The 576716-nt window shown below is 48.6% G+C and overlaps 1 protein-coding gene across 1 annotated transcript; it reads right to left on the bottom strand.

Moving 5' to 3' along the window:
- Positions 1 to 126443: 126443 nt before the first annotated feature.
- On the bottom strand, positions 126444 to 573748 carry PLXNA4 (plexin A4). Its single transcript, XM_036863673.1, has 32 exons — positions 573443 to 573748; positions 508247 to 509499; positions 492587 to 492769; positions 290717 to 290848; positions 235191 to 235291; positions 225082 to 225205; positions 224202 to 224355; positions 222886 to 222985; positions 220331 to 220445; positions 209203 to 209403; positions 201995 to 202091; positions 201406 to 201596; positions 197303 to 197454; positions 193251 to 193368; positions 188015 to 188151; positions 186594 to 186758; positions 184003 to 184096; positions 183227 to 183466; positions 182422 to 182568; positions 181495 to 181729; positions 178573 to 178715; positions 170293 to 170561; positions 167716 to 167782; positions 166682 to 166828; positions 162017 to 162176; positions 149844 to 149947; positions 149214 to 149313; positions 147902 to 148092; positions 146650 to 146819; positions 142436 to 142648; positions 135696 to 135846; positions 126444 to 133244 (listed from the first exon to the last, which is right to left on the bottom strand). The coding sequence occupies exons 2-32, from the start codon at positions 509429 to 509431 to the stop codon at positions 133149 to 133151; spliced, it is 5682 nt and encodes a 1893-aa protein (XP_036719568.1). The 5' UTR covers positions 509432 to 509499; positions 573443 to 573748; the 3' UTR covers positions 126444 to 133148.
- Positions 573749 to 576716: the final 2968 nt, after the last annotated feature.

Below are 576716 nucleotides of genomic sequence, written 5' to 3'. Positions count from 1 at the left end.
TTCCCCTGAGTATAGAGGAAAACCAGAGTAAAGGACTTCCAGACCAAAAGACAGCATGTTGAAGCGAGGCCCATTCACCCCAGGTTCATTTATAGGATTAATTAATCTCCAGTGAAAACTTCAATGGGAATTACTTTCACATCTGAAAAAAAAAAACCTGGAAAAATAATAGATGAAAATAGTCAATAGTATTTTTAAAGAAGAGCATTGATGGGACTATTTTTCTTTCAGAGAGTAAAACATTTTTAAATGAAGTGTGTCTAAATTAGTGTTTTCCTGGGAATTATTTTGGCCATTTATATCAAGCAGCTTTACCCCAATAATTCCACCTTTAGTATTTTATCCTAATACACATTTTCAGAGACGCAGATAAAGTTTTATGTATCAGAGTGTTCATCATGGAAGTGTTCATAATATTGTTTCTAAAATTTGCAAACATTGAAATTTGTTAAATCAATAATGGCACTTTTTTTTTTTTTAAATAATTAATTATTTATTTATTTATTTTTGGCTGTGTTGGGTCTTCGTTTCTGTGTGAGGGCTTTCTCTAGTTGTGGCAAACGGGGGCCACTCTTCATCGCGGTGTGCGGGCCTCTCACTATCGCAGCCTCTCTTGTTGCGGAGCAGAGGCTCCAGACGCGCAGGCTCAGTAGTTGTGGCTCACGGGCCCAGTTGCTCCGCGGCATGTGGGATCTTCCCAGACCAGGGCTCGAACCCGTGTTCCCTGCATTGACAGGCGGATTCTTAACCACTGCGCCACCAGGGAAGCCCTAATGGCACATTTTAAAATAGATATTATTCAGCCCTTACAGTTATGAAGAAGATTCTTTAATAACATATGTAGCACATTGTATTTTCCAAAGATGGCTATAAAAATATCTTCCATCCTACATGTTCTTCTGCAGTGTGACCTTGCAGTTTCCCTTTGAGGGGTGGAGACCATTTCTCCATTTCCTGGAATGTGGTTGGGCCCTGATCCACAAAATCATGAGCAAAATAAAATTATTGTTTTAAACCACCAGGTTTTCATATAGTTTGTTACACAGCAACAGAGAAGTGAGAAAATATGTAAAGGGGTTTTACACATTAAATGAAAAACATGTTACTAAACAATATATACTGTGTAATTCAGTTAAAAAATAATGCATATGTATGCATAGAACAAAGATTAGAAGGATTTACAGGGAAATGCTAGCAGTAGTTATTTTAGATGGTAGGATTACTCTGCTTCTCATTTTCTTCTTTAGCTGCCTTATTTCTCAGATTTCTACAATGACTACAATGACTACATTTTATTTTTTATTTTTAAAAATATTTGCTTATTTACTTTTCAAATTTTTGGCTGCTTCGGGTCTTAGTTGCAGCACATGGGATCTTCGATGCGGCATGGGGATCTTTCATTGCGGTGCGTGGGCTTCTCTCTAGGTGTGGCGCGCAGGCTCTCTAGTTGTGGCGTGCGGGTTCCAGAGCACGTGGGCTCCAGAGCACGTGGGCTCTGTAGTTGTGGCACACAGGCTCTCTAGTTGTGGCTTGCGTGCTCAGTAGTTGTGGCACATGGGCTTAGTTGCCCCGCAGCATGTGGGATCTTAGTTTCCCGACAAGGGATCGAACCCACATCCCCTACATTGGAAGGCGGATTCTTAACCACTGGACCACCAGGGAAGTCCCCCTGTTGTTTTATAATAAGACCAAAAAGTATAAAGTCATGTTTTTGAAGATATTTTGATGACAGATAGATGCTCACAAATCTGCATTACCTGAAAAGAACAAGATACAAACACTGTCGTTGAGGGTTTCCCTAGTCCTTGGAATTCATGTTTCTAAGAGGGAACTTTGGCAAGAAAACATTCAGTTTTTCTTTCCACTTTTTTTCCTCACTTGCTTCTCAGCAAGAGAAGGAATGGTTTTCTTAGCTGCTGAGATGATGGGCTCGGACTCCCACTGCTCCTCATCCCTCTTTTAGGGGAGTTTAAATGTGCAGTGGCTGCTGCCCAGAAAGGACAGACCTGGATGCTGGGAGGATGTCTGCCCCCCCCAGGTAGGAAGTGCTCTGCTCCTGCTCCAGCTGTGTGCACAGGAGGTGGGGCCGGGCCTGCCTTCCAAGGTCTGCTGTGCCCCTGCTCTGGGGATCAGAGAGTTCAGAGCAGCAGATCATCCCACTAGCAGCTGACTGGTGAGGTGTCTGCCTTGAGAACCCCATTCTGAAGACTGAGGTGGGAAAGAGATGTGAGCTAGAAAGCTTGTTTGGCCACAAGCCCCAGCCATGTTCTCTGAGCTTCCTCTCAGAGGAATCCTTACCTAAAGCCTATGTTTATTCATCAGAGTGATAATTACCTTAAAAACTGTGGCAGTATTTGTAAATGAACCCAATTCACTTTCCATATTTAAAAGCATATATATATGTATATATATACAGAGATGAATTGTTTATGTTACATACCACAAGAATTATGGAAGAAAGTACATCAAAATATTAACAGTGATAGATCTCTGGATATTGGGATTGTGTCTATTTATTTATACTCTTTGTAGTGTATTACACAAGCATGGGTTACCTTTATAATCGGGAAGGAAATCATTATTAATATTTTAAAATGAAGTTTGATTTTCTGAGATTGCTCTAGCATCACATATCTAGGCTCCTTAGACAGCTACCACCTGTGCTGCCTTCCGGCCCAAAGCAAGCTCTGCTTCCCAAGCATCCTCTGGGAAGGCCAATTTTCCAAAATAAAATCCTGGGATAATCAGAAGAGGCATGTAGGTCTGGGCCTTTTGTAGTTTTAGGAAATGAAAATGCTTTACCTTCTAACTATCATGTGAGCCATTTGCATCATTTGGAGAATATTTGTGTTGACTGGTACATCAGTCAGGAAAACAAACATAATTAACAGAGAGAATTTAATGTAAGGATTTACTTAAACAGGTGTTAGGGAACTGCAAAAGCAAAATGGGAACATTGAGGTAGCACAGAGATAATAACTGCAGGAAACAGCTGCCATCCCTAGGGCTGGGGGAACAGGGGAAGGAGTTGGAAGCTTGGAAGAAGGGACCTTCAGAGCTGGGACCTCAGGCACAGAGATGATAGTAAAATGCCAGTAATTAGGGAGTAACGAGTTTGGGGTATTAATTACCTTTGTTGGTTTAAAACGTTTTTTAATTGACGTACAGTTGATTTACAATATTGTGTTAGTTTTAGGCGTACAGCAAAGTGATTTGGCTACATATGTATATTCTTTTTTCCCCAATTCTTTTCCATTACAGTTTATTACAAGATATTGAATGTAGTTCCCTGTGCTATACAGTAAATCCTTGTTGTTTATTTTATATCTAGTAGTGTGTATCTGTTAATCCCAAATTCCTGATTTATCCCTCCTCCCCCTTTCCCCTTTGGTAACCGTAAGTTTGTTCTCTATGTCTGTGCATCTGTTTCTGTTTGTAAATAAGTTCATTTGTACTATTTTTTAGATTCCACATATAAGTGATCTCATCTGATGTTTGTCTTTCTCTGACTTACTTCACTTGGTCTGATGATCTCTAGGTCAGTCAAAACGTCTTTGTTTTGAAATACTTATAGACTTACAAGAAGCTGCAGAAGCAGTGCCCCTGGGCCCGTCACTCAGCATCCTCCGACAGCGGCACCTGTACGTCATCCAGACTGGGTGGTAGATTAGCATCCTACAATTAATTTAATTACAGGCCTGGATCTTACCAGTTTTTACGTTTACTTGTTTTTTATGTCTTCGTGTATAACTCTATGGCATTTTGTCACATATTTTAGATTTTTATAACCACTACTGCCACAATCTAGATACAAAAGTGTCCCATCACCACAAAGAGACTCCCCCCTGCTGCCCCTTTATCATCTTTATAGCCACACCTTCCTTCTCCTTCCCTAGTCTCTGGCAACCATTGTCTATTCTCCTTCTCTTTAAAGTTTAAGTATAGTTTGTTTATTTGTAAGTATTATAGGTTGAATTGTGTGTCCCCCCCCCCCCACCAAATGCTATGTTGGGTCCTCACGCCTAGTATCTCAGAATGTGACCTTATTAGGAGACAGGGTCTCTACAGAGGTAATCAGGTTGAAATGAGGTCATTAGGGTGGGCCCTAAGCCAATATGACTGGGGTCCTTATAAAATGGGGAGATTTGGAGGCAGACATGACCCCAGGGAGGACGCCATGTGAACATGAAGGCAGAGATCCGTGTGATTCTTCTACAAGCCAAGAAATGCCAAAGACTGCCAGCAAACCACCAGAAGCTAGGAGACAGGCACGGAACATAGCATCCCTCACCAGCCCTCGAAAGGAACCACTCCTGCAGACACCTTGATCTTGGATCTTGGATCTTGGACCTCTGGAACTGAGACAATAAGTTTCTGTTGTTTAAGGTACTCAGTTTGTGGTGCTTTGTTACTGCAGCCCTAACAAACTAATACAGTAGGTTTGTATAACTTCATTTGTAACGGTAACGGTGCTTAGCATTAGTTCACAAGATTCCTGAAATTCTGTTAAGCAAGCTTGCTTCAACACACCATGGCAAGTAAGGGGGCACAATGAAGCTAGTTCTGGGAGCATGGAAGGAACTGGAAATTGGAACCAGCTGCCACTTCCTGACTGGAGTAGCATTGCTGGGGTGACCGTGACAGGGACAGGCGGCAAACATGAAGGATCAAGTCCCTTCGTTCTCCTCCAGCCACCCAGCCTCCCTCCAGCACCCCCAGTCACCCAGCCTAATGGGATCTAGCTGGCAAAGGTGAAAGGCTGTTCTCAGAGCCCCAGCCCTCCTATCACAAAGCACAGAAGAGAAGGGTAACTTTGAGGCTGAGAGACCAAAGCTTAATATCCAAACACTGGGTTTTTTTTAAGAAGACCCTTCTAGAGACCTTCTGGTCTTTTATTCAGTTCAGCTTTCATTCTAGGGTTTCCTCTGGACCATGAAGCTGCTAGCCAAGGAGACAAATATTTCTGTCTACTTGTGCTCATACTTTGTAACTTATTTTCAGAAACGTACCACTTGTGCTGTATTTTGAGAGTCTTGCCGTTTTTTATTTTTATTTAACGTCTTTATAGGAGTATAATTGCTTTACAATGGTGTGTTAGTTTCTGCTGTATAACAAAGTGAATCAACTATACATATACATATATCCCCATATCCCCTTCCTCTTGCGTCTCCCTCCCACCCTCCCTATCCCACCCCTCTAGGTGGTCACAAAGCACCGAGCTGATCTCCCTGTGCTATGCGGCTGCTTCCCACTAGCTATCTGTTTTACATTTGGTAGTGTATATAAGTCCATGCCACTCTTCTCACTTCGTCCCAGCCTCCCCTTCCCCCTCCCCGTGTCCTCAAGTCCATTCTCTACGTCTTTGTCTTTATTCCTGTCCTGCCCCTAGGTTCTTCATAAGCCTTACCATTTTTTAAAAAATGCGTGTTAAGGAAAGACGCACTGCCTTTTGCTTGTGTCATATTTCCAAAAGTGGATTGACTGTATTCTCTCAAGAAGGTTTCTTAACATGATAATAAAAAGGATGGGAAAGTAGGATTTGGTATATGAAAATTTAACTTACCCAAAACAACTTTTCCGGAACATATATGTTCTTTAAATACAGTAAGATTCCCTTGGGATGCCTGGAAATCCACCACTTCCCTTGAAAGGAAAGGAACTTCTTAGAGAGCCTTGAGAGCCAGGAAGGACTAATTCACGCCTTTGTAGGCTGCCTCCCTGTGTGGGTTCATTCTCTCCTTGCTAAGTAGCCTGAGATGAGTGGCATTGCTTTTCCAGGAGCCCCAGGACCAGCCCAATACCTTTCCTGCAAGCTCTGAGTATAGTGCAGGCCCCCGCACATTTCCACTAATGATCCAAACTGCTACTGCAGCACCTGCTCTTATATCAGACTCACCAGCTAGAAGGCATCCAACCCGGGTGAGGCATTTCTGCTAGAGCCCATGTCTTTCTTGCTGCACACCAACCATTTCATTACCTTCTTGGGCATTATATTTCCAGATTGTCTTTGAAAAACAAATGAAAATCTAACCCCCCCCCCATTATAAATGCAATATATGCTTACTGCAGACATTTTCAGAAATACAGAAAATTACGGAAAATAAAATAGAATTTGAGGTTGTGTGGCTTAAGTTTAACAGGAAAAGGAATCAAATGCATGTGTTTACACAAAAGATGATGTGATTTTTTTTTTCATGGAAATGTATATTGGGAAAAATAAGCAATATTTGATTTCAATAATCCTTTTCCTCCCTGCCTTGGCCCCTGGGGGAGCCAAGCACTGCCTTCATGGCTCTCTTCCGGGATTCTCCAGAGTCCTGCCGCTGAGGCGTCCCTCTCCTTTGTCCTGTTTTTTCAGTGTCGTGCTGTTTGATAATTTTGAATAGTAGTCTATTCTGAGAAGAATGATCTGGGTGGCCATCATGCCATGACAAGACCAGTTAGAAGTGGAATGCTTTGCCAGAACAGTCATGACCAAGATCTCAGTTGAGGTTGCAAGCAATAGATAAGTTATTACATGGGTAGCAAATACCAGACATTTAGGGAAATACAATAATGCGGAGCTCATTGGAGGAAGACTGTGGAGTGTCCTTCCCTTTCAGAGGTTCCAGTGCCTGTTTTCCACCTCCCTCACCTGGGTCCTGAACACAGCATCTGGACCATGGTCACCTGGACCACAGTGGTGGTCCCTAACTTCCCTCCTCCCTCATCTTTCTTCCCCCCTCCCCCTCCCACCAGTGGCAGCATTAGCATTTCAATTGGTTATCTCCAGCCTGGACCTGCTATTCATATGCAGATCTTCTCTCCTGTCAAGGCTGGATTGAGACATCACCTTAGAGAAAACTGGCTCTGCGGGAATTCAGTGAGCGAAGGAGATGATAATTACTATGAGTTTTTTTTAGCGGAAGTTGTTCCTGTTCTGCTCTTCAGCGAGAAATTGAGAGGTGATGTAATGGCAGTTAAAGCAAGGACTTTGGATTAGACTGGGTTCCAGTCTCAGCCCTGTCAGTTACTTGCTGTTTGATCTTGGCAGGTTATAACCTTCCCATGCATCAGGTTCTGCAAAATGGGGGTGAGAATACTCTTTTGGCAGTGTTTTCACTGTAAAAGAATACAAGTCGTAATACAGGTGGTACCTAATACAGTGCCCCCAACCAGTGATCACACGGTAAACAGTAAGAAGTACCTAAAATGTGATTCTGGGAAAGGAAGGGATGTCAGAATCCACCCACACCCTTGGATGGGGGTGGGGAGGTGGAGCCACGTGGCCCGGGGTGTAAGCCCAGAAGCCTGGTTGGGTTTAGAGCTGCTGAATTGTCATGTGGGCACATTTTCCTGTCTCTGCGGGTGAGTGGCCCCTGCTTCAGCCTTAGACCAACCCTTCCACTTGAGGACTTGCTCTCCTCCTCTCTCTACTACTCAAGAGCATTTTTACAGCAATTTCCACTGTTCTCTCCTATTCATTTTATTCCTGTACTGTGCTGACCATTTCCATGAGCATTCATGTATGTTGCTATTTCTTCCATTAAAAAAAAAACAAAACCTAAAATTCATTTTTGGCTTCACTCTCCCTTCCAGCTCCCACCCCACTTATCTTCTTTGCTTTACAGCAAAACTCCTAGAAAAGTTGTCTGTGCTTACTGGTTCCAATCTTTCTCCTCCCATTCTCTCCTGAGCCTTTGCCAGACTCAGGAAACTAATCTTTACAAGACCAGCAGTGATGTCCACCTGGCCATTCTAGTGGTCATTCCTTGGTTCTCCTCTAACTGGACCTACCAGCTGTATTTAATTCAATGGTTCACGCTCTCCTCCTTGAAGCATTTCTTCTCTTGGCTTCGAGAACACCCCTTTTTTCTGGCTCTCCTCCTTCCTCACTGGTCTCTCCCTCTCAAGCTCCTATGTTGGCTTCTCCCATCTGCCTGCCCTCTAAACCTTGGGATACCCCAGGGCGTAGGGCTCAGACTTCTTCTCTTTTTAACCTTTACGCATTCTTGTGGTGACCTGGTCCGAACCCATGGGCTTTAAGCACCATCTCTGGGCTGATGGCTCAACATTTTCCATCTCCAGCCCTGACTCTTCAGAACTCTTTACTTCAGCAGCCTCTTAACAGCTCTAAAGGTACCTCCAGCTTAACAGGCTAGAACAGAGCTGGTGATCTTCACCCAGAATCTTCCTGCTTCCACAGACTCTCCCATCCCAGCTAAAGATAAACTCTGTACTTTCAGTTCCTCAGACTCAAAACCATTGAGTTACCCTTAATTATAAGGGCACTAATTCCATTCATGGGGGCTCCGCCCTATGAGCTAATTACCTCTCCAAAGCCCCAGTTCCTAATACCATCATATTGGGAGTTAGAATTTCAATACTTGAATTTTGGGGGGATGGAAACATCCAGTTCTTTGCATATACATCAGTGATCCCCTCGGTTAGATCTATGGCTCATACCTCTCTACCGGGTTCTTGACCCAGGTGTACTCTGCCACTGCTTTTCTGAATCCTACTGTATCTCCACTTGCATTTCTCAAAGGCACCTCAAACTCAACAGTCTAAGACCAAGCTCATGATCCCCCTCCGTCTGGGAGCCCCTGCCTGATTCAGGTCTAATTTTCTGAGTTTGTATTTTAGTTTTTCCTATTTCAGAGAGTGGTACCACAATCCATTCACTTTCTTAAGTCAGAAACCTAGAAGGTTTCCTAGAAATTTCCTTCTCCTTCAATGTCTAGATTTAATCCATCACAAATCCCTATTGATTTGATTTCTAAATATCTTCCCATTCTGTTCACTTCTCCCTACCTCTATGGCCACCCCTCCAATCCACTCCCATCCTTTCTCCCCAGACTACCATGAAAGCCTACCGATTGGTCTCCCAGCTCTTCCGTGGCTTTGCCAAACTATTTTCCACACCGTCGTTAGAATGATCTTCTGCAAAACTGGATATGATCACGTGATTCCCAACCTCAAACCCACCTTCTGCTTACAACTCTTGAACAGCTTCCTTTTCTTCCTGGGATTAAACCAAGTTCTCTCACATGGTCTACAAGGCCTGGCACGGGGGTCCCCTGATAGCTCCCAGTCACATCATGCTCCACTCCCCACTTCATTCTCTGAGCAGCTGCCACCCTGAGTTTGCTAGCGTTTTGCTTCATCTTGCTGAGGATCTTTGCAGATGTTCTTCCTTCTGCCTGGACAGCTACCCCCTTCCCTTTGCCTGGTTAACCCCTAACTAATCCTTCAGATGCCGGCTGGAGCATCACTTCTCTGGGGAAGTCTACCCACACCCCAGTCCAGTGCTAGCTTCTCGGTCATATTCCGATATAGAAGTTTCTTCGTAGTGCTCATGTCACTTTATATTATACACCCATGGTTGTGATTTTAAAAGAAATTAATGTGTTTTCTCCATTACACTAAAAGCTCTGTGAGACTATAGACTCTGTCAGCTTTTGTTCACAGTTGTATCCCCCGGGCCTAGCATAGGGTCTGACATTAAGAAGGTGTAAAGAACGATTTTTAAATGATCAACTGGACACAAATTGTAATACATGCTCTGAAAGAAATGAACAGAATGCAAAGATAGAAGATACAGCTCATTAGGGTGGTTCTCCTGCTGGTGTAGCACCAGCTGCTGGGGCATGGCCACCAACCCCGACTGCAGATGAGCCTCCTGATGTTGACCTTGGTCAGGGCATTTGCAGGTGAGCCAGACCAGGAAGGTCCAACCTGTACACCCTCTGCTTTGACGAGGGCATTGATCTTACCCTCTGTCACTGTCATGTCATCGTCATGCAGGGTGAGGGATGAGTTGGATGCAGGAGAGTGGGAGACCAAGGCCATGGTGTGGCTGTGGTGAGTGCTGGGCAGTGGCTGCTGGGACCAGTGCTTTCCAACTCAGCCAGCTCTGAAGGACAGAGCACCTTAGTGGCAGCTGAGGAACGAATGGGGATAAGTTGGTCTTGATGAGATACCCTAGACGAAGACATTCGAAGAGATTTTGGATTATGTTATAGGAACGAAGAAAGAAGTGACAACGGAGTCAAGTGTTGGGAGGCTGCCTCTGGTGTGATGAAACTTGAGGTTTCCTGGAAGGTCTATTATAAAACCCCTTTGGGTTAAAAAGAGGGAGATTTGGGAAGTAGAGAGAAAAAAATCAAGTCAGATGTCTTAAATGGGGCTAAGTTAGACTGTGACTCTTCAGTATTTCTGTAATTTGTTAGACTTTAAGCAGTTTTGTTTTACACAGATTTTTCTTACAAGAGTAAAGCAGCAATTCATATGGCCAATAAGCACATGAAAAGATGCTCGACATCACTAATCATTATGGAAATGCAAATCAAAACCATAATGAGACACCATTTCACACCCATTAGGATGGCTGCTATAAAAAACTGAGAAAATAGTGTTGACGAGGATGTGGAGAAATTGGAGCCCTTGTGCATTGCTGGTGGGAATGTAAAGTGGTGTGGCCACTATGGGAAACAGTATGGCAGTTGCTCAAAGAAAATTAAACATAGCATTATAAATATGATCAAGCAGTTCCGTTTCTGGCTATATATCCCAAAGAATTGAAAGCAGAGACTTGAACAGATATTTGTACATCAGTGTTTATAGGACCATTAGTCACAATAGCCAAAAGGTGGAAACAACCCAAATGTCTATCAGTGGATGAATAGATAAAGGAAATGTGCTATATACATAGAATGGAATATTATTCAGCCTTAAAAGGAAGAAATTCTGATACATGCTACAACATGGATGAACCTTGAAAACATTATAGTAAGTGAAATAAACCTGACACAAAAGGACAAGTATTGTATGATTCCACAGATATGAAGTACCTACAGTAGTCAAACTGACAGAGACAGAAAGTAGTACAGTAGTTGCCAGGAGCTGGGGGGAGGTGGGAAAATGGGAGTTATTTAATGGGTACAGAGTTTTAGTTTGAGAGGATGAATGCATCTGCAGATGGATAGTGATGATGGTTGTACAGCAGTTTGTACTTAATGCCACTGTACTGTACACTTCAAGTTGTTAAAATGGTAAATCTTATGTTATATATGTTTTACCACTTAGACACAGATACACACACACACACACACACACACACGTGCGCGCGTGCGTTCGCGCATAGCAAACTGCATGACCCTGCTGGCTGAGAGAGTGCATTGTGTTGATAGCTCAAAACGGAGAGGATGAACTGGCCAGGAGTTAAGGCCACCGCCCCAGGTACACCTGACTAGGAGACCCTACAGCAAGTCTGTCAAGTCCACAAGAAGTAGCAGGACAGACGGGGGCACCAGGCATTTTGGTCTCGAGTCCAGAGAGGTCACAGGCTACCTTGTCATGCCCTTCTTGCCTCAGCCAGTGATCCTGACGCCAAGGAAAGGACACTGGCCTGTGGCTGCTGTCTCCTCAGGGGCCCCTCGTATGACACTGCATATCTGCATGGCTGGCCCGTGTCTGATGACCATGACTTCACTCTCTGAACTCAGAGCACTGAACAAGCAGGGAATTTCCTCGCCAGCTGCTCTGTAATGGGCCGCGTTGACCTAAAATGAGCCTGTGATGCTGGTGCCCGGAGATGAGAAGGGCCTCGCCAACACGGAGGGGATCCTGGGAGAACTGGGGTGCAGAGGACAGGGATGTGGAGAGGTGACTTGTGGTTCAGGAAGAAGACTGTAAGTGAGCATGAACTTATTCATTGATTCAGCAGGTATTTATTGAAGGCCTGCTCCATACCCAGCCCTGTTTTAGGCACCAACAAGATGCCTGCTGTTAGGGAGGCTGCATTCTCATGGAGATAGACAGGCTACAAGTAGGTAGAAAAACATAAATACATAACATGTCAGGCGGTAATAAGTGCTCTTCAGATGAGTGAAGTACAATAAAGAGAGAGGAGGTATTATTTTATGCATTAAATTAATATTGCACACAATAAATATGCATTTTATTAATATTATACAAAATAAATAGTATGCATTAAATAAATGCGTAAGTGTGGTTTAAGTTTATATGGTGAAAAATACTGTCTTAGCCTGTTTGGACTACTATAACAAAATATCATCGATTGGGTGGCTTACAAACAACAGAGACTTATTTTTCTTGGTTCTGGAGGCTGGAAGTCCAAAATCATGGCACCAGCATGGTCAGGTTCTGGTGAAGGCCCTCTTCTGGGCTGTAGACTGCTGACTTCTTGCTGTGCCCTCACATGGTGGGAAGGGCAAGGGAACTCTCTGGGGTCTCTTTTATAAGGGCACTAATCCCATTCATGAGGGCTCCATCCTCATGACCTAAGCACCTCCCAAAGACCCCACCTCCTAATACCATCACATTGGGCATGAGGATTTCAACATATGAATTTGGGGGACACACAAACATTCAGATTGTAACGAGTGCTATGAAGAAATTAAAGCAGGGAAGGGGGTTGATAGTGCCATTGGGGGAGGGACGTCTATTAGAAATAATGTGAACAAGAAGGACAAAATGGTGACATTTGAGCAGAAATGTAAGTGATATGGAGATCTGTGCAGGCGGCAGGAATATCAGGGAAAAGGCCATGAGGGAGGGTGGGTAATAGTGTGTCTGGGAAAAGCAAGATAGCCATGGAGGCTGGGTGGAAGTTGGGAGGGTGGAGAGGAGGATGGGAGATGGGATGGGCAGGGCCATGGAGAGCAGGCTGGCTTTATTCTAATGCGATGGGAGTTTCATGTGGAGGATAAACATGATTTGACCCATGTTTGGAAAGGTGCATTCTCTCTGCTCTCTGCAAGTTCACCAGAGGGAGGCAGGAATGAACGTAAGGAGGCTCTTAGAGTAATCTGGCAAGAGATGATGGGGACTTACTCCGAGATATTAATGGTGAAAGTGATGAGAACTGGTTGGAACTAGGCTTGGAGCAACTGCAAGAAAAAAAGTATACAAATCAGGTTAGTTAACATTTATTGAGCCCTGCCACATGCCAGTTGCCATCCCGAACCCTTTCCCTGCATGACCTCCTTTAATTCTCCCAATGAGTCTGTAGTGACGGTATCCTTATCCCCAGTTGGAGTTTGGGGAAATGGAAGCATATGAAGGTAAGTCCTCTGGCCAAGGGTGCATAGTTTGTGATTAGTGCTGTTGTCATGGAACCCCAGGTTGTCTTTACTCTAGAACCTGTGACCTTGGCTTCTGCCTTGCACTGTAGTATCCCTGACTGGTCAGTGCGGATGGAGGTGGTCGGGAGCCATATTAGGCAGAGCAGAAGAGGAGTAGGGGCCGGAGAAGAAGGAGATGGGGATGCAGGCAGACAGCTTGCGTTGGTCTCTCCAGACCCCCAGACTGGGGTCTGTACACTGTGGAAAGTGGAGGTGTAGACAGGAGTTCTCCCAAAGGACTCTGTGGGGTTGGGGGGACTCACAGTCCTACTTGGGTCCCCCGGGTATCCAGAATGGAGCAGAGGGACATTCTCCCCACTTTCACTTCAGTCAAATCCCCATGTGGGCTCTGGGACATGGGGTCCCACGTGGATGATTCTTGTGTGTCCGGATTTCCAGAAACATTTGCCTGGAGGCATTTGATAGGTTTCTGAGCTTCTGAATAAGCTCTAGCCATTGAAATTTGAGTCATTACTGTTACTATGACCTCACAAGCCAGACTACAAAATTCTCAGTTCACATGGCCGGAGTGTTGGATTGGTCATGGTAGTTTAAGACATCTAAAACCATAAGGTCAAATTCACACACAAGTGTGCCTGGAAAAAGTTCCAAAATCTTTGTTAAGACCCAACTCTGTCCTGCAGCATCAGAACAGCAATTAAGGGAGGTAGATAACATTCAAGTTTCCTTCACCCATCAATAGTCAAAATTGTGGGCGAGGCTAAGACTGTCCAGTGAAAACAGGATGCCACTCATGGCTGAATGTAAATACTGATGGAATACTTGGAATGACGGAAAACTAATCAGAGATAGACGGCTTACTAGTTAAAACAATTGGAAAGACCAAATTTAAAATTGGAAGGTTTGTTTCCTGAAATCTGGAGATGGGGCTCTGACTTGTACCTGTAACACCCCACTCCACCCCACCATGGCTTGGGACGCAGGTCAGGACAGTCAGCCAAGGGGCTTCCCAGTGGCAAGGCCTCAGGTAGCATGAGCCCTTTTACCTCTTTTCTCCCTCTGTACCCCTTCTGTCCATCTGTTCATCCTAATGTCCCCTCTAATGGTATGTATTTGGTGTCCTCATGCAGTCATCAGGAGCAACCTCTGGGTCAGGACAACTAGCCTCATGTTTCCCGGTAGTGCCTCAGTTTCCAAATTATCCCTCCGAGATCTCCACTTCATCCCCCTCCATGGAAATATCCTATTGGTAAGGGAGAGTTGATCGTATCTGGCTGTTACAATTATCCAAGGATACTAAATCATACTTCTGTGTGAATGACTGTGCAGAGGTGTTGGACTTCACAGGGACATTCTGCTTTTGAAAAGTGTAGTTTGGCAACCCACAGAGGTAAATATTATGGAAAAAACTTAAAACAGGATTTTCCCCCCATCTGTCAGGTTTTATGTATTCACTCAGCAAACATTTAAAAATTCCTTCCCTGCGTCAGAAGCTGCAGTAGGTGCTGGGTTTGTAAATACTGTCTCTTTAAAGAAAATCACTGTCAGAGTAGGCCATAGATAAGTAGTCAATCGTGATGCATTTTGATTAAAGCTATAATAAGGGTATGTCCGTGATGACTAAGAACGTGATAATGGCATAACTGTGAGCATTTATCTGGACTTTCACCATAGCAGGTATTAAATGTCCCGGTCTTTTGATTTAGTTGAACTCCGGATTTTCAGTTACTCCACAAACATCCCCCACGAGCACGTAACCTGCAAGAGAGCAGAGCCCAGCGGACTTCTTCCCTGCTTTGTATCCCCAGTACCTAGATCCAAACCAGGCATGTAGAGGGCATTCAGTGAAAGTTGAGTGAATGAATAAATAAATGAATAAGTAATGGGAGGAAGTGAGAGAGTGGCATGGACATATACACACTACGAAATGTAAAATAGATAGCTAGTGGGAAGCAGCCGCATAGCACAGGGAGATCAGCTTGGTGCTTTGTGACCACCTAGAGGGCTGGGATAGGGAGCGTGGGAGGGAGATGCAAGAGGGAGAGGATATGGGGATATATGTATACGTACAGCTGATTCACTTTGTTATACAGTAGAAACTAACACACCATTGTAAAGCAATTATACTCCAATAAAGATGTTAAGGTAAATAAATAAATAAATAAATAAGTTGAACAGAGTGGCAAAGTCCCTACCATGGTGAATATGGATGGGTGCTAGAGTTCCGTGGGGAGCGAGGACATTCCACGGTCTGATCCAGTCTCCCCTGCTGTAGCGAAAATGCCCCCTCTCTCCCAGAGCATCAGTGTTTTGCTCTCACTTAGATTATTCTCATCAACATATCCTTCCTCTTTCGCCAATGTCCCATTTCTCTCCTTTGTAGAAACCTCTTCAAAAGAATGAAATAATGCCATTTGCAGCAACATGGATAGACCTAGAGATTATCATTCTAAATGAAGTAAGTCAGAGAAAGACAAATATCATATGATATCACTTATATGTGGAATCTTAAAAAATGATACAAATGAACTTATTTACAAACAGACGTAGACTCACAGGCATAGAAAAAAAAACTTACGGTTACCAAAAGGGAAAGGGGGCGGAAGAGGAGGGATAAATTTGGAATTTGGGATTAACAGATACACACTATTAAATAAAAAAAAGATAAGCAACAAGGACCAACTGTATAGCACAGGGAACTATATTCAGTATCTTGTAATAACCTATAATGGAAAAGAATCTGAAAAAAGAATATAAATGTGTAACTGAATCACTTTGCTGTACACCTGAAACTAACAACACTGTAAATCAACTGTACTTCAAAAAAAAAACAAAAGAAAAAGAATTGAACCACCTCTTTTAAAAAATATTTATTATTTATTTATTTAGGCTGCGCCAGGTCTCAGTTGCGGCACATGGGCTCTTTAGTTGCTGCACGTGGGTTTCTTAGTTGTGGCATGCATGCGGGATCTAGTTCCCTGACCAGGGATCGAACTCAGGCCCTCAGCATTGGAAGTGCGGAATCTTACCCACTGGACAACCAGGGAAGTCCCTGAGCCACCTCTTGACACCTACACTCAGTGCTACCACCCCAGTCTGAGCCACTATCCTTTGTTAAGGATAAACAACGGCAGTAGCCTGCTAAGACATGTCTGTTCTCCATAGAGACGCTAAAGCCATTCTCTTAAGACAAGTCAGACTATGTGGCTCTTCTAATCAGAATCCTGCAATGGCTCCCTACTGCCCAAGTTAAAACCAAATGGCCTAAGAGACCTTCCACGACCTGTACTCCGCCCCCAGCCTGTTCCCCCTGTGTCATCCCCCCTGTTCATTACTCCCCCCACTCCTCCACCCCACACTCCAGCATTGCTGTCTCCTTCCTATTCCTGCTCCTGCCCTGGGCTCTTTGCTCTAACTCAGAAGTTGGTACACTTTTTCTGCCAGGGGCTATATAGTAAATATTTGAGGCTTTGAGGGTCTCTGTCACAGCTATTTAACTCTGCGTCGCAGCCTGCAAACAGCCACAGGCAATACATAAATGAATGAGAGTCGCCGTGTTCGATGCAACTTTATTTATGGGCACCGAAATTTGAATTTCATGTCATTTTCATGTGTCGTGAGATATTACTCTTCTTTTGATTTTTTCCAACCATTTAAAAATGTAAGAAAGCTTCTTAGCTAGTGGGCCATCTAAAAACAAGTGGCAGGTTGGATTTGACCTACGGGCCACAGTTGGCAAGGAATGTTCTTCCTACAGAAATCTGCTGGACCATGCCTTTCTCTCTCTAGTCTTCGGTTGAATGTCACCTTCTGCATGAGACTTGTGAAGACCTCCCCACTTAACCCTGCCCCCTCCACTCTGTTGCCTCAATATTCTCCATCATTTTTACCCTTCTCTGATTTTTCCTTTTTGCACGTGCTTATCAACCGCTAACATATAATTTACTTACTGCTGTGTTCATTGTGTACTGATGTCCTGACCAACACCCCACCCCACCCTCCCGACTCCCTGCCACGTCCCTGCAAGGGCGGGGCTATTTGTCTGCTTTGTTCATTGGCTGTATTCCAAGTGCAGAGATCAGTGCCTGGTATGCAGTGGGCCCTCAATACATAGCTGTTGATTGAGTTTTTATGACAAGTGTCTCTTTATTAGTGAATGTTTTCAGATTGGTGATTTTTGCTTCTCTATACCTCAGATAATGAATACTAGGAAAACAAGGATACCCTGAATGGACCAGAGGCAGCAGGGCAGGCTTCATAGAGGAGGTGACATCTGAGCTGGGTCTAAAGGAGTGGAGGGAGGAATTCATGGGATGGAGGAAGGCTGAGGGGAGGGTAGTCCAGGCAGAAGAAACTGTGTGTTTCTTGGACGCAGGAACGAGTATGAAGCATGAGGACTGGCATTAGTTGAGTGCAGGTGGGAGGCAGTGATGGGAGAGAGGCTGGAAGTGTCAGTAGCGGTTGGGGATGGCATGCTCTGAAAGAATATAGGTGCCGTTTACAGCCTTCTGCAGATTCAGGAGACAGACTTCTGCAAGAGTGAACCCAGACTTGCCTCTGTCATACGGTGCCAAGGGCTGTTCAGAAAAGTACTGCAGGATCATTCCTCAGGACTTTTCTCAAAACTGCCCCATCATAAAATAAGGGAGTCCTGGGGGGTCTGACCAAGCTGCTCTGGACAGCAGTGCCTCCTAGAGGCCCCTCGGGATGACAGACCCCACCACGTGGTCGTCATTCCTAACACCCCGTGCAGATAACAATAACATGGCGAGATTCAGATCTGCGGAACCCCACCCCAAGCAACACCAGTGCCCTCCTGAGCCCTGGAGGCCTCCAAGACCCTCCTTCCCTGCACTGCCTGGGTGGACAGCTGAGACCGGGGCACAGAAGGGCATTTACATTTCTCACTGCCTGTTGTACTCACAGCCTTGTGGGGCCTGAGTAATAATGTGTGTAAGACGTTTCAGGGCCAGGAGGAGAAGGCGCAGGCCGATAGAGGTCCTGCACAAAGCAGCCTGTGATAAGACCTTTGAAGAGGGGAGGGAGTCAGGAGGCAAGACATAACCATTTCTGGGTGGAGAAATCAGGGAAGACTTCGTGGAGGTGGTGGCATTTTGTGTTATTCTCAGTCAGAGTTGGGAGGAGAAGGGGAAGGAAACTCCACAACAGGAGTGTGTGGACTTTTGTGTATGGACAGCCTCTAGATTAGCACCAAGGCAAGCAATCTACTAACTGCATAAATAACAATGGCTTCTCAGGCAGCCAGAAAAACCCAACCCTAGCAGATATTGTCAAATGTATCTATTTTGTCCTATAATCTTTAAATAATCTTTTCATAAAGTACCATCTGAAGTAAAGACCTAATCCATCCTCCCCCACTAGGAGGGGAATTATCTTTCTGATGGTGTAAAATAATCCTTTTAGGGGACATGAAACCAACTCTCAGCCTAAATCCCTTCTTTTTCCTTCCCCACAGGTGCCATCATTACTGTTAAGAACTGCATTTAAGAAATAAGCAGAAAGATTGGAGGGGTTATTTTGAGCCTCAAATAGTATTAAGTTGGAACCTGAATATTCTAAAATGACAGCAGGCTTCTGACTGGCTGTGCTGGGAATCTTGCTGCTCCCCATTGGAAGGGAGCCTCCCCGTCTTGGGTGAGGAGCCGGTGGTCGTGGGCCATTCCCCAGAGGCTCGGCTCTTGGGACTGTGAGAGGTTAGGTGGGAAGAGCGATTCCAGACAGCCTGGGGAAGAGAGTATTGGAATTAAAGCATTTCCAGGTGGTGGAAATTTGAGATCATCTACTTACTAAGGCTCTTATCTGAGGGCAAGACAGCCCAGCTGGGTGAGGAGGACACAGAGTCTACAGAGACTCTGAGCTCAAGCTCTAACTCTGCTGCTTACTAGTTGTGTGGTTTGGGGACATCACTTAATTCTTCTTTTAGAATCTGTAAAATGGGAGCAGCATTAGTAAAGCGCTTTCTTGTAATATACACGTGAGAGGAAGCTATGTAAGAAGTAAATGAGAAGGCCTGGGACAGAGAATTTAAGAGCCACAGCTAAAGTCAACCTAACAGGTCTGGAGCAAAAATGAGTGCACAGGGCTCCTTAAATTCCGGGGTCCTCTTCCTGTTGTACCAGCTGAGACTCCATCATGTCAGGTAACTTTATTAGGGCAGAGCTGAGACTGAGAATTGATTCCACTCTCATTTGCATTGTTTTTCCTGGCTCTAGCATGCAAACAAGGGTTCCAGCTTGTAATATACTTAGTCCATCTATTATTCTCTCTCTTTGTAATTAATACCATCTATTCACTGGCACAAGATTAATTGAGCATATACTATGTGTCCATCAGGCACTGTGTGAAGTGCTGGGGACTCAAGCAAGAAAGGTTGCTTGTTGGGCCTTTAAGGAATACACAGACAAACCTGTACCCAGAAAACGTACGATGCCACGCGATGTCTTATAATACAGGTTTGCACCAAGTGTTAAAGGATGCAAGAGGATGGAGCTCATAATTAGAGCTACTTTCATTTTTACAGGCGGAGGGGAGGGAGGAGCTGGGAGAGGCTACACAGAGGGAGTCATAACTGAGGGAACCGGGAGAGTAGCAGAGAAAGCTCTCAGTAGGTGGATGCTGACAGCAGTGTGTGTGTGTGTGTGTGTGTGTGTGTGTGTGTGTGTGTGTGTGTGTGTGTGTGTGTTTGGGGGTGGGGGAAGGTTTGATGGGGGAGGGACATTCCAGGGGGGAGAGAGAGAGCAGGAGTGCAGACCCCTGGTGGAGCTGCTGCCCTGGCGCATCCATCATGGCTGGATGGGATGAGGGTCTGACAGGGAGCAGTAGGAGAGACCCTGGGAATTTGGCAGGTGCCAGAACCCCAGGCTATCTCATGGCCTCTAAGGGGTTAAGCTTTGTCTTGCAGCTCCTTTGCAATCCTTCTAAACAGGGGAGTGACATTATCAGATTTTAGAAGGATAATTCTGGTGGCAGTGTGCAGCACAGATGGGAGGGGAGAAAATTGGAAACAGGGAACCCTGTTCTGCAAAGATTGTGATAATCCAGGCAATGATGATGAGGGCCTGAGTGAGGGCAGATGCATGGGAATGAGGATGAAGTGGATTAGAGAGACTCAGCCTGGTAACTGATTGGGAGTGGGGCCCGTGAGCGAGAGTGGAAAGTACACTGAGGTCTCTGGTTTGGGTGACAGGGTGAATTCTGGTGTCATTCATCAGGGAATAGAGGGTGATGAGGAGGTTGAAGAGGGGAAGAAAGAGAGGACAGAATTATGAACTCTGTTGAGTTTGAGGATTTCCAGGAAGAGGTGTCCAGTTGGTGGTTGAAAAAGGGTTTAAAGTTGAGGAGAGACGTTCATTTATTCATGACACAAATACTTCCTTGGTGTCTACTGTGTGTCAGGTGACATTCTGGTGTCTGGAGATAGAGCAGTAACTTGATGGACAAGGTCTCTGCTTTCATGGAGTGTTCATTCCAAGGAGGGAAAATAAATAATATACTAGTGATCAGATGCAAAGCAAGGCAGGATAATGTGATAGAGAGTAACTGGGGGCTACGTTAGGCAGTGGTTCAGGGAAGTCATTCATTGCGAAAGTAACATTCAAACCGAGATACGAATAATGAAGAAGAGACAGCCATGTGAAAACTTCAGGGAAAAGCAATCCAGACAGAGGGAACAGTATATGCAAAGTCTTTGAGGTCAGAATAAGCTTGGCATGTTCAAGGAAGAGAAAGAAGCCCAGAATATTTGGAGTGTAGTGGGAGAGGAGGTGGAAGGTAGGACATGAGATTGGAGGAATGGTCAGAGGTTATCAGATCACACTGTAGAATGTATCAGTCAGATTAGCATAAACTGCATGGTAACAAATGGCCCTCAAAATCTCAGTAGTATACAATAAAGAAGTTTTTCACTCATGCTCCATACCCATTGTGGATTGGCTGCACATCTTCACTCCAGGACTCAGGTAGAGATGGGACAGCTCCTATCTGGGACATTCCTGGTCTCCTAGCAGAGGGAAGAGAGAAGGTAGAGGACCATATGATGGCCTTAAAACATCTGCATGGAAGTGGATGTGTCACTTCCATTGGCCAAAGCACATTACGTGGCCAAATGTGGCGCTGCTGGGGCTGGGGCTGTTCAGTCCTTCCACAGAGACGAGCAGCAGATGTTGGGATCAACATTACAACCTACCACATAGGTAGATTGCCACATAGGAAGCCACTCGGATTTTTTTTAAAACAGAGGGTATTAATATTGGTTGCCAAGGTAGGTTAAAAAGTAGATCAAGAACGAAAACAGGAGATATAAGAAGCAGGGTAATCTAGAAAAGTATGTCCCAGATACTGAGCACATGGTAAAGTTCCATTAGGGTAGAGTCCTGAAAATACTATCAGGACAGGGATCTCTACAGGAGCCATGTGGGGAAATGATTTGGCATAGCCTGACCTCCTAGTCTCTCCACTTACAGAGCTATCAGAAACTCTTTGATGGTTTTTGGACAAGGGACCCTGGAATACTGGGATTCTTCCCAAGATCACAGCACTCCTCCCTATGAGTCTCCTAAAAAAGATGTATGTGATGAAAACTGTAAGTGGAAAATAAAATAGCACCTCATTGCTAATGAGGGTGGACCCGAACCCCAATGGAGAAGGCTTTTGTAAGTGAGGCTGGAGGAAAAAGAAACAACTGTGGCTTGTGTTTTTTCCCCCTCCCACACAAGCTTTCATAAGAAAAAAATTCTATCCCTGGTCATGAATCTTTTTTCTTTCCTACATGGAAGGGAGAAAGAGAAGAGGGTAAGATGGTTGGGCTTAGTCGAGAAGGGTGGGTCCCTGGTGCAGTATCCCACTACTGCCACCAAGCTGAAGAGAAAAGAGAAAGAAGCAAGATGTCCGGGAGCTCCCAGTGCAGCGTAGATCAGATTGCAGACACTCAGCCCACCTTTAGGGCAGAGTGGCTCTACTCACAGGTAGTCCAGTCCAAACTATCAAAGTGATGAGTTTGGACCCATCTTCCTCCTCTGTGGTGAGGAGGGGGTGAAATGGGAGCTTCCTTTCTCTTAAGTGCCTTCTACTTCTCCCTCATCCCTCCATCCCAGGAGAGAGGATGGAGAAAACCATAGGAAGAGCACTTGACTTCTTAACTTCTCCTGCCAAAGGTCCACCTGGTGGTGGTTCCATTGTGGTTCCTCACTGCATGTTTGAAATACGCCAGAGGGACCCAGAAGTGAGGAGGGGACACAGGACCAACATACTAGCCAGGACAATTGACTTTGCCCACCTGGATATTTTCTTTGAACAACAAATCTTGGCTTTTATTTTATTTTATTTACTTTATCCTATTTTTTAAAATTTCTGTTGGAGTATAGTTGATTTACAATGTTGTGTTAATTTCAGGCTTTTATTTTTATGAGTACGTCACATCTCTTCAACTAAAATTATAAATGTCACAATTTTTACTTCTTTGGGAACTCCCCTGTCCCATACCACAGCCCCCCCCCCCCACAAGTCCAGCACAGGCCAGTCAAAAACAAGTAAAATACCGGTATGAATCAACGAGTGAGTGAACAAATGATTTCCTGGGAGGCTTAGGAACGACACTTGAGATACATCTCTCCCACTGGCCGCAGTCTTCGTGATGAACTTTGTACACATATGAGAATGCAGAAAGAGAGAAGGGAATTTAAGATGCTGTCAGAGAGGGAGAGCTTTCTGCTTCTCTTCCTGCCGGCTGGGCCCTGTGGCTTAAAGAATTACAGTGCGTCTGTTTCCTCCAGGGACCAAGATGGCTCAGGCCATTACCCAGGGAGCTGACCAGGGAGAGCCTACCTGTCAAACTGACTGGAACACAGAGAGATAAACTCCTGGTGAGCCTTGCTGTGGCACCCTGGGGCTTTGGTGACAGAGTTAATTAAGACACCAGCATCAAAATTAAAGTGAGGAAGAAAAGTCAATTAGTGATTGAATAGCTATGAGGAGACATCTTTTAATAAGGTTCCCTCTTATTTGAGCTGTTCCTTGCCCCTCCTCGTTGGGCGTGGTCACTCTATCTTTTTCTAGGTACTGTAGGGGTTCGAAGGACAGAGCGATGAGGAACTTACACCTCTCTCTAATTTATACTCAGGGGCGGATGGGGAGAGAGAGTCCTCTGCTGTCCACAATACGCCAGGGCCCCATAAAGCTATTTATCACCACTCTGAATTCTCTTCAGCAGGATGTTCATTTCAGTTTGCAGTCACCTCTTCAGCTCCCCTTCAGCAGGCTTGGCCAGGCTCCTGAGAGAAGGTCTGAGCCGAGAGGGGGAGACACAAGACAGGTGAGGGAGGCTGGAGTTGGGCTCTCCAGGGATGCATCTGCCACCGTTCCAGCCTCACAGCCTCCTTTAACTCTATTTGTTTCTACAGGGAGACGGGGGAGATTATGATGTTTTGCAGGCGTTCCAAACCCTTGTCATGCTTAATAAAGGTCTGGCAGGAACGGGAGCTAGGATGGCTTAGCAGGCTCTGGTGCTGGAGATTTTGGGGAGGGAAGGTAGGTGTAGCTGTTGCTGCAGCTGCCTGTGTGACACCAAGGAATCTGAGGACCAAGAGAGACCAGACTGAGGGTCTCTGCTTCCTGCATTTACTCAGCAGGTTTCCTGATCCTGTGGGTGGGGTGAGGACAGTGGGATTGGTAGGAGCAAGGCTAATGGCCAGAATAGGAAGCCCCAGAGCATCAGGTTATTAAGACAAGAGGGTAGCACAGGAAGAGGAAGTTCAAGGTCAAGTGACCAGAAGTGGGTCATGAATAGCAAGATGAAATGCATGATGGGGAAGCTTTGGCCTAGGGAATTCTGCAGTTCCCTGCCACTGACTTGGATCAGGATTGGGCCCAGGGCTTGAAATTGGGATTTAAATTTACCATGTCTTTTTATCACAAAATAAGACATATTCACTGTAGGAAAAGAAGATAAGGAAAAAGAAGTTTAACCTTATCTCACTACCCAGAGACTAACCCCTGCTAATATTTTCAAATACTTTCAAATCAATATATTTAATGTTTTACATTAATAACATAATAGTTAGCTGTATATCATGATTCTGTGTGATTAGGCATGAGTATTTGGGTCATTGGAAAGGCCTCTACCAGTTGTTATATTCACAAATTAAAGTTCAGTTAAAAAATTTATTTTCTAGAAATCAGAAACTATTGGGTAAAACTGAGGTCCTTTTATAATGAAAATGTAACCATGGATTTCTTGTGCAATAAAAAACCAATTTAAACTAAGAAAATGATAGCAGGACATAAATGATACATGAATAACTGGAGGAAGATATCTTGTTCTTGGATAAAAAGAGCAATATTGCAAAAATATCAAGAAAAAAGAAAAACCACGTAAATTGAAAATATTTTTCAAGGAAAGAAAAATATAAAAATTCAGATAACCAAGTTGAAAAGAAAAAAAACTCCCACAAGCCCAACACAACAACTTATCATTATGGTTTATTTCCTTCTAGTGTTTTCCCATATGTATATTTTTATAAGAATGTAAAGGATTGTAGCATAAATATGTCTTCAGCTTGTTATGTAGTCATAATAATATAATTGTTAGTGACTAAAATATATTCTATAAAGTATATTTACTGCACTTTAATTTTTACCCAGTGTTGAAATTTGAAGTGCTTCAGATTACACAATTACACAAATACTATGGTCAACATTTTTGTGCTTTTTACATTTTGTTTTGAATTATTTCTTAAGAGTAGATTTGCATAAATGAATCATTGAATTAAAACGGTTGGACTTCTTAGAATTCTTGACTATTATTGCCACAGTGGTTTCTAAATCATTGTCCAGTGTATAGGAGAATCAGTCAAAGGTGTTATTATTAAAAATTTTCAGTGGGTATAAGGTATATGAAATGAAATGGCCATATTTTAGAGTTTGGTTGGATGAGGTTTAACAATTACATACACCTTTAAAACCACCACCGAAAATAAGATAATAGAATATTGTTGTCACCCAAGAAATATTTTTTGCCTGTTCAAATAGATGTAAATAATAGTGCTCTTTTTGTCTGGCTTTTGTTGTTGTTCAACACAACATTTTTGAGATCCATCCGTGTTTTTGTACATATCAGTGGTTCATTCCTTCCTATTGCTGAGTAGTTTTCTGTTGAATGACTATGGCAGTTTGTCCATTCTTTCGTTGATGAACATTGGAGTTGTTTAAAATTTTGGGCTATCATACGCAGGACAAGGTGGCTTCACACGTGACTTCTACCAAACATTTAAAGAACAATCAATACGAATCCTTCTTAAATTCTTCCCCCAAAATAAAGAGGGAATATTTCCAAACTCATTTTATGAGGCCACCATTATCCTGATACCAAAACCAGACAAAGACATCACAAAAGAAGAAAACTGTAGGCCAAGATCCCTGATGAACATAGATACAAAATCCTCAATAAAATATTAGCAAACTGAACTCAACAGCACATTAAAAAGCTAATACACCATGACCAAGTGGGATTTATCCCTGTGATGCAAGGATGGCTCAATATGTGCAAATCAATCAATGTTACACATCACATTAAAAGAATGAAGGATAAAAAATCACATGGTAATCTCTATAGATGCAGGAAAAAAAATTGACAAAATTCAACACATTTTCGTGATAAAAACTCTTGACAAATTAGATATAGAAGGAATTTACTCAACACATAAAGATCATTATATAAAAAGCCCACAGCAAACATTATATTCAATGGTGAGAAACTGAAAGCTTTTCCTTTAATATCTGGAATAAAGTAAAGATGGCCACTCTTGCCACCTCTATCGAACATAGTCCTGGAAGTCCTAGCCAGAGCAATTCGGCAAGAAAAAGAAATAAAAGGCATTCAAATTGGAAAGGAAGAAGTAAAATAATTTCTGTTCGCAGATGACATGATCTTATATGTAGAAAATCCTAACAATTCCACAAAAAAACCTGTTAGATCTAATAAATGAATTCAGTAAAGTTGCAGGTTACAAAATCAGTGTACAAAAATCACTTGTGTTTCTATACACTAACAATGAAATATCCAAAAAGAAAATCAAGAAAACAATCTCATTTATATTAGCATCAAAAAGAATAAAATACTTAGGAGTAAACTTAATCTAAGAACTGAAATACTTGTATACTGAAAACTACAAAACATTGATGCAAAAAAATTTTAAAGACACAAATGAGTGGAAAGACATTCCATGTCCACAGATTGGAAGAATTAATATACACAGCTTTTTGTATGTCAATCATTTTATTTTTCAGTTATTCACCCAGAGTATTCACTGAGAATATAGAGACTGATTTTTATATATTGAGCTTGTATCCTGCAACCTTAATAAATTTACTAATTATTTCTTGTAGTATCTCTGTAGATTTTTAAAGGTTTTCTGCATACAAATCATGTCATCTGTGAAAGATAGTTTTACTTTTTCCTTTCCAATTTGTGTGAAATTTCTTTTTCTTACTGCATTGGTTAGGACCCAAGTACAATATTCCATAGTAGTGAAACTGGACATTGTTTTGTTCCTAATCTTATTTCACCATTAAGTAGGATGTTAATTGTAGCTTTTATAAATGCTTTTTTTAAATTAGATTGAGGAAGACTTGTTATATTCCCAGCTTTAAGAAAAATCCTAGAGATTGTATGTTTTTAAAAATTATGCCAGGGTATTGAATTTTAGCAAATGCTTTTTCTGCACCTATTGAAAGAATCATATGGTTTTTCTCCTATATTCTGTTAATTTGGTGAATTATATTGATTACTTTTTGAGTGGTAAACAAACCTTGCATTCCTGGGACAAATCTCATTTGGTCATGGTATCTTATTCTTTTTATACATTGCTGTTGGATCTGATTTGCTAATATTTTGTTAAGGATTTTTTTTTCTTCTTTTGTAAAATATTTTTCAGGATTCAGTATCAGGGTTCTGCTTACCTTATGAAATAAATAAGGGAGTGTTTCCTCCTCCTCAACATGTCTAAAAGTGTGTAAGGTTGGCATTATGATTCCTTAAATGCTTGACATAATTTACCAGTGAAGCCATTTGGCAGTGGAGTTTTCTTTGGTGTGTTTTTTTAAAATCACTAATTCAACTTTTAAAATAGATTTAGAACTATTTAGATTTTCTACTTTTTCTTGTGTCAGTTTTGAAAAATAGTATTTTTTCAAGGGATTATCCCTTTCATATCAGTTGTCAAATTACTGACATTAAAGTGCTCATAATATTTCTATTTTCCTTTTAATTTTTGAAAAGATCCGTAATGATAACACTTCTTTCATTCCTGATAATTTGTGTCCTCTTTTGTTCTCTTCATCAGATTTGCTAGAGATTCATCAATTTTATTAATCTTGTAAAAGTGTCTAATTATGACTGTTAATTTTTTCTATTGTTTATTCATTTTCTTATTCTTTGATTTTCACTCTTACTTTCATTATTTACTTTTTTCTACTTTGTATTTATTTTGCTCTTCATCAAGCTTCTCAATATGGAAGCTTAAATTATTGGCTTTATATCTTCTTTTCAAATATAGGTATTGAAAGCTATAAATTTCTATCTAAACATTGCTTTAACTGCATCCCACAGGTTTTGATGTTTTGTGTTTTTATTACCATTCAGTTCAAAATATATCTAATTTCCCTTTGATCTCTTCTCTGTGCATGAGTTAAAACACTTGTGTTTTAGACTTGCGTTGTTTAACTACAAAATATTTGGAGATCTTCTAAATATCCTAATGTTACTGATTTTAAACCTATTATTGTGGTCAAATAATACACTTTGTACGATTTCAATCCTTAGAAGTATCTTGAGAGTTATTTTGAGAGTTATTTGTGGTCTATTTATGTGTTTATTTCATGTTCATTTGAAAAGACGCTTTCAAGAAGCTTTCAAGAAGGTGCAGTGTTCTATAAGTATCAAATTGTTTTTCATATCTTGTGCATTATTACTAATATTTTGTGTACTCATTCTATAAATTACTGAGATGTTAAAATCCTAAACTATGACTTTGGATTTCTCTGTTTCTCCCTTTAGTTCTGTCATTCTGCTTCATGTATATTAATGCTTCATTATTCGGTGTATAGACATTCATGATTGTTATGTTATTTTGTTGAATTTACTTTTTATCATTATGAAGTGGCTCTCTTTATCTTCAATAATAATCTTTGTCTTGAAGACTTTCTCTGTTATTGATATAGCCACATGGTATATATTTGCATGGTATATATTTTCCATCCTTTTATTTTTTAAACAGTCTGTGTCTTTTTGTTTAAAGTGTCTTTTATAAATGGCTATAGTTAAGTCTTGATTTCTTATACAGTCTGACAATCTCTGCTTTTAAATTAGAGCAGTTAGTTGACTTACATTTAATACAATTATTGATAGGGTTGAGTTTAGGTCTAGAATCTTGGTATTTGTTTTCTGTTTGACCCATCTGTTTGTTTTTCCTCTGTTCCCCCTTTTCTGTATTCTTTTAGGTGAATTAAATATTTTAATGTATCGTTTTATCTCCTCTGTTGATTTTTTAAATATACCTATATTTGTAATTTTTAGTGATTTATCTAGAGATTACCCTATGAATCATTTATTTATGAACATATACTTTCAAATAACAATATACTATTTCATGAACAAAGTCAAGAACTCTGCAACAATATCATTGCATTTATCTCACCCCCATCCCTCTATACTCCTGTTATCATATATTTTACTGATATGTATGCTGTAAACTCTATAATTCAATTGTTATAATTTTTGTTTTAAACAATATTAATAGTCTTTTAAAGAGTTAATAACTTGCCCATTTGGATCTTTTTTATAGTTTCCACCTCTCTGCTAATATTCTCCATTTATTCTGTTTATTTTACAGTCACTATCTAGATATTCTAACATCTGGGCCATCTCTGGGTCTTCTTCTATTTACTCTTCCTCTCTTAACCCTATCACATTTTCTTGCTATCAGTTCTTTACTTATGTTGGATATTGTGTGTAAAAGATCAGTAGAGACTGAAGTAAATAATATTTACCCACAGAAAAGTTTATGGTCCCTCTAATGTGAGGGTCTGAGACAAAGCTGTATTTGAGCAAGTTATGGGCTTTGTTGCAGCTTCAGTTTGATCCAGTTCACCACCGGCTTCAAATATTTTGAGAAGGTATCAGGATTTCTACCTTCATCAGGGCTGGGGCTCTGAGCATCAGTGAGACTAAAGAGGTCTGAAAGCCCTGTTGTCAGCTTTCTGAACCATGGAAGGTCTCTCTGCTTTGTTGCCAGCTGCCAGCTTTGGGTTTTAGGTCCTGTCCCCAGGCTTCTGCAACTTGGGAGACCAGCCCTGCTCCACGTGGTGGAGGCACGGTGTCCTTGAAGGGATTTCTCTCAGCTCTCTGTCCTGTTCCCAGTCTCCAGCAGGTCTTGCACTTGGGGAAGATCCTGCATGCCTCAAGGGTATTCTCTCAGCTCTCCTGCTTTGTCCTTAGCCTTCGGTCTATAACTTCTGCGTACTTCATGGAGAACTATATGAAAGCTTTGGCCGGTGGGTGGGTATAGACTTGCTCTGTGGCTGCGGCTCTTTGGGATTCTAATCTGTCACATTAGCTCACAAACAGGCACTAAATGTTGTTACAAGTTTGGCTGATAGCTCTTCACCCAAGTTTATGGCAGATTCCTCCCCTTCCTGCCACTTTTTCATGGATCCACGAAGCAGCCATGGATCTCTTCGATCCTAGGAAGAGCTGGTTGCTTCTGGAATTTAGTTTATTTAGGTTTCTTTACATACTGAGCTCTCTGATGGTTTTCAAAACCATGCTACAAAAGAAAAACAAACAAGAAATCATGGCTTAGTTCATTCTCATTGCTAGGGCAGGCTCCACAGTCACTTGTGACTTTCTACATCCAAACCAGAAACAGAAGCCCCAGAGGTATTATTTTTTAAATTATGCTAATTTAACAAAGGAAATGGTAACTTGATGTTTTAATTTATATTCTCTGGGAATTGAACATCTCAAATCATTGTTTTCTAGTTACATAGCATCTTTTGTAAGTATCTTTTGCCCTTCTATCTCTTAGAGTCTTAATTTTTTTCTGACCAATACGAGGTCTTAAACACCAAATATAATGCCTCTTTGCTACATTTGCTGCAATATTTTTTGGTTGATGTTTGCTTTTATACTTCACACTTTTTGTAGTCCAACTTATAGATCTTAGTCTTTCATATTCCTTGTATTGCTTCTAAGCCCATAAAGTTATCTTTCCTCTAGAGGTTGGCAAAATATTCAGTTCTATTTTTCTGAGATTTTGATGTTAAACAAAAACACATTTAACTCTTCCACTCAATTGGAATTTATTTTAGCACATAACATAAAGTGAGGTTCTAAAATTACTGTTTCTCCAAATTGCTGGATAATTGTCCCAACAGCATTTATTGGGTAATCCTTTCATCCCCTCATGGAGCTGTAATGAACCTTACATCTTTATCTTTGTACATAATTGGGTCCATTTCAGTGCCATCTGTTCGATTACAGTGATCTCTCAGTCTGGTCCTGGGCAGATACAGATGAATGTTTGAAACTGCAAAACTATGATGTTGACTGTGGACTTGATATGTCCTCGTCAGGGACCAAGAGCTACTTTCTGTCAGAAGGCACCCGGAGACAGTTATATAATTTTCATTTGTTTACTTATTTGCTTGTTTAATTCTTAAATCCCCTCCAAATTAAAGCTCTTTGAGGACTGTGATTGTCCTAGACAATGTTTAACTTTATCTGACACTTGTTCTCCTGGAAAACAGCAATGGAAATGGTGTACAGCAAAGAATCACCCTCACAAATATGACTCAGATGAGATTCGGGTATGACCCCCTTGTTTTCCTATGACAAGGGCAGACACAGACCCTCCAAATCCCAGTTCTTTGTCTCATAAATGATTAGCTGAACTGTTTGTTCCCACTGATGTACCTGGACAAAATACCTGCTAACTTGCTAACTTGTCTTGGCCAACTTATTTAGCACTCGCGACCCCCTGAACTTTGACCCATGCGCAGCCTGAACCAGCATTGGGGGCATTGGGAACTCCTCCTTCACAGCCCTCCTGAAAATAGGCTGACTCCAAAGAAAAGCCATCCCTCAACCACTGTCACAGCCCCCTGCTCGCCCACCCCTCCATGCCCAGTTCTTCTTTACTCCTCCTATAAAAGTAAAGCCCTTTTCTGCTTGACTTAGAATCTCAAAGATGTTCAAGTCAGAACGTTCTTTCTATTATCGTGGTCTCCCTTCACTTATTGCAACATTCCCTTTCACTTCATGTTATTATTTTCTACTTGAGAAGAGAGAATCTAGTTTATCTCTTGACTTGAGCTATCAACTCACCACTGTAGCCCCAGTGTCTAAACAATTCCCGTAGCAGAGGAGGTGATTAATCAGGTTCAACTAATGGTTCAAGCTAGTTTTTTTTAATTGTAAGAATAATACATAATCATCAAAGAAAAAAATTGAACTGTCAGAAAGATATGAAATAAAATATAAAATCTCCCTTCTCTTCAAGTTCTATCCTTTAGAAGTTTCCGCTGTTTATATCTTTCAGGACATTTTCTATGCTTATGTGAAAAAATATATGTATATATAATAAATGACAGTATTTATATCTAATATTCTTCAACTTTCTGGATTCACTTAGCAATCAGTATATCAGTATATCTTGGGTGTTTTTTCCATATCAGTGTATATGGAGTTACATCCTTCTGTCTAACAACAACATAGTATTCCATTAGAGATGTACCATAATTTATCTATTTTGTTCCAGGTATTTGATATTACAAACAACACTGTTGTAAATACCCTTATATATGCATAAGGAAAAATTTAAAGAATTTAATATTTAAGAATTCAAAATTTTGGTAGATTACCAAATTGTCCTTCAAATTTACATTTCCACCAAAGATAAATGAGAACATTTTTTTTTTTTCTAAATGGGGTTATTATTGGACTTTGCCTAGATTATAGATGAAAAGTTGACTTTTGCTACTAATACAGATTATATTTTTAACTGTGTGAGATTGAATATCTTTTCACATGGTTGTTGGCCTTTCTAAAATTGAGTTTTTCTTTTCTTATTGATTTTAAAGGATTCTTTTTATATCAAGTAATTTAGTTTGCCTGTCATATATCTTGCAAGTAATTCACCCATTTGTCTTTTGACATTGTAAATGCTATTTTTTGCCATAGAAAATGTTCATATTTTTATATAGTCTAATCTATTATTATTTTCTTGTTATAGCTTCTGCATCACTTTCAGTTCAATGTATAGGCATATCATAGTTTACGTAAAGCCAACATCTATGAACATTTGTTTTCCATTTTTAAATTATTTTAAACAGTATTTGCAGATACATATTTATATTCATTGTTAACTACTTCCTTTGAGTAAATTCCTAAAAGTGTTATTTTGGAGTCAAAAGGTGTGAACATTTTAAACATTTAATAGGTGTTGCCGAATCGAGGCCACTGATTTTCACCCTCTTTTGGGTTCACTGATCTACCACATCAGTAGAAATGCCTCTTCTCACCCAGAAGAGTTAGATGCTGGAAATGAAAAGGGATGAGGAGCAGGAACACAAGGGTCCAGGATGAAAGAACCTTTTAAGAAGACATTATAAGGAACTTCATCACATGTGCAAATTCAAGTTAGCATATTTATCACTTAGCTTTTACTCCTTCTGTCACAGTTTGCTGGAGGGGTTTATTGGTTTCTCCTGAGCTTTGGGGGTGGGGATGGGGACTCATTAGAACTCTGCCTAATAGTTAGGTTTGCAGGCAGTGATGGTGACTTACATATCAGCAAGCGAGAAGGGACCCCTTTCTCTCCATTTTCCTGCTGCATATGAGCTCATGGTCAGTAGAGTTTACATATCTCCTCATGCTGCGGAGCAAATATGCCAGTGCGCCACAGCTACTGAGCCTGCGCTCTAGAGCCCACGAGCCACAACTACTGAGCCCACGTGTCACAACTACTGAAGCCCGTGCACCTAGAGCCCGTGCTCCGCAACAAGAGAAGCCGCCGCAACGAGAAGCCCGCGTGCCGCCACGAAGACTAGCCCCCGCTCGCCGCAACTACAGAAAGCCTGTGCGCAGCAACGAAGACCCAACGCAGCCAAAAACAACAACAACAACAACAAAAACTAGATTGGAGCAAGAGGCACGTTTTATGTACTTGTGAATAATGAATTTGGACTAAATTGGATTTCTCCCTTTTAAATGTAAATGAAAGGAGAATTTACAAATTCTGACTGTTGCTGCTAATTCTACCAAAGGTAAATTGCACACTGCCTTGCATACTTACAGACAAGTATGAAGCTCGAATTTCTCTGTTTTCAAAACTAAAACTGGTTTTGGCACTTTAGTTAAAATGACAAGGTGGCTGATTTGCTTGATGGTTCCTTTCTATGAATTCCAAAGAATTATATAATCTTACACCCAGGAACTTGGTTTAACGGATCAATCTTCTACATTAATTTCACACTTCTATTTATGCCTTTGCCATCTTTGCCACAAGACTGTGAGCTCCCTGAGAGCAGGCGCACCTTGTGATGGAGAATGTGCCCTGCTCAGGCAGGTGCTGGGGAGACCTTTGTCAAATCCTTAAGTGTAGCCACACGTGACTTCCCCTGGAAGTCTTGCAGCTGCTGGTTTTTCAAAGCAGGGAGTTCTGATATGATCTGACATTGCAAAACCTTCTCCCTAAATAAGAACATTCATTTTACAGAAACTTTCTGCAGGGTGATGTAGCAGAGGCCATGAACTTTGTGCGGACAAAATCATTTGCTGTTCATACAGTAGAACTTTGAGCTGGTGGCTCCTCTGCTTATTAGTTCCTGTGTGCTTTGGGGCAAATTCCTTAACTTTTCAGTGCCCTGAAAAACTCACGATGGATTTTTGTCCTTGGTTTCCCTCAAGTGCCTGGCAGGTTCTCAGTCCCATGTGGGAGCAGTAGGTGCCCCCCTACCCTCGCCCTCCTTTAGGGTTTTGCAAACTTTCTCAACAGAGACATGCCAGTCTTGCTTTTGGAGCCTGTGTGAGGTATGAATGGACTCTTGTCAAGAGAACAGGACAGGAGGCCGATGGGGGTACGGGAGGGGGATCAGGGAAAAGAAGGCCTTAAGGATGAGACAGATGGGCATAGTCAGGGTTCTTGGGTCAGCTGGGAAGCGGAAGCATTCCCAGTTAGGCATAAACCATTAGGACACTGCAGGCGGGGGAGGACACGATCTTACCAAAAATATGGCTTGGTGAGAGCCAGGTCCCGTGCTCATGCCCGCCTTCCTTACCATTCTCTGTGTCCTCTTTGCTGATGGTCGGAACTTCTGGCTGAAGAGCTGGTCTTTAAGTTCCCCGACCTTCCTCAGCATCGAGGCACGGTCTGGGGCTCAGAGGGGAGCGGACTGGGGTTCAGGAATCTCACTTCTGGTTTTCATTCTCAGAGCTGCTCCGGAGCTCCCAAGCGATGTGGCCGACTCCCTTGGCAGGACTGGCCTCAGTTTCCCTGAGATGAGCAGGTCGGAAGGTGAAGATCCAAGGTGAGTCACCATCTGCAAAAGGTCAGAGATAGCAGATTAAAAACGTGCATTGAGAGGGAGAGGAAGCCAGAAAGCACAAAATTGGAGTTGGCGCATGAGAGAAAGAGATTAAACAGAAAAAAGTAAAATTGCCAGCAGCTTTGGATTTACCCAGCCGGAGTTTCTCCACTGGGCAAGGAAAGCTTAAGTAATCCAAATTAATTTCTAGTTAAAGGCAGAGCTCAGAGAGCAATCAAACAGGTGACCACAGCTGGCACCAAATTTCACCCGGAGATAAACTACTAATGCTAAACATCAGCCGTGTGTGCTGGGAAAGGGGCTGTTTGGAATCAGCCGACCCCAGGCACAATGCAGAAGTTGGAATGTTTCAGTTATTCAGCACACCTACAGTAAATGCCTGCTCTGTGCTAGGCACTGAGCTTCCGGCGTGTGTCTGAGATACGGTCCCTGCCTTAGAGTCCCTCATAGCCTATAGTGGGAGATGCACAAAGAGAGTGTTGCCGGATCACGGGATAAGTAATCTGATGACAATATCCAAAGTCACCCTGTAAAGAAGGAAGCAGGAAAAGGTGGATGGGGGTCGGGGGTTAGGAAAGACTTTCTGCAGATTCAGACACCTTAACTGAGTATGGAATGACAAATAGGCATTATCACGCCGACAAGGAGGGGAGGGAAAGGACTTTGGAGGCAGCTGGAATAGCAGGTGTGATGGTGTGGAGGCGAGAGAGAGCTTGGGTGTGCTCTGAGGAAATGCCAGCAGTCCTGTAAGGCTGCAGCGTGGGGGGCACCTGGGGATGTGCCTGAAGTGAGGCCCCTGGGGCAGGATGGGGCCAGGCTATGCTAAGCAGTCTGGATTATATTTTGGGAGATGATGGGGAGTCACTGGAGGGTTTTGAGCAGAGTGTTGTGATCAGATTTCTGTTTTTTGTTTTTTTTTTAACTTTATTTATTTATTTTTATTTTTGGCTGCGTTGGGTCTTCGTTTCTGTGCGAGGGCTTTCTCTAGTTGCGGCGAGCGGGGGCCACTCTTCATCGCAGTGCGCGGGCCTCTCACTGTCACGGCCTCTCTTGTTGCGGAGCACAGGCTCCAGACGCGCAGGCTCAGTAGTTGTGGCTCACGGGCCTAGTTGCTCCGCGGCATGTGGGATCTTCCCAGACCAGGGCTCGAACCCGTGTCCCCTGCATTGGCAGGCAGACTCTCAACCACTGCGCCACCAGGGAAGCCCCCAGATTTCTGTTTTTAGAAGACTGTTCAGACAGCATCGTGGGGGATTGTTTGGGGGGAAGACTGGAGGAAGTGAGATCGTCTGCAAGATGATAGCAGTCGTCTAGGTGAATGTCCTGTGGCCTGAACTATGGCTCTGGGTGGGAGGATGGAGAAAAGGAGATGGATTTGGGAGATCCTGAAGGATAGAATCCATGGACTTGGTGATTGAGTGACTATTTCAGTGTGGCTTGTCGAAAGAGTCAGGTTTGAGCTCATACAACTCGAAAGTATAAAACCAAACAACCCAATCAAAAAAATGGGCAGAAGACATAAACAGACATTTCTCCAAAGAAGACATACAGATGGCCAACAGGCACATGAAAAGATGCTCAGCATCACTAATTATTAGAGAATGCAAATCAAAACTACAATGAGGTATCACCTCATACCAGTCAGAATGGCCATCATCAAAAAAAATCTACAAATAAATGCTGGAGAGGGTGTGGAGAAAAGGGAACCCTCCTACACTGTTGGTGGGAATGTAAACTGGTACAGCCACTATGGAGAACAGTATGGAGGTTACTTAAAAAACTAAAACTAGAGTTACCATATGATCTGGCAATCCCACTCCTGGGCATATATCCAAAAAAGATGAAAGCTGTAATTTGAAAAGATACATGCACCCCCAATGTTCATAGGGACATTATTTACAATAGCCAAGACATGGAACCAACCTAAGTGTCCATCAATAGATGAAAGGATAAAGAAGATGTGATATATATCTACCATAGAATATTACTCAGCCACGAAAAAGAATGAAATAATGCCATTTGCAGCAACATGGATGGACCTAGAGATTATCATACTAAGTGAAGTGAGTCAGAGAAAGACAAATATTATATGATATCACTTATATGTGGAATCTAAAAAATAGTACAAATGAACTTATTTACAAAACAGAAACAGACTTACAGACATAGAAAACAAACTTAAGGTTACCTAAGAAAAAGGGGGGGAAGGGATAAGTTAGTAGTTTGAGGTTAACAGGTACACACTACTATATATAAAATAAACAACAAGGATTTACTGTGTAGCACCCGGAACTATATTCAATATCTTGTAATAAACTATAATGGAAAAAAAGAGTCCGATTTGGCAACAGGGGGTGCCATGCTGGGAGATGGGGAGGAGAGGAGGACAAGGGAGGGGCCTTAGAATGCACAGAGGGGGCAGATCGAGAGGTGCCTGAAGGACATACAAATGTCAGGCAGTTTGGAGCCTCACCGCTTTTTCTTTTGCTGTTACCTCCCACTTTCTGAAGTGGGCACCACTGGGCTCCCGCCCTCCCCTGTTCTAAGCGGTAGCACCCTCACAACTGTGTTTAGAGGATGGCTGGGTGGTGGTATTTGCGGATATCAATTTCATGGTGCAAGGGGGCTCACTTCTACCGGCCTGATCTTTGAGAACTGAGTTGAGCGTCATTTGTGGGGGAGGATCAGGGGGAGGAAGGGAGGGACAAGTGGGGAGAATCCATGGGAGGACAAAATTAAGGAGCTTAATGCCGTGCTCACCAGCAGCCGGAGCTGGTCTGGTTCACGGGAAGTCATTGGAGGATGGAGGAGGAATGAATTCTGAGGCTGTGTAGGGCTGGGGCAGGGAGAACAGAACTACTCTAACACACAGGTGGCAAGCTGGAGTCTGCCTGCAAAACCCAGAACACAGATATGTTTTGTTTGGCTCTGGAATTGTTTTTCTAACTTAGTTGCCAGCATTTAAAAATCAAGAGGCTTTACATAAAATTTTGATTTCGGACTTCTCTTGGAAAAATAAAATAAGACCCGAGTACAGGTGTTCCCACCAGGCAAAAATCAGCTGGAGCTGCCTTTCAGGTGGCCGTCCTTTTCTGTGTGCACCAGCCCCACCCTCCTCTTGTCTCCCCTGAGCCCGCTTTTCTCATCGATGGGACCGACCACCTTCCCTAAGCCCAGCAGACTGGAGGCCAGGGGCTCACTCCTTTCTTAACCTTCAAAACTGTTGGCAGCACAAAATGACTGTTTTCTCTCTCCCTCTCTTCGAAAAAGACTTTGGCCTAAACTGAGTGCCTACTCTGGGAACTGTCTCCCTTCTACCATCCTGCCTGTTACCAGGCGCATGAATATAAAATACATACTCGGCCACTCTTGGTCAGGAGCTGCCCACTGGCCTCTGCACAGTAGACTGTAAAATTGCAACTGTGACGCATGTCATGGGAGAGAAGTATGTTAGAGTTCATGGCATAGTCCAGAAGGAGAGGGCACGTGTCTCTGAGATCTACTGGATGAGAAAGTATTAACGATGAGGATGTGGGAAGAAAGGATGTTGAGGGTGGAGGGAGGAGCAAGGTGGAGAGATGCTAGAGGGCAAAGACATGGACGGATGAGCCAGGAGGCAACTGTGCGAGCCCAGGAGAAAGAGGCTAGCTTGGATTAGAGAAATGGCAGGGGATATGTTTGAGGGAATTTTAGGAAGGAAATAGATAGCACTGAGGGATGGATTGGTGATAAGGAGAGGGCTGTGAAATGATGTGTCCTTAGTTTCTGGTTTGTATAGACAGAGAGTGGTGGCATTCACTGAGCTATGGAGCTGCAGGAAAGCATGAGCAAGGAAAGATCACAAGTTCATCCCTTCGGAGATTGAGGTGACTTGGAGACATTGCAGAGGAGTTGACAAATAGACAGTTGGATACACAGGTCTAGAACTCGGAGAAGCTTGGACTCTAAAAAGAGCTATCTGCTACGAATCTACTGGTCTTATGGTTGGCTGCATACTGGCCACTTTGCTGTCTCAGATCTGGACAATTTCATTGTTCATTCATTCATTCATTCAACACATGTTTATTAGATCCCTAATGTGTATCCACTCTGATAGGTGCCGGCTACGTAGTGGTAAACAAACAGATGCTTTTCCTCCCCTCAAGGAACCAAGCTGTGAGCTTTTCAGAAAGTGTGGCCATGATTGGATTCCCTCATCTCTAGTTTTGCTTCTGCCTCCTCACACCATTGGGGTTATTAAAGGTGGACTGGGAGTTCTCTATATTTCCCTTTCCCTTGGATTGTGATTAACCATTTTGAAATGATTTACTCCTGTTTTCATGCTTCACAGCTACGTTTAGACAAGAGTTTCAAAACTGCCTGCCGTCATTACTCTGATAGTGGTCTACGTAGTATATTTGTCTCTAGACGTTGGGTCTGAAGCTCTGAATGCTCTGAGGTGGGTCACCAGACCTTGACTACCTTCCTGCTGATTAGAGCTGATCTCCCAGGCCCCGAAGGAAGTATTTCAAATACCGTGAAACTTAGCCTTTCTCAATACTCAGAGCCAGAAGAGATGCAATTAGTCATCAGCATTGACTTGTTCATCAGTCTCCTTCTCTAGACTTTCAGTACCTTGAGGGAGGGACCATATTATTCAACCTTGTATCTTTGGTTTCCGGTCCAGTCCATGGTACACCAGAGGCAATGAATGAATATACATGCTGAATGAATTAATGAACATGGGGCATCTTTGGATGATTGTCTTGTTCATTTAGTAACTTTTTATTTGACTTAAACTTGTATGTTTTTGCCTCATCTCCTTAACTTAAATTTGAGTTGCTATCAGTAAGAACTTGGTTGGTCTGTGACGTTGAGCTCCAGCAGATGCTCACTGCAGATGTGTTGATCGATTGCTTAGAACTAGGAAGAGCTTGGTTCTAATCACTCTCCTTCACCTGTGATGATCTCATCAGTGGGTTTTCTCAATTTTGCCTGGCTTACAAGAGCAAGTCCAAGTTATTTCTTGAATACTTAGCACCTCTCAAATTTTGGATGGAAGGACTCCTAAGCAGGGCAACTTTGAAGAGCTCTTTGGCTGCCACAAACTAAATTACGTTCTCTCTGTCTCTTCCCGGTGTCTTAGGAGATGCTATTATTATTATTTCACAATGGGAAGAGGACTGAAGCTCAAGGAAGTTAGTCAACCTGCCCAGAGTTGGGATTTGAATCCAAATGGTTCTGATCCAAAACCCATGCCCTAAGTCAAAGATTGTACAATTTCTGTAAACATCAGAATCACCGGGAGCCTGGGAATATTCCTGGCCTCTGTCACAGACTGTGTTGTGATTTAGAGTCTGTGTTTTAACAAGCAAGCACCTAGTGGGATTCTCATATGGTGGCACTTGGGCACTGTGCCATCATCCCCATGGGACACAGTTACCCAGGGGCTTAGACTGTGTCTCTGACAATACCCATCACTGCCCCTTGGGGGACAAGGGCTATGATATTTTTCTACTCTGTGTTTCCAGACACCTGTAAGCCTGCAACAAAGCTATGCTGGCGTGCCTCCAATAGGGGCTCTGACATGAGTCCCTCCTATAAACCAGGAGGCGGTTAAGCACTGATAAGCAAGGGCTCCAGTCACCCTGCATCAGCCAATAAAGCAGATGATCTCTTCCTCTCCATATCACCAGCTTGGAAATAAAACAAATGAGACACAAAGAGGGCCAGGTAAAGAGAGTACACATCCACCCCCGGCGGGGCAGTGTAGAGGCAAGAATTCATGAGGGACCATTCGGCGTGCTGGTAGTAGAGCAGCCCTCCCTAGAGCTCAGGGAAGAGGGAAGGAGGAGAGCCAACTAAGACCTAGTAGAGACCCAGGGTCCCGTCCCAGAGGGAGAACACACAGGGCCTCCTGGAGGGGAAGAGCTCAGATGCTAGTGCTAAGCAGAGCTGGGCTCCTCCACTCCATCTCAGGAAAGAGGAGCTGGCTGTATCACTCAGGCCAGCTACTTACCTGTTCTAGCCTCAGTTTCCATATCTGTAAAATGAGAACACTAATCCCTACACTGCAGTGTGGTGCACAGATGAGAGATAACCAAGGACACCTTGCCTGGCACAGCGCCAACCCTCGACGGAAGGTGCCCATTAGCAGGGGTCTGAGGTTTTCAAGGGCATGTCTGGGATAGAATCTGACACTCAGCTTTACCCTCATCCTGCACTAAAATTCCTCCATGGGAAGCTCAGGGGTGGGGGGGGGTGGTCCTGGCACCAACACAGACTCATCAAGTGGCATAAATATTTACAGAGAGTCAGGCAACCTCACCAAATGTCTTCCCTGTGCTTTGGCCCTGCACCCTTCTTTTAATAGTTGCTATCTAGAGTATTCTGCAGAGAGGGGCTCAGCATTTAGAAAGATGAGATAGAGGGATCCAGGAGCTGGGAACTTGGAAGAACTTTTTAGCTGATGTGAAAGGTGCAAGACTGAACATGCTTTAGAGCCTGAAATTGAGTGACTATTGTGATTTGCTTCAGAGCCTTTGATTTGCTGTTGGCATATTTATAGGAGACCCTGGACTATTAAAGGATGTGCACGCTGGGCCACCTGCCATGGAAACCCTGGCTTGGTTCCTTCTGGAGCTTGCCAAGCTTTTGCTGCCCTACGTTGTAGCCTTGAAGCCAGGGGACATTCAAAGGCCCTGGGATATCCCTGGGAAAATAATGCCAAAAGCAGTAGCAACTCATATTTAGAAAGGCACTGTGATAAGTGCACTGTTTATCTTTATAGCAATCCTGTGATTTGAGTATCCCATAATGATTAAACACAATAACTCTGAGAAGAAGAGTGCAGATGACTGAGTCCTGACTTTCACTCACTGTGTGAAATCACCAAGTTCTTAACCTCTCTAAGCCTCAGTTGGCTCACCTGGAAAATGGGAATAAACATATCTATCTCATAGGGTTGTTTTGATATATTCCAGATAAAGCCAATAGCCAATATCTAGCATATAGTGTAACCGTCAACAAATATTAGGTATTGCTGTGTCCATGCTGTAGATGGAGACACCGAGGCCTCAATACTTGTGTGCTGAATGTCACATAGGCCGGGAGCAGAGGAGCCAGAACTCGGGCTCAGGGATGTTTGACTGTATGCTTTTGTTCTTAATCCCTGGGTATCCTGCCTGAGCTGAAACATTCCCTCAGGAAGTCTTGCTCAACTCAAATGATAGGGAGGGCTGGGGTTCTGGTCACCCTGTACTCTTTAGAGGTGAGGACCTCCAGACACGCAGGTAGAGTCTAGAGGGCCTTGGGGCAGCCGGGCCGGGCCAGGAGAGCGCTGCTGCTTAGGACGCCTGCGTCCTGACGGTGTTGCATCCCCTTGCCCTGGGCTTCCTGGGTCAGCTCCCCAGAGAGGCCACGTCTGTGGTGTACTGCCTTCCTTCTGACTTGCTCCACAGCCATCATCTCAGGAAAGGGAGCCAGAAAGGACGGGATTTATCCCATCAGTTTATTGGAACGCAGACTTTCATGTTTCAGGTGGAGCCAGCTGCCCTGGAAGGACGCACTTTCTCTCCGTCCTCCAGCCTACCCCTCTCCTTCCGCTGTCTTCTGTCTGCCTCTCTCAGGCTCTCACTCTTGCTCACTTTCAGAATTCCTATGAAAGATCAAATAATTAGCAGCCGGGAGTTTTCGATGCCATATCGTATTTCGATGCAGCAGTGGATGCAACTAGATCCGTGCTTCTCAAACTATCTGCGATGAAGGAACAGGGTTTTTCTTTGACAATTTCTTACAGAATGATATTTTATTACAATATATATTTTTCTAAAAAAATGTAGTCTTTAGAATACATTTCTGGGAAAATGAAACAGAAAGATAAAAATACAAGTCCCTTTTAAATTATTAGAATAAACATACTAAATTACTCTGCCAGATTGCTATAAAGGTTTCAAATGCTCTCAGTTTCTGTACTTACCTCACTATGGACCAGTGACAAAAAATGTGCAGCTTAGTCCTGATACGCACTTTGAGTAGCCCTGGTCTAGATGACCTGCAGTGGGAGTGTGGACCCCCGTCCGCAGATGACAGATCTGTCTCACAGCCGGCAGTTTCAGCAATGAACATGGCCTGAACTTCAGTGGCTGTCATTGTCAAGTGATGGTGACCAGGATGACGCACAGGTATGTGTAAGAGCTACCTCCCGTCCCCTGCAGAATGCAGTCCACGCTACTGTGGCAGCTTCCATGGCAGCACCACGTGGAAAGGAGGCCCCAGGCTTGAGGCTGGTTGATAGACACTGCAGAGCTCCCATAAATAATTGTCTCGAGGTTTAGGCTCTGGGAGGAGGACTCAGAGTCAGCTTCTTATCTTCGTCTCTGATTGGCACATCGGAGGGTTATTTGGGGAGGGGAGCAGAGGGAGGCCATGGACCCCCTCCACACAAGCCCGCCTGTCACGGACCTGAGAAGCATGATAGCATATCAGATCTTCTCTCCCCTTAACCTTGTCAGCCTGCCTTCCAGCTCAGACAGTTCCAGCAGTTGACAAGAGGAAGGGAGGATGATGGGAAATTCCTCTGAGGGCAACAGGGAATCTGTTAGGGGGTCCCTGAGGGAGAGGAGCTTGCTCTAGAATCATATCTGCCAAGACCTTGACTCCAACATGCCCAAGAACAGGTCCCGTTCATCTATGAATCCTGCACTCACCTTGGTGCACGAGAGAGAGAGAGAGAGAGAGAGAGAGAGAGGCTTGTGGTGATGGGTAGGTGTGTCTGCCTCCTTGGAGGTCACGCAGGCATCTGCTGGTTCGCCTACCTCCTCTTTTTACCTGTTCCATCTCCAAGCCCCAGATCCACTTTGCATAGCCCATTATTTTCCTATCTGAGAAGAGTTTCTAGCTCTCAGTGTATTTATAACATAACTGATGACTGACAGGTCCTAACTCAATTAGGCCAACACAGCTTAGGACTCACTCCTAAAGTGTCCCAGGTAGGGCTATTCGGAGTTCTGTCATTGCCGTTGGGCATTCGAAAATGTCTTAAGCTCTCAGGAACAAAAGACACAGCTCCCACCGAGGGGAAGAAATCTTTTGTTAGTCAAGGGTAAGGGTGAGATGCAGTAATGCCCTCTTTGCGTTCCAGCCAATGCTGGGAAGGGGTGGGGGGCAGCAGGGGAAGAATGATAGGGCTTTTCACACCAAGAGAATGACTGCCACCAGCCCCATGTAGCCCTGCTCAGAATGCCTTCCCTTTTTCCATCTTTATCCCCAAACAGTATTCCTTGCCACTTTTCCCTGGAAATCAAGAAATGCCAAGGATCAGGCAGGTGGGAGTCAAAGCTCTTGAGTACAGATGGTACAGAAAGAAATACTTTGGCCTTCCAAGTTTTCAGAACTGAAAAGGTCCAGGCCATGAGTATAATGCAGTCATTCCACTTGGGGTCTCCTGGGACGGTGGCAGCCAGCTCAATCTGCAAGCTACAGTTTTTCCCAAGATGGTAGACTGTAGCAGTTAAGAGCAGGGCTTTGCCATGAGACAGAATTGGGCCTCTCTGTGTTAAAATACCTCTTTTCCTGGGGGCCTTCAAGTCTTTCTCTGACAGTCCCATTCGTTCATCACCAGTAGTCCTGTGGTTTTGGCAAGTCAGCAAATATCACTCTCATTTTTATTTTAAAGACACGGGAGAGAAGCTTTTTCTTACCCTGGGAGCATCACCCCAAATCACAGTTGTTTAGGTACATCCAGTCAAAGGTTAACCCTCCAGAATACCTCCTCAGAGAGCCATCCCGAAGTGTGCCAGTCCCCAGGAGAGCTGGAGAGTCATTGCAGGTAGCTGGGAAGCCACTGCAGTTCCACGAACACCTTTGACATGTGATGGGAAGGCGCTCTGTGGACGTGGCCATGCAGCACAGATGCTAAATGATAATGATAAAGCCCACGGGACTGAGCAGGACTCCCCATCTGCCGTGGCTTCCAGCCTAAAAACCGAAACCTGAAGGCTACTTCTGCATCCATTCGTACTGGGGGTGTGGGGTGCTCCACATCTCTGTGCTCTCGGAGCATGTTGTTTACTTGGGGGTTAGATTTGCAGAAAGGAGTGGAGGCCAGTTGAATTGATTTCTGAGTCGCTCCAAACCCACCTTCTCTTTCCTTGGTCCAACAGAAAGGTTATGCCTGTGTTCCTCGGCTTGCTTTTTTTTTCCTTTTATCCCCTCCAGCCCTGCTCTCGCCTGACCTGGAAGGGGCCTAGCCAGGAAATGGCCATACCTACCCTGGACCTTCCCTTACGGTACTGGGGCCAAGTTGGCTCTGCCCTGGGAGATCCCGTGGTCAAGAAAAACATGAAAACGTTACACAGTGGGGAAACGGGGGACCCTGTGCAAGTTGGGTCAAAGGGGATAGCAAGGTCCAGGGGAAGCGGGGGCGTGTAAAGTGAGGGGGGAGATTGCCCCTGCCTCCCTGGCCCGGTCCCTCCCCTCCTCGTCCCCTGGTTTCCCAGTCCCCGCCCCTCCCCCCACTCTCTCTTCTTTACCTGCCTTCATGCTGTAAGTGGACTGGGGGCAGGTGGTCAGCGGCACCCACAGCCTCAGGTGAGGCCCCTCAGGATGGGCTCACAGACTGGGGGACCTGCTGTCCTCTGGGTTAGGGAGTTTCTTAGGCTATTTCCACCCAGGCAGGGCACGGGGCAGGGACACCTTGCTGGGAATTTTGCAGGACACCATTCTCTACCTCCATTTTCTAGAGTGTCTTTACAGATAAAAACAATTCTTGTTCCATCTTTATCATCAAAAAATGAACAGCAAGCACAGTCACGTTCCCAATGACACCCTCCTTCTGCCTCCTTTTTGAGGAAAAATTGGCAAATGTAGCAAAGTCCAAATAAGGAAACAAAATCTCCTGCTATCCCATTACTCAGAAATAACTGCGGTTAGCATTTTGATGTAAATTATTTTACTCTTTTTCCCTCTGAAAAAATAGAACTTTTAAAAATTGAAGTAGAGTTGATTTACAATGTTGTGTTAGTTTCAGGTGTACAGCAAAGTGATTTAGTTATCTATATATATATATATATATATATATATATTCTTTTTCAGATTCTTTTCCATTATAGGTTATTACAAGATACTGAATATAGTTCCCTGTGCTATACGGTGGGTCCTTGTTGTTTATCTGTTTTATATACAGTAGTGTGTATCTGTTAATCCCGAACTCCTAATTTATCCCTACCCCCTTCTTTGGTAGCCATAAGTTTGTTTTCTCTGTGTGTGAGTCTACTTCTGTTGAAAAAAATATATTTTTAGCAAAAACAGATATCATACAGTAATATGACCTGCTCCTTGCACTTAACAATACCCATAAACATTTCCCAGCATATTAGAAAGTTTTCTACAGCATTTTTTAATGTTTTCAATGAATTTCATCATATGGTTATAGCATAATTTATTTAATAATAGCAACTATTTATAAAATGCTTCCTATGGGCTAAGCTTTGCACGCATCATCTAATTTATTCCTCGCCACAAATCTGTGAGGTAAATACTATTACTGTCTGCCTTTTATAAAGAGGAAAACAGGTTTGGAGGCAATATTTTGCCCAAGGTCAAGCAGGGAGCTTGCAGAAGAGCTGGGGTTTGAAGCCTACTGCAGTGTCTCCAGCTCCCGAGTGGACTGGCTTCCGTGATGTGTTGCCACCTCAGCCAAGCATCCGTTGCTGGCACTTATATTGTTTCCGGCTTTTAAATGTTGCAAACAGAGCTGTGAAGGGCATCTTTATAGCTGTATGTTTTGCACATGCCATTGTTATTTTCAAGGATAAGTTTCTAGAAATGAAGCAGTGAGGTCAAAGCGAATACACATTTTTTATGGGTTTAGAAGATTTGCTTTGGGGCCGGAGCAGGCAGCCCACAGAGGCATTGTTGGGGAGGAGACACCTGCTCTACACCTCCCCCGCCCCGCACACCCTTTCCCCCTGCCCGCTGGAAAGGCTACAACAATCTGGATTCCCAGCACCACTTTTTTTTTTTAGCGTCTTTATTGGAGTATAATTGCTTTACAATGTTGTGTTAGTTTCCAGATCCCGTATAAACACCAAGAATTCTCATTTTAAAAACACTTGCTACATTGTTAGGTGGGAAAAATGGTATTATTTTTATTCACAGATTTTAAATTGCTAGTAAGTCCAAATAAATATTTTAAATTTGTTATTAGGTCATCTCTATTTTTTGTTGACTTCCCTATTTATGTCCTCCATGATAGGACATGGTTGTGACATCCAGGAACTCATAGCATTTGTGTGTCCTTATTGCCATTCCCGTCCTGGAATGGATGGATGGATGGATCGATGGATGGTTGGATGAGCAGCGTTTCCTGGCGTGTCTCCTGACAGGTCTAATTTTATTTTAGTTTTAAAATTTTATTTAATTTTAAAATTTTATCGACATATAGTTGATTTACAGAGCTTTTTAAAAAAAATTTTATTTATATTTTGGCTGCGTTGGGTCTTCATTGCTGCGTGCGGGCTTTCTCTAGTTGTGGCGAGCGGGGGTTACTTTTCATTGCGGTGCACAGGCTTTTCATTGTGGTGGCTTCTGTTGTTGCGGAGCATGGCCTCTAGACGTGAAGGCTTCAGTAGTTGCAGCACATGGGTTCAGTAGTTGCGGAGCACGGGCCTAGTTACTCCGCGGCATGTGGGATCTTCCTGGGCCAGGGATCGAACCCCTGTCCCCTGCATTGGCAGACAGATTCTTAACCACTGCGCCACCAAGGAAGTCCCTTGATTTACAATATTGCATTAATTTCTGCTGTACAGTAAAGTGACTCAGTTATACATGTGTATTCTTTTTCATAGTCTTTACCATTATGGTTTATCACAGGATATTGAAAATAGTTCCCTGTGCTCTACAATAGGGCCTTGTTGTTTATCTATCCTATATATAATAGTTTGCATCTGCTAATCCCCAAACTCTCAATCCTTCCCTCCACCTCTGCCCTGCCCTTGGCAACCACAAATCTGTTCTCTATGTCGGTGAGTCTGTTTCTGTTTTGTAGATAAGTTCATTTGTGTCATATTTTAGGTTCCACATGTAAGTGATACCATATAGTATGTGTCTTTCTCTTTCTGACTTACTTCGCTTAGTATAATAATCTCTAGGTCCATCCATGTTGCTGCAAATGGCATTATTTCGTTCTTTTTTATGACTGAGTAATATTCCATTGTATATATGTACTGCATCCTCTTTATTGATTCCTGACAGGTCTATAACAAGGAAACTGACAGTGACTTTCCCCTCTGCCTTATTGACCTGGCAAGATTTCGTTAACTGAATCCCCGTTTTTATTTACTCTGGAATGTAATCCTTGCTAGGGTTGGTCTGTACTACAGCTCTGGCTTAGAAATCATTCTTAGAAATGGTAGTCACAGGAGCTATCTCCATGCTAGTTCCTAGGAATAATAATACTAGCTGACATTTATCAAGCACCTGCCAAATGCACGTTGTTTTTGTCCTCACCGCAGTCATGCGTGGTATATAGCCTTACCCTCGTTTTATAGATGAGTAAAGGGCTTAGAGAGGTTAAGTGACTTGTATCGGATCACACAGCTAACAAGTGGCAGGAGAAGAATGCCCTCTGTGTTTTGCTGTCCCATCAAAATATAAACTAGTAAGGGGTTTAGGAATTCTGTTTTTTACTCTTCCTCATTGACAATCTGTATTCATTTTATGACTATCAAAAAATCAAACAGTTGAAACAGGAAATTATGACAGCTTTTATATCGAGAAAGTATTGGAATAATAATTTCTAAAATGTCTTTCAGTTGCTTGCATCTGTGATTCAAATGTACATATTGTGAGAACCCAAAAAAGCCCATATTGGACTTAGAATCCATCTCTGACCGGCCGTCCATTGCTGAGCTGGCCAGCCAGATTTGCACACACCTCTTCTTTCCCTGGTGCAGGCGTCTGGGACTGTGTCACGCTGCTCCCACCGCCTCTGAAGGGTGGAGTCTAGAGCCTCAATGTGGCTGGAGCAGAAGCTTCCTGAGGGGCAGGCAGTGGTGGGAACGGGAGAGCTGTAGAATGGGTGCCGCCCACCCACATGTCTGCTGGGATGACTGTACTGGCCTGCCTACCCCTGAAACAAGCCTCAGACAGAGGGACAAGCATCACTCCCCTCAGTGAAGCCTTCTGAGCCCCCCTCCCATAGACTCTAGTTCACACCTCTGCTGGGACACTGGGCACCCGCTCCTGAAATGTTCCTGGGTTTCTCCCCACCTGACTGGGAAGCACTTGAGCTTGGGGACTGGTTTATTTATCTTTGAGCACAGCAGATACTCAGTAAATGTTCTGAGTGTCTGACTGACAGGAGTAAAATGCAGTAAGACCAAGATATGCTTCTGACGTTTATGTGATGGTTTGGTTGGGGAGGGCAGAATGATTTCACAAGGCTCCTGGTAAACTCTCAGATCCCGAATGGAACTAGGTGCTTTGACTTTCCCTTCCAAGTGGAAGGCGATGAAGTCTGTCCTCTGGACGGAGCTTTGTCCATCCACCCCTGCCACCACCACCGTCCCCCAAACAGACACACACACTCCAGCCCAGAGCCTCCCCGTCCCCTCCCCTGCTGCAGTGGTTTAGAAAGTAAGGACATATGACAAGGACCCAGGAGGCTGCAGGCTGCTCCCCCAACACCCACAAGAGGTCAGGCTTGAAGAAGACTGGGCACAGCCTCCCTGGGTATCTGCTGGCACTGTGCCTTGCAGCCCAGGTGTGTGCCCAAGGTGGGGAGGGAGCTTGGAGCTGTTGGATGCTCCTCTCTTACTGGAAAGCCCATGGCTGAGTGAGGAGGGGCAGAATGCAGCAGAAGATTGGTTTCTTCAATCTCACGAAGTCACCTTCTTTCCTCTCTTGCTGCTGAGGTCCACCGTATTCCCAAAGACCTCTGGTGGGACGGGTTGGTGTCAGGTCAGGTGTGACTCTCCAGAGAAGTGCCAGCAGGAGTGGGGAAAAGAGATGGGTCTTTAGAGTGGTTTACAGTGAGAGAAAATAGGGATCCTGAAAGGATTGCTTTGGGCAGGAACAAAAGGAAATGAGAAGGGGTCAGAATAATTCAGCAACTCTTTAGGAAGGATTGGGGGTGGGGCGCGGAAGTGGAGATTTCAGAGCAGGGTAGTCAAAATAGTTCTAAAGCGAGTCTGAAGGGAGAACTTGGTAACTCTCAGGTTCAGGACAATCCCTATAGGTCTCTGGGCATCTATGGGTCCCTGTGGTGTCAAAGTGATGCAGTGGCACCTTCGAGGACGTTTGTAAATATGTGGGGACAGCTTTTGATTTCCAGATGACTTAAAGAGTGCATCTGACTTCCTATAAGGGCACCAGGCTTGTTAGCCCTCCTGTAATATGTAGGACAATCTCGAACAATAAAGATTCCCCCGGCTCAGATGCCAAGGGAGTCCCATTGAGAATACTGGATGATATCTCAAGATGCTTCCAGTTCTAATAATCTAATACTCTGTGATTTATCCTGGCTACAACAGTTGTTTTCTTCAATGATGAAGTGGGGAAAAAATTGATCATCTTAATATATGCAGAGAAAAGGATTTAATAAAACTCAACACGCATTCATGATTAAAAAAAGATCTCTTAGCAAATTAGGAGTAGCCTCTTAACCTAATAATGGCATCTACTATTTACAGCAAATATTATAATTAATTATAAAAGATCATAAATTAAAGGAAAAAGGCAAGAATGTCCATTATCAGTTACCATTAGTGGCAACATTGTGCTTAAGTTTCTAACAAATGAAATTAAACAGAAAAATAAAATGAGAGGATAAGAATTGGAAATTTAAAGATGTAATTGTTGTTTACACACTATTTGATTGTTTCTACAAAAAAACCCCAGATGTCCTATGGAAAAGTTATCAATATTTTTTTAAGTTCAGTTTTGCTGGATAGAAGATGAATATATCCAGACTTACAGCATTCTACATATCAGCATTAACCAAATTAGAAATTTTAATTTTAAAAATTTAATTTTAAAAAGATGCAATTTATAGTAACAAGAAAAACTAAAAAATACCTGTGAATAATTATAATAAGAATTCAAGTAGTGTGCAAAGAATTAAATAAATGGAGAGACAGACCATGTTGGAGAGATGGGAACACTTCATTATCAAGATATTGATTCTCCCAAAATTAGCCTGTATATTCAATGCACATATAATAAAAATTTCAAAATGATTATCTTTACCCTTGACAAATTGATTCTAAAACTCATATAAAATAAATGTACAAAAACAGTCAAAATAATTCTGAAAAAGAAGAGGGGATTTGTCTTACTAAATATAAAGACATATTATAAAGCCATAGTAATAAAGTCAATGTAGTATTGACATAGGAATACACAAATAGATCAATAGAACATAATAGAGAGTCCAAACACAGATTCAAGCACATACAGGTCCTTGATATTTGATAAAGGAGGCATTATAAAATGATGATAGGGAAAAAAAGGCATCTTCTTCTGGGGCAACTGAACTCATATTTCTGATGTTCAGGTCACAGAGTCATGGGTTCTAAGCAGCAGTTTTGGTGTTTCTACTAGAACGATCTTGCAGTGTACTGAAGTATTTTTCCAACTGGGACATCTCTGACAATATTGTTCCAGCTTTGCCAGAATTTTTATAGACCATCTAATGTCATTTAATTATGCCACTTTTCACTTGAACAAACTATAGTGAATTCTGTTGTCTGCAATCTAGGAAAATTTGAAATAGATATATAATTCCATATCCAGGTATATATCCTAAGGAAAAACTCTCCAACATGTGTACAGTTATGCACAAGAGTAGCCATGGTAAATTTGATCATAATGCTAAAAAATTGGAAACAAACAACACGTCCAGGAGGTGAAGAGAAAAATAAATTGTGATATAGCCATATGGTGGAATACTGTACAGCAAGTAAAATGAATTAAGTAGATCTGCGTATATCAACCTGGGTAGGTATCAGGTGCATAATATTGAGTGAAAAATGTAAATTACAGAATGCTGTGTTCAATGATACCATTTACATAAAACTCAGTACTATTATATGCATACACATATTCTATATATTTATACATAACATGTAAAAACAAGATTGAAAAAATATACACTAAGTTGATAGTGACTGTACCTGGTGAGGGAGGATAGGAAATGGAATTGAGGATGATAAGAGAAGCAGCTTTCATTTTTTTTTCTAGAATAGTTCCATTTATCTTATTTTAGAAAATAAACCATAAATTACCTCTGGGTGTTGCATGTGTGGTATTTATTATTCTTTGTATTTTTCTATATTTCTTAAACCAAAGAAAAAGGAATAGGAGGAGGAAGAGGAGAAGAAAGAAAAAGAAAGAAGAAAAGAAGGAAAGAGAGAAGGAGAGAAGGAAAGAAAGGGAGGAAGGGAAGAAAAAAAATAATGCTCATGGTTCTATTATCTCTTACATACAAATAATCCCAGGGCACATTTCTCCTTGAAATCAGTGATACGCACATGCACACACACACACACACACAGTTTTTTAAAACTAATTATTTTAAAAATTATTATCATTAGATAATGAGAACTATGTTTCCTTGTTATGCATTACCTGCTAGGAAATACAGCTAAATTTCAGGCTCAGCAGTGATAATTAACTCATCTCAAGTGCTTGATAACCCCTATTTACGTGATTTTTGAATGTCTTTTTTTTTTTTTTTTCATTATCTTATTTCATATAGTATTTCATTTCATAAACTGTCTCAGATGAACTTGGGAAATATTCCGGGTACAAACACTTAACTTAAAAATGTAGAGCAACTTTACTCCCTAATTTTACTATTTCTGCACTACAGTAGTACAATAGGAGGGTGTCACTGGTAAATCTTAAAAGTTGGGTCCTGGATGCAGTTTTTTGTAAGTGCTCTTAAATTATCTTTGTTCTGTACCTTGGAGCTTGCTTAGGTACTGGGAGTGTGTGGAGTTGGGGGTGGGGAAGCAGTGGGAGGTGGGCGGGGGCTTCCCTTCACCATCAGGCCCTATTATGCACTGTGGCTTACCAAACAAAGCTCAGAACTAGCCGTCAGGGGGAATTAGCAGACACTGCTCCTGGGCCTCATTGCACTGTGGATTTGCTATATGACATTGGTTAACAAATATAAATGTCCACGGAAAGAGGGTGAGCTTTGAGTTCATATATACTTGGCTTGGAATCTGGGTACTGCTGTTACTACCTATGTGACGGTGGGAAAGTTATCGTCTCTGGGTCCTAGTTTCTTGATTTACAACAAAGATGACATTTCTCACAAGAAAATGGCGAGGATTAAATGAGTCCATTTGTCCTACACACAGTACCTGGCATTATTGGAGACCAGGTAAACGGTTCCTATTTTGCCCCTCATTTTTATTACATCTACCAGGTAGCATAGTTGTAAGGATGAGATAGATATAACAAGGACATGCAAAAATTGTTTGAAGGGAAGGAAGAAAACAATTTTAAAAGGTGAAATATTGTATATGATGAAAAGTTTTTATTCCCAAGGCAAACTTGTCAGCAATTTAAGTTTATCTGTCTTGTAGATGCTGCCACCTTCCTTGACCTAAGGACGGAGCAGAAATATGACCCAACTATGGCGGGTCTGTCTGTCAGCCTTTTGCAGAAATTTTGAACTTGCCCACCCATAGTGAGCCCAAGCTCTGGCAAATCTATACTCCCTTCCAACACATCTATCCTGGCCCTACCACCATTACTGGGCCATGGTACTTGGTCATGGCTAGCTACATTTTCCTTAGTTTAGGTTTCGCCTGTTGAGCCATGCATTCTTTCTGTCTGTACTCTGAAGACCATTTTACTACTGGTATGACCACCTAGCAAAAGATTTGCCAAACTGGGTATATTTTTTGCCCAGCAACTAGGAGTTGAACCAGAATAGGATCCATGCACATGTTCCAGGATCCCAGCAACATTCTAAGGGCATTTTCATTGGAGGATGTTGAAATTAGGTGCATGAGAAATCCCAGTGTCCCTTCTTGTCTCGTTACTGCAGATTGAGGGGAACTAACTCATTTTTATCCCTGTAGGATTATCCCCAAAAGAAAGCCATGTAGTCACCCCCCGGGAAAGGTGATTCTCTCTACACAGACAATTCTCAGGTCTACCTGGCAGCATTATATTCTGGGGAGTAGTTTATAGTCAGTGCTGTACTATTATCACTCCATCCCCTCAATAACAAACAAATACTCTCTTCCCCATACATCACCACCACCACCAAGCCTCCTACTGGACTTAAAATCTGACTGGTCACCTGAGCAGTAGGCTTATGACTCTGTTCCCCTGGGACTATCTGTAGGTGATATTTACATAGAGCAGGAAGGAATTGTATTAAGGGGGGAAATGGGAAGGATGTGGAGATGGGAAGGAGTTTATAGTGTCTGTCCTCTGGCCTCGCTCCTAGTTTTTGGCTGAGCCCTAGAAGGCATGGACAAGTAAGCAAAGCTAAAGGAACTCTGTCTTAGGTTGTACTAACTTGTGTTGAGGGGGAAATCTCAGTGGCTTATTATAAAGGTTTATTTCTCACCAAGTCAGTGTCGGCTGTCTGTCCCCAGGACTGCTCCTCTCAGTAAGTGACTTGGGAATCCAAGTCCCTTGTATCTGCTATGCCTCTGGAACATGTAGCACCCACATCCCTGGAGAGGGAACAAAGGGCATGGGGAAATCACAGCCCCTTTTCAGTGATTTGGCCCAGAAGTTGCACACACATCATTGCCCCTTACAAACCAGAACTAGTCACGTGGCCCCAACTTAATTGCAAGAGACGCTTGGAATGCAGTCACGGGAAAAGAAAGGGGACTTGGTGAACACCGAATATGGTCTCTGTAACTAAGTATTTCCATGAAGGATACAAACAGTGTTACGTCAGGGCTCAGGTGACAAGGGCAACAGGGTTGCACAGAGGGCCATTCTTGCTTTTCTGTGAACGATGGCTCTGTGAAGGCTGGAGGAGATGTAACACTTTCATGGTTTTGAAGCTGCAGCACTGTGGAGAGAATAGCCCCTGGTCAGGAAAGCGTGGTCCTCCAGAGTAAACCAGCTGTGACAAGGGACCACCATCAAGTGGTTTGGGGTGTAGGGAGGAACAACACTAACAAAGAGGGAACCTCACAGAAGAACATGAGACCCACGTGTAGACAGCAGAGTCTCCCAAATACCTGGTCTGGAATTTGTTTGCTGGGGACTATGAGACAGTAGAATGGGTTATCAGTGTTAATACTGTCCCAGCAGAACCCATAGGCTGGTAGAGCCTCAGGGCATTTGGTTTATACCCCAACTGCTTGTCAGATAAGAACATGCATCATCTACATGGCTGCATTTTTAGCATCGAGAAACCATTTCCCATTTAGATTAAGCCCAAACAGTTCAGATTCACTCTATTATGAGCTTTCAAGTACATGAACTCAGAGGTCCTCAAAGTGTGATCCTACGACCAGCATTATCAGCGTCACCTGGGGATGGGCTAGAAATGCAAATTCTTAGTTCCATCCCAAGCCTAATAAGTCAAAGGTACTGGGAGTAGGACCCAGCAACCTGTGTTTTTTTGTTTGTTTGTTTTTTTTTTTAAATTTATTTATTTATTTACTTATTTTTGGCTGTGTTAGGTCTTCGTTTCTGTGTGAGGGCTTTCTCTAGTTGTGGCGAGTGGGGACCACTCTTCATCGCAGTGCGCGGGCCTTTCACTGTCGTGGCCTCTCTCGTTGCGGAGCACAGGCTCCAGACGCGCAGGCTCAGTAGTTGTGGCTCACGGGCCTAGTTGCTCCGCGGCATGTGGGATCTTCCCAGACCAGGGCGCGAACCCGTGTCCCCTGCATTGGCAGACAGATTCTCAACCACTGCGCCACCAGGGAAGCCCAACCTGTGCTTTAATAAGCGTCCCTTTGCTGCCCCCTGCCCCACCATCTGATTCTGTACAAGGTCAAGTTTGAGAACCGTTCATTAGCTCATTCAATCTTGGTAACAGTCCTTTCCTATTCCAGAATAGGAAACTGAGGCCAACGAAATTGCAAAGTACCATACTTTGAGTTAAAATGCAATCTCAGGTTTTCTAACTCTAAATCCTGTGCTCAAATCTGGGATTAGAATCCTTTCCCAAGCAGATATTTGAACCCCAGTATTTTAGGTCATAAGTCTGGGCTGGAAGGGATGCAGGGAAAAATCTCTTAAATTTCTCATTTTAAAGATGAAGAAAACGAAGCCCAGAGAGGTTAGAACAGATACTTAATGGCAGAGCCAGTTACGAGAACAGTTTCCTGAAACCTGGGGCAATGAACTTTCCATTAGGGCGTGAAGAAACCATAATTTAATTTTGTTGGAGGCCCATGTTTCTGCTTAACTGATCTGATGAAGTGTCTGAATTGGGACAGGCCACCTGCGTTTTCTGCCTCTCTCCCCCACTCCCTTCCCCTTCTCTGGCTCGAGAGAAGTCTGTAAAACACCATGACTCAGCTGCTGCTCTAGCTGGAGGGATTGTTATGGTCTGATGACAGAGGACCCCCAAAAGTGAATTTCCAGTGTTGCACCAAGCCTAGCAACGGGTCCCTGGGAGCACTTGGACTCTTCCCTGACTTGCAAGGTCTCCTTGGTGTTTGGATTTCAGTTTCTAAGCCTGGAGAGGATCTAAATCGAGCTCTCCTCTCCTTGGTTTTTGGGGGGGGATATAACTTTGCTCTCTATATTGTAAATATTTAGTGAAAACTTGAGCCTAGGATTTGAGTCCAGAAGACCCAGACCACGTGATTCTCCTCTTATCACGTAATCGCTCAGTGCTTCTGTACCCTTCACTGCAGAAATGAAGAAAGCATCCCTGCCTTCACACTGTTAAGAGATTTAAATGGCACAAAACCACGGGAGCCCTCAGAACAGTGCTGAGAAGTGGCAATTACCACCTTGCTCTTGTTTTGGATTATTTTAAAAAATTCCTCATTTTTGTTGTATTTGCCAATTTAATCAGTACCCTGCGGAAAAACTATCTTTTTTTGGCCTCCCTTTTTGTTCAGAATTTTTTTTATTGAAGTATAACACATCCAAATGCGTGCATAAGTCATAAATGCATAACTCAGTGGATTTTCACAAACTGAGGACATCCAAGTAACCTGCACTTCAATTAAGAAACAGAACACCACCAGCATCCCAGAAGCCCCTGGGTGCCTCCTTCCAGGCGCTACCATCTCCCCGCCCCAAAGGATAACCATTACCTTGACTTCATAAATCAGTTTGTTTTGACATGCTTATATAAATGGATTAATACAAAACTTTTGTGTCTGGCTTTTTTCACTCAACATTATGTTTATAAGGCCCATATACTCCTCTCTTTATATTTTAATGCTTAATCATATCCATCTTAATAGTTTGTAACATCTTGTATGACTCACGTCTTGTGCCCATTAAGTATCTTTACTTTAGGCAGCTGATGGGCTTTGGTGACCTTGACGGACTGTAGTGCTTTCCCCATCTACCTATGCCTTTAATGAAGTCAAAACTGTGGGTCTTCACCTAGAGGGGTGGGATAGGGAGGGTGGGAGGGAGATGCAAGAGGGAGGAGATATGGGGATATATGTATAGGTATAGGTGATTCACTTTGTTATAAAGCAGAAACTAACACACCATTGTAAAGCAATTGTACTCCAATAAAGATGTTAAAAAAAACCCCAAACAAACCTGTGGGTCTTCAGAAGATGACAGCCAGGGTACTTAGGTAACTGGACACTTGCTGAGCTCATGTCCTCAGCAGTGAGATCTCCTACACAGGGATGCTAGCCCCGGAGAGAAGACACCTCTGCTCTCCTGTTCTGGGCTACCGCTTACTTCCAAGGAAACGGCCCAAAGAGGGCTGCTTCAAAGATCTGCTTCTTTTCTTTGCATGACTGAGACATCTCCTCTCCAAAAGCCATGGGATAAATAATAGATAAAATCGCTGCGTTTGAATAGGACAGCTCCTGGGACCTCAGAATATTTTACTGAGGCATTAAAGGAAGTTTTCTTCCCCACCCCCGCATGGAGGTGAAGAGGGGACAGAACAGACTCTTGCTCAGTGCTGTGGTGTCTGTAGGATCAGGATGAAAATGAGATCCCAGGATTCTGGAGCCACTTTTTTCTTCTTGTTTGGGGGAATGGCCCTTTGTACCCCAGGGCATCCTGAGACATGCCTAAAAGTGCAAACAAAAAAGAGGGCTCTGTGGGGAGGTAATACATTTCTATTTGCTCTATATCCTGCAACCCAATCCCAGCCCTGCACACACCACCTCATAGACAAAGAAAAAAATGAACCACAGCTTCTAAGGTTTTGGAAAACAATGGCTCAGCGGGACTGCCTTAAGGATCCCTCAATGCTGATTCCGCAGTGACTGAGTCTTGATGTCAGTAAAGTTATGCCGTTGGTTTTTTTTTAGGATAATACGATTGTAGATGCCAGGATTTTAGAGTTTGAATGCCCTTTAGATAGCCCAGCCACTTATTTGTTGCAAATGTCCCTTTCATTGCATCCTGGAAAAATTAGTTACCTATATTTTAACTTTTTCAGTGAAGAGCTGACTTCTCTGGCCCCACCCTCCTTTGAGATGGCCTGTTCTCTTGAAGAACAACAGAAGGTCCCTTGTTGAACCAAAATTTTCCTCTAGTAATTTCCACCCCTTAGCCCTAGTTCTTTCCTCTAGAGCTATCCAGATTTATTCCAATCCATATAACAGATCTTTAACTATTTGAAAAATAGCTCTGATGTAACCCCCTTCGGTTACTTATTGAATTCCTACTTCTGACAGGAATTGAATCCTCTTTTATCAAAGTTAAACATTCTTAGTTTCTAAAATATTTTTTATATGAAGTGGTTTTCTAACTCCACTTTTAAGTGCTTTCTGGTTTATCAATGTCATTCTTGAAATTTAACGCCTCATGTCAAAATGTATTTTCAAAGCATCAGAATAGAGGATTGTAATACTGACATATTAGTAGTTCAACAGATCAGTGGATTTCAGTGAAAACCCAGAAACAGTCCCAAATATATGTACCAGATTTTAGTGTGTGATAAGATTTCTATCTGCATAATTTATCATAATAAATTCCAGATGGATTAAAGATTTCAATGTAAAGTGAACGCCCCAAGAGAAAATATTGATATGGTTATATAATCTAAGGGTGTAGAATGACTTTCTAAGTATAATTCTAAAGGCAGAAACCCTGAAGAAAATGACTAATAAATTTGATGACATAAATGTATTGCGTATGTGGAAATATCAACAACAAATAAAGAGGCAAATGATAAAGTGGAAAACATTTTTGTAACATCCATATCAATAAAGGATGAATATACTTACTATAAAAAGATCTCTTAAAATTAATTTTTAAATAAAAGATGAATCATCTTAATAGAAAAAGCAAAGGAAATAAATAGGCGATTTAAAAAGAGATTTAATAGAGCAAATATATGAAAAATGTTCAACTCTACAAGTAAAGAAAGATATTCTCATTAAAGCAAAATATTATTATTCATCAATAAAACTTTTTTAAAGACAGAGGAAAAAAAACTCCATTAACTATAGTCAGTGTTAGCAGGCTGTGAGAGAAAGTGTACTCTTATATTCTGCTGCTTTGAAGGTGAATTTGTATAATCTTTCTGAGGAACTATTGGCAATATTGGCAAAATGAGTCAAAAACTTTAGAAAAATGTGCATGCTATTTGATTCAGCAATTCCACTTCTTGGTAATTATCTTATGTAAATAATCAGTATTATATTTATATATGTATTTATGTGTATATGAATATACTATGTATTTGTGTGTATGTGTGTGTGTGTGTGTGTGTATATATATATATATATATGTGCATTCATTAAGGAATTATTCGTAACTGTGGAGAAAGAATTTTCCTTCAAAGTAGCTCCTCTACCTCACTTCTCTTGCGATTCCTTTAATGCAAGACAAAGCAGGTCTTCCACTACTTGACAATAATGTCCTGAAATGCAAACAGCCAGGAGAGTCGTGTGCTACATGAGGATGAGTCGGTGAGGGCTGGATGTCACAGCGGGTATCAAAACCTTCCTTGTTCTGAGGGGGAGGCCGGGAAAAGAGCAGGAGAGTTAGGCTAGAGACTTGGGAGGCAAGTGTCTTTCCATTTGGCAGGGGTTGGGCCTGTCAGACTCAGGGCACTGCACCCAAAGGTGTGCCATGTCCTGGGGACAGCTGCCCACTCCAGCTCCTTATTCTGTAACTGTGCTCCTCATTCAGCAGCAGGGGGTCCAACTTCTGGGCTTGACTCTAAGAAGTCAATGAAGGGAGAGCTGTGGGTGGCTCAGGGCCCAGGTGGGTGGGAGAAAATGAGCTGGGCAGCACAAGTAGTACTTAAACTAGACAGTGGGACTTAGCCAGGGTTATTGCATATCGCACTGCATTTCCATGATGATTCTTCTGGGCTCTGTGCTCAGGAGAAGGAGAAAGCAGACACAGAGACATCAGCTGTTGTATGAAAAAGAGGAACTTGAGTCTTTTTTCCTCTACAAAAGGGGACGTGAACTTGATATAGAGAACACGAGACTTCTTGACACTAGGAAATTAAGATCTGGTAAAAACCAGAGTGGCAAGTGATGGATTTCCGCACTGCTGGAGGGAGACCAGGGACAGCCTGACAAGGGGGACTCCCGGTCGGGAGGAGAACAGATGAGGCAATTGCCCTTCTGCTGACCTGCTGTGCTCTCTTCTCTGTGGTCTCTGTGGGGGGCTCAGAGTAGGGATGCCCTGTCCAGGGCCTGGACCCAGGGATGGCAGGAATGACTGAACCTCGTGTGCGACCTTCACCAGCCCCCTGCTCTATGCTGGGAGTCTGTCTCTTGTTTTCAGCCAGTAGAGGCTTCTGAGGGTCAGTTGGCATCATCTGAGAGGCAGGAGGCTGTGCCATCTCCCAGCTGAGAAAATTAGGGTAGAACTCAGTCCCAGGGTTCACAGAAGCTTTTTCTTGATACTTAGAAAATAATTGTGTGCTACATGAGGAAAACTCAGGGACCAGGTTTTCGAGAGACCAAGTGATAAGAAGTAGAAAAAAATTGTTTTGTTTTGTTTTGGAGAGATTCAGCAAATCTAATTCTGAATCTTTCCTATCCATCAAGGTGTCTTTTCATCCCATCATACTTTCAAGCAGATCAACAAATGAAGATATTGTCTCCCTGCCTAGTCTCATCCTTCACTAGAATCAGACTGCCCACAGTGTACAGAGGACTTTCTGCTCCTTTCCAATGCCCCTTCTAACAGGCACTGTCAAGGGATGAGGGCAGAACAGAGAACAGAAGGAGAGACTTCCTCCCATTGACTTGATTCTGTCTCTGGATTGACTGCCTGGGTCCCATGAGTCATTCCAGGTCCCATTCAGAGTTTCCCCTCATGGGACATCTTCACAGCCTGACCAGCCGGAGGCCCAGCCAAGGACAAGGCAGTCAGGCCACTCAACCCTCTGGCCGAGGGGACAAGGACCTCAATTAATGTAGTGCCCAGCCTGGGCTCAGCCAATGAGATGCCCACTCTGGGGAATTTGTACTAAGAGAAGCAGAAGAACTTTCTAGTTGGCGGGTGTTTGTGTTGAAATATCATGAAAACCTAGGGGTTGAAGGAAGCAAGCTGAGCCACGGGCGTATCAGCAGGAGCATAAACCTAGAGTTTTTCCAGAACTCTTCTGGAGGCCTGTCAGGCTCTGTGGAATCCAGCCCCACCGCCTCTGGTTTCATTTCCTGCCTGTCACCCCAGCTCCCTCTGCCCCAGCTGCCCTCGTGTCCTGGCTCTTCCTCAAACACCCCAGGCACATTCTCACTCAGGACCTTGGCACTTGGAGTCTTTTCTCTGGCCTTTTTATCATGAAGTTGTCTGGTAAGAGTAAGCACCCAGCAACAGGACCTACATGGACACCACCTGCCACTCCCATACCCAGCCTGACGTCAGACAGGCATGGGCGGAAATCTCACTCTGCCAGTGACCATTTGTGTCACTTTGGACAAGCTGATTAACTTCCCCAAGTCTCAGTTTCCTCATCTGTATAAAGGGTAAAATCAGTACTGTAGGATGCTTGTGATGGTCCAATCAAATACCAGACATAAAGATCAACCCTAGATTCTGCCATATGGTAGGTTCCAGAAACATCAGTCCACAGATGTTCCTCTTTTTATTAATCGGTGTTGCCTTTGTCTATGTTTTAAAATAGCTTTCTAAAATTATATTAAAAAAAAGTATGCGTATCATAAAAATGTGAAGAGTAGGGAAGAGTATGGAGAAAATCACCCATCACCCCTAGGCAACCACTGTTATCACCCTGGTATACTTCCTTCTGTGCTATTTTTAAAACCCCCAAGCAGCTGCATTCCCTGTATGTTGATCTGGGTTTAAGTTCAGCCACTGGGCCTCCTGAAGCTCAGAAATAATTTAAATGTGAGTGTGAGGGATTTTATCCTCTAGGGAGGGTGAAGACGGGTGTTGATGGTTTTCTATTGTTTGGGGCTCTGCGACTTGGGAAAAGCAAAAGCTTCCTACAAGGAGAGCGTTTTACTTTTAAAAGAAAATAAACAGATATCACTGTGCAGAGACAGGCGACCGTGTCCCTCTGCCTCCCTTTCCACGCTCCCCCTCTGGCTGCCTTCCCTTATTTCTTATCGCTGGAAAGTTCCCTGGTTGAAATTACCAACCCTGTTGCTTAGCAGTTCATCTGCTCCTGCCCATTCCCCTCCTGTCCCCGGGAACTCGGGGCCATGTGTTGCCTCGACCCATATTCTGACAACATCTTCCCGTCCAACCTGTCAGTAGCTCGGGCACCCGCCAGGGCCACCTGGCTCAGTGTCTGCCCCTCCCTGACTTCCAGAGGCAAGAATTGGGTGTGGGAGGAAAGTGGAGATAGGTGGGGAAAAAATGATTTCTCAGACAAAGGGACTCCAGGGCCTCTGATAGACCTCTTTTCCCCAGTCCTTCCTGTGGTCATCACCCCTGCTTTTAATTGATCCCTGCTTGCAGGGTGCTTCAGGGAACTAAAACAGCCAAAAATGGAGCTAGGAAAAGAAGGATGCTGCCACAGGGAGAATCTAAACTACCAATTTCTGCATAGCTCGTTAGCCTCCACTGAGCAGGTGGGTGAGGCTGATATCTGGGCCAGGGGTGAGCTCCCAGGGTAGAACCTCAGCACCACCTGGCTTCTTCCCGGGCTATAGGTCTTGCATTCTGCAATCCCACCCTTATCTGCGGGACACCGTACAAATCCTTATGCTGGCTAGCCGCTTTACAGTTCTCTATTATTTTAATAACTTACTATATATATATGTAAGAAATGCTGTCCTGTATCTAGCATAGAGTTATCTGAGTTGTCTTCTAACTGGGCAATTGTATGGAGGGTAGGAAGCCATCTTTCTGCAGTCAGGGTACAAAAGCACCTCCTGTGACCCAAGCACGGATGCCTCTACCGGAACTGGAAAAGCTGGTCACTGCAGAAGTTGACGTAGTTTCCCAAAGGAGCACAGAGGGCCTTCTGCATAGGGAAGACAGACACCCCTGTCCCTGCTTCCTGACATTCAAAGCCAGGGAGACCTGTTAAAGATAAAATAGAGAGCATCCCATCAAGGCCTGGTAGAAGGGGGGAACAATGAGGGTCCAGAAAAAAAAAAACGTGAAGAAAGAAAAGAACATGGGCTAATGAGGAAGAGCCCCGGATGGCAGAGGTGTGCAGGTCTGTGTGTAGCTGGTGGCTGCTGTCAGAATCCCTGCTGGGCTCGGCAACCTGGCACAGCACTTGTGTCCCCAGGGAGTATGCAGGGGTGTAACTAGGGTGAAAGTGGGAACTGAAGAGGGACTCTAGGCATGGGGCACCCTTGGATCATCCTCCGTGAGGGCTACCGCAGGAACATGAGCCAAGGAGGCGTTGTGACAAAGGACCAATGGACAGTTGCCAGTCTGGGGAGGCCCAGCGCTCAAGAGCATCCTCCAGTGGCAGGGAGAAGTGGGGCCATTTTGACCGGCTCAGAAGGCAGCAACTTCCTGGTATGGATGTCAAATGGACGTTCCTTTGAGACAGTGTAGACCCACAAATGTTCTGAGGATGAAGGCACTCAAGAGAGCGTCTCAAATTTTCTACTTATTTGGCATTTGGGGTTTTACTAGCTTTTAACTTAAATTCTTATTTGTCATACTTACTCGATAAGAAATAAATGTTAACTCTAGGAAATACAAATCAAAAGAAGAAGATAAAAATGGCTCATACTCTCATTGTACAGGGATCGAATAATGCTAACATTTTGGTATATCTTCTTCCAGTCTGTTTTCTATACGATAGGACAGTGCATACTATTTTCTAACCTGTATTTTGCACTTAAAAATGATGTTGATGACGTTTTCCCATATCACTTAAATTTTTTTCCGTATCTTTTAAAATGGCTCTATCACACTCTATTACATTGCTGTACCATGGTCCAGTTAACAGAGTCCCTATTGTTAGAACCTGAGGTTCTTACAAACCCCTTTTGAGCTCTGACTTTGACTATGATTCTAAGCCTGGCTCATATAGGATAGGCACACACAGAAGGGTGAGACAGGGTCTCTGCTCTTAGTTAGTCACAATTTAACTGAGGACTTCCAGCCAGTATGATGGACTGAGGAGATATGGAAAGGTCCTCCTTCCAACCACGCATATATAAATCTGCATACAATATAACAGAATAAATTAAATTACACACAGGACTCCAAAGAAAGAGAGAGAACTTTTCCAGTGTCAGTGATGAGGGAGGAGCTCAAAGCCAGAGTGTTGGGTGAAACCTGAAGCCATGTTAGTCCAAGGGGCGTAAAGGCCCAGACATGCGCCTTAAGGTTTGAATTTTTAAAAAAAAATTTTTATTGAAATATAGTTGATTTGCAGTGTTGTGTTAGTTTCATGTGTACAGCAAAGTGATTCAGTTATACATACATATATAAATATATATATATTTTTTACATTCTCTTCCATTATAGGTCATTACAAGATATTCAGTATAGTTCTCTGTGCTATACAGTAGATCCTTGTTGGTTATCTATTTTATATATAGTAGTGTGTATATTTTAACATCCATCCAAGGATAGGAGTTAAGGCCTCAAATCTAGGTGAGTTGAGAGGCAGGGATTGAGAACTTCTGGCTTAAATGTAGAACTTCTGAGGGGAGTGGGAAAACTCAGCAGGTCTGTTTGGGGGAAGTTTCAACAAAGTTTGCCATCCACCAAGGCCTTGGGTAGAAGAGAGTCAGGTACCAGTAATTGGAAACCTAAGCCCCTAATACTTGTACAAATGTATACCACATAAGTAATGCTTAGAAACTAACATAAATGCTGGTCCAGAACTAGTAAAGCCACTGGGGTGCTAACAGAGGCAAACATACAGTATTATATAGAGAGATACCACCACCATTGGTATACAGAGGACATGAGATTCTGTAAGGAAACTAATGCCATTGATGGATGAACTCACAATGAAAATTAGAATCTATGGAAAGCCACAAGCTATCATGAGGGACACTTGGAAGGAGCAGTAAACAGGATAATTAGCATTCCAAGATCTAGGGGAAATAGAACAATCTTAAATAGACTATAATTTAAGTATATTTAAGCTTTTTAAAAACATAAAAGGAGGAATAAAAATTATAAGAACAGGACAGAGCAATACAGAAATAGATTTTAAAAGTAGACAAAGAGTGCTTCTAGAAATAAAAACTACATCATTACAATAAAAATTTTATTAGATATGTAAAGTCATATGTTAGACATGGCCAAAGAGAGAATTTGTGACCTGGAAGATACATTGAAACTTTGAAATGAATTTGAAATAAAAAATATGAAAGAGAGTTAACAGGTATGTAGTCAAAATACATCTAGTCAAGTACCAGAAAGAGAGAACAGAGAATATGTGAGGGAGGTAACATTTGAAAAGATATTGGCTGAGAATTTTCCAGAATTTAAATAAACTTAAATTCTTAAATTGAAGAATATCAGGTCCCACGAATGATAAAGAAAAACAAATGCACCTCTAGACACTTTGTAGATAATTACAGAAAATAAAAAATAAGGAGAAAATCTTTAAAGGGTTTCAGAGATGGAAGATTACACAAAGGAATTACAATTCAACTAAAAGCAGACTTTTCACCAGTAAAAATAGATAACATTAGGAAGTATATCTTCAAATCGCTGTAGGGCAATAACTAGCACCCTAAAATTCAAATCCTAACTAAACCATCATTCAAAAATGAAGGGAAAGGAGTTTTTAATACAAACAAAGCCCAAGAGAATTTGTGACTCACAGATCCGAGTTGAAAAAACAACTAAAGGGTACAACTCAGTGAGGTGGAGCCGAACCCGATGGAAGGAGTAGAAAGCCAGAAGCAATGGTGAGAAAAATAACAACAATAGAAAGATAAACATTTTGGTAAATCTAAATAAGCACTGACTATAATAACACCAGTAACAAAGAAGTAGATTAAAAACAAGGTGAAACTAAAATGTTGGGTAACAGTAAGTAGCACAGAATATGGGGGTGGGTGGGGAGTGGGGAAGTGTACTTACTGTCCTGGAAGGCGATAGAGATATTGATTACCTTTAAACATCGTTAAACTTGAGGCGTTTTTAAAAAGTGGTTATTTAGGGGAACCACTAAAAGAAGAGAAATACAATGTACAGTTTTCAAAGCAGTAGAGGCTAAAAAGGAAATAAAGCAGAATCACTCCAATAGGAGGCATGGTAGGAGAAAATAAGGAGAAAATAACCGTGGTAATTATTATCAGGTCTGTGAGGTGTCTGGGATTTGATTAATCCTACTTACAAGCTGATAATTTAGGCTGTTACTGTTTCATGGATGCTGTTGGGAGACATGAGACTCGGGGGTCAGAGACAAAGGACTTTAAAATACTCTGGTTCGGCAACCACCATGAGCATCACGTGTGCTTCAGTTCCTCTTGGTCCCTAAGTCCCATGCAAGGTGACACAGAGGGACCTTGATAGATGTTGCAGGTTGGTGAGTCTGTGTTGCAGCTGAGGAACACTGTGTTTGGGGGATCCATCTCTTAGCAGGCAGTGAACTTGCTCTGTGTCTTAAAGGAAGACATTAACCTCATGCTACAAGATTTTTTTGATGCAAACACTACCCTGAGAAATGACCCAGGTAATGAGCAGTCTGAGCCTTTCTTTCTTGGCATACCCAGCAAGACATGGAGAAGCAGGAACAAGACAGAGAGTGGTTTCTCTACAACTGCCAAACTCAAAACAAGATGAAAGAAATGAATTAAAACACACCAGCAATCACAATAAATGGAAATTGATTAAATTTGCCTTTTTAAAGACAGAATTTCTAAGTTTGGGTCTAAAGAAATATGCAATTCATAAGAAACCCTAAAACATAGCTTGCTTTTTTTGCCTTGGTCTTTGGCCATACTCTATTTTAGCAGATATCTGGCTGCCTGTATAATATGAATGTGTATTTGTGTATGTGTGTGAGTGTGTGTGTGTGTTGGTGGTGTTGCTGATATACTAGTGGGGGGGTTGTGGTTAATTTCTCTCTTCTTTTTCCCTCTTCCCTCATCTTTTGTCAAATCCATTCACACCTCTAGAAGGCAGATACAGAACATTTGAGAGTAGTAGCAAGCAAGAAAGGCATACTGTGAAAATACTAACCAAAACAAAACTGATGCATTAAAATAAATAGCAAATAAAATATATTTAAGGTAAAAAAAAAACCCTCCACATTAATTCAGAATGAAGCACCTCATTACCTTTTGACAAAGAGAACAATATAGCTGAGAGGAAACATAAAAAGTCAAATCCAGTATAAGGCAGCATGAGATGAGTGTCAGGTGAGAAGTTCAAACAGCAAGTGTTGGGAATTCAGAAGAGGGAGCAATGGATCTGATGCGAAGTGATCCAGAAATGGGTTCTGGATAAAGAACACACTGCTTTAGATAGATCCCACAGGAGGGTGGCCCATGAAGCATGAAACAAGTAAAATATTGTTTGAGACACTCAAATATGTATCTTGGACTTTATAAACAAAGGGAGAAAAATCAGTGCAGCATGGACCCCAGTGATTGGGCAGATTAAGAGCTTGGTGTTGGGTGGCTAAGGTCAAAAATCTCATTTCTATAAAAGCCTGTGTTTTCCTCTGCTCCCCAAATCTGTAACAAATTCCAACTCTATAGTTACTCCTATGAATAAATGAGCCTGTGTGGCCCTGGGTGCTGTTATAGGTGGTCTGGAACAATCATAGTACTCTTCTAGAAAAGCATGGACCACTAACAGTTGGGGAGAAGGACGCTGCAGTCCAGAGAAATGACAGGTGCCTGGTCTGAGGTCAGCTAGCTCGTGACAGAGCTGGGACCCGAATCCAGACCTTCTTAACTCTTTACAGACACTATACACCATACTGGGAACGCTTTGTCCAGCTTCCCCTCTTGGTCTTAGTGTGTTGGCCATAGTCTACTTTGTACTTTGGCAGATGTCTGGCTGTCTGTGGATGAGTGTGTGTGTGTGTCTGGTGATAGTGATGAGATATTAGGAGGGTGCGGTTAATTTCTTTCCCCTTTTCCTCTTTCCTCATCCTTTGTCAAATCCATTCACACCTTTGCAAGACAGATGGGAAAAGAAACCTTGGGTTGGGGGGTGGAGGGCTTTAAAACCTGGCTCCCTGGACACAGGGCCTGGGTGACTGATGCCCACATGACAGTGGCTGCTGGAGAGACTCTGGTGCATCTGTCTGGGGACATTGTGGACAAGTGTCCTGAGAATACCCCCTCGGAAGCTGAGACAGGGCATTACCCCATCTTGCGAGTCTAAAGCCTTCTCACTCTCCAAAGCCATGTGCTAATAAGCTGTGAACAGAGCCCCGGAGAGAGACGTCTTCACGAACAACAGCAACAAAAATTGCCAGCCCCTCCATGGGGGCTGCAGACCCTCCCTGCATCTCATTAGGGCCTGGAGGTGGGAGAAGAGGGGCTGGCAGCCACTGTCTCCACCTAAGTGTCGGACTGACTTACGCCAATGCGGGCCAGCTGAGGTGGGCGGAGTGGGAGGTGCCCCAGAGCTCAGCTTCCAAAAGGCCTTTCAGATACTGCACTTGTTTATTTGTTCCCTTGTGTGTGAGTTTTTACAAAAAGTATCAGATTCCTGAATCCTTTTGTGCAGGACACTTTTTTTTAGTCTAATATCCCCCAACCAGCCGGTGCTTGAAGACCTCTTCCACATCTCTGAACCTTGGGGATTTAATATGTTTTTTTGTACAGCAGAAACCAAGACAATATTTTAAGTCAACTATACTCCAATACAAATTTAAAAACAAAACAAAAATAAATTGTTGTGAAATATTTTAAAAAAAAAAAAAAAAAGAAAGGTGAGCAGAGTCGTGTCTTCTGCTGACCTCAGGCCTTGGACTCGCCATAGTTGGCCGCTGCTGCCTGGAGGTCAGGGTGCTCTTCACAGACACCCCCGCTCACTGCCACAGTTAGGACACCACTCACCTCCAGAGGGCAAGCCCCATTGTCCACGCCGGAAATCAGACCACCAAATCCTCAGCAATTCCCCTCGTTTTTCCCCCCACTTATCTCCTCATCCCTTCATGTTTGTATTCTCAAGTTCCCAGCCTTCCAAGAAAGCTCATGTTGGCCTGGAAGTGGGGAGTGAGACGTGACATGGCCACGGTCCCATCTGTCCTCTCACGAAGGAGCAGTAGCCCCACCTGGCCGCCAGTATTGGAGACACTCTGCCCTCTCACGTTCTCCCAGATTTTCCCTCCCAGTTTGTTCTACCCCAGCATTAACTAATGCACCTTATCCTACTCTATTTGCATCAACTTACTACCCCCCTCATTTCTCTTTCCAGAAAATAGGGCTGGGGGTGAAGGAGAGACTTTCACAGAGAGAGGGATGACAGCCCACAGGAAAGAACAGGAGGGAGCTTCTCTCAAGGACTCTTTTTTCCCAGCAAAGACAAGCCATGATGCCAGCATTTGCAGCTTGATTTTGGGGTCCTGTCCACCCAGGAAGCAGGGCGAGCTGGGGACCAGCAATGTTGGTATGGCAAATAGTTCATCTTGATAATGACATTTTTGAGCTAGGTTCCTGGAAATGGCAATGAACCTTTATGCAGTCGTTGTCAAATCATAAAGTGCTTTGTTACCATTTCTTACCGAAGGTGGGGAAATCGCAAAGTTCACAAAGTTCATCCAGATGGGAGTGGCGAGTGGGCCCCGGGGAGAGGTTGCAGCGTGGGGTTCAGCACCCTCTCCGGAAGCCCAGGCTGGAGGGAGAGCTTCCCTCTGTACACCCAACACCTGCTTGACATATCAGAAGGTGTTCAAGGCTATTGGGCTTCTGGAACTAAATACTCAGGACATCTTCCCGGCACCAGAGCTGTAGGGCTCCACCTGCCTGGGGCTGGGGGAGAGAAGGAAGGCTGGCTGCCCCCGGAAGCACAGCTGGCTCAGCTGGGAGGAAGATAAGGAAGTGGTGCCTCATTCTCGTGCACCCTGCTGGGCCTCTCCTGGTTCAGCGTGACAAGATGCAAGCCATCCCACACTTGTAGATGTGAAGGCAGTTCTGGGAAAACCAAACACAAGTGAATAGCCAGGTAACTTCCATCTCTTTCTCTGGAGTAAACTGAACATACTCAGAAGGAAGTGGTCGGATTGCCTTTGGTGAGGCTCCAGAAAGCTCAATTTGGGGTCAGGAGCAGGCTTGGCGAAGTCATCGAGCTTTAGTGTTTGGTCCTAAGCATCCTTGTGGAGAAGAGCCTGTGCCTCTTCTGCATCCTCCCCCATCCCCTCTGCCAGCTCCTTTATCTCCTGGCACGTTGCCTTCTTCAGTTCTCCGTACGGAACTGGGGAAGGAGAGATGAGTATGTGCTTCTGTTGCATAGATGCTCCTGACTCATCCATGAGAAATGGCTTCCCTGGGGAAGACTTGCCTGCTGGGTGTGCTTTCTGTCTCCTTCCATCTTTTCACCCTCAGTATTCGCCCTCCCCTCCCTGGTCCCTTGTGTCAAAATGAAGTATTGTATGGATTTCTCCTTTGCTTCTGTTGGAACATCGGCTCCATAAAGTCAGGGGTGAGGATTCACGTTCTGGAGCCTGGAGGTGAGGATTCGAGTCCTGGCTCTGGTACCCACCTGGCATGGCTGTGAACGGTCACTTCACTTCCCTGAGTCTCTGCTTCCTTGGTCATAAATTGGGGAAATAAGAGAAGCTGCCTCTCAGGGTGACGGTGGGGATCAGCTGAAATAATGTGAGTTGTCGTTGTCAGCAACACGTGGCACATGCAGTGAGCTGGGCACCATGCTGCTCAGGCTTGGCTTTGCTCCAGGCTGGAACGGGCAGGCCCGGTGACAAATGGAGGGAAGAGGAATAAGCCAGCCTTGTGTGCCATCGAAGGAACAGCCAGCCCCTGTGTCCCTTCCCTCTGCCCCCCACTTAAGCAAATGGATAATACCATGTAGCATCAGCCGGGGGACAGATGTCTTGGTGCAGAAGAGCCGGATCTCCCAGCAGCCAGGGACCGGGCCACGCTGGGAGACACAATTGAATTCTCCCCTTCCATCTGACAGTTCAGGACTGGATGTTACTTTCCAAATGAAAGCAGTTCTGGAAGGTCATTGGGAACAGTGAATTGTGTTTATGCTGGTGTATTTTTAATTCCATCTCTCATTACAGCTGCTGTTAAGGCTGCATTATAATAATTGCTTTAGTTCTGCTCTGGTATTTTTGGGCTTCTTTAATGTAGCTCTAATCTTGGTCTATATTAAAGCAAGCAGATCCAAAGAGCAGGGGCAGCGTTATTAGACCAGCTAAACAGATGCTGGTGGAGGGCGTGGAGCAGACTGGCAGGCGGGGAGTGGAGCCATGTCTGGGGGGCCTGGCAGCAGCAGCAGGAGGGGGTTCTGGCCTGAGGCCCAACGCAGACTCACACCGTGACTCTGAGCAAGTTGAAGCCACCTGTCTCAGTGCCTCCGTCCATTATGTGAGTTGCAGAGTCTATCCTGGAGGTGCTTACAAGTTGTTAGGAGAAAAGCATTGCTGGCAGAGAACCTGGTGGGAGGATGCCTGCGTGGGCCCGTGGAGGAGCCTGTCTGCTGGAGGAAACCTCCCTTGCAGCCCCCAGCAGAGGGCCATGTGACCTCTGGGGTCAAAGAGATGGTATGCAGACAATGCCCCAGTCCCCAGGGAACATTTTGCCCTGGTCTTCCTTTCTTCACTCCCTGATCTGGTTTTTTTTTTCCTTCAGAATTTAGTTTGTTTGCGCCATCTCCACTCTCAGCACAGTCCTTTACACGTGATGTCTTAGCCACTTGAGGAGGCTTTCCTGGAATCCCAGATCACTGTGGTCTCTCTCATCCCCTCAAAGGGCAGTGGTGCCGTTTTGGAGGGCAAGAGTACCAGGTGCCCTCCTGGACCAGGACACTCAGGTAGCGCTTCCTGTATCCCACATTCTGTTCTCTGCACCCACCTGCCATATGAATTCACGATCCTTACAACAATCCTGTGAACTAAGAACGATGTCATCCCCTTTTCAGAGCAAAAGGGGGCTCTGGCCGAGAAATTTGCCCACATAACCAGTGAGTGGCAGAGCCAGGATCCGAATCCAGCCTAGGGTTGGCTTCACCTTTTTGCCCTCTGCACCTGGCTGCTTCCCCCTGCCTCTGCCCCTTGCCCCCTCCTCAAGCTGGGTGGGTCCTCCAGGCTGCTAAGTGAGAAGTCGTCAGTAGTTGCTCTCGGGCCGGAGGCCATCCGCCCAGGCAGCTGTGTGGCACAGGTGTGGGTCAAGAGGACTGTTAAAGCAGTTGGGGGTCTGAGCACCAACTGAACAAAATACATCTTTTAGTTCCTCACTTCTCCCCCAAGTATGCCTTTGCCTGGGAACTGTGGGCATTGCAGAGGAAGTGAGAGGAAGGAAGAACTCTTTTTTTTTTTTTTTTTAATTTTTTAATTTTATTTAGTTATTTATTTTTGGCTGTGTTGGGTCTTCGTTTCTGTGCGAGGGCTTCCTCTAGTTGCGGCAAGCGGGGGCCACTCTTCATCGCGGTGCGCGGGCCTCTCACCATCGCGGCCTCTCTTGTTGTGGAGAACAGGCTCCAGACACGCAGGCTTAGTAGTTGTGGCTCACGGGCCTAGTTGCTCCGCGGCATGTGGGATCTTCCCAGACCAGGGCTCGAACCCGTGTCCCCTGCATTGGCAGGCAGACTCTCAACCACTGCGCCACAAGGGAAGCCCTTTTTTTTTTTTTTAATTAATTAATTAATTTATTTATTCTTGGTTGTGTTGGGTCTTCGTTTCTGTGCAAGGGCTTTCTCTAGTTGGCGGCAAGCGGGGGCCACTCTTCATTGCGGTGCGCGGGCCTCTCACTATCGCGGCCTCTCGTTGTGGAGCACAGGCTCCAGACGTGCAGGCTCAGTAATTGTGGCTCACGGGCCCAGCTGCTCCGCGGCATGTGGGATCTTCCCAGACCAGGGCTCGAACCCGTGTCCCCTGCATTGGCAGGCAGACTCTCAACCACTGCGCCACCAGGGAAGCCCAGGAAGAACTCTTGAAGTCGTGTCCCTGCCCGCCTGCAACCCCACCTTGTGCCTGGGCCATGCCACACCTGGGTATTTCCAGAAGGATTCCTGTTTATCCTCCCATTTGTGAAGACTTTCGTATGAAGAGGGTTTCAAAGGCTTTCCCAGGGCCTTGCCCTATTACTTCCTTATGCAAAATAGTCTTCATTGTATGCAGCTGAAATATACAGCCTATTGCAGCTCAAAATCTACAGACTCATGGAATCTCAGTGCTTAAGGGACCCCAAAGTCAATGCCCCACTGCAGGAATCCCTTCCAAACATCTCTGCCTGAGGCTGTATATAGCCTCGCCTCAAACATGCAGGAACATGGGTGCCACCTCCATCACACGGCAGCCCGTTTCATTTCTTGAACAGTTCTAATCATTAAAAAGTTCTTCCCTGGATCAAAATCCCCCTCCTGATAACTTCTACTAATCAGTCCTAGTTTGATCTCAAAAATATCAGAAGATCTCAGTTTGTCTCTAGCACAAAGTATGCTCATATAAATGCTTCCTTTTCTACCTCTACCACATTCCAGTCCAAATTTTGGGCGACACCACATACTGCACTGAGAGTTGGAAAATATAAAGAAAATAAGATGTGGTCTTTGCTCTTGGTTGTGTAATGGTACTTCGCATTAACAACTGCGAAGTACCAACTTTGGACAAACTGCCTCCTTCTTCTTATGGATTTGTTTATTGGTGTGGTAAGTGCACTCATACTTGTGTACAAGCCGTGTCCTCTTTTGACTATAAGGAGAACTGTGAAACTGGCTTCCCATGAGGCCGACTCACTCATGTTCCTCCCTCTCTCCCACGTCATCTTCTGGGTCACCCTGTGTTCACTGCAGTTTTAATCTCTAGTCTTGGTTTTCCTTAATCAGCCCATCCAAGAACCCTCTCCAATCCTCCCAGCCCTCTTTCCCACAGCAACGCGACACTCTCCCCTAAAAACTGTCCTTAATTAGTTAACAGAATTTCCCTCCACGACACAGGCTGCTCTCCCCCAGAAAAACCAGTGACAGATATGAACACCATTTGTTCTAATTAGTTCTGATATTTCACACACCATATTTGTGAGGTTTTGGGGAGGGATGGGAGGTAGGCAGGGAAAATGCTTCTAGTAAAAGAACAGCAGGGAGGCTTAGCTGAGGGGAGAGACGGAGTTTGGGGTCTTCTTTTGTCATTGTCTATAAAGCCTTTGTTAAATCAGTGCTACCTGGCCTGAGGACACTTCCTAGCACCTCTGTCTGCCTGCGTTGGGCCTCCCCAGGGATGAGACCCTTGTCTTTCCTTATTCCAGTGACTTATAAAGTTCCTGACTGAGTGATCTTTTCTCCTCTGTGACAGAAATCTATGCAAGGTGAGGGGGCCCGGCATTGAGACCTGGGAAGTCAAGACCTGGTGCTCTCTCTCTGTCCTGCCCTTGGCTTGTTCTGTGATCTTGGAAAGACCATTGAACTCTCCAAGGCCCTTTTGCAGTCTAACGGCTGTGTGTTAGGGAAGAGGAGGGGGAAGAGGGAGATAAGATCATATCTTGAGTTGCTGGAATAGATGTCTCTCAAGATATGGAATATTGGCAATTATAGACTGTATAAATTAGGAGTAGCTCTTGACATAGAAAATCAATCCTCTATTTCTCTGTCACATTTTCTGTCATCTGTTTATACCCTGCAAGGTTTAAGAGGTATGTTTATCAGTCTGAAGAGCTGAACATATACACTTGGGGTATCCCAAAACTCGGCCACAATCTCATGGGCCGCGCTAGAAATCTGTAGCTGAGATTGGAAATCAACGCTGGGCTTTTCACACATTCGGGTGTCACAGTGCCTAACCCAAAGTGGATGTTCCCTAAACGTTGGTAGGACCAGATATGGGGCAGAGTTCCAAGCCTCACCGTGGTATTATGGGAAGAGCACTGGAAGGGGAGTCAGAACTCCGGAGTTCCCTCACCACTTGGCTTTGTGACCTCAGGCAATGCATTCACATCTCCAGGCCCATTCACTCATCTCTAAAACTGGAGAGTTGAATAGTTCTCTTAAGACTCAATAGTAGTTCAAAGTCCATGATTTTATGACCAAGCCTGGAAAAAAGAGATGAGGGTATTTTAATAACCTTGTTGGTGTAGGGAATGGGTAAAGCCAACAGGGTGAGCCTGAGCTTCAAGCTTGAGGGATCCCTGAGGGATTTCTCTCCCAAAGGGCTGCCTCTGTGTGATTCCCTTGGGAATAACGGGGCAGACCTGTCCTGCTCCTCAGACTGTCTTGAACCTTATGCCCCGTTATTTGGGGAGCTGGACACATGTACTGGTCCTTATTTATCCTGCCCTTGTCCCTTCGCACCTTCTCTGCTCATCTGAGTATTGCCTGCCTTATTGTGACCTCCACCTACCCCAGCTGTCTACCCAGCCATTCCAGGGAGGCAGATGCACAGCCCTCCCACAAGGCAGGAGGGCAGAGAGCTATAGCAGGTGGTACTTAAGAGCGCGGCCTGTGGAGTCAGCCCAGGTGTGAACGCCGGCTCTGCTGTCACCAGCCCTCTTCCTGCTCTCTCTCAGTCTCGGTTTCCTCATCTGGAAAGTGGTGGTGAGAATCAAATGAAAACAAAACCAAAAACTGTGTAAGGTGCTTAGCACCGTGCCTGGCCTCTGCTAAGCGCTCGATAAATAAATGTTAATTGTAGTTGTGTTGATTTGTTATTTGTGGTAAGTCCTCCTGACCCTTTTCCTCCAATCAGAAGCTTTCCTTGCCAACCTTCATTAATGATGTTTTGTTTTTTTCCTTTTGAGCAACTAGAAAAGTGGCATTTAATCACATCCTTCCCTCTGTGAGTTCTGAATCTTCCAGAAATGGACCAAAAGTCAGATAAAGATGAAAAAAATCAGCTTCATTGCTGGTAAAGCTGGATTAGGGAAAGAAAACTGGACCCAAGAACCGCTCTTCCAAATATTTCTCCCCAACTCTAGACCCGGATTTGCTCTGGGGCAGGGTTGCATGGGCAAGGGCAAAGATCGTGCAGGGGGCTCAGAGAGGCCCGAGGTGTGTGCCATCTTTAACACGTGAACTTTGCTGGGCAGAGAGAAGCAGCTCCTGGAGGTTTGAACCCTGCCTATCCAATCATGCATCACTCTTCTTTCAGAGCAGGCGGGGCTTACTCAAGGGACAGGATGGAATGGGGTGAAAAGTGTCTTCCCGACAGCTCAGCAAGGGTGCAAGTTCCTAATTCCTGGGGTGAGGCAGAAAGACAGGGAGGGGGAAAGTACAGTTCCCCTTACAACCTACTGGTAAGAATTTCCTTGTTTCCGGACACAGTGGCTTCAACTGTGCGAAGATACCAGAAACGCATATAAACTGACTCTTAGAGAAGCTTTTCAGAAGTTATTGTAAAAAATCTTGTATGTCTTCCCATAACACATTCTTTAATATATCTTTTTTATTATAAAAGTAAGGTAGGATTATTTTAAAAATTAAAGTATGGAAGAAGTATATAATATACCAGGTGAAGGTCCCCTGAACTCTGTGATCAGGTCCCTCACTTCTTTCCCAACCAAAAGTCCATTAACAAGTGTTACGTCCACAGGACATTTTGAAACAATTTATATAAGCAAGGTTTGGGGGTCGAGGGATAAGCTGATTAGTCACACGCTCCTGCTCGGTGGACGTGGTGTAGGAAAGCCCTTTCCAGGTGCCCTGGGCCGTGTGAGTTGGGAAGAGCATTCCTGCTTAGCTTGTGTCCTCCTATCAGGTCCCAGTGTTTGTGCTTCTCTACCTGTGTCCTTCCTTCAGTGTCAGGAGTGTTTGGCTTGGGCTGGATTTCTGCATCTCCAGGGTGACCTACTCATTTCTAAAATGCAGCTGCTTCCAGGGTGTCCCTGGAGACAGGCTTTAGGCTATGACTATGGCTCCATCTTACCCACGTCCGAATTAGAGCTTCTTGTATACTGAAAAGGAGAGGTGGTGTGGTTGATTGTTTGCAGACTTCTTGGTGTCGGAATCCTTTGTTCTTGCAGCTGTCCATGTAGGTCAGGTCACGAGCCAAATGTTATTCTCTGTTCAGCAACTTTTTATCTCTATATGAATGGAAAAGTGTTATACCCTTAAAGGTTAGAGCCTTGAGAATGGGCTATCCTGTATATATCAGGCCATGGGTAACATTCTTAGCTCAAAGCAATAGAAAACAAAGGTTAAAGTTAAAGAAACAGATCTATAATGGAGTCAGATTTGTTCTTCCCTATTATAATATCAGCCCATGATGAAAATTTGGTAGAAGCTCCAAGACTCAAGGGTTCAATCACTGCGTCTCATAGTCGCCCTCTATCCCCTGTTCATTCTGCCCTTGCCCCACCACCCGGCAAGGTTTGGAACCATCCTACTGACCCACCCCTGGTGTCCCTCGGGCTGGATGTGGTCTCCCTGAGAGTGGCAGCTTCCTCACCCAAGCCCCACAGGTTGGTCTTCTGTTTGGGTGTCCTGCGCCTAGACTCTCTCCCCGTTCCTACTTCTCCTTCTTCTCTCTGCATGTCAGGGGGGCAGGCTCTACCCCTCTTGACCCCAACATTCTACCCCCTTGGTTGGTTCCTTGCCCAGAGCTAGCTGCAGTTTCTGGGATTAGTCCTTCCTCCCCACTCAGGTCAACTTCTGACTCATTGACCCCGGGCTGGGGAGGCCTTGATATGTCCCCATGGCCCCAAGCCCTGGACCTTGCCCTCTGCCCCTGCCTGGACACAGGGCACTGGGCTGCAGGCTGACCCTGCAGTGGACAGCCCACCCTTGCAGCCTGGATCTCTCCTGCCCTGGCTGTCCTCACCCCGGGTTGCCCCACTCCCGGCAGGAGCCCCTCATGTTCTGTGCAATCGAGGCCATGTCATTGGTGACATGTTAAGCTGTCACTGCTATTTCCCATGAGACATCAACTGTCACTCAAATACTGAGCAGTCTCGCTAGTTTGCAGTTCTATTTGGCAATTTATTTATTGTTACTAATACTCCGTCAGAAAAATATTGATGTCCCTTTAATACGTGATTTTAAGAGGCTTTCTCTAGGGAGTTTCTTGTATTTGGGGGCAGATTTTCTCCCTAAGGGACACAGCCCTAATTTTATCTTGAAATTGAATAAGAAAATAAGATGCATGTCAGGGGAACCTGTTTCATAGGCAACATTCTTAGGCTGCAGAGCACACCTGCACACAAGGGACAGGAATTGGGGGAAACTCGGGCAACCTGTCAGGCACCGGGTGTGTGTTTGGGGCGTCCCCATCACTCACTTCCAGCCTTGCCTACAGAGAAATTCTTGGTTGAGAAATATTTCTGCCTTTTGTTTCAAAACTTGGTTTTCTTGGTTCACATTAGACTTATTTATTTCATTTAACACTTCTATAGCACTCACCACATGCCAGGCACTATTCTGAACACTTGCAAGTAATAATCTATTAAATTCTTAGACAGCCTAGCAAGGCTGTCTTACACTATTATTCTCCCCATTTTACAGAGGGAAAAACTGAGGCAGAGAGAGGTTCATGAAATTGCTCAAAGTTACACATCTAGTAAGCCCAGCAGAACAAGCATTAAAAGTCGGGCCGCCCGGTGCCAGAGTTTGCGTGTCTGCCTGCTGTCCCAGGCTGCCTCCTAGCTACGGGGTTCCTTTCCCTCTGCTGTGGACATCTACTCTGGGACTCAGGTCCTTGGGAGATTCTTGCCTTGTTCTCACTCCACGGGAAATTGCATGTGTCAGGAGTGGACACACATCTTTGCTACCCAACATGTGGGATTTTTTTCCTTCTGGCACCCATTTCCTTTACCTGGAAGGATGAATCGAAGAGCTGAGCCAATGCTGTGTAAATGCAAGCATCTGATTTGTCCTCAGATGAACTTGTAACAAAAATCGGCATCATGCCAGTCCTCTTGGCTGCTGCACACTGTTTCCAGTTATGGTCAAGGACCTTCACTGACTCTTCCATTCATCTTGTCCTTGATCCATCTCGTGGCTGTTTGTGGTTCCATGATCAGGCAGCCCATCTATTCCCCTGGCATCTGTGACATTCCTGCCCTTCTCCTTCAGGCACTGGGAATTGCTTGTAGTATACCAGTCCCCACAGTTTGTGTCCTTATTTCTCAATGTGATACGAAAAGGGAAAGTGAGATGGTGGGGCAGGAGGCTGGGATGAGAACGCTGTGCGCTCTAGCACATGTCCTCACTGCTTTTGACTAAGACGTGGGGGGTTATACCTTGGGTGGTCAGAGAAGATGGCTATTAGTGATTCGGGGTTCCCTGTGCTTGCAAAACTCGGCTGTAGAGCAGCAGCAGGGCAGGGAGGGCTGGGCTGGGAATTAGGAGAACTGTTCTGGTACCAGCCCCAGTTTCCTCACCTGGATAACAGAGGGCTCAGGTCAGACACTCTCTTGGCTTTTCTGGCTCTGAAGTCTAAGGGTCATACATGGCGGGGGGTCAGTGGTATAACAAGGAGGCCAGGAAGGCACCCCATTCCTAGAATTACACTGCATGGGGCTGATCTGTTTGTTAGAGCCAGACACTGTGCTCAGAGGAAAGGGGAGAGGTACGGGAGGGCTATGGAAGTGAGAATTGGCATTTCAGGTGCCAGCTCTGGCATTCATTAACAGGGCACCCAATGAACAGCATCCGCTCAAATGACCTTCCCAGACTCCCTCCTGCCACATTCCACTCCATTCAATACCTGGATACCTGCTCCCCAGCTTTCTAGGAGCTTCTTAGTCACATTTTTCTCTAACCCTGAGTGTGGTTTGGTCAAGGCTCAAAGGATGGAGGGGAAGGTCCTGATGGGGACAACAGAACTGCGGTCACCTCTGGATCCCCAGCCTAGCATATAGACTTTTAATTAAAAGTCACCCATTGAATCAGGGGTGGTGGATTAGTGCATCCCCAAAACCAGCCAAGAAGCACTGGGAATATGTCTATGTATAACTGATTCACTTTGTTACACAGCAGAAACTAACACACCATTGTAAAGCAATTATACTCCAATAAAGATGTTAAAAAATTTTTAAAAATATAAATAAAATTACCATGTTAAAAAAAAAAAAAAAGACGAAGCACTGGGGTAGAGCGAATCTTTGAGCCTTCTATTTAGAAAGACAAGTAACCACAGGGCTGCTGGGGGATTCACCAGGCCCTTCGATGTGACCCTGAGTGACCTGGGGACAGTGCCTGGACAAGGGTCCCCTACAACACAAACATCTACCCCTTCCCATTCCTCCTGCTCTCCTGCCTAGTCTCCCTCCCCAACTCCCCTCCCTGACCGGGCCACTGTCAGGCTCCCTGCCCATGATGGATTTTTCAGGCTTCATTTAGTGACATAACCGTCCCAGTAAAACATACAAATGGCCCGACCGCGGATCCTAATGTGCGGTAAACGGTTTTTCCCCTCATGTCATTTTTTATGGGAAGAAATTGGCTTTGTGCTTCTCCTGCACTCCCCCCCCTCCCCCCCATAGGTAGACTCTGCTGGGGGAGGGTTGCCAACACTTCTTCCTTCATCTGCCAGGCTGTCAGCTCAGCTCTGGGCACCGCTCACTCATGGGGGAGGCGGGGGGTGCAGTTCGGCTTTGATTAACTGTCCCTTGCGACGTTAGTTTCCAACAAGAGGCTCACTCAGTTGTCTGGCGGGCGGGGAGGCGGGGAGGTGTTGGAGGGAGACTGCGAGGCTCTGCTTGGTTTCAGTTCTTTATTTATTTGCCGGTTCTGAAGGCCCCACCTTCTGCAGTAATCCTTTCTTCCTTCAGCCTTCCTCCCTGGCTGGATGAGCTCTGCCCTTTACTTGGTCTTCCTGTGTGTTCTGTTACACGTGAAATAGGAGACTCGATGCTCCTCTCTCTCTGCCATGTGGTAAGGCTGGAGGGGGTCTCTCAGCTCTCCGATTGAGGATATGAAGTAACCTCCAAACTGACTAGATGGAGTGATCTCCAAACCCCAGGAGAGAGGGCTCAGTGATGTTAAACTCAGTACCTTCTGATCCAAGCTCAATTCCGGGACCCCAGCAAGGTCGGTTCACCCATGTCTCTGGACTGACTATGCCTGGCTAATCCTTAAACTTGTCCTCATGGTCTCCTTCTGCCCCTTGGCCCAGTCCTGCTCAAGCCACTCCTTGAATGGCTTCATTTCTTCCCCTCCACTCTGAACTGGGGCATCTCCTAAGACTCCAGCCTGGGCCATCTACTCTTGTCTATAAGCATTCACAGTGGACACTTCTGGAAGTACATGCAAATGATTTGGAGGAGGGTGGGCTATTTGCTGAAAAAGAGTTTGGTGATGACACAGTGTCCTGTCCTTGGCGGTGGAATTGCCCCGTCCTCTCAGGCAGCAAATTCCTACCTGCCCTGCCTGTCCTCCTGCCTGCCTTCCTGCCAGCTGCCTTGTGCACGCCTGGGAAAGCAGGAGACTCAGCGGGGCTGGGAGGCTACAGCCACTTGCTTCCTCCTTTTGCTGCTACTGCTGGCTTTGCCTCCATGACCAAAGAGGAAGCTGGTCCTCAACGCTGCACTGCGGATAGAGACACAAGAATGTGTCTCTGCTTATGCGCCTTCTCGTCACTGCATGAAGCTGCCCCCGTAGTGTCTTGGATTGCTGCATGCCTCTTTGGGGGCAGCTGGCTTCTCACCTCTCCTCCTGGCCAGCACTGGGGCAAGGAGCGCTGCATGCCCAGCACCGAAGGATGCAGGTGCCTGTGTATCCAAGCATGCATCTTGCATGCAGAGATTCATTTTGGAGCAATACCTGTGCATGTGGCTCAAAGGCATAGAATAAGTATACATAGTACCTAAGAGGTACCCTGATAGGGAGATGCTGTTTTGAAGACATACTTGTACCTAAACAAAAGGAAAGTCCTTCACAATGTTAAGAAGTTGTATAGAAATGTCAGGGCTGATAATAGTAACGATCACTCTCCTGAGACTCTGTTACTCACAGTGTTGTCAGACCACACCCCCATGGTGAGCCTGGGAATGAAGGAAAAGGGGCAAGAAAGCTCAGCTGGTGCTTCCTGCCACCTTGGGCACGGAGATGGGTCCATTCTGGACCCCGTGTTTCTGGGTGAGTAAAGACAAACCAGCAAGCGCTGGGGTACTGTGGCCAGGGGGGAGGGTGCCTGAGTGCTACAAGCACTGCTGGGGAGCCCTGAGCTTTGGCCTGAGGGGAGATGGTGGCAGATGACAAAGATCTTGAAGGATTTTCACGTGGAAAAGTAATCAGCCAGCTCCAAGTTGCTCCCGAGGGCGAAACTAGGATGGAGGAAGCGCAGGATCAGAGGACTGATTTCCTCCCCCGATTTGACCCTCCCCACAATCATACACGTGGCTTCACTCCAGCTGTCGAGAGGGAGCAGGCAGTGCCTGAGACCAGCTGTCAGCTCAGTAGAAGGATTCCTGCATTTGGAGGAAAGCTCAGCGAGAGACTGTGTGAGGGACCTTTCCTTTCAAGAGCCTTGGGTTCTAACTAGTTATCCTCCAAAGAGGAAATCTGAACAGGAACCATAGGCATAAGGAGATGAAATAACCTCTAGAAATTGAGATACCCACCCCCCGAAATCTACATTGCCTTAAGTCTTCATGACTTCATGGACCCCAGAAAACCTCACAGCTTTTCATGACAATCCAATTGGAGATTTGGGTTCCAAAGGCAGAAATACGGGGATGAAGAAGACAGTGGCTCTTTCAAGGGCTTTCTAGGGTTCGGAAGAGTTTGGGTGACTTCCTCCTGTCACTTAGCCCCGTGCAATATCCTGTCTTTTCTTGCCTCTGCAACCAAACCTGTCAGTGGCCCTGGGAGACGGGACCAAGAAGTGGGTGAGGTACACAGGGCATGGGGGAGCGGTGACTAAACCCCTAATTTAGGAGACAGAAAGCATGACAGTGAAAACAAACCTACTTAGAAGCCTCCAGCAGATTTTAGACACCTTGATTAATCATAACTTGCTACACGTTATTTCCCTATAAACAAACTACAACGTTACTCATATAAACAGCTTTATCTTGACAGCTGCAAAATGTCAGGATTTAATGTAGGATGAGCAGAGATACACCATATGTTACCACTCCAGGCCTGGAACACACTAATTCATAGCATATTGCCTCATCCTGAAGAGGTGATTACAAAAGAGAGGCTAGGTTTTCGCCTTGCCATGACTGTGCATGCCATGTCCAAGTCCCCAGCCCCTTCTCCTTGGCTGAGCTGTAATGACTGAGACGTGATACAGAAGAAGGCTCTGAGGTTGCCAGCAGTGAGCTAGATGGCAACCCAGGAAGTGCAGATGTGGTTGTGTTGCTGTATTTTAAAAAATTGACTCAAATAAATACAAGTGTACCACACTGGGAAACCCATGGTTCCAGTACAATAATAAGGGGGAAGAAAAGGCAATGCATTGCTGGTATCCTGCTGAGGGGGATTGCTGCTACCTTGGCCAGAATAAAAAGCCTACAAAAGATACCAAACAAATAGAAACCCCTACAGAAACAAACAATTCAGAAACAAGTTAAATACAAGAGGAAACAGAACTTAATGCTCATGATGCTCATGAAAATAAAGTTTGCAAAGGGACTCTTTACCTAGGGGTCATTTTATCCCCCAAAGAAGAAATTTTCCCAATAGACTGCTCTTAGCTAGAAAACGGCCTAGGACATATTTTCATAGAGAGGATGGTTTCTTATTCTCTTTGCTTCCTTTCTTTCCCCTTCTGTAGCTCTTTTTCGCTTTAGTTTAGCGTAAATCAGGGATCGGTTCGGTCAAGAGCGCCCACTGCCTCTCTCTATAAACACAGCTTTACCCGTTCACGAATGTATTGTCTGCTTGCTTTTATGCTGCACGTCAGAGTTGAGTCCATGCAACGGAGACCGTATGGCCCCACAAGTCTGAAAACGTTTACTCTCTGGCCCTTTACAGAAAGGGCTCCAAACTGTAGATGTGCTTATGTCACTCCCCAGCCTAAACACTTGAGGCCCGCTATCAATTAATTTTTGGCCACCCAGGAGTCGGTCCTCTTCTTTGGCTCTAGAACCCTGATTCCCCTTTAAGGAAGAGCCACCCACCTTGCCTGGTCTTGGTGGGATTGTCAATCAAGGATGAGGCATGTGGCCCCAGCTTGGTGTCAGATTCTCGCTGGACTCTGGCTTGCCAGTGGAATGGGGTACAGTTGATTTGCCCTATTGGTAGCTCCCTGAAGCTCTGGAGTCCCAGAGCAGCCCTGGTGTTCAGTCCTTTTCCTAAACTCCTGGTTGTGCTTCAGGTAGGTGAGCAACCTTCATACTTCCATTACATGTGTTTTCTTACTTGCGTAAGTGAGAACTAGTTTCTGTTGCTTATGACCAAAGATCCTGTAGTGATGTCAGCAGCCTCCCAGTGGCCTCTCATCATCTGTGGGTTGGGTCCAGAGTGAGACCTGGTATACAGACATCCCTTGACTTGGTCCTGGCTCACTTTGAGAACCTGCCCACCCCTTCTTCTCTCTTAAGTTCCAATGCTCCATACCCTGGGGGTATGCTACACACTCCAGCTACTCTTTTAAAATTACTAGTGTACAGGGCTATATTCCTCCACCTTGCTATGAGCTCCTTGGAGATCAGGAAATGGTCTTGTTTATCTATATCCCCAGAGTGTGGAAAGGTTGTTGAATGTTAGAAGAATGAACCCCTGTGTTCACCACTGGTGCTGTGTTTGCCTGTTAAGTTATAATCTTGGTCTACACCAGTAATTCCCCAACGCAACTCAACATCAAAAGTCACCTGATTTTATTCCCTGGACCCCAGTTGCTGGCCCCTAGTCGGGTCTGTTCAAGCCCTGAATTTGTACTCACTCCTGGGCTGGGGTTCTGGGTTTCTTCCCAGGCCTGTTCCTCTGCCCTCAGTCCCTGGGTTCTGTCTTCCTCATCTCAGTACAGCAGTGGCTGACAGTTCTGTACCAGGGCCTTGTAGTTCATGGCTGCCTGACACCACACGGTACAACTCCCATCCCCTGACACCCTCAAGGGAGGCATGAACCTTCCAGATGCTTCTCACCATCTTGGGTTGCCTTTCCTGCCCTTCTGGGGTCTACACCTGGATCCTGGCAATCTGTTGCTGACCTCTTGCCAGGCACCCTCTGGCAGGACGGTGCTTTTGCCTCAGTGGTACAAGCAGCCAGGGCAGAAGTGTGTGCTAAGCACCTCCATGAGCCTTTTGCTGGAAGGAGAGTCTTTAGTTCTTTCCTTTTGCAGAGAGGGGAACAGTCCTCTAGGGAGCACACAGCTGACAAGGTTTAGCAGGACAGTTAAGCTCAAACCCCGGTGCTTCTGGTTCAGCTCCTTTCTCCTGGGCCAGATGCATGGGGCCATCTTGGAATTTGGAACTCTTAGTGCCCCAGGTCCACCTACAAGAGATAAGCATAGTGATCTATGCTTATCTGTTTGCAGGTTCCTTGGGGAGGGAGACAAATCCCTCTCTCTGACTCATTTCTCTCTTGCTGTCTACTTCATGGTGGGCCAGAGCTATCTGAGTGTAAGATCCTGTCTGGATGGCAGAATCTTAAACATTAATACTAGTAATTCTCTCTCTCTAGTGTTCTTATGCCATATGGGCTCTTGGAATGTGCAAAGCATCCTAAGTCCCGATCCTGCTGCCCAGGGTCAGGAAGGGTACTTGGTCCCTCGCCAGTTGGTGGAGTCATCCAGAGAAGCAGACTGTCCCACACCCAGCCCTATAAGTCCAAACACAGGAGCCTAATTTTGCCCAAAGAAGGCCTAATTCTCAAGACCAAGTCTCCTTCTGGGCTTCTGAGCTCACTTCTAAAGGTAACTGGCAGAGGCTGTCTCTGTTGCCAGGAACTCCTCCAGGAACCATGAGGTCAAATACAGGTGGGGTGAGTGAGGAGTGAATTCGGTGTAGAGGAAGAGCAAACATCCTGAAGTGCCCGGGACAGGCCAGCATGTCAAACAGGCTACTCAGCTGTTTTTACAAACCTTCAGAATGTCCCTCAACTTCTGGAATCTGTGGCTCACAAACTGTATCTCCAAGACTGTCTTTCACACTTAGCATGCACAAAATCTTTCCCTGACCACAAGCCATGTACTTGACTTGGAGCCTGGTCCTGGCGTCTTTTGGAACCCCAAAGGGCAGCTGGACCTCAGCCTCCTGCCCTCTCCTCCTCTGGCCCCAGTTGGCCCAGGACTAGGGTCAGCTCACCTGCCTTGGCCTCGGGAGGCTCCCGTGATAGGGTTAGAAAACGGAGCCAATGAGTTAGATGCTGTCTCCACTCCAGCTCCTGGTTCCCAGCTCCGAGCTACTGGCAGAACCTGGTCATAGCTTGCCTTTTCCATCACTGGCCTTTTTCTTCTGTTTTAAGGACTTGACTCTGGAGCTCAAAAGACTTCAGACACCTAAAATAGAAATGTCTACAGGAGCAAAGAGTAGCATCCAATCATTACCAAGTGAAGTGGTTTCCCCTTCCTGTGGGCCCAGGGCTGCTATAACACATAGACTTGGATTTCAAGAGAGTAATCCCATCATTAACATCAGCACTCAGCAATGAGGTTAGCCTGGCTTTCTCCACATTTGCAGCATGCATGTGTGTGTGTATGTGTGTGTGTGTGCACTCGCATGTGTGTATGTGGGTGGAGGGAGAGAGAGAGAGAACAAAATCAGTTTCAAAACAAAATATCCCTGGACTCTTGATTAGCTGTTAGCGAGTGCTAACTCTAACATTCCCCGCTCTGAGCACACACACAATTGATTGCAGTCTAAATCAGTCCCATGGGGGAAAAGCTAGGCTTTGGGTGATGGCTGGGACGTTTATTTTAAAGGATTTTGTGGATTCCACAGTCCATCGGCACCATGGTTAGTGGTGCCGATGGAGGTGAGCAATAACACGAGTAATCTGAAGCCAATGGATAATCCCTAAATGATTACCATGTGTTCTTGAAATGTACCATTTGATCATTCTCAGGAGCTGATTTGCCTTCCTAATCAGGCTCTCTCCTTGGACTGACGTTAAAACTGACATTTCTTTCCAATGAACAATAAAATCAGCTATTAAACATTGTTGAATCCACTGCATATGATGCAAAAGACCTTTAAAAAAAACCAGGAGGGAAAAAAAGACAAAAAGACAAAAAAGGTGGTACGGGAGGAGCCTTGGCTTTGCTTCGGTTTGATTTTTCTTGCCACGACTAGCGAAGGAATGAAAAGTGGATTCAGACCTCAGGACCTAAGCCTATTGCACATTTCCTGCTCAGAGGGGAAAGCTCCTTTTCTATGTATAACTTTCGAGTCTCGGACTCCAGCTTGTTGCAGCCTAATTCATGGGGATGGTGGTGATGTCGATGACCCTTACCTGTTTGCCCTGGAGCCCAGGGACTACTTTTACTCCCGGTTCTTGGTCCTAATCAGTATTTCCTGCCACCTTTTATTATTTTAATACTGAATTTGTTCAAATGGGTCATGACTGTATGGAATTCAGAAAGATACAATCCAGTGATCATTCAGTCTCCCTTCCTCTGTGTTCCCCCATTTCTCTCCACGTCACCACTGCAGTGCTTTCTGCAGACCATTCAGGAGACGGTCCCTTCTTGCTCATTCTTAAGTGAGCTGCTCAGTTTTGGTTTCAAACAGCTCTCCTCACAGTCACTTGAGCCCTGATATTGTTGCTTGTTCCCTTGGCGTCTGAACAACAGCTTGAAGCAAATCTGCTCTCTTGGGTTTTCAATGCCAGAGAAAAGTCACGTATTTCTTGTGCTTCCAGCATCCCCAGGCCCTGCTCCCCACTCCCCAGCCATCTGCTTCTCCATTCTTTCTCTCCTCTACCTTCTCCAGTTTGTGTTGAAGGACCCCAAAGGCCCTTTCCTGTTCACCTCTGGTCTCAGTGTAGCACCTGACAATTTTGTCCCCATCTTCCTACTGAAGCCCTCTTACTCCTGACCCTGACACTTACTCCTGACCCTGACACTTCTGCCCTACTGATTCTTCTGCTGCCTCCCTGAGTGCCCCTTGCTGTCTCTGCAGAGATGTCTTCCTACCTCCACGCATGGTCCAATCATTTCTTCTTCCCTTTCTGGCTCTCCCTCTCCATCCTTCACTCTCATCTCTATTATGAAGGTAACTCTCAAATCCGTAACTCTAGACCTGACCCTCTCTCTGAACTTCAGACGTTATTTCCAACCCTCTGCTGGACCATTCCACCACAACGTCCGCTGGTGAGCTGAAATCCACTCTTGTGTTCTTCCTCTGAAACTATTCCCTCCTTTAACCTTTAGGATTTCTCAAAATAGTTCTGTCATTCTCCCAGTCACTCTTAATTTTCCAGACACCTTCCTCATCCCCAAGACTGGTCAATTCCCCCTTCACATTTTCTGCCATAATCATCCTTTGATTTCAATTCATGCAGCTGCCATTTCATGTCCAAATTTTTCTGGCCCAGCACCTGAAGGATGTCAGTCAACTTCTAACTAATTCTCCTTTAGCTCTAAGTCTTCTCCCCAATCTATTCCACATATCACCTTCAGGATAACATCCCCAAATATGATTTTATCCTGTCATTCTCCTAAACAGAGGTTTTGTTTCATTTTGTTTTTCTTATATAAGCTGTTACGAAGCAGACAAAATTCTGTAGATCCATACCTGTCCTTTTTCCCTGGTTTCAATGACCAAAAGGAAATATTAGTATATGCTAATCTTGAAAACTCTGTTGCTGAAAGAAAACAATTTTTTAGCCTGACATCCAAGTCAATCTCAAATGGTCCCAAAAATTACCTTTTCTAATTTATCTGCTATCTTCTTTTGGTTTTCTTTTAGAGGCATTCTGCCTAGTTTGGACTCATGCTGCCTAGTTTGTATTCCAGATCCTCCAAATACCTGTTATGTCACTTCAGGGAAGTTTTAAAAAACACTTCCAAGTTTTAATTTGCACACCTTTTATTAAAAATGGTAGTTATGGTTATGAATGAGTTTTTTGTAGTGTGTCTGGGTGCATGTTCAAGAGAGTAGGAAAAGTGTTTCTGAAAAAAATCTTGACATATTTGTAATGAAAAGTAAATTTAAAGATTGCTATAATTGCGCTATAGAAACAATGCAAGTATTAAACAAAATATACAATCAAAAAAATGGTAGTTATGCACCTATATTATAAATTGTTCTGTGGATCTTTTAATCCATGTAATCCATGTAAAATGTTTAGTGATTGCCTGACACCTAATGGAGCCAAATAAATGTTCATTCTTGTTGTTGTTGTTATTTTCCCAAATATGAGCCCTTTGCTTAAGACAGACTGATCAAACCACTACCTCTTTTTTTTCGGAAGCAAGTATTTTTTATTTTATTATTATTGAAGAATAGTTGATTTACAGTGTTGTGTTATTTTCAGGTGTACAGCAAAGTGATTCAGATATATATATATTATTATTATATATATACATATATATATATTATATATGCTCTTTTTCAGATTCTTTTCCATTATAGATTATTACAAAATACTGAATATAGTTTCTGTGCTATACAGTAGATACTTACTATTTATCTATTTTATATATAGTAGTGTGTATCTGTTAATCTCAAACTCATTTATCCCTTCTCCCCTTTCCCCTTTGGTAACCATGTTCGTTCTCTATGTCTGTGCGTCTGTTTCTGTTTTGTAAGTTCATTTGTATCATTTTTTTAGATTCCAGTTATAAGTGATGTCATATGATATTTGTCTTTCTCTGTCTGACTTACTTCACTTAGTATGATAACCTCTAGGTCCATCCATGTTGCTGCAAATGGCAATATTTCATTATTTTTTATGGCTGAGCAATATTCCATTGTATGTATATACCACATCTAACCACTACCTCTTGACTAATGCCTTGTGCATTCCTTCCTCTTTGGCTTTGTTCAGGGTTCTTGGTCCATCTGAAAATCTTATCTATTTTTAAAAGTCCAACATTCCATTCCTTCTGTGAAACCTTTCCCTGATTCTTGCTCCATTGAAGCTATTCTGTACCATACTGTCATGGTGGGCACATGTAATTATACATGTGTCAAAGCCCATAGAATTGTACAACACAAAGAGTGAACCCTGATGTAAACCATTGACTTTAGTTAATAATAATGTATCAATATCGGCTCATCAACTGTAACAAAAGTACCACACTAATTTTAGATGTAAATAATAGGGTGGGCAAGAGGGGGTATAGAAACTCACTATACTTTTCACTCACTTTTCCTGTAATCCTAAAAAATGCTCTAAAAAATAAGGTCTATTAATTTAAAACAAATCTGACCTGTTTACATGTGTGAGCTCCTTCAAGGTGCATTTCTTTATCTTCAGCCTAACGTTTGTCTGGCTTGAAGACACAAAGGAGACCCTTCAACACGTCGTGTTGTGAATTCTTCTACCTTATGTTAATAATAATAAAAAAAAATATTCCAGAGTCAAGAGACATTGTTGCTTAAGGAAAAACAAGCATGAGATCAGAAAGGTTTGGGTTTGCATCCTGGCTCCTCTTTTAACCCAATTATGTCACCTCGGGCAAGTTATTTAACTTCTTTGAGCCTCCATAGCCTCATCTGTAAAATGGGGATAATAATATTTATCTGTTAGGTTGTCATGAGGATTACAGTGAGAGATGTACTAAACCACCAGTTGCCATCTCATTATTATGTGAGATAAAAGCTTTATTTCTTTATTGCCAAGTGAACTGCCAGAGGGACATGTTCTTTTTTTTTTTTTTTTAAATAAGTTTATTTATTTATTTATTTGGCTGTGTTGGGTCTTCGTTTCTGTGCGAGGGCTTTCTCTAATTGCGGCAAGCGGGGGCCACTCTTCATCGCAGTGCGCTGGCCTCTCACTATCGTGGCCTCTCTTGTTGCGGAGCACAGGCTCCAGACGCGCAGGCTCAGTAGTTGTGGCTCACGGACCTAGTTGCTCCGCGGCATGTGGGATCTTCCCAGACCAGGGCTCAAACCCGTGTCCCCTGCATTAGCAGGCAGATTCTCAACCACTGCGCCACCAGGGAAGGCCGGGACATGTTCTTAATGAGGTTTTATAAAAACAAACAAAAGGTGATTGCTTTTTTGACCAAAAAGTGTGATCAGAATTGGAGAGATTAGATGAGTTAGTGGTGAGGATAGACACAAAAGAGTTTTTCACCCTCAGATATATGTTTACTCAGAACATGAAAAAAGGTCTACAGATACTAGCTGAATCTGAGCTGCCATAGCACGATTGCGTTAATCAGTAATTAGTGTTTAGTGCAACAAAGATTTTCACTTAGGTCTTCATCTTGCAGATACAACACCTGGCACACCTGGCCTCTGAGGTCACTGTGGTGGAGGTTCAGGCCTGGAAAAGGGTTACATCACCTCTGCTCACATCTCATTGGCCAGAGCTCATTCATGTGGCCCTGGCCTTATTGCAAGGGGCCCCGGGAGACAGAGCCTCCCTGGTGTTTAGAAAGAGGAAACAGCAGCGAGCACAGAGCAAAGTCTCTGCAGAATCATCTTAACCAAAGTTTGTGGGTGCAAAACTAAATTTTTTCAGTGCCATCCAATGCTGGGCTGGTGAAAATGAAACTAAGTGCTTTTGTTCGAAAATAAAATATCGATTATTTCAATTGATGGTTGAATGAGAAGACTAAGAAGAGAGAGGGTGATCACTCAGTATTTGAAAGAGAGAAGACCAGTTTCTTCTGCAATAAATTAAAGTAGCACTTCAACATTTTAATGATGATAAAAGAAAACCATCTCGGTCATGCAGCCAATCCCAATAGAAAATGTTCTCTTAAACTATGGATAAAAATGTCAAAAATGACATCTCTGTCTGCAAGTAAAAGCAGAGAATGGTGTAATTTTGCTGAAGAACCAAGGCCTGACATCACTTTGAAGTCTGGAACCAAAGAGTCACTTCTCTCATTTACAGACCTGCACATCCCATCACCCATGTAGATTCACTTCGTTCCTAGGGAGAATTTCATTAAAACAACAGGATTGACAGAGGACGGGATCAGTTTTCGTCTCCAGCCCACATGGTCCAAAGTGAATACATAAATCAACAAGAACATCTTGAGGAACCAAGCGGGCTGGAATCCTTTGGCTTATTATCATTTCATTTCAATTACTCTTATTATTTGTTTGATTTAGCAAAGGTGGCCTAATTTAATTTGTAATAGTTATGATAATACTGTTTGGGTGCTAGATAACAATCTTGTAGCTCATTAGGTAATTTCCATAATAAATATCCATCATCAAACATGCTTAATCTCAGCCCGGCTCCTGGAGGGGCAGAGGTGACTGGAGCCGAGCCTCACTGTCTCCCACCCTCTGCTCACATGCAGAGTCCAGGCACAAGGCTGGATGCACCAAGCAGCCCAAATGCGGTACTTGCCTCCCTCCTTGGGCACCATTTCTTCATTGCCTTCCTTTTGCTAATGGTCAAAAGCACAGCCATAGCACCCCCGCTTACAGGCTGTGTCCAGAGAGCTGTGGGAGATCCTTATGAACCTCTGAGTGTGGTGTCTGGCTTGTCGTAAATTCTCCGTAAATATTATTATTAGTTGCTCCCTCTTTCCTCTCTCATTATGTCTTAGGTTGGTAAAGGGGCTCTTGAGAGCAGTGCCAAGCCTTCTAGTGGCCATTAAAGGAAGAAGAAAGGAAATGCACCTTCCATGGGCCAGGGCTCATCTGCACGTCTGTTTCTGTATTTCCCTTTATCCTCACCAGGAGCCTGAGCGGGGAGGCAGGATCTTCCTTTCACAGATGAAGATAAAAAGGCTTAAGGAGTTTTGCTTCCTTGCCCAAGGTCACAGCAGCTGGTAGGGAGTAGAGCTGGGATTAGAACCCATGACAACCTGGAGTTTCAAGTGCAGCGCTCTGTCTACTTCATTTTACTGCATCCTCTGAGAGCTGGAGGGGAAATGGACGGAAGGGTGAAAAGGCAGCTGCCACACCCGCCCCCGTAGGTCCTGAGATCACAGAGGGGAGAGGCGTGCCGATAACCAGCCGGCAGGAACCCACTCATCTCTTACATGCTTCGTGAGCCCCTTGGGGGCCTTGCCCTGGGCTGGGAGGCCCATCTGCTCCCTTGCCTGGGCCCCTAAGGTGGGGCTCGTGTTGCCTGCAGTGAGGGGCTGGAGCTGTGCTGACCAGAGTGGAGGTCAGTAGCTGTGTCCAGAGGAGGCATGCTAAGGACCCCGTCCCCCCGGCTGCACGTCCTCCACCGGCCACCGGGCCCCTGTGGGCTGGACCCTGGGGAAGAACATGGGGTTCTGTCTTGTTGTGGGACAGGAGGAGGGACTAAAGGGCCCTGCAGGTGAGGGTTCCAGCACAAGGATCCCTTCTTGCTCTCAATTTCCCCCCAGTCCTGGGCACAGGGTTCGAAACTCCTGCTGGTGCAAGCGCCTTTTCTACAGGACCTCACTTCAGCCTGCGCTTCCTTCTTGCTCAGTCTGCCTCTGTGCTCGGTGTGTTTTCCTCTCTGTTCGTTCCCCGTTTGTGTGGAAGAGTGGGGAGTGGTGCAGCGAGTTGGAGGAGTGCTGGCGGAGGCACTGGGGAGAAAAGAGAGATCTGGGCCTTTCCAGTCCTCTTCATTTTCTTCTGAAGTCTGGCTCGGATTCTGTGGGGTCGTTAGGTGGCCACTTGGCTTTAACCCAGGCAAACCTCCACAGACTCCATCCCTGAGCCCTGTAATCTTCAGTTCAGTCGTGTGGGTGTCTTATCCCAGGGACCTTTCCTTACACAGCAGGATGGAGTGGGGAGGAGCTGCTGATGTAGGGGGCAGGAGCCTGGGACTAGGGCATGAGTCACTCAATATCTGCATCCCTTTTCTTGCCAACAGTCCCTTCCTCTGAAGGCACAGGGTTTGATTAGATGATTCCTGAGGTTCCTCCATCCCCAGCATTTCTGGATGTTTGAACTTCTTTAAGATGTGCATCACATCTGCATTTATTTGATTTAAGCCTCATGACTGTCCAAGGCCATTGCCATGTTTTGGGAATCCAATTGACAGCAATTTTAAACTACACATGGGCAAATAGGTATCCTATAAATTCCCATCAGCACTTTAAATTGTATTTCCTTTGAACTGACATTGTTGCTCAAGTGAGGCCACTCTGCTCACTATTGATTCAACCTTCTAATCTGTTTCCCTGTCCTTGTCACCTGGCAAAGGGCTGTCTCTCCACCTCCAGGAACTGCTGCCATCATTGGTGTATCCAAGTCGCAGCAAAGCCAGCTACTGTTTACCAGCTAATCCAATGCAGCTTGATTCAATATACATCAAGCTCCTGCGTGTGGAATTCTCTGGATTGGGCCCTGGAGTTATCATAGTGTGTGGTCCCCGCCTTGAGGAGCTGGCAGTCCAGTGGGGCTTGGATAGTGGCAGTGGTGGTGTGTGGGAGGGAATGAGGCAAATGCATAGGTAACTTCAATTCTAGGGAGTCAGGGAGTCTCTTTTCTACCGTTCTCATGAGTCACACTATGCTGGCTATGGAAACAGATTTTCTGGGGACCCAGAGGATGTGCAGATGTGACCACTGGGACCCTCTGTCCAGAGGAGAACAGAGAAGCCTATTCAGTGTCCTAGGGTTGGAGACATGACTCATCTGCCTTTTCCACTTGTCACCCTGAGGGAGGCTCTGCCACAAGTGTTTTATTGGAGGCAAAACCGTGCACTGTGACACGTCTGTGGGCTGTGGGGAAAGCAGCACCAAGTGTGGCGTCCAGAGGCCAGTCCCGATGCAGCCCTTGTATGCGTAACCTCCATCAAGTCCTAACCCCTTGGGTTCAGGGTCCTCGTCTGGGTGTGGATTGGTTGGAAGAGCACATTTCTGAGGTCTCCCCTAGATCTGCTGCTGTGGTTCCCCGCACTGCACAGCCAGGACCTCCTGTCTTCCCAGGCCAGGGGAAAGCCCTCAGCGACCTCCTGGGAAACCCTTCACGGGAGGCTTCTCCTGGTCCTAGGGCAGCTTCCTTCCCACCTCGCAGCACACGTGTGCACTCACGCGCCTTCCCCCAAACCGCATCCCAAGGGCCACTGTGCACTCAGGGAACTGAAACCCCTTTTCATATTAAGTAAAACATTCTCTGCCAAACCCTGTCCCACCTTTAAAATTCAGCTAGCGTGATTTGAGGGATGTTCTTTTTAGGACCGGCTCCCCTGTTTGCTTCGTTAGGATCACTGCCGGTGGACCTGCATGGGCACCGAGTCCCCAGTGCGGAGCTCTGTCAGGACCCTTTAGGAGCATCCTCCATAGACAGGTGGCATTGACAAGGACAGGCAAATAGACACGTTCACTCAGACGTGGTCGCACACTGAGAAATTACAAATAAGTTCTTTTGTAGCTTTTTATTGGGCAGTTGTCTTGTCATGAACTGTCTCAGGTAGTGAAGCGTGACTGGGGATAACAGTACCTGCTAGGACAGTAGAAACTTGTGCGTGTGTGCGTGTGGTTAGAAAGGTGCTGGTTGGTTAGGGGTTCAAATGCCTAGAAGAGGGGGAAGTTTTACCTTAGTCTCCAGGCTTCTAGAAAGGCCCAAGAGAAAACATCAGCTCCCTGAGCAAACCTTCTTCGGAGCTGGCCCCTCAGCATCCCCAGATGGGGGCCCCTTGTTTTCAGCCCTGGAGGCTCTGCCCTCCTGTGAGTGGCTCTCCGAAGACACAGTCTCCCTGGAGACTTAATTGGCAATGCTTCACTGAGCACAGAAACCTGCGATAGGACAGTTCTTGCTCTTTAAATTGTCAAGGAAGGCGAGGTGGTTTGAACTGCAGCTGCTGGGAGGGCAGGGGGACCGCGCTCAGAGTCACCTCTGCCTCCATGACTGTTCTGGGAGCATGAAATAGGGACAGAGAGACAAACAGGTAGATGGGGCAGGGTGACCAACATGAGCTCGACAGGCCGTTTGATGGTCAGGCCGCGAGGGCCCCGGGAAGGGAAGCTTGGCCGCATCATCTGGGGCCAACACTCACTGAGCCGATGCACCAGACCCTCTGGGGGCACTGGAGGGACCAAGCCCTGCTTAGGCCATTTCCCATGACTCTGTCCCTTGAGGCACGTGGCTCTACCACCTGGCGATCCAAGCATTGATGACTCTGGGCTCTTGCTGGGATGGGACTCCACTTGGATAGCTGGACAGCTGGGCCGGAGCTGGGATGATAGGAAGTCAGGAGGTACCCCTGACTTCTTATGTGGGATAAAAAGAACTGCCTGGGAGGTACAGTGTGGGCGCTTCTCCAGGCTGTCCCTGGGTGCGGTGAAGAGGTGGCCCAGGAGGAAGGAGAGTCCTGGACCACCCACGGGAAGGGAAGGAGTGTGATCGGGGACAGATGGAACCAGCATAGAGGCAGCGTGAGACTGGGACTTGTGTGAGGAAAGGTGCAAACAGGTCGGGTAAGGGTGGTTCAATTCTCAAGAAAGTTTTTCTGGAGGGTTTTAAATTTTGATACATATCACGGAATGTAGGATCAGTTCTTGGCTTTGGCATTTGCTGTTGGAACTTGGAGTAGTCCCCTAGTCCCCAACTCAGATGCCCCATCTGAAAAACCTTTGGTTCATCCAGTTTGTTTCTTAGCCTGACCCTTGATAGTAAGTCCCTGGAGGATGGTAGCCATGTGTGTTTTATTATACATCCAGAGCACAGGAGGCAGGGTAATCTCATTTCTGCTCTCTCCTTCCTTTGCCTTACTTTTAAAATATTCAGGTCCCTTCTCTTTCCCGCTTTTGTGTCAGGGCGGGAGGAGGAGATGAAGCAGGCGAGGAAGTAGAAACGGGGTAAAACTGCTGTCCCTGAGTTAGATCACGAGCATGAAGGACAAAGTTCTTTCTGGCACAGGGTATAGGGTCACTGTGTATTTGCTGAATGAGGCTTCCAAGGAGGACCACGGCTCAAAATTGGGATTTACAGGCAGGAAGACATAAAAAAAAAATATCTTTCTTGCTTTCGCACTGGCCCTTAGCTTCTAGGTAAAGTTGTGGGTGCTTCCTGAGCTGCCGCCTGCTGTGGATTTGTTTCACTCCCTGGCTGGCTGCGCAGGACTCCGAGCCTCCCCGCCCCCTCCTGAGAAGCTGGGGATGTCACAGTCTGGTGCATGCTTCCCGGACGCATGGTCCTCGAGCTTTAATGTATACGAACCCATGACACTCCTCAATCCATCCTTGATCATCAGTCGGTCTCTAATTACCTCTCATTTGGTCCAAACCAGAAACTCTGAACCCATGGACTCTCTCCTTCAGCAGTCTCCGTGCCTGCGGCCCCATTAAGACAGGATGTGGGTCTTACTGTTTACGAACATTAGACTAATTTGGAATTAGCCACGCCAGGGAGAGGGGATCCCTCCTCTTCTTCCTCCTCCGCCTCCTCCCTCGTTGACCACGTGGCTTCACGTTTACTCTTCTCAGGGTTAGCTCTGCACAATTCTGCTGTGAGTATCCAGTCTCAGCCCCCTTTGAGATACAGGCACAGAAGGTTCCAAAGAATCCTAACTGTACAGCCTCGTTTTACATCATCATCACCATCACCACCACCACCACCACTGTCATCATCATCCGTTTCCCATCTGTGCCACCCTCGCGTTCAGTACTGGACACAGCAGCGCCGTGCTGGCGCTCAGGGCGGTAGTGACTGATGGAAAACCTCCATGTGCCTGGAAGCCACGTGACTGAGGCTGATAGCCCTCTGCACCCGAGGCAGAGCATCCTGCCCTGGCGCCCCTGTGAGGGCTTGACACCGCTGTCTGGATGCCTCTTCCCCGCTCTTTAATGCTGTCGTCGAGGCTGGCTGATTAGTTCCTTCCGCTCGGTTGCATCCTACCATCTCTCACTGCAAAAAAAAAAAAAAAAAAAAATGCTCAGAGGACAGATTGTGCTGATGAGCGCATTTCAGAATTTGGTCTGTTTACTTCCCTCTGCTTCCTATTTTGTGCTGGCGGGTGGTCTTACGCCACAGGCAATGCAGACAGCTTCTTCTTTTGGCTGCTCCCTCCCATAGAGAGCATGAGGAAAACAAGACATTTCTCCCTTGTCACAAATTCTGCAGAGCCCTCACAGCTTAGCTCTGATTCCAGGACCGAGAACCGAAGATCGGATGCCTGAAATCCCTTGTGCCAAAGAGATGAAGCAAATCAGACCCAGGCTGGGTTTATAAGAGGCCACGTGGATTGTACACCCTGATTCCCAACCTTGGGCACCACTTCAGCCCAAGCAGTCCCGTGAAGCTCCGGAAGATCCAGGTACTAACGAAGTCTCATGAAACGTTTCCCACCGATTAGTGAAGGGCTGCGGGAACCCACCACAAGGCTCGTTCAGCCTGTAGAGATTCTGTGTTTTCATGGGCCTCTCCTGTTCTGGACAGTTCTACTAAACCACTTCATTCTACACGCAGTGACCATCCGGCATGAGGACTGATGACCCGTAGAACCCTGGTCTTTAAAAGAAATGAGCAAAGTCCCCGTTTTCTAGATCCATGCAAGGAAAAATGCCCAATTTCCCCCTACACTGAAGGGAGCTAGAGGTTAGTTTATTTTGCAATTAAAGTGGAAGGGAGTATACAGTATGTTTTCATTTATGTGAAGCCCTGGAACAGACTAAGCTAATCTATGGCAGAAAAAAATTGGGACAGTTGTTGCCTTGAGGGGTAGAAGTGAGGGAATTGATGAGGAATGGGCATTAGGGAATTTTCTGGGGTGAAGGCAAAGTTCTATACCTTGATATGAATTTAGGGTTACAATAGGTGTATTCATTTGTCAAAACTTAGCAAATGTACACTTAAGATTTGTGCATTTCCTGGTATGTAAATTTTACCTCAAAGTAAAAGGAATCTGTAACAGATCTTGAAATCTAGTTAATGACTTCCATGCTGAAGTATTTAGGGAGAATTGTATTGAAGTCTGCAATTACTCTGAAATGCATCAAAAATAAGAGAAATTAGAGAAGTTATTCTATAGTTGCACATGCAAAATAAGATTTATGTTATCAGGCCTTGTGGTTAAGTCTTTAAGCCATTTCGAGTGAATTTTTGTGGGTGGTGTAAGCTAGAGGCCCAATTTCATTTTTCTACATATGGTTATCCAGGTTTTCCATCACCATTTGTTGAAGAGACTCTCCTTTCCCCACTGAGTCATTCTTTGTTCTCTTATGCTCTGCTGGTGGGAATGCAAATTGTTTCAGCCACTATGGAAAACAGTATGGAGTTTCTTCAAAAAATTAAACATAGAACTACCATAGGATCCAGCAATTCTACTTCTGTGTATATACCCAAAAGAAATAAAAACAGGATATCAAATTAGATATCTGTACTCCCATGTTCACTGCAGCATTATTTACACTGTGCAAGATGCGGAAACAACCAAGGTATCTGTCAATGGATGAATGGATAATGAAGATATATTGATAGTATGTATATATATATATATATATATATATATATATATATATATATATATATATACATACATATATATACACACATACACACACACACACACACACAATGGAACATTATTTAGCCATGAGAAAAGGAAATCCTGCCATTTGCAATAACATGGATAGAACTTGAAGGCACAATGCAAAGTGAGGTAAGTCAGACAGAGAAAGACAGATACTGTATGATATCACTTATATGTGGAATCTAAAAAAAGCTGATCTCGTATAAACATTGAGTAGAATGGAGGTGGGAGCTGGGGGAATTGGGGAGATGTTGTTTAAGGGTACAGACTTGCAAGTAGTAGGTAAATAAGTTCTGGAGATGTAATGCATAGCATAGTGATTATAGGCAACAATATTGTATTATAAACTTCAAAGTTGCTAAGAGACTAGATCTTAAATATTGCAGCCACTAAAAAATGATAATTACATGATGTGATGGAGATGTTAGCTAATGCTGTGGTGGTAATCGTATTGCAATATATAAAATACTAAATCAATATATTGTACACCTTAAACTTATACAAGGTTATATGTCAAATTTTATCTCAATAAAAAATAGAAAAGTAGTAAAATAAAAAGTAAGGTGTGTTGATGGATGAATACAGGGAGGATAGATGGACAGAAACATGATAAGGCAAGTCAGGTAAAATGTTAATGGAAGAAATTAGTTAGTGGGGTATATGTATGTTCACTGTAAAATTCTGTCACCTTTGCATTACGTATGACTTTTTCATTTAAAAGATGTGGGGATAAAATAGGGCAGGGCAACTTGAGGTAAAAGAGAAGTCCTTTTATAGTTTTTTTTTTTTCCCATTTTTGTGTATCATGACTGAAACGGTTTTTTAATTCATAATTATCCCAGCTTCACTGGATCCAAAAGGGTCAGATGCCACAATTTTATTTTAAAGCATCAAGTACGAACAATAGACTCTGAAGACAAAACTGTGTCTTCATCTCATTAAAGGATAAAGGTATCCATAACCAAAATAAATCCCAAGACCCCCTATTCGGTACAACCTCAAAGTCAGAAAAATCAAGGAGATGACGATGAAGCCAGCATTGCAATTTGCAGGAGAACAGAGGGTGTGGAACAGGATGTACCAGGTGGCATTATGTGAGAGCACTGAACTAAGATACTTAAAAAAAAAAAAGAAAAAAAGAAAAAGAAAAAATCCACTATGAAGCTGAGAAATTCATCTTTATTCCAACTTCAATAAATTGACTTTCTTAAGAAACTGGAACCATTTTTGAGCAGTAAGAGGATGTCAGTGCCTGATCAGTTCAGATTCATTCTGGGCAACTGCTCTGCCCATCGGGTTGATACCTGACCCACCTGCCCCTCCCCCCTTTCAGGGTGACTCTGGTAGCTGAGTAGGCAGGGAGAAGTTGTGCTCTGTGCTCTTTTTTCAAGTCTAGGATAGTTATTTGAGGTGTGGTTGAATTTTTCATCTTTGATTCAAAATGAGTCTTGATATACAACCTGAGTAAATCTTGTGGACCCTCATAGCTCTGTCTTTGTATAGCACTGCATTTAAAGAGGTACAGGTAGAAACCAGTCAAACGGCAAGGGCCTACTGTGTAGCACAGGGAACTATATTCAATATCTTGTAATAATCTATAGTGGAAAAGAATCTGAAAAAGATGTGTATATTCAGATATATGTCACTTTGCTGTACACCTGAAACTAACACAACATTGTAAATCAACTATAGTTCAATTTAAAGAAAAAAGAAACCAGCCAAATGGCAACTGAAAAGGAATTCCAAACTTCACGTGCATCTCTTGAAGAACGTTAAAGAAAATACAAATCCCAAACCCACTGCAACCCTTGAGAGCTCTTCCTCCTCTGTCCCATTATTCTTGTCTATCTTGTGCCTCTTTGGAACCTACCCACCAGTCTCCCAAACTCTCTCTCAAGCCATGTTCCTTCAGGCTTTTCTCACTCTCTGGCTTTCTCCTTCTTTTCTAGTTTTTTAATTGTGTATGTGATATTAATCTTTTGGGCTAAACTCTCCTTCTTTCCCCCTGTATCTAATCTCTTTGATTCTAACCACCCATCCTCCTGATTACCTCAAAAGACCTGAGAATCTTGATGCAGATTTCTCCTTCAGAGTGTACATGTGTACACAGGAGGTGGAGGTGGGGGTAATCAGAGGCAAGTCTGGATGATGAGAAGGCTGAGGAATGAGAGAGGTGGTAAATTAATATATTAATACGTTCTGTCCCTGTTATATGTGTAAATTGCCTTCCAATACCTTGCACATGGGAAACACTCAGTTACTGCTCCTTCTCCCAGCTCCTTTCTTTGCTTCCACTTGTTTGAAGGTGAATCTCTCTCCTAGAGTATAGTAACCTCCGGTTTCTAGAGATCTTTTCGTTCTGTGGCTTCCCTGGGACTTTACCATCCATCATAACTCCTGAAGCCAGACCAGAATGACCACAAGCAGTCAGGGTCTTCTCCTCCTTTTCCTAAGACACTCCAATCAAGAGCATGGAAATGGCTTTAGGAGGAAAATATCTCTCTCCACCAGCTGCGAACTGATCAGAGTCAGAGTAAGAGTTGTTGCAGAAAGGGAAGCATTGATTTGGCTGTCACGTAGTGAGCAAGATAAAAAAGCTGCTGATTGGAGAGCTCACCATTCTTTTGATCAGGACTGAAATCTCCTCCATGGACCTTGACTCCCAGACTCAACATTCAGCATCTTCTAGCTGATGAAATAGGACAGAGGTAGGTGGTAGGCGATGGGCAAAGTCTCCCCTTGTTTGTTCTATGAGTTGAATTGTGGGCTTTAGTCTGAGTGACAGTTTTCAATCTTTGGGGGAGAAAATGAAAGCCCCTGGCAGCTTGGAAAAGATAAGACATTGAATGGGAATCATCAGAGCCCTGTGTTCATTATATTGTATTTCTTGCTCATTTGCCTCTTGGTGCCAGCCTCCAATCACCCATCTGCAACTCAGAGCTGTTTTCCTTTCCTTACAGCAGAGAAGGTTCTAGCAACTTGCTAATTGCTGCAGTGAGATGGCATAGTGCTGGAGAGGCCAAGGTGGTAGGGGGCAAAAATGCTTCTGCCCACTGATCATTCCTACATCTAGGTAACCTGAGTCTGTGTAGAACAAAGCGGCCAAACCCCTACGGTTTGTGTCAAGAAGACCATCCACACTGAGGAGATGGACTTCGGTAGGTCGGCAATGAATGCTAAAACAGACTGCAGGTGTACTTTACAAAATACAGAGGCATCGAGAATGACAGGTCAGGCTAACTCACATCAAGTCTGTGGCACAAACCAGAGGCATCACCATTTTGGATCGGATGGGTGAGAAAAGCAAAACTGTGGGTGGGGCAGACTTGGAGTCCAGACAGAAAGGATTTCTTTTCCTCTAGAAATAGAAGAATTTTGAGAGAGAGGTTCACTAGGGCAGAGAGAAGTAGAAAAGGGAAATTAGGAAGGGGAAACTGTAAATGGCAGTAAAATCTAATTTATATGGTAATCCACGCCAAGCTAATGTGGGCACAAGCTAGGGCTGGGACCACTGATTTATTGGTGTACCGTGTGTGTCCTGACAGCTCCACACCTGCCCTCAAAGGATGTGCTACTGTCCAGACGGCCACAGCTGGGCTCGGGAACACCTCTGGAGAGGGCCTGGGGAGGGCATTGAGTTTTTTGAGCAGAAAAATTTGCACGAGTGGAATAATTAGAAAGTTATGTTAAGCTGGGGAAATGCATGTGAGGGGCTGCCGGGGTCTAGTTGCCATGGGTCTACCCATCCTCATCCCATTTTTATGCATGGGGAGGGGCGTGCATAAAGGGCCGCTACTAACGGCCCCGTCCTGCTCTGGCTTCTCTGTTTGGGTATATGAGTCAAGGACCCCTGGGTGTCAAGCAGCTCAGCACCCCATTCCCAGATATTGAGGTGTCCTCCCTCAAAGCTTTAGAATAGCAGAGTTCATCGGCACCCCCTGAGTCCTGAGCTCAGGAGCTCGCTTGTGAGTCAGTGGGAGTGGTCAGTGTGAGCAAGTTTTGTTTTTTTCTTTGCATCAGGGCCCTTTTATTTGTAGCGACTTGTTTCCCCACATGTCTTCCAGAGAGCCCCAGTTCCCTCTCAAGGTCCCTATCCCTGTCCTCTATCCCTCCCTGAGGTCAGGCTCCCCTGTGCCCCTGTGGGCACTGCAGCATTTTTGGCCACTGCCCCGCGGGGCCCCCAGCTACCCCAATAGGACTAGGCTCCCCTGCACCGCCTCGTGACCCAGCTCATTCAGGCAGCCCCTGCCTGCCTGCGTGACTTTCCTGGAGCATGGTCCTTCCCTCTACCTCCAGGGATGTGTTGCCCTAGGAGACGGAGGAGGGGAGGGGACAGCCACCAGACGTCGGGACTCGCCGAGCTCGGTGGAGCTTGGCTCTTCAATATTTATAAGCATCAGCTCTAATGGAGGGAGAGGAGGAGACATTAGCAGCAATTTTTTTCTGTTTCTTTGGATTTTTTTTTTTTCCCTGAAAATGCGGGGGAACAAGAAGAAAAAAGGAACAGCAAAAGCAGTTTATACCACTTAGCTGTGGGCAAGTGAGAAGAAGGGTCTGGCCGAGGTGCCATCACATGGCCAAGAGGAGCTGGGCGGGAAGACCACAGATGTTCACGCTAGGGCTTTGCTGACGCCCCCTCCTGCCAGCACCTCCAGGGTGGTGGCCTGCCTGCCACTTCCTCTCAGGCTGCTGCAGGGGGTAGGTGATCGAGCAAAAAGGGCAAGCGGGGGCATCGCTGGGGCCAACACAGGGAACCTGAAGTTCTGCTACCCGACCTGCTCTGACTCTTGACCTTGGGCAAGGTCTCGGCTTCTCCCAGATGTTAGGGCCTGACTGTATATGGGTGGGCAGGGAACCAGTTCTCTGAGCTCTGGGGTGACTGCTAATTTTCTCTGATGTGGCTCAGTCACCTTCCTCTGTGCTGTTTGCCACTCATCCACACTCTAAGGTGCAACTCAAATCTCAGCTCCCCTTTGCTATCTGCTCCATCCACGGAGCTATGGCAAGTATACTTTTCCTGCTCATTTACCAATTAGTCATAAACTGTCTTGTAGCATTTCTTTCTGCCATCATCAAAGTGTGGTTAAGTCATCTGTTTTACTCTCTTTTATGGTCTATTTAGTTATACTGTAAGCTCTGAAGGGCAAAGACCAGGCCTTCTATGGTCTTGGATTCTGCTCTATGACCAGAGCAGTGAACACCGTCTATTTTGTGTGAAGGCACAGCAAATGCTGACTCTGCCTGTGGTGTGGTCTACTCATAGGGACTCTCATTCCCGGCAGGAGGGGAGGTGGGTGGGGGCAAACTTCCTCCACCAGCTGAACTGACGACCACCGGAAGTAGAGTTGGGAGCGAGATGGCCTTCCGTGGCTGTCTTTAAGGTCACAGCCTTTGTTAGGAGCATGTCCAGGGCTGCAGGACTGGCCTGAATGAGCCCATATACGTGCTCCTCTTATATCTGGTCCTGCATTCGCACACTTCCCAGTGACAAAACCCAGGGGTGCTGCCTCTCCCCAAATGTCCCCCTGCTTTCACATATCCGTGATTGGAAAGGTGGCTTCATTTTGTATCTCCCTTCCATCCCCGCCCTGCCCCGTGCAGGCTCTCATCTTGGTTGCAGAAGCCAGGGCTAGCCTCTCAGTGAAACTGTGTGGAAGGAGATTCCAGTCTATACAATAATGATATTTAAAAAATAAAGAAGAAGAAATTTTCAGACAAATCCAAGGTTTCCAGGAGCACAGTGCGAACGAGTAAGGAAGAGCCACTGAAGCAGCAGGGGAGGTCCCAGCCTGAGCCGTGGACGGATGGTTTCCACGCATCACCAGGCAAGTCCAGGTTGATCCCTGGGTACCAGCAGAGGGCTCAGAATCTGGAACCCGGCTGGAGCGCGCTGGGCAGATGGGTTGCTTTATTACAGAGCAGGTTCTCTCCTCCTTTCGTTCCCTCTCTCTTGCCTTATTTATCTCTCTTTTCCCATGGCCCTGTCATTCTCTCCTTTGAAAAAATACCTACCCTCCGCCCCCACCTCCAGAAAACTCCCACAAAACCCCTGCTTCTGGAGCTTTGACATAGCTAGAGAGGCTTTAGATACTCATGCTCTTGTTTACTGACTTTAAGCCTGTGTTCCCTGCAAACATCAAACTGAATAATTGCATCACAGAGTTCGCATGGGCTGTCTCTGGGAAAGGAAGACATGGACAGAGATGGCGGCTACCCCTGGGGGCGGGAACTAATGGCCGGGGAACGTGGGAAGGATGGAGGCTCTTTTGTGCCTCTTGACTTGTACAAGTCTTGTACAAATGTACAAGTCTTGCCTGTTAACAACAACAATAATTAATAACCAGTTACATCACCCCCAAAGTGTGACATAGATCAGGGCTAAGAGGGAGATGTCGTCCCATCTTATCAGGAAGGTTGGGCATGGGGGTCTCCTCTTGGGTCATCCCTGGCTCCATCATGGCCCCAGGTCATCTCATTCCAGTGGGCCTACCAGACTTATATGAGGCAGTCATTTCTGCCTTAGTTGTATATTCAGAGATTGTTTTCCCTTTACTGAGAGAGCCTCCTGAGTGCAAGCAAGCAACATTCCATTTGTGAAAACATGAAAACCAACAGCAGTAATACAACAACCCCAAATTATCTGAGAAAGTTTCTGTAAGAAAACAAATAAAATCTTCATGACTCTGGGGATGTACAAAATTTTCTTAGGACACAGAAATACTAATCATGGAAGAGGAGAGTAATACATTGGACAACATTAAAATAAGAACTTTTTCCATCAAAGTCATCATTTAGAGAGTGAACAGGCAACCCATGGACGAGAAGAAGGTATTCACAATACAGGCGAACCTCGTTTTATTGTGCCTTGCTTTACTGTACTTTGCAGATACTGTGATTTTTACAAATTGAAGGTTTGTGGCAACCCTGCCTCAGGCAAGTCTGTCGGCACCATTTTTTTCTAACAACGTTTGCTCACTTTGTGTCTCTGTGTCACATTTGGGTAATTTTTGCCGTATTTCAGAATTTTTCATTATTATTGTATGTGTTATGAAGATCTGTGATCAGCAATGTTTGGTCTTACTATTGCAAAAAGATTACAACTTGCTGAAGGCTCAGGTGATGCTTAGCATTTTTTAGCCATAAAGTATTTTAAATTAAGGCATGTACATTGTTTTTTTTTAGACCTAATCTATCGCACACGTAATAAACGACAGTATAATGTAAACATAACTTTCATATGCCCTGGGAAACCAAAAATTCGTGAGACTCACTTTATTGCAGTGGTCTGGAACCAAACCCACAATATCTCCGACATATGCCTGTACATCTGATAAAAAATCTGATTTTTTAAAAGAGGGTGAAAGAGTTAACATGTGCTTTACAAAAGAGGATATCCCGATGGTCAGTGAGCATATGAAAAGGTCCTCAACATCATTATTTATCAGACGGATGCAAATTCGAACCACAGTGAGACGCCGTCATGCACCCACCGGCTAACATGAAAAGGGTGACAAAACCAAGTCTTGCAGAAATGTGGAGCAGCCTGAATTCTTAGACATTTCTGACAGAAGTATGAATTTGTTCAGTTGCTTTGGAAAACTTTTTGTCTACTTAAAAACCTAAACACATGCCTGCGTTAGGACCCAACAATTACCCTATTAAATATTTATCTGAATGTAATGAAATATATGTGCACAGAAAAGCTGTACAAGAATGTTCACAGCAGCAATGGAACACAATGCAGCAAAAAGAAAGAACCCAATGATACCAGGCTGCAGCGTGGATGAATCTCACAGATATTATATTGAGTGAAAGAAGTAAAAAACTAGAATATACACTGTTTGACCTCATTTATAGGAAGTTCGTGTATAACTAATCTGTGGTGATAAAAATTAGAATAGTAGTTACCTCAAGGGGGTGCGGGACAGTTAGTATTTACTAGGAAGGGACGTGAGGGAACTTTTGGGGGAGATACATGTGTTCCATATCTTGATCTGGTTGATACACATATGTAAACATTCACAGCTGTACTCTTAATATATGCATAATTTACTGTACAATTTTTTAAAGGGGAAGGAGGCTCAGAGGTCAGGTAGAAAAAGTGATGAATGTCCGTCCAGACCATGCAAACTGTACTCTCTACTCCAGGAGCAAGCATGGAGGCAGTGGTGGGGTTATTTGGTGAATCTCAGGGCAGTCAGATCTCCTCTGAGTGACCCCGGGATTGTGCCATCAGATCCCACGCTAGAATCCAGGGCGATGGAAAACCTCTCATGGCTGGATGAGTAAGCCTCAGTTCCTGGCTTTGAGAGGGCACTTCCTGGCATGGCAAGTCCTCTGCAGCTGCTTCCCTCACACACATTTGCTCAAGTTCAAGTGCAGACATTTCCGTGGGTTGTCAGTGTTCCCAGTGAAGCCCCACCTTCCACCCTGAGGCACCCTTGGGTACAGGCCCAAGCCGGACAGGGCCAGCAGGGTTGGTCAGAGATGTGTCTGGAAGGGGCGCGACCCTGAGTGGCGTTCTGGGCCAGAGCTATTCAAAGCATGGTCCATGGCTGAAGCCTGTCCACCAACTGATGCTCACCCATGATGATACAGGATGGAAGTTGAGAGTAAGTGTCGAGAAACTTTTATAGCTATTAGAAAGAGTCCTCTTATGACTATCGAATTTACGATTATAAAATTGGGTCTTGTCAGTTGTACATTTTTGTTTCTTTTCATTTTTCTCATTTGTTTTCATCATGTTTTATAAAAGCACGGGACTGTGATGAAATGAAAATTTTTACAAAGAGAAACTGGTCTTTCATCTCAGGTAGCTGGAGGAGCATTTTCTTAAATGCTCAGAGGGTGTGTCCTAAAAGAACATATGGAAGAGCCTGAGCAGGGTCTCTGATAAGTCAGGGGCTGTTGCTGCCTGCACTTGGCAATTTTTAGAGACACTGAGCAAAACAGCCTAATTGTAGTTTCCATAGTTACCAGCTACCACCGAGGAGAACATGAGCAGATTTTAAAGGGAAAAGCCAGGCACAGGCAGAAGTCAGAAAGGTGGGGAGGATGCTGGGCCCCAGAGGAATCTGGGCCCGAGGGGGCGGCCACCACTTTACATAGCTGGGGCCTTCAAGATGTTTTGATCCCAGAGGCAGATGCCCTGGGAACCTAGTGATGGCACGTCGCCATTGCAGCTGCCCATGAAGGGCACGAGGCAGGCTGACAAGAGGCCTTCATCACAGCAGCAGGTGGATTACCCTTCAGGGGTCCCACTCTCTGGCCCTGTCCCAGTGGCAGCTCCAGAAGAGTCACCCTCTTGCGCCACCATGCAGCCCGCTGTCTATGGACCTCCACCCAAAGCAAAGTTAGCAGTAAGGGAAAGGCGGCAGGAAGGGTCCTGTACCAGCCGCACCGGCCTTCGTGCTCAAGCTTGGGTCTAGGATTTGAGGCCAGCCTCTCTTCCACTGTCATCGACTGGGGTCACTGCTGTAGGCCATCCAGCTGCCTCACGTGTTCAATCATTTGCTCATTCCTTCATTCATGCTTCACTCAACAGACATTTCTAGAGCACTTGCTTGGGGCCAGGCACTGTCCCAGATGCCGGAGATGCAGCAGAGCCCAAGCAGAGAAGGTCCCTGCCTTCATGGAGCTCATATTCTAATGGGAGAGACCGATGATGAAAGCATAAACCACAAGGTGAGGTGATGGTACATTCCACTGGCCTCGGGGTGGTGCATTGGGCCAGGAGGGGCTGTGGCGATGGTGGAAACGTTTACACACAGTCTTTAGTATTTGAAAGGATGTGAAGGGCCAAAACACAGCCTCAGAAAGAAGACTGGGCTTGGCAATGTGATTCACGGGGTCTGTAGGGAGTTCCACATGAGCCGGGGCTCAATAAATGCTTGTCAACTGAATCTGTGGAGCCTCAGAAATCAGTGCTTTGTATGTCCCTCTTGGCCCACATCTGCATGACCCTGAACCCTAGAGAGGCCCTTCATACCCACTGGGTTTCAGGCAGGACTCAGGTTTCCAACAAGCTCTGGAAATTCCACCCAAGAGCCCACCTGGGCCACCAGCCACCAGAGGGCGCTGGTGCTGCTCCTTGGCAAAGAGAAGGCCTGATGTTGTTTTAGGAAAATATTTGAATTATGTGAAATACGAAGCAGTCCCGCCTCAGAATTATAGGCTTGTAAATCATGCTGAGGAGGAAAAGGGCCAGGGGGATGGGGAGATGTGGGATGTGAGTTTATGATCTCTCCAGAAGCCCTTGATGGAATTACAGCCTCGTAACTCACTGGGGCCCACTCTTTCCTCCACCTGGGTTCAGCTCCTCCTCTGGGCCCCCCGGGGAAGATTGATCAGGGTGCCAACGATGAGAGACTTGCTTGGTAGAGGCCTTAGGCAGGCCCCTCTAGGCTCTCTGGGGAGTGTGAGGGGAGGTGACCATCATGACTGTTTATGCATTGGGTGCTGGCAGCCGGCCTCAGTTTTAGCGACTCCGTGGGGCTGTATCCGTGTGAGTTCCAAAGGACTGAGACTGAAGAGGCCAGCGTGAGCTGCAGGACCCGAACACCAGACGGAAAGGGCTCTGTGGGGTTCCATGGGGAGGCGGCCACCTTCTGCAAGGTCCCATGGACCCACACAGCAAGGACGCTGCGTCACTCTTTGGATGAGGTAGCGTGTCATGAGGATGCCCTGCCGCTTCTCCCTCGTCTGGGCCGTGTCTCCAGTTGGCCCTTTAACAAAATGGTCACCACCAGCCTCTTATCAGGGAACGAACACACAGCAGGGCCGCAGAAGAGCTCACAGACTGAGAGCGGACCGTGTGCTGAGGCAGCTGGCACTGACCTTCCTCCAGCTGGAGAGATATGCCCATGGGAGGAGGAGGGAGTGGCTGACAATATGCCTACCATCCTCTGCCTCTAGCTGTGGCCTCTGTCATGTCCAGGGTTTTAAAAAAGGGCCACGGGAAGTGCATTTCCAATGGCAAGTCAGTGACACACTGTTAAAAATAGCTACCTTTCAAAAACCCTGAAGACTCCACCAAAAAAACTACTAGAAATAATGAATGAGGGCTTCCCTGGTGGCACAGTGGTTAAGAATCCGCCTGCCAATGCAGGGGACACGGGTTCGATCCCTGGTCTGGGAAGATCCCACATGGCGTGGAGCAACTAAGCCCGTGCGCCACAACTACTGAGCCTGCGCTCTAGAGCCCACAAGCCACAACTACTGAGGCCTGCGCGCCTAGAGCCCGTGCTCCGCAACAAGAGAAGCCACGGCAATGAGAAGAGAAGCCCGCGCACTGCAATGAAGAGTAGCCCCTGCTCGCTGCAACTAGAGAAAGCCCTCGTGCAGCAATGAACACCCAAAAATAAATAAATTAAATTAAAAAAAACGGAAATAATGAATACAGCAAAGTTGCGGGACACCAATCAATATACAAAAATCTGTTGCATTTCTGTATGCTAACAATGAGCTAACAAAAAGAGAAACTAAGAAGACAATCCCATTTACAACCACAATAAAAAGAATAAAATACCTAGGAATAAATTTAACCAAGGAGGTGAAAGACCTGTGCACTGAAAACTATAAGACGTTGAAAGAAATTGAAGAAAACACAAATAAATGGAAAGATATTCCATGCTCATGGATTGGAAAAATTAGCATTGTCAAAATGTCCATATTACCTAAAGCAATCTACAGATCCAGTGTGATCCCTATCAAAATCTCAAGGACATTTTTCACAGAAATAGAATAAAAATTTCTAAAATTTATATGGAACCATGTAAGGCCTCAAATAGCAAAAGCAGTCCTGAGGAAAAAAGAATAAAGCTGGAGGCATCACATTGCCTGACTTCAGGCTATTTAATAAAGCCATAGTAATCAAAACAGCATGGTATTGGCAGAAAAATAAATGCATAGATCAATGGAATAGAATTGAGAGCCCATAAATAAACCCATGCATATATGGACAATTAATTTATGACAAAGGAGCAAAGAACATACAACAGAGAAAAGATAGTCTCTTCAATAAACGATGCTGGGAAAACTGGACAGCTGCATACAAAAAAATGAAACTAGACCACTATCTCATACCCTACAGAAAAATTAACATAAAATGGATCAAAGACTAGAATGTAAGACCTGGAACCATAAAACTCCTAGAAAAAAACATAGGCAGTATGCTCTTTGATATTGTTCTTAGCAATATCTTTCTAGATATGTCTCCTCAGGCACTTATATGTGGAATCTAAAAAATAATACAAATGAATGTATATGCAAAACAGAAACAGACTCACAGGTATAGAAAACAAACTAGTGGTTATTAAAGGGAAGAGGGAATGGGAGGGGCAAATTAAGGATATGGGATTAAGAGATATAAACTACTACGTATAAAATAGATAAGCTACAAGGATATATTGTGTAGCACAGGGAATTTTAGCCATTATCTTGTAATAACTTTTAATGGAGTGTAAACTGTAAAAATACTGAATCACTATGCTGTACATCTGAAACTAAGTAATAATGTAAATCAACTACAATTCAAAAAACCCAGTAAAAAATTAAAGTAAATGAACAAACCAAACCAAACAGTAACAAACACGTAGCTACAGAAAACAGAGTAGTGGCTACCAGAGGGGAAGGGGCAGGAGGGAGGGTAACAGATGGAAACTAAATTTTTGGTGGTGAGCCCATTGTAGGGTATAGAGAAGTAGAAATATAATGCTGTACACGTGAAACTTATAGAAGGTTTTAAATCAGTGTTACCTCAATTAAAAAAAATAGCTACCTTTTTTGAGGTACTACATGTCAGACATCGTGTACATAATCACATTTTCTCACAGATTCTCACAATTTTCTCACAAATTATTTTCCATTTCACCGATGAGGGGAGTGAGGCATAGAGATGTAAATCAGTTTGTCTAAGCCACACACAGACAGCTAAGTACGGTGTTGAAGATTAGAACCCAGATCCCTCTGTCAGTCTTGGGCACCCCACCAGGGAGCCTGCCAGCATCTCATCCCTGTGAATGTCAGTCCCTAAATCTTTCGGCTGAATTCCCATTCAATTTCTATTCCTCTCTGCCTGCTTTAGTTCACAGTTGCAGACCAGTGCCTATCCTTTCTCATTTTCTCTGCAATGTCTTTTGCATTTACAATGCTCTGGTGATAACCCACTATTGAGAGAGAGGGAGAGAGAAGCTCTTTGTTTAGAGTTTGTGGTAATATAGCACAATCAAGAGCATAAGCTTTAGAGTCAGAGAAACCTAGGTTCACTTTCCAGCTCCATCACCTCTATCATTTGCCATTTGTGGGACTGGAGTTGTTACTGCTTTGAGCCTCAATGTACTCATCCATAAAATGGGTGTAGTAGTGACAGCTACTGCATAAGGCTGGATCCTGAGAATTGAATGAGGTAATGTATGTAAGTGATATATCAACTCACTTTATAAAATCATCTCTCTGAGAAAGTTCTTTGTGGCCTGGGAGCTAATGACCCTCTGTCACAGGGCATTAAATCAGGGTTACAGTCTTACCCTACACTTGTATTCTCTTCTTCATCTCCTCCCAGTATCTTATCAACACTAAGGGACCTAATTTTTTTTAATTGATGGGATACAAAAGACTAAGGTCATTTAGAAAACCTTGTCTTCAGGATCAGTTTGGTTTCATTACATGATATCCTCTTCGGGTACCTGATCTTGTGGCCCAGTGCTTTAGAGAAAACAGCAGGCATTTATCTTATTACTATGTATCCAGCATTGAGTTCAGAATAAAAGAAATGTTAAGACCCGGTCTATTACTGAGTTGAGGAGACAGGACATAAAAGAGAGGTGGAATTATTAGGGGATAACATTATCATGTACATATCAGCACTGATTCTGTTAAAATAAAGTGCTGAGTGGTGTGTTGCAGGCAATTAGAGGCTATAGCCATCCAGGATAAGATGCTGATTGTGTGGCGCAGGAAAGAAAGGCACAGGTGCCTGGGGAGGTTGAGTAGTAACCAGTCCCTCTGAGAAGTCACCTGTGAATGTGATGAGTCACAGAGCCAGTGGGCGCATCCAACCCTCACCAACATCCAGCTTTTGGTGTCGCTTGATGTCCTTGTCTCACATATGTCAGTCACAGCTTTCAAGGTGGAATAAAAACTTGGGTTGATGGTGAATAATGGAAAGGAGGATGGCGATGGCAGTAATGGAAAGGTGAAGAGGCAGAAGAAGTCTGAGGGCTCTTCCCAAGAAAAGACTTTGTGAAATGACTTTGATCTCACTTGTACAGAATTACTAAGGGTTTTAAAGGATTACATATTGCACTGTAGACCTCCCTCGTGCCCTACCTCATACCCTGTTGACCCACATTTCAACCCCAGCTGTTGCCATAGCAACCAGGTGGCATGCATGTAGCCTGACAGCATCTGTTTTCGGGACAGACCCTGCATAGCCCTTGCCTCTGCCCCAGGGCACCACTGTGCCTGCCACTGGGGTCCCTGGGGGGAGCCACGTAGCCATTGCTACACACTCGCAAATCTAAAAGTCTGAAGGATTAAGCAGCCACTGGGCAGCCTTCAAGCTCTGGGGGATGGGAGCCAGTGGACACGTTCTGAGGTGCTCTGTTTCTGGAGGGCCTTTTCTAGTGGGTTACCTGCTGCCCACAGTGGAGACCAGCTTGATAATACACCCTTGAGTTGTCTTGTCTTCACTCCCTTACCCCACTCCTGTTTCTCAGGACCACCTCCCCTAATAAACCCCCTGCTCGTAAGCCCTTGTCTCAGGTTCTGCTTTGGGGGAAAACTCAGGCATTTATCATTTTCAGTTATCCACTTCTGTACTTTATTGGGAAGCTATATTCTACACTTGCATTTCAGGATTTGGGCAGAGATTCTTGCACTAACTTTATTCATTCATGTAACTGACACTTTTAGAGTGACTGCTACACGCTGGGTACTGTCCCATGAGCTAGGTCCAGAGAGATAGATAACATGTGGGGTTTTTCCTTCAGGCGCCCGTCACTCCATACTAAATCCACCATCCACTAAAGCTTGTAAGATGTCAGGACCCGCTCTAAGTCCTTTGAAAGCCTTACCTCACTTGATCCTCTGAACACCTCTGTGAGGAAGGCATTATTATTCCCATCTTTGCAGATGAGGAGACCAAGATTTGGAGACAGGATAACCCTTTGATAACCACTAGTTTGTTTTCTATACCTGTGAGTCTGTTTCTGTTTTGCATATACATTCATTTGTATTATTTTTTAGATTCCACATATAAGTGATAACATACAGTATTTGTTTGGTTTCCATTGCCTGTTTGCTCCAGGTGGCAGGGCTGGGCAGTGATGGGCAGGGTCTTCGCCATTACTCTACGCAGAGAACGTGTTCAGGCTACGAAAGGAAGATTGAGGTCACAGCTGTCTGGACGGGTGGGGTGCTCACACGATTCCGAGTAGGGGGCGTATCCCCGCCTGTGTTGCCCATGGGAATTCATACAGCTGCAGGCAAACCACAGATGCAGAAGGAATGAGAAGAGCACTGAGGGGTCAGGGGCAGTGCAGGCGGGCCCATGGGGAGGGGGCGCCGTGCTCCAGTCCTTGTCGTGGACGCACTCCTGGTGGATGAGGCCGAGAGCGCGTCCCTAGTGACCTGCCAGCCTCCCTTCCCTGACCGCTCTGCTTCCTGTACCCCCCAGGCCCTGCCCTTGCATCACTAGAGTTGGACAGGCTTAACCAGGGGTGGTTGGGGAACTTGGCAGGTGGGAAAGCAGCAGCTCAGGTCTGTACTCCAAAGTGGAACAGGGATAAGAAGGGACCCCCTTCTGTTGGGGGCATGAGTTTCTCCCCTGCCTGTATTTTAGGGGGATCATCAGGCCTCTATTAGAATCAGGCTGCAACAGGTGCTGCTGAAAGCAGCCAGCCTGTGTGTGTGGACAGGCCTTTCTAGGCATCACGAGGAGGTGTCATTTACGGTCCCCTCGAGGCGGCTGCCGTCTGGAGTGAGGACCTGGGTAGAGAACGTGGTCTGTGCCCCAGTAAGGATGAGTTCTTTGCCTTCCTGAGAAGTTGATCATTATTGAAATTTCTAGAAGACTATATAGGCTGTGTTTTAAAATGACCTTGGTTGGATTCATCCCGGGATGGTCCACATAGCCTCTCCCGATGCGAGTGCCGCGACCTCCACCTGGGGCTGAACCCTCTCCACCAGGGCAGGCAGGCTGCGAGAAGACCAGGCAGAAAACCTCCCACACAGAGTTGGTGAAAAGTGCTGTCCTCCCCGAGCCTCTCCCTTCTGATTCCTCTCTCCCAGTCCTTCCCCCCGGCCCCCACTTCCTTCCTTCCTCTTCTCTATGGATTTGTGCCTTCTTTTTTCTGTCTTCCCCTTCTTTCCTAATCTGTCCAAAATCCAGCTCAGGAAAATTAGGAACTTCCACAGAATGATTCACATTGAGTGTAAATGACCAATAATACCTTTAAAAAAATAAAAGATTTAGGTCAAAAGAATAATTCTCTGTAGGTGAAAGGTGAGACTCCACACATCCAGCTGTCAACTAAGGGGCTATCGGTCAGGTTGAATTTCTTGTACCTTGTAATGCACAGGACAGTCTAGGTTATGCTGCAGTAACAAACAGCCCTCACCCTTCAGGGACTTCAAACAGCAAAGGTTTATTTTTTTACCCGTGCTGCATAACCATCAGGGTCATCTGGTGGCTCTGCTCTGTGACGTCGTTGTCCTCACTCTGTGGTCCAGGCTGAGGGAGCCTTGCAGGGGACCTACATCACAGGCGTTCAGATTTCATTGGCCCAAAGCAAGTGGCTTGGCCAGCTCACCTTTGTTAGGTGGGAAACTGTAATGCTCATTCAGGGAGGGGAAGTGGGAACTGTTGAACAGTGATGCAGTCTACCAGATGTCCCTACGTGTGGGTCCAACCTCATACACCTGCCTTCAGCTTTAGCAGATACTCCGAGCAGCACCGTAGGCTTGGGGTCAGCATTCAAGGTGGGAGTTTTGTTAAAACAACAGCAGGGCAGGTTTAGAGAAGGTGATGGTGTGGAAGTGACCTGCTCCTATCTCCATTCACCCTGCTCAGCCAGGAGCAGCTCTACCAATCAGGGAGAGGTTTTGACCACAACACCTGCTCTCTTCACCTGCCAGAGACAGCCACCAGCTGCAGCTCAAGGAATTACTTTCTTAAGGATAAAACATTCGTGGCGGGGCGTGTGGCCAAATATGAAAAATAATGGAGAGCATGTCAGTCAAAGTTGTGAAGCTAATCAAGGGACCAACTTTGTGGCTGGTCGCTTTCCCCTAGTCCTCCAGCCCTTGTCCCCTCTTTCATCCTTTTTTTTTTTTTTAAACATCTTTATTGAAGTTTAATTGCTTTACAATGGTGTGTTAGTTTCTGCTTTATAACAAAGTGAATCAGTTATACGTATACATATGTTCCCATATCTCTTCCCTCTTGCATCTCCCTCCCTTCCACCCTCCCCATCCCACCCCTCTAGGTGGTCACAAAGCACCGAGCTGATCTCCCTGTGCTATGCGGCTGCTTCCCACTAGCTATCTATTTTACATTTGGTAGTGTATATATGTCCATGCCACTCTCTCACCCTGTCACATCTCACCTCTCCCCCTCCCCATATCCTCAAGTCCATTCTCTAGTAGGTCTGTCTTTATTCCCGTCTTGCCACTAGGTTCTTCATGACCTTTTTTTTCCCCTTAGATTCCATATATATGTGTTATGTATTTGTTTTTCTCTTTCTGACTTACTTCACTCTGTATGACAGACTCTAACTCCATCCACCTCATTACAAATACCTCCATTTCATTTCTTTTTATGGCTGAGTAATATTCCATTGCATATATGTGCCACATCTTCTTTATCCATTCATCTGTCGATGGACATTTAGGTTGCTTCCATGTCCAGGCTATTGTAAATAGAGCTGCAATGAACATTTTGGTACATGACTCTTTTTGACCTATGGTTTTCTCAGGGTATATGCCCAGTAGTGGGATTGCTGGGTCGTATGGTAGTTCTATTTGTAGTTTTTTAAGGAACCTCCATACTGTTCTGCATAGTGGCTGTATCAATTTACATTCCCACCAACAGTGCAAGAGTGTTCCCTTTCCTCCACACCCTCTCCAGCATTTATTGTTTCTAGATTTTTTGATGATGGCCATTCTGACTGGTGTGAGATGATATCTCATTGTAGTTTTGATTTGCATTTCTCTAATGATTAATGATGTTGAGCATTCTTTCATGTGTCTGTAGGCCATCTGTATATCTTCTTTGGAGAAATGTCTATTTAGGTCTTCTGCCCATTTTTGGATTGGGTTGTTCGTTTTTTTGTTATTGAGCTGCATGAGCTGCTTGTAAATCTTGGAGATTAATCCTTTGTCAGTTGCTTCATTTGCAAATATTTTCTCCCATTCTGATGGTTGTCTTTTGGTCTTGTTTATGGTTTCCTTTGCTGTGCAAAAACTTTTAAGTTTCATTAGGTCCCATTTGTTTATTTGTGTTTATATTTCCATTTCTCTAGGAGCTGGGTCAAAAAGGATCTTGCTGTGATTTATGTCATAGAGTGTTCTGCCTATGTTTTCCTCTAACAGTTTGATAGTGTCTGGCCTTACACTTAGGTCTTTAATCCATTTTGAGTTTATTTTTGTGTATGGTGTCAGGGAGTGTTCTAATTTCATACTTTTACATGTACCTGTCCAATTTTCCCAGCACCACTTATTGAAGAGGCTGTCTTTTCTCCACTGTATATGCTTGCCTCCTTTATCAAAGATAAGGTGACCATATGTGCGTGGGTTTATCTCTGGGCTTTCTATCCTGTTCCATTGATCTATATTTCTGTTTTTGTGCCAGTACCAAACTGTCTTGATTACTGTAGCTTTGTAATATAGTCTGAAGTCAGGGAGCCTGATTCCTCCAGCTCCATTTTTCGTTCTCAAGATTGCTTTGGCTCTTTGGGGTCTTTTGTGTTTCCATACAAATTGTGAAATTTTTTGTTCTAGTTCTGTGAAAAATGCCAGTGGTAGTTTGATAGGGTTTGCATTGAATCTGTAGATTGCTTTGGGTAGTACAGTCATTTTCACAATGTTGGTTCTTCCAATCCAAGAACATGGTATATCTCTCCATCTATTTGTATCATCTTTAATTTCTTTCATCAGTGTCCTATAATTTTCTGCATACAGGTCTTTTGTCTCCTTAGGTAGGTTTATTCCTAGTTATTTTATTCTTTTTGTTGCAATGGTGAATGGGAGTGTTTTCTTAATTTCACTTTCAGATTTTTCATCATTAGTATATAGGAATGCAAGAGATTTCTGTGCATTAATTTTGTATCCTGCTACTTTACCAAATTCACTGATTAGCTCTAGTAGTTTTCTGGTAGCATCTTTAGGATTCTCTATGTATAGTATCATGTCATCTGCAAACAGTGACAGCTTTACTTCTTCTTTTCCAATTTGGATTCCTTTTATTTCTTTTTCTTCTCTGATTGCTGTGGCTAAAACTTCCAAAACTATGTTGAATAATAGTGGTGAGAGTGGGCAACCTTGTCTTGTTCCTGATCTTAGTGGAAATGGTTTCAGTTTTTCACCATTGAGAACGATGTTGGCTGTGGGTTTGTCATATATGGCCTTTATTATGTTGAGGAAAGTTCCCTCTTTGCCTACTTTCTGCAGGGCTTTTATCATAAATAGGTGTTGAATTTTGTCGAAAGCTTTCTCTGCATCTATTGAGATGATCATATGGTTTTTCTCCTTCAATTTGTTAATATGATGTATCACGTTGATTGATTTGCGTATATTGAAGAATCCTTGCATTCCTGGAATAAACCCCACTTGATCATGGTGTATAATCCTTTTAATGTGCTGTTGGATTCTGTTTGCTAGTATTTTGTTGAGGATTTTTGCATCTATGTTCATCAGTGATATTGGCCTGTAGTTTTCTTTCTTTGTGACATCTTTGTCTGGTTTTGGTATCAGGGTGATGGCGGCCTCGTAGAATGAGTTTGGGAGTGTTCCTCCCTCTGCAGTATTTTGGAAGTGTTTGAGAAGGATAGGTGTTAGCTCTTCTCTAATTGTTTGATAAAATTCGCCTGTGAAGCCATCTGGTCCTGGGCTTTTGTTTGTTGGAAGATTTTTAATCACAGTTTCAATTTCAGTGCTTGTGATTGGTCTGTTCATATTTTCTGTTTCTTCCTGGTTCAGTCTCGGCAGGTTGTGCATTTCTAAGAATCTGTCCATTTCTTCCAGGTTGTCCATTTTATTGGCATAGAGTTGCTTGTAGTAATCTCTCATGATCGTTTGTATTTCTGCAGTGTCAGTGGTTACTTCTCCTTTTTCATTGCTAATTCTATTGATTTGAGTCTTCTCCCTTTTTCTCTTGATGAGTCTGGCTAATGGTTTATCAATTTTGTTTATCTTCTCAAAGAACCAGCTTTTAGTTTCATTGATTTTTGCTATTGTTTCCTTCATTTCTTTTTCATTTATTTCTGATCTGATCTTTATGATTTCTTTCCTTCTGCTAGCTTTGGGGTTTTTTTGTTCTTCTTTCTCTAATTGCTTCAAGTGCAAGGTTAGGTTGTTTATTCGAGATGTTTCCTGTTTCTTGAGGTAGGCTTGTATTGCTATAAACTTCCCTCTTAGCACTGCTTTTGCTGCGTCCCATAGGTTTTGGGTCGTCGTGTCTCCATTGTCATTTGTTTCTAGGTATTTTTTGATTTCCCCTTTGATTTCTTCAGTGATCACTTCGTTATTAAGTAGTGTATTGTGTAGCCTCCATGTGTTTGTATTTTTTACAGATCTTTTCCTGTAATTGATATCTAGTCTCATAGCATTGTGGTCGGAAAAGATACTTGATACGATTTCAATTTTCTTAAATTTACCAAGGCTTGGTTTGTGACCCAAGATATGATCTATCCTGGAGAATGTTCCATAAGCACTTGAGAAAAATGTGCATTCTGTTGTTTTGGGGTGTAATGTCCTATAAATATCAATTAAGTCCATCTTGTTTAATGTATCATTTAAAGCTTGTGTTTCCTTATTTATTTTCATTTTGGATGATCTGTCCATTGGTGAAAGTGGGGTGTTAAAGTCCCCTACTATGATTGTGTTACTATTGATTTCCCCTTTTATGGCTGTTAGTATTTGCCTTGTGTATTGAGGTGCTCCTATGTTGGGTGCATAAATATTTACAATTGTTATACCTTCCTCTTGGATCGATCCCTTGATCATTATATAGTGTCCTTCTTTGTCTCTTGTAATAGTCTTTAGTTTAAAGTCTACTTTGTCTGATATGAGAATTGCTACTCCAGCTTTCTTTTGATTTCCATTTGCATGGAATATCTTTTTCCATCCCCTCACTTTCAGTCTGTATGTGTCTCTAGGTCTGAAGTGGGTCTCTTGTAGACAGCATATATACGGGTCTTGTTTTTGTATCCATTCAGCCAGTCTGTGTCTTTTGGTGGGAGCATTTAACCCATTTACATTTAAGGTAATTATCGATATGTATGTTCCTATTCCCATTTTCTTAAATGTTTTGGGTTTGTTATTGTAGGTGTTTTCCTTCTCTTGGGTTTCTTACCTAGAGAAGTTCCTTTAGCATTTGTTGTAAAGCTGGTTTGGTGGTGCTGAACTCTCTCAGCTTTTGCTTGTCTGTAAAGGTTTTAATTTCTCCATCACATCTGAATGAGATCCTTGCTGGGTAGAGTAACCTTGGTTGTAGGTTTTTCTCCTTCATCACTTTAAGTATATTCTGCCACTCCCTTCTGGCTTGCAGAGTTTCTGCTGAAAGATCAGCTGTTAACCTTATGGGGATTCCTTTGTGTGTTATTTGTTGTTTTTCCCTTGCTGCTTTTAATATGTTTTCTTTATATTTAATTTTTGATAGTTTGATTAATATGTGTCTTGGCGTGTTTCTCCTTGGATTTATCCTGTATGGGACTCTCTGTGCTTCCAGGACTTGATTAACTATTTCCTTTCCCATATTAGGGAAGTTTTGAACTATAATCTCTTCAAATATTTTCTCAGTCCCTTTCTTTTTCTCTTCTTCTTCTGGGACCCCTATAATTCGAATGTTGGTGCATTTAATGTTGTCCCAGAGGTCTCTGAGAGTGTCCTCAGTTCTTTTCATTCTTTTTTCTTTATTCTGCTCTGCAGTAGTTATTTCCACTATTTTATCTTCCAGGTCACTTATCCATTCTTCTGCCTCAGTTATTCTGTTATTGATCCCGTCTAGAGTATTTTTAATTTCATTTATTGTGTTTTTCATCATTGCTTGGTTCCTCTTTAGTTCTTCTATGTCCTTGTTAAATGTTTCTTGCATTTTGTCTATTCTATTTCCAAGATTTTGGATCATCTTTCCTATCACATTACTCTGAATTCTTTTTCAGGTAGACTGCCTGTTTCCTCTTCATTTGTTTGGTGTGGTGGGTTTTTACCTTTCTCGTTCATCTGCTGTGTGTTTCTCTGTCTTCTCATTTTGCTTAACTTACTGTGTTTGGGGTCTCCGTTTCGCAGGCTGAAGGTTCATAGTTCCTGTCGTTTTTGGTGTCTGCCCCCAGTGGGTAAGGTTGGTTCATTGGGTTGTGTAGGCTTCCTGGTGGAGGGGACTGGTGCCTGTGTTCTGGTGGATGAGGCTGGATCTTGTCTTTCTGGTGGGCAGGTCCACGTCTGGTGGTGTGTTTTGGGGTGTCTGTGGCCTTATTATGATTTTAGGCAGCCTCTCTGCTAATGGATGGAGATGTGTTCCTGTCTTGCTAGTTGTTTGGCATAGGGTTTCCACGACTGTAGCTTGCTGGTCGTTGGGTGAAGCTGGGTCTTGATGTTGAGATGGAGATCTCTGAGAGATTTTTGCCGTTTGGTATTACGTGGAGCTGGGAGGTCTCTTGTGGACCAGTGTCCTGAAGTTGGCTCTCCCACCTCAGAGGCACAGCCCTGATGCCTGGCTGGAGCACCAAGAGCCTTTCATCCACATGGCTCAGAATAAAAGGTAGAAAAAATAGAAAGAAAGAAAGAAAGAGGATAAAATAAAATAAAATAAAGCTATTATAATAAAAAAGAAAAATTATTAAAAATAAATTTATTAAGAAATTTTTTTTAATTTTTAAAAATAGATTTCTTAATTTTTATAATAAAAAATAAGAAAAAAATTAAGAAAAAATTTATTAAGAAAAAGAATTTTTAATTTTTTAAAATAAAAAATATGAAAAAACTTATTAAAATTTTTTTTTAATTTTTAAGAATAGAAAATAAGGGAAAAATTATTAAGAATACATTTATTAGGAAAAAAAATTTTTTTTAAGTAAAAAAAAAAACAAAAACAAAAAAACGGACGGACCTAACCCTAGGACTAATGGTGAAAGCAAAGCTATACAGACAAAATCTCACCCAGAAGCATACACATATACACTCACAAAAAAAGGAAAAGGGGAAAAATTAATATGTCCTGCTCCCAAAGTCCACCTCCTGAATTTGGGATGATTCGTTGTCTCTTCAGGTAATCCACAGATGCAGCGTATATCAAGTTGATTGTGGAGATTTCATCCGCTGCTCCTGAGGCTGCTGGGAGAGATTTCCCTTTCTCTTCCTTGTTCGCACAGCTCCCGGGGTTCAGCGTTGGATTTGGACCCGCCTCTGTGTGTAGGTCGCCTGAGGGCGTCTGTTCCCGCCCAGACAGGACGGGGTTAAAGGAGCAGCTGCTTCGGGGGCTCTGGCTCACTCAGGCCGGGGGGAGGGAGCGGTACGGAGGAGGCGGGGCGAGCCTGCGGCGTCAGAGGCCGGCGTGACGTTGCAGCAGCCTGAGGCGCGCTGTTTGTTCTCCCGGGTAAGTTGTCCGTGGTTCACGGGACCCTGGCAGTGGCGGGCTGCACAGGCTCCCGGGAGGGGCGGTGTGGAGAGTGACCTGGGCTCGTACACAGGATTTTTGGAGGCGGCAGCAGCAGCCTTAGCGTCTCACGCCCGTCTCTGGGGTCCGCGCTGTTAGCCGCGGCTCGCGCCCGTCTCTGGAGCTCGTTTAGGCGGCGCTCTTAATCCCCTCTCCTCGCGCACCAGGAAACAAAGAGGCAAGAAAAAGTCTCTTGCCTCTTCAGCAGCTCCAGACCTTTTCCCGGACTCCCTCCCGGCTAGCCGTGGCGCACTAGCCCCTTCAGGCTGTGTTCACGCCGCCAACCCCAGTCCTCTCCCTCCGATCCGACCGCAGCCCGAGCCTCAGCTCCCAGTCCCCGCCCGCCCCGGCGGGTGAGCAGACAAGCCTCTCGGGCTGGTGAGTGCTGCTCGGCGCCGAGCCTCTGTGCGGGAGTCTCTCCGCTTTGCCCTCCGCACCCCTGTGGCTGCGCTCTCCTCCGTGGCTCCGAAGCTTCCCCCCTCCGCCACCCGCCGTCTCCGCCCGCGAAGGGGCTCCTAGTGTGTGGAAACCTTTCCTCCTTCACAGCTCCCTCCCACTGGTGCAGGTCCCGTCCCTATTCTTTTGTCTCTGTTGTTTCTTTTTTCTTTTGCCCTACCCAAGTACGTGGGGATTTTCTTGCCTTTTGGGAGGTCTGACGTCTTCTGCCAGCGTTCAGTGGGTGTTCTGTAGGAGCAGTTCCACGTGTAGATGTATTTCTACTGTATCTGTGGGAAGGAAGGTGATCTCCGCGTCTTACTCTTCCGCCATCTTGCCCAGACCCCCTCATCCATTTTTGATTTACTGTGATTTACTCTGTGCTGGATACTTGTTAAACTTGGGTAACATAAGTTCAGCTGAGATATGGGCTCTACCTTCAATAATCTCACAGTCTAATGATCAAAAATATACATATTTCATAAAGTGTTAGATATTTAGTCTTTAGCAGTGATAAATAAGGAATCTGTTATGGACTGAATTATGTCCCTCCAAAATTCATATGTTGAAGCTCTAACCCTCAATGTGACTGGATTTGGAGATAGGACCTTTAAGGAGGTAATTAAGGTTAAATGAGGTCATAAGAGTGGGAATCTAATCTGATAGGACTTGTGTCCTTATAAGAAGAGACAGCAGAGATATTTTTCCAAACACACACAGAAGAAAGACCATGTGAGGACACAGAAGATGGCTGTTTGCAAGCCAGGAAAGGTGGTCTCACCAGAAACCAACCCTGGCACCTTGAATTTGGACTTCCAGCCTTCAGAACCATGAGAAAATAAATGTCTGTTGTTTAAGCCACACAATCTGATCTGTTATGGCAGCCCAAGCTGACTAATACAGTATCCACTCTAAATTTGTTACTGAGGCCCAGGCCCAATCCACTCTTTTGTTTGTATAATATCATTTTTATGACTATTAATAGTACTCCATGCATGTGTGACCCTTCATAATACCCCAGGTTTTTTGCACTTTAGTTACGGGAATCTGTCCTCCCCACAGTCTCCTGGATTTCATAGTGTAGTTAGACATGTCTGCAGTTTATGGATAAGGAGACAAAATCACAGAGAAATCATCTGCTCAAGGTCACAGTGACTGATTGTGATAAAATATGAGATCATATAGGTAAAGGAGTCTGAGGACAGGGAAGGAACTGGGTCATGTGTGGAATCCCAATCTGAACTTTCTACCGCAGCCTGCTTTACTATTTAGCAGAAGGAAACACATCTCCTTCCTATTCATGAAGTACACTTTCTGTGTGAGTCTTAACCACCAAAACAAACAAACAAACAAAAAACAACCCACAAAACCTCTGGCTGTTGTCAGTCCTTTTGGTTTGTGCTAGACCTTGAGGTCACTAATTCCCAGGAGCCTCGGGTTTGGTGGTTGGGGAGGCAGCAGGAGATCAGTCTGTCTTACATCTCCCCACACTCCTCTTTCCTACCTTTCTTCCTTTCTTAATTACCCTTTTTCTGTGTGTTTCTGTCTCTCCTTTCTGATCCTGCTTCCTTTCCGATTCTCTTTTCTCATGGGTTTCACTTTGAATAATAAGAACGTTGGAATTTCATGGCGACATCCAGCCCAGCCTTCTCCATCTACTGACCTGAGGCTTAGAGAGGGAAGTATCTGCTCAAGGGCAGCCAGTGGAATGAAGAGCAGAGGACAGGGTTTTCCTGGGTCCAGACGGGGGCTTGCCCTGCATCATCTGCATCACTTTCCCTTCCCCCTCCCACACCACCTCTAAGCCATGGCACGGGCCACGATGGACGTGAGCGCAAGCAGGCGAGCTGTCTTCTTCTCTTCCCCCTGCCTCTATTGCCACCCTTTCCATTGTCTTCTCCCTATCCTATTTCTACTCCAGAGGCAGCACTGGGTTCAAGGTCTCCACCCTCTGTCAAAATTGGGGGAAGAGGCCCCATAAGATCATTTACACTTAGGTATAGCTTGCCAAGAAGACTTGAAGCAGGGATGGTAGTCCTAGCGTTATCTCCAGAGTGTGTGACTGGAGGATTGTGTTGAGAGAGATTCAGAGGCAGATCCGACTCTGTGCCAAAGTGATGTCCGCTAACAGCATTGACTGGGAGTAAGTTTGCTTCCCCCAGCTTTGCAGGGTTATCGCCTCCTGCGATGCCTGCTTTGTAGCTGAGGACAGAGCCTTAAGTAAAAGGATGTGTCTGATATGGCTGAGCACACACATCATGTAGCTGGAGAGAGAAAGTGCTGTTTCTCTACATCACAGAGGCCACCACCACCCAGCCTCTCCCCCTCCCCCTCCTAGCCGGACACATAAAGAAAGACCCCAAATCCCAAGCTGCATTTTTATTATTTTTTAATAAACTTTATTCTATATTACAAATAGGTTTTTTTTTGTTCTGAACTGCAAAATAGGAATGCCTTATATTTACATACACAGGTATACAATTAATTATAACAAAGGTACAGAAGCTTGCCTTTACCAAGTTACAACTGGGCTCCAATTTAAATAGCATAGGTTTCCTTTTTTAAAACTTTTTTTTTAAATCTTTTTTTTTTTAAATCTTACTCAGATACTCTTCTTTAAAAATCAAAACCAGAAGACCCTCTTCCTCTAATAGATTTCATCCACATATCTTTGAGGCTCATTGTAACACTGTTATCTAAAGATATGTTTTGCTTTGTTCTAACAAAGGGTCGGTGTTCAAGGTGGGAGCTTTCTGGAAACAGAAGTGGGGCGGGGCTGGGAGTGGGTGACCCGAGCAGGAATGACCGCCCTACCGCCTTCAGCAGCCTGTCTCTGAGACTCAAAGGCCCCTGCCTGTTCCTTAAACCACCCATTCATCCTTTTCTGTTCCTCCTCCTCTCTCTAGTGTTTGAGACTTAACTCTGGGTCATCTGACCAGGCCAGACTCCTCTCCCCCCACCCCTCGGCTCACTGAGCCATTATCTCTTGTGGTACCCTGGAGTTGTTGGTTGCTATGGTAACTTGGCAGGACCCTGCTGAAAGAGATAGGCTGGTCTCTACAAGCTAAAGTGGGGAGGAGGGCGGCTGCCTCCAATTCTTCCCTCCCTTCTCAGGGCCTGGGGTTCTTGTTCTTGGTCAGTGCAGCCAACTCATGACTAAGCCAGGACCTCTGGCCTCACAGATGCCAGGCCCAGGCAGGGAGTGATGGGGGGAAGAGTTGTCCACCCTAAAACACGAAGTCATGGTTTCCAAATGGAAACAAGATTCTTTGAGGTAAACTAGCTTTTCTTCTTAAAGAACGGAAGGTTTAACAGGCCAAAACAAGCTGACAGGAACATCGGGGAAGGAAGAGGGAAGGAGAACACACCTGGACACATACACCTTCTTAGTTGGCCACCTGTATTGCGCTCAGTAGTCCTGTTTGGTAAAGTGGTGTCTCAGTTTTTTAAGTGTCCTTTGCGTTGCTCTTTAACCATATCCTGTTTGGAATTCCACTCTTGTAAGGGAGCCCTTCCAAAATGTGCTTGAGTTGTAAGATCAAAGATACCAACAAAAGAAGTTCTAATTCCAGATAAAGAAACTGGTGAAAGATAAGCTGCACAGACCTATTTGCCGTGAGCATCTGCTTTCTCGGGAGAGGGGTTCCTCCACAACCAGTCCCTAACAGGGTCTCCCTGCTGTTTGGGGGAAGCTGTAGGATTCAGCAACACCAGGGGCGGCCCAGAGAGAAGTGAAAGAGGGTAGAGTGGAGGGAAGGTGGGGCTCGCCTGACCAAGGTCACCGGGCCTTCCCTACCTTGGCCCAGCTCAGTCTCTGCTAGTACAAACAGAAATCTCTTTTTATTCATAGGGATTTTGTTTTGTTTTGTTTTGATTTAGGGTAGTCACCTGCCTACTCAAGGAATTTAACTGGGACTCTAATGAGTATGTATTACTTTTACAACCAAAGCATCCTTTACGTTTTATAAAAGCTGGATACTCCCCCTAATAATAAATAATTTTATTGGGGATCAAAGATTTGTAGTTTAAAAAAGCTCTCTCTTGAATGAACTTCTACTGCAGAGATTCCTTTCCGAGCGGGAGGCGGGGTCATTCAGTTTTCCAGAGGCTCCAGAGCGACAGCCTCTGCCGGGAGCTGCCTCTTCGGCGTCCCCTGTGGCTGTCCCACAGCCTCCCGGTCTGTAAGACGACTCGTTTGCTACACCTGTGGGGTGAGGCGGCACAGGCAGCAGGAGCAGGGGTAGCACGGCGGGGCTGCAGCCAGCCAAGGGAAGCACCAAGAATGTTAGCAGCCGCGGAGGCTGTGCCCCCTGGCACGGCCACGCCTGGGGGTGCCCTGACCCGTTTCTTTAACAACAGGGGGAGCCCCCCTGTCCTCCGGTCTCCAGTTTCTCCTCATCCCCTTGGAAGTCACAGATAAAGAGTTTTGTGTTCCCCCCGCCCCACCCCTGTATTTATTTGGACTTTACATCCATGCCTGGGCTCCCCCTTAATCTCGAACCCTTAAAATACACAAAAAGTAAACAACTACAGACCCCAAATAAACAGCCTACCTACGGTTTAAAGACAAAGGGAAGGGCTGAGGGGTGGGAGGGGGGCTTAGTGGTCTATCCTGAGAGCTGACAGGGAAAGTGAGGGGCTGAGGGAAGGTTCTTGAGGACGTGAACTAAAGCAAGAGGAAGGGCCAGGAAGGAGGTGCGATCTGCCTGGGGTGGGTCTACTGGGGGCACAGTGGGGACTCTGGTACCTAGATGCTTTTCATTCATGGAATCGCCTCTCAGACACCCGCGCTGCAGTTCTCATTGGTGGGGCCAGTTCCTGGAAGGGCCGGGGTCCAGGGCCAAAGCTCCTCTCCCTCCACGGCTCTCTGTTTTTGATTAACGGTAATTAACCGTAGCCGTCACTGGGTTAAGTATTTGACTTCGCATCCTGTGAGGCCAAAGGAAGTGCCCCTTTGTCGTAAGAGCTGAGACAGATGGGATAAGGAGCTTTCCCTTTTAGGTGAGAGCGAGGGGTTGTTTAGGGCTCTGGAAACATCAGCAGGACTTGCCTTGTGGAATGGAGGTCATTTGGGAAATCACTGCTGGGGCTCCTCTGATGGGGGGCCCACTGGGCCTGGTTGGACCACGGAGCCCCGAGCGCTCGCGGGGCGAGGCAGCTTTGGAGGGCTGGACGGGTCTAGGGCGGTCCCAGGGGGCTGGACTGAGGGCGGAGCTGTCTACCGGGGGCTGAGCAGCTCCTGAACTTCGTGGCTACGCGGTCATGGGGCAGAGGCTACGCGTGCGGGAGGTGGGCAAGGGGGGAGGGGGCACTCCATTCTGCTGGGGTGGGGCACACTCAGGAGCCAGGCATGCAAAGGGGACAAGAGCACGAGGAGCTGGGGTGAGGGGAAGGGGGTATGGTGCTGGGATAGTACATTGACACCGATCCCGGCCTGGGAGGTGAGAGCTGGGCCTGCAGGGCCAAGATCAGAGACCTCACTCCCGCCGCTGCTTGGGCACAGTCCAGGACAGTCTGCCTCAAATGTTGGGATTTGTTTAAAGTGATTTCTCTCTTTCTAGCATCTCTGGCCTCACTCACTGGCCCACAGGCTCACGAGAGGGAGGCGCTAGGGCTCTGGGTGTGCACATCACGGTTGGCCTATGGGATGCTCAGGTTATCCTGGGTCCCTGACTTCCAAACCACCTTGAAAGCAGAAGGCAAGAAAAAAAGGTTTTCCTGAGGAAGTAACCGACACAATAGCCGACTTCACTTAAAGGTACTATTTGCAGTTAACCAAGAAGTGTCAGGGTCTCTCCTTCCAAGGAAGGACAGAGAATGGCAAAGCCCAGACCTGGGGGAGACTTGTGCTCCCGGGAGAGATGACCAGCCTGCAGTTAACTTTCCCAGACTCTCTCTCCCATTCTTTTAGATTCAGGACCTCGTAAAGTTCTACCTCCCCCTCGCCACTCCCGGCGCCATCCCATCTCACTTCAACATTCAGACTCCTTACCTCACCCAGGTCAGTTATTTCGGCTGTGTGATCTCCTGGTACCACTTTGGACCCTGGTGATTTCAAGGGGTTGAAAGAGTGAAAGAGATGGGATGAAAGGGAGGTGAGGAGACATGGCCTTTTCTCCCCTGCTCTCTGCCCACAACTCAAGGAGTCAGATAAAGGTCCCACCTTAAACAGAACTGTGACCCTGAACATTAACTGTGACACGGGGCAGGGCCTTGAAGAGACTTCCCTTCCACAGGACCCAGTCTGCCCAAGTCCCTTCTCTGGCACATACTGGCCAGCATGGGGTCTCTGGCCTGCCAGGAGGAGGTTGGGCATTCCAAGGGGAGGTGTGGAAAGAAGATCTGGGGGAAAGAGAGGCTTTTTGACAATGCTGCCTTGTCTTTACTTTGAAACGTATCACACGTGCGCCAAGAATCCAAACGAAAGAAATGGAAAACAGACAGCAAAAGGAAAGAGGGCTCTTATGGGGAAGATGGGTTGTGACGCTGCAAAATTCTATCCTATTTCTCCATCCCCCCAGCAGGCCACAGAGACTTTGGGCAAACAAAGCGCCAGAAACAACCCACCCCACCAATTAAAATAAAACCTCCAGGAGAAATGAGGAGGGCGTGGAAACTTGTCCATCCTCCTCCCCTCTTTCTTCCTGACATTTCTCTGAGGTGACTGAAGTTTCTCTTACAACAAAAACATGGGGAAAAAAATTTGTACCGACAACGAAACAATAATAATAATCCGGTAAAAAAAGAAAAGCTTCAGCAGAACCATGATAACAGTCTTTTTTCTACTTGTTCATTTTTTTTCTCTAACTGTGCAAAACTTAAAAAATAAATCAAAACACACTCATACACACATACTTACACTCACAGCTTCCATTCAGCACATCTGTGTTAAATATGTTTGTGTCTTTCTTCTCCCCAACCCCTTCACATGTGCAAAAATATGTTAGCGGCCCAGGTGCCTCCTCAGCCCTCCCGCATGCTTCCTTCCTGGCCTGCCAGGGCTTGTGGCTTCTGGAGAGGAAATCAAATGGTCAAGGGTAGAAATTCCATGCTTCTTCACATGGCACTTCATTTGCCAAAACCTTTGGTTATGTGTTTCCCCCTTGACACTCATATTTTCTCATTCTCCTCTTCCCGTTGGTTAGGTTACTTGTATTTTGCCCATCATTTGTCCTGCTCGACGCCACATCACGCCCTGCTCTGCGTCACCACCGCCCGGCCTCCAGTCCTGTCCAGGATCCCCTTGGCCAGTGACCACCCTGATTTCCTACGGAGGGGTGACCTCACCCCTCTGCACTCGCACAGAAAACACGTGTTGAAATGTCCCGAAGTTGCAGAATGAATGGCGAGCAAGGGCAGAGAAGGGAGATGCTTCAGATCCCCCTGATAGGACAAGAAAGCTTTCTGAGCTCTCTGTCTACTCCTGGAGCAGACACACACACACACACACACACACACACACACACACACACACACACACGCATGTGCACATGAGATCACACACATGCTCTCATATCCAAAGGGGCTAGCATTCTTTAAGCACAGGGTGCTCCACAGATGTTGCTGGAAATGGTGTGGTTCCTTCCTCTTTCCACGTGGGGCCCCTGTGGAGTGGATGGCAGAGGAGGATGTCTGATGCTCGGGGAGTGAAGGCGGGACTGTGGAACCTTGTCCCCAACCCCACCTGAGATGATGCTGCTGCTTGCCTCCCAGAGTGGTGTACAACTCCACACCGGGGCTGCCAGGCGAGTCTGTGGCGGAGACTGGACCACAGGTGGAGGTGGTGTCTAAGGTCCCTTCAAGGTTATAGGTTTCCACGATCTTCCGTCAGACCGTCTCTCACTACAGCGCCTGCTCACCTAGGACACATGTCTGAGCACACATTAGTCTGGCTGGCTAAAATGATGTATCCGTGGATGGAAGGACAGATGGAGGAACAGATGCCAGAGCAAGGTCAGTTGTATGTCCCTCCTCCCATTTCCGGCCAGGTCCTTCCTCTTGATTCTTCGGTCCTTCCCAAACACGACAAACTCGGGACTGAGTTGGGCTGGCATCTTGGCTTGTCTCTGCGAGGCTGTCCTTGAGTATGTTTCTTTCCATGATGACTGCCGAAGAGCTCAGGGAGGAGAGTGACTAAAGAGACAGCTGAGATGTTGATGAAATAATTCCCAAGGAGGTCTGAACAGTCCAGAGACAAAGTCATCTGCATCTGCAACGGCACCAGATTCTGCAGGGAGCTAGGGGCGAGGCTGTCTGCCCCAACTTTCTAGAGTTCTCAGGAAGGATGGTGGGCATGGGAGCCACGGAGACAGCTGGAGGTAGAATCTCCCAGATGCACTCGGCATTTTACCTTGACCCCTGATGAGCGATGACCAAGGAGGATGGAGGTGTGTCCTCTAGACGGCACTCGGGGATCTGCAAGGGATCAGACCCATGACGACGGTCGTGATTCGTTAGCATGTGGAGGCAAATGGAAAACAACCAATTCTGCTTCCAGGGTAGATGCAGCTCTCATCTTTTCTCCCTCTACGTGTTACATTTCTGCCGCTATGAGCCAGATTGGGAGGTTGGGAGGATCTCCACAATGGGCTGTAACTGCTATTGTCACAGTTGCAGAGGGACCACGCCACTGACAGACCCCCTGGAGATGGAAACCTGGGCCAGGAGACATCTTCCCAGTGAAGACAATACAGAGCTCACTGCCTCGTCCGCAGGCCAACGTTCGGCTCGATGCGGGGCTGTCAAAACGTGGAAGGTGAAGTAGCGGTACAGAAGCGTCCTCATCCATGGCTCCTCATCCACAGTCGGACCCTGCAGCTGATGCATGGGGTCAGCGGGGAAAGGGGGCCCCCTCTGATGTCTTCTGCTCAGGTCCCTCACGGGGGGCGGGCCATCCTGGACTGACTGAGGGTCGGTGGCTTGGCTCAATCATGTTGGTAGAGCAACTGAAAGAGAGGGGATCCAGGAAGGAGAGAGAGACAGAAACAGGCAGAGAGAGAGAGGGGGGGGGGGGGGAGACAGCGCTGCTCAGGGGATGCTGCTGACGCCAGTCGGAACTTGCACTTGGTAAAGATGATAATCTAGACTGAGGCACGGCTTGGTGTGTCCCTCCCTCCAGGGGGTGCCTGGAAGGACGGTTCTCAGCTGTCTAAGCTCATGAGGGTTATGACTTGTTCTAGTTTGTAGGCCAGTTTCTGCTTCCCACACTGGTCATCGTGGTCCAGAGGTCCAAGGATCTGTTGAAGAGCCAAGAACGGGGCGGTCACCAGTTTGCGTGCGTGTGTCTGTGTTCTTAGGGTACACACAGACAGGGGACGTGGTCAGAGGGTTTGGGAGGATGTGTGCAGGTGAAGCGGCCCACACGAGGTGGCTGGGGAGGCAGTCAGCCTGGGTGACGGGGGTGGGGAGGTGCGGGGCGGCGCTCGGGCATAGGGAACAAACGTGTGGGCACCCAGGTGTCAGTGGGCGCAGGATATCAGCATGTCTGAATACATGTGTACATTTCACTGCCCACGGAAGACAGCTGAGAGTGGGCAGAAGACACCTGTGCCAGGCTGCTGCCGTTACCTACAGGTTAGACAGCAAACAGGTCCACGCCCAGCGGGAAGCATGGTGCTCAGTGTCTCGGGGCGACTATGATTTCACGATATCAAGACATTCCACCCCCCCGCTTCGTGAAAAAGGAACGTCTTCCTCATCTGCAACCCAAGGCCTGAAATTCCACATTTAGAAAGTTATTTGGCTCCCCTTTGCCTGTTAAGAAACCAGTACCCCTCGAAGAGTTATGTCTTAAGCTTTACTGGTCATTGACACCTAACGGACAATGTCTGCACAGCCTTTGCTGCGATTACATGGGTGGCAGAGGACAATGACAGCAACTGTGGACACATGAAGGAATATGTATTAGAGTCTGGCTCGGACTCAGGAGCTGTAGGACTGAACAGTGGCTCCACCGGTTTCTGGCCGGGTGATGTGGGGGAAAACATGTGACCTCCCTGAGCCCTCATTTCCTCATCTGTACAACGAGATGGGACGTGACTCCCTCTGGGCTGCCCCAGGAGAGGGGATCGAGTCACCTAACATGTGAGCGCCCACCACGCAGTGCTGGCTCCAGCAGGGGCACGTGACAGCAGGGGTGCTCTCTACGGGTCCTGGGGTCTGAGGGAGCAGGGAGGGGAGGGGCAGGAGGGAAGAGGAGGCTGAAGGCTTGAGGGGAGGGTCCCAGAGCTTTGGACTTCCTGGCCCAGTTAATATATATATATATATATTTTTTAAATTATTTTTATTTATTCATTTATTTATTTTTGGCTGTGTTGGGTCTTCGTTTCTGTGCGAGGGCTTTCTCTAGTTGCGGTGAGTGGGGGCCACTCTTCATCGCGATGCGCGGGCCTCTCACTGTCGCGGCCTCTCTTGTTGCGGAGCACAGGCTCCAGACGCGCAGGCTCAGTAGTTGTGGCTCACGGGCCCAGTTGCTCCACGGCATGTGGGATCCCCCCAGACCAGGGCTCGAACCCGTGTCCCCCGCATTAGCAGGCAGACTCTCAACCACTGCGCCACCAGGGAAGCCCCAGTTAATATATTTTTAATTGGGGAGACCAAGCAAGTTGCCAACTTCTTAGCTGGCCAAGAACCACCCGTGACTGGCCCCAACATTTCATAAAGATGGGACGTTTTAATACTAACCGTAGACGAGTGAACTTGCAGACTAAGGGACAGTCCTTTCCAAGATGAGACAGCGGCACTCATATATTGGCCTCACTCTACATCGTCCTCACTCACTGTCTGCGGCCACAGACAGGTGGAAACTGCCCTAGACTAGCACTGGCCCATAGGCTGGCTTTGGGGACCCTCCCCTAAAGGACCCACCACTGACTTTCCCTGCACTTGAGGTTCACAGCCTTATGCTGCTCATGGCCTGTGGACACCAGGCCCTGGGCCCTGCTGGGGCTCCTTCCTTAATCCAGAGTTCCTAGACCCTCCCTCGGGAAGGAGGCTGGGAGGAAGTAGAGAAGCCGGGGCCCTGGCTTCGGCTCCTGTTACTGCCTTCCACACAAGGCAGCTGTGCTGCTGCTCAGACGTGGGGAGCCTGGATTCTGAACCTACCTGGTCTACACCGGTAGGACCAAGAAAACCACAGGCACCTCTGTGCTGGCCAGAAAGAAGGCGGTGTCTGCAGGGGCGATGACGCCGGGTGAAGTTTCCTAGCTAGGGAATGCAGCAACTAAAAATAGACTCCATTCTGCTCTGGTCTGTATCTGTTCTGTTCTGATTCTCTCCTACCCTATCATCTTGTTTATGCTATTCTATTCTATTCTTTTCCTTATGACCCGCCCATGGAAGTGGGGAACTGCTTGCTTAAAGAGAATTAGATCAGAGAGAGAAAGGGAAAAAATAAAGGAGCAGGAATAGCAGGGAAGAAAAAATAAAGAGAAAAAACCAAAAGAGATACTTGATCTATATATCTGAAAAGAACAGGGATTAGTGTAGAACTGATAGACTGGTATGTTTCTAGCATCCCTGTCTTTAGAGCACAGCCCCCAAGTCCTGGGTGGTAGAGTTTCCCCAGCAGACGTGGGGGAGGGGTGTGTCTGGGGTGGTGCTCTTGGGCGCAGAGGCTGCTCTGGGCAGGGATTTCTGGGTCCCTGCCCCAGTCCTTCCCAGCGGGCCCCGAGCAGGGCAGGGCTCACCTCCTCGCTGTACTTGCCCACGTAGGAGAAGATCTCGGAGAGCGCGCTCATGGTGTTGAACTCATTCATGTGCATCCGGGACTGCTCAGCCAGGTACGCATTCATGTCCTGGTCACTGATGGCCGGCATCTTCCCGATGTCTGAGTAATACCTGCCAAGGCATGGGCGTGAGGAACCGTGCGTGCGGGGCAGAGGAGAGATGGAAACTCCCAGCGCCGGGTCTGGGGCCAGCAGATTCGGAGGGTGACCCAGACACCATCAGAGGGGGGACAGGGTGGGGACAGGAGGAAGGAGTGACTGTCGCCTGCACTGGCTTTGCTCCTGGCTCCCGGAAGAGTGGTCCAGTCTGCCTTGTGTGTCCTTCTAACTCCCCCTCCCACAGACGCAAGACATCCCCTCCATGGGGCCTGAAGGCTCTTCTAGACAGTTGCCCTGCCCTGATGTCCTCCCCTCTCTGAGGTTAGCCGGGAGAAGGGTGGGGCTGGGGGCCGCTTGCGGGGAGAGGCCGGCAGAAGGCAATCAGTCACTGTCACTTGCAGCTGTGCACTCCTGTCAACTGGTTAATTAGATGCCAACACTTACATTTTTAATTTCTGCAGTTTGACATTTTATGCAGCAACCCCCAACTCTCCCACCAGAGGGGAGTTGTGTCATTTCCTAATGAGGAACCGAAGGGCCCTGGTGCCCCCCAAGACAGGTGCTTTCGGCTGTGGGCTACGTGAAAGAGACCAGGCACCTGCAAAGGCGGGGGAGCATCAGGGCCGTGGGGCAGCACGCGCAGGGGTCCTTGTGGTGTCCCAGCTCAGCCCACACTGAATGCCCGCGGCTTCAGTGCTGGGGAGAGTGAGCCTGAGAGCTTAGAACAGAGGAGGGTGGCGGGGACTAGGGTGAGGCAAGTGAGGCAGCGGGGGAACAAAGTGTTCAGAGAGTCACTCTCACCTGGGAAAGTGCAGGTGACAATGACAGGCCTTGGGTTCCCAGAACTCAAGGCTTGATCAGGTAAGTGGAGGGAATATTCTCAGAGGCTCTGGTTTATTCTCACCCTGGACCTCAGCCCTGCATCTCTCCCCCTGCATCCCTTACCATGCTGACCATGAATCTCTCAGTCCTGTGCCCACCTTCACCTCTGCCCCTAGGTGCCCAGGAGTTGGGTGACAGACTATCAGAGGTGGCACTCGTGTGCTACTCCAGCATCATGCTCAAGGGCCTGTGTGACCGACAGGTCAGTCTGCGCCAGAGTATCCCCAGGCCGGCAAGGATTGGCAAGGGGTGGGCTGGCCGCCCTACTTGAGCCAAAGCCCTGCACGGGGGCCGTCCTGCCTCCGGCTCATTTGGACTTCCTTTCTTCGCAACCTTATTTCAGTGTGGGGTCCTCTCTTCCCTCGCCCTCCCTCGTCTCCAGAGCCCTTGGGCCCCTCAGCTCCTTGTCCTGTTTCATTTTGGTTCCTCTGTTCCATCCCAGAAGAGCCCACTCTCTTCCAGGCCTGAATCCCACCCCAAAACATCTTTAGGGTCCCCAGGGTTCCAGGTAATGACATCCCAGGTACTAAAGTTCCAGCGAGAGACTCGATTCATTGCCTCTATTTCTGGAAGGCAATAAATGCAATGTTCCCTTTGATGGCAGAGAACCAGGGCGTCAGTGGTGGCCCCAACCTCGCCACTCCCAAGGAGACTTGTGCCATCGTCCCCTCGCGACTCCATGCCTAGTGAGCAAATACATTTGTCCGGTACTGGGTCACGTCCACAGGTCGTATGGGGGGAGGAAAGAGGAACAAACGACCCTCTCACTTCTGTCTCGCGGCCAGCAGCCAGGCGCAGCTCTAGCAACATGGCTGGGTCCGGAGTTTCCTCCAGACGGTTACACCCTGTCACCACGGACAGTCAGGCCTACTGACCGCGAGGAAAACCCCAGGCTCCCCCTGATGGGACGTGATCGTCATCAGAAGCGAAGACTCCTGCCGTTCCCGTTACCTGCTCGTGAAACCTTACAGGTAGGTGGACGGCTCTGTCAGGCTTTCTGCAAATAGCATGAGGCCTCCTAGTGCGACCGTTATGGTTGTGAGGGGCCTCAGAGCCCAGGTTAGGGACCACTGTCTTCATGGGAAACAGCAGTCGCCCGGCACTCTGTCCCTTCACAATGGCCTGCCTTTACCGCACTAAAAGCCCAGTCCTTTGCTCCAAAGAGGACATATAGAAAATGAGTCTGTGTGAGAAAGAGAGGGAGAGAGTGTGAGGGGGGTTGAGAGTGGAGTGTGGGAGGGCAGGGGTCTAACTCCTCACCTGCAGTCATGGGGCAGCCGGCCTGGACATGCTCTGCGTGATTCCCGCTCACAGTGAGGTCAGGTCTGCACGGGGCAACCCGCCCCTCCTCTGCTGCCTGTGTGCAGAGGGCGCTGGATGGGACCAGTGCACGTCGGTGCCACACACAAGCCTACGAGTGGATCGACCACGCGTCCTCACCTTCAGCAAGTTCTAAATGGCTGAGCTGAGTGGCTTTGGGCAGTTTGATGTCCTAGAGGAGTGTGGGGCTTGAGGTCTGCTGACAGTCGGCCCATCCTCACCCCAAGCCCTGCCTGGAGCCAAGTGGGCCCATCGGCCCTGCAGGTCTCTGCTGCCCTCGCCTCGACCTCTCCCTGCTCCTCTCCAGGGCTCTGCCCAACCCCAGTCCCTGGCCAGCACCCCCTGAGCCTGACAGTGGCCCTGCTCTGGCATCTCTGCACCGTGTGCGCAACTGCTTTCTCTTGAGCGCCTGCTGCGCTGGGGCTCTGCGCTGGGCTCTGCCACTGAGCAGCCTTATGGATTGTGAAGAATGCAATTAACGTCCCATTAATGAACTTCACACAAGTGTTCTTAGCAGCTAGCTGTGCAGTGAGGAAGGGAAAGGTCAGCCTGGGCTCCTGTGCTTGAACTTGCTCCCATGGGATGTCCTCCTGCAGGCGAGTCCTTCTCCAGAAGGGAACCAGGTGGGATGCCAGCCCCATTGTGGTCCTGATACTGGTCCTCAGGAGCTGCTACAAAGGGCAGGGCCCCAGAGAGCTGGATTCTCTGCTGTTGACCCGTCTGCAGTGTTTTACATTCATGTGCTTCTGTGAGATGCACCCAGTGTGTGATGCTGGGTGCCCCATCTTTGCCTTTAGGATGGCCCCAGTGATTGAGAAGGTGGTCTCCAATGCCCTGGACCCTTAGAGAAGAACAAAGTATCCTCATCCCTTCAAACACCTCACGGATTAAGGTGCAGACGTGAAAGACGTTTAGAGCCCAAGGCTCTGATGTATAGATACTTAACTTCTCAAGCTCCTGCATAAAAGTCTTTTCCTCTGTGTTCATTCACTGACCTCCCCAGGCCCAGCAGAATCAGGACGTTGCTCCCTGAGCCCCCACTGGTACAGCTCATGGGGCTTGCTGAGGGCCTGTCTGTGTGTCTTCCTTGACCATGAGGACCACAAGGGAAGGATCAAGTCTAATCCACCCCGAGCGTCCAGTGCACCCACAATGGACACCATAAATGTTTGACCCATGGATGAATGAGTAAGTTAATGAGATGTCCATACTTCACCTCCAGTATGAGCTCCCAGGGTGAACTGTCACAAGTTTTATATTTTGAATGGATGGCTTCTTTAGGAGGCATTTTAAAATATTTAAAATTCTTAGCCTTTTTCATGTGTGACACAGGTGAGAGATGGCATCCCAGCGAGCGGCATGCCCCGGTCCAATTCCCAGGGGCCCAACGGTGGCTCCATTCCATTCACTCCTATGTGGAAAACCTGTGCCTGCAGGTGAGGGAGGCTACCGTTGCCACGGGGTTAATTCCAATTTAAAATGAGAGGCAATCCCTCTAACATGAAACTGTTGCTGCTGTTGACAGTGAAATAGAAATTACTGCTGATCATGACACACCAGTTTGGAGACAACACTGCTGAGTTCTGCTGAGACGAGGGTAGCAGTTGGTTGCTACTGGGGAACCAAGAGATTCTTCTCCCTTTCACTAGACATGGCCGTAAGCAAAACCCCTAATACCTGGAATGGAGGCAGCAAAGACTGGGAGTCTGCAGCGAGGCCACCAGCCACAAGCACTGCGAGGTATTTGGCGGCAGGAATGCGGCGGAGGATGGATGAGGGGACAAGCAGAAGGACGGGAGGGTGAGGGGGAGAATGGGGGGGATGTGGGGGGATGGGTAGATGAAGAACTTCCAGGAGGTAAAGCCTGCTTAGGTATGATAGAGTGACTTGGGCTGCTCAACCAACAGAGTTCGTGAGGACTCCTGAAGCCGTATGCCTCCCACTCCCCTATAGAGAGGGCCACCAGAATAAACCCTGTTTCTCAGCTGTGAGGACAGCAGGCCCTCCCCACGTGTGTGCAGGGCACGCTCTACAGCACTGAGGCAGAGCGCCTGGGCCCTGTGTACGCTGTCTGCACGCTCACAGCAACTGAACATCGAAATCAGAAGTGGGCCAGCCCTGGCCACAGGAAAAGGGCCTTCTACCATCCTTCTTCTGAACTGGAGGCTGCCAGTGCCCTCGGCAGGCCAAGGCGGGCGATCAGGCTGGCTGTGGGTCCTGAGCACGCTCTGTGCTGCTGGACTTCATTTCCCAGCAGCCAGACCAGCTCAGAGGCCAGCCTCCTCGGGAAGGGAGACTGGAACTGATCCACTCATCACCGAGGGAAGAAGCACTCTAGGCTTGATCTCCAGACCTATCTGTGCTATTTCCCAACCCCTCTGTCTTTGTACCCTCATCCCAGAAGGGGAGGAGAAATGATTTGGGACCCCAAGCAAGTGAGAGATGACTTTCCTGAGAGTGCCTTTGGTTATTAAGAAACGGGTGGGATAAGAAACGGAGACCATCAAGGCACTCCTAAAAATAACCAAATGGACTGGGGTTACTTGTGACCTATAGCAGCTGCGTGGCACAAATCTCATTTAGCACCAAGTGAAAGGGAGACCATTAGCCCGGCACGTGCATCCTTCTCACCTCCGGCTAACCGGGCCATTCTGGGGAAGTATCCTCTACACAGACGTTTCATAAATACTCCCAGCCCTTCACATCCCTGCTTTCTGCCTCCCTGCCCGAGGTCCCACTGCAGTGACATTGCACCAGGACAGGTGCCCAGCTGCTGCCTCTTTCTTCTCTCTTTTTGCTGAAGAGCCAGCTGACCACACAGGAGACCTTGCTCCTCCTGGCAGCTCTGTTGTCAGAAGAATGAGCCACTGTCGACGCAGGGGGAGGTAAGAGCCTCTTTGGTGACTCAGACATAATCAGATACGAGGACAAAAGAGTGAGCTGTCTCTCTGACAGCCAAGGCTGGAAGTCCACCACATGCAGCAGCAGGAAGCAGTGGGGGAGAAATCAAAGAACAGAGGGAGAGGGAAAACAAAATGCAATTCTTCCCGCAGAACTATGTTACCGGGGTGGCCAGGATCCCACCCCGCTCTCAGTTATTCCCTCTGTAAAAGGGAAGGCAGTTTTCAGCTATAAAGATGGAGACTGTCTCTCTGCCATGGATGAAACAATATTGTTCATTTTGTCTCAGTCACTGAGTCAAGAACAATTTCTGGTCTCTGACTGACTCTTCAAAAAAGCACCAAATCTGAGTTTCCATCCAGGTTTCCTATCTTTAAGCTACTTAGAAAAAAGAGAGAGGGACTCTAAAATCAAGACTGCCATGTGGAGGTGTGCAGGTTGTTCACTGCACAAAGGTGCTCGGTTGAGAGGGTGAGCTAGGACTGACAGCTAGCCTGTCACTCAACAAACCATGCAGCCTGGCATGGGGCCACATCGTCTGGTAGGAAGGGGCACCTGCCTTAATTCACACGGACACCATATGGGTTGGCAAAAGCCCTGTCTAAAAGTATCATAAATTGTAGAAAAGAGATTTGGGAGTCAGCTGAATTTGGGGATCTACTTTTCTCTTGGCCACTTAAGTCATCTTGGACTGATTACTCAACCATTCTGTACGTATAGTTCTTCACCTTCATGGACACAAAATGAGGTTATAAAGCCTGTCCTCTTATATTCCGGAGCTACTGTGATGAATAAATAAATAGACTTTCAGCTGGTTGTTTAGCTCAGGTGCTTGGCATATGGAGCTGATACAGCCCGGACAAACCATGAATGTTCTTTACCGTGAGTTAGCTTTGTGCCAAGAGGAGCCCAGCTCCACAGCGTACAGGTGGCCCTCCCATCACAGGTGCACTGCTGAGACGGGATTAGATTAGGGCCACTATGGCTGGGAAGGCACCGTAAGGGCCCGGGCATCAAGAGTTCATCGTGTTGAGAGTCAGGGGTCTGGGACTGTGCGAAGCTGTTCAGTGTGACAAGGACGTCCCCGCAGGACACTGGAAGAACTGCCAGATGGACAGGGGCAGATGGGGACGGGCCTCCAGCCTGTCTGTGGCAGGATGTTATTTGGTCCCTTGGAATCTTTTTTTTTTTTTTTTTTTTCATTTTTTAGTGGGCATCAGAGCAGGGAACTCTGTTTCCTTCCTGGGCCTAGAAACAGCTGGGCCCTCTATGCAGGGGAGCAGAGTGCAGTGGCAACTTCTAGCCATGTCCCATTCTTGTTTCAGCTGACAATACTGGGTCCCTGGGCTGTGGTGTCACCACTGCAGGCTGGGGCTTCGTGCAGGACCGGTCTGCAAGCCCTGCCCATTGCGGAGGGGAAGGAAGGGGGTCCCACATCCACCGAGGAAGTTGCCTGCTGCAGCCCGGGGCCTACCTGGGCTCCCCGGCCCAGCACTCACCTCTCCACCCAGTTCTTGTAGCTGGGGATGTCCTTGGCGTAGAGCAGCTTGTTGGAGGGGGAGTCCTTGCCCAGCCGGTGCTCCGACGTGGAGCAGGAGTCCATGAAGGTCTGGGCCACCACAGAGAGGCAGGCGTCAGTGATGCTGTTCTTGTGGATGTCAAACACAAACTGGGGGTTCTTGATCATGTTGACCCAAAACCTCAGGGGCAGGCTGTGTGGAGGGAAGAGGCAGATGGTCAAGGGAGCTGGGGGGCAGGGGGGCACTGTGCCTTGACCCAGAGAGTTCCCTGGAGAAAGAGAAAAGGCTGGGAAGCAAGGGTTCTGAGGGGCCTTCTCTATGTCATCAGTTCACTTTCCGGGGACGTGGAGATCAGCGAGGTTGAACAATCTGTTCAGAGATACAGCGTTGATGGGCACTGGAGGGCTCGATGCCCAGCCTGGACCACAGGACTCACCATCTGCCCTGAGAACACAAGGCTCTGGGGTCCGAGGCAGCCATGACAGGTACTAGAAAATGGAATTTCTGACTCTCTATTCCACTGTCTGCCCCCTATGCCACAGATACAAGGCATGTCTGGTTGGCAAACCTTAAACAGCCTGGAACCTGGGCTTTGTATCTGATTCTCTGCCCTCCACTGTATGACTGGAAGAAGCCACGCCCTTCCTGCCTGGTCGTGTGGGCTTATTCGTACGTGGTGAGGGCCCTGGCGCTGAACACTTCGAGTGGAGCTAACTGATCCCCATCCCTAAGCTGGCATGCTGAACAGACCCCACTCCCGGCCTCTCACCTGCCCCGTTGTGTTCCCTCCTTCCCCTCCCTTTCTTCCAGTTAGCACGTGCTGTATACCAGGAGCTATGCCAGCAACTGGGGGTCCAGTGTGAATAAAACCCATCCCCTGTCCTCCAGAAGTCTGCATACTGCTGGGCTCATGGGGACGTCAGACGTGCAATTAAGAACTTTGGGTGCTGGACCTGAAGGATGGGTGGGGCCCAGTGTGGGAGCCAGGAAGGTGTGAGCAAGTCTACCCAGAGGGGCATGTCTGGAAAGTCTTCACAGAGAGGACGACACTTAATGGTCTCAGTTTTAAAGATGCAGAGGTGTTCCTTAGCTGGATGAAAGCTGAAGGAAGAGGAGAGGAAGGTACTGCCAAAGGGGAACGAGCCAAAGAGGAGATGAAACTTGCAGTGTGGTCTGCTAACTAAGCCACCTATCTGTTGCTAGAAAGGGTTCCAAGGCATCGGGCAAAACCTGCCCACCTGCCCCTTCTGACTGTACTCTGCTGGCTCTCAGATTCTGCAGCTTCCATCCAGCCTGTGGAGACGCAGGTCAGGAAATGGGGTGGCACCCAGCAAGGGATCACTTATTTCCCTCCCTCTGCCTCCACCTCCTCACCTCCTGCTACGTGCCCTGATGCTTTATTGTTGTTTGGTTGCTGTTCTCAAGGTTGGTAATAATAGTTATAATGTTTGCCTGTGTTTGGCTTGCCTCTTACAACTTAAACTCTTTTGAATTACGTTATTTCAATCCAGCAAGAACAAGATTTCTATATTTGTTGTATCTCCCAGCAGCCAGCATGTACATACAACAAATGCTAAAATACAGTAAGGCCTCATATTCAAGACTGCCAATCAATCAATCAGTCAACAAGTATTTATTAAGTTCCCACAAAGTGTGCCGTGCAGGCAGCACCGAGGTCTGACAATGGTAAGTGGCACTTGTTTGATCCTGGGAAATCCAGAAGAGGAAATAAAGGGACGGAACCGAAAGTTCTGACACTCGGGGGAAAGTCAGGGTCACTGCAACTGCCCAGGGGAGACCATGAGAGCTGGGCTGAGAGCCCCGGATGAGGGACTCCTGGCTGCCCAGCTGATGTAGACCAGTCTCCGGTCTCCATCTTCCCGCTTCCGGCAGCCCCACCTGGAAAGGGACTCTGGGAGCCCATATTTGCTGCACGGTTGTTTCTCCCCAACATTGCCCTTCCTTCAGCCAGTTGTGCTGACAGGCAAATCAAACAGGGAAACCACAGCAGCTCCTGCCTAATGAAATATTAGCATATTATTAACATTAGTGGTGGCGCTAATCTCTGGTTGATTGCAGCCACTCAGGCTAAATGAGCAGGAGGTTTATTGAAAAGACGAAAAGGCAGGGGAATGTGGAGGAAGGGAGTAGCAGAGAGGGTGAGTGAGTTAACAACTTAGGCTAGGAATAAAGAAACAATCTCTTTTCAATCAGGGACAATTAACTCTAAGTCAGTATGCAGACTTCATAATTCCTGGACTAACTTCGTCTTGCCTATGTGGCTATGATCAGGGTCGGGGGGAGTGTATCCTCTGGTGAGAGGACCTGAGAGCTGGTACCACTGTCTACTGCCTGGGCTTTCCTTTACTGACACTGGAGCTCATTACGATAACACCTGGCACTTGGAAGAGCTGGCAGGAAGGAAGGTTCTGCCCTCCCTTCAAGGACTTTATGGCATCTCATCGTTGGAGGTGCCCTTACCTTACCCCAGCGGGAGGTATGAGCTGAAAACAAATGGTTTAGATACCATTTCAGGGGGATGTACTTGTAAAGGGCTACAAGAGCAAGGGGGGATGTTTTGGAAATACCAGCTCCCCCAGCATCTGGATAAGGTCTGGGCAGGGCATTCCTTGAATTCTGAAGGCTGCAGGCATTCAGCTGGGGTGGTAAGTAGGAAGACTTGGTGGCAGAGAGAAGCAGACTGGGTAGATCAGGGGCGTGCCCTTGGAACAGCTCTGCAGAGTCATGCTAAAAAGATGGGCAGAATGCAATGCAGTCTTACCTAGAGGCAGGCACGGGGAGGGACAAGACCTGCAGGCCTTTCAGAGGAAAGAACAGCCTTCACCCAGTGTACTGTACTAGATGGGGAATCCAGAGTCGAAGAGTCTTATTTCAGAAAGATTGCAAGAACTCCACGATGCAAGATCTTCTCTCACCCAGAACTACTGTGGGAGCAAACCCTACTCTTCAGTTCTATGGCCCAAAGCTCTGTACCTGCCTGACTGACTTCCCAATTTCAGTAGCGATGCACCACGCTTCAGGTGAAAGAGAGGAGAAGCCAGAGCATCCTACATTAAACAACGTTTCAGAGCCACAGGCTGACTTCTGCCTAAATCTAGGTTTTGGTTTGGGGCTTGGGGCTGGTTGTCAGGGCACCTGGCTGAGCCCTAGTACCATGTCAGTCCTAGCAGTTGGTGGGTGCTGGGCAGCAGGCTCGTGATGCTTTGGAAGAATGTTCTGGGGAAGAGCACCCCAGGACAGGGACCGTGTAAAACTACTGGGAGGGGATTCTGGAACTGAAGGGACCAAATACAAGCAGCTTTATCCCAGGTAGAACTCTCAAATAGAGACCGTCTTGGCCCTGCATCTTCATCAATATTTATTGAGTCTCAGCTTTGTGCAAGGTTCCATCACAAGAGCTGAATACTGATGTCTGACCTTGCAGTCTCAAACTGAAACACAACTGACACACAAATGAAGGGAAAGGATGATATATGCTAAAGGAGAGAGGGGACCATGGTGAGACATCTAGAGGGTCATTTAGGACTTAGAGGATCCCCTCGTCTCAAAGACACAGTAGTTATGAGACGGTCCCTTCCCCAAAGGGAGTTTGGGAAGGGGGTTTGTGGAAAGGGAAGACCACTTCTTGAATAGAACGGAAACACTCCTCGTTCACCTAGGTGACTCCTAGATGTGCTTCAAACTCCACTTAAGAGTCACGGTGAGATGCTGCCCCTCTACAATCCAGCTGCACACATGCGTCCCCTATTGTCGCATGTGCCTCTCTGTCCGAACAGCTGCCCTCCTGTCTCTTACCCGTGACTGTCAGCCCACGGGGGGCAGAAGCCTCAGGGTCTAACATAGTGTCAGGCACAGGGGAGGGACCTGGATGTGAGAGCCACCTGGCTGCCACATCTGGCATGTTCATTTTTGCTCATTTAGTTGGTTAAATGTTTGCTGACTGACTGACTGATAGGAAAGAAGGATGATTCTACTAGAGGGAAGGGAGAGAGGAAGTGAGCACACACATAATCGGGGAGGAGATGGAGGCCCCGAGAGAGCGCCTGCGCAGAGTCCCTGCTGGGAAGGTGGACCACGGCCCCTCGCCCCGTCTCCAAGGCCTGAGGCCCGCCTGAGCTCATGGACTCCAGGCTGGCCTCTCCTGATTCATCCTCTGCTCGCCCCTCACTCACCAGTTGCTCTTCCAGGTGTGGCGGACGTGCGGGTCGTGGATGCCGTGCTTGTCCGCCTGCTCATCCAGGAAGTCAAACATGTACTTGATCGCCAGGGGCAGGGCGGAGCCGCGGTGCGCCGTGCTGAAGATGGTCTCGAAGAGGTCGTCCACAAACTTCTGCAGTGTGCCCTGCGGAGGAGGGCACAAGTTCGGGCACAGCTCGCCTGCCCCGTGAGCTCTGAGGCTGGGTTTTGAGATCGACTGGCCTCCCAGATGGCGGGCGGAGGGGAGGACAGTGCACAGCCACGCCTGCTTGGGTGAAAGCCTGCAAGTGCACATGTGAAATCTGCACCCTCCCCCTGCCCGCCTGCATCTGTCTCGAGCAGCTTTCCATGTCCCCAGCACGTGGAAAATAGACATAACACCGATAACTGGACCTAAGGAAGCCTTCCTCTGCCAACAACTCGGTTTGGTTTAACACCCTTTGATGGTGTTATTTTAGCACTTTTCACAAATGCTAATGAACAACTCACTCGGTCAGAGCAGACAAACACAATCTGCTGGTTCTGTGGAGGCATTATTCACGCCAGCTAATGCCCAGTTACTCATCTGCCTCTGCAGAGAGCAGAGCCGAGGCCAGTCTCAGGAGTGAGGGCCCAACTGGGATGGGACTGCCTCACCTCAGAGAAATGCCAGAGCTGGCAGATACCTAGCATCTCTGCCGGTGCCCCCTCTCCCATCCATTCACGCAGGCCCTGCTGATCAGTGCCGGTCTCTTTCCCAGCACAGAGCCTCAGAATCCTTCTCAACCCAGTGCTGCAGCCAACCGCACCCATACAGGATCCGTGCTGGATGTCCCCAGAACCAGGATTAGAAACGGCGCCTGGAAAGTCACTGATGGAGCCCCAGTTCCCATCACGACACCCAGAGAAATAGTCATTCTTCCACAAGGCGTGGCAGAAGACTATGAATACACGTGGTTAGTGTCCCTCTGTTTGAGCAAGGGCAAGAGAAGGGACGGAATCAAAACTTCTGACGGCATGCCAGCACGGATGTATGGGTGGGGTTGGCCGCAGCATTGGGTTGAGAAGGATTCTGAGGCTCTGTGCTGGGAAAGAGACCGGCACTGATCAGCAGGGCCTGCGTGAATGGATGGGAGAGGGGGCACCGGCAGAGATGCTAGGTATTTGCCAGCTCTGGCATTTCTCTGAGGTGAGGCAGTCCCATCCCATAACCCACAGGTGCCCCGCACCCTGTCTGAAGTCCCATACCTTAGTGGCCAGCAGTCGCGTCAGATAGATTTCAGACACCATCTTGCTCCCCCGGTCACCCTCCTTCTGGTCCCCGTGCTCGTGGTTCTTCACCAGGTGCCACATCTTGACGCCACTCTCCAGGTCAGGGGTGATCATGGGTGTGCGTGAGCGGAGGCTGTCAGGGCTGCCCGTGTACCGGATCATGTTTTCTGCCAATGCAAGGACCCCACGCGGGTAAGGCCACCCAGCCTTCCGGCCCATTGCTCACGACACACCTCGGCTCCAGCCAAGGCCAACTCCGATCCTTCCTGCATTTGCAGGCGCTGTCACCTTGCCTCGCTTCCGTCCATTCCTGAATCTGGGACGCTCCCACCGCCTCCGGGAGACTCTCCGTGGCTACTCCACCCACTCAGATTCCCCTCCCTCCTGCACTTGCATCTCCCCAGCCCTTGTTATTCAATCTGTAAAAATATAAGCTTGTCCTTTTTCAGACTTTCCTTATAAGAGCTCTCAAGTCTCAGGATGTGTTCTGTGCAGCCAGTTAAGTACCAGTGAAAGAGCAGGGAGCCTGTCTCCCCAAATGACGGTTGGCCAGCTGAGTGACCGCTGTGTCACTTGTGTACCTTCATCCGCCCCTCTCGCCTGGACCAATTCCTCCCACTTATTTGCTGAAACGTGAGGTGCGGTGAGATCAGTGTCGAGCAGGAAAAGAAGAGGCAGCCCCCCGGTGTGCGGGCACCGTTCTATGGTGTCTTCTATTTATTTTCCAGAACCATCCCGTGAAGTTGGTAGTTTTTGCAATACCCGTTTTGCTGGTAAGAAGGCACTCCAGGCTTCCAGCCCACATCGGCGCCCTTTTCCCCACCCCGAGGAGCAGAGACCTGGGTCTGTACCTTCCCTCAACTGCTTCATAGTGTGTGTCCTTTACATGTCATCTAGCCTCTGTGCATCTGAGTTATAATTTGCTAATCTGCATAATAGGGGGAAATAATAATTATTTAATTCACTGATCATTATGAACCTGACGTTTGATAACGAGTTATCACAAACGTGAAAGCATCTTAGAGACTGTAGGATGCTCAGGAAGGTTAGACTTTCTTCTTGTTTTTGAGGATGGAGGTCCTGCTCCTGCATCAGAGCCCCTGCCTGGAACCAGGAGCCTCCTTTCCAGGCCAGAGTTCCTCTCTGGTGGCCAGCCTGCCTGACTCCCCCCCGACTCCTCACCCCCGCGCCCCATCCCGGGCCTCCACTGCCTTCCAGCAGCGCTGCCAGCAATGACAGCAGCTGCTCAGGGCATCCTCTCCTCCCCAGAATGATTCAATGAACTCACCGTATTTACTTGCCGAGGTCCTGGAGACGGTGGAGTTGTTCACTGCATTGTAGGCTGTCACCTGCTTGGACACTAAAGCCACCACAGAACCATCCGGCACCTACCGGGAAAAGGCAGGTAAGGGCCTGGGCACAGAAACTCTGCCACCCCAGGAAATCAGGACAAGCCAGGATGAACGTGGTCCTCAGGGGCAATCAGTGCCTCACCGAGAACCAGGGGACCAAGGAGGCTGTCAGCTTTCCTTTGATGCAGCACCACAGATCTGAATACAGAATCGTAGTCTGTGCTGGGGTTCACTCTTGGAGCAACTCTGGCAAGAGCTTCTCACCAGCACCCTCTGTCTTGATGCTTCCCTGGGGGAGCACCCAGCCTTAAACTCCGGGTACCACAGGGTCTGTGCCTATGCCCTGCGGGAAGCATGCACCTGGCAACCTATCTCCAAGGAGGTCAGGGTTTCCTGGCTGGGGGCCATGTTTTCCCTGGGTCGCTAAGGGCACATGCAGTGCTGGTGAAGAAGTGGATTTAGGGCTTGGTAAGAGCCTCAGGGCAGCCCTGCTACTCAAGGACTGAGACTCCCAGGGACCTGGCTGCCCAGCTCGCCAGCCCCTCTCCACTCCACGGTCACCTCACCTGGTAATGCGCCAGGGTGTTCAGTCTCTTCCAGTCGTTCTCAATCTTGGTGGTGATGTCTTCATCCTGCAGGATCATCCTCGCCCCGCTTCCTTGTCGCCACTCTGTAGGGAGAGCAGTCGCATCTCAGAGGGGTCCTCAGGGCCCTCCCGTGGGATCCTGAGGACCCCTGTGCAGGCACGTACATGGCACCTTCTCGGGGTGCATCCGCGGACAGACAGGTGCTAGCAGACACTCCCAGGGGAGGGGTGCAGAAGCTCTCAGCACAGGGGGGGCCCTGAATTCCAGTTCTGGTTCTCATCCCAACAAACTATGTGACAGAAGTAGGAATAATGTCACCCCCGTGGCCCACCTGTTTCCAGCAGTGGCCACATCTGCAAGAAGTCTCTGCTTATTAGCTGAATGAAAAAGGCAGGTGAAGGCACTTAAGAAAGTACTAAGCAAATACAAGGTGGTGTCATCACCGTCACGTACTCTCTGCTTGATTGTAAGGTCTTGGAGCTAATGAGACCAAGGCTGCAAATTCGGTCACTGTGCACCCTGTTCCTGTTCTAGGGGTGCATCCCGTACCCGAAAGCTGGCAGGTGGGCCACCCTTGGCCGGGTGACTGAGTAAAAGTGTGTGGAGGGACCAGCAAAACCTATTCTCACGCCCAAGAACAGCCTCGTGCCCACAAGGTTCATGGGGATAACAGCCTCTCGGTGATGTATCCAACACCTAATTATCTGATGCCATAGGTATACGCTTAGGTCCCACGTTCTCCTCACGGGCCCAGACACCTGTAACACACGGGCTTGCTGACGGACCCCACGTGGGAAGACAGGAGACTGTCCCTCATCGACCACACCCTCATGGCCACACGTGGTACAGATCACGTGGAGGTGGAGGCACGCACATGCCAGTCCTGAACTGTTTGCACGTGGAGACCCAGGTGCGTGCCAGACGCAGGCCAGCTCTCGTGCACGGGCACGTACACATCTACGCATGCACACACGTTCACACGCACACACCAGCAAGGAAAAACGGCCTTTTCAATTCAAATACAACACGTGTTCCTGCCAGGAAGCCAGGAATCTGGTTTCCAGGCAGCCACTACCCCATTCAGCGCCTCACAGATGCCGAAACTCTGAAACAGGCAAGAGCACCGGGTATTGCGGCATGTGGTTGGGGGCTGGAGTGAGTTACCCGCAGTCCTTGTCTGACCCCTGCCTAGGATCTTTCCTACAGCTCGCAGACACACATATTGTCCTCCCTCCCTCTGTTCCTCTCCTGTCAAGGCTGAGCTGGGGGTCCAGGACTGATTCCTTCCTGCCTTGTGCACTTGGCATGACCAGTGCTACAGATGAAAATCAGACCCAGGAAGGCAGCTGCCTGCCCTTAGGGGGAGCAGAGATGCTCCTAATATCCAAGTCCCTGCCTCCAGCTCCTGGGCTTGTCTGCTGCTTGGTTTAGAGCTTCTTGTAGCGTCGGGCTGTCTCAGGAATGAAAACACGAGGCTGCCACGCGTGTTTGCCAGAGCAGAAGAGCCTTGAGAGGTCTCTGGGGATTACCCATCGCTTAGTGCTGTTGATGGCACAGCTGGAATGATTATGGAGGTGAGGGCCTCGGGGCAGGTAAGGTGGTAGACAAAAGGGGAGATGCCCCACGAGGGCAACTGGTCAGCAGTGTTCTGTTTGTTGTTGTCATGTTGTTTGTTGTGGTTTTTGTTTTTGTTTTAAATTTTATGCAGGTAGGTATGGGTGCATGTTTTTTGCGTGGCTAGGGCAAAATAAGCAGAATATCTCCCAGCTGGTGAGATAGCGAATTATGTGGTACAGAGGGACTCTGGTGAAGACCAGCCTGGGCCAAGGATATGGCAGTGGCATGTTTTGTCCCAGTCGCACAGCAGGTCCTGAAAGATAAAGCCTTGTGGGTCTCCCCGCTTCCCTGGTGAATAGTGCCAGGGACACTAAGTCAGAGGCTGCATGGGTGAGGGTACAGGAGGCAGGCAGTGTTCTGCATTCCCCACCTGGGGGCCAGAGGAGGAGCGGGGCCTGAGCTCTGGACACAAAGTCTACTGGCTGGGCGCAAGGGAAGAGGAGTCTCCTTCACTGCAGAGGCCGTGGGGGCTTTCTGGTTTATCAGCTGCACTGGCACCCTTGCTGATGGCATTGTAGCACCTCTCAGGGGGATCTGAACAAGCCATACGGCCTGGGGGACTGAGCAGTGACAGCTGGTGACTAATTCGGGAGCGAGAGACAGGACTTCCTTGTTCCACAACTGGCCTGAAGTTGTGCAGTGCACAGCCTGTGCAGCCCTACTCAGCAGCCCTGACTCTGAATCATGTCCAGTAATTATGTAAGCAGATGAAGGTCAGTCTGCCATCCCTGTCCCCAACCGAAAAAACAGGACAGAGTGTGGCCATGCTCCCCCCAGGGCAGTCAAGGAATGATGGCTTGTCCTTAGGAGTACAAAAATGATGCTGCCAGATGCCTACCAGCAGGGCTAGCCCAGCGCCTGGGACACAGTAAGTGCCTGATGGGTATTCATTACATGAATAATACATAAGTGAAAGAGTGACTAGACGAAAGAAGGGAAAGAGTAAGTGAGCGAGTAACGGTGGCTTATTCTCCAAGCAGTGAAAGGATTTTCTACCTGTGTGTTGCCGCTCCGTGGTGGGCAGACAGAGAGCTACAGTGAGGGGTGAAATGTGAGCCGCGCTGTTAGAACCTGGGACAAAGGAAGAGCTGAACTCCAGAACCTCAACTGGGCACGTCCACTGCCAGAAGTGAAAGCTCTCTGAAGTGATTATCACTCATTCTTCCAATTTTATGACTGGGAAATTAAAGAAACAGGTTGGGAAGACAGACCTGGAGGTCATCACAACTCGGAGCTCTGTAGCGTGGTGCCCGCCACGTGCCTGAGCCACCCAAGTGTCGGGAGCATGGAGGAGGGGCAGTGATGGCCAGACTGGAACCTGGGCTGTGGCCACACTGGGATGCTGGCGGGTAGTTGCCTCCCCTCAAGTGCATACTCTGAGCTCCAGGAATCCCAGTGGGACATAGCACCTCCCCCTCCACAAAATCAAGTTGTGCTGATGGGGGAGTCGCACGCTTTCCCCACTGGCTGAGCCTTGTGGGCAGTGACAATACACCACGGGCAGCAGGATGGTCAGGGGCAGCAGGAAGCCTGCTGGTCACTGACGTCAGTGCTTAGTCACACGTTCAGGGACTGCAGGAAGAGGCATTCTGGTGTCCCAGTCCTACGGTCCTTGGAGCCCAGCCCCTGCCTCTGATGGGACGCCAGTGGGCGGCAGGGAGGCATCAACTAGTGTCGTTTTGGCAATTATCTCAAAAAGTTAAGACTGGTCCTCCGAATACCAACATGAAGATAGCGAGCTGGAGAATACTTAGCTTTTAGATCTCTCAAGCCTGTTATTTTGGTTACCTCTTCTACAGGAAAATTGCTAAGTGCTTTTTCCCTGAAATATCAGAAAGGTAAAAAAGTGAAATTCTCTGTCCCATCCCCAAACCACTCCTGATGAATGAACCCCAGATAGATGGGAGCCTGGTGTTGGCAGCTGGGACGTGCAGGAAAGAAGCAAGGCCATGGGTAGCCTGCCCAGCTGACCCAGAATGGAAGAGGTTGCAACATCAGGGCAGGGATTCCCTGGCATCGAGTGATTTAAGCGTGCTAACGTGGAAACCTGTCCCTAAATCTCACTCTTCTCTGCTCGGGGTCCTTGAGGTTACCTGTGGCCTGAACACACTTCACTTCTCTGTTACCCCTTTTCCTTTCTTTCCTGAAACCCTTCATCCAGACCAGCCAAGGCCTCTATTTTCCCAGACTCCTCATCATGGAATGTTTCAAGAAAATCAGAATAGCAGAGTGGGCTCACCTTTCTGGAGTGCTCTTGTGCGACTTCATGACCTCCTTTTGACAGAGGTATGAGTAGTGGAGCTCAAGCTGGGACCAGGAACAGCCAAGGTCAAAGACCAAAGCTGCTGGCTTCTGTCTGTCCCGGGAAGAGTCCACACCCCAAATTGCATAGCTGGCTTCATGAACCCTCATCCCTACCCAGTGGTAAAGAACCCTAAGGGCAGGGTGGACCAGTTGAGGGCGAGGCAGGCCTGCCACCTTCAGATCTGGTGCCCTTACCAGTGTGGGCGGCTGGTCAGGTCATGAGGCCCCTGAGCGAGGGCACAGCTAATTTTGTGCTCTGGGTACTGCTGCGTATTCCACATATGCTTAGTTTTAATAACAGTAATGAAAGTCAGTAGAATCTAGGTCTCTTCATCCCAAATTCAGCATTCTCTTCACCAAACAGGCTTCTTCTGTCTTGCCTATAAAAACAGCACTAAAAATATATCTCTCGTTTGTGTCCACACCTTGCTATGTACCAGGTGATCCTGTTAGAACAGCCGAGGGGCAATGTGACAGCTGGGCCAATGGCCATTGTCCTCTGGATGAATGCCCAGCCACCCAGACAGCTTTTCCTGCCCATGGGGCACAGTGAGAGACTGGAAAATGCCTCAAGCCACCAAATGATGTGAGCTCAGTGACGGTCCCAGTGAATCCTGAGACACTCAGAGTGACTCCTCACCACGCCCGTGCTGGACCAGGACATCTGCCTCCCCCTGGATTAGGACACAAGAGGCGTCTTCTGCAGCCACCACGTTGAAAATCCAGATCCAGAAAGTCTTAGAGCTCCATCTTCACTCGCTCAAAACTGTGAGTGTCCACAGTGTGCCAGGCACTGTGCCAGTGGGACATCAGACAGTTAAACAAGGAAACTTAATAAAAGCCCTGGCCCCTGAAGTGCTCTCTGTGTAGAAGGTTGTGCAGGAGAACAAAGGCTCACAGGCCCGGTGATCAGAGCCAGAAGAGGGACAGGCCGAGGAGGGTATGTGGGGGAGGGGAGGCGTTCTGGTGCAAAGGTGCCACTTCTGTGACGCTTCCAGGGATCCGCGTGGATGAGTCCTTGCAGGAGGCCGTGGAAAGGAGAGGCTGGCGAGGCACATACAAGTCAGGAGCTGAGTTCAGAAAGGCCTGGAATACCATGCTAAGGCGTCTGGGGTCGAGCTGAGAACCACAGAGATGGAGGTGGATGAGAAGGGGAGGGGGAGCCCCGCCAAAGACGGCTGCCCTTGGCCAAGGCAGAAGGGGGCGGGGCGCAGATTTCAGGGATGCTCAGGAGATAGGATGGTTCCTGGAGATTCTCGGGGAGGAGCAGGTGGGAGCACCATGGTGTGCCCCCAATTTTGTGAGGTGTCTGGGGGAACAGGAGGGAGGGGTTTATCTGCAGGCCAACCCTGGAAGGAGACACTGGCACCCAGCACATTGCTGGTCCGGCTCCTGGAGGGTCCCCTACCCACCAGCAGGTGCCACTCAGAGAGGCAAACCCTCCCTGGGGAGCATGGCGCCTCACCAGCTCTGACCCTCGTGGTGTGTGCATATGCAGGTGGGTGCACGGGCACACACATGCATGCGTACACACACATATGCACACATACACGCACACACACAAGTATAGCATCTCACCCCAGGCTGAGGACACTTAAAGCTCTGCAGCAACCAACCCCTGCCCGCCCCGCCCCCAGTCCAGTCTTTCTATCAGCATCTCTCCTGAGACCCATCAAAGGAAGCTTTAGGAGGGACTGACCTGGAGGGGTGAGGGGGGAAGGAGGCGCCCACCAGGCTGGTGAGAACCGGCCGAGTCAACCCTCCTGACCCACAAGGAACCAATTTCAGAGCCAGCCGTCTGCCCTCCCACCCCGGGCCCCCATTCCTCCCCGCGGGGCGCTGAGCAGAGTCTCACCAGCCTGCACGGGGTCCTCTGGACCTCCCAAACCAGGGTCCCGAGCAGAAGCCCGGAGGAGGAGACACGACTCTACCGCCGCACACCTGTCGGCAGGTGAGCCCCGAGGAGACAGAGCCCAGACACCCTCGGCACCCTGCCGCTCCCAAGTGCGGGAGCGGCATCAGAGAAGCGCCGGGACAGACTCAGTGTCACTGCAGACAGGCGGGAAACGGACTCAGGAATGGGAGGGGGGACCACCTAAATGTGATTTATTTAAAAAAGGTATAATTTTATGGTGAGAGCAAGTTCTAAAATATAAAATAATCGAAGTAGGAAACGTGGTGCTTAAAAGAAGAAATTCCTAAATTGAACGGTGCTGTCTGCTTTCAAAGCCTTGGGTCGTTGTAAACTGTAAAGAGCTGTGCACCGGCTAGTTGTCGCTATTCAGGGAAGTCTGGAGAGCTAAAGGAAAAAGCAGACTGTGCTCTGCTACTCGATTTAAGAGAGGTAAGCTAGAGCTTAGTGGATATTCTTGAATATGGAATAATGCGGAGGCTCTGGTGGCGCTCCAGGGCGGTGTGCCATGCTGTGCTGTGTCAAAGAAGAGTTCAAGAGGCAGGGGGTGGGCGGTGGGACGGAAGAAAGGTGACCTAGGTAGGAAAGGTGACCCAGGTATTCATATGCAAGGCATCTAGGGAAAATTGCTGGCTCTGACCTCCCTCGAAGCTCTGCCCGCAGCCCTGTGCCCTGCTCCAGGCTCCAAGCACAAAGGACAGACACACTCACAATCCAATTTGTTACAATCCCACCTTCCAGAGAGAGAGGGAGGTGAAATAAAAAAGAAAAAAAATCCCATTATCTTTATCTGTCCTTCCCATCAGGTGCAGTGGAAAATGCAAACTGGGGCGACAGCTGCTGTGAACTCTTTATATTTCACTCAGAAGATAGTGTATCTTTTTATTGCATACAGGAATTACTTATTTGAAAAAATATACCCTTTCAGACAGACGGGATGGCGGAGTTCCGGGGCTATTGATGGGGCATTTGCTTTAAACCAGAGGAATCTCTGGAGGTCACGGCCTGTGGAGGAGCCTGCGTGGGAAGGGAATGGATGTTCTCTCTACCTCCCTGCTGTGTGACCAGGGCCCAGGCTCTGTGCCTCTCTGAGCTGCAGAGTCTTCTGTGCAGTAGAACAGAATGGCATCAGTTATTTCCTCTGGGGAGTGAAGGGAGGAAACAAAGAGTCCCTTGGCTCAGAAAGAGAAGTGCCCAGCCTCCTGCTACTGTGCGAAGCAATGAGGAACTCCTAGTCATGTTGGTCTTGCCCCAGGGCAGGCTCTTACGATATGTTGGTTGAAGAGTTTGGTGGTGTAAGGGGGTACCTATACCCGATACCTGTGCATGGAAAGGGGCATCAGCTTACCCGATACCTGTGGGTGGAAAGGGGCATCAGCTTGGTGAGGACAGCCTCACATATAGCAGAGCAGGGAGCCCCTGGCACTGTGCTTTGAAAGCTCCCAAGGCCCACCTGCCCCAGCACAGTCCCTAACTCCTGCCTGGGATATCGTCCTTCCCTAGATTCCAACAGACTGAAAGAAAGGCAAGTTCTGTGTCCTTCACTTTGGCTCTTACAATGCTTAGTTTTATGTGTGAACTTGTCTGGGCCACAGTGCCCAGATAGGTGGTCAAAAGTTATTCTGGATGTTTCCATGAGGGTATTTTTGGATGACATTAATATTTAAATGGATGGGCTTTGAGTAAAGCGAATTGCCCTCCATAATGTAGGTGGACCTCATCTAATTAGGTGAAGGCCTGGGTAAAACAAAAGATTGCCCTCCCCTGAGCAAGAGGGAGTTCTGCAGCAGCTGCCTTTGGACTTGAACTGCAACGTGGCTCTTCCCTGTGTCTCCAGCCTGCTGGCCTACCCTGTAGATTTTGGACATGCCAGCCTCCATGCTAGACACTGAATGTTTGTGTCCCCTCCAAAATTCACATGTTGAATCCTAACCCCCAATATGATGGCCTTTGGAGGTGGGGGCCTTTGGAAGGTGATTAGGTCATGAGGGTGGAGCCCTCATGAATGGGATTAGTGCCCTTATAAAAGGACCCCAGAGAGCTCCCTTGCCCTCTTTCTGCCATGTATGGTCCCAGCAAGAGGACGGCCATCTATGAACCAGGAAGTGGGCTCTCGCCAGACACTGAATCTGCCGACACCTTGATCTTGGACTTCTCAGCCTCCAGAGCTGTGAGAAATAAGTTTCTGTTGTTTATAAGCCAGCCAGTCTATGGTATTCTGTTATGGCAGCCAAACAGACTCCTCCTAGTCTATTATTAATTAAGTCCTCCATAATTGCATGAGCCAATTCCTTCAAATAAATCTTTCTCTATGTAAACATATCCTATTGGTTCTGTTTCTCTGGAGAACCCTGGCTAATACAGCTCCCCATCTTGGCTCCTTAATGCCTGGAAAAGCAGGTGAAGGGGTGGAGGGGGTGGCGTGGGAGAGCTTCAGTCAGAGGAGCAATGAATAGAAGTATTGGGAATGAGGGGCTAGGCCAGGCCAGGCACCACAGATGATGAAAGGCAGTGGGAGGGGTTGGAGCTGGATTTACTTGGGGCAATAACAGAGGCAGCTTAAAATGCCTTTGCTTCTTTCTGAGCTGGCCTGGGACAGATGTCCTCGCCTTGCCAGGGGCTGGGCATCAGGAGGGGGAAGGCAGTCTTTGCCCAATGCCCTCAGCTACGGGAGGAGGAGGCATGGGGGGGAAGTGAAGTGGAGGGGGGATGCTTGGCTGTCTTGCCTCTGTCAACGCATGTGGCTCAGAGTCTTCTCTGTGCCTATGTGCTATGTGTCCCTTTGGCATAGATTAATTTTTGATTATAATCACACCTTATATTTGTAAACTGCTTTCAAAGCACTTTCACCTACATGATGGGAAAAACTCGCCTTGCCTCTCTCTCTCCTTGGGGGCCATGCAACTGAGTCAAATCAAATCTTGTGGAAGAAGCATTTGGGTCTCTGAGGAGGCCCCATTTTCTTTGTTATCTGGCTTTGGTAGAAAGAAGACCAGAGTTTTGGGAGCAGCTCCAGACCCTGGACTTAATAGAAAAGAAGGAAATTTCTCAGAAGAGCACCCATCATGGGAGGCCTTTGTGAGAAGTTCAGTATGACTCCCCTTTGGGGCCCTGAGACTCAAACTGCCTCCTTTCTTTGGCTTCTCCCCTTTACTCTCCCTGCTGTGAGGCCTTGTGCCTCCAGGGTGGCCCCTCCATCCTCCCCAGCAGCTCCTATGATGGGAAAGGTAGGCCCTTTGCCCTCTTGGGACCTGGCGAGCACTGTGTCACTGGAGGCCCGGCCCCTGGCCTGAGCATCCTCTAGCTTGAGAGAGTAGCAACTCTCAGGCGGGTCCTGGTTGCTGCTCAGCCCTCAGGCTTCCTTCACTCATGGTGGACAGCAGGAAGTGGATGGCAGGAAGTGGACAGCAGGAAGTGGACGGCAGGAGGTGGACGGCAGAGAGTGGACGGCAGGAAGTGGATGGTAGGAAGTGGACAGCAGGAGGTGGACGGCAGGAAGTGGACAACAGGAAGTGGACGGTAGGAAGTGGACAGCAGGAAGTGGACGGTAGGAAGTGGACAGCAGGAAGTGGATGGTAGGAAGTGGACGGTAGGAGGTGGATAGGAAGTGGACAGCAGGAGGTGGATAGGAAGTGGACGGTAGGAAGTGGACAGCAGGAAGTGGACGGTAGGAAGTGGACGGTAGGAGGTGGATAGGAAGTGGACAGCAGGAGGTGGATAGGAAGTGGATGGCACGAAGTGGACGACAGGAAGTGGACGGCAGGAGGTGGATAGGAAGTGGATGGCACGAAGTGGACGACAGGAAGTGGACGGCAGGAGGTGGATAGGAAGTGGATGGCAGGAGGTGGGTGGCAGGAAGTGGATGGTAGGAAGTGGATGGTAGGAAGTGGACGGCAGGAGGTGGACGGCAGGAGGTGGACGGCAGAGAGTGGACGGCAGGAAGTGGATGGTAGGAAGTGGATGGTAGGAAGTGGACGGCAGGAGGTGGACAGCAGGAAGTGGACGGCAGGAGGTGGATAGGAAGTGGACGGCAGGAAGTGGACGGCAGGAGGTGGATAGGAAGTGGATGGCACGAAGTGGACGACAGGAAGTGGACGGCAGGAGGTGGATAGGAAGTGGATGGCAGGAAGTGGACGGCAGGAAGTGGACGGCAGGAGGTGGATAGGAAGTGGATGGCAGGAAGTGGACGGCAGGAAGTGGACAGCAGGAGGTGGACGGCAGGAAGTGGCCGTGGCTGCTTTGGATGCTGCTGCCTCCACTCCAGGCGCATCACATCCTTTCATTAATGATGCTTTGCTGGGCTAGAACTCAGCAAATGTTCTAAAGCTAAAAAGCAGCCCCTTCCCCTCCCAAGCTCTGGGTGTGTGTGGCTTCCAGGTGGGGAGGGCTGGTCTTGAGCAGCATCCACCAGCCATGACATGGTCTCTCTCCCCCATGGGAGGTCACCCCATTCCCAAGCACCAGAAGCACACAATTCTACATGCACCCGCACCCGTGAGCTCTCGCTGTGCTCTGGCACAAGCTTTCCAAACACCTTCGGCATAAAGATACAGGTTCTTATAAAAGCTCCTCCTCTTGGCCCCGCTAGGCCGGGGCTCTCCTCCCACCCACCCATTTTGCAGATAAGGACTTTGAAAAGCCGAGGGTGGACCCTGCCATGGCTCCCACAGATGAACAAAAGTCATGGTGAGTGCTACCTGGTTACCCTAGTGAACTCAGCTCTCCCTGGGAGACCCATTATGGAGCAGCCCACTTAACTGTTCGGGGGTGGGGAACACAGGGGTCTTCCTTCCCAGGAACTGTTTTCTCTTGCACTGGTTCTATAAGCGAGCCCTCAGCTCCATCAGTCTGTGGGACCTTCATGGCAGCAGAATCACCCACATACAGACACAAATGCCCACTCCAACTCTAGGGACCAGTGCCCAGGACACACATGGACACACTCGCCCAAAACCCCCACCCCCGCAGACTCTCACAGATGCTTCCTCCGTACACAGAGACACCTCCAAAGTGAAGGGAGCACATGCTCAGCCAGTCTCTCTCCCTGGGGCCATGGAGCTCCAGGCACAGGGCCAAACACATCCCGCCAACAGCCAGCCAGGAGGAGATGGGGGAAGGGAAGCAGTAAGAATTGAGGTGCATGAGCAGAAATTCCTGATCCTGAGTCTTTAGGCATCAGAATTTGGGGGCAGGTGGGGCGAGGCACTGGGAGGGGATCAAATTCCCTGTGGAGTTTAGAAAATAGCACAGATGCCCATCTGTCTTGGATGGCTTAGCTGAAGCCAGCTTAGAGAGGCCAGATGGATGGATTAGGGGCCTCTGGAGGTCCTCCCACCTCTATGTTTCCACCAATCTCCAGACCCAACCACATACACACATAAACACCTTTTCCTCCAGGCCCAGGACCAACAAACACACACATACCGTTTCCTTACCACTATTATCTTCATAATCAGTAACAGCAGCAGCCAATACTGAGTGTGTACTATGGCCCAGACAGTGCATTAGAGGCTTTTACATGCATCATCTCCTTTCATTCTTACAGTGAGGCAGGCACTATTATTAATCTCCATTTTATAGGCAAGGAAACTAAGGCACAGAAAGGTTAAGTAACTAGCCCAAGGTCACACAGCTAGGACTTGGTGGAACCAGGACTCAAACCCAGGCATGTTTGATGCTGATCCACAATGCCAAACTGCCTCCCTTCAGCCCTGGCCTCTTTGGAGCTTGGGGCTCCCCACTAGGATTTCCCCAGGACGAGATCTTATTAAACACTCAGGCGAGCCATAACTGGATCCAAGTACAGCTGGCCCTAAGTGGCATGCCCTTGTTTATACAGGCTATGCGATCTATTCGTGGAACATTCAAATAAAATGTCATCCTGCTCCCCAGTAGGCTGTCATAGCTCATTTTCCTCTATCCTTTCTCTCCATCCTCCATCACTGACCCAGATCCCTCATGCCTTCGGTAGTCAGCAAAAATTAGAGGCACAGAACAGAGGCGAAGGGAAGGGCCTTGGGGCACAACGCAGGTAGTGGCAAGACCTTGGGCCACACAGATTCAGACTAAATCCTCTTCACTGCCGATGTGACACCTCCACTCCCACCCCTCGGTTACTCAAAAGATCCCAGAGGCAGTCAGATCACCAGCAGACCCGTGGTCCCCTCTCTGCTTAGTGCTCACTAAGTGGCCATGAAGGCGCACCTCCTGGGCTCCTGGGGGCCGTGCACGCCTGCTCCCTGCACCCTGGCTCCACTGGTCAGTAAGAGAGGCTTCCAGCCAGTCACAGCACAGCCCCCTGGGTGGGCGGCCTACTCACCCAGGTCCATGTCTGCAGCCTTGGGCCGGTGGGAGCAGGGCACATTCTTGAAGATGGCGTCCAGAATCTTCTCCTTGACCTGAGTAATGGTGTCGCAGTTGAGGATCTTCACTGGGACCTCAGGGCTGTTGGCATTGTCTGGGTTGACACAACTCAGGACCTGCGGGCAGTGGGGAGAGGAGGCGAGTGGGGAGGGCAGCATGGACAGCCCTGGGAATGCCAGCCGCATCCCGGAGTCCTATCCTGACTGGCTCCGCCTCGGCAGGTTGGACTGGACAGGGGTGGGGCGACCCCAGCCAAGCCCTCTACCCTTCCTGTCCCCACAAGCAGCAGGAAAGTGGCACAGCTTCAGCATCACTGCAGGAGTAGGAGCTGCATACTTCACTCCTCTTCACAAGAGACTCCATTAAAATCCTGATTTATCAAAGGGAACAATGTCCAAGCAGGAGGGGGCAGTGAGGGGCAATGTGTCAGAGAATGGACACTACTGCATGTCCCCCTGCCACCTCTCTCTTTCTCTCTCTCTCACACACACACACACACACTCACTAGGCACCATCTCAGCAGCACACCCAGACCCTCGCCCACCTCTGAAACCCCCCACCCCCGTCCCTGTGTGTCGGTCTGTCTTTCTCGTCACTCTGTCCCATACACACACCCACACTAATGGGAATCTGGCTCCTTTCTCCAAAGATTTCATGTGCTTCGATTTTTGTGAGGGTTCTGGGCTGATCGGAGGTTGGAGAATCTGTAAGAAGCTTGGCGTGTTCTTTAAAAATAAAAAGGTGCCCTTTAGAAACTGCAAGTTCAGGCCACCTGAGAGCCCTTCCTGGCTCTGAACCTGAAACCTGGTATTAGGGGAAGAGGCCACCCTGGCTCAGGACCTCCATTTCTCTTTTTGGAACTAGTCAGATAAGTTAAGACTCTGCCTAATGCACCAAACTATATTTTTTCCTTTAAAAAGTTCTGGACCAGGGCTTCCCTGGTGGCGCAGTGGTTAAGAATCCGCCTGCCAATGCAGGGGACACGGGTTCCAGACCTGGTCTGGGAAGATCCCGCATGCCGCGGAGCAGCTAAGCCCGTGCGCCACAACTACTGAGCCTGCGCTCTAGAGCCCGCGAGCCACAACTACTGAGCCCACGCGCCACAACTACTGAAGCCCGCGCGCCTAGAGCCCGTTCTCCGCAACCACAGAAGCCAGCGCAGTGAGAAGCCCGCGCACCGCAACGAAGAGCAGCCCCCGCTCACCGCGACTGAAAAGAAAGCCCCTGTGCAGCAGCGAGGACCCAACGCAGCCAAAAATAAATAAATATATTAAAAAAAAAAAAGTTCTGGGCCATTTCTAACAGCTTTGCTTCTCTTGCCGTCCTCAGCGTGGGCTCTCTCTCCGTGGTGAGACTGTGGGATCCTTGGGTGGACCAGAGTGGATCCGGGTAGGTGCCAGGTGCTGCCACGTGGCCGCGCCGTGCCAGGTTCTGCAGCCCCTGTCCGACCCTGCTGCCTGCGCCCTCCGTGCGCTCCCTTCTCAGAACCTTCATTGCACCGCCTCCCCCGCCAACCATTTCCCAACTGTACGTCTGGTCTGCAGATTCAGACAACAGCCTTCCTCCCACCCCCACCCGCTCCTGCTCCACGTGGCGGCAATCAGAACCCTGGCCCCTGGACGCCTGCCTTTCATTAGCGACCAGACTGCTGTGAGCTCCCATGGGAACATGCTCATTCCATTAAGAAGAAGAAAACCTCCTAAATCTATAAAACCGAACTCTCACCCTCAAAATGTTTTAAACCGAAAACAATGCTGGAAGGAACTCTGGACCACGTGCTCCTCCTGCGTGCCCTCTCCCAGCCATTCCCCGCCTCCTAAGAGCCTTCCGGGACCCCTCCCAGCCCCCTCCGTGGCCAAGCACAGCCTAGCACTCGGTGCTGCCCTGGGGTCCTGAGCTCTGGGCCAGTGGTGGTGGAGCCTGGCCTCCCCCAGGCAGTATCACAGCTTCTTCTGGGCTGTGAGACCATGAAGCGGGGGCTGCCACCTGAGTATGCCCCCCTGACGTTTCTGCTTGGTCCTGGGGTTCACGGTGGCCCCCTGAGAACAACTCTGCGGATGCTTCAGGGCATCCAGAGAAGCAGCAGCGGTCCCACGGAGGGACAGGGTTCCCGGGCCGCTGGCCAAGCCCCGGCTCCACCTGGAAGTTCCCTTCCCCAGCCCCACGCCCACATCTCTTGGCTCTTTCAGAGCAACTGCCTGGGGTTTGTCCTGCTAGGTCAGTGCTTCTCAAACTTTCCTGTGAATAGAATCACTAAGGGGTTTTGTGAAAACGCACATTCTGACTCAGGAGGTCGAGGATGGGGTCTGAGACTCTGCATTCAGGCAGGCTCGCAGGTGAGCACCTAGCACTGTAGCAGGCTCCCAGGTTATGCCCTTGGGCCCTCCCAGCAGCAGGGCCCTAGGCCATGCTAGTCCAAGGTCAATCTAATTCATCACTCAGCACATAGGTGGTGCATCTGACTGTCAAGTGACGCTGGCCGAGCCTCTCAGCACCTGCCTCACTCTTTGTGGTTACCCTTTCCGCCCAGCACAAGGTTACCATCAGTTGACCCAAAGCACCCTGGGCTCCTCTAGCCAGTGCTGAATTCCAGGCCATCCTGTCTTTTTCTGACCCCTTCATCTTGGAGTCTCGGGGCAGCCCTGTCTGCTGCTAACACACTTTCTTCCTGGCCCCGCCTCACCACCACCGGGCTGCTCTCCCTTCCACGTTGTGGGGGGGGGGGGTCTCCTTTCACAGGCCTGAGGATGGCTATGAAACCTCCCCGCAGCCATTTCTTCTCCGAGCAAGACAACTGTAATTTCCTTCCCCTTTCCTCACGGTGCCTCTTCCCCACCTCTTTCCACCTCAAAGGGATGCGTGTCCCTGACCCACTCCGATTTCCTCACATTCTCTTGAAGTCATCTGCAACCAGGCTGGGTGTGCTAACAGTAGTTTGGCCTCTGGAATAAAGGATGCTGCAATGTGGGGACAGAGTGTTATTACAACTGTGTTGGATTCAATACTGGGGAGCCGCTGATGAGATGGGAAAGAAAAGGAGAGGAAGAGCCCAGGCAGGAGACATTTCAACAGTAGTTCTAGCTCATTAAGAAATCTATTCAGGTCTCTATTTTTGGAAGGTTTTTTTTTTTTTTCCTTTCCCATTTTAATCAGAGCCTCTAACTTTCTCCTCTGGAGCAGACCATGACTGCAAAGAAGCAGGGCCCTCACTTCACCCTGCTGCCTCAAAGCCTCGTCAACTGAGCCAATCCCGACAAATCTGCTGAGATGCCTGCTGGGATTCCCAGGGCCCTCCGAGGATGGAGTGGGACAGGTGCATCACGGTCGCGTCACGCCCAGCCAGCAGGACTGGCTTTATTCAGAGTGGCAGGGATGTCTCCCCAGCTGGCCTCGGGGTCTGGGATTCATCCTCGGCTCGCGGCCCCTGCCCGGCTCTGCCATGCCTCGGCCTGTCGTGTGTCTCACTTCCCAATGACTGCATTTTACCTCCCATCTACTCTCTGTCCTCTTTAACACCATTGCTGTCTCTTCCACCTCCATTCTTGGGCTCCACCCACGTACCACCCTCCACATTTATCTTTTATCTTGTTTTTGCACTCCTTTCTTCTACCTCCTCTTCTCTTTCCTGGAAAAGACCTGGTGGGAGATCACAACTGTCTCCAAAAAAAGCCCAAGAGTGAGCTCCCCCGCCTGGAGAGACAGTGGGCACCAGCGGACAGTCATGGCGGGAAAGAGGAAGCAGAGCCCCCGTAAGCCAGCACTGGGCTGACCCTGGGCTCATGGCTTTGCACGCCAGATCCCACTCCATCTTCTGGACACCTTTGGGAGGTGCATGCTGTCATCATCCCTCTTTTATTATTATCCCTGTTTTTTTTTCAGATTAAAAAAACAAAACCCAAACTTGGAGAGATTAAGCCCCCAATCCCCCAGCTGGTCAGAAGGAGTCATAGCTCCAATCCAGCTCTGCCCGATCCCAAAACCCCGTGCTCCTAAATGCTGAGCTTTGCCGCCTCCTAGGATGACTGTTACTGGCAGGAAAGGGAGTGTGACCTTGACTGAGGGGATCCCCCTGTTCCCTGGACAAACACCTTAAACCGCTAGGCCAGCCTGGCCTCCCATCCTACAGCTCGGGTCACGCAGGTGCGGGCTTCAGAACCACGAGCAATCATTTCTGGCTGCCCCTCTTTCGTGCTCTACATGCTGCCTGCTTGGAACTGGCCTGCAAAGTGTGGGTCCTCCGCTGGGAGAACTGCTGAGAAGGAGCTCATTCCCTGGGGTCAGTCAGCCAGCTGTCGGCAAGGGGTTACTGCCCCACGATCCAGTGCACTGGCCTGAAAGCACACCCGTCTCTTGCTGTGGCTCAGGTGTGTCTGAGCCACCGGTCCTCAAATCCAGGTGCCCTGGCACGTTAGGACAAGGAAGTCGGGGTGACCGGCACAGATGGAACACCAGGCTGGCCCCGTGCAGTGGGCACCCAGACAGGTGGTTGAGACAGCAGTGCTGTTAAAGAGGCGTTAGGATGGCTGTCAGCATTTCTACCATCCCTTCGGCTGGGCAGGGGCTGCGCAGGGCCAGAACCCACCTACCAGAGCCATGGGGAGGAGCTGGGAGGCTGGCTTACCAGGGTTTTGTAGTCGATCTGCTGGCGAATGAGCTTGTCCTCGCTGAGAGAGTAGCGGGCCTCGCCCGTGATGGCGTCAATGGGCCCCTTCTCCATCTGCTGCTTGATGGCGCAGAACAGGGAGAAGAGGGGCTCCCCGGCACACTCCTGGACACGGAGAAGAGCCGTGTTGGGTGGACCCTGGGCCCCAGGTGTGCGGAGCCCGGCCTCCCCCAGCCTCTGCCTCTCTGAAGGGCTGCTTTCCACGCCTCGGTTTTAATTCTCTTCTCCTGCTCCCATCCCGCTCCTTCCCACTGCCATTCTTGAGCTCTCTTTTCATCTTCCCTGCCCCCCGTCCCCCTCTCTGCCCCTCTCCCCACCCTCACTCCACCCTGCTTTCTCTGCAGCCCCATCAAGAGACAGAGGGAGGGGATATGGGGATATATGTATACGTATAGCTGATTCACTTTGTTGTACAGCAGAAACTAACACGACATTGTAAAGCAATTATACTCCAATAAAGATATATATATAAAAAAAGAGAGACAGAGGTCAGTCCTCGGTGGCGTGAACTCCTTAGAAAACAAGTTAGTAATTGGAGGCCAAGCAGCTCTTCCACCTCCCAGGCATGTCCTCGGCTTATCTGCTGCCACACGCGCTCCTGTACCTGCCCAGGACCCTCATCAGCCTCAATAAGTCTGGGGCCGGAGGGGCAGGAGGAGAGCAAGAGGGAAAAAAGGGGTGACTTGTGTTCAGCTTGAAATGGGAATGCAGGGTCTTCTCAGAGGCTCATCTCCCCTCACCTGTGAGAAAGCGGCCTGTGGGGACCGTGCCTCTCAAGCCAGGCCTGACCGTGGGTCTCTGTCTCCTGAGATGGTCAGGAGCCTCTCCCCTCCATGACAAGGGAAACAACACTTCTTGGCGGGGTTCTAGGAGCTAGGCCCCAGCATCTGTGGACTTGGGGGCCGTGGAGGGAATAGGGGGGATGCTGGTTCATTCCCAGGCTGGTGGGGAAACTGAGGCAGGCCCAGAGATCCCCCAGAACCCAATCATACCTTGAGGAACTTGTAGAGCAGGAAGGTAAACCAATTGGTCAACATCTTCTCAGCCACCGACTCAGTCCTGGCACCAGTCACAGAGGGACCCAGCAGAGCAAGACAAAGACAGAGGCAGCTGGTCAGACCTCAGGGGCTGGGAGGGCAGGGGGGATCTGCATGGCTCTTGCTGCTTCAGGCTTTCAGGCCAAATCTTAAGACCCTAAGGGATACCTGAGTTCCTTGGACTCCTAGACATGCCATAATGGTAAGACAAGCTTTGCCTACCAAGCGGGGAGATGACCTTCTGTGCACAGGCTCCCGGGTGAGTTTCTGTGAGAATGCGTTAGAGCAGCACTGTCTGATTGTCCAAGAGTACTTTCGGGGTTGATGAAATAGTCCAGTAGCACTTTGTGCTGTCCAACATGGTAGCCACCAGCCACAGATGCCTACTGAGCACTTGAAATGCGGCTAGTGCCTCTGAGGAGATGAATTTTTTATTTTATTTACTTTAAATTAACTTAGATTTAAATAGTCACATGTGGCTCATAGCTACCACATTGGTGATAGCCTTAGAGAACTTTATAGGATAGGTGTGTTCCTTGGGGTAAGAAAAGAAAAGAAAAAAAATCTGGGAGATACTCATTTGGCAAGGGATAGAAAAGAAGGTGGCAGGGGAAGAGGGTCATGGAAAAAGGCCAGATAGACTAGACTGAGCCCATCCCCTAAGCTAAAGACTCCCAGAGTAGGTAGTAACATGGAGCTGGATACCCAGCTCATTCCAATAGATGCCCTAATTGCCCTATTTAAAAGGCTTCCACGCACTTTGGAACTTCTCCTGGGAAACTTTCTAGTGTTTTATTTGCAATGATAGGGAGTTCATTCTTGAGTCTAATTTGCATCTTTCATGCTGCTACCCAAACCCATTTATTCTTTTACTTTGGAAGTGAAAACACCACAGCAGCATTACGAACCAAAGGACACTTTTGGTTGCATGCATTTAGAAAAAAACTACATTCAAACTTGCAGTAAGAGTGTGGCCAGCTCCAAGAGAAAGCACCCATCCAGGTATGTCTGGATAGAGTTGAAAGTGGCAGTGCCAGAAGATACTAATAACTAAAATCCCAATGTAGCTGGTCAGCTGCCAGCACAAAATGAAGCTGAGAAGAGAAAAGAAGGAAGACTATTGAAAGGAGGGGGGCAGCCAAGGGCAAGAAGAAGAAAAGGAGACGGAGGAGAGCAGAAGGGAGAGAGGGCAACTGGGAGAGAGCAAACGGAAGACCAGAGGAGGGGACACACAGAAACAGAGCGAGACCACGCCAGGAAACTCTCGGTGGGAGTTCTGGCAGGTGGTGGCAACCCTAGAATTATGCCGGTGGGTGTCTGCATGGGGAAAGTAAAACGAAAATCAAAATGATCTACCTTGCTGTTTCCAAAGCCGTATGATTGCTCCTATGTGTAGCAGCCTTTTGCAGCTGCGCAGGCCAATGCCCACTGCACCAGGAAAAAGCCTGAAGTAAACACTTCAGAAAGCCAAGTCTACTCACTGGACCAAGCAGGAGGCCCTGCCTCAGGCTCAGAGACCAAGGATGGAAGGCGGGGGACAGGCAGAGGCAGACGGTAAATGGGGTGGTTCAGGCAGAGGGTTGGATTGTAATGGCCTGATGGGGGAGTTTTCCAACTTCATCTCTTCGAAGGCTAAAGGCATTTGGAATAACAGCCTGGAGAAGAAATGGCCTTCAAGTACATGAACAATTTGAATGGCAGCGTAGATAGAGGCAGAGGGTCTCGATTTCCTATAAGGCAAAGCCACGGTATATGGTTATGTCTGCACACGTGACCATGCAGATTTCAGCAGTGTCGAGGATGAGGCATCCCACAGTGTTGAGAGGTGGACCCTGGACCCGGGCAGAGCCCATAGCAGGTGCCAGGAAATACCTGCTGTGTTGCATCAGGCGAGTTGCCACTAAAGACCTTTAATTCAAACACAGACTGGACCAGTGCTTTTCAAACTTTAACACACATTCAGATCCCCTAGGTTTCTCGCTAAAACGCTGATTCTGATCTAGTAGGTGTGGCATGGCAGCTGAGATTCTGCCTTTCCAACAACCTCCCAGGTGATGCTTTTGCTCCTGGTCCCAGACAGCAGTGAGCGTTGCAGGGGCTAAAGTTTCCCAACTTGAGATGGTGAGGTGGGTTCCCAGAGAGGCCCTGAGGTATCTCTCCTGATTCAAGTTCTGACTTAGATAAGGTGAGGGGATGGAAAAATGACCTCTGTAGAGTGCACAAGAGAAAAACTCTGATAGAGAGGGTCAAATCAGGGGAGGATTAGAGCAGAGGGAGGAGAATGGAAAGTGGATTTAGGGGCAGAAGAAACACCACAGGGTGAGCAGGTGGGCCGTGGTTGAGTCACAGGCACCAACATGATGGACACGTTCTTCTAAGAGGGCATGGGGTGCACCCTGGCCTCTGGCCAGGTCAGTACCTGACCTTGGGGGACTTGGCTGCTCCTGGGAGCCCTGCCCTGGTCTCCCTGAGGGCAGGAGGGCCAGGCCGGTGCGCTGGGCTGGGTCGGGGCCCCCGGGGCCGCACCCCTACCTCCTGAGCAGCAGCTTGGGATGGTTCTTGCTCTCCAGGTTCTTGTCTATGAGGTCAGCCAGCAGCTGCTTCAGCACGTCAGTGGCGTACTCCAGCTTGCTCTGCAGCACCGTCATGATGAGCGAGGCCACGTTGCCGCGGTCACGCATGGAGAAGCTGCGCTGAGACTCCAGCGTGCGAACGAAGGACAGCAGGAACACCTTGTTGTTGATGAGCTGAGCGAAGAGCTTCAGGCCTTTCTCCACGCGCTCCTGCCGGTAGCCCGGGACCTGTGGGGGAGACCCAGGGCAGCGGGAGTCTTGACTGCCGCCGGAGACGGGCAAGGCCGGCGGGGCCCCAGGGACACCCCACCGGGTGGGCCGTGCACACTGTTGACCTTCCCACCCTCCCATTCACCCACAACAGGCCACCTGGCTGATGCCACCAAGTCCTTATCTAGAGCCAGGCACCACATTTGGTGTCTACCTAACCTCCATCGCAGCCCACGAGGCAGGTCACTGTCTCCAGAGACAGAGAGATCATCCTTAGCATGGCGTTGACAAGGGGACCCCATGCCACTGGAGACCACCATCATGGTCCCAGGTAGGGACTCCAGGAGGTCGGGGCTGCTGTGAGTGACACCCTTGCTGGGGGATCACCAAACCTGGGCCTCTGGCTAACCTAATGCTGACCTGTCTCTGGCCCTGGGGGTCCTGTTGACAGACCAGTGGCCTCAGAGTTAGGACTTCTGGGTTCCACATGGGCTCTGACATCCCCACGCCATATAAGCTTGGACAAGTTCCTTTACTTCTCTGTGGGCCCAAGTTCATTCACCTGAAAAAAGGGAAAGCTTTAGCCCAAGAGCCTCTCAGGCACTCCCTAACTCTAGCATCTGATGTTTTCTTAGGGATTGTTTTTGAGACCCTGCTCCATGCAGGGAAAGGGGAGGAAGAAGGTTTTATCTTCCTGCCTGCATCTTCTGTTCACTGGGACGTCTGTGCAAGGGTGCAAGGGTGTACCATCCACTCAACAAACATGAACCAGCGACTCAGCTACGCATGGGGATGCGTCTCTGAGATGCACCAGAATAGGTACAGTGGCACCATGAGTCATGCCCCGAATGGGAAACAACCAGAGGTCCAGCAACAGTAGGAGGGCTCCAGGAACTGCGGTGCATTCACCCAGTGAAATGCTTCACAGCAATAGGGATGAAGGACCCCTTGCTACTCACAATAACAAGGATGAATCTTGCAAACATATTGAAAGAAAAAAGCCAGGCACAGAAGAGAGCATACTGGACAGTACCATTTAAATCCAGATTTAAGAAAAACAATTAAAATTCATCAATAATGGGAAAAAAAGGGTTTTCTGGGGGTGGCTGTGACTGGAAAGGGGCACAGGGGGACTTTTGGAGGCCGGTAATGTTCTGCTTCTCGATCTGTGTGCTGGCTTAACGGCTGTGTTCCCTCGGGGAAAATGCGCTGAGCTGTGTTCTGATCATTTGTGCATTGCTCTGTCTGTATACTTCCATTAAAACAATAAGTTCACTTAAAAAATGAAGCACAGCCTCTGCCCTGGAGGGAAGGCCCTCTGAGAACACGGAGCAGGGCATCTGGTGGGAAGTGGCATGCTGGAGGAGGTGGGGCATCCAAAGGAGGTGCCATCAAAGCCTCATCTTGAGGGATGTGTCCCCCCGGCGCGGGCAGGGAGGGTAGATGCGCCAGGCCCTTGGGAAGGAGTGTCCCGTATGGAGCAGTAAAGAACACAGTTTCAGAGTCCGTTGAGCTTGCATTAACTTCATCACAGTCATTTATGAGTTGCAGGACCCTTAGGAGACTCAGTTCCTTTATCAACAACATGAAGGTGCTGCAGCTAATATGTACACAGACCTTACTCTATGCCAAGCGCAGTTCCACATGCTTTAGAAATACTGACCCATGTAATCCACCCAACAGCCTATGAGGTGGGTGCCATTATTACCCCAGGGTCCCACGAGGATAAGGAACTTTCCCCAGATCCCAAGACACAGAAGTGTCAGAGCCGGGCCATGAACTGGGCAGCTGGCACCATGTCCTGCCCCCTCCCGGGACTCCTGAGAGCACGGAACGAGATGCGTGAAAAGCCTCACACCATCACAGTCCGGTTACGGAATGGCAGCACTTTCATCCTGCTTCACTCTAAAGATTTTAAACTGGGGAGGATGGAAGTTGCCAGAGAAACCCTGTTTACCAAGGTCCACGAAGCCAGAAGATGCAGAGCCGGAAAGTTCATGCCACTCATGTACGGTGCCACCCTGTGTTCCGGGCTCGGGGCAAGGCGCTGGCTGGAGAAGAGTCCAGTCAGACCTGGGCCCTGCCCTCCGACGGTCAGCCAGCAGTCTCAAGGCCCCTTCAGTGGGGGGACCCCTGAACTCTTCAGAGAGGCACTTGCATTGAACTCCCGTTGCCTGGCATCAACAGCTCCCACAGGTCAGGAACATGCATGTTTCCGGAACAGGTCCATTTGCGTTTCCTTTGCCGCTGTGCTGGTACACAGCTGTGCTGGTACACGGAAGGCTGGTACCTCTCCAGGCAGTTCTCAGGAGAGAGCAGAGCTCACCAGAGCCAGGGTGGTGCTGGCCAGGTCACCTGCGGCTCCTCCTGGCTCTCAGAATAGCCCCTCCTGGCGACCCTCTCGTTCCCCAAGGTCTCCAGCCTTGGCTTACCTCCTGCCTGGCCCCCCCTAGTCCCCCACTCCACGGCCGCTCTTGAAGGAAGAGCAAGGGACACATGGCCACCTCACCACTGCGCGGCCACACATGGCCACCTCACCACTGTGCCACTGTGTGGGGCCTCAATCTGCCCAGATGTCTGTCTCCTACTGACCAGCCCCCCACTCCGAGACAGCACCTCCCACGCAGGCGTACACGTTTTACTTCCCCTCTCCTTCAGACCTCTCAGAAGACATTTCTCTAATTTGTCCTGATAATAAGAGACAACGCCACTTCCTGGGCTCCCGCCATGGGCAAAGGACAGTCCTGGCACACTGTACACATTGGTCCAATGAAGCCTTCTCGTGACCCTCTTTCAACAGCCTCTCAGGGAAGCTACTGTGGTTTCCCAAGGCCAGCCAGCTGGTGGAGGGTGGGGCTGGATTGCCAAACCCCAGCATGCTTGGCTCCTGAGCCCCCGTCCATCCTCCGCATCCTTGGCCTGTCTAGTCTACCCCTGGGCCTGGGAGGTGACTGAAAGCCAGCTCTGAGTCCTCCCTGCAGCGTCCCGTGCAGGGCCTCCTGGAGCTCAGGTGGCCGTCCGTCGAGGGCAGGGGAGCCAAGTGCAGGCTTGGCTTGTGGCACCTGGAGAGGAGGAGGAGGATGTGCCCTGCACTCCCTGGCCTGGCCGCACGCTCCTTCTGGGCAGCAAGGCTCAGGGCCCTGGGAAGGAAGGTTTAGCAAAGCTACCTGCAGGGAAAGAGCATCCCTGTAGCAGCATGCGTTCTGGAATCAGAGAGACTAACAGACTCGTACATGGAGGAAAGCTCTGTCACCTCTGGGCTCTATTGCCTCATCTATAAAATGAGAATATGAGTGCCTATGTCATAATGTTTTAAGAACATTAAATAAGATAATGTATGTAAAGTGCTTGGCACACACAGAGCGCACTTAAACAGCAGCGGTTTTATTACCTGCCTCTCCTCCATTGGCTGTTTTCACTGATCCCTTTTGCCCCAGAGTTTCCAAGGTACCTAATGCGTTGGCACAGTGTCTGGGTGCGGAAAGTAGGCATTTTCTCCCCCTTTTAGGAAGAGGGGATGGAGTGAAGTGTCTTGGTAGACAGTATCCAGAACAGTTCCCCTTTGTAACTTGCCACCCCTACTCCCTAAGCAGATGGCACCCTGAAACAAGACTTTCTTTATTCACCAGACGGTTCGATAATTTAGTTGAAGTCTGCGAGTATAAAACTGGCTAGTAAATTTTCATTGTAACCCAATAGGTTAGAGTTTAGGAGGCAATGATATAGGTGGAAAATGAGGTGTGTGGTTACTGTTTGCTCTCTGTCTTTGAAGGACTGGTGTGTGATCCGTGCCTGGGCAACCCCTCACCCAAATGCCCCGACTGCACCAGATGGTCACAGAAGAGAGGCCTGGTGGCCTAACCTCCGGGACAGCCTAAAGCCAGAGGACCCCATCTTCTTCACACGCACCTACCATGCCCATCCCAGTGCCTGAAAAGGTGGAAACCCTGCTTTAGATTAGTCAATGGCTTCCCTAGGAATGTTTCCAAACCCGGAAAACCAATAGAGAGAAACTATTCCAGTGGCAGGGAGAGGTTGGAAACACATGAGAAAAGAACAATCCACACAAGATCTCTGGATCTTACATAGGAGGCTGGATCTCACATAGCCCCAAGCTAATGTGGCACAGTAAAAGCTGATTTCTGTCTGTAAGAAATTAATTAATGAGTTCAATGGAAATGAAAAAGTCTTATATTCTAGGTATATGCCCCAAAAGATGGAAGCAGGAGCTCAAACAGATATTTGTACGCCCATGTTCATAGCTGCATTATCACACTAGCCAAAAGGTGGAAGCAGCCCAAGTATCCACTGACAGATGAATGGATAAATAAAATGTGGTCTATACACACAATGGGCTATTATTCAGTCTTAAAAGGAAAGAAATTCTGTCACAGGGTACAACAAGGATGAACCTTGAAAACATTTTACTAAGTGAAGTAAACCAGTCACAAAAGTCCAAATACTGTATGATTCCACCTATATGAGGTACCCAGATTAGCCAAGTTCATAGACACAGAAAGTAGAATGGTGGTTGCCAGGAGCTGCAGGGGAGGGAGAATAGGGAGTTACTGTTCAATGGGTACAGAGTTTCAGCTGGGGAAGATGAAAAAGTTCTGGAGATGGACTGTAGTGACGGACAGTAATGTGAGTGAACTGAATGCCACTGAACTGTACACTTAAAAACAGTTGAAATGGTAAATTTTATGTTATGTATATTTTACCAGAACTTAAAAAAATCTGTGTGACCTGCTTGATTCAGAGCCCCTGCCTGACAATTGGCCATCTCGTGGTCTCCAGCTCAGGGAAATCGGTGAAGCTGGCTGTTAACTCCTTCCTGAGCAGGAGGATGGGACGAGAAAGTCTCCCCTTGTGATAAAGGCAAGGACAAGAGAGAAGCCTCAGGTTTGAGGGGAAATTTTAACGTGCCAGATGAGGAATAAGGCCACGGTAGGACGTGACGTGACTTGTAACGGGGGCCATGGGAACAGTCTTGGGCATAGGTGAGGTGTCCACCCAGAGAGCATCTGGGGAGTCATACAGGCTGGTCAGGTGATCATCAGAACCCAGCAGCCCCGATTCTCAGAGGCTTTCTTGGGCAGCCCTCCAAGGGCTGAGTTCATCCCACAGCCCCTGACAGATGGGCGGGGAAGGGGCGTCAGGGACTCCTGGTGGTGCAGCTCTGGACGTGCCCTCGTGACTGCGTGTCCAGCCTGCGGGGTGGGCGGTGTCCCTGTGAAGTGAAGACACTGTGGGTCTCTGGACCGTACCGAACAAGGGCTCCTGAAGCTTTCTGGGCGGGGGTAGGAGTCTGCTGCAGTTCACTCTGCAGCCCCAGAAGCCTCCGGTGAGGGGTGCCTCAGATGCCCGGGAACAAGGCAGGCAGGGCCAGGGCAGCACACAGTGGAGGGGGGAGCTGGCTCCGAGCAGCGCTCTGAGAGTGGGCGTGAGGGTGCCCAGGGCTTCTGTCTTTTGAGCCCAGCTTGCTGGGCAGGGCTCCTGGGCTGTGCACCTTGCTGAGGATTAAGGCTAGGAGTTGGGCAGCAGTTTCTCTCAGGAAACTAGCCCTAGAGGAAAGGCCCGGGGAAGGGCCGCTGGGTAGGGATGCCACCAGCTTTCAGCGAGGGGCCTGGTACAGTTCAGAAAGGCAATGAGAGGGAATCATTAGGATGCTGGTCTCGGGCAAAGAGGGCTGCTACAGACAGTGAGGCAGGTCGTGCACTGCACATGTCCAGGAAGTGCCGCATATGGTCGGTGCCGTCTGGAGCGGTGCTGTGTTCAACCTGCCCCCTCCCACAGCATCCTGTGGGAGGATGAGCCCTGGAGCTCCCCTCCACCGCCCTGGGCAGCCCTTGCGAGTGCACTGCCCTTAGGTGTGTGCTACATCAGTGCCAAGTCAGGCCTGAGAATCTAAACAACTATGGAGATGCAAGGGCAGGTGGGAAAGCCGTAAGATAAACGGGATCAAATGAGAAATAAGGCCATACGATAGGACGTGGCATGATTTACAATATGGGCCATAGGACTGGTTGGGAAAGCAGTGTGGAGCGTGTGTGTGTCCATCAAGAAAACACCTTGTGTGGGAGAAGGCTGTCTCCCAGCCCGCTCCAAAGTATTCGGGCTGCCCTACAGGGATGCCAGCTTGGAAATGGTCTCAGAAAATCTGATTTAAAAGTTAAATGCTTATGGACATATACACACTACCAAATGTAAAATAGATAGCTAGTGGGAAGCAGCTGCATAGCACAGGGAGATCAGCTCGGTGCTTTATGACCACCTGGAGGGGTGGGATAGGGAGGGTGGGAGGGAGACACAAGAGGGAGGGGATATGGGGATATATGTATACATAAAGCTGATTCACTTTGTTATACAGCAGAAACTAACACAACATTGTAAAGCAATTATACTCCGATAAAGATGTTTAAAAAAAAAAAAAGGTTAAATGCTTAAAGCAAATCTACTTGGAATTTTGAGCTAATGAAAAAGAGAGAATAACTTTACATACTCATCCTAGTTGAATTCTTATTTTGAGGGGTGTGGGGATGTTCAAACACAACTTCCCTTCCTAGGACTGCCATTTCCACCCTAATTCAGCCAGACACACAGACATTCATTTATTCAAATCATTCAACACTTCCTGCATGCCTACTATGTGCCAAGCACTCTGCTGGAAGCCAGAATTACAAAGATAAATAAGGTATGCACAGTCTACACAAAAATCACACACACACACACACACACACACACTTCATTCCACAATCAAGTTGGAGAAATGTGTGTGGGGGGCCCCAAGGGCCCTGGGGACTTGCTGCATTTCCTGCAGAGGGACACAGCCTCTACGTCCCCTTGGAGAACCCATGCAGACATTCCCAGGGGGTCAGTACCTGCTTAACTGTGCAACTGCGGAGTGACAGGTCTGTTCCTATGTTACGGACATATAAATATGGAATCAGTCTTATTTTCCGTGGTGTTTTGGCCAAAGATTTTTGATCCATCCTAGTATGTCTCCAGAGCCGTAGGGCGTGACACGGACACAGCCCCTCAGAAGTCACGTGCACAGGCTTGTCCTTAGGAATAGAGACTCTGGAGTCTCCCTGCTGGACTCAGAACCCTGCCCCACTCCCTCCCAGTTGTGTGGCCTTAGTTTTTTCACCTGTGAAATGGGTGTACCTGCTTCGGAGGGCTCTTGGGAGGTTAAATCAATACACACATGTAAAGTACTGAAAACTGGACCAGGACGTTAGTCAGCAGTCAACTCGGGGTAATTATTCCTTATGATTATTATCTTGCCCTGGTTTCCTCATTTATATTTTTCGCATTTCTCTGGTATTTATAAGTCATTCCAAATCCCTTTCAGAACAAAGCATAATATGAATATATGCTTAAGCCAGACACTATGCTAGACACTAAGTGGGATAAAGTGTTCACAAGATGAGGTCCCTGCTGGTACAAAGGCAGTGATGTTCTTACCATTCACATTCCCACCTTCCTCCTGAGTGCAGCCCTTATCTTTCCCACATTTATTTACTGAGCACCAACTAAGTGGTGAAATCCCTTATATTGTGGTTTCTTAAACAAGGGTCCGTGAACTTCCTACATTGTTTGCCAGATTTCCCGTTTCTGTGTTTATGGACAGCTTTTCTGAGGAGAGGGTCTTCAGCTTCCATCCAATTCTCAAGGGATTTTTTTTTTAAATCAGTCATCAATTTTATACACATCACTTTATACATGTCAATCCCAATCGCCCAATTCAGCACACCACCATCCCCACCCCAACGCAGTTTTCCCCCCTTCTCAAGGGATTTATGACCCCCTAAGACCCAAAGCCCTACTGCCACCTCTGCTCTGAGTTCCCTTTCCTCCCGAAGGACGGGCTGGCACCAACGGCGGAGGGTAGCTTGGGCAAGTCTCGTCCCCTCCCTGGCCTCAGCTGACCCTCCTCTGAATGATGCGGCTGGACTTGGTCATCATTGTCTCTCTCTGCACTAACACTGCAATGGGAAAGGACTTGGCCACGGGAACCGCTTCTCACCTCGAGGTCCCGGAGGACGGGGTGGTCTTCAATTCCCGGGAACAGCACTCTCATAGTGTAGGTTCTGTAGTCTAGGAAGGGAATCCCGGCTCCGTCCAGGTCACTGGTCAACTCGTGGATGTCCGTCTGCAGCTCGGCAAAGGCTGGCACAAAGATAAGCCCATGAGACTGCTGGATGGGGCCCAAGAGCTACGCTGCCTCGGAACACTCAGAACCCTCTCCCAGGCCCCCGGAGACCTGCACAGTGGACCGAAGTAGCGCAGGAATGAGGAGAAGGGGAATGTTTTACGTAGCTGAGGGGAACGATATAGGTATGGGAGAAAGGTGCAGCGCAAGGAGGCTTGTCTTGGGTCAAATCCCTTCCAAAACATGAATGGGGGGGCAGGCTGTCCACAGACCTGAGCTGCTGCTGGGGCCAGGAGGGCCTCCCCCTCTGAAGATGAGGGCTTTGGCTTGCAAAATATGCTGGGGGTTAGGGGTGATATCGAAGGACAGAGGGCGTGAAGGGGGCGGTTCCAGTGATGGAGAGTCTGTTTCAGATTCTGTGTTTTACAGTGGGTTTCCTTATAGGAGTTAAGAACTATTTCTTCTGAAGCCCCAGTTCTTGGCCACGCAGCTTACTGGAGCCATCAAACCACCAAATGGGGCCAGATGAAGGCTCTTGCCCCACTGATATATCCCTTCTGGATAAATATGCAGGGTGTCTCTTTGTCCTTCCTTTCTCAAGGTCATGCTGCTCAATGGTGAATTACGATCTGCACATAGGTACCGCTGTCTGCGGAGACAGCCCAGGCCTCCAGCATGGTCACGAAGCTGCAAGACCACCCCCAAGCCCCCGAGAAAGTTCCACACACAGACCCACTGTTACACAGCCGTGTGATCACTCTCTGTCCTGGGTACAGCCCTCCACCCTGGGAGGTTGTCGGAGGTAATGTGCTCAGCCCTTCCTTCTTCCACTTTTTCCCTTAGCACATGCAAATGCACACGTACACACATGCATGCAAGCACACACACACACACAAGATGGATTAATACATGCCTGCAAAGAAGAACAGCCAGTGGATATTGACTAAACAATACTTCTTTCTATTTATATAGACAAGAATAGGGAAAAACTACTTTGTGGGCTCAGAAGGAATTCACAAGCCCAATGTAGCTCCAGGGCCCTCGAAAAGCCAGCCCTGCGCCCAGAGGTCTCTGCTGACGACACGACCACAATGTGGCCGCCCAGCTGCTGTCAGTAGGACCCCACCACACCCTGCGGTGCTGACCTCCTGCCTGGGGACCCCGGGCCTCCGGGCCTTGAGGATACCAGTGCTTCTGGCCTGACAACGAGGACGGCGCCGGGACCCCTGGAGAGGCTTCTGCAGACCCTCCTGTGCTGCTCTCTTTCTGCATCTCTGCTCACACTGACGCGGGGGGACCTTGTCAAGAAAAGTGACTCCAAAGGTAGAGTAACCCTAACACATCTGAGTGGAACCTACATCAATATGTGTGAAAGGGGAGTCAGTGAGCCTTTCTGGCATGTACTGTCACCAAAAACCCTGATGGGAATTTGTGTGTGCTGAGTGAGAAACACATGTGTGTGTGTGTGTTTGTGGGAATGCGTGCATAGGCATGAGTGCAAAGGTGAGTGTGAGGGCATGAGTGACCGCCTGAGTGTGCGTCAGTGAGTGTCTGTGGGCACGTGTGCACACATGTGTGTGTGTTTATATATCCAAAGGTCGGGCCTTGTGAGGGGGCCAGGCTGGGCCTCTTCGGAGTCTGTACGTGGCTGACGGCCTGACTCACCGGCAAGGCTTCGGGAAGTCGCCTTCCCTGGACCCAGGCTGCCCTTTCAGCGTTCAAGAGCCAGCTCTGGGCGCCTCTGGAAGATACTTTCAAGGCGAATCCTACGTGTCCTTTGCTCTGTCATCTCTCTTCCCACCCACGTGAGACAGCCTCTCCCCAGCTAGAAGCCAAGGCCCTCCCCTGGTGTCCCCGAGTCAGGACTCCCTGTGGGACTGCTAATTCCTCCTTCTCTGGAACGTTCCAAGAGGAACCTGGCTTCACACTGCCCCCGCTGCCCCCTCCCCGTTGGGGTGCTCAGCTGGCGGGGAGGAGAAGGAGGGAGCTGGCTTTTTATAGGTCTGCAGCTTTCCTTCAAGTCACCGAGCGCCTCCGACATTCAAGGCCTCACGCCTGGCACATAAAAGAGATTCTAATCACTACACCTAATTAGAGGGAAGAGTACATTGCGGAGAAAAAAATTAAGCAGCGTAAATATAATAAAAGGCAGTAATTAACAGTCCCACAAGGCGGATGCTGTGTTGACAGCCGAGGATGTGGAGAGAGGACGGAAGGGACCCGCTTCCCCATCAGAGAGCCACGGCCTCCCTGGTGGGAACGCCAGAGCCCCAGGTACAGGCTGATTACTCCGCGTACAAATCTACACAAAGAATCAGCTCAGACCCTCCCAGGGTGACTCACGAATGATATCCTGGGGGTGACAAGAGTCTGACTTCTACATTTCCTTCTTGGATTTAGTGCGGCTGATTTCACTTCATGGTGGGGTTGGTACTTTTTAAAAATACAAGCTGTGAAACGCTCTTTCCTCTAAGTCTCAGATCAGCCCTCCAGCCTTACCTTCCTTCTGCAGGAAGAGAGCTGAAGATTGCTTGAGTGCGTCACGGCACGGCACCTCCGGGTCTCCCCCAGAGGAGAGGGCAAAACTCACCCGGCCGGGATCCTGGGCTGGACACGGCTCTAGCGGGGTCTGAAACGATCCCGGCCTGACTTGAGGTAGAGATTCTGGAGGCGGGAGACCCAGGCCCAGCGCCGCCCACCGCTGCGGGTGTGTGAGACGCACGCTCTCGCACGCACACGCACGCACGCACGCACACGCGCGCACGCACGCACGCCCGGCCCCCCGCCACTCCGGACCTTCTTTGCACTCCAGGGCCACGCGGGACTCCAGGTTGTCCATCTGCATCTGCAGCCGCTTCAGCGTGAGGTCGCTCTCCCGGGACTTGCGTTTGTAGGCGATGAGAACGGCCACGATGAAGATGATGAGGAGGCCGCCGGCCACGGCGATGCTAACGATGGCGGGCAGGCTGAGCGGGCTGTCCGGGGCAATGTACACCATCCCCGGGGAGTACTCCATGCCGCCGACTCGGGCCTGGGGGGACACGCCGGGGGAGACGGAGCTGGGGGTGGGCACAGAACATCCTAGGCAAGGGTCCCAAGCCACCGGTGAGCTGGTGACCGGGGTCGCGTGAGGGAAATGGCTCCGGGGAGGAGAATCGTCACTGGCTGTAAAAGCAGACGAGAGGGCATCTGGGGTGGAGGGAGCGGGGCTGGACGGCTCAGCGCAGGTCACCTCCACCACTGGGAAAGCCACACATTATATTACTCGGGAGTGAGCTCGGTTGTCTTCATGAGGAAACAGCACTCAACTGGGATCTAAAAAAGCCTACGTGACATCAAAGTCTGGATCCCCGAAGACTCATCCCATTGTGAGGACAGATGACAAAGGCACAGGACGTGATATTATGTCCTGCCCGGGTCAATGATGGTCCTCTCCTGGAACGGTCCCTTGCCTCTAACAGGTGACACAGCACAACACTGACTGCTGTTTCGCATTGCCCTTACTGTAGCACCAGCCAGTATGGAAAGAATGACAATACGGAAGAAAGAAGTCTGAAGTGGGACGAGGAGAAGGAACTGGGAGTGTGGGAGAGCCAGGAGGAAAGTTCAAGAAGGCCAGAATCCCCTCCCGGAAAGCCCTGGTGGCCCAGGATGGAGCTGGACCGCTCACCCCACCGCGTCCTTAGTGCCTGCCCATCCAGGGTGGAGCCCCGCCAGCCTCACCATCACTTTGTGCCGGCCTATGAGGTTGGGGGACTCGCAGAGCAGCTGCACATCCGACACTGTGACGGTGCACGGCTTCTCCCCGACCAGCACGGTGTAGTTCAGCTTTACATTGCCCCCAGCCACGGGCGGGATCAGGTTCTTGCCCTGTGTGGACAGGAAAGCCCAAGTTCCCACCCCAGAGTCAGGAGCACAGCTACTGGCTAGCTGACATGTCCTCCCACCTGGAGGTCCCATCCTTCTGGGGAGCGGGTGGAGAGGCCACCTTCCCTAATAAGTCCAAAAAATTCACAACACCTATACTACTATTCCCCCTTCCTCAGTGGGAAATCAATCATCAAGGCACTCTTTCCAGCTTGTCCCAAATGCAGCTTCAGAATCCTTCTCAACACAGAGCTGTAATCAGTCACTACCAGTGGCTTCAAATTGTCATATGAGTTAAAATTAATTTGCTATCCATGCTCCAAAGAAGCCCTATAAGGTGGTTTGCAAAGGGTTGCACAGGAGGAAGCAGTATGAGCCTCTGACCTCCCAAGTTCTGGACTCAGGGGCCAAAGCTGGGAGTCAGATGGCCAGGGTGGATCCAGCTGCCCTGACCAGGTTTCTGTGGCCCCTAAAGAGAGTGCACCTCTCAATACAAACTCAAAGCGCGCCATTTACCATAGTCTGGGCTACAACACAACCTCTGCTAGCTAGTGACACCCGCCACAAGATCTGGCAGAAGCCCATGACTTGCGGCCTCCTTCTGTGACTTGGAAAGCCTCCCCTTGCCTACAGCGGCCTCCTTCCTCCCATCTCACTCTACCTTTAGGATGATGGGTGTGCCGGGCTTGAGCTCCAGGATTCCTGAGGGACCGAAGGCCTCAAACACAGGATTGGGGTAGTAGGTGAAGTTGGTCTTGTTGAGGATTAGCAGGGATTGGACGTTGTCCAGGATGAAGCCAAACTCCTCGGGCCTCTCCGTCAGGTCAGACTGCTGGTCGGGCCCCAGAGCGAGGGCAGGAGCCTGGCAGGTCATCTCAGTAGCGTTCAGAACCTCGCAGAGCTGGGGAGGAGCCGGAGAGGGAGGGCTAAGTGGCGTGTCTCCGCACACCTGCAGCCCCAGACACCCGCCGGGTCTCCCTCAGTGCCGTCGTACAGCATGGTGTTGACACGGGACAGTCATGGGTGGATCCCCACAGCTCCGGAGGAGCCAGGACCACACAACCTGGGCACTCAAGGACAAGCTCTGCAGCTGACACCTACCTCTGCCCTGCCCATGGCAGGCACTAGGGTATCTCTAAGCTAAGGAATGGCACTGGGGGTCAGAGGACGGAAGAATAAAGGTCTTCCATCCCTTATTAAGAATAAGAAACCCCAGAAACCCAGAAGAGATTGCTCCTGCATGCCTGTACCCCAGCGTGTAGAAATGGCCTCATGTCTGCTCCCCCATCCCGCCATCCCAGTGTCCGGGGCGTCACACGCGATGGGTCATCGGTGTCTGGGGTGAGCCTGCCTGAGCCCTCGGAGAGCCCACACCCTTTAGGGCAGCCACGTGCCGAGAGGACAGCCCCCCGTGAGCCCCACCAGCCCCGGACTCACATTGATGTGCTCCTTCCCTCCGTGCTTGGCACGGATCTGGGGGTTCTGTATGAGGTCCAGGTGGGTCCCCCTCACGGCGATGGGTGTGTTCCCACTGATGGGGAAGAAAGAAGGAGGCGTGTAAACACAGGGACAGGAATAGCAACAGCACTTGGTGACGATGATGATGATGATGAACCAGGCTGAACTCCAGCACTGAAGACAACGATAACCAGGGGGCAGGGTAACGTTCACGGGGACAAGATGACAAGCTGACTGCATAATAATAAGGACGAGCTCTCAGCAGCCGAGGGGAAGACAGTGATGACCAGATGTCCGCGGCCGTCCTGCGCTGAGCTCATTCGGGGCGTGGACACCCCACAGAGGCTGGGCCTGTAGCACGGCCCTCTTGGCCCCCCGAGGCCCCCTGACCTGAGCCAGCTGCTTCTCTGCAGTCTCCCAGCGTCTCTTTCCATGCCCTCCCCAGTCTCAGGGAATTTTCTTCACCCTGGCCTTGGCCTAAGGGAAGCCTTGCTCCAGACCACCCTCCACCAGACCCTCCAAAGTCTGAACACAGCCTCCTTCCCCAGGACAATCATACCACAAATTTCCACCTTAGAGGCTTCAGTCGGCTGGGACATGGGAAAGGCCGAGGCCCAGCCACTCAGGGACCTCCTGTAAGAATGCAAATATGAAATGCTCCAGGACTCTCGCACCCTGGGGAGTCAGCCAGAGGACTGCTAACGCTGAGCGATTAGGAGACTCGTCTTTGGGTAGCTTTTCAATGGAAACCTGGACGCCGCTGTCCTATCTTCAGGGCCACTGAGAAGCTGGCATGGGATGGAGGCTAGCTTCCTTGGGGGCTACTCAAAGGAAAGTGATGAATTACGTTATCTGCAATCAGGGGAGTATCACTGAGAAGAATCTATTTAAAACAGGTAAGTGGTTATAAGCTTGTGGGTAAAGAGTCCTTGACAGCCCCATTCATCTCTACTCCTCTATCCATCTGCCCCCCTTTACACGCCATTCCTGCCCTCCCTTCCTCTCGCCCTCCACCGGTCCCCTCTGAAGCACATCCCCACCCCACGTATGCACATGCAGGAAGATTTCCTCGAAACCCAGAGAGTCTCTCGGCCCCTGGCAGTGCTGGCGAATGAGCTTCTGGTGTCCAGCCATCTCCCGATCATCAATTCAACACACGTTTATCGAACGCCCCCATCACCCATCGCCATTCATCAGTAACCCAGGCTGTTGCAAGCAGCGTAAAGCCACGTGTTCTGCAGAGCCCCACCCCATCCCAGACTCCGTTAACTGCAGTGAAACCGCTGGAGCCCCGGCCCATTCAGAACGCACCTCCAGCCTCCCTCTTGATGTGAGCATGACTGGGGGCGACTGCCGAGTGCCAGGAGGGACAACACCTCTATTTCTGTGCCAGTGACACGAGGAAGAACTGAATTAAACCAGGCTGTGAACGCCTTCGGGAGCCACAGAGTTTGTCTAAGCACAGGGGGCCGTGCCAACTTCCTGGACTTACCAGGCCCTGGGGGCAAATCCTGGAATAGCTTTTACAGGCTCTCTGCCCCTCTCTGTGTCTTATACTTATCTGCTTTCAGGTCACGGCTAAAGCTTATAAGCCTTGAGCCTTAGAGACTAACTGCTGAGGACAACCAAGCTGCATCTCCCAAAGGCTGCCTTTTGTTTGGGTGTAAGGCCCGGTGGCAAACTCCTTCTGTAAAGGGCCAGACAGTAAATATTTTAGGCTCACTGGGGCCGTATGGTCTGTTGCAGTTACTCAGCTCTGCTGCAGCGGTGAGAAAGCAGTAGAGACAAAACATATTCGGATGAGCATGGCCGTGTTCCAATGAAACTTTATTTATAAAAGCGGACGGACAGCCAGATTTGGCCCCCCAGCTGGAGTTTGCTGACCCTGGTTTACAAGATTGTTCTCTGGACTGGACTCGTCACTGACCCCCCGTCTCAGCTTGTGGTGACCACATCTTCATGCTCTGCCCCCTCTCCTGACCCCAGACATCCTCCAGAGCTGAAGCAGACAGTGGGGAGGGCTGAGGACGGGGGATGTGGAGGGGTGGGGTGGAGGGGGTGAGGAGGGAGGGGAGATGAGCCAGGCACTGCACTGGGTGTTTGTACCTCACGTACTCCTCTCAGTGTCCCGTGAGGACACTGAGAAACCCTGGGTCCGGGGAGGTTAACTAACGTTTAAGGTCCCTCGGCCGCTCAGCGGAGGAGCTGGGCTTCACCCCCTCCTTCTGACCCCAAGTCCACTCCCCCCGAGGCCCCTGATACAGCAGTTTCCCCACGATCACCAGGGGCCTTGCCATCAGGATGCCCTCTGGCCTCCTAGTGTGCCCACCAACCCTCACGTCGGGGGCTGTCGGCTCCAGCTGGTCAGAGCTCGGCCCCCAGGGCCGGGTCCTGCTCAGAGCGCTTTCGGTGGATGGAGGGAGCCCCGGCAGGAAGCTCTGACCTGGGGGGTGGTCTGAACCCACCCCCCGCCCCCCAGTTCATCAGTCCCCACAGCAGGACTGGGCCCCAGAACTCCCCTTGGCTTTTGAGGGTCGAGGAGGGAAGGCCAAGGTCAGGGCGGCCCCTACCTGGTGATGCTCCACTCGGGCTCGATCCGCACGATGGTAGGATCCTCCATGTACTGGAAGAACAGGTCCTGGTGGATCCTGGCCCTGTCTACCTGCACCGTCACCTTCATTTCCAGCACCTCATCTGAGGACGTGGTGTTGCAGACGATGTAGGATGGAGAGCGCCTGGAGGGGGGAGATGGGGAGCCGGGCTCCTGGGTGTTGGGCGGGACTGTGGTCCCGGGTCAGGGCCCTCCCGTGCCCCTCCCTGTTCATCAGGCTCGTCAGAGGCAGTGGGTGAGCAGCGCCCCGACACAAAGCCCTGAGAACTACTGACAAAGACTCTCTCCTTGACCAGATTGTAGCCGGGTTCCTCTGAGCCCCCTTTTGGACTAGGCTTCTTCCTGAGGCCCTGTCTTTGATTTGCCGACCCCCATTTTTAGCAAGAATCCTGCTAACTTAGTTTGGCAAGAAACCCCCCTCCCCGATACCTGAGTGCCCTTGATATCTAATCAAATTCCGCCTCCTTAACCCTTGATGTCTGGTCACCCTGACTGCCTTCAGCAAGAGTCCTGTTAAGTCGGTTTAGCAAGAATCCTCCTAACCTTGTTTCCTCTTAGTAATTTTCCATCCACTGCCTCCCTCGCTCTGCTCCTTGGCTATAAATCCCCAGCTGTCTGCTGTATCTGGAGTCAAGCCCGATCTCTTTCTCCATTGCAAGAGTCCTGACACCTATTGCAGTAGTCCTGAGCAAGCTCTTCCTTACCATTTTAACAAGTGTCAGAGCCATTTTTTTCTTGAACACTCAGGCAAGGCCTGGCCTGACCTGACTTCAGATCTGCCGCAGCCCTCAGCATAGCTCTCTCCCAGGAAAACCTCTCTCTGCAGAACCTCATGCCAGCGGCGCAGGGAATGTCCCCAACCATACCTCTTCTAGTCCTGCATTAGATGCACCTCTTGCCTCCCTCCCAACCCTCACCCCTGCCCCAGCTTCCTGGCTCATGGACGGCGTGCCCTCCTGGGACTGGATGGTGGAACCAGGGGAGGAAAAGTCGGCTGCCCCTGGAGGTTCAACCTCAGCCAGCTCTCGGCAGTCCCGCCTGGCTCTGCAGCAGCTGGCCAGGAGCTAACCCAGGGGGAAGGGGCCCTAGATTCCAAACTGTGTCCCGTGGCACCCTAGGGTCCTGCACGGTGGGTGGTATGCAGGCACCAAGGCTAAACGGTGGGCAACGGCACGATGGACCGTTCCAAGGAAGGGGTGCCCGGCAGGTCCCCGGGCTGAGCCACAGCCAAGTATGCCCAGAACGTCCTCTCCCAAAGCGAATGGCCACTTTTTCAGGGAGGAGGACGCACCTCCAGAAGGTTAGCCGGAAGTCTGCTGCCTGTCAGCCCCGCCCACCCTCTGGGCTGCGAACCCTGGAGGCTGCCCTGAGGCGAGTTACCTGTGGAAGAGGCAGGGCTGCTTCCCAAACATCACCACCACGTTGCTGCCCGCGTTCAGGTTGGTGCCCGTGATGGTCACCTGTGTGCCTCCGGACATGGGCCCCCGGCTGGGCTTCAGGTCTGAGAGAGTCAGCGTCTGTGCAGGAAAGGATCTGGCCTGAGGATGCTTCTGGGTAGGCCTGAGGCAGCACCCCACTCCCGGATTCCACTCGCCTTCTGGAATCCCTAGTCATGGCGGCCTCCCAGAGAGCAGGCTCAGTTTACCGAGGCCTGTGGGGACAGGCGAGCATGTGCACCTCTACACTAATAACAGTCATAATAATATTAGCTACTATGCAGTGACATTTTAAGTGGCAGGCTTTATATTTTATGTGTATCGATAGTGAGATATACATTTTTTTAAATCGCCCAATCTATTCTACAAGGTAGGCATTATTACCCATCTTAAAGACAAGATTCAGAGATGTTAAGTAAAGTTTCCAAGGTCACAGAGCAAAGAAGCGGCCTGAGAACTGACTCCAGGGCTGGAGTTCTCCACCACCTCTCCAGTCTCCAGCGAGGGTCGCTTTCAGGAAGGTAAGTTGCCCCTTCCACAGGCCTCTCCAGAGAGCTGCCCAAAGCACCCAGGGGCCAGAGCAATGAGATGTGTGAGCCCCAGGGAAACCCAGGAGGAGAAGCAAAGAAGGGTCAGTGGATTGAGTGAAGAGTCAGATTGGGGATGGGCGTGGGGATGGGGGAGGATCTGTGAGCTGAAGATTTGGAGTCTCAGTTTGTTCTTTCATTAGCATTTTAATGGAAAAAACTTTCCTCAGTCCCAGGTGAGAAGCCTGTTATCTGCATTTAAATGAAGATTTCTCTCTCCTCGTACTCCCTTAAAGAATTCTGCACCAAAAGTTGAACCCACTCAGCTCCTCGGAGCGGGCAGGCAACCTCCCCTCCGAAAGGCCTCGATCGATAACACTAGGGGAGGAGAAGAGAAACCCCAGCGAAGCCCGCAGCCCCAAGGCCTGGCACGCGCGCGCCCCGCTCCCCGCACAGGGCACACGCGTGGGGACACGCAGAGACCCACGGGAACATAGGCGGACCTCTGCGCTCGGCGTCCGCCCAGCGCAGGCGCGCTCGCGGGGCCCGCCCACCCAGTCCCTGCAGATCCCGAACCTGGCAGCCCCCCGTGACACCCACCAAGCCAAGCCGAGGAACAGCTTATGCTGGCTCTGGCTTAACCCGAGACCCGCGCTGGGGTGGGGGAGATGAGACTGCTGCAAGAGTCTTCCTTTCTCAGCTTTGCCTACACCGTGCTGTGTGACTCAGCACAAGTCACTGACCCTTTCTGATCTCAAAGAATCAAAAAGTGGTCCTCTCAGAGGCGCCTGTTTTCTAACTTCCCACAGATGGTGCCTCTGCCCCACTGTCTGTAAAGGGAGAGCTTTCAGACCTGGCTCCTGCTGACCTCCCCGGAGAGGAAAGGGAAAGTGAGGGAGTTACTTAAGGCGTTAAGGGGCACCGTGGAAAGGAGAACAAGCTCCCTGGCAGCCTAGGGGTGAGGGTCCTGGAAGGGGTAGAAGTGAGTAACCCTGCTGGCTTTGCAGTGGCCCTCCTGTGTGGGGCTGGCTGGGTGCTGAGTTACTCTGGGGGTGGGGGGAGGATGATATGGAGACATGTTTTAAAGTTGGGAGAAACTACTAATTATTCAAGGTTTGCTTCATAAATATTTGTCAGTGGGTCTGCATGGGAAATCAAATTCGGCATTATTTGCCATCTCTTCCCTTGGCTCCCTCCCTGGATGGAGGCAAAGAGGGGGGAAAAGTGTTGCCTCTACAGAGATCTCCAGGGATAGAACTGGCGACAGCCCAAGAGTGCCGCTCTGCGGTCTATGGGCCTTGGTGTCGGGGTTTTGGGTGAATAAACCCACACATCAGAGCCTGGCCCGATTTGTGGAGGGAAACTGAGGCAGACCCAAACCTCGGCACTGGGAGGGGCTCCCCAGGCCCTGAGAGGCACCCCTGAAAAGGGACTCGCCAGGGGCTTCCATGGGGGTCCCAAGAGTGCCACCTGCCAGCTGCCCAGCACGGTGGGAAGGCAGTGAAGGCTCGGAGGTGCTGCGGGTGGGCGTGTGACAGAGGGGCATTCTGTCCTTCCTGCCTCCCTGGTATGACTCCTGGGGGACCTCTGCCCCTCATTCCCACCCTGAACCCCTCGGAGCTCTGTTGTCGGCAGTGAGGGGGGGGGGTTGCTCAACGACCAGGTCCTTAATGCAAACTGGGGTCTGGGAGGAGACTGGGGTCCGTGGCACCATTTCTCCCCCCACAGCTCTTCCCAAGCGGATGTGTATCGCCAGGATAGTGCCTCCGATAGAAAAGTGAACACGAGTCTGAGTCCCAGGGACCCACTGGACCAATGCATTTTCGCCTTGCGGCAACAACTCGCACCTTCCCTGCCCTTCTGCTCCAATTTCTCCTCCTCCCCATCAACTCCCCTCTCCCCACTCCCTTCTGCTCCCATCTTTTGGTGCCCTTCCATGTCACACCTTATGCCGGGAACAGCCTCCCGCTACTCGAGATCCATATGGAAAACTGTATTCTGCCTTAGACAGATCCTGCCTTTCCTTCTGGCTCCTTCCATGAAACCTTCCCTTAATACCTTACATCCAACCACATCCTGCTCCCAGGGTAGAAACACTCATGCAGGCAAGACCTTCCCTGAGAGCAGAAGAGGTTTTGGTTGTCTACCACATAAATGTGTTGTAAGAATTAAGCCCAAGAGCAGGTATCACAGAAGAAGGAGACAGAGAAGGGAAGGGAGTCAGGCCACTCAGAGGCTTGAGGAAGGATTGGACAGGCAGGGCAGAGCACAGCAAGGAACCTGGACAAAGTCTAGAGGCAGTGGGCACCCTGGGCTCTTCTGGAGCTGCGGGCTGACATGATGAAAATGGTATCCCCCAGTGTGGCTGGACTAGAATGGGTTCAGACCAATGGCAGGGATTTAAGGGGGCCACTGCAGTAGCAAAGGGAACGGGAAAAGTAAGACTCCAGGACGTGGTGATAGAGGGACTGACATCAGGAATTAGGGGAAGCCGAGCCACAGGCCACCAAGATGGTGGGCCCAGGTGACAGGCCACTGGCAGACATGGGCAAGGGAGGGGGACACGCTGTTTACGGGAGCTGACAGCTCGGGTGGACCATGGGAGGTGATGGCAGGACATCCAGGGGGCGGCGGCCTTTGAATTAGTCACAAAGGTAAGAAGCTTGGCTGGAGACACAGCAGAGACAGCTGAGGCCCAAAGGACACATCAGCTTAATGAAGTAGCGGCAGTTCCTGGTAGCGTTCACTTTGTCACCGCCAAGAGACCACAGGATAGAAACTGTTCCAGGTAACTGATTGGCCAAGGAAGTCCAGTGCTTGCTTTGGCCATGCAGCAGTGTCCGCCCTTTTACCACAGCTGCCAGGTAATTTCAGAGCCAGATTTCATGCCCAGTTTTCGTATGCCACGCCACACCTCTCAACCGCTTGGGGAGTGCGGTCCGTGTGTCTACCCATCTCAGTCTCTCTCTCCCTCTCGTTATCTCAGCTCTGCTGGAATAACAATGTCTGTGTATATAAATATATATATGATATATTTACATTTATGTAAATATATATACATTCATCACTAGTTGTCTTAAGGTATATTGGGCTTAACTTGGAAACTCCCCCAAACCCTTTCCGAAGAAGGTGGGAGTACAAATGCTAAACGAATAGGTAAAACTATACACAGCCACTAAATCCATGACGTGTGTGTTCCTCTAAGTGAGCTCCTGTGGGGGTTTAGTGACAGCCATGTTTATAAGGTTGGTTAGCTTTCAAAGAGTAGAGAGGGAGGAGTGCAGAGGTTAGGACCCAGGCAGAGAGGGGCATCTGAGGCACGTCCCTCCCAGGTTCACCCCCCACCCCCACCCCCAGCCCAATCACATCTCGTGCAAGTCCTCCATCTCCTCTCTCCTTCTGGACTGTGGGCCTCCTGGGGCAGGGGCTGCAGGGGTCTGAATCATCACTGTAACACCTGCAAGCCAGGCCCATCAAACTATATTATAAAATGCAACCAACTAAGCAAGTATTTATCAAATGACCTAGGGAGAGGTATTGTGCAAGGTGATACGTGGTTGTCAGTTAAAGGGAGGAAGAAGAAAGAGGAGGAAGGCAGATGAAAGAAGAGAGAGGAAGGAAGGAAGGAAGGAGAAAAATGGGCTTCCGTGACACATTTCCGGGCATTTGATACCCAGTCATAAAATCCATCATTTCAGGTTTCCAGCTTCCAAAAGCAGCTCAGAATCATGAGGAAATGATCTCATCACATCTGGCGTTAACCCCGAGAAGTTAACTGGATGGTAAAACAGTCGTGGCAATGATGCGATGTATGTAGCAGGGGATGTGCCCATGTCTCCAGCGTCCCTGTTGTCACAAGGCAGGGAGGTTCCCAAGTGCCCCTGCTCACAGAACCCCTCACCAGGGCTGGTCCGGTACCATGTTCAGGGGCCAGGGAGGGTCCAGGCTGGAGGGAATGTGAGGGCAGGGGTGAGATCTGCAGAGAGGCCTTGGGGTGGGGAGGGAAATGTGGGGAAGGGTGTTGGGGCGAGAGGGAGTAAGATAGGGATAGGACGATGGTGAGTGAGGAAGGTGGGGTGACTGGGGATAATGGGATGGAAGTGGTGGGGTGCCAGCACACAGGGAAAGGGCAGGGCACAGTAGTCATGGTGGCAATCATAGAAATCGTAAAGGCAGTGACACTAGAGGTGATAAATCTATTTTATCTAATTTTCACAATAACACCATGGGATAGATGCTTATTATTATCATGCCCATTTTACAAATGGAGACACTGAGGCACAGAAAATTAAACAACTTGCCCAAGTCCACCCAGTTAATAAGCGGCAGAGCCAGGGCTCAAATCCCAGGAGTCCCCATGCACAGCCCACACTCTCACCCACCGTGTCACGCTGACACTCAGCCAGAAGGGGACGTTGGGGCCCGAGAGCCAAAGCAACTTCCCTGGAGCTGCAGCCCAGCCCAGCCCGCCCAGCCAGCCAGGATGTGAATCCAGGTCTTCCCGACTTCCAAGGCTGTGCTCTCAAGCTCCGCAGGACGGGACTCCCACGACTTTGGCCTGGGTTTGCCCACAGAGGTCTAGAAGGGCTCAGCAATCATGGTAAAGAGGTCTGTGGCCTGTGCCTGGCCAGGCCGTTGGTGGCCGGGACTCACCATGAAGTAATAGAGCTGCGAGGACCTGGCCATGAACTCGGGCCGACACACAGCCACACAGATCTCCACGAAGCCGGCGTGCTGGCTGGGCTTGGCCTCCCCCATCTCACACACGATCCTGCAGGGTGGAGAGGACAGACCCCCAGGGGTCACAGGAGGGTCACAGGCCTCCCTGCCGTGACGCCTGGGCCCTACACCTACCCAGGCCTCCTTCTCTGTAGTAAGATCTCAGGGATGGGCAGAGAAGGAGGAGGTGAAAGATACCTGATTCCTCCCTTTCGGGGGCTCCTCCCTGGTTCTCAGGAAATGAGGAAGTGTGACCTACAGGGGTCTCTTTAGAGGCTCTCCGTAAAATGTGACTTACCCAAGGGCACACAGCCATCAGACAGGGACCTCGGAGCAGCCCTAAGGTTTGCAGGTCCTCGCCTAGGAGCTCTTTGCTCCCAAGGCTTGGACTGCCCCAGGCAGTGCTTTCTGCTCCCAGCCCCAGCCGGGGGCCTGGCGGGGGAGGGGGTTTTCATGCCGACAGGGGGAGAGGAAAGGGTGGGGGAGAGTCATAAATTCTCCCCTTTTAAAAAAAATTTTATTGTTTCACTTACAAAATTCGTTCATACCCTTTGAAAGCGAGACAGTATCAAAATGTGACAGTAAAATAAATTGTGCCTTTCTTCACTAATCTCTCTCAAAACTTTGGTGTATAAATCCTTGCAGACCTTTCTCTAGACCTATGCAAATATATAATATATACAATCTCCATTTTATAAATGAAGAACTGAGGCACAGAAAAGTTTGGCAACTTGCCCAAATATATAGATTTGCCCATATATCCACGTGTGTATATATATTTATGTCTGATATTATGCACACATATAAACATAAATGTGTATATATACACACATAAAATTACATACAAACATACATATGTAAAGAAACATATACATGGTTTTAAAAATAAAAGTGGAACTTAACCACCCATTATTTTTAACCCCTCCCTTTTTACTCAACAAAACAGCATGGACTTTCCCTAATGTCACAGTACACACAGCTCCGCTTTCTTCTTTTTAAGAGCTTCATGGTATTTCATATGATGCCTGTGTCATCATTTATTTAACCAGCCTCCTATTGTTATACATTTAACTTACCCTGATTTTTCTCCTACTCCAAATAACCCCGCAAAATGAACCAACCTACACACCTCCTTAAGCATTGCATATTTATTGAAATAGATTTCTGAGAAGGATTATTTGTGCTTTTAATGTTTGATAGTAGTGGGAAATAATGGTCCAGAAGGACTGTCCCAATTTTTACTTCCATCAACAGCAACTGAGTGAGATTACTTCACTCTTTGTCCAACACTAGATATTATCAGTCCTTTAAAATTTTTTCTAATATAATAGGAAAAAAAGATCTCATTTTCATTTTTATTCCCCTGATTACTGGTGAGGTTGCATGTATTATATGTGTGTGTGTGTGTGTTTAAATCTTACATAGCCTTCCCTGTGACTTGTCTGAAGCCCTCTCTTTATTTTGCTGATGGATTATCTTTCTGTAGGAGCTTCTGAATTAGGAGAATTAACTTTTCTCCATAATAAATATTGAAATTATTTTCTCCCAGTCGATCACTTGTTTTTCAACTTGGTTTATAAAGTCTTTTTTGCCACTTGAAAGTTTAAAACTATCTGTGTGGTTCAATTGCTCATTCTTTTACTTTATGGCTTCCGGGTTCTGTGTGAGAGTCTAGCAAAAATATATGCTTTTCTGTGTAGATAACATAATTAATACATGTTCAGTTTTTTAAAAAGTACATAAAAACACTTGCCATACCTACATTCCACTCCCACCCCAACTGCATCACCCAGAAGTATCCATTGTCAACATATTGGTGTACATGTTTCCAGTCTTGTTTTCCTTTTACAAAATTAATTATAAACTTTGTATTCTGCTTGGTAAGCTGTGTTCTCACTTAATATACCTTGAGTATATGCCTGGTCATGATTCTTCTACATATCACATTTAATGGTTGTGTAGTTTACTGTCCTATGTATAGACAATAATTTATTAAATTAATTAATTCCCTATTTTTAGATATACAAATTGCTTCCACATTTTCACTGTTACAAATAAGGCCAAAATAAGCATTCTTGCAAATAAATATTTGTGCATTCTGTTTATTTAGGGAAAGTTCTAGAAGTATTATGCCCAGGCTAAAGATGTTTGACCTGCATTTCCAAACTGCCTTCCAGGAAGGTCGTCCCAATTTACCCTCCCGACATGAATGTATGAATGTGCTATTTCTTATGCCTCTCATCTGCACTGGGGGGGGCATTAACTTTTAAAAATTGTTCCCCATTTCATTGGTTACTACTGATGTTAAACATTTTTTTTATATGACTTTAGTTCTTGGTCTGTCCTGTGAATTGCACATTCATGCTCTTTGCTAATTTTGTGATAGTTGCCTTTTATCTATATCTTTTATCTAACCTCTTTAAATGTTAAGAAAAAGCATACTGTAACAGGCCATAACAATACTCTCAGTTTATCATTCATAGTTTTACTTTGTACACAGAGTTTTTGGTGCACAAGTTTTGTCTTACATACTCAAATCTCCTAATCTTTTCCTTTATAATTTTTTCTTTTGCAGTTATACCTGGAACACCTTCCCTTTCTTGAAATCAAATAAATTCTCACCTGCATTTTCTTCTAATCCTTTCACATTTTCATTTTTTACCCTTAACTCTTTACTCCATCTGGAATTTACTCTGGTGTATAATATGAAATAAGAATCTGATATTGTACTTTTTCCAGGGGGTGAAATTGTACCACTTATTGAATGAGCTTTGCTTTCCTTGCTGATTTGAAATGTCATCTTTATCACATACTAAATTTTTATGTATCAAGATTCTTTTTCTGGTGTTCTATCTTATTCCACTGATCTAACAAGTATCACAATATTTAATCATGTGGCTTTATAATATTTTTTGTATCTGGCTATACAAGTCCAGAGTAGGGCGTTTTAAAGTTCCCCAAATCACAATATATCCGTAGCAGCCTGCTTTGGTTTTGTTCTAGGAAGGACAAAAAGTTGAAGGAGCCACAGAAAGGTCTTTGGGTAAGTAAGTGATGATGGACCAGGATGGGTCCTACCAAGCCTGGAGCCTTCAATCATCTTATCTACTATGAGTGTTTTGGGAAGAACCAGATGGAAATCAAGGAGGAATTGAGGATGGCAGGACTGATGGTTCCAGAACCACAAAATCTGGGTAACCCTCAGCCAGCACAAGCATAAACGCACTCACCTACCTAAGTGAGACCTTGCAAAGAGTCAGTAACTTATGCACACAGGGACAAGTGGCAAGGTTTCACTCCAGGAGGGGCAGCAAAGAGGGTGTAGAATATAGATTCTATTGCGCTGGTGAATATTTATTTCATGCTTGTGTTTGCTGGGCTGGAAAATTGTATTTACTTATTTACAAGGTAATACATGACTCACAAACCTTCCCTGCCATGTAGGTTAGAGGTCAAGGTCACTCGTTGAATGGCCCTCTCCGTGGACCAGCAGACTTTGATGGAGAAAAACAATCCAAGTCCCCACAGGCCTGAAAGTGGGTGTGAAGGTTCATTCTCAGCCTCCACAGAGGGTAGCATAGGATTAGCTCCTTCCGTAATTGGGGGAGGACAGGAGTGGGGAGGTAGGGACAGCGGAGGGAGTTAGGGTAAGGAACTGAACTCACGCTTCTGCAGATTTTGATTTTGCTTTGTCTTGCTCCTACTCATCCTCACACCTCAAGGAGGTAATGATCACTTTCCCCTTTTCTCCCAGCCATCTCCCCTTCCCCTTTCTGGACTTCTCCCAATATGGCAGCTAGCTAGTTCAGGGGCTGGGGAGTTGCAGGAGTCCCCCACACCCTAGAACGTGAGGGACATTCTCCTTTTCTGTCCATAAGTTCTAAGACCATCTATTGTTGATCGGGGAAGGTAAGTCAACATCAATCGTCCATTTATATGGACTTCTCTTCCCTGCTCCTCCCACGTCTCAGACGGCCTCCACTTACTGTTCCGCAGGAATGTAGCCATCTACCAAAGGGCTGCACTCCACGCCGGCCACCTTGACATGGGAGGCGATGTCCCGGAATTCCAGGCCCAGGTTCTCCCCTCGGATGGTGACCTTGGTGCCCCCTTCCCGGGGGCCTGTCACTGGGATTATCTAGAAGGAGGAAGCACAGTAATCAGACGCCAAGACAGAGCGATCCCCCACTGCTGATGGGGCAAGGGAGAGGCTGCGGGCTCTTCCCTATCTCCACTCCATTCCCTGAGCTGAGTCCAAGTCCACGAGGGCACCCAGGTCTGGGACTGTCAATGGGCAGGAGCTTCTGGTAGAATAGTCTGTGCTTGTGTATGGTTTTAGGAGCAGGGTTCAAAGCCCCTTGTTCCTCTTCCCATTTCACAGAAGAAGAGAGAGAATGTGATCTGCAGTGTTACTGGGTAATTCACAGAAAATCGGGATTAAAGCCTTCCAGCATTTGCTCATGTTGGTTCCACTCTCAGTGAAAATGAACAAGCCTCCTATCAACCCACACGGCCCTCCACACGATGGCATCCACCCATCTTTCAAGAGCCTTGTCAAAAGTCACTTCCCCATCACCAGATGTTCTCTCGGTTTCTCTCCACTGAGATTTCAGGACACCTTCTTTGTGCTCTTTTCACAGTAACGTTTGTGTCAGATTCCCCACCCTGCCACCCCCCTACCCCTACCTCTTCAGATCCTGAGTCCCTGAGAGCAGGGATGGCAGTGCCTCCTTTCTCTGTGTGAACTTTCCAGGGAAGGCACCGTATTCTACTTTTTGAGCTGTAATTGTGCTGGAAACCCCAACTACCCAAGCATCTTCCTGGAGTTAGAAAAGCCTTCGTCACTGCCCCTCTGCCTTCGTTGTTTGGCTTGGTTTGTTTGGGTTTAATTTAGACTTTACCCTCATACACTTGCCCAAAATGACTGGCTTTCCCTCCTAAGACAGCACTGTTGATGCTAAAAACCCATGGCTGGAATGTGAGGATTCAGCCACCAAGGGCCTGCTTTGAGGTGGCGGCTCCGCACAGCTCACGTGACCTAATCATGACCTCCCACAGCAGTGACCTCAGTGGCAGAAGACGTTCCATGCCAGCCTCTCCTGGCATTTGACGGACCAGAGAAGGGCCCATTTCCTGTTCCTGGTGTCTCTGAACATCAGCACCTGGATCTCGGCCAACGTCAGTGGGATCACAATTGGAGGAGCCCAGGTAGGCTACCTCTTAATATTCCCTACTCTCTCCATCCCCCCAGGGTCACAAGTGGGGGGGTTCCATCCTGGGGGGAGGGTGAAAGATGGGGAAGGGAGCGACAGCTTTGCCGGGCCTTGCAGGCTGTTCACCTACAAAGCTCAAGATACTTCCTGCTTCTCACATATGCAGGTGTGCACATCTGTGAGTGTGAGGGTTCATGAGTGTGTGGGTTTGCACATGCACGTTCCCACTGCAGTGAAAAAAAGAATAGGTTCTTTGGAGACACAGGCTTGTTTCTGTGTGAGGGAGACAGACAGATAGAGGGGGGGTGGGCAGTGGGAGTCCCTGTCCTTCCCAGGTGGACTGCCCAACTAGTCCCCAAAGCGCCACTGGCACCTGGCAGCAGCACCTGCATGATATTCCAGCCCTGGCTTGTCGTCCTGAAAAGGGAGTTTTATCTCTGGCGCAGTCCATGGTTCCCCAGGATCCCTGGAGGGCTGATGCCAGTATGGAGCCAGTAAATAGCGTCCGTGGCAGGGAGGTTTGTTTCATTTGCCATCTCCTCCCTGTGATTTTTTTTGGTCTCAGGCCAAGAAGAAAGCCAGTCCCACCGTTTTCACCAGACACACCATTAGCAGTCCTGAGAGGCAGCCCCCTGGGGGATGGCTTCTTGCTACGGGGCTCTGAGGGTGGGGGGCGGCAGGAAAGGAGGGGGGGCCCTCGTTCAGATGTGGCGCCACAGGCCTCCACCTGCCCTCCTTCTCCAGATAATTCTGTAGGTAAAACACATAAGTATCTTTCCCCAGTTTGAGAATCGCTGTTGAGATTCCTACCCATGCAGGACACTGAAGTCCGGGCTGAATGAAGCTCTCGGCGTCTGGAAAACCAGGAATGTGGAGGGTGAAGGTGCAAAGCGGGGGGCACATCTAGAGGGCCACGCCCGAGAGGCTGCTTTGCTGGAGGAAGCTGCTTACTCACGAGTCGAGCTCCTTCCTGCTTTTACACGTCCCCGGTGGGTGGGCGTGCAGCGTTTGTGAGGGAGGGTCGAGGGAATGTATGGGTGTGTTCGCCTTTGTGGTGGCAGAGGACAGCAATCCAGTAATCAAGAGACTTGGCCTTCAGGGCCCCTTGATTTACACTTTGGTCAGAGTAAATCTGAGCATCGGTCTTTTCATGTGGGAAAGGGTGATAATAACCTTGGCCTTGGCAGGCATCATGGGTTGAACTGTGGCCCCCTAAATCCATATGTTGAAGTCCTAAACCCCAGCACCTCAGAATTGTGACCTTCTTTGGAGAAAGGGTCTTTATAGAGGTAGTCAAGTCAAAATGGGGTCATTCAGGTGGGTCCTAATCCAATAGGACTGATGTCCTCATAAAAAGAGGAAATTTGCAGAGACACACATGGCAGGAAGTCAATAAGAAGAGGCACAGGAAGAAGACAGCCACCTACAAGCCAAGGAGAGAGGCCTGGAACAGACCCTTCCCTCACAGCCATTAGAAGGAACCAACCCTGCAACACCTTGATCTCAACTTCCAGCCTCCAGAACTGAGAGACAATACGTTTCTGTTGTTTACGGCACTTCATTGCAGCAGCCCTAGGAAACCACACAGCAGGGCTGTTGTGAGGCCGGATGAAGTGAGGGATGTCAGGATATTTCACAAACTCTGAAGCACCACACAAATGTTCGGCCTGTGATTGTGCCCGCCGTTGTAAGGGTACCAGATACGGGTGTTTGTGAAACTGCACAGAGCTGGATGCCCAGTGTCCCCTCACTACGGACGGACAGACTGAGCTTCCTTCTCGTCTTCTTCCCTCTGTCCCCCCGTGGCGTTATTATCATCAGCATCAACCATGGCAAAGAGGCACCGAGCACCTACAATGAGCTAAGTGCTGGGCCACAGGTGCAGATGTGTCAGACACCGTCCTGCAGCTGAGACATGCACGATTTTCCCTTATTTTATGAGAGGAGCAAGGGATTCCAGCCCGGGTGCGGGGAACCTTAGAGGGTCTTTGTGCCGGGAGTGTGGAGGTGAAGACACCAGGGCAGTGATGGGCTTAGACACACGATTTAAAAATGATTTTAACAATGTCAGTGATGAACGAGGAGGAGGAGGGTGGTGAGATCCCCACGGGCTGGGCCTGCAGCCAGGCATCTTGCATGGATTCGCTCATGTAATCCCTGTCACTCCCCTGTGAGGGACGCTTCGACCCAGGGCACGGGTGAGGAAGCTGAGGCCTGGGGATAGAGATGAAGTAGTCCCAGGGGACCCAACAATTACTTGGGATTAGCAAATGGAGCTGGGATTCAAACGCTGTTCTCTGTGATCCCACTGTCTGCATCTTTAGCCCTGCCCTGCCCCTCACGGCTCCTTGTTCCACAGCCCGTGTCCCCTCTGTCCTCCCGAACTGCGCTCCTGGTCCGTTTCTGCCATTTTACAGCTTAGGTCTGGCTTCGTGTGAGTCCCGAGGCCTCTCCACTTTGACCTGCTCCACCTCTCCGGGGCTGGGCTCCACGCCCTTGACCCCCAGGCAGCCTCACTCACAGGCTGACTGCTTAATGAGGCTGCAGCTGATGGAGCTTCATGGCCTTGCCACCAGGACTCTTGGAGACAAGGAAGGGGTGTCGAGGACCACGAGTCCTTTCGGACGCAGCTCACATGGAGACTCCATAGGGCAGTCGAACCCTCTCTGCTCTCGACCTCCCTTGATGAGGGGAGGGCCCCTGAGCCAAGCCTAAAGCCGCTACGGAATTGCAGGGAAACGAGGATGCCCGCAGCCAGCTGGGCACCTGGTGGTCACGGGGGTGACGGACACCACGCCAGCCATGGCTCCCAGGGCCCCGCCCGTGGCAGGACAGGGCTCAGCGGCCCAGAGCGGGCCCAGCGGCCCACGGCTCACCTCGGTGATGCGGGGATTCGTGCACTTGCTGTTGGTGCCCGACAGCTCCAGCCAGTGGCTCTCGTGGATGGGGCAGTGCTGCCGGAGGGTACACTGGCCCTGGCCCTGGCACCAGCCGCATTCGAAGTCTGGGTCCGCCTTGAGGCACAGCCCGCAGCTCTCACGCATGGCGCCGCACTTATAGAGGTGAACTGTGGGCAAAGGGCAAGGGGGGCTTGGAGGTGGGGCAGGGGGCTGGGAGGGGCCCGGGAGTGCGGACCAGGAGGGCAGTGCCGGCCTGGATGATGGGACGTGAGGCAGCCTTGTCCACCCCACCCCCCCGCCCTTCGGATGCAGGGGAAGCCTGAGCAGAGGATCGTGGCTGGGAGGCGGAGTCTCCCTCAGTCTCTGGGGCCCTCCTTCCAGCCCGCTCTGCTCCCTCCACTGTACTTCCAGGAGCCACCCCCCTGCACCGAGCAGTCACAGAGCAGCGAGGGTGCTGGAGAGGCGCGGAGAGCGGGCTTGGCTTGGGTGGGGGACGGAATGGCACTGCCCACGAGTGGGAGCTGCCCCTCCCTCCCCCTGCCTCCCTGGGGCCCTCCTTCCGCACCTTTATTCTGAGCTGGGTTATCAATGTTGAAGTGCCCGTTCCACACGACCGTCAGCTTCACCGGCAGGTTGTTGATCTCCATCCCTTCGTAGGAATACTGCAGCCGGGACCGGAAGGAAAGGAGAAAGCTGGGTCACAGAGATTTCTAGGGAGGGCCCAATGTTCGGCCTGGTGTCCGCAAAAGTGCACGGGGTCAAAGGCAGGCCAAGACTGTGCACGCACGTGTGTGTGAGCACACATAAGCACGGGTGGGCAGGGTGGGCACGCACATCTCAGGGGACCAGAACAGGGGGTCAAGAAGCTAAGGCGGGGAGATGCCAGGCCTGGGGGGGACACCCATTTGGAATGTGGGTTCACAGAGCAGATCTGTGCAAGTGGCTTGGCCACCTTCTGCGGAGGCCTGTTCCTGCCAGCTGGGCTCTCCCCTGGAGGTTAGTGAGAGAGGAACCTGCCCCCGCCCTGGCTGCGCAGGGGAACCTGCCAGTCCTCGATGTGATTTGGGAGCTTTAATTTCTAGGACATGTTCAGGGGAGGTGGGTGCTTTACCAGAGACCTGGCCAAGCCTGAACAATTTGCAGGCAGGGAGAGTGGTTGCAAAGGGGAAGCAATGGAGGAGCGGCACCCTTCAGGGAATGAGAGGCTGAGGGTTAGCAGAGGAGAGGACTGGGTGAGAGCTCAGAGGTGAGGTGGGAAATCCTGAGGCCACCCTAGGGCACAAACCTGGGAATCTGGGTCAAGACTCCAGAGGCTCTAAGACAGAGCAGGGGCCCCAGCTCCACGGCTGCCCATGGTGGGGCGGCAGGGAGCTGCCTCTAGGCCTCTGGGCCCTGCTTCCCTGCCGAGCTCTCCTCTAATGTTCCACCCAGCTGGGTCCATCCCATGGGACTGTGGTGCTAAGGGGGGGAGGGGGTGAAGTGGGAGGTACCTCTCAGGCAGCCCCCAGGATGCCAGCCCCCATCTGCCTTCTGACAGCAGGCATTCTCTATCCCCGGGGAAGGAGTGCAGGCAGCAGGAGCTTGGAACCTGCCCTGGGCAGCTTCTCCAATCCCTACCTGATGATTTTCTCATTATTCCACTAGATTCTGCCCACCACAGCGGGTGGGATGGAGGAGCAGAGCTGAGACAGGTTTTCTGCAGAGGAGGGGCTGAGGATGGGCGATTTGTTGGAAGAGCTCAGTCCAGGAGACTTGGTCTGAAGTTGTGTCTGCAGAGCCAGGGGGCTCTTTTAATGCAGAGTTGAAGTTTGGTGGGGCTGGGCCGTGGGGTGTTCGCGGCTGTTGTGTCAGGCCGCTGATGTTCCCTCCTTCACTGAGGGGAGGCAGCACAGGAACTCGGGGATGCCCCGGCTGTGGAGGGTCTCAGGGCCTCTGCCTCTGTAGCTTATCCACAGGGGCTTCTAAAGGAGATGTTGTCATCTTAACCTGGGAAATTGCCCTATATTCCTGAGTGACAGAACGTGCTCCATCATGAGCATGCTGTGACGCTGTCCTCCTATAGAAACATAAGTAGGGTGTGTGTCCAGCCTTCTTCGGGCTCTAACCTAGCACACCAGAATTTTTCACTAACTCCCTGGTGATGACGCCCCGGCCAGGGAGCCACATGCGGTGTTTGTCCCACAATGGCGGTGGTTTGCCTTGCACCATCCACACTCTCGTATAATCGCCCTCAAGATCTTTGACACCTGGGCCAAGGCCAGGGTCCGGGCTGAGCCATAGAGTAAAGCAAAGCTCTCTACCCCTGCAGAAACAACACTGGAGAATTTTTTTTGATCAGCCCATAGCTCAGCTGGGGACTCATAAGCTTTTCGCCACGTAGCCCAGTAGCCAACTCCCCAGAGATTAAGTTTTTTGCGTCTGGGTGGGTCGTTCCAAGTCGTCGTGAGTTTTTCTCAAAAAAAAACCTCTTCCCCTCTCGTGGTGGTCTATGGACCACCTTCATCAGAGTCATGGGGATGGGGCTGGGGATGAGGTCTACTAAATGCAGATTCCAGGGCCCCACCCAGACCTGCCGAATTGGAATCTCTGGAGACGGGAGCATTTCCAATTAGGTACTCTGAGTCTGGTGCTGCTAAAGTTAGAGAATCGCTGCTCCTTGCCATCTGCTAGCAGCAGGGAGACAGAGGACAGCCAAGGGGGAGGTGTGTAGGGGGTGCGGGGGGAGAACCCTTTCCAGACGCCCCTTCCCATTTCCTCCTCTAGCCAAGCTCCACTGCCCCCATCCTTCCCGTCCCCTTCCTCCAAGGCCCCAGTGGGGGAAAGGTGGCAAGGGCCAGTGTCAGGCTGCTCTGACCTCTAGGAGGGATGCTGGTGGTGCCTAAATCGGCATCGAAGCCAGGCTCCTGCCTCTCAGGTCTGGGTCTGTCCAGGACCCAAAGCGGAGGCAGCAGGCAGTGACCAGGGGCGTGTTGGCCGAAGATCAAGAGAACCTTCAGGCCCCTCTCAGGAAGGACCTGAGATTCCCCCAGAGAGCAAGGCGAGACACACCGCCCACGTATGCATGGGAGTTCCTGCGTGCATGAATGTTTCTGCATGCGTGCTGAAGTGAGAAGAGGTCTGTGCACATCCGTAGGATCTATGCATTCAGATGTGCGTGTGCATGTGAGCACACACGGGCACACACGTGGACTGCCGTTTAGGGGCTCCGCAGTGACCGGCTGTGTGAATGTGGGCAGAGGATCCGAATCTCAGACTCCCCACGTGTAAAGTGGGAATTACACGCAGTGCGTGCCTCACGGGATTGTTGGAAGGGTCCAGGTAACCATCCGATGCTCTGGGCACAGTGCCTGTTGCAGAGAATGAGCACCCAAATATTATTGTGTATTTGAATCTATGTGTGTACACTTGGGGATGCGGTGCAAAAAATATACCTGTGTTCCCTGTGTTTACGTTTATGTGGAATAATAATAGCAGCACTTATTGGGTGTTTGTGCGCCAGACACTTGGTACATATGGAGATGGATGCATATGAGAACACTTATGTGTTCGGATGTGCGGCGTGTGCACGCATTTTCTTTTTGAAGGAGAAATAAAAAAGGCTTTAAGGATCAAATATGCTGGGCATTGCTTCCTCTTTCTCCTCCCCATTCCTGAGATCTCAATTCTAAAATATTACAGAAATCATTAACCCCGGTGTTGCCCCACCAACCCCTTGGCCTCTAGGGAGGTCACGCTCCTTCCTGGAGATGCCCTCTCTCCCCCTTGACCTGCATCCTGCAGGGGGAGGGGCGGACTGCTGGGGGACCCTGGACCACTGGCTCGCATCCCCCGACCACTCCCCACCTCTGCTCCACTTAGCATTTATATAGCTCTCTGTGATCAGTGGGCAGTTAATCCGCACAAAGCCCAGAGCTGGGGGAAGAGTGTTTCAGGCTCCTATGGGCCAGGAGGTTAAGTGTCTCAGTCAAGGACTGGCTCATCGTAGCCCAGCTCTTGGACAACGTTGCTCATCACCTGGGGAAAGAGTGAAGCTCAGTTTCCCTACCTTCTAGAGCAAAGAGAAGACCTCTGTATAATTTGGACGTTCTTCCCTCCAACCATTCCCTTGTCTATTTTGCTGGAAAGTTCTATCATTCTATCACCAACGTAAGACACCAGTGTATGCTGTGTCCATCTCCAGGACCCCAGAGGCTCAGCAGACCCATTTCCAGCTGTGTTCCAGTAAACCAGGAAGGGGGAAAATTTACCCCCTATCGGTCTCCCTGTCCTTGTTTTGCACGCAGTAAATTGGGGCACCACGAGAAACCATGGGGCCACCGTGGGTCGGTGGAAGATGGGCGTAGAGCCCTAGGGCGTCATGGCCGGCACTGCAGCCAGCTGGCTGCCCCCTGCGGCCCACTGACGCCCGTGATTGCCAGTGACTGAGGGGCGGGACTGGGCACTATTATTAGCAGCACTTGACATCTCCCAGGAGGCCGCGATACCCACCGTTGCTCCTAACCCTCCTCCAACTGCTGCCTGTGAGCTGCCCTGTTCTCTGCCAACAGGTCCCCGAGGGCTACAGTGATTGGCCCAGGGCCTGTCCCCAAAGAGTGGGCTGGAAGTGACCTGCCTGTCCACCCAGCCCTGTGTCACCCCATGCAGAATGCTCCTGTGTCTCTCTTTTCCTTCTCTGCTTTCCTCTGAGACCGCCTCTGCCATCAAAAATCAAGGGTGGCGGGGGCGGGGTTGATTTCTCTGTTGGATCCTTCTCTCCTCCTCCCCCCATTCCAGAAAGGTCATTTAGGAAATGAAACAACAGTAACTCTTCTTCCACGATCCTCTCTGTGGCAGATCAGACCCTGCTATAAAGTGCTCAGTTGCTGGTTTTGGCCTAACCTTTGATTAGGGGTGTGTTATGAAACTGGGTTAAAGTTCTGAATTTGCTACTTACTTGCTGTGTGACCTGGGGCTGGTCACTTGCCCTCTCTGGGCTTTAGAGACTCGCCCACCCCCAGCACAGTCACAGGATCAAGTAAATATTCTCTCAGGTCTTCCTGCCCTAATGGTACGTTGGTTGTTTTCCATAACTATGGTAAGGAAGGCTTGCCCCTGATTATGACCCCAAAATTTTTTTAAGGAAGTCACTTGACAGCAAGCAGCACCCTGGTCCAAACAGCATTTCAACTGGGATCCGACTGACTCCCTGAAAAGAGAGGCTCTTGGGAGGTCAGAGCTGAGCCCTCCTGAACTGTGTGATTCCAGCAGGTCCTGGTAGGCAGAGGGGACCCTCCTGGAACCTACTCTTTGTGGGGTACACCTCCTGTTGCCTCAGTTTCTAAGACTTTAAAATGGTAGAGAAACAAACATTCCCATCACCTTTCTTACTAGGGTATTGAAGTGAAAAATGCAGGCAGGCAGAGTAGACTGAGCTGGCTGAGTTGCTTTGGAAGCAGGGCCCTGGAGACACTGAGAACTGTCCATGAGGGTGGGGAGGCCTCTGGGGGATCCCCAAGTCCAGGGGGCCAGAGTTCAGTGCAAGCCCCCCTCCACTCCTCAGCGGAGAGCAGGGTGCAGGCAGGGAGCTTAGAAGTCACGTCCTCTCCTTGGCAGTCAGAGCCTTGGGCTCCAGGTTTCTAGCCCCAATGTCATGTTTCCACCATGGTTTTGGTGTCTCTAATCTCCTGGAAGCAGATCTGGAGGTACCCAAGCCCATGTACCCTGGAGGTTGACTGATTGGGCAGGACCCCGTGGACCCTTGTCCAGGGCCTGGGGCCTCCAGGGACCAGAAGCAGATTTGACCATCATGCCCTGGGACATCAGGCTCCAGGATGTGAAATTCCCACACAAGGAGCTGTGTGACCTGTGATTTCTTAGATCCTGAGAATTCAACATCAGACCAGCAGACGCCCATGCTGGGAGTCAGCAGTGCCTTTCCTTGTCCCACTAGTGCCGACCAGGGTGCCAGCACTAGGCTCCCCAAGGGGGCACCACAGAGGAGGAGACCTGGTCCTCACCTGCTCAGCTGTTACCTGGGGTACCTTCCTCTATTCAACACAGTCAGCCGAGGCACAGGGCCCATGATGTCCCCACCGCTCTCTTGGGGGAACTCAGAAGCCGCAGACTCTGTCCTCCCTCCTGACACCTCTGAGGCCTGGATCCCTGGGGCAGCTTCTCTGAGGAAACAAGGCTGTTTTTCCCAAGGCCTGAAATCCCTACAAGCCTTCTGCTGAGTCAGATGTGGGACTCACACTTACTCTTCCCGCGGGACTTCCTTATTTGGGGGAGAATCATTTGAGCCAGACTCTTGGGGCTGGTTTGCTTGGTCTCAGGATTCACGAGGAAGCAGGAGGTGTTTAATATCCCTTTTGCTGGCAGGTTTAATGTGGGGTGCTACAGAAATCTACAACACAGCCTGGCCGCCAGTGGAGGGGGGAGATGTGGACATGGGAGGGGTGGGGACACATCTGGGGTTTCAGAGGTTGGGAGGTCAGCCACCAGCTCAGTTCTTGTAATGCTGAGCAACCCTGGGCCAGCATGTGGGCCTCTCTGAGCTCCATTTACCCCTAGATTGCTTTCTGCAGGAAGAGTGGGGTGTTCCCAGGAAGAGCTTTGTCCGGGACTCTTCTGATCCCATATCACATCTCCAAATACAGTCACCGCCTATACGTACCCAGAAGCAATGACAGGGATGAACGGCAGGCAGTGCGGTATAGGAGGAGACCCCAGACCCAGGCCTGACCCTGCCACTCACGAACTGTGTGACCTTGAGCATGTCACTTACCTTCTGGGCAAGGGCGGGTTACCCTGGAAGTCAATGGAGACTCAGGGTCAGCTTCAGGGCCCTGCACTCACCCACATGGCCCTTCCTGAGGCCTGCCTGCATATATCATTTGTATTGATGTATTTCATTCTTAAAGAAGGTCCCCCAAATTATATAACTCTCAGTCCCACAAACCCAATCCTGCCCCTACTTCTGGGCCTCCAGTTTCTCCTCTGTACAGTGAAGGAGAATGTGGGTTTCACATAGCTTGAAAATGTTACAAGTCTTTAAGTCTGTTAGTCTCTGAGCATCTGGGTGCACAGAAATAGCCCAGAAACAGAGAACGAGGGAGAGCAGAGCCGGGGCTGGAAAGGCCACAGGGCCAGCGGGGGAGCTGGCAGGCAGGTGGGGCACTGTTAGGGCACACTGAGTGGTGACCAGGGATCAGCCGAAGGCCGTTGGCAGCAGGGGCTGCTGACCCATTGTGGGTCCAGCATGGACCCAACCTGGATTTCTAAATACTGGGCAGGGTTTGTGTGGATCTACACAGCACAGCCCCGGGGGGCTCCTTCTTGTTCCAAAGCTCCTTTTGCAGGTGCTGGTCTGTCTCAGAAGCCTCGTGTTCTGGGAAACAGCCTCTGTGTGGCTGTACAGGCCGAGGTGCGCCTTTGTGGGCTCAGATGAGGCCCCCAGGTCAGCCCTGGTAGGAAGTCAGGACCCAGGGTTTCCAGAGCTGCCCTCAGGAAGGAGGACGGGCACGCCCTGTAAATACATCTGCCCACAAAGAGCGCTCAGCAGCCCCAAGGCGGGCCCCAGAGCCCCTTGCACCGCAGCCCCTGTTGGGTCACCACGACAGGGCCACACCTACAGGCAGACACTTGGTGGACTTGGCTGGGCTGGCAGGGTTAGAGGAAGCAGTTGTCGGGGGGAGCTGAGCGGTTCTGTGGGTGTTTGGGGCAGTCCTGCCGAGCGGAGCTGATCTGACCCTAGGAGAGCGCCCCGGCGGGTGGGGACACGGGGCGGGCACTCACAGAGGTGTTCTGGCACTGCACGCTGGAGCTGTTGAAGCGCAGGGCGGGCACCCTCTGCTCGCTGCCCTGGATGCTGAGGATGCACTCGTACCCGCGCTGCCCCGACTGCGGCTGGGGGAGGTTCTTGGCCTTGAGAGTGATGGGCTTGATCACCTCCACGGGCACCAGGATCTTGTCCACTCGCAGCAGCTGCGGGCAGTCCTGGGGACAGACAGTGAGGCTCAGGTTGGGCAGCGGGAAGCCGAAGGTGCGGGAGCCCCTGGTGTCACCCAGATGTTCTCAGACTCCACCCTCCCCAGGACTCCCCACGCACGGCCCTCGACACTGCTGCCCACCCCCGACCACCGTGGAGGAGGCAGTGAGACTGAGCAACCCGGGTCCCGGCATCACCACCTCGAGGCCCCTCCTCTCAGAGCTCGTCCCCTGCCTCTTCAGCTTCTTTTTCAATGCGCTCCAGACCCTCTGGTCCAGACTCCTGGTGGTCCCCTCTCAGCACCCTCCTCTCCTAGCAGACTGACCCTGCTGGCTGGGCGTCCTGTCCCACTTTGGGCTGAAGACCCCTTTGCCTCAATTCCAGGCTGCCAAGAGCTGGGACAGAGGTGCCCAAGCGAGCAGCTACACAGTGACACAAAGCCCTGGGCCGAGGCTCTGGAATGTGAGTCTGGAGGGGGTGGGAGGACCTTCCATAAGGCATTTGGGAATGTTCTGAAATGAGCCCCAGAGATCTTTGAAATCCAGAAGCTTCTGACTGAGCTCTGGGGATGGCTGGACCCCAGGAACATGCCCCACAGAGCAGATATACTCTTGAGTCCCCTCCAGCTGTTTACCCCCGAGCCAAGGGGGGCCCCTGAACACATTCGGGCATCGAGGAAATGATCACTGGGCCCCTTTTCGCTGGGGCAATCAGCTCTGTCCAGGGAGGGCTGGGGGGAGAATGGGGTCAAATAAGGAGCACGGTGCTCTGCCCTGCTGGGAGGTGGGAGCTGGTGTGTGGCTGGATTCGCAGGAGCTGCGTGGAAGAGAGCCTTGGCCTGGGCAGGAGTGAGGCCCCGGGCCAGGCAGGTCCCACCAGCCCCAGATTCCTCCCCCTGTGGCACTGTTTGGGGCATGCCCACCAGACAGACGGCTTCTGGGCAGTTCGACGGACAAAAGCATGGCTCACACATCCTTCGTGAGGACGCTGCCCCGTGGGCTCACTGCTGACTCTCAGGGGCCCCCCTCACCTCAGCCCTCTTCCCCAGCAAAGCAAGGCAGAAAGGATGCCAGGGGAAGGGCAGATGGGAGGGGCCCCAGGCAATCAGGCACCCGGCGGCTGTCCCCCCACCCCCGGGTCTGAAAACAAACATGAGCCCCTCGGTCACTGAAAGCTGGAGGGAGAAGAGCTCTAGGGCCGCTGAGCTTCTGACGAGCTGTGGAACCCTGAGCTCATCACGCATCAATCCCCACTTTGAGACTCAGCTGCCTCATCTGTCAGTTGGGTGGCACCCAAGGACCCATTCAGCTCTAACCAGTCCTGAGTCCATGATTTGGGTGGTCTCACCTCTGTTCTTCCTGATTACCCTGTAGCCTTGCTTTAGGGAAGCACCCCAGGCCCATTAAATGAATGCCCTCCTCTCCTCCAGGCTATCCATGCCTTTATCCTTAAGAACGGCTAGAGCAACAGACCCAGCAATTCCACTTCCGAGTTTGCATCCAAAAGAACTGAAAGCAGGGTCTCCAAGAGATACCTGACGCCCATGCTCAGGGCGGCGGTACTCACAACAGCCAAAAGGTGGAAGCAACGGAGGTGCCATCACAGATGAATGGATAAGCAAAATGTGATATATACATGCAATGGAATATGATTCAGCCTTAAACAGGAAGAGAATTTAAACACACGCTAAGTCATGGGTGAATCTTGAAAACATTATGCTGAGTGAAATACGCCAGTCACTATAGGACAAACACCACACGATTCCACTCATATGAGGTACCCAGGGTAGTCACATTCATAGAGACAGAAGGTAGAAGAGTGGTTTCTGGAGCACGAGAGAAGGGGGAATTAGTGTTTAATGGGTGCAGAGTTTCAGCTGGGAAAGATGAATAGAGTTTTGGAGATGGATGGTGGTTATGGCTGTACAACAACGTGAATGTATATACTTATTGCCACTCAACTGTACACGTCAAACTGGCTAAGATAGTACATTTTATGATATGTGTATTTTGACGCAGTTTAAAATAAATAAAACAAAGAAGAGCAGCAGGGAGGCAGGCCAGCAGGAGGGGGAAGGGACAGAGGACACGGCCTGAACCCTGCCTGTGGCCTTGAGGCTCTAGATCGTGTGGGTCTGCAGGGACCTTGAGGTCCCACGTGGAGCGAGAAGCTTATAGTTCCATCCTGTGCCCTTGCCTCTGCTGCCATCTCATCCCCCTGCTCCGGCAAGATGAGAACTCGGGACACGCAGAAGACAAGAGCGATTTTGTGAAAAGGACGAAGCTCGGGCTGGAGCGGGAGGTGTGTGATGTTGGGGACTCAGGAGAGAAGACGGATGACAAGCGGGGAGCTGTGAGCCAGAGGGGCCGGGCCAGTCCTGACCCCGCTCTTCCCTCCACCCGAGGACCTGGCAGCTGCCCCTCTCCTAAAGCACGCACAGCCTGACCTTGCATCCTGCTACGAGCTGCGTCCAGGGTTGCGTTGCGGGTAAGAGCAGAAGCGCTGGGGTCTCTCATCCCCAAGTCCCACGGGAAAATATGGCAGCTCAAGAATGCTACACTGAGGGTGTCTGAATCTGAGAGTCCTCTGAACCAACCCAAGGATCCCTTCTACTTTGCAAAGGAGAATCCAAGCCAGGGAGAGGAAAAATATTGGTTCAGTGTCAACAGATGTGCTGGCAGCTGAAGAATTCCCATGCCAACCCGCCATCTTTCCTCCTCTTAATGAAAGAGGCAAGATCCTACTGGCAGTAGGACCACCTTAGGATGGGATGGTGGGCCAGGATTTCCCAGAGAGGAGCTGGGGGCCAGGGGGCTTCGAAACCCTCCTGTGGTGAGCTGGAACTTCGCCTGGGGGCTGGACCGATTCTGGTCCAGGATGGAAGCTAAGCCTCTCTCTCTTCCCCTGTAAGATTCTCACTGAGGCTTGTTATGAGTTCTCTAGTGAGTCCTGATTGCCAGTGGCCCCATAATGGCCTAGTTTGCATATAAAAAGGTTGGCCACTCTGAGACTAAGTTCATTAATAAAAATTGGAGAGGCCCAGGGCTGGGCTGGGCCCATTTTCCTCTGGTGGTGCTGTTGACTGACCCCAGTGTCCCTCCTAATTGAAATGTAAAATGGCAATTTTCCCCTAGACAACAAGGCATAAAGGGACCATTGCCACCGTGCTGCCCCCTCCTCTCACCCCATCTCTCCAGACCCTGCCCAGCCTCACGCTGAGATCCCAGGTACAAAGCCACCTCTGAGTCTGATGCTCGCAGGAAATTTCAGAGTGACTTCCACGTCTCTCCATGACTCTGAGGCCCTGTTTCCCAGCGCTTCGGCCGCGGTCCTCACCTTTGCGCTTTCTTAACTAGAAAGAACCTGGTTTGGGAATCCCATATGTATAAGTGCAAGTCCATCTTCCTCCTGCTAATTTGAGTCTTGAAAGGACTCTAAACATTGCTCGGCTTCACTACGAACGGGGATTAAAAACTCATCCTCTACAGGGTCATTTGGGGGGAGTCCATGAACTACCATGTATATAACGCGTCTGGCACAGAGGGAGCAAGTGCTCAAAAAACACTTATTCTTTCCTCGTCCTTCCCCCTTGGCTCAGGCGGCACCTGGTCCCTCAGCTACTCCCTTTTCCTACCTCATTTCCCAGAGATCCGTCTCCCCTGCCCCCGCCTCTGTGTGCTTTTCCATGAACACCCATCAATTCTCATGGTCTAGCCTATCCACCCCTTGGAAGCTTCAGAGCCCAACAATTTCAACAGCTCTGAGTGCCCCAACACAACAGGAATGGCTAGGGAGGTCCCAGTTCTGTTCACTGCTCATCTAATGGCAGTCCCCTCTTCTGGAAGGTTCCGCGTGCTCTGAGACAGGACCTTTGCCAGCCAGCCACGTGGCCTTGGGCACGTCCCCAAACCCTCTGAGTCTCCTCATCCATAAAATGAAGAGGCTCGTTTGGATTCCACGAATTTTATGGTCCCAATTCTAATATTAACCCAGTAGATGACCTGGGACACATCCTCATATAACCTTTCTGAGGCTCAGTTTTCCCATCTTTAAAATGGGGGTAAACAATGCCTGCTAAACTAGCTCAAAGCGTGGTATTCAAAATATCGACCACTGCATGCTGGAGGAGGTGGGGGTCTTTGCAGGGTAGGTTGGTCTCCTGAAAGAGCCATTTACCTACCAGGAGGGAAGTATTTTAATAACTGGTATATTATGACCTGGCATAGTCATACAGGTGGGTATTGCTCTGATAGGTAGTACGTGATACTGTTATTCTAGCTAACACAATTAACACGGTGCAAGGGGTACAAGGTTTCAAAGCAGTGCACATCCCACCACCTCCATCACCTTACACATATTTTGCCACGTGCTATCTTGTTTCATAGCACAACACATATGATCACCACCACGTCCATGAGAAAGAAATTAAGCACACCAGTTATCTCAGTTCCCACAGTGACCATGAGCAAAACACTCTCACCATCATCTTACTGACTTTTGTCCCCAGATGATGATCTAGCCCCCTTACAGAATTCCTTAGAAACATACTGCCTTTCTCTTTTCAAGGAAGATATTTCTCTGAACAATCATTTGAAAGGGCCAGCTCTTGGAGGGTAGAAAACACCTGCATTTAGCAAAATTATTTGGAGACAAATGCATACAATAAGAACCAGATTCGCTTGGAGTCTGTTTTGCCCGTGGCTATGTTCTGCAGTCCTGAGAATGGGCTGAGGTTGGGGAGAAGGGTGGCTTGAGGTGCAACAAGATCTTTAAATGTCTTGGCTTTCAGGAAGTGGCTCCAGGGGGCTCCAGGTCCATCGTCTAGCCCTGTGCATATTTTGGTTTCCGCTGAAATGCACACAGAAGTAAAGACAGCACCGCTAATTGCAGGGAGAGTATCAACATATGAGAGCAAAAAAGATGCCTTTCCATCTACCACGTCCAGCATGTCGGTGGCTGCTTTATACAGAGGTTTCATTGCATATTTAAATAATTGAACACGACATAAAGAATGCTGCCCAGCTGGGAGAGGAAAAGCTGCCTTCAGGGCTGGTGCATCCTCGGGAGGGGGTGGTGGGCTGTGGATTTACAGTCCCTAGCGTGTTTACAAGATGAGGACTCTAATTCTCTCAGTTGTTACCGCAAGGTTGGGGGGATGTGAAGCTCTGGGGCGGGGGGAACCGGGTAGGGGCAGCACAGAGGGGCAGCTAAGGAATAAGTAAATTGCAGGTCACCCCTCCCCCCATGTCACCTCAGCCCCCATCAATTCCAAAGACAAGTCAGCCCTAGCCGCAACCAACCCCCAAAATTTACACTCACCTTCTCAGACCCATGGTGCCCAGTACAAAAATGCAATGCACCATATATTTTCTTTGCTGTTCCCCAAGTTTATGCCATTAACGTGATCTACGATGGGCTGGTTTATGGAGAGAGCAAAGTAATAATACAAAAAGGAAATACCCATAATCTTAAGTGGGGGAAGGGCAGATGAGATTGATGGAAAGTGCAGTTGAGTAGAGAAATGGCAACCCAGTAATGGAATACCTGCAGTGGGAGTGGCGCACAGGGGTTTGGCTTTGTTTTCTCAAAGGGGGGTGAAGGGCATGGCAAGGGTGCTTTTGTTCCCTCGGGTTGGATCCCAGAGGACCGTAAGAAGGGGAGCTGAATCGCTGACAAGGTGGGCTGGCCTGATCTCCTTCAAGTCCAGTTGGGGATAAATGCCCTTGGCCTGCCCCGTCTCTGGGCATGGGGCTTATTTCAGCAGCTGTCCCGGGGCCCGGACTTTCCCTGCTTTGCCAGCGCTTGAGTCCCAGGGAGGACTGACCTTGGGATCAGCAGATTTCCCGATACCCGTCCTGGCCACAGATTGAACTCAGCGGTATCGGGGTGGTAGGGGATTTGGGGAGAAACTTTCAAGCACAGCTTTGGAAATCAAATAGAATTCATTTTTCCTCTTCTGATCTTACAATTGTTCTCTGGAGTAAACACTCTGGTTGAACTTCAAGAAGAGAGGGGCTGCAGGAACTTCCTCTTTGAGTCTGTATTTAATGTGCCAGATGTGCCTCGGCTTCCTCGCAAGGCCCATCCAGCCTGGAGCCCAGAGAATGCAGCTTCAGCCGCAGCTCACTTTGCTTTTCAGTTTAGATGAGAAGTAACAGCAAAATAATCCATCGAGGATAAATTCTTGTCAGTGGATTTGCTTTTCCATGGGAGTTTGCCTTCGTTCCCCAGGGATCACTGTTATTAAGTGTGTGGGCCTGATGGGGGGGCTCAGGTCACCCAGCAGAGGAGCCTGGGGATTCCAAAGCCACTTAGAGACCAGTGGTCCCTCCCGCCTGGTGGAGGTGAGAGCGTGGGCCTGTTCACGGCTGCCCCGGTGAAAGGCCATTCCAGTGGGAAGCAAGGAGTCTCGGCTGATACTGGGAGAACAGGACTGAAGACTCTGTGGTCCCACTTCAGCTTTCCCTCGCCTTTCTCTCCCTCTTCTCTTTGGTACCCAGCATCTGGCAGCTGATCTAAGGACCCAGGGTTGTTATCACAATGCCATCATTAGTTGAAACAAAATCATTCCTTGTAACTGGAATATAGTGACTATAAACAACATATGTTATTGGGCGTTCTATTTCTAATAATTGTAATTACTCGAGAATACTTGCCATTAATATAATAACAACAATGATTGACCAGTTCTCTGTTCCAGACCAATAACTTCACCTGAATGCACTCTTTGTTCGGGGAAAAAAAAGAGGTAATTCAACATGCCTGGTGATAGTCAACAAGGCCAGTGTTGAAACTGGAAGACGCCCGGACGAAAGCCTTCCTAGGGATACAGGATGTTGCTGGGGAGTTGAAGAGCCACCTGGCAGCCTCCCTCTTGGCTAACAAGAGACCTCTGTCTGCATCCCCACGCTCAAAGGTTGAAAGCAAATGAAAACCTAGGGACCTCCAGAAGAATCGCTGGGCCTGGGTCTCCCCTTCATTCCCAGGGTGAGTCTGGGTCTGGAAGTCCAGGGGAGCTCCAGGCCTGAGGCTGTGTGAGCCCCCCTATTGGGCAGAACTGGGAGACCTAGGCCACACTTGGACACTCACCCAGTAAGACCACTTCTTGGGCGTGGATTTCTCTTTGGTGCTCTCCAGATTATTTCCACTGACAATTACAGAACTTTAGCAATCATGTGGACCAATGGTCCCATTTTACACGTCTCTAAATACAGATCTACAGATCTCTTGCACACCTTTAAACCTCCCACGATGCCCCGCGTATGGGAAATGTTCAAGAAGTGGGTAATGTAGGATGAGAGGTGACCTGTAACAATGCTACAGAGTATCATGCCATGAATAAGCTCTTCCCCTGGCATGGAGAGGGGACACTTGTGCCTGGGGCTTCTACAAAATCACCTTTCAGATGTGTAATTTTCTTTGTTACCCCTTATTCCTGTTACCAGCTCATCCCAGAAACAAAAATATAGAAAACAAAACAATGACATTAAAACAAGATCATTATATTTCTGTTAGCAGCCGGGGCTTTTTTCTTAAGCTCTGAGGACAATGACCTTCTTCCGCTGACCTGCAATGGCTGGAATCAGCCAACAGTCCACAAATATTTATTTACTTCTTTTCCCCTTATCTCCAGGAAGACGCTGCTACAAAAACCATCATGAGGTGGTCGACTTCAGCCTCTCCTCTGTGTTATATTCAAAGTGGTCCATTATTGAGCTGGGTAGAATGCAGCCTCCAATTGTGGACGAGGAGCACAGCCTTAAAACTTCCTTCTCTTAGAATAAATAAGCATCCAAGAAAAAGAGAAGCCAAAGTTAATTCCATTCAGTGAAGTGATAAGGGAGGCATGGCAATTCCAAGATACCTGGGAGCCTGTCACTGTGATGGCTTGCCAGGCTCATGGTAAAAGGGCCCATGTAAAATAGAAAGAGCTGGGGGGACCACAGCAGTGGGTTTGTCCTTCTTCACATCCCTCCATCCGTCACATTCCTCCAGGCTTCTTCCTCTTCTGGGGACCCCGGCACCATACCCTCTGGGGTTCTGTGAATCCCCAGTGACCTCTGCCACCACCAGGTACACATGGGTGCTGTGCCTGGCTTGTAGTCTGGGCACTTGAAGACATTATTCTTTTATGGAGATCCCTGAATTACACTGGGAAACGTGGTGGGCTATTGTTTTATTCTTTTCTAGGTTTTTTTCCTCTTTCTGAGCAGCAGATACCAGCTGATATTACATATTTAAAAGAAAGAAAGTTGGGACAAGAGGGGCAAACAAGACAGAAAAAGCAGAAATTGGAAAACCTCCTTCAAGGTAATTAAACGATTAGGGGCCTTTGAAATCCACCAGAGAGCTCAGTTGTCTCTGTTTTCATTTTATTCTCGGGCCTCTCCACACATGAAATCCCTGCCAGATACACCAGCCTGGAAAGCTGGAGAGAGCCTGGAAATCTCTTTGTCTCCACTGCCATCAAGTTACTTGTAGGTTTCTGAACAACATAAGAAGAGGTGCTTCCTGGGCTCTTAGCCCCTGGTTGGGTGGGTCAACCAGCCCTTCTTCTGCTTCTGACCCCGCACCCCTAGACAAAGGCCCAGGATTGAGGAGAATGGATAGCCTTTTTTTAAATTTCTTTTTTAAAAAATATTTTATTTATTTATTTGTTTGGCTGCGCCAGGTCTTAGTTGGGGCACGCGGGCTCTTTTAGTTGCGCATGTGGGCTCTTAGTTGCGGCATGCATGCAGGATCTAGCTCCCCAACCAGGGATTGAACCCAGGCCCCCTGTAGTGGGGCCGCGAAGTCTTAACTGCTGGACCACCAGGGAAGTCCTGAGAATGTACAGCCTTTTATCAGGGTCTTCATGCCAAGATGTGCCCCTTGGCTGTCAGACCCCTGTCTGCCTTATTAGCTTTAGCTCCACTTTGTCTCAGTTAAAAAAAAAGAAGCAGAGAATTGACACATAAAAATTAGATTCACATTCCTACTTAAAGCCAAGACATAACCCCTTTTCTCCCTTTCCCTATGAAGGGATAATCTAGGTCTGGGTCTCTTTTTCGGATTACAAATTCAGAGCAGCCGTTCCCAGCCACAGACAGACTCCATCGTAGAGGCAGAGGGCCTGTGTCTAGAGACTTCCACAGCCTCTTCTTGTTCTGGTCTGAAACCTACAAGTGACTTGATGGGAGCAGAAAGAAAGAGGTTTTCAGGCTCTCTCCAGCTTTCCAGGCTGGTGTATCTAGCAGGGATTTCCTGTGTGGAGAGGCCCAAGAATAAAAGGAAAGCAGAGACAACTGAGCTATCTGGTGGATTTCAAAGGCTCCTAATCATTTAATTACCTTGAATGAGGTTTTCAAATTTCTGCTTTTTCTGTCTTTTTTGCTCCTCTTGTTCCCCCCCACCCAATTGGGAGCATTCTGTCCTCTTGACAACCTCACCATTCCTTGCCTTTCCCTCTACAAAGGATTGCTCTGCCCCTTCTCTACCCCGAGAACTCCTGCTCAGCCGCCAGAGCTTGGGAAAGTGGGATCCGGGGCTGGAAATGTCTCATCGCCAGACACACTTCAGTCATTTTTCCTGGGTGAGGAGAGCTCAACGCAGCAGATGCTGGTGGTGAGGTGTCCTTCGCTCCTCCCTTTCAGAGACAAGACAGCTTCCCTCCTGCCATTAAGGCTTTGGCCTGAGTTAGGGCTCCTAGTGGGGTGGGAGTCTGGGGGCGGGCCTCTCTGTTCTCACCACGCCCCGTCCAGTCCCCCAAACAGCCCTTATGCTTTCTGCAACCGGACAGTTCCCTGCTCTCACAGCTATGGCTTTGCCACACGGTCATGGCACCTGTGTGGCTGTGTGAAGGGGGCTGGAAGGTACACCCAAGACTTGGGGGTAGGAGAGATGTTGGAGCCTGAGTCCAGCGTTGGCCGAGAGAGTGCCCTGTCCTTGCATTCAGTGGGGTCTAACCAACACGATATAGATATAGATACAGATACAGATATAGGTATATCACCTCTCTATCTTCCTGTTCTCAGCAACAGCATTCTAAACCACTCTTCAGAACTACTGGCCCAATGGTTGGAGTCACACAAGCACCATAATGTTTGAACAACAGCAGACTTTTCCAAAATGTGTTTACACCCATTATCCTTGAGGTCTTTGCCCACAAACTTACAGTCTCCGAGAGGAAACAACATAGGCGTAGAGTATTTCTATTACGGTGATGAAGAGTTTTCAAGGATAAGAGTAAAGATCAGGAGGGAACAGAAACAGTGTCTTAGCCACGGAGCCTGACTCTGTGTCAGTGATTTGCAGACTGGACTGTGCAGCAGAATCGCACAGTGCCGACCGCAGCCCCGAGGGGTCATCCAGCTGGTGGAGAGGATGGAGCGGGAGATTTTGCGTCTCTGACAAGGCCCCAGGCGATGAGGACGCTGATGCTGCTGGTTTGGGGACCACACGTTGAAAACCACCCTCAGGTTAGTGACCACCTCATCCATCCATAAGAATGGTTAGTGACCATTCTTATCCTTCTCTCCCTTTTACTCGACTGGACTTCTTTGATCTCAGTTCTGCTCTGCGGACAGTGCTCTGAGGGACCACTGAGCAGTCTGTACAGTCCTGCTGTGTACTTACAATTATTTCTAGGACACACACACACACACACACACACCTCTCTGGGATTGTTCTGGAACTCACCTGGTGTGTAGAGGGTCCTGCTGGATGGAGTGACCTGGAATGCACCTCTGTCTGGTAACTGAACCCCCAAGACTGACCCAGAGCTCAGAGCTTTGCTTGCTTACTGCTTTCGTGAAGTGGTCCCTTAGGAGTTGGGGTTGGGGAGCAAGGGGGTGGTCCTGCGGGATTTGCCTTTGTTTTCTCTTCTTAAGGGAAGACGTACCCGCGTGTCCCACGCTCACAGCAAGCAGCGCTCACGGCTCTGGCTGCGGGACCTACCTCAGGCAGCCTCACCCGGCCTTCCTGGAAGGAGCAAGTCTTGGGGTCGTGGGTGCAGACATGCCGGTATTTACACCAGTGGCAGCGGTATGGGCTCTCCACGCAGGACAGGCACCTGGGCACAGAGGAGGGAGAGGCACACGTCATAGAACCTGCATGAACCAAAAGCAGAAAGCCTAAGACTCTAGGGCCTAGCAAAACATGTTTTCACAGTAGGAGAAACCACCTTCAAACGCTCAGGAAGAGTAGATCTTGTAAAAATCCATCCCTTTTCTCTCCAAGTCCTCAGGAAGCCAAGAGTCTCTGGCCTCCGCCCTCACTCAGGTAGCTGACAAGCCCGATCCCCCAAGAGCCTCATCAACCACCCTCCATGTTTCTAGGATGGCGCCCTCTTTTGCTGAATTGGGAAACAATGAGGTCTGGAGTAGAGGGGCTCCTCCAGAGAACCCATAAGAGTTAGGACCAACAGTGAAATTGACTTTTAATTCAAACTGACTCCAGGGTCTCTGCTGACAAGGACCCACCTTTGCAGAGGAAGGTCCTGAGGCTACCCCCTCAGTGTGATGGGCAGAGCTGGCAACCCTACCTCTACTCACCATTCCCAGGAAACACAGGCAACTTTATAAAAGCTACTTCCTGTTTAAAACCCAACATGGTTCCCTTCCTCCAAAGGGTCGAACCCAAATGCCTTGCCAGGCAGGCCAAGGCCTCTGTGGTGTCTACATCCACTGTCCCCACATGTGTCTGGTGCTTCAGCCAAGAACAGGCCATGCTCTCCCCATGCTGTCCTTCTACCTGGAGTACCATTTCCTCTACCTCATCATCTCCTCTTCCTTCTTTGACCAACGGAGAGTTGGTCTCATTGGGGCCCTCATGCTATTCATCCTTTTGTTTCTGTCTCTGGAACAGGACTGGTCTTGTTGTATCATATTTTACTTATTCATTGTCCTGTTCATCCACTGGTCCACTAGGCCATGATTCTTGGGGGGTAGAGATCGAGTCTTTGCATCTTATTAATTTTGGATCCTCCTTGTCTAATGAGTAACACACTGTTTTGCATATAGGATGCTTAAAATCATTTTATGGACTGAATGGAAACTTCAAACATGCTTTCATCTACCTATTCTACTTTCTTAGAGGGGCAAAAGGGGAGTGAGGGATTAGGTCACCATGTGGTAAAGACATGGCAAGCTCTGTGGGAAGAAGCAGGAAGAGAATTCCAATGTCGAAGCAATTTGGCTGGGAGGACTGGCTACCTCTTACTTGGGGTGCCAGAGAGAGCCAAGCTCTGGACTCACAGCTGTCATAACCAGACAGAGCCCACCAGCCTAGAGCCCCAAATATCTATGGTTATGTTAACTAGCTTGTCCTATATGGAGAAGAAAACAGAACATTATATTAAAGCAAGCAAAGCTTTTTGAGATCAGGTTCTATGGCTTTCAAACTGTGCTCTATGGAACCCTGGGGGTTCCGTGAAGCTTCTTTGGAGACTGTGTGAGATGTGTGGGCTTCCTAGACAGAGGGGTTCCAGGTCCTCCCGACCCTCAACCATCTCCTGCTTCCATCTATTTTGTATATTGGGCTTTCACACCTAATTTTGGTTGAAGAAAGGTTTCTATGGTGAAAAACAGGTTTGTACCTTCTCAATATTATCCAGGCCCATCATTTTGGAGAGGAAATAAGAATATAGTAACAGTAAAATGTACAATGCCTAAACAGTCGGCCAGACATGGCTCTAACCGCTCTCCTTGTAAGCGCTCTTCTAGCCCTCGCAGCCATCCTGTGGGCTGAGCAGGGCTCATAAGCAGGGGCAGCAACCAGCGACGTCCCAGCCGATGGGACCGTGCCCTTGCCATGTCAGCTGTTACATATTTGGGGGACCCCCCAGGAGGAGGGCTACTATTTCCTCATTTACAGAGGATACTGGGGCACAGAAGGGTTACTTTTCCTAGCTGGTCTGACTCCAGAGCCCAAGCCTCCGTCGTCCGTGGCTTACCCCGGGAAGTGGAGGCTTCAGTCAAACAGAGCCGGAGCTGGAGCCGGAGCCAGAGCTAGAACCCCACCCCAGGCCGAAGCCCGCCTCTGACCGTCGCAGCCTGAGTCCCGACCCAGCCTGCAGGGGACTGTGCAGAGCTGAGCGTTCGTTCAGGTGACTTGATGGACCACTGCCTGGACACACGTGGGGCCTTCCCTCCCTCCCCAGACCCCTCTTCTCACCTGGGGTGCTGGCCGCTCTGTTCTTCAGGTCATAAGCACCCCCCTCCTCAACAGATGGTGGAAAGTGAATCACGTTAGCAGACTTATGCCAGAGAAGACGTAAGGGCTAGGGACTTGGAGTTCCCCAGCCCACAGGTTATCACTCTGCCCATTCTAGCCTCTTCCCATTAACCCTGTGGGTGCCAGAGGAGGGAGTCTCTGTCCTTCTGGGGGTGAAGGAGGTCACCTTACAGGGCCTCTAGATGGTAAGCCCTTGGGAAAAGTGGTGGGGTCTTCTATCTTTGGATGAACTTTGACCCCAGAAACAGGGAGCTGAGTGAGGCTGGAGGGGCACTTACGAGTTGTGGACGCTGCAGTTGTAGAAGACAAAGCTGGTGCTGGCAAAGGTCATGCCTGTCTCCTTCGACTTGAGCTGCAGCTGGACGACATGGTGGTCCCCTGTGGGTGGAGCCAGCCGTGAGGTGGAGGTGGGGTGGGGGACGGCCACTGCCCCGTGTCGGGTCCCACTGAGAGTAATGCACCCTGGCAAAGGGGAGCCCACTCTCCAAGGGGTGTGCTCAGCTCTAACCGGATTCGGATTCAGTCGGGCCTGGTCCCAGGACAACCCCAAGAACAGCTGCAGAGGGTGATTCTGGTCTATTTCTCCTTCCACACTGTATTCCCAGCACCCACCTCTCATTTGCTCACCAGGTCCTTTCCTGTCCACACACACACACACACACACACACACACACACTCTGACAGGTGTTCAGATGTGCATTCACATACATGATGTCCATGCAGCCCTCACAGAATTACAAATACACACATTGATTAGCTACCAGGAGAAACACGTAGACCCTTGGCAACGCTGCCACAAATTATGCCAGAGGTTTTACATGGAGGTGTGTGAGCGCTCACGAGCTCGTGCCCCATCTCTGTAAGGAAAGACCCTGTGCTGACACCCCCTCCTCTGGTGGGCTCCATTCGGGCAGGCATCCCTGGAATCCTCCGCCGGCACCAGGGAGGAGCTGGGGCCCATGTTTAATTCACAGCCCGGACCCCAGGCCCCTTGCTCTGTGCCTTCCCGGAGAGGCTCATTAATCAATCAGCTCGGAACAAATGTGACAAGCCCAAATGGGAGGGCCAACATGGAATCAGGCTGCCCAGGCCGCCTGTCCCTCCCAGCGCTGGGCCTCTGTCCACCTTGTCCTTCTCGTGGCAGCCGGCCACCAACAGGAAGCTCCGGGGAGGCGGGGCTGGGGGTGCGCAACGGTTCAGGGTCAGAGACCCCGCAGTGCAGGCAGGGGGTAAGGAACCAGATGACCCCTGCACCCCATCCCTCCTCCCGTGCCCCCTCATGCTCCAGCATGACCTCTGAACTTGACTGGCACACTCTGCCACCGTGCTGGCCTTTCCCTCTCCCGCCCTCTTGGCACTGCTCCTCACCCAGGGTGAGGGTGACTCCTGGATGCTCACCTGGTCTCAATTCCAAAGGCAGCGGAGGGACACTCCATCCCCCTCTTCCTGTGACATCCCTACCAACGCACACCACTTCCTCTGACCCTCCCCTCCTGTGCGCTCCCTCAATCCCCTGTGTCTGTCCTGAGTTCTCATCATCCAGGCGGCAGGAGGAAGGACTTGCCACCCCGCTTTGCCTCTGGGGACCACTCACCGTTCTCCGTGATGATCCGGGGCACCTCCTTGGCTGCTGGGGAGTAGCACTGGATCTGACTGCCTACCACCAGCCCATCCATCTCTGACAGGTCCTCGAAGGTGCAGTTGACACCAGCTGACAGCTCTGGGACATTGTATGTCTCCAGGACCAGCTGTGAACAGCCAGGTAGGGGGAGAGAGAGGAGGAGAGAGAAATGGGAAAAGGAGGGTACGGAATAAAGGAAGAAAGAGGGAGAGCAAGAGAGATCAGAGAGAGAGAGAAGAAAGACAAGCATGAGGCAACATTGACACACAGAAGAGAGACCCAGTTTATGACGGGAGAGGACAGAGAGGGTGGTGGGATGGTAAGAGACAGAGACAAAAGAAATAAGCATCTGAGTGGATCTGGCCCCAGGAAACAGAACGTTTAGGGGATTTGTAGGTGGGAAGATGGGCAGGACTGAGGCCCAGGGGAACTGCTGGTCAGGCTCCTCTCCGTTATCCCCAACTTTGGAAAACGGCAACACCAACCACCAGGTGCCCAGCAAGAACGTGGGTGCCATCGCCCCCTCTTCTCCCTCTGCACATACATCTTTGCCATCTCAAAGACAACGACAGTGTTCCCAACACTCTCCCTCTCTTGGTCACTCTTTCTGTCATTTTTCATGTCAGTTTTCCCTGTCTTTCTACCCCTTGTGCATAAAGCCTCTTCCCCGATAGTCCTGCAAACGTCCCCATCTTCCATCCCCGGGGACACATTCTTTAACACCCCTGCCCTGCTCTGGAGCGGCCTTGCTGGCCAGCTGGGCCCAGCCCTCCTGAGGGGTGTTGGGCTGAGGCCCTTTTTGGCGGGGGGAGGGCTCTTCCGACGTCCCTGGATCCCGGTCCCACGGCCTTACCAGGACGTTGTACTGAGAAACGGAGATGTTGCTGGGATGGACGGTCAGCCGGACGCACTGCTTCATCTCAGAGGCAAACCTGCGGGGCTCTCTGGACCGCTCACAGCGCTCCTTCCGGGTGCACCTGAGAAGGACAGAGCGACTGATCAGGGACTCAGGAGGAGACCGCTGGTCCAGTGAGGGGCCGGCGCGCAGGTCAGGCATGGCCAGCGGCTCCTAGGACGTGTCCGAACTGAGCATGCCCAGGACTAACCTTCTAGTTTCCTTCCTCCAGCCTGGTCCTCCCCCATCAAGCCCAAATTGGAAGAAGAAGGTTAATTCCAATCACTGGTTGCCACATGCAAAACCCTGACGGTCACCCCAGAGTGCCCTCAGGGCCTCCTCATTCACAGAAAGAACTGGAAGTCCTGTCTATTCCCCCTCCCCACTCAGCCTCAGCACCGCCCCCCCCCCTTCGCAAACCGAGACTGTTCTCTCCACGTATCTCCTCTTTCCGATTTCCTCGTCTTTGTGCACGCCAGCTCCTCTGTCTGCACTGCCCTCTCGCCACATTTTTCCCCATCCCAACTTCTACCTGTTCCTCTAAACATGGTTCAACTATAATGCATCTGCGTGGGTCCCTCTTCCCACTAACCCACTCCCACCCCGGGCAAAGTTAAGAGCACTTTGGTGTTTCCCAGCATCTAGAACTTCTTAGACTATATGACAATTATTAGGCTAAGCGCAGCCCTCTCCTACCAAGTGTGAACTTCTCCAAAGAAGAAACTATGCCTGACTTACTTTGGAATCCCCTGCCTATCTCCTGCCCAGCAGACAGAAGGTAAACGTAGGTGGGCAGGAGGGAGGGGAGGAGGGATCGAAGTTGCAGAGTGTAGAAGTTCACAGCACGCTCTGGAGCCAGGCTGCGTTGGATCCGAATCCCAGCTCCACGGCCCAGCATCACTGCTGTAGAAGGTTCGCTATTATTGCCTAGTGTCTGTGTCCTATTATTGTTCAAAGTGTGCCTTGTCACCAGTGGATCACATCCAGGTGACCTGGGATCTTACGGCTGTAACTGATGGGGGCTTGTGAAAGATGCACATAAAAGTCAGGGTGGTCACCCAAATGCATGCATCACACATAGGGGAAGGCACTTAAGCTCTCAGCCGGGGCCAGGGCTTGCCCTGCCTTCCAGTGGGAGTTGACTGCTCGGAGGTATTTGACTTTCAGGGAACAGTATTTAATCCAAGCTGGATAAGCCTGGTGAACGTGGAGCTGCGCCGAGCGGCCATGATTTGGAACCTCTGGGCTGCTGAGTCTGCTGTGGGATGGCGGTGAGGGAAAGCAGGGTCCTCAGAGGGACATGTTGAGGTAAGATGGGACTGCAGGGAAATCCCTCCTGAGTGCTGATCTCTTTTGGTTAAAGAGGAGAGACTCTGCCGAGAAGGGAGGATGTCAGGGGCTGTTGCAGGAGAGGAGGCAGCACCAGGCAAGGAGCTGAGTAGGGAAGGGAACAGCCAGGGATATGGAAGGGAACACCTGTCTCAAGAAGCAGATGGGTGAGGGGTAGGGTAAAAGGTGAGGGGACAGAGGCACCTGGATACCCTGAGCTGCTCTCGGGGTGACTCTCAGGCACAGAGGAAACCTGCGGGGGCCTCTCCTCCCAGCCACGGGGAAGGAAGTATGTCATCCACATCACCTGGAGTTACCAAACAGAGTCCAGAGAGAAAAGAGGCAACTCCTTCTCTCTTGCAGTGGGTACAAAGGAACTTCGTTGAGGGATCTCAAGACAAGGTCTATCTGCATAGTTTGCTGCTCCTGGAGTTCATGAGGCTGCATCTTGGCCTCGGTGGGAGGGGCGGCCTAATAGTAGAGGGTCTGAGAGGAGAATTTAGCTGAGAAATCACTGAAGGCGTGGACTAAAGGAAGCAAGGGGAGATATGGACAAAAAGGATGACCTTGGAGTAAAGTGGATGTGTAATCAGAAGTAAAACACAATTCTGAAGAAAATAATCATGGCTACTAGTCATTGAGCTCTTATTGGGCACTGTGATAAGGGGCTTACAGTTTATGTCACTGAAGTCTCCCAGCGATGATGGGAGGTAGGTAACCATTTTAAACCCCACCTTATAGATCAGGAAACTACAGAGAGCAGTTAGTCACTTGTTCAAGGTCATCAGCTAATCAGAAGGAGCCTGTATGAACACAGATGAACTCTGGAGCCTCCATTCTCACCCACTGTGCTCTACCTCCCTGAAGCTTCTAGACTAAACCCATTTTCCTTGCCATCCTGATGTCCCCTTCTGTGCTTAAGGCAATTTAAAAATGTCCTCTCAATCTTCTTCTCTATGCTAATCACTGTTTTTGCCTGCCACTGGAAACACTTTGAATATTATTGAGACTTGTGAATTCTCCAGGACCCGTCTAGGAATCTCATCCCAAGGGTGAAAGGTCAGATGTGAGTGTGGTCGTCTCCAAGGCACCCCCAGGCTGTTCTAGCAGACCCATGCCAACAAGGGCATCTGCCTAAAAGTCTGGGAAGTTAATTTACCAGGCTAGCTCCTCTGCGAGGACTTCATTACCTCCAGCCATTAAGCTAATGTTATGGATTTTTCCAGGGTTTCTGCACTGACATCACTATTAATAGTGTTATTACTCCCATTAACAGCAGACCCAGAGAGCTGGTACAGACTTCAATTATTCACTGACTCCCCAACTTTGAAGTTCCTATTTCCAAGAGCACTCAGTAGATCTGAAAAATGTCTTTGATTAAATTATGCAGACAGGAAAAATGAAGCTGCTTTCAGCCCAAACATCACCTGAAGTTACCAAATAGAGTCCAGATAGAAAAGAGGCAACTCCTTCTCTCTTGCAGGAGGTACAAAGGAACTTGGTTGAGGGATCTCAAGACAAGGTCTATCTGCATGGTTTGCTGCTCCCAGAGTTCATGAGGCTGCATCTTTCCATGGCTCCCGAGAGCCCACAACTAAACAGGTATCATCTCCCGCAGATTTAGGTCTTACCAGGGAAGCCACCCATGGCTTACAATTTTAAACATCCCATCTAACGGTGTAATCTTGGGCAAATTACTTAACCTCTTGCTGCCTCAGTTTTCTCATCTATAAAATGGGGACAAAATAGTACCTACCTAATAGGGTTATCATGAGGGTTAAAAGATGATGCAAGTAAAGCATTTAGAACAGAGCATAGCTCATACATAATAAGCCCTCAATAAAACCTAGTATTACCCCATCCCTCCTCTGCTTTTCCATCCAACCCCTCCAAACTGCAGCTGATGCAGAAGCACAGATCTCCTCCCAGACTGGACCACGGGGCAAATCAAAGATGAAAAGACAGCAACGGCTGCAGCACTTTTCCTCTTAATGACGGAGGGGGAGCCCCAGATGGCAGGAGGGAGCAAAGAGGAAAAGAGTGGTCTGGGCTGTAGCTCTGCTTTCTTCCTAGCTGTCAAAGGGTATTGAGAACTCAGCTCTCTTCGTGGAAAGTCAAGTTTAAGGTCAGTGTCAGGGATGTTTTGACATTTCTACTATCCCTCAGGGCCCATGAGGGCAGAAGCTGCAAATGTTCAAAAGCACAGACCATTGACCTTAGAAGTGATAGGAAAATGTAGGGGAAGAATGGATTCCTTCTGAGTTCTTAAAGGGTCAGTCAGGGTAATGGCCTCCTGCTCTTCCGGGACTATGATTTTCCATTAGGCCAGGCAAGAGCTAGGAAACGTGCAAAGGGTTAATTCATGACCCCTGGGTCGGGGGGCTTAGATGTTTCCTTCAAAGGGGCTCCAGGTACTTCCGAAAGCATGTCCTTGCATTCCACTGTGGGGACACCTTGGACATGGTGGAAGACCCTGCTTCATCCATTTTCCAGGCAGGACTCAAATAGTGCATGCTGTACGGCTTTGAGTTTCCAGACAGTCATCCCTGCCAGCACCATCGCCACCCCCAGGAAACGCAGACCTGCAGGTGGCCAGCAGGAAGCACGCTCCAGGCCTGCTGGACACAGCCCGGGCCTGGACACAGCCCGGGCCTGGACACAGCCCGGGCCTGGACACAGCCTGGGCCTGGACACAGCCCGGGCCCCCAGAATTGGAGTCTGGCCCCTCTAAGCTCTTCTTGCCTCCCCTCCTCCCTCCACTTTCTCTGCAGTTGGTCCTCCAGCTCCAGTTCAGAGGTGCTAAAAGCCCATGGGGACAAAGGCCCTGGCCCCTGGAGGGGTTATTATTCAAGTCAGTGGTTCCAATGAGATTATCTTCTCTAAAGAAGCAGCTACCACCGCCTCCCCTAAGCCTGAACTTTCACTGCTGGAGAATTCCCAGCCAAGTGGAAAATTAGAAGGGAGAGGAATGGAGAAAGGAAGGGGGTGAGGGAGAGGGAAAGAGGTGGTGCTTAAGTTCTCCAGAAATTAATTCCTAAATACAATGATGGAAATATTAACTCCCAGTGATGCTGGCTGGGCAAGCAAATTTCAATTTGGAAGTGGGGCTCTCTGTGAGTCCAGCCTGGGTGAACCTCCAAACTGGAGTGGAGGCGGGGGAAACCACCGCTGGTCCGTCTCCCCAGGCCCTCCAGGTAGTGTGGGTCTACCAGCCTCGGATATCAGAACTGGCTCCTTGCTTCTCCCTGTAGGTGATCCCCCATCCTTAACACTTCACGTTGGTCATGGCCTGTGCTTGAAGTGCAATATTTGGGGAATCTGTGTTTAGAACATGAGGAGGTTGGAAAAAAATGGGGTAGGGCTCCCCAAATGCCCTTTACAGAAAAGGTAAGAGGGACCTTATTCACCTTGGAGATCACAGGGGCTCTTTGATCACTGTCTCCACATCTGGGAACCCTGACGAGGGAAGAGACTGGGTTTCCTGACATCGTTACCCTTGCCCTCTTCAGGAATGCCCCCAGAAATGGGCAGGTGGCATGTGCAGCTTGGAGGAAGGCAGACTGGATAGTAAAGGGAAGCCTTCTAGGCAGATGGTGTGTAAGGGGTTTCTTATATGAAGGGCACGGACCAGGTGAGGCCTTTCAGTACCGTGACTCTATGATGTGGAACCACAGATACAGAGGGCCAACTACGGGATTTGACGTTCATGGATTTTGGTACCCACTGTGGGTCCTGGAACCAATCCCCTGTGGATTGGTTCTGTATCTCTTGAGCTGGGGCGAGAAAAATTGAAATACACTAGGATCTCGTCTGGGACTCTTTCCTCTGGACCAGAGGCTGATAAATTTTTTGCAAAGAGTCAGGGAAGGCCACAGCATAGACTGCAAAGAGTTTGCTGGGCAGAAGTGGATCTGAACAATTCCTCACGATTGTGCAGACATCCTGCAAAGAGCCCAAGGAGAGATCATTGACTTAGTGGGTGAGTATTCAGTAGCCCTTGGATACAGGTTAAAAAATAAAAATAAACATAAAACCAGGCTACGGGATATGCTAAGAAGCAGCACAAAAGGACTGGCATTTTGGAATCAGTTTGGACTTGATTAAGGGGACATTTAGTGTGACTGTGGAACAAACTGCTTTCTCTGCCCTTTCCCAGGTGGCCGCTGGACAGCCATACCCATGGCTGCTGAAGACTGTCAGGGAAAGAAGACTTCCCAGCGGTGGGTTTCTCCCAGCCACCCCATCACGGCCCTCCGGTCCTGGGGAGGGCAGCAGCAGGACAGGGACCACGGAGGAGGTCCTGGGTCTGACCCATAGCCTCTGCTTACACAGCCACTGAAGTCAGAGCTAGTCCCCCAGGGGGCTGCCTGCACATCCCTCCCTTAATTTTCAAGGCATTGCTGTAAGATGGCTCTTCACTACCATTTTATAGCAGGAAACTGAGCCCAGACTGGGTCTGTCCACAGACAGGTTCTTAGTTTTAACCCATCCCTTCTGTCTAGGTAGCGGCATTTTTCCTTTCCTTTCCTTTTCTCTGTCTTGGCAGAAACTATATAAAGTGAGTCCTGAACAGTGACCCATGCCAAGCCATCCAGGGAGGGCATCCTTCCAAGAGAAGACATCTGCAAAGAGGAGGGGTCCCAGGGGGGAGGGAAAGACTTTATAAAAGCTGAGCTTATCTTTCGCCTGTCAATGTCCCGCGTTACACGAGCCTCCCAGCAGTGAAGCTGAGGACCCTGCTGAAGAAAGGCAACGTCTGGGCCGATCGATGGGACTGGGTCTGTGGGGGATCCCGTTACCTGCTGAGACTGATGGGCTTCTGGGCCTGGGCACGGGAGGGGAAGAGGGAGAGGGGGCTGGGGACCTGGGGGTTGGAGGGATCTTTCCAGGCCCAGGACAGGTGAAAGCTGGGCTTCAGGGCTGTGGGTGCACTTCAGGCTTTCCTGTCTTTCACCCAAGTCAGAATAGGCTCAGGCCCAATGGAGTGGAGGCCCTGAAAGCAAAGGCTCAAGGTGATGGACAAATAAACAGTTTGTTGAAGCTGTCATTACCATTAGAAACCAGCAAGCCTGTGGGCTGGGGCCTGGGGCTGCAAGAGAGGGCAACAGGGGTGACTCTCCGTGCTACTGGGTTGGCAAGCCTGTGCTCAGGACAATTGAGGGTGAGTAACGGGAGGGAGGGTTTCAATTACATGAGCATTTCTTAAGCCCGTTCAGTCTGCAACCCACCTATGCCCTTGCTGGTACAAACAGCCCTTTCAGCCACCTGAGCCATCTGTTGGTTGGGGCCCCATCTTGAACTGCATGCACGCTCTCTCTCTTCTCCTGTTCCTCTATCTCTGTTTCTGTCCTCTCTCTGTCACACACACACACACACACACACACACAGCTTCTGCTGTCATTCTCTTCCCACAGAATTCCCCACCCTCTCACTCCCTACAACCATGGGAAAAGTTGGCAAAAGTGACAGAAAATGGATGTATCTTGACACCACAAGGAACCCTCTTCCTGAGGCTCTTTTGCACAGTTTTCCTGGGGCGGGCTGGCTGGGCCCTGTAGCACTTAGCACAGGGTCTTGCCCGCGGCGTGGACCTGACAAACGTGCTGATTCTAGCACAGACTGCAACCCTCACCCCATCCCTGGACCAGAGGACTGGTTCCCAAGAACTTGCTCCTGGGCAGAAGGTCTAATGCAGGCCCCTTGTATGCCCTGAGCCTAGCATAGTGCCTGGCACAGGGGGTGTGTGTGGGCATGGTGCTCCTCCAAAGTGATGAAATCCCCTGCACTTTTCACCTCCCTCCCTTCCTAGTAAACTCAGGTGCCCCAGGGGGAGCATCTGCAGGCTCTCTGGCCCACCCTCATCCTTCCCACACGGCCTCTCCCTTCCCTCCTGCTTGGCCCACATCCTCATGCATCAGTCTCAGCCATGGAAGTCCTGTTGGCATCTATTTCAAATGAAAAGGGGTGCAAACTGGACATTTAGGAGAAGCAATGTCTGGCTTTGCCCTGAACTTAAGCAAAAAAGGAAAGAAAGGCCCACTGGGAAGAATTAGGAAGGGGCATGAGAGTACTTTCTGGATGAAGAAATATTGCATATCTTGATGGGGGTGTGGATTACCTGGGTTTTGCATTTATCAAAACTTTCCAAACTGTACACTGAGCATCAGTTTATCTCACTCTATATAAATTAAACATTATATCCTGATTACAAGCATCTTAGCAGATCCCGGCATCTACTCTTCTTCACCTGGCCTCGTGGGCCAGGGGGTTCTCCTGGTCATTAACTCCGGGAGGGAGGGAAGGAGGAAGGATGGATGTACAGAGTGTCACGGTGGGCGGGCAGCCTTGGCCTAGGGCGCTCGTGAGCTGAATCCTCCTGGGGGAGTTGGGCTTTACGTCAGCACAGCCCCCAGCACCAGGCCCATCCCACAACCAGGAGGCTCGAGGTCACAGAGGACCACACCTTGAGCTGGCAGAGCACCTTGGAGCTGGGGTGCTGGCTCAGGTGGCTGCACAGCCGGGGAATATGGAATTTGGACTTGGTGGCACATGCCCAGAGCTCACGTCCGTGACTGTTTTCTTTAGGCCACGCTGAGAGTAGAGAGGCTGGCTTCCCAGTGCAGGCTGACGGCTTCCTTTATGAACTGTCCAGACTTCACCTGGACCCCAGCCCACCCCTGTTTTCTGCTGCTTGACAGGAGGCAGGTATTATGTTACTGAGGGGAAACTGAGGCCGCGCAGGAAGTAGTCTCTGGTACCTCCTCCTGTCGTTCTTGTTTAGCTCAGCTCTGGGGAGGGGAGGTGGGCGTACCCGCAGCGCCCCTGCCGCCGTCTCAGAGCCTCAGGGCCCCTGTTCTTCACAGGGCTCAGTGCTATGTGGGGCTGGCCGACATCAGCAGGCAGGATCAAAGCTGACACAGAGACCAGCCTTTGGGTCCCACAGGCATAGAGGGTCAGAGGGGGGCCAGCTTTTCTGATTGCCCTTAAATGATGCCAGGTGTGAGAGCCTCAGGCCGGGAGCAGCTGAGCCATCCTTAGCCAAGCTGAAAGCCAGCTGGCCTAAGGCCCCCAAGGAAGCAATGGCTCTGGAGCACAGCCCCTTTCTGAGAGGCCGCACTGTGTGGGACAAAGAAAACGACTTCCCCTCTGCCTTGCAAAGTATCATCTGGGCAACTCTTCTGGGTTGATCAGAGCTGATCTGGATTCTGAATGCAATATCTCCCATCCTCTTGTATGGCGGCCAGTTTTAGGCACCACTGCTCTCTGTTACGATACACAGCTTTGGGTACACTCCTGTACCCGGTTTCTGGTCATCTCTAAGTTACTTGTTTTTCAGGGTAGGTTGATGGGTCTCCGTTTTTTCCCATCACAGCATATCCGAGGGATTTCAAACCTTTCCTTAGTGAACTCTATCTAGGTCTCATTATGCCTGAGACTGTCACCTAGAGCGGGGAGGGTGCCCATCCTGGGCCCTTGGAGAGGTTGTGTTAGAATTTAAGAGGGCACGTCTAACTTTCAGAGGCACTCCTGGGGTGGAGTGAGGCAGGAAATGACTGGTAAATGCCATTGGTCACATACAGTTCAGGCTCTTAGTAAGAAAACTTAAGTCCTTCTTTTTAGTTTATAATAGTTGTGTCCAACTCACAGCGTGTCAAGTTTCAAGTGTTAACTAGAAGACTGGGGTTCCCGCAACCATAGCTTGGCTGGGACCAAATTCCACAGAGTGGGTGGGGCCCAACTACTGCTGGCTTCTCCAGTCAGCGATGCCAAGGGTCTTCGGCTCCCCTAAGAAAGGCTTTCTGTTCTCCCCTCACGTCTGGGGAGTTGTCTGTACCCTACTTCTACCCCTCAGTTCATTTATCAGGCTACCATTTGTCTCCACTGTATACCATTGCCTTCTTCCCACTTCTAGAGAGTAAAATGGAGACAGCAAGGAAGAGCCACATGGGGGGATCGGGCAACACTTGGACCAGGGTTTCAAACACTGGTCTAGTGACCCTGGGCCCAGGGTGCTCTGACAGCCAGATGAGTGTTAGGACTGCAGAGGAGGGTTCTTAGGTGCTACGCACTTGAACTTACCCCGCAAATACCAGAAGATTCTGGGGGGATACTGAAGTCTGTTAAGTGGCTGTTAAATCACTAACTGCACAGTAGACATCACACACGTGATTTAGTGGCCCATGTGAGCCTGGAGAAAAGAGTCCAGGGATTTCCCTGGTGGTCCAGTGGCTAAGACTCTGTGCTCCCAATGCAGGGGCCCCGGGCTTGATCCCTGGTCAGGATCCCATGTGCCACAACTAAGACCCAGAACAGCCAGATAAATAAATAAATACATATTAAAAAAAAATTTAAAAAAAAAGAAAGGAGTCCAATGCCTTTTTCCTGCTGTTTAGCCCTGGAATGTCAGTCTACAGTCAAATTGCAACCAGAAATGTCCAGAGATCTCCCTCCAGACCTCCAGTGTGTAATGATCCAGGGTGATTCCCATATCCTGACCCTTCATCATTCCCATGCTGACATTTCCATAGATTTTTATGGGAAGTTGACAATTTAAAGTGAAGTCAGAACAAAAGAAGGGAGATAAGATTTACAAAGGATACATAGAAGGAAGAGGAAGAGAAGAGAGGGAGAGAAGGGAGAGGTCAAACAGTAGGAGAGTGGTGATAGAGAAGACGACGAGGAGGGAGAGAATTACTGGGGGAGGGGGAGGCAGGAGGAAGCGGCCCAGCGGTACTCACGTGTTGTGGAGCACACACCAGCCACAGTGGGGATCACCTGAGCCAAGGCACTCGCCGCAGCTCTGATACTGACCACAGGACTCCACAGGGACTCTGGTGAGCTAGGACAAGACCACACGGGAGACAGCGGTCAAGATTTTGCAGAACACCCAGTAGTTCACCAAGAAGTCATGCCATCCTATCAGGTGTATCACCTAAAACCGTGTAGAAGCAGGAAGGGGCCTAGAGCCCCAGAACCGAAAGGGACCTGGAGGGATCATATTTGAGCAGGGGGCCCATAAGCATCGTGGGGAGACAACCAACTGTTATTTTCTTAGAAGTCCCTGGGAATAGACTCCACAGAATTCATATCACATTGTTATCAGAGATATTTATATCATGTACATTTAAATTTTCCCACCACCCGAACGCCCAAATATCTCTACAAACCAGCCATTCATCACATATTTATCTCTTATCAATGTAATAAACTCAAATGCTTCTTCTTTCTCTGTTCTTGTTTCTCTTTTGCCTTAAAGTGTTTTGCCCCTTCCCAGAACTTCTCCTTCAGGTTTCATCCTTTTTGTGGTTCCAGAGAGCACTGAACCCAAGTCCAAGACCCTTCTCTCTCTCTTTAACAAGGTGTAATCCACTCGCTTTGCAGATGACACTTGCTCACTCTCTCTTTCTCATAATGTTGGCCAACTGGCTCATAAAGTTGTTCACTCTGGTGCTTTCAAAGAGCAGCTGTTGCTATTTCTCTTCCTATCCACACTCTTGTCATGACTAGAGGCTTCCTCTCCAACCCCAAAACTTTATCTTAGCTTTCACCAGCAGCTTGTTAATGTGAAATGTTCCACATGACATTTCTGTTTAGCCCAAATGCTTCTATTTCCTGCATACTCCTAAAGATCTTTTGAATTTCTTTGTTCTCCAACGTAGCTTTGCCCTGATGTCTTTCGACATGATTTCTCAGGGCCTGAGACATAGGAGGTACTTAATAACGATACTCAGGATCAAATGGAATGTTAATTTTCTTCCTATAGCCTTGGTCTTTCTTCTCCACTTTTGCCAGTTTCTTCTTCACAAAAGGTTTTGGGTTTTTTTTTTTGTAATCATTCTTTTCCATTTGGGGTACCTTTTTATCTCAATGGAGGACTTCTTAGCTAATCTTTCAGCTTGAGCTAAGAGAGTTTGATGTGGTCGTCCTTTTTAATTTCTTGCCATCAGACAGTAGACACGAAGAAGTATAAATCACGCTGACCTGGCCGAGCCTCTGTGCTTCATGAGCAAATGCAGAGGCCGTGTTTTCCCTGCTGCTTCGTGGTCTGCCTCCATAAAATTATGTACCACTTGGCAGGGGCTACTTGTAACTCATGCACAGGCAAACTGGCACCAGAGTCTGCTCAATTAGTCTCGAAGCTCTCTTTTGGAATTAATTAAGAATTATTATTTTCAAATCCCACATGATTCCTTTTTCCTTTCCACCTTAATTTTCTTCTTCCCTTTATATATCTTTTCTGTTTTCTCAAGTGCCCATCGAGCGATCTTAATGACCACCGTGTATTTTTACTTCTTCCAAGGTACCTTTTAGCTTCCTGCTCCTGTTCCTATAGCTTGGCCCTTGGCCTTGGCGGCCCTTTCTCCACATTCTCAGATGTCTTTTTGCACATTTGGAATTTTATCTTTCCTTTTATTACTGCTCATGCAATCAGCCTGGGCCATGCCTTGGCTCTGCCTACATACAACCTTCCCATTTTTGTAACTGATCCTGACAATCAGTCTCTTACAAATTACCCCCCCTGACTCTACACAGTCAGGAACCGACCCTCCTCCTGTTGCCTCTTTAATTTCCTTCCCTACCCCTTAAATGGGCATGGACACGCTGGTCATGTGAGCATATAAATAATGGTGCCCAACCCAAAGTAGCTGGACTCCTAGGAATTCATGAGTGGTAACGAGGTCCACAGTTACTTTCAGTATTTCCAAAAGCCTAATGAAAATTGGATTGTTGCTATCTTCTGTTTGTTTGCATACTCTGTGATATATTTCCCATACTAAAAATAGGAAATATATTATTGCTTAACAAATACAGTTTGTTTAGTAGGCAAAAATCTTTCAAAACTTGATGCCTAGAGCTGAAAAAAGTAATAAAAGGGGCCATAGATGATGAAAGTTGGTAACATACGTACATAATAATGTTTTCATATGTTCCGGCTGCTTGTCTAGCACTCCATATTTTGCACAGGCTTAAAGAGGAAATCATGGCTTGTTCAATCAAAAGCATTTTCTTGGTCTGAACTTAATATCCTCCCTGGTTTCTCCCAGTGACACGTTCTATAATCTGTCTCCGATGGCCGTGCCATGGGTTTCTGGGGTGTACAACACAAAGAGCCAGCTGCTTGCTGAACCTCATCTTCTCCAAAGCCTTTGCATTCAGATTTCTAAAAATATCTTGCAACTGGCATTTAATAATGCCAATATCTGGAATTGTAAAGTCCTTCGTCTCTCGATTTTAAACAAGAGTCATTTTCATTTGTTTGGAAACAGCGTAGGAGCCTGCAGAACTGGGTTCAAATTCTGACTTCACCATTTACTGGCAATGAGATCCTATTGTCTCTGAGTCCCATTTTTTCTCATCTTTCAACATGGAGATAAAAATCCCCCTTAATTCACAGTTTCCCAAAGCACAGATGACCCAAGAGGTTTGAAACTGCCTTGTAAATGATCAAGCACATTGCAAGTGACAGTTAACTATTATTGTCATCTTTGTCATTAATACCGATTCTTCATTGCTTTACCTCTCTCCCTCGTCACCCCAAACTGCTCTTCCTAGGCCTCATGAACTTGGTCAGGAGTTTAACGCCTGGAAGAACTTTTCTCCTTTATTACCTTGATCACAGTATTTCCTCCTTGAACTGGGATGTCTGCCCCTAAACCAGTCACTGCTTCATCTTGGCCCAGCTTCCTAGACTTATTCAGGGCTTTTACCACCTACAGTTATGTACTTCTCTTTGCTTTTCATCAGGGTGGATCCCTGTTGGACAGGGACATAAGTCCTGGGAAGTTATTATGCTACCCAACTTCCTTTCACCTTTTCTTATAGGCTCTTTCTATCTGCACGTTCAGTCATTTTTTATTACTCTTCTGAACTTTATCTAGGTTTTCTCCATTCTTTTCAAAGCATGGATGCTAAAACCGGGAAACAGCCAGGATTCTGACAGTCCCTGTAGAAGGCTTACCATCACTTGAAAGCTGAGTGCCACCCACCCCTTCACCTTTCCAGGACTTTCCCAAAGAAAACCAGGCCCAGGGAAATTTCCAAAGTCCCACCATCAGACAGTATTCTCTGGCATGGCCACGCTCGCCCAGACTGACCCCAAATCTCCCAATCTACATCATTGCTTTGCCTCACTCCCCATCCCGTGCGTAATTCTGGAAAGCATCAGAAATTTGCCTGACACTTTAAATCACTTTTGAAAATTAGACTTAGCCCATCATTTATCTGGGTGCAATTCTTTACCCCAGTGGCTCTGCTTACCTTCCACACCTTGCTAGTAAGCTGCGCAGGTGGCCAGATGGATTCGGAGCCACCTTGGCACTGTGATTCTCTCTCCCCAGACACCTAGATCCTCCACCCACACCTTACCCCAAACAAAGCCGCCTCTCCCGTCCCCCATCTCCGGCTCCTCTCCTGACCCTGGAACACAAACCACTCCAGATGCAGAGCCACACGATTAATTGAAACCATCCCACGCTGATTAAAGTCTTAAGCTACAGCGCCAGGCATGCTAATTAACTGAGTGAGGGAATTCAGACCACAGGAAGAGGTGAAAAAAGAAAGTCACGGAGCGGGGGCTTCTGCTTGGAGAACAAATCACATGGTAATGTGACCTATCTAGAGATGACTGTATCCTAGTGATGGATGGTCTCAGAGACCACAAACGAGTGAGGTCTGTCCCCTGGCCACTGGACTCCAGGAGAGGTGCTGATTGATGTGGCTGCAATAGCTCCCTCACTGCTTCTAGAGACAGGAGCTCCACCACCTCTCAGGACCCCTGTGTGTGCTTACACTGTGCTGGGGGAGAGTGGGTGGAGGGGTTCGGGTAGGGTAGTCTTCCTGGCACATTCTGTCGGCTTTATGCAAAAACCTATTGGGCAGTTTGGCAGTTCCTCAAAAAGTTAAACTTAGAATTTACCATATGATCTGGTAATTCTACTTCTGGGTACATACCCCCGAAGAATGGAAAGCAGGGACTTGAACTTGTACACCAATGTTCATAGCAATACTATTCACAATAGTCCAAAGGTAGAAGCAACCCAAGAGTCCATGGACAGATGAATGGATAAATAAAATGTGGGATATACATACAATTGAATGTTATTCAGCCTTAAAAAGGAGGGAAATTCTGACCCAAATTACCACATGGATGAACCTTGAAAACAGTATGCTACATGAAATAAGCCGGTCACTAAAAGACAAATATTGCATGATTCCACTTATATGAGATCTCGAATGGTCAAATTCATAGAGACAGAAAGTAGAAAGTGGTTGCCAGGGGCTGAGGGAAAGGGAATGGAGAGTTGTTGTCTAATGGGTCCAGAGTTTCAGTTTGGGAAGAAGAAAAGCATTCTGGAGAAGGATGGTGGAGATGCTTGCCGTGCAATGAGAATGCACTTAATGCTACTGAACACTTAAATGTCAAGATGGCAAATTCTATGCAATGTGTATTTTACCACAGTAAAAGAAATCATAATAAAAAAACAACTATTGGGTAGACATAAGAACACCTATTTCCTTCCCAGCAGCCTGGGTTAAGGGGGAGAAGCTTTCTGTTGGTAGACCGATAACAAATTCATGTGTATGAAATATTCTGAGATCCTTGAGTGAAAAGATAGGCATCGTTACTCTTTTCAATTTAACCTCAAATGGACAAAAGTGTTCGGGATGAATGTCTCTTATCGTGTGTTGTCATGTAAGTGGATCTGTCGCTCTCAAGCTCTGGACCTCTGTTTCCTGAGTTGGAAAAAAAACGTCACAGCCTTGTTCTACCCAGAAATGTTCCTCACCTCCCACGCCTTCCAAGAGGCACAGGGGAGGGTCTTGGAATGCACACACTTCCTGTGAGGTCAAATGCCCTTGGTTTTATCAAATTCTCCTGTTATTGCTCAGCTTCTGCATCAGCATTTCTCTTCCCTAATTATGACCAGGGGCATCTGTGTGCCCATCTCCATCCCACGTCTCTTTCCCCTTCCATTACCTTTCTGGGAATCACAAGGGTTTGCTTTATCCTTTTGCCAGCAAGGTAAACTTCCCTAAATAATATAGTGTAGTTTTCTCTGGTTGGGAACTATGCTCAACAGAATCACCACCTCTACTCCCTCACCTATCCAGCCCCATGACCAAGACCATGAAGTTACAAAACAATGACCTGGGACAGGAAGACAAGGAGTGACTGACAACAGAGCAAAGGAGCCCATATAGGAGTGCAACTCATGGCCTTGGCCTTTATAAGCTTTCACTCTGATCAACAGAGCCCATTCTCTGCTGGGCCTGGGGCCTGGATGTGTTAAGAACTTCTGCAGTTGCCTTGAGTTCTGGCCCCTACTGTCCAGCCCGTCAGGTTTCCCTGATATTCCGAAAGATGCTTTCCCCTAGCCATAGGGTCCCACTCTGCCTGTTGCCGTTAGTATTCCAAAGGGTACCTGCTGCTCTGCTGATTACATTCAGAAACGTTCCATAGATATAACGTCCAGTGTCTGTGTGTATCTCTAATTTGTTTAAGCATTTGACGTTCTGGTTGAAATGTGAGTTATTACTCCATCTCTCCTCTTATAACTGGATGCTAATGCTACAGTGGATACACTAAGCCTGATGGCGGGAGTTAATCTAAATGTCCAAAAGACTTCTTAAGTACCCAATTTCCTTCAAAACTGTCAGAGAAGAAAAGAAAAAGAGGCACGATGACACATTGAGAAACTCCAAGAGGCTGCCGCAGAGCCGTCAAGCCTTGCAGATGCTGTGTCTGGTACCCACCGTCCACTGTGCTGTCCTATCCGTCTCCTGTCCCCAGGCACAGAGAGTAGAGTTGGGGAAAGTCAGTCCTTGTCTAGAAAATTATTAACTCGGCAATACGTATGGATCTTAGCATCATGGTCTCAGGGAGCCTCTCAGAGCCCCTCCAGGGGCCCTTCTTTCCTTTGGTGGCCTCCGGTTGTCTCTCCAGGCTTTGCTTCTGCTGACTTGGGGCCAGGCAGGGGTTTGTAGAGCCCCGTCTCCCCATGATGACCTCTAAGCCCCTCACTGCCAGGGCTTGAACTTGCGGTGGCTGAGCACTGGCTTGGGAAGCTGTGTTTACGTCATGTCACTCCAGATGCCTGGAACACATTCACTCATATCCTCTTTGCTCAGAGGTGGCAGGTATTTCTGAACTTGGCAGACTGGCAAGAGAGGCCGAGGTCAGAAGGCTGGTCATGGGCTATGGCAGATTGTGTTATGAGGCCCAACTCTTCATTTCCCGAAAGTAGCCTCTAACATCCCCATGCCCATCCCTGCCCGGCTTTATGGTGAATGGAGAGGTGGAGTGTACTTCCCACCCCTTGACCTTGGGCTTGGCCTCAGGACTGGATCTGGTCTATGGGATGGCAGCAAGCACAGGGAAAAGGTTTGAGATGTGCCTTTGTGCTTGCCCTTGCCCTCTGTGCTTCTGTCACTGCCACGACGATAGCTTCCCCAGGTAGCTGCTTCCTCTTCAGCCAAATGAATCCATGTGGAGCAGACCTGAGCCCAACCCACAGAGAGGAGATGAGCTCAGCTGGTGCAGCAGCTTGAAGCAGAACCGCCCAGCTTAGCCTAGATCAGCTGACATGCAATGGATCTGAAGGTCCATGAGAATGAGAATCAATGCTTATTATTGTACGCTACTGAGTTTTGGGGTGGTTTGTTACACAGCATTTTGGGGGCAATAGCTAACCAATACACAGTTCCTGGGCAGAAAGTCACACCCGGGTGCAAAGATCCTGTGAAGGGGAGAGGGGAGAAGCTGAACGAGGAGGGGTAAGGTGGCAGTGTGGTAGTTTCTATCCTGAACACCAGACAGGTCTACATAAACACTCAGGTTGTATGTATCTGGCACCATGATGGGGAGATTATTAACAACTGCATCTAACATGACAAATGAATCTTCCCAGCATCTCCCATGCTGCCCAAACTCGCTATGACCGTAGATTTGTAGCTCTCAGGGAGGCCCAGCCCCTGAGCAAAGTACCAGAAAAGACTCTGGACAGAGAATATGGCTCTTCAGATGTTAATATTATCTTAATATTAATTAAGATATATTATATCTCTGCTGACTGGAAGCAGAGACGCTCGCAGGACCCTCTGTCCTGACCTCTTGGCTGTCTCTGTGCCAGGAAGTGATTTTATCTACTTGGCAGCAATAAAACTCCTCAAGGATGATTGGCCTTGAACTTTGCAATTTCTCCTGCTTGTGCTCTGGCCAGGGGGCTAATTCAGCAGGGGCCTCACTTGAGAGCAGACTGATGCTCAGGGGCAAGGGGAGCAGCAACGGCTGCTGTCACCGTTGTCCCCACCTGCCTCTAGGCAGGGGTTCTGGGGTCAAGCTCGTGGCTACTCAGAACAGCAAGGACGACAGCCCCAGAGCACGAGGTTTGGGGAGCTGAGGTCCTGAGCTCTAATCCATTCTGGGTGTCTGGGTGACCTTGAACAAACCCTCCCCTCTTCTTTTGCCCTCACTGACTCATTTTCAGAGAGGAGGCCCCGGCCTCCTCTGCCTTGGAGAATTGGTCACAAAATACTACTAATACAAATGGTCTGGGAAGCTCTTTGCAAATAAAAAGTAGCAGATGTTGCAGAGGGCTGCAATTTGCTGCTATTAATAAGTATAAATGCCTAATAGGAAGCCAGTTTGCTCTGGGAACTCGGACAGCCAAGGAGTGAGCTTGACGCTGGAATCATCAACATATGCTGCTCCTCGTTAGCAAATGGCAGTAGCTGGGCCAGGAGCTCTCGGTGCGATTTCTGCAGCCTCTAGAAATCACCCCATCCTCACGCCTCCTGGTGTGGGCTGTGCCACAATGACCGGTGTTCCCTTTAGCCAGACCCCTTGCCAAGCGAGGAGCAATCCCCTTCCCTGCTGCACAGATGGAAAAGCCACAACCCAGAGAGGCTGAGTAGCTTGCCCAAGGTCACACAGCACAGGGCGGTGGCAAAGGTGGAAACTGAAATGAAGCCGGGGCTGCAGCCTGCATTGGGCCAATGCACATTCGACCCCTTGCACACAGGCCAGGGGACTGAGAAACCTCTGGTCCCTCCACTGAACCCGAGTTCCCGGGTTGAAAATTCCACAGCACTGGAGGCTGCTTACTGTAAATCAGGAAGGTTTGGCTGAGTTCAGGAGCTGAGGGGCCCCTTCAGGGGGCAAAGAGGTCCATCACTGAGTAGGAGCCCTAAAGAGAGGTTGACAGCAGGTCTCAGTAAGCCCTCCTCTTCCAGGGAGACCCCCTGGCTCCTTTAAGCATGGTTGGGGAGGAAAACGGAGTTTGGAATAGCTTATCTCAGAGCCAAGTAGAAGCAGAGATTTGGGGGCAAGACAGACCTGGACTTGAATCCTGGATCTGCCACTTCCTCTGTGACTTGGACAACTTACTTAACCTCTCTGAGCCTCCTTTCCTTCATCTAAGGATGACAGTAAGCACCCTGAAGGGTTGTTTTGGGGATGCATTGAGATGACGCATATGAACGTGTTAGTGCAATGCCAAGAACAACCCTGTCGTTCCAGCATCTTTCTCAGATGAAATGCCCCCATGAGGGGTGGTGCGAAGCCATCTTTATCCCACCACACTTGGTACTCATCTCAGGCACAGCAAATGAGAACTAATGAGCAAGAGAGTGAATGCTTGCACGCGTGCATGAATGAATAAATTTGGTTCCTGTCAAGCTCCTACATAGTCCAAGGACCCCATGGAGATCACTGATTTGACCATCTTGGCTTTCCCCCCAAATCTACCATTTCTGGATTATTGCCACAAGTTCACCTCTTAGTGTAAAGGTCAAATTCTCTCACGCTCACATTCGCACGATGGGCTCAAGAAACCTTGCAAGGTGGGCCAGTCCAGTGCATTTAGTAGAGGAGACTGGCAGCCACACCCACATCCTGCCCAGAAGGACCCCGCACCCAACATGCAGGTGAGAAGGTGCCCAGGATGGGATGAGTGTCTCACAGGGTTAACAGCAGAAAGGGAAACAGTCTAGCTGCCGGTCCCCTCATTCTTCAGGTGAAGCTCAGCTGCTGCAGGGTTTGTTCAAGGCCACATGGCTACTGACACTACTCTTTTGATACCCAATCCCTAGATACAGGCTCCTGCCCAAGACATCTGCTCGTGACCTAGCCCTAGGGACAGGGATGAAGGAGGAGGCGGAGCCCCAGGACTCACACCCAGGGCGAATGTGAACCTCCCTCCCCACCCCCAAGCCCAGCAGGTGGGCAGGAGCCTTTGTCCCGGGGATCAAAGCGCTGCTCCAGGTCCAGCCATCTTTCATCAAGCTCTGCTGACCGACCACGGCCCCATCCAAGCGGGGACTGAGGACCTGCTGGTATGAGTTTCCCAAACTCAGCCTGCTCAAGGGGGGCCTTTGTTCCAGCAGCCAAGAAGGGGGTGGAGGAGGGGCTGGCATGGTGACACCTCTATCCAGGCCCGGCAGCTGAGCCAAGTGAGTTCCGAGGCATATGCCGAGACCCTCTGGCTCGCTGGCACGGCTCTTTGTGGGAAGTGGCAGGGCAGGCCTCCTCCACCCAGCACCCAACCTTCGCTCCGACTGCCTTCTGTCAAGGGCAAAGCTGGCAGCATCCCCAGCAATGGTCTGACTGTTCAAACCAAAGAAGGGTTGCGGGCAAATGGCACACTGATGTGAATGAGTGCACAGGGTGTGTGCCCAGACATGTGTGCCTGGTAATAGGGGTGGTGTTTGCACACATCTATGGGCAGAGGTGCTCTGGACCATACGAGCAGGTTTGGAAATCAACACGGCTTTTCTTGCAGAACCCCTTTCTGGGTAGGTGGCTCCTTTGTATAGCAAACAAACATCTTCCTTCAAAAAGGAATTCAACCCTGGGAAGAATCATGGTGTCCAAATGAATGGAAACTGATATCCCTCAGCAGGGAGCCTTCTAGGCCCCTTCTCACGCAGCCAGGTGCTGCCGGCTTAGGAAGGAGACAGAGACCACACTTGCCCCGAAGAAGCCTAAATCCTCTTCCTCCACACTCACCCCCTGCCTCAAAGCAGCCAACTAACTCTCACAGACCTATGCAAGCTCCCCTTGTGGGGTCAGGGGTCAGCCTGCTGGTGGGCAAAGTGGAGGGTGTCCTCTGATGTCTGACTCATCCTTGGATGTGGATCATCTTTGCCCACACGGGCAAATATGACCTTTTCATTAAGAGATGCTGCCCTGAGGGTGTTTTCCAGAGTTCTTCAAATATGAAAGGACAACAGTTAAAATGACAGTGTTTTAAAAGGTTTTCATGCTTTCTGCACTGTCGGCGGGGGTTTAGATTGGTACAACATTTTTGAGGTGTAATTTTGTAGTTATTACTAAAATCTAAAATGACCCAGGAAGTCCTCCTCTTAGAATCTTTCTTGTAGAAATACTAGCACCTGGGTACAGGTGCGTGGCTGTGTATTATCACTGTGGTTTTGTATGTGATAATGACTATTTGGAAATAACCTAAAACGTTCATCCTAAGGGGACTGGCTAAATAAATCGTGCTACATCCATGCTCTGAGATGAAGTATGTCTGCATCATTGACATGGAAAGATATTCATGACCCATCTTTGAGTTAAAAAAGCAAGTTACATAAACAACAAGGATTTACTGTATAGCACAGGAAACTACATTCGATATCTTATAATAAACTATAACAGAAAAGAATCAAAAAAAGGAATATATATATACACACACACACACACACACATATATATGTATATATATATGTATAACCAAATTGCTTTGCTTTGCTGTACACCTGAAACTAACACAATATTATAAATCAACTATACTTCAATTTATAAAAGCAAGTTACAGAAAAAGTACATTAAGACTCAATTTTTATTTTTAAAAGACAACTCTGGGCTTCCCTGGTGGCGCAGTGGTTAAGAATCCCCCTGCCAAGGCAGGGGACACGGGTTCAAGCCCTGGTCCGGGAAGATCCCACATGCCACGGAGCAACTAAGCCCATGAGCCACAACTACTGAGCCTGCGCTCCAGAGCCCGCAAGCCACAACTACTGAGCCCATGTGCTGCAACTACTGAAGCCCGCGTGCCTAGAGCCTGTGCTCTGCAACAAGAGAAGCCACTGCAATGAGAAGCCTGCGCACTGCAACGAAGAGCAGCCCCTGCTCGTCGCAACTAGAGAAAGTCCGCACGCAGCAACGAAGACCCAACACAGCCAAAAATAAATAAATAAAATTAATTAAAAAAAAAAAAAGACAACTCTGTAGTTATGTATTTATAATATACAGACATATTTTGGGGCACAGAATAACATCTGGAGTGATAGTAAAACTGCTAACAGTGGTCACCTCTGGGGAGTCTGAATTTTTCAGACATGGTATAATTAAAAAATTTTTTTGACTTGGGAAATTAAAGTAATTTTCAAAAGATGCTTTAAGCTTTAGTCTTTTAAACCAAATTAATTAGTCAGCTCCAAATATATTTTAGGGTCAAAGTTTTGAGTTTTCCTTATACCCATTGATTTCTAACATTTGGGAGCTATGAAAAGGATCCACAACTGATTGGTCTGTCCCTTTTGGCTGCCTTGTGATGACCAGCACCCTGGAAGTGTATGGACCCTGAGACATAGAAGAGTTTTCTCCTTGGAAAATTAACTAGCTCATATTGAGTGTAGGGGGCATTTTTGCCGGTGGTCCCCACGTGGGGACCTGGGCCCTAGTCCTAGACCTGCCCCTAACTTGCTGTGGGCAAGAGTCCTTGCTTCTCAGGCTCTCAGTTTTCAGATATAACTTGATCTCTATCGTCCTTCCTAGCTGGAAGAGTCCATTATAGTTAAAGGCTAGAAAAGCCTCCAGGAATTTCATTCCAGGATCTTCCCCCACTTTATTCCATCTTGATAACTTTGTATAATAGGGAGGTTCAGGGCTGCCCCTTCCCTAGTTCTTGTGATCTTGAAAAAGTTAGATGACATCAACCTGAAATATACTTTGCATTATTACCAGAAAGAAAGTTACCACAACTTGGGATCACCAACTACAAAACTACCAGTGCTTATTATTACCAGTTCTATCTATTATTAATATAAACAACTGTGGGGTGAGTAAGGGGCTGCAGTGCTCAGGAAAGGTGGCTGCACTGAGCCCAGCCTGACAGCATGAAAAAGCACAGGCTTTCGAACCCTGTCTTAGGTTCAAATTCTGGCTCAGCCAACTGTCAAATGTGTGACTTGGGGACAGTTACTGTACGTCTCTGAGCCTCGGTTTCCTCATGCATAATGGAAATAAACAAGGTATTCTGCTGTTAGGTGATAATTTGATCCCAGCACAGAGTAAGGGTTTCGCATGCTCGCCAGGCTTCACGTATTCCAGGCGGCAGAGCGGAGGAGGTAAGGCAGGGTCTCCCCCTTGCATCGGCCAGGAGCTGACCCCGCTGGACTCTAGCCGTGGGTCAGCTTGTCTCCATCAGGAGGTTCATGGTCGAGGGGTGAGTGGTGGTGTGCGGGGGTAACTCATTCATTTCACGTTGCCTGCAGCTGGGGAATCTGAGCTACATCAGACTAAGACTCAGTGTAGATTTCCCCTTCTGAAATGAGAAGTGGCTGGTCAGGGCTATATTTAGATGGTGACTCAGCGAGGTCAGATATAATTGCTGGTCCGGGATGGGGGTGGGGAGGAGGAGGTGTCTGATCCTGGCCGATGGGTGCCCATTCTCAGAGGACGTGAGTGGTTTGGCCAGAGGAAGGCCAGGAGCCTCAGCTACCCTCTGTCTCTGTTCACTCAGGTCTCTGTTACAGCAACCAACAGCCCCTAACGTCAAAACGGCATTGCCAACAACAGACAAACTCAGTAGATGGAGAACCTGGGAGAGGAATCTAGGAGTGGAGAGCCCACCGGGCGCAGGGGGGTCCCCGGGGAGCTGGCAGTACAGCTCTTAGGACTTGGGCTTTGCAGTCTGAGGGGTTGCCACTCAGACTCCAGCTCCACCACTTAATAGCTTGGTCAGGCACTTAACATTTCCCAGCCTCCCAAAGGTTACGCAGATTAAATAACATAATACATGTAAAACACTCCACATGGGTCCTGGAGCACCCACACCAAATAAATGGCAGCTATCGTCACAGTGATGACAACCACGGCCGATTCACCTTTTGGGTTTACTTCTCTTTCTGGACCAGATAACGTTCTCCTAAAGGAAAAATTCGGCTTTAAATTTAAAGTTCAACTTTAAAGGTTTCCAGATGTGCCCCCGTGATAGCTGAACATTTCTGCCGTTGGTTACTTTATAAGCAGTGCTAGAAAAGGAGTTTGAACTTGAGAGAAACTGTGCTGGGACCTCATGATCTTTCTTATTCCTGACACCCCCAACTTTACTGAATGACCCCCTGTGGTCCCCAGAACTACAGCCCCCTCCCTATTAATAGGGGTTTGGTTCTACAGCCAGCCCAGAACTTTCCAATCAGTTCCTTGCCTCCTACTCTCCCCTCTCGGGCTTTTCCGATAGGCTTTCCTCTGCCTTTGAATAGCAGAGGGCAGGAAGAGGAGGGAAAACCCCAGTGAATGAATTTTATGGCCCACAGCACCCAGGAAAGTGAGGTGAAGCTAGGAAGCCCTTCTAACTCTGACATGAAATGAGGTCAGGGTTCTCTGTGAACTCTGTGCATTCAGCTTCTCCCCTGACCTCTGCGCACAGGCATAATTAAAACCTGGCTGTGGGTCTGGGACAGGATATCGGGCTGGCTCCTGGCCAAACACAAGCGGCCGTGCTGTGTGCTGGCATGTGGGTACACTGGATGGCATGGCACGTCTGGCAGGCCTGGGTTGGGCAGCGAGGCCCAGCGTGGTGGTGCTGGCACAGAGTCCAGCAGACCCTGCTGTGACAGGGACACGAGGACGCAGCCTCCAGACACGATTCAACACAGGGCGTTTGCTGAGTCTGCAAACAAACCTGCAGGACGCAGGACTGATACAGCAGCAAGGAAACCAAATGTGACAGTTCAGGGCAGGTAGCGCGCCATGAGCGGGATTCACTTACAAAAGCTTTTCTCCTCCATTAAGCCTGCTTGGGATGTTGCTGTGAATGTAGCCTGACCTGGACGAGCGTCTGAGGGGCGCCAGGGGCTGCTTTTGGTTGTACGACTCCCTTTGCAAGCGCCCCACGTCACCATTTGCTGAGTGTGGACTGCCCTCCGGAAACCTTACAACTCAAGGGGAGAATCAGGGCATGTAGTAAGTGCTCAGGAGGAGGGGCAGGCAGGGAAGTAGGGTTTAGACCAAGTGGCTCAAACCTAGCTGCACATCAGAATCAACTGTAGAGCAATCCCACTCCTGGGCATGTATCCGGAGAAAAACATAATTCAAAAAGATACATGCACCCTTATGTGCACTGCAGCACTATTCACAATAGCCAAGACAATGGAAACAACCTAAATGTCCATTGACAGATGAATGGATACAGAAGATGTGGTACATATATACAGTGGAATGTTACTCAGCCATAAAAAAAGAATGAAATAATACCATTTGTAGCAACATGGATGGACCTAGAGATTATCATACTAAGTGAAGCAAGGCAGACAGAGAAAGACAAATATCATATGATATCACTTATATGTGGAATCTAAAAAGATGATCCAAATGAACTTATTTACAAAACAGAAACAGACTCACAGACTTCAAAACCAGAATCAACTGTAGAGCTTTTAGAAAATGCTGATGCCCGGGCCAAGCTCAGACCAGCAAAATCAGAATTTCCAGGAGCTGAGCATCTGTACTTTCTCAAAGCACTATACTTCTCCCGCCTCATCCCCCACCAATGACCCCGATGATGGGCTGGGTTTGGGAAAACTGGCTTTGGCCACGGGAGAAGAGGAGCTGGGATCTAAGGATGATGTATTTCTGCCCTGGAGTCTGAGAGACACGGCAGGTCGAAGGCTCCCAGAGCACAGAGACAGGCGGAATGGGCATCACATAATAGCAGACCCCTGCACTTGGCTTCGCAATTTATAAAGCAATCCCACAGGCATGACTGTGTGACCCCCACCATAACCTGGCGAGGTAGCCAGGTCAGGGGTGACAGTCTCCGTTTTACAGCTGGGGACGCAGGTTGGAAGAGGTTAAGCGACTTGCTCAAGGTCACATAGCCAGTGAGCGGCAGAGCTGGGCTCTTATGAGTCCATGACCTCCGACTGCTTCAGGGCTGGTCCAGCCTCCCTTCTCCACTGGAATCCCCTCTCTCGCAGGGGCCAAGTGGCCATAATTCCCCCGTGAGGAGCGGCAGCAACTGCCTGAGCCAGCGCCAAACCTCATGGAAACTGATGAAGGCAGAATTGGGTTGGAAGGCCTCATCTAAATATCTCTTAGCATCGTTCTTTGGCCGGCTTGTTTCCATAGCAAGATTTGTGTCAACGTACACGACTCACATCTCCAAATAAGGCTTCTATCATCTCAGGCTGGGCAGGATGTGAGACCATCGCTCTGTGTGGCACGATGTCACCCTGGCAGGAGCTGGAGGGTATGGTGTGCCTGACTTCACGAGACTTTACCAATTATGGAATTGTTTCACTGGCTGCAGACTTCAGAACTGGCTCATGTCCTAGGGCAGCTGCTCCTCAGGGCTCAGCCGTGAATCCACGGCCTGTCTTGGGGCCCAGGGGTGTAGTCTGGGAGTGTGGAGCGGCCTGAGCCCATTGGCCAATACATCCGGATAAGCTGAACTTCACGCTGCTGGCAGCATGCTAGGACCGGGTGGGCAGCCTGTTCTGACCCAGAGTCGCTCTTGGTTGCTCAGTTGTAGCCCTAGAGAGCTGAGGGAACACTGTGGGCTGGTTTTCCTAGGCTGCGATCTGAGTGATCTTCCCAGCTGTGCCGAGGAATAAGTCTGACCCTGCAGGCTCTCCGTAGAAGGCGAGGTCTGGGAGGGTCCATCCTGCTCTTCTGTGCTGTTCAGCTGGTCCTGTCAACTCAGCTTCCTCAACAGAGGGCAGATCCAGCAAAACCGTGGATACCCAACAGGCATCCTTGCCAGCACGGGCTTCATCAATCCACCTCTTTGGGGTGGAGGGTGCAGCTGGAGAGGAGGGCATTTAAGGCAGAAAAGTTGATGAGAAAGCTCCCCCACGGGGTTCCCGTGTAGTCTCTGCAAAAGTCCCGGCCCTTGAGTCCTGTTCACTTAGATTCAGCAAAGCCTGCAGGGTCTCCCACCCTCACGCTTCTCTGTCCATGGCTCCTTCAAGGAGTGAAGGGAATATGAAAACAGTACAAACCCAAGAGCACCATGTCCAAAAAAGGAAGGCTGAGGGCAGAATGAAGGTCAGGACCAGTAACACCACAGGGGGGAATGGTCAGCTCCTCCTTGTCGGCTCCTCCCATTTCAACATCACCCCCATCCCATGTGATTCTCTCTCTTTTTCTCCCTTTCACTTTCTCATAAATTGCCTGGCAGGATCACTCACTCATCCTTCTGCATGAATGAGCTCCCCCTGGTGGCGGCTGCTGAAGCCTGGGTCCTGGGAGCAGAGTGGGGACAGGAGTGAGAGCCCTGTGTTCCCAACGCCCCCAGGAGTGGGGGACCCTGCTGGACCATAGCCTCCGCCTTTGGAACCTACTTTTTCTCCTTTTTCTCCCATCTCCTCCTCCCTGTGCCCTATGACCAGTGTCCTGGTGACTCTCATGTGCATGACTGTATGAGCTGAAGCTTTGACTTCTTGGGATGCTTGGCACAAGTACCCACATCCACCCAAAGCACAGCCCCAAGAAAATCCATGCGGAGAAGAGAAAGGTAGCTATAAAAGCATGGCTCGGCTGTTCAAACCTAATACAAGGACTCAAGAATCCCAGCATTGGGTGAGACCTTCAGGCCACCTAATCCTGCCTTCTATTGGATGCAAGCACATAGCCAGTTATTCAATGTGTTTGCCAGTTACACCCCATTCGAGGGACAAATGATAAGAGTAGTACACATCATTAAATGTAATCAGACGTGACTTATGAAAGAGTTTGACTCAGCATTAAACTGTGCTTACCTGTACTGGGGCCCTAATTTGTTGCTCATGTACCATGATAATCTACTCATAATTACAAAAACAAAGGACTGGGAGCATTCCTTACGTTTCTTGGTTACTCAGCCTTTTAAAGAAGCCCCAGGGGTGCCTTCAAGATGGCGGAGGAATAAGACGTGGAGATCACCTTCCTCCCCACAAATACATCAAAACTACATCTACATGTGGAACAACTCCTACAGAACACCTACTGAACGCTGGCAGAAAACTTTAGACTTCCCAAAAAGACGCCCTCAGGCGACCTACACGCAGAGGCGGGACCAGATCCAAAGCTGAACCCCAGGAGCTGCGCGAACAAAGAAGAGAAAGGGAAATCTCTCCCAGCTGCCTCAGGAGCAGCGGATTAAATCTCCAAATCAACTTGATATATCCTGCATCTGTGGAAGACCTGAATAGACAACAAATCATCCCAAAATTGAGGCGGTGGACTTTGGGAGCAACTGTAGACTTGGGGTTTGCTTTCTGCATCTAATTTGTTTCTGGTTTTATGTTTACCTTAGTTTAGTATTTAGAGTTTATTATCACTGGTAGATTTGTTTATTGATTTGGTTGCTCTCTTCCTTTTTTTTTTTTTTTTTTTTTTTTTTTAAAGCTTATTTATTTATTTATTCACTTATTGATTGATTGATTGCTGTGTTGGGTCTTCGTTTCTGTGCGAGGGCTTTCTCTAGTTGTGGCGAGCGGGGGCCACTCTTCATCGCGGCGCGCAGGCCTCTCACTATCGCGGCCTCTCTTGCTGCGGAGCACAGGCTCCAGACGCGCAGGCTCAGTAATTGTGGCTCACGGGCCTAGTCGCTCCGCTGCATGTGGGATCCTCCCAGACCAGGGCTCGAACCTGTGTCCCCTGCATTGGCAGGCAGATTCTCAACCACTGCGCCACCAGGGAAGCCCTCTTCCTTTTTTTAATATATATATAGATATAGATATATATTTTCCTTTTTCTCTTTTTGTGAGTGTGTATGTTTATGCTTCTTTGTGTGATTTTGTCTGTATAGCTTTGCTTTTCATTTGTCCTAGGGTTCTGACTGTCCGTTTTTTGATTTTGTTTTTTTTTTTTTAAGTATACTTTTTAGCACTTGTTATCATTAGTGGGTTTGTTTTTTGGTTTGGTTGTTCTCTTCCGTCTTTCTCTCTTTCTTTTTTTAAATTACTTTTTTATTTTTAATAATTTTTTTCTATTTTAATAATTGTAATTAATTAATTAATTAATTAATTATTCTCCCTTTGCTTCTTAGCCGGGAGGCTGACAGAGTCTTGTTGCTCTGGCCGGGTGTCAGGCCTGAGCCTCTGAGGTGGGAGAGTAAGCTCAGAACATTGGTACACCAGAGACTTCCCAGCCCCATGTAATATCAAATGGCAAAAGCTCTCGCAGAGATCTCCGTCTCAATGCTAAGACCCAGCTCCACTCAATGACCAGCAAGCTACAGTGCTGGACACCCTATGCCAAACAACTAGCAAGACAGGAACACAAACCTACGCATTAGCAGAGAGGCTGCTTAAAATCATACTAATGTCACAGACACCCCAAAACAAACCACCAGACGTGGTCCTGCCCACCAGAAAGACAAGATCCAGCCTCATCCACCAGAACACAGGCACCAGTCCCCTCCACCAGGAAGCCTACACAACCCACTGAACCAACATTACCCACTGGGGGCAGACACCAAAAACAACGGGAGCTACAAACCTGCAGCCTGCAAAAAGGAGACTCCACACACAGCAAGTTAAGCAAAATGAGAAGACAGAGAAACACACAGCAGATGAAGGAGCAAGGTTAAAACCCACCAGAACAAACAAATGAAGAGGAAAAAGGCAGTCTACCTGAAAAAGAATTCAGAGTAATGATAGTAAAGATGATCCAAAATCTTGGAAATAGAATGGAGAAAATACAAGAAACGTTTAAGAAGGACCTAGAAGAACTAAAGAGCAAACAAACAATGATGAACAACACAATAAATGAAATTAAAAACTCTCTAGAAGGAATCAATAGCAGAATAACTGAGGCAGAAGAATGGATAAGTGACCTGGAAGATAAAATAGTGGAAATAACTACTGCAGAGCAGAATAAAGAAAAAAGAATGAAAAGAATTGAGGACAACCACAGAGACTTCTGGGACAACATTAAATGCACCAACATTCGAATTATAGGGATCCCAGAAGAAGAAGAGAGAAAAAAGGGGACTGAGAAAGTATTTGAAGAGACTATAGTTGAAAACTTCCCTAATACGGGGAAGGAAATAGTCAAGTCCAGGAAGCGCAGAGAGTACCATACAGGATAAAACCAAGGAGAAACACACCAAGACACATATGAATCAAACTATCAGAAATTAAATACAAAGAAAAAATTTTAAAAGCAGCCAGGGAAAAGCAACAAATAACATACAAGGGAATCCCCATAAGGTTAACAGCTGATTTTTCAGCAGAAACTCTGCAAGCCAGAAGGGAGTGGCAGGACCTATTTAAAGTGATGAAAGGGAAAAACCTGCAACCAAGATTACTCTACCCAGGAAGCATCTCATTCAGATTCGATGGAGAAATTAAAACCTTTACAGATAAGCAAAAGCTAAGAGAATTCAGCACCACCAAACCAGCTCTACAACAAATGCTAAAGGAACTTCTCTAGGCAGAAAACACAAGAGAAGGAAAAGACCTACAATAACAAACCCAAAACAATTAAGAAAATGGTAATAGGAATATACATATCGATAACTACCTTAAATGTAAGTGGATTAAATGCTCCCACTAAAAGACATAGACTGGCTGAATGGATACAAAAACAAGACCCATATATATGCTGTGTACAAGAGACCCACTTCAGACCTAGGGACACATACAGACTGAAAGTGAGGGGATGGAAAATGATATTCCATGAAAATGGAAATCAAAAGAAAGCTGGAGTAGCAATTCTCATATCAGACAAAACAGACTTTAAAAATCAAGACTATTACAAGAGACAAAGGACACTACATAATGATCAAGGGATCAATCCGAGAAGAAGATATAACAATTGTAAATATTTATGCACCCAACATAGGAGCACCTCAATACACAAGGCAATGCTAACAGCCATAAAAGGGGAAATCGACAGTAACACAATCATATTAGGGGACTTTAAGACCCCACTTTCACCAATGGACAGATCAACCATAATGAAAATAATTAAGGAAACACAAGCTTTAAATGACACATTAAACTATGTGGACTTAATTGATATTTACAGGACATTCCACCCAAAAACAACAGAATACACTTTCTTCTCAAGTGCTCATGAAACATTCTCCAGTATAGATCATAACTTGGGTCTCAAATCAAGACTTGGTAAATTTAAGAAAATTGAAATCGTATCAAGTATATTTTCTGACCACAACGCTATGAGACTAGATATCAATTACAGGAAAAAAACTGTAAAAAATACGAACACATGGAGGCTGAACATATGCTACTAAATAACCAAGAGATCACTGAAGAAATCAAAGAGGAAATCAAAAAATACCTAGAAACAAATGACAATGAAAACATGACAGCCCAAAACTTATGGGATGCAGCAAAAGCAGTTCTACGGGGAAGTCTATAGCAATACAATCCTACCTCAAGAAACAAGAAACATCTCAAATAAACAACCCAACAGTACACCTAAAGCAAATAGAGAAAGAAGAACCAAAAAACCCCAAAGTTAGTAGAAGGAAAGAAATAAAGATCAGATCAGAAATAAATGAAAAATATATGAAGGAAACAATAGCAAAGATCAATAAAACTAAAAGTTGGTTCTTTGAGAAGATAAACAAAATTGATAAACCATTAGCCAGACTCATCAAGAAAAAAAGGAGGAAGACTCATATCAATAAAATTAGAAATGAAAAAGGAGAAGCAACAACTGACACTGCAGAAATACAAAGGATCACGAGAGATTACTACAAGCAACTATATGCCAATAAAATGGACAACCTAGAAGAAATGGAGAAATTCTTAGAAAAGCACAACCTTCCCAGACTGATCGAGGAAGAAATAGAAAATATAAATAGAGCAATCACAAGCACTGAAATTGAAACTGTGATTAAAAATCTTCCAACAAACAAAACTCCAGGACTAGATGGTTTCACAGGCGAATTCTATCAAACATTTAGAGAAGAGCTAACACCTATCCTTCTCAAACTCTTCCAAAATATAGCAGAGGGAAGAACACTCCTAAACTCATTCTACAAGGGCACCATCACCCTGATACCAACACCAGACAAAGATGCCACAAAAAAGGAAAACTACAGGCCAATATCACTGATGAACATAGATGCAAAAATCCTCAACAAAATACTAGCAAACAGAATCCAACAGCACATTAAAAGGATCATATACCATGATATACTGGGTTTTATCCCAGGAATGCAAGGATTTTTCAATATGCTCAAATCAATCAATGTGATAAACCATATTAACAAATTGAAGGAGAAAAACCATATGATCATCCCAATAGATGCAGAAAAAGCTTTTGACAAAATTCAACATGCATTTATGATAAAAACCCTCCAGAAAGTAGGCATAGAGGGAACTTACCTCAACATAATAAAGGCCATATATGACAAATCCACAGCCAACATCGTTCTCAATGGTGAAAAACTGAAACCATTTCCACTAAGGAACAAGACAAGGTTGTCCACTCTCACCACTATTATTCAACATAGTTTTGGAAGTTTCAGCCACAGCAATCAGAGAATAAAAAGAAAAGGAATCCAAATCGGAATAGAAGAAGTAAAACTGTCACTGCAGATGACATGATACTATACATAGAGAATCCTAAAGATGCTACCAGAAAACTACTAGAGCTAATCAGTGAATTTGGTAAAGTAGCAGGATACAAAATTAATGCACAGAAACCTCTTGCATTCCTATACACTAATGATAAAAAATCTAAAAGAGAAATTAAGGAAACACTCCCATTTACCATTGTAACAAAAAGAATAAAATACCTAGGAATAAACCTACCTAGGGAGACAAAAGACCTGTACACAGAAAACTATAAGACACTGATGAAAGAAATTAAAGATGATACAAACAGATGGAAAAATATACCATGTTCTTGGATTGGATGAATCAACATTGTGAAAATGACTATACTACCCAAAGCAATCTACGGATTCAATATAATCCCTATCAAACTACCAATGGCATTCTTCACAGAAGTAGAACAAAAAATTTCACAATTTGTATGGAAACACAAAAGACCCCAAAGAGCCAAAGCAATCTTGAGAAAGAAAAATGGAGCTGGAGGAATCAGGCTCCCTGACTTCAGACTATACTACAAAGCTACAGCAATCAAGACAGTATGGTACTGGCACAAAAACAGAAATATAGATCAATGGAACAGGATAGAAAGCCCAGAGATAAACCCACGCACATATGGTCACCTTATCTTTGATAAAGGAGGCAAGAATATACAATGGAGAAAAGACAGTCTCTTCAATAAATGGTGTTGGGAAAACTGGACAGCTCTATGTAAAAGAATGAAATTAGAACACTCCCTAACACCATACACAAAAGTAAACTCAAAATGGATTAAAGACCTAAATGTAAGACTGGACACTATAAAAACTCTTAGAGGAAAACATAGGCAGAACAGTCCATGACATAAATCACAGCAAGATCCTTTTTGACCCACCTCCTAGAAGAATGTAAATAAAAACAAAAATAAACAAATGGGACCTAATGAAACTTAAAAGTTTTTGCACAGCAAAGGAAATCATAAACAAGACCAAAAGACAACCCCCAGAATGGGAGAAAATATTTGCAAACGAAGCAACTGACAGAGGATTAAGCTCCAAAATATACAAGCAGCTCATGCAGCTCAATATCAAAAAAACAAACAACCCAATCCAAAAATGGGCAGAAGACCTAAATAGACATTTCTCCAAAGAAGATATACAGATTGCCAACAAACACATGAAAGGATGCTCAACATCACTAATCATTAGAGAAATGCAAATCAAAACTATAATGAGGTATCACCTCACACTGGTCAGAATGGCCATCATCAAAAAGAGTACAAAGAATAAATGCTGGAGAGGGTGTGGAGAAAAGGGAACCCTCTTGTACTGTTGGTGGGAATGTAAATTGATACAGCCACTATCAAGAACAGTATGGAGGTTCCTTAAAAAACCAAAAATCCCACTACTGGGCATATACCCTGGGAGAACCATAATTCAAAAAGAGTCAGGTACCACAATGTTCATTGCAGCTCTATTTACAATAGCCAGGACATGGAAGCAACCTAGTGTCCATCGACAGATGAATGGATAAAGAATATGGGCACATATATACAGTGGAATAATGCTCAGCCATACAAAGAAACGAAATTGAGTTGTTTGTAGTGAGGTGGATGGACCTAGAGACTGTCATACTGAGTGAAATCAGTCAGAAAGAGAAAAACAAATACCGTATGCTAACACATATATATGGAATCTAAAAAAAAATAAAAAGGTTCTGAAGAACCTATGGGCAGGACAGGAATAAAGACACAGACATAGAGAATGGACTTGAGGACACGGGGAGGGGGAAGGGTAAGCTGGGACAAAGTGAGAGAGTGGCATGGACATATATACACTACCAAATGTAAAACAGATAGCTAGTGGGAAGCAGCCGCATAGCACAGGGAGATTAGCTCGGTGATTAGTGTCCACCTAGAGGGGTGGGATAGGGAGGGTGGGAGGGAGGCTCAAGAGGGAGGAGGTATGGGGATGTATGTATATATATAGCTGATTCACTTTGTTGTACAGCAGAAACTAACACACCATTGTAAAGCAATTATACTCCAATAAAGATGCTAAAAAAAAAAAAAAAAAAGATGGGAAATGATTGGTTCACATTCAGTTTGAAATCCAAAAGGGACTAAAAGGAAAAACTTGTATTCACAATAAACACAGCACGGGACTGGAAAAAATAAATAAATAAAGAAGTCCCTCCTGTGTCAGTAGCAGACAGATACTGAGCCCCTCCCAAGTGCAGGGCGTGGGCTGGACACCTGTGGGATGAGGTGAGTTCTCCCAAGGTCCTTCTGCCAATCTGGACTCACTGGATTCTTTGCACCTGGGTCTTGGGTCTTCTCCCTACAGTGGGTGGTAGTCCAGAAGGGCAGATGAAAACCTAGACCTGCACATGGATGTTTGTAGCAGCTTTGTTTATAAGTGTCAACACTTGGAAGCAACCAAGATGTCCTTCAGTAGGTGAACAGATAAATAAGGTGGGGTAAATCCAGACAACGGAATATTTTTCAGTGCTAAAAAGGAATGAGCTATCACACCATGAAAAGACACGGAAGAAGCTTAAATGTAATTTACTAAGTGAAAGAAGCCAATCTGAAAAGTCTACATACTGTATGATTCCAACTATATAGCTTCTGGAAAAGGCAAAACTATGGAGACACTAAAAAGATCAATAGTTGCCAGGATTCAGTGGGGAGGGAGGGATGAATAGGTGGCGCACAGGGGATTTTTAGGGCAGTGAAAATATTCTGTAGGATACTATAATGGTGATTACATGTCATTATACATTTGTCAAAACCCATAGAATGTACAACAAGTGAACCCTAATGTAAACTCTAGACTCTGGGTGATAATGATGTGTTAATGTAGGTTCATTGATTGTAACAAATGCGCCACTCTGGTGGGAGATATTGATAGTGGGGGAGGCTCTTTGTGGGGAGGGGAGAGCAGGGGCTATATGGGACCTCTCTGTACTTCTGCTTAATTTTACTGTGAACCTAAAATAGCTCTGAAAAATAAAGTCTATTTAAAAAAACATACCAAACTAGGAAAAGAGGCAATAGACTATTCTATCATTTTTAAAAGAGTATGCTCATATTCATGTATCCTCCCTTGCTCTCTTATACAGCCAAATATGAAATGCCCAAGGGGACACGGGGGCAGGGGGGCAGCAGGAGTAGTGCTGCCACCAGAGCCACCGGGAAGCTGCACTGGCTGAGGGACCTGGTACGGATACGAAGAGCCCGGGAAGGGGGAGGACTCAGAGTCTTGTGACTGATGCTCTGTGATGGGCTGGAACAGAAAACGCTTCCTAAGTGGACTCTGGCAATGGACCTGGACTCACCTTCTCTCTCTCAGTGGGCTGCGCTGGAGGGGGCGGTCAAGAGCAGTGTGCACGGGCGGTAGTGCCCGCAGCACCAGCCAAGTCTTCCCGAGGTGCCGGTTTGTGTGTTCCTGAATATGCAGGCACACTCACTCCACCTTATAGGTTAGCTTCTGCCACTCCCGGCGTCGCAAATCCCCTGCTGGTGAATTACACTGGGCTGGACACACGCGGCAGCCCGGCGTGTCTCCACCATACACTGCAGAGCCCTCAGCTCTTGCAATAAACAGCCCCAACGTAGCCTCTGGGCGCTGGACTGTGAGATGAGGATCGAATGCGCACAGGCCCTGAGGACCCAGGCGGCTGCTGGCTGGCAAGAGCTGACCCTGAGAGGAAACAGTCCCAGTGGGTGCCTCTGAATACATCCTCTGAATACATCCTCTGGGTAGCAGCAGTCCCTGCCCGAGCACATGTGACATGGCCAGGTTTCCATGATTCCATGACGAATACCCTCAGTTATGTGTCCTTGTGCAGTGAACAACCTACACCACAGTACACCGTGGCTCTGTGAGAGCGTGCACAAACAGCCCCAGGGAAATGAATGTATCTCAGGGATCCAGGAGACCCAGGTCGAATCCCAACTCTGCCTTATCTCACATCTGAGACGGGCCAAATATTTCAACCTTCCAGGCTGCTGTCTCCTCACCTGTGAAAGGAGAGGTTCCTTCCTGTTCTGACAATCTAAGACATATGGGAAATCGAGAGCACATTTCCCTTCCTTGACCTAGATTGCCCCTCTTACCCCTCTTGAACTTGACCGGGTCCTTCCAGACCAGGCTAAAACCAAAAATCAATTTTAATTATAAAAATCCGTTTACTGTACCAATAAATCGTCCTGGTCCTGGCTTGGTTGTGGGGAGAAGGTTACACCTGGAGCAGGGCTAATAAGTCACTCTCTCCCTCCGCCTCATTGCACCAGGCTGCCCCCATGCTCCTGCCCCCATATTCATCACCGTCATTAGGCTGTGGATTATTAATGATGCCCTGGGCCGATGGATGGGAGCCGAGATGCTCTGAAACACATGGTATCGGTTGTAACTTGATTTCCAGCCGACCCCTCGACAGGAGACCCTGATGGGCTTTCTCCCCCTTCCCAGTGGTGGTGGGGGGAAGATACATAATAGGGGGTGGGACTGTCTTTTGAGTTGGCTCCACATCCGGGGGTCTGAAAGAGGCAGTGGTATAGATAAACGGGGAGAGACAGTACAGTGTTGTCTATATATCAGCTTCCTGGGGCTATGAGTCTTTTAAATTAATTAACTGATCAATTGCTATTGCAGTGAGGGTTATCCTTTATGTGCTTTAAGGAGAGAAGGACCATCTGCTTCAGATGGCCATTTGGGGGCAAGGGGGAGACCCCGTCCTGACGTGAGCTCTATGACACACATGAAGAGGAAGGTAAAAGTTACTGGGTATAAAGGGGGGGTCAAAACATCAGGGGGCTGCTAAGCCCTAGAGGTTGCTTGTCATCTGTGACCCTCCCCCCCGCCCCAGCTAAGGTCAAGGGTTCAAGTCCACCCACCTCCGTGTGACACTGCAACCCGAGGCTTGGATGGAGACGGGGAGGACAGCCAGCAAACAAAGGTTGGCTCTTGCAACCAAGTCCTTTCAGCAGTGGGACCCGAGCCTCACTTCCTTCACGGAGAGAGGCTCATGGCCAGCCCCCAGTCAAGCCTGGGTCCCCGAGACCTCCGTTCACACAGCCTGCACAAGGGCACTGGTGAAAATGGCCTGTCCAGATGGGAGGGAAGGCCGAACCTCTCCCTGGGGTATCTGGGCTTTTGTGTTCTCGCTGCTATACATCTAGACAGTAGAGATGTGAGACAGGTCGCCTGCGTGGAAGGGAAGTCGTGTGGCTGAGCCATCCTCAGCAGGGTAGAGCCACGAGTGGCTTTTACGATGGGACTGCAGGACTGACCGAGGCACGTGGGTCCTGGTCACCTAAATTCACTGCTATCCTGGCACAGGTTTACCAGGAAGTGGGCACCTACAGCATTTTCCACTGGCCAGGCTGGCAGCCGCCCAGCAGATCACAGTGAGCAGGCTGGGGCAGCTCTACCTACTACTTACCAGATCTGTGCTCTTGGGCAGGTTACTTAGTCTCTTTGAGCCTCAGTTTCTTCACTATAAAATGGGGATTCTAGTCCTTGCCTTGGTTGTTATGAGAGTATTTCACACAGTAGGTCTGGTTTGGAATATTTTACTTCTCATCAGCATCTCTTCCTGGAGATGGAAAGGAGATAACACTCAAGACCTATCAAATTGGTCATTTGCCTGCATTGACTTTTGCGGGAGGGAAAATTAAAAGGGACACCCCAAATGAGAATTTAGAATTGTTTACAGAATCATTGCAGAGGCATCGAATTTACTATTTAAAATTGGATTTGAGACTAACTGTGGCACATGTCAGCTGTGTGACTTTTGAGAAGTCATTCAACCTTTCTCGTCTGTTACATAAGATACTGATGGCAACTTCAAAGCATTGCAGGGCAGGTTCAATGAGGTATTGTGTGGAAGGGCACTTGGGAGATGGCAAGTACTAAACAGATCCATGATATCATTTCACTTGCTCCCACTGTCCCATTAGCAAAGATAATTTAGAGTTCGCCTGTACCAAGCTTTCTAGGGAGCATAAATGATAGCAACTATTAACTTCTTGATTCAGTTCTTTCACTACCTTCCATTAAGGCACCAGAAGGGAAATCATTTTTCTTTTTTCGTCTCTTCATCATCATTTCAGATATCCTGCTACACTGAGATGCAAGACTGAGAACATTATAAAAAAGTAAGAACCAAAAAGAAAGAAGAAGAAAAAGCATCTAAGCTCAGACATAGATCCCCAAGCTGAAGAACTGGTTTAATTAAACTGAAAACCCTGGTGCTTGTGGTAGTTGTTATTAAGGAATCTACATCCCATCAGAACCCTCTTCCCTGGAGTTTACTCCCTCTGTCTTTCTACTGGGCACTAAAATTGCTTCTGTCTTTGGGAAGATGCAGCCACAGAGCCCAGAGATCATTGTGGGGTGACTGTCTAGTGTGGGACTTGGGTAGCAGCAGCGAACAACTTGGTCCAAACCTGATCTTGTCCTTGAATTTCCCTGACTTGGACACCACTCATTCCTTCTGCAAAAGGGCAACGTATGCCCTCTCTTAGGGCTGGTTATGAGGGATGCGTAAAGTAGGCAATGCTTGCTTTTGGAGCCCTTCCACTGCTCTGCTGTCTGCAAGGGGGGTGGGTTTCTAACACCACCCAAAGCTCTGGCCCTACTGGGTTCCTGATGTCCCTGAGCCACTGCCACTTGTTTTTTGGGCACCAGTTGGCTATAAGAAATACCTGGGCTGTCTCCCCTTTTGATGCCACTAGAGCAGCTAGATCCCAGAAGTAAATACAACAGCAACTTTTAAACCGTGCTTAAAATAACAACAAATATATAACAAGCAATGAGTGAGGGCAGCAAGAGACAGTCTGGTACAATGGAAAGAGCCCTGGAGAGACTTGGGTTTGGTTCCCAACTACACCATTTCCTAGGTTCATAACTTTGGGTGTTGATTCTGAATTTTATACACTTAAAATAATACCCTGCTTATCAATTATCAAGCAAGATAATTATTTGCTGGGTCTCTAGCCTAGGCTAAATTCTGTGCTACAATTGGTCAGGTCAGGCAAGAAGACATCTTAAAAGTCAAAGAGGAGCCTTTGGAACCATTATTCATTCTTAGATGGTCAGCCATCATCATGAATTGAACAATTAAGAATTGGGTGGCAATATACAGGGTGCAGGAAGGACCACATAGCAGGAAAAGAGCAGTAAGCCAGGATTGGGGTCATTTTCAGTTTGAGGCAAAGAAGTGAGCCAGGATAGGGCAGATCCTACCCATGTGGTCCACGTGGTCCTCTCCAGGTAGGTATGGATCTCTGACTCCCACGTAAACATCCTGAATAGTTGCAGCAAGTGTACACAGGCCCTGGCAGACAGACATGTGAGCTGGACGGTCCTCGAAGAACAGGACATAGCTGCAAGTGCTGTGCACCGTGACCTCGCCAGGCAACTCATGCGGGCATGAATGTCCTGAGCAACCATCGAAAGGCAGGGAGCCAGAGCAGGACAGGGGGGCCCAAAGGGCTTGGGAGATCCACAGATCACACGCTCACACCCTTGATAGTGAACAGCAGGGTATATGGAGATGTAAAGAGGTCCTAACTATAGCATGAAAAGGGATGAAGTGAGAATAAGAAAAAAATTCATTAGAAAGAGAGGAGGTCTTCAATGGTTCAAAGTCCAGAACAACTTGACTCAGTATCAAGGTGAGTCAAGTCTGAGGCTCAGCAGACCTCAAATGCCATGATGAAGCCCTGCTTCCCGAAGTTCATTGGGCTGGAACCCAAACTGAATCCAGCTCAAGGGAAAGAGTGAATGTGTGTGTGCGTGTGTGCGTGTGTGTGTGTGTGTGTGTGTGTGTGTGTGTGTGTGTGAACAGGGTGGTTAGACTTTTAAATTCCATCACAGCCAATTATCACAACTATGTCCATTTTTCCAGCCTGCCAGACAGAGTCAAAAACTCTGTGTGCATCTGATATCTCCAACCTTTCAAAACATTACCGTGAAGTTGAAAGTTTCTGGCGTCTTTACATTAAACATTGTGTTAGGTAATGACTGTTTTATTTTTATTCTTTTTTGCCGCCTTCAAATGACTGATTGTTGTCTGACATTAGGGCCCCATTTGCTCTTATTAAATTAGCCAGCCTACAAAACTCTTGATGAATTGAAACTCATCAAATGTTTGGAAACGAAAGCAATCTTAAGATTCTTTTCCTTCTAATGTATCTCTGTGTGAAACGTTTCACTTTCCCACACACTCACTTGGGTTCAGACAGCGGCATATAGAGATTCTTAGCCCACCTGAAGCAGCAGGGAGTCAGCTGCCCAGGGAGGCACAAGAACTTGAGTGCTTGGGTGGTTCTTCCAACAGGCAATGTGCTGTCCTTCTGCCTAAGCGCTGACTTTCTGGCTGCACCAAGTGATTCCTACTTTCCTTCCGAGGAGACCTTGGAACTTTGATGCATTTGAAAAGGCATTGCTAGGATGCAGTCTGTGGTCCTCAAACAGACTTAATTCTCTTTTTAGGACAAACTGACTGGTCAGCAAAGGGGTTAAACTTGTATTTGGGCCATGCTGCCTGTTAGCTAATTGTGAGCTGATGGGATGGGGATCCTGGAACCCAGTGTCCCATCTTCTCTGGACTTTTTTTCTTTTCCGATGTCATCCTCATATAGAAGCAGACATTTACAGAGGTTCCTACTGAGATCCTCAGCTTTGTAAAGGGGGCACAGCCCTGAAACCAACACAGGGCTTGGGGTCTGGTGAATAGCATAACCACCCAATTAGGAAGCATCCAGGGGCAAACTCCATACTGACTCTTGCCCTACAAGTCAGAAAAAATAATCAGGTGACTGGGCAACACCGCTCAAATTTCAGTCATCGGTTTACCTTGGGAAATGGGGTTGCTACATGAGTTTCATGTATGTCTTTAGGAGGAGCCTGAGGAAGGTGACGGCAGGAGGAGCAAAGCCCAAGGGAAACACTTTCCTCTCTGGCCACCAACTACTCTCTAGCTAGTCTTGGACCACCATGTAGTCTCAAAGCCAGTTATCCCTGGACAGGTGTGCACGGGGCAAAGAGGTAGGTCTGGCTCACCGAGGCTTTGCCCTGAGAGCCACTGTGCTCGTGACTTACTGTGTGTCCCAGCTGCTCAAGAGTCCGGACACACAACCCAAAACAGCCCTGGTGGAGGCTTTGCAGGTTGGTCTACCTGCTGTTAGGACTATTCGGTGTAGTCAGAAATCACCTGGCAGCCCTTGGGAACATAGCAAGACATTTCGTGCTGTCGTTCCATGAGCAGGTCTGCTTAACATTTAGAGCTCTGCCATTGGCTTGTTATAGGATACAGGGATCTTAGATGTCTAATCCACAGGATGAGAAAAATGGCTCCTTAAATGTACTTGGAAAACAAATATACATTGTAGAACAAATAACACCTTAATCCAAAAGGAGGCTGCTGTAAATCTTCACCATAACTGGGCAAAGGAAAAAACCCTCGGGGTTTCTGCCCATGTCTGAAAGCTGAATCCCGGTCTCCTGACTCCTGCTTCCTTCTCAGGAGCATGACCCTGGTCATCAGGAGTTAACTCCATCTAACTCTAAAGCATGCACTACCACGGAGAACAGGGAGCTGGGCAATGGAGAACCCTGCCAGGACCAGTATTGATTGGCTTGTGTGATTACTTGGTTAATTGAATATCACTGCTTTCTAATATAATTAAAACAAGATAAATCCTGGGGCTTTGTCCCGTAAGCAAATGCCATTAGTGGTCATGGTGCACACCCTGATTAAAAATGCAGTTGACTGGGAGGATAATTTATGAACTTGCCAGCCTCTAGTGCCACTCCATGGTTTGTGGGGCCTTGAGATACGACGTGGCTGGCGTGGAACTTCCTAACCTGTCATGATTGCCTTGGTCTCTTGGTAAAGAAAATTATTACACAAGGAAATATATGGGATGGTCTCTCCTTGCAGGTAGCACTCCTCTGTGCTTGCCATGAGCGCCTTTGTAAAGTATTAGAGAGGGATGCCTACAGCACCATGGGACCGTCATGACTATTTCCCCCTTTGCCTCACTTCCCTCAATCCCAAATGCAATACTGGCTCCCAGCCCTCTCTCCGTAATCCTTTGTTTTATCCTCATCAGGTTCATTATGAGTTTGGAAATATGGCTGGATCACTGATCTGATGATGAAATACCTATGAAAAATTACTTGAAGCATAGCAAGTATGGCTAGTGGGAAAGGCACAGGACTTATTTACTTGGGGGCTGAGGGGACCAATCCACAGGTTGCTAAGAGAAGAAGCTAAATGCCTTGGGCTTTTGCCTCATATGCACCGTGCAGGTGCCCGTGGAGTAATCCCCTCCCACTGGACATCTCAGACGGTGGGTTCCTCCAGGAGGGGGCAGGCTGCCAGACTCAGTGGAGCACAGGTTTCAGCCCTCTTCTCTTGGATGTCATCTGCTGCTTCCTCAGCCAACTGAGGCATGTGTGTCAACTGCCAGCCTGGCTGGTGCGTGTGTGGTAGAGAAGTGTCATGTCACCTTCCCTGAGTCACTCCCATTGAGGTCTCAGCTGTCCCTGCTTATAGCGAAGGGAGAAACCCTTCATTGAGAGCTGGTGGGGGTCTGGGTGAGATGTAATCGGTAAGTACTTGGAGTACATCCAAGGAAGGTGCTATATAAATACAAGGTGTTATTATTCTATTAACTGATGTTCTTAATTTTGGGAATGTGTCCAGATATGCTGACTGGTGAGCAGACACTACAGATGCGAAGGAGTTGAAGAACTCTGTGGCTGATGCCCAGAGCAGAATGGAACACAACATTGGCTCTGCCTCAGAACCGTGTAGTGTTCTGATGAGGGGTTAGGTGTGCCTGAAAAAGCCAGTAAGATCTGAAGGTGCAGATGCAGCCCTATTGTAGAAGTAACAAAAAGCTGACCTGGTGATGTGGCTCTGACACTTTTTTTTTCTGCCAAAAAAAAAAGGATTTTGTTTGGCAACTGTTGCCCTTTCAAAATCATGTCCCTTTAGTGGCTTTATTTTATTTTTATTTTTTTTTCTGAGAGAGTGGTTTCATCTTGTTGTCCTTTTCTTTTCCCTGAGATGCTGCCAGGTTTGGATGAACAGGGGACACACTGCTGGGACATCTGATAGTTCTATCACTAGAGAGAAGAGAAAGGAATGAGGCAAATAGGGTGGCCTGCTGAGGGTAGCAGGAGCTGCCCTTAGCACATAATGGGAAGTCAGGGCTGAGCCCCACACCTTTAATGGGAATCATAAAGAAACGTGCTTGAGGGGGTGACAGGAATAATCTAGAACACCAGCATGCTCAGAAATCCATTCTGTTCACCCTTAGGTTTTCTAAAAGCTGAACTCATCTTCCTAAATGTTTATTTGGAGACAAAATACCATGTGTAAAGAGATATGTATATACAGAGAAACGAGGACATATTTCTACCTACAGTTTTGTTATTACCTTGCCATAAAATAAATGCTTATTAATTTCCATTCCACATATGGAGGGAGCTGCCACATGTGAATTTCTTTCATCAGTAATTGCTGTGCCTGTGACTCCTTAAGTTATATGTACCACAGAGATGGTTTCCAAATAAGAGCCTGGAGAGAGGGACAGATTCACAGATGATAGCAAAAATGTCTAGAAATTATAGACCGACTGAGGTCAGCAAGAAACAAGTTATTCAATATATCCCCTGGGGGCTAGAGCCAGACTTTTCCCCATGGTTCCAAAATTACTTGGCAGTTTCATTAGGGTGAAAGGTAGTGCAGCCTCACAAGTGCAGAGTAGAGGTTGTCACTTAAAATGTAGATGGACTTGTCAACCAAACACTTAGAGAGGATGGCATTTTGATGGTCTGCTCCTTCCTGGTCCTCAAAGAAGCTGCTCAAGTTTGTGGCATAGAGGAATGGGAGTAAGTAACTGCAGGTGTTTGACTGTATGTATGTCTATTCCTGTATAAAAATTCAGGAAATTGGTACTGCTAAGAAACCTGATACTCAGGCAGAATCCTTTACAATGTGAGGGAGCTGTCCTCAGGTTCCGGTGCTGAAATATAGAATCACCAATTTTATCCTTTGAAGTGCCTCCACAATATGAAGGAATGCTTTTTTCCTGGCTCTGAGTAGAGTCGCTGCTCAACCAACCATGACCAATGTAAAGCTAAAAGAGTAGTTATCCCATAGCAAGAGGATGAAGTTTTAGGGAATGTTATGGGAAAATATTCTTTGGACCTTCTCAATGCGTTAGAAATGAGCATTGCTCACTCATATCTGGTTCTTTTTTCCTTCCTAGGCACCCCCAAAACTGAGCTTTCCAGCCTCCTTGCAATTATGTGGGCCCATGTGACTAATTCTGGCCGGTGGGGTATGAGTAGAAGTGATATAGTGATATGTGTAACTGTTGTGCCGAAGTGCTTAAGGTGTGTAACCATCCAGGCCCCTCTTTCCTCTGCAGCAACAATGATATAACTATGCCCGATATATCAGAGGCAAGATGGAATCAGCCTCTATCCCTAAGCCCCCATTTGGAAAGAATCTCCTCTGGAGAGCTGCTGGGCCCCTGGTAAACTCTGAATAAATGAGACATAAAATGCCATGTATTAAGTCTGAAATTTTGAAGCTTATCCTATTCTACCTTTCCCATCTTAATTCATACATCTGGTTAATCATTTTGGTGTCTTACAACCAAGACCACCACAATAAACTTTATGCTGCTACCAAAGACATCAAATAAATATACAGGGAAGAAAGGAAGTTTGTTCACTTGGAAAAAAAAATGAAATATATTTGACAATGTCCCCACAGTGATGACTTGGGTGTTGGTTTGTTTGGGAAAGCTATGGAAAAAAATGTTTCCAAAAGGTTGAAGTTTCTGTTTGGCATAGAAGTATATTTTTGAACTTCCTTTTAAAATGGTGAAAGAATCTATGTTGGATTTATGATGATCAGAGTTCTACAATGTATGAAGAAGCCAAGTTAATGTGACACCACTGCCATGGAATGATGGATGTGACCATCAAGCAGAGGTCAAAGAGGATGAGAACTGAACAGAGACCATGGGATTCGGTCAAGAGGCGGTCACAGGCTACATTTTTAAGAGAGTAGTCTCATTGGAAAAGCCAGATTGCAAAGGGTTGAGGAAAGAGTTGGCAGTGAAAAAATGAAAGTAGAAAGTCTAAACCACAAACTCAGAGTATTTGGTGACAAAGGAAGAAAATGGGGCTGTAGTTAAAAAGAGAAAAGCAAAACTTGAGTTTGACTGAAGATGGAGGCGCAAGAACAAGAGGACAGGAAGAAATAGAAGATTAAAAAATGTAGACAGAAAATCCCTTGTATGTCTGAAGAGGGTAAGATTCAGAACACAGGTGGAAGACACTCATGCTTTCCCTCTCTTTCCCAAAGAGAGGGAAAACATGAGGGTTTGAAAGGGCTTTCCTCCTGTATTTCTTATTTCTTACCTGAGTCCATGGCACCATCATACAACTAGTTTCTGAGAACTAGTTGGCTGAGAACCCCAGGAATTATCTTAAACTCCTTTATCTCCTTTAGTCTCCCATACATGCTGTTATCACCAAGGTTGTTTAACCACCTAAGCATCCTTTAAACCTATACCTTTGTATAGCCTTAAATCAGGCCCTTAATTCTGATGGAACTATCATAATCACAGCTTTACCCCTTACCAGCTGGGTGACCTCAGGTAAATTACAAACCTCTCAATTTCTCATCTGTAAAATAAAAATAAAAATAACTACTTGGAAGCACTGCTGTGAAGATTAAATTAAATAAGTATCTGACACAGTAACAGCAAAAACTTCTTACTTGGTCTCACTAGCTTTGGATTTCCCATTTTTTTTTAAATTTGTTCACTGTGTTGCCATCAGAATGATGTGTTTGACTTTCAAGTCTGTCACTGTATCCCCTTGGCTTAAATCATGTCAATGAATCACTATTGTTTATGGGGTAAAATCCAAGGTTTTTCTTTTTTTTTTTAAGTATGCGGAGACCTCTGTAATTCTAGATTGCACCGAACCAAAGAGATCCCAAATGATCAGAGGCAGGTTCCAGTTAGATGAGGGAAGGGGGCTTTAGCAGGAACTGGATTCCAGGAGTCCCACCTGCAGAACCTCAAGCTGCAGAAGAGCTTGTCTTCTTCCACATCCCCTGCAGGAGTATGTGACAGGCGCTGACTTCCTGAGCACTTGAGGATATATCTAATTAGGCCTGCCAACCAGGCTCTATAAAACCAGGTAAAGAAGACTAAAAGAAACCCAGGAAATGGCTATCCTTAGAAAACAGAGTTTCCCTTTTATTTTCTGAAGACGTGGCTGTTATACATGGTTAAAATATTTTAATTAATGAGTGATCATTCTTATGGAGTCCAGAAGGCTGTCAAGGCACGTCCTCCATTGATAGATAAATGTTCTGTAGCAGAGTTCTACATGTAAAGGCATCAGGGCCTCTAGCAGATCCCACTGAAACGATTCCCACTGGCTACTGCAGGGTCACTCTGAAGCTTCCTCAGGTGGAAAGGGCCACCAGGGAGTGGACCTGGTCATGCTGATTATCCTGCTTTGTCTCTACCTAGAACAGCGAGGGTCTACAGAGGCAATACAAGAGAGGGGCTAAGAGTATATAGACTGTTGAGCTGAATCCTGTCTTCATCCCTCATGAACTGTGTAATCTTGGGGAGGTTGCTTAGCCTCTCTGTGCCTTGGTTTGCTATTCTGTAAGATGGGTCCAAACCTTGCCACAGACTGGGAGAAAATATTTACAAATCACGTAAATGACAAAGAGTTTGTTTTCATAATATAGAAAAACTCTCAAAACTCAACAATAAGGAAAGAAACATTCCGAATTTTTTAGAAAAGTCAGAAGATTTGAACGGACACCTCACCAATGAAGATATATACATGGCAAATAAGCAAATGAAAATATGCTTAACATCATCAGTCATTAAGAAAATGCAAATTAAAACTATGATGAGATATCCCTACATACCTATGTGAAGGGCAAATAAACAAAAGCACCCCCCCAAAAAAAACAAACCAATAAACTGCCCCAAAACAGACAATACTAAGTGTTAGTGAAGATGGGAAAAAGGAGCTGTGACTCTCATACTATGCTGGTGAAAATGCAAAATGCAGCCAGCCTGGACAACAGTTTAGTAGTTTCTTATAATGTGACCCAGAAATTCCACTCTTGGATATTTACCCAAGAGAAATGAAAACTTATGCTCATATAAAAACCTGTATGAGGGCTTCCCTGGTGGCGCAGTGGTTGAGAATCTGCCTGCCAATGCAGGGGACACGGGTTCGAGCCCTGGTCTGGGAAGATCCCACATGCCGCGGAGCAACTGGGCCCGTGAGCCACAATTACTGAGCCTGCGCGTCTGGAGCCTGTGCTCCGCAACAAGAGAGGCCGCGATAGTGAGAGGCCCGCGCACCGCGATGAAGAGTGGCCCCCGCTTGCCACAACTAGAGAAAGCCCTCACGCAGAAACGAAGACCCAACACAGCCATAAATAAATAAATAATAAATAAATTAAAAAAAAAAAAAAAAAAAACCTGTATGAGAATGTTTATAGGAGCTTTTCCCCAAACTGGAAACAACCCAGATATCATTTGATAGGTGAATGGATAAACTGAGGTACAGCCATATCATAGAATACTACTCAGCAATAAAAAGGAGCAACAACATGAATGAATATTATTGTGTGAGTAAAAAAATGTCAGATACAAAAGACTACTTATTACATGATTCCATTTATACGAACTATCAGAAAAGGCAAAACTATAGTGACAGAACGAAGATCAATGATTTCAGGGGCTGGTGATGGGGGGAGGGGATTGACTGCAAAGGAGCATGAAAGAATGGAAATGTCTATATCAGGACTGTAGTTGCGATTACATTATTGTATACATTTTTTTTCAATTTTAAGAACTATTTATTTTGAACTAACTTTAGATCTACAGAAAAGTCTCACAAATAGTACAAAGATTTCCCATATCCCCTTCACCTAGGCTTCCCTAGTGTTAAAAGCATACATAACCATGTTATGCCTATGAAAACCAGGAAATTAACATTGGTAAAATACAACTAATTAAATTCTAGGCCTGATTCTAACTTCACCAGTTCTTCTACTTAATTTCCTATTCCATTCTGGGATCTCACATTCCACTTAGTTATTTTAACTCCTTAGTCACCTCTAATTTTTAACAATCTTTCCTTGTCTTCATGACTTGGACACTTTTCATGAATACTAGTCAGTTATTTTGTAGAATGTCTTTCATTTTGGGTTTGTCTGAGGTTTTTGCATAATTAGAATGAGTGTATGCATTTTTGGCAAGAAGAATATCACTCATTTTGGCAAGAATAATATCACTTATTACAGAAGTGATATTATGTCCTTCTCAGTGCATCTTCTCAAGGGGTTCATGATATTGATATGTCTTGTTACTGATGATGTTAACCTTTATCAGCTGGCTAAGGTGGTTTCTCCCCTGTCAAGTTACTATTTTTCCCTTTGTAGTTAAAAAATATCTGGAAAAAATACCTTGAGACTTTGCAAATATCCTGTTTCTCCTTCAACTTTTGCCCACTAATTTTTGTATCCAATGGTGGATCTTCTCTGCAACTACAATGATTATTGCAGTGTAATTAAAATTGTTTTTCTCTTTCTTTCTACATTTATAATTTTTGACTTTGCTTTTTAATTCAAAAAATTTTTTGAAATAATTTTAGGTTCATGAGAAGTTGCAAAGATAGTACAGAAAGGTCCCATGTATCTATCACCCCGTGTCCCCCAAGGATTACATCTTACAAAGCTGTAATATCAAAACCAAGAAAATGACATTGCTGTGAAGTGTGTAGATATATAGTTCTGTCATTTTATCACATGTATAGATTCATGTGACCACCACGGCAATCGGGATACAAACTATTCCATCACCACCATTTAACTGTACACTTAAAAAGGTGATTTTATGTTAATTATTCTTCAATAAAGCAGACAAAACACAAAGCCCCCCCCAAAAAAAAACACTGCCAGGATAACGTTAAGCAGTATGTAACTATTAGCTATCATCACTGTTGCTCTTTTATCAAAGAGCATCTGTCTCCTGGTCTAGATGATGCTCAAGCAAAGGCCAGTCCAGGCAATCAATAAAGGACAGAAGAGGCCTCTTCTTTTTTTTGCACAACTCCCCAATTATTGCTCTACCAGACGAATTAGATCAAAATTAGTCACGGACACCTGGAGCTAGGCTAGTGCTGCCCTGGCCCTGTTGGGGAGTCCCAAAGATGTCTCTTACACATCAGCGTGGGGGTCCATTTGCCCCTGTCTTCTCTCTCCATGGCGACTATCTTTCTCTTACTTGAATATACCAAGTGTATCCTACTTCAGCTCTTCGCACTTGCTGTTCCCTCTGTCTAGACTGTTCTCCTCATATACTCAGTGGCCAGCTCACATGTCGTCTATTCAGAAAGAGCTTCCTGGGCCACCGAGCCTAAACCTGCCCCCGCATTGCTAGTTCCAGCTCCTCTCTATCATGTGACTTTGCTTTATTTCCATTATAGCACTTATCACTAGAAGAAATTATCTTGGTTGCTTATTTGCTGACTTGTTCACTGTCTATCGCCATCCAGAATGTAAGCTACAGAAATGCACAGGCATCATCTGTTTTGCCTACTTCTGTACCTTTCCTATTTGCCAAGTGACTATGGTCATACCCCCAGAAGAGTTTTCCTGCCACCTTCCTTCCTTCTCAATCTCTCTCCTTTCTTCTTTTTCCTTTAACTCTCTTTATGGCCCCTCCCCATTCCAACACATATCCATTGAGATAAAAATGTACGCGAATACATTGGAGGAATCACCAACAAATCCAACAACCACTCTCTGCAGTCTTTTCTGTGATGACTCCCTCCTTCCCAACCCTGTTCCTTGGTTCTCTGCCTGCCCTTGATGAGTGCTTGCAGGAGGCATACACTGAAAGGAGGACTTTCACTAAATTGTCTCCAAGCTGTTTATTCACGAACTGCATTTAAGGTAATAGGAAAGGTTTCCCAGGAAGTCTGCAGGCTCCTCACCATCTTCGCTCTTGTTCTCTGCCCCACTTCAATCTAGTTAGTTCTGTGATTATTATTTCTGTGGAATGGCATATATCTGTGCCATTAATTCTACGTATTTCTAGGGGAGAAGGGATTGTGAGGAGGGAAAGACTGATTATCAAGTAAAAGACATTTCTCCTCCGTCTGGACAGCCAGGTGGATTTTTCTGAACTCATTTCTGTCCTGGAAATGGGGCAGCTGTTTCTGAAATGAGTCCTCTGTGTTGGTGTGGGCTCTGTTTTACAGCCAGTGGGTAATAGCATTTCCTGATTTATGAATTGGCATCTGGGGGAGGTGCTGAGCCCCTGGATGGATTCATCATGGGGAGAACAGCCATATAAATAATCCTGTCACATAAAATTATTGTTCTCATTTTGATTTAAAAAAAAATTCCTTTTGTGAGGTGGTGGGATTTAGAAGATGTTAGTGGGAAAGCAGGAGAGGAATAAGTCATTTGGCCCCTTTTTTTCTATATGACAAAAAACGTACAAAAGATATTCTCTAGAAACAGTGACTTGTATAGAAGACAATTACCAAAATGGTTTAATTATTTGGGGAACTCTTGGCACTTGGCTTAAAGCCAATGCCAAGGTCTTAGCCTGAGATGACATGTAGGGAGTTCCACCTCATGAGTTTGGCCCGGGTTCACCGTGGGATATTTTTTAAATTGGTCAAGAGAAGGTCATTTCATGTATCAATAGGTTTCCCCCATCTTCCTCAAATCAGTGTGGGGTTTCATCTAAATGTTCCAAATGTTCATTGAACTTCTGCATGGTACAAATCGCCACTCGGGTCCCCTGGAGCTGCAAAGGTAAACGAGCAGGAGCGTGCAGTCCAGAGGTTGTGGGTGAGAATGACTCAAAAGGGAACACAGGCTTTGAAGCATGCACATGATTTCCCTGGTGAGAAGTCACAGGACATCCCGGACAGATGGCAGGACGGAAGCAGAGGTCCAGGGGTGAGGACAGACACCATGTAGCTGAGCAGAAAACTGGTAACTGTTGGCAGTTCATGCTTTATGGAGAAGATCGTTTTCCCCCATGAACCTGTAAGCTCCCTGAGGAAAAGGACCCTGCCAGACTTCTTTTGTAGCCACTCCTTTTTTTCCTTGACCTTGAGATTTAGCACGTAGTAGGTCAGGAGAAACCACACTGTTGTCTATAAAAGGCCACAGAGTTTATATTTCAGACTTTGAAGAAGCCATATGGCCTGTCTCAACTACTCAACTTTGCTGCGGTGGTAAAAGCAGCCATAGATGAGATGTCAATGAATGGGCATGACTGGGTTCCAATAAAACTTTATTTACAAAAGCAGTGGCCCATCAGGTTTGAATTGTAGTTTGCCAGTCCCTCTAGCAGGTCAATAATAAGTGCTTGTGGAACTGAGTTGGAAGAAAATCACTTAATAACATGTGCATCTCACTTTTAAAAAACATCAAATACGACCTGACAAAGTAAATGACCGCTGAACATGTTAAAAGAGTTATTTATGTAGAAAGATTTCCGTGGTACTCTTAACATATAATCTGTTATATAAGCATATTTTAAAGAAGGGTCCCTTACGTAAACCTGGAATTTCTGAATCTTCTCCAGTAAGCAAGATGTTGCACAGACACCATCTCTTTCCATCGCACCAGGCTCAGGAGGGCAAAAAAAGGGGGACAGAAACCTCTTCTCTTCATTCTGATGGTCTAGAGAGGAAGAGTGCCAGGAATCTGGGAGTGAGAACCAAGGGGGTGAGAGGCAGGATTCTTTCGATGGATGCGGCCTTGGGGAGGGAACCAGCAGAGGCTGGTGAGCTGGCTCTAACCACTGTGTCTAACCACGGGGGCTCTGTTCATTGCTCTAATTTATTTCTTTGTTTTCATGGCAGAATAAACTCCAAATTCCAGGGGTCAACTAAGCGCCTGCCACCAGCCCATGCACGGCCAAAAAAAAGCTTGGTGTCATCAGTCAATGCCAACTAGTTAATAATAACCAGCCTCCTCGCTAATGGCCCAAGGCAGGAGTCCTTGGGCAACAAAGGCTCTAGCAGAAAGACTTGCAGTCAGCTGCATGGGGAGAACAGTTTGCAAGAAGCATTTCTGCTGGCCACTTTCAAGGGCATATCCACCCATGCTCAGCTCTTTAAGAGGGTAGTAATTAGTTTTATTCCCTTCGGTGCCCATGGGGAATGCGGCAGAATCTGGCATTTGGAGAGCCACTGGAGTCTTGTTCCTCTCATCTTGACTTGCTTCAAGTTTATGTCTATAACTAAGAAATATCAAGATTGCAAGGCAGTTCAGGAGTTGTGTTCAGTTCCCACAGAAAGAAAACTTTCAAGTGTCAGGGCCCGGGGCAAAAAGAGGCCACTGCAAATGAAAGCTGACCAGGACTCAGCTGGTGCTGGACCACACAGTGTCTCTTGCAAACTGCAGGTGATGAGGACAACCACTAAAATAGTAAGCTTCTAGACAGCGCCGATGTCTTACGCACCTTTGTATGTTCCCAGCATAGGGACCTACACACAGAGATGCATGGCCGAAAATTTCCAGACCTGTTTGTATACTGTGGTCATCTGACAGTGTTTCCCAACTGGGGACTGGTGGCACGCAGTGATGCTGAGGATGGGACACAGGTGTGCTACCATTTTGGTCCTTTTAGCCCTTGGGGCAGCTGGGAAATGCCTGGAGGAGACGTGTCCCCAGAGCCTGGTCCCCCTGGTCATGAGGGGATCTCCATCACCCTAGAGAGCTGTACAAATACATTTTCCATGTGTACCGTAACAAAATAACCGGTTGGAAAGCACTGAACTGGTGCACAAATGAGAAAACGGAGACTCAGAAGTCTAGATTCACAACAAGCCAAGGCTTGATTCCAGTTAGCCTTACTCTGTGTCCAACGCCTACCCACCACCCCACAGCTGTCACACCAAACTCAACAGAGAGCTGTTGAAGCCAAATTGTTGGAACTGAGAAATCACTTGACTAAAAACTAGTGGAGGGTCAGATGATGTCATTAGCATGGCTTGAAATGTTAGCCGGATGCTCAAAGCTGAAGTCAACTTACTACCAGTGTATGCAAGACGTTCTCCCTAGGCCAGCGGCGTTCATTCTGACCAGGACTCCCGGCAAGACATATGTTTTACATTGCTACCCAGGGCACACACATACAGGTACATATAGAGTTTCACAAATAGTACTTACCCTTACTATATTTGATGGACACTGTTCTATTTGATTTTCTTCTGTTCCATTAAAAAAAAAAAATCTGGTCATGACCCTTTAAATTGATTTCATGACCCACTAAATTGATTTCTCGACCCACTAATGTGTCACGACCGGCAGTTTGAAAAACAGTGGCCTGACCCCAATTCCAGTTCCACCTCCCTCCCTGGAGAGGGGACCATGGAAGGTGAACATGGAGGACAGTGAGATAAGAGATTGGGATAAATAAGGAGGATGGGGGGAAGAATGCCAAAAATAGGATAAAGGAAAAGAATGGGGACAGAGTGAGACAAAGGAGAAATGAGTGGGGATCAGAGACTTGATGAGAAAAGGCTAACTCTGGACTGATTGATTTATGTCTGTGTCACGATTCTCAAGTTCCACAGTCATTCTGGTCATTTTGATACAAGACTCTTCCTCACCAGCTTTCCCGGCATAGCCCTGGTAATGCTATCTGCTTGTCTGAAGATTTTCTTATCTGTCAGCACCATCTCGCATTCCTTACTGTTGCTCCCACAGGGAATTTTAGATCTGCTGTTCAGGGATCTGGGCCCTAGAAAGATCTAGAAGGCATTGGGTAAATTACCCAGGAATAAAGAAACTGACCACAATGACTCCACCCACACCAACGCACCAACTCACACTGGGATCTATGGGCTTCTGCGCTGGGTCTAAACAACAAATTCTTGAGTACAAAGGAGGTGGTTTTAAAAGGTAACAGGAAAGTGAAAATCAGAGATTGAGATTAGAGTCATTTATGAAGCAGCTGCAGTTTTACACACTCCAATGGCCAGTAGGTCGCTAAAGAGTTTTGACTGCACACCTCATAGTAAAAAACAATTATTGAGCATGCACCTACAAGGCTCATATATTTGTTTACAAAGAATACCCATGTTCTATTTATTAACAACATTGAGTTATTAAATATACACAAAATTAGGAAATTATGAAGTGACATAAAGGTAAAATACCATCTTAATTTTTATTTTCTATTATTCATGAACGGTACAAACGATATTTTACTATCATCACGAAAATTATTATGAATAATGGTGAGACTCATGTGTTAGGATTGGCTTCATTGTTTTTGAAAATCCTTGTTTAGCACTTAGTGATATGGGGTTTTGAGGTCCAGGGTTCAAGTTATTTCAATACTTTGCTTTAATGGCTGTCATAACAGAAAAAGACACCTCCCAGAGCCACAGAGATGCAAAAAGCACGTTGTTGGCTATGCTGACTAAAAAAAGATATTTTTTTTCAGTTTCATACACCAATTATGCGAAGATTATTGTTGAAATTCAGCTAGTAGATTTCTGTCTTCTCTGATGTCAATCAGCTGTTCTTTTAACTAATCGGAAGGTGCAGAATTTTTATATTTTTTAACAAATGGGTCAAAACTCTCAGAAACTCTTTATTTGGAAGACTTTTAGGCAAGTAGAAGATTCTGTTTCCGAGTTTTTAAAGCTTTGAGATAACGAGTTTTTAAAGTGTCACATTTCCTCATTATCAAATTGTATAAAGGTGAAAATATTTCCAAACATCCTTTTTTTCTTCCCAAATGGTGTCTCCATGCCATAAATTCTTTCTGAAAGTAGTTACTTTCTAACTCATTGTTAACACATTACCTTTATATTGAGGGGGCAGATGAAGTGTTTAATTTTTCAAAGTTATCGGCAAAGTGGCATAGTTCTGACAGCTGCTTGTCAGAACTGAAAAGGTCAGCAAATGTGGAACATTTGGTTCTTTTAAAAGAAAAATCTTTATATTTCCATAACCAGAACACCCCTGTGTTGTACAAAAAAAACGTTTTCATGCTCACTCCCATCTCATTGCAAAATATGTAAAGATTCTATTTAAAGGATTGTTTTCTACAATATTGATAATATCAGTTGCACATAAATTGCAAAGTTGTTGTCATAAACTGAAACTGAATCAGCCAGTAAGACCACCAGTGTCTACCGCTCAGAGATGTGGCCCCTCCCATGCACCTCCATGCCTTCCTGACACATAAATGGCTGATGTATAAACCAAGGCAGGAAAACAGTACCCAGTATCCATTGTATAGTAAATATGAGTGAAGCCTAATTTCTTCTTTTAAATAGAAAAATAAATAGATGTTCTAATCACTTCTTCCCTTGCCCCATCAGATCATTCTTAGTGCCATTTAGCATCAAAGTATGCTTTAAGACCGCTACACTAGAGAAGCAAAAAAGGGCACCAAATGTTTTAGTTTGGTCTTTGCTGTTCTGGAGCAAAATGATACATGAATGAATTGTCTCCTCTAAATCATTGTGAATTTAGGAGTGTTGTGTTATCAGCATTCATTTAATTTTTGAAGACAGAGTAATAAAGATCTGAGAATGAACAATGGCTCCTACATTAAGAACCATCTGAGAAGATGCAAAGTGGTATAACCCATGAATCCCAGGTGAGAACCGTATACCTCTGAATGGCGACGGTAGGCGAGAGGCAGAACTTTCATAATTTGAACGAAATTGGTGACTTTCAGAGAAGAACAATGAATGAAGGATTAAGGCTGGGGGCTCAGTTCAGAGTTGAAGAGGGTTCCATGCACCTAGGATAGAAGAGAGTTGGTCCTGGGAGCGCTTGTGAGCCCGGTGTGGGGTGGGAGGTGCAGTGAGCTGGAAGGAGAGAACCCTAGCCCCAAAGTCTGGCTGTGACCTTGAGGCTTGGATCAAAAGAGCCCTCCTTTCCCAAACTCAGAAGAGTTAAGACCAAGAATTCAGTCTGTGCCTAGGAATGAAACAGTACAGAGGAAGAGAGACTAGGGCCAGGCCTAGAGCCAGGGAGACAAGCTCAAGAGAAAGGAGAGAAACCTGGAAAAGCTGGGAAAGGATAGAAATGAAGTCTTCCCCAGTGAAGGTTCTGCTCTGGGTGCTCCTGGTAAAGTGAATTTCATGGTCAAATGAGTCTGGGAGTCACGACCTCCTAAATTTGCCAGTGCACCTCTAGCTTGCAGCTTTATAATACTCCATAGCGCACTGACATTCTAAGAAATGCTACAGTCGAGATTATCCGCTTAACTCAGATTTTCCCGAAATATTTGACCAAAGAAAGCTTTTGCTTTTATTTTTTAATATCCTGCAAAACTTTGGCTCTGAGAATAAAATTTGGGAAACCCTGACTAACTGATGTTTAAAGTGGTACTGAGGCAAGGGACAGGCGGGAGACCTCGTGAAAATGTCACACTTCACATACATATTGCTCGTCTCCTGAGACGCCCTTGTCTTAATGAGGGCCAGCATTTACTGCCAAGTCCTGTGGACTAAAGGGGGCCACAAGGGAGTAGGATTTCCCTTGAGGGGTCTCTCCTCCTAACCTGAAGGTACCTGCAGGTGTGAGTGGTGACCCCCTTCCAAAAGCAATATCTCAAGGAGGTGATTTGGGCACAAATGGGCCACTAGAGCAGCCTCAGTGCCCTTGGACTCAGGCTGGGAGGCAGAGCTGACTGGGGAGTGTGGCCCATGCAGGCCACCTTGGTTTGCTCTCTGCCATTTCAGGCACCCCAAAACAGGCCTGATAGGTCCTGGAGGAGACAAGAGTGAGTATATGAATGAGGGAAGTAAAAATATTAAATAAATAAATAAAATGTAGACACCCTTCCAATAGACCAGCATACTGAAAATAATAAAAATGAAAGCTAAGAGTTGTTGACCCCTGTTAAGTGCCAGGTACTGCGCTAAGAATTGTATGCACATTTTCTACTTTACTCACTGTAACCACCCAGGCAGTGGGCACTAGCCTATCCCCATGTTACTGTTGAGAAAACTGAAGTACCCAGAGGTTAAATAATTTGCTCAAAGTCATATAGGCAGAGAGTGGCAGAGCCAGACCAGAAACCAGGGCATGTGGTTCCAGCTCACGCTCGTGAGGTGAACATCCTCAAGTCACCCAGCAGGTACTGGATAGCCTTCGGCACCAGCACTGAACCCTTTTCCAGGAGGATATACCTATTTCTCCACTCCTTCATTGTTTTGCACAACTTTCTTTAAATATCCAGACAGCTTCTTCCTCAACCATCATACATTCCCTTGAAATGATCGCACTGTCTCTGAGTTGGTTTCAAATTCACGCCTCCATTGTCTACACGTGATATTTGAAATGCACTTAAAAGACTCAGATTAGATATAATTCTGCCATTTGTAATTTCTACTTTTAAACCTATATTGTGTTTAGCAGAGTCATGTGACATCACTAATGCCAACTAGTCATCTTGAACAATGGCACGAACTAACACGCACCTATTTACTTTTGAAAACGTCTCATCAATATTCAAACTGAGGACACAACTTAAGTATCTGGTATTTCTCTTTTTCTGCAGAACTTCAAGCACAAGTCAAATCAGTTCTCTCTGAACTTAACCACTTCCATTCAGACGCCATCCCTGGAGGAAGGGGAGAGGGCTGGGATTGTGGGGGTCAGCTTCCATCCACAAACACCCTGTGTAAGGGAATGGGGCGCCCACAGAGTTGAGGCTTGTCTTGGGAAACAGCCCAAGAGCTCCAGCCTCTAGACCAGAGTCCTCGTGATACCCATTCAAACCCGCAAGGAGAGTGTGCCCTTTGGGCTGACATCCACCTCCACCAGGGCCTCAACTGCACAAGGATGTTGTGGTTCCAGGGCAATCCCCACAGTTGGACCACTTTCTTTCCAACGTCTGGTAGGCTGGAGTTTGCGCCCACCTCACTCCTACAGAACTTCCAGAACATGTCTTCCTCTGCTTTTCTCTACTCTGCATAGTGTCTGGCTCTGTGCTGGGCATACAGTGGGCACTTAATAAACACACATGGGGAGGGGCCTGAAAAGTGGCAGAGATGCAGCTCCTGGCCCTGTCTGCCCGTACTGTGGAGTCTCCATACGTGCTGCTAAGTGGGATGCAAGTGCCGAGACAGATGCCGAATGGAGTTCAGGATTAGAGAGCTGCCAGGCATTCCCCTAATTACCTGGCCCTTGGATTTCCTGTCCTTCCTCCCACTCCACCCCTCCCTGCCCACTCCTGCTCTGCCTTTACATACCAGCTCTTCTTCTCTTGTTCGGGGCACAGAACTGTTTTCCCGTCTGCCCCAGAAGTCCTGACAGGTGACAAAGCCAGTGTTATTCAGGTGCCCAGTCTGTGACGACCTCAAGTCCAGTGGGGCTGGACTCAAACTAAATTCCTTCCCCAGAGCGGAAGTAGAATTACAAAGAAACCCCACCAAGCCCCGTGGAGGGACGCAGCTCTGTTTGATTGGGGTGGGAGACCCCAGGCCCCCCACCCTTCAGTCTCCTGGATGCAGGGCTAACAGGTGTGAAGGGTCGCTCAGCCTTTTCTGGGGGATTCTGAAATAGACTGAAGGTACCAGGGAATCCTGGAGAGCTGGTGGCCAGAGCTGAAATGGCCCTTAGCCACCAAACAGTGGTTTGTCTGGGTGTCCATACCCCTGGAGCACTGTTTCCTAAGAGTATTAGTAATAATGGTAATGATAATGATGATTGTGTAACTAGGCACTTTACGTATATTACCTTTAGTCCTAAAAGCCCTGAAAGCAGGTAATTATCATTTGTGTTTTCCACATGAAGAAACTGAAGCACAAACTCTGCTTGAGTGACTTGCTCTGGGCGGCAGAGCTGGTGAGTGCTGAGGGCCAGGGTGAAATTCCACGCTCACGGTCTATTCATGGGCACCCTGTGGTCTCCACCCTGCACACATTTCTGTATCCCAGTCACCCTCATGATCACCTGAGAAATGCCAGGCCACTCTCATTGTTTCTTCTCGGGGAGGCTACTGAACTTGACCCTGTTCAGATACTGGAGGCTTTCACGCCTCTGGGAGGGACCCTTGAGAGGCATGTCAGTTGGAAAAGGAGTGTGTGTGTGGGCAGGGTGCTTCACTGCCTACTCCCCTTATGGGGTGTCCTGGCTGTGTCTGGGGCCCTGTGTACCCCCAACATGTCCTAGAACAGAAGGGGCTTTTGTCCCAACTTGCACTGGGCTGGAACTAAGGATGAATAAACCAAGGGCCCTCCTTCACAGTGGGGTAGCGGGGTGGTTCTGCGTTCTTACGTCACCCCCAGTGCCGCATTCAGCCCACTCCACCCCCAGCAATCCCTTCGATTTCTAAGGCTTGTTTCGGCAGCTGAGGATTGGGGTACAGAGCAGTCCTGCTGGGAAGACTAGGAGATGAAGCGCATCTCTCACCCCACTGAGAGCTCCTCATTGGAAGAGGGGCCCGGAGCAGACCCTGCAGTAGGAGCTGGGCTGGATTCCAACTTGGCTCCTCCGCCAGCCCTCTGTGTGACTCTGGACAAGCCGTTGACCTCTCTGGGCTTCAGTGTGCTCATCCGCTGTAGGGGAAAAGGCAGCGGGAGATAACTGGACCTGAGAAGCCTAGAGGGCTTTTCCAGCTCTAAGCTTGTATGACACTACGGAGAATCCAGGTACCAGCACTGGAGTGTAGGACCTGAAGCAGGAAGTCCTCTCCCCTGTCCAGGTCCCTCCCAAGGAGACATTCTGCCTTTACTGAGAAGGAAGGGAGAAGTGGAACATCTTGGTCATGATGCACGGGAACCTTCAGGAACAGCTCCAGACAAACCGGAAGGCTTCTGCCTGAGTGAGACTAGGTGAAACACGGCAAGTTTTTCTCTTTTTGCGGATGCCTGAGGTGGCTCGTGTGCTGTCACTCGCTCTCAGGCTTGCGCGTCAAGTCCCCTCTCCCAGGAGCTATCAGAAACAGCCCCGTCTGGGTGCCGGGAGCAAATGTCCAAATGGCCTTGTCACAGTGTCGGCCATCCAAATGCAAACTGGAGCGGACAGCTCGCCCTGCAGGGGTGGGAGGAACACACATGCCTGGGGACCCAGTGTGAAGAGAGTAGAATCATTCGTACAGGAGCCATCGCCTTGGGCCGCAGGAGCTCCCTCCACGACTGCACTTGTATGAGAGCGATGTCCATGGACCTCTGAGCTTGTCAGACTTCGCACTGGCTAATCTCAGAACATCCCGGGAGGCAGGCAGGGGCAGGGAGGGACACAGAGGAGCGATAATGGTCCCCTCATCACACAGAGCGTCCTCAGCAGAGGCACCACCCAGATAGGGGTCTGAGTCCCAAGGGGTGTGAGCCTGTCTGTCTTGAACCCCAATACCACCTTTCCTTCTGAAACTCACAACATGGTACAAATCACACTCACAAAGCATCCTCTCCCCAGTTCCCTCTCTCCCACCGCGCAGGCTTAGCCATCTCTCAATTTCACAACCCCAGGCAAAGAGCTTGAAAACCGATACAAAGAAGAGGGAAGGGGATAGGGACCCTCCACAGGCCCCTTCACTTTGATGCCCTTGCTCTCTGGGAAGCCTTCTCTGGCTGCTCCGCCTAAAATTTCAACCCTTTCACCCTGACCGGTCTTCCCAATCCCCATTATCCTGCCCCGTGGCACTTATTACCTGCTAACCTACTATAGGACTTATTTAGCAGGTTGATTCTTCTTGGGTGCTTCCTCTTGCTGAAACTGCAAGCTCCTAAAGTCAAGGATATTTATCTGTTTCTTCACTGTTGAATCCCCAGTGCTTGGGCTAGTGTTTGGCACATAGTAGTTGCTTAGTGAATATCTGTTTAGTGAATGAATGAATCAGGCCTGGGTGATTCGTTACAAAGCAAGATGGCCCTCACTACTTCACTACGGGATTATGCTGGAGCCAAGAGCAGCCCCTGCCTGGCCCTGCTTTCCTAGGTAACTCCGACCTCAGGTGGGCCCACCTCCTCAGCCCTTGCAGACATCTGTATCCTGGTTCACAGCTAGGACTGGAGTGCCACTGGCTCATGAGGGCAACAGGCTGTGATGTCCCCAGGCACGTGGAAGCTGACCCACTGTCAACAGGAGTCAGTAAAGCAAAGAACGCCGCGAGAGATAGCTTTGGCCCAGACACAACTGAAAGTGTATCTCAAAAAGCAGAAACATGTGCTTAAGGCCTCTGGCTCTCAGGCAGGGGAGAGGTGGTGTGTTGGATGGCAGGGATGCTGAAATTTACTGAGAAATCTGCCACTTGTTCTGGGGCCTATCAAAGAAGAGCCTCGCCTCGTGGTGGCGACAGCTGCTTCTCCCCTCCGCAGTGGGTTGCTCCAGGGCACCTGAGGACAGCCCCGGCTCTGCCACCTCATCTCCTCGTTTGTCTGCCTTGCTGACATTTCCTCTCACTTCCCTCCCATCAGTTTGGCAGGTTTTTATCACACTGGTTTCAGTGTGTGTAGACATTCCCTTGGGAGTACCGCAGTTGTAGTAAATATATACCATATACATACACACAGACGTGTACAAAGCAAGGAGACTGCTGGAGACACACAGACAGAGACAGACACAGGGGAAGGTGTGTGTGTGTGTCCATATATGCGCGCACGCGTGCACACACACACAGACACACACCCCCCCCCCCCAGGGAGATACCCAGAGTCACGCGGAAGAAAAGCAAGAAGACAGAAACATAATATGGCACTGCAAGAGACAGGCAGACCCTGACAAAATGACACTGATACCTAGCAGGCGCACTCAGCCACTCCAAGAAAAAGTGTACTACATAGAAAGGAGCCCTTGCTGGGCAAGAAATAGAGAGGAACTCACATACCCAAAACAACAGAAACAGTATCCCAGCTATAGAATTATTCAGCATGCAAATAATTGTAGTAATAGCTCCCATTGCTTTTATCACTCAGGAAATTCCAAGGACTGCGGTAGTTCTGTGCCAGAAATAGGGATGAAGACTGAATATATAGTTCTTATTATAAATCACAATATCACAATTAGGTATATTATATATGACTATCACATCAGATGTATGATATTATTATTTAAGAGATAGTTAAAGTAGGCTATTTAAGTTTAACCAGCAAGTTTTATATAAATGAAAACACAAAGCAAAAAATAGTTCAGAACAGGGCAAAAGTCATGGCAGTGATAAACAGATGACTGAAGCTTGGGGGAATGCTTTCTTTATCTAAAGTATAGTCTTTTAATCATATAAGTTCAAACTTGGGAATTAAGATAAGCAATAAATCATTCATATCAGTTCTCTTTTCTAATTCTGGTTGTGTGAAGACACTGGGAATTCATTCATTCATTCATCTGTACATTCATCAAATAACTATCAAAGGCCTAGAAGGTGAGATTTAGGCAGACGAAGAAGACATAGAACTGTCCTCCAGCTGCTGTCAGTCTGCTAGGAGACAAAGACAAGAAAGTCATCACGGCTCAGTCTGAGAAGAGCTACCGTAGAGGTGTAAACCACGGGTCAGGAGTAGCTCACTGAACATGTGACAGCAGAGCTAAGTTTTAAGGGAAAAGAAAAAATTAGATGATAAAGTGAAGCACCTTTCAGGCAGAGCCGACATCAGTGCCGAGCACATACCCTCAGCCTGCAGTCCCAGCCTTGCAAGGTGTTCCAATCCATCATGGCTGAGACTCACCCACCGGCCGACAGAGGCTGGTAGGCCTTAGTCCTGAAGCCCCGGGGCCCGGTATATCTCCAGATATATTTACCAAGCTGCTCTTGCCCAGTCAGAACTGCAGGCTGTGGGTTCTTGATTTGCTCTCCACTGGGCCTGGATCCCTGCTGAGGAGCCTGCCTCGGCCTTGACCTGGACTCCGGCGCTCCACCCCCGATAGATCACCCAGAGTCTTGATGCCACCACCTGCCAGACTCCACACACAGCCAGTTCCAGATGCTCCTGGTGCAATGTCATAAGCATAAGAGCCTCCACTTACCAAGCCCTTACGCTGTGCCAGGCTTGGGTCATGCTGATTACGTGCATTATGTCATTAGATCCTCGGAACGACACCAGTGAATTTTATCATTACGTCCATGTTCCAGTTGAGGACAACGAATCTTAAAGAGGTTAGGAGCTTACCTGAGATCACACTTAGTAAATGGTAGGACCAAGGTTCGTGCTCAGATATCCTGACACCAAGGTCAGTCTGATTACCCATCTTGCTATATTACCCTCCCCACTAAGAATCTGCAACCCCAATGGACGCCAGTGTTGGCCCAGACATCAGGGTCTTGGGACTGTGATTCGGGTGGCAGGCCTAGGAGGAGCAGCCCCATAACGGATAACGGCCCTAACTCTATCCACTCCTGCCTTCCTCTCCTTCCCAGTGTGCCCGTAATCCAGAGCTCCCAGCATGCCTCGCCGTCAAGCCTGAATGGGTACTGACCACTGACCGCGCTCTCAGGGAAGTGGGACAGGTGAAATCAAGAACCTCAGAATCCCGGGACTTCCCCAGTGGTCCAGGGGTAAAGAATCCGTCTTCCAGTGCAGGGGACGCGGGTTCGATCCTTGGTCGGGGGAACTAAGATCCCACATGCTGCAGGGCAACTAAGCCAGCGTGCCACAACTACTGAGCTCACGCGCCTCAACGAGAGAGCCCGCGTGCTGCAAACTACAGAGCCCAAGGGCTCTGGACCCCGTGGGCCACAGCTACAGAGCCAATGTGCCCTGGAGCCTGTGCGCCACAACTAGAGAAGAGAAAACCCGCACGCCACAACTAGAGAGAAGCCTGCGCGCCACAACGAACAGCCCGTGTGCTGCAACTAAGACCTGACGCAGCCAAAAACAAAAAAAAAAACGAACCTCAGAATCCCAACTCAGCAATTAGAGGGGGCTCCACACAGCTTTTAGATTTTCCTCTTTGGAAGTCCTTAGATATTTTAAGTCCCAGGTTCAGAAATCCTGGCTTTCGGGTCACGTAAGAAATCCTGAAACATTCAATGCCCGTGGAGGTCTTGGGTCTTCTCCAAAGAATTCATTCCACCAGGGAAAGCTGCTTCCCCTCAGTGTCTAGGGCCTTAGAGGTAGGCAGGGAGGGGGAGTGTGGCCCTCACGGAAAAGGAATAAGAAATGAAAGCAAAGGAGCAGCTTCATACCAGTCCGGACTCCTGGGATAAAATGCTCCCCTCTCGGCTCCACATCAGGCCATTCCCAAGCCATGGCAGCCTCAGCAAGGGCACCACAATGGGTCCCAGTGTGGCTGAATGGGGGTCCCTCGCCACGAGAAGATGTCATCGAGCTCTTGGGGAGGGTGGAGCTGCTGTGGGCTGCCAAGGCATAATGCACAGGCCCTGTGGGCGGCATAATGTGGTATTTATCTCCCTCACTTTGCAGAGAGGGAACAGGCAGAACAATCCAGACTCTGTCAGCAAGGTCCTCTGGGGAGTTCAGGCCTCGCTAATGAAGATGAATAAGACGGGGGAATCTGCCTTTGCCGCTCAGAGCTAATGCATACATATTCATGGGCAGGGAGGACAGCTCCCAGAATGACCCATCCTCCAGAGAGGCAACGGGGGCAGAGGTACGGCACTGCGAAGCCGCACTTGGGGTGGGGTGTGTCTTGTGGGGTGGAACACTGCGGGCTGTGAATTAGGGCGCCCCCGGAAATACCCTTAAATGGATGGAATTTCCAAGGCGAAATTTATTCCTTTGCCCGCTGCAAATGTATGAGTCCTGGTCTGAGCTCAGGGACCCCTGAAGAACTTAGTTCTCAGCTGAGTTCCAGAAGCAAATCCAACTCTGCTACTTCCTACTCCACATCAGCTAATACCAATCCTCACACCATATCTGTTCTGCCTGGTGTGGCCTCATGGAATTTGCTGGAGGTTCCATGTTAGAGGTCCAGGTACACACGAAGCCTCGGGACACATGTTACAGCATCTCATCTCATACACATAGACCCTGTTTTCTGAATCTCCATCTATCTGACTCTTCCATGATGTGCCCTCAACTAAGTTTTTCTGGGCGACAAATCCTTGCCCACCATAGACCTCCAGGGTCCAGGAAGGTGACCTTGGTGGGAAACTATACAGTGTGTAGGGAAATCGGGACCAAAAACTTGGGCATCTGTACCATGTTTCTTCAGGTGAGAGCAAATGTTGGCCCTGCACCTACACACACCGTCACTCTGAAGTCAGTGGATTTGTTCTTGACTCACAGATATTTTGATATGTGAAAGGTTTTATTCCCTGTTTCGGCACACTCAGCCTCTGTCCCCAGGCAGCACAACGGAAAGGATACACACTGAGCCAAATAAATCAAATCCCGTCTCTGCAGCCGGCCTCCTGTAGGTTTCCACGGAGCCACAGGCTAGTCCTTAGCAACAAGACAAATGTCTGACAGAGCTCAGAGCGCCTTACCTGCCTTTCCGACATGATGTAGAGCTGCTCGTGGTCCTTGGAGAAGGCCATGTCCCGGAGGACGGGCCCGGGGTCCACCACCTGCACCGTCTCATACTGGAGGGCATTGCCCCTGGGCCCATCTACCCGGATCTGTGGAGAAGAGGAAGAGGAGAGCCGGTGTGAGTTCCGATCCTGCGTGGCCTGCGGTCCAGCTTCCGCCCGGGGCCCCTCCCACAGGCAAGGGGGAGGCAGTGAGCCCTGCCTCCCAGAGGCCAGGCCTGAAGGAGGAGCGGCACATGCCCACCAGGGGCCTCGCGTCGGGAATGGCAAAGAGAAGGGACGAGGCGGAGACCAAACCGGGCTGCAACAAGAATCTGGTGTTCTTCTCTCTGGCTCACTAGGCCTTAGGCTCGAGTCTTTGAGGCCTTGCTTGTACATCTTTGGAGAAGAGGACGGGCCTTTCTAGTTACTCAGGATATTACCTTATTGTTAACGTAATAAAAAGGTTCTCTGCAACATCAAAAGTCCTACCTGGGGGCTTCCCTGGTGGTGCAGTGGTTAAGAATCCGCCTGCCAATGCAGGGGACACGGGTTCGAGCACTGGTCCGGGAAGATCCCACATGCCGCGGAGCAACTAAGCCCACAAGCCACAACTACTGAGCCTGCGCTCTAGAGCCCTCGAGCTACAACTACTGAAGCCCGTGCTCTGCAGCAAGAGAAGCTACTGCAATGAGAAGCCCCCGCACGCAGCAATGAAGACCCAACGCAGCCTAAAATAAATAAATTAAAAAAAAAAAAAAGTCCTACCTGATATACTGATAGAATAGATGGGGAAAATGAGATGCAGTACGTTAAACAACTGGCCTGGGCTATCAAATCTGGTGACAGAATGAGAATCCAGTTTGACCCTGGAGTCCATGCTTTTCCTACCACTCCAGTTACACGAGGGACCCTGTTCCTTGATGGCTTTCATGTTTACTTCCTGGGGGTGCCACTAAAGGCAGCGGCCTCCAGCCTGCACAATTCCAGAGGCTTTTGCCAGTCATTCCCAATTCTGAAGCTGAAACACTTGCGCTTGGCAAATATTTATTTTAAAAATGAAGAAATACATGAAGTTCAAACTCTTCTTTGCAGATTTCCCATTAAGCTCAGGAAAACAACAACAACAGCAATGAAAAAAACCAAACAAACTGGTGAAGGAATTAACAAAAGATCTGTTTAGCCCTGAAAATCTAAATGCCTTGGATTCCAGTAGCCCTCCTCCTTCTGTCCCCACCCCCAAGCCACCAGACGTCCACCCTGGCCAGGTCCTTCCTTAATCTGAATGAAATGGGAGCTCATGCAAAACCAATTGGGATTACCACCCAAGTCTGACCACGAGGTGATGGCCTTGGCCCCCAGCCCAGCTGGGCTTCATCTCCAGCTGTGAATCACCCCTGGAACAGCAGCACGAGAGTGATATTGCGCGGCCAGCTGGTCTCCAGCCCCTTAAGGCTACCGGCAGGAGCAAGCGCCCCTCGGGGATGCCAGCAGAATGGTGTCCCACCCAGTGCCCCGTGGTCTGATCCCCGAGGGAAATTGGATTCAGTGCCTGAGTGACCATCTTTATCATTTGGCTCCAACTTCCCTGCTCTTTAGGGTGAGCGGATGTGCTGGATGTGGACATCAGAAGAAACAAGGTGAACTGGGCAGGGACAGAGGGGTGGACCAGGGAGCACCAATGGGGCGAGTTTTCCCAGGCCCAAGGAGGCAGGATGGGGGTATGACCCCCGCCCTTGCCCATTCTGCCAGGGCAGGAAATCAGTAATTGAAAAGGTGGTTCCTGGAAATTCCGTGGCGGTCCAGTGGTTGGGACTCAGCACTCTCACTGCCAGGGGGCCCGAGTTTGATCCCTGGTGAGGGAACTGGGGTCCTGAAAGCCATGCGGCACAGCCAAAAAAATAATAAAAATAAAATAGAATAAAAGACCTTTAAAAAAGAAAGAAAAGGGGGTTCTTCCCTTCCCATCACCCCACCCCAATCCACTACTTGTTTCAGAAAACAGAAAGGAAAGCATGCATTCATCCATCTGCTGAAAGAGTCTCACACAAGACATGAATGAAAGGAGTTTACGGTGGATGTGCTGAATGATGGGCAATCACAAAATTTAGGTAGGCTGGACCAGCTGCTGGCTCTTGGGCCATTACAGGAATAAGAACAAGAACTGCTAGCGATTGAGTGGCTGCTATGCGTCAGGCACGATTCTAGGCATTCTACATGTATTTACCCTCTCATTTAAACCTCATAACTCCATGAAGCCTTAATATTCCACTAAGCCTTATTCCAATAAGCCTTAATAAATTCCATTTACAGGTGAGGCACAGAGAGGTTTAATACCTTGTTCATGGTCACACATTTAGCGACCGGCATGGCCTCAACCCCTGTCGAGGTGCAACCAATTCCAGAGTCCACTCTTCAGGGCACTTACATACTACACCAACACAAGTTGCGCCAGGTCCTACTGGTTCTATAAACCTGCATCTCTTCTAGGAGTGAAAGTAGTTAATGTTAAACAAGCATCACCCTGGGAGTGCTGGAGGAACCATGTCTATCTACTGCAGTGGTAAATGGGAGTGTTTCCTTAATTTCTCTTTCAGATTTTTCATCATTAGTGCATAGGAATGCAAGAGATTTCTGTGCATTAATTTTGTATCCTGCTACTTTACCAAATTCATTGATTAGTTCTAGTAGTTTTCTGGTAGCATCTTTAGGATTCTCTATGTATAGTATCATGTCATCTGCAAACAGTGACAGTTTCACTTCTTCTTTTCCAATTTGGATTCCTTTTATTTCTTTTTCTTCTCTGATTGCTGTGGCTAAAACTTCCAAAACTATGTTGAATAATAGTGGTGAGAGTGGGCAACCTTCTCTTGTTCTTGATCATAGTGGAGATGGTTTCAGTTTTTCACCATTGAGAACAATGTTGGCTGTGGGTTTGTCATATATGGCCTTTATTATGTTGAGGTAAGTTCCCTCTATGCCTACTTTCTGGAGAGTTTTTATCATAAATGGGTGTTGAATTTTGTCGAAAGCTTTTTCTGCATCTATTGAGATGATCATATGGTTTTTATCCTTCAGTTTGTTAATATGGTTTATCACATTGATTTGCGTATTTGAAGAATCTTTGCATTCCTGGGAAAACCCCACTTGATCATGGTGTATGATCCTTTTAATGTGCTGCTGGATTCTGTTTGCTAGTATTTTGTTGAGGAGTTTTGCATCTATGTTCATCAGTGATACTGGCTTGTAGTTTTCTTTTTTTTGTGACATCTTGTCTGCTTTTGGTATCAGGGTGATGGTGGCCTCGTAGAATGAGCTTGGGAGTGTTCCTCCCTCTGCTATATTTTGGAAGAGTTTGAGAAGGATAGGTGTTAGCTCTTCTCTAAATGTTTGATAGAATTTACCTGTGAAACAATCTGGTCCTGGGCTTTTGTTTGTTGGAAGATTTTTTTTTTTAATTAATTAATTATTTTTTATTTTTGGCTGTGTTGGGTCTTCGTTTCTGTGCTAGGGCTTTCTCTAGTTGCGGCAAGCGGGGGCCACTCTTCATCGCCGTGCGCGGGCCTCTCACTATCACGGCCTCTCTTGTTGCAGAGCACAGACTCCAGACGCGCAGGCTCAGTAGTTGTGGCTTACGGGCCTAGTTGCTCTGCGGCATGTGGGATCTTCCCAGACCAGGGCTTGAACCCGTGTCCCCTGCATTGGCAGGCAGATTCTCAACCACTGCGTCACCAGGGAAGCCCTGTTGGAAGATTTTTAATCACAGTTTCAATTTCAGTGCTTGTGATTGGTCTGTTTATATTTTCTATTTCTTCCTGGTTCAGTCTGGAAAGGTTATGCTTTTCTAAGAATTTCTCCATTTCTTCCAGGTTGTCCATTTTATTGGCATATAGCTGCTTGTAGTAATCTCTCATGATCCTTTGTGTATCTACAGTGTCAGTTGTTACTTCTCCTTTTTCATTTCTAATTCTGTTGATTTGATACTTCTCCCTTTTTTTCTTGATGAGTCTGGCTAATGGTTTATCAATTGTGTTTATCTTCTCAAAGAACAAGCTTTTAGTTTTATTGATCTTTGCTATCGTTTCCTTCATTTCTTTTTCATTTATTTCTGATGTGATCTTTATGATTTCTTTCCTTCTGCTAACTTTGGGTTTTTTTGTTCTTCTTTCTCTAATTGCTTTAGGTGTAAGGTTAGGTTGTTTATTTGAGATTTTTCTTTTTTCTTGAGGTAGGACTGTATTGCTATAAACTTCCCTCTTAGAACTGCTTTTGCTGCATCCCATAGGTTTTGGGCTGTCATGTTTTCATTGTCATTTGTTTCTAGGTATTTTTTGATTTCCTCTTTGCTTTCTTCAGTTTTCTCTTGGTTATTTAGTAGCGTATGTTTAGCCTCCATGTGTTTGTATTTTTTGCAGTTTTTTTCCTGTAATTGATATCTAGTCTCAGAGCATTGTGGTCAGAAAAGATACTTGATACGATTTCAATTTTCTTAAATTTAGCAAGCCTTGATTTGTGACCCAAGATATGATCTATCCTGGAGAATGTTCCAAGAGTACTTGTGAAGAAAGTGTAATATGCTGTTTTTGGATGGAATGTCCTATAAATATCAATTAAGTCCACCTAGTTTAAAGTATCATTTAAAGCTTGTGTTTCCTTATTTATTTTCATCATGGGTGATCTGTCCATTGGTTAAAGTCCCCTAATATGATTGTGTTACTGTCGATTTCCCCTTTTATGGCTGTTAGCATTTGCCTTGTGTACTGAGGTGCTCCTATGTTGGGTGCATAAATATTTACAGTTGTTATATCTTCTTCTTGGATTGATCCCTTGATCATTATGTAGTGTACTTCTTTGTCTCTTGTAATAGTCTTTATTTTAAAGTCTATTTTGTCTGATATGAGAATTGCTACTCCAGCTTTCTTTTGATTTCCATTTGCATGGAATATCTTTTTCCATCCCCTCACTTTCAGTTTGTATGTGTCCCTAGGTCTGAAGTGGGTCTCTTGTAGACAGCATATATATGGGTCTTGTTTTTGTATCCATTCAGCCAGTCTATGTCTTTTAGAGGGAGCATTTAATCCATTTACATTTAAGGTAGTTATCGATATGTATATTCCTATTACCATTTTCTTAATTGTTTGGGGTTTGTTATTGTAGGTCTTCTCCTTCTCTTGTGTTTTCTGCCTAGAGAAGTTCCTTTAGCATTTGTTGTAGAGCTGGTTTGGTGGTGCTGAATTCTCTTAGCTTTTGCTTGTCTGTAAAGGTTTTAATTTCTCCATCCAAGATTTTGGACCATCTTTCCTATCACATTACTCTGAATTCTTTTTCAGGTAGACTGCCTATTTCCTCTTCATTTGTTTGGTGTGGTGGGTTTTTAACTTGCTCCTTCATCTGCTGTGTGTTTCTCAGTCTTCTCATTTTGCTTAACTTACTGTGTTTGGGGTCTCCTTTTCGCAGGCTGCAGGTTCGTAGTTCCCGTTGTTTATGTGTCTGCCCCCAGTGGGTAAGGTTGGTTCAGTGGGTTGTGTAGGCTTCCTCGTGGAGGGGACTGGTGCCTGTGTTCTGGTGTATGGGGCTGGATCTTGTGTTTTTGGTGGGCAGGTCCACGTCTGGTGGTGTATTTTGGGGTGTCTGTGACCTTATTATGATTTTAGGCAGCCTCTGTGCTAATGGATGGGGTTGTGTTCCTGTCTTGCTAGTTGTTTGGCATAGGGTGTCCAGCACTGTAGCTTGCTGTTCGCTGAGTGGATCTGGGTCTTAGCGTTGAGATGGAGATCTCTGGGAGAGCTCTCACCTATTGATATTACGTGGGGCTGGGAGGTCTCTGGTGGTCCAATGTCCTGAACTCGGCTCTCCCACCTCAGAGGCTCAGGCCTGACACCTGGCCGGAATACCAATACCCTGTCAGCCACACGGCCACATATGTGGGGAGTTTCTTGCCTTTTGGGAAGTTTGAGGTCTTCTGCCAGTGTTCAGTAGGTGTTCTGTAGGAGTTGTTCCACATGTAGATGTATTTTTGATCTATTTGTGGGGAGGAAGGTGACCTCCACGTCTTATTCCTCTGCCATCTTGAAGGTCTTCCTTAATACTTTTTATAAATGGGTCTGGAGCAGGGAGCAGGAACATTACAGCTGATCCTAAGCTCTTTGGAATAGCAAGAAGGCCAATGATGGAAATGAACTACAGAAAGATGGCACATCCTCTGTGGGGACTGAGGGTGGGGGGAGGAGCTGTATTTGGGCAAATAGACCTGGGACTTCAAGTCTCACGTTGGCAGAGATCATGCTTGTTGTATTCAGTGCTGTAGCCCCAATGCCTGGCACAGTACCCAAGACACGGTTGTTGCTCAATAATTAGTTACTGACAAATGTCGGCGAGGGTATGGAGAAAAGGGAAACCCTGTACACTCTTGGTGGTGTGTAAGTTGGTACAGCCACTAAGGAAAACAGTAGGGTGGTTTCTCAAATAATGAAAACTAGAACTGCCATATGATCCAGCAATTCTGCTCCTGGGTATATACCCAAAGGAAACAAAATCAGTATCTCAAAGAGATATCTGCACTCCCATCTCCATTACAGCATTATTCACAATAGCCAAGACATGGAAACAACCTAAATATCTATCAGTGGATGAATGGATAAAAGAACGTGATTATATGTATATAATTCAGCCTTAAAAAAGAAACAAATCCTGCCATTTTCAACAACATGGATGAATCTGGAGAACATTATGCAACGCGAATTAAGACAAACACAGAAAGACAAATACTACATGATCTCACTTATATGTGGAATCCAAAATAGTCCAACTCCTAGAAGCAGAGAGTAGAATGGCAGTTTCCAGGGGCCAGGGGGAGGGGAAAATGGGGAGATGTTGGTCAAGGGATACAAAGTTTCAGTTATTAGATGAATATGTTCTAGAGATCTAATGTACGACAATGTGACTATGATGATACAATACTGTATACTTTAAGTTTGCTAACAGGGTAGATTCTAAGTGTTCTTGTCACACACACACACAAAAAGAATGAAAATGGTAACTATGTGAGGTGATGGATATGTGAATTATCTTGATTGTAGTGATTATTTCACAATATATAATATATCAAAACATCAAGTTGTACACCTTAAATATATACAATTTTTATTTGTCAATTGTACCTCACTACAGATGGGAAAAGTAAGTAGTTACTACATAAATGATCAACTCTCTCTGTCTAAAACACCCCACATTCTACCAATCAGATGAGGGACTCTGAGCTGATCAAGGTAAGATCAAGGTAAGAGGTAGGAGCAAAAAAGAAGAGCTCAGTTGTCATCATTCACTGCTCCCAATACTCCACGGCAGCCAAAAAAGGCCAACAAAATATCAGGCAGCTTTCAAATGGGATTCCAGGGGAAAAGAGGCAAACAGAAGCCATTCTCCTGGCCAAGTTCACCTGAACACAGAAAATCACGTTCAGTTCTCCCCTGATAAGTTAGAACAATCCAGATGCCTGCAACTCGAGGACAGCCTAGGAAAGATTCCCCCAGGCCACGAAGACCAGTTGAGATGAAAGGAGACACAGTGGCCAGTGGCTGTCGTTCAGTCACTATCACAGGGGCCACCCCGAGGCTTGGGAGGTGACAGCTTAGAACAAACAAGATGCATTATTGTACAAGTTAGGACAAATAAGATTTATTATTTTATGCAGCATAGATGATACTTGTGGATCAACTAAGCAGTGAGCAAGAGTGAAAATAGACATTGATTTTTTTTTTAAGGTAGAAGATATAACGAAGCCACTAATGTAAATTTGCGTGTTTAGAAGATGTTGTTCTCTGAGGCCGATGCCAAGGAGGAACCCACATCCTCACCTTGTGTGTCCCTTGACAGAGTGACAGTCCGCACTCAATTCATCATCTACCATGCATTTATGTAATGCCCAGGCTAGGCTCCGAGCCAGCCTCTGGAGAAGAACAGTGAGTCTCGGCCCTGCCCTCTGGGAGGCCATTTTCCTGATGGGTTCAGATTTCACACAAATAAGGTCAAGCAGCAAATGCTATAGCAGAGAGGTGTTCAAAGGCCTCTTTTCCTTCTTCCCTGGAGATCTGGCCAACTGATTGGAGTGTAACCAGGAATTAGCCCAGCCCCAAGCAAGGCTCAAGGGAGCATGTGTACGTCACAGAATAAAAGGGCTACTGCATGGCACCACCATCTATGAGTGTTTGACTAATAATACACATAGTGGGTAATATCAGATTTTTTCAAACACCCCCTTCAGAGACAAAATCTCTTGAGTCAGTAGGAAGACTGATCTTAAGTAGCAACATGAGTGGCAATAACAGATTTTATAAAGATATGCTGGCAGGTGGAGGTAATAGTGAAAATATGAAAAAGGGGGTCAGAGGGGAAAATTTGGTCATCTTCATGGAGCACTGTCCTGAGGAGACAGTACAAATGTGTTCTCTGAGGGCTGAAGGGACACCTCACCCTTCAGGCCTCACCACAGGCCCAGTGAAATGTTCTCCTAGACAGCACTGGACAGCAGAAATATAAGGCCAGACACAAATGTGGGCCACATGGGCAATTAAAAAATTTCTAGTAGTGGTTACATTAAAAAAGAAAGAGGTAAAATTAATTTTAATAATCTATTTTTACTAACCCAATGTGCCCCCCCAAATAGTTTCAACTGAACAGGTGTACAGTATAAAAACTGTTAATGAGATATTTTACATGTGTTTTTCCCTACTACATCTTTGAAACCTGATGTGTATTTCACACTGACAGCAAAACTCAGTTTGGACCAGCCGCATTTCGGGTGCTTAATAGCCATGTGTAGCCAATGGCTACTGTACTGGACAGCACATTTCTAATTTCTAGACTATTCTCATCCCTGTGTTCTGATTCTGCACCCACCAAGTGACCCTGCTGATAATAATAAGTTGACTTGGTGACTATCCTCCTGCGGGTGCCCTCAGTGGAGATCTTGCCCGCTTCCCTCCCCTGCACAATACTCTGTGTCTCCCAGAACCTTCAATTTATAGCATAACGAGCGTGCCCCATTGTCTTCACTTTTTTGGAGCTCACAGGCTGTAAGCTCCAGCTAGCTGGATGGTCCCCATCGGCCCAAGCAAGCTGTGTCGGCCCAGGCTGATCTAGGCTAGCCCTCAGCAGGTTCATTTGACACACTCATGCCTACGCTTTCCTCACCCAGGCTACAGGTTCCCTGGGCACACGTCTTGTGTGGCAGGAACCCCCTGCATCCTGGGTGATAGTCAAAACATTTAACAACCGCTAGAGGGAGAGGACCAACCAATCAGAGGAGTTGCTGTCGGGTCAGGTGGCCTTAAAGGCTCCCAGCTGCACCAAGTAATACTGCTGGGGGTGAAGGCGGGACCCAGATGGGAATTATTTCAAGATTTAACAACTGGTGAGTTATTTACAACAGCCAAGACTTGGAAACAACCTAAATGTCTGTTGACGGCTGAATGGATAAAGAAAATGTGACTCATATCACATAGATAGAGTGTAAAAGGTATACACTACATCTACATACATAGATGCATACAATGGAATATTATTCAACGTTAAAAAGAGAAGGAAATCCTGCCATTTGCAACAACATGGATGAACTTGGAGGACATCATGCTGAGTGAACTAAGGCAGACACAGAAAGACAAATACCGCGTGACCTCACTTATATGTGGGATCTAAAATAGTCAAACTCATGGAAACAGAGAGTAGAATGGTGGTTGCAGGAACGGGGGAGGACGGAGTGGGGAGATGCCAACAGGTACAAAGTTTCAGTTATGAAGGATGAACAAGTTCTGGAGATCTAATGTACAGCAGTGTTAACAATGTCAAAGATATTCTATTGTATACTTGAAATCTGCTAAGAGGGTAGATCTTAAATGTTCTCATCTCACACACACACACACACACACACACACACAAGAAAGAAAATAGTAACTACGTGAGACTTGCGGTGGTTATCTCACAATGTAGATGTATATCACAACATCAAGTCATACGCCTCAAATATATACAATTGTTGTTTGTTAATTATACCTCAACAAACATGAGAAAAGCAACAACTGTTGAGGCCACGCTAGGACCTAAGAACCGAGCATCAGTCCTGCCTGGACCACGTGGGCCCCTCCATCACAGCGTGCATCCCCTCCACGCAGCTTCCCTGGAGCAGGCACGTGTGCCCGAGGGCCCACACAGGCTCCTCACCTGCCCTCCCCAGCTGCTCCGTCTCCAGCCCAGGATAATCCTAGGCAGTACGGGCCCCCCTTTCCCTCCAGCCTATCCACCAGGCAGCACGGCCACCTCTCCATCCCTGGCACGGTGGGCGTCTGCGCTGCCAGGCAGACTGCTATTAAAACATCAGCAGGGTGGCCTCCGCAAAGGTCAGCCATCCGGGGAGCGCCTGGCAGCTGCTTGTTTGTTTATTGGAACATTATCTGGGCTGGGCTGTTTATTTGCGTCCACTGAAGGACTGAACAATAAATATCATCTCCCAGTAGCAGGCAGATGCTTGCACTAGAGCGTTCTGGCCGCCGTCTTGCTTGAAATAATCTCCCTAATGAGCAAACAGTGCTATTCATCTTTAAAGAGGCAGGCCACCCCCGGCTTCCCCTTTCCTCTCTCCTTTCACATCCTCCCCAAATTCCCTGGTCAAGGTCCACACCGGCCAAATAGCTGGGCAAGGCCCAGAGGGTGGGGTCTCACCTGGCAGGGACTCGAGGGGCAGGGTGAGAGCGGATAAAACCCGGAGACCAGTGTCCCAGGACCCTATGAATTCTCCACCTGGACCCTCACACCTCCAACACAGAGGCATGTGAACTAGGGTCTGCTTCTCCCCTCAGAAGCCTCAAGACACGACTTCAGCTCTCTTAGGTGTCCTGGCCTTGACCTGTCTCCCGCAGAGGCAGAAACAGAACAGCCGTGAGGACCCGTGGTGGGAAATGAGTGACCAGGATCTCCTTCTCTGCACATACAGTGCTGTGGGGTCTCTCAGGAGGGAAAAATAACAAAGCTTTTGATCTTGTTCATGCGGTTTATTCAGTTGATCCCCAGAGGCTCAAAGTGGTGCAACCCTTGTCACTGTCACACAACATCTTGCCACGCAGGCTGGAAAGCAGGTGATAGGAGGAATGAGCACACGGTAGAGCGCCCGCATCAGGTGCATAGTAGGTCTAGTTCCTTGGTTGAATGAATGAATGACTTGAGAAACTCACTCTGGGCCTGAGCTGCCACAGTTGGGACCTTTAGACATACAGATACACTCACAGGTATATACATACACATCCTCTCTCTGTCTGTGAAGATGAGGCCACGTCTCCACTCAAACACGGCCTCTAGAACTTTCCACTTATAATTCCACAACAACGCGATAGATGGGGAGGAATCGGAAGGGTGTGGCGGGCCAGCAGGGAAACAGACCCAAGTACGAGGTGTGAGTATCTTGGCAACTTGCTGGTGGTGGGGTTACCTCTCCTTAGGGCAAGGGGCCCCTTTATAGTCTCCGTGTCCCTGCAGAAGAGGGCGGTGCCTCAGGGCTCACCACCGGGTTCTCAGGACGGTGGCTGGGATGAACTCTGAGTTCCCGCCAGACTCCCAGGGGCTGCAAGTCTATCCCCTGCCAAGGACAGCTCCTCGGCCCCAAGCGCTCACTTGCTGTCAATATTCCTATAACCCCCAACCAAGGACATCTGAAACAAAACTTCACTCATACTGTCACTTGAATTGTCCCCAGTGCTTTCAGGTTTGTTTTTTTTTTTGAGTGGCATGTTGATTTTTTTTTAATTTTTAATTTTATATTGGAGTATAGTTGATTTACAATGTTGTGTTAGTTTCAGGTGTACAGCAAAGTGACTCAGTCACACATATACATAGATCCATTCTTTTTCAGATTCTTTTCCCATGTAGGTTATTACAGAATATTGATAGAGTTCCCTGTGCTGTACAATAGTGCCCAGTGCTTTCATTTTTAAAATCACGCCTCTCCCTCTCCTACGGCTCTTCCAATCTCCTTCCCCTGCTCTACTTTCTCTTTTTTGCACAGCACTTGTCACCGTTTCACATACTATATAATTTATTCCTGTATTATGCTTATTATTTATCTCCATTGCTAGAATGTAAACTCCACAAAGCAGAAATCTTTTTTTTTTTTAACATCTTTATTGGAGTATAATTGCTTTACAATGGTGTGTTAGTTTCTGCTTTATAACAAAGTGAATCAGGTATACATATACATATAAACCCATATGTCCTCCCTCTTGCGTCTCCCTCCCAATCTCCCTACCCCACCCCTCTAGGTGGTCACAAAGCACCGAGCTGATCTCCCTGTGCTATGCGGCTGCTTACACTTGGTAGTGTATATATGTCCATGCCACTCTCTCACTTCGTCCCAGCTTCCCATTCCCCCTCCCTGTGTCCTCAAGTTCATTCTCTACGTCTGTGTCTTTATTCCTGTCCTGCCCCTAGGTTCTTCAGAACCATTTTATTTTGTTTGTTTTTTTAGATTCTATATATATGTGTTAGCATACGGTATTTGTTTTTCTCTTTCTGACTTACTTCACTCTGTATGACAGTCTCTAAACCCATCCACCTCGCTACAAATAACTCAATTTTGTTTCTTTTTATGGCTGAGTAATATTCCATTGTATATATGGGCCACATCTTATTTATCCATTCATCTGTCAATAGACACTTAGGTTGCTTCCATGTCCTGGCTATTGTAAATAGTGCTGCAATGAACATTGTGGTACATGACTCATTTTGAATGATGGTTTTCTCAGGGTATGTGCCCAGTAGTGGGATTGCTCAGTCATATGATAGTTCTATTTTTAGTTTCTTAAGGAACCTCCATACTGTTCTCCATAGTGGCTGTATCAGTTTACATTCCCAACAACAGTGCAAGAGGGTTCCCTTTTCTCCACACCCTCTCCAGCATTTATTCTTTGTACATTTTTTGATGATGGCCATTCAGACCGGTGTGAGGTGATATACCACACTGTAGTTTTGATTTGCATTTCTCTAATGATTAGTGATGTTGAGCATCCTTTCATGTGTTTGTTGACAATGTGTGTATCTTCTTTGGAAAAATGTCTATTTAGGTCCTCCGCCCATTTTTGGATTAGGTTGTTTGTTTTTTTGAAATTGAGCTGCATGAGCTGCTTGTATAGTTTGGAGATTAAGCCTGTGTCAGTTGCTTCATTTGCAAATATTTTCTCCCATTCTGAGGGTTGTCTTTTCACCTTGCTTATGGTTTCCTTTGCTGTGCAAAACCTTTTAAGTTTCATTAGGTCCCATTTGTTTATTTTTGTTTTTATTTCCCTTTCTCTAGGACGTGGGTCAAAAAGGATCTTGCTGTGATTTATGTCATAGAGTGCTCTGCCTATGTTTTCCTCTAAGAGTTTTATACTGTCTGGCCTTACATTAAGGTTTTTAATCCATTTTGAGTCTATTTTTGTGTATGGTGTTAGGGAGTGTCCTAATTTCATTCTTTTACATGTAGCTGTCTAGTTTTCCCAGCACCACTTATTGAAGTGGCTGTCTTTTCTCCATTGTTTATTCTTGCCTCCTTTAACAAAAATAAGGTGACCATATGTGCGTGGGTTTATATTTTCTATTTCTTCCTGGTTCAGTCTCGGAAAGTTGTGCTTTTCTAAGAATTTCTCCATTTCTTCCAGGTTGTCCATTTTATTGGCATATAGTTGCTTGTAGTAATCTCTCATGATCCTTTGTGTATCTGCAGTGTCAGTTGTTACTTCTCCTTTTTCATTTCTAATTCTGTTGATTTGAGACTTCTCCCTTTTTTTCTTGATGAGTCTGCCTAATGGTTTATCAATTTTGTTTATCTTCTCAAAGAACCAGCTTTTAGTTTTATTGATCTTTGTTATCATTTCCTTCATTTCTTTTTCATTTATTTCTGATCTTATCTTTATGATTTCTTTCCTTCTGTTAACTTTGGGTTTTTTTGTTCTTCTTTCTCTAATTGCTTCAGGTGTAAGGTTAGGTTGTTTATTTGAGATTTTTCTTGTTCCTTGAGGTAGGATTGTATTGCTATAAACTTCCCTCTTAGAACTGCTTTTGCTGCATCCCATACGTTTTGGGTTGTCGTGTTTTCACTGTCATTTGTTTCTAGGTATTTTTTGATTTCTTCAGTGATCTCTTGGTTATTTAGTAGTGTATTGTTTATCCTCCATGAGTTTGTATTTTTTACAGATTTTTTTCCTGTAATTGATATCTAGTCTCATAGCATTGTGGTTGGAAAAGATACTTGATATAATTTCAATTTTCTTAAATTTACCAAGGTTTGATTTGTGACCAAAGATATGATCTATCCTGGAGAATGTTCCATGAGTACTTATGAAGAAAGTGTAATATGCTGTTTTTGGATGGAATGTCCTATAAATATCAATGAAGTGCATCTAGTTTAATGTATCATTTAAAGCTTGTGTTTCCTTATTTATTTTCATTATGGTTGATCTGTCCATTGGAGAAAGTGGGGTCCTAAAGTCCCCTAATATGATTGTGTTACTGCCGATTTCCCCTTTTATGGCTGTTAGCATTTGCCTTGTGTATTGAGGTGCTCCTATGTTGGGTGCATAAATATTTACAGTTGTTATATCTTCTTCTTGGATTGATCCCTTGATCATTATGTAGTGTCCTTCTTTGTCTCTTTAAATAGTCTTTATTTTAAAGTCTATTTTGTCTGATATGAGAATTGCTACTCCAGCTTTCTTTTGATTTCCATTTGCATGGAATATCTTTTTCCATCCCCTCACTTTCAGTCTGTATGTGTCCCTAGGTCTGAAGTGGGTCTCTTGTAGACAGCATATATACGGGTCTTGTTTTTGTATCCATTCAGCCAGTCTATGTCTCTCAGTGGAAGCATTTAATCCATTTACATTTAAGGTAGTTATCGATATGTATATTCCTATTACCATTTTCTTAATTGTTTTGGGTTTGTTATTGTAGGCCTTTTCCTTCTCTTGTGTTTCCTGCCTAAAGAAGTTCCTTTAGCATTTGTTGTAGAGCTGGTTTGGTGGTGCTGAATTCTCTTAGCTTTTGCTTATCTGTAAAGGTTTTAATTTCTCCATGAAATCTGAATGAGATCCTTGCTGAGTAGAGTAATCTTGGTTGTAGGTTTTTCCCTTTCATCACTTTAAATATGTCCTGCCACTCCCTTCTGGCTTGCAGAATTTCTGCTGAAAGATCAGCTGTTAACCTTATGGGGATTCCATTGTATGTTATTTGTTGCTTTTCCCTGGCTGCTTTTAAAATTTTTTCTTTGTATTTAATTTTTGATAGTTTCATTAATATGTGTCTTGGCGTGTTTCTCCTTGGCTTTATCCTGTATGGGACTCTCCGCGCTTCCTGGACTTGATTGACTATTTCCTTCCCCATATTAGGGAAGTTTTCAACTATAATCTCTTCAAATATTTTCTCAGTCCCCTTTTTTCTCTCTTCTTCTTCTGGGACCCCTATAATTTGAATGTTGGTGCATTTAATGTTGTCCCAGAGGTCTCCGAGATTGTCCTCACTTCTTTTCATTCTTTTTTCTTTATTCTGCTCTGCGGTAGTTATTTCTACTACTTCATCTTCCAGGTCACTTATCCATTCTTCTGCCTCAGTTATTCTGCTATTGATTCCTTCTAGAGAATTTTTAATTTCATTTATTGTGTTTTTTATCATTGTTTGTTTGCTCTTTAGTTCTTCTAGGCCCTTGTGAAACATTTCGTGTATTTTCTCCATTCTATTTCCAAGATTTTGGATCATCTTTCCTGTCACGTTACTCTGAATTCTTTTTCAGGTAGACTGCCTGTTTCCTCTTCATTTGTTTGGTCTGGTTGGTTTTTACCTTTCTCATTCATCTGCTGTGTGTTTCTCTGTCTTCTCATTTTGCTTAACTTACTGTGTTTGGGATCTCCGTTTCACAGGTTGCAGGTTCGTAGTTCCCATCGTTTTGGTGTCTGCCCCCAGTGGGTAAGGTTGGTTCAGTGGGTTGTGTAGGCTTCCTGGTGGAGGGGACTGGTGCCTGTGTTCTGGTGGATAAGGCTGGACCTTGTCTTTCTGGTGGGCAGGACCTCGGCCGGTGGTGTGTTTTGGGGTGTCTGTGACCTTATTATGATTTTAGGCAGCCTCTGTGCTAATGGATGGGGTTGTGTTCCTGTCTTGCTAGTTGTTTGGCATAGGGTGTCCAGCACTGTAGCTTGCTGGTTATTGAGTGGAGCTGGGTCTTAGCATTGAGATGGAGATCTCTGGGAGAGCTTTTGCCATTTGATATTACGTGGAGCTGGGAGGTGTCTGGTGGACCCATGTCCTGAACTTGGCTCTCCCACCTCAGAGGCACAGGTGTGACACCTGGCCGGAGCACTAAGACCCTGTCAGCCACAGGCTCAGAAGAAAAGGGAGAAAAAAAGAAAGAAAGAAAGAAAATAAATAAAATAAAATAAAGTTATTAAAATAAAAAAGTTATTAAAAATAAAAAAATTAAAAAGTAATAAAGAAAAAGAAAGAAAGAAAGAAGAGAGCAACCAAACTAAAAAACAAATCCACCAATGATAACAAGCACTAAAAACTATACCAAAACAAACCCAAAAATAACAGACAGACAGAACCCTAGGACAAATGGTAAAAGCAAAGCTATACAGACAAAATCACACAAAGAAGCATACATATACACACTCACAAAAAGAGAAAAAGGAAAAAATATATATATCTATATATATATTTAAAAAAAGGAAGAGAGCAACCAAATCAATAAACAAATCTACCAATGATAATAAACTCTAAATACTAAACTAAGATAAACATAAAACCAGAAAGAAATTAGATGCAGAAAGCAAACCCCAAGTCTACAGTTGCTCCCAAAGTCCACCACCTCAATTTTGGGGTGATTCGTTGACTATTCAGGTATTCCACAGATGCAGGGTACATCAAGCTGATTGTGGAGATTTAATCCACTGCTCCTGAGGCTGCTGGGAGAGATTTCCCTTTCTCTTCTTTGTTCGCGCAGCTCCTGGGGTTCAGCTTTGGATTTGGCCCCGCTTCTGCGTGTAGGTTGCCTGAGGGCGTCTGTTCTTCGCTCAGATAGGACGGGGTTAAAGGAGCAGCTGATTCAGGGACTCTGGCTCACTCAGGCTGGGGGGAGGGAAGGGTACGGATGCAGGGCGAGCCTGCGGCGGCAGAGGCCGGCGTGACGTTGCACCAGCCTGAGGCGCACTGTGTGTTCTCCTGGGGAAGTTGTCCGTGGATCACGGGACCCTGGCAGTGGCGGGCTGCACAGGCTCCCGGGAGGGGCGGTGTGGATAGTGACCTGGGCTTGCACACAGGCTTCTTGGTGGCGGCAGCAGCAGCCTTAGCGTCTCATGCCCGTCTCTGGGTTCCGCGCTGATGGCCGTGGCTCACACCCGTCTCGGAGCTTGTTTAGGTGGTGCTCTGAATCCCCTCTCTTCGTGCACCCCGAAACAATGGTCTCTTGCCTCTTAGGCAGTTCCAGACTTTTTCCTGGACTCCCTCCCAGCTAGCTGTGGCACACTAGCCCCCTTCGGGCTGTGTTCACGCCGCCAACCCCAGTCCTCTCCCTGCGATCCGACCGAAGCCCGAGCCTCAGCTCCCAGCCCCCGCCCGCCCCGGTGGGGGAGCAGACAAGCCTCTCGGGCTGGTGAGTGCTGGTCAGCACCGATCCTCTCTGCGGGAATCTCTCCGCTTTGCCCTCTGCACCCATGTGGCTGCGCTCTCCTCCACGGCTCTGAAGCTTCCCCCCCGCCTACCACCCTGTCTCTGCCCACGAAGTGGCTTCCTAGTGTGTGGAAACCTTTCCTCCTTCACAGCTCCCTCCCAGAAGTGCAGGTCCCGTCCCTATTCTTTTGTCTCGTTTTTTCTTTTATGTTTTGCCCTACCCAGGTACGTGGGGAGTTTCTTGCATTTTGGGAAGTCTGAGGTCTTCTGCCAGCGTTCAGTAGGTGTTCTGTAGGAGTTGTTCCACATGTAGATGTATTTCTGCTGTATCTGTGGGGAGGAAGGTGATCTCCACGTCTTAGTCCTCCGCCATCTTGAAGGTCTCCCCGAGCAGAAATCTTTATCTCTTGTGTTCACTGATGCCCCCCAAACCCCTGAACCATGCTTCATAGTAGGTGCTCAATAAATACTTGTTGAATAAATGAATGCATGGAAACACTCAAACTACTCATCAACGTCTTCATCCGTCCCCAGGATGCAGATTTCTTCCTTATCTTATGACAAAGGAACCAAACAGTTGGGGATGTTCTCACTGGAAGGTTCCTCAGCAGGAGAGGAGCTGGAACTCCTGAGGGGCCCACGGCGCCCATTCCACCAGCAGAGTGGACCCTGCCACACGCCGCAGCCTGGCCTCCCTGCCTTGACTCCCAGGGCTCGGAATATGGGCAGAGCCCCTGCTTCTGCATACACCCTGCTTAAGCGGCCCCAGAATAGCACAGTGAGGGCGCTTTGTTTTGATTTCCTGATTCCAGCCAGGAGAAAGAGCTTGCAAAGAGAACTGCAAGAGTGTAAACAGTAATTAATTAGACAGGCCCTGCGTGCGCATGAAATCCGCACCATGTTACCAAACACTGTCAGGACAACAGGTCCCTTTGGGTCTCTCGTTACACGCACAAAACCGAATGATGCTGTCTAGGTAGCCATTAGGACTTCTTGCCGTGTATGGTCCAAATCAGAGAAGTCAGGGACAATGGCCTCCATCCCTCCCCCACCTGCTTGGGTGGTGACACAAAGAACAGGATACAACTCCAGGAGAAAAAGATGCTGATGAAATAAAAAGGAAAGACAGTATGGTTTGATCTGAAGGCAAGAGCAGAAAAAGGTTCAACCAGCATATTTCAAATACAAAATATTTAAAATCGGCTTCTCTTGTGGCATCTTTCCAAAGAGTCTCATTGGAGAGAATTGCACACACAAGTTACTGGTTTGGAAACTGGGTGGGTCAGCCAGATTGTGACCCTAGAGTTGCTGGTAACCCCAAATTTTGGATGGCTTTTACCTATGTGCATCTAGCCACAAAGGAGCTCGGGCAGAATGCTCCCACTGCTAGAAAAACAAGTACCCTTGAAGAGACAGTTGATCTATGCCTGCCACTCATTGCCACATGCTTTACACACATCTGCTCATTCCGTGTTCCAGAAGACCAGAGTCCCCTGGCTCCTGAGACGCCGTGTGCAGGCAGAGAGTGAGAGGGTAAGCCCACGGGCAGACGGTGTGAATCCCAGCTCGGCACTTGGGAACTGTGTGGCCTTAGGCAACCTACCAAGCTTTTCTGAGTTTGCTTTCCTCAGAAGAAAAACAGAACTAATAATAACACTTGGTTGTTGTTGTGGAAGTCTGATCATGTCCCAAGCATAAAAAACACTTAGCAGAGTGAGGGGGTAATAGTTACGTTTCACTAAATGTTCAGCAAGTTTCAGTAAGCGCATTGATTGCTATGAAGCCAATTCTAATCAATCGATCCCCATGATCTCCACTCCTCCCCAAGGGGAGCAGCAACCTTACGTGCTATAGAAAGAGAGGCTAGAGGACATGGCCCACAGAGGCCTCCCAGATTCTGACAAGGTCATCTAAGGGCTGGAAAGAGAGAAGAGGCCCCAGGGCTCAGCTCGGGACCATCTGAGCAGACTAGAAAATGGGCATCGCCGGACAGAGGAAACCGGGCCGAAAAGGGTTTGTGCCCATGACGGAGCGCTTGGATGGACGTCCCTCCAACGTGGTCCAGAGACCGTCACACGGATGCCTGAAGCTGGAGGAACTGTCTGGAAACCCTGAGCCTGGCTCAACTTGGGCATGATTCAGAAAGCCAGCAACTTTACAGAGAAAGATGAAAGCAGCTTCCTGCGTATGGTTTGGGCATGCCACAGGAGGGGAAGTGGGGTACCACAGCCTGGCTCACGGCGAGGAAAGGCGTCTCTGAGGACCCATCAAGGGCAGGAAGTGGAGTCAGGGCTGACGGGATGCTGAGGAGAAGCAGGGCCCATTTCCTAAAGATGAGGCGGTGGCCCTACGTGGCATGGGGACAGAGTCTCAGACCCCGGATTCCTTGTGCACACTCCCCTACTGCCTCTTCCACGACTCTGACGAGTCGCTCTTCACCCTGCCACCCCCCATATTCCCTGGGCTCGGTGTGTCCTCCTGCCAAATGCGGGGGAAGCTATGTCCTCTCTTCTGTGTCCTCACAACTGCTGCCGTCACCAATGGGTTAATGAACAGAGGTGTATCATGACTGCGAGGGCCTGATGTGCAGTCAGCATTTCTCTCCTGCTGGAAATCGAGCCTCCTCCGGAGTGGGATCCAGCAGCTGCTCAAGGCAGCTGTACTGGAACCAGGAGAAAACCCCTGTCCAGCTGGAGCGCCCAAAGAAACTGGAAGAGGAGTGAAGGCTGGAGATGGATGGACTCTCATGTGAGCTGTTACAGGAGTTTCAGGAGTCCTAACTGGTCAGGTCCTAGCTCAGAGGATGGGAGCTTGTAGCACAGAGCGTGGCCCAGAGTAAAGACTCAGTAATTATGTGCTGACTGAATGAGGAAAGTGGGCTTGTCTAGGTTTTCTCCTGGGCTCAGAAGGCAGCTGCACCTCCCCCACTCCTTCACATCCCAAACTTTACTGGTCACCACATGCCCATTCCTCCAGTTCCCAAGTGCCAGCCCACCTCTCATCTGGGGATCAAGACTGTGGTCTCCTAGCTACGTTCTCTCCTAACCCCCGTTGTTCCATCTTGCGACTGTCCTTTGCATGTTGCACTTTCGCCCTAGAGCGGAGCCGAACTCTGCCCCCAGGCCTCCTCTCAGCCTCCCGCATGTCAGGAATACCTCTTCATCTTCCTCCTCATCACCTAGCAACTACTAGGTCACTGACCACCCAAAGCGCTAGTAGGTGTAGTATCCCCCTCGTTCTGCACACAGCCCTGCATTTCTTGCCAGGCCTGGTGCTCTCCTGCTTCCTCGAAGAATCGAACGGTCCTTTCTCACAATCCTGTTCACACCATTTCCCTCAGTTTCCTCTCTGCTTCCTTTCAACCAACCCACGTGCATCCATCCCTCTGAATCTGGTCCAGGACACTCCTCCAAAGGCTTTCTCCATAATACCTGCCCCACTCTGATCGCCTCCTCATCTCCCGTTACCCTTGGCCACGTGTGTGTAGCCACTTAAGGCTGTCTTGTGCTTTGGCTCATGTGGAAGTCTATCCTTCTTTGTTCTCATGCTTTGAGTGTGTTCCTCTCAGCCGTGAGAGTGTCAGCATCTTGAGGGCAGGTCTGCGGCATCGCGCTTAAGCTTGGGGCTGTGCAGCCAGCCAAGCTGGCGTCCTGATTCTGCCCATTATTAGCATTTGCAACTTCAGGCAGAATTTTAAAGACCTGCTTAATATCCTCAGCCGAAATATGGGGCTCAGAATTCCGAGCTCAAGGTTGCTGTCAGGATTTCAGCAGGTGGATTACGAGATGCTCTTACTAAAGTGCCTGGTATGTTGGAAGTAAGTAATGCATATGATTGTTAGTTGTGGCTAGTTAGTACTCAGTTGTATTTAGTGAGTTGGTATGAAGATGGAGATGAAATAATGTGATGATGGTGATACTGTAGCCGAGCACGGCCCCCAGTTTCCAACAGCTCTGTGAACACCAGAGGTGCTTAATAGATGTTTAGTAAATTAACAAATGAACACGTGAGTTCCAAAAACAATGGGAAAAGATCAAAAGGGTCCCAGGGTCCTCAGAGACTCTCCCAAGCTTACATCTTTTTGATGCCCTGTCTCCAAAGGACCACCAGTCCTCTTTCTAAGACCAAAGGCAGCCAGCCCTATATGGTTCCCCCTCGACAGACCCTGTTCTGAGCTGTCTGCAGGAAGCCCCACGAGACTGTGGCTCAGCCCCTCGGCGCTGTTCGGCAATTTCCTTGACAAATAAATAGCCCAGGGAGCATCAGACGAGTATCACCTCGACATCTGCTCTTTCTGATGAGCTCTGCTCTGGGTTCTTTCCCTGCAGCCTCTTCAGGCTTCTGGGGTATCAGCCCTTCCCCAGGGCACCATCCAAGGACAGCTGTGTGTGTTTTATGAGCTTAAGAACAGCCTGTTTCCTTAGTGCAGAGGACCAAGGTGCCAGCTTCCTTGAAGGTGGAGAACACAACTCCTCAAGAAGGATTGGCGTCTCCATCAACCGCTCACCCGACGTACCACGTGCTACCTCCCCTTGGGAAGCACGTGGGTCAGGGGCACCATCTGGCTGCTGGCTGAATGGCTGAGGGTTCCTTTCAAATATCAGTGGACTCGAAAAGCCCTGAAATAGGCAGAGATTCAAATTTTGCTCACTTGGGATCTGCACCAGGACTTCAAAGAAGCCCCAGCTCCTGAGCCACCCAGGAAATTTTCTGTGGTCAAAATGAGGGTCAGAAGTAAGTGTGTTAACTCAAGACTCAGGTCAGCGTCACTCTCTCCGAGAATTCTCCCCACCATCTCCCAGGATAGGTTCAATGCCCCGCCTTGAATTCCTTCTGGCTTGCCTGGACCATGGCCCTTGGGGCACCTCACAACATGGGGTCATTACGTGCACCCATCTTTCCACCTGCCCAGGTGCTCCCTGAGCGCAGGGCTGTGTCTTATGCATCTTACCTAAGGTCACAAAGCCAGCGAGTGGAGCCCCAGACTGGAGTTTAAATTTTCTGGCTTCAAATCTGTACTCAGTGACAACTGACATAAAAGTAGGTGTTGTTGGGTGCCATCGTGACAACGTTCATTGTCATCTGGTAAAAACTTTCTGGATCTTCTTTGAAGAGCAGACTTCAGTCCACTCAGTCCTGCCTCACAGATAACCAAGTACGACTTCATTCTTCCTCTCTCTATCCCCACACGTCTCCCCCGGCAGCCACTGCCTGCATTCTACATTTTTTTTTTTTTTAACAGCAGCTAATCTGAGAAAGAAACACTCGGAACTCTTTCAAATGAGAACCCAGGAATTCATGAGGCCTGGGTGAGGCATGTGAATGGTTTGCAGTCAGAAAAATCTGCTCCCAAAGACACTGTGGGCAACAGCCTTCTCCGGACTTAGAATTCTGGCTGGGAGAAGGGCATCCCTGTGTGGGTATGACATCAGCAGACAGGCCTGGAATGCACAGATGGGAGAGCTGAGGCGCCCGGGGGCCAGGAGGGAGCTCGGCTGTATATCACAAAGGGTCTTTTGACCACCCTTCATCCCGTGAAAACCACAGAGACCGTGCTTTAAGCCTCCCCCTCCCTCAGCGGAGGGGCCTAAAGACACTCTCCTTGAATCAGATGGGTGACCTTTGATCCCAGTGAGGGAGAGCCTGGAAAAGGCAGGAGGTATCAGAACTAACGGGCCTCGGAGGAAAAAAAAAACAACAAAAATCAGTGCCTGTATGGGATACTTGTTCTGCCAGAAGCATGTGGAGTTAATTGTAGAGAAATGAATTTTAAAATAAGATATTGGAAAACCATCCTCTTTGTCACTGACCACAGTTATTACAATTATTTATACGACATCACTACAGCCCATGTGTTTCACAGCAATTAAACTATTGATCTTGCAGCTCTGCGGCACCAAGCAAAACCCACAGCCACCACTCTTGCCCCTGTGGGAGCTGTCTGTCCCCATGCTCAGACGTGGAAGCTGACACCAAGGAGGAAGTAACCAAGAGTGGAAGAGTTGGTGGTTGGAATATTAAGAATCAATATATTGAGGGACTTCCCTGGCGGTCCAGTGGTTAAGACTTCGCCTTCCAACGCAGGGAGAGTGGGTTCGATCCCTGGTCGGGTAGCTAAGATCCCACATGACTCATGGCCAAAAAAAAAAAAAAACAAAACATAAAACAGAAGCAATACTGCAACAAATTCAATAAAGACTTTAAAAATGGTCCACATCAAAAAAATCTAAAAAAAAAAAATCAATATATTGATATGATATGCTAATATTGCATTAGCACAGCAATAGTAATATGTTCCTGTCTCCATTGGGCCAGCATTTAGTCTGTCATGATGTTATTTTCCAGGCTTGCCCAAGAAATTATATAGTGTAGTAAGTGATTAAGTGCATGGCTTCTAGAGGCCGTGACCATGAGCTCCAAACCCAGCCCCGCCACGAACCAGCTATGCAACCTTTGGGAAATGAGTCAACTTCTCCAACTCCTAGTGTCCTCTTTCATAAAATGTGTACACTAACAGTACCTATTACATTCAGCTGATGTGAAGAATTCATGAGTTAGTAGATGAAAAGCGTTTAGCACACGGGCTGGAACATAATTGGGGCTAAACTCAAGTTTCCCGTTGTTGTCACAGCCAGTCACAGCTTATTCACCCAGGACACATCTCTCTGAACTCATGTGTCACAGTCACATCACGGTGAGGGAGAGAGGGCAGGCTTGGTCTCCCGTGAGTCTCGACACTGAGATTTGTAGTAAGATGAGTGACATGCATTTTTTTTTTCCATTCTTTTTTGTTGGTCTTGAGGCAGGTGCTGGACCTGACCTCTTTGTGGCTGTCCACCTAGATGTGAGTGGGGATGGTCCCTGGACTCCAGTCTCTCCCTCTGCCTACCACACTCCAACCCAGGAACTTGCCCTCGTGGCCCCATCATTTTTCTTCAAGTCCAGAGTCAACATTAAGCTAATAAAGGTTACACAAAGTCTTATTTATGTAATGCATTTGATGTATTTTGAAGATACATTGAAGGATAAAATATATGGAATGGTGGGAGTCTGGGAACATACGGAAATAATTCCACTTCATAAACCTTTTTGTTACAGGAAGTTGTGTGTTCCTGGACCAAAATCTCTTATATTGGATGGTGTGGATGTGGAGAGACAGAAACAGAGTGATGTTCACTTTGGTCTAGCCTCCAGGCCTTGGGAATCAAGGAGATGGATGACAGTAGGAGGTGATGGAGCCTGTAGATCAGTGACAGTTCCGGACTGTCACGCCTGATGACCAAGGGAATGGCAGGACCAAGGGGCAAGTTGGGAGGAAAATCTGGTGTGGGTGGGAAGTGAAGAGTGAGTGTGAGATCTGTGGCATGAAGTCACAGGGGCATGGCCAATTGGCCTTGTCTGGTTGCCTTGGAAATTCAGGACAGGTGCTTGTGTCGTTGCTAAGGGTTTGCTTTTGGTTACTGCCATTCTAGAGGTGGACTCTGAAATCATGACACAAGACATTTCCCAGAGTCAGAATTTAAGCCACTGTGTCAGGCTGACCAGCTCGCCTTCTTTCTGAAGGTCAGGTATGGCACACTTCATGGGTTACAGAATATACCAATGGATCAGAAAGTCAGTGGTGAAAGGAAGAACACAAGTCACATTTTCCACTTTCCTTCATGTTGCCCCCAAACAACCACAAAGGGCTCCCTCAAGTGAGAAATGGAAACATTCTCCTATTTCCCAGGCTAGCCCCTAAAATAGGCTCCATGCCTTAACCTATATAAACTTACAAATAAATAGGCAGGCACTTTGAGGAACACACGAAAGACATGCCTATCCTGGCATCTTCTCTATACAGTCACCGCCATCCTTGAATTCCAATGTTGGAGGAACTTTTCTCTGGGTGAAGCATCTTTTATGATATAAAAATTGTGATGAAGGAGGGGAAGCTATCTTTGGTGGGGAGGGTGGGCGGTAAAGTGAAAGGTCCTGGCCTGGAAGGGGTCCAGGAGATGAGTCTGGTCCCTTTGGCCGAGTCTCCCAATCCCTTAGGGCACCATCAGCAAAATGGCGAGTTTAGATGTCCAGGTTATACAATTATATAGGCTACATAGATACATTTTGTTAGCTCCAATTTTTCCATGACAGGAGAGAATGGTGCCCATTGAAAGGTTAACAAGGGGACAACATAAACCTGGATGGCTCATGATGGAGAAGTGGGCGGGGGGCATCTTTGAGGAGCTAAAGAGAAATCTCATTTTGCATCACAATTTTCACAGTTTTGCTTGGGGCTGGTTCAGGAATTTCTTTCCAAAGTCTATGTCATTTTCAAAATCTGAATTTCTCTATCATTACAAAGAAAAACTCCTCAGCGTTTATCTTTCGCTCCGACGTAAGACTGCAAACCAAGTGACGTATTCTGAGGGTTGAGCCCTTTCTCCTCACAGACCCTTTCCTTCCGTCGCCTTTGGTCAGCCTCATGCCAGTGCCCACCAGCAGGGGTTGCTGGCTCCCTTCTGCTCCTTGGGGACTTCCTGTTTTTGCCCCAATTAGCAGGAAGGGGAAAGAGGCAATGGTGAGAGGAGGGGAAGGGTCAGGGAGCTGAGGGCTGGGAAATCTCAGGAAAGGAGAAGGAGACTGTCCAGGTGTTACTCTTTGGGCTCCAAGAGAGGCTCCAATGACCACCCCTGCCTCATAAGGCCCTGGGGCCTAGATCAGAAGCTCCCTGTATCCTGGGTCTGTAGACTGGAGTCCATTGACTGGACTTCTGGCCACATCCCTGGGCAGTGAGCTTTATTTCCCATCCCTCAAGGTAGACCAGGGAAAAGCAGGACGGGAACATTTCTTTGTTCCTCTCCAGCCAGCAGGACTCTGCCCATGTCAGCTTGCTGTGTTGCTCTAGTAAAAGAGAGACCAAAAGAAGCCAGTAACGAAAGGATCTCCACCGCTTAATTTCCTCCCGGATTTCTAAGCAGGTAATTATTTCCTCAGCCTCCAGTGGACTGCCAGCACGTTGGGGTGTTTTTATTATTACACACACTACATAAACAAAGGTGTCGGATGATTGAGAATCATCTCGTCCCCCATCCTCCCAAGGATTTTCTTTATCCAGCAGAAAACCATGCTCCTCCTCTACAGCTTTCCCTCCCTGACTTTTTCATCTGGCGCCTAAGATGAGCAGGTCGGAGGATCTGGGAGCACGTGGGAGCGAGGGACATATTTCTGTGACTGAGGCCCAGGAAACGGGACCCCTGGGCTCTCACACTGGCCCACTGTGTGCAACCTCTGGGAGTCTCTAGTTCAAGTCCGCTGTGTAACATCCTGCTACAGAGGACTCAAAGGGAATCTGGCAAAAGAGTCAAAGGGAATCTGGCAGCTTGCCACCCTCAAGGGTGTCTTGTCTAAAACAAATAAGATGCCAAACAGAATTTAGAAAGCAGTTTCACATTTCTGTTCTGATTTAATTCACACCACACATTGTAAGTGCACAGGAAACACTGATTTCATAAATGAGCTACAATTCTGATGCGATGAGAAGAGCAGTTGTTTTTAGTCACACTTCATGTGTAAATAAACTGACTCGGAGAGGACACACCTAAAGTCAGATATAGCTAACAAGGGGTAGCAGCAGAATTGTCTACCAGGTCCTCAGCCAACGTGCCCTGCCCCCCACACCAAACCCCTCCTGAGGGAAGCGCATGCAGATAACAGGCCGTGTGTGGCCACGGAAGGGATGGTCATGTAGAGGAGGGCTCTTCACAGAAGAGTGACGATTGGAGCTGGCTTTTAAAGGAGGAATGGGATTCCAGCGGCAGGCGCTGCAAGGAAGATCGTGTCCTGGGACAGGCTGGCATGAGGGGTGAGGCAAATGTCAAGTGTGGGCAGTGGGAGGTGCCAGCTATGGCCAGGCCACGTGACTGCAGAGGGACACAGTGGGGGGTTGGATGCAGGCACAAGAGACCCTCGAATGCCCTTCAAAGTGCTACGCTTTCATCTGTAGGGAAGGGGGGAGTGTTGCATGTTACAAGGGGTGGGAACTGATATAATCTGACTTTAGAAAAATTTAGACAACTTCCCTTGAAGAGGGGCATTTTCGGTCCTTTAACAAAGATGAGAACCTACTTATTGTCTACAACAGCTAAACACAAAATCCTCCTCCACCACCATGAGGTTGCCTACTTTGTGTTGGGAGTGGATTGTCCTGAATCATCCACATCCTCCCAGTTCTCCTGGGGCCACTTCTAGCGTTCGGGTTAAGGGAACAACACATTTCTTTCCACCGAGCTCGCTAACTGGGGTTTTGGAAAACTTTGATATTCTTAATACAAACTGAATCAAGCAATTTGGACTCATGGAAAATGAGACTTAGTCACAGCATTCTAGCACTTCCCTGATGGAGAAGAGGCCTCGACTCTCCCATGCCTCCTGGCCACGATTTTAAAAAAGAGTTCACTTGTCTATAAAGCAGTTACTCAACTAACAATAGCTTCGCATTCAAACTTTGAAAAGGGATTTTGTGACCATTATTTCAGTGCATCCTACATCAGTGTGGTGAGCCAGCTTGGCAAAGTGTACTCAGGCTCCCGCCCTCCAGCAGATGAGGAATGAATACCCAGGTGTTCCATGGTACCCAAGGTCACATCGCCATTGCAGTTCTGTCAGGTCTCTTCACTCCTAGCCTGCTGCCCTCACCAAGCTGCCTTGGTGTTCACTTCCTTTTAACAATCCTTTAAGTAAGGGATGGAGGATTTTCCTGTGGCCAGGAAAATCCCCTGCTTGGCCCCCCACCTCCCCAGTTCCATCAACTGAGAGTGAGATGAGTAAACAGGGTGCTGTGAAACTGCCTGTTACCTTAGTTATTTAATTTTATTGTGTTGTGTTGGGTTGGGTTATATTGTGTTGTGTTAGGTTGGGTTATGTTGGATTGGGTTGGTTGTATTGTGTTGGATTGGGTTGTGTTGGATTGGGTTATATTGTGTTGTGTCGTGTTGGGTTATATTGTGTTAGATTGGGTTATGTTGGATTGGGTTGGTTGTATTGTGTTGTATTGTGTTGGATTGGGTTGTGTTGTGTTGGATTGGGTTATATTGTGTTGTATTGTGTTGGGTTATATTGTGTTGTGTTAGATTAGGTTATGTTGGATTAGGTTGGTTGTATTGGGCTGTGTTTTGTTGGGTTAGGTTATATTGTGTTGTGTTGTGTTAGATTGGGTTATGTTGGATTGGGTTGGTTGTATTGTGTTGTGTCAGATTGGGTTGTGTTGTACTGTGTTGTGGTGTGTTGGATTGGGTTGTGTTGAGTTGTGTTATGTCGGATTGGATTGGATTTACTTGGTCTGTGACTCAGTAGAGCAGGATCCAAAGTTTGCCCTGATGCTCGGGCTCCGTGGTAAGTGCTGTCCCTTCGCTGGCCCTTGCCAAGCCACAGTGGTTTCACAATGACCAAGTCCCAAGTCATGCACGACAGAAGCAAAGTGGGCACCACAAGCCAAAGTCAGCACTCGCTGCCTGGACACCAGCTCCAGGGGCCTCCCAGCCTGTTCCCTCCTCAGCGGCTCAGGTTGCAGGCATCCAGGCAGCTTGAGGAAGGGGTAGGGAAGGAAGCCAAGAGCAGGGCTGGAGGACAAGAGAGCGCCAGGCAGAGAGAAGGCGGGCAGGGGCAGAGTGTGCAGCCAGAGAGCATTCTCATTCTGGAGGAGCACGAGAATCTGTGGCTCCTGGCAACGGCTGGGATCTGTTGATCTGTTTTCCCTGAAGACCTGACGTAACCTGGTCCATGAAACTCAACCCAACTGGTTTTGACATAAGGTCACGGCCCCAAGACAAGGCAAGGTCAGAAGTTCATCCCCGAACACAAGTGGGCCCACAGGTGGTCAGAGGGGAGGGCAGGTAGGCAGGGGTCAGCCCTCCTCTGAGTGGCTCTGGGGATCTAGAGCCCTCCTAGCCAGACAGGGGATAGCTACTCTTTCCTGCCCTTCTGAGCACTGGAGAAGGTCAGACTCTGGCTGGGTTCTGAAGGCAGGGTACACATTTATTCATGCCACAAAAGAGGAAACTGAGGCCCAAAAGACCTCAATACTGGCCAGCAGCCAGAGCCTCAGGGAAGGATGAGTTACCAGCCCGTGCTCACTTGCTCTGGATCCCGGGGGAGCCTGGCTGAGGGAGGGCCAGGGCTCACCGTCTCTGGGCTCACACGCTCCCTCCCTGCCCTGTCCTGCCCTTCCTGGGAGCCTTTCCCTCCCCCACACCTGCAGAGTTCACTTGACAACTCTCACTAACATCTTTACCTCCTGTGTTCTGGAAAACAGGAAGGGAGAAGGAAGAGGATGTCTTTTCAGAGCCTCTGGTTATCATTGTGCACTTTCTTTCCTTTTTCCTTCTCCTCCACCTCCAATCTCATCCATCCCTGAACACAGAAATCGAATGCATCTGTACTTGTGACAACAGGTGAACCAACAGCTGCTGCCGTGGGCTACCCGGGGTCAGAGGGTATGTGTATGTGTGTGTGCTGTGTGTGTGTTTTCTGAAGCTGCTCTTTAACCAGGGTGAACGCTGTGTTGAATTCTGCACCTCCCTCCACAGCCAGTAGGTGGCAGAGCTGCAACAGGCCGGTGATTCCAGTCCTGTGGCGCCTGGCCCCTCAACACTGGTCAAAACTGGTCCAACTGTGGGAGGAAGCAGTGTCCACAGACACCCCGGGGGTGGCCCACACTGAGGTCCTGGACAAGATAATTTGGGGCAGAGCTAGCTAAAAACTGTTCCAAAACCCCCTCCCCTCCCCTCCTCTCTTCTGTTCCTCTATATTTCCCCTAATTTATCTAGAAAGGGGGGAGCCTATTAACATTTACAAAGCATCTGCAGGAATGCTTTTCAGAGTTTGTGGGAGTTTGTGAAAATGCAGTTTCCCTGTGCGCTTGGATTCTCACTCAGCATGGCTGAGGTGGAGCCCAGGAACCTGCATTTGGAGTAAGCACCCCTGGTGATTCCCAGGCCGTGGCCCGGGAACCCAAACTGAGCGACAGAAAACTAGGACACCCCCGGGTATCGTGACGAGGGCTTCATACTAAGATCTGTCCTCAGGTCTCACGTAATTTTTCATCCTCTCAGCCTGTTTCTTACTCTTCAAACATACTGCCACTGCCCTTCTCCACCATGAAGTTTAAGTTCCACATTCGTTAGGGACCACTTTCCTTTTTTCCTTATGCTAATTTCCTGGTGCTCTAAGATCACTGGACTTCTTGCTCCTTGAGATGGTTTTCTCAGGCTGCCCAGCTCTCATCCTAACCTTTCTTTCATTCTGCCTAAAGTCCTGAAAAGCCTAGCACTTTCCCCTGCCTTGACTGTCGGAGCTCTGCTGGAATTTGCAGTACAGAGGCCGCACTCCATCCCTCTCCCCCTCTCCATCCCCCTGCCCCCCTCCTCCACCCAGCCACCCAACTGGATTGCCCTGGCGAAAGGTTCCACTCCTTTGGTGTCCTCTGAGCGGGGCTCCCAGTCAAGCAACCTGAAGCTGAGCCACGGATGTGCCTGGGGAACAGGTCATCTCCCAAAAGTCAGCGGACATAAGAAACCTCACCCCCAAGTGATCAGGCTGGTGCCCTACGGCAATGGCAAAATCAAATTCTGAAGACCCCATGGATTCCTTTGCTAGGGCTGCCATAACAAACGACCACAAACTGCTTAGCTGAAGGCAACAAACTTATGCTCTCATAGTTCTGGAGGTTAGAAATCTGAGATCAAGGTGTTGGCAGGGCCATGCCCTCTCCAAAGGGTCTAGCGAAGAATCCTTCTTTGCTCCATCCTAGCTTCCGGTGGTTGCTGGCAAAGCTTGGCATTCCTGGGCTATGGCAGCATAAGTCCAGTCTCTGCCTCTGACTTCACATGGCATCCTTCCCTGTGTCTCTCTGCCTCTGCATCCAAATCTCCAACTCTTCTCCCTTATAAAGACACTGGGCATTGGATTTAGGGCCCACCCTAATCCAGCATGGCTTGGATTACATCTAAATAACTTCATTACATCTGCAAAGACTATTTCCAAATAAGGTCACATTCACAGGTCCTGGAAGTTAGGACTTCAGTGCTTCTTTTGGGGGGCAGACAATCAACCTACCACATCCCATAAACCAAAGGCACTCCTTTCATGGCTTACCTTCTGATTGAAAGAGGAGAGCAGGTTTAGGGGTCCAGGGCTTGCTTCCCTAAGCATTTCACATGAATAAAGGTATTTCTTATGGTGGACACAGTATGACAGCCCAGTTCACACACAGGCCCTTGTGACTTCCTGGATTAGAAGAGTTTAAAGCATGTCAGCTTTTGGGGTCCCCTGGTGCAGTGATTCTCAGAGTGTGGGCCCCTGACCAGCAGCACCTGGGAGTTTGTTAGAAATGCAAATTCTTCTGCATCACTGAAGACCAACGGAATCAGAAACCATGAGGTTGAGGCCAGCAGTCTGCATCTAACAAGCCCTCTCAGTGATCTTGGTGTTCAGTTGAGGTTGGGAATGATTACTCCAGCAGAAGCGGGCACACGGCATGCCCAGGGAGAGCCAGCAACTGGCTATCACATTCGTTGCCCCAGATCTCCCTTTTTTTCTGCCCTCGCATTCCTGGCAACGCCCACTCCCAGCTGCCTGCCCCATCTCCACCCCTGAGCAGCTGGAAGATTACAGCACATCAACTCGCTCCACACTCCTTGGCCAGCATTTCTCCCAGTGTTTCCCTCTCACTGTCTCCCCTCACCACCCGCCTCACACACACTCATGATGCCCTCAACTCCCTCTGGCTTTTTCTCTTGACAAAGAGAAGAGCTTGGTAGGGGTTGGTTAAGTTAACTCTGATCACACACAAAACAAATAGTTATTTTTCTACCTGCCAAGCTGCCGAAGACAAGGATGTCAAACCCAGGATCTGTGTGAACGTCAGATCTACAGTTACCCCAGTGTGTCTCTGTTCTAGGCAAGCTTTTTAATTTTTTTTTTTTTTAAATCATGGTCCAATTCCCAGAGAGAGATGCTGGTGACAACGTCTCAGATGTTCATTGCACTGGCTATGACAGTCTCCGTACACATTCCCCTACCTGGGGAAGGAGCAACTCCCATAAACAGCAGGCGGTGGGTCACCTCTGACATCTGCTACCCACATTGCTGATCCCCTGGTAGGGCTTGTTCAAAGCCATGCTGAGCTGAAGTGTTGGTGCGCCATGTGTGTTTGCTGTGTCGGCATGCGCTAGCGACAGACCTGCAGGAAGGCAGATAGACAGGCAGGAGGGAGCCTGGGGGGACATGTGTTGGAGGCTGGTGAGCATTCAAGACAAGATTTTAAAGATATTTCTGTGGGTTGGGCGTGGGGAGGAGCAGTGAGCATTTTGGCGAGATCCAGGGTGCATGTCCAGGGGAGATCTGTGTGTAGGTGACTGACCTCCCAGCACAGTTCTAAGTCCCTGGAGAGACGGCCCAGCAGAGCACCTGGGAGGAAGGGAAGCCAGTGGTGGGGAGGAGGAGAAGGAAGAGGAGGAGGAGAAGGAGGGAGAGGAGGAAGTCCCAGAGCCCCACTGCAAAAGAAGGTGGCAACAAGCAGAGACTGGTGTATTTGCATGTCTAGCCAACTGTGTTGATGTTTGGGCAAATTACCATCCAGTTTCCATGCCTTTTTTTCCCAATTGCCAAACTGGGCACAATTATAGCAGAATCATAGTGAGGAAAAAAAAATCCATGCAATCAAAATGAATACGGTGAGGGAAAGGTTTTGCAAAAGGAACGTGGCAGAGAAATCTGGAAATCTTTGCATGCAGGCACTCTGGTCTGAGACAGGATTTGCATTAATTTTGAAAACTAGATGCACAAAGGCTTGAGTTCAAATTCCCTACAACAGCTGCTTTATTCACCTCCTTTCTTCTAATGGAGCGTTAGAATGCAAGAGGCAGTGGTCCCAATCTTTCTATCACACAACACGAAGGTAGCCTGGCTGAGCGTCGGGAAGCACAGCTCCCCTCCCCAGCAACTGAGTCTGATGTGATTTCAACCTCTCAGGGCCGTTCCCCAGCCTCAAACACCGAACAGTCCCTGGCCAGTTAGGAGTCCATCACTCTATGACTAATGCTAATTTAGTTTAAAACACTCCTCCCTTGGGAATTCCCCGGTGGTCCAGTGGTTAGGACTCCGCTCTTCCACTGCCAAGGGTGTGAGTTCGATCCTTGGTCTTAGGGAATTAAGATCCCGCAAGCCGCAAAATTAAAATAAAAATAAAACACTCCTCCCTTCTTCTTAAGTGTATCATGTCCCATGTGCATTTTTAAACTATTGTGACTGATTTTGCTTTGGGGATTTAGGAGATCATTGGGTCCTCTTCGAAACAACCAGAGATACCCAGGAAGAAAGGGATGTCCATAACCAGCTTTGCTTATCACTGTCAACTTCCTGTGACTTCTAGGTCCACTCAGACTTTAAACAGGACAGTTGATCCCTCACCTCTCGGGGGTCCCTGTTAGACAGTGTAAGCCAGAGGGGCCTTAAGATCAGAAACACAAGGGTTGGGGAGGGGGGCACATTTATATTGGTGAATTCTCCTCCAGAACCGATGAAATACACTGGGTGACACAATGGAAATTCATGGAGGGAAGAGATCTATGGAAGGAGAGACTCATAACTCAGGTGGCCACTGAGCTGTGATCCCCGTGAGTTCACCTTGTCTGGCCCGTCTCCCTCCCCCACCAACCTGGCTGTAAATCACCTGTGTATGTACTTTGCTGAGAGCTGGTGGGTGATTCATGAAACCCAACAGACAGGTGCCCTGGTGGGAACAGGACAGTGAGGCGTGGAGGAGTGCAAGGAGGAGATTCCAGGGTTCCAACACCATGGTTTCCACGACGCCTATCCATGTGCCTCCGTGGCACTGGCTCAAGAGCCTGAGGACCTGTCTTCTCCAACTGCGGGCTTCTCAGGCTCCCCAGCTGGGTTAAGGCGGCCAAGACTCCCGCTCCAGCAGAAGGCAGCGTGTGTCTCCTCCCTCTTGCCATTGTTTTCCTTCTCCAGCTAAGGCTCTCATCTCTTCTCCCCTCCTTTCTATTATCCTAACGCTTCTTCCTCTCTCATCACCCTGCCCCTGTATTAAGGAATTGCCTAGTTTACCTATGCTGGAGGGGAGGAGGAGGGGTTGAAGGTGGAAATAATTCTTAGTTCTTCTTCAGACAAAGTGATGATGGGGTGTGTTGATGTGCAGTAATAACCACCATGATACCATGAGGTCTGCTTAGGTTCCAGCTTTACAAAGTGGACTGTACTTGTCGCGTCTCAGCCAATCCTCATAGGGGTATGAGGAGTTAGACATTAGTATCCCCAAGGCCTATAAGGAGGGCAGTAAAAGCAAAGCTTTCCACCCAGAGGCCTGACCTGGGTCCACCCGAAATCTCTCAGGACAATTCTAGGCCCCTTTGGAGCCCCTCCCTCCAAAGTAGGTCTACCAGATTCTCCCTCTAGGCAGGGTTCTGCTGGGCAGAGTCATTGGACCAGGGACGCCCTCTGGGCGGTGGGTGGATGGGCCCCTGCTAGGCCACTACAGCATGGGCCATCCTCAGGCTCTGCCCAAAGTTCTGAACCCAGGATGGAGGACTGGTGATCTCCTGTATAGATACGTCACTTTTGGAAGACTTGTAGGTTCCATTTTTTTGCCACTTCGATATCTGCGTGGCTGCAGGAAAGACATGTCACCTTCTGTGCCTCAGCTCTGTCATGTGGAAGTGAGGGCCTCGTATCTCTGCAGTTCCTCCAAGCATAAGATGCTGCGATTCTATAAGAGGTGCAAACTAATTCAACTGCAAATAATCACAACATACTCCGGAGGACTGAGGTGAAGCTGGGCTGTGCTGAGTCACGCGGGGATGATCAGAGACAGGCAAATAATGTGTCACGAGGGCCCCGGAGAGATTTCTGTACCAAAAGTAGGCTCCCTCTCCAAAGTTAGTGGAGAGCAGAGGACAAGGATGTCAACAGAATCGGGACTCTTAAGATCCTTCTAAGAGGAGAGTGAAAGGAATGGATGGGAAGGGAAGAGGAGGAGAAAACAGAGAAGAGAGAATGGGAGGAAAAAAGAGAAAAATTTAAAAGATCTGCCAGGGTTGACACTCACATGAAAATGTCCTAGCAGATTTGCATTTCCTGTTAACAATCATCTGTTTTTATTTATTCTGGCAGGGTTTGCATGTCATGTAATCACTGTTTTAGTTCATTTCCCTCCAATGATAGATTGTGATAAGTCAAGTTGGTTGTTAATAATGCTACAATCTACCTAACAAATTTTGAGCTTGTAGTACAGCTTCATTAGTATGTTTAATTTATCGTTACAATTCCTTCAGGTTAATGGTTTGAGAGTATGTTGGAGTTTAATCTGAGCAGTTATTATAAAGTGCTTGTTTCTCGTTAAAATGTAAAACTGAGATACCCAAGATTTACTTGGGATAAACTGGCCAGAATAAATCTCTTCTTTGCATTGGGAAAGGAATGAGTGCTGGCTATTAAAAGTGTTCAGAATTGGAGAGCCCTTCTGATAACTTTAGAGTAATTTTGCAGATTAAACTGCCTTTCCCTGGGGCTAATGGAAGAGATGCCTGAAACCGGAATTCATTCCGGCAGGATTCGCTCTGGATGCTGCAGGGTGGCAGGGGCATCAGAAAATAGATAAAAACGGAATTTTGCCCAAAGATAAGCATCATGGATTCCCGGAAAGGTGTCTGAGTGTTGGATGATGGTGACAGGAAACAGAGTCCAACTTCTGAGCTTTCCTTGGGTCCTCAGGAAAAAGATTAAAATCAAGAACACAAGGCCTCTACAGAGAACAAAACAGGACAGCAGCCTTCTCTTCTCCGGCTGGAATTTCGCTGGGGTCCTCGGCCTGGCAAACCACCAAATACACTCTTTCGGCAGCTCAGGCACCTGCCCCCACCCACTTTTACTTCCAGGGCTCCTCAGAATGGTCCATTCTTCCGGGTAGCTTTTAGCTCAGCCCAGGAGAAGAAAGAAACCCTCACTCTGCCTCCAAATTAAGCATCCAACTTCTCAGAGCAACTTCTAGGGCGCCTAAAACTACCCCTGGACCCGGCGTGTGGGCAAAGGTGCTCTAGATGCTTCATAAGATGCTTTGGGGTGTCTGGCCATCTACAGTCAGGGGTTTGTTGGTAACTGAAAGATGGCAGTGGAGTTCTTGCAATTTTACTAATCAGGGTCCCTCTGGACATGTCTCTGGCTCCTCTGGGAAGCTCAAGAAGACAAGTGTTATGAGTTGAATTATGTGCCCCCAAAGATATGTTGCAGTCCTAACCCCCAGTATCTGTGGATGTTGTTTTATTTGGAAATAGTGGCTGTGCAGATGTACTCAAGATAAGATGAGGCTTTTAGGGTGGGCCTTAATCCAGTATTACTGATGTCCTTATGAAAGAGGAGAATGCCATGTGAAGACGAAGGCAGTGATTGGGGTGATGCAGCTATAAGGCAAGGATGGGTGGCCACTATCAGAAGCTGGAAGAGGAAGGAAGGGTTCCACCCAGAGGCTCAGGGAGAGCATGGCCCGGCCCACACCTTGGTTTTAGACTTCAAGCCTCCAGAACTATGAAACAATAAACTTTTGTTATTTCATGCTACCCAGTTTGTGGTACTTCGTTACAGCAGCCCTAGGAAATGAATACAAGCAAGCCCAGCGGGTCATCCTCAGATGTTAAAGATGGCCACGTGAGAGGGGAGGGGAGGCACATGGTGTGCAGAGCCCCCAGGGCCTGGAAGGCAGTGGATGCCACAGAAGCTGACTTCTTGGACACAGCAGTCCTTCCTATCACCCCTATCCAGTCTCTCTTCTCTTCCACAGACCTTGCATTGAGTCACCTTGTGTGACGTTAACTTTATGTGTCAACTTGACTGGGCCACAAGGTTTCCAGATATTCGGTTAAATATTCTGGGTGTTTCTGGATGAGATTACATTTGAATTGGTAGACTGAGTAAAGCAGATGGCCCTCCCCAGTGTGGGTGGGCCTCATCCAATCAGTTGAAGGTGTGAATGGAATAAAAAGGCTGTAATAAAGAATTCTCTCTCTCTCTCTCTCTGCCTCACTATCTTTGTGCTGGGATGTCAGTCTTCTCCTGCCTTTGGACTCAGACTCAGACTGAAACTTACACCATCTGCTCTTCTGGTTCTTAGGCCTTTGGACTCAGAGCCTGGAGTCTCTAGCTTGCTGACTGCGGACCTTGGGCTTTCTCAGCCTCCATAGTCACATGAGCTAATTCCTTATCACCTATCATCTATCTATCTATCACCTATCTATCATCTATCTATCTATCTATCTATCTATCTATCTATCTATCTATCTATCTATCTATCATCTATCTATCTATCATCTATTTGCCTGCCTGCCTATCTCTCTCTCTGTCTCCTATTGGTTCTGTTTCTCTGGAGAACCCAGACTAAGACACTTTGGAATCAGATGCCTGAAGGCCGTTGAATAATGGGTCCCAGGCGTTTCCATGACTTATGTGATCTGGGCCTCTCTCTACACGCATCCACCCCACTCTTCTCTGCCCATTTCACTCCCATTTCTCTAGCCTTCCTGCTGTGCTTCCAACCTCAGTCTCTGCCTCAGGACTCTTCTGCCCGCTGGGATGCTTCCCCAGAGAACTTCACAGGACTGCCCCTCAATTCTTGCAGGTCTACTTACTCAAATGGCATCTCCCCTCAGAGGGGCCTTCCCTGCCCCCCCAGTTCCCATGGCTCCCACACCCCTAATCTGCCTCTACTCCCTCACCCAGTTTTTTCTCTATAACACAACCTGAACCTACAGCTCGTGATTTATTGCTCGTTTCCCTGCTAGAATGTAAGCTCCCTGAAGGCAGGAACGTCTCGTTCCCCACTGTTCCTCCAGCGTCTGTGCCCAGTGGGTGGCATAGGGTACTCAGTAAGTTTTGTGGCAGGAAGGGAGTGAGGAAGGAATTAAGGAAGGAAGGAGGGAGGGAGGGGAACAGCCTTGCAAGCCACCATCCGAGGATGGCCCCGGGGTCCACTCATGACCAGAGATCCTGTAGTTTGACACTCCTGAGGGAGGCTGTAGTCTAGGGGTTAGAAGTGCCAAGAGATAGGTCGGTTGTATAAATAAAAATTACATACATATAATATTATAATAAATATAATGTCGTTTTTAAGATAAGCTTTTACATGAAGGTTCAGGGAAGGTTATGATTGCTAACTATTAAATTCTATTTACCTCTCATTCCCACCTCCACCCCCAAATCCTTTCAAGTGGCTGATTCTTCTTCCAGAACAAGATCAATATATACCCTGCTCTCCTGGAGAAGGAGGCCCCTCTGAGTGCATTTCAGGGGTCACCCTTGCGACACCGCAGTCAGCCCTCACTCAGAAGTAACAGCTGAGGGCCTGTGGTGCTCCAGGTCTTCAGAACACAGAAGGGAGCACTCTGCGAGGAGGGTACCGTCTTCACTCTGTATGATTTACTCATCGAATTAGACTAAATTTAAAACCTTTGGAAATAATGTTCATGTATAAGTTAACGAATCTTTAAAAAATGATCAGAGCCTGCGGTCTGCATATAAAGGAGGGACATGAACTCAGTCCCTGATGGCAGAGAACATTCCAGCAAGTCCTCTGGTGACCAGACTCCTTGCCCACCTGTTGGATGGAGAGGAGGTCCCCACTCTCCCTGTTGGGCTCTGAAAACAGGGAGACCCGCCCCTGCTGGGGACACAGGTGAGCTCTCTCATCCATCTGGAAGGAAACCAGCAGTGGGGGCAGAGAACATCTGGTCCCTGCGGAAGGGACGGGGCGGGGCAGGGGGGCAGATGTCTTCCCAACGAGGCGCCTGGTCCTGCGAGTGGGGATTGGGCTGCCCGTCCCCGCCTCCACGTTAAGTGAAGGGTCACTGGGGTCGGGCAGGCGCTGGCTTCTCTTCCTCCTGACAGATCCGTAATTAGAAGGAGACAGAGCATTCAAAGAGGAGTGTTTGGCTCCAGGCACATCCTTGTCAGCCTGTCAAGCAGAAGCCTGTTCTCCATGAGCTATTTTGAGCCACCTTCTCAGCTGCATTTCTGATCCTCTTGGCCCATGACACCCTCCCCCCTCCATCGCCCTCCCCACTGAGTCTCCATCATGACATCACCGAGGCTCGTAGGTCTGGGGGAGGCCCGGACAAAAGGAGCATTTTGTGCAAGATGCTTGAGCACTGGCAGCCCTGGGGCGGCCGCCTAGCCCTGCCCCACACCTCCTTCCTCTGGTCCAGCGGGCTGTGCACAAGGACCACTGGCATGGGATCCTCACTCTGGGAGAGACTGTTACCAGAAGCTATGAGGGTCCACAGACTCCTGGCCTTGGAGAAAGTAAGGGGTCACAATTCCTTAGAGAGCATTTCATGGGAGCCAAACCAGATGAAGAACAAGAGAGGGTGTGTTCTCTCTCCAGATCTGCCCTGCAGAATTCCTGGGGACAGGAAAGCCAGGCAGATCCAGAAGGACTACACACCGCCCAGTGAGTCCCCAGCACTACGCCAGCTGGAAGAACGCCCCAGAAAAGAACAGGTCCTCTCCTCAGCCCTGAGGGGAAGGTGCTCTCGGGGAAGCTTTATGAGTCAGCTGGTAGGAGATGGCCATCGTGCACCGAGGTATCTGCCACGCAGAGCTCACAAGCGCGGGTCCCCATCACCCCATCCATGCCACACTCCCACCAGCCGGCACCTCCACGGCTCACCCAGTACGGACCATAGGGCCCCCATAAGGAGGCCCGCAGTGCACACTCCTGGCACTCTCTGGGCAAGCTGGGGGTGGGAGAGTGGGCTACGCGGGTGTGGGCTGCGGGGACAAGGGAGCGTGCTTACAAAGCAGAGAGAGCGGGCGCTAAAGAGTGAAGGCTGGGGCTTCCCTGGTGGCGCAGTGGTTGAGAGTCTGCCTGCCAATGCAGGGGACACGGGTTTGAGCCCTGGTCTGGGAAGATCCCACATGCCGCGGAGCAACTGGGCCCGTGAGCCACAACTACTGAGCCTGCGCGTCTGGAGCCTGTGCTCCGCAACAAGAGAGGCCGCGATAGTGAGAGGCCCGCGCACCGCGATGAAGAGTGGTCCCCGCTCGCCGCTACTAGGGAAAGCCCTCGCACAGAAACGAAGACCCCACACAGCCAAAAATAAATAAATAAATAAATTAAAAAAAAAAAAAAAGAGTGAAGGCTGGATTCTGCGCTACAGGATATGTCACTGGGCGTCCGCCTCAGTGCGCGCTGAACCCACTGCCTGCCGTGAGGGATAAATACAGCACTTCATCCTCTGAGCCGTGCTGCTGGCAGCGCGTATTGCGGGAGATGGGCGCTCTCGCTCCCGGTTTCGGTATGATAAAGCCCTTCACTGCTGCGTCCCGCTGGGAAGGAGGGCTCCTCGTGGCCGCGGGTGGACAGCACAGCCTTCAGCGGGCAATGGCTTTTCATCGAGACGATGCTCCTCCTCTGGGAGGGTCTCACATTCTCTCCTGGGCCACCAACTGCCCATCCTTCTGTGATGGCTGACTCGAGTGAGCAGAGAAGAACATGGACCAGAACTGGATCTTCTCTGAACACCACACGGACCGTCTCGAACTAGCTGTGCAAACCGACGCAGGTGATAGCGATCAGAGTTACTACATGCACTATTTCATGTCACATTCACGACAACTCTAAGAGGTACAGACCATGGCAGATGAGGAGACGTTGTCTTTAATGAAGACCTAACCATGGAGGATGCCACACGTGGCCGGAGGTCCTCATGGTCTTGCTTCCAGGGGGAAGCTCGGTTTGGTTTCTCCGAGGCCATGGTTCTCAACGGGTGGGCCCGGGGCTGGCAGCATCAGCATCACTTGGTTTGTTCAAAATGCAAGTTCTCAGGCCCCGTCCGGAGACCAGAATCAGGAACGCCTGAGGAGGCGCCAGCAGTGCCTGTTGTAACAAGTCCTCCAGGTGATGCTGAGGCTCACTCAGGTCTGGGAACTTCACTCAAAGGGTCCCTATTATCAGCCCATATAAGAAACCTCCAGGCAGAGTATAAATGCCCCTACTCTGCCCCTCACCGCAGGTGGAGTCTTTCTCTTGAAGTCAGCTCCAACCTTACCCTTCTAACACTCACCCCTAACCCACTGTGGAGTGTCGCCTGTAATCTTCGGGAAGCCACCGCCATCATTTCCTCGCCCCATGCCTGACACTGACTCTTGGTGTACTTTTAAGTCTTTGTGTGTGTGTGTTTCCCCTTTTACACAAGGAAATGGTGAGCTCCTCCTGTCTGCACCCCTACAAAATTCTGCCCAAGGGAGATCAACCCCATGCCTGCCTGTCCCCCTGCTGTTGGCCCCATGCCCGCGGGATCCAGTGACCGTCACACACTGCCTTGATGGAAACCAGACAGAACTGGTTAAGCACAACCCTTAATTGTGGCAGCGTTGCCCGAGAGCCTGGAGCCAGTTCCAGCTACTTTGCCTCCTTTGCATCACAGGCCTCCAGCTCCATGGGTTGTTTTTAATTAGCAGAATAATGACAATTCAAAGCCCTCTGCACCAGCCATCCTCAAGGGATCGCAGGGCATGTAGATAAAAATGGGTTGGCTCCTGGCCTCTGGATGCTCTCTGGAAATTTGGGGATACTGACAGATGAGTGGGGCCCCGCCCAGGAACCAGAGTTCCCAGGTTCTAGTCCGGCTTTATTCAGTGACCTTGACCCAGTGGCTCTGAGTCCTGTGATGAAGATTTTCTGTTTACAAAATTGGGAGGATTCCATCATTCATTCAACAGATATTTTTTGACCTTACAGGAAGCCGGATGCTGTACTGGGCATTGGGTACGAATAATGTATATGAGATCTAACTCTTCTCAGGGGTGCTTTGCATTGTGTGTTAAGGGCTACAGCTGAAATCCAGAAAGTGGGTACCCGGAGAGGCAAGCAGGTGGGTCACAGAGCAGATGCCCCTGAGCTGATTCTTAAGGAATGAGGGAGTCTTCTGCAGATGGAAAAAGAGGGAACAGTCTAGTTTAGAGAACAGCATGTACAAAAACGAGAGGTGGGAAGGACCTGCAGTGTTTGGGAGACAGTGTAACTGAGCAGAGAATGCTTGCGGGGGTGGTGGAAAGAAAATGAAGCCGGGGACAGGGAGAGGCCTCAGCAGTGCTGGCCACCTCCCATCGGGGGGGGCCTCTGGGACACCAGCAGGAGTTTAATCGATTGTTTCACAGTGGCAGAGTAACCACCAGAATGAAGCTTTCATGCTTTTTCAGTAATCACCACTCAGAGTGAAATATAACCCACTTACCAATGAATGATTCAGAAGGGACAGGAATGGAGAAAGGGGAGAAAAGGCCCACAGTCCTTAAAAATAAAATGTGCCTTCTGACCTGAGCAGCCCTGAGTATTCCCTACAGCACAATTCAAACCGCGAAAGTGTTAAGAAGTTGGTAAGTTGGGGAGTCCCAATGGAGACCCTTTCCGTTCCAAAGTGTGCCCGTGCATGACTGTGAGGAGGTGAGTGGCCCAAATTGAGCCCCTTAGTTGAATGATACTGTGGGCTGGGGGCTTAGCGCCTACCCTGAGCTGTGGATCTGATCTGGGTCATGAGTCGACGGGGCTCACAGGGATGGGTATGACTGAGACCACACAGCACCATTAACCCTGGCAGTCACCTTGCCAATGACCCAGTGCACCTTGCCTCCCTGCCCATCACCAGTGCAGTCCAAGACACCTGTCATAGGAGTTGCAGGTGGTACTTAAGTGCATAAGAATTTTTTTTTTTTTAATAAAGGGGAAGGGCAACCAAGGGCAGTGACAGAACAAAGCTGCTCCCTTCACTGTGATTCCCCCGGTCACCTTTGACTTATGAATTGCTGTCTGGGTCTCAGGATCCGTCAGTCATTTTCCAGGGTTCAAGGCTCCACGCATGTCAAGACAGAGCAGAGATGGGGGTGTGACAGGGTGGGGAGGGGGGGGTCAACCCTGGCAGGAGCAGCAACACCCCGGCCATGTTAATGAGAAGCTTTGTTCTGCATCACCTGGCTGTATGATAACAGCCGGAATTAATACAACCACAAATTAATAGCACAGAAGAGCAATCAGGAGACAGAGATACATTCCTAATGGACTCAGCTGAGAGCTGAGGGAAGATGGATATGGGAGCCTCTCCTGGCCCTGGGCCCTGAACTGGCTGCGGGGCCATGACACCCCTGCACACACCTCACCTTTGCCAAGGACAGCGCCTGCCTCTGCTAAGAGTTCACGGGGCCTGCAGCCCCCTGCTCCCTGCCCTCACCCCTCCCGCTCCAAGTCGCAGGCCTGGGAAGGGGAGAGATGCACTGCTCAGCTGCTGGGGGACCTGTCCGTGTCCGAGTCTGGCACATGTCACTCCCCAGCGGAGGTGAGAGGATTCCTTGCAATCACCTTTCCCAGCTCCTGCGGTTATGGAGAGCTGTCGGGAGCAATTTTCTATTAGGGCCAAGTGAACTGCTCACTCAGCCATTAAATCTAATAATCACAATGATAAAAATAATAACTTCAAGTTTACAGTGTCTCCCTCATCATAATAGTGCGAGGCCATTGCTCACAGGCTCTCCTTCCATGCCTCCCTTCAGGGGGCCCAAAGCACCAGCCCCCCATCTCCCCAGCCCAAGCACCACTGTTGGAAGAGGTGACAGCAAAACCAGGAGTTGCCCACGTGTCTCAAACAATGCACAGCAAGGGTCCCATGGGGGAAAGAGCTAGTTCCTATAGGAGAAGGGGCAGTGCCACAAGAGCCAGTAGTGACAGTCAAGGATCCTTGGGAGACAACATCATTAATCATTAGAGAAATGAAAATCAAAACTACAATGAGATATCATCTCACACCGGTCAGAATGGCCATCATCAAAAAATCTAGAAACAATAACTGCTGGAGAGTGTGTGGAGAAAAGGAAACACGCTTGCACTGTTGGTGGGAATGTAAATTGATACAGCCACTATGGAGGACAGTATGGAGGTTCCTTAAAAAACTAAAAATAGAACTACCATATGACCCAGCAGTCCCACTACTGGGCATATACCCTGAGAAAACCAGAATTCAAAAAGAGTCATGTACCAAAATGTTCATTGCAGCTCTATTTACAATAGCCAGGACATGGAAGCAACCGAAGTGTCCATCGGCAGATGAATGGATAAAGAAGATGTGGCACATATATACAATGGAATATTACTCAGCCATAAAAAGAAATGAAATTGAGTCATTTGTAGTGAGGTGGATGGACCTAGAGTCTGTCATACAGAGTGAAGTAAGTCAGAAAGAGAAAAAGAAATACCATATGCTAACACATATATATGGAATCTAAGAAAAAAAAAAAAAAAGGTCATGAAGAACCTAGGGGCAAGACGGGAATAAAGACACAGACCTACTAGAGAATGGACTTGAGGATACGGGGAGGGGGAAGGGTAAGCTGGGACAAAGTGAGAGAGTGGCATGGATATATATACACTACCAAACGTAAAATAGATAGCTAGTGGGAAGCAACCGCATAGCACAGGGAGATCAGCTCGGTGCTTTGTGACCACCTAGAGGGGTGGGATAGGGAGGGTGGGAGGGAGGGAGAGGCAAGAGGGAAGAGATATGGGGACATATGTATATGTATAACTGATTCACTTTGTTATAAAGCAGAAACTAACACACGATTGTAAAGCAATTATACTCCAATAAAGATGTTAAAAAAAAAAAAAGGATCCTTGGGAGAGTGGAAGGAACCCTTGGGTGTCGAGATCTGGGTTCTGGACGCTGCTCAGCCACAGAATTCGGGCAACCCTGGGGAAGGCACTGAACTTCAAAGGGCAGTAGGTTCATCCTCTATGTAAATAGACATAGATGGTTCCTAATTTCCCTTCAAGCACTCACATCTTGTTAATAATAAGTTAATTGTGAATCAAAGGAACATTCCCAAAGCCTCTGGAATCCCTGATTCATCCCTCTGCCTTCAGGTACCTGCAAAGGGAGTGGAAGGAAACCGTGTGTCCAGCTCAGGTGTAGAAAAGACGTCACAGTTCTTTGCACATGACTGAGACTCTCAGGCCAGAGAATGGATGCTCTTATTGTTTAAGTTGAAACTTTGGCTGATGCCTTGCCTGGGACACAGTCTTTTCCTAGTCCTTTCCTGGGACCTGGTCAGCCCTGAAATCAGGAAGGAAAGCCAATGGGAAGGGAAAACATCGTCTACAGTAAGTGTGCCCAATTCTTATCTGAGGAGCTGGGATTTCTAAATTCCTCACTGGGAGAATTTAATCAAGGATCATTACATGAAGGGCAGTCAGATTTCTATAACCAAGTAACAGAAATGGTGTCAACTGGTATTCAGATGGGACAGCAGGGAAGAACTTGCCAGAAGTGAGGAGTGTTCATGAAACCAGGACAGGCTTGCCAACAGAGGTTAGGCATTTCCTTTCTGAGATCTCTGCATCCTGGGTGGTTCCCATTGGTTCAGAGAGCTTGGAGGGAAATCAGAGCAGAAGGGATAGGGCTAGGCTACCATCACCCTTTTTCCAGCTTTTTCTTCTTTTTTTTTTTTTATTAATTAATTTATTTATGGCTGCATTGGGTCTTCATCGTTAGGTCTTCATCGTTGGGTCTTCGTTGCTGCATGCAGGCTTTGTCTAGTTGCGGCGAACAGGGGCTACTCTTTGTTGCGGTTCGCGGGCTTCTCATTGCGGTGGCTTCTCTTGTTGTGGAGCACAGGCTCTAGGTGCACGGGCTTCAGCAGTTGTGGCACGTGGGCTCAGCAGTTGTGGCACGTGGGCTCAGCAGTTGTGGCTCATGGGCTCTAGAGGGCAGGCTCAGTAGTTGCGGTGCACAGGCTTAGTTGCTCCGTGGCATGTGGGATCTTCCCGGACCAGGGCTCGAATCCGTGTCCCCTGCATTGGCAGGCAGATTCTTAACCACTGAGCCACCAGGGAAGTCCCTCTCCAGCTTTTTCTTTAAGACTTACAATCAGAAATACATTTCAACCCAGGACACACACACTTATAGACAACAGAAGGAAAAGTTCCATTTATATGTGACATGCATTCCGATATTTTTCCATTTTTAACGGTAAAATGCTGGTTACGACCCACTAAATTACTTTCATGACACATTAATGGGTACCACTCCACAATTTAAAAGTCATCAGATTTGACGATCTCGAAAGGACATGACTGGTTTCCACTTCTGGGTTCGAAAGCAGGGTAGGCAGCCGTCCTCTTCATCTGCTTGTTCCTCCACAACAGCCTTCCCTGGGCATGACTGGCTGGGGGGAGTTTGTGGGGAGGGGTCTCCGGCACCGGCTTGTTACCGGCGTTCCCGGCCTGATGCTCATTAGACAACGTGTGTGCAGAGTGATAATGGGCTCCCCCAGCTCCTCCCCATCCTGCACCTGCTCCCAGCCCAGAGCTGGTACCCCCCTGGATGTTCAGCAAGGAGGAAGAAGAGGGAAACTGGGGAGGCAGGAAGGTAGCACCAAGGTTACCGCAGGGTAACGTAGGCAAGGGCGATCGCCAGGGGAGCCTGTGACGGGGAGGCTTTAGACACCCCCCCATCCCCCCAACTCCTTGCTGGCTCCTGCTGCTGACAGCCCCGCTGGGAGAGCAGGTGTGGCTGGAGTGGCCCCGGGCTGTCTAATTGTGCCTGGTACTCAGCTGCGGAGGGCCATGTCCACCGTGGGGATCCTCGAGGAGGTGCCTGGGCTTGGAGGGGGGCCTCCCACGCCAGGGCGGGACTGCCGAGAGGGGAGAGGCAAGGCTTGCGGGGCCCTGGGAGAAAGCAGTCGGGAGAAAGCGCCTCTCTCCCTTGGTGAGGAGAATCAGCTCAGTGACCCACTTCCCAGGGGTCCGGTGGGGACTTGCTAGGGAGACACTGTCCCAGGCCTTGCCACTGTCTCTGCCTTGTCCCATAAGCCCTGACAGCAGTGCTTGGCAGGAAAACAGTTGTGGACACAGCGCAAAACTCATTGCAACTTCCACCCCTCCGATCCTTCCTACGCAGAGAGAACCTAACTCCCTCTTCAGGGTCCTGGAAGACCTAATTCTTCCCTGTTTATAAGGTGTTTTGAGTATTGCTGTGCATACATATTTAGCTACTGTTGTGACACTAAATAAGTGCATTAAATAATTGTGATGATTTTATAACATCCGTAACTTTTTTTTTCACACTATGTAGCATCTATTTAATGGAATTCTTGTGGCTCGGTGTGAAATATTTCAGTGGTAGGGAGTAGAAGGCATTCCTCTCTCCCTCCCTCCCTCCCTTCCTTCCTTCTTTCCTTCCTTCCTTTCTTCCTTCCTTCCTTCTTTCCTTCCTTCCTTCCTCCCTCCCTCCCTTCCTTCCTTCCTTCCCCAAAGAACAAATTCAGTGGTTATATTTTAAAAGAGGTAGATCTTTTGCTAAGAATTGTTCTCTGGTGCTTTATGAGATTTCTGCTTCCTTTAGAAAGTGACACCTCAGATTCTGTGGCCTGATTGCAAACAGTGAGGAAGTCTAGATTAAGGTATCACTCATTGTATTAGAGCCAGAATCAGGAGTGGACTTTGTGGGTTAAGCAAGAGGGAATGGGAGCCTTTAGCCCTTCTCCTTCATGTGTATAGACGTTGGGTTAGAGAAGAAACACTCTTCCAGATATTCCTTCAACCCCTGCTCAGAGACGGCACTACCCAGTGCCTGGGACATTAGGACTGAATGGAAATAGAACAGGTGGTTCTCACTAGAGTCTAATTTTCTGATTGTAAAATAAGCCAGACTACAAAACACCTTAATAAAAAAAATGCAGTCCTGTTTGTTGTTTTTGTTGTTCTATTTACCAGGTCTTTCTATTAACCAGAATACCTGCACATTTACATTGACGGGTTGATGTTTGGGATGATTTCTCTAGCACTGTAAAAATCTTGACTGATTCCAGATAATTTAAAAATATATATATTCTATTCAGCAAAGTTTTACTGTAAAGGAAAACTTGTTGCTTCTTTTTAATCTTTTGAAATTTCCTCACACCTTGCCCCAGATCTGTGCTTCAGTGACTCACGATATTTCAAAACCTCAACCTTATTCCCAAAGCACAGTCTTCATAAATAAGAAGTTGTCTCCAGCACCCTCCACAGCGACAATGAGCTTTATCAGAAGTGAGGACTGGGGATGATTAACCATAGGAATATTTTGAGTCTGGTGGAAGAACACTAAATACACAGTGTTCCCTTTGCTATAATAAGGGGCTTGGTTTACTGATTGCTAAAATCGCCAAAATCTAATTATTCTCTGATGCTGTGAGTCAGGAGCTTGCATTCTCCTGCGGAGGGTGTTCATTCCCAACTCCCGCCCTCCTCGCCCCACTGCCCCAAAGCACTTGAGTTAATTCTCCTTAAATGAGTCAGCCTTGTTGGGTGGTTTTCAAATACTTTCATTCTGGAGCTTCCCGGGCCAAAATAGAAACTTTTTTTTTTTTTTTTTTTTTAGCATTAAAGCTCAAGGCCACACTATATTAAATTTTAAATTGATGAGTTCTGACATAATCCATGAAATGATGAGTTTCAACTCAGGAAACAAAGATCTCGTTGTTTGTTCTTTTCTCATCCAAACCCCCAGAGAATATGAATGTGTGGCATCTCCATGCTCCCAGAGCTCTTCTAAGGGCAAGGAAACTTCCAGAAAACAAGCTCCAAAGGAAAGAGAGGAATCAATAGAGGAATAAAACTGCTGACCCAAGCACCTGAATTGGTCAGTCTTTACCTGTGTGGTCTCCGTCTCTCAAGACCTCTCCCTCCCATTCTAGGAGGCAATCAGGGGCCTGCTGGTGGCATGTTCCACCCAACACACGCCACTTGGCAAGACCAATGGGAGTTGCTGGGCTCCTGTCTGCTGAGAACAAAGAAGTCACTAGAAGAGAGATAAACAGCCTCCCAGCCCTGGGGAGAAGCTGCCAGACCTTGGAGGAACGATAGTGCGGCTGACATATTCTTCGTCATCTGCTTGCCCTACCATTGGTGGCGGGATCCAAGGACCCAGCAGAGAAGAATAACAAGGAAAGCCGTATTCTTGTGAAAATAGCTCCTGCTCTCCAAGTTTTCTAGTCCACACCAACTCTGTTTCGGATTTAAGATTTAATTAGCTTTGTTAGTAGTATAAATAAGAATGCTAATAGCTTTGCTTCATTCAGAGTGACTGATGGCATACCTCCCAATGAGCTAATGGCTTTCATCACGTTCCACTCTAGGTCCTCAGCATCTGATCCAGGAGGCACCTATTTTTGTCGTGGATTTTTCCAGAATAATCCTTCCAAAGTTCTCAGATTGTAATGTCCTGATTTGGGGGTTCAGAAAGCATGTGCACTATTACCTGTGTACCCTTTATCCCTTCCCGTTTGGTACTCAGTCTGATTTCAAAATCCCAAGTGCGCTGGCTTTCTCTCGCCTCCAGAGAGATTCTGGAACAGAGAGGTTTCCCTAGCAAGAAGGGAGAAGAGGAAGGAACACTAAGTAAGAACCTACTATGCTCCAGGAGCTTAACTCCCAGGAACCTCAGAGGGTGGCCATTACTATCCCACTTTACAGATGAAGAAACTGAGGTCAGAGATGTAGGAGCCAATAGCTGGCAAAGCTGGGAATTAGAACACAGCACGTTCAGACTGCAAAGCTCTCCTCACCAAAATGTGCTGTTTTCCAGCAAAACCGTTGAGCAACTGGTTGCTTTCTCACTGTCCTGTGAATGTTCCTTTTGATTCCCTGACCAAAATGTACACCCAGTGAGGGCAGCAGCCAAGCCTCTGCTGACCAATTAACTAACTCCTATAAGTTATGAAAGTTAAAAACCAATTAGAGCAGCCGCTTTGCTTCTGCGAGGACTTGGTTTCTGACCACTGCTAGCTTCCCGCTCTGACTCCCATCACACCCAGGAAATTTGAGACGTGGTGCCAACAAAAGCTGCCTCTCTCAATATACTCTGCTGTTGTAATAACAAACCATAAAATTAACTAAATTTCACCACGGTGTAATGTGCAGCATAAAAGCGGTAGCAATGTGTCTGCAGGGCAAGGGAACATTCCATTGAAATCAGTTTCTCTTTATTGCATTGCCAACAGTTAACAATTTCTCCCCCCTAAAGGCAGGGAGAATAGCATGAGCAAAAGAGAATGGACAGTTGCAAATGTGCTGCAGCTACCTGCACATGTATGCAGCCATGGGCGATGTGGAACGAAAAAGTGACGAGGGTCACGTGCACATGTTCACACACACACACACACACACACACACACACACCCCGACATGCTTTCCATGTCCACACATGTCCCCTGGCTGTGGAAGCACATATGACTGTGCAATGAACGCCCAGATGCACATACAGAAATACACAGATGAAACAGTACATATACACCTGTGATGTACACATCATACTTGCTCAACACAGGTGTACAAATGGACAGCCCTATGCACAGGGATGCGTTTTATTCTCTTTTCAAAAGGTCACCAGTCACCACCTTGGAGAATTCTGCAATTAGCTGCACCCCAGTAGTAGCAAGTTCAGCCCATTTTCCAAGTAACAACGTTTAAAAGCCGGAACGCTCTCTTCCTGACCTATTGCTAAGAAAAGACAGCCAAGGCAAGCTTCCACGGTTTCGGCAGGCTTGGCTTGACCCAAAATGACACAACCAGGGCTGTTTGGCAGAGAGCAGAAAACAATGAGCCTCGGGGATACGAGCTCTGCTTAGAACATATTTCCAGGCTGCGTAAACGTGCCTTGCTCACTAACGGGGCTTCTCTTGCACTTTGGGGGAAAACAGAAAGCAGTGCCAGCAGCTGCGTGAGTCTGCGGCTGATAGGATCTGCCTTTGATGAGTTCACAGGGTCAGGAAGTTCTCCTGACTATCTGCCCTAAGTCCTTCCTGGCGCAGTTTAAGTCCATTTCCTCTCGTGGGGAGGGAAAACAGCTGCTCATCACACAGTCTATGTACACACTGTAGAAACCTGTTATTTCTCCACCTCTCAAATGGCTAGATCCTCTCTGAAATTCACAAACACCTGCAGCCTCCACTCGTCTTACATCCCAGCTGTGCAGTGGGGCGAGGGCAAGTTCTTAAAGCTTCCCGTGTCTGGTCTGCAAGGACCACAGGATTGAAGGCTACTGTGTGCCTTGGAGAAAGGCACTGTGCGCTGTGCGCTGTGCGCTGTGCGCTGGGATTCAGGAGAGCTGGCTCCAGGCCAGTTGTGCTACCAGCCCAGGAACCTTGACAGGTTCAAATTCCTCTCAGCCTCTAAATGAAGCAGAGAGCCTTTAGTGGGTCAGGGAGGCCCCTTCAAACGCTGTGACCCCCAAATGTTTTGAAACCCACTGGCAAAAGGCAGATGTCAATCCCCCTTTTCTGGAAAACAGCATAAAAAAAGAGAGAGAGGGAATACCTTCTGATGGTGTCAAAGCCAGTCAGCTATTAAGTGTGGGTGAAATGTAACTGTTAAGAACGACTTGCTCCACGCTTTCAGGACAAATTGTCTTAAAAATGCTGCCAGTGCAGTAATTACTCAGATATTTACACAGTGATTAACATCCTCACCTCCAAATCACATGAGGTTGTTCTACAGACAGTCAGATATCCTTTTAGTCTAGCCGTGGAATGTCTTATAATGTTCAACGTTCAACAAATAATTCCAGAGTGACCACACTGTAAATACTGGGGCGTGGGGGACATTCTGGCTCTGGGAACACAACGCGGAACAAGATCTGCTCTTAGATAAAAACTGTGGAAACTGATGACCCCAGCTACCCACTTCCCCCATCTGGCACTCAGCTCCCATCCTCTGGACAAGAAAATAGTCCTTTTCTTCCCCAAGAAGACACATTTCTGGGCCCCAAACAGCATCCTAAAGTGCCACTTGGATGTTGGGCTGTCCACATGCCAAACGAGGGAGGAAGGATGGCTCACATCACTGTTCTCCGAATGACAGTGACCACGCTTCGCTGTTTTCCATGCCAGGCCACTTCCTGGGGATGCAATGACTGAGGAGGAGAAATGGAAACCCAGGGATCCTTCCATGACGAGACATGGCTTCTCCCATTTAGAACGCTGAGACGCCCAGGAAAGAGCAGGACCCACACGGGCTCTGTTCTGGTGCAGGTGATTACTCAGCTAGTAAATACAGAGTGAGCGGCACCCTTGCCATGTCACAGACCAGACAAACGGAGACACAGTGAGGGAAAGTGATTAACACCTGGAATCACAGAACGTTAAAGCTGGATTAGAGGTTGGGAATCTCCTACCCACACAATACTTTGTAAGTGAAAATTCTGAGGTCAGAAATATAACTTATTCTCTACTGCCCAATACCCAATCTGAAGTGTCCTATGTCCAAAAAACATGAACATTTATCTCATGAAATAATTTCTCAGCTTACACTTAATATCAGTTCTCAATCATGTACTCCACAGCTCAACTTTCCATGTTTTGTCCCATGAAAATATTTGTTTTACTAAAACCATTGAACTAGAGATTCCTTCCATTCTTCCTTTCACAAACATTTATTGTGTACATACCATATGCAAGGCATTGACAGAAAAGGGAAAAGTGTTCCATCTTGTGAAAAGCAGCAATTATGAATGTATTTGCTCACATATAAGTAAATAAACCTTAATAATATAGCTCTCCTCTCCCTCTCTCTCTCCCCCTTTCTCTCTCCCCTCCACCCCACTCCCACTTTGGATACAATAATTGGAACTGATTAGACCTGAGTTTTCCATCTTTTTAGGTTAGGACAGAACACTCAAGGGTCCCTACACTTGGTCTAGGTGCTGAATTACATTCCATGCCTGCATTCAGGACTTATTGTGACAGGAGTGTAGAAGATTGGACTTTCACTGGAAGCTTCTTTGAAAGCATTGAAAAGTGCCTCCATTGATTTTTATCTGAAAGGACCCAGCATAGAAGCTGAACCTAATAATGAAGACTTTTCACCAAAGACCCTGTAGTGTACATGCACATCATATATGATAAACAATACAGATCAGAACAGGAAATACTCAGCTTCTCCGCCTGGCTATAGCAGCGGAATGGTGATAGAATGGAATTCTGGACCCTACAGATCCCAAGGGGATTTTTTCACTCTCTAGGTCTTGTCCACAACTTTTGCTCTTAACCAACTCCACAGTGAGTCTGTAGTACAGCTAAGACTGAGAACTCAGCGGATTCCATTCAGAGCCTTTAGTGGCCTGGTTGACCTTAAGGGGTTGAGTATCCAAGGAAAGTCACACCACACACTTCTCTCACCTATCTTCACTATATTAATAAATCAAAATTGGAGAAAAATGAATTTCATGGACTGGTCTGAAGGGAAGAAAGAAGAAGGAGAGATGATGCTGAGAAGCCCATATGGAAAGAGCAGAGGGCACTGTTGCTAGGCAACCAACCTGGTCCACCAGAGAAGGGATGTAGAAGAGCTTCAGATAGTTCTGAGCATCAGCTGGTGGGACCTCCGGGGTCTTCTTCACTGTGTCTCCCTGTCCCTGTCTCCACAACAGGTGACCTATTGATTGTACTCCAAGGACAGCTCTGCTCAGTGAAGAGAGGCAGAAAAGAGGGGCATAAAGAAGCATGGGAGGGATACGCATAAAATGGATAACTAATAAGAACCTGCTGTATAAAAAAATAAATAAAATACAATTTAAAAATTAAAAAAAAAAAAGAAGCATGGGAGGAGACAGAAGAGATGGGAAGGCACACCAAAGAATCGAGAAATTGAAAGCAATAAAAGATCTCTTCCGTAGCATTACCCCTTCAGTCCAGTTTTCTGCCCAGGTTCGTAACTCATTCTGCAGAATCCACGGCAGTTGCACATAGACAGCGAGATCCAGTCTTGGAGGAAGTGGTAGGACACATCAAGGAGCACGAGGATAAGTCCGTGCGAAGGACAAGACAGCAGGTGTCTGAGTGTTGTGTGTAAGTTGTCTTTGGAACATATCACACGTTTTCTCAGCAGTTTTGCTGCTTCGCCTGCACTTCTTATTTTCCATGTGTGTCTCGTTGAAGAAAGACAGTTCATACTGGGTAGGGACTCAACCCTAGCCAGGGCCCCTCCGCTGAGACAATGGCTGTTAAGTGTTGGGAGAACCCACGTCCCTTATCAGCACCGAATTACATCTGAGCACAACTGGGCATTAGTTTACCAGCACTGAACAAGTCACTGGAATGGAAAGGAGATGATAGCAACATGAAGCTCTCTCTAATCAGGCCTTGGGTCCTGCAGCCTTTAACATGCCATATAGTTCACTTAATCTGAGGCACCAATTGTACGGTACACTGTAATTTTATATATTACTAAGAAAGGAAAAAATGCTGGCAATTAATACTAGGACAACACATTGATCGTAAGATGTATTCTGTTCGGAGATGTAAAAATGTGAAGGAAAATGTGTGTCTTAAAAATTGTTAAAATACAGTAAAATCTAAAGCCCTTAAGATGGCATTCAAGCCCTTTGCAGAATGGTCCCAATCAACAGTCCAGCCTCAGGCCCTGGTCCCCCTTGGAGGACCAGTGATCCAGCCAGGTTTTCCTTCATTCATTCACAAGCTCACCCCCGCTTGGTTCTGGGTCTGGTTGATGCTGCTTCTTTTGCCTGGAAGGCAGCCTCTCAGCCCAGCTTCACATCTGCCTGGGCCAGTCCCCACACTTTGATTCATTTTCATTATGGCCCTGATGCCATCCCTCACAGCACAGTTCTGGGGATTCCAGGGTCTGGTCCTTTTTCTGGGTTATGAGCTCCTTGAGGAAGATCAACCAACCACAGTTAACATTTACTGAGTATTTACTACGTGCCAGATAATACAAGCACTTACTATATACATTTTATATGCAAGTGGGTGCTGTTGTTATCTAATGAGAGAGACAAGATGTAAACGGTAACACTGCCAAATTCATATAAGCTATCGACTAAATATATTACTTCGTCAAAATGGGATTCTCTGGGGCTTCCCTGGTGGCGCAGTGGTTGAGAATCTGCCTGCCAATGCAGGGGACACGGGTTCGAGCCCTGGTCTGGGAAGATCCCACATGCCGCGGAGCAACTAGGCCCGTGAGCCACAACTACTGAGCCTGCGCGTCTGGAGCCTGTGCTCCACAACAAGAGAGGCCGCGACAGTGAGAGGCCCGCGCACCGCGATGAAGAGTGGCTCCCGCTCACCGCAACTGGAGAAAGCCCTCGCACAGAAATGAAGACCCAACACAGCCAAAAATAAATAAATAAATAAATTTATAAAAAAAAAAAAATGGGCTTCTTTGAACCCAGGTCTGGGTGACACCATTGCCCCATTTGTAATCATTTGCCTCTTAGTGGCCTGAGCCGCAGCATCACGTAGGCCTGAAGGAATCCTCAGTAAATGCATGTGGCATGAAGGAATGAATCCATCCATCATGGATTTGTTCCTTTGGCTTCGATGTGGCTTTGAGGGGACCAGCTAGTCTTGCTCTGCCTCTTACTATCCCTCTTCCCCATAACATCAGAAAAATCGTTCCTGCCGTTAAGGAATTTATGATTATAAATAAAACAAAGCCTTTAAGACGTTACTGAAAGCTAAAGAAAAAGGCAACTCGATGAAAATAATAACATGGATCAAGGTATGAATAACAACGCCGATAATAACAATGGAAATCACAAGCTATCGTAATATACTTAGGCAAACAAAGGTTCTGTGAATATAATGAGTTACAAACGGATTCATCTTGGCTACAAAATAAGAAGCTTCTGTGATTGTTGCTGTTATTATAAATTAAGCCGGGCTTTAAAATTTCATGCTATCGACAAGCGTGGGTTTTAATACACGTGAGAGCACAACCAAAGCAAGACTGCCGCCTCCCGTTTCTCAGGTTCAGGGATTTGGGGGCACAGATGCAAGGCCAGCATTCCTGCCGGTCACCTCACAGGCCAGAGTGCCCGTGGCCTCTGACTTTTGCAACTGGGCTTAAGGAGAGGGAGCCTGGTTGGGGCTGACTGGTCCAGTATGTGTTTTTCCCTCAGATGTTTGTGAGAGGACTGAGGGGCCCTGGGGTCTGGCAGAGGTCTCCTGGGAAACGGGACGAAGAACAGGATTCAAAGTTCTAGTGTTGAGGATCCACTGAAAAGAGTAAGATTTTTTTTTTAAGGCTAGAAAAAACCATACTATAAAAAGAAGAGAGGAGGCTATGATAAAGAATAGTCGGGATGAGCTTTTGATGGGAAGTCCTCTTTAAAAATTTTTTGATTGTGGTAAAATCCACAACACATAAAATATACCATCTTAATCATTTTTTAAGTGTCCAGGTTGGTCCATTCCCATAGTTGTGCAACCATCGCCTCCAGCCATCCGCAGGAAGCTTCATCTTGCAAAACAAACGCTGGCCCCATTAAACAACTTCCCGTTCCTCCCTCCCCGTGGCCCCAGGCACCACCCTTCTCCTTTCTGTCCAGAATGTTCTTTTTCAGTGGACCATTTCATAATCATGATTTCACTGTTCTTCCTGGGAGCCTTCAGTCCTTCTGAAACTTTTGTCCTTTGAAAAGGGAAGGGTCATCCTTCCAGAGTCGTCTGGCTTAAAGAGACACTGGGAAGAGAGCAAGTGGGAAACTGGGGCTTGCCTGAGAGCCCAGGGAGAAGAGGTTAAGTGCAAAAGCAGGTGCCACCTCTCTGCCAACAAACACTGAGCCATACGGTGGTCACCCCACCTCACTCCCACTGGAAACCCCCACAACCCCCAATGCCAACTTGACCGCTGTGCCTTATCAGACGTCACAAGGGCAGCTGTGAGGAAGAGACTGCATGCCTTCTGGAAAAGTCACCTGAAATGAGCACGTCCCCACGGGGAAGGGGCCACAGGTGTGTCAAGACATGGCTTTTCCCCTCAGCTCTTGGGAAGGCAGCCTCGGCGTGCCCCACAGAAATGATCACTTCCCACGGGTGGCACGATGTGATAAAGGACTTCTGAAGTGTGGATCTTCAACAAAAAATTCAGAACTCTGAGCTCTTAGGGGTGGGGAGGTGGGGTGGGGAGACCAGTGCAATACAGGACGATTTAGAGTCTCAGCTCCTGGAGAGCAAGGGCTGTACTGTGCCTACTTCCTGTACCAGAAATAGTCAGCACTGGTCCCCACAAGTGAGGGCCAGCGTCCAGCCCCCTTGTGCGCTCTCTCAGTGACAGACTTTAGCTTTCTCCTCCCTCTTCCCTCCTTAATGTTGTTCCGTCATCTATACGATTGGATGCAGAGTCCCAACAGCTGTTCATCGGAATGTCTTGTATTTCCACCTCTGTCCTAAAAGCGTTGTCACTTTCTATATTGCAATTTACTTATGTTTCAAGGAAGGGTGGAGTTGAGAAGTACTCCCTTTTCAGTGGAACTATGGGAGACTAATTTCTCCAAGGCATGTAGGGGTCCTGTGTCTAAACACAAAACACTACAGGAGGACCCTTCCCCTAATAAGAGAAATGAGGGGCACCATGGATTGGATGTGCCCTCTAGAACATCGGAGCTCAGCTTTCTCACTGGATCTTTGTCCATAATAAATATTTCCCCCAACAGAACAGGTACCGGCGATTGATAAATGTTGGTGAAATGAACACCTGGAAATGCATACATGTATCTGAATAGATCTTAGATCTTTAAAATAACTTCTTTTGGAAATGGGTGTACATGTGAGAGTGGGAAATCCCATGTGTGAGCAGAATATTTTAACTGGTAATCAACAAAACAGGCGTTAAAGTCCAGACTCTTAACACGTTAAGACTGGCTACTCTGACTTACATTAGAGTTCTAAGGGCGCATACAAACGTACGGCATTGGTTAACTATTCTGCTAATTTGACACCTCAAAAATCATCATTTATCCCAGCAATGAACGACTCCAAAAAGTTATTTGGACAGTGGTAAACTATAATAATTTATACATTCCTGGGTGCTTGTTATGGATAATGGTAAACTGGTACTAATTTGTACATCCATGGGGGCTTGTTATACAAGCATTAAAGATGAATACTTTGCTCTTTGTCTCTTGAGGGCAAGAAAGCTCAAGTTTACCCACTATGTTGAGCTCTCCTGTAGAAAGACATGTTATATCTCATCTACAATTATAACAACTACCTAGCTTGCTGTTGAATGAATGAATGAATGATCAACAGGAGCGTCTGTCAAAACCCCTGCATAAGGAAATGATATAATCCATGGTTCTGAGCCACTTGAGTTCGGGTCAGTTGGTTGCTCTGGAGATGCCATAGAGTCGTGCCCTCTCAATCTTCTGGGCTCTGCCAGCCAACTCACTCCATTTGGGAACTTCCCTCCAACAGCCATGACTATATTATGCTCCTGGCAGGGCCCCAGGGCTCCAGTGTCTCACCCCAAGAGTAACTCTTCGGGCAGTGCCAGAACAGCCCCGGCCTTGCGAAAGAGCCCAGCTGGACCATAAATTGTAGAGACAAAGATAAAGACGCACATTTTCTCCGGTCTCAAAGGCCCTCAGCATAGCACATTACCCGCCCCTCTTCCAGGCCAGCACAGGCGTTCACATGGCTTCCTCCACTTTGTCTCCTCTCCACGCTGTCCCTTTCTCCTCTTTCCCCACCTGCTGCAGGAGCCATAAGACTCCTCTAATTCCTCGTCACCGGAGCTTCATATCATTCCAGAGCTGGTACAGTGGGCTGTTTGTGGGGTGACCTTGAAATGACCCTTTCTCTGGGGCTGAGTCTCAGCGCTGCGTTAACCTTGTTCCCACAGACACCTGTGGGCTGCCGAAAGGCCCTCAAGTTGAAGTCAGCCGATCCTGGTCCAGACACTGCTGCTTGCTATCTGGGCGACTCTGGGCAAGTTGTCTGACCTCTCTGATCCTTAGACAATAATGCCAGCCTCACAGGATGGCAGTGAGCATCAGAGGAGATGTCTCGTAGCTTTAATTAAACTTAGCATTTCTAGCATGCCTTGAAGGTTACAAAGTATCTTCACATCTTTGGATCTCTTAGAGGGAGGCAGGTAGGTATTTTAACTCAGTTTTTTAGGAAAAAAGAACTGTTAAAAACCAGAGTCCAAAAATATTACGTGATTCAGCCAAATCAGTAATGGAGAAGGCAGGATTAAAACCCAGGCTATCGGGTTCCCCATCCAGTGCTAATCCCACCCTCTCTCTGTAAAGCAAGTCTTGTGGCTAGAATTTTTGCAGTAGGCTTGTTTTCCAAACATGCCGGAAAGGCCACAGAACAACTGGGAAACCTAGACTGTTTTCCCTTTGTGGTCACTAGATTTCAACCTGGTTAATTTCCTGGACTCTCTGAAAAGGCACGCCATCCCTCACTTACAGTTTGTAAGTCAGTTTCCCTCTCCTACCGAAAGGGATTAGTTTATATTGAATATAAGACACTGGCTAAAGTCCTTCGAGATGCTTAGAGATCAGTTCTGGATAAATTACACACACACATATTTTACTAGAAATCTGGACCAATCTAAGCTCCTGGAGGAAGTGCCCTTGCAGAGGTGAAGGTAGATATTATTGATGAGTTGTCTATTCAGAGCCTTGAATGAGAAGGTAGGTATTTTTGATGGTGATATCAATAGGCAGTAAGATCTGCTCAGCAGTAAGAAGATGACATTAAAGGAAGGGTCAGAGAAGGAAAGAAAACTGCATCCCTCTGCTGACCTTGCCAAAGATGATAAAATATAAATAACATGGACGTTACCCTGATTCCATTTTTTTTTCCTCTTTTCTCTGATCACCCCTTGGGATAATTAGCTGATACAACAAGGCAAACAGAAAACCTCCTGGATTTGTTGCCAGCCATTGCCCTCTCCCTGGTGGAGAGAGTCAGATTAGATAGCATCAAAGCACTCTCAGCTGAATCTCCTCCCTGCAAAGAAGGAGAAACAAGAGGGGAATGCCAGATCTTTCTTTTCTAGCCCAGAAAGGTTGCCGGGAAGAGCTCGAGGGCCGATGTGGGGTGGGAAGCTGGGATGAGTCTCCATGGCAACCACCCAGGCCCAAGGCCAGTTTCATCACCTGGAAACTAAACAAGATGCAGACAGAGGGGGTATCCATCAGGAAGTTTGGATTCTCCTAAGCGTGAGCCCGTTTGTACGCGGGTGTGTGTGTGTGGGGGTGTGTTTGTGTGTATTTGTGCTGGGAAAGGGGAAGGAGAACAAAAGATTCAAGAAGGGACTGGGGAAAAAAATCAATGCCAGCCCAGCAAAGAGGTATTTCTGGAGAAGAGTTCTGATGCCCAAGATGGCCAAGCAGGAAATGCTGGGTGGGTCACAGAAGCGGAGGCCATCTGAGGGCCTAGTGTTGAGCAGGTCACCCAGGGGGACAGGGGGTTTTGTGCTTCTAGGAGAGTCTGCAAACCATATCCGAGTTCCAGGAGGGAAGGCAGCTGCCTAGGATCACACAGCTAGTGGCAGAGCCCAGACCCCATGCCAAGCTTCCAACTCTTGTGCCTGGGCCATCCTTGTTTCTTCCACTGGCTTCACCCTCTCCTTCTCCCCTTTTTCAGTCTTTCCAGGCAGCATTTGACCTTCAGAGGCACTTCAGTGCCACCAGTGTGTTCATCTGAACCAGATTTCCCCTGCACAGAAGCACGGACACAGGATAGCCAGACACTATGATTTGGATGCCTTACCAGGCGTGGCTCTCCTGGGACAGACGTGGGAGAAAGCATGACAGGGAAGGAGGTGGAAGTTTCATTTGCCTTGTGGTTTTTCCTTTAGTTGGTGCTGGAGGAGTGATTTCTGGGGTAGGAGGTGTCAGCTGTAAACCCGCCCTCCCTCTCCCACCTGCCTATCACTCAGCTGGAAAGAAGAGGGGGGAAGAGTGACACTCTGGCCCTGCCACTGCTAACTGAGTCACCTTGCCCAGGTAACCTCTTTGCCTCAGTTTTCATATCTTTAACACGATAACAACACCCACGTAGGCCTAAGATGTTTCTAGCGGCCCTCCAGCCTCCCCTTGAGGGAAGCTCAGTCTGAGGACACAGCTGAAAAAATCCCTGAGTACCGGAGTGAAGGGATGAAGGAATTCCCGTCCTCCCTTCTCATCCAAACCTCTTCTCTTTGGCTCAGAGTTTCCCAACCTTTTCAGATCATGACACCTGCATTAAAGTCATGTTTGTAGAAAAGGAGGTAAACTGGAGGGTTGCTCCCGGGGCAGGAAGATGGTCCCAGGGGTTCTGGCTACCCCAGGCCCCTCCTGATGGCTCCCAGGACTGTGGGGAGTCGTATCGGGTGCACTGCAGCCAAGAGAAGGCAAAGAAAGCACAGCCCAAAATATGGGGGTGGAGGTGGGTAGGGGGAAGCCCGAGCCTCTGGGGCCAGGGAAATTCTGGGCACTTATTGGTTTAGGATTATCTGGACCAAACTCTGTAAGGCAAGGCAGAAAGGATCACCCTGATTAGCTCAGGCCAGTGGGAGACCACCTGTGACCCCGGGGGTGGAGACAATCCTCCTTACATTTCCTGGTCACTGTACTCTATGGGAGGAAGGTTGGACGACCACGGGGGAAGCTACAACTGTGCCCACCGAGGAGAGACAGTGCAGGATTCCTAATGGGAGCAGCACCCAAATAGGAGATGTTCCATCTGTGATCCTAATGCTATGCTTTCCCCAGCATGCACTTTGATCTGCTCATCCATGAAACAGAAGTCACCAGCCAAATGCCCAAACTCAAAAGATATGCCCAGGACAATAACGGCCACAGTGAGCCATCAGTTAAAGGACCAAACATTTGAGCTTGTCTTGAAAGTGTGTGTGTGTGTGTGTGTGTGTGTGTGTGTGTGTGTGTGTGTGTGTGTGTGTGTGTGTGTGTGTGTGTGTGTATCTGTGTGTTTTTTAAATAAAAGGGTTATTTAGCTCTTTTTCTCCCTCTCTCTTAAAAGCACCTTTCAACTCAGGAGCTGCCAAAGAAGTTATAAGCCGGGGCTATGTATAGAAACCACAACACTCACTACTGAGACAGAGCAAGCAGCAAGTCCCCCACAGTTTAGGGTAAGGAGAGAGCAGGCAGATCCAGCCCAAACTGGGGGGAGATGGGGTGGGAGATGGGGTGAAGGGTGGAGGGATGTGGCGGGGGAATGGAGGGGTCACCACAACGCTACCCGGTACATATGGGGGGTTGTACAGGGAGGGCTACCGAGGGTGGGCACGGCCAGGGATTGCAGTGTTTGTGTGATGGAAGGACCTGCCTCAGGGCATCTCATTCATGCTCCTGGATGCAGTTTATCATAGGTGGAGAGGCCTTCAGGGACAGGAAATGTGATAAATTCCCATTCCAATGTTTCACGACCCTGACAGCAAAGGAGCTCTTCCTAATCACTAAGCTACAGGCTACTTCTCACAGTTTAAATGCATTTTTTCTTCTGATGTCCTTAGTGGAGATGGGGAACAGCTGGTCACCATCCCACATAATAACTTCGCTTATATTGAAGATGGTTATTATATCACTCCTCACCTTTTGATTCTCCTTGTTAAAAAAAAAAAACAACTGGGCTTCCCTGGTGGCGCAGTGGTTGAGAGTCTGCCTGCCGGTGCAGGGGACGCGGGTTCGAGCCCTGGTCTGGGAGGATCCCACATGCCACGGAGTGACTGGGCCCGTGAGCCACAATTACTGAGCCTGCGCGTCTGGAGCCTGTGCTCCGCAACAAGAGAGGCCGCGATAATGAGAGGCCCGCGCACCGCGACGAGGAGTGGCCCCCGCTTGCCGCAACTAGAGAAAGCCCTCACACAGAAACGAAGACCCAACACAGCCATAAATAAATAAATAAATAAAAATTAAACTTTAAAAAGAATATCACCAAACATTCCGAGAAGCAACTGGCCCTGAATCTGATCAGGGACCACTTCTAATCTCTTTAAAAAAAAAAAAAAAAAAAAAACTTCAATTTCTTTATCTTGGTATCAAACGCTCTTTTTCTTTGTCCCAACTCAATCTGTCATCAACCCTCTTTCTCTTTTTAAAGTTATATTCTTCCCCCTGATCTTGTTGTAAAATTGCTGGAGCACGTATAAATATCATTCCTATTGTACCAGCGTGAAAATGGAGGTAGAAGTACCTGGAGTGGGGGAAGGGAAGGAAGGTATATTGTGTGCCTACCCTTTGCAAGTTGGTTGCTTCCCCTACATTCTCTGTTAGCCCTCACGACCTGAGGAGGTATCTCAACCTCCAATTCACAGACCTGGAAACTGAGATTCAGAGAAACTGTTACCTGTTCAAGATTATCTGGTTAATAATGACCACAGCTGAGGTGTGGATGCATCACTCACAGAACAGTTGAGACCAAGAGTCCATTAAATCCGTTCAGGAAAATTTGAATCAAAACTACAATGAGATACCACTTCACACCCGCTGGGGTGGCTGTAATAAAAGACAATAACAAGTATTGGCGAGGATGTGGAGAAACTGGAACCCTCACACATTGCTGGTGGGAAGGTAAATGACGCAGCCACTGTGGAAAACAATCTGATAGTTCCTTAAATGGTTTGGGGCATAGATTTACTATATTATCCCGAAATTCCAATTCTAGGTATATATCCAAGAGAAGTGAAAACATATATCCGTGCAAAAACCTGTACACAAATGTTCACAGCAGTATTATTACCAAAGAGTGAAACAACTCAAAAGTCCATCAAATGAGGAATGGATAAATAAATTGTGCTATCTTCATATAACAGAATACAATTCAGCAATAAAAAAGAATGAAGTACTGACACATGCTACAACACAGATGAACCTTGAAAACACTATGTTGCATGAAAGAAATCAGTCACAAAGGACCGCATATTGGATGATTCCATTTAGATGAAACGCCTAGAATAGGCAAATCTGTAGAGATGAAGATTAGTGGTTTTCTAAGACTGAAAGGCATGGGAGGGTGATGGCTAAGGGTTGTGGAGTTTCTTTTCAGAATAATAAAAATGTTCCAAAATTGATTGTGGTGATGGTTGCTGAACTCTGTAATTATACTAAAAGCCACTGAATTGTACTTTTTAAACGGGTGAATTGTATGGAATGTGAATTATATCTCAGTAAAGCTGGAAAAAAAAAAAGTGTACACTAAAACTCTGCTTTTTAAATGTTTGGGGATCCTTTGCTCTCCCAAGAATTGGACCACGGGTCCATAAAGCAGGTCCTTGAAAAAATTTCTAGACCGTGTTTACGAGACTTGCCCATAGTTATCCATCCCGTCAGCCCCAGCGGTGGGCGTGTGAGACTGGCCACAGGCTGCACTGTCCTGGGAGTGAAGACCCGGGCCTCGGAAGAGGGAGTGACGAGGTCCCTCTGGTCGCCTTGAGAAACCCCACTTCCATCTCCCTCACTGCCAGTGGAAGGTGGCGAAGCAAAAAGCGAGCACCTGTCCAGGGGTGGAATGAGTCAAGTGCAGGACGGAGGACCTGGAGTCCCCGCCAGGCGCCAGGACCGCCGTCCCTCAGGGAGCAGGGCCAGGAACCTGCCGGCCGGAAGCTCCGAGGACAAGGACCTCCCCGGGCTCCTGCCTCACTCTGTCCGTCCACAGAGCTCCAGAGAAAGAGAAAGCGCAGGCCAGGAAAGAAGGGGAGAAAGGAGCATGCAGAGACCAGCTGGAAAACAAAAGGGGGCCAGTTCCCTCTTCTTAAGCCTGTTATTAGGCTGCGAATCAAATTAAACCACAGTGCTCTCCACTTACAGAGTGCTATTTTAAGGCTTATTAGACTATATTAGGACTGGCATACATTTCCACTGACATAATATCGGCCTGTAATTGGATTTAGGGGTGAGGAGGCTGCTTTCAGCTGGAGTGGGGCCCCTGCAGGGAGGAACCTGGTACTCTGCTCACAGCACTGCCACCTCCCCTGAGGGCGGCCATCCGAGGGCCCGCGACCCATCCAGGCCCCAAGCACAGCTGTCCGCCTCCCCCTCTTCCTCCGCCCTCGCCTGCTCCCTTGATAAACTGCCCAGAGGCCACCGCAGGCCCCTCTGCTGAGTCTGCGTGCCCATCACGGAGTGGGCTGTCGGGTCTCAGAGCTGCGGGAGCCCCCTGAGGCTGGGGAGACAACAGCTGACGCCGAGACAGGGCCCCGGGGAGGGAGGCGGCCTCACCTTTCGAGACTCCAGGCAGCTGTGGACATGAAGGCTGACCTGACCTTCAGTGGGAGGTGCTGGGGTTTTTCGTGGGTGCTGAGGGACCGGGGGACTGGGGGCTGGAAGCCCTGTTGGCCTTGGCCTTCGAATCTCCTCCCATCCCCTCCCCAATGGCTAGACTCTGGGAAATGACTCTCCCTGGTCAATCCCGGACCACCCCTCAGGGCAGTGGCAGAGTCTGAACAGGGAAGAAACGTGGGAAGGAGTCCACACACTGGATGGGGAGAGGAACGTTCACGAACATTCACTGAGCAGGTGGTGGGTCCTGAGTGCGAAGCAGCAAGGGTCACAGTTAAGCCCTTGGCTTTTGGAATCAGACCTATCTCTGCCATCTGGCCGTGTGATCAACCTCTCAGAGCTGCCGTTTCCTCCTCTGTCAGAGGAGAAATGGAACCCGTTCCTTCCAATCATGATTGTTTTGAGAATTAATTGAGGCAATGCAGGTAAATGGTGAGTAAAAGGCTTAACACCATGAGTGTCTTCTCCCCTTCCATGAGCTTTAAAAATTTCAAATACTTCTACTAAAAGGCATCATAACGGAAACAGACCTCACCAGTCGAGTACATTACAAAATAATGTTGGGAAGAGAAATATCTTGGTACAGGGACAAGCACGTATGAAATACCACTTCCCAAAATATTGCTCAAACATGAAAAAAAAAAAACCAAATTCCTTAAGATTTTCCGCTCATATATGTGAACATCTCCTGCTCCCACTTGCCAAGATGCTTCTTGGCTTTACTTTGATGTCTTCAATTTCCACACTTGTTTTCAGCTCTTCTGCCAGAGCCATGTGCTTGTTTATTTTTACTACATTTTTATGACGTTTCTGCTATAGCAATAAGTTTTGCATTATTAGTTTTATCAAATAACAGAATGTCTGGTTGGCTGGCAGAGATTACTGGCCTGGTTTTTATGGCTCCATCCCAGAATACTTTTTGTGATTACTTTCTAAGTTGTTCTCAGATCCCTTCTTAAATATGTGTTTACGCCCTTATTAACTCACATTTCAGGGCTAATTGTTATGGTATAAACTTAGCATCAGTGTGATGCCAATTGCTGTAATCTTATTGTTATTACTTAATCACATGTTTGTGTACTCAGTTCCGTGCAACGGATGTATGTAGGAAAAGTTGCTTGTAAATGTAATATTTACAAACTGAATTTCTTTTTATATTCATTAGGAAGGTTCCCCCTCTAATACATATTATTACACCTTAAAATATCTGTTTGGCAAGTTCAATGTATTTGGGATATTGAATTTCCTGAAACTGGAGGGAAACCTTATTACAAAACAAAGAGAAGCAGACAAGGATGATCTTATCTCTGCAATGTGTAGCTTCCTCTACTGTTCTTATCTGACTGAATAAGTCTATGAATGACTTGGTTCTATCTTTGAGAGGCATAGAAAGCATGTACTCCCTCCATGGGTCAAGGGGGGAAACTGAGGCAGAAGGACAGGGGGGTATCTTGCCCTGCCCTGCCCTGCCATGGGGTCCCAGATGTCCTGTTCTCTGCAGAGAAGGCCCTCTTGTCTGGCATTAACCAAGTCTGTTGGGCCTCTTGAAGGCTTTGCACCTCCTGAACGTCTGCGCTCTTTTCATGGCAGATCTGTTTCCCTTATGGAGCCCAAGCTCAGGTTTTTTTTTTTTTCTCTTCCCCACCTCAACAAATGTCCTCATTGCTCACTGGCCCCCAGAGAGTTGCACATCCATAAGAGAGGGGACCTCCTGCAATGTTCCCCCAAGGGAACATCAAAGGAGCAACTGTCCTGGCGGGATTGGATTAATGGCATCTGAATTACTACAGCCAGAACTGGTGCATGCCTGTGAGCTGGGGGCACCGGCAGATTGCTTGTGCGTGTCTGTGTATATGTGTGCGTGCATGAGTGTACACTGAGCGTGTGCTTAACAAGAAGTTTAAATCAGGAATGAGCTGAAATTCACAAACATGAATTATATCACTGTAGACTCATGGTCTTCACAATTAAGGCAGAAAGAGTTTTTATTTGAAACCCACTAGGGTCTCAGATCTTTTTAGGGCTTGGTTATCTGGAGTAGAAGTGCTTTATATTCACATTTTTTTTACTGTTGTGTCATTACAGCTCTTCTTTTCTCATCAGGGAATAGAATATTCAGATGGTGGAGGGTGGCAGGCTAGTGTCTTTCCTAAAAATAACTTTAATCAGAAAGCACTGTCATTATCCTCAGTGTTGTTTGGCACTAATATGTGTAGGTGACTGACGTAGGGACACGCTGCTTCGCGCACGGCTCCATGGGTGTGTTTGTTTGTACACATATGTGTGTGTCCCTAATGCACCCCTGCTCTGCAGATGGTTCTAATTAATCTGGGCAAGGAAGCTCTTGGATTCTTTTCCTTCAAAAAGGAAGATGTTCTAGGTCCTCCCTCTGCTCGGCATCCAGCACGTACAGATGTGGCAAAGGCAGAGAATTAGAGAAATGGTCTGAAGTTCCACAAAGGCCTCCAGGGAGGCAACTTGCTGACAGCCCCAGGGAAATGTGGAGAAGATGCCTGAGTTCCTTTTCAGCACTGGTGTGGTTCTAGGGTAAATGAGTCTTTGAGTAGCTTTGAAACAATGATTGGTAAACGATAAGGCAAATGCATGCCTTCCTCTACTAGACTTATTTGGGGCGTAGTCCAAGATCCAAACACCCCCTCCTTTGGAGAAACCCTCCTTTAAGGGAGGTCTTGGTGGCAGGCAGGGCCAAGTGCCCTTAGTTTGGAAGCAGAAAAAGAACCAGATACCCTCTTTTCCTGCCTCTGGCAGTTAGGGCCCTGGGCTGGTCAACGGAGTCTTGCTTCCAAGACTCTGGATCTCCAGCAGGCAGTGCACAAGAAGGATGGTGGAGATTGTTCAGGATGGCAGTGGTGAGTCACTGGGACAGCACATCCAGCAGACTGTTCTTGCTAAAAGATGACTGTCACACTTCCAGCTGCCAGAGTGCCCAGATTCCTGTACTTCATCCAAGCCTGCTCCTCCAGCTACCCATCAATCTGGGAGGCCCTGATATCCTTCCCCATAAATTCTCTTTTTGATTAAGATAACCCGAGTCAGTCTCCATTAGTTGCAACTGAAACATCCTAACTGATAAATCTCCAAGACAGCTGACGTCAGATTTCATTAGCTGAAGGGCAAGTCCCACTGGCTATGAGCAAGAAACGCACCCAATAGCAATCTCCATTTCCATGTAACATCCAGACAAATGAGACCATCAGGTGCTCAGCAGACACCTTCATTCATTCATTCAATTAACATTTATCTAGTACTAACCATGTGCCTGGCACTGTTCTAGGTATAAGAGATACAGCGATGAAAAATAGAAAATCTCTGTTCTCATGTGGCTTGTATCCTAATGGCAGGGGAGACAAGCAGTCATAAACATATAAATACCTCCTATGTCAGGTGTTTCTAAGTGCTGTGAAAAAGAATAAGCCTGGGAATAAGCCTGGGAAAGGGGGGTAGAGAGTGCCAGAGATGGGGGTATGGCTGCTTTACATAGCAGGGTAAAGCGACAGTGGGACTTGAAAGAAGGAAGGGAGTTAGTTATATGGACACATGGGAGAAAGGAATTCCAGGAGGAAGCAATTGAAGATGCAGAGACTCTGTGGCGGGAGTCTTTGGGGCGTGCTGAAGAAATAGCAAAGAGGCCAAACGTGTCTGGAGACTACTGAGCAAGGGAGTGAGTGTGGAGAGAGAGCAGGAGGCCAGCTGGTGAAGGACCTCAAGGACCACCGTAAGAACCGTGGATTTTACTCTGAGCGAGAAGGGAAACCACCACTGGAAGATTTTGAGCACAGGAGTGACACAAACCCACTGATGTTTTAAAAGGTCTCCTCTGGTGGCCACACTGAGAATAGACTTTGGGATGGAGGGATGAGAAGAAGCAAGGAAACCATCAAGGAAGCTACTGCAACAGTCCAGGAAAGAGAATACTGTGAGTTGGGTTAAAGTGACAGTGGTAGAGATGTGAGACGTGGTCAGAGCCTGCATGTATTTGGAAGACAGATCCAGCAGGTTTTATAGCCAATTGAACGTACAGTGGGAGAGAAAGACAGGAGTCAAGGATAACTCCAAAGTATGGCCTAAGCAACAAGAGTGGAATTGCCATTAACTTACTGGAGAAGACTGGGAGTGGGGCAGGATTTTACAGAGAAATCAAGAGTTTAATGTTGGGCATGTTAAGTCTGAAATCTTTATTAGACTTCCAAGTATAGATATTGAGCAGGCATGTGGGTATTTATATGAGTGTGGAACTCAGGAGAAAGATATGAGACTGCAGATGTGATTTTATAAATCACCAATGTCTAGATGGTGTTTGAAGACAAGGAACTAAATGAGACTCCCCTAAACAGTGAGTTAGAGAAAAGAAGAGGTGCAAGGATAATGGGCCAAGACATTCTAACAAAGGGGTATGAGAAGGAGCAACAGTGAGGTAGACAGGGAGAAAGGAGGGGAGGGAGAGGGAGAGAGAGGAAAGCACAGAAAAACAGAGAGGAGGAATGGGGGAGGGGGAGAGGAGAGGCAAGAGAGATAGACAGAGAGATAGAAAAAGAGATCCTCTACGGCCAAGAGAAAAAAGTGTTTGAGAAGGATGGGGTAAGATCTCAGAAATGCAGCTAACTTTACATCTCAAGGAACAAGAAAAAGAATAAATCAAGCCCAAAGTTAGAAGAAGAAAGTAAATGACAAAGACTAAAGCAGGAAAAAACAAAATAGAGAACAGAACAACAATAGGAAAAAATGAAACTAAGAGCTGGTTTTTTGAAAAGGTCAACAAAATTGACAAACCCTTAGCTAGACTAAGAAAAAAAGAGAGAAGACTCAAATCAGAAATGAAAGGGGAGACATTACAACTGATGCTATAGAAATAAGGATTATAAGTGACTGCTTTGAACAATTACATGCCAACAAATTGGATAATCTAGAAGAAATGGATAAATTCCTAGAAACAGACAACCTACCATGACTAATTCATGAAGAAACAGAAAATCTGAACAGACCTATAACTAGTGAGGAGATTGAATAAAAAAATCAAAAACCTTCCAACAAAGAAAAGTCCAGGAACAGATGGTTTCACTGGAGATTTCTACCAAACATTTAAAGAAAAATTAATGTCACTCCTTCTCAAACTCTCCCAAATAACTGAAGAGGAGGGAATGCTTCCAAACCCATGAGGCCAGTATTACACTGATACCAAAGCCAGACAAAGACATTACAAGAAAACTATAGCTCAACATTCCTGGACAAATATAGATGCAAAAATCCTCAACAAAATACTAGCAAACCAATTCAATATCACATTAAAAAGACCATACAACATGACCAAGTGGAATTTAATCCCTGGGATGCAAGGATAGTTCAACATACAAAAATCAATCAGTATGACACATCACATTAATATAATGAAGGATAAAAATCTCATGTCATCTCAATAGATGCAGAAAAAGTATTTGACAAAATTCAACATCTTATCACAATAAAAGCATTCAACAAACAAGAAATAGAAGGAAATTGCTTCAATAGAATAGAGGCCAATATATGAAAAGCCCTCAGCTAACATCATATTCAACAGTGAAAAACTGAAAGCTTTTCTGATAAGATCAGGAATGAGGCAGGATGCCCACTCTTGCCACTTCTACTCAACATAGTACTAGAAGTCCTAGCTAGAGCATTTAGGCAAGAAAAAGAAATAAAAGGTATCCAAATTAGAAAGAATGTTAGCCAAGAGGACATTATCTTATATGTAGAAAACCCTGAAGATTCCACAAAAAAGGTTAAAATTAATAAGCAAATTCAGCAAAGTCGTAGGATACAAATCAACATACAAAAATCACCTGTGTTTCTACACACTAATAACAAACAATCTGAAAAGCAATTTAAGAAAACAATCCCATTTACAATAGCATCAAAAAGAATAAAATACTTTGGAATAAATGTAACCAAGGAGGTGAAAGACTTGCATACTGAAAACCATAAAACAATGTTGAAAGAAATTATAGTAGACCCAAATAGATAGCAAGACATCCATGTTCATGGACTGGAAAATTTAATATTGCTAAATGTCCACACTACCCAAAGTGATCTACAAATTCAATGCAATCCCTATCAAAATCCAAATGGCATTTTTTTAAGAAATAGAAAAATCAATCCTAAAATTCACATGCAAACACAAGGAACCCCAAATAGCCAATCTTAAGAAAAAAGAACAAAGCTGGAGGCATTATACTTCCTGACGTTTTTTTCTATTACAAAACAACAGTAATCAAAACAACATGTTACTAGCATATAGACAGACATATAGACCAATGGAACAAAATACAGAGCCCAGAAATACACTCTTGCATATATGTAGATGATTAAATAATCTTTGACAATGGTGGCAAGACAATTCAGTGGGAAAAGGACAGTCTCTTCATCAAACAGTGTTGGGAACGCTGGATCTCCACAAGCAAAAGAATGAAATTGGACCCTTATCTTACACCATATACAAAAATCAACTGAAGGGACTTCCTTAGTGGCTCAGTGGTTGGGAATCCGTCTGCCAACGCAGGGGACACGGGTTCGATCCCTGGTCCGGGAAGATCCCACATGCCATGGAGCAACTAAGCCCGTACGCCACAACTACGGAGCCTGCGCTCTAGAGCCCACGCACCACAACTACTGAAGCTTGCGCGCATAGAGCCCGTGCTCTGCAACAAGAGAAGCCACTGCAATGAGAAGCCCGCGCACCGCAACGAAGAGTAGCCCCCGCTCGCCGCAACTAGAGAAAGCCCACACGCAGCAACAAAGACCCAAGGCAGCCAAAAATAAATAAAAATAAATAAAAAATTAAAAAATAATCAACTGAAAATGGATTAAAGACTTAAATGTTAACCTGAAATTATAAAACACTCGAAGAAAACATAAGGGAAAAACTTCATAACATTGGTCTTGGCAATGACTTCCTGATATGACACCAAAGCACAGGAAACAAAAGCAAAAATAGACATGTAGGACTATATCAAACTAAAAGCTTCTGTGCAGTGAAGGAAACAATAAAGTGAAAAGGCAATCTAAGGTATGACAAAAATATTTGCAAACCACATATTTGATAAGGGGTTAATATATAAGGAACTAATCCAAAATACATAAGGAACTCAGTAACCAAAAAACCCCCCAAATAACCCAATTTAAAAATGGGCAAAGGACTTGAACATACATTTCTCAAAAAAGACATACAAATGGTCAACCAGCATATGAAAAGATGCTCAACATCACTAATCATCAGGGAAATGCAAATCAAAATCACAATGAGAGGGCTTCCCTGGTGGCGCAGTGGTTCAGAATCTGCCTGCCAATGCAGGGGACACGGGTTCGAGCCCTGGTCTGGGAAGATCCCACATGCCGCGGAGCAACAGGGCCCGTGAGCCACAACTGCTGAGTCTGCGTGTCTGGAGCCTGTGCTCCGCAACAAGAGAGGCCGCGACAGTGAGAGGCCCGCGCACCGCGATGAAGAGTGGCCCCCGCTTGCCGCAACTGGAGAAAGCCCTTGCACAGAAACGAAGACCCAACACAGCCAAAAATAAATAAATAAAAATAAAGGAATTCCTTTAAAAAAAAAAATCACAATGAGAAAGTCACCTCATACCTGATAGGGTGGCCATTATAAAACAAACAAAACAGAACAAAACAAAAAAACAGAAAATAGGGAGTTCCCTGGTGGCCTAGTGGTTAGGATACTGGGATTTCACTGCTGTGGTTCGGGTTTAATCTCGGGTCGGGGTAACTGAGATCCTGCAAGCTGCGTGGTGCAGCCAAAAAAGGAAAAAACAAAACAAAAACATAAAATAACAAGTGTTGGTGATGATGTGGAGAAGAGCCCTTGTGCTATGTTGGTTGGACTGTAAACTGATGCAGCCACTGCTGAAAACAGTATGGAGGTCAAAAATTAAAAATAGAGCTACCCTATGAGCCTGCAATCCATCTTCTGGGGATTTATCCAAATGAATTAAAAACAGTATCTTGAAGAGATATTTTCACTCCCACGTTCATTGCAGCATTATTCACAATTTAGGTAGAAACAATCTAAATGTTCATCAGTGGATGAATGGATAAAGAAAATGTGGTATATACATAGAATGGAATATTATTCAGCTTTAAAAAAGCAGGAAAATCTATCATATGCTACAACATGGGGGAACCCTGCGGACATTCTGCTCAGTGAAATAAATCAGTCACAGGACAAACGCTGCATGAGTCTACTTATACGACAGAGTCAAACTCATAAAAGCAGAAAGTAGAATGGGGGTTGCCAGAAGCAGAGGGGAGGGGAAAACGGGGAGTTGCTGTTCAGTGGGTATAGAACTGCAATTGTGCAAGATGAGAAAGTTCTAGAGACCTGCTGGTAACATTGTGCTTATAGTTAACAATGTACTATACACAAGAATTTCTTAATAGGGTAGATCTCATCTCATGTGTTTTTTTACCACGATAAAAAATTAAATTTAAAAAAAGGGGGGGGAGGTATTCATCTTGTTAAGTGGTAGGATCGCAGACAGGTGGACGAGGGTAAAGACTGAGAAATGACCACAACACAGCAGCAGATAACTGATGGGAGGTTTGAAGGGAGGAGGAAGGAGAAACTCGGGGACAGGAGAGCAAGAAGGGGGATATCTGACATCCCTTTTTAAAGTGCTCTCACAGAATCAGGATGTCCAGTTCTCAAAAGAACTGTTTTAGAAAGTGAAAACACTTTACTAATAGTGAGTGAAGATGTTTGGAACTGGATCTTCTTAGAAGCTCTGACAGGTAGGTAGCATACTGGGGTTCCTTTTTCTTCCCGACTGCACCTGCCAGCAGGCCTGTTTTCTTGCCCCCGTGCTCCAGCGTGAACGCTGGCGGCTCAGATGCAGCTGTTTGTATAAATGGTGAAGTTAGGTTTATAGCAATTTAATCAGCAGCATTAATAATGTCACCTAGGCTTAATGATACCAATTATAACCACAGCAAACATTGCCGAACAGCTTATAAACAGTGATATTAAAGATGAACTTCCTGTGTTTGGTCAATGCTGTTTTTAGAAAACAAAAGTAGAGGGGTTCATGTTTTAAATAGTCCTATATTCTCACTTCTACTCTGAACCACGAACAACACAGAATGGCAGACTCTCGCAAGGGAATAGCCCTGTTTTTTTTTTTATCACCCGTAGCTGTTTTGGCTGTTTGGCTAGGACAGATCTAAGTCCACTGCTGTTGGCCACCATAACGGAAGTGAGACCCAGGTGGTGGTATCATAGAACAAATCATCCAGGAACAAGGACATGGCTGGAAAATTATTCTGGCTCAGGAAATATTGGGTTCCATATCCTCAGCAAGTCCTGAGAAGTCCAGAGGCAAGCAAAGGGGATTTTTAAAGGTCAAACAGAGAACGTATCAAAGCTTTAACCCAAACAAAAAATCGGAGGCTGGATCAAATTAGTACTGTTCCTCTATGTGTGGGGCTCTCATAGGAATGATAGTAACCAACCTTCTTCTTCCTTCAAACATGTGTTAGAGAGTGAAAAATGCTCCTGGAGGGATTCACATTCAAGAACGAAGAAGACAGGGACATAGGGAAGGAGGATTCCCAAGGAGAGGTTGTGAATCCACCTGTTTCCAAGGGCTTCAACATTATAGCAACATCCCTGCTTATACGGGCGGCAGCATCCAGATGCACAGACTGGTAGCAGGGAAGGAATGTTTCTCAGCCAGAAGTCTCTTCCAGACATAAGAGCCTTGAAATTTTACTTGCGTCCAGAGACACCTCCATCTAAACCCAGCAGAACTCCTCGACATTTTTAAATGCATCCACAGGAAATGATGATCTTTGCAGAGCCCGCGGGGGTAAACAGAGGAGGTAGCTGGTGAGTCAGACCTGCTCAGCCAAGGTGTGACCCACCATGATGTGCTGAGTGCAAAGCTCTGCGCCCTGTGTTTCCCTGTCCTTCTCTTCTCCACATCCCCTCACCTTTGTGATCCTCCTCTGCAAGGGGCTTCCTTCACCTTCCTCTGGTGGTCGGGAGTGTGCGACTCAAGAAAAGCTGCTCCTATCCAGGATTCCAGCTAAATGGGAGTCCCCCCGAGGCTACCATGTGGCATAGCTCTTGGGGACACAAATCATACGTTCTTTGTAAATGATGCCCCCAGGAGCTGTGCAATAGGTAGGCTCTGAATCCACGTCCACTTTGGGGAATCTTAAGATACCAAGACACCAAAATTCATTTGTTGTCTCTCTACCCAGTTTGCCATGATCAGCCAGAGCCTTTGACATTTCATCTCAGGCAGGTGGGGGGCTCAGAACGTTTCCCAAGAAAGAATCAAGGGCTTCACATCTCCCTCTTCATTCAATTCGTAGAAAGCCGGCCTCCAACACAAACCTTTTTAGTCTAAGATCCCCAGTGACGGCGGACTCTTCGGGGGGAGTTTACTGCAGTGTTTGGAAATTGCATCGTGTGTTTTTATAGATTTGTGCGTAGGCCCGGTGGTCTTAGAACTCTGCAGGCAACGCTAATAAATAAATAACAGTGCTGGGCTGAGCCCAAGTTAAGAGTGAAGGATTTTGTTAGGCCAAAGTCAGAGAGAGGAATTACAGGGAGATCCCTGCCAGAAAGCAGGAGGTTGGACACAAAGCACTCCACTCAGAGGGAAGGACAACTCTATATATATATATATTTTTTTTTTTCCCTAGGCAACACACCTCAATGGAGATGAAGATCTGTGAACAAGGTTCAAATTCCACTGCCACCACTAGCTTATTTTTCAGACTCTGAAACAAAGTCTTTCTGTGGCTCCACCTATGTGGCATCAACCATCTGGAAGGGAACTGAGAAGCTTATTTAATTATCCAGATATTTTGAAATATATGAAACCTTTTAACCCAGATGTTTGTCATCTGTAGACAGTGTCTACAACTCAGGTTTCTCATCTGAAAACCAGGGGGGTTTCAAGCCCAACTGTCTCAAAGGAATGTCCTTTATATGAAAAATTGATCCTGAAGCAATGCACCCGCATGCTTCAGGAAGAACAAAACTTGAAGAATATGTACTGTTGGTCTAACTAGATAGCGGCAGGGTCTCTAAATATAGCAGAAATTGGCCAAAGAATTTGGAGGAAGAGTGTTGGTGGAGAAGAAAAACGGAGTGAGGAGATGATTGCGTTTTATTAAATTTTCTGGAAGTAATTAGCTCTACAGGATCTTCAGAGACGGTGATTTCAGAGGTTCCCGGCCATTATTTATTCACAGTTAATTCCTTAATGCACAAGTTCATTCAACAAATATTAATTCGATGCTTGCTATATGACAGCAACTCTGGCAGGTGCTAGAGATAAAGGGGGTGAAACACACCTTTTTTCTCTCTCTTTTTTTTTTTAACTTTTGCAAATGAGTTGTTACAATTATGGCAACTTCTGTGAAGAAAACGTGAAAGGAGCTCTGACAAGGGGTACTGAAGTCATGTTCTCATCGGTGTTGCTCCGGGGCAGGGCTGGGGTTCTTCCAGGACAGAGCAGGTACGGGGCGACTCAAGGGGGAAGAGGAGGAGGGCCAGCAAGGCAGGCCTGGGAGCAGCCGGGATCCCGCAGGCCACATACGCCGCATTTGGTTTTATCATGAATGCAATTAGAATACACTGGAGGGTAGAGCATCGTATAGAGGAAAAAACACCAGAATCAGAAGACTTGGGGCTCTGTACTCAGGTCGACGTCTTAAAGAGCCAGGCGGCCCTGGGACGGCCATCTGACCTCCCCAGACTCCGTCCTCTCATCTGTAAAAGGGCGATATGAATAGGCTCAAGACCAGAGCTGGAAGGCACCTGAGAGATTTGTTTTATTTTGTTTTGTTTTAGTCCAGCTCCCTCCTAATTCAGAAGAAAAAAAAAATCAAGGTTTCTAAAGAAACCTTGCAGTGATCAAAAGAAACAATGCATGTAAATACATTTTGTAAAATGAAGTATAACACCTAAGGTATTATTATTATTATTATTAGTTCTGATCTCTTCCACCCTGGCCACAGACTCACACATCTCAGTGTCCCTAAGTGTTCAGGTAGAGACAGAAAAATGGAGCTGTACCTGCATATGTGTATGTCTGTCTATGTCTGTGTCTGTGCATCTGTATCTTTATCTCCTTAGCTAGATCTAGAAAGAAAGGAGGAAAGAGAGCTGGGAGACGGCTGCCATTCCAGGACATTATTTACAGGGAGGGGGGCAATCCTGAAAACTGCCGTATCCCCTTGAGAGCAGTGACCTAATCAAAATGTATAATTATCTGCCTCATCTAAATGAAAGCATCATTTGAGAAACAGTAATGGGTTTCGGGGTGGCTTCAATTGCTATATAGTTCTCAGTTGCTATTGAGTTCTCATTTGCCATGGAATTCAGTTGCTGAAGGGTAATTATAATGTTTAACAAATATATTCCCTTTAGGGACCTGATGTTAAAGACGCAACATCCCTTTTCTCATTTTACCGAATTACCCAGCTCTCAGGACCATGGCTACACACCCCAGAAGCATGGGCACGTCTTCCTCCTAAGCTCACCTTTCTGCCAGTTCAGCTGCTCAGACCCGCACGGTCTGCCCCTCACCTCCAAATAGCCACGAGAGCTCCCACTGCCCCTCAGGTCTCCCTAATGAACTCCAAAACAGCTTGGGAGAATGTGCTTTGTCAATTATTTATTCCCCCCCGCCCCAGGTCCCAGGCACCAACCCTTCCCCACTACACCAAGATAGAAGACTGTGAAGATCAGAGCAAAGGAGGGGCTTGCCCTTAAAATACAGATCAAAGGTACTCAGCAACTCTGCAGACTAGAGGACTACAAGAAAAACGGGCTCCGAGATTTCCTTTCTTTAGCAGGCATATTGGATATTTTTTACAGGCTTAGCCCTCAGAGCTGAATGATGCGTCCCTCAACCAAACACACACACACACACACGCGCACACACAGAGACACACAGATCTGGAAGAGGAAGCCCAAACCCAGGACTGTTGCAGAGAGGCCAGTGCCTCTGTCCACACTGGAGCTTAGACGATGGCACAGAGGTCTGCTTGAAGAGGTAGCTCGTGGGTGTTGCCCTCCTCGTTGGCTGACTGAATATGCACCGTCCTGGACTCCCACCCTTGTCTAGCCTCTGCCTCTCTATATCAGTCTACTGAATGCATATGACTTGAAGACACGGGCCACAACTGCCACATTCACCTTTTATCCCTGGTGGCTGGCCCTGTTCTTAACCCTGCAGAGATGCTCAGTAAATTTTTGCAGAATGCTAAATGGCGCACAGAGACAGTAAAATGTATTGTATTACTGCAAGCTGCCTGCCAGCCTGTTCCAAGATGCCGGCCTTGATATGGATGGTCCCCAATGCCATCCCCCCTCCCCAAGGAGTCAGCCGTCACGAGCCCGAGGGGCAGGTTGCTGCTGCGTGCTAGATGTGACCTCACAGAGCACCTTCCAGGGAAAACTGGGAGGAGCTGGGAGAGAGAGGTGTCCCAAGAGGGCACAAGGCAGAGGTGGCAACCATGGGGGCCGTTCACTATGCCATCCAGTGACAGAAGCCAACATCCCATGGCCCTGAGATGCCTGGTGTCAGACTCACCGCTGTGAGAACAGAAACCCACTGTGTGGCCACTGTAGGTGCCTCATGAGCTCAGAGAGAAAGATGGATTGATTGATTTGTTTATTGGGCCTTTCATTTATTTTGCCCAGAGTGATGGATGAATTCAGCAAAGAGGGAAGGAGAGAAGGGACAATCGGGTTTGCAGGATGGTCTGTCAGCTGCAGAGTGGCTGAGCCAGCATCCCGTTATTAGCTCGGAAAATAACATTTCTCTCCAGGCCTCACTTAATCCTTTGTTGGGAGAATATTTTTTCCAACCCACATTAATAAAAAACAATAACAAAAAATGTGGAAGGAGGAAGGGTTAGAGTAGGAAGCCCGAGTGAGGCAAGGAATTTGTTTAACGGAATCATTTCTGTGCCCCTTAAACACTTTGATTAAAGCCATGGGACCTAAATCAAAGCCACTGAAAGGAAAAATAAAAAGATGCCTGAGAACAATTCCATTTGCTGGAATTTTCCCTCCTGTATTATATTATGATGGGGGGGGGGGTAAAAAATAGTTCTATTTGACCCTCCTTTGATCTTTCAAAGTAAAGAAGAACATTTGAAAAAGAAAAATAATAGAAATTGACGCCAATCTTGTTGCCTTTCTTTTCTTTACTTGCATCAATAACTCAACTAGATTTGAAGTGAGGTATGACCAGCTATTGAGCCCAGGACACCCACAAATAAAAACCAGGAGTATGTAACTAGAGGGAGTTCAAAAGGCCACTAGGTCACCAAGGACCCTCTCTCAGTCACAGATCCTCTACCCTCATAAGGCCTGAGACAATTTAGAGGACTTGGTAGCTTGGTCAAGTAGACCAAGATGGGAGGGAAGTGATGAGAGGCCTTCAATTCATATTTTCATTGTGAGTGGATTTTCTGCAGATCCACCTGCAGTAAGGGGTTCCCTCCATGAAGCAGGGCTGCTACACCAACCTCAGAGAGGTGGCAGACGGCAGCAATATTCAAATAAGACAAGTCTGCAAGCACTTGACTCATTTCTAGGCCGGGAATCTGTGTAACTAGCCCCTTTGCTCCCCAAAGAGGGCCATGCCCTTTCTACACCCATCTCATGAATCTTTGAAATTTCACTTGGAAATAGTGATAAATCAGGGGCACCTAAACTAAAAAACTGATGCCAATGCTAGAAGTGCAGAGATGGGAAGTAACCTGCACCTGGTATGTAATTCTGGCTGACTGACAGCGACTACCTGTGTTAAGAATGATTCTGAGAGGGCTTCCCTGGAGACGCACTGGTTAAGAATCCACCTACCAATGCGGGGGACACGGGTTCGAGCCCTGGTCCGGGAAGATGCCACATGCCGCGGAGCAACTAGGCCCGTGAGCCACAACTACTGATCCTGCACTCTAGAGCCCAAGAGTCACAACTACTGAGCCTGTGCTCTGCAACAAGAGAAGCCACCGCAATGAGAAGCCCATGCACTGCAAGAAAGAGTAGCCCCCGCTTGCTGCAACTAGAGAAAGCACGCATGCAGCAACGAAGACCCAACACAGCGCCCCCCCCAAAAAATATATATATAAAAGGATGATTCTGAGGATATGTTTGAATTTCATCAGAAAAAGCATAGTGCTCAATTGACTGATGTCTGCTATAAGGGTAGAAGAAAGCACTAGTACCATATGTCATGTATATGCCATCCCTGGTAATTGAAAAGAGCACTGGATTTGGAGTCAAAACGCCATGATCTATGACCTTAGAAGAGACCAAACCTTTCTGAGTGACAGGTGCTCTATCATTACGACCGACACTAATGACAGGAAACTGATATACCTGAACGGACTCTGCAATTTGTGAAACATGTTTATACATGTTATTCCTTCTCTAAAATTGTGGTAAAATATATATATATATAACATAAAATTGACCATTTTAACAAAATTTTAAGGGTACAGTTCAGTGACATTAAGTACATTCACATTGCTGTACAACCATCACCACTATTCATCTCCAGAACTTTTTCACCTTCCCAAACTGAAATTCTACATCCATTAAACAATAACTCCCCGTTCTCCCCTCCTCCGGCCCCTGGCAACCACCATTGCACTTTCTGTGTCTATGAATTTGACTACTCTAGGACCTTATAAAAGTGGAATCACACGGTATTTACTCTTTTGTAAATATTTCACTTCGCGTGTCTCCAAGGTTCATCCGTGTCATCCATGTTGTAGCGTGTATAAGAATTTCCTTCTTCTTTAAGGCTGAATACTATTCCATTGTATGTATAGACCACATTTTGTTTATCCATTCGTCTGTCAATGGACACTTGGGCTGTTTCCAAATTTTGGCTAGTGTGAATAATGCTGCTATAAACCTTAGTGGGCAGATATCTGTTCAAGTCCCTGCTTTAAATTCTTTTGGGTATATACCCCAGAAGAGGAATTGCTGAATCATGATAATTCTGTTTAATTTTTTGAGGAACCACCGTACTGTTACCATCTCTTTTTAAATGTCGATTAGTAAATGCCTGTTTGGAATACTTCCTGGAGAAGTTAAAGGATCACAAAGAGATAAAGGCTGATGCAACTCAAACTGAAGTCAGCCTGGCCCTGGCCAAGAGCAGGTGATGAATTCCCATCCCTCCTTTGCTGCTTCCCAGGCTGCAGTGGCTGCCATCTTGCTCCGGAAGGGCACCAGGCCGGAGGAGCAACAGCTTGAGCCTGTCTGCTCTGCCACTTGCTGATGTGCAAGGAGCACATGGTCCCTGGGCCAGAACCAGCTCTCTAGTGGGAAAGAACATCCACTCAGGGACAGCAATGTTTCCCTTGGCAGGGCGATGGCTCAGATGTTGCCTCCTGGAATGCAGACCCCTCCGTGGGAAGGGGGAGGGGGAGGGAAAGATGGATGGCCATGGAGGGAGGAAGCCATTAGCATGTTGGTTGTGACATATTTATGCTCAGGCTTTGTCATGTGTTTCAAATAACAGGATATTCTGATAGAGACTCAGCTTTCAAATAACAGGCTGAAAAGAAAGACTGCGCTGCCCTTCTTTGTTCCACAAAGGCCTGGCAGCTGGCAAGACCAGAGCTAGCCTGCCAGAGTACAAAGCTTGAGAGTTCTCGTCCTCCCGATGATGGGGCAGTGGTCCAATGCCAGCTCATAGCCATGAAGTGGCTGAGCTGCCTGGACGCATCCCATGCCAGGGCACCAGTGGCATCTGGGAGTGGCAACTAGCCCAGTGGGCTCTTTCTCCATAAAGTTGTCTCCAAGTCACTGGACTTAAGAGGGCCTGCGGAGGGTCATTCAGCCCATACTCCTGCCTAGAGTGGACACTAGCAAAACCATTCCAAACCAGCAGGAATTTGTCTTACTACCAAAATTCTCATTCTGTGGCCTTGCTCTGGGGATGTGGAGAATGATGGTCCCTTTTCCACACCATCAACAGTCTAACGCTGTTGGTGAGCAGGTAGGCTCTGGGACCCGGCAAACTCAGGCTGCCCCCCCGGGCACACATTTACTAGTTTGTGAATTTAGGGAAACTACTCCAGTTACTACATTGCTTAGTCCTCACATTCTTCATCTGTAAACTGGAGATAAACGAGAACTCCTACCTTATCTCATTGAGGATACGGGGTGCGTGGCACCTAAGAGCACAATGTAAGCCATTAGGGTTACACCCCTGCAAGTGGAGGCATCCTCCTTGGGGTACATGCCCAAAGCCCCTTTGACAGATGTCCACCTGGGTGGATGCCCTCCCCCCCAGCACTCCCAAGAGCTGGATTTGGGCATTTGCAGGACGGCAATGGCTTCTCACCAAACTTGAAGGTCTAGGAATCAAACCAGAAGCTTCATCTCATCCAGGTTTGCATCTGGCTTGTTTAATTGCTCCATCGATAAGCTGAGAGCACTCAGTAGTGAGTTAATACAAATGCTAGCTTACGATGGCCCCTGGGTACATAGGGGAAGGCCTCCTTCCAAGTGTTTCCATGTCCTGCCCCTTATCTTTCCAGGGGGCCCTTAGGGGGCTGAATGGATTCTGGGCACACCTCTGTCTAGAGGAAGCCACCCCACTTTGAGGCTCAGTTTCCTCATCTCTAAAACAAGGGGTTGCACAAATTCATTTCTAGAATGTTTATACTTTAATGGATCCATGATCCTGGGACTGTGGCTGATGGATAGGAATATAAGGAAAGGAAAGGAAGGGGAAGGGAAGGGAAGGGAAGGGAAGGGAAGGGAAGGGAAGGGAAGGGAAGGGAAGGGAAGGAAAGGAAGGGGAAGGGGAGGGAAGGGAAGGGAAGGGAAGGGAAGGGAAGGGAAGGGAAAGCAAGGGAAGGGAAGGGAAGGGAAGGGAAGGGAAGGGAAGGGAAGGGAAGGCTACTTACATGAGGCAGAAGGTAAAGGTGGGCCCAAACCCAGGACTCCTGATACTCAGGCCACAGAGGAGAAGGAGATTCAAAGAGAAGACAGGCATCAGCAAGGAAACAGTTCCACTGCCAAGTCCTCCAGATGGAAACCTGTATCCCTGAGGACATTGTGGAAGCTCAGTTCCTCTGAGAACGTAAAAACTGAGCTAGCGGGCTTCCCTGGTGGCGCGGTGGTTGAGAATCTGCTTGCCAATGCAGGGAACACGGGTTCGAGCCCTGGTCTGGGAAGATCCCACATGCCGCGGAGCAACTAGGCCCGTGAGCCACAATTACTGAGCCTGCGCGTCTGGAGTCTGTGCTCCACAACAGGGGAGGCCGCGATGGTGAGAGGCCCGCGCACTGCGATGAAGAGTGGCCCCCACTTGCCGCAACTAGAGAAAGCCCTCGCACAGAAATGAAGACCCAGCACAGCCATAAATAAATAAATAATTAATTAAAAAAAAAAAACAGAGCTAGCAGAGCACGCTGCAAGGAAGAAAGCTGGGTGGTCCTGCCCCCTCCTTTCATATCACTAACTACAGGACACGGGACGCTGTCACCTCCCAGTCCCCTGGGTACCTCCCCCTCTCAGGGAGCTTGGTGACTCCTGTTGAGAAGCAGTGAGATTAGCTAAAAGGTGTAAACTTGTCTCTAATATGACTGGTTACAGGGAGCTTTGCACTGAGAAAAACTGGAAGAAATCTGTAATCCGGGAATGACCCTGGAGGCAATGGTGGTTCTGACCCCTCGACACTCGCTCACTGTGAAGATGAGAAGACATTGTTCAGTACCTGAGGAAGGAGGGAGGGGGGGGGATCAGTAATGAACCCCCATCTTCAGGGAATATCACAAATGACTCGGTCCAGATGAAGAACCCATGTGGCTGGGCCAGATGACCACATATGGAGGCAGCTTGTCCATGGAGAACAAACGTCCATGGAACAGCAGAAAGAGGGGAGGACGGAACCAGCAAAGGGCGTCGGCAGGAGCTGAATGGCCACTGGGACCCAGGCTCTTTAGCTGAATAGACTTGAGTCCTCACAACAGACAGGCAGTACAGGTCTGCATTAGATAAGAAAGCTGAGAACTGGAAGGCTGAGTAGCTGGGAAGCGGCGCCCCCAGCGGTGAGCAGTAGATCTGCAATCCCCACCTGGGTCCACTGGCCAAAGCCTGCTCTTTCCACCGGCTTACTTTTCTCTTAATGATCCAGGCTTGATGGAAGCCAGAGACCACAAAAGGGGTGCAGCAAGGAGTCTTCTGTGATAACGTAGAAAACATGCACACAGACTAAGGAGGATGGGCAAGAGAGGAGGATGTCTTGGAAAATGGGCTGTAGAGCAGGATGCTGATTGAGCCAAAGTAAATTCTGAGAGCATGATCAAAGGTGGGGTGGGGTCGCCTTGGGAGGAGGGGGGTAAAATGGGAGCATTTGGGGCTATTCTATGCTAGTTAGGCTTTTTTTCTTTTTTTTTTAGTTGAATGTACAAAAACTATTGCTCAATTATTAAGATCGGAGAGAAAAGAGCAGCAAGGAGAGAACACTGTAGGGTGGAAAGAGTAGAGGGGCGGGGAGGAGGGAGAGAAGAGGCCGGGGCCACACAGGCTTCGCTCCCCTGTCACTCTCCTTCCTGCCAGCAGCTCCGTGGGCCTGTCAGGCAACCAGAGGAGCAGCTGTGTGAGCCCAAGTCCAGCTGGTGGGATGCCCCACTGACCTGGGGACCAGAGAGGAGCCAGGGTCTTGCTCTCTCCTGTCACCCCTGCCCCTGCTCCAGCTGGCATGTGGAGGGGGCCAGGGCTGGGCCCTCAGCAGCTCCTGCCCGGCCGTGAGGGCCCAGACACCTGTGCACAGGTGTGGCTCATCCTGCCTGGCTCAATGACGCCTCGCTCCGCTCTGGGCACTGTACCCAGCTCAGCCAACAGCTGCAGACAAGGCCCGGGCGGAGGGAAGCTGACACACATGCATCTGCTGAGGAGCCGGGCACAGCCCTAAAAGATCTTGGCCCAGGACCCCAAATGGCATGGTGGCCAGAGTGGAATTGGCAAGTCGCCAGCCTCGAGCCACATGGTGACACTGGACTTCAAGCACTGACCTTGGGCCCCACCTCCTATCTGCAGCGGTGTCTGCTTTCACCTCACGCGTACCCTGTGAATGTCTGCAGCTCACAGCACCACCTGAGGGGCAGTCCCTTCTCCAGCCCTAATTCAAATCATTCCGATTATCCATGTGGAGGACGTGGCTCCTCATCTGGGTGACCTGCTTAGATCTGCCAGGGCCTGACGAGCCTGGGGCCTCCCCTAGCCCTTTAACATGAGACAAGATCCCCAGCGCCTCTGCCCTTAGACCAAGACAGCCGCTTTCAATTCTGTCTTCCCCTCGGGCAAGATCAGCAGCAAAGACAGCGCAAAGCTGAGTGCCCTAAGCCCCTTCCTTTGATTCTCAGGCCCCAAGAGCCACCCAGGCACCAGCAAGCAGCTAAGACGCGGCCACCAGACCCTTTGCTGGTATCATACGCAGTGTTCCCCCTTCTCAGAGGAACTGACAGGACACGGCTTCCAGCCCCGAGGTGAGCAGAGAGCTCCCTGAGCCTGCTGAGGACGGAGAAATGGGTGGAGAGCTCCTACTTCGCAGCCATCATCCCGAGGAGCTTTCCGAGGGGGTCAGGCTAATGAGTCCACTGGCTCTGCTACTGGGAGAAGTCCTGGTGGGTTCAGCGTTCACCACCAAGACAGAGCGCCTCCACTGGTGTCGACAGGGAAAAACGTTCCACCGAAGCCTCAGCCAAAACGCAGGCACTTCACGTCTGCCCCACAACCATCACTTTGAACAATGAGCTCATCAAAGAAGGGGAATTTTTATAGACTCTCTGTTGAGGAATGATTCTGATGCCCAATCTGTCCATTACGGGCCTCCTGAGAAGTAGGTACAAAGAGGTGAGTGCAGCGTGGCCCGGAAGCTAGTTTGTGGCGTGGCTCCCTTGCAGGAGAGCCCAAGCTTTTCATACTGACGCGACAGGGGTCAGCTTGGGCGTCCTTGCTTCCCAACCTCAACCCTGTTTGGGAACTAGCGTGGGGAAAATCCAGACATGTTCTGCCCAAAGCGCCCTTTTGGTGGGTGGGTTCAGAGAGACCCCACATCTTTTCTGTCACAGGCTGTGCCCTGGTGTGAGACTCCAGGGACAGCCAGCTGGGAGGGGGGGTCACCCAAGTACCCAGAGGCCTCTGAGGCCGGAGACACCATGGGTTCTCAGCTTGGATGCGGCTCTCCGATACTGAAGGACATCCAGCCCACGGCCTTCAGCGATGCTCCCTGGCCTTAAATAACTTTTATAAAATCATCCATTTGTTTGAAAAAAAAAAGTCTATATTTAGATAATAAAACTTGTGTTGCTCTGCCTCTATTTAGCAGTGCCAACTCTCCTGGACTCGTGTGTGTGTGCGTGTGTGTGTGTGTGTTGCCCATTTCTATTCCTCTCATATCACTAATACAAGAGCACATAAATAAATGCCTGCAGGAAGCAAATTCACTCAGTGGAGCCGTGAGCAGATGTTTTCCTTGGGTTCTGATGACTCATTTTTAGAGCCTTTCTCCCTACCCGCTCCAGCCCCTGGGTGCTATGACTGAGCTAGGCCATCCCCTGCATTTAGGGAGAACCACATTCCCCAAAGAACGTAACTGTCCAGGGAGCTGACAGCTCATTTTTGCCCTGAGGGTCCCCAGTGAGGATGCACAATGCCCATGGCAGGTAGTGAGAGCTGGTGGCTGGTTTGCAGGGGCCCCCTAACGAGTGTCGGCTACGTGTGGACTCCGGTGGGCAGAGGCAGGGGCGGGAGCGGATGGGGAGAGTGGAGAAGAAATCCCAGGGGAGGAGATCATGGGGTGGGGGAGGGCACGCCTCGGGCTTAGGATTTGGCTGCAAAGGAATGTGCCTCTGGGGTCGGGCAGAGAGGCAGGCTGGGGTAGAGAGGGAACTGGGGGCTGGGGGACAGGGAACGATGAACCAGGTCACATGTTCCTTGGCTCCATGGTATGTCTACAGTAGGCACAAAGATGAGGGAAGGAAGGGATGCAGGGAAGACAAGAGAAGGAAAGGATGAAGTTAAGACAAGGGCCATTTGAATGGATGAGAAAAACAAAGCTACTGAAACCTGCCCCAGGAGCCCCTCAGGGATGGCCCGGGACCCTCAAAGGAAAAGGGGGCCATCGTCGTCAGCTGCCGATTACTAACGTGTGGGGCCTTGAATCACTTCTTGTGACATTTCTCTCTGAAGACCTCAGCACCTCTCAGATGGGAGAGCCTATTTGTGTTGGGATGGGGAGTTAGTCCTCCTTGAGGATTTCATAAAACCAAAGCACCGAGAGCTCTGAAGGCCGGAACCAAAGTGGTGGTGAGGGGAGCGGAGCAGATCCCCGGGAGGGAGCCTCAGATCGGGGTGGGGTGGGGGGTGAGGGATTCTCACAGAGGTCCTTGAAATGGAGGAGTCAAGACCAGGCACCAAGGACAGGGAGCCCTGATCACAGCCCATGCTTGGGGCCTCCTGATCTGCTCCCTCCAACACCCCCTCACACCTCGACCCCTGCTCGCACAAGGTCTGGGACACACTCAGCCACTGAAGAGTGCTTGAGCCCATGTAAACAGCCTGAGGAATAACCCTGGGGAGACACGATCGGGAAGGTGAAAAGTTCAACCTGGAGCAATTCCGGCAACTCCTTGTGCATTCCGGAGCCAAAAAAGACACCATCTTTTGATTATCTGTGTCACCGCTCTGTTTAATTAATGTGGATCGTTGCCTCTAGATTAACACTCATATTATTTTTGCCCCGGCCTGGTTATCTCCTATCAATCAACTCACTGTGAGCCAATGTGACCAGACACGGGCAAACGCTTTGGAAAAAACCTACATCTATGGGCCATGATGCGTGGCACCACGTTAGGGGCTGCAGGGCCAGGTACTGAGCAAGCACACAGTTCCTGCCGGCCAAGAGCTTAACTTTTCCAATCCAAAAGAAGCAGAACGGAATGGCTAAGCTGAGTCAGAGATGGTCACCTTGAGTGGTTCTGCCATTCTGAGTTGTAAGTTTCCCCATAACAAATGGCATTCAGTATCACCACACTGATCACACAGGTACAGTCTGTGTCTGTGTCTTCAAGCAGTTTCTTCCTCACTGAAGGGGTCTCTTGACACCTGTGCGGCTCCTTTTCCGTGAGCACATGTAGATGCTGCTCTTCTGAAAGAGGTGAGACAGGCCCATGGCAGATCCCTCCTCCTAATGACATCAGCTCAGCTACTCCATCCCCGCCTTCAGCAGGAGTAGAAGCTCCTAAGCCTACCTACGTGTCTTCTCTATCTTTAAATACTTCCTAGGTCGGGAGATGTTACTCATCACCTCCCAGATCTCACAGACCAGCATGATGAGTAGGAAAGATGGAGGCTTTTAGACTCAAACCCACAAAGGCTCAAATCCAAGATCCTACAAGAGTGTCTGACACACAGCAGGCACTTGATCAATATCTGATAAATGAAATTCTGGTTCTGCTACTCACCAGCAGTACATCTTGTATAAGTTCTTGAAGGTTTGTCTTTCTTATCTATAAATAGGGAAAGTTGGGAGGCTTAAAGAAAATAATCTATGTCTGTGGGTTCAGTAGAGGGCTTGGCATGGAGAGGAGGAAAGTACTAAGGAAACTGACATTTCATAAGCGTCTACTCGTAAAATGCTTTGATGCAATGCCATTATAAAATACTAAACATTTACTGAGTACTTACTATTGCTGGGCACTTTTCTACTGGCTTAGCATCCATTATCCCTTTTAATCTTCCACACGCTATGTGGGTGGGTAAATATCATCATCCCCATTTTGCATGGGCAACAGCAATTCCAAGTTTTGAAAGCAGCTGGGGCATGACGTGCCCTGACAGTGGAAGCAATGAAAAGCCTATAGGGCAGGTGGACCAGCCCTGGCTACCCGCGAGTCCTGCCTGAACTTCACTGCCAACTTCATCCCCAAACCCAGCAACCAGTGACCCAGCCATTTGGCCATGCTCAGTCTTATAATATCCTCCTCAAGGTCTGGAGGAGAAGTCTAGAGGATGGGAAAGAAAAGGCAACCATTCCTTACACACTAGGATTCTATGATTGGAGCCAGGCCACCAAGTTCTAGACGCACTCAGAGTGAGTTGCTGAGACCACGGTGGCAGTTTTGGCGTCTCTGGGTCCCGGACACCTCCAGAAGCAAGAGACCCAGAGGCACACACACCTTTCTGGCTTGTCTTATTTTCCCCTGGATATCCTGATCACCTTAACGCTCTGAAACTCAGGAGCCTTTTGAAGTCACTGTGTTCAGACTATAAACCACGTACACGCAAAACCGCTGGCCTTCATCAGGGGGAGAAAAAGCTGTTGGCTGGTTTGGCTACTGACTGCTTTTTGGCATTTTAGCCATGGCTTTAAATAATGAGGCACCCATGGAAATGCAGGGTCGGGGAGAGGCCACACAGCAGCAACGAACGGGAGGAATCTGGGAAAATGGGAAACTTTTCATCTGCGATAAGAACCCCTTACGGCTCTTATTAGGCTTTCGGCTCAGTCAGGGAGGTCCCCTGGCTTTAATAAAATCTCATTTTCCCCTTAAACTCTCCCATGTGGTAGGGGCCCAGAGTTTAATGGGGATATAAGAGATGATTCCAACCTGAGGCTCAGGTGGCTGGGGCCACCCTCCAGCCCAGCAGCTGGGACTGATTGCAGAGCTGCTGGTCCAGCCACACGCGAGCCGCTGCACATCAGAGAATAATCACGAGCCATCTGATGCTGACCTGGGCCAAACGAAGATGGCAGCCTGGCTCCTGTGCATTCCTGCGTTGAGGAGGGAGAAGCTCATGCCGGTCTTGATTAAGAGGGGACCCAAAGAGTAAGTCGACCGGTTCCAACATGTGATTTATTAGGGGGCATCTGCATTTGAAAGGCTCCGTGGCTTTAATCTATGCCTGATTCCTTAAGGTTCCCATCAGCGCTGGGTGACTGTGTTCATTCGGACCTGTGCATGGTGGTGAATTCATCTCTCCTGTCACGTGCAATTCCATCGGGGTGGGTCTCACCCTCAGTTCTGAGGGGCTGATCCATGACGCCTAATACCACCCGACAGACTCCTGCACAAGACAAGCAGGATGCCAACGGCGAAGCTGTTGGGAGAGGCCAGGCCTGAGCCAGCAGAGGCTGGAGGGAGGGGAGCGTGTGCAGCTGGTAATTAGAAGTCACCGGTGGGTATCAGAACGCAGCCATCAGAAATCCGCAGAGATGAACACGCCCAGCGTCTTTGTGAGTGATGGGAGCTGGTGTTGGTTCTGGGTTTTTATTCCACTATTGCAAAAGGAGCACTGCTTGTTAGGCACTTGAACCCTAGTCCCCAAGACGAACAGAAATATCATGGCTAGCAACACGGTTTTCACTCCTAGACAAATCCGTACGAAGCACCTGCACCAACAGGGAGTAGATCACTTCCATCTAGCGATTTTATTATCCATTCAAACAGGCACGCTTGCTCTTGAAGCCACAAAAATGCTCCAGCTTTCTCCAGGGAAAAAACACATGAGGTGGTAAGGCACCAAGAGTCAGTTCCGGCCATTACATGACAAGTTAATTTCTGCCCAGAACGAACTCTCCGCCCTTTTCAAGGTATCAGAGAAACACTCCAGAAGCTAACTCAACATTGTAAAGCAATTATACGCCAAAAAAAAAAAAAAAAAGAAAAAAAAAGAGTGCATGGGAAAAGACCTACAGAGGCAGACCTGCTCCCTGCCCGCCCCATCTCCTTCCTGGGTAGCACAAGCTCACTTTAGCAAGGCCTCTGATGTGGATGCCCCCATCCTGTCTGTGTTCCTTATTCCAAAGCAGAGAGCTTAGCTGGGATTTTGAGTCCTGGTGGAGGCCCGGGTGGGGCCATGGTAGGAAAGGCGCCTGGTCAGGCAGAGACTTCTCTAGGCAGGTGTTGACTAGACTCACTCACCTAGATCCACGTCATCTTGGTCGCTGCCTTTGAGCGTCCTCCAGGGACTCAAACACTCCCCAGCTCTGACCCGGCCCAGCCCTAAGAAGGATTTAGGACAACATCACCGGGACTTCCCTGGTGGCGCAGTGGTTAAGAATCCACCTGCCAATGCAGGGGCCACGGGTTCGATCCCTGGTCCGGGAAGATCCCACATGCCACGGAGCAACTAAGCCCGTGCGCCACAAGTACTGAGCCTGCGCTCTAGAGCCCGCAAGCCACAACTACTGAGCCCATGTGCCACAACTACTGAAGCCTGCACACCTAGAGCCCGTGCTCCGCAGCAAGAGAAGCCACTGCAATGAGAAGCCCCTGCACCACAACGAAGAGTAGCCCCTGCTCGCCGCAACTAGAGAAAGCCCACATGCAGCAACAAAGACCCAACGCCGTCAAAAATAAAAAATAAATAAATTTATAGAACAACATCATTAAACTCACAGAGACATCTTCCTGAGGGTCCAGAAGTCTGGTTGTCCCCCAAGAAGTGGTAAAGTCTCTGGAGGCTCAAGAAAAATGCCATGCGGACAGGGCTCCCCAGCCCTCAACTCCATTCACCAAAAACAAATGCTGCGTGCACTCTCGTTGTGTGCACTGGGGACCACACAGGTGTCAATGCCCCTGCCTGACGGCATCTCACACAGGGCCCAGGAAGAAAAGCAGACAGACACTTGATCAAATGACCGTAACAAGGTGATCTATGAAAACCTGGGAATATTGAGGAGCCCAGCAGCAGTCCGTGAAATGGGGTGATTTGTTCTGCTCCAGGGCGAGGCGGGAGGGAGGGACAGATCAGAGAAGGCTTCTGAGAGGAGGTGACATCTGAGCTGAGAAGGAGCTCCCAGAACAGTCAAAAGGGTGGGAAAGATGCTGAAGACAGAAAAGGCAAGATGTATTTAGCAGGGAGGCAGGGAAACAGAGCAAAACACAACTTAGAATTGCTGGAATATACGTGTATGCAGTGGGGGGGACCTTGCATGCAGTTTAGAAAAGAAAAAGGTTAACAGGAACCAAGGGAGGCAGGGAGCAATATTTCCTTTCAGTTCATGTGGTAGAAAGGGGTGGATAGCAGGTCTGGGGGTGTGACCTCAGACAAATGCCTATCACTTACAGAACCTCAGCCCAGGGATTGTTCAAAGTCCCTGCAAAAGCCCTTGGGGTTTAACAGCCGGGGTGGGTGGGAAAGGATCCACTGCACCACAAGGCAGAGCACAACCAAGGGCGGACACAGGGAGGGGAGGAAGGAGGGCACCCCAGGCTCTGCGGCTGCTCCATGCAGGGCCCTGCTGCGGAGTCCCACGCCCACTGCATCCCAACTAAGCGGCTGTTTCTCCTCATTTACATTCTACTCTGTTCTCCCAAATACCTTCCTGTACAGGTACTTTTTTTGAAGGCCCTTCAAACTCCATGACTATCAACAGTGATGTTAGGCAAGGCGCTTTCAGCAAGAAGCAACCATAAGGAAACGAAATTGCAGCTGTGAAATCTCCGCTCACAGGAGGCGATTTGCTCAGTGATAACCATTTGTCAGGAGCCCGGATCAATCTCTGTGCAGGCAGGAGAGAAGGCCTCCAGCCTCCTAACATCTCCATCCTGCAGTGGAGACAGCACCCCTCACCTCGGAGTTCATCCACTGGTCCCCACCCGTGACTTGGGTCTGGGTTTAGGGTCAGAAGACATTGTCCCTGTGACTATCCTAGAAAGAACACAGGCTGACCGTCACCCCAGCCAGGCCCCTCCTGCACCCCAGCTTCCTTGCACCTCTGTTCCCCTAGGTCAACCTTTGGCTTTTGGGTGTGAAGCAGGGTTAATCATCTCTCTGCTTTCAGTGGGAGGAGCTGAATCACGCCCTGGGCAATGTTTGCTTATGGAGAAACTTATCTTGCCTGCATTGTTCTCTCTTCACCAAACATAAATGCCAGCAAAAACTCCTCTCCCAGCCTCATGAATTTTGCAAAAAAAACAAAACACAGGAAAAAAATTCTACACAGTATTCCCCAGATGTTCTCTATGAGACAATGAGAGAATACCTCTCTCTCTCTCCCCTGGCTAGGAAAGGCTATTTAGGAAGAGCTGGTGCATATGACATGCTTATGTTATTAAACAGTGCCCAGTAGCCTTGCTTACTGGGACCCACTTGGAAAAGAGCCAGGTCTAAAAATACATAAGTTCTCTCCTCTTCTTACCAAAATCGTTTCAAAAAATTTCAGTCCTAAAGATCATTTTTTCCCAAGCTGAACGCCCTCTGCTTCCTGTTTATAGACTCTCATAGGATGGCACTTAAAGAATGTGTTTCTCTGATAAGCGCAGAGCTTTTCCAGACACAGGTTTCTTCATGCTCAAACTTAAAAAAAAAAATTAAAAAAAGAAGGAAAAGAGAGAGTGCTGGGATGATCACTCCTGCTCTGCGTAGGGAGGAAAACTGAGGCACAAGATGTGACTTCTTCCCCACCTGTGGCACCCACACAGCGCACGAGACGGGGGTGCCAGGCATCCCCCCCAAGGCCCAGCACTTCATCCTCACGGCATCCGCAGAGCCAGCCTCTGCACTCCTTCTGCCCATCACACCCGCCCCCCCCTCGCCTCCGCGCTTCGCTGCTTGGAGAGACCATTTGATTTACTCATGCCCCTCACGGCCACCAGCACAGAACCAGCAGAGGAGGTCCTGCTTTCTACTTGAAAATCACTCCTCGCTTTCCAGGAGACATCTGTGAGCAGGAAGATGTGGCTGGCAGAAATGATTAGAATGCGAGAGACCCGGGCCAAGTAAGACGGAAGGGCTGAGGTGGCTGGCGTGACGAAGCACTGTTTCTCTCAACACCGTCTGGGAAGAGAGAAAAGAAAGGGGAAACACTCCGGCTTCAGGACTGCGTGCTGGGTGCTGGGAGGAGGGAGCTGAGACCCTGTGAGGGGCTCATGGGGCCTTCAGAGCAATCCACCAACTTCTGCCAGCACAGCCCTGCTTGTCTGCATAGCGGGCGGGAAGGTCGGGGCAACACACAGGCGACTCCATCCCCGGCCCCACCGTCATGTGCTCCCGGTACAACCGTCCGCGCCGTGACTAAAGTTCTCCAATTATCTTGTTTCTGTCAGAGGCACCTAAGTTATTCTCAGGAGTCATGACAGTCCCTGCGTGTAGGCGCTAATTGTCAGAGCTCAGCGTCGCCTTACCTCGCAGAAGTGATTTTTCTCTTATGTGTCAGAGGTCGAATGCTCTCAAGTCATGGAAATAGTTATTCTTCCCATGTAGGATTGGAGATGTGCTTTAGAGCCAAGAGGAGGAGTATTTAATTCGGAGTTCCAGCTTCTTACCACTTGTGGCACATGGCTGGGGTGTGGCATGTTCTGACTTCCTGGTTAACGCAAACCCTCTCTAATATAGCGCAACCACTGGACATTAGGGTGGTTTGAGGAGAAGGCATGAAGCATGCAGTGCTGTGGGGCTATCCTGACTCCCCTACACTGGCGGATTGCTGTGGACTCTGCCCATCCCTGACCACCAGCGGCCAGAGCAGTGCCCTTACAAGTTCCCCATTCCCTGAGAAACTACCAGACATTCCAAGAAGTTCCATGAATAGCAACCAAGACAAACTGCAATCGTGGGCCAGTCATTTCTCTTCTCTGGGCCCCAGATCTCTCATTTGTAAAATGGGGTTTAAGGAAGGAGAGAATGAGAATGACTTAGAATATTCAAAATTCCCTCCCACCTCTGATTTTCTTGGAGCCACTGAAATTTGGAATTCCACTCAAGGGTATCAGGATATACCTCTAGTTGGTTTTAGTCTCCTTTAAACCAATATGGCAGCCAACACAATTCTGAAATGGGTATCTGTCCTTTTGTTGAAAAGTTCTGACATGGCCATTAGTTCTGTTGTTTGTAACCGATGTCCATAAAATTTGGTGCAGATCTTCAAATGTAGGCTGGACAGAAACTTGGCTGAGTGGTTGTGTGTGGGCAAGGAAGGGGGTATATTGCGGGAGGGGGTATGGAAGCACCCAAAGGTGGTTAAACCAGGCCACTTTTCATCTCCTTTCTCACTCTGGGAGCCTGTGATCCACAAGACAGAACTTGGACTACAGTGATGAGACCTGGCTTTTACAAAATCACTGGAGGAGGAACTTCCCTGGCGGTCTAGTGCTTAGGACTCTGTGCTCCCACTGCAGGCGGTATGAGTTCAATCCCTGGTTGGGGAACTAAGATCCCGCATGCCGCTTGGTGTGGCAAAAAAAAAAAAAAAAAAAATCACTGGAGGAGAGGAAGAAATGGAGGGAGCATCTCAAAGCTTTGTCAGAGAAGCATTCCTCTCTCCAAAAGCACCCATGGCTCTGTCCTCCAGCTTCCCATTGGACTTTGTGAGTACCTCCGTGGAAGCCCTGGTTCCGTATCCCTCCTCAGACGGTGGGCTACTTTTGAAAAGGGATGTACTTTACTCTTTGATGTATCCCCAGGCGACCAGCATAGTGCCAAGAACACAATCAGTGTTAATCCAATGTTGAAGGAACAAATAAAAGAATGGATGAAGAAACAATCTTGCCCAAGGTCACAAACCATCAGAGACAAAGTCAACATTAGAACCCAGGCTTCCTGAAACCTAGGGTATAGCTCTTCATATTAACTCTGAGAATTTCCCAAGCAATGAAAGATAGCATTCAACAGATCGTCCTTCTTAGCCTACACACTAGATTTCAAGGCTTTGGGTGGGAGACCAGTTTTTAAATTAATTCTTGCCTGACCTTTGCTACTTGCACACATGATCGTGGAGCCAGCCACCACTATCTCCTCTATATACGTATCCCCGAGGCAGGCTCACCACATAATATAAGGTGTTGACTTACTTATGGCTTGAGAATTGGTTGAGAGTTGCTGAAACTGGCCCCGTATGGGATTCCAGGAGTAGAAGCAGCCCTTCCCCTTGGGGCTTCTGGGAACGACAGACAACTTTTTTAATGACCAAAAATGCCCAAGAAATAACCCTCTGGACAGTTGTTATCTATTGCCCAGCTCCCCGCAGACAGCAGCCTGTGGAATTTGCAGCGATGTAGTCACGTGCAAAGGGCAGCACCAGGACCCACAGTAATAACCAGGAGGCATACTTAGCTAGCACTTCTCCCCCGAGAGCTTGTTTTTCCTCCATTGCAACACTGTGGTCCTCTTGGCTCAACCCACCCAGTCCCTGGCAGGAACGCAGCACTAGAAGCAGATGGGTGGATCTGAGGACCTGCCCAGAGATGCAGAGGGAGGCGTGGAGGGAGCAGATGAGGTGATGTGGCCCTGCATCCCTTAGTCTGTTGCCTAAGCATAGAGGGTTGCGAGCCTTGAAGAATTTCATAAGCCTGACTTTCAGAAACCTGCCAACATTCCAAGAACCCAGGAAATAGACAGCTGTCCTTTGTGGGGAGGAGACAGGACATGGGGAGATAGGACAGATTTAAAGCATCAGGAGGAGGGCCATGTGGGAGGGAGCTCTGATGGTTCTTGATAAAGTCAATAGAGACAATCCTTTAAGGCAGTGTTTTTCAAAGCTTAGCAAGCACCAGCATCACCTGGAGAACTTACTAAAACCCCACGGCTGGTCCTCAACTCCGGAGTCCCTGACTCTGTAAGTCTGGGTCCGGAATGTATACGTCTAACAAGTTCCCAGGTGATGCTAATGCTGCTGGCATGGGAGCCGCTGACACGGGAAAATGGCATTAATTCCAACTAGCATGAACTAGGCAAGATACCAGGAGGAACTTCCTGCAGTGAAGGTTTGGAATAAGGCAGGAGATCAGGTTACTGGGGACAGTGCAGAAGTCTCTTGAGCTGGATACTCATGTTTCCACAGTGGATCCGGATCAGTTCTGCTTGGCTGCAAGGTAATTTTACCAACCACCAGCTATATTTATATTCAGTTCCAGTACTCGATTATAGAGTATCTCCTACACTCCAAGCACTGTCATAGCTACCTATTTTATGTACTGTGTGTACATACAGAAAATAGTACATGAAACTGGGGGTTGGTTGGTGTTTATCCCTGTTTTAGATGAGGCATCTGAGGCTCAGAGACTCCTGCCAAGCCTCTCAGCTGGTATGAGGCAGAAACAGGATTCAAACTCACAACTCCAGTCTCACCATGTCTATTAGGAATGAGGTGAGGGCAGAGCTGCACCTACCAGTATTTTCCTAAACTGTATACTATGGGTCAGTGCCTTACAAGATGTTTTAAAAAAAAAAAAAGAGCGAGCCAAAATGTGATCAAGGTCAAATAAGTCTGGAGAAAGCAAATGCAGACAAAGAATGTACTGCTAGACTTCTAGGGTATTTGAATATACTAACATATATAGTGAATCTCAGAGAGAAGGCTAGAGAGCATTTCCCCAATTTGACCAGAGAATCTTTTATTCAAAAACAACTATTGAAAATTCAAGTGATATTACAGTTGTGTAGAACACAGTCTGGTAACATCTGGCATCAATATTAATAAGGCAAAGAATTTACACCACTAGCCCATGTTCTATTTTGCACACACTCACATATTGGAGTAAACATGTAGACCATGCCTGGTGTGATCCAAATCAGATTAGCACAGAGGAGAACTTACCGGGATCCTGCACCTTCCACCCAGTGCACAGGCCTCTATTTGAGGACCCAGACCCAGCCAGGCGGTCACAGGCTCCAGGGCCCCCCTGCAGCGCCTGCAGGGCAGGAGCCAGAGGGACCTGCTTGTCATTCAGATCACCTCCCCTTGCACCTCCCCAGGCTTCCTGAGAGAGAGGTTCCAACCAGAACTGTTAGTCACTGCAGCTTCTCTCAATCAATTATTCACACTTCTATCTGTTGGCTTGCTTTGAGGGAGAAAAAAGAAAAAAGTCACCGGGATTTGAAAAGACGAGGGAGAAGGGGGAAAAGGAAGCCGGGGTTTCTTTCCTGTGCAGGGTGTAGGGGTAGACCCCTAGATGCACATTCTGAGGAGTTGCCTGCATTTGCCCTCTCGGACTGAGCAAACAGGCTGGAGGTTCCTTCATTCCCTAAAGCCCCAAGAAGAGGAAGCAGGAGAGCTCAGACCATGGCCGGATTTCAGGGGTCAGAACAATGCTGTCCTTGGCTTGAGCGAGAGCCTCTCGGCGGTTGTTTGCCTTGTTTGCCTGGGTGATATTTGACCAGCTGAGAAGCACAGCATAGAAGCAAAATTCATGTTGCTGCTGGCTCCCGTCTGTCACACAGGCTGCTCTCTGCTCTGGGCCTTCCCCGGGAACACAAAGAGGGCTGTTCCAACGCACCTGGAGGAACCCAGGTGAGAACCAAACACGAGACACCTGTGTCAGGGTCACCTAAGCCCACCACGAGCTTTTCACCCTAAGCATGCCTAGTCAGTTTTGGCAAAATGATCAAGATTTTTAAATTGCTATGGGTGGCATTTTGCAAATGGAGATCGCTACCGCATCCACTCATTAGTAAGAGAGAAGATGGGCATGGTCTGGAATCATTGTCATTGCCATTGAAATGATCTGCAATGATATGCCATCCTTTGTATTCAAAGACAATGCTATTAACACGGTACAGTAAGTGCTTATTTTCCATCACACAATTACCATATATTGTCTGAGCTACCAATATATTTGAGAGAGTGTGGTATGTAGGTGTGTGTGAATGTGCATATGTGTGTGTATATTTATATATACACATATATACACACACACAAATATATACACAAGCAAATGTACTTATACGTATATAATATATAATGTAGTATATGTATATAAATGTAGTTACATTCATGAACTGTTTCATGTGTATATGTCTGAGTAGTGTTTTATCCCTAGATAAGAATGCAAGTTCTTTGGGGCAACTTTTTTCCTTTGCACTTCTGTATCATCCTTAGTTCAAAACAGGGTACATCCTTTGTAAGAAGCTCTTAATAAATTCTGGTTGGCTGTTGGATTTATCCCAGCAGTGAGGGAAGGCTCACGCTGATGCCTCCACTCACACGCCATCTCTCTGAGGCCCACTCACGGCATGTGTCAATGAGATGGTCCAGCCACCAAGCAAACCCATTAACACACTCAGAGAAAGACCCCCTCACTGCTGAGTTAATTGGTTGGCTGGCTGAAGACCTTGGGGTTGACTATTGGTATTATCTCTCTGTTCTCAGACCTCAGTGCTATCTAAACAATTCTCCGGGGTTCTTTCTATTTTCAAAAGTTTATTTTTTCCACTATAAAAGCAATGAATGCTCATTTAAAAAATTTAGAAAAAGGTAGCTAAATAGAAAAATAAATAAATAAATCTCATCTGGTCCCTTTTTCCAAGTATGACTATTATTAGCCTTTTGGTGGATTTCTTTTTTTATGCATTGTAAAAAGTTTCAATTGTATCATGCTTTTTCACTTAATGTTACTGTACAAGAATTGGTTAGAATATTGGCCTTTATAAACTAAATTTTATTTTATTTTATTATTATTATTTTTTAAATTAATTAATTAATTAATTTTTGGCTGCCTTGGGTCTTCGTTGCTGTGCGCGGGCTTTCTCTAGTTGCGGCGAGCGGGGGCTACTCTTCGTTGTGGTGCGCGGGCTTCTCATTCCGGTGGCTTCTCTTGGTGCGGAGCATGGGCTCTAGGCGTGCGGGCTTCAGTAGTTGTGGCTCGCGGGCTCTAGAGCGCAGGCTCAGTAGTTGTGGCGCACGGGCTTAGTTGCTCCGCGGCATGTGGGCTCTTCCTGGACCAGGGCTCGAACCCGTGTCCCCTGCATTGGCAGGCGGATTCTTAACCACTGCGCCACCAGGGAAGTCCTATATAAACTAAATTTTAAATGGCTGCATAATATGCCAAATTTACCTCCCTATCCCTCTGCAAATGGGTATTTAAATTAATTCCACTTCAGCTAAATAATGCTGAAATATGTATCTTGGTGATTAGTATCATTTTTTAAACTTTGAATTGATTCCTATAAAAAAATTATCACTAGTTCAAAGGACCTGAATCTTTTAAAGGTTCTTGCTAAATAGTTACAAACTGTCTTCCAAAAGTGTTGAACTAGTTAGAATTCCCAGCAGCCACGCTTCAGACGCAAACAGAGCCAGCTTCATGGCACACTCCTGGGACTCATTTCTGAGAACTGTTTACAATGCGTTTCGACTCTTTCAGAGTCCTTGTTTACCTGTCCCTGTGCAGCTCAGATGGCCCGTTATGAACCACCACCCCGCCCCACCCCCGCCAGATATAGACAGTCTGGCACAGAGCGGGTAGTCTCGCCAATAAAATCTCCAGTTTTGGAACTAATTTCCAGCCCCGACTCTGGAGCAACCACCCAGACCAAGGTTCATAAGCACCCCTCTTAACCCATCACCTCCCATGGGACAGAAACCTATGGACCACCTTAACAAGAATTGCACTGACGCATATCCCACAGGAATCATTTGAGGGGTCGTATGGTGCAACAGAATGAATATGGAGCATTTTCACTTGTCTTCAAATAATCAGGTCACTACATCAGTCTCGAACCTTACACTTTGCCTTCATGCATTCTTTACCGCATTTTATTTCCTAGTGAACTGGGAAAAAATATGGGAGCACATGAGGCCAAGTGTTCTCACCTCCTACCCTGCTACCTTCCTCCTCTCAGGCTTTCCTTATTGAGCATTATGGGATTGGACCAGATGCTGGTCATGCAGGAGACCCAGCCGCCATGCCCAGTGATCGCCCCTCGTGTTAAGGAAAGAAGAGGGGACAACGCTGCCTTTTCTTGGAGGGCCCTCCTGCTCCAGACGCGAACAGGGCTTTAGCACATATGAGCGGCCACAGTGAGCACTTCCAGCTTCCCCTTTCTTTCCTACCGCAGATGCTGGTGTGGTTCTGAGCAGTGAGTTAATTACTTAAGGTTACAATAAGGTGTCCTCTCTGTCCTGTACATACACACACACACACACGCACACACGCACGTAGTGTCCAGGTGACTCTGGCTGCACAAGTGGACAAATGAGAATGAGATTATCCTACCCTATCAGGGAAGATATGAACCAGGTCTAAGAGACAACTGTGCTCTGATCGCAGAGTCAATTTTGCTAAACTTCACAAGTGATAACACAACAAGAGTGGACAGGAGTGGATTTCCCTGAAATCCAGTGTCCAGGGGTGCCCACAGGGTGCCTGGGGAAGGGGAAAAAGACCAACTACCCAATGAAGCTAAGTGGGGAGACATTCTCATAAGTCTTTTTTCCCTAGGGACTTGGGGTGGCAAGCTTTGAGCTCTGATACATCACACTATGTGTGATGTCCGGCTGCAACACGCTGAGTAGATGCTGGCTCCTCTGTTTCTCTTTTCCAACATCCGAGGCAGACTATATACTAAACAGGTCCCTGCTGCTCTGAAATTTATCTCAGTTTGGCTCTAGCTAGCGAGAAGGACTTGCAGAGTAATTGTGGCTCTGGGCAATCTGGGGGGCCATCTGTAGCTGGCGGGTAGGGAACAGGCTAGTACCAGGCATCTAATCAAAGTGAATCCTTTTAGTGTCTTAATAGACTTGGACCATGGTACACAGATGTAGCCACAAAAGACTCTTCTTTCCCTTCCCATTGTCAGTAAACACCTGTACTCAAGTTCAGTTTCACAAAATGTGTCAAGAGGCCCAACAGCTATGGAACAGGGCTCACAAGGTCACAGTCAGGGATCCAAATGCTGGATCGACCAAATAGCTTTGCTTTGGTTCCTTGGCCATGGACACCACCCCTAGCCCCAGACACCTGTCTCAGGAAGGTGTGCGGTGGCATCTGTCTTAGACAGCAAGGGAGAACAACCAGGGCAGGTTGGCTCATCTCCATCCCTGGAAGAACAACTGAAATGTCCCCGCCTAATCAAGCAGCCCCTTTTACACAAAGGTGAGCACGCACACACTTATATACATTCTCAATGACAAGTCCTCCTGTGGCCAAACTAGAACCTTGTTAACGAATTACCCCAGTTGAAAGGTAAAGCAGCTTCAGGTCATCCAGTAAATCACAGGCACAAATCAAAATCTAACCACTCAATTAAATCCGGCTTAGTTGAAATCATATCCTTTTTGAACACTGGAGTGGCTGATTTCCAAAGGATGTATGAAGATCATTTAACACATGGTTATTCAATATCAAGCCCTTTTCTCTGTGATTTTTCCAACCTAATTAGCATTTAGTATAGATGGCAAGGTGTTCTATAGAGCTTCTATCATTAAGGGAATACCTCTAGCTCAGAAGAGGGGACATTTACAATCAACCTGTGAAAAGGCATTGATAGAAGGGGACCCACAGCTGCCCAGTGTTGGACCAGGCACCAAGGGCGGGGGTAGAAGATTTGAAACGGGTCCTGCCACACTGCATGCCCAGGGTCATCCCCACCAGACCTGTCCAGCACGTGTGACAGCCCTCCGGGGGCCAAGAACAACAGAGACCGCCACTGCAGGGAGAAAGCTGGACTTGTTTTCATCTCTGACCACTCCCTCGGCAGTCTGGGTCCTGCCAAACTACCGTGGGTCAAACATGGGCGGGCTCCAGCTGGCCCCATTCCTGTTGTGACTGCACTAGGTTCATTAACACCCAGCCCTCCCCCGTGGGCACGCGAGGCAGGAAGCCTTCTCACTGGCCTGTTTTTCAGCCTGGCTTATTCCTCCTCAGCAGTGGGACAGGTGGTTGCCTCAGTAGAGTCAAATCCTGCTCAGGGACCAGGGACGGAGGGAGAGGGCTGCCTAGACCCAGTGTGGATGCCTTCGAGGCTGTGCGCTCAAAGGCTCTCCGTCTGGCAATCTCTCTTGTTAGTTGGCACTTCCTGGCATCAGCAGAGGCTGAACTCCCCTGATATGTTCAACCTTTGTCTGAAATACCCAGAATGCTGCCTGGGAAAGAAAGCACTGAGCTGAGCTTGGAAAACAGGCGACATGAGGAAATGCCAAGGACCTGGCCGGGGATCCTCCGCAGGGATCACGTGCCACCACCAGGGTCTGTCCTCCAGGGACAGGACACCTCTGTACACGAGCTTCAGAGAAACAGAGAATCTCAGAGCCTGCAAAGCAAGCCGGAAGTCACCTAGTCTCTCGCTGCTCACTCTGTCCGTGGTGAAGAGCCATTTTGCAAAAGTTCCAGTCCACTGTAGATGGACACTTTTGTCAAATTCCATAAAAACAAATTACTAGAAAAGTGAAATTTAAAAACACAAAATGCAAATTCACCAACCAGGCTCTGAGATGTTGCAGCAATGTCAAATTAGTACACAAATTTCGAAAAGCTCATTCTCGGTGTCTGTACGATGTATCTTGTTGCAGACCGTTAACAAACAATTCACAGACCACATTTTGAACAGCAGTGACCTAGACCTTGCTACTCAAATTACGGTTTAAGGACCAAGAGTATCAGCATCACCTGGAAACTCATTAGAAATGCAGGGTATCAAGCCCCTCCCCAGACCTCTTGAATTGCAACCTGCATTTGCATAAAATCCTCAAATGATTTATGTGCACGTTCAAGTTTGAGAAGCGCTGGGACAGACCAGACTTGCACGTTAATCGATCACAAATGTTTTCTCCATATTCGACCCTTACAATGCCCCTGAATAAAGCAGATACTCAGTGTTGAAGCATCTTGACCACGTAGGAGAGTGGGAGGGGGGTGAAAAACTCAACAGAGTCTTCGGGCTGAAATATTTCATGGGAGTTGAGCCGCCCATCTGTGGCTGGATAGCTCGATGGGTTAGGAGCCACCTAAGGATGACGGCACACGTTCGCCAGATCTAAAACGAGCCCAGAGTGAGCACAAAGGATGAGAGAGGTTTGTGAATCTGCTGTTGGGAAATCTGGCACTTCATCAGGGTCAAGTAGGGAGTCCAAGGTCAGGATGTTGGAGCAGACAACCTGATTCCACCACCGAGAGGGGGGCCCGCCCGACTGGAGACAGAAGCGTGTTTATTTAGATCTTGTCTGCTTAGCGGCTTGACTGGCTGCAAGGAGTTTGATTATCATTCTCCAGGGCTCTGTGCCCTCAGCCGGAACCGTGTTCCTAATCTGCGTGACCATTAAGGGCTCTCTGTGCCCTGCTCTGTCTCCCGCAGAGTGCCAGAGAGGCTGGCAGCCCCTGCTCCCTGTACCCCTCCTCCAGCGTGGCTATGCCTCTATCTGGGGCTGCAGACCCCTTTCCATCAGTTCTCACTGAGAAGCAGCCTAGGTCCTTAATTAAAACAGCGAACCTGCACACGAGGGCAGGAGAAGCCACAGCCCTATTAGTCCAGCCTAAGGAAATTGCAAGGGATATGCACTGACTCACCAGGGACCCCATCTCTGGGCGCAGACTGGGTTTCCTTTCCTGAGTGCCACCCTACCTCTTTGTGGCCCACCTGTACTGTGACTCTACTTCTATCTGACCCTCATAAGTTTTCTCCTCCTCCAGCAAAACTCATCAACGCATGGAGCTGGGAGACCCTCGAAACCGAGGTCCCAAGTGGCTAAGTGTCTTGCCCAGAGTTACCCAGCTAGTTTGCGTTGCTGCCTAAGATAATGTAAGAAAATTGGTGACTTGTGAGTCAGTCGCTCATATTAATCCCAGCCCCCAGATATTCCACCACAGTGACAACTTTTGTACTCAATATTATGTCGTAATAATCCACCCCAACTCTCAATTTGGGTTCAGAAAAAATGGTATCCTTATTCATGTATCTCCTCTGGTCCTGACCACTTATTTTTCACCTACCCAACTAAAGGGTCCAGCCATCCAACCCTTTGGAGAATACTTCATGAGAAGTTTCACCCAATTACTTCTCTAAGGGGTTCCCCAGAGGCCTCAGGGCCCAAGTTGGCGCCACGCTGGCTTTAAGGGTGGCCAAAGCAGGAACGGTGTGGAGCTCTGGGTTGTAGGATTTAGGACCCGCTCAAGCCAGATCACTCCCCCTTCTCTCATCCCTTCCAGTTCTGGGAGATTCTAGGGCGCATCAGCCTTATTATTACATGCTTCAAAGCCAGGTTTCTTCCTGTCAAGTATTTATAAGATATAAGAGGAACCAGAGTCACAGAAGCAGTGACAAGCAGCTTGGAGCAGAGGTAACGGCTTTCCCCGAGCTTGGGCTGCAAGTGACAGTATTCTCAGAAGGAAAGGCCAGCTGTAAATGCGGCTATCACGAACTTTTCCCTTCAACAGAGTGTGCTCCAGGACACGCCACAGCTCGACCCCAGCATTTTGCCCCATGCGGCCTCACCCCCTTTCTTGCCAGCAACACCCCATCCTCAGTGTCTTCTGAGAAATGCCCGTCCACACCCAGCATGTCAGCGTGTGCTTGGGATTCCTCGAAAGTTGAGTTCAGCTTTTACTTCCTCACATTGGTTGGTAGGGCATGAGACTGGCAAAGCCTCGCTCTTTCTCCTTTTGTGCTTTGAATCTTGGAAAACGATGCTTATAATAAGAAGGGAAATTCTTTTCTGATGACTTAAAAGCCAGGGAAAAGAGAAGGCCTTGGGGCTTCCCTGGTGGCGCAGTGGTTGAGAATCTGCCTGCCAATGCAGAGGACACGGGTTCGTGCCCCGGTCCGGGAAGATCCCACATGCCGTGGAGCAACTAAGCCCGTGAGCCACAACTACTGAGCCTGCGCGTCTGGAGCCTGTGCTCCGCAAAAAGAGAGGCCGCGACAGTGAGAGGCCCGCGCACCGCGATGAAGAGTGGCCCCCGCTCGCCGCAACTAGAGAAAACCCTCGCACAGAAACGAAGACCCAACACAACCAAAAAAAATAAAATAAATAAAATTTAAAAAAAATAAATAAATAAAAAAGAGAAGGCCTTGGAGTGGGAAGGAACGTGGAGAGTGAGGCTGAGTCGTTTGTTCCGAGAATCACCGGTCAGCCTTAGCGGACAGGTTTCCCTTTTGCCCTGGCCTCCTTCTGAACCAAGCAAAGGGATGACAGATCTTGTTTCTGCTCCCATTCGAAACAGAGTTAGCATCACAGAGAGGCGAGTCTGCCCCCAGCCAGGAGCACGGGAGGACTCTCTCTTCCGCCCCGGTCTCCTTCCTCTGCTCCTCACTGGCCAAAACTCAACCGGAAGTCAGAGGCAAAGGAGCCACGGAGGTATCCCTACAGCTTATACAGGATGCAGGGGACGGAGCACAAACAAGACAGGGGACAGGGACACACCACAGGACACGGGGGAACTACTTCTTTACATTTCTGTCTTCCTTTTCGACCACAGGTTCCTTGAGGGCAGGGTCTATGTGCCCAGGGCACAGTGAACACTCAGTAAATATTTATTACACTAACAAGTAGATGTATGAGGGCAGGAAGGAATGGCACCAAGGGCGGAAACAAACCGGACCAGCCCTCATACAGTATCTAAATGTGAACCTGGTTGCCATTAGGCTATAACCTCTCCCATACGTGCATGAAGCTGTTTCTCCCAGCCTTTCCTGACACTCCTCCCAGGGAAACCACTCCCTGAGCCTCCCAGGTCTCTCGCAGATCAGAGCTATGATACTCCAAGCTGGAAAGAGCCTCACCTGGGGAGCCGACGCTCCGGACAGGCGGCAGGTGCCCCAGAGGCCCTGGCAGCCACTGTCCGGCCTCAGCGCCCTTCTGCGGGGAGGTGGGGAGTCAGGCGGCGCGTGTTGCCATGTGCCCTGCTCGGCAGTTACTGTGGCAACAGCCATCACTCAGCCTCCTCTAGACTGTCCCACGGAGCCCTGCTGGCAGAGGCTGCGGTGATCCTGTAAACCAGGGTCGTCCTGGTCACGGCACAGGTCCAGGTGCCTCAAACCAAGGCGTGGACCCAGACGCTAGCCTCCCGCTGAGCCCAGATTGGTCAGCAGGCGAGACACAGTCATTCCCCAAACGCTACAGCCCGGGGACACGCTGCCTCTCTGCATCTGTCTGAGCACCCAGCCCAGCGGTCAGGTCCAGAGAAGGTGCTCCTCTTGGGTTGGCACGGAGCCACTTCACAAGCCCCTCTCCAGCCAGGCCCTGAGACCCATCCCTCCTCAGCCCACACTCCAGCCAGATAAAGCTACTACAGCTCCCCGTACAGGCTGTCAGTTTACTCCTCCTACTTGCCTTGGGCTGTTCCCTGCCCGTCCCCCACTTTTCATTTGGAAAGTTTCACTTACCCTTCCGGGTCTGGATCATGACCCCCCTTCTCTCTCAGCACCCCCTTTCCATCACCACTGACCCCAGAGCCTAACGCAGCCCCCTCCCCCCAGAAAAAGCTTCATCCCCATTCCAGGCGCCCACAGCAGGTGGTGAGTCCCTCCATGGGAGCGCTGTGGTTTCTGTGCTGCACTCCCCACCAGACTGTGATCCTCTCAAGGTCAGGGAAAACATCTTTTTCATCTCATTATCAGCCCAGCACCTGAGACAGCGCCTGGCACTTAGTAGTTTATTGTATGGGTTTTAGCCTCAAGGGCCCACAGGTCAGAGGTGGTGTATTTATTTATTTTTTTAAAACATCTTTATTGGAGTATAATTGCTTTACAATGGTGTGTTAGTTTCTGCTGTGTAACAAAGTGAATCAGCTATACTACACATATATCCCCATATCTCCTCCCTCTTGCGTCTCCCTCCCTCCCACCCTCCCTATCCCACCCCTCTAGGGGGGACACAAAGCACCGAGCTGATCTCCCTGTGCTATGCGGCTGCTTCGAGGTTGTGACCGGCTCCGACCCGGATGTCAGACCAACATGTGGAGAGCACACAGTACCACGTATCAGCTCTGGACAGGGCTGTTTGTTGCTGGAGGCCCCAGCCAGCTCATCTCTCAGGACCGGATTTTGTTAGCTAGACATTCATTCATTCATTCATTCATTCATCCATCTGAGAAATGTTTATTGAGCACCTGCTATGTGTGCTCAGCGTGGGGAGTCCAGAGGGGAACAAGGTACAGCCTTGATCCTCTGAAACCCTGAGACTAGGGGGAGAGACGGAAAAGGGAACAGACATGGTAGGGGAAGCAGAGGGGCTGTCAGACCCACAGAAGAGGCACCTGGCTGCCTGTGGGAGCAGAGGGAGCCTGGAGGCATTAGAGGCTACCGCAAGCTCGGTACGGACGCATCTGGGAGGGCAGGTGGATGCTGAGCCATGCTGTCCTCAGCGTGCGTGCGGCAGCACAGATAGGCTCGCCTCGGAAGGAGGGCTGCGTTAGGAACCAGAGTCCCCAGGCAGCTTGTGCGGAGGCCTGTTACAGATTCCAGGCACAGAGCTGTTGAGACACAGGCCACTAATTTACACCCACCCTTTTTTTTTTTTTTTCCCTTCACGCTAACTGGCATCCCTGTCTGACCTTCCCCAGTCCCCTGACAACCTGGGTGTCTGCCTGGCTAGCCGCCATCCGGAATTTATTCTCTTCCAAGTCCTGGCCGACACCCACAACACATGGGGGGGTGGGTGGGCAGGGGAGGAGGGGGACCGAGCAGTTTGTGCTTGTGCAAAGCCGATTCTTCCATTCAATCCCTGTGCCGGGATGGGGCCGGCTTCCCTCTGAAGTGTTGCCCAGGCACCAGGGCTGCCTCTGTCCTACCCCCTTGAGACAGCCAGGCCGATTTCTGTGCAGATGGCACCAGCAGATGCCAGTCCCTGGGAGGACCCCTCCTCCCTAGCTAATGAGGGGAGCAGGTGAAGAGACCGGCGAAAGTGATCAGGGGTGGGAAGTGGAACAAACACTAGATTAAGAATTAGGAAACCTGGGTTCTAGTCCTAACTCTGCCACTAATGAGCTGTGTGACATTGGGCAACTCGCTTCACCTCTCTGAGCCTCGGTGTTCCTGTCGTCTGAATCCGAGATTCTAGCCATCAGGACGGCAGCATATGCTGTTCTGAAAGAAAAGAGAACTGGGTCCTCATTTCTCCTCCACCGCTAACCTACTGTGTGATGTTGTGTAAATTCCCTAACCTCTCTGTGCTCAAGTTAGCCATGAGCCACATGGCATACAGCATGGGACTAAAACTGAGCTGGCATAAAGCAAGGGTCCCACTGAACCCAGGAAGAGACCATGTGGATCCAGGAAGTGCTTTTCCCCACTTTCTCCCACTGCCCCTGCCCTGGGCTTCCAGTCACAAGGAAGGAGCTGGTCCACCTGCCGCGTTTTCGGTCCTGCTCTGAATCCCCGCCCTTCCTCGGCACTTACAAATCTCCCTCCACTTAGCCAGCAACCTCTGTGGCCATCTGTGGCTCAGATCTGCCAGCCCAGGGAGCTCCGGGACCAGCTCTGGGAAGTCTCGCCTTCAGGGACCCAAGTTCTCACCCCGCGCAAAGAGGGCCCCGCCTTTGAGGGGCAGGTGGAGCTGGCTGCACGCGCGGTAGCGGTGAAGCTGGGCCGGTCCCCAGCCCCACAGCACGTGGATAACAGCCACAGGTGCTCAGAAGCTTCCACGAGGGCTACTGATCAGATGACCCCACTTCTCACTCAGGGAAAGAGCGGAGAAACAGCAATTGGGCATTCAGGTCTGCACTTGAGGGCAGGCTGGCCACAGCAGCCCCTCCAGCCTCTTAGCAAATGCACAGGTGTGTCTGCTGCCAGAGGACCGGGCAGTGGGGTTCATGGAGGCTAGCGGGCATGGCTGAGAACTGGGGCTGGTGGGTGGCCATCAGGGCAGAGGAGGATATGGGGTGAGGGGCAAGATGGATGGGAAGTTTCTTCAGACTCTGAGGCCCTATGAAAGGGGAAAATAAATAAAAACCTTGGAAGAGAAGACCCCAGAGAGAGTCCCGCTGATGAAGTGGGTGGGCCATGAGAAATCTGAGGAATGCAGCAGTGGGCTGGGGGCACGGAGTCGTTTACAAAGTACTGCAGGCGGCCAGACATTTCCAACCTATACAGTTCATGTCTGGTTATGCAGCCCCTGCTGTGCTCCTGGGGCAGCAGAGTGCCTTGAAATTTGGAGATCCCATAAAGGAATGGGGAGACACAGGGGTTCCCTAGGTATCCATGGAAGTTTCTGGAACAATAATGATAACCAACATTTACGTAGCACTCACATACATTAACTCTAGTTTTCGCAACAGCACTGTAAGATAAGCACTATTATTTTCCACACTTTATAGATACGGGAAGGAAGGCACAGAGAGCTTAAGTAACATGCTCAAGGTCAAACAGCTGATTAGTGCCAGAGCCAGACTTTGAATCATGGGAGTCTCCTTCCAAACCCTGTGTTCTTAACTGCTATGCAGCACAGCCTCTCCACAGTGAAGGAGGCTGCTGCCTTCTTCAGGGCAGGGGCCTGCCTCTGTCGGGGTGAACCCGCTAGAAAGACTGGGGACTCCAGGGCTAGCCTTGGCCCACCCCCGTCTGGGGCCTGGGGGGAATCAGCCCCAAGACCCAGCCCTGGACACCTGCCGCTCAGACAGCTGGCCAGGGCTGGGGGCTGGGACCTCACACCACCACGTTCTCCACAGGGCTACGCAGCCATCAGTTTTAGGCTGAAACTCCCATCTGTAACCCAGTTTCCTGAAAATTTTACAAATACTGGAAGATGAAAGCACAGGGACCAGCATGAATGGAGTGCGTTTTTAAGAGACAGTGTTTAACATCCAGATCCTCTGATGTGAGTAATTTGAATTCTGATGCATTTCTGGATTGTTTGTTGAATTATGCATCAGCAGCTTCTGGTGCCGTAAAAAAAACAACAAAAAAACAAAAAAACCCAGCATCACACAGCTGCTCTGAAACCTGCAGCAATGGAGACAGTTGGGTTCACAGTCTGGAAACCGAGATCCGTCTTTGATGATCATGAACCAGCAGAACAAGAGAGAGGCCAGGAGAAGGGAGACAACGTAGCAGGAAGAACTGGGGGGACGGAGTGAGATAAGACGCCTTCCACACGACATGCCCAGGAAAGCCACTCCCAGAGGGAGAGACCCAGAGGGAAGGTGGGCACATGGGAGCTTCCTGGAAGCCTGGCCACATCACAGCACACGGAAGAGAAGGAAGACAGACGGGGGGGGGGGGGGGGGGGGGGGGATTTGCCCGGGGGAAGGATGAGACAGCATTACCACGGAAATGCGCTGCTCTCCTCCAAGTAGGGGCTCCCGATGGTGGGGCCCTTCCTGCTGGGCCAAGGATGGTTCCTGCTGCCATTATTAACTTTTTTCCAAGTGTTTTCACATTTATTGCACCCTGGGATCTTTATTTAAAAACAACAACTAATGACAGTGTGCCTGAGGGCACCGAGCAGAGAGATAACACACCTAAGTCACACGGCTGCTGAGCGGCTGCAGTGAAGTTGGAATCCCAGTTTCTTGACTCCCAGACACCTTCCCTTCCATCGGCCCAGGCTTCGCATCTCATGGTGGAGGCTCCCAGCATCTCTGACACCCATCAGACCCATTGCTTAGGCTGGCAATGCCAAGTCCTGTGCCTGGGGCAACAGAAAGCAGAGGCACCAAATCCCTGAGCCAGGCCACCTGGCCCAGAGCTGAGCTCTGCCTCTTCTAAGGGGTGTCCTTGAGCAGGTTATTTAACCTTCTGTGCTTCAGTTTCCTCATCTGCAAAATAGGCCTGGTAACGGTTCTTACACCTCATTGAATGAGACAATACATTTGAAGCCTTTCGCTCAATGCTGAGGAGATAGTAAGCAGTCAATACATATCACGTGCTGCTTTCATTATTGTCATTTTCCTGCAAAACTGTTGTGCGTTCAGAAGGCTGATCCCAAAGTTGGCCTGTGAAGACCCTGACGAGTGTCCTGCCCTCCTGAGGGGACCAGGGCGGGTTCTGTTAAGTTTCCCAAACAAGGACCCTCAAACCAGGAGGCCCCAGGGAGTGCTGGAATCTGCTCTTCCGGCCTGGCAGGACCCTGTCTTGGTCCTTTGCCTGAAACCAGTGAGCACAGACCACCCTCCTGGACTGGCCCAGTTTGGGAGCTTGGGCTCCAGGGACGCAGGGGGCCCTCAGTCCAATTATAAATCAATCTAGCAGCCCTCCTCAAGCCCATTGTCATAAATGGCTCTAAAAGCTCAGCCTTGTCCGCCCTCCAGGCTCGGGGCTCCAGGATTAATGGGCGTCAGCTGCAGGCAGGCCGATGGGGACAGATGCCAAGCTAATGGGCAGGGTGGTCCAGCCCTCGCAGGCTCCAGGTGAGCGGGGCTGATGAGCAGGTGTCATTGTCATGCTGCCCCTTGGCTGAGTGTCATCAAGTGGCATCTCATTACCCCACCCTGGGGTGCCATGGGAGACTCAAGTGACCATCCACAAAGAGCAGGTATTCTGAGGCCACACCCTCTGCTCCTGGGCTGTGTTGGGGACCTGGCTTGTTTTTTCAAGGTCTGTCAACCTTGGAGCTGGAGAGAGGTTTGAGAATCCTGGCATGCCCTCCCTCCCCACGCCACCTGGCTGGTGCTGCATCTAAGTGCAGAAGTCCGCTAGAATGTTCCTCAGTCACGTCTCTGGTGTAGTCAGATTTCCCAAATACACGGGCTTAGAATTTGCCTGGAGTTCACACACATCCGTGCAGATTTCAATGAGCACGAGCGCCCAGCATCGTGCTGACCACCCAAGGGACACAATCCAGCCCCCGCAGGACTTGTCTGTCAATCAAGAGCACAGACCCTAGGGAGATGGTTCAGAAGCATAAAATATAACAACAACAGTAATGGTGATCATTTATTGAGAACCTATTATGTGCCAGGCACTGTTCTAAGCTCCTTAAATGTACTAACTTAGTAAATAAAAATGAAAGACACTGAGTAATCAATGTCGAATTACATTAAGGCAGTCAATGCAGGTGAAACAGAAATGGGAAAGATCACTTAAACTGGCTGGAGAGATGGAGAAAGGCTTCATGGGGGAGGCAGGACCAACCTGGCCCTGCTGGAGTGTGGGAGGAATGTTCCAGAAGCAGCAGCAGGCACACCTGGGCCGAGGTAGAGTGAGTCCCCTGAAGAGCTCGTGTCTGTGCTTCAGCGGGCAGAGGCTGGGGCCACGATGTGAGGTGGACTCCTGCCTCTGAAAATATTATTAGGATGACCTTTCAAAATCAGGGTTTTATTCCTGATGAAAGTTGCCTTCTCTTAACTGTGGCTTCACTGCTTCCTTTCCATTTCTTTCTGGAATGTGATTTTTTTTTCTTAAGGTAAAATTTACACACAGGGAAATGTATAGATCTTGAGTGTACACTTCGATGAGCATTTTTTTAAAAAATAAATTTATTTATTTATTTTTGGCTGCGTTGGGTCTTCGTTGCTGTGCGTGGGCTACTCTTTGTTGCGGTGCACGGGCTTCTCGTTGCAGTGGCTTCTCTTTTTGCAGAGCACGGGCTCTAGGCACACCAGCTCAGTAGTTGTGGCTTGCGGGCTTAGTTGCTCCGTGGCATATGGGATCTTCCTGGACCAGGGCTCGAACCTGTGTCCCCTGCATTGGCAGGAGGATTCTTAACCACTGTGCCACCAGGGAAGCCCCTCGATGAGCTTTTGACAAATGCATTCACCGGTGTAACTAACATCCTAATCAATATCTGCACACTTCCATGGGGCCCGAAGAATAAGGAAGGTGACTTTTAAAATTTAAATTGTTCTGTTCTTACATCTTCTGGGCATTTGTGGATGGGAAGAACTCAAAATGATCAACTTCCTCTCATGCCCAACTCTGATCCACTCTCCCATCCCAGGAGAAAAAATAAAATTAAACCATATCTAGAGAGACAAATGCCTAGTGAGGGTTTGTGTTACTCATCTTCACGTCCCCAGAACCAAGCCTGTTACATGGCGCAGAGCAGATGTCCATTCATGTTTCTTAAATTAGGGAAAGATCGAACATAGACTAATGTCTCATGGAAATGATGAACTCCACTTTCCCTAAGTTCCCATATGACACTGACAATCATGAAAACTTCCTGTCCCCTCTCTTGGGACTGGAGGGGAGGCCCCAGCAAGATGCAAAAGAGCATTTTCCTGTTATCCCCCCCAGCCCTGAACTCAACTGCATTTTCTACAGCCAGCCCATCTCAGGCTTCAAATTCCAGGGTCTTGAGAAAAGCAGACTTGGGGCACAAAGAATGCCCATCTGTCCCCTAAGCTATTCAGGGGACAACGTCTGAGACAAAATGTGCTCCCACCTCAGACACCCTCACACTTTTTTCCCAGATCCTTCCTCGTGTGGAAGAGCCAGACCACTCCTTAATAGCTTTCAGGCAAAAGCATAACAAAGCTTCCAGGGCAAAGAGAAGCTTTAGGAAGGACCATCCATATGCATGTGGCCCATTTACTTCCTGGCCTAATCAGCACCTGGATGGGGCCCTGAGCTGACTACTCGCCAATACGCTCACCGTCAGGGTCCCTGGGAAAGCTCCCTCTGCACAGCTTGCTGGAGACTGCGGGCTTCTAAACAGCGTAAGCCAGCATTCCAATCAGATTATTTCTTACTTGAAGTATTGCACAAAAGAGAAAAAAATAATGCTGAACATTCTGTTCATGGGAGAAAAAATAGCAGCAGAAAACTGTCACATTGTTTGCTCTATTTTCAATTTCATTCCTGAGCCCTGGAAATAGCTATCCACGCGAGCAGGCCAGAGGAGGACTCTGGCAACCTGACACGCGGATCCCAGCTCGGGGTCTGGGTGCAGAGGTAAAGGGGGAGACTGCAGTTGGGAGGGTGGGAGCAGCCTGATGGGCCACAGAGGGTCGGGTGAGTCAGCTGAGGAGAAGAAACACCGAATCAAAAATGATGGAGAGCGTCAACTGCTGGGCACTGTCGGATGCAGATGGGGTGTAGCTCACAGAGCCATGGTTCTCAACCTCGGTCACACACTGAGATCATCACCTGGGAGTTTTGAAAAATAATGCTATCAAAAGGTAGTTACACGAATCTACGCATGGATAAAATTGCGTACAACTGAATATGTGTGCGCACATAAACACACACACGAGTATACATAGCAATTGGCAAAATCTGAATGGGGAACTTTGGTGGATCGCACCTTGTGTCAGTCTTCTGCTTGTGATGTTGTACCATAGTTATGTAAAAATGTTATTGTGGGGGGAAACTGAATGGAGGGTACGAGGGACCTCTGTAAAATTTCTTGCAAGTGCGTGCAAATTCACAATTATTTCAAAATAGAAAGTTTTTAGAATGTGCTGCTGGGGTCTGATTTAATGAGTCTAGGGTGCAGCCTCTGCTCCAGAGTTCTCAAAGCTCTCCAGGCGATTCTGTGTGCAGCCAAGGTTGAGAACCGCTGCTCCAGAAGTGGAGATGCTGATTGAGAAGGTAAGACAAACACGTGAAATTGGGAAACCATCCACATATGCTTCTGTATCGAAGGCTTCACGGATACGTGCTGAATAAATAAATGAACTGCTCAACAGCTGCATAAAGTGTTACAGGCGTTCAGAGAAAGAGCGAGGTGCAGTACGAGGGAAGGCTTTGCGGAGCCGTGGGATTCAACCAGGATTTGACAGAGGTGGAGAATTCAGATACAGGAGCCGGGAAAGGGCACTGCAGGTAGGCAAGTAAAGGCTTGGAGATGGCGTGGCCGTCCTGGGGAGGAGGAGGGGGAGGCGGAGGCGGAGGAAGAGGAGGAGGAGGGTTGAATTTGGCACAGGGAGGAGTGAGGGTGGATAAAGGTGGTAATAATAAGCTGGCTCTCTCCCTGCCTTCAGACAGGTGGCTCTCTCAACCACGTGAACCAGCTTTAAGTCCTTGCAAACTGCCAAGAGCAACAGTCAGCAGGGACAATTCTCCAGAAGACACACAGCCTCTCTTGGGTAACCACAACGTGGAGAACTTGGAGAGGCTTCAGAATATAGTGCCAATGGGTAGAAACGTAAGCAGTCCTCATCGTGGCTCAAAACACCTTATCTACCTGCACTTCAGCTGGCCTTAGACATCCCCAGCACGGAACACAGCCAAGTGCCAGAAAATACCAGAGATGGGCTGAGAATGGCTAAAATAAACACCTCAGTGCCTACACACCAAAGCTAATGCGCTTGGCACAGCAGGTCCCTGGAGTACTCACTCAGTGCCTTTTTATTCTTATTTTACAAACAAGTCTAAATTTGATGATCTCTTTCCAAGTGCACAGAAAATTTCAAAACAAAATTAAACGGGTGACACATCAGCAATCACTGACAACTGTGACAAGTGATAAGTGACAGACACCCCAACAGCAGAGGGGAGACAGAAGTTTAGATGAAGTAACCTGTGGTGCCCATCTGACAGATGAAGGCCATCTCAGCAAGGCTGAGGGGCTCTGTTTGTAAAGGTAAAGAAAGCACTTTAAGATGCTCAAGCCCAAGTTCTAAAAGCCCTGTAGAGCCTCTCCTTGCTTTTTCCTTGTGCCTGTTATTAATCTGTGCAATGTATGTACAGAGGTGACTGGCTGTGCCCTGCTGCAGGCTGCCAGTTGGTGAGGGGCAGCTGGCTAGCCTTCCTGATCCTAGAGAACGCCCTCTGCCCAAAACACTAGTGCCCATCCTGAAGCTTGTTCTCCTCCCTGTAGCACCCACCACTGCCCTCCCAGGGCACGCAGCGCAAAGGGCAGGCTGCTCTCAAACTGTTCAGTCTATTAGGTCAATTGGGCTCAACAGGAAGGCATCAGAGGACCAGGAGAAGCACCTCTCACATCATGACCGGGGAACCATCCCTTTGCACGAGATGGTCTGGCTGTGAACTCCAATGCCGGCTTGGTCGGAAACTCTGTGTCCTTGACCTAGCTGCGTCCTTTCTCGTGCTGAGCACTGCCACCCACTGACCCACCATCCGGGGACTAGTATAGACGAGCTTGTTAGCAAAACACAAACCACTGGGTTGACCCAATGCCACCACACCAATGTGCAGTAACCAGAACTCTCCTCCCCTTGGTGCTGATGCTGAGTATCTCCTAAATTAGCTGCATCACCTTAGCTCTTCGCGTGAGGCAAGGCAGGCTGGGCGGTCCCCCCTCCACATCCCCATCCCAGAACGTAGCACTCAGAGTGGAGACAAAAGAGAAGACGGGTCTTCCCTGCCAAACTGCCCTGGACTACGAGGCCTGGGCACAAGCACATAGCCCCAGGGGTGGCAGGGAAGGGGACGGAGGCTCCAGACCCAGGCGTCCTGATGTGTAGCCACGCACTGTCCTCCTCCAGAGCCCAGCCCCCAATCACGTGCTCTCTCAGGATGCCATGTCCTGCTTTCATCCAAAGGTGAAAGCTGAGAAAGAGAAATTAGGCAGGGAAGAGAGGCTTTTAGAAGCCCCGTGCACACAGGAGTAGACGAAAATACTAGCCTAAAACCAGGCAGCGGGAAAGGCGAGGGGGCCCAGGCACAGTCTGCAGCTCTAATTGCTGCTAAAGATCACCAGGCAGCCTGGGTGACACCTGGAAGTCTTCCGTGGATCCTCAGGCACAAAACATAAATCATCTCCCTCTCACTTGTTACTAATCTTGCTTTCCTGCTGTGTCAGCCGGATTCCCGCACTGGCCTGGGTTTAAATGGGGACTTCTGTTCCCTCCTAGGTTTTTCCGTTCTTTCTCTCCGACCTCCTCCCCCACCCTCATCCCTACCGAAAGCGAGGACAGAGGAGAGCAAATTCCAAAAGACAGGTTTCTAGCTTCACTCTGCGGGCAGGGGGCGGGCGTGTGCAGAGAGAAAAGGAAGAGGGTGTCTGGGCGCCGCTGTTGGGGGACAGAAGCTGAGTGCAGGAGGGAGAAGGCGGCCACCTGGACCCACCCTGCAGACTCTCACTGCCCAGTGTCCCTTCCAAGGCAAACCCCTTCTCAGTTCCCAGGGCGGCCAGGTGAGTGTGCTTCAGAGACACTTAGTTTCCTGCGGGGCTGGCCTCACGCAGTGCGATGGGGAGGACAGATCTCACGCCCCCGTTGAGCTGGCGGAGGGGCCCGGAGTCATCCCTGTCACTCCTCGGGGCAAGGATGGCCCGGGCTCTGAGCTCTGAGGGCGGCTGGGAGAGAAGGTCTTTCACTTCTTTTGTGTCCACGGGTCCCCAAGCACCTCTGTGACGCAATATGGGTCAGATCTCCTCTGGGAATTCACCTGGAGGCCTGACCCTAAATAGTTCCCCAGGAAGCCATACCTTATGTAACCCTCCCGGAGGCTGATGGACGCTGCACGCGATGCCACATCCCTGCCGGGTCCTGCTCCACAAAGCCCCAGGTAACGTCCCTGAAACTTTTCTGAAAGTTCTCCCTTGAGCCATGAGACATGCATCCCATTGACCTCGCCACTGAACCCCTGGGGGGACGAGGTGCTGGGCCCCCCAGCCTCCTGGCGCAGAGGAAGAGCCTGCATGGAAGCAGCGCGCTTGCATCCACTCCCCGTTTGCTGCAAACCCACTCTCACAGGCCTCCAAGCCAGGGAGGCACTGGGCAGGTGTCACTGGCCGGGTGACAGAACCAGGACGCTGCCAGGGTGACAGAACTAGGATGCCGCCTGTCCGGCGTGGCTTGTGCAGGGTTTCAGCTGAGGCCACTCAGGTCCCGTCACGCTGCCTCCGGCGTGAACCTGGCAACAGGGAGGCCACATGATATAAGGCAATGGCTACGCATGGGGCTGCAGAGCCAGTCCGCAGGGTTGGGATCCAACAAGCCGTGTGACGGTGACTTCTTTAACGTCCCTGTGCCCCGTTTTGTCTACCGTTCAAAGGGTGAGAGCAAAAGCACCACATCATAGAGGTACAAGATTAATTGACATAATTCATGTAAAGTGCTTGGAACAGCGCCAAGCCTGGGTAGTGCCTGCTGTAGGCTATGATTACTATTCCAATCACCACAATTGTTGTTGTTATTCATTATCATTATTATTATCCTCTCTTGTGTCTGAGACTAGAAGCTTGGAGGCATGGGATGATGGGGCTACAGAGTCTGCGTGAGGGAGCAACGCAGATGGAGGGATGCTGGTGGCCTTCTTGTCACCCTCGCTCTCCCCCACTGGCTACCCCAGTGCTGGTCCTCCTTGTTGGGGTGGGAGCTCATTCTGCTCTGAGAACCTCAGAAGATAGATGTTTCTGGAGAAGGTAGGAGTAGGGCAGCTGGAGGTGCGCGCGCGCGCGCGTGTGTGTGTGTGGGGGGGGTGGTGTTACATTCCCCTCCGAGGGGTGTATGTTTAACCCCAAAGCTCTCAGAAGCCATTTGCAAAAATGTGGGCTTTCCAGCCAGGATGAGGACAGCACGCAGAGGGGACAGAGTGTGAGCTTTGCTGATTGAAAACCCGGGTTTTAAACCGCCTGCTACACGTTGCTTGCCCACAGCTTCACTTAATATCAGGTTCCTTGCAAAATGATGGGCAGGACCAGGCTGTTTCTGCAGCTCCTTCTAGCTATTAAATTCTAGGAGCTGCGACTCCATTCCTGCCACATTTGACTCCCCGTGAGATGCTCGGCTCACTCTTTTTTCTCTCTGACTTTACTCCTGCTTCATTCAACCTCCTTAGTCGTGAAAGCAGCCAGAGGAGCAGGGACAAAGGGAGATGGCGAGTTCCCTGCCCGCCTGAAAGGACTGGTGACAGGTGTTTGTCCTTCCGGGAGAGGAGGCAGGTCTCCAGGGTCCAGAGCCCAGGCCACAGAGCCAGGAGCCACAGCCCATCCCTAGCACAGCCCGGGTGCGATTTTGGATTCTAGCCACACATACCCACTTGGTCTGAAATATACACTATGAGGATGTACAGAGAGCCTCTGAGTTCCTGATTCCTCAGATTCCCCATCCTTTAGAGCAGTTTTACCTGTTTTTATAGAGACCTACTCAGGAGATCTCACTCACATTGAAACCCAGGATCACACAATACTTTTCTGGAAAACAAGTCGTACTCTTGCTTCCTGCAATGCACTCTGATATTTTCTAATCCTATTCCATTTTTAAGAATATTAGTCCCTACCAAACGTAAAACAGATAGCTAGTGGGAAGCAACCGCATAGCACAGGGTGATCAGCTCGGTGCTTTGTGACCACCTAGAGGGGTGGGATAGGGAGGGTGGGAGGGAGGGAGACGCAAGAGGGAAAAGATATGGGAACATATGTGTATGTATAACTGATTCACTTTGTTATAAAGCAGAATCTAACACACCATTGTAAAGCAATTATACTCCAATAAAGATGTTTAAAAAAAAAAAAAAAAAAGGAATATTAGTCCCAGCCCACGGAATTGACTTAATGGCCCACTAAGAGGTTGTGACCCTGGTTTGGAAAGCACTGTTTGAGAGGCAGGGACGTGATTCCGCATGGCTGCAGTGTAGGCCACTAAGACCCCATTTTTGGAAGCACAGAATGCCTGACAAATTCAGTGACTGAATAGCCCCAGGGCTAAACTGCAGGGTGACAAGGCCTGGGCCACTTTGGAGAAGGACTTCCGTATCACCCCAATGACTAGCTCTCAGCACAGACCTCAGCTGGCTCATTTGAAAAGGACGGCACATTCCTCCTGCCATGGGACTCCAAGCGTTGTCCTCGTGGGCCGTGAATGAAGCTGCGTTAGGTAAGTCACACGCTCTCCAAGAACTTCTTAGAAATTGCAGTTACTAAACTACTCCACCTGAGGCTTTCCCTCACTTCTGAGACTTTCAGGAATGCAGTAACTCAGGCCCTTTCTAATTCACCCGCTGTTCACCTTTAATTCTTCTTTCTGCCTTTTGATGTTAAAGGACCCCCTGGAGCCACCTGACCACATGAGATGGGGGAAAAGGACTGCTCCTCTGACCTCTTCGATTCACAGCAGCTGCTTCCTTCTTGCCAAGATGTCACTTATTTAGGCATACTCGATTTTTTATCATATGACAAACTTATGAAACTTTCAAAAAGGCCCAGACTCCTATTTTCAGGCGAGAAGGGCGTGACCCAGAGAAGCTGGTGACCTGCCTGGAGTCACATGGATGACTGGAGTCAGGGCTAGAGTTCAGATGACCTGTCCCCCGGCCCCAGCATCCCCCACAGCTCTCCACGAACGGAAGTAAGAAGGGCCAAGTCTCCGATACTCCTGGATTTACCCTCTGCTGTATTAGCAGAGAAGGCTGAGGGTGTCTCAAGAGAACTGAAATGGAGTGGGTGATGATTTGCAGGGGAAACCCAACCTCCCAGGCCTCATTTCCCCCTTTTCTAAAGAGAAGGAAAGCACGCCCAAGTGGGATATCTGCTTCTGTAAGGACCCATCAGCTCAGCATCCTCATGTTTCGTGTGAAGTTGGGGGGCTGGGCACTCTAGCCATACCTGCGCTAACAGTCCTGGGTTTGTGGATCTGGAGAGACGGACATTGACACTCTCGTTCGTTCTGAGTGGTCCCTCCCTGTCAGACCTCCCTGCGATGAGCAGGGGCTCATTATCTCAGCTGGCCTTTCCCCTCCCCGAGCCTGGCTGAGATGGCCTGACCCTTGCCGGGATACCCCACCCCCAGGAGCAGGCCGTTCTCTGAACAGCAGGGCTGAGACAGACTGGCGTGGATCGTCACAGAGGCCAACGAGCCACCCTGGTGATTTCCACAGGATGGTGCATCAATCCAATTTTCTATTGTGAGACATGTTTATGAGTCCATTGATCCAGCTCTCTGGTTTCTTTCGGGAATGGAGATGCTTTCTGGTGACGCACACGCACACGCACACACACACTCACATGCACGCAAACAGGCACATGGACTGTTCAGGTCCTATGTTCCAGCATGTCTCCTAGGGACCAATCTACTTTAAAAAAAAATTCCTGGGGCTATATCAATACATCTCTCCTGGTCTGAGGTGCAGGCCTCTGTTTGTGGGGCTGGTCTTAGCCAACTGAGCTAAATGGGGCCAATTCTTTGCTTTCTAGGGTGGATCCAGGGCTTTGTTGAATTTTCAAAAATGCTCAATGAAACAGTTTAGTCACATCACAATCCCTGGCTGTCTCACAGCCACCCTTAAACTTAGAACACTGAGATTTTTCACATCGGAAATGAGGACTGTCTACCACATTAGCAAAGATTTAATAAATTTCATAGCTTTCTAGTGGGAACATAAATTGGAACAATACTTTTAGAAAACAATTTAGTAATAGATAGCCAATCATGAATGTGTTTATCCCTCTGACCTAGAAACACCACTTCTGGGAATCTAGCCAAAGGAAATAGCCTGAAATACAGAGATTAAAAAAAAGCAAGGCAAAACCTTTACACACAATCATTTTCATATTAGCATTATTTATCACTTGAAAATGAGAAACAAATTTTATAAACAGTAAGGGAGTGGGTAAGTAAATTATGATACATGCACGTAACAGAATATTAAGCACATGTTTAAAATTACGTTTATGAAGGGTTTACAAGTGGGGAAATTACTTGAGATACAAGGTTTCGTGTATATGTATGTATCTATATATGATTTCCTTTCCAGCCCATTCAGTGAATATATATATATAGACATATATACATAATAACCTTAACTATGGAAAATAATTGACATAAAAATGAGAAGGAAATATCAATATTAACCATGGCTGTGGAGGTAGCACTCTGGGTATGTATTTCCTTTTATCTTTCCTATCCATTTCTGTATTTTCCAAAGAAAACTAAAACTTTTCATTTTAAATTCATTTTTTTAAAACTTTGAACAAAAAAGTACGTTACAGAGGGAGAAGACCAGTCACATCTCTGCCACCACATGTGCAGGTGACCTCAGGGAAGTTATGTGACCTTTTTGCCTCCCTCCCTCCCCCACCCATCATCCCTCCCTCCAATCTCTGTAATGAGTGTGTAGGATCACACGATCTCTAGAATCCATCCTGCTCTCACATTCTGTGTCTCAAAATATCATCCCCCTGTGTTTGAGAGTGGAATCTCAAAAAGGGGCCCAAGAGGCGTAACCAACTTACGAGTAAAATACTATAATCATCCTAACAAGCGATGGACTTGGAAGGGTCTTCTAGAAGATGCAGCTGTTCTTTTACAGTCAGCGGAGAAACATGCTGACATGATGTCCTTGGGTTTGGACATCTGGAGCCAAACACCCGAAAGAAGGGGTTTGCTGGCAGCTGTGCTGTGAAGCCAGGAATGGCGGTTGGGGGAGGGGGAGCCTCAGCCCCGAGTCTCCATCCACCAGCCCGGTTATAGCTAATCTCCTGGGCCCAGGGCAGACGGCATGATGACGCATGCTGGGACAGCAGGACAAATCTCACAACCTACCACCTCCTCTGGCGGCTCCAGCCCCCAGCAGCCCCCCTTGACCAAACACCAGGGATGCTTCTGTCTGTTTTGAGCAGGGGGGCACCTCCTCACAGTGTGTGATTGCCTCATGTCTCTGAGTCCCAGGTCCTCAGTGGTATTATCTGGCATCCCTTGAAGTCTGCCCCTCTCTTGATAATCCCACTTCACCTGGATGGTTCACAGGGGAGGAGAAATGAGGAGAATCCACACACTAAACTAGCTTCCTACCCTGGACGAGAGGATGAATGAATCTCTCAGGTCTCTTCCAAGGTGGAATTCCACAATTGGATAATTTCATGTGATTGTACAGTCATCCCCTGGGATTTGCAAGGGGTTGGTTCCAGGACCCCCATGGGTACCAAAATCCATGGATGCTCAAGTCCCTTATATACAATGGCATAGTACAGTGGACCTCCTGTATCCACAGGTTCCACATCCACAGATACAGAGGGCCGGGAGACTGCATGTCTCCTCTGGACCTTGGCCATCTTTCCCACAGTTCAAAGAAAATAAGGACTTGCTTCTAGACCTGATATCTGGCCAGTATGTACCAGGAAGGGTGGAAGATAAAATAGTGAAATATTTCCACACTGGTTGGTAAGTAGCCACTGCCTTCTGACACCTCCCCGTTGCCCCAGAAGCCCAGCCTCTTCTCCTAGGATACTGCTCAAGGACCTCCCTAAGGAGGCCTGCCTGGGCCTGCAGGGGACCTCTGGGATCTTGACCCAGCATTAGGCTTTATGCCCTTGGTGGTGAAATGTTTTGAGTCTCGCCTCTCCTGCTCCCTCTTCCTGAATTGAGTCTATTGGGTTGAGAGAAGCTAAGACTGTAAATCCTTGAGGGGAGAGTTGTATGTGATAACCGGGATGGTTTAAAAGTCATAAGGACAAGTTTTGGTTTGGATCGCCTAGTTGTCCCTACTGCTTGTGGGAGCTGGGGAAGAGGGCACAGGGATAGGCAAGCAGGTAAGGGAACGTGGGCTGTGTTCATCTGCCCCACGCGCCTGCTTTCTTTGTAGGGCTCACATTTCCTCCTTACAGATGGGGTTGAAAGTCCTACTGAGTGAGCAGACACTGTAGTATCACATGGGCATCACGGTCCTTCCTTCTGGGCTCTTCAAGCAGCTACTGAGCAGTCACTGCCTTTCCCACCTGGCATCTTGAGAAGGCAGAAGGAAGCAGAGATGCTTTTCCTGGCTCTAAGGGGAGGGGAAGCATGGAGATGCTGAGCAGGTGGCCTCAGGTCACCTCGTCTATCACACGGGCAGTTGGGAACAGACCCAGCCTAGCCCTTTCCCCTCCACAGGAGGATCGTGGGATTACCACCTCCATTCTGACCGGCAGAGGAGATCTCTGGTGGGATTGCATTCTGTTCTCTCTAAGTGGGAGACATGTTTATGAGATGGAGGCCAGAGGGACTGGTTTCATGGAGGGAGGAGGGGCCAAAGTGCTGCCTTTTGATAATAAAGCCTTTGTCTTTCTGGGCTGCCCTCCCCCAGCACTCACCCCACCCCCAGGTCCTGGTGGGAAAGGCCACCATCATGTTATACTTTCACAGAATCTCCACTGGGAGACGTAGAAGATGCCAGGGACCTCTCTGAACTCCAGGTCTTGCCCTTTCTGCCCGTCCGTCCATCCCCTCACTGCAGGCCAGCATCCCTCCTGGGCAGGGATGCCACTGAGAGCCAAAACCTCAGATGTGAGCCCCAGGAGATAACAGCCCAGAGGCAAACCCCAGTCCTCAGCAGTGTCTTGTAGAAAAAGTTCTGGTGTCTTGGCCGTCATCCCAATTATGTTCGCCTCATGCTATGATCTGGCTGTCAAGGATTAAAGGAACTTGGGGGGTTTTAATGCAAGGAAATGTTTAGAAACAGAGAGAATGAAAGGAACAAGCTTGCGCTCATATGTTTTCACTTGAATGTATTGCGATCTGGCAGAGGAAGAGGGACGTTTAACTTCTAATTAATGAGCTGCTCCGTTTGTCCAAACAGCTCTCCCTTGTCTCCGCTCCCCGCAGGTGAAGGCCCCATCACCTGGAGCGCGTGATGCTCCGCACGGGTTCTATTTCCCTGGTCTCCGCTAGGCAACTCCCACCAATCGAATTGTGTGCGGTCGCCTCTCTGCCCTACTTGAGCCTCAGCCCTGAAATCCCTCATCAACAACTAGTTCTGATGCTTAACTGACAAGACCAGAACCTGTGAAGCATATTTTCTGGACTTGGCTCTTGCCACCAAATCTTTCTCAAATTGGAACTGCTTTCAATTTACCGACACCAAAGGGCCCGGAAGGTAAGAATGGGCTGTTATTGCCATTGTTACATTCATGGCTGTTTTTTGAAATTTCGGTCTTGTCAACTCATCACAAGGCTTTAGCAAGGCCCTGCTTTCAAGTTCTGTTCCAATCTAAGCAAGAGCCACATGAGTCCAGACGTGCTGTTTAGAGTTACATGATCTTTATAAACATAGAGGAACGGAAGACACAGGCAAACAATGTGTCCATTGAAGTGTGAGCAGAAAAGGAGACCCAGAAGTTCTGGCATCCAACCCACTGCCGAGCAGCACCCCTTGTTCAAAGTACACCCCTCACCACCTCCACTTCTCATTTCCATACCCCAGACTTCCCAGGGCCCTCTTCTCTAGATCATGTAGATCCTTATGCTTAGAGTATGAGGGATTCCAAAGTCCTCCACCAATCACACCCCTGAGTGTCTTGATCACCCCAGACATTTCTGAAATGGCCTAGCTCCTCCTTGCCTCTCCAAATCCAATGAACAACTTCTTTTACAAAGTTCTATCCTCAGGGAGCCTTTCCCAAGCCTTCAGAGTTGCTCAGCTTTCCCCCCACCTAATACCCCTAATAGAGCTGCTCCGGCTGCTTAGAAAGCTCTTCCCTCTGCTTTGCTCATGGCTGGCTCCTTGTCATCCTGTAGATCTCAGGGTGGGTATTTCTTCCTACCACTCAGAGTAGAGCCCCCCACCTGATTATCCTCTATTTCAACACCCTATTTGTTTCTTTCAAAGCCCTTATTACTTATTATTTTATTTATTGTTTGTTTTTTGTCTTGTCTCCCCCTCTAGACCTTGGCTCCATCTGTTGAATGAACAAATGAACGAATGAATGAATGAATGAATTGGATGGATGGATGAAACTGCATGCCTGCCGCATGCCAGGCACTCTTCCTACACTGGTGATGCAACATTCAACGAGACAGATGCCCTCATGGAGCTTATCATCTTGCAGACAGAGGCCCTGGGGGAAACTGAAATTGTGGGAGGCTTATGCAAAAACGAAGGGGCTTAGAGGCAGAAGGAAGGGAATGGCATCTCGTAAACTGAAAGCTAAATCCAGTATAAATATCACAGAAAATCTATTAGTGCTACCAGCTTGGAGGGCAATTGCTTTTTAACATAATAAGATCTTCCTTGGAGGCGATTATGAGGCCCTGATAGGGATCAGGTGACATGTTGAGGTTTTGCAGATAGATTAATTTCTGTTTACATCTAGTTGCTTGCGGCATGGAGTTCTTGGTTTTCAGGGAGAAGGTGGGAGAGAGGGCCTCTGGAGAAAGCAGCCCGGACAGAATCCTTTAGGTGATATTCTAGGGAGCACATCACCTGCTGTTGGTCATAGGGTGAGCCAGAAAGAAAACCAGGGGCACTGGGGAGGGACCTCCACTTGGGAAACACTGGCCAAAATTTGGGTAGGGCTCCCCTTTCTTTCCCTCCCAAACCTCAAGGGTGCCATTGCTGAGGTGGAGGAACTCCCTGGAATAAAATTCTGGGGTTTTAGAGGCAAAGTCACCTGACACACAAAAGAATCGCAGGGCTGAGGGGTAGGGAAAGAAGGAGGGAGGGAAACAGAAAAGGGTGTTTTTCTCTTACACAGCTCATCTTAAACGCTGTCTCAAACATCAATACTCTTGTTAATAGATATTCTTCTTCCCTGAGTTTCACACAGAGATAAACTGAGGCCCAGGCACAGTCAAGGACAGACCCAACCATGATAGAGCAGAGTCTGGTTCCTGGCTCACAGCACCGTGACCCGGGGCACACACAGCAAACCCCCAGATCATGACTCTGAAGATTCCCCGGACAGGGGCTGGTTCACTTTCTCCCAGAGCAGTGAGGTTGCAGCCCACAGGCTCACCGGCCGTGCTTTCCATCTCGAGTGAATCAGGGCTCCTAGAGTGTGTGCCAAAGTCCGCCAGCTATCAAGACCTGGGCACCCCACCAGGACATCTGTGAAACAGGAGCAGTGAGCCTGGGAAGGGTCCAGGGGGCTGCTTTTCCCACCATACGGCAGAAATCAGGGCAGATGCCACCAAGAGGCAACCCTCTGCCCATGCCTCTAAGTTCTAACTCGGCCAGACTCACCCTCAGCATAAACTCACCCTCAACATAAACTCAAACACAATGGAAAACACATCTAAGCCAGTCAGTGGTGGCTTATAAGTGGAATTCCCACACATCTCTGGTAGCCTGGAACAATCCTGGTTTATGTGAGTCATCTAGGCAAAATATTAATAATGCCCCCTTTTACCTTAAAACTTTTGGTTTGGACAACAAATTCTAGGGTCTTTCTACTTGTAATGCACCTGGAAGCCAAAATGTTATGGAATCCCCATAGAGATGATGCTATTTTAGAGTATATACACCCACTACTATTAAAACGCCTCACTCCCACCCCCATATCGATGACCCACCACACAAAACTCTCACTACCCCATACACAACATGCAACCATTAACCTACCACGGTTGCATTATATACACACATAAATATTACGCACACATAATAGTATGCACCAGCCACCAGCTATGCTCTTGTACTCCTAAATCACCACCTGAGTCTCCCGATCACAGCAAATGGAGCTTCCTCCCTTCCACTGTTCGGGCTTAGACACAACCACACGTATCTTATAATTTGGGGGAGCACCAGGACAAATGCACACACTTGGATATCCATCCCAGTCAACTAAGCCTTCAGGGATTTGAAACCAAAAGGCCCTGGTTGCTATAATGGCTACAACCTTGTAAGGACATGGGTCCAAGTTCGTTAAGAAGCTCCGCGCAGATGAGCCCTGTTGCCTTTGTGATTAATAATCATAATAGACAGTCAGCTGGAGGGCTTCCCAGCTGCGCCTCCCGGGACCGGTTCTGGGATCCCCTCTCTATCCACCAGTGAGTAATGCTTTGGTTTATTGGAGACTCTCCTTTCATTTTTTATGGCTTCAATTAAGCGATGGGGAGAATCCATCATGTAACCTTCTTGCCGCACTGCTAAAGACTTCCGGAGGGGAAAATATTTATCAAACCCCAAACCATCAGAGGAGAGTCTGTGGTAAACTTAACAGGAAGCTGGGGTAGCAGGGAGGTGACCGAGGTGGTAGGAAAAGTGGAAGAAAATATCCACACAGAGGTTTCCTGCCTGGACAAGAGCCACACTGACTGTAAAATATCTGCTCAATTCACAAACATCAGGCTGCTCTCCCCTCCTCGCATCAAATCCCATATCCCCAGGAAGCCTTCCACCGAATAATCCAGTCACATGGACTCCTGGAGCCCAATAGGTTCAAGGCAACAAGGACACAGATCCTGGTGAGAGGTGGTCCTCATCGTGAGGGGCACCGGATGCTCATCCAATGGGCAGTCCCTGGCCTTACAATATCCATGGAAACATGGCACCCACTTGAAAACTGCCCACACTCCTCATGAAACCCACAATCGCTAGATTGATAAGAATGCCAAAGGACCCATTTTCTGGTTGTAACTACAAATTCCTCCCAACACCAACGACAAGAAATCCTCTCCCAGGTCAATTCATTAGAATCCACAACCTCCTATCCTTGGCCCGGAGTTGGCCCTTTCCCTCTCCCTGACCTCTGCCCAGGAAGCCCTGTTGGTAAATGGAGCTGGCTCTTATTCTGCCCTTTAAATTATTCACACCCCAATCTTGGCCACTGGCATTAATCTTTCATTTGCTATTTAGACATCTGATTCCTGGGGCAGGATTGAGAGATGTCACTTGGGAGATCAAGTTGGCCAGAGGGAAGGTCTGAAGGGGGCTGGGGACCTGCAGAGCGACAAGGGCCTGCCTGGAATTAATGGGTTTATCACCCTGTTCCCCATCGCCCAGAGGAGAGGAGCAAGGCACAGGAGACACATATGTATCTGAAGGAATGAAATCCTAGGTCCATCTGCTTTCTAAGAAGTGTGAGTGTGTGTGCACATGAATGTGTGTGTGAGGACAGGGTGACAGTCACTCAGCTCACATCAGGGCGGGCACTGTGGTAGGCTTGTATCTGCCCTGGTGCAGAGCACAGAGGTATCTGGGCATCTACACAGCAGAGCTGGTAGCTGAGCAAAGAGAATGGGAATCAAATAAAAAGGACACCTATGTGAGCCCCAGGAGACAGTATGGTCTCCATATGCTAATTGGTAATAACTAAAGGTTATGTTGTCTTAGTCCCCAAGACTTCACTCTAATAGAAGAGAAAAGATGAAATATACCCCTTCTCCTCCTCCTCCTCCTCTTCCTCCCCCTCCTCCTCCTCCTCCTCCTCTGTGCTCTACGTTCATTATCTTGGTTAATACCCACAACGATCCCAGCAGGTAGGATTATTAGTATTAATACGTTCATTTTACAGGTGAGGAAACTGATGCTTGGAAAGGTTAAGCAAGTTGCCCAAGGTCCCGGGGCTAATGAGAGGTCATGCAGGGCTCGAGCTAAGGAAGTTTGACTACAGATACAGAGCTCTCAACCAGTGACTTATGAAGAAATAAATAGATACACACAATAACTACCCAAGAGCATTGGGAAAAGAGGTTAGAGCTGTGCTGTCCAATAAAGTAGTTACTAGATACATGTGTACTAGATACATGTATCAAAATTAAATAAAATTTGAGGTCCAGGTCACACCAGCCACAGTTCGAGCCCTCATCGTCAGTGTGGCTTGTGGATATCATGATGGCCAGTGTAGATATGACTACTGCCACCATCACTGGAAGTTCTACTGGACAATAGAGGGTTAGAGGATAATTCAAGATGTTGGCAGAGTGGAATGCCCTGCAGGAAAAACACCTGGAGGAAGGATTACATCGACTTGTGAGCTGGTCAGATCCAGAAAGGACAAGAAACGTGGCAACAGGAAAGGAGAGCGGAGGGAGTGAGACACAGATCAACAGACTTCATTCAATATCACAGAAGGAAGGGACCCTGAGGATTCACATGTCCAACCCCTTCCCATTACAAATAAGCCCAGTGACCACTAGGGAAGCCACTACCCTGGGGCACACAGTCAATTAAGTCCAGGCCTCTTCCCATCCCACAGAGCCTGTCACCCCGGGTCCTTTCCATCGTCCTCATTCTTGATCCCTCTTGAGACGTGTACTCAAGAGGCGATTTTCATCACGATCTCACACTATTCTGACTCCCAACAGGTAAGTTTTGTTTGGGAGCAATACCTGCCATTATCCCTATGGCTGCACCTTCCCTTCTTGCGATGACACAAGGCTGTTCAAGAACGAAAAGTTGGGTCTTTGTGAAAGGGAAGCCATTGGAAAGATAAACGGCAAACCTGGAGCTTGGGGAGCTGCCAAGTAGGACTCTGTTCTCTGCTCTGTTCCTAGGGTGTGAATCAGGGCACACTGGGAGAAGTCAGTAAACACTTCTCAAGTAAACCAGTGGCTGGTGGGGTGGGTGGGCGGGTGGCTGGTTGGTTGGATGGATGACACCTGTGTAAAAGTCCTTTAGCCACTTTATAGGCCGGCGCCATAGCCCCCCCACACCGCACCCCACTGCTATTCATCCAAGCGCGGGTCCTTCTCCACAAGCCACAGAAAGGGGGAAGTGTCTCAGAATGTAGAACAAATTCAACTGCAACGCCGAGCCCAATATTAAAGAGTGGGTGTAATCCTACTGATGATATCAGGACAAAGAAGGGGTTTGTGTCTCTGCAAAGGAAAGCTGCCGGATGCCATTTTGCCTGCACTAGAAACCCACAGACTCTCTCCAGGCTAAGTGCATGACCGCTCTACGGGGACCCCTGCTTCCTTTCCGGCCTCAAAGAGCATTACCTACCTCACCGTGCGAGGCCAATCCATCCTCCTGACGCCTCACTTACCGACCAGGTCTGTCGGGGAGCCTCTGACAGCCAGAGATGAAATGGCAGAAGGGGCCCCTCGTCTGAAGGCTCTTGGGCACTGTTTTCTCCACTCCTCAGAGAACTGCATTTGCTCCCCTCCTCACAGGGCCTGCGCTTGGGATCAGGGCTGCCTCCTTTGTCTCTCTAGACCCATGTTCCATGGTGTTCCCTCAAACTACATATTCAGCCACTTAAATGAGTAAACTGTTTTGAAACAAAATGAGAAATCTCAGGATACAGACTCTGTCTGGTAGATAAGGAATGAGGTAATGCTTTAGCTCACAAATTCCTTGAGGGCAGAGATTTTATTTCTGTATCTTTTAAATCTGAATTCCCAACATGCAGGAAAATGCTTGGCATATAATAAACCACCAATATAATGGATGAATGAATAAATGAGAGAGAGGGAGAGAGGTTGAGAGAGACCCCAATCAGCACTAACCCTGGTACTCTGGCTGGTACCCAGTCAGCTACTGTTTCATCCCCAGCAAGGCTAGCCTGCTCCTTGGTCGTTGTTTCCTGCTGGGTCTCCTATCTACCTCCTTCAGTTCTGTGGTGAAACTGCTTTCTCTGTAACTGCCTGATTCTCATCCTCTAAAGTCTCTCTTCCTAGGTCATTTCGGTTTACCGGGATCAAATTCCCCTAATCCAGTGTCCCTTGTGTTTAAAACTTTTTGAGCTGATTTATGACAGATTCTGGGCACTGAAAGGGTCCTAGTGATCATCCGTCGTCAAGCACCCAGCCAACTCTGCCCTCTGGATGGCTGGGTCCTCCTGGACTCCTCTGCAGCCCCGTCACCCATACAGAACCATCCTGCTGCCGTCGGTTTTATTATTTTTATTTTACTTTATTTTACTATCTTATTTTATTTTATGATCACACCTGTTCTCAGGTCCTAAAGCGACTTGAACCTAAGAAAGGTTCTCTTCACTGTCTATCAAGGTTCGTTCATCCTGCCCCAGGGTTCTCCATCCTAGGTGTCTACCCCAGTCCCTTGGACTGCAAAGGTATATTCACCTCAAATTCTTGGAATCCCTACCTATGAACTGCTCTTCCTTACAGGATGGTGCAATCTGTTCTCTACTATGATGTGAGGGTCAAAGCCTCCTGCTGAACATGCCCCCTTGACCTTTCCAAAGTTCTAGAACCAAGATGGACCAAACCCAGCTTAGCCCTTAAGACCTGGAAGAGTCTGCTTCCAACAAAGCACATTGTATCGTAATGGCTTTTGTTCTCTGATTGTTTAAGGCCTTTATGGAGGATGCTGATGATAAACGGCTTTGAGAATATGAAGCTTGGCTCAGCACCAGTTCACAGACTCGCTAATTTTTTTAAAAAATTTAATTAATTTATTTATTTTTGGCTGTGTTGGGTCTCCGTTTCTGTGCGAGGGCTTTCTCTAGTTGCGGCAAGCGGGGGCCACTCTTCATCGCGGTGTGCGGGCCTCTCACTATCGCAGCCTATCTTGTTGCAGAGCACAGGCTCCAGATGCGCAGGCTCAGTAATTGTGGCTCACGGGCCTAGCTGCTCCGCAGCACGTGGGATCCTCCCAGACCAGGGCTCGAACCCGTGTCCCCTGCATTGGCAGGCAGATTCTCAACCACTGTGCCACCAGGGAAGCCCAGACTCACTATTTTAAAGTCAACAGACACACTGGGCACAGTTGGGAGAAAAGAGGGGGAAAGCAGGTAGCCCTGCTCTAATTCTGCCTCTAAGACACAGGCAAATGCTCTTGGACAAATGAATGCTTTTCCTTCCATTGCATAAAGAAAAACTGGTGATGACGTGCAGGTGGAGGAGCAGAGAGAAAGGAGAAAGAGCAAGGTCGGAAAGGGGAGGGGGAGAAGCAAGGGGAAGGTTTGTACCAGTGTTTCTATCCTCTGTACATTCTTCCCCTTCGTTTCCTCCACGCCTGATTTCTGCTCTTTTTTAATGGCTGGGGCCAGTGATCTGTTCCCATCGATCGCTATTGATGTTTTTCAATTATATCTGTGACACTTTTGGCAATATGTTTGTAAACACAAAGCCTTCTCAGATCTTGCTGCTTGTCACCTTGCACAAGAGCCGTCCTTTGTCACTCCCGTATCAGCTGTCAATCGAAGGGGTCAGGAAGGGAGCTCCGTGTCCTTGGTCCTGGGCCTTGCTTGTTTTTCTCTTTATGCCAAAGAGCAAACATTCCTCATTCATTGCCCTCTGGGAAAATGGAAACCTCCCTCTTCAAGTGGGAGAAATCCTGGGCAGAAACAGCCCTACCTGGGGTCGGGCATCACATCTTGGCCATCTTGGACCACAGTGCTCTAAGGGAGGGAGATGTAGCAGGGAATCCTGCACCCACCTTGCTTGAACCTGGGCTTCGGGAACAGACAACCACACCCTGAGTAGACATAGCTCAGAGACACTCATCCAAATTTTATCCCCGATATCCAGGGGAACAGCAGTAAATTTCCTAGGTTCACCTAGACCGGTAGCTTTCTTACATTTTGAACAAAGACCCATAAATACGAGAAACAGTTCCTATCATGACTGAGTGCACACATGCCTACTTAACTGAAATAAAAGCTTAAGGAAAGAAAAAAATGTTTCACGAGAAAAATCGCCTTACAACAAGTGATGTACTCTGATATTTTCTGCCCATTCTTCTAGTCTTTTTTTTAATCTTTAATGCTGATCATCATGTTCCACTAAGTTGACTCATGACTGAGTTGTGGGTTGTGATCCCACAACACACAACTAGTCTAGTTTGAAAAAATATTGGACTAGACCGGGGTCAACAAACTTCTCGGTAAAAGCCAGGTGTGAAATATTTTCAGCTTTGCAGGCCATATTATCTGCCACAACTCCTCAGTTTTGCTGTTGCAGCAGAAAAGCAGCCACAGACAATGAGTAAACAAACAAGTGTGCCTGTGTTCCAATACAACTTCCCTTATGCACACTATAATTCAAATTTCATATAATTTTCACGTGTCATGAAATATTGTTCTTCTTTTGATTTTTTAAAAACCATTGAATAATGTAAAAACCATTCTTAGCTTGCGGGCTGTACAAAATCAGGGGGTGGTCCAGATTTGGCCTGTGGGCCATAGTTTGCCGGCCCCCAGCGCACACGATGTCCACCAGCGCTTGGGGTGAGTCTGCCAATCCTCTCCAAGGGTTTAGGCATCGCCACAGCCGCGCTTAGTCAGGGTCAAGCCCATGTTGATCCTGTGCCTCTGTGTGAGAGTCTGAGCTCTAACATATTCAATGAATGGTCCCCGTTCCCCTGAACAGTTTTCTCAGAGAGAGAGTGTGTTTCCTCCGTCACGGGTTTCTCACACTGTCTTGAAATATCTCTTTGCTTGCTTATCTTCTCCGTGAGACTGTGAGCCAGTGGATCCCAGAAGCTGCGGGTCCAGTGGAGGGCAGGAAAGCCTCTGCTCTTTCCGAGCCCTTTCTTGGCTCATGGACGCAACCTACTCAGGAACTCATTCCCAGGTTCTCCCCTCTCGGGCTTCAGCTGACCTCAGCCCCACCAGCTAATCTAAAGCCACAGGGGCCCCAGGCGTCCCCCAGATGCCCCAGCACAACAAAAGGCTCTTCACTTCCACGTACCTGAGTAGGAATGAGAACATTCCCTTTTTTTTACATTATGGTAAAATGCACATAACATTAAAATTTATCACCTTAACCCTTTTTAAGTGTAGAGTTCACTAGCAATAAGCACACTCACACTGTTGTACAACCAATCTCTAGAACTCTTTTCATCTTGCAGAACTGAAACTCTGGACCCATTAAACAATTCCCCATTCTCCCCCCACCACCACCCCACCCCATCTCCTGGAAACCACCATTCTGACTTCTGTCTCTCTGGATTGACTACTCTAGGGTGTCATATAAGTGGAATCATACAGTATTTGGTCGTTTGTGACTGGCTTATTTCACTTAGCATAATGTCCTCAAGGTTCATCCGTGTCATAGCGCATGTCAGAGTTTCCTTCCTTCTTAAAGTTGAATAAGAGAACACTTGATTTTAAAACATGGGTCTCCGGGCTTCCTTGGTGGCGCAGTGGTTGAGAATCTGCCTGCCAGTGCGGGGGACACGGGTTCAAGCCCTGGTCTGGGAGGATCCCACATGCCGCGGAGCAACTGGGCCCGTGAGCCACAAGTACTGAGGCTGCGTGTCTGGAGCCTGTGCTCCGCAACGAGAGAGGCCATGATAGTGAGAGTCCCGTGCAGCGCGATGAAGAGTGGCCCCCGCTTGCCGCAACTAGAAAGAAAAGCCCTCGCACAGAAATGAAGACCCAACACAGCCAAAAATAAATAAATAAATAAATAAAACATGGGTCTCCAAATTTTCCTAGGAAGTGAGAGCATAGCTGGGCCTTTCCCAGATTTAATACAAATTTCAAGACAAACTCTCTTCACATTTCCTCCCAGAAATATCGAGGTTGGGTCCCACTCCATATCTCACGTCATTGCTCTGTTCTTAGAACGTTCCCTGGTCCGATTCACCCTCTCACTCATATCTAGTGTGGTGTCAGGGAGAGGGAGCAGCCTTTATTTGGGGCTGACATTCCCAAATTTAAATCTCAGCTTATTCTTCACTGTATTAGCTAAACATTCTGACCAGAACTTCATCTATAAAATGCAAACACCCACCTTATATGTAATGATGTTGTAAAAAAAATGAGATGAAAAGCAAATTATCTAACGCAAAGCTTAGAACTTAGTACTCAAAACTATAACTATTATTAGCCCAATTAATCATTTCCAGGGTCACAGTCTGGTTCCTAATATCCCAAATGAACCCTGGAGATCCCCCAGGAAAATCCCAGAACCTCTTTTTTGAGATGCCAAGTGAGTTACTACAATAAGTACCATAGTCAGAGCCTGGGACTCAGATGTCAAATATGCCACTGCTGTCCTGTGACCCGGGCAAGCCATCGTCCTTCTATCCCCCAGCCTCCTTCTCTGTGAAGTTTAACAAGTAAAGCCTCTAAAATCCTGCTCACAATGAGGCAATGTCTTCAAAGGGCTAGGGAGGTCATTGTCAAATGTATACCTGTGGTTACAACAAATGCTAATACTTTGCGAACTAATTCACCCAGTTGGTCCCTGAATGCTTTGAGTCTTCACTCTATGCCAAGACCCATCCAAGGGGCTGGGAGACAAGGATGAACTAGTGACCCCAGTACCCGTCGACATGCATGGCTGTGCACATGTGTGATCCAGAGAATGTGACTTACGTAGAACAATGGGTGCCTTATCCAGACCAAACTGATCACCCACCTCAGACAGGAGGAAGGGGAGAAAGTTAACATCTACTGGGGATCTATTGTGTTCTACCAGGTATTCTACACCCACAATGACATTTAATCCTTCTTATGTGTGAGCACACAGAAAGAAGCACAGTGAGGATATGCAATTAGCCCAAATTCACACATCTGGTATCTCGTAAAGCTGAGATCAAAAAACGGTTTGTCTGCCTCCAAAATCTATAAAGCTTCCACTCTTCCAAGCAGCCATTCTAATGAGAACCAATCCTAAATGTCCATCATAAATCCATCCAGAGATGGATTCACACTGGTCCTATCTAATGGCCTGGCTCTTATTCCCTTTCTGTCTCCTTTATGGCTCAAGCTAATTAGTGATGTGCTCAGTCCAACATCCAGTGGCCAATTTATGGGCCACTGGGTTCGCAGAGGGAAGGGAAGTAGCATTCATTGAGTGCTTTCCAAGACCCCAGCCCTGTTCCAGGAACTCCTGGCCACACATTAGCTCTCTTAATCTTCATAATAACCCTGTAAAGTGGGTAATTACCCCACTGGACAGAGGGTCAGAAAGGTTAAGTAACTCTAGACAATCCAGAAGGTGGACAGACGAGGTGGTCCAGCACCGCGGGAAACCTCTGAAGGTGAGACCGTCAGGCGAACCCTCCCATAGCCGAGGGCACCAAGCCTCCCTGCCTCATCAGCCTCGGAGACCCAGGGAAAAGGAAAGTGGGTCATTTATCATTCCTGCCCCTTCAGCCCCTTGAGGTGGCTCAGACTTGGTTACACAAGTCCTGAGCTGTGTTTATCCTCTCCAGCCTCCCAAGTGAGCACGACGGAATTATCCAAGAAGGGTAAGTCAAATGGTAAAAGCTGCCCTCCAGAGGGCTCCATGTTTCCAGCACTGTACTAGATACTTTGCATCCATGATCTCAATTCATTTTTATAACAGTAATATCAAGTCTATTTCCACTTTGCACAATTTGTGTATTATTTCATTTGATTGTTCCCAACAGACCAGAGCTTATAAAGTGATCCTTCCAAGCTCACGCAGTTGGGAAGTGTAAAGCCAGGATTCAGACCCTGCTCGCCCACCCTAACCAATCTTTCCTCTGCCACAGACAGACTGCAGGGGCAGCCCCACCTTCCATTTGACTGATGGGTAAAACCGAGTCCATAAGCAGAGCAGGGCAGTGGTTGCAGACTCGGGGCTAGAGAGTCCCAGTCACACTTCTGTCTGGCTTTCCTAGAGATGCTGATGGAGCCAAAGAGAGGAGGTGAGCTGGGAGAAAGCCTTGATAAAAGCTAATGTTGAAAATAAAACTGAGTATCTATTTAATTGTTCATCACTCCTCCCTTCTGCAATAGCACAGCATTTTAAACAATTCTACTCCTCCCTGAAATCATCCAGTAACAAAATATCTGACTGTGACTGGTCCTCCCTCCCGCCTTCTCGGCTGCTGGATGTTTTCTGTTTATCCCTGTTCTGTGTCTTCGTAATTGTGTTATTCGCGTAGCAACGCACGGGGATGGAAGGACTAGAGCCAGCAGCGCCTGCAGCAAGGGGATAACAGGATGTCCCTCCGGGAGGGTGCACCGCTCTCCTCTGGACCCCCCAGGCCAGGGGGAGCGGCACCCACGGCAACCCCCTGGGCTGCACTGCCCCGGACCGTCTCCTGAGCAAGCCCTTTAGCCAAGGAGCCAAGGGTCTGTGAGGACACCATACACCTGGACTCTGCCCCCGTTAGGTTCAACTTGGAATTGTTCTTAGAATAAACGGCCTACCCGCAAATGGCACATTCTGCCAGCGTGTGGTTTAGCAGCTGTCAAGCTCTGTGCTAAGGCTGTGGCCTGGCCAGGGCGCGAGTCCTGCTTGGGGTTAGCCCTCCACGTATCCGCCCCACCTGTCCATCCTCCTTGGAAGCCACTGTGAAGGCATCTCTCAGGCCCACCTTAGGGCCGGGTGTCTTGCACCAGGTGGGTGAACCACTACGGGCCCTGCCCTTCCCTGGCCACCCTCTCCAGATGCGCTGTGCCACACGCCCTTCCCAAGGAAGCCGTCCGGAACACAGAAAACCTTTCTCCCCGACCCCCTCCTCGCTGCCAAACCCATAAAAGGGCCGGCGCTGGGCCCCTGTCCTTGGAGGCTGCACAACTGCTCAGGTTGTGTTGGTCTCTTCTGTGCCTCCCCGGTGCCAAGATAATAAAGGGGGAAAGTTCTTCTCCTCCTTCCAAAGTGCAGACCAATTAGCATTTTTTAAAATTACCATTGGAGGGCTTCCCTGGTGGCGCAGTGGTTGAGAATCTGCCTGCCAATGCGGGGGACACGGGTTCGGGCCCTGGTCTGGGAGGATCCCACATGCCGCGGAGCAACTAGGCCCGTGAGCCACAACTACTGAGCCTGCGCGTCTGGAGCCTGTGCCCCGCAACAAGAGAGGCTGCGACAGTGAAAGGCCCGCGCACCGCGATGAAGAGTGGCCCCCGCTTACCGCAACTAGAGAGAGCCCTCACATAGAAATGAAGACCCAACACAGCCACACACACACAAAAAATTTCCATTGGAGAACTACACCTAATTAGCCACTTTAAAGGAAAGGTTTTTTTAAAAAAAAAAAAAAAAAGTCATAAACTTCTAACTGGCCACAGCTTGGAGCCACTTTTAAAGCTAATTGTGTGTTTCTGGTACTAACAGGGGAACTGGTAAGTTAGAAACGGATTTTATGACCTGGGTGGAAAAGGGGAGGGAAACAGAGGTCTGACCTGGGCCGGGAGGATCAATTTCTATTTATTGGAATGGATGGGCCCCCCTTCATTCCCCCTCTCCCTCCTCCTTCCCCTCCTCCTCCTCCTCCCTCCATCCCCACCTCAAGTCCTGCCTTGGTCAGGGGTACCTGCCTTTCAGCTGAAGGAGAGGCAGGCCAGCAGGCGGACACCCAGCCAGGCATGGATACAAGGAGGTAGAAAGGGAAGAGAAAAAGGCAGAGGAGAGGGATGCTGAAAGGAACAGAAAAGACGGGAGCCATGGTCACCTTCCAGGAGCCTGTTTCTCATTTGCGCCCTCCCATTAAACGCTGCACGGTGTGCTGGGTGGGAGCCGGGCAGCACGTGAACGTGGTGACTTGCTCAGCCTGTTCCAAACTGGAGGCCGATGGGGCTTCTGCAGCCCTTTTGCCTCCTGCAGGCAAATCCTGCCCGGTGGCCCCCAACTGCCTGGCCCTGAATCTGAGAACACACTTCATAACGTGCAGGCGAGAGGCTCTGAGGTGCCTCGGTCAGGGGGAAGGCAGGACAGAGGGGTTCTGGTTCCTGGGGGAGGGGCAAGACGGCCTCCCCACCAGAGGGGAGGCCGTGTACAAACGGGGCTGAAGAAAGAAGGGAGGCCAAGGAGAAGAGTGACCCCCCCCCCAGTGTCCCCAATCCTCCTGCAGCGCCACCCGCCGGCGCCAGCCCATCGCCAGACCTCCGCTGTCCCGCAGTGACACCCAGGAGAGCTGCCAGCCAAGGGGGTGAGAGCGGGGCCCCCCTGGCCCGGGGCACCGCTCCTCAGGCTGGGCTGTAGGGCAGCAGCTAAGGGAAGAATGGGGCCCCACGGTGAGGTCCACACCGTGTGGCCAGTGTCATGGGTGCCTGACCCTGGGTGTGACCTCCTCGCTGGTGGTGCAGAAACCGGTGTCTGAGATTTATTAATGGAAAAAGTGAGGCTCGGACATGAGAAACCATTTGCTCCAGTGGCAGATCTGTACCGCCTCAGTCCTTGAAACCTATTCTTCCTTCGTGAACACCCTTGCTTCTATATGTTAAAGGAGATCACAGAGAAATTACACCCAGGTTGGAACCGTGTTCTGGAAAGCCTACAGCATGCGTTCTCAAGGGGGCAACAGCGTCCCTAGGAGGGTGAAAATGGAGGGCAAACGACCCTCTTGGATATTACAACGGTCTGTGGCCCTCCGAAGCTCAAATTCTCATACCTTAGCATACCTTCGCATGTGGAAGAATTTTAAATCAGTTTACTTTTTCTCCTAGTGGAGGAAGGTGACAAGGAGAAAAAGGTTGAGAAATGCTGGCCTCGGCAGGGGCCACCCAGGCTGGATCCACCGATCCACCCAGCCCCCCGGGGATCAACCTCAGCAGGCTGAACGGGAAATGGGGCACAGGAGCGGGCTCTGATCTGAGACCCATCAGGGAACCCTAGATGTCCCGACAAAGGCAATCCCAAGCTTTAGAGGTGCCAGCAGTCTTGGGGATTGAAGCAGTACCAGGTGGGCCAACTGTGGGAGATGCTGCAACGCTACATGTTCTGCCAGGTCAGAGGAAAGAGCTTCTGGAACACAGAACGCCCTGGGGCCTCTTCCCACCCCTCGCCGCAGACCTTAAGCCTTAAGAGAGATGGGGTAGTAGCTGGACTGGCCAGGTGGCCTGCTGGGGCAGGAATGGAGCGTGGGGCTAAGAGGATTCGGGGCCTTGAACATGGCCAGCGCAGCCTAGGTGCTCGGGGTGGAGGACCGAGGGGGAGGGAGGGACTTTGGGTTCCCAGCACTCCATGGGCACCCCTCACACACCACTTTCCCTCCTCTCTGGCTCCAGAGGCTGGAAAGAAGAAGGGGGAGAGGGGGAGAGAGAGAGAGAGAGGGCGAGGGAGGAGAGAGAGAGAGAGAGAGAGAGTGCCAGCCAAAGAAGGACACCTGTGCCTCCCGCCCCCCCTCACACGCACCAGTGATGGCTCCTCGGGTCCCCCCCACCCACCGAAGCGACCTGGGCTGATCCCCCAAGCAAGTGGTGCAGCTTCCGCCTGACCGGTCTCCGCCTCAGGGGGCAGCTTCGGTCTGGTGGGAAGAGCTTGGAATCAGACATACGTGGCTTCAAGCATGGTGTCAACATCGTGGGAACCTGGAAAGTCAGGGTCCCGGGGATGGGCTCTACCTGTCTCCATCTTCTGTGCCCAATGCCTCCTCTAGTACCTGTCACACACGGGTGCTTCGACCGTTTGTGACATCATTTAATCCTTCTTTTCCCAAAGGAAAAGGGGCATCGCGGTCTCCCCTCCCTCAGATGGGGCTCTGTGAACGTTAACAGAGATGGCGCTGATGACCTGCCAGGGCGGGCGTCTCTTCAAGCACCAGGCAGGGCGGGCGGCTCTGCCCCATCCAGTTCGTCCGCCCTTTCTAGAAACTCAGCGCTTTTACTGGAAGTCGTCTCATTTCGTTTCTGCAGGCAGGTGAGGAGAGGAATCGGGGAGGGGAGGACTTCACGGTCACAGACTAGGTCGCACACCTTAAGGAAGACTTGGGGGCGGAGAGATGCCCCAGGTGCTCCCCCACCAATACGTGCTGTCCTCTGCTGGGTCCCACAGGGCACAGGGCGCTGTGCAGCCGGGGAGCACGTTCCTAACAGCAGGGTCCTGCAGGAAGCATTTATTTGGGTCCCTTTCCTGGGGTTCTGGCCCAAAGAAGGGGGCACCCCGGCTGCTCTCCCAGGAGAAGCTACCAGGAGCCCATCTCACCCAACCAGGCCCAAATCAGCAGGAAGCCCCCCATTCTCCTCCAACAGGTCTCCATGGCTTTCTGGGGGTGTGGATGGCTCGAGTGGCTTTTTTTTTTTTTGTTAAGAAAGCACAAACAGGGCTTCCCTGGTGGCGCAGTGGTTGAGAATCCGCCTGCCAATGCAGGGGACGCGGGTTCGAGCCCTGGTCTGGGGAGATCCCACATGCCGCGGAGCAACTGGCCCCGTGAGCCACAGCTACCGAGCCTGCGCATCTGGAGCCTGTGCTCCGCAACAAGAGAGGCTGCGACAGTGAGAGGCCCGCGCACCGTGATGAAGAGTGGCCCCCACTTGCCGCAACTAGAGAAAGCCCACGCACAGAAACGAAGACCCAACACAGCCATAAATAAATAAATAAATAAATAAAAATTTAAATGGAGATTTCTTTAAAAAAAAGAAAGCACAAACAATTCGAAGCCTCAAGGGCAGGGCCCTGCTCCCTGCTGGCCACAGGCAGAATCCCCAGGGAGCCCTACCAGCATCACAGAGGCAGCAGAGAAAGAGAAAACAGCCAGTCTTCGGAGCCAGGAGCAGGAGGGAGGCTGTTATTTGTGAATGATTAAACCCAAGCTCCCAGCCCTCAACGAATGCTTCTCCTTGCCACTCCCACCCCCAGACACAAGGGACTTCGAGGGGCGGCCCTCTCTGTCCCCACCCCCTCAGATGAGGCCTCCAGCGCACAGCCTGGCCCTGGCCGCCGCCAGGTCCTTGCCTACTTCCCCCTCCATTCCGGTCTGCAACTGTTTCCAACCAGTTTAGGAAACAGCTTCAGAGAACAATCAGAAAAGATAACGAGGATGAATTACATAATTACAGTCCTCCTAGATCTCGGGCGCGTCAAAAAAAGGCTGCACTGAGTCCAAACAGGGATCAATGTGAGGAAAACGATGGTGGTCCTGGAGAGCGGTGGGCGTGCAAGGACTGGGACCCTGGGTGGTGGGGGCGGCCAGGGAGCGCCTGTGTCCACCCGCTGGCCAAGCTGGGGCCCTCATGGCTCCCCAGGCTAAAGCCGCAGAAGACAAGCCTGGCAGGCCCAGAGCCACCCTCATGCAGTGCAGACCGCTGTACGGAACAGGCCCCGTAGACCAAAGAAGTGTCACCACCTGTGAGGACGATGCGCCCTTAGAGAACATGCAGCCCAAGCTTTTTTTTTTTACATCTTTATGGGAGTATAATCACTTTACAATGTTGTGTTAATTTCTGCTGTATAACAAAGTGAATCAGCTATATGCATACATATATCCCCATAACCCCTCCCTTGTGAGCCTCCCTCCCACCCTCCCCATCCCACTCCCTGTGTAATGAGGCTGCTTCCCACTAGCTATCAGTTTCACATTTGGTAGTGTCTATATGTCCATGCCACTCTCTCACTTCGTCCCAGCTTAGCCTTCCCCCTCCCCATGTCCTCAAGTCCATTCTCTATGTCTGTGTCTTTATTCCTGTCCTGCCCCTAGGTTCATCAGAACCTTTTTTTTTTTTAGATTCCATATATATATATGTGTTGGCATATAGTATTTGTTTTTCTCTTTCTAACTTACTTCACTCTGTATGACAGACTCTAGGTCCATCCACCTCACTACAAATAACTCAGTTTTGTTTCTTTTTATGGCTGAGTAATATTCCATTGTATATATGTGCCACATCTTCTTTATCCATTCATCTGTCCATGGACACTTAGGTTGCTTCCCTGTCTTGGCTATTGTAAATAGTGCTGCAGTGAACATTGTGGTACATGACTCTTTTTGAATTATGGTTTTCTCAGGGTATATGCCCAGTAGTGGGATTGCTGGGTCATATGGTAGTTCTATTTTTAGCTTTTTAAGGAACATCCTTAGTGCTCTTCATAGTGCCATGCAGCCCAAACTTATGAGGACCAAAGACCTAGAGAAGAAAAGGTCTCACCCCAAGAACTTAGGATACCAAACCCCAAGCCAAGGCTTTGTCCACCTGCAGGACCCTGAACACCTGCCTTTGATCCCCAGGCCAGCAGCTGACTGGCCCTGCAGGCTGGGAAGTCCTTTATTCTTAACCAAAAAGGATGGGTATAGAAAGAACTTCATCCTCTAGCATAAGGCTCATAAACTTATCCTGTAAAGGGCCAGAGAATAAATATTTAGGCTTTGTGGGTGATGTCATCTCTGTTGTAACTCCTCAACTCTGCCGTTACAGCACATAAGCAACCACAGACAAGATATAAACAAATGAGCAGGGCTGTGTTCCAGCAAAACTTTATTTATGGACACTGCAATTTGAATTTCATATCATTTTCACATGGCATGAAATATTATTCTTCTTTTGATATTTTTCCCCAACCATTTAAAAATGGAAGAACCATTCTTCGCTTGTGGCCTATACAAAAACAGGTGGCCGGCCAGATCGTGGATTGGAGTTTGCTGACCCCTGCTCCAAAACATTGCTAGAAAAGTTGGTATTGCCCTAATTGCTCCACACCCAGAGCCTAACATGACTCTGTGGACTCAGCACGGCATCTGGAAGGTCATGGTGGTCAGTCTTTGTTGGGTCACATTGACATGTTAACCACAGGAAGCCCTCAGGAAATCACCCTACTAGGCTTGCTCAAGACATCCCTGCCATCTGTGAACACCCGGTCCCCAGGAGTAAGCTGGGCAAGTGGAGGAGAGGTTTCCCTAGCCGGACAAGCAGTTCCTCCTCAGAAGAGGACCGAAGAGGGGCTGTGTTCCAATTTGCCCCTCTCTAGATAAGACAGAAGGTCTCCTGGCATATAAGATCTTTAAGGACCAACCTCCTGGCTTTCTACGCAGCGCATCCCAATCTAACACTGTGTCCTCCTGCCGCCTCTCCTTTTAGCATCAGAGAGCATCAAGCACCTTCATTCATTCAAAGCAATTGTGTTGAATGTCCTCCATGGTACTATGCCAGGTGACAATCGGGCACAGGATGTCAGGCACACACCGGTACCAAGTCTCCATGCAGTTAGTACCTTAAGGGCTGGGACCTATTATTCCTCTTTCATCCCCAGCACCCAGCACTGCATGGGAGAGGCTCAGAAAAAGTTGAACCAATGAGTAAATGAATGGATGCGCAAGAGGGAAATGGTGAGTGGCATAAGACAGATCGAACCCTATGCCAGTTGAGAGGAGGGAGAATTTGTGCCCGGCTGAGGAAATCAAGAAAGGCCCAGTGACAATGGAGGCAGCTGAGCTAAGCCTGACAAGATGGGTGAGATCTGGGTGTGTACAGCTGGGGCCTAGAGAGAGAGGAGAGAAGAAATTGCAGCCAGAAGGAATAACCAGCAAGGGCCTCAGGCGTGATGGCGTCTGTAAGAATCCCAACAGTTTAGCCTGCTGATTCCTGCATGCAGCTAGAGGAATGACAATGAGGATTAGGAGCCCAGAGGTGAGCTTCCTCTAGATCGCCGGAGGACCCAGAATGGCAGGCAAAGGAGTTTAACCTTGTACAGGTGTTGAGTCTTCTGAACTGAGGTGGGTGGGTGGCAATGAGATCAGGAAAATTAACATGGCAGCCAAGTACATAAGGACGGGAATAAACAAGAGGGACAGAAGCAGGCGGGTTGGGCCACTCGTGGGAGGAACAGAAGAGTGGCCTGGGATGACGGCGCGCTCGTAACGTGATTAGTGGTTATGAGTACACACCCCGGAGTCAGAGAAGCTGGGCTGAAGTCCAGCCCCAGCGCTGACTCACTGTAAATGGTCAGTCCTCACTGGGACCCAGCTCCAGCCTCTGTAAAATGGAATAAATGTAAGAAAATGGAGCAGTCACCTTGTAGGATTGCTGTGACGTGTAGATGAAGTTACACATGTGAAGTGCTTACATACGCTCAGTACACGTTAGCTGTCTGCTACTTTTACACCAGAATAACTCCACAACGCTAGGTAAATTCATAACTCATAGACATGCTCTCTGAGGGCTGTGATATATACTACATACTCCTATGTGACCAGCGGTCAAATTGTGTCCATTGTTCAGGAGTCACATTTGGGCCAGAGCAGCTTCTTTTCAGCAGAGGGGCGGGTAGCCGAGAGCGTTCTACAGTCCCCACTGCCTCCTCTCTCACCCTCCAAAGCCTGGACCGAGGGGCCCTCACCACACCCTCAGGAAGCTGACATACCTCCCTGGTCACCCCCCAGAGTCAGCTAGTGGCAGCCAGCAGCCAGAAAGGTACGGCCCCGCACGGGACTTGGGTCAGGAAAGTCGCTGTGCTCGACAGAAAGCTCCCAGACCCCATCACTGGGGGAGGGAGGGAGTCTTGACCCACAGGCCAAAGGCCTTTTTATTGTTTTATTTTTTTAACATCTTTATTGGAGTATAATTGCTTTACAATGGTGTGTTAGTTTCTGCTTTATAACAAAGTGAATCAGTTATACATATACATATGTTCCCATATCTCTTCCCTCTTGCATCTCCCTCCCTCCCACCCTCCCTATCCCACCCCTCTAGGTGGTCACAAAGCACAGAGCTAATCTCCCTGTGCTATGCAGTTGCTTCCCACTAGCTATCTATTTTACGTTTGGTAGTGTATATATGTCCATGCCACTCTCTCACTTTGTCACAGCTTACCCTTCCCCCTCCCCATATCCTCAAGTCCATTCTCTAGTAGGTCTGTGTCTTTATTCCCATCTTGCCACTAGGTTCTTCATGACCTTTTTTTTTTTTTTTGGTCTTAGAACACAGAGGCGTCACAAAGGGATTCGAGCCAAAGCCTCTGGCTAGCAGGCACGTCTAGGGGCTCTCTAATACGCCAGGCCTGTCTTTCAGATCCCTCAAGATTAGTGATCAGCTACTTGTTAGGCTCTGACCTGCTGGGAAAATGATCAGCATCATGGCAGACAGAGCACAGGTGTGCACGATGCTGGCGGCCGCAGCCGGGATCTGGATGTCACCACTCCCCGGCCGTGTAAACTATATAAACAAGGACAGCCGTTAAGTGAGGGTCCGTGAAGTGATACGCGTTCAGCACACACTGTAGTCCAGCACTGGGACCTCTGGCGTAAAGGCAGAGGGGTCTGGAATTCAGGGCCGAGACTGAGGATTTGCTCACCACCTGAGATGGGGATGAGGCCTCTCCTCCCTTAACGAACACAAGCCTCAGACCTGGGAGGAGGACGGGCTTTAACCAAGCCTCCCCGCACCGTCCCCAACCCAGGGCCTCTGCTGTGGGCTCTACCCCACCCCCTCTCAGATGGCCCCTTATCCTCCTGGGGGTTCTGTGCTTCTGCACATGGTCCAGCCTCTTCTCTGCCCTGGTCCAATTTCTGTCCACCCCACTCCCTTCCAACTAGCTGGATCTCCCATCTCTGCATCTGAAGGAAACGTAACTCTGACGGAAGACTCGCCTGCCAGCCACTCGTGAGCCGTTCCCAAAGACGCCCGAAGTCAGCCCCCTTTGCCACTCCCTTCAAATCCCATTGACAACTGACCACGTCTCCTAAGAGCAGGAATGCCAGACCAAGGCAGGAGGAATGGGGATTTTTAAAAAAGAGAAGAAAAGAAGCATCCTTCAGTTCCCAGGGCACCTCTCCACACAGCCCAGCTCGGCTCCTCCTGCTGCATTGCCAGCCGGTTGCCACTGGCAACCAGGCAATCCTACTTTTCTGGTCCCAGATATAATCATCGTAATCAATATAGAGTATTTATCCCACTCTTTGGTTTCAAGGAACTCAAAGCTTTTCACATCTATTATTCTTTCTTCGCTAACATGGGGGGGACGTGGGGAGGAAGTGTGCATGCAGGGGGTGGGGTGGGCAAGGACTAAACTGCTGCCTCTATTTAACAGATGGAAAAACTGAGGGAAGGCATAAGAAGGGGAGGCTGTAAAGTACTGCCCATGAGCAGAGAGTATTGTTAACAGTGATTGGCAGGTGATGGTGCTTTCACGTATATGCTCCATCTACTTCTCACACCATCCCTGGGAGGTGGGCTCATTTCATCCTCTTACAGATGAGGCCGGGAAGATTAAGCGATTTGTCCAAAGTCATACAGCTAGAAATGGCATTGCTGAAACTCGAATTGGGGCTTTTGAGTTCCGTGTCAGTGTTTTTTTTTTTTTTTTTTTCCCCATAACATCTCTGCAAAGAATTATAATATGCTCTTAGAGTTATCATGTCTCTTCTACGTGTTGCCATCATACCACTGTAAATGCTAATCATTCTACTTGCTCTCATGTAGGTAATTCTCTCGAGCTCTGGTTGATACCAGTACTCGATTGGCAACAGGGACAAAACGACAAGGTTAAAGCATTCGACTGGGTTGACAAATTTAGGAGCTATATTTCATTTCCGAAGTTCTATGGATATCCCCTTACCAAAGTAAAATTTTTGAAAAAAGAATCAATATTTTTGACTGTGAAAATCATTCATCACTTTTGACAACTATGTGATGTTGCCTGTTACTATAGCAACTGGTTTGATGTCACCCTTTTATCGTAATGGCCAAAGTGATGCTGGAAACATGCCTTTGGGTCCCTAAAGTGGACGAGGCACATCCTCAACACCTTCCATCCTAAAATAAACACCAGCAAAGGCTTCGGTGCCCATCTTGCTAGTTAGTGCTAAGCAGGCAGCTTGAGGTAAAAGGACAGCAAATAAAACACACCTGAGAGAGGACACGTGACCATGAGCAGAGCCATTCTAAACAGGATGTTTTTCTGGGTTTTACATGTAGTACGGACACTACCAAAAGAGGAGAGTGGCTGGCTTGCGTCTGAAGCTGCCACTCTGTTCTCAGAACAAAGAATCAGCTGGATACCACCTTACCTTTTACCATCTTCCTAACTTAGAGTGAGGCTCCTTTTACTGCTTGGAAGGAGAGGCCCCCAGACAGAAGAGCCCACCTGGGACACCCCAGACCTCCTGATAAGTGAGATGAAGGGATTCGGGCCATCCCTTGCCCTCCTAATATCTCATCTACATCTCCCTGGATTCTGGAAAGAACTGCCACACTGGGGAAGTCCCTCTGTACCCTCATTATACTCACTTGAGAAGGCAGAGGAGGAAAATTAGAAACAAAATGCTCCCCATGCCAGAACCCAGGCTAAGGATACACAGAGAGAAACGTTGGGGATCCAGATCCCTAGGGATTGACAACAACCGGTGTCAATGAATCAACGAAGGTTCGGCACCTGTTAGTGCAATGACGGTAACTGCCTTAACCCCAGCCGGCCGCCCACCTCACAGCCCCTCCAGACTCCAGGACACTGTCTGCCTTTGGTCTCCCCTCGCCTTCTGTTCCCACGTCTCCTCAGCTCCTGACATTGTGCTCTTGTCTCCCGCTCCTCAACTCCAGCCCCCTCACTGGCACCAGACCTGGCACTTCCAGCATCGAATTTCAATGCTCCCTTTGGCCACAGTTTGCACCCAACCCCTAGCTGCACGGTTTTCTGGCAGAGTTGGGTGCCCACCTCACTTGTAGCTGGGGCCCAGCCCACATTAGCCAGCCTGGTGGCTTCCCTGCCATGCCCATGCCTGCTGCCCACGGTGGGGAGGCAAAGAGGGAGGAAAGGTGGGTGAACGTGCCGTAGGCACTGTGCAGTGTCTCTCCCAGAAATTTAGCAAAACTCAAACTTAGACATGCAGGTTCTCCAAGACAAAGGCCAGTCTGGGGCTCTTGGTAAGTCCTGTGGTTCCAAGTCCGTCTCACAGTAGATTCCCGACAATGATGACTTCTTTACTTTGTATAAGACTTGTTCCTTTCCAAAGAGCTTGCCCTCTGCTGTCTTCTTTTGGATTGATACCATCCTTGGGATGGATGCAGTCAGACCTAAGGACGTGATCCTCATTTTGCTGTCTGGGGACACTGAGGCACACAGGGTTGAATGATGATGTGCTGAGTCAGAATGTCCCCCTTTGCTCCGCTCTCACCACCCTTGGCTACGTGAGCGTGACCCTGGCTGGGTGCAGGTATGGAGGAGCTAGAGGATGAGTCCCCCGTGCAGGCGGAACACTTGAGCCGCGCCTGAATTCTGGCCCTGCGGGTGGTGATGACCCAAGTCCGCACTCTGGTTTTTCACCTGCGACGTGCATCCCATGTCCGCCTCCTCCTCCCAGCTTCTCTGCTCTGGGGCCACACTGGGGAGCAGGTGGAGCTGGGGTCCAGCTTCCCAGCCCTCCCCACCTCTCCCCCGCCCCTCTCCACGCACAGAGGGCACATCTCAGGGCCTAAGACTCTGCTTCTGGCGTCCGAATACACTGGCTGTATCTTCAGGATCAGAGCAGGAAGTACGTGGGCCCTGCCTCAGGCTTCCTGGCCACGCAGGGCCACGTCCCCATTTAGAAGGGCAGCTTTGTGGCAGAGGCTGGCTGACATCCGAGGTCCTCATCCGAGGAGGCTGTGGGCCCACAAACTCCTGCCAAACATGTAGCCATAGCCTTGCGGTAAAAACCAAGGTGGGGAGAGGAGAGAGATTCTGAAATCTGGACAACATCAAGAGCTGGTTTCCATGACAACGCTCCACATTACTGCAGCCTGTTCTAATCAGTGCTCTTGATAGAGCCTTCAATCCCATCCGTGGTGGCCCCCACTCGGGCCAGCTCTTCCCCCGCAAGAGGACCACTAACACCCTCCCATTACCCCAAATCCTATAAGGGAAGGGAGGCCGGAGCTTACAGGGTGAGGTTTGCTGGGGAGGGAAGGAAGATGAGGGGCATCCAAGAAGAAAGTGGCAGGAAGACTTAAGAGTCACAGCCTGACAGAAGTGTGGGAGTCGTCTGTGTCCGAGTGTGTGCTGGGACCGCCCGTGTCGGGGATGCTTATCTGGGATCTGGCCACCCACCCCCCGGGCACCCGCGGGACACGTGAGGCCACTGGCCAGTGCCGGGCACGTCAGCTGAGCCTGCGCACACCCCCCTCCCCCTTTCCGGTGCCCTGGGATATTCTCTTCTCTCTTCTCTCTCGTCTCTCTCAAAGCCCCGAAGTCCAGGGACAAGTCCTGTGAGGCAGAGGCGAGGGTTGGGTCAGTGCCCAGCAGGAAACAGGCACTGCAGCCTCCAACCATAGCTCCATGGTGTTGGGGATGGAAACAGCAGTGGCCCCGACGTTCTCCAGAGTTAACACTGCAGTGAAGTGTTTATGGCTTAGGGACTCCGCACAGACTCCAGACTCCTCAAGTTCCCAGAAAATGACCGGTGACTTACAGGTTTCCCTCTGATCCACAGATGGGGCCTCAGAGGCAAACAACTCGCTGAAGTCACCCACTGGGCCTGGTGCCCCAGAAAACTGAATTCCCTTCCCTCTGCACTCTCTGAGCCGCCCTCTCCCTCCCCCGTGCCCATCTGGCATCACCACCCAAACACGCTGCAAATCAGAGGACATATGACACACTGCACTCCGTCCCGCTCTGAAGGGAGTCGGACTGGGGGGACAAGGGATCTGGTTTATATTTTAAGCAGCTAGAGGGAAAAACAGGGGACTGATGAGGTAAGGCCATGGCAATGAACATGGTGCAGCTGTCCAAGATAATTACGCCGCCTTGCCGTCCTGGAGCCGGGGGAGAGGGACACAGGGAAAGGCCTGCCCTGTAGATTATGAGCAATGGGGACAGAGCCAGTCGCTCCAGGAGTGCCAGCTCTCCACCTGCACCCTAGCTGCAAGGGCTGCCGCCACCACTGGAAACACAGCAGAAGGAGCCAGAGGGGTGGAAGGTCCCAGTCAAAGCAAGGCTGTCTTCCCCTCAATTTCCAACCCTTGGAGAGTCCCAGAGAAAAGTTCCCATTCCAACAACCTTCTCCAAGTTGCTACAAGGAGAATCGGGGCCCTGAATTTTAGCTGATGGCTGACCATCCGAAAACATTGGGAGATCTGAAATCAGCACAAGGACAGAAATTAGTGAGACGGTTATTGAGCAGGAGAGAGAAGGGAGAGGCTAAAGGGTGTCTGCCACACACTAGGAATGACTGTTGAAATCCCGCCCCCCGCTCAAGCTGGGATGGGGTCCATGCAGTGGCTTCCCAGCCGCCATACTCCACCGAAGGAGACAGGCATTTGAGGGCTGAGGACACTTGGACTCCACCACTGCAGGTGCTGTGCGGGGCCATCTGGCTTGGACTTGACTGGGCTTCCTGGCTCCAGTGCCCCAGGGATGTTCCACTTCACACAAGCATGACTTGTTCTTGACTTTGGACCTGACGTTATGGGTACCAAAGACCAAGCTTAGGGAATTCCATTCTAGGTCCCCTTCCTGGGTTCCCTGAATCCTCAGATGAGGAAGGCTACTAGCTGACTCTGTGGAGGGGAGAATCCAATCCAAGGGACCCACTAACTAGCACTGGGTGCCTGTTTCACTCTTAAAAGAGACTCTCCAGAAACACAACAGTCAGGGCACAGAGCATCAAAAGTCAGATCCTGAAACATCCAGGTCTTTGCCAACTGTCAGAAAGCAGCTCACTGCCCCTCCCCTTCATGGTCCTGAGCTGCAATCATTAAAGGCCCTGAGGAAACTGAATTCTGAGGGGCAGAAATCTAGCAGGGAGGGATGTGGCCACAGTGCATGTGTGTGTGAACATAGACGCATACTTTCTTACAAATGAAGCCGCAGAAATTGGTGGTGTGTGGGTGTGAGAGTTGTGACTGTGCATAGCTCAGGATCAGGAAAGGGAGGAGAGCTGCACCTGATGCAAAAAAAGCTGCCGGATCTGAACCAAGAGATCCTTCGCCCCCTGCGCCCTGACTGATTCTTCCAGCTCCTCCCTCTGTTGGCTCACCCAGTGCAAAGTAAGCAGAGATCTCCCTCATTTCTCCCTCCCCAGGTTGACGCAAACCACTAAGTGCCCACAACCTGAAAATACAGGAAGACCCAGAGGTGGGGACCACGATGACGAGGTTGCACACCGTCACCCAAGCAGTGTCAGCAGGCTGAGGACAGGAGTTGAAGGAGAGGGCGGGAGTGAGAAGTGGGGTTAGCAAGAGCCAAGAGAAAGCCAAGGGCTCTGCAGAGGGAAGGCTGGAGGCCAGCCCAGGGGAAGTGGCAGGAGCCGCATTCAGCGTGTGGTTGCAGTGGTAGGAGGATGGCTCCCATCTCCTTGACAAAGAGTCCGTCCTGACTCGGGGAAACTGGCCGTGGCTTTGAGAAGCTTGTCTTGGGTACACTCCCTGCAGGAAGGTCTCAGCACAACTTACGGATATGAAAGCACGTAAATGGGTTTGCACACAATATGCCAAAAGCACATGCTGGTAACTTGAGGTTAAAGGGTGAGACTCTGGTTAAAATGTGACCACTTGGAGCTTCAATTTCCTCATCTATGAGATGTAGATAATATTAAGTGATGGTTGGTGGCTTTTATCACATAATCCACAGATAAAGCACTGGGCACAGTGCCTGCCATGTAGCAGGCACTCAATAAACATTCATCTCTTTTATTGCTATTTTCCAGGCTTCCATCGACAAAGGTCCAAAATGACACAGCAAAAATAAAGGGGTGTTAGATGCATAATGGTGTTATTTGCAGCACAGCTATTGTTCACATTACCCACCTGGAGCGGCTCACCTCCTAACTACACAGGGAATATTAGCATAAGATGATAATTCTAGCCAGATAATCTCAGTATTAGCCTAACACATTTAAAAGTGTCATATAGCATCATGGTAAAGCAAGGACTCTGATAGTAGACTGTGGTAGTATCCCATGTTTACCACTTGCTAGCAATTGGCCTGGCTTAGCCCATTTCCCAGCACCTACTAAGAGCCCAATAGATGTTTTTAAAAATTATAATTCTGCATAGTTTTAAATGTATTTTATATTGACGATTCTCTTCTTGACCTCATGGTTGTTTTTTTTTTCAATCTCCTTTATGACTAACTGTCAGCATATCAAGACAAAAAGTTTTGTTTCAAATCAACTGGTTATTGCTGGAAAATAAGTCGTTAAAAGGCTTTTACAGGATGGTGTCGAAGGTTTAACAGGCCATGACTCTATGAAGCATGTGGATGTATTAATTCTTCAACCAGCATTGAGACAAACTGTCATGCCCCGTTTAAACCTTCTATCCCAGGCAGCAAGTGTTAACTCACCATTATTACCACATATAATGTATAATGTGCTATACTATCAGCCAGAACATTAAACGTCCCTGGTTCATTCAGAAACTGCACTTCTTGTTTTATCTCTGGCCTGGAGGGAATTGAGAAGCAGAAAATAGTCTCTGCCGGAGCTTCAGACACATGGACCACAGATGCTGCAGCCCACCTTGCCCGGGCTCGGCGGTCATGGAGACCAGCCCTGGAGAAAGAAATCATCTTTGGGAGCCTCACAAAATGCTCCAGGCTGTCTGCAGATAGGTCCCCCAGAAGGGGTGACCATCTGCACTTTACAATACATGAATAAGTGGTTATCCATATAATATGTGTATACACACACACATATATATACATCCAAACACATACATACACATATGAACATAATACATATGTATACAATACGTATACATACATATGCATAAATCCATGCATATGCATATATCAGTGCATGACTACACTTCCTATTCACCTCAGGTGACACAGTTGCCAGGGATGTTTGTGGGAGAAGGAAGGGCATTTTCTGCTGCTCAAACAGCTTCTGGAACCAAAACGTTTGCAAACCACTGGGTAAGGGGGCAAGCCCTGAACTCAGATCAGGTGATAGATGATCAACCAAAGTCCGTGGTAGTAATTCTTTCTGCTCTCTCCTCCCTTCCCTTTCCCTAAAGCCACTAGCAAATGTTTTAATACAGTTGTCTTTTTACCTGTGGTCCTAGATGCCCTGCTGGCCGGGGGATTACCAGGGTGAAAAGCATCTGGTTCTTGACCTCAGAAAATGTCCTAAAATTAAGTAAACAGTATGTACTTTCTGAAGCTTTATGGGATTAGGATAACACGCTCTGGCTAGCTACTTGGAAAACCTTACTCTGTGTGTGTGTGTGTGTGTGTGTGTGTGTGTGCTCGCACACACACAGGTGTGCATGGGTCTGTGTGGGGTTGTGCATTGCTGCCATAGAACACACTTTTATTTTTACAGGAGTCAGTTAGTTTACATTCTCCCATTTCCCCACAACAAGGCAACTATAAAAGTTTTGAGCTTCAACCTGCAGGAAAATGCCAGGATCCCTGTGTTTAAAAAAGGAGCCTTGGTTTACCTTCTCCACTGCCTTCCACAGATGTAAGGTGCACAGACAAACAGCTGGCAGGCAGTTTGCAAGTCTTTGAGGTTCTGCTTCTCACGTGCAGCTGTCACATCACACAAGATCAACACGACACAGCAAATAACACTATGACACGCAACCAGCAACTTTTGAAAGTAAGCTCTCCCCACCACGAGCCCCACCTGCCTTCCCCGGCGTGTGCTGCTGTCTTCAAACTAACCATCCTGAAACTGCTTAAAAGAGCCTGACAGGTAATTTATTCTGTGGCAGAGGATAGCAATTTCACTGTCCAGAGGCAAGATACCCAACTGCATCAGAAAATCCATCCACTCATGGAACACAGGTTTAATATGGTAACAATTCCAGGGGTGTGTCGTCATAAGGCTCTCTGCTCCTTCCTCCCTGTCCCTGAAGCTGCTAGTAAATGTGATTATACAGTTTCCTCTTCGAAAGGCCCTCCAGTGAACCTCCATCGAATAAATCAAATATTTCACCATGAAGGGTGATTATCAGGCACTTGTTTGTGGACAGAGCCAACTCTACAGAGGTTAGGGCCCAGATGCTGCTAAGGGATTTTTGTCCGTAAGTAGAATGTTTTTAAAAATTGTATCTGACTCTCTTTGCTGCAACCGTGCTGGGCAGGGTTTCACTGGGGCACCTGGTAGCAAAGGGAAAGAAGAGCAAAGAAGGTTGATAAGCAGGATGACGCTTGCTTCTAGAGGCAGAATCCAGACGCCTTATGGACTTCTTATTTTTCCAATATATTCTGACAGCTGTTTTCACATTTTATTTCCTAAAATCCATGTAAGGTAAGGAAGGTAAGCATCCCATTATTATTTCTATTTTATACAGTATACGGAAAAATCTAAGGCTTGGAGTAGTAAAGACTCACTCAGCCTCCTTAAACATATCCTAGGAATAGTGGACCCTGGGTTCCTTCCAATGTAAATCACAACACTGTGGCTTGTCTACGATCACATGGTGAGTTTCCATCAGGGACAGAGCTCCTGACTTGGTCCCAGACGCTCTCCCCAGCTAGCTTCTGCCCCGTGAGACTGCATCTTGCCCGAATTGCAACAAAATGCAAATTCCAGAAGTGATTTCTAAACTTGGCTCTGTCACTGAACTTGATAGGAGATCTTGGACAAGATGCTTCCTATTACAGCATTTTGGAAGACTGAGCTGTAAGTGGGGCTGGGAGCTCCTCAGGCCGTGGTTAACTCTTTCAGGGTCTGCAGTGCCCAGCACAGTGCCTGGGCTAGACTGTATCCTCCATACCTGCTCACTGAACTGAACTGAGAACAATAGAATTTGCTTATCTCCCACTGATGTCTCCAAGCACGGGACACTGCCCGCCGATCCCAAGGCTATAGAACGACAGTGTGTCCATGTGCTTATTCTACTAAGCTCTGCCTTTCTAGGTAGTAATGAATGGAATTACTTTTTAAGCTCTCTCTCTCTCTATATATATAAAGATAAAGATATCCTGAATCTACCACATTTAAACAACCTGTTCAGTCATATAATAATACTATTGCTAGGCCACCAGTCGGGAAAATGAAGGTCTCTCAAAGAATGATTTATTTGCCCCAGGCCAGCAAAGGTTGATTGTCAGAGGTGGGAGATCCCAAAGGTAGACCCAGCTTAATGAGGCTAGAGGTTTAACGGGGCTGTGTTTGGAAAGGGGCCCTTCAGGGCAAGGAGTGCCAACCATTTTGCAAAGTAGCATGTCACCAAAACTCTCGGTGAAAATCGCACACAAGAATGACATTCCTGGCCTCAAGTCACTACTCCGTCAGCTGAAAGGAGGCCCCAGATCTGCCGAGGCTCAGGGACCATCAGCTCATCCTGTCTGAGGAGGAGCTCCAGCCCTGAATGGTCACGCTTGCCTTCGGGGCTGGCCTGGGAAACCCAGGGGCAAAAGCAAGGGCACATCCAAGACACATCTGAAGAGGTGGAGAAAAGTTATCGGTCGGGGGCAAAGAGTTGGTGATGAAAGGAACATGTTTGGTGTCACCAGCCTGGATCTTAGGGCCACAGAGGTCCCAGATGCCAGCAGCTGGGGTGAGCCTGCAGGTTGTGCGTAAGATTGCAGGTAAGTAAGCAGAGAAACAGGAAACAAAGGGGAAAAAACCTGGAAAGATTGAAACGAAGCATCCTCCCAGCACCCAACCCATATTCAGAAGTTCTAGCAGATGTCCTTCCCGCCCCCTCTCTCTTGGGAATGCCTCAAGACCTTACTTCTCCCCAGTGGGCAGCTTTCCCCACTACCTACGCTTGCTTTCTGGATTCCACCCTGCTGCTTCTCCAGAGGACTCGTCCTGTTGTTTTTCATTTTTCTTTCAGATGCTGACCTTTGTCCTCCCCAAGTTGTCACTCAGAGAAGCCCGCCCTCTGCAAACTCATCTCATGCACTTAATTAGCACTTATGAAGCACACACTGTGCCCCAGGCCCTGGGCTAAGCACCAAGTGTGCGTGGAAGAGTGGCTAAGACAAAAAATGGTCCCAGGCTTCCTGGAGCTTACAATCTAGTATGAAAGAGGGTATTAAACAAGGAATCAGGTTGTCCCCAGAAGCAATGCCTTCTGCCTCCTGATTTTCTGTACGGCTTCTTCTTGGAGTCCCTTTGCCTCCCCTTGCCCTGATCTGATAGACATAAGGTTATGGGTTGTTGGGACTGGCATGGCTCTGAGAAGTCAAACCCCTACGTGAGCCCAAGGTTGGCAACACTGAGCAGGGTGGCACTAGTGGGGTCCGATGGGCTGTTTGTAAGCAGTGTCGGTTCTGACTGGCAGGGTCTATGCTGTCCCAGCTGTGCACATGACCGCCAACCTGGGCTTCATCACAGAGGAGGCCGAGGTCCCGAGGAAAGCGGGCCTCTCCACTGCATTTCACACCCCTGGCGCCCCCCGAGGCCCAGCGCCCTCAAGTTCTGTGCAGGAACCGGACGTTCTGCCCAACTGGAAGATAGTCCTTCACTGATGCGCAGAGCCTCTCCTTCCTCTGTAGCTTTCTTCCTACGGCAAAGGCAAATCCCACCAGTGGCATCATCTTTTTTTTACACCCTGTTCTCTTTGGAGGGAGTCTTCCGTCTTCTGGGCTGCTCCCAATTGCATCTTAAAGTCCCAAGACTTCGCAGAGAGGAGTCGTGCTCCCTGGAGGTAAAGTCAACCAAGGCATTTTCTTCCCAGGACGCAGTTCTGCTGACACCCTGCATACTGTTTCTTCCCTCTGAACGATGATAAGAGAAACTGATGGTTTCATGATCACGCTTCCAGGCCCTCTCACCCTGGACATTTCTAGAGTCAATGAGCAGCTGCCAGTGGGCCCTCGGTCTGTTTCCATGCACGTCCTGAGTCGATAGGGATCAAGGGCAGTGACGACGATGCCACGGATGGTCACGGCCGCGTTCCCCCTGGATGGCTCTGCACTCAGCTCTCCTTTGGATACATCTCTCTTAATTAACCTCATGTCTGTATCTTTTCTTTATTACATGGAAGGGAAAATATTGTCACAGAAGGACTCAGCAGAGAAAACTTCCCAAGACCGGCATCTCCAGGGTTCCCCTACATTTTCTAAACTGGCACTTCTCTCAAATTAAAACATCTCTGGCATAGCTTCTTTTTAAAAATGTGTGCTTCCAATCCAGGAAACACAATAATAGGCTGATCCTATCAATAAGCAGAGAGGACCATGGAACCGATCGGCTTCAGTATGGGCCAGCGTACTAAATCAGGTGCTAACGGGGCCACGCACCCCTCTGTAACCTTGGGGGGACCCCATACTTTGTTCTTTCTCTCCAAACACCCCGCTTATACACTGAGCCCGATCTAAAACATTTAGATGACCTTAAGAGCATCATTTTGCTAAATTTCAGCCTTACTATTCTTAATAGTCTTTTCTAGAATCTGACAGTTTTGTTTTGAAATCCTCTCCCACATTTACTTCTCTCCTTCAAATTAGGCAACCAAACCAAACACACCCCTTCTCACCCCCTTAACCATGCCTTTTCCTCGGGTGTCGTCATCAGGAATCACCTCCCTTCTGGACACAGCGGACCACGTTCTGTGCTTGGAGTGTGCTGACGAGCGGTGGCATCTACAGGGGTGTAAGTTCCAGCCCCGCCCCCACCCACGGGCAGCCTGGCGCACAGCTGTGCTGAGGTGGGTGTTGGTGTGGGGTGGGAGGGACTGGGAGGTCTGAGGGTGCGCCTATCTGGGGGTGTGCAGCCCCCAGCCATGCACATCGAGGACTCCGCCGGCCACACCTGCAGCGCACACACGCTACATCATTTTTCTGAAAGTGCAGAAGAAGCTGACAGTGGCCATTGCCATTCCCACTCCCACAGGGCGAACAGCAGCACCACTGGGCCCTTCCAGAAGTATCTCTTTAAGCTGGGTTCTCCTTAACTTCCTGATCTGGCCAGAAAAACCACCTGCCACCCTTACACCGGCAGCCACTCTCCCACACCTGCCACCTGTTCCTTCTTCCATGGTATCTATGAAGCAGATGAGCAGAGTTTTGTCTCAGGTAACTCCCATCTGTAGCATCCTGATGTCCTTCACAGCCTTCTCACCGGAGCTGGGTGGGCGTGCCTGGTGTGGTGTCCACTTATTCAACCCTCGTTGGTGCCACTGTGGGGTCGTGCCTACAGACCGCACGTCATAGACACACAGACGCATCCAGCTGCCTAGGGGGATGGTGCATGAGCGACTATCTCCTTGGCGCAGACCAGAAATTATTGCATCATCTTAGTCCATCTGGGCTGCAGTGACAGAATACCATAGACTGGCTGGCTTGTAAACAACAGAAATTTATTTCTCACAGCCCTGGAGGCCGAGAAGTCCAAAATCAAGGTGCCAGCAGATTCCGTGTCTGGTGAGAGCCCTCTTCCAGGTTCACAGACGGCCGTCTTCTCACTGTGTCCTCACATGGCAGAAGAGGAGAGGGAACTCTCTGGGGTCTCTTTTATAAGGACACTAATCCCATTCATGAGGGCTCCACCCTTGTGACCTAAGTACCTCCCAAAGGCCCCACCTCCTAATACCATCACACTGGGGATTAGGTTTCAACATATGAATTTGGGGGGACACCCACATTCAGTCTATAGCACACGGTCACCCCTGCACGACTGTGACACTCACTTCTGAATAGATAATGGCATTTTTCACACCCACATTTTTCACAGCCTCTCGGGCTCACATGATAGATGGTAAAATCAAGGCCATAGTTAAAGGGTAAAACTCACAAGTTCTTGATGAAGGGGATCATTTGCCCCACTCTAAAAGCTGAGCTGACGTCTCCCTGACAGGTCCAACTCAGCTCTGCATCATGTTAGCGAGAGCACACCAGCTCAGACGGAGGCAGGGAGGCCAGTGGGCTGAGGCCGAGGTAGCCAGGTGTGGTCTTGGGCATAACCAGTCAGACGGACTTCCCCTCTCCCTAAGCCGTAAATGAATAACAGTACTAGGTGCTTACAGTTGTTTGTGGTTAAGTGAGATACTCCATGTAGCATCCTTAGACCAGAGACTGCACTTCATGCTCAACAGTAAAGGTGAGGTAAGAACAACCAACATCCCCTGCATTTCAGCCTCACAGCAGCCCAGACAGCTAGGCACTGTAACCATCTCTTTACACACGAGGAAGGGCAGACCCTGTGCCATTAAAATCTGCCCCACGTTGCACAGCTAGAAAAAGATTTGAAAGCAGAACCAGGGGAGAGTGGGATTTGCCGGTTCCACCAGAGGGGCCCAGACAGGAAACCTGGTGAAGGCCTTCAAACTGCCTCCAGAAGGGAAAGGAAGTTAACTTTATGCCCAGTCACTATAATATGTGTTTTAAATAAGAAAAAAAAAATGTGCTTTAAAAACAGAAAAAAGCTGTTTCCATAAAGCAGGCATCAGCTATCCTGGTTATCTCCTTTCATCCTCACAAAACCCCTACATAGTCTGTGTTTTATAGAAATGGAGGACCAAGAAGGTGAGGTACCAGGCCCAAGGCCACACAATGAATAAGTGGCAGATTTAGGATTCCAGCCCAAGGCTAGCTGGTCTGGGCACCCTTGCCCTTGGCAGCAGGACTGCCGTGGACACAAATATCTTTGAATTCCTCAGCAGGCCCCATGCCTGGACTTTCCATCCCTCCCTTCCTCTCTGCCTGCCCACATCCACCATGTGCATTTTCATTAGGCATCTTTGCCCAGTGATCTGTTGATTTGTTATATTAGAATTGCAAACAAATGCTCTCATTCTGTCCTCTCGTCCCCCCTCTCCTGCCCTCCTGGCATCTGGAATTCAGCATTGATTTTTCTAGCCCCGCTCCACTGCCTGACTGACATTTCTGGTTGATTTCACCTTAGAGACCTTCAGCTGGCTCGCCAGGTTCCCACGGGAGCCTGGATGGGACAGCACATCACCTGGAGAAGCTGACGTGAACCTCCTCTCCCCCCACCCACTTCCCTGCTCACAGGCACCAAGACTCAGCGCCCCCTGGACTCTGTTCCCAACGTTCCTAGTGGATGGGCACCCACTCCTCCCAGATCCCATCAGGGATCCCATCACAGATCCCATCAGGGATCTCGACGTGGAGGGGAGGCGGGGGGAAACTGTAGGAAGTGCACATCCCTGTGAGGCAGGACCAGGTAAGCCTTGACCTCTTAAGTACTGATGTTTTCAACCAGACCTGGGTAATTGGACATCTTGTAGATGACGAAGGGGATTACCCTGGAGCAAAATGGATCAGAAGGTATGAGGAAGATGGGCTCAGTGAAAGGGGTGCAGAGGTGACGGGATACCATCTTGAAAACAGAGGGGTCCTGATCCCTAACCCATCAGAAGGCTTCATATAAGTTTTCTAAAAATGGATTTAATAATCCTCAGAGGTCATCTAAGTCAGTCTTCTGTCCAGGCCACACAGCATATCTCAGAAAGATGAGCTTCTCTCCTAAGTTCAAGAACTCAAACAGCCACAAAGACCCTCTCTCTCTCTCTCGACTTTCAGTTTCTATCTCTGATCATTCTGTTGGGATACTAGGTACTAAATGGAGCTACATTTTCTTCCTTGAAATTCCTATCCCCAGGCGATGCTACCCAGTGGGTACCCAACCTGGTATTCTATGGAAGCCACCACTCTGCCAATAAGATCTGGACCCAGTGCTCTGTGAAGTGGTCAGTGGTGACCAGCTCAACAGGGAGGGGACTCGCAGTGGTGCACAAGCTCAGGACAGCCGACTGTTAAATTTTAGAGATTCTGTGATCTGGTTGTTAAGCCATTGGTGGCTTGAGCTCATCATGGTGGGAACAGTTACATCACAGAAATTGGCATATGCTATATATCAGGGCATTTTTTTCCCTTGAAGAACTAGGGGTTTATTGAAGAGAGTGCCCAGGCATGTGGTCAGCTTACATAGAGGCAGAAGTCAAAGAAAGGGTGGAGTAAGATGGAAAGGATGGAGGCAAGTCAAGGAATCCACACTCTCTCTTGGAAAGAACAACCTTTAATCTAACAATCATCCCTCCTTCTCATCTCCTATCCAGGTACAAGCTCATCCCCTCTGCATCGATGTTACTTCTTCCCAGGAAAACTATCACTGGTCATGCTCTCAGACCTAAAATGGGAAAAGTTGAAGAGACAGATGAGACTTTGGATTCTATCATTTCTCAAAAGCCACGAGTTGGAGATAAAAGAACCAGCAAAGAGCACTTGACCAGAGACTGAATTCTAGATGCACATTTATATGAAGCCTAGCCATGGTTCTCTCCAGCTATTCTTGTATAAATGTTTATTCCACCCAGCGAACTGATGAGCTCATCGAAAGCAGAGACTGTGCCTTTTATTTCTTACATGTCCTTGACAGTGCCTGGTAAGGTACTAAAGACACAACAGGTAACTCACAAATACTTGGTTTATTAACTGAATTGCTTTGAATTGAATTGAATTGGTGACAAACCACTCACTGGCTTATTATCAGAGCCCTTTTTTCTAATGAGGTGAAAATTAGCTGCTGGCTAGACAGACAGACACTAGGTCATACATGATCTTGACCTTGGAGCTTCACTTGAACTCATGCCTGGGGCTCCACCTCATTTCCATTTTCCCAGTTGACTGTCTTCCTTCTTCACCATTTCCCAGGCTTCTGGTCTCTTGTTAAGAGCCATTCAGTTTGAGATTGTGGCTCTCAGTAAGCTACCACCTTGGTCCCTGATAATATTCAACTATGTACTGGGAACATCCCCAGATAAGGGCAACCCAAAGTCCAGTCAGGCCAAGAGAGCAAAGGTCCACATCCAAAGTGGTTCAGAAGCTAGAGAAGCCATCTCCCGAAAACGTCCTGCTTGATCAGTGCTTTTCCCACAGTTGATTCATTTCAGGGACATGAGTGCCCAGGGATCTGAAGGGACATATCCTGGTCTCCAAGCCCAAGCTCTGTACCCACAAAGGGCGTGGATGCACCTCGTTGGGAATCTGTCCTTCTCTGACTCCCCTGTCACACACGAGGGCCTCCACTTCTCATGCTTCTCTGCCTTCCCCAAACTTCACCCAGAATCAGGAGCAAGGTGAACCTCGGTCCCCAGGACAAGGGGCTAAGTTGCTGGTCAAGACGCTGCCTCTAAGGGGAGGCCCATCCTTCCCCATCTAGTGGCTGCTCTCACCCACAGCTGCCAGTGGGTGTTCACCTTGTGGGTGCCAAGAGCGCTCTGAGAATCTTCTCAAGGGCTCTGAAAAGCGCTCACTCACTCACTGTGTTTACAGATGACTTCAGAGGGTTCATAAGCCTCCAGAAGCCCAGCTGGGGGCCCCAGACCAGTGACTGCAGGTTGAGGACACCAGATGAAATGCCTCTCTTACTCACATCGTCCATTTCCTTCCTGGACACCAGCTCCTATTTTTCATCTCTCAAATCCCTTCCCCCCTCCAGGAAGGAAGAGGACTGTTTCATGAGATCCCTCCAAATTACAGATGAACAAGTTGACATCATAGAGGCTATGGAAGAGGCCCGGGCTCACACCGTAAGTTACTAAGAGGGATGGGACTGGGATGCAGGTCCGGGAGGCTCTCCCTGATACTCAAAGCAGCTACATGATGCTGTTATGTAATGCAGTTTCCGGAGATCTCAGAAACAACCACATCAAAACCCGGGCCTTCTATATACTTCTCCTCATCTAGGAGTTCCCACCAAAGGGTTTCAAAAAGGAAGGAAGTGCCGCTCCTGGGGAGCAGGTAGGTCTCCGCACAGACTAGGCAGGACAAGAGAGCAGCTCTGTCCGTCCTGGGCTGACATCTAGAGGACTGAAACCGGAAACACCTCTGCCACACCGCCGATGCCAGCATTAATGGGGGAGCAATAAGAGTCCACTAATTTCAGTCCTGCTCCATCAGCAACAAGCGGACACGGTCACCTCACTCCCCCTCCCCAACTCTTCCAACCACTTGGCTCCTGAGGAGGGCTGTTCCCCACCAGCAGCTGCAGGGATGGGAGTTGACTGGGGAGGCCAGAAAGGCTAGGACCCTTCCCGCCCCTCCAGAGTAATCTCTGCATGTCCATGAGTAAGGACTCTGTTCCATTTTGAGCTGGAGCTGCTCTGGGCAATTTGGAGGTCCAAAGAGGCCCAAGTGGGTAAATCTGTCCCTAGGCCTCTTGCTTCATGGCTGAGGACCCCAGCAGGAGCCAAATCTTAGAGGCCTCAGAAAGAAGATGATTCAAGCCTGAGGACAATTCCTGGATTACAATCTCTTCTGTATCCATCCCTCCAAATAGGGATTGTACAAACTCAAAGGTCCTGGTTGCTAATTCAGGGCAGGCCCTTATTAGCAAGACCCGCCCCCTTCCTTTTAAATGGTGGTTGGCTCCTGTACCTACAGGAGACCATGTACAGAAGGAAAGTGACAGGCCAGGTGGAGGAAGCCCAGACCACAGGGAATCAGGGCTCACCCTTCACAGCCAGCGCCTTACCCACACTGGCCCGAAGTGCTTGCCTGGTGAGCAGCGAGGAGGACAGCTGTCTCCTACCTCCGCGTCCTTCGGCTGAGGTCTGCTCGGGCTCCTTGTATCCCCACCCTGAGGTTTCCGGGGGTTTCCACGGGGAGGGAGTTGGATGCAGTGGCAGTGCTTTCCCCATCAGCGTCACCTCCACCAACCTGAACTGACGTGCTGAACAGCTCAGGAGGTGGCTGAGGTGGAGAGTCTAAAAAGGCAGACCGTTCCGGTCCTCCGACAGTTGGGGAAATCTACCGACACATGGGAGTAGACATTAAACACAAATATTAAGCCACAGAGAAGCCTACTCCCAAGTAAAAATTTTAAAGAGGGCTCTCTTGCACTGATCTCCAGCAAGGAAAGGACGTTCCTTTCTTGGGCCCCCTTGCATTTTGTTGTTAGCTGTGCCTGATGTGTCCAGCGGGGAAAGGGCAGTGGGGTGTGAGCTGTCAAGGACACATCTTTGCCCGTGGAGAGTTTTCTAGGAGAAGAAGGAGCTGAGAGCTTGATTCCTGGGCCCAATGGGATGCCAGGAAGGGAAGGCCATGCCAGGCCCGCTCAGAGAGAGCAAGCTTGCACCCCTCAGCTGCCTCAGTGGCCCAGAACTGACCAGGCATACCAGGCTGGGGTCCACACAGGCACCGGGGTAGGATGTGTGGGCTGTGCAAGTTTATTGCAGCAATGACCTTCCTAGAGATGACGGCCAATGAGCCTCCTTTCCTTAAATCAGTAAAATTTCTGCTTCCCTCAGGGTTAGACTGGACCTTCTTCCAAAATGAGGCTCCAGGCATCAGACACCAAAACATTACCTAACATTTACTGCCCTCTTTCTTCCCCTGTAGTTCCCCCCATTCCAAAAAAGGCAGGCTGGACGGACATACAAGTGACTCTTGGCCTTTCTCTTGGAGTAGTCATGGGTTTATTTTTGTCTCAAATCTGGTTAAGCTTTAGGAATCAGAGTAAAGGCAAGAAAATGTTTTCTTCCCCTGCTTTGACCAGGGGGAATGTTTCCAAAAGAAGTCAAAAGCAGTTATCTGTCATCATCTCCCCCACCAAAGCACCTTGGCACCATGCATTTAAGACAAAGGGAAATCAGTATGGATCGAGAGATGGAAGAGGCAGGAATAAAAGGCAAGGCTTCTGCCTCCCATGTTAGGGTCCCACCCACCGTGACACATTCCAAGTCCTTCAGGCCTTCTCAACCCAGGGCAGCTCATGCAGGCCCATCCACAGCAAGCACGAATTAGTAGGGCTCCAAACGCAAGGGGAAAATGTCGTAAGATGGTCTAATGCTGGAAAAGCAATGGTGGCCACGTGGTGCTGAGGAGTCCAAAGAGATGCGGCCCAGAGCAAGTTTCTAGGCTCAAATCCCTCCCGGAAATGGGCATTAAAGAGCCCTCACACACTATGAGGTGTCACACGAGAGGCAATGCTCAGCCCCCGGGAAGAGGACGTTCTGCCCTCTCTCTCCGTGTGAGGGAGACACAAGGAAGGCAACACCCGCATCTGCGCATGAGCAACTCTATGCCAACCCAAGCTCTCTGGCCTCAGAAGGGGAAGGGTCAGGAGGATATGAGCACCCGCGCAGGGGACCAGAGGAACAAGTACCAGCTGGAAGACAGCTCCCAAGATGGTCGGAAATGAAGGCCTTAATTACATTCCTCGTTGGCTATGACCTGGGGTCACCACACACCAGCAATTATTTACTCTGGCAAAGTGATTAGGGAATTGGGGCCAGGGAAATGGTGTGCTGGGGTAGGGGCACACGGGGGTACAGAAGATGAGGATGGCGATGGGAATGATGGTCTTTTTGCATCTGACTCCTCCTAATTGGGGTCAGCATAGGAATCACTGAGGGAGCTGTACCCCGGGTCAGGCCTACTCTTTGGTCATGATGACGTACCTGGAGGCCCAAATACAAAAAGAGAGTAAAAGAGAAGAAGGCCAAAGAAACAGTTGCCCACTAACAGGTGAAAGGCCTATGTAAATCAGGGAGAGGACGGAGCAGTTTCAACAAACCTGCCCTATGTCCAGGATAAGAGCAGAAAAATCAGATCAGGCAGATAGGACGACAGCAAAGACAGGGCAGGCTGGAGGGAAAGAGGGGATACAGGCCTTAACAGGGACTAATGCCGTGGGGTGCTGCTCCTCGGCGTGCAGCCCCTGGGCCAGCAGCATCAGCATTTCCTGGGAACGTGCTAGAAATTCAGCTTCTCAGGCCCTACTCTGGGTCTATTGAATCAGAAACTGGGGCCCGGCAATCTGTGCTGTTGACCAGCCCCCCGGGTGATTCTGAATTACATTCAAGTTTAAGAACCACTCTTGTAGGGAAAAGGGATTCCAGTTTGGGGTTCCATCCTTTGCCCCTAGCGAGTTTTTTCAAACCACCCCTTGAGACTGGACATTGCTTTCAATGAAAATATAACCACTTTATGTACAGAGATTTTTGTCTTTGACCGCATCAGCAGAAATGACATTCGAGTGTGGTTTTTTCAGAAGCAGCAGAATCTGGTTTGCCCCGAACACTCAGCAGACCCTTGTCCCAGCTCCTCTGTGTGAACAGAAGGTATGTGACAAGTAGCCCACTGGGTGCAGGGTGTCTGTCATCACCACACTGGCCTGTCCGCAGGGTGGCAGTGGCATCAGTACTGAAACTGAAAGTGAAGGAAGCAGGTGTTGAGCACCTACTGTGTGCCTGGGCATGTCACACAGAGGATCCTACTTAATCCTCACACAGCCCCGTGGTGTGGATAGGAAAACATGCACGGAGGGGAGAAGTAATTTGATCGAGGCCACACGACTACTGTCTCCTCCCAAAGTTCCTGTTCATGCCACTACATTGCATTGCCTTCTCCTCCTCCAAAATTATTAAAAGCATAGCCCCCCTCCAAACCCTCCATTTTCTCTGCAGTGAATTTGCAAGCCACAAAACCAAAAGCTGCCTCATCTGCCATGCAAGAGAAAGAGCTCAGGTTGCATGAGGGGCACGTCCTGGCTCTAGCCAGAGCCGCTGGGAAATGGCCCCACAGAGATCAGGCAGAGAGGACCTTGTTATGGGCTGAACGGTGTCCCCTAAAATTCGTATGTTGACGTCCTCACCACAGCACCTCAGGCTGTATTTGGAGATAAGGTCTTTAAAAGGTAATTAAATTAAAATGAGGTCATTAGGGTGGGCCTTAATCCAGTACGGCTGACCTCCCTATAAGAAGAGGAAATATGGTCACAGACAGGTGCGTAGGGAAGGCCATGCAAAGACAAAGACAGACATCTACCAGCCAAGAAGACAAGTCTCAGAAGGCTCCAACCCTGCCGACCCCTTAATCTTGGACTTCCAGCCTCCAGAATCATGGGACAATAAACCTCTGTTGTGTAAGCCATGGAGTTTACGGTCCTGTGCTATGGTCACCCCCTTCTGTCCCCACCGTGAGCTGTCCGCCTTCCCACAGCGCCTGCCGCGGCCCTGCTGGGCCTGATGCTGGCCAGCAGAGCGGGGGCCCCGCACCCTGGCCCTGGGCGGGGGCTGGAGGCTGCAGGGGTGCCACCTCCCGACCGCAGAGGGGCCACGACCGCAGGGAGACGGGGGGCTCCGAGGGGCAGCACCGCCTCCAGCCTCCGGCCTCGCCTGGGCTCCCCAAGCCTGTGCGGCCGGGACCTACTCCGGTCATTCTGGTGTTTACCTCCTGCCCGGCAGGTGCCCGAAGAGAGAGCACGAAGCCCTGACGGCTGAGGAAGGAGACGTCCAGAGATAAAGGGAGACTCACAGAGAACAGGGTCGCGGCAGGAGCCGGGAGGGGCAGCTGGCTCCCAGGATGGCGCAGAGGGAGCGGAAGGGAGGCAGGTGGCAGCTGTGCGGCAACGCGGAGCTGGAGAGAAGGGAGGAAGGGCCGGCGCAGAGCCAAGCGTGCGGGTGTGTACACCACACGCACACACACGCGCACACACACACACACACACACATAGCTGAGGGGCGTGGTCGTTTGCGTGGACACTCACGGACGCGGCAAATCCCAGCGCACTCCCGCAGACACCTGCACACCCGCACCAGTCACAGTCTGTACAGCTTTTGGGGGCGCCCGCAAGCGAGCTGCTGAGTGAAGGCGCGCCGCCGAGGAGTCCCCCTTTGCATTCTCCACATACTCTCTCTTTCTGGGCTTCCGAGCTGTGCATCAAGCACGCAGCTGTGAAGAGAGTTATACAGTCACAGGAGCCTCCACTCTGTGGATCCTGGCGGAGGGGACGGGAGTGTGGCCCAGACAGTCCACAGCCAGTCTGGGGGGGTGGTGGCGTGGCTCCCAGGAAGCTGACTAGAAGCTTCCGCCTCATCACCCCCTCTCCGCATCTCAGGAGACCGAGGACGAGTGCGGGCAGCACGCGGAGTGGGCGGGAGCGTGGAGGCGAGGCCAGTCTCTGCAGCTTCTGGCACCACGAGAGAAGGCAGCCCCCCTCCTGCTTCTGGCCCTGGTGGCCTGAAGCAGGGCTGACCGGGTGGCAGGAGTGGGGCTGAGCCATTTGCGTCTAATTACTGTAGAAGCAGTTGGTGGCCCTGGTTTGCTTCTTCTCTGTTGTCTTTTTATAGGGCCAGGAGCTCTCTCTGAACTCCTCTCTCTACCAATTTCCTCGGAAGAGGCTGGAGGTGCAGAGCAAAGCCAAAACAACCAGAGGGGCTAATCAACCGGGTCTGGAGGGTGATGGGATTACAGTCAGTGACAAATTTTATTAGGAAGCTCTAACCGTGCCCAGATAAGTGTGTGACGGGAAGATAGCAACTCAGCTGTGAGGCGGCTGGCCACTGGGGAGCCCTTAGACGGAGCTCGTGATGGGGCCAGGAAGAGAGGGCAGGAGGGCCGGGAGGAGCTCACGAATCAATCAGAGACCGAGGGCAGGATTCCCTCTCCATTCACACCTGAGGACCACCCTCAGCCCCGCTCCCCCAGGGAGCCTTGGGTGGGACTGGAGATGACCCATATGCTCCCACCAAGATGACAAACGCCATCTCATTTGTCTCACACCCCGCCAATCTCCATTTACACTTACATGGTTATATATGTTTTAAGCCTCATCACTACTGTTTGGATCTTTACATTCATTCCACCAACACTGGCCCCTGTCTCTCATGTCACATAAACAGATGGAATCTGGAGCTTTTCCACTGGTACCTGAGTGCCCCCCATTTAGTTTTTTAACTTTCTACTTTGAAGTCATTCTAGATTTACAGAAGAGCTGTAAAGATAATGCAGAGAGTTCCTGTATATCCTTCACCATGCTCCCCCTAACGTTAATATCTTACAGAACCACGGCACAATTCCTAAGACAAGATTGGCTAAACTATAGGCTTATATTTGGATTTCACCAGTTTTTCTACTAATGTGCATTTTCTGTTCCAGGACCTGATCCAAGATCCCACATTGCACTTTGGGTGTCTTGTATTTTGATATTTTCCTTCCTATCCATTTGACAGTCTTTGTTACCACTGGAAATAAATTAACAATTTGATGAAACAAATCATCATCTATCCTTTAAATATACTCTCTGGTCCCATCCAGTGATCTTTTCCCACAATACAACAAGAATCACAGAGCGCGGCAGAACAATTCGGCAACCCTGTGAGGTAGGGTGACGATGCTTTATGAAGGTGGGTGTTACGGATGACATGGTGAAAATCAAGAGACAAGGCTGAGTAACGGCTCCCAAAAACAGCCAGGCCCTTATCCCTGGAACCTGGGACTTACCTTACATAGCGAAAGAGACTTTGCAGATGTGATTAAGTTAAGGATCTTGAGATGGGGAGACTCTCCTGGGTTATGTGGGTGCGTGGGTCCTAAATGCAACAACAAGTGTCCTTATAACAGGCTGGTGGAGGGAGCTTTGGCTACAGAGAGGAGCAGGCAATGTGAGGACAGAACAGAGAGATTTAAAGCTGCTACGCTGCTGGCCTTGAAGGTGGAGGGAGGAGCTGTGAGCCAAGAAATGCAGCTCTAGAAGCCGGAAAAGGCAAGGAGATGGAAATGGACTCTCCTTTAGAGCCTCTGGAGGGAGCACAGTCTTGCTGACACCTTGATTTCTACTCACTGAGACCCATTTTGGACTTCTGACCTCCAGAACTGCAAGAGAATAAGCCTGTGTTGTTTTAAGCACCAACTTTGCGGTAACTTGTTACAGCAGCCCTCGGAAACTAATACAGACTGTCACTTAACACAGTGGACACTCAATGTTGAACTGATATACCCAGGTCTATCTCCCTCCAAAACCAACTACACTGTGCCGTCTGAAAAAGCAAAGCTACCTCCTTTCTGCTATTTTCTGGTGAGGATGTTAACCAGCTTCCCACAACTAAAAAGCCCTTTAAAAATATCTAGTCTATATTTGGCATTTTCTACTAAAGCTGAAGTCATATAGGCAATGACCCAGCAATTTCCCTCCCAGGTACATCAGCAGTAGAAGTGTGGATGTACGGTCTCCAGAAGACATACACAAGAGTTTTAAGAACAGCACTGTTCATAAAGGGCAAAAATGGGAAACCATTCAAACGCTCATCAATGATAAAACAGAAAAATAAATTTTAGTATAGTCGCACAAAGGAATGCTACACAAACACAAAAATGAACAAACTGCAACTGCATGCAGTGGTAGGGATCAATGGCATAAACATGAAAGAGAGCAAAATGAATAGACACGAGACAGTGGGTGCCGCGTGATTCCATTTGTATAAAGTACAAAACCAGCGAACCTAATCTGCGCTGTGAGAGGTTCAGAGGGCGGCCGCCCTCGGGAGGGTAGGGGTGGTGACCGCAATGGGGTTAGCGGGTTATGGGAAACGGGGACTGTTTTGTTTCTTGATTTGGGTACATGGAGGAGTCCTGCAAGTGAAAACTCACCGAGGCATACACTTAGGAGGTTCGCCCTTTCCTGTATGAATATGACAGTTCAGTAAAAAGTCACCCAAGAAACCCAAGTTGGGAAATGGTTCCCCCACCAAGCCCCTCCACTCCCCAAGCTGCTGCAGCAGAGAGCTGGGTTAAATGCTGAACGGGACACACAGCCAACAAGCTCTGCTTGTTACCATAATTACATCTCTGCAACGTGCAAAGCCCTCATTTTCCTTTCATGTCCATATAGTGTGGGGACATGGGATGCACTTACAGCCCTGAAACATGCAGCTTAGTAAGCACGAATGCATACGTCTCCGTGGGCCTGGGGGAGGCAGGTCCACTCACACGGTATAACCAAGCCAGAGCGCAGCCCACCTTCCACCTGCCTCCTGCCATCCAGCCACAAGGCTCTTGGACCCTTTGGGCTGCTCATCTGAACAAAGATAGCGACTTTGGGAGCAAATTCCCAGCCTTCTGGGACAGAATCCCGAATTAAAACATTGCATGGAAAAGCGCAGGGCAAGAATTTAAATAAGATCTTGTTTTTAACACCAGTAAGACATTTTGTTTAGGAAAAGATTCCCCACCTTCTTTTCCTATTTGAAATTCAACCTCCTTGGCTATAATCTATCATTCAAGAGACACTGAGAACAAACTGAAGGGCAGCAAATGTGAAGTGGACCGATCATATTTCCTGGGCAGTACAGAGAGGAAAGCCAGGCACAGAGTGAAGAGCAGTAAGTGGGCTACGGTAAATTTGATTTTGTAAGATTCTTTCAGGTGAGGCCCAAGAGGGTGTTAGTGATGCCATGGGAAGAAGATGGGTGGGGGTCCAGTCCTGAGGTTTTGTGTGGGCTTATTCCCCTTGGCAATTTTCAATTCATAGTTCCACTCCCCCCAGACATTCAGGCCAATGGTCAGCGTGTTGGAAAATCTGGGCTTGTTTTACCACCAGCCCAGGCTAGCGCAGACCAGAGGGTGAACCCGCGGGAGTGGGGTGGTGGGGAGCCTGATGTGAAGTGGGGGGCTCCTCCACAGTTAATATAAACTAACCCAGAACAAAGTGGGAATCATTGTTCAATTATTTGCTGGTTGCAGTTATCCGCATCACATCTCCCTTCCAGAAGTACAGATAATTCGAGTTGACTAAACTGCAAATATGCCTGATTTTCAAATTCACGTTTGTACAAAGAAGTGCGCCCACGCCCTGCCCCTCCTCTGCCCCCTTCCCCCTCTGAGGGTCACACACGCATGCAATACAGTCACTCTGCCAGCCTGTGAGGATACGCACGGTGGAGGGGTACCACTCTCACACAGTATTTTATGTTAGTTAGCAAATATACCCAGCTTTGTGCAGGTAAACATTCTCATCTTCTGCTTCTGAAAGTCCAGGTGTGGGAATTCCAAGATGGCAGCCAATGGCAAGAATACTTATGACTATGTACAGTTCGTGTACAACATAAAAAGAATTCAAATCATGAATTCGCCAAATATTTTCAAAAATAGCTGCATGGCCACCCCTCCTTCCTGGGTCTCCATCAAGTCCACCCCTGGCATGACAGCTCTGTAGCCTTCGAGAGCTTCAGGTGTCAAAGGGCCCTGCGTAAGGTTTCACCAAGGTGGAGCCAAATTAAGTCAGGACACCTGGAGGTGGGCTGCCACCTTAGAAGTAGACTGGGGGCTTCAAAGCAAGAAGGCAGTGTTTAAACTCAAAATTGTGTATATATTGTCACAGCTTCCCTGTGCCTGGGTTTCTCTCTTTCCTCCCTTTACTGCATAAAATGGGAAGAATGAATCCTACCCTCTGCTAATCTCACATATCACTCACTATGAGGGTGAATTTGGTTTTTCAGTGAAAAACAAACACAGAGAGAGAGAGATTGAGAAAGAGAGAGAGAGAGGTATTGGAAACCTAAACATTTCAGAACGAAGCTTACATCGCTCTCTTGTAGACCCACCATACCTGCCCACACAACCTCCCTTTGTAAGGCTGGACAAACAGAAAAAATACACAGAAAGGATATCAAAAAAAAATAAAAATAAAAAATGATGACTGATAAGAAATATCTTCCTATGAGAGAGATTTGCTATGAGAGAAAAGAGAGAAAGAGAATGCTTGGGAAATTTTCTTATTTGATTTTCAGGAAGATTCAAGAGGACTTTGGTCTGAAAAAAATCAAAGTAAGTAGTATCGAGAGCAGTGGTCAGCAAACTTTTCCTTTAAAAGACCAGAGAGTAAATAGTGATGGCTTTGAGGGCCACATGGTCTCTTTGGCAACCATTCAGCTTTCGCAACTACTCAACCTGGCTCCCAAAAGCAGTAGACAATATGCAGGGGACAGATCTAGACTTCAGCTGTACTTTGTCCTTCACTTCTGGTCTAGAAGGGAAGAGCTCAGGTCAGGCAAGTTTAGATGAAGGGCCCAAGTTAAAACCTCACTGAAAGCAGCAGAAAGCATACTGCAAACAATCAAGTTAAAGAAGTAGAGATACACTTGAAAAGCTTTCCCAGAACTTGGATGACAGTAAGGGGGAAAAAAATGAGACCTGGACAACAAAACCAGGAGACCTAACATACATATGCATACAATTATCATTATCAACGTTCCTGAGTTGAAAATTTGAGGCTGCAGATTGAAAGAGTATATTGAAATATAAAGCAAAAGAAATTAGATCAACATGTATACACATCCTGAAACACTTCTTTGGTATCTAGAGAACATTCTATAAACCTTTAGACAAGTAAAAGGAAAAAACCTACAAAGGAATCAAAATCCAATTGGCCTTGGGCTTCTCTCCTGTGTTCATTGCTCAGAGACAATGAAGTAATTTCAACAACTTTGAGGAAAGAAAAATACTCAACCAAGTTGCCATTTACACGTAAGGTCAACAGAATGACACAGACATTCAAGGGCTTAAAAATCACATTACCAGTATTCCCTTCATGAAAAAAAAAAAAAAAAAAGAATGTCTTAAAGGCGAATGCTGATCTACCAAAAGACCTATCAAAATTAAGAACCCATAGGTGGGGGCTTCCCTGGTGGCGCAGTGGTTGAGAATCTGCCTGCTAATGCAGGGGACACGGGTTCGAGCCCTGGTCTGGGAAGATCCCACATGCCACGGAGCAACTAGGCCCGTGAGCCACAACTACTGAGCCTGCGCGTCTGGAGCCTGTGCTCCGCAACAAGAGAGGCCGCGATAGTGAGAGGCCCGCGCACCGCGATGAAGAGTGGCCCCCACTTGCCGCAACTAGAGAAAGCCCTCGCACAGAAACGAAGACCCAACACAGCCAAAAATAAAAAATAAATAAATAAATAAATAAATAATGCGACCAACCATTTAAAAAAAAAAGTAAATCCTCAATTAAAAAAAAAAAAAAAGAACCCATAGGTGGGGAATTTGCAGGGTGACAGACCCTTGAGCAATGAATAGCTGTTCAAGTTATCTAAATACTTAGTGTAAGTTCAATGATACAATAGTGGAAATGCCAAAAACAATGTTTGAAAGGGATGAATGAATACTGAAATGATCATAATGTAAAAATATTAGTATGAGTCTCAAAACCTAGGTCATATTAGTGAAAACTGGAAAGTTGGGGGAGGGGAAGGACATAAAACCATACTGTTTAATTCTTAACTTTGATGCTTATGGGCTTTAAATATGCTTTCAAAAGCCTAAGGGTAATCACTATTAAGTTCAAATAGGGTGAATATTTTCCAAATCACCAGAGGGAAGGAAGGCGGAGAAAATCCAATCCACAGAGCAAAAATTAACAGATAAAAAGGAAACAGGAAATAAATGCATTAAAAAGGAAGCCAGAAAGCCTAAAGATACAGAACAGAAGAACAAGGACTGCATTACAAGATATTAGGCTGTCATTAAAAATCACGTTCAAAGGATATTTAATCACCTGGGGATATCTTCACAATGAAAAGTGGGGGAAAAGCACGATATAAAAATGTGTATATATTATATATGTTATGTTATCTCAACTATGTGTATATTTAAGGTACATGTTTACAGAAAAAAACACACAAGAATCCACTCTTGTGCCAGCAGTCATTTCCTGAAGGTGGTAAGATTTCAGGTGATTTTTCATTTTCTTGTTTATTCTTTTTCTACATTTCCCACAAACAATATAGACTGCTATAATAATTTTAAAAAAGCAATGAGGACTATAAAAAATAAGTTTTAGGGTACCATGAAATCAAACTGATTATTCTTCCCACCGTAGAGAAGGGGGGACCAAGAGGAGTTGGAAGATACTATCCACGTGGGTGGGTTTGAGCAATCAGCGGACACCACCAGGCTGGAATCCGGGTTTTCCATCTCCCGCTGCTTCCTGCACTCTTAGCCCTCAGGAGTCTCAGGGCACCTGAGAAAAAATTCACCATGAAAGCTTTACTTTTCAGAGTCCTTACTATGTGTTTTGTGCCGTGTGCTTTAATCCTCACAGCAGCCCAGCGGGGCACACTTCACTAGCCCCCCCCCCCTTTTTACAGATGAGGGAACTGAGGCCAGAAAGGAGGAGAGACTCGCTTGAGGTCATATGGCTGGGAAGGAAAGCTGTCAGGGTTTGAACCCTGGCAGCCAGTGGACAGCCTGTTTTTAATTAATTAATTAATTTATTTATGGCTGTGTTGGGTCTTCGTTTCTGTGCGAGGGCTTTCTTTAGTTGCGGCGAGCGGGGGCCACTCTTCATCGCGGTGCGCGGGCCTCTCACTACCGCGGCCTCTCTTGTTGCGGAGCACAGGCTCCAGATGCGCAGGCTCAGCAGTTGTGGCTCACGGGCCCAGTTGCTCCGCGGACAGCCTGTTTTTTGAATCCTCTTTCTTTCCTTTCTTCTGGAAGTTAAGCAAAACTTGTCTGACTTCATTGCTCTTCTTTTCTAATCGGTTCCTTCTTCGCTCTGGCTTAGGAGGGCGCAACTGTGAGGGTGGCTACCTCTTACATTCGGCTGGACCACGAATACAAATGTCCCAGATTCTTGCCCCCAGACCCTGCAAGCCGCACCCCATGAGAGCTTCCTGAGCAGACAGACTACCTCTCCAGTCTAGTTTCGGGGGACAAAACAGAACCAAATTCATCACAACTCCACCCACCCTCGAGTCCTTCCCGCATAAACTAACCACGCTGTGGAGGCCCGGCAGCCTGGCCGATAGATGCCAGAGTCCTGAATCCGTCCCCACACAGGCTCAGCAGCAGCTACAGAAACCATGCTGGTTGTCAGCCAAATGAGTAAAATCCCCTATCTTTGCCGAAAAGGCAGGGGAGGGGAGGGGAGAGCTTACCTCTGAATTGCGATGTTACTAGGACACAGTTTGCTGTAATAATACCAATTAACATTTCTCCCCCACTCGATAGTTTCTAGTACAGGATAAAAATAGCAATACACGTGGAGTGAGATGCGGAAAATAACAATGGGGAGGTGCTTGGGAAGATCCCAGCTCCATCTCACCTAGGAAGGAGGGGGAGGCAGGCAGGAATAGGAAGGGAGATGTTGGAGGGGACTGCAGAGAACCTGCTAAAATTCCTTAATTCATCTCGCCTTTCTGCACCTTGCTCCTCTTCTGACCTGAGCCGCCAGGTGTGCCCACTGAAGGCACCTGTGGAAAAGCGAAAATGGCACTGGACTCGGAATCGGAGATGTGATGGTTGAGTCCCCACCCTGCCGCTAACAGGTGTGTGTGCACCACTTAAATGTGGTAACATATGAAAGGGCTTTGCAAATTATAACACGGGACACAAATTTTAGAGGAGGTCCCTAAGTATCTGGTGGTGGTAGTGATGCAGGTGACACTTGCCAACACAACTCTTACTGATTACCAAAATGAAAATTGCCCCGAGTTAGCCCCACCGCTCTCAACAGGGTTAAAAGGACACTAGTAGCTCAGATACTCTGTCGCACAAGCTCAGTAGACACCATTCCTGACCTGGCATGTGGGCCAGCACCTGCCTTCAAGGATGTTTCTCAGATGGAAGCATCTCATCCTCAAGACAAAGGTGGCCTGGCCAACAGCCATTGTCCTCGTAACCCTGAGGTATGCAGCTGAGAGAGAGGCTGCCCAATCACATTCAAGACATTTCCCGAGGGCTGGCTTCCCTGTAAGAACCATCACTCCGAGCCTGATGCAGCCCCAGGGAGCCCAGGTACCATCTCCTGTGAGGGTGTGACAGTGAATCGATGGAAGTTCCCCTCCCTCTTTTCATCCCCTCGCACACATGCCTCCCCCATTCTCCGGAGGTCCACCCAGGGGACACAGGACACAGCCCACACACCAGGACAATTTCATCATGCAGTCTAGACCACCCACAAGGCAACTGTGTAGGATGGGGGCTCCCTGTTGTACTCCGTAGGGCTGCCTGCAATGCACGAGGTGCCCTAGGAGTCTTGGGGGCCAGTGGGAAGACAAAGAGGCAAGCTCTGAAATCACGTCCCTCTTCCCCTCACCTCCCCTGCCAGCTTCAACCTGACCTGACTTTTATATTTTATGTTTGACTTCCTTATGAGGTTTTATTCAAAGAAAAAGTTCTCTAAAATGCTTCAAAACCTTTGCTCTAAAGGTTCGTAAGAAGTCTAGGAAAGAGGATCTTGGTCCTTGGACTGGAGCAAAGTCACCTAAGGGCCTCTTCCCCCACCCAAATAATGACAATGTTTTCTAAGTGAGAAAACGTAGTCCAACAGTAACACCATCCAGAATTTCCCTGGACCTGTGGCTACTGAGCCTGAGGACGAGGAATTGTCTCCTTCACAGAAAAAGCCCTTCTTCCTCTCTCCTGTGCTGTGGTACCAGGACCATGGCCACCAGGGGTGTCAGCTCAGGCCAGTGAGCCCAAATGAGCAAAGTGCTCTCACAGACTTGAAAGGGACATGGGCAGAAGGTTTGGGGGAAGGAAAGAAAGCAGAAAGACCAGGAGGAGAAAACTCCCTGTGGAGCTGGAGGAGAGAGGGGCTGGAAGAGCACCCGTAAGCCCATCTGCTTCCTCAGAAATGCACATTTTTGGAAAAAGAGGAGGAGGCTCGGGAAGCAGAGATGCCAGCTTAGAGCCAGAGAGCATCCCTTTCAAAGGGAGTAGAAAGCACATGAGCAATGACAGGCCACCGTCCCGGGTGCCCCCACGGCCGGGGGCTGGGTCTCAACTTGGGGAACATCAGGAGGTCAGCCAGTGGAAGCCACTTGGCCCCGCCTCTCTCCCTCAGACATGGAAATATTGAAGCCATCAACCAGATAGGCAGGGAGAAGTCATCCTTCACTGCTTGGCTACCAAAGATCTCAGGGCAAGGAGGATGCAAGAGAGAGGGCCTGTTTCAGTCTGAGGGACAAATACGAAGCAGAGGGTACCGTCTGATATTTCTGGGAGGCTGCAGGCATCATGGATGACCACGGTGTGCTCAGCCTGAGACCAACAGAGCGTGTGATGGGCACAAGCATGGGCTCTGAGGAGGCTGCATTGGGATTCTGCCTCCACGGCTTTAATCACGTAGTCTTGGGTGGGCCTCAGTTTCCTCATGTCCTTGGCAATAACAAGCATGTCTGCTCTGTAGGGCAGTCCTGAGGATTGAATTAATGAACAGGTGCACATTACCAGAGCAACGTCCACGCTTAGCAAGCACGCACTAAATGTTGGCCAGACAGTAAATACCCCCCTGTGCTGGGTTCAGCCCCACTAACTGAGGAGCATGGGGTGCGTAACTCAGGCTCCCAGCGTGGCAGCAGGATGTGAACAGCACCCGAACAGCAATCTTCTCTAGGTGCAAGTCCCTCCTGTGGGGCATTCATCCCATTTCCATCTCTTCCATCTTTTCCTTTCCCCGACCCCTCCATTTCCCTCCTTCAGTAGTTCTGTAAACATTTTCTGTACTCTTTTCATAAAGTCAAACTGCCAAGCCAGTTCTCAAGAGGCCTAAATGAGTGTGGCCCTGGATGCAGTCATCCGCTCACAAATTCTCAGTCTTCTGGGCAGGAGACTTCCGGGGAGGGCGGGGATGTCGCTTGTCTGGAATATGTTGTAGCCTCTTCGAGAAACTTGCACTGTCACCCCCGCCCCCCTGAGCTGGCCATCGTAGCCATTAGCAACTCCCTAAAGAGCCCCATCAGGTAATACCACCTACCACTTGCTTCACACATGGGAAAGCTGCAAGACAGCCCGAGAAGTTCCTGGTGGGGAAGTTCCTGGTGGGGAAGGGGTCGGGGTCCCACAGGCCCTGATTCTCCTGCCTGCTCACTTGTCTCCTGATTCATATGTAACCAAACAAGAGAAGGAGCTCCCAGCCCCCCTCCCTGGAGCCATTCCCCTAGCTTTGTAGAGTGGCTGGTCTTGGGCCAAAAGAGGTGTGAGGCTCACCGCCTACAATGGGGAGGGCATGGGGCTTGCATTATTTTTCCAGAGCTGCATCAGTCACACGCTTTTGTGGTCAAGGTGACCCATTAGGCAAGAGCTCAGGGTTCTGCCTGAGGCCACCAGCCAGAGTTGCTTGCTGTCCCCCTGTAGGGGGGCATGCGAGAGACCTTGGCCTCATTACTACCCTGCTTCGGCCAACTTGGCCCACCAATCCTGGGCTCGGAAAACTGGTCCACTCCCAGGCTGCTCTCATCGAGGGCTTCCTCAAAGGTCTGCTTCACTAGCTCGTTTTCTGGCTTTCAAAAGACAGTGGGGAAATTAACACACACGGAGGCCAAGGTTACTGCCCAAGATCACAAAATGTCAAAGCGGTGAACCAGGGACCAGACTTTCAGTCTATTCTCGTGATGGCTCACAAGAGCATTCATAAGTGGTGTGGGAGTATATTGTTTCCGAGTCTTTCTGATACTTTAAATAAGCTCATCATCTAGGACAGTGGTGTCCAAGTGGTAAAATATGCCATCCCTGGATGACAGAGCTGCTGAGAAATACAGCTTCTTGGCAGTGGGATCCTTGCTAGCTCACTTTGGAATGCCAGCATCTCACCATGGTAGAGTTAAAATGTTCCAAATCTCTCAAACTTAATGAAACACCTGTCCCCTCTAACGCCATCAGAGGTAATTACACATGGCTCTCACATGCTTATATACACCCAGCCTCCAACTGGGTCTTTGGCTGCTTCCCTGGGTATACCTTTTCTTTGCTCCCCAATCAATCCTGGCGTGACTGAGTTGGAAGAGCCCCTCCTTCTAAATTCTCTGTAAGAACTGGCACAAAACTCTGTAGTCTGGTATCAACCGGGCTTAGATAAGTTCGAAGTAATTACGACCGAGTTAGGAAAATTTTTACTTTCAAACTCTAAGGCTTTATTTATTTATTTTAAATTTTATTGGAGTATAGTTGCTTCACAATGTTGTGTTAGTTTCTACTGTACAGCAAAGTGAATCAGCTATACGTATACATATATCCCCTCTCTTCTGGATTTCCTTCCCATTTAGGTCACCGCAGAGCATCAAACTGTAAGGCTTTAAATGACTGAAACACACACACATACACAGGGTATTGTTGAAAACTTATAATTCACATTAACAAGACTCTATTTAGAAACCGTCCCCATTAATCATTTTGCAAATGAATGTTTATACATACACCCCACATACTCTATACAAATCATTTTTCCTAACGGTGTTATTAGTTGGCACACTCAATCCCAGTGAACTGCGAAGGGAAAAAAATCCTCATCTCAGGAACCCAAAGAGCGGAGGTCAGACAGGGAAGTCTTGGCCTCGTGCTGAGAAAGCAGGAGTGGCAGTCACAGGCCCACACAACGTTCTAGGGTCCCTTTCTACGCCTGCTGTCCTATTACTTCTCTCCCTCTTCCTGCAGGACCAGGAGAAGCAGAATGATGAGAAGTAAGGCAGAGCCAAGCCTTAGAATAAGTCATCAAAAATGGCAAACAGGTCCTCTTCAGCTTTTCCAGGAACACACCCCGAACACACACACACACACACACACACACACACACACTATATTTATGTACGTACTGTTACACACACATATGAAGAGAAAAGGAATTATATAACACATCAGCTGTTCACTTTCACAAGCCCAGTTGAGATCAATCCTGCAATACAGAAGCCTGTGGTGAGAGTCCAGGGACTTCTACAGGCAGTGAGAGAAAAGGCCCACTCTCTCTGAGGCTCAGAACACATGCCCTGGAAGGCCTAGAAGCTTCCAGCATGGAGAGCTACCCAAAAATGTTAGTACCAAGTGTTTCATTTCTGGAGCCTCAAACTTCCCACATGCCCCTGCCTCACCCCGACACAGAGCTGGATATTTGACGGGGAAGCCAAATTGAGGTCTAAAACGCACACAGGCAAAAGGAACAAAAAAAGTCATTTATATCCATAAAGGTGGAGATAACAATGTATTATAAGGGCATGGGTTTGGGAGTCTATGTGCCAACAAGCACCCTACCTTTCTGAATACGAGTTTCTTCATGGGTAAAATTGCAGCAAAAATCCTCACCATGCAGGGTTGACTGTGAGAGCCCTAGACGTTCACTGTAAGGTATGGGTAGCAAAGGACACAGCACACAGTAGCTGCTCACTTTTTTCTCGTCTTCCAGCCTCTCTCTTCCCTCCCCAACCCTGACTGATGAAGCAGTGGTTTCCACCTTCGAAGCAGAACCAGCTTTCACCGACGATTCACCCAGTGGCTGGAAGTTAGTTCTATTTTGTACACACGAGATTGAAGACGAAATTCAATCTGTTCTAACGAATCCATTAGCCCACTCTAACTTGCTCTGACCACCTAAAATCACCAAGGACATAAAGGCCCTTTTCTTCTCTTGTTTGATCATCTCATAATGCCTAAAATCATATCTCGTTCAACAATAAACCTCAGTAGAAGCTGGCCGTGGTGCTGGGAAATTACAGGAAGGAAACAAAAACAGACACACAAACATGAGCCTGGCCAATCACGGTTTCCCAACCGGTAAATAATCAAGGTCGATGGTGACTCCCTTTTGGGGGCAGGGACACTGTTTGCAGCTGTTACAACTGGCCCTACGTGCTGACAGGTTTCGTTCCACATCTTCCCACTGGGCTTTGGTAGCTGCTGCACATGCTGCAGGAAACAAAGCCTTCTTTACCTTGTAAAGTTAAGACACAGATGAGCTTTCCAAAAGCTTCCTTTTTTTTTTTTTTCCCAAAAGCTCTTCTGAAACCAAGGGAAAGCAAACGTACACATAATGAAACCCCAAATAAAGTCACTGAAACTGATAAGTTCACAGAGGGCCCCTCTCGTTCCAATGTCCAAGAGGGAAAGCCCAAAGCTGTCTTGACCAGTGGAGCTTCCCGGGCTCAGAAACATGGAGGACTGTCCTCACCCCATCTGGCTGGGATGGGAGGAGTTGAAGTACTCTGCCTGGGAGCCATGGCAAAGTCTGATGGGATTTTCAATCTTTTTAAATACTTGCCCTATCTTCTCTTTGGATGTGGGCCTCCCATTGGTCCTATCTGGTCCCAGTATGCTTCCCTAACTTTTCAACCTCACACTTCTTCCCCAACAATCTTGCAGATGTGTTAGAGCTATCTCTACTGTGGTAGACAGAACCATAGCCCCTCCAAAGACGTCCACATCTTAATCTCCAGAATTAGAGATTATGTTACTTCTCATGGAAAAGGGGATTTGGCAGGTCTCATGAAGTTAAGGACCTGGGGAGATTATCCGGGAGTATCCACACGGGCCCAATCCAATCACACGGATCCTTAAGAGTAGAGACCCTTTGCCAGCTGTGGTCAGCAGGAGATGCACTAGAGGAAAGGTCAGAGAGATGCCACATTGCTGGCTTTGAACATGGAGGAAGGGGGCCGTGAGCCAAGGAATGTGGGCAGCCCCTGGAAGCTGGAAAAGGGGAGGGAACTGATTCTCCCCTAGAACTTCCAGAAAGGAGCAAAGCCCTGCTGGCACCATGATATTAGCCCAGTGAGTGTGGGACTTCTGACCTACAGAATTGTAAGATGATAAGTTTGTGCTGCTTCTAATACCCGGTGACGTATCTGCTGCTCCCTCCCTCCATTCCCCCAGGGCTTGATTCCTCTGAAGGTGCTGCTGACTTAGTCCTCCCAGCAGGGAAGCTCGTGTGCCTCCTGTTACTTCTGTGGAGCTCTGGCCCAGACCCCTCGCCAGCAGAGCAGTAGTCTGTCCTCTCCTCCAATGTCAGATGGGCCTGCTTCCTTAACGGGACTCCCAAGCCTTGTTTCTAAACAATAGTCCCTGGGACCCTTCGAGTTCCAAGCTCATTTGTCAGAACGACAGATCACAGACATGCGGGAGTGTGAGGACGCTCTGGTACCCAATTCAGCTCACGTCCCCAGAGGTGGACTTGAAAAACATCAACCATCAGGGCCTGCGATGCAAGACAACTGTCCACACGCGAGGACAAATAAGGAAGCGGCATGCCGTCTCTCCTGAGTCTGGGCACACTCTCTAAGCTGGTTTTTATGCAGGCTCTTTCAGCTCAGGCGCACAAAAGCAAATCTTCAGAACAGGGAATCCGGAAAGCAGAGGTGAGAACTGTCAGAGGAGAAGGAAGCACCTCTCACCAGACAGAGGTGGTGGCAGGAGCTGGGGCACATGTGGGACTCGCCCGCAGCCGACTACCTCCCAAGCCTGCCAGGGGCCCTAGAACCGGGTTCTGGGCTGTCAGCAAAGACACATTTAGCATCAATGATCTCATCTTGCAGAACAGCCCCAGGGTCTCCAAGTGCTCTGGGAAACATCACTTTGACAAGTTGGAAAGTGGACGTCACTGCTGGTCCCATAACGTAGGTGGAGGGCACAAGGGTCCCTCGCTCGGCTCACCCAAGAGGAGCAGGTGCAGATGATGCCAGGGCGTGGGAGCAGAGGGCAGGCTGGGTGAGGCCTGGGGCACTGCCACCCTCCTCTACTGCAGCCCGGACAGCCCAGGTGCTGTGAGCTGGCGCTTTAAGGTGAGGCCACAAATACCAGCACGCTTTGTGACGAGCAGCGAGCAGTAACAGACGTCCTGACTGTGAGCTGGTGGCTCACATGCCTGCAAACCTCCACTCGTGCTCATACCAGGACATGCTGTGACAGGGGATGTATAACTGCAGCAGCGGCACAAGGTGGGGGAGGGCTGGGGCTCATCCCCTCTGCTGTTCGCTGCGAATAAGACCAAAGCCCTGCAAAGGGCCAGGTGGGGCAGGGGGTGCAGGGATGACTGTCCCTTGTCCCTCGAAGTGAGTCAGCAGCAGAAGCATGAGAATTTGTCACTGAGTGCAAACCCCAATTTCTCCCTCTTTGTGGTCCCGCAGTTGGTTTCCTGGCTTATCTTAGCTGGGGACTTCCGCTGGTCAGTTCTCCTGAGGTTTTTCAGTGTGTTTCATGGGCAGATTCTCCCTCGAGAGCGAAGAAGCCACAGTGGCTCCTCTCCAACGCTGCCCCAAAAGTCCCAGGAGGGCAGTGGTGGGCAGGCCCTTTGTCTGGGATGAGGACCCCTGGCTCCTGCTTCTGCAGCCACAGAAGGGCTCCACGGACCTTCCTGATGAAGGAAGGTATGAAACAGGGCTCCACGGACCTTCCTGATGAAGGGAGGTATGAAAATTCTAAGAGAATGGTCTGGATACCTCGCAAATAGAAAGAAATACATTTCCAAATATCAAATAAACGTTGGTACTTCTAGAAGGTAGGACACACAGAAGACAGTGGACCCTCTCACACTGCTAAAGGTGATGGATAGTGATAGAAAATAAAAGTTGTCAGATAAGAAAGGCCAGGTTTATATCCAAACCCACCAGGGGTGAGTTCCATGTCGGATTTAGTCATATTAGAGACCATCAACTCCCAGAGAAGAAGGGCTGTGAGTCTGATAAATTCCATATTGGGAAGTGCCAATGGGATGTAACGAGGGTCTGTCAGAGAAATAAATCAAAACGTACTGAGAATTTGGGGTGACCACCAAAATAAAATTCCTTCCGCCAAAGACTGCATAGACATCATTGTGGCTGAAGGAAGGAAAGTTCTACAAGCAATTTAAAATGGAACTGACAGCATTTCTTCAAGTAAAGATGTCAGAAAAAGCTGCAAAGAGAAACTGTGATACAGGGCAAGAAGCCAGCATTGGGGCAACACAGCAAGACCCAGAGGGTAGAGGCTGGGTCCGCCGCAGGAGCAAAGAATCCTTAGAGAGGGTCTGACCCAGAGCACCGCGCCAGCATCCCATCACACACACGTATGCACACACACACATAGGCACACGCCCCTACAGCACTGGGGCGTTCGGAGAAGAAACAAAATTAGTTCAGACTGTGAACCATTTATCCTGTAGAGGAAAAACGAGATTTTTTTCCCTGCTGTTCTTTTAATTAAAAGTTAGCTCATAAATCAAAGACCTTGTTTCCAGGCTGCAGGAGGTGGTAGGAGGAATCCCAAGCTTTTCAGAACTGAGCATGCCCTGTGTCCCCTTCCCTCACCCACATTAGGCACCCCGTTACAGCACTTCAGTGTAGTAGCAGCCCAGGCAGGAGCCAAGGGTGGCTTCCTGGAGTTCTTCCAAAGAGATCTTGAACGTATACGTGCACACACACACCACACACACACACACACACACACACACACACAATTAAATCCCACAAGGACTGGTTAGTGCATCTATTTGGAGCCTCCGAGGTTTCCCCTGGAGACCTTGTACCCTCTGCTCTGCTACTCTGCCTGGGTTCACATGAGTGACGTCCATGGCATTTGAAGACTCTCCTTAGAAGCTTACTAAGCACAGAAAATCATTTGATCCTCACCATCTTCTTTTTTTACTCGTTTTTTCATCCTACTGAATCAAGGAATGCTCTCCAGATGTGAAGTACTATTATCCTCAGCTCATTCATACGAGAGATGGAGGGTGCATACATTAATACGCTAGTTGCTCAAAAGGTGAAATATGTGTAGGCAAACAATTTGTCCAAAACCAGGAGTGCAGCCAGCAACAAAGTCGAGATTTCCCAGCTGTCGGTTCCAACTCTTCATGTGACATGCCGGTCTGGTTTTAGCAGTTAAGAGGCATGGACAGCCCCTGATACAGACCTGGGCAGATGCTTGGGCACGGAGCCTGTGGGGATGCCTAGGAGAGAACATGGGAAGCAGTAGGGTAGCATCCAATGGCGCCTTTTGCCGCTTCTTGCCTTCCTCTGGCTTAAGAGAATGGTTGCCATGAGCACGGAGGGAGTTTATCATTTTTTCATTTTCAAGCTACTCCTCACCAAAGCATCTTAAAGCATGTGTGCACCCTCACTCACATGCCTTCATATTCTGGGGAGAAATGAGGACAAAGAAAGGGGACTCCTTATGAGAAAGGGAATGGAGAGTTTTGTTTTAGCTTCCTTTCTAGAATCTACCCATGATGCCATGAGCCTCTCTCTCCCTGTGTCCCCTCACCCAACCCAACTATTTCCCGCTGATCCTGCCCCGGTCAGAGAAAGAGTCGAGACAAAAACAAAGGTCAAACAAGGAGCAAAGTTCCCCTTTCCCCTGTCCCCAGACCCAAGTCCCTCAAAAACAATCAGATTTAAAGCAGAGAGATTAAATTATCACTAAGCTAATTACGGGAATCACACTTAGACTGGCTGCCGGGAAGCGAGGTCAGCAGGCAAGAGGCATTAAAATTAAAGGCAGATGCATGAAGCACTTCAAAAAGCAACTGGGAGACTCATTACCCACCCATCCCCCAACCACACACACACGGGGGAGAATGAAACCGCTCTGATATTTGAGGCGCTGTCCATCTGGGCGATAGTCACAGCATTTGACAGCTAAATAGCTGCACTCTGTCATCATCTCGGAGCCAAAGTGGGCGAGTCAGAGGTAAACTGATTAGATGTCGTGCTGCTAATTTCCCAGAGAGAATGAGAGGGAGGTGGGTGGGGCTCAGTCCAAGAGGGCAGATCACAGGGAGGACCAGCCCCGGGCTTGAGTGCAAAGAGAAGGGTCTGGAATCTAAACTATGGCACAAAGGAAAGTACCTACAAAACAAAAACAGACTCACAGACATAGAGACTTGCGGTTGCCAGGTGGGTGGGCCGGGGAGGCGGGGGTTAGGCAGAGGGATGGACTGGGAGTTTGGGGTTAGTCGATGCAAAGTATTACATTTAGAATTGATAAACAATAAGGTCCTACTGTGTAGCACAGGGAACTGTAGCCAATCTCCTGGGATAGACCATAATGGAAAAAAATATAAGCAAAAGAACGTATATATGTGTATAACTGAGTCACTTTGCTGTACAGCAGAAATTAGCACAACACTGTAAATCAACTACAATTCAATAAAAAAAATTTTTTTTAAAGAGAAGGGTCTGGTTCCTAAGTGTGTGTGCACACATCAGCATGCATGGGTGCACACAGGTATGCATGGGATTAGGTACATGTGCATGTTTATGACACGAATGTGTATGTATGTGTGGGAGAGGGCTCACAGTCATGCATACGTGGGTGTATCTCTTACCCACCTGAAAACAGAAGGTGAAGAGCTTGGAAAGGATCAGAGGGCTCCTCCTAGCATATCTGCAGCAGGGCAACTCCTTACAAGCGTTCTGTGATTGCCAAGGCCCTTCCAATCGCTGCCACTAGCTCAGCCAGGAAAATACAGATCATTTTACCCAGTTATGGATGCTCAATGACTCCTCAGACATCATCAATATGATGTAAGTTTAAGACATGTCAGCCAAAAAATTGGCAATCTACAGAATGAGTTTGAGGGCTAAAAATCAATGTTTTTCAAACCAATCTGCAGGACGGCTTCCTCCATTCAGGATTCCAGCTCTGCACTTCTGCCTTTTCCAGAGAGGAGCAGGTGGCGGGGAACCCTGACAAGGAGGTCTGTGAGCTGGTCCTGAGTCAGCAGTCAGCTCTGGAACCAGAATTCCCAGATTGGGTTTCTTGCCTGGAGAATGAATTTCAAGGGCCAGAGGTCCTGCCTATGTCCAGAGTGAATTTTTTGGAATTCACAGTCAGAAAAGCAGAATTCAGAGGGGAAGTAGGAGAATTTTGGGGGGTTAAATTAATTTGGAAGAAATGGGGAAAATTCATTTGGAAGGCTCCATTTAATTGTAGTTAAGAGAAATGATTTAATAAATTTGGATAATTTAATTATCCCAAGAGACATCTGCTGAACACAATCTAATCTTTGTATTTAAGTAGAAAAGTACCCTCACTCTGTAGGAAAACTGGATGCAGGGAAATACAAACATCCGGAGCCTGACTAATGGAACGAACTGAACAATTCTAATTTCAGTTTCAGAAGAAAAAGCAAATCACAGGAAAACAAGCTGATAGAGGATTTCATTTTTAAAAAATCTCCAACACTATGTCTGGGCTTGATGACATAAAATCAGCCATATCCTGTATTTTTCATACCTCTTCTCCAATATTAAGTAAGAAGATACCATGTGCTCATTAACTCAAGAAACACCTAACACATTAAGGATGGGCCAAGTCGATATGTCTTGATTCAGTGCGATGCTCACAATAAGAATCCTTAGAGTAAACTGTATTATTGACAAAATATTCTCTGCCCTTCCCTCCCACCTCCCCACACATATATGCACCAGGCCTCTTCCTATGGCAAGGATACACTCTCCACACCATTCCTTTTGGCTTAGCCAATAAAATGTGAGGGACAATGACATGTGCCACTTCCAAGCAGCAGCATTAACAGCCATCTCTCTTTTCCTTCTGCCAGGAAGGAGATTGGCATGTCTTCAGCTTCCATCCCAAATAAATGACATAGAGCATAGCTGCTGCCAAACCAGAGTGGACATGGACATGAGCTGGAAACGAGCTCATGCTGTTGTTGTAGCCACTTAAATTTGGGGGTCATTTGTTACTGCAGTATAACTTAGCCTAAGCTAGCTGATACACCTACACCTACACACACACACACACACACACAGGTACTATAAGACCCTAAGACCCAAGAGTCAATCTTCAAATACATTTTTTACTTAGCGTTTGTTACCTTCAGGAAAGCACTGTGCTGGGCACCTATCTCTAACTGGGAAAGGCTTAGACACGCTGGGGGAAAGATCCAGGTGTGTTAATAAATGTATTTTTTATGCGAAGGAAATGAACAAATTCCTCTCAGGAAGAATTCTCAGATTTTGAAACCTTCTATTGCCTATGATTTCTGGGTAATCAAAATGTGACTGAATAAAAACTCAAGTTGGTAAAATAGATACATTCGGAGGCTATTAATTTTAGAAAAGGATTCTTCAGTTTAGAAAAGGATTTATTGGTTCCTTTGATGAACTCGTATCTCTTAAGCCCGTGACCTTTCCATCAGGTTAAGAAGCCCACGACCTAGTTGAGGCAATGAAGCAGTCAGTCTACCTGCATCAAGGTGGCCTCGACCCTGCCCAGCTCATGGAGGAGTCTAGCACCCCAGCTGCCACAGCGGCACTTGAGGCCAACAGCGTGCAAGTTCAGGTCCATATGGGGCCTCAGCTGATCTTGCTTGATTAAACCTCACGGGATCTAAGAAAGATGGGTTCTGTGAATGAGGTTTAAAACCTTAACTTCCTCTCCCAAGCCTGGTATGTCTGGGGGAAGACCCAGAAGAGCTTTAATCATAAAGATTAAATAAGACATTCTATGCATGCTCATCTAAGGCATTTAAAATATGGTTAAAAGTACATACAACTTCTCAAAAAGCCTGTGCACCCATCATGAAAAATATCTGTAAAGGGATCCTGTATCTGGTAGAAAAGCATGGATAAATGCTGTGCTCTTTTGGGGAAGGTAGGACGAAAGGGAAGGAGCTGAATGAACACTGCGGGGAATGCTGGCAAGTTAGCAGAAGGACCAAGTTAAAGAATTTATCCACTCACAGATCTTTAAGAATGAACCAAATGTATCTAACCACCTTCACTGTTATCAGAAACCACAAAGCCTGTAAAATACCCATGTGATCTTAGGTATAATCCTGCCTGAAACAACACTTGGCAACTGAGATTCCCGCTGGGAAGACCTGGAAAGCAGCAGGATTTGGTGTAACTCGTGGATGCAGTGATGAGAGCGGGTCATAAGGTGGCTTCAGCATCGTCCTGGTCTCTCAAGTGCAACCATTCATTGAGGGCACTCTCAAGTTCAGCTCCCCCAGCCCTGGCACTCTCTCAATCTGGTGGGAGAAGTGAGTGGTTAAGCAGAAAGACAGTCCATCTCCCTGGCGAGAGCGGAATGGGGGAGCCTCTTCCTGTATGTCTTCCCTTCCACCCTGCTTGCTTCCAAGGCCTCTGGAGCCTTGGGGAAGAGGGGGGAGGAACCTTCTGGAGGGGGACTCAAAGGAGGTCCCAGCAGAAAAACTAGGATGAGGGGAGGCACTGGGGATGCCAGAGAGTGGCCCTAAGGATGACAGAGAGTGGCCCTAAGGAAAGGAGAGTCCGTGGAGGGGGGAGGACCCCTGAGCCAACACCCACTGCTCATGGACCCACTCGTTGGCCCACTTTTCCTAATGAGACTCACACGGGCACCAACAGGGCAAAGCAGGTCAACAGAGTAAAACCATCTGATCACAGTGTCCCTCAAGCCACCAAATCTATAAAGAAATCATGGAGCCAGAGCTGCCTCGTGACTTACTACCCCACAGTCAGCCGGGGTAACTGGTCAAGATAACATCTGAGAGTGGACCTGCCTGTGTTAAGAGTCCAATGCTGCACAGCGACAGGCAGCAAAGGTTAAGAGCTGAGAGAGTAAATGTGGGGTGAGCAGGTCCAGGACAGAGAAAAGCCAAGAGGCTCGGGTGGAGGAGACCGGCATTTAGAAGGAAAAAGCGGCATTTAGAAGGAAAAAGAAGGTTGGAGGGACTGGTGGAGGTAGGTGCTAAAATGACCAGGGGTCTAAGGAGACGGTATAATTAGGTCCTCAGCTGCAGAGGACTTGCCAAGCAGTGATGGGACATGACTCCGTTTGCAGCTGTCTAGCAAATGAGTAAAGACAGGGATGTTGGCTGAGCAGCAACAGGAAAAGTAATCAAGAACCACTACACACAGTCCCACAGGCTGTTCGGAGAGAGAATTCTAGTGAGAACCCCAAAGACAAACACCCCAAGTGAGTCCTGGGTGGCAGGTCAGCGGTAAGTGGAAAAGCACAGCTTGTTTCCCGGAAAACTTCGGGCCCTTCCCCAAGGCCACTGCCCACTCTGCTGCGGGATGGGCTCCAGCATAATTGTCCCTCGAGAGGGAAGGTGTCCATGGAGGGAGGTTGGTGACGCAAGAGCTTCTGTGTAGGTGGGAACCCCACAGTCTCTCAGGTGGGAGCCTCTTCCTTGGTATTTCAATTTAGCCGGGACCCTTGAGACTCAAAATGTGAGGGGCGGGACTTCCCTGGTGGCGCAGTGGTTAAGAATCCGCCTGCCAATGCAGGGGACACGGGTTTGATCCCTGGTCTGGGAAGATCCCACATGCCGCGGAGCGACTAAGCCCATGTGCCACAGCTACTGAGCCTGCGCTCTAGAGCCCATGAGCCACAACTACTGAGCCCACGCACCACAACTACACAGCCTGCACTCTAGAGCCCGCGAGCCACAACTACTGAAGCCCGCGAGCCTAGAGCCCGTGCTCTGCAACAAGAGAAGCCACCGTTATGAGAAGCCCGCGCACCGTGACCAAGAGTAGCCCCCTACTCGCCGCAACTAGAGAAAGCCCGCACGCAGCAACGAAGACTCAACGCAGCCATAAATAAATAAATTAATTAATTAAAAAATAAATAAATAAAAAGCAAAAACGTGAGGGGCCAGGCAGTGTGCAGGGCTGAGGGGCTGAGCTGGAAGACCTGTGTCCCCAGGGTGGCTGGACCTCTGATGTGCAGGTGGGTGACAGGCAATGGGAGCCACAGATGCTTGGAGGAGAAGATATATGTATATTTTTAACTAGGAGAGTGAGAGAATTGGAGCTGTTTTAGATAGATGAGTCTGGCACAATTTACAGGAAATTAAAGTGGGGAGCGCCTTGCAGTGGGGAATTCCGTTACAACCATCCACTGGGGCCCTGAGCCAGGGCAGCGCAGAAGGAAAGAAAGGAAGGTAGGAAGGTTCTGGCCAACGGGTGCGCTGGCCCAGGGTAGGAGGCGCAACTCTCCCAGTTGTGGAGGTGAGATTTACCCACAGCCCGAGAGCACAGCCGCAGGTGGAGCCCATGATACGCTGTATCAATGAAAGCAGACCTCAGATCAAATCGTGCGCACTCTGGCGAGTTACTTAATTCCTTTCCTCCTGTGTAAAATGGAGGTTGCAGTCTTTACCCCAAAAGGAAACACTGAGGATGACGTGAGATGATCAATGTACATAACATAAGGGAAGCACCTAGAACAGTGCCTGGTACCTACGAGGTGTTCGAAGCACAGTAGTTCCCTTCTCATCCTCTTTCCTGCCAGCTCTATTCACAGGAAAATGACCCTTTCCTAAAAGCTAGGTGATCCTTCAAAGAGATGTCAGGAGGCATGGATTCTCCATGGACACAGAGCTCTCATCAGTTCCCGACTTGAAACGTAAGTCTCTCTCATCCACCCTCATAAACCACCACTGTTTCCATAAGATCAGCAGAGCCCCCAGGACGGCCCCCACATGCTCCCAGACCTCCTGCTGAGAACGGTGCGGCACCTTCTGGCCCTGTGGGAGTGGCAGGCCACTTCGCCCCTTCCTGCTCATCCTCTGGGTTCTCTACTATGTCAATCAAAACCTCTGGGAGCCAGCAGTCAGGATTTAGAGCTGGGGCCACTTTGGTTCCTGAGCAGGGCTCTGCCCCTTACTATATCACTAAAGCTCAACTTGACCTTTAAAAATATTGGTTCCGGTGTCCTTGATGGTCCAGAAACAAAGCCCTCGTGTGGCAGGCAGCCTCTAAGATGACCTCAATGACCCCTGCCTCCGGGTATTCCTGCTTTGTGGACGCCCCTCCCCTGAGTGTGGGCTGGACCATGTGACTAGCTTCTAATGAATAGGATGATGCGAAAGTGACAGGATGACACTTCTGAAATTAGCAAAAAGACTGGCTGTCATCATGCTCGCCGTCTCTTGTTGGTTCTATCTCTCTCAGCTGCCACGTGGTGTGAGCGGCCGTCACAGAGACGCCCACATGGCAAGGGACTGATGTCTCCAGTGAGGACCTGAGGCCTTGTACTGCCACGTGCTTGGTCTTGGAAGAGGATCCTCTCCCAGTCCGTCCTTGAGCCTGGAGACGGTGGCTGCCCCAGCCAACACCTTGACTACAGTCTGTGCGCAACCCTGAGCCAGAGGACCTAGCTACGCCGGGCCTGGAATCCGGCCCCACAGACCCTGTGAGATAAGTGTTGTTTTAAGCCTCTATGTTTCAGAGTCATTTGTTACACATCAATCCATAACCAATACATCTGTGTCCCCTGGGGACAGGATAGAAGGCATGGAGTGAACGCGGGAGACTTGCGGAGCTCTTTTAGAAGTCACTGTGAACGCCTCTATGGGAAACCAAAGCCTCTGGAAAGAGCACCAGGACACCACCAGGAAGTAAGCCCAGTGGCCACATTCACAGGAAGTCACTTGAGAACAAGTAGGAGCTATAAGCAGACCCCCAATCAGAGCTTCAGCTGGTGGGCTCTGAGCCAATCTGGCCACCACTGCGTCCCCCATCCGTGTCCTGTCCTTGCTGAGAGCCGCCACTGGTATCACCATCTGGATTCTATTCTCTTCCCATCCAGAGTCTATCAGCTATGAGCCCAACAGCGAGGGGACCATTTACAGCTGGGGGCCCACCTCCTCCTCTTGCCTTCTGCTTCCTCCCTCTTCCTCTGGTACATCATGTCTTTTATCCTTTCCCATATTTGTTGTCTTGGTTACATGGCCAGACTCCTGATATGCTGCTAGTTTTCATTTTAATGACACGTTCTTGTAAAGCACAATATTTTACTTCAATTGCATGTGTCACTGGATGAATTCCTCCAGCGCGTCTGGCATTTGAGCATCAGCTGACTGAGTGCGCTCTATGATTTGGGGTGTTTCTGCAGCACTTTCTTCAATTTTCATGTCTGCGTTTTAATTTATGATCAGGGTCATTCTACACACATGTATATATATACACACACGCACATATGATTTAAAACAAAAATGGCACACATGTATCAATTAATCTTGAACTGGCAAAGCTCACCTAAAACCATCTCCTTAAATCATGTGCACTAGCAATGATCATTTGGAAAACAGAACGACAAATGTTCCCAGGGTAGTATTTTCTGGGGATCTCAAAGTGTGTCTCAAGAGGACACCAGGAGGAGAATGAGTCTAAGCCCCAGCTCTTGGCATCGAACTGCCTTGGGAGGGGCTGCAGCAGATGTGAAATTGGGAGGACACCACCCCAACCCCACTCAGGTCAGCACTGGTGACCACTTGAGATCCCTACCAGGGACCTGCAGGGACAGTGGGTGAGCCTCAGGGCCAAGTAGTGAAAAGTAGGAAAGGATGAGAAAATAGTGCCAGCGAGGACACATTTACACAAAAAGGATGATTGAGTGAGGGCTTGATATTGTTCAAGAATATACGATATACCCAAGAGGATACTGCCAAGCTTAGCTGGCTTCCATATCTCCTGGGTACAACGTGGACAAAAAGGCCTACGTCCTAGCGGAGGAGACTGAAACGAGGTGGGAGGAGGACTGTGAGAAGTGGACGGGTGGGCACAAGGCGAAGCTGGTCTGAAGGCCAGTCCCAGGATCCCCAGGCTTGAAGGACTGAGGACCCAGCAGCTGTCTCTCTGTCCCTGCTCAGATGTGAAGTCAGAGGAAGGAGGGGGCCCCCCTGGAACATCTGCTGTGCTCTTCTGTCTACGACACCCTCATCCTCAGCCTCCCCCTCACTTAACTCACAGGTTAAGATCTATACAGGCTTACTACTTGCAAAACCAGGGGTGGGAAATGCAAAAACATAACACGATGAAAATAACCAGAAAAAAAAAAAGAAAAGAAAAAGAAGCTTTGATGGACTTCTCCCATAATGGAAATTGTCCAGCATTGATTCTTCCATATTTCTCTTCTGCTTGGGTATCTAAACACATGCAAACTGGCCAGCAGCTCTGGTTTGAGAAACTCCTAACATGTCAGAGCAAACTGACCAAACCCTACACCAGGTACACTGAGCCTCTGCTCTGATGGCAGGGCCCTGGGCAAGCTGGAGTTCCAGCTGTATCTCTATTGGATTTTGTGATGTCTCCAGCCATCCGGAGAGCCTCCCGTGGCATGAGTCTCTTTTTAGTTAAAGTTGATTTAAACTTCCAGGTGAATATTAAGGAGAATTCTCAGATACACTGAGGAAGTTGCAGGGCAGGGGCCACACACCTCTGATCTGGTATTGCTCTGTGACTCAAGCGTTACAGAAACACATACAGCACCCATTCCTGAGAACTTATGTTCAGAACGACACGGCTTCAGGTGGGTCTCCCTCCACCTCTGGCTGGTTGCCTTTCTGGACCCATGGTCAGGGCCTATGGAACATGAGCAAATCACTTTCAAATAGGCTCAGAGAAAGACAAATATCATATGTATCACTTATGTGTGGAATCTTTAAAAAATAGGATACAAATGAACTTATATACAAAACAGAAATAGAACCACAGACATAGACAACTTATTATTATTACCAAAGGGGGAAAGGCGGGGGAGGAATAAATTAGGAGTTTGAGATTAGCATATACATACTTCTATATATAAAATAGAAGTATTATTGCTACTTATTGGCATAGCACAGGGAACTATACTCAATGTTTTGTAATAATCTGTAAGGGAAAAGAATCTGAAAAAAAGAAAAGATAGATAGATAGATACGTATAACTGAATCACTTTGCTGTACACCTGAAGCTAACACAACATTGTAAATCCACTATATTTCAATAAAATAAAATAAAATGTAAAAAAAATTCAAAGAGGCTCAAGAAAAAAAAATTGGGAAGACTGAATTAATCTGCATGACAATTCCCAAGAAGAATGCCTTTGTGTTATCTACTGCTATCGACCCTCCATGCTGACACACACCCAATTCCTATCCAGAGGGGCTGGTATGGGGTGGTTTGCCCATGTGCGTGCTCACATGCCCACACACACACATCCTACTACAAGCCAGTAGCAGGGCCCGCCAGGGTTCTGCTTAACCAACATCCACCAAGTGTTCTGCCCCTTCGCGTGAGCAGTTCAGCCTAACAAAACACCCAAGAAAGATGCAATCACAAAATGAAAGGAGCAAGCACACCTCAAGGAGAAGTTTATGATGTTTTGGTTCACAGTGAACATTACTCTCCCACTAATGGCAGGCAGTAATTCACTGTTGAACAGCAGCCGTAAAATACGATCATTTAGTGGTAAAAACGTAACAGAGACAGAGAGAGCAGGGTGGACTTCAGGCTGGAATATTCAAGCAAAGAGATCTTGTCCTTCTGAGGCAACACTGACCTCGTTACCCCAAGCTGGTTCAAAGTTTTCCAGATTTATACGGACATCTTAAAGCAAATCAGGACGGTGTTTGCCTTAAGAGTCTTCCCTATAGTTGAAACTGCAATAGTCTGTGACTTATTCCTAACTTCCCAGGCACCTCCTGATGACTGGAGCATTTATGTGCCACATTTCTTAACAGCCCACGGAAAAGGATGCCAATGCCAGCTGTAGCACACACACATCAGAAAAAATAAGACGTCCAAATTGGTACTTTCCTCACCTCCTTTCCCCCTGCCTCATGTGATGTGTGCACTAAAGGAGTGAAATTACGGTCATCAGAGACAAGGTCGCGAATGATGGGGACCCACACCTTTCAAACAAAATGAAAAGGCAGTAATTTTGAGGGTAGCCCATGGATAGCTACAGTCTAGCTCCTGGACCCCTGAAACTCACAGCAAACTCCTTTACTCTTAGCAAACCTCCCAACCCCCTCCCACCCAGCCTTCCCACCTTGAGTCCCTTGTCATATTGCAGAGAACTCTGCGAGGCCCTTGATACACACGGGAGATTATTACAGGGCTCAGAGAAACCAGCTCTGTAATTACGGCGACAGTGTGATTTCCATTATTCTCGCCCCCTGGTTTCAGTAGCTCACAAAACTTCCTGCTAAGTCCTCCTGCAGTCCCAGAGCTTTTCATGGCTGGGCCTCTGCCCAAAAGGTGAATGGGGTCCTGATAACCTCTGGGAAAAGCAAGGCAGAGTTATTACAAGGAAAGGGGAGTGGTGCTCAGCGAGCAAGGGTGCTGGGAAATTCTATTGTTTAGAAAAAATAAATAAACTGGCCAGTTTCGCTTTTTATTATTTCAAACAACAGACTCGGCGGCCCGGCTTTCCTCTACCAACTCAGACTGTCCCCCTGGGCCAGCTGTGCTGAGTCTGCAGGAGGGTAGCTGAGCTTCAGCTAAACTATTAAAGAGGCTCCCGCTCTGAGCTCGTGGAGCAGAAAGTTTGGCTGCCCTGATGGCCTGGCTTTCCCCGGGAGGGCCCCTGGCTCATTCCCCACCACGTGACCCTCTGGTCTTACCTCTCAAATGTTTATGCTTCACCAGTCCCACTATAGTTCTGGAAATTAAATGTAATGTCCCAGGTGGCTGAAACAGAACTGTTCTTATATAAGCCCTCCCACCCACCCACCCCCGCAAAGTAAAAGATGAGAAAGGCCAGCCCACGGTTTATAAAGTCCCAAGGCTCCCGGTCAGGTGTTGCCTGTCATTGCTGGCCTGGCTGACCTCTGGGGACACTTGAAGGCAAGGCTTTGCCCACAGCCTGCCCCATGAGGGATGTCTGTGCGCGCTTGGCCTGCCTAAGCTCCTGGAGGTGTCCTCAGCCCACACTCATGGAGATGGGCTGCACCCTCACCTCCCATCAGGAGGCCGGCTTCCACAGGAGAGAGGGAGCCAGCCCCCATGAGCCTCTGTCCAGCCTCTGACCAAGAGCACACATTTGCAAGTCGACCGTCTTGGGTTTACGATGCAGCCATGGCCAAGAAACACCTTCCCCCCGCCGCCAAGAGAAAACAACTTTCTGTTCTGTTATGTGCGCTGAATTTTCAAAGTTTATTTCACTGACACCATATACCAACCAGCTCAGACAACAGCAGAAAAAAAAAAAAAAAAAAACCTTCTACAGGGTCTACTTGGTCTGGCCAGAAAGCGAAGGATCCTCTGGCACCTGGTAGGAAGTTTAGGGGGTGGGCATCTTTCAGCACATTGCAGGAAGTCACCTCTCCCTTGCACTGAGATTGGGCTCAGTGGACACAAGAGCTAAAGCACCCCAAATTTCCTTGCTTACTTATTTACCCTCAACAGTACTTATTCACCCATCAGAGCAAGCAAAGCAGGTCAAGACATTTCACTGTGTGAACTGTATATGGGAATGCTTTTGGTATTTAGACTTCGCCTTGCCAGCAAATCAAATTCCTTGACTCCTAGTGAAGAATGAAGTCATCTGAGCAACTAACGGAAACATCCCCGCGGTCCCTGCTCTACAGCTCGTGGACTTCCCTCCTCGATTTATACTGAGGTTTATCAGACACAATTTCAGCAAGCTTGGTTATCTGATTTCCTAGCTCACTGAAAGCTGGAAGCCACAGACTGAGGGAGGGAGAAAGGCGCTGATGTGGACCAGCACTTCCTGGCAGCATCTGAAAGTGCTGAGTGACAAGGTACGCTAGGAGAAGAGCCGGGAAGGCTACAGCGATCAAATACAATGCACCTACACCTCCCAGCATCTTCCCTGGGCATCCGTGAACCCCGTTCAACATGTGAGTAATAATCTAAATGAGAAGGTCAAGGCAGCAAGAAAACATTAAATTGTGTTTAATATATTCTTCACAGAAGGCCGACCATAAAATGTAATTCTTAAAGCTATATGGACGATGGTTAAATTATTTGTTAACTTGACACAGGAGGCAGCACAGTACGATGAGGTGGGCAATCCCAGATGTGTGGAGCATTGCCTGCATCCCCCTTGCAGCGTGCCATGGCGTTTCCCCAACATATGTTTCTTCTTCCAGCTGCTACGCATGTAACTGCTCCACACACATCCCCAGCCCCCACACGCTCTGCTCCCCACCTCTCCCCCTCCAGCACCACTGCCTGTTCCACAGAGACGTACACTCTAAAGAAAAAAACAACTGCTGAAATGGGCTGTCACACAGTAGGATGGGAGAACAGGCACAGTCTCTAGATTTGCAGAGAGCATTTCCCCTTGACCTTCAAGCTAACACCCACAAATACAGCAAAGAGAAATTCAAAATTCCGTCTCAGATCAGGCAGTGCCGCTTTATCCATCTGAATCACACAATGTCCAGTTAATTCCAAGGGAAGCCTAATTAAAACAAGCAGGATCTCCACACATGGAGTCATCAATATTTCCGAGGGAAAAGACTCAAGTATAATTCTCAGCCAACAGAAAACAGGACCTACTGCCTAGAGTCTTAGAAAGGCTTTTAATCCAAGCAAGGAGGGCACCCTATGGGGCCAGCACCAACTCACTGAGATGAGAACCCAAGCAGAGGTGGGCGAGAAAATAGTTCTGGATAGATAGGGGCCCCCAACACGGCGGATGGGCCAAGGCCACCCAGTGCCCCTGAAGCCAGCAAGCTTCTGGAGAACGAGGAGGAAAACTCACGTCCCCAGATCACACGGTTCGACTCCCCCTAGGGCAGTTCTGTGCCCCCAAAACATGCAGGGTTTCCCCGTTCCACGACTTGGCTCTTAGCCGTAACAGCAGCTCCAGCAGGTACTACACTTTCCTCCGTCGGTTTCCCTGAATGGAGTCCACATGGATGCACCAGCCAGAAGGGCTGAAGCGGGAGGAACAGGCATATCCCTTGCCCCTGTCCATCCTCCGCAACCACCCAGGCCTCATAAAGCTACTGCCTTGGGGCATAAGCCCAAGTTGGACAGAATACACCGTATTTAGAATGGCCTAGCAACCTGGAGATGCACCTCTCAGGAGCACCCCAGCCCAACGGAAGAGATGGATTCACACACTCACCCACTGCGAGTCCCACAACAACCCTGCGTGTGAAGGCAGAGAAAGGACAGGAGTATCACTGACGACCTCAACAGCAACACAGCTCCTTAGCTCAAACCTGTATCATTGCCAACCAGGTCCAAGGTAGTAAAAGAATGCAAGAGAACATCCATCCTGAGGGCGAAAGAACCAAAATGACTACACCTTGTCCTACCTTCTTCAGCTTGCCACTTTTGGTGCCCACGAAGGCCAGAGAATGATTCTTGTAGACGTATGCAATGACAGAAGTCATGCGGTCCTTGTCCTCCGTGAAGACGGGGATGCCACGCACCATCTCAGACACACCCAGGGGGGCGTTCATATCCAGGCCACAGAAGTTGTCATCAATGGTTAAGAGCTGAAAATGAAGAAGGAGAAAAATTAGAGCGAGCACCAGGGCAATGGGTGGAGGTACTGAGTCAGAGAACTCTGGAGCTAGAAGAATCCTTACAGGTGGATCATCTGTTATAAATCCCTCCTTTATTACATGAAAAACTCAGCTCCAGAGAAACTAGGTAACCTGTCAACAGTCATCTAAGTAGGTTGCAGGACCATGCAAAAAGTCACAGATCCCTGGAGTCTCCTTACACTATACGCCGTGGTCTCTCTGCCCCTCCTCCAACCCCTCCAGGCACCATCTTGGTAGTTTAGATGGTCCATCATCACCATCCGTTGGGAAAGCACTGGGCCAGCACCCATGAGCATGGGCTCCAGACAGCCTTGCTGGGGAGTGAGAGGGGCGAGGTCTCCACATCTACACACTTACTGTTGAGCAGACACACAGACGAGGACTCGAATGTGTGGAACAGATAACTAGAAATGTTAACACATGTGCGACAACACCATGGCAGAGACATGTACAGACAATTGGCTGGGGAAAGGAGAAATGGGAGGAGTGGAAGGTTTGTGGATGAACTCAGCAGGCCACAGGTGCCTCACTGTGTCCCATTTCAGGCTCTCTGCTTCTTTTAGAACACGGTGAAGAAGGGCAGGCAGCCTGACCCTGTCATACCTTCACCAGCATTTCCCAAAGTGTCTTCCATGGAACCCCAGTCCCACAAGATATTCTACCATAAACGGGCTCCTTGGGCAAATAATTTTGGGAAACGTACTGAAATGCAGTGCATTCTAACACCATGTAAGACATTCCTAATTGTTACAAGAAGGATCTGTAAAGTCTTTTTAGGAAGAAATATGTTTAAAATTCTCTCAGCATTTTATTCCCTAAACCACTTTTTTGACCGGAACACCTCTTAGCATCCCTTAAAGAGAATATTTTCCCAGGTACCCTGTGGGACACACTAACCCAACTCTTGCTTCTGACTCTGGGACAATTTCAGGAGTCAGGGAAGCAACAAGAAAAGCCTTTGACCCATTTCCCTGCCCCACCCCACCCCTAGTGTTTTAGCTGAAATTCTCCCTGTTTTATTCCAGGCTCCCGAGGGTCACAGCTAGGGACCAGAGGGTCATAGCTAGGGAGTCCTACTGGGGAGTGTAGGTCACAGCTAGGGAGTCCTACTGGGGAGTGTAGAAGACCTTGACAATGGCTGGTGAGGGGCCTCCAGTGCCCTCCACTGAGTAGCTTTGGGTTGGCACAGATCTCCCCGAGGCGCTAGGATCCTGCACTGGATTTCCCCTTTTTTCTCAGAAGAACTGTGTGCTCTTCGAAGACTCATTCCATCTCCCTGTGCTTTTATTTTCCACTCTATAAAGGTGAAGGAAACAACCTCTGCTTTTTGATGAGCTTCCTTCCATAAAGCCTATAGAGCTCATGCCTGTAAACGTCTTAGGACTTTGCAGAGAAAGGAGTGAAGTAAAATACAAGGTGTCATTTTTTAAAGGCTTCAATCCAGCCAAAGGAAGAGGCATCTGGAGAACCAGCAGGCAGGCCCTTGCCAGTGGAGCTGCGTGCAAACGGCCAACTCTGCGCTTTCCAGGGATGCGGGGGTTCCCTCAGCTCTCTCCTAGCGGTGCTGTTCATCTCAGGGAAGACAGTGTGCTGAGCACCGACACCCTCCCTCTTATCGTGGTGGGAGCAGCCAGGGCAGGGAGGGAGAGAGCATGGGTGGGCTCGGCAGGCCACGTGCAGAGCAGACGACTGCGCCACGGTTGGCACTGCCTCTGGACTCTATTGCAGGGTCTGGCCCAACAGCCCGGACCAAACACACCCCACCCCTTCAAAAACAACTATAGGAGTCAAAGGTGGGAGGAAGCTTTCAAGGTCTAGTCTGATCTTTATGGTTCTTTCCTAAAATGAGGAAATGAGGGTGGGGGGAGACAGAGTGGAGAGAGAGAGATGGACAGAAGAGAGGAAGGAAAAATCCAGATAAAGGGCAGACAGTGTTTTCTCCCTGCTGGACGTAACTGCCGTGACCTGCCAAGCCTTCAGAGGGTAGCGTAGGAATCTTCATGGCCTTGCAAGTTCCTGCCTCTGGTTCAGAAGGAGTCCTCATCCTGGACTTTCTGGGCCCTGAACTGTGCTGCTGGGACTTCTGCCATTAGCGAAAGGATCTCACCTATTACAACCCATTTTCCAAGTAGGTGAGACCGAATGATTGTCTGCTCCGCACAAGGGGATACTGAGGCAGGGAGCGAGGCTGTCCACGCTTTCCACCGTCCCTGGCACAAATACACGCCTCATCGACCTGACAAGGCTCAGGCCGCTCAGCCCCCCGAAACTACATTTCTGAGTTGTCAGTTTCCAAATACCATTCTTCTTCGCTGGGCAGAACACGAGATAAAAACCAACCACGTACAAAAAGAGAGTGTGCATTCAGCCAGTTGCCACATTAAATCCCTGCTTGCTCAGAGGCAGAAAGTCAGGGACTTGCAAGTCTCTGCCACTGCGGCATCTTGCATGTCAAGGGGCCAAGTAAGGAATGTTTTCATCGGAAAGAAGTGAGGAGAGCTCAGCCTGGTGGCCTGGCAGCTAGGACTCTGCTGGTTTCAGCTCATGACAGCTCCCTGCGAGGCCCCATCAGGAGGCAGGTCTCGGGCTCCTCACCTGCACCTGACAGGTACATCCCCACATTGCCTACCTCGTGGTATTGTCATCAGGCTCAGATGAGGCAAAGGGGACAACTGGGGCTCCTACCGTGGTGCCGAGATTCCAGGGACGATGGCTTCTCGCCCAGGCTCACCTGTGCCTCGACTTCTCCCTCTGAGCGGGAGAAGTCACCCAGGTGATGAAGAGGTGATGGAGGCCTTTGACCAGGAGCAGCCCAGGTCTGCATGGATGCTGAGGTCCCCTGGCTATGGCGTGGGGTGGGAAGGGGCTTGCTCCTCGTTTCCTCAAAGCAGGGGTGATAGGGGAGGGAGTTTTAACATCGAAGTCGGGGGAAAGCACAGGTCTCGCGTTCACGGGCAGCTGAGCTGCTTCCCAGCCGCACATCTTGGCACAAGCTGCTCCTGTCCTCTGGGCCTCACCTCCCTTGATGGTAAAATAGCAAGACGGGCCCGTCCCGAGGCCTAGGTGAGATACCAGGTGTGAAGACAGCGGCTAAACTGGAGAGCCCTTCATTAAGATAAGGTGGGATTTCAGGTTAATTTTTTTAATGGAAATCCTGCCCAGAACAGAAGTAGGATGGCGGCAGGGAGTGGCCCTTGCACGCCCTGGGCCAGAGCACAGCTCTCTAAGGCCACCACCCGCCAAGTCTGAGCTGAAGCCACAGAGTAATTACAGCACTGGGAGGAGAGGAGAGAGGAGGGAGAGTCCCGCAGGGCCTGCAGACCTCGGGGGCTGGGGTGCAGGGAGCAGATGCCGGGCCCCTGGAAGGGAAGGCTAATTGGCGAAAGCCTTCCACGGGTAAGGGTTGGTGCAGGTTCCTGAGCACCCTGGGCAACGGGGGAGGAGAGCCTCTGCTCTGGCCCTGGCCGAGCCCTCCCCTGGGCCCCTTAACAACAAGATTAGAGCGACAGCCAGAGGAGCCAGGAAGGGACTGGACTCCGCTGTAAGCAAGAGCCCAGCAGGCCTGCAGGCCCGGATTGCACCTCTCCCCTGCCATTCCACAAACACCCACGGACGAGCTATGGCCACGGCTACAGTGCTTACTCATTAGACAGCAGCTTCATTCTTACCAAGGAAAGAAATTAGGGTCTGCTGCATGGGAATATATGTGGTAGGCAACCCTGTGAATAGACCTCAAGGCCTTAGACAGGGACACACCCTCTGGGGCCCCTTCTGCCCCATCAGGAAGATACCAAATCTGCTTTCCATAACTGTCCTCATGGGGTACCTGGCTTATAAATTAAGATTCGTGATCCACTGGATTCCAGGGACCATGAGCTCAAGGATGGGACCATGTTTTACCCATGTTTGTATCCTTAGCTTGGTTCCTGGTTCACAGTAGGTTAAGACATATACGTTAAATGGATGATGGATGGAAGGATGGATAGATGGATGGATGACTAAATAAAGGCTTGAGTCTCACAGTGGCTAGCACTGTGGAACTAGAGTCAGAATGCCTAGGTTTGAATCCCAGCTCCACCATTTAATGCTGTGTGACCTTGGGCAAGTTATTTAACTTCTCTGTGCCCCAGTTTATCATGGGTAGTATAGGGATAATAATAATAGCATATACTTCCCAGTGCTATGGTGAGGCTCAAATGACTAATACATGTAGAACAATGTCTGGCACTTAGTAAGTGCTAAGAGAGTGTTAGCTCTTATTACTGTTGGTCATCCTTAGACAATTCAGATAACTTCTGTGAGCCTTAGCGTCTTTGGGGAAATTCATGATATCCACCTCGTAGAGGTGTGATCAAGATTAAAGGGGTTAATGTTACCAAGATGAAACAGCAAAGGTGGTACTTCCTAAAGATCTATCAGGCCAATGAGGCTGAATGAAGGAGCAGAGAAACAGTCTAAGATCCAGAAGAGTTGCGCTACTCATCAGAAATGCGAATTCTCGGGCCCCGCCCCAGATCTACTGGATCAGAAACTCTGGAGGTGGGACTCAGAGATCTGTATCTTAACCCCTTCCCAGCGCTTTAGTGAGAAGCACCCTCCTAGATCACCACAGGCGTCCCTTCCTTGCTGAGGGTGCCACAGACCGGCCCAGGAGAGCACGGCACGTGACAAGCGTGACCACTGGAGCAGGACCCACTGGACCTGGAGGGAGGGGCCCACGGCAGCCCCCCCGAGCCGAGCAGCCGTGGTGGAGGTGGCGTGGGGAGCCGGAGCTGACACTCCGGATTACAATCTCACAGCTCACCGTGCTTCCCTCGCGCACGGCGGCAAAGGTTACCATGCAATTACGTGTCGCTACATTCAAATGACGGAGCAGTTACGGTTACTTTACCAATTACAGGGAAATTGCTCCCACTCTGCACAGAGACTGGCACTCTGAAAAGCTCTATCATCTCCACGGAAAGCGGATTTTAAATGCTGCCGGCATCCTTCCTCCGCGGTCTCCCCAGGCTCCGGGGCAGAGCTGCAAACAGCCACCCGAGGGCCGCCGCAGTGGCTGGTGGTCTCTGTGGAGACCCTCTGAGAAGGGCTGAAGGAGGGGGCAGACCTGGGAGACGATGGGGGCATCACCCTCCGACCCTGCGCCCCACCATCAATCTGACACCTGTGCCAGTCCATCCTGAAGGCCCTGGGTGATGAGGTGGGGCAGGAACCTGATTCTGAAACCACTCCTCCTCCGGTCTAGCGTGGCCCCCAGCCTGGTTCCTGATGCACCCGCCTTGCCAGGTGGAGCTGTTTCAGCCCTGCCCTTCGTTGCCCCACCTTTACAGAAATCCCACCTTGAGTCCTTATTATGGAAAGATCAGAACTAGGCCAGAGCTCAGTGGTCCAAAAGCAGTGCTAATGAGGTAAAGGTCACCAGGTCCATCCCCCTGTGGGCCAATTAGCTCAGCTCTGGGACCCGGTCTCTTCCATAGCCATGGGCTGCCCCTCTCACCCCCGGCATCCACTGTTTGCAAATATCCCAAACTGATCCAAAGGAGGCCAACCAGATGAGCCTGCAGGGATGGACAAATGCAGCTGCCTCCTCCAACCGGGGACGCAGCCGCCGACTGCTCTGGGCCGGCAGCTGCAGTCGCTGAGCCCAGGATGGAAAATACAAAGTCAGACCTGGTCCTCCCATTGCTCATGGCCAGCTCCTGAAGAGAGAGGAGTCCTTCCATCTGGGAGCAAACGGGCTCTCCAGCCCTCCCTGAAGGCAAAAGTAGCATCCAGCCTCATGCAGAGGAGTCCTGAGCACCCCTGCGCCCACCCCCAAAGCTGGGAGGCCAGACCATTATGGGGGGGAGAAGGCATCAGAGACCTTCCAAGCTCACCCACTGTGGGGCCTTCAGTTGGGCCTTTTTCCATCAAACTTTTGGTCTCTTAGGCTACTGGAACTCCCTGTTTCCATTAGGGGAAACTGAAGCACTAAATGAAGACAACGCTATTTACTGTTCTTCATTTATTACTTTGCTTAAGGATGTTTAGAAGGACCTACTAGGTACCAAACACCAGGTGAGGACCCAACAGTATAAAGATGAAAACATCTCTGTTTCTGCCCCTTTCTCAGTGGGGGAGACAGACCGGGTCCATGACTAGACGAGGCCACGTATGCCCAGCTTCAGTTATGCACCTGGCGCTGTGGGGACAGAGGGCAGGGCCACAACTGCCGGGGGGAGCAGCAGGGTTTCGAGGAAGAAGTGACACTGGGGCTCAATTCTGGGTTCTCTGTCCAGGACAGTGCATGGCCAAGCTTTCACACATTGTGCTATTTCAGAGGAAAATGACTCAAGATCTTAGAATTCAACAGCCCCATTTTACAGAAGAGAAAAACTGAGGCTTAGAGAGTGAAATGACCCCTCATGACCTATCAAGTTACTGAGAAGATAGTTACCAGAACCCCAAATTCCCATACTAGAGGGAAAAACTGGCATTACATGGAGGCTTCCTCCAGGGTGCTAGAGGGTGGCCCCAAAGGAACCGATTCCAGGATCAGGGAACCTACTGTCAGGATGAGAGGCTGCTCTGGGACAGTGCTCGCTTCCTTTTCTGCTGTCCAGGATGAGCCCTCCACCCTTCTGTGATCTCTGGGAGGAACTACCTCTCCCACCCCGACGAGGCCCTTGGCTAGTCATCAGAGCGGGCTTCCTCCTTTCCTGGGCTGACCCATCCCAAAGGCAAGTGAGAGCTGAAGTTTAGAAAAGAAATACAAGTTAGGAGAAAAAGAAGGTGGAAGCCTATGAGGTGCCTGCTGATGTGGAAAAGAAAATGTCTTTAGATTCATGCTCAGCAGTCTCAAACACCTTCCACTAATTAATTACACTTACCCCCCCCCCACACACACACACACACCGGGAGCTGACCAAAGCAGACCTCCGCTGGAAGTGGGGAATCAGTGAATTACGCATGTGGGATTTCTTCATAAAGGGAGATATTGATCAGGTAAGTGTAGTAGCTCATGTCTACATACAGACCCCAGCTGTAAATCTCTGCAGTACAGGAAGATAATGATCTCCCACTTATTGGGGCCAGATCTCAAATAGAACCGCTGACCTCAAGGTGTTCATCAACGCACCAGGGTCTGATGCCCACTGTGCATGACTCTGTGTGCCGTCTGACGGCAGGGCAGGAGGGAAGCAGAGAGAGCCCCCAGGGAGGTAGGGACCCCGTGGGGAGGCCCTGGTTGGCTTAAGGTTACTCTCGTCAGAAAGCCTGTTACTCCATAAAATAGTCCCACGTGCCTGAGTGCTCGTTTCTGTAACAGAGAAAGAGATCCAAAGACTTGGACGATACCACCCTCTAACTGCTTTACTGTTCTGCATTAACTTTCCTCTTGCTTTTATGATTTCTAACCCTCCCCGAAGCTCTGCCCATGGCCCATGCTGACCCCAGGTGGTCGAACTCTCTTCAAAGCTGGAGAAGCCCCGATAGAGGTGAAGGTCGGCCCTACACCTCGGCTGTGAGCCCAGACGTCAGGAAAGGAGCGGGAAGGAGGCCTCCTACACTTAATTACTAATGCATTATCTCAGAAAGGTTCTTCATTGTGTCTTTTTCAATGAGATTGTAGGGGGAATGAATGTGCAGAGACAGAGAGGGGAAGCCAGCAAACCACAGCCACAGTAACCTAGTTAGACCCAACATGTTATTGAAGGGGCTTCATGAAAAGTGTCTTGGGGCTGGAGAAAGAACCCGACAAATCGCACCAAGATTCCCAAGAGCCACGTGCCCTGTTGCTAAGCAACTCAAAAGGGTGGGTACCAAAATACAGGTCATCTACGTGGTCACTCACTCATCATGATAACAAGCTATCCTTCTAATAGGAAACTAATGCCACTAATTTGAGCTGTTTTCCCAAGAGAAGCGCATGAAGCCCAGCACCCTCTCTGCAGTCCAGAGTGTAACCAGTAGCGAGCCGTAGCAATGCACCGCTCCTAGGAGATGCTGAGCAAGGCGGGCCAAGAGCAGCTCTAAGTCAGGATCCCAGGGATTGAACCCCTGACCCGCTCCTCATTCGCTCAGCTGCTGAGAGCCCTGCGTTCCTCCCTCTGGTAAGGAGAGAGGGCCACGACACCATGACTGGAGATACAGGCAGGCCAAGCAAAAGAAGCAGGAATGAAAATCCACTAGCCCAGTTCTGCAGGTGACCTCCGAGATGGGACTAGTCCAGAAGCCGAAGCTGGGCCCCTGGAAAAGACCAGGGAAGGCCTTGGAATGGCTCCAAGCAAAACCCACCTGGGTGCTGTCCCTTTCCTTTTGTACCTTAAGCTTCAGAGCTGCCCGTCAAGGGCAAAGAAATCCCACCCAGCCCATCAATCCCACGTTCCCGCTTCTCTCCCTGTCTACTGCAGACAACCTCAGCTGCCACCAGGACTGTAATTGGAGCAGGGCACACCACAACGATTAAGTCTGTGTGTTTTCTAGCGGGCACCGGGAAGCAGTGGTCCCGATCGCCAGACTGAATTATGGGGTAGGTCATTCCCTTGTTAGCGGGAATAAATTTTATTAGCCCCCCTCTCGTTGCTGTGCATCTTCCCCTCTTTGCTCCTCAGGCCCGAGTGTGGGTCTGGATAATGTTGCCTGCACGCAGGATAAATCAGCTGAACAAATCCCATTATATTTTGGAACACTGAGAGAGACACAGTAATGACACCGAGACTGGGAAAAGATGTGGGCTTTCTTCTCCCCCGCTGATCCCGTTTCATACACATGGACAGCATGAGGGGCCCAATCCACCAGGAAAAAAATGTAAATTGAGAGGCCGAACTGAGAACTCCGTGAGTTGTCTTTTTTCCTGCTCTCCACTAACTTTGTTAATGAAATGAAGCAAGCGCCGTGTGCCAACGTGTAGTCATTCCCTTCTGTCTTACAAAAACTAAGGGGCACATGAAGGTGGCAGCAGGGAGGATCTGGCTGGAAATGTATCCTCTCCTTCAAAGGCCTTAACTTAGCATTCATAACACGTGCTGGATGGCAGGGAAGGCGGATGGGGCACGCTCCAGGCCTGGGATTCTGAACATAACATCTGGGTTAGGCACAGCCCAAATCTCTCAAAAGCAGGTATTGGTGGAGAAAAAAATATCAGTATGAAACCACAGCAATATTATTCAGTCTCTTTCTGTCTCATCAGGTGGTTACTGTAACCAAAGGAGACTATACTGATGATGCTATAAGATGTTTCAGTGTTCTACAAATATAAGGTGCTCTGTGACTATCATCATTTATTAATGTCTCTGTATTTCTCTTTCCCTAGGAGTCTCAGCACACTTTATTAAAGGGATATTGTTTCATCACCTCCTTCTAGAAGATGAAATGTATAATTTAAAGCAAAAAGGAAACCGCTCACCAGCTCAGTGACCTCTCACGAGCTGGACCTGGCTGAGACCCAAAGGCCCAAGCTCCCAGGCCAGCATCCCGGCCAAGACGCCACCCTGTGAGGATGACGGGAATTGAAGGAAAGGCCCAGAAATGCAGATCTGGATGGATAAGTCAGGCCAGTCTGTGTGCTGACTGAATGAGAGGCCCGGCTGCCAATCTGGGCTGGGCTGTGGCACACCATCTGGGTGTGTGTGTGTGTGTGTGTGTGTGTGCGCGAGCGTGTGTGTACAAGGGAGAGAAATCTCACTGTGTTAGCTGCTGTGTGTAGTGTGGAGGCGTGAGGGAGGATAAACCACAGAAAGAGGGAGCCTCAGGGGCGACTGTGCACAGAGTGTGAGTGCAAGTGAGAGAGTGACACACAGCAGAGAGCGCGACAGACAGACAGAAATGACGGGGACAGACACCAGGAGAAAGTGATTCACATATCCAGAGCAGAGAGGATGCGTGTACACACGTGGGTGTGTGTACAGGGGTGCACGCCTCTGTGCAGGGCTTCCTGAAGTCGGTCTCTCGGTGTTAGGACACGGCATTGCCGGCCTCACATCCTAACCGCTGCTCGGTAGACCCCGCCCTGAGGTCGCGGCAGCTGTCTGTGTTAACGGTCTGCAGATGTGATTCCTGGGTCTCGTCACCCTCCCTGCTGGCCCACTGGGCTCCAGGGTGGTGTCCTGGGAGGTCATGCCCAGCCTAGGAGGTCAGCCTCAAGCCCCTTCCTCTCATCAGGCCCAGCATATCACGCAGGGCTCAGCCACCATCCTGGACCGCAAAGCACCACGTGTACTTGGCTGAGATGCAACTTTAATTGCAGATTCTGCTGGCCAGAGAGAAAGAGGTGGGTGTCCTTTTCACCTGAATACCTGGAACAGCAGCCATCTCAAGGGGAGGGGGGGAAACTTGAGTAAAGACAGGGTCTGCGGTATGGCAGCACCTCCCAACCCACTGCTAAAACACAAGTCTGGAGTACGGGGTCAGTGGGCTGTGAGGGGTGAGGGCCTGCGCTGACGTGGAAGGAGATTTGTGATGTGTGCTGTCACTGGGACTTGAGTGTGGTGTATGCGGTGCATGTTTAATGGCCCCCGTGTGTGTGTGTGTGTGTGTGTGTGTGTGAAGTGAGCTGGGGCTGAGGAAGGAGGGATGGGGGAGACAGGAGCAGGGGTTCCTGGTCCGAGAGAGGACTGCCGCTGAGCAGAGAAAGGCCTGCCTCGCGCCACAAACAACAGGACATACCCGTCCAGTCAGAGCTGCACTTCCTGCCGACAGGAAAAGAAAACAGCCCGAGCAGACGGGCAGAAACCGGCCCCCGGAGCCTGCGGTGGCTGCCTGGCCATTCCGGATGCGCACTCTGGTGGAGTTGCAGGATCCCAGGCGCCAGACCGAACTGCGTGACCATCAGGCTGGGCTGGGAGGCCAGCCCGCGTCCAGGGGGTGACCCTGTCTCCTCCCAGGGCTGCCCTGCCGGAGAGCAATGGATGTGAGTCACAGCAACAGCACACACAAACGGGGTTCTCCTTTCCCACTCCCCGCTGCTGGATATGAAGCGAAGCTTGGGGTTGAAAATAAAAAGCTCGGTCCCGGGTGCCTCTGTGAACCTTGTGAGACTGAGCAGGGCTGGGGAGTAAACCCTGAACTCAGGCAGGCACCTGGTCTGGCAGTGGCTCTCAGTCAGGGGCTTCTGGGAACGTGAGGGGTTTCCTAGTTCCTGCAGCGACTGCGGAGTCCAGCCCCACTGGCACTCAGTGCTCCAGGGCCCAGCAACCCAAACGCCCTGCAATGCCAGACGGCCCTGCGCCGTGAGTCATCCCAGCCCCGCTGCCACCACTGCGTCATGGAGAAACACCAGCGGGAAGAGCACCTGGCCGAGAATTAGGATGCATGGAAGGCTCTAGTCCACCAACTACACGACCTTCGGAGAAATACTTGACTTTTCGGTTCCTCCATCTCCTCAACTGGACAGGATGTCTGCCTTTCCTATTATCCTGAGAACTGCTGAGAGAAGAGGAGGCGGTGAAGCCCTTTGTAAACTGTCAGGCACCACACGGACTCCCCAGGGGGATTGCCAGGTGGCTCAGAGGCCACCACCCTCTGCCCCCGCTACTGAGGCTGGACAGGGGTGAGGCGGTCACTCCAGTGACAGTCTCCGCCCCACGGACCGACATCTTCTAAGCTCCGCCCCAAGGACCGACATCTTCTAAGCTCCGCCCCACGGACCGACATCTTCTAAGCTCCGCCCCACGGACCGACATCTTCTAAGCTCCGCCCCAAGGACCGACATCTTCTAAGCTCCGCCCCACGGACCGACATCTTCTAAGTTCTAAGTTCGAGTCTTGAGGGGGCGATTAAGCAGCTGATTTTCGCTCATCCAGGCTTCTCAGCACTGAAGCTGATGCTGCCTGACTCCTACATCCACTTCTCAACTGGTCCCAAACTTAGGGAAGACTTAAGTGGCATGAGTGACAGTCACTCTCATGACCACAGCCCTCGTTCCCGTCACACAGGCTGTAATGACCCGCTTGGATGCGTCTCTCTCCTGGACTCCTAGGCTCCTGGAGACTGATGTCATGTCATGATTCTTGGCACCAACCAGGAGAGGGTACACTGCCAAGGGCCTAATGAGAGTTTCATCCATTCACTAACTCATTTGGAGGCAGAAGGTCAAGTGTCCCGTGAGGTGACCCCAAAGGCTGAAGAAAGGGTGAGGAGATAGAGACGGCCGTGCCCGGGGGGCTCCAGGACACCGGGCCTCTCGGCCCGCATAGAACACAAGAGTCTTGGGCCTCGACAGCACAGCCTCCAGCTCAGCAGTCCCACTGCAGGTCAGGAGTGTCGGGGCTCCCAGAAAGGGGCTGAGAGCTGTCGCCGTGACCTGCTCAGGGCCGTGGCACATGACAAGAGCCTCAGGCTACGAGCTCCTTGTCTCAATTGTCACTGCTCTGCAGACAGAGGGTGTGGGGACCCCGGATAGCAGCCTTCAAAGGCACCAAAGATAGAGACCATCTCAGGGTTGAGCAGCAGAAACAAAGAAATGACATCATTATCCTTAACCCCGCCCCTGGCTGCTCACCAGCAAAAGGCCTTAGGTTGATCTACAGTCTCCCAAGTCCTAAGACACTGGGAGGAGCCCTGGCTGATCCCTCCAGGACCCTCCTTCTGCACAGGCCCTCCTGAGGTCCTCAGAGTAATTTTCAGATGCCAGCCCGTTTGTTCTTGGATACCTCTTTCCATCCAAGCTGGGAAAAACCAGGACACAAGAAAGAATGGGCCAGAAGGCAAAACTAGAAGTTGCTTCCATTCTCCCCCCTCCCCCAGGCACCAGCAAACACCTGGGCTGCTTCCCCAGCCTCTACACCCAACGCCCACTCCAGGATTTTCGTTTGCAACATGCGCTGACTTTCACAGGGACACAGTTCCACGAGGAAGACACTCCTGGCCGGCTGGCCCTTATCTGTGATAGGGGCTCAGCCAGCCTCTCTGGTTCTCCTGGAATAAAGACAACAGGTTGCTCCCTGCGGGCGTGCAGATCGAGGCTCCAGGTTCCCAGCCCAAAGCTTCTCCCCCGAGCTGGTCACCAGGCTGTGGGCCACCACGTGGTTCCACCAACGCCCCATGCATGGCAGGCTCCGACCCCATTTTCCCTGAACACAGCCAAACACAGCTGGGACCTGGTGAGGGGGTGGGGCCTCAGGGCTCATGCTACTTCCTGCTCTGAGTCCTGGAGGCATGAGTTCAGGGGAAGGAATGTGAATCCCAGGAAATGAAGAGACCAGAAAAGCCTGAAGAGCACCATGGAACAAGCATTCTAGCTTAGGGAATTAGGACAACAGGAGCACAATAAAAATGAGTCACTGGGCAAAAGGTACAAAATACCGGTTATAAAATAAGTCCTGGAGATGTAATGTACAGCATGGTGACATAGTTGATAGTACTGTATTGTATATTTGAAAGTTGCTAAGGGAGTAGATCTCGAAAGTTCCGATCATAAGAAAAAGAATGTGTTACTATGTATGGTGATGGATGTAAACTAGACTCTTGTGGTGATCATTTTGTAATATACACAGATATTGAACCATTATGCTGTACACCTGAAACTAATATAGTGTTACATGTCAATTATATCTCAGTTTTAAAATGAACCACTTTTCAAGCTCTTTGAGTTGTAACTATGACAAAACCCAGAAGGGACACCCAACCCTACAAAAAACAAGTCCTAAAGTCAGCCTCCTGGGCCTTATGCCCCCCTCCTCCACTTTCCTGCAGCTGAAACGCCACAGGACAGAGGCCATGTGAGAATCGGTTCCCTTTCCCAGGCCTCAAGGGAATCCTGGACTCAGAGGCAAAAAAAGAACTCTAGAATTCATCTCATCCCTCCCTGCCTCAAGGTAAGAAGGCAAAAAGGAAAGGAATCCAATGGCCTTGTGAATGAATGAGTGCAGGAAAAGCTGGGTTTGCAAAACACTGTGCCTGTGAGGGCTCCTCAACGGGGACACTCAGGAGCCTGGCCTGCGTGGTCTGAGCTGAGGCCAAAAGAACCGTAGCCAAGCCCCAGAGCAAACTAACTCGAGTATGGGCTGAATCAAAGGAAACTGATACTGTGCATTAAAAGCTGGTGTGGCCTTTTAGACTGGCTGGGGAGACAGCCCCAGCCCTGTGCGGAGTTTCTGGCCTCCTCCTTTCTGCTCTCAGCCCTGAACTTGCCTCGAACTTGAAAAGGCTAATTAAAGCCCAAAGAAAAATCAAAAGCTTGTTATCTGGCTCCATTACTCCCAGTCCTGGCATTAGCCAGTCTTGCAAAGCTGCCTTCCCTCTGTTCTCTCCAAGGCCGCCAGGCGGATGTTAGGACCTGCAGCTCTGCAGACTCCCGTGATGAACTTTGCTTTTTGTACTGTGGCAGGGAGCAAGGGCGAGACAGATGCTTGCCCATGGGCAGCCAGGCTGATCTCCGCAGCTGATTTTACTCCCAAAAGCATTGCCCAAAAAGACAGGATTGGAGCAAGTTTTGTGCAGCACAAATAGCCAACCCCTCTGATCTCAAAAGAACTAGCTGTTTAGTAAGCACACAGCATAAACTTGCTAATTTCTAACACAAGGTGTATACGTGAGTGCTTGTGAGGGTGTTTCTTGTGTACGTGCACATGCATGTGTGTAGGAGTGTGTATGTATGTGCGTGGTGGTGAGAGGCAAGGGGGGCTGTGTCACCCGTGGCACCGGTGGTTGCCCAGCAGTTCTGAGGTCCGGTCTGTCCCTCAGGGCCCACGGGCCCTGGGCAGGCCTCCGAAACCAACCCTTCATTCTCCCCGCCCCCTGGCTTCCTTCAGCCCTCTGTCACCCAGCACTGCGCCATGGCTGCTTCTGGGCACTGTGACATGTTTCTTCCGTGAGACTGTGCACACGGAAGATACTTAATAAATACAGTTTTCCCCTCTATGTTCACTGGACTCTCATCCTACTTCTTCTGATCTTATTTTCCCATTTCCTAAAGATACGCAAGGGGCTAAAAACATACCTCTCCTGAAGTTCTACATCTACCCCAAATGTAAAATGACTGCCTCCCTGCTCCCAGTAGGGGTTTTACTCTAAGCTCTGCCTCCACCACCCATTGGTTTTACTCTAAGCTCCCAGGAGAGCGACTTGCAGCATGGTCGGTAAGAAGGTGGGTACACCTCTCAAGTCACCGCGTACGACAGTGCAGCCTTCAAGAATGCCTGGTGCACGTGGCGTCTATGGCACACAATCCCGCCTATTCCAGCCCCTCCTCTTACAGCCAGTGAGCCAGCCGGAATAGAGAAAAGTGCCGACAGGAAATCTACATTTAGCTCCAGCTCTGACTCTCATAAGCTCAGTGCCGTGGTCACAGCATGCCTGAGCCGGTGATAATCCGAGTCCAGTGAGACCCAGAGGCGGGATACACTTGTCTCATCTACAAGATGGGACAGATGATTCACACCCCATGGAGGCCACAGCCTAGGTCTCGACACCGTGCCATCCCGGCCCAGAGGCCCTCCCCGGACTCACCGCGCTGCTGCAGGGAATGTCCTTCACCTTGAGCCAGGCCAGGTCCAGCGTGCCCTCGCCCCGATAGCAGGACTGCAGCCGCTCCTTAATGCGGTCGTTGATCTGCTTCAGGATGAAGAGGCACAGGGCCGACTCGTCCAGGGATTTCATTTTCCGCTTCTGGCCTTTGGAGAAGACGGTGAAGAGGAGGTCGTCCTCTGGGCGAACCCCGAGGGTCCGGGCGAGCACGGCCCCAGCTTTGGACAGGTAGGCAGCCTGCAGCAGGCGGTACTCCACCCCGCCACGCTCACAGCCAATGGGCACCTCCACGTAGGAGTTGAAGGCCGTGTCCTCCTTGCAAAGCCTCACGAGCTTGGACGTATAAACCTGCTCCTTTGTGGTGGAGCCGGGGGGAGACACCATCTCAGGCTGAAGCGTCAAAAAGTAGACAAAGTTGCCACTGCTGAAGCCGTAGACGTAGTAGATATCAAAGTCGGGGATGACGGTGAAAGTATCCGAAGGAATCTTGATCATCGAGGCCACAAACTCATCGTGGAAGACGTACGCGAACATGCCATCCGCCTCTGAGTTCTTGGTCAGTTTCCGGCTGGAGATGGTGGGGAAATACTCCGGCTTCCCGTCCACGGCCGTGGCAATGAAGAGCTTGTCGTCCAGGTTGTTGTAGGAGACGATCACCCCAAAGACAGAGCCACTCTCGTTGACCCCCGACAGGTAGTGCTCCTTCTTGTGAAAAGGCTCCCCCAGCTTGAAGAGGTCCTCCAGCCTCAGGAGCTTGCAGATGCCTTGGTACAGGCTTCCGCAAGCGATCAGCCTGTTCTCCTTGTAGTCTATCAGGAGCATCTTGTTGACATTGTTGGTGGTGGTCAGGGGCTCGTTGCACGTCTGGACAATGCGGGGAGGGTAGCACTTGGGGTTGTCCTCGTCCGGCCCGGTCTGGTGGGTCACCAGGACCTTCAAGTCGCTGGAGAGCTTGTAGATCCGATTGACGGCCCCCAAATAAATGTGCCCTGTCCTCTCGTCCACCACCAGGTGGTTGAAGCTCTCGGCGGGCTCCCCGCGGAACGTGACAAAAGACCGCTTCTGGGGCAGCAGGGGTGGCTGCTGGGGGAGTAGAGTGGAGGAGCCCATCCCCACCATTAGGAGGTGGGAGAGCAGGCAAGTCCAATTCCAAGGCATGGCTTTCATTTCAGAGATGCGTCCTCGGGGCACAGTCACACTCGGCACAGCAGTGTCGAGGGAGGAGTGCAGGCTCCCTACGGGGGGGAGAGGAAAGAGGTGATACTGGTTGACAAAGGCAGAGGCTTAGTTTCACCCCACAGCTTGTCCGGCTGGGCCCTCAAAGCATCCTGCACACGCTGAAACCGACCTGCAATGGGGGACGCTGGGGCCAAGGGAGCCAGTCCCCAGTGTGTGGGTATGAGTGCCCAAGCTGGGTGGCAGCAGGAGGGCACTTCAGTAATAGTACTAGTAATAATACTAGCAACAGTAACAACAATGGTAACGGTGACGATGACGATGATAAACAGCCATTGCCCACAGAATGCCTGACTGTGCATCAGCCACTGCCCAGCGCCTTCCAGAGACTCTCATTTCATCTTAACCAACCCTTCAGTGCGGGGGATCTTCCATCTGCCCCTCCAGATCTGCTCTCTACCCTTCTCCGTGCCCAGGAGGCTGACCTGTATGGACTATACCTCTGCAGGCTCCTTGCCCTTGGGCCTGGTTAGGTGCAGCCAGTGGGGAGAATCCGCCGAAGCCCCGTGGGAGGGGGAGAGGCTAGGAGGAGGGAAGGGGGGCTGCAGGTACTGGGGACGCCCCACCCTCAGGTCCTGCGAACCGCCTCCTGCCTGCCTCCCTTTGGTCCTAGGGGAGGTAACGGGCCTCAGTGTTCTTGCCCCCAAACACTGCCCTGCCTCTAAGGAGGCACGTGTCAAGACCCCCTCTATTAACCTTTGTGCAAATGACCTGATTTGTATGTGCAATGTTTCCTGCTGGGACCCTGACCAGCGGCCTTGTGATATAAGTACTACTGACACTCCCACCTTACAGCTGAGGGGAGTAATCCAGGTTGCACAGCTAAAAGCCCTAGAGGCCAACTGAAACCAGGACCAGGACTGTCCAAGTCCATGGCAGACTCTCATGCTGTCCTGCTAAAACATCTCAGTTTACCCCAGCCAGGCACAGACGGGGACGTCCACCAGTGACTGTGTACGCACAGAAGACGAGTTCACACAACCCTTTTTAGGGGGCTGTCCGTCACAGCCCTGGCCCTCTGGGTCTGCACCTACTGCAGGGGAAGCTTCTCCTTTGCGCCTCCCCCCTGCTGGGCGGTGCATGAGGCCTAATGAACAACCCACATCCCGGATCCCTTTACTCTGAGGCGGCCACCAGGTCCTCTGGGCGCACTGGCCAGGTCTGAGCCCCGATGTCATTTTGGTTTTTTTTCATTTTTTTAAAGTCTTTATTGAATTTATTACAATATTGCTTTTGGTATTTTTATGTTTTGGTTTTTTGGCTGCGAGGCATGTGGGATCTTAGTTCCCCGACCAGGGATCAAACCCGCACCGCCCCCGCATCGGAAGGCGAAGTCTTAACCACTGGACCGCCAGGGAAGTCCCCCGACGTCATTTTAATGAGGCAGGTCTTGGTCGCTGCCCAGGGTGAGGCCTCCTCTGAGAGGTTTTCATTAAAGGCAGAGAACAAATGCTTTAAGAAAAGTGGTCAAGTAAATAAATAAATAAATAAATAAATAACTCCCCGTGGAACAAAATAACTTTCCATCCTAATGGTCTCATTCATTTCTATTCCAGATGCTTTTCTGCGTGTGTTTCCAGAGGATGGCTTCATATTTCTTCCAGTTTGGGAGAAATCTGGGCAGGGATGGCCTACATCTTATTCGGAGACATCTCAGCTCTGTGGAATTTCTCTCATTTCCCCCTCCCAAACAACTCAGAAACAAGGTGATGGGAAGAGGTAGATGGCTGAGCCAAAGAAACCTATCTGCCCCTCCCACAAGCAGAGCAAGTACAAAGTTAGATGGAAACCAAGAGAAGAAAGAAGAAGGAAAGCAAATCAAACACTTGACATTGTCAGCTAACAGTGACATTGACATTGACGTTTTCATTCCCAATGAAAACCACAAACATTCTCAAGAAAACGTCAGAGGAGGGAAACTGGCACACCCACGGCCGACAGCAGTCTTGTGAGCGGAGGGCCTCCATCTCTTCCCCCGCGTGGCGAACGTAGGCTGAGGGCACCTTCCAAATGAACAAGACACCATGGATCCAAGGATGGCCGAGGCTGGACCAGGCCCTTGAAAAACCCAGAGTTGGGGGGCAGACACTGCCAGAACCCAATTACTCAGACGGTGAAACGTTGCATGACGGACTTCGAGAGCTCAGGTGAGGACAGCTGACCTCTAACCCCGGGCGAGGGAGCAAGGAGAAGGCTGTGGGAGGCCTTGGAGAGGCGATGGCACTTGGGCTGAGCCGTGAACTTCGAGAGGACCCGCAGAGCTGGAAAGGAAGGGCCTCCTTGGGAAGGGGTCCATGGAGCCACAGCAAGGGCATTTCAACCGGGGTGCACGCCAGGAAGAGCCTGTCTGGGAAGCATGGTTCGTGAGAGTCAGGAGGAGATAGGGCTGGAGAGGGAGCCAGGACCCCGTCAGGGCGTCCCTGGGAGGTTGAGACTAAAATGCGCAGTACTGAGGGAGGAAACTTAAAGGAGAAGAGCTCAGCCCCCGCTCCCAGAGAGGAGCCTCCGCGCTCCTGTCGATTTAGCCTTTGCTTGAAGAACTGAGGCCTGTGAGCTCCGTGGGGGTAGGGAGGGCCTGCCTTGCTCACCGGTGTGTCCACAGTGAGAGACCCACACCTGACATGGAGGGGAGACTCAAGAACTCTTCCCTGACTGGCAGGAGGAGGGGCTGGAGGCGAGGAGCACCAGCATCTGTGCATCGTTCATGGGACCCCAGGCCCCAAGGCAAGTGCTTGCCCACCCACTACCTCACTCCTCAGACAGCTGTTCTCTGGGGTCAGCAGTGTCTGACCTGCTTTTCAGGTGAGGAAACTAGCTCTGCAAGAGCACGTGGCTCATCAGTGGCAGAGCTGGGGTTGAAACCCAGCTTTGTATCATTGCGAAGCCCGTCCTATTTCTAGGAAAGCACAATTCCAGAGCCCTCAGAAGTCCAGTTTAACCCATGTAAGTTCCCACACACAGAAGTCCCAGGACATCACCCGGCAATACCAGCTCTACAGGAGGCGAGCAAAGCCCCTGGGGACTCCCAGGGCATAACCTCACAGGTCATGCCCATCACAATGGGCACAACTATTTCCCTCTGAAAGCATAGAGGGCTGGAAAGTGCCTGGCACAGGGCTTCTCCTGGCCCGAAGTAAGTGCTTCTTAAGTGAGAGTTGTTGTTGTTGACAAGAGTGAAAGAAGATGAAAAGGATTAGGATCAAAACATGCCCGATGGCACCATCTCTGTTAGAGTGATGAGGGCTCAGGAGGTCAGGCTGGTTCATCAAGAATTGCCTGTGCAAATCTAAATATCAGAGAAGAATCTAGAAGTTTTTGAGCTGAAAGAGAGGATCCAGTTTGATGATTCCCAATCCCTGATTTCAGTGACCAGGAAGCTGCTATCCACAGACGTTAAAGGACTTGCACGAGGTCGCATAGTGAGTTCACGGTGGGGATGGGATTAAGCTCAAGTCCCTGGACTCCTAATCCAGGCAGGGCTCTTCCCACGTCTCCTGACTTCACCTGAACCCGCTTCAGCACCTGCTCCCGGCCTTTGTCTGGAGGAGGCCGCTCTTTGGGTGCCATATTCTCTGCTGCCTAACACAGCTCTCAGAACACCGCCGCCAACAACCAGATTCCAGCAGGGCTGGTGATCCTCACTCCAGACAGGCAGGTGCGGGTCAGGCCTCAGCCACCGACCCTCTGGAGGGAACTTCCGGCCGTCCCTGTATTGGAACCTGCCGAGCCCCGGGAAAGTGTGCCCGCCACACCCCGCCTTACTGTACACACTCACGGACCCACAAGCCAATCAACAGCTCTCTGCTTTGCAAGAGGCGAGACGAGGAAGCCTGTAATTATAAATTTACTGAGCAGAAAGGTGCCAGGCCTCATTTTCCATCTTGTACTAGGCACTGAAAGGAGACACAGTTATGCATCTCAAACACTTGTCACCCTCATCTGGGGACGGCGAAATTACTGCGCCTGGAGAGGGGGGAGCCCACAGAAAACAACAACGTGTGATAGGAATAACCAGCCTCTCATTTTACACACCACGAGAGAGACGGATTAGCTAGCAAACGAACAAGAGAAATGGAGGAGAAGGGGGAGCTAGCAGGGATGTGGGCTTCAGCTTGCCTCACCAGAGGCCCCACCGGGCACTGCCACAGCGGTGAGCCGGCCGCAGCCCTCCTACCCCAGCACGGGACCCACAGGTGAGCAGAGCTGCCCGCCCCTGCCCTCCAGGGCGGCCTGAGGCTGTCCGTCCTGGCAAAGCTGGACTTCTCCAGTGGTGTCCGTTCCAGCTATCCAGGTAAGTGATGACTCAACCTAGGAAACCCTCATTGAGATTCCAGATCCCATCCACCGTTTCTCTCTCAGGTCATCATTCAGCTGTTTTTGTTTTTGTTTTTTTTAAAGATTTTTTTGATGTGGACCATTTTTAAAGTCTTCATTGAATTTGTTACAATAGTGCTTCTGTTTTATGTTTTGGTTTTTTGGCCGCGAGGTATGTGGGATCTTTGCTCCCCGACCAGGGATCGAACCCGCACACCCTGCACTGGAAGACAAAGTCTTAACCACTGCACCGCCAGGGAAGTCACTCAGCTGGTTTTAAAACAAAAGTGTCAGAGGTAGCATTCAGCCCAATTCTGACTCTTCAAGGCAAATAATGTAACCGAGTCACCACAAGATGGCCCGGAAGGACTCACTGAACTAGGTAGGGTGGGAAAGGAAGACAGAACTGAAAGTCTCTGAGTCAAACCCAAACACTCTGCTGTTTCCCCCTCTTTGAAATCTGAAATTTTAATTCTGAATCATCTCAGGGGAGATGGGACTCATTTTTAGAAGCTGATCATCATTTTGATTAGAGAAATTGGGGCTTTGTTTTGTGTGGCAAGTGGTGAAGAGCTCAAACTAACTTTCATGAAATAGAATCATCTTCTCAGATTCCTGAGTGGCAGAGAAGAAAGTTATTATAGAGTAGTTTAAAAATAGCAATTACCTCACGAAATTACTTTAGAGTTTACAAAGTGTTTTCACATATATTATCTCATTCTGATTGTACTGTACGTGGCAACCCTGTTAGGTAGAAGAGGCATTTGTAAGTATACGGCCTCTATAGATAAGGAAGCGGAGGCATGAGCAGGGACAGGTCCTGGCTGGGGTCACACCCAGTGACAGTGGGACTTGGCAATCTGTTCAGGTCTCCCTCGGTGGCACATGGTACCTTCCCTGACCCTCTGGACAGAATCCTGTTTTCCTCAGGACGTCTGCCATGGGATAATAGAACATCCAGAAAATGTCTTCTAGGATGATATTTCAAAAGACAAGTCATAATCCAGCATCAGTCTAGTAACCTGCTTAGGTTACAGGTACTTTTCTAATGAAATAAAATAGAAGAGAAAAATAAGAGTATGTCACATTTAGGAAGGATAAGACTTTTGTGAGACTTTTGTTTCAGCCACGTATGTGTATGCATGAGTGTGATGTAAGTGTACTTCTTACCGTCAGTCACTGTGATGGTGAATTTGATGTGATCACTTGGCTGGGCCATTGTGCCCAGATATGTGGTCAAATATTATTCTGGATGTTACTGTGAGGGTGTTTTTGGATGAGATTAACATTTCAATCAGTGGACTTTGAGTGAAGCAGACTCTCCCCTAAAATATAACTGTGTGGCTACCAGATCAGGTGAAGACTGAATAGAACAGAAGCCTGACCTCCCCAAGGTAGAGGGAATTCTGTAGCAGAAGCCCTTTGACTTGAACTATGACATGGGATCTCCTCTGAGTCTCAAGTCTGCAGTCCTACTCTGCTGATTTTGGACTTGGAGCCTCCATAATTGCATGACCTAATTCCTTAAAATCAATCTCTCTCTCTCTGTCTCGATATATACATGTAGTTTCTGCTTCTCTGGAAAACTCTAATACAGTCATGATTTTTTTAAAAAAACGAAAGACACTGTTAGAGATAGTAGACACCTGTTGTTTTTGATGTTGTTTTTGCTACCATTCATTTATCCTCTGGGGATCCACCCCTTCACCCCCTCTCAGCCCAAAAGCGTCTGGGGAAATTGACTCCACCCCTGGTTCAAGGGAGGACACATGACCCGGGCCCAAACCAATCAGCACAGAGCAAGGGCAGGTCACAGGGACTAGTTTAGGGATGGGTACCTGGTTGGATCAGAATCTCTGGGAGGCAACAGACTTTGGATGGAGCGCTGAGGAAAAAGTCCTAGGTCTTCCATTGCCTGTGGCCTTGGAGAGGGTGGGCTTAAGAACTGTGGACACCATCTTGTAACCAGGGGAGTGGGGGAGGGGGGAGGGGGGCCTGAAGAGAAGGAAGTTAAGTACGAAGAGAGCAGAGCTGAGGCAGGGCAGAGAAAGTCCTGAGTCCCAGGTCCTGGTGACATCACACAGATGTCTAGATCACATGCACTGAAGCCACCTCTATGCTTATACTTCCTGGCTACGTGAGCCCCAAATTCCCCTTTTGCATAAGCCAGTGAGGGTTCTGGCATTTGTTAATGAAAGAATCCTGACCCACACACAGAAAAATCCAGCCTTCCAGCCAAAAGAGTAAGGTGTCTCTCACCACATCCTCCCTAATAGACTGTTCTTTCACAAGAAGAAGCATGCCAAAGAGATCTCAGTGTCCCACTGCCCCAGAGATAAACTAGAATTTTGCAAATGGTGAGGCTTTTTCCAGGTGCGTTTGGGTGTGTGTGCATGCGTGCGCGTGTGTGTGTGCGTGTGTGTGCTGACTTTCATAATCCACCACGATGCTCCCCTGTCTGCTGGGCCTTTGCCTTGAGGGCTGTGCTCACAAGTCTCCTGGGATGCTCTCCACCTGTCCATGCCTCCGTGTCCTCGGCACAGGTGGTTTCCCCTGCCCAGGATGACCACCCCACCCCCTCACCTAGGGCCTCACCCTTCAAATGAAGCGTGTCTGACCCTGGCCCTGGTCTAGGACAGCCCCCACTGCGTGTCAGTCCAGGAACTCGAGTTAGTCTCACATTCTACAACCACAAGCGTCTCACATTCCACCAACGCTGCTATATTTGCCCACTGATGCTCCCTGCCATCTAAAAAATATGAGCTTCTGGAGGTCAGAAATTACTATGTATTTTTCACCACTATTCTCTTCAGTTCCAAGCCCAGAGTTTGATATATGGTCGGTATGTTGGGAATACATGAAGGAACGGATGGATGAATTATGGATGAATGAATGAATGATGAATGACTAAACGAGGAACGGATGACGACTTCACAGAAGAGTGTATGAGGTGGCAGCTGGGATCACCCACAGCTGAAGTACCAAGTAAATCTTGGTGCTGAGCCACTTAGCCCAAACACACAATGATGATTTTACCCTGCTCTAATCAGGGCTTATAGCTACTTAAAATACCCACTTTTGCCCATTAAAAGCATGACTTCAAATGCAACAGGGAAAATACACCTTTCAGACACAGTTTACAATGAGAACTGCCGGTCCTCCAGCTGGAATATCATAACAGGTTGCCTTGCATCCACAAATTAGACTTGAGAACCACTGCCCTACTCAGCAGAGGACATCAGCGCAGACTATGTTGAGGAGAAGGAGCTGGGCCTGGAAACAAAACTGCGGCAAGGAAAACAGACAACGCAGGAGACCCAGCTGCTGGAAGTCAGGATGCATTTGTTCATTCGGCCAATGCGTGTTGATGGATCACGTACCACGAGAGGGGTTCTCAGCTGGGTGCAAGGGCTACAGACACTCCAAAGCAGAGAACAGTAGCCCTGCCCTCCAATGGCTGAGGTCTCTTACTGGATCCTGTAGCTTTCCCCTTTGAGGTCATCCATAGTCACTGGCAAGCTCTGCTGAGCTCCACCTCCCAACCCCTCCTGGTTTCCTAGAAACCAGGAACCTCATTCCCCTTCGTCCCCCTTACTGGGCTGCACTAGAGGTAATTCATTTCTTGCGCAGGTGAGGCCAGGGGACGGGAAGCTAGCTATCCACCAAAGCTGTGTGCTTCCCCATCCGTGCAGCGGCTGGTGTAAAGGTGTTGACAAGAGATGGCTACCAGCTATGGCCTACACTTCTCGGCCTCTCCGTTTCCACACAGTCTCCAGGTGTGACCGCACGACTGGTGAAGGAGTGTCGTGGTGACACTTCCATACCAAAGCAGGTAAGAGATAGATATGTCTTCTCTACAGATCCTTTTACCAGCTGGATAAACAGGATTCTGAGGCCCTGAAAGATGGTGGAGCCTCAAGATGGAAAGACCCACCCACTAACCACAGACATCCAGGTCAGACAAGAAATAAACCACTCCTGGGACAAGGCTCTGAAATGGTGAACTTGTGCGTCCCAGCAGTTGGCACCACCCTAACGAACACAGGCAGAAACGCAGCCAGCACACTGCGTAACAGAGCCGGATTCCAACCCGAGGCTGGGCGCAGTGGGGCTCCGTTCCTGTAGTGCATCAGGCTGACCCCAGGGAAAGTCCTCTTTAGGTGTCAGTAGCTCCCTCCTTGTTCCCAAAGCCAGACTGCAAGTTGTCAAGCCCAAAGAGGTGGGAGATGGCCATGCCTATGTCTACAGGAGTGAAATATCTTCATGTTCCTCCGAAGTGGTCCTTCTGAAGTTTGGAACCAGGGAGGCACTCTGTGTGTGCAGCTAAGGGCAGTGAGGGGACTGGGGACACAGCCCAGGTCTCCTTTCTATTTCATCCAAGAAACACCAGCCAGCTATTGATCCAAACCAGCAAAATGGAGAAAGGCCTTTGTAAGATTCCTACTCCAATTTGTAATCTATGCATTCAGAAGAACGTCCTCAGTAAGTAACCAGTATTTTTTCTTGTCTGCATTTCTCACTTGAAACTCTTGGTTTCTAGAAGTAGGAGCCATGAATTGTGATTTTCTTTCTTTTCCTGGAGGATTATATTTACACGGAACATCTGTGCCTGCCTTCTGACGCCACGATGGGCGTGCAGCCCCCTGTGTGCTTCACTACCTAGTCCTGGCCTTTGCTGCCACCCCTCCTCCCTGTTGAGGTCTCAGAAATGACTGCCACGTTCATAAGAGGAAAAGTGCCCCAGGGTGTGGGTGTCATAGTGCAATCCATCACTACCACCAGGGGAAAGATCAAGTCACAACACTGTGCCTGGACAGCCTTATGTGCAGGAGGGGGGACCCAGGAGGGGGACCCAGAAGGCTCAGCCCGGCCATGGCCCAGCACAAAACCAGAAGGCAGCCACAGCTGGGGCAGGTCATGAGCCCACGAATCAATCCCTCCAGTCTGCTTTCCCTCTGCTTCTGCTCTTCGGAGCAATGAGAAATGTGACATCGGTGGTTGGAGGAAGGGCTGGAAAAAGGCATAAAGGATGGGTCAGAGGGAGCCGTGGGGAGCCAGGCACAGGCTTAGCGTCCAGCCGCCAGGCAACCGGCCTGGTCCCTGGGAAACTCAGCACCAAGCTCAGCTACTTAATCCTTACTTCCCAGTTTATTAGAGAGGGCTGGGGGAACGTGATTACCATGGACAGAGCCTTTGCAACCAGCCTGGAAGAAGAGTCTGCAGGAGGGTGAGTCAGTGAGCCACCCCCATTCAGAGATTAGGTCCATGCCGGACCCCTGAGGCCCCCATCTATGGTTTCCCCTCCCCCAGGCCTCCCCATCCTTGGCCTTGAGGGAGCCCCCCAGGGTGCAGAACCACCTTTCCCTGGCCAAGTCCGCTGTTCCCAGCAGAGACGAGTGGGAGCTCCAGCGAGCCCAGGAAGCCCAAGATGGAACTCTATTATTACACTGTGGCAGCCCTTTATATTCCAGGCACTGTGCTCGGGCAGGGGAGTCGCTAAGCCTCCAAGTCCGGCTGTGAGGCTTTAAAAACACAACACTCTCAATAGCAGCCTGGGCTGGGAGGACAGAATCGTCAGCTTCTTTCCAGCGTCTCATTTAAAGAAACCAGCCAGCCAGGAACCGGGGGTCAGATGTACCAGCCGACTTGGCGTCAGTGTGGTCACTCTCTTCCACCCCAGCCCTTGGCCCGGCTGGTGAGAAATGCCCTATCCAGGGGGCTGGCTCCCAGTATCTTCTGAGGGTCCCCACTGGCCTCTGGAGGTGCAGAAATGGAGGCACATCATGGGAAGATGCTCAAGACACCCCAAAGCTGTGGCAAAGGGAGCATCTGTTGTCACTTTTGCTGCCCCAAGACCTGGGTGGACATTCGCGTCACAGAGAAGGGGCTTGGGGTCCACCATGTGCTGGGACAGTCATCTATCCGTGCAGCCCCGTCTCAGGCGTATGGCCCAGGGCGAAGTGGATGGAAGACTTGCTGCGCTAACTGATCTTCATCTGGAAAGGAGGCTCTCTGACGCTCTCCCTGCCACCCATTCCCCCACTCCCCTGGGCCTTGCCATCTTCTCTCCCTGGACTCCCAGCCTGGCACCAGAAAGCAAAGCCACGTCATGTGGGCTTCAGGCTAATGAGCTCCTCTCTCTCAAGGCCCTTCTCTCCTGCCACGGTTGTGGGAAGAGGCAGGATATCCTTGGTGCACAGCGGTTAACGTGTCGGCCACAGGCACCCATAAGAGCCTCCCCTCTCTGAATCACAGCAGCAAGGACGCTACAGGTATCAGGTATGGACCTTCTCACTGGCCACAGTCCTGCTTTCTTGATGCCTCAGTTTCCCCATCTGTAAAATGGCGTTTCTGGAAACAGGGTGATGAGTCAAGGGAGATCGTTATGTTTCTTTTTGGGCTTAAATCTAGGAGGAGTGAGAGTGAAGCATTTCAGGCTTCATGGAGCACAGGCTGACGCTGATGCGGGGAGGGTTCCACGAATGGCCTTTGCCATGAGATGGTGAGGATGGCAACACCCGGGGAGGGGGTGTTCGCTGCAAAACACAAGGCTGGTGCTGAAGTCTCTCTTTCCAGTCTCTTTGCATCTTCACCTAAACTGGCTTTGTAGTGGCTGAAATCTAAGTTGTGCGGAGCCTGGGGAGAGCCCACCGCGGTCTAGTTCCACGACCTGCCCCCAGAGAACGCGGGGCATGCGGCTGTTAAGCGAGCCTCCATCACACTCCTTGGACCTGTCTTCTCTCTCTCAGTGAGGACTGCTGGAGTGGGACGCACCTTGTCAGCTCAGGCAGTGGCCCATTCACTGAGTCAGCGCCTGGGGAGCAAGGTAACCTTTCAAGGAGGGGCCCTCGCTGCTTCCGGCCTCTGCGGACCCCACCACTCGACAGTTGAGTGAAGGATCAGCAGGAGGCCTCCAAGCTCTGAAGCCACCCCACCCACTGAAGGGCTTAACTGATAACCCACCATAAGGTGATCCTGCCTATTTCATCTCCTATCTTTAGCAGGAGAAGGAATTTTAAAAGGAATGGAAATTCCCTTCTTTAGACTGGTAGAAATCTCTAAGTAAACTTTTCTGACTAAAAAAAGTCAACAGGTTTGGAAAGGATGCTAGAAGCAGGTTGCTAGGGGGACCCAGATGGGAGCCCACTGCACTCAGACCCTTGCACTCAGCGTCTCTCCCAGGTACCACTCTGCTCCCAAAATGCCTCCCCACCCCAGGCCATCACTGCCACCCCCAGCAGCAGACCTGCTTCGCACAGCCCAGCCTCCTGCCTTCCAGCCCACAGGGTCTTCCTGAGGGAAGCTGGTGATGCCACCAAATGGCAACACCATGAGGGAACAGGCTATTTGGGGCACATCTGGGCCAAATACTCGCACTTCTGCTGTCATCTAATGTGTAGTGGGAAGGCTCTTTCTCTCCCCTGTCCCCTCCTTGTCCTTCTACCCCCTCCCTTTCTTTTTCAATTCCCGGGAAAATCAGGAAGTGAACAGTTGTCTCCCTTGCTGGTCTATATTCATGTAATTAGTGCTATTTAATTCCACGATGAGCCAAAGCTCAGAAAATACAAAACATATTTCAGCTGCGTGCCGCGAATCTTGGCAGAAATCTTCCCTGCAGCCGGAAGCAGAACAGAGCTATATTCACTCCTTTAAAAAAAAAAGGTTCAGAATCGACTGCAACAAAGTTTGGGGGCCAGGCACTACTACCTGGAAATATGCAAGGAGCTAGCAGAATAGGGTATTTTATATCTTAAAGTTTGGAAATAATCTCCATCACCATGGCAACACTGAATTTTAAAAATACTTAGTATTGATCAAATAACACTAGTATAACATGTCATTCCTCCTAAGGAGGTGGTTCCTGGTTCCCCATCCCCTCCTTATTCCCATGGGCTTTAAGTGTTTGGGTCCCTAGCAGTGGGGACCTGTGCCATCCTGTCATCCTGCCTTTCCCACCTGCTGGGCACGCACCTATGAATCAAAGGACCAAGGAGACGTGCGGTTTCTGGCAATGAATCTCAATTAACTAACACATTCCAATCTCCCAACTCCTTTGCCCCTGCCCAGCCCACTCCATTCTGCTGAGACCTCACTCTATTTCCGTATTTGTGCCAGCAACATACGAGCAAGGAGCAGCAAATCTTAACCCCCATCCTGCCACCATTTCTCAAGTGAGGCACAGAATGGTGAAGACCCTCCAAGACCATTCTCCAAGGTGCCCATCACTGTAAAGAGACCAGTCCTCAACAGGTCAACCTCTGCCCCACATCGATGCCGGGGCCTCTGGCCAGCACTCCCGCCGGGACTAAGTCCCTCCTATAGCACCCCTATGAACTGGCCATGCCCTCCTCCTTCTCCAGGTGACAAGCATACAGAGCTGGTGCTAATGCTGGAGGGCCCGGGGCAAGGCCAGGCAGAGGAAGGAATCCTGTTGGATGCTGCTGACACCTCCTTTCAGGACCTGCTCAGAAGCTGTGTCACTGGGGGCACAAGAGTCCCAGAGATGGATCTCAGGCGTGACAGAGGGTCGGATCCATTGCGAGACCCAAGAGACGTTGAAGTAGACTCTGCAGCTCTTATGAGTCTGCTCTGCACATTACTCAGTGGACAGAAACACGCAATGCTCCACACAGAGAGGAAAACACCTGCCAACTCTGGCCACCTCGTCCTCTTACACGGCCTGAAATTCCACCACCACCACCTCTTGTTTGTGGGTTATATCTTGCCTTAGACATGCTCCTTCATATGCAGTCAACACTCATGACTCCAAAAATATATACCTATCCCCATCCAAGCCATTATTATTACTGTCCAGATGGGGACACCAAGACTCAGAGAATTTCATTAAGTTGCCCAAAGCTCTGCTCTTCATATGTCCACAACTCAGGTCTTCTGATGGACCCAACACTTCCCTGTAAACCACAAGGCCACCCATCCGAGTCATCACTGAAGATCGTATGTCAAAGCGGGATGGGGGCTAAGTCTAGAAGACCCCATGACCAATGCAGTGGTTAACTGGGAGGAAAGGAAGCCTCCTAGCCGACTAGAGTATAAAAACTAAACAATTTTGGACTGTCATCACCTCCATTTACCTTGATGTTTTGCATGTGTTGGGAGAGGACCCTTTCCTTCAGCCCAAGGAGGTGGCACAACTGGACAAGTTCTCGGTGGCCAAGGGATGATATAAGGGGCAAAGTAACAAGCGGGGAGGGTGACCCAAGTTCATCCCTGCATTCGTTCAACAGCACTTGTTCAGCTCCTACAACATACCAGGAACCCATGTTCCAAGGGTGCAACGTGACTAAGACAAAAAGATTTTGATGTCACAGAGCTTACATTTAATAGGGAGAAGACAGACAGTAAACAGGAAAAATAGTTATTTTCAGATAGGGTAAGTCCTTTAAAAAAAAAAAAAAAAAAAGGATAGTCATTTCATACAGAGTCACTGCGGGGGCAGGGCATTCCCTAGCTGTAGTGGCCAGTAGAGGTGTCTTGAGGCTTGCCAGGAGGGTAAACAAACAACAAGGAGGAAGCCACTTATGCAGCGATTTGGGGAAAGAACATTCTAGGGCAAAGGCAGAGTGAGTGCAGAAACTCTGAGGAGGGGGCAGACTTGGCAAGGAAAAGGCAGAAAGCTGAGCAGCCGGAAGACACTGGGCGAGGAGGGAAGTGTGAGTAATGGGGTCTGAGGGAAAGGTGGGGGGTAGATGACAGAGGGCATTCAACTCCAGGGGAAGGAACGGGAATTTCATTCCAAACGGTATGGGAAGCCATGAGAAGGTTTTAAGCAAGGAAGTAACACGATCAGTTTATCATTGACAAATTCAGTTTGGCTCCAGGTGGAGAATGGTTTGTGGGTGGAACAGGAGACCTGCAGGAGTTCCTTGAGGGGTGATGGCAGCCTGGCTCAGGTGATGCAGGTGAAAACAGGTCATCACTGCTCTAGTAGGGCACATGAGATGGAAATGAGAGGAATATGGAAACGAGAGGAATATGGAAATGAGAGGAATATTCATAATACCTCCTTGATTTTGGCTTGAGCACCTGGGTGGATGGTGGTGCCATTTTACTGATATGGGGAAGGCTAGGGAGGAACAGGGCAGGGGAACAAAGAAGTCAAGAGTCCAGTTTGGGACATCAAGGGCAAGGCTGTCTGCAGAGTCTGCCCGGGTTGGTACGGGAGGGGATCATGGAGGGAAGTGGCTTACAGAGAAGCTAGCTGTGTGGTCTGCAGAAAGCATCTCATTTAAATGCTCCAAGAGGATGCTAATGGTATCCTTATTTTCTAGATGAGAAACTGATTCTCAGTACCTAACATGAAGTGAAGCTAAGATCTAAACCTAAGCCTGCAGAAAGCCCCATAGGCATCAGAGCCCTCTGCTTGTGCCAGCCCGCACCAAGGGACCTTGGCTGGAAGAAGGGGATGCCAACTAAAATATTTTCCTAAGGGACCTAGCATTTTACACTTACTTTTTGCGAAAGAAAAACTATCACATCAAAGTTTCAATTTTACTAAAGGGAAATTGCAAATGCTTATGAAGTACAGGCTAGTTTGTAAACCTCATAAATTTATAGCCAAAATTAATAATATTAAAAGAGTGGAAATGGCAAAGGATATTCAGCATCAGTTATTTAGTTCTTAGCAAGGAGCCCTCTCTTCACTCCGGTTATAAAGAGAATCTTGGGCACCCAGTTATGCAAACCAGTGAAGTTATGCAAACCAGATTCCTCACTGTCTGTAATGCAGGTGTTTCTGGTGCCCCGTGGGAGCTGCTGCTTTATTGAGGGATAATGAGCCTCTGTCCTGGTCTACGGTGTAAGGCTATGCTCACGAAGGGGTGACCATCATTGTATCAGTCATCCGGGTAACAGGTGGCTCCCCAAACAGGTCGACAGATGACACAATTTCACAGGTAGGAGCGGGGACTCACATCACTCTCTGGGCCTCAGTCTTTATGCCTAAACTTTAAAGGGTCTCTAGAGTCTAGCCAGGGGTCAAAAAAGGACAGTGGTCCTGGCAGCACAGTTGGTGTTAGATTGGAGCGTCATCTATCGATGAAGTGAAATAAACTATAACTTGGAAACCACATTGACTTGTTATAGTAACTCTATTTATTTTCCTTTTATGACCTCCAGGCCCCAGGCAAAGTCCTACTAAAATGTCCAGCTTTGTCTCAACTGTGCTATTAGATATTAATGGGCAGTTGTAAATGCACTCTTGGGCTGAGGTTCTAAGGAAGATGCATTCCATCCTCGGGAGCCAATGTGGCCGAAGCTGCAGTTATTAGCAGGAGAAATCCCAGTCTCTGGGTGAGGGTTGAGGCTGCAGGAGCTCAGCGCCCCTCCTCAAGTGGAGGTTCTTCCTCCAGTGCCAAGTCTGAGCAAGGCCATCGTTCCCTGACCAAGCAAACCCTGCCATCACCTCTCAGGAGCTACTCTCCCGGACACCCACATGCCTGCCTCCCCGACTTCTAGATGCTTTGGGCAAGAATTATCATCTCCATTTAACAGATGAGGAAACGGAGGTTCAGAGAGGTTAAAGGCCTTTCCCAAGGTCACAGAGATTGTTCCAGGAAAGGGGTGATCAGCGTCCACATCGAGGAAGGATAACGCAATGTGGTAAAGTGTCAAACGGGCACAGAAAAATGAATTGAAAAGAAATGAAGCAATCTCTAAGTGAACAATGAACAAGATTCAGTCTACAGTGAAAAATCAATGAGGCAAAATGCTCAGCCTGTAAAGATCGATGAGGCAACCGACCAATGACCCGTATTCCCACCTGAATTGACACCCAACCACATCACAGTCATGTCTGTATTTGCCCAGACCAACCCCCATGCCACCTGCCAGCGTATTGCCTGGGTACCAGATTCAACCTCCACCTGGGCACCTCGCCTGCACTGATCTGAACAGCATCTTCAAACAGCCCTGAATGGTAGCTGATGGAGTCTGCACACACAGGCTACAGAAAGAAGCCCCTGGAACAAGGAGATAAGGTCACCTTCTGAGAGTTAATTTAGTACCAATCAAGACATCCTCACGGAAGCACCAGATATCTGCAGAAGCCACCTTACAAGGGCAAAGTGTCCCCAAATCACTAGTGAAAGAGCAGGGAACCAAAGCCTACTCAGGGTGACATGGTTTCTTCCACTAGACGAGAATGTAAGTCAAGAAGGCTATAATCTAAACAGTCTGAATAAAGAAGGTATTAGCCAACTCGGGGTGGTTGGCCTGGAGCAAAACGGCAGGAGCTGCTGAGTCTTAATCTCACACCAACCAGGGAGGGAGAGAGCGTGGTGGTGGCTGCCAGACATGAGTACGGGGCTGGCCCACCGGGAGGCGTGCTCAGAGGAGGGACAGCAGTTGGTCACCAGGCTTCTCCACGGCACAGATGACGCGGTTCTCAAAAACACCAGACTCTCGGTTGCAATTCCACATTCCCACGGTGAGCCAGCTGACCCCCCTGTTTCTTTCTTGCTGGGATATCCCTCAACTTTATTCAGGAGTATACCCTCCATATGCAGCCCCACCTCAGAAGGGGGCCAATCACAACTGGAATAAGCCAGTGAATCCCAGCCCCTGTGGGTAATCATGATTGGATTAAGCCAATCACGGGGGTCTCCTTCCCCCTGCCAGTGATAAGTTTTGGAACAGCCATGAGACTCAAGCCTGGCCCACTGGACCAAATGAGAAGCCTGCCGGGGACTTCACAGGGAGGAGTACCACTCTGCCTCACTTGCCCACTACCCTTCGTGTCATCAACTGTTGCAGGCTCCTCCTGACCATGAGGGGAGACATTACCAACACAGCCACCACGGCTGAGCGGAGAGAAGAAGGCCCCTGGGGGATGAGGATGATGTTGAGTCACTGGACGATCCAATCCTGGAGGCACCAGCCTGTGGTCTTCCCATGTGAGATGACCATTCACTTATTGTTCACGTTATTCTTGGGTTCTGTAACAGCAGCTGAAGGCATCTCATTGACTCACCCAGTAAACCTTCAGGTTAGAGGTGCTCTCCAGATACCCTGCTACCATGAAGCCAAGAAGGGTGTCTAGGAGAGCAAGCACCATTCTTCCATTAACTAGATAGGAACAGACCCCACTACAATCAATAAGATGGCGTTTTACATTCAATATCAATATCCCAGAGAATTAGAGTTAGTTAGTCCTGAGAATCTGTCCATCTCTGGATACACAGGCAAGGCAGACCCTGGTCCATGGTAACCCCACCCTGGGAGACCCTACCTGGAAGCCATTGGCTGCCTGCATGTTGGTGTCACCTTGTTTAATGGCAATTGAAGGGAATGATGGGAAACACATGCTTCCTTCCAGCCCCACCTACCTTACATCCACTCAAGTCCTTTATCCCCTCGATGTATTTGTGTCCTTGTCTTTAAACAAGCTACATCTTACCTACCTCACGGTGTTTTTGAGAGTAAAATGAAATCAATATGAAGAAAACAAAGTGATATATAAATCATGGTACTTTGGATAAGAAGGCGGTGTGGGAAATCATCTCAACTTCCTGTGTATCCAGAATCATCTCAACCTCCTGTGTATCAGAATCACTAGGGGAGATTTTTATAAAGCACAGACACCAGGATCCCACCTCCAGAAACTATCATCCAAAAGATGCGGGATAGACATCGGTATTTTTTAACAAGCAATAATTATTTAGAATTAATTATAAAATTATTATTAAAATATTGTTTTTTTAGAAAAGCAATTATCACTTGCTTCCCAAGTGATTATTCTAATATGCAGCCAGAATGGATGAGGACTGCTGAGAGCTGACCCTGTGCAGGTGAGGAAGCGAGTCCAGGGAACAGAACGGGCCACTGGGCATCAGCCTGAACCACCCACAGAGCCAGAACACAGGCAGTCTGGGCTCCTGAATCCCACATTAGGTATCTTCCCATTATGCTTCAGTGTCAACAGCAGGGTATTCAGAGCACTATTATTAACAGAGAAAGCAAAGGCAGGAAGAAGGGATTATGAAGGGTCATTAGGAAACGTTTGGGGGTGATAGGTATGTTTATTATTGAATATATTGTTTGTGAATATATGGTTTCACAGGTGTTTACCTATGTCAAAACTCATTACATTGTATACTTTAGATATGCAGTTTATGCTATATCAATTATTCCTCAATAAACTGAACTTTTAAAAAAATAGACTAAAAAAGACAACCTACAGAGTGGGAGAAAATATTTGCAATTATCATACTTCTGGTAAGTCTAGAAAATATCGAGAAGTTCGACAACTCAACAACAAAAAGACAAACAACCCAATTTAAAAAATGGACAAATGACTTGATGAGACATGTCTCCAAAGAAGATATACAAATGACCAAGAAGCCCATGAAAAGATGTCATAAGGGAAATGCAAATCAAAACCACAATGCGATACCACTTCACACCTCCTGGGATGGCTAAAATCAAATGGAAAATAACAAGTGTTGTCAATAGTGTGAAAAAATTGGAACCCCTGAATACTGTTGGTAAGAATGAAAAATGGTGTAGCTGCTGTGGAAAACGGGTGGGTCCTCAAAAAGCTAAAAATAGAATTACCATGCAATCCGGCAATTCCACTCCTAGGTATATACCCAAAAGAACTGAAAACAGGGACCCGAACAGAGATACATACACCAATGTTCATTTTAGCCAGTGTTCAAGGGCCAAAAGGTGGGAACAACCCAAGTGAAACTTGACTCCGCACCACAGGATCCCCTGGAGAAGCCAAGCCGAGCTTCTGACTGGGTGGGTCTGGGGCAGGGCTCAGTAACGTGCATTTCTAACAAGTTCCCAGGTGACAGTGCTGCTGTTGCCTGGAGACCACACTTTGAGGACCACCGACACACAGACTCTGGTTTCCCTCACCACCATCTCATGTGTCTTACACTTGCTTCGGTATTATAATCCCCATCTTGCAGGTATAGAAACTCAAAATCAAAGATCACACATCCTAGAACCACAAAAGGAGTTACTGGCTGGACCTAGAACCTGAGTTCAGTGATCTTCGCAGTCACCTACCACCTCCCTCAAAGCCAATAAATGTCTGAAGGCATAAAAGATGTTTGGATTCATTCCAATAAAATGGTGTGAGGGTGGTCTAGAAAATAACTGGCACTGGTATCAAAGAAATCCAGTAAGGAGACAGAAAGAGGATGGAGCAGTAATGACTAGAGTCTAGTTTGGGGGTCAAGGTAATAGGCACAAATGTGTAGATGGAGTTGGAAAGAATTGAAATACGGACCATTTTTCCTTCATTCTTATGAAATGAATTACCTCTTATCAAAATGAAAAGAAATTTTCTCTCCTTGCATTGTCCAAAGTAATATGCCTCTGGGCACAGTGAATCACCTGTCACACGTTCTATAAGAGTCACTGCTTAATGCTCTACACATCTGATTCTCTTCTTTCCTAAAAGCTTATCTGCTCTGATGATGACACTCTCCTACTCTGGAAATTTCAGTGGCTCCCTATTGTCTACAGAATGAAGGATAGACTCAGCTTTGTATTCAAAGACCTCCTCCATCTGGCTTTCATCATTTCCACTCAAATAGAACTCCTCTTCACTGCCCATACATGTCCTGTGCTTTCCTGCTTTCATGCCTTCATCAAATTGTTCCCTTTGCCTGAGATCCCCTTCTCCTCCCCCCTTCTCTAGCACTACACTTAACAAATTCGACCTTGGACAAATTACTTATTCCCTTTAGGCTTCAGTTTCCTCAATCATAAAATGGGGATGAGAGTAGGACCTGCCTTCTAGATTGTGGTGAGGAATAAACGAGGCAATCTGTGTAACTGGTTACCACCATCACAAACCCCTCTTAACCTCCAAGCCAAAGGAATCTCTCACCTTCCCTGAATTTCCAAAACAATGGGTGCAAATATCAGAACTTATCACTTTCTACTTTGCCTTTGCCATGATGTTTATCCTGTATTCACCTGGCAGCTAAATAAGCCCTAATGAGGTGAAGATATGCTTCTTCTGTATAGTTCAATGCACAGGGCTCAGCACTCAGCCCAGTGCAAGTGCCCACAGGAGTTGGAAGGACATATGATCAGTTTCATGAGACCTTAAATGGACCCTAGAATGCCCCTCCCAGTGCTCTCAGCCCCATCAGATGTAGCCAAATCCTTGGGGAGGACATAAATTCAGGAATCAGATGGGTGCAAGGCCTCCAACATGAAAAGATTTAACTTGTCCTGTGAACCAGTCGCTGAGCTTTGGAGAAGAGTCTCCAGACACCCCTGTTCAAAGAGTTCCCCCAAATCCACAGAGGCCAGCCTCAGCCCAGTTTTCTACTCCCAAAGCATCTTCCAATAATTCAAAGATTCCCTTCCACATCAGGAGTTCCTTGTGCCTACTTAAAACAAAAAAACCTTGGCTTCACAAGAAAACCGTTGTTCTCTCATTTGATGCTTCTCGGCCTCTGTTCTCCTTGCGCTCTGCCAGTCTATGAAGCTGCAGGTGCCCTGCCCACCTAGGGGAGTTCAGACGCAGCGGAGTCTGCGAGCTTCCTCCACACACAGGTGGCAGGCCCAGGCTCCCTTCCCCACCCGCTGTCAGCACCTCACCTCTCCTCCGCTCACTGCCTGCCTCGCAGCCCTGGTACCAACACCCCAGAGCAACCAGCTCCTTGAGCAAAGCCACATCATCTTGGGACCCCAGAACTCTGGTTTGGTCCCACTGCCTGCAGAGCCAAACCCCTGTGGGGTTGTTCTAAGGGACAGATTAAGGGGATTTGTTTGTTTGTTTGTTTTGGCAACTCACCAAGCAACAGAAGCAATGAGACTGAAGGACACTCCTTTGCTGGGGGAGGGGAAAGGTTGAAGAAAGGGAGCCTGGGAAACAAAATGGCCACTCAGTGGTGACTCCCAGGGCTGAGCTGACTCAGAAGAAATGGCCGGTAAAGAGGAAGCCACAGCTTGATGTGCGTTTGGGGGGTTGGGCGGTGTGAAAAGGAAGGGGGAGCAGGAGCTCACAACGAAATGGATAACTGGTCAGCATAAACAAAGAAAGGATGCAATACTTCTCTCTGCTTGGCTGGAAGAGGGATACCTAGCGAGATCCATCAGCAAGGCTATTCTTCCCTGACCCTAATCTAGGGCTCCTCAACTGACCTGCCACAGGGTCACCTATCCTACTAATTCCTCCCACCATCAGACTCACTCCTGCTGTAGGGGTCCCAGTAAGGAAAGAGCATCTCATCTTCCAGGAGAGAGAAGCATAGCCTCCCTATGCTTGTGTCCCTACAACAGTGCAGAGGCGAGAGTCTGGCTACAAGGGACGTCCCCATGGAGACACATACGAGTGTGCACGTGTGTACAGACACAGCATGGGGGAAAGGAGGTATGGAGAGAGCAAAGGGAGGAGGATGGAATCTTCAGAGTGACAGTCCGGAGTCAGAGCAAATGGGACAGATACCGGGTTGGCTGGCGTGGGAGGTCTTTTATTTTAGTGGTCTCTAAAATAAGGAGATATGGGAAGAAAATACTAGAATTTCTATTTAAATATATTTTTATCTCAAAAGAATGAAAGTTAACGGCTCTACTAATGTTCGATATATAGAACCGGCATGACCCTGGGGTTGATATATCAACAGGCCTGTGTCCTGCAGGGGACAGCAGGTGTCCTGAGGACAGAGTAGGGCTCTCATAATGCCAAGGGACTGAGGTGGTCCCCTCACACCTTAATTTTTCAGCAGTATGTGCAAGATACTGCCACTTACCTGTGCTAACTAAGGGGTTTTATGATGTACTGTATTATTTCTTTTTAACCATCCAGTGTTTTTAAAAATGGGCAAGTGACTTTAAAAGATTCCTATAAGAAGAATATAGCTAGAAAATAATGCAAATAATGCAAGCGCTAGCAAGCAATAAGAGAGCGAAGAGACGATTCTTCTACTCCCAGCACAAACCCTCCGTCATCCACATTATAAGCCACAGGGTCAACTAACCAGACCAGAAGTCATTCTCTTCTCAAAAAACAAAATAAAATCAAGATCATTAGGAAGACTATTTTGATACCTGGGTTTTTATTCACCATCATGAATGCATCATGAATGCTGACCCTCCCCGTAAGTGCTGATTTACTTTGAGATACTGCATTATGGATGGCAACGTGCGCCGAAACATGGCAGACCACAGTCCATGCCCCGCTCTGCAGAGGGGGGGCCCTGGGTGGGCCGGGGCAGGGAGGGCCCGTGATCTGGCTGGTGGGCTTCAGTGGGAGAATGAGGAAGGAGTGGGGTTACACTCTCATGGATCTCAAGAGCCAGCTCTCTGTAAAGGCCTTTGGGCTGAGACCAACCAGCTGACTCACTTCTCCTCCCGCCCTCTTCCTCATATCATCCGCAGAGCTGGGGCCGTGAAGGAAAAGGGAAGGGGTCCCTTCCTATTCAAGCGCTTCATTCATCTCACTTACCATCACGGCAGCTACCCTGTGGCCCACACCCCACTGTGCCAGCGGTTCACCCAAGAGAGCCAAAAAAAGTGTGATGTTGCGAATGAGGACCCAGGTCCCTTTGCTCCCTGACTCTGCTTTGTTACTTGATGGACAGCCTCTCTGAAGGCCTCACAGCCAGGAGATTTTCTCTGTGATTGAAAATCAAAGCATCTTCCCCTTCATATTAAGAGAAAATTACCGAGCCCTCGCCACACGCCCAGCACTGGGCTGTATGTGTGACCCTGTCACCTCTGGTAGGCCTCACCACAGCCCCTTGAGGTAGGTCTTACTCTTGCCCTTTGACAAGGGGAGAAACTGGGGTTCACAGAAGACAGGCAGTTTTCAGCACTGGAGCCCAGACTCCATCCCAGGCTCGGAACCTCTGCTCCCCACCTCTCTCTGCTTCTCAAGATCAGGAGCGCCAAGCCTGGAGAAAAACTTGCATCTGTCTTGTGACCTTGGACAAGTCTCTCTCTGAACCTCAGGCTCCCATGTATAAAACGGGGCCCTAATAGCACATACCACGTGGGGCTTCTGTGAGGATTAAATGAGTGAATAGGTGTAAATGCCTTAAAAAGTGCTGGGCATACACAGCTGTCGTATCAGTGTTCGCCTTTATTATTGCCATAATTCTTGGGTTATATTGCTGTCCCAGGAAGCTCAGTCCCTCCTCTTTTCATTCCCAATGAGAAACTAATCCTTATCATTTTATACTGACTCTTGCGCCAGGCCTGGGGAGCAGCTGTAGATCACAGAGGGGAAAGACCAAACCACCACTCTCCCCTCCTACCCTCACCCCTCACACACCCCCTGCCACAGCCAGGTCTTGACCAAAGGAACCAGGATGTGGACAGAGCAGAAGAAAGAAGAAGAGGGCTTCTGGACCAGGCCTCCTTCAGCCCCTGCAGGGTCCCCACCTGGCACGGCCAGCCTTCTCCTCTGAGAAAGTCCGCCCAACAAAGGCTGCTCCACCGGGGCTCTAGCCACCAGGAGACTAATTAGGCAGCCAGTCCTTGGGCAACTCAGCCCAGAGGACCCAACATGAGGCAGCTGCTGAAAGATGCTGGAAGGCTGCAATCCCAGAGCCCTTCCAAGGAGTGGCCTCGTCCAGCAGCTGTGGCGGCAGTGCCAGAACTCATAAGCCATCCCCCAAGTGAGGAGAAGCCGCCCCACGGAGATGGGGGACTTTGACTAGTCAGAGGTCCTACTTCCAAGAAGTTAGCCAGGGGGGAGGGGGGAGGGGGGCTGGGGGGGGGGGGAAGATACTCATGAGAGGAGTGTTTCCGAAGAAAAGCACATTTTTTGAAAATGAACTGCGGAGTTCCCACTCTGTGTCTCAGACGCTGCTTCTTGCAAAGGAGAGTTACTAAGTTGACTGTACTCTCAGAGGTATCAGGCTGCTTAAAAAGATGAAAAGGAAAACAAGCAGCTACAGAGGACCAGGAAGTCTTGAAGGGACTGGGGATGTTTAAGCTGAACTTGGGGGCTGCCACTGGGAGGAGAGAGTGAGCTTTCAGGATGACTCCAAAGGGCAGAAATAGGACCTTGGGAGCAGAGGTCGTAAGGCAGAGGGAGATTTTGATCCTCTCTGAGTCCAAGGGACCAGTCCAGCAATGGGCTGGCCACCCAGACATGCTCAGGCAGAAGCCAAGTGTCCATGTGGCAGAGATGTTGTGCACAGAGGCAGAAGGCCGGACGAAGTGATGCTGAAACGAGCACTTAGCAGTATCCGTCACCTACTAAGCACTTGGCCTAGGAGAGTTTTATAGTCATTGTGAATCCAGTGAGAAGATGTTGTGGTTCTTTTCGGCCAAAAATAATAAAATCAGCCTCTCTGGAAGGGATCTTAATCCTTCAAGTCCACTATTGCCCTGAATGAGACCATTTTCAGCACCCAAAGTACTATTTCAAGAAAGTTAAGACCCTTTTTAAGGATTTTCACTGGGATTCCCCAGTTTGGGACAGACGGCTTGGAAGAGAATGCCAGGGTACCCGAGGACCAAGGGGCACGTGTGGGAGGGGGAGGCGCAGAGGGGAAGAAAGAAACAGGGGCCCAAGGCCCTCTGAGAGTGAGGTGTCAAGTCCACAACGACAGGAAAACCTCTGGAAAGAATGGTAGCTTAAGAAAAAAAAAAAAGAGTCTTTATCTTGATCAAACCAGGAGCTTCTGTTGTCAATTTCATGGGGAGGTGCACGGGCAGCGGGGGCCACCACGACCCACATGCTCAGCCTGGACACCCAGCCTTGGATCATTTATCAAATCAGCAGAGGGGAAAATCCCCCAGCACAGAGCAACTCCTCTGCGGGATCCCGCCCTGACCCTGGACCTGCTCGCATTTCAATTCCTCCTAGAAAAGACATCAGACCGTCTCGTCCCCTCTCACTTCCCTTCTCCAGCTCTCCCAGTGCGATTGTCACACGGAGAAGGAGCCAATGTGTGGGAGGCTGGCGGCCACGAGGAGTGGCAGCCGGAGCCCCCTGGGACAGACAGCCCCTGCACAGCTGTGGATGGAGGACACCGCCACCACCCCTCCTCCCAGCAGCCCGGACGTATCAGCCATCCATCCAGCAGCCCCACGACAGAGGAGAGGGGCCCTGCCGCTCACAAAGGGGAGACACTCAGGCCAGTGAGGCTGTAGGACCAGCTCAGGTTCACAGGCAGGACCTGGTCTGAAGCCCGAGGCATCACCAGCTCCACAAGACTTAGAGGGTACCTGCTTCTGGGTAAGGTGAGTGGAACAGAAGCGTCCCTGCAGTGAGGGAAGTCTTCCTTAATTCAGACAAAGCAAGTGCCAGGGTTATAACTGAGCATCGGTGTGAAAGGGTTAAGGGCATGGGCTTTACCTCAGGCAGCCCTGGGTCCCAGGTCTTACTCTGCTACTTGCTCATTACGTGAACCTAAGCAAACTTCTGAATCTCCAAACTTACTTTCTTTATCCATACAATGAAGTCGAAAATAGGATCCAACCCCACAACTATTATAAAAGTGCTCAGCATAAGCTCTGGCACACAGTAATCAGTCAGCAATGATGAGTGGTGGTTATAATATTATTATTGGAAGGACCTCCAGATAGGGAGGGCAAGCCTGGATGCTGCTGGCAGCCGCCCCGCCCAGTGTCCACCTCTCTTCGGGTTTCCCTCGCTTTGCCACCATCACAACCGGCCACGGGGAGAAGCTGCTCCCCTCCTAACACCCTGGCCTAAGGGTGGAGGAAAGAAAACCGCTTTCCTTGTTTCCTCTGTGCACAGCTTGACATTGTCAGGAGAGGAGAATAAAGATCCAATAGCCGGGACTTCCCTGGTGGCGCAGTGGTTAAGAATCCGCCTGCCAGTGCGGGGGACCCAAGTTTGAGCCCTGGTCCGGGAAGATCCCACATACCGCGGAGCAACTAACCCTATGTGCCGTACTACTGAGAGCCACAACTACTGAGCCCATGTGCCACAACTACTGAAGCCCACGCGCCTAGAGCCTGTGCACCACAACAAAGAGTAGCCCCCGCTCGCCGCAACTAGAGAAAGCCTGCGTGCAGCAACGAAGACCCAACACAGCCAAAAATAAAAATAAACAAAATAAATAAATTTATTTTAAAAATAAATAAATAAAATAAAAAATAAATAAAAAGAACACTCCCTCTTTCTAATCTTAAAAAAAAAAAAAACCCAAGAGTCACACAAAACACAAGCACAATAGAAATAATTAATGTTCCTGAGCACAGGTCTCAGAATCTGCAGTGACACATCCTAGAGGGCTTCCCAAGCTCCTAGCCCCTGCCTGTCTCCCTGTGGCCACTGCCACACCATCACCCACCTTCCCCTTCTCTCTCCTACTGCAAGGCTCAAGGACCTCATTACGGCCTTCTTAGGACCCTGCCTCTCCATCCAGGGCTCAGGGACACGTGGCGCCTCAGTAGGTTGACAGTGAAGACACAACCCAAGTGAGACTCTGTCTCCTGCCCTAGGGACTGAGCCCTTCCAAGGCTGCATGGAACATACAAAATCCCTTGATGTGTGGATGTGTGTTCTGTGTGTGCATGGGGGCAGGGGACATACTCTCCACCCGCCTTCTCAGAGCTTACAATACACTGCAAATTATTGGGAGTTATAAACTGGAAGACTTAAGTCCGTGGTTCTCAGCATGTGGTCCCCGGAGCAGTAGCACCAGCACTTCCTCAGGCCCATCCCAGACCTACTGGATCAGAAACTCTGGTGGCAGGTCCCCACCATCTGGGATTTTCACAAGCCCTCCAGGAGATTCTGAAGCACGCTGAGGTTTCAGAACCACTGACCGAACGTATAGTCCAACTAGCTGCATGATCTTGAGTCTCTGCATCTCTAAGGTGGGACTAAAGACAGTTTCATCATCTGTAAAATGGGAATACTAACGGTACCACTTCATTGGGTGGTTGGTTACAAAGATTAGATGGGATCCTGTACGTAACATACTTAGCAAATCGCCTAGCACATTGTAAGCACTCTTAAACATTCATTAATATTGATCTTCCTCCCAAATCTAAGAGATGGGTTCTACTACGATCACTAGACCCTGAGGTCTCAGAGAGTTTTTGAAGTGATTTGTTCAAGGTCACTCAGCTGTCAAAGATATCTTAAGAGCCCATCTCCCCGGGAAGAGGCACAGGTGTCAAGGGCAGGTATGGTATGAACTACGCCCTTCTTCCTCTCAGACTTGCAGAAGTTCTCAGTCTGGAGCGGCACCCCCTCCCCACGGGCATCCAGAAATGTACAGAGGCTTTTTTGGTTGACTGAGTGCTCCTGGCTTTTAGCACCCAGAGGGACAGGGACGCTCGCCCTGCATTTTGCAAGACGGTCCTGCATAACGAAGAACTGTCCTGACCAAAGGCCCGTCGGCACCTCCATCAAGAAACATCGGCTGCCCCAGGGGTTCACAGCTACACAGAGCAGGACGCAGTGTCAGAGGCTGCCTGCAGAACCCAGCGATGAAATCACAGTAATTGCAGTGAAGGGCTGGAAGGTGCAGGGGACGCGATTCCTGCTGGAGCCCCCAGGACTCCCACATCGGGTGTGGTGAGAGCTCGGTTTTACTCTCTGACATTTTGTTCTCACTTTGACACGCAATGATCAAAGCCTCCCACCGAACCTACATGAGCCTCCACCTCCAGGACCCAGGCAGACACTGTCCAGCGCTGCGGTACTGAAGATTCTCCAGAAGCTCGTACCGGAAACAGATGTTGAGTCCAGAGACTAGAAGGTATGGTGGGGACTTGTCTTAAAAACTTTGTGCTATTTATTATTTGCCGCTAAGAAAGGGAGAAGGAGGAGAGAAAGGGAGTAGAGTGTCAGTAAAAAATCCTGGCTGTCAAAAATGCAAGCAGTGGATTTAATCGGTAGACTCAATAAAGGTTTATTTTAAAGGATGCCCAGTGAACAGGTGCTCAGACAGAGGGCGGGGGAGGGAAAGGGTAGCAGCAGCAGTGCACACAAATCACTGGTTTGCCTGAAGCAGGAACAGTGTGTGACTCTCATGAAGTGGGCCGCTGCCCCTAACTTAACACCTCTTCTCCCCTACGCCGCTCCCTTCCTCCAGAGACTTCACCCAGTGCTTTCACCAGTTACCCCTCCCCCCAAGGGGTAGAGACTGATTGTACTAAAACGTTTCTTCTCCCGCAAACCATTAAGCTGTCAAGCCAGGTGGCGAACAAATCCAGAGAGAACCAGAGCTGGAATGCTAAGAGCAAACCCCGCAATTATTCTTTCTGCTCTGGACAATTCCTGCTTCAACTTTAGTGGCCCCGGGTCACATTTGGTGATCTTTGGATGCTGATGGAAGAGACATGACTTGATGTAGAAAATAACCAGGGAGATGATGTCTTGATAGAGATGGAGGTAACAAGTAGAGGAGTTTGGGGGCTTTTTTTCATTATTTTCCTTTTGACATCCACATAGGTATCCTATCCTATAATGGCTTCTGGTTGCAAACCCTCCTGTACAAAGGAAAAACAACCTCTCCATAAATACCTTGCCCACGTCAGTGAAATAGCTGTGTTACACACTTGAGTACCATTTTTGAGGACACTTTAAATAGAGCATCGGTCGCTGCTTTCAATTTAACATGTGAACGGCAGCCGCTGAGGCAGGCAGAGATGATAAGGTGTGGGGACGGGCTCACAGCTTCCACTGGTGCATCTGCTCAGACTTCTAACAAATCTACAGGCACTCAAGGCATTTCGGGGACAAGCCAAATGCAAGACTCATTCAACAAGTAAATGGGCACTTGCTATGCACGTGCAAAGCTAGGCGCTAGGCACGGTGGGAGACACGAAAAGAAGATGAGGATCCTCCCCTAGATGAGTTGGGCTTTGCATAGAAATTACAGTAGTTCAAGGAAAAATGGTATAGGTAAAATGCTATCGGTTCAGAGGAGGGCTGGGTGGCCTCAGTTTTTTCTTGTGTAGAAACCCCTGGTGAGTTTTAGGAGGATTAAATGAGCTTGTGTATGATGGGCACCAAGAACAGCGCCTGGAACAGTGCCATAATGACAGCAGTCGTCAAGGAAGTAGAATTGACATTGCTGACATTAAATAATTTTTTATAGTTTTAATCTGTTGGGTGGTAAGAAAAGGAGGATTATCAGATAAAGCTTGATAAATAATAGGTAACATGTGGACAGACAAAGATGAAGGAGTAGGGAACAGTATATACAAAGGTACAGGTATAAGAAAGTTGGGGACTTGCTTGAGAAATCTTAAATAAAACAATGTGTGTTCAATATTTTGCATATATGTTATGACATGTCTGTATGTAGATTTCTTTTTATTCATCCTGATTGGAGTTTGTAGGTCTCCTTGAATCTGTATTTTCCCATTCTATCTCTTTCTTTGTAGAAATCCAATTAAATAGGTAAGACCTTCTCATTGTATCCACTATGTCTCTTACCCCCTTTTCTGTACTTTTTATCTTTCATTTTGGATAGTTTCTTTTTCCCTGTCCCCTACTTCATAAATTATCTCTTCAGCTGTGTCTAAATTCTTTTAAAACCCATCCGTTGAGTTCTTAATTTCAGTTGCTGTACTTTGCAGCTCTGGAATATCTTTTTGGTTCTTGTTTCAAATCTACTATATATGCTTTATAGTTTCTAGCTTGCTGCCAGGTTTTTTAATCTTGTCTTATTTCTACTTGAAAATAGTAAGCAAGGTTATTTTAAAGCTAGCGCCTGATAACTGCAGTATCCAGAAAACCTGCAAGTCTATTGTTTCTGCTGGCTCTTGTTCATGTTTACACATTTCCTTGTGTGCTAGCTTATCTTTGATTGTATGCTGACCATTGTATTCAAAGATTTGTTTGCAGGAATAATTTGATAACTAGGATAATGTTATCTTCCTTGGGACAGTATTCTAATGCTTTGCCAGGTGACTATCTTGCAATACAGTATAACATTAATCCCATTTCAGGAACTGAGATTCTTCTCAGCTACTCAAGTGGTTCAAAGCTGGACTTCAGAACTTGCAAGGGCTGGTTTCCTTATAGTCTCAACCCCAAATACTCCCACCTTGATAGGCCTTGAACGCCAGCTTTTGCCCCCTAATTCCATGAGGCTATGAAATAAAATTTTTAGACCCTCAGCTGCCTCTCTAGAAACCAGCAAAAAGTATTACCCCTGCTGGTAACTTACCTCCTGATTTCCATCTTCTTCTAAAATTTGACCCTGTAAAATTCATCACTGTGTTAGCTTTTGTATGTCTTCAAGGATACTTTTGAAAATACCTTTCCTACTTTCTGAATTTTCCTCAGTAGGTGGGTCAGTGTGCATTACCTAGTCTGCCATTACTAGTAGCAAAGGTCCCATAAATAGTACGTGATTTGGCTAGAACATTGGATTTATGTTAGGGTGGAAGTAAAAGATACAGCCAAATCATAGGCTGATTCCAAAACATGGATAACCTTGAGTGCTACGTTTAAGAGGAAAAATACTTAGTAATAAGGAGCCACTGAAGATTTTTGAGCAAAGGAGGGGGTAACCTGAAAGCTATACTTGAAGAAGATGGATTGGACACTTAAGTGTCAAACAGATCGGAAGGAATGAGACCAAAATCGGGAAAGAAAGTGAACAGGTTTTATCAAACTCGTAGAGAAGAGGTAAACATATCTGCACAGGGTTGAGGTGGTGAGACTTGGAAGACAGGGCAGGTGGAAAGCCCGTGTGAGTGGGGCACACTGACCAGAAGCCACAGATAGGAATTAGAATATGGAGAACACATCAGATGAAAGAAATTAGGAGGAAAATAGAATATGATTAGTCATTAACTGAGACTGGGGTTAAAGGAGAAGGAAGAGCCAAAGATGCCACTGGGGTTTTGAACATAAGAACTCAAATATGGGGCTTCCCTGGTGGCACAGTGGTTGAGAGTCTGCCTGCTAATGCAGGGGACACGGGTTTGAGCCCTGGTCTGGGAAGATCCCACATGCCGCAGAGCAACTAGGCCCGTGAGCCACAACTACTGAGCCTGCGCGTCTGGAGCCTGTGCTCCGCCACAAGAGAGGCCGCGATAGTGAGAGGCCTGTGCACTGCAATGAAGAGTGGCCCCCGCTTGCCGCAACTAGAGAAAGCCCTCACAGAAACAAAGACCCAACACAGCCAAAAATAAATAAATAAATTAATTAATTAATAAAAAAAAAAAAACCTTAAGAACTCAAATATGGAGGAATAGTTAAATTGGTACAGCCACTATGGAGAACAGTACGGAGATTCCTTAAAAAACTAAGAATAGAACTATCATATGACCCAGCAATCCTACTCCTGGGCATATACCCAGAGGAAAGCATAATTCGAAAAGATACATGCACCCCAATGTTCATTGCAGCTCTATTTACAATAGCCAGGACATGGATGCAATCTAAATGCCCATCGACAGATGAATGGATAAAGAAGATGTGGTACATATATACAATGGAGTATTACTCGGCCATAAAAAAGAACAAAATAATGCCATTCGCAGCAACATGGCTGGACCTAGAGACTGTTATACTGAGTGAAGTAAGTCAGACACAGAAATACAAATATCATATGATATCACTTATATGTGGAATCTTAAAAAAAAAAAAAAAGGGACAAATGAACTTATTTACAAAACAGAAAACAGAGTCATGGATATAGAAAACAAACTTATGGTTACCAGAGGATAAGGGGGGGGAGGAGGGATAAATTGGGAGACTGAGATTGACATATACACACTACTAGATATAAAATAGGTAACTAATAAGAACCTGCTGTATAGCACAGGGAACTCGACCCCATACTCTGTGATGGCCTATATGGGAAAAGAATCTTAAAAAAAAAAAAAAAAAGAGTGGATATATGTATATGTATAACTGATTCACTTTGCTATACACCTGAAACTAACACACCATTGTAAATCAACTCTACTCCAATAAAAATTTTAAAAGAAAACAAATATAGAGGAATAGAGAACAGGGGATCTAAGCCACAACTCTCCCATCCTCCCTGTAGTCCTGAGACAGCACCAAGAAAGATGTTTGAAGTTAGTGATGGTGGCCACCCTCCAACCCAGAAAACTCCCAGAGGAGAGAGAACTTCAGGTGAGAATACAGAACCTGCCACTGGAATACACCCACTCAGGGCAGCACGTGATCAGGCAGGGGGGACAAGCTCATGGCGAGAGGGAGGTCACCCCATCTTGTGATTTCAGAGATTCTCTAAGTGATGTTAGATGACAGCACAATTCTTGTTTGGGGCAAGGAGAAAGCTCTCAGGGCCCTTTGTTAACAGGGACATCGGAACACAAGCCAGGAAGTTCCACAGTAAATAAACAGCACAGAAATGGATTTAAGTGTGCAGAGGGCGAGAGGTGCAGACCTATCACTGTGTGACAGGTGGTCCTCAGAGACTCCTAGGACTGTCATCATTGGTTCCACTGAGTGATAAAAAGTGCCCACGAGGGTTAACTTCCCAGGTTCCCTGGTAGAGACTGAATCCGATGGAAATGTAAACCTTTAAACTATCATCATGTCTTTCTTGGCCTACATGTCTGCCACGTACTACAGATACTTTTCCTCGTCTTCCCTTCCATTTATATGAATGAGTGTCAAAAAGGTAGCCATCTGTGAGGAAATAACTTCTGCTTCCACTGTGGGGATCTGGGAGATGATAAAATAAAAATAAAATGTTACTTCAGGAAGGGCTATATAATTTCATAAATAAATGACCGAGCTTGGCATCCATCTAAGCCGAACCTGTGCTACAGATGGAGGAGAGCAGGAGAGCCGCATCAGGCAAAGCTCACCACGCATACGTAACCTGTCTGCTCCTGCCTTTTTTATTAATTGTCTGCACCAAATCAATGAGAGCTGCAGAAAGCAAATGTACTTTCCTCTTCCTGTCCTGGCCCAGGATTCCTTTCCCTCTTCAGACCTGGGATTTAAGAGTATGCTGCTCTCTCTCCCAGTATCCTCTGGGCTCAAAAAATTCCCACTAATTCTCCCAAAAGGACCCTACCTCCTGCAGTCACATCTTCAGCTCCTGTGGGCAGCTTTTACTTAATCCAGTGAAAGTCAGAATGTAGGTGTGCTAGAGTGTTGGAAAACCGACTGAGGCAGAGTGAGGCCTGAGCAAAGATGCCCCAGGGATGGATCATAAGCTCCCTGAGGTTGGGGCCGTATCTGCTGATTCGCCACTGAACCCCAGCCCCTGGCACCATACCTGGCTTATAAGGAGACACTCAATAAATACCAGAATTGTTGAACTGAGATTGCTGGGATGAGGAAAGCAAGCCAGGCATCACTTCTCTTCAAATAATTCTTGAATATTTTGCCAACTGAGAGCAAGGCGATGGATTGACACAATGTTTTTCTAACTCTTTCGTTACATAGTCCCAAGGAGGGTCTCCCTCCCCCTGCAAATGTGTTCTTTTTGCCTCTCAAAGGTCTCATTCCATTAGAAAGCAAAATAGCAGTTGGATTTCCAGACTCCTGAGGAAGGGAGGGTTACATGACTTTCCTGTGTTTTTTGCAGGAAAGGAAAGAAGGTGAGGATAAGATTAAGTTGGGATGAAGGTGTTAAGAAGTGTAACAGGATGGACGAGGCTAAGAAAAGTCAAGAGTGTGTCTGCGGTGGGGAAACGCTGGCTGAGCGGCTGACACCCTCCACCACAAAGCTATCGGCACTTGTGGGTAAGGACCCAGCAGGAGGTGGCTGGGTATATTCCTGCACACTGATGGAATAACTTTGCCTATTCAGAGCTAAGGTGGGGGACATGGGAAGGGGGCCACCAGTAACCCACCAACCCTGGAAACTGAATAGTGTTGAGTGGCCAAATCATCTCTAATAACCCCAGTCATCACTAGCTAGTCCAACGGTGGCTTTAACAACTGTCCCCAGCAGACAAGGCCCTCCAGAAAGGTTCACCTGGCTGAGCCGGAACTATGTCCAGTTTCCCTCTGTGATGTTCTGGCCACCACCCAAGGACCGGGGTGCCTGTCCTCCAGCTACAACTTTAGGACTAGTACCTTACCTACTCCCAAAGCCGATCTTTGGAATAAAAAGCAATGGCGGCACTGCAAAGAAAAGGTTTGAAGGCAGATATGTGGAAATGGATGCTTCCAGGACCACAAAAAAATTATAGCATCCAGGAGGGGGTAAGCATTAGAGAGCCCCATAGTATGGTTTATTCTCTCAGCTCCTCCCATCTCTGGGCCCTGAAGAAGTCTGAATTCTCTCTATTTTCATCCGTCTACCCCAGACAGAGTTTAGGATTTCCTCTGGAAGTTCCTGGCCAATGAAGGAAGCAGTGAACCTCTATGTGTTGTTCAACCTTCCATTGCTTGCTTCCGGTCCAAGCTGGACCACATTCCGGATTCACCTCTCGGACTCTTCAGAAATCACTCTCCAGCTGTCTGGGAAGCTGGGCTTCCATTCTGAACAGTTAGTGGGGAACGAGTGGCTGTTCTGTTTCTCCTAGAAGCCTCAGTGAGGCAAGTTTTGTTTACTAAGCAGAGCCACAAAGAAGGCAGCCGTCTCAAGCCCACACCTACAGGTGCAAAAACAGAACTCAGCTGTGTGACAGATGCTCCATCCCCACCCAAGACCCCTGGGATCCAGGGGAGAAAAAGGAATGAAATGCCTTTGCATCTGCTTCTAACTTTGAATAGATGGGGAGAGTCCACCCTCCTTGGTGGGATTTGCCTGGATTTCTCTGTGGTCACCACTCAGCCTCACGGGAAATTGTGCCTTGAACTCTAGGCCAATATTTCTCAAAGTGTAGTTTCCTGCAGCAGAATCACACCCATGGACTCAGAACCTCTGAGGGTGCAGGGAACCAGAAATGTACATAATAGATCTTTAGGTGGTTCTTATGGCATGGGCAGGGCTCCCAAACTCAAGCAACAACCCTGAGCCCCAGGAAAGTAAGGCAAATAACACAAAGAATATAGTGAGCTGGGCAGAGAGCTTGCAGCTTTGCAAGCTGGAGAGTGTGTCCTCTAGGAAGCAGCCTCTAGCCACCTCCCATGGTTGCCATGTGGGAAGAGAGGCTCCGTGTTCTCAGATATGCCTGTATTTCTACAGATGCGTAAAAACTATATTTTACGTGAAATCTCTCGATCTTTAAATGTTGGCCACAGCAAAATATTCCATGCACCTAAATGAAACACAAACGTGCTTTGGCTCATGGGTTTCCGGTTAACTGTCACGGTTGAGAACCACTGGTCTAGAACCAATTTGAGAATCACTAAACTTTAGGACGTTTCTCAGCCATGCCTAGAAAGACCCTCCGCTTCCTATCTTAATCGACCCTTAGATGCAGAGGGAGCTGGGGGCCTCCTAGTCCACTAGAGTGCAGTCCTCTGGCCCCTTCCAGGGAGGAGGAAGAAGATCCCCGTTTCCAAGACCCTTCAAGGGGATGCAGTCTCACTTTCCCACCGTCAGGCCCGGGGCAGCTTCACAGCTCCCAGCACAGGAGGCCCACCTCCTGGCTCGGAGCACTCACTGCCTCGTTGAGGTCCTTACTGTTCCACCAGAGGCCATCAGATCCTTGGAAATTCACAGATTTCAGGCTCCTAGATCCCTCCCTTGAGTTCCCAGACTCTATAAGAGGAATAAAACTGACATGATTCTGAAATACGGTCCCTCACAACACCTAAAACCCATCCTTGAGAAGCAGGAAAGGTAATAGGAACAAAATAACGCAGTGTATTTCCTCGAGTTCATCCTCCCTGCAGCGGCTCTGAGAGGCACCAGTGAAACCCTCCGGAAGCGTCCTCCTGGGAGGATCAGCAGAGAGCAATTGCTCTGGCTTTAGCGGGAGACCTGGGCACCAGGGCCCGAGCAGAACAAGGAAGAGGAGGCGAGGAAGGGTCAAGGTGGGACACCCACACCCACACCCAATCTCGTGCTTTTCTTCCTCTTCCCCTCACACCTCCCCAGGGCCACAGCTGGGGAGGGTCCTTACAAGGAGGTCTGAAGACAAGAGAGAGGGAGGGAAGAGGAAACAGGACATCACACTGACATGGATTTGCTTGAGGTGGTCTTAATCTTTCATCCCCCTCTGTCAGCCCGAGTGGGTTCACCACGCAATGCTGCTGGGTGTAGGAACAGAAAGAGAAAGGAATCCAACACATAGGTCAGATTCAAATGCCCAAATGAAAGCCCAACGCCAGTGGAAGCCATTTGTAAGCTTATCTCCAGAATATAGTATCACTGTCGCCCAAAAGGGCAACTGTTGATTCAGGGCCAGACACTCACCTGGATTCAGGAACAGAAGCAGGCAGACACTGATAACCCCTTGAGTGCCGAGCTTCCTAAGGAGACACTGGAGAGCAGAGCGGAGAGGGAACCCCGTCGGAGGGAAGGGCTACAGCACACCCCCCTCCAGTGCCCTGCACTCCAGGGGCAGTGATCTCGCCTTGGGCCTCCTGAACTGACTGACCATCAGGTCCTCCTCGAAACCCTTTCCAGAAGGTTCTCCATCCTCACCCCCCACTCCCAGCACGCTTGGACGCTCTGATTCAATCAGCCTGGGATTAGGCCAGGGAATCTATAATCTCTCAGAAATCCTTAGGTGAATGCTAGGATAAGCAGGGCTTGGGAACCAAGGGGTCAACCCATGAGATTCACAAAATGAAAATATGCAGGTCAACTACCAAACCAGTCCATCCGGTTCTACTATTCAAGGAAAGGGATTCCCCACCTATGCCAACTCCTTACAAGGGGCCTGAAAAATACATTTATTTTTCAAATACTTCCTCTCTTGAAAGAATAAACTGAATTACAGCAGGCTAACTCCACGGTGATATTTTCCCTGATTCCAGTTCACAGAGATCATTTCAAGCTGAAAATCCTTTCCAAAAGGAAGACATACGAGGCCACATTCTTTGACAATGCTTGCTCTGGGCCAGGCATTGGTGCTGAGCACTTTACGTGCATCACGTCACTTAACCCTGTAAGGAAATGATCATGACCCCATTTTACAGATGAAGAGGTGGCCTCAGAGAGGTTTAAGTATCTTGCCCAAGCTAGGAAGTGGGAAGACTGAATTGTACCTACATCTGACCCCAGAGCCTTTACCTTTAAGCCTGCAACATGTTCCTCCCTTCATCCTTCCCACGTCTACATCTCTGCTTGTTCCTAGATCTTTGAACGTCAAAACATCCCCTCCACGCCAATACAGTTCCTTCAGTCCCTTTGTCAGGGCCCTCCTGAAGGCAGGCCATCACGATTGCAGGCGCAGCAGGTGGCAGAGGTCAAGAGGAGAGGCTGGGAGCCATATATAGGGCTCCTCCTGGGATTGCTTGATGAGCTCTTTCGGGGATTCTGACTCATGTGTCTACCCTGCAGAAGAGCCAAAGGACAGGCATTCCTGAACCACAGAGAAGACAGGGAAGCGGTAAAAGCCATCAGGACCCTACAAACACCCACCAGGAGCATCAAATCAGAGGTGAAGATAACAACAGAGTCTGTTGGTCGCCTGGATTTCTATTCTTTGGGCTGCTCTGTATCTCAGCCTATGCAGTGGCTTGCAAATTAGCCCTGGAGATGACAAGAAACTGGAGAGTGCCTCTCTCTGTAGCCACAAGTACAGATCCCAAGATTGCCACGACCAAATGAGGACAGAAAGCCGTCACTGACGCACACAGGGGCCCCAGGGAGTCTGAGCATGAACACATCTAATGCTGTCGAACAAAACATGAAACCGAAGAAAACACCCAGCCAAACAGAGCCCTTTGAATTGGTGGCTTCGCTCCAGAATCGTGGATGGGAAGAGCGTGAAGACAGACAAAGCCTCGCTTTGGGAAGGCTCAAAAGAGTTTCTAGGAATGCCACGTCCCAAATCCGGTGGGGTTTGTGAGGGGTTTGGAGAGCCCCGGGCGTTGAACAGCACTTCGTTGTCAGAGTAGAAAGTGGAGTTCTAGGCTCGCCTGGCCCTCGTCTTTCATCAAATTAAAGCCTAATGCGAAATTAACTCAGGGTAGAGTGTAATTCTAACTTCAAGATGACTGAGAAAGGATTTTTTGATAAGCTGAGGAGCCTAGGGCCATTTCAAGGGCATGGGAGGTTCTTATTTATTTGTTTTTGTAATGTCCCATCATTTTGTATACCTTTGGGGGTTTTGCTTAACGGGGAGAGTCCAGAAGAGGGGGGACAGACTGGAAATAGACAACATTGCCAACAGCGGGCGAGCCTGAAGGTGAACGGACACTGGGCAGCCCGGGTTCTGTTCCCACCACCCATCCCAGAAACGCCTATTCTGACTCAGCGTTGGGCGTGTTCTCGCCAAACACCAAGACCAAGAATTCTACAGTGCTTTCCAATAAATACCCAACCTAGCTTTGTTCAAAGCTAGATATGAGGCGCAAAACTACCAATCTGTTTCTCCCTAATTTGCATGAGTAAAATGTAAGCTCATCACTACCACACCCAGGAAAAGTGGAATTTCAGAAAACCTAATCTTCCCTTTCACAAACTACTTAGTAACTACTTACTCCCTCTGTCTCAAGCAGAGCAGAACTCAGTTCAGCCACTGGAAATGGCTCTAAATGTGTATGCACATGAGAATCACCTGGGGAACTTTAAAACATGGGATGCCTGGGTCCCAGCCCCAGTGACTTTGGTACATTTGGTCTCTCCTAAGATTTGGAAACCTGGAACCACAGACTCTTAAAAAACCTTAAAAGTGAATGGACACTAAAATGCCCCTGGGGGCCGATTTCCTTGATTCTGGGAGGAATTCGCCTGAACCAATAATACCCCCTTCGGCGTTCTGGAAAATGGTAAAGGACGTTAACTGCAGGAAGGTGTCCTGAGCAGGCACGTAAACTGCAATTTGGGTTAAGTCCCTGCTACATCTCTAATATACCCTGGTTTTCTGTTTGTTTGTTTGTTGAGCAGCATGGGGGCTGGGATTTTTTTCCTAAAATGGTTTTTGAATGCTCGGCTCATTTTCGTGGCGAGGCATGTGATTTACAGCTTGAGCGTTAGGTGGAGAAAGGAGGAACAAGGGAAGACAGAACAGGTAGACGGCTGAGTCTGGATCCAGGTGCAGCTTGAAGCACTGACCCAGACTCTGGGAACCAGACCGATGCTGGACAACCTTGCTCTTCTCTTGTGGCCCTGTTGGTGCTTTTAGGCCATACCCCACCCCTGTACCCAAGGGGGTGTCCCCTGAAGGGCGTGCACATTCCCTAGAAAGAAAATGAGGGCTGGAATGTGGGTCTTCCATTGGCGCTCCGAGTACCCGACCCCACAGCATAAGGAGACCCTGCCCTTCTTTTGGCGGCAGGGGCGGGGGTGGGGTGTCAGGCTGCCCAGAAATGAGGCCTGAGGCACCTCATAAGTAAGGGGTCCACCCTTCCACTGAGAAACAGTGTAAGTTCCTCTCTGTGTTACTTTCCTGTTCCCATCATTAACCTTGACCCATGAGAAAGGTTTCACTCAAAGCTACGGCCTCATCTCTCTTCCTGGGAGGGGCTGGGGGACGGGCCTCGTCCAGGCCTGGATTCATGGGGCGCACAGCAGTGAGAAGTCAGCAGGCATTTCTTGAGCTGCAGGACACAACTAGTGGACACTTAGAGGAGATCTGAGTGCAGCTGACTAGTTTCAAAAACATCCTAATTTGGGTTTTATCCAGAATATGACTTTATTTTGTATCAAAAGGCACCGAGTTCTGCTAGACACAATTACTTCCTCCTGCCCCCAATGTTTCTGTCTGAGACTCACTGGGAGGAGGAAGGAGATGGGACCCCAGCAATCCACCTTGGCCCAAGGCTCAAATTCACACATTCCCGCTGGGCGGCAAGGACCACATCTCTGCCCCCAGCCCCTCATCCCATCTCTCACCTGGACCTCAGTCCTCTTCCCCGCTGGCCTCCAGGTCACCTGCACACCACACCCTGTACGTCTCCATTCAGTGTGTCACAGGCACCTCAAACTCAGCTCATCAAGAGCCAGCCCCTTCGTTTCTTCTAAACCTACTCCTTCTCCTGCCTTTGATGGAGGAGTGCCACCCAGGTGGTCCTCCAAGCCCCTCAAGCTGCCTCATCCAATGACCATCAAGGCCTGCTCACTAACCTCTGACCCACTTCTGGCCCCTCCCCCCCGGCCCTCCCACTGACTCTCAGCCCAGTGCCCTCATCACCTCTTCCCCAGAAGGCAGGAATAGCCCCTAACTGACTCCCCGATTCCAGATTCATCTGCCTCCAGGCCACCCGCCACACCCCTAAGATGGACCTTTCTAAAAAAAATTGAATTAGGCTTCTTCCCTGTCCAACCCCTTCCATCGCTACCCACATCCTAGAGCAAGAAAGAAGTCGAAACTCCTATTTTATTTTGGCTTCCCCCTTCCCCTGTCTGCCACTTCTCCCACCTCCCTTCTCCAGGAGAACGCTGAAATCCAAGTATTCTTCCATGAGTTTCTCCACACTCATAGAATCAAACACACTCTCGGAGCTATATTACACATGCTTTTCTCCATCCCTTGGAAACCCTCCAAGTCACCTGGTTTAGCTGCGATTTAATTTTGGGATGGCTGTATTCCATGGTGTGGAGGTACCATAATTTATTCAGCCATTCTCCTATCAATGGGCATTCTCTTTAGCCCTTTTTGGCACAAAGATGGATGCCATTATAAACATCCTTGTACATACATCTTTACATATTAGTACTGTTATTTCCAAGAGGTATATTCTCAGAAGCAGGAATTGATTTTGTTTTATTAGATGTTGCCAGATCACGGTGTGCATTTTTGTAGCCTTCTTCATGGAAGTCCAGTTGACTCCCAGAACAATTAGTGCCACCTTCCTAAGTGGCCTTAACCCTTGACAGTGGTCCAGTAGGTATGCCCTCTTACTAAGGGAGGCTACCAGAGGCAGCCAGGGTGTATATGGCATGTATGACCTGGGAGTGAGACAGAGGACGCCAGAACTATATACTGAGCTGCCATGGGCTATGCGGAAAAGTAGAAGGACGAGGTCACTGGAGAAAAGCAGAAGGGAGGGCCTCCATGCCATAAAAATGGTGCCCTTGGCCAAGCCTCAGTCCTTAACATCAGGGCCATGAGAAATGAATAATGCTGAATCTTCTCAAAATTCCTCTCTTTCCAAACCAATCCATCCCATAATAACGAGGTTTCCCAGCAGCTCCCAGCATCCCATATGCATCACTCTGCTTCCCTCTCTGTAGCATAAAGACACCATTAAGCCTCAGTGCAAGGAGCCCAGCACCTGCCAAGCAAAGGGAAAAATGTCTCCCCAGAGGCTTCTGAAACACAGGTCAGCTCCCTTTGGGAATCTCATGAACTTCTCTTCGGCTTGCTTTTTTTCTTTTTTCAATTTACAGCTCCTTTTTGTCATCCACCAAGTTTAGAAAAGATTTCTTAAGAGAAGTCCATCTTGATCTAAAGTACGTCACATTGCACACGCTCTCTCTTGGATGGGCAGTGCCCTGAGGCTCTCTTAGCCCTGCTTTGTTTCTGGGCTCGTCTGCTTGGCTCCTGTACATAGAGGGACACTCTCAGTGCCAGTCCCAGTACTGCTGGGCTTGAAGACCGTAGCCCGGCTGCCTCCGGGTTCCCGTACCAGCTTGGTGACTTCCTCTTTCCTCCTCTCCTCAGCAGAAGTGCCAGGGGGGACTGAGAAGCCCTAGGGATGGTGGAGCCACAAGATGGAAGGAACCTGGGTCTCTGTATGACTACACAGAGCAAAATCTGCCCCCCCCCACATACAAACCAATATTGGACTGCCATGTGTAAACCCACTGATCTTTGGGGTTGTTTGTTACAGAAATCACCGACCCTGACTAATATACCATTCACGAGCAACTCAAGAACAAACAGAACAAGCCTACAACAGAAAAGCAATGTCCATCCATTCATCACCTTGAATTACAAAATTCCTGACAGCCCTACAGGCAGAGCAGTGGGTGTGACTCACCATCGTGCATAAGGATGTGCCAGCCATCCTCATACACAGTCAGAGCCTCCTGTGAAAGACTGTGTACAGCCAGCCCCGCACCCTCACGGCCACCCTCGAGTTTCCCTACCCAAGTAGTGGAGAGAGCCTGTGATCACCTAAGGAAAGTGCGATATGATTCTAGGTGTCACCTTTCAAAGACTGTCAGCGAAAGTGATTTAAGCCCTGGAAAAACCTTTGTGCCCTTTTAACATCCAAAACGAATCCTCTTCACACCAGACATCAATGTTAAATAAACAGAAATTTCCATTAACCTGCACCTCTGTACATTTATTTTTAAAAAGCGGTGTCACTCTCCCTTAAATGAACATACTAATTAGTGTATTAATAAATAGCTGAATGGAATCAATGAGACATGTAATCAAGGTCTGACCAGAAGTCGGGGCCAGGTTGAAGGGGGTTGGAGGGAGGGAGAGGGAGGGAAAGGAATCTTATTAGCAGGTTTGCTGAGGAGGGGAACGTGTAAAGTCAATGTCCCACATGCAACTGAGATGCAACCCAAGTGGCCGGTGTGTGTAAAGCTAAGTGCTTGCCCGCCTCCCCGCTCTGACAAGAAAGCTCCTGGTGAGAGTTAATGGGACTAGCAGGGTGGACGTTAACTGGAGCTGGAAAAGCCATTCAGAGATCATGTCCAGATCACAGCTGGCAAAGCTACCCAGAACCTCAGTGCTGGAGATCTGACTCTTAGACCCTTGTTTAAAATACTGAAAAATAACAAACTAGGAGGGCTGAATTTGTCTCAGCAAACACTTGCTCTAAAAAAGAAACCCTGATGGGAGTTATCTGTTTGAGGCTTTCTGTTAGCCTTGCTCCCCTTCCAAATTCCTGGTCCATAAAGAGTAGCTAGAAGTACCTCTGCCCCTGGAGATGGGGCACTGGGAGGCCAAGGGTCTGGAGGGCTGGAGACAGCCTTGGGGGTGGAATGGGGCAGACCCTACCTCTTCGTCAGCCCTCAATTTCCTGTAGCACACCTCATAGCAGGAAGGCTCAGGAAGGTGAGAAGAGGAAATTCTTTCGCAGGTATGAGGTTTCCAGCTGACGTGGTGATCTCATTACCTACAAACCCCACCCCACCTCGTTGGAGCTCAGGTTAGCACTGATACCCTAGTTGCATTCCCTCCATCTGGAGACACACGTCTTTGCGCCCCCAAACTCTGAAATAAAGAAACCCAGGTTTTCATTTCCCTGGAGATTAATATCAGGAGTTACACCCTTCTGTACAAAATCATTTCAGCGCCTGAAGCCCCTTCCCCAACACCGACTAAGTGATACTAGGTGAAGTGGAAATTGTGTTCAGGTGAAAGAGACTCAGAAAGAAGAAATCTTGCCTTGGGTCCGGCATGGCCCACGACAAGCCCCTCTAGGGGTGGTGCCAGGAGTCGGGGGTTGGCTTGTTAGCCCTGGATGGAGTGCGTGGCCCAGGATTCCGGGGTGCCACAGGGCCCCCCAATGCGTGAAGATGAGGAGCCTCCTAATTCTGGCTCCTGAAGAAGCCAGTCTCTCTGAGCTACCTCACAGGCAGAAATCCTGCGGCTCTGAACACCTATCTCTAGCACCTACATCCACACCGGATGATCTAGAAGCAGAGTCTACATCCTGAGGTCTGTTTCTGCCAGCCCCAGGTGTGGCCTGTGACCCGCTTACCCTGAGGTCAGCATTTCCTGGAGTGACAGTGAGGAGACAGATAAAAAGGAAGTGTGGGGACATGGGGGGAGGCAGCTCTCAGCCGCTCTTGAGCTATTTTCCACGTGACTACTCATGGTGTTTCGTCCCAGGAGGCTCATAACACTGCTGGAAGGATCTCCTCCCCAGACCCATCAGAAAAGCCACAGGGTGACAGCCATCAGCTCAGGGGCAGCGCTTCCCGACAGGGCCATGAAAATGCAGAAGGAGGGGCCAGAGACAACTGTCCCCAGGCCTGATCTCAAACACAGACACCTACAGCTGGTGGTCAGGGGCCTCTCTGTCTGGTATGAGAGGTTCTAGAAAGGTTCCCCTGTGCCAATCAGCATGTTACCCCCTCCACTGAAATGCCTGAAATGCCACCATTGGAACTTTGTTTCTTTGGGTCAAGCACTACATTCTCTCTTCCAACAATCCACTCCTTACTGTGGCTCCTCCATCACCTCCCTTTCCCTGTGACCAAGGGGACTCAGGACTAGGCAGAAGAGGGGAGTGGAGAGGGTTCAAACAGCAGGGTCCCACTGGTCTATAAGGCTACTTGGTGAGAATGAGGGAAAGCATCCTCTCTGGTCAGCCCCAGCTTGGTGGGCAGAAGGCATCTTGGTGGAAGAAAAAGACAAGTCTTTCCTGAGCAAGGAGATGCAACAAAGCTTGGCCAATGGGACATGGGCAAAATGGCAGCTCTCACTCACCCCTGAGTCATGGATACACTAGAGCCCCAGAGGCCCTGTCTAAAGAAAGAAAAGGAGAGGCAGAAAGGAAGTAGCTTCACTCTGATTGGAGTTCTTAGGGAAAAATGCAATTACTTCCCAGTTTTGTCCAAGGATACCCTTTGGACATATGTATATGTGTGTGTGTGTTCTGTGTGTGCACATACAGATATATCCATATCCCATATCTATATCTGTATCTGTATCTATATCTATATCTACATACTGACTATTTTCAAACCAAAAATACCAGGACACATGCTCTGGCAACGGCATAGAATATCTGAAGTGAAGTCTGTTTCTAGTAAATCTGGGGCCCGTGGTCACTACTGATAGGCTAAAGAGTGGAGGATGGCTGTGACAAGGTTCCTGGGGTGACACTGTGCCAGTGAGTGCCTCCTTTCCTTCAGGAACCCAGAAGAAGTGACAGGACTTTCCGTGGTGTGTTTGCAGTAGAAGGACTGTCTCATTCAGAGCTGGCCTCTCTTCACAGAGGCCCCACATCTTTAAAATCCACGAACACACTGTAAGTTCCCAGACTCCCCAAGCGTTTGTTCCCTCTCCACAATGGCTAATCACCTTTCTCCACAGTCAACCAGTGGTTCCTTCCTCCCTCAGATAGAGTGTTGCCGGGAATAATGCAATGTTCCAAGCTTAACAGTTCGTCAACATGCAGAGACTTTACTGCTTTCAGAGCTGAGGGGCTGGGAGGAATTGGGTGTGCTCTGGCAACCAGGGTGTCTCAGGGCAATGGAATCTGACTGGATCACTGGACACACGCAGTGAAAACCATGCAGGAAAATCCCAGAGGCCCTTACTATCTAGTTTAAGGCTATCTTACCAGGAAATCAGGGCCTGGACCTGAAGACATCTGAGATGGGCTGTTTCCGTAAGTATCTCCCATTGGATGCAGGTGAATATATCCAGGTACTCAATGCCATGTACACGGGACCCACCTCTCTGGTCTCCAATGGACCATGTCAGCTTTATGACTTTGTAGCAGGCAGACATTAGCAGATGCCCCATCCTGCAGTGCTTGACGTAATTATCAGGTAGGCTCCAGGCAATAATTACTCATTAATGGTTAGTCACTGCCTTGAGTTAAAGCCAAGAATCTCCTACTTGCTCTCCCTTAAACCAAATCTAGGGGTCTGGGTGGTAAACCTGAAAAAATAGCAACCATTGCCACCCCCTGGCAAGAAAAACACATTATCTAAGATACCACTGAAGGTGAAACATACATAAAAACAGTGTATGTTTACAGGTGTGCATTGGCAAAATGGATGGCTGAACTGAGCACAGATTGAATATATAAACACGGGTGTTAAATTTAAACTCCAGGCAAATGCTGGATCTTCCAAAAATGAAGGAATCCCTACATATGCTTTTAAATCTTTTTTTAAGAGGCCATACTTAGAAGGAGAGCCAGGATCCACGGGACCAGCCACCTGCCCTTCTGCTCTTCCCATGTGCATGCAGAACCTCAAGGCGGTAGGCACACTGAAGCCCAGTGTTAGAAACAGATGTGACTATTTATAAACCAAGAAAATTGAAGTGCTTTAACCCAGCAGAGTAGCAAGAAGCATAACTAACAAGTTTTAGGTATCTGAAGAGGAGGCAATAATTTTCAGCAACATTGTGAGCATTTAATATGTGCCGAGCAGTGTGTATTATGCCACTTGATTGTCCCAGTAATCCTGTCATGTATTATTTTACCTTTTTAATGATAAGAAACCTGAACATCAGAAAGGATAGGTAACATGCCCAATGTCACATAGCCAAGGAGCCAGGGTTTGATGACGTCTGTAACTTACTTTAAATAAAACAGTAAACAGTGTGGTATAATGTATGTAAGTTAGTTTTAATCTACACCCAAGGATGGTTAGTCAACATCTGAAGTACTGACATTAAAAATGCACACTCTCTCCAGGGTTTCTGAGTTGGCTTTTGAAAGACTCACATCAGAGTCTACCCTGAGTCTTTCAACTACACTATCTTGATCAGCACCATTGGGTTTGTTAAAAAGCATAAGAGATGCTAGAAACAATTTTTCAGTGGGAAATTAAGCAGTGTCAAAGATAGATGACTGGATAGAAATACTGTCCGGGCACCTCCGCCCTGTGGTACAAGAATCTGGCAAGCCCAGAGCATTTGCGTCTTGGCTTAGGGCTCCCGTTATGTTTCATCTTTCAAAAGATTCTGTCCTCTGATCCCACTAGAAGGTGAGCTGAAACCTATAACCAAAATATTGTTGCATCTGCCTCAAGTAAACCTTCCTTTAAATAAACCTCTCAGAGTCATGTTAGGGACTAAATGTTTGTGTCCTCCCAAAACTCATATGTTGAAATCCTAATCCCCAATGTGATGGTATTAGGAGGTGGGGCCTTTACAAGGTAATTAGGTCATGAGCGTGGAGCCCTCCTGAATAGGATTAGAAGAGAACAAGTCCCCTCCCCCCCCTCACCACCTCTCTCTCTCTCTCTTTCTCTCATACAAGGAGAAGACAGTCATCTGTACACCAGAAAGAAAATCTTCACCAAGAACTGAACCATACTGGCACCCTAATCTTGGACTTCCACTCTCCAGAACTGTGAGAAATGTCTGCTGCTTCAGCCACCCTGTCTATGGTATGGTGTTATAGCAGCCTAAACTGACCAAGACCATCACTAAGTCAGTGCTTCCCAAACTTTCTCACTTCCTGACACACACACAGAAAATGATAATATTCGTACTGCAGCCTGGAGCTAGAGAGGGCGGGCTTGGGTGCTCTGCCAGCTGCACGCTCCATGCATCCACCAGCAGGGTTGAAGGAACTCGCCATCCTTGGCATACTAGCTGGGAAAGAAGACAGGGTCTTCACTGAGCTTCAAGAACAGGTGACTGCTTCTATGTCCCCTTACTAACAAAGATGGGCACGTGTGGTGGAATCCAGTCTGATACTTGCTTTGTTGGAAGGTTGTAGGGGGAGGAGGCCTACAGCTCTCATCTATTTGTAATCATTGGAAACTGAACCCGAAAATAATCTGTTCATTGGGAATGGCCAAGTTGGCGTAAGCCGGGTTGCAACGCCAGGTCTGTCTGCTTCCAAAGTCTTTGCTGGGTCCTCGTGGCTCCATTGTTTCTTGGGCCCAAAGAAGCTTAATCAATGGTTATTTGTCAAACCTACAAGGGACGCTCTCCAGGGAACGCCATGCCAAAGGGTTCTGTCCTTGGTGCTCTACAGTTCCACATTTTTATCAGTAATTTGAATGAAGACACTTATCAGATTTGCAGATGACAAACTCTAGGACTTGTGAAGGTCAAATGAGACACTATGGGAGAAGTCATGTGGTCCCTATTGGTGATAATGACACACAATTCAAAACTATCTTATCAGGCTGGAACAGGGCCCAAACTGGACTCCAAAACGAAACGGAATGTGATTACCATAAGTTCAAAATTTAGGTTTCAAAAAAATATGCCTGGATAAAGTACCAGATGGCAGAAGTTGACATAAAATACGAGTGTGGGAGGCGTATACAGATCCACTGGTCATGGACCAGCAGTGGGATGGAGCTGCCCCTAGATTGTAAGGGAGCCTTTGGCAAACAACCCTGCCACAGGGGCGTCCTGACACTGGGATCTGGCGCCCCCGCCTCCCAGACTCCCACCTTCTCCACACATCAGTCCCAAAGTCAGACGTGGAGTCAGACCTAACCACGCATGGCGGCAATGAGCTCCCAATCCACGTGGCAAGGTCATTAGAAGAGAAAGAACCCATTGTGTGCCACCAAAACGGGGTTGCTTGCATCCCCCGCAAAGATGCCCAACTTGCCAGCACAGCCTAGATGTGTGGCTCAGAGAAAAGAGTGGAAGGAGAGTTGATAAGAGCCTGGAATTTAAGATCTTCTTCACACAAGATGGAAGGAATAGGGGGAAAGGGGGAACATAAAAGCAGGCAATTAACTAGCAAGGGGCAATCATTTGTCCCCCTGAATAGAAATCTCTTTATTTCCTTGAATGTCACTTTGATGTCATCCTTTTTCTTTTTTCACTTTTGTGAAACCTCAGAACCTTCTGGCCTAAGACCACAGGAAGGCAGCCAAGTTTAATCGGTTCTTCATTTCAGAAAGGAAGTAACAGCAGTTCCTATGTCCTCCCAGGCAATACAGTAAGTCTGTGATCAAGACTCCAACTCAGTAGATGCTTTATTCACAATCACTGAGCAATGACGATTAAATAGAAGATTACACACCAGCACACAGCCACCAATGCATGCTGACTTTCCTCTGAAGCTACTTCCCACTTCCTGTGGACTCGCAGTTGTTTCATTATGTGTGATGCCCTCTACCGTCCGACCACTCTAGCACCCCTCTTTCTAAGCGCAGGAAATCAAGAAAAAAACTAAGCCACCCTATTATTGGAGGCAAACAGAACTGCAAATAGGTATAAGACAGTTGCCTGCTTTCAAGAAGCTTGCAATTAAGGGGAAATATGAGAGGAAAATGCTAAAAATACAAGTCAGTAAATCGTATATTACAAATAAACTCTTGGCAGCTTGAATCTGCAGAGAGTTTCTAGTTATACGGCTGCTATCTTGACACAAAAGTTCCTGGGACTGGCTCACGTCTGGAATGCGGACAAGGCTACGTGCAAAATTTGTTAGCTGGGAAAAACTCTTCCAGGCCTAACGATTTTTTAAAATTTGCAAATATAAATGCCATTCTTTCAAAACAATATGTGCTGGGGAAATGTTGCTTGATATTTTTAGGAGTTACTTTTCTCTCTCTGGCCACGTGATATTCCTCAAGCTTTACACTCGAGCTCTCTGGAACACTCCAAACATGGGCATCTTCAAATTAAAGCAAGAGAACTTCTATTGCATCCCCAATCCTAGATGCCAAGAATATACCATTTCGCCTAATAAGGGCAGCCACACGTATAATTACAGGTTTTAAAAAATACTTAATTCATTTGTTTTGAAGTATCTGCCGCGAAGCATTGGGTCTCGCTAGTATCGAGTCCTGAGAGAAGGAATGAGGAGGTTAGAATGCACAGCAGCGACCTCCTTGCGAAATCAGGCCTGGGTTTAAGCAAAGCTTGCTCTCCCCGACTGCCCCCAGTACCCAGCCCAGGGCCCAGCCACAGTCCAGACCCCCTGTCCAATTCGACACTGCACACGCAGTCGGCAGCTCGAGTACATGCACCTTTCTTGGATCTTCTCATCTGACCACAGAACCAGAAGCCACTTTGACATCTGATAAGCACAGGTCAGTGGGAAGTCTCTACAGTGACACTTAGCAGGCAGCGAGGTAGGAAAGCAGGAGCAGTGGGGATTCCCTGCCTCTATCCCAGACTCGGAGGCAGCCTTGGAGAGGAATGGGCTCAGCAATCTCCCCCCACCCCCCGACCCCATCTCCCAGCACGCAGAGTCAGGCGTAGAAGATGCCACCAGCACAGCCCCGGGCGATGTCAACTCGTCTATTTTGGTCCTAACCACACATCACTGTGGTTAAATTACTTCCCTTCTTAGGACCCCGGGCCCTGCCCTCCTCTGCCCTCTACTAGGGAAACAAGTTGCCACCAGATAAAGTGGGGAAAACTGCTGAGCTCCCTGAGACCAGCAGCGCAGCTACATAAATACATTATGTACCGAGTGCAGCTGATAACACGTACAAGGGCTGGGTACAGAGGCGTGGCGCAGGAAGAACAGAAACCTGTCATCTCTGTGCAGCTCTGAGAAGGTTAGAGCTCAAAAATACCTACCCTGCCCACTGTTCCCTCTCCACAAGAGAGACCACAGTACAAGCCATTTTGATTAGCTGCTCTGAGACATCCAGGAGCAACCCAGAGAAGAGAGTAGCCCCATTGTTTCCCTTAAAATTGAACTGCAGTTTTGCAGCTGAAGATACCCTTTGGGGCTGAACTACCAGAATCCCTCATTCGAGAGGGCCGGTGTGAGCCGCGTCCATGCCAGCTGGATACCTCGACCCGTCGGCAGACCCCCAGCCCCACGTGAGCCTGGTGACCTTCCACAGCAGCACAGCGGGGCTGGGGGTTGAAAGGGTCTGGGTGGACTTGAAGGAGTTAGATATTTTTTTCTCCAAACTCTGCTCAAGACAAATGGCCTATTTTCTAAAGTTCCCACAGTATAAGCACAAGAGCCTAAAAGTTTTGCCACCAGCCACTTCTACATCTCCTGGGCTTAACGGGGACCACTACATGACAAAGCGTCCCTGCAGAATGCAAAGCACTGCACACTGAGACGGTAACTCATCTTTTCCCCACATATCGCAAAGAGGGGGGAAGGAACCCTGCTTGAGTAGCTGCCAGGTACTAGGCTGCTCGTATTTTAATTCAAATACTTTCACCATAAATGTGTGAAGCAAAGTGTGACTACAGCGAATGCCACCTGCGGCCCCCTGGAGACAGACCGTCCCACCTGAAGTCCCATCATGTCCCATCGTGGGAATCATACAAATTTTTCTTGAAGGCTCTCTGGACCAAGCAAAACCTCACAAGTGGCCAGATCCTACCCGCAGGCCTGGATTGTACAGACTGGCCCCTACTCCAGGACACAAAATTAGACAAACAAGATGTTATATTTCTAAAGGGCGAGATCAAAATTTCCATCCCCATCTCTCAGCTCAGGGTGGAGTTCGTTTCACCAAACCACACTGTTTTGAGTGTGTCCACATTGAAAACGGGGTGAACACACCAAGAAAGGGAACAAGCTAATGCCCAGAACGAAGACCTGGTCATTCTCCTCTGCTGAATTCTAATTCTGCCTTTATTCCGATCTTATTCTGTAATCGTCTGTGAATGACTCAACCTTCCAGGACCATGCTTTTTCCATTGGAAAATAACAGAAATCTCCTAAGGCAAGGTGAATGCCTGGATATTTTCAGAATAATCTCAAGCAAAATGTTCAAGATAGTATGTTTAATTCAAAACATGAACCACTTGAAAAAATGTAAAATCTATACGTGGGTTTTCTTGCTTCTTTACCAAGCTTCTGCCAGATCCCAAAATGAGCTCCTCTGTCTACCAATGGGAACAGAAGTAAACAGCAGAGTAAAAGCACAGAGATGCTGCTGCCGACACGCAAGCGCCCCACATCCGCTGGCCTCGCCTCCACCCGCAAATCATCCCACGTGCACCTCAATTCACCACGTCCAGAAAGACCACATCCCCCGCCCCTCAACCAAGGCTCAGTCTAGAAATCTATAGCTCAGTGAAGGGTGTCGCCTTCCACCAGCTGCCCAAGCTGGACACCTGCAAGACGTCCCCAAGTCCCCCGCCCCTCCCTCCTACCACCTTCCCCACCATATCCACCATCTGTCCGCTCTAACACCCAGGGACCTGTCAAATCTGTCCCTTTCTCTCCTTTGCTACCACTTTGGGCAGCCCTCGTCCGTGTCTCCTGGATTACCATAATAGCCTCACTTCTGAGTCTTCCTCCACAATGCAAAGCTGGTCTCGTTGATTCCTCATCTGGAAATCCCCAGGCCTCGCCACTGCCTGCCGAATGAAACCCTTATCTGGACGCTTCTCCTGGTCCTGGTCCTGGCCCAGCCTCCAGGGGTGTTTGCATCTGGTCCCACTTCCCACCTCTGCTGTGGGCGCTCACCTCTCCATGCCTTGTCTATGCTGCTTCCTCCCCCGGGCACCTCTTCCCCATGTGTTCACAAGGCCAGTCCCGCTCACCCTTCAAAACACCCTTCAAACCTCCGATTGACGGCCCCTCCTCCTCCAGAAGAACTTCGCCACATCCTGCCTTTCACATCTGGACGGGCGCCCCTTCTTACACCTTCTCAGGAGGCCCTCTGCCTGCACAGAGCCCACGTCTTACCACCCGGTGTTTAATTATCTATAAACGTGTGCGCTGTGGCTACACCAAGCCGTGGGCTCTCTAATGGCAGGAACTGGGTCTTTCATCCCTGTACAGCCAAACTCTTGCATGGTGCCTAGCACATAGTAGGCACTCAATAACTATTGACTAATTGATGGATCGATCAATTCATTGGTTAAATATTCCTTAGTTCACATCTACCTAACTAAAACATGTAGATATATACGTATGGAGCAAAGTGAATGGTAGATACGGAAGGAAGTCAAGACCTTTTTCCTTTCTCCGCCCCATTAACCTACTACTGCCAGGATCGGGACTCCCCCTCCTGCCCCGGCCTCTGGACTCCTGCACTAACCATTTCCTCCAACGGTGTCCTGCTACCCCATGTGCGTTCTCCCTTCTGACCCTCTGCAAGCCGCTTTTATCTCTTACAGCTCTTCACCAGATCAGCAAACACACAGGAGCTGGTAAAGGTGCAATGGTGAGAGGCCTAAGCTGAAACATTATTCTCTCTTACTTGATTTTCTCTAACCGTGCGTGTAAATAGAACCTTCCTTCTGACGCTCACCTGGTCCTTTAATATGCATAGCTACGTTCATCCTCACCTCCTGAGCTTCAGGTCAGGAAGAGCAAGGGCTTATTCTGACTTGAAAGAAAGAGAAATTGAGGCCTAGCCCAGAGAAGGAACTTGGCTGAAAGAGATTCAGCAAACCTAGGATTAGAAGCTGGGTCTCCCGATTCCCTGGCCGGCACATAATACTTCTTCAATTGCTCCGAAAATGAAAACCTCAGGATTATTTTGCAGGAGAGAAAAAAATAAGCCTCAAGAAGCTGTAGCCACATTTCTGACAAGCTCCACTCAGAGGGCACCGTAACTTACATAAATGATTTCCTATTACACCGCAATTGTCACTGCAACATGACAGTGCTGCAGCCTCCTTGAAGTGTTCTCTTTGTTGTTTTTCTGTACAGATCCCCCAGAAAGAAGAATCAAATATGGTCCCAGAAGGAAAACAAACAACACGGCACCCGCAGACCCAGATTCCCCTTCCGCATGACTCCTCCTGAGAAGGACCAAAGAGAAGGCTCTGAATGGTGCCCCCTGGGCCTGAGCCCTCTCCCACCTGCCCTGTTCCCAGAGTTCTGCTGTGTCCCTGCAAATAGGATTCTTTTTTTTTTTTTAAATGAAAGCCAACAGTTTATGAAGAAGAAATGAAGTGGCAATTTCCCAGCATGCCTGGGAACCAATACAAGCTGTTGTCAGGGTCTTCCTTTCAAAGGGTGACTGCTACACTCCTCCAGAGTCAAGAGTGACAGAGCTCCAGCGCTTGACTTACAACTGCTTCATCATGGCAAGATATTTTTAATTTAAAACTCACGGCAGTTGGGTTCAAACTCAGCTGGGACTTGATTTACTGCTAATTCATGTCTCCGATTCCTATAATTCTAAACTCAGTCGCCAAACAGTTTAATGCTGCTAGAAATCACCAGCGCTATGCTTTATGAATGGGCGTCAGGGGAATTTCGTTAGTAAGTGTGTGTTAGCAACTGTTATTCACTTTGGAAAAGGAACACAGGGCTTGGGCAAAGCATGGTGAGGCTCTATAATTGGGCACGTGGGTCCCCAGGTGATCCAAATCCAAGTACTATGGGGGTGATACCCCACCCCAGCTCACACACACAAAACACACACACACACACACACACACACACACACACACACACACATGCCCACATACATCATTACCTAGGTAAGACAAATAAATACTGGGCAGTGAAATGCTTCCCATGGGAAATGCCTAGCTTTGCTCTCTGGATCACTACCCAATGGTAGAAACCATGAATTTACAGTCTAATTAGAAACGTTTGACCTCTCTAGGGTAGCAAAGTTTCTTCCCTGAGAGAAAATTTGTTTAAACCATCCAAAATTTGGGGAGCTGTATCTTAATAACTCACGCCTTTTTTGTTAACTCAGAACATTTATTTTTGCCAGTTACATTGAAGTCTCTTATTCAATAAGTGTAGCTGAAAAAAATATATTGAGAAGGTGAATGTCATTACTCACGTATCTTGCAAACATCCATCTTGATCTATTACATGCAACCGAAAAGTGCTATACTTGTTGGAAACGTTTCCACAAACCTGTCAGAACTGCAATCACACTCCTTAAAATGGTCCCTTTAGAAAATACACATCTGAAGGCACCAGGGTCGCCAACATCTCATGGCAATTCACAGCCATTTCTGAGATTCCCAAAAGCAAATGACAAGGACAAGAGGAAGCTGAGCTCCTCTGGAAGCTGCACCTCACGAGTCCCTATTTTAAGAGCACAGTACATTTGTTCTCCTGTTTTTTTCTCCTCCAAACTACATTCAAACCTGAAAGCTTCCAGATGAAGGCCAGCATCTCCTAAAATGCTTTCTGGGGAACACTTGTTCCAAGAAATGTCAACAGGTTTAAATATACCCACGCAAAGGTATCCCTCCACTGAAAAAAATGGTTTGCTAAATATAATTAACCAGGATTCTCTGTAGCCAAACTTCTTTGCCTTTAATGTGCATCCTGAATCTCCAACGGAGGACACAGCATAAAGTGTTTGCAAGACTTACTTAGCCACAAATGCCTTTTCTATGGGGGGTGGGGGGCTCGTCTTTGGGATGCTCTGGGAAATGCAGTTGGGTCATCCCTCCCAATCTATCGGCATCTAAACCCATAGTGGGTTTTACATGAAGAGCAAGAATTCATTTCCGTGTGCATCAGTATGAAGAGACCACGGCCCCTACCTGCCCCCAAACCACCATCACCCAGAACACTCTAGGGTGACTGATGGGTTCAGCCTGCGCTTGTCTTGGTTCATCTTAATCCTCTGAAAGAGCCACAGCCTTGATGTGGTTCCACGCCAGCCCCGCCAGAGAGCTGGCACCCACCAGAGCAGCCGGTTCACTCTTTCCTAGTTCTCTCCTTTATAGACTGTTCATCTCTTCTCCTTCTCCTCCACTCATTCATTCTTTTTACTCGGCAAATATTTACTGATTTCTTCCAGTAAGACAGGCCCTACGCTGGGTACCAAGGATACAAGAGAAGGAAGAAACGGTCCCTGTCGTCTAAAGACATAAAGAAAGAAGTAATTTCAGTGCTATTGGCATCATCGTTATGGCCAGCAGCAGCTTCTTTAGCACCATTAAAAAGTATGAATTAAGTTCCTGATTACACAAGAGACTGCTTCAAGCAGGGGCTGGTCCCTGACCCTCTGGGAGCCGGAAACCTTAGGCAGCCCTGCTAACGCAGACACGTCTCAAAGTCAGTGAGTTGCTCGCAACAATCATCAGTTAAGGACAAGTGCATTTAGGGGAAGAAGACAGGGGTCAGTATCTAATGGCAAAGAGAGCAGGGAAAGGGGTCACAAGCAGAGCAGGACCATCAGTCCTTTGCCCCACCTGACCCTAGAGGAGCTTCAAAGTACAAGAGTTGTTAAAAAAAAAAAAAAAAAAAAAGGAGGGGGGCTGACTCCAGGCAATGTCCTATGGGAAATATTTTATGCAGATATGTCTCCTGTTGCTTTGTATTTCAATGCTTACAATATTTTTTAAAACTGGAAGGGGGCAAAGGTCATTTGCATCTGTCCCCAGCTTCCCAGCAGCTGTGCCCCTCTGCCATCACAAACAGAAGTGTCTGAGATATTCACATACCACCACGTGGAAGGCATGCCTTTGGTCAATGAGCCCTACAAGATAGGAAACCTGGCTGGAACGCATTCTTCATGTGGTTCCTCTGGGGATTAAATTGGGTAAGCCATAGTGTAGTTGGCTATTTTGGCCAGAGTCATGAATGCTGGGGGCTGAATGATGCCTTACTGGCGCAGCCTGCTGTGGTTCGCTGACTCTGTTCTGAAGAACCATATCTTCCTTATATGGAACCCATTATCACAGGCCCTCAATTTATGTACCTGCCCAGATCGCTCAACCCCACCAAACATCCCACCCCACCCCCAATTCTGGGCTTCAACCCCCTGCCCTGCTCCCAGCTGGAGTGGCCCCAGGGACATCTCACCCCATTCATTCCTCTGCTCCGAAAGTTCCTGCTCCCTTTCTTCCTTCAGGGGCCAAGGTCAGGGTCCTGCAGATGCAACGCCTTCAGGCCCACTCGCGGGGAGCCACGGAAGCCCCAGCTCCCAGGCCTGACCCCATAGGCTCTAGTTTGACCTGGCATCACGACCCCAAGGGGCGGGGGAGTTTCTGCCTCGCGGGGTAAAGGGTGCCCAGGGAGCTGCAGCAGGAAGGACCCAGCAGGAGGATGGATGTTGGCCGTACCTGTCCTCCAGACTTTTCTGAGACCGTGTTCCCATCAGGCTTCTCCCGGTACGTCCTGAGCACCCAAGCCACCAGCTGTGTTTCCTTGGGAAGCGGTGGCTAGCTTGGTAATATGTCATTCTTTGTGCATTCCTTCCCTCCCTCTCCTCCCTCCTTCCTTCAGTCTTGCTGCCCTGGGATTCCACCCCTCAACAAAGTGTTACCACATCAGCTTTTGCCTTGGGCTCTGCTTTCTAGGGAACCCAGGCCAAGACTGGGGGTGAGGGGACAGGCAAGGGTGTCAGGCCCTGGGCTCCTCCATCACTTTCACCAGAACAGTCCATCTTGCCTCTGTTCTGTGCATTAGAATTCCACATAAAATGGAATTTGAATAGAGAATTCCACTGCGTAAATATTTTTTAAATCACCGATCTTGACCAATCCCCTCATTTTATAAATGGTAATACTGAAACATAAGGTGATTTTTTTTCCCAAGACCCCTTTGCTGGTAAGTGACAGAGCTGGAATCGTCTACATCTGTCTCCAAAAGCTAGCTTTTCCCACAACACCAGTGCTGTTTAACCAGGGGGACATACCAGCATCATGCAGGAACCTGAGAAAATATACACCTCCTGGATCTCATTCCTGTCTGAGAACCTCTCGGCTACCTTGGAAGGACAAGGGGCAAACACTGAATCTGGAGTTGAACTGTCTACCCACCTGGCAAAATTCTGCTTGAAACCCTAGTATCTATATAATCACCAGAACCTAGTACTTAGTGTGAAAATTCAACTGAAACTCTTATTATAGACTCCACCCCTTCATTCACCGTCGGGAGGAGGCAAATCAAAGTGCTTGTTTTAGCCCAGCGTTTCTTGGGGGATTCCCAGGGCCACTACACAGTGTATCTATTTCTTGTGGTTTTACCAATCCCCATTCGAGTGCTTAAAGGCTCTGAGAAGTCCTGCAACAAAGAACCTCTTTCTCTCTGGTTTACACTCAGGATTTCTCAAACTCCTTTGACCGTGAAAACTGTGTATGTGTACCACCTATTCACAGAATATGCTCTGTGAAATTCTGCTCTACTTTAGGTATCACCTCCGGGCAGCAGGATTGAGATGGAGAGGAAGAAAATCCACGCTAACCTTCTCTGCAGAGTCAGCTGACGTTCCACGCAGGCTGGTTCAATCACACATCCCGGGGGCTACCGCCCTGCCAGGCCCTCCTCTCATTGTCTATTCCCTCCACGAGAGGAGAAGCGATCATCCAGCTCTACTCAGCTTTCTGTCCCTCCTCTTGACCTCTGGGCCAAAGCCAAAGAACGGTTTGTTCACCCCCTGGTTCCTGACCCCACTCTACCCAGAAGGAAATCCATGAGTTGGGCTCGTAGCAGACAAGTTCAAGGAGGATGTGAAGTGGGAACCCGATCTTGAGTGAAGACCAGGAAAGCCTTTGACCAGCTCTGGTTTTCCTTTCCTGTGGGTCCACTGACCTCTTCCTCCACAGCTCCTCTCCTCACGATTCCTAATGAAAATCCTTGTCTCTGGAAGACCTTGGGAATTGATTCGGCTAGTCTGAGTTCAGCACATCGACTGCAGAGACGATATCCTCTTAGCTAGTGATCTGTTTTGTGTTGGATTGACAAAACGTTCCAAAATCCAATTTGCTGTTGCGAATCCTGGTTCATGGAGAACGCGCCGTGGAGAGGGTGGGGTGTAGCCAAGCTTAGCTGGCAAAGAGAGGATGCCTGAGGTCTCGCACACACCTGTTGGCATGAGTCTGAGCAGGCCAACGGTGGCAGCCATTCCTGCTGCTGCCCGGCGGGGTGGTGATGAAATCCAAGTGCACCCTTTCAGCCACCTCAAGTTTGGCAGACGCTTCATTCCCTTCAGCGTAGAGGAGAAGCCAAATAAATAACGTGCAGAATAAAAGTTTGTCTTTCACAGGGAAAAACCAAACTAACTGCAGCAGAATCACCTGCGGATGCTCCCTGACGTGTTCAGGCCAGAGAGGCCACGTCAGGCAGCTTAGTAGGCCCGACTTCCAGGTGGGACAGTACCCACCTAGGTGCATGGGCTCCAGCAGGGCCTCACTGCCCACACCTCTCAGAATCGGGATGTCATTCCTAACTAAGCACTACGCTTACACTAAGTCTGCACAAAGACCTTCCTCACCCACAGCCCGTTTCCACCGATTTCCAGTGAATCTCTGCTCCAACACCATATGGTCCAGACACCCAGCACAGCATGACATCCACAGACAAAGATTCCTTCCCTGCCTCTGCCTTCCAAAATCTGGAACCCTAGGGCTAATCAATGAATGAGCGAGCAAGTATTGAGCACCTACTATGAGCATCTTTCCCCAAGAAGGAAGAGACTATCTACCGCGTAGCAGCCTGGGGCACTCATTCCATCTTAGTTCCCAGACCATCAACATGAGAATAAACGATCCCCACCTTACAGGGTGATTTGAAGGATTAAGTGAGAGAGTGCCGTTTCTACAACGCCAGCAAATTTGAAGTAGCCACTGGGAGAACTGGACTCCTACCAGCACAAGACTCAGAGCCTCACAGAATGAAAAGCAGAGATCGGGACTGCACTCATTCACTCCTCCTTCGTTTTTTCCCAGGATGAAACAGGAGCTGCCAAATGAGGCAAGAGTCACCCTCAGAAACCGAGCACTGTGCCAGAATGATCCTCGCAATTTCACAACCAACGACAGTCAAGGACAAGGCTCAGCCCCATTTGATACAGGGGGAAGTCGAGGTTCAAAAAAATGAATAGATTTGCCTGGGGTCACAGAGGCGGTCCAAGGGAGAAACCAGATCTTCTAAACTTCACCCCAGCACACTCTCCCACAAACCTCCCCAGGGTTTGCTAAGGATGCAAACAGCATGGTAACGAGGAGGGAGGTCAGTCTGCCTAGGGCTGAGACCTGGCTCCACCCGCTGCCAGCTGTGTGATCTTGGACAATGTCCTCACCTACCCTCCCTCCCCCCATCTCAGTTTCCTCATGAGGAAATGGTAACAGTGAGTGCCTCTCTGGGCTGTTACAAGGAAGACACGGGCCAACCTGTGCAAACCCTTAAATGATGCCTCCCCCAAGTAAGTGCTCAATAAACACTAGCCAGCGTCGTCATCATTAATTATTATTATTTTCCACTCTGTTATTTTCACAAGGACGAATACCAACGTCCTCACAACCTCTTCCCTGGGGAGGCGGATGCCACAGGATCAGGATCATAAGCACAGGAATCCTGGGGCTCACGCAGACTCACCCCGGGACTCGGGAGTCTTTTCTTCCAAGCTGCCTCATACCAAGCAGGGAAGCAGCCCCCTCCCTCTGGAACAAGGCCTCTGCTCTGGGAATTAGGACCCCCTGCCTGTCTCCGCTTTCAAGATCCATCTCTTACCACTCAGCAGCAGAGCCCCCTTCCGTCTCCCTGCTGACTCCACGTTCCTGCCACAACTAAAAGGCTACAGTCTGGACAGTAAGGAGGGAAGAAGGAAGAGGGGTCAAGTCCGGACCAGGCAGGGGATCAGGTGGCGGTGCGCGGCAGGCAGCAGTGAGACTCACAGCTACTGAAGAGGTAGCTGGTGTCCGCAGGGCTCCACGTGGACCCAGCCTTGCTCAACAGAACCTATCGGGCAATTACCCTAATCACGTGCATCTCCCCAACAGTCGTTTGATTTATTAGTGCGCCATCTTTTTAAAATGCCGCTCTTAAATATAAATAACACTTAATCATCCAGCTGTCGTTAAATTCATGTTATATTGATTTCTTGGAGTGCCACAAATTTGAGGGCGAATGGGCTGGTGGATGTATGCACAAAACCACGAGGTGGATTAGCAAGGGGGTGGGGGAGGGATGGGAGGAAAGGGAGGTGGGAAGGAGGAGGGGATGTCAAGGGAGAGAAATGAGCCCTGCTCAACTGCCGGAGGGTCTGAGCCGGTTCCACGTCGGGCAGCGCTGGACACGAATAAGAAGGGGAGAAGAGAGCCTAGAAGGACGGGCACGTCTGCTGCACAGACTCACCACAGCCTAGGTCGCGGGTCGGTTTTCTGTAGGGCTACCGCCCTGTCACAGCCCACTGCTGAAGCCACCCCAACAGGTCTCCGAGGTGGCACTGTCTGTGTAGTGGTTTCTCCGGGTGAGGATGGGGAGAAACGACCGAAAAAAATGCCCCCTAGCTGGCTAGGAGGAGAGAGATTGGCAGCGATTTCTTTGCATCAAAGCTTGGCGATAACTAGGAGTTAAGAGAGGGTGATTTCCCCACCCCCTTGGCTCTCTCTCCACTTCAGGACTGCTGCCTCCCTGGAAAGCCCCCACTTAATTCCCAGCAGCCCTCATTGTGATTAAAAGGATCGGAGGCCAGGGGTAGGCAGACTCTGCCCTGCAGATTTCCCTGTCTGCAGGGAGAAGCGGCTGCGGCGGCAGCGGGCGAGGGAGAGGTGCAGAGAAGCAAAAAGGAAACAAGTTGGCGGCCTCAGATTCCTCCGGAAACGTTTGCAGAGCGTCGGTGGGCATCCAGAATGAAGTGCTGGGAGGACAGAGGAGAGCACGGGAGTACCAAACAGGGCAAAAAGAACGGCTCGTGGGCAACCCAGGCCGCGCGCTCACAGCAGAGGCGCCTGGAGCACAGCCCGGCAGCAGTGAGGGTCTGCTGAAAAGCAGCTTTCGTGGTTGGGGATTTTCCCAGTTTGATTCCCTTCCGAGCAGCGAGGAAGACCCCAGAGAACTTAAAAGGAAGGTCACAGAGGAGTGGCGGAGAGGGAGAGTGGCAACGTGACAAGCTCCGGGGATGACAAGAGAGCCCGGAAAAAATGAGATGTACAGCCAGCTTTACATAGATGTTAATTAATGCCTGCTTTGTCCTAGAAACCAAACTGGTACCTAACACTAAGTTCGGAAAGTGTGGGGATTTTTTGACCCACGTTAAAAAATGTTTAGCTTATCACCGGCATAATGACTGCTGGCTTAGCATGAATGTGATGGATCCTGAGCCTGCAAATATCCGAGAAAGGAAAGAAGGTAGGGAAGGAAGCAGAGAAAGGGGCAGAGGTCTACAAGCAAGACACACAGCCATTTCAGGCAGCTCTGGACCGCACCTTTTTGCCCCTTCAAGGTCCCGAGAGGAAATGTTTACCTGGGAGCCACCCACTGTCGCTGGAGTTCCCTATTTCTGTAAAAAACCGTGTGCTGCTCCACGCGTACGGGGACCCCCCTTGTCCACTCACCCAAAGGGCATGCGTGTGAAGTGTCCCAGTTCTTCCACAGCCCGAAGGAGAGAGATGGGTCCTGTTGTCACATGTGGTTGGACGAGCTGACCACATACAGCAAGGCTCTTTGAGAAGGCGTGTGTATATCTGGGTATGTGTACACACAACTACCATTCTTAAAAAGAAAATAAGGTCTGTTCCCCTGACTGGGTTCTCCCCATTGTGAGAGCTTTGCTTTATTCCATCTACCCTTTTTCAATCAATCAAAGGGCAGCTCACACAGCGCACAGCGGGAACACAATCTCCCTCCCAGGGACGTCTGGTTCTCTCCTCCCTGGCCTAGCCGAAGACCTTTTCAGGAGCTGAAAAAAGTTTGGAAATAACAGAGATGGGGGTACGAAGAGGGCCCTTTAGTTCAGCACCCATCTTCAGGATTTACAGAATTAACCAAATCCTGTGCCCAGCACTGAGGCCCACTTGTTCAAAAGAATGTTGCCTCCTTTCTCCTCATGTTCTGGAAAACTCCCAACATATTTTTCCCACTGGTGGGTTTGTAGGACACTCTGAACACATGATCTTGTATAGAGAGCACAAGCTGATTCCATTTCTTGCCAAGTTGCCCAACAAGCTACGCCAAAAGGGACAGCTATAGAAACGCAGAACCTGGCTTATATCTACATTCAACTCCAAAATAATGTTGTGTCTGGGTCTCACATTCTTCTCCCTACAATTGAGCCCTGAATGAATTGGCCTTTGACCACCCTCCCCCAAAAGTGGGAACTATGAAAAAGCCCTTTTGGAACCCAATCCCCTTTCACCTCCTCCAGAAAAAGTTTGAAAATGAGCAGCCTGTGAAACTCCAGCCAGGGAGAAAAAGAAAGGAGCGTTAGGGAAATAGAACCTTGAACCACAGGCTTCTGGAGAGTGATTCTGCACGGCAGGAGTAGCCTGGCTCTGGGAGATGCTGCCTGACCCAAGAATGCCTGGCCTTCTTGTAGGGTGGACACTGCTGAGGTGGTCATGAGAGGGGGGACCCTCCTCCCTTCCTGCACTGCACCCTCCTCCATCCCCCTTCTAGTTCTATTTCTCAGACACACAGCTCGGAAAGGCATGTGGCAGGTGTTACGCGCGGGCACAGAGGAAGCAGCCCCACGCTTCCCTGCACAGTGCAGAGAGGCTAGGGACACCCAAGTGCGTGTAAGATTGCTGCTGTCCACAGACTGGAGACGTGAGTAGGTTAGACGTTTTATGGAGGATCTGAACCCACACACTCTCCCTAGACAAGCAACACACCCAAAGCCATGCTTAAGCCCCTTCCTGCCTGAAATCCAGGCGCACTGCCGGGAAAGCAGTGCCTCGCTTCAGAAAGGCGTTTGTGCTGCCTCTTACTGGGGAAACGCAGTGTCTGTTCCATATGCACCGCCCTACAGAACTGCAGCCCCATCCGCCTCTGTGGCCCCCTCCCCGCGCGCTGGGCCACCACGCTCTCCAAAGATCTGTCTGAGTATCTGTCGGTCTGTCTCGCGTTAAAATCCCACGGTGCGCAAAGGCCACGGAGCAGAGATTACATTGGGCGGGTCTCCCAAGACCATTACTTCTCCTGTTTTTTAAACCAGCCAGGGATGCCAGCGGCTGGGAACTGAAAAAAATCGCTCCCTCAACCTAGCCAGGTGAGAGGGAGAGGCAGTAATACACAGAATCCCACCCCGAAAGTCCTGGTTAGAGAAGTCTGAGTCCGGGAGCGTCAGAGGAGAAAGAACATGGGAAATACCTGCTCCGGCCGCGCGGCACCTACGTGGGTGCCCAGATGGGACGTGGGCAGGTGCGTGTGCATGGCGTGTGCCCGTGTGTATATGTGTGTGCGCGCGTGTGTGTGTGTGCTTGCGTGCAAGGGGCTGGCTCCGGGGCAGCCGAGGACTCCGGACCGAGCCGGCATCTCCGCCCGCGCTGCCCTCGCCCGGCCGCCCGGCCGCCCGGCCGGCTCCTTACCTGCAAGCGCCGCTTTGCCTGCTTCAGCGGGAGCGCCGCATTGACACTGCAGATGGTGCCGGTGCCGGTGCCGGTGCCGCTGCCTCTCGCCCTCCTCTGAACGTGTGCGTGTGCGCGCGTGTGGCTGCCTCCTCCAGCCCCAGCCCCGAACCAACGAACGCGAATACTCCACCGAGGCACGGGGAACCCGGGGGAAGGCCAGGGAGATGGAGGGCGAACTCAGAGCCTACGGGGCTTGACAGCTCCTCTGGCGGCGTCCAAGGTGTGCAGAATGTCCAACAAAAAGGTCGGGAAATGCGGCTCGCTTCCAAGCACCCCTTTCCCCACCCCCCAGCCCTGGAGCCCGAGCAGCAGCGGCGGCTCTCGGGGGCTGCGGTGGCGACGCGGGGCCGCCCCCTTCGTCCCCACCCCCGCGGGCTGAATGTCCTTGATGCCAAGCGGGCACGGCGGCGTCACTCCGCGCCGCCCATGCTCGCCCGGTCGGGCCGCTGCCCGGGCGAGGCGAGTGCGCGGGGGACCCGCCGGGGAGCGCTGTTGGCGCCTCGGCGCGCCTCCCTGGGCAGCGGCGGCCGCCCCCCGGCCACACGCGGCCGGCCGCGCCGCGGCTGCCCCCGCCTCCACCCGGGGACGGGCCGGGCCGGGCCGAGGGGCCGGAGCTGGGGGGCCGCTGGAGCCGCCGGCTGCTCCCCGGGGAGGCGCGGGGCGGCGGCGGCCGCCGGCGCTGCGGCAGCGGAGAGCGCGGCCGCGGGCCGAGCCGGGCCTCCCGGGCGCGTCCCCCGGCCCCCCGGGCGGGCTGCTCGCAAAGTTTGCAGGGGGCAGGGAGCGGGGCCGCCGCTGGCTCGGCCGCCGCCGGAGCTCCCGGGCTGCCTGCTGCCGCCGCGGCTCGCTGCTGCTGTGCATTGAAGCCCGGCCAAGCGCTGCAAAAACTCCAGCTGCCTGGCGCTCTCTGGGTCCTCCTCTCCTCCCTCCCGCCCTCCCCGCTTCCCAGCCTCCCTCCCTCCCTCGCCTCGCCCCCGCCCCTCCCCGCCGCCCGCCACCCGCCACCCGCCGCCGCGCTCCCTCCCTGGCTCGTGCTGGCTGGCTTGGAGCTCGGCTGACAGCTAGACCGCCCGAGAGCTGCCGGCAGAGGGGGCAGGGGGCGCCTCCCCGCACCCCGCGCCCGCCGCCGCCCGCCTAGCCCGCGCTCCCCGCTCCCACGTTTGCGGACACCCGCCTGGTCCCCTCGGCCCGCACCGGGCGACCCTGCCGGCGGCTGTGTGGGGCAGAGGGGCGCGTACTTGGTGGCACGGGCGCCGGGCGCGCACGGGGGATGAGGCACACAGCCTCCTCGGAAGGTCCGGATGTGGGCGCCGACGGTCGGAGGGACCCCTAGGTGCTCAGAGCCGACACCGACACAGGCACCCGTGCCGAATCAGAACCCCGCCCCAGAACCCCACACGGGACCTGAGGACGGGGAGGCTGGGTGAGATAGCATGGGTGGCCGAGGGCCCTAGAGCTCGCCGGGTAACCTGCCTCGTCTAGTCCTGTTTCTATTAAGAGGCCGACCTGGCTCCTCTCTTCTCGAAAACCCTAGATCCTAGACCAGAGCGAAAACAGACAAGGCCAACATCCGGGCAGTTTCTAAGTCCAAAGAGAGAGATCGGGATGTTGCTCTGGTTCAGACAGCCGTCTGGCAGGGAGCAGACACCTGAGGATGGAAAGTGAGCAGCATTACCTCTGAAACCTCTGCCTAGATCCTAGGCAGCATTGAGCCCCGTCCTCCAAGAGAAACTGAAGGGATTCCCACACTTATTTAGCCCCAGACTTCCACGGATTCCTCACTCATCCCCACAACACCAGAGCCCCCCAGAATGGCACCATGGGCAACCACCCAGGATGACCCTCGAAAGGAGCCCATGGTTTCTGGCTTCCTCCCTCATGGCTGCCCACTTTCCTTTTTCCCCACAGCCAGCAATTTCCAGTCCATTCCTGTCCTCCCATCAAGACACCTTCAGGGAATCTTCCTATTAGGTGGAAATGACTGACAACAGCATACATTTCTACGCCTTCCTGTAGGGCTTCTATTTTCAGAGATCAGAGTTGTAAACCAGGGAGACTGAAACCAGCTGTGTGCTGACGGGGTCTACAAGCCCCAAGGTGGACAGCACACTCGGCTCAGGCCGGCCCCACCTAGACGGGCCTTGCTGAAGCTTTGCTTTGGAGAGGTGGCTGCCTGGATGAGAAGGAGAGAGCCAAGCCAGACGGAGGATGAAACCAGACGTTGGGTCGTTTGGCGGAAGGGTATTCCAGGAGACAGAGTGGAGCCTTGAGAGCCTCTGGTCCTCTGCTGAGTATCGCAGGGCCCAGAAAGCAGCAAGGAGTTATCTTATTAGCTTGCGTTAATACATTGATCCGGCTCCTCTCTTCTCAGAAACCCCGGATGCCAGACTCTAGATAAAGCACGCGATATCAGGTTAGTTTCAGAAGTCCAGAGAAACATAACGAAATAACTCGATGATGCTGCTTCTTGGACCTCCATCCGGAGTTGAGGAAGCCCAGGGCCAGATGTTTCTCCAGGCAGGACTGAGATTAGGGAGAGACAAGCCAGGCGCCCAGGAGGCACTCACACTCAGGCTCCTTGTCAGGCTGTCCTCACCCTGGTCGTGGTCCCACTTTGAGGTGTCTTCTCTAAAATTGCTGCACGGGACCATCACAGGCCCTTCCCAGAGGTGACAGCGCAGACAGCCCCATGAAAAACCCTAACGGGTTACTTATGGAATACAGTTCCATAAAAGCGGGAGGGAGGGGGGATCCTTTCAAATGTCTGTTTGCCACTCAGCTTTCAGGGCATGCCATAAAAATGCCGGAAGAGGGGGAGAGGGAGTGAGAAAAACAGCTCTGCTTCCATTCTCAGCCATCTAGCATGTATTTTTAATACAACTTGATTTTTTCACTTGTAGCTTGTGTGTGTGTGTGTGTGTGTGTGTGTGTGTGTGTGTGACTATTGCTGGTAAGACACAGGTCCATTTTCTGATGGATGGATGGGAAGTCAAAGATCTTTTTTTTTTTAGCGGTAGCAAATAAAATGTATTTATTATTCTTTATCTCCTGCCTAGTGTGTGGCGTCATTTATTTTCATTCAGAGAAATGAATGCCATGTGGTGCCTGAAGAGCAATAACACAGCCAAATGACAGAGAGGAAGTGAGGCAAGGAGCTGGCCCGACAGTGGGCAGGTGAGGGGCGCCAGCCGATTCTCCTGTTGTCAGTGGGGCTGAATGGCCAACGGTCTCTTCC

The sequence above is a fragment of the Balaenoptera musculus genome, chromosome 9, assembly GCF_009873245.2.
Source record: "Balaenoptera musculus isolate JJ_BM4_2016_0621 chromosome 9, mBalMus1.pri.v3, whole genome shotgun sequence".
In the NCBI taxonomy this organism is placed as follows: Eukaryota; Metazoa; Chordata; class Mammalia; order Artiodactyla; family Balaenopteridae; genus Balaenoptera; species Balaenoptera musculus.
This window is presented reverse-complemented; position numbering and strand designations above follow the sequence as displayed.

Bases quoted from the DNA above. Each gene is read 5' to 3' on its own strand.
- PLXNA4 (XM_036863673.1), bottom strand. From the start codon at position 509,431: ATGAAAGCCATGCCTTGGAATTGGACTTGCCTGCTCTCCCACCTCCTA. The intron at 170,562-178,572 runs GTGAGAAGCGGT...TCTCCCCCACAG, and splicing joins CCGTCCTCCGGGACCTCGAG to GTCCCGGGCTACCGGCAGGA. The intron at 162,177-166,681 runs GTAAGCCAGCCT...CACTGCCCGCAG, and splicing joins AGATCGACTACAAAACCCTG to GTCCTGAGTTGTGTCAACCC.